The sequence below is a fragment of the Oryctolagus cuniculus genome, chromosome 15 (assembly GCF_964237555.1).
Source record: "Oryctolagus cuniculus chromosome 15, mOryCun1.1, whole genome shotgun sequence".
Taxonomy (NCBI): Eukaryota; Metazoa; Chordata; class Mammalia; order Lagomorpha; family Leporidae; genus Oryctolagus; species Oryctolagus cuniculus.
Window position 1 is genome coordinate 37,449,712 of NC_091446.1, and position 576,716 is coordinate 38,026,427.

At 44.5% G+C, this 576,716-nt stretch overlaps 5 protein-coding genes, 1 non-coding gene and 1 pseudogene across 16 annotated transcripts; 2 read left to right on the plus strand and 5 right to left on the minus strand.

Moving 5' to 3' along the window:
• Positions 1 to 49,177: 49,177 nt before the first annotated feature.
• Positions 49,178 to 49,732, plus strand: LOC100342653 (large ribosomal subunit protein eL18 pseudogene; annotated as a pseudogene).
• A 72,372-nt stretch (positions 49,733 to 122,104) lies between these two features.
• CYP26A1 (cytochrome P450 family 26 subfamily A member 1) lies at positions 122,105 to 126,218 on the minus strand. Its single transcript, XM_002718385.5, has 7 exons — positions 125,285 to 126,218; positions 124,874 to 125,098; positions 124,382 to 124,672; positions 124,136 to 124,294; positions 123,547 to 123,681; positions 122,922 to 123,074; positions 122,105 to 122,640 (listed from the first exon to the last, which is right to left on the minus strand). The coding sequence occupies exons 1-7, from the start codon at positions 125,471 to 125,473 to the stop codon at positions 122,299 to 122,301; spliced, it is 1,494 nt and encodes a 497-aa protein (XP_002718431.2). The 5' UTR covers positions 125,474 to 126,218; the 3' UTR covers positions 122,105 to 122,298.
• Positions 126,219 to 128,010: 1,792 nt separating this feature from the next.
• Positions 128,011 to 138,872, minus strand: CYP26C1 (cytochrome P450 family 26 subfamily C member 1). Of its 2 annotated transcripts, XM_002718384.5 has the most exons (6): positions 137,231 to 138,872; positions 136,470 to 136,694; positions 135,398 to 135,673; positions 134,042 to 134,197; positions 131,866 to 132,195; positions 128,011 to 130,166 (listed from the first exon to the last, which is right to left on the minus strand). In XM_002718384.5, exons 1-6 carry the CDS (start codon positions 137,432 to 137,434, stop codon positions 129,789 to 129,791), a joined length of 1,569 nt encoding a protein of 522 aa, XP_002718430.1. In that variant the 5' UTR covers positions 137,435 to 138,872; the 3' UTR covers positions 128,011 to 129,788. The 2 variants fall into 2 exon arrangements, 1 of the variants encoding a protein (XP_002718430.1); XR_011382368.1 differs by lacking the exons at positions 128,011 to 130,166; positions 131,866 to 132,195; positions 135,398 to 135,673; positions 136,470 to 136,694; positions 137,231 to 138,872 and adding an exon at positions 135,004 to 135,262 and having other exon boundaries at positions 134,060 to 134,197.
• Positions 138,873 to 138,990: 118 nt separating this feature from the next.
• Positions 138,991 to 463,385, minus strand: EXOC6 (exocyst complex component 6). 10 transcript variants are annotated; one of them, XR_011382367.1, is made up of 23 exons: positions 463,278 to 463,385; positions 411,926 to 412,067; positions 366,117 to 366,221; positions 303,646 to 303,817; positions 302,355 to 302,402; positions 302,175 to 302,265; positions 299,094 to 299,139; positions 291,180 to 291,384; positions 287,648 to 287,803; positions 285,460 to 285,528; positions 273,774 to 273,857; positions 265,564 to 265,610; positions 265,338 to 265,458; positions 263,830 to 263,901; positions 257,641 to 257,738; positions 255,178 to 255,283; positions 243,619 to 243,728; positions 231,840 to 231,951; positions 231,158 to 231,292; positions 213,010 to 213,189; positions 197,532 to 197,673; positions 141,222 to 141,334; positions 138,991 to 140,168 (listed from the first exon to the last, which is right to left on the minus strand). XR_011382367.1 is itself a non-coding variant. In XM_051823933.2 (23 exons), exons 2-23 carry the CDS (start codon positions 366,200 to 366,202, stop codon positions 140,036 to 140,038), a joined length of 2,400 nt encoding a protein of 799 aa, XP_051679893.2. In that variant the 5' UTR covers positions 366,203 to 366,221; positions 463,278 to 463,382; the 3' UTR covers positions 138,991 to 140,035. The 10 variants fall into 10 exon arrangements, 9 of the variants coding, with proteins under 9 accessions (XP_051679893.2, XP_069913715.1, XP_069913714.1 ...); XM_051823933.2 differs by lacking the exon at positions 411,926 to 412,067 and adding an exon at positions 178,870 to 178,943 and having other exon boundaries at positions 463,278 to 463,382; XM_070057614.1 differs by lacking the exon at positions 285,460 to 285,528 and adding an exon at positions 178,870 to 178,943 and having other exon boundaries at positions 463,278 to 463,292.
• LOC127484329 (U7 small nuclear RNA) lies at positions 259,387 to 259,449 on the plus strand. Its single transcript, XR_007911195.1, has one exon. It is a non-coding gene; the product is annotated as a U7 small nuclear RNA (small nuclear RNA).
• Positions 463,386 to 482,216: 18,831 nt separating the features above from the next.
• Positions 482,217 to 487,846, minus strand: HHEX (hematopoietically expressed homeobox). The gene is made up of 4 exons (XM_002718509.5): positions 487,366 to 487,846; positions 485,278 to 485,456; positions 485,040 to 485,090; positions 482,217 to 483,293 (listed from the first exon to the last, which is right to left on the minus strand). The coding sequence occupies exons 1-4, from the start codon at positions 487,724 to 487,726 to the stop codon at positions 483,075 to 483,077; spliced, it is 810 nt and encodes a 269-aa protein (XP_002718555.1). The 5' UTR covers positions 487,727 to 487,846; the 3' UTR covers positions 482,217 to 483,074.
• A 15,824-nt stretch (positions 487,847 to 503,670) lies between these two features.
• On the minus strand, positions 503,671 to 564,854 carry KIF11 (kinesin family member 11). The gene is made up of 22 exons (XM_002718383.5): positions 564,429 to 564,854; positions 555,252 to 555,384; positions 554,939 to 555,036; positions 554,778 to 554,856; positions 551,003 to 551,188; positions 550,767 to 550,891; positions 549,103 to 549,193; positions 548,632 to 548,874; positions 546,719 to 546,814; positions 542,901 to 542,989; positions 534,506 to 534,593; positions 532,441 to 532,629; positions 530,478 to 530,685; positions 526,599 to 526,771; positions 523,921 to 524,046; positions 523,683 to 523,841; positions 519,793 to 519,899; positions 516,343 to 516,622; positions 511,392 to 511,614; positions 509,337 to 509,485; positions 507,869 to 507,985; positions 503,671 to 505,083 (listed from the first exon to the last, which is right to left on the minus strand). The coding sequence occupies exons 1-22, from the start codon at positions 564,503 to 564,505 to the stop codon at positions 504,952 to 504,954; spliced, it is 3,168 nt and encodes a 1,055-aa protein (XP_002718429.2). The 5' UTR covers positions 564,506 to 564,854; the 3' UTR covers positions 503,671 to 504,951.
• Positions 564,855 to 576,716: the final 11,862 nt, after the last annotated feature.

The following is a 576,716-nucleotide window of genomic DNA, read 5'->3' on the forward strand; positions in this document are numbered from 1 at the left end:
CAGTGGAACGTAGCCCAAGTGTTTGGGCCCCTGTCACCCACATGGGGGACCCAGATGGAGCTCCTGGCTCCTGGCTTCAGCCTGGCCCAGAAGTGTTTGTTGCAATCATTTGGGAAATGAACCAGTGGATGGAAGATCAATCTCTCTCTCCCTCTCTCTCTCCTTTCCTCACATGCACACACACCTTGTATCTCCCTGTGTCTCTGTGTAACTCTGCCTTTCAAATAGATAATCTTCAAAAACCATTCTTCATGGAGGGGCCAGCATTGCTGAATAGCGGGTTAAGCCTCTACCTGCAATGCTGACATTCCACTTGGGTGCCAGTTCAAGTCCCACCTGCTCCACTTCCTATCTGGCTCCCTGCTAATGTGCCTGGGGAGGCAGCAGAAGACAGCCCGAGTGCTTGGCCCCCTACCACCCACATGGGAGACCCAGATGGAGTTGCAGGCTCCTGACTTCGGCCTAGCCCTGCCCTGGCTATTGCAGCTATTTCTCTCTCTCTCTCTTGCTTTGTCTCTAACTCTGCCTTTCATATACATAAATCTTTATTAAAGCTCCACATGGAGGTGTCATAAAAATCCCAGACAGCTTCTCACGTGCAACGGCACCACCCCTACCTCATCAAAGAGGTTAAAACTAGGGGAGAGCTCTCCTTTCGCCCTAGACCACGGTAGGGGGTGCTACTCAGGTCTCTCTCTCACTCGCTCTTGCTCTCACTCTCTCTGTCCTCCTTTCTTTGGGCAACCCTCTGGTGCACTCATGATGGGTGTTCCTCCACGTGAGATGGCCATTGTCATGCATGTTCACCTTTTAAATAAATCTTGTTCTCATTTTGTGCACCTTTATATGTGTCTCTGCTTGGAATTCGTATCTCTGTGCGAGCCAAGAACCTGGACTACAGATTAGACTACTCAAGCCCACAGCATAAGGGAGGACGACTAAACACGGTTAAGGGGCCAAAGACTCTTGGCAGAGAGGAGACGAGGCTGCCACTAGTTTCTGAGGTTCGCTAGGGCCCTGGAGAGCCACGCATCCCAGAAAAGAAAGCAAGCTCCAGGAACTACATCTTTGGGGGAAATATCAAACCATGGGGCTAGAGACAGGTTTACTAGTGGGAACATTCGTACTGAGGAACGCACTTCACGTAACTGAGGACAAGGGAAGATTGGGCCAACGGTTCAAAGCAAGCTAAGCATAGGGAACAAATAGGCAGTAACAAGCCCCGGGAAACTATAACAGTTATACAAGAAAATAAATGCCATGACAGTACACCATTTGGCTTGGCATCAAACAAGATCAACCGTGTTTTTAAAAATTATGAGTTTGTTAACATTGTTTGACTTCTTAAACTGCGTTTAATTCTCATTTGGGTAAAAAAAAAAAAGTACTTTGAAAAAAAATGTAGTGAGTTTAGAATCTTCTCAAATCAGAGCAAGTAGACCGGGCATGAATTCAGGGTGGCATTTGGCAGGAATGAAGACGCTGGTGCCCAGTGGTTTTTGTTCCCCTGGTTCTTTGCTCTAAGGGGTTCATAAGTTCAGAGGGGGAGTCGGGGGCTTGGGATGCGGCAGCAGTGGGAGCATCTGAAAGTCACCCAAGCCCAGGGCACCCAGAGAGCCTTGGGCGTCCCACATGGCTGCAGTTTGCCGGCAGGGCAGTCCCTGGCTGAGAGGCAGTGTGCAGGGCTCCAGACAGGACAAGGGGGTGTGCGTAGGGTGAACTCAAATAGTTCCCCATTCAGTTTGCACCCTGTGCCTTGGTTTGCTCAGTTCTAAAGCTGAGGGGTGGGGAAGGGGCTCAAGATAGGCACCCATATCACACTACTCCATTCACTCAGAAGCTTCCGGAGCACCTGCGCATCTCCGCGGGCCACAGGAGCTAAGCCGTGAACCTGACACACAGCAAGTCTACCCCTGTGGCAGTCTAGTGCGGAGACCAGCAGTCCAGGAGCCAGTAACTGGATAATCACAGATCACTGAGCTAACGAGTGAAGGCAAGCAGGGAAGACCTCTCTGAGGAGGTGACTTTTTGAGCTGGGGTTTAAGTAGGTGAGAAAAAGCAGTTGAGGCGGGGAGGTGGGGGGAGGGATTAACCTGTGGAGCAGGTTAATGGGTTAATGAGCTGAATGGGAGCTGTGATGTGTGGTGTAGGCGGAAACCATCCCCTGCCTCCAGTGGGAGAAGCTGCCACTGTGGTCCAGGAAAGTATGAGGGTAGCTGGAGAGAAGGGAGGGGGTAGATTCAGAGTGGAACTGGAAATGGCATGTTTTCTGAAAAGGGACCCTATGCGCCAGACAGATGCAGCCCTCCCCCAGGGCTCCCAGGAATGATCTGATGCCTCCGTGTAGCACGCAGCCTGCCACAGGGTCCAGGGTGAGTCAGGCACTCTGGGGGAGCCAGCGCAGTGCGGATTTCTCAGACTCCCAAGAGCCGGTGCCAGGAAAGGGCAGGAGGCGCAGTGGTTAGAGCCCCTGGAAAGTCCCTGTGGGAGCTGTGGATGAGCTCTAACCTAAGAGTAGCCCCATGCCCCACACGCATTCAGAAGACAGCACCCCTCCATCACCAACACTCCCAGCCCAAGTCCTGGCAGAGTCCAAGGGCCTCATTTCACAAATGGGGAAACTGAGGCCCGCGAGAGTGCTCACTGCTTGCCTGAAGTGTGGCTGTGGAGCTGGAGGCAGATCTGAGCTCCAGGTGGCCTCGGGAGTGTGGAGTGCATGATTCTCTGGTTCCGGGAGCAGCTCCGCCGCCCTGCACCCCTGGGGGCCCCTGAGCCACAGAGGCGCTACCTACGCTCCGAGTCCAGCCCCGCAGAGCCTGCACGGCACAGCCGCTGCCCTGCCATGCACTCTGCCCTCCTTTTGCATCCCTGTGAGGATTGAGTTCCCAGGGGGCCCAGTAAAGCAGCGGGAACAGCCGAGGGGAAAAAGGACGGGGAGGAGAGGAGGGGAGGGTGAAATAACATGGGAGCGAAAGGCTGAGAGCGAGCGTGTCCTGGCAGTAACTTTCTGGCCAAGCTTTAGGTTTTCATTCTTTAAAATATGTATTTATTTTTATTTATTTGAAAGGCAGAGTGATGGAGAAAGAGACACAGGGAGATCTTATATCTGCTGGTTCTCTCCCAAAATGTTCACACAGAGGGAAGTGGGTTAGGTGGCAGATGGGAGCCTAGAACTCAACCCACATGGGTGTCAGGGGCCTAACCACTTGAGCCATCAATCACCTGTAGCCTACCAGGGTGCACAGTAGCAGGAAGCTGGACTCAGAGGCAGAGCCGGCACTCGGCACCCTGATGTGGGATAGGCAGAGGCTTAGCTGACCCAAACACACCCTGACTCTCGAGACGCCCTCGGGGATGTCCTTCCCACCCATCTTCTGTTCATTCACTGAGTCAGGGCATCAGTCCTGCCGAGTGCCAGCCCCTGTGCTGGGCTGCAGACTTCAGCCGAGCACACCGACACCTGTCCTCGTGGAGCAGAGACAGGCAGTGACCGAACAGAATCCAAACACAAAATGGAGAGAGGAAGCGCCAGGATGGCAAAGAATTCTCTGAGCACGTAAAGGGGACCTGGTATCATACTGGGAGGTGGGGGGCTTAAGGATGCGATGGGGTTCCTTCCTCCCAACTTTTTATTTTGAAAACTTAAAACCTATAGAAAAATTACAAGAACACTGCAGGGAACAACTTACACCCACGATCTAGATTCACCAATTATTCATGTTTCATCACATTCTCTCTCTCTCTCTCTCTCTCTCTCTCTCTCTCTCTCTCTCTCTCTCTCTCTCTCCCTCTCTCCATTTGGTCTGCTGCACCATTTGACAGGAAGTTGTCGACATCCTGACTTCCCCTCTGAACATTCCAGCACACATATCCTGAAAGCAACAACTTCCTGTACAACCACAACATCTTGGCCAATAAACTGAAGATTAATATGCTAATTGCATCAATATACAGACTAACAGACTGAATATTGTCCCTCAAATTCATAAATTCAAGTCATAAGCCCCAATATCTCAGCACATTACTGCAGTTGGAGACAGGGCTTTTAAAGACGTAATTAAGGTAAAACGCAGGGCCGGGATTCAATACGACCTGTGTCCTGGTAAGAGGCGGTGAGGAGGGCACAGACCTGTGCAAGCACAGAGGGAAGACCGAGTAAGGACACAGCGAGACGCCAAGAGGAGAGAGGAACCAAACTGCTCACGCCTGGCTCATGCATTCCAGCCTCCAGAACTAGGAGAAAATACACTTCTCTTGGTTAAGCCACCAGTCGGTGATTTTCTAAGGTAGCCCTAGTAAACTAATACACAGATCACAATTGTATTTCTCTAGTTGTCTCAGCAATACTTTTTTTTTTTTAAAGAATATATATTTATTTATTTGAAAGGCAGAGTTACAGGACAGGGTGCGGTAGTGATCTTATATCCACTAGTTCACTCCTCAAATAGCCACAATGGCCAAGGCCACGCCAAGTTGAAGCCAGGAGCCAGGAGCTTCTTCCAGATCTCCCATGTGGATAGCAGAAGCCCCAGGACTTGGGCCAATGTCTGCTGCTTTCCCAGGTGCATTAGCAGGGAGCTGGATTAGATGTGCAGCAGCCAGGACTGGAACCAGCGCCCATGTGGGATATCTCATGGCAGGTGGTGGTTTTACCCACTATGCCACACCAGCCCCTCCGTAAAACTCTTTAGATCTATTTTTTTTCATAATCCAGAAACCTTGAAGGATCACATGTTGCCTTTGGTCCAGTCTAGACAATGTGGTGTCTGGAAATCTGGAACAGTCTTCGCCTCCTTTTTCTTTATGTCCTACCACTGTCTCTTTGAAGAATCCAGGCCAATTATCTAGTCCAGCGTCCCACAGCCTGCACTGACCTGACTGCCAGAATCTACTTGACTAGTTCTGGCCAGAGTGCTGCATGGGTGATGTCGTGTGGACGAGGTAGGTCCTGAAACAAGCAGGGGGCGCGAGGCAGAGACAACAAAGGCTGCCATTTGCGGAGCACCTGCTGGGCAGCAGGCACTGCTCTGGGCACCGTGGAGGCACCTCATTCACCGAGAGTGGTGAGAGACTGTGGAAGGGGCAGGGCAGAGCTGCGGGAGCACAGTGATGGGCCAGAGCGTGGGTGGGAGGAGGAATTTAGGGATGGAAAGGTCACCTGAGGCCGGAACACAGAGATGATGGAGCCAAGTTGAGGCATCTGGGGTTTTCTTTAATTATTAATTAATTTTTTAAAATTTATTTGAGAGGCAGAGAGACGGAGAGCTCCCATCTCTGGTTTGCCCTCCAAATGCCCACAACAACCAGAACTAGGCCAGGCTGAACCAGGAACCAGGAATTTGATCTGTTCTTCCATGGGGGTGGCAGGAACCCATCTACCTGCGCCATCACCTGCAGCCTCCTAGGGTGCGCATTGGCAGCAGAGTTAGGATCCCTTCCCAAGGACTCCAATCTGGAACGAGGGTGTCCCAAGCTGTGCCTTAACTGTTAGGCAAATGCTCATCCCAGGGTTCCTGGTTTTATATAAAGGCCTTGGAAACCTCCAAAAGTGCCTGGGTCCAGGTGGGATCAGGGGTATGGCTGAAATCAGAGAGCCCAGAGTGCTTGGACACCCTGTCCAAATCACACAAGGAGTGGCAGGGTTCTCATTCGAGCCCAGGCCCAGTGGTTCCTGGGAGTTGTCCACACACCGTGGACGCTGGCACAAAGGTTGACTGGTTAGGGCACCCCTTGGAAGGAAGGAAGGTAAGACACAGAGTTTGAACAAGGCAGGTAGGTGAGGAGGGGGCCAGGGGAATCCGTCCACCTCTGGAGCTGGAGTCTAGATGGAGACACAATCTATGAAGTATACAGAAGGTGCCAAATAAAACGTTGTCTCCTTCCTCTCCTTTGTTCTTTTGCAAACTGACACCACAATGATTCTTTTTTATGTCACATACATAACAACCCACACCGGCCGCAAACCCGAGGTCTGGAGAGGTCCAGCAGCAGTCACAGGAAGAGTGTGACGGGGTCACGGTGGCACCTCCCAGGACGCCCTAGAGTGGCCTCTGTCAAACCCTACCACATCCTTTCTGCCTCCTCAGTCCGCTGCATGAAAACAGACTTGGGCAAAACGGTGAATTCAACAGGGGCCAGGGGCCAGGTTTCCAAGAGGGATTTTTTTTTTTTTTTTTTTTTTGAGAAAGCCTTGCTTTCCAAACACATTTGTGAGCACCCTGGCAGCTGTGCGGGCAAGGCTCTGGGTCTGGACAATGAGCCTGGCTGGGCACAGTCCAGGAGGGTGGGGACAGCCAGGGTTCAGCATGTCATGTGGCAGTCACCACTAGGTTCTGAGACACACATTCACCTGGAAACCCTTCCCAGAGAGCCAGCACCCAGGTGATAACAGGCCAAACCACAGCCAGCAGCCTGCGAAGGGGAAATGATCCCAGGGCCACTGGCCCCAAGGCAAGACCAGGGGCCTCTGCCAAGTTCTGCAATGCCCTTTCTCTGGGACCAGGCCCTGTGGGTAGATCCTAAGACCCCGTGACAGCTGAGGAAGACAGGCTGTTCGGGTCTGTGCTGGAGGGAAAGGCTGGTGGTGGAGACACCCGAACCCTGTCCCGATGCCTTGGGGCCAGCCCAGTCCGCACACAGCGCTGCGCCTGACCGAGTTGCTACAGACCTGGTTGGCATCTCCATGGCCTGGGTTAGGCCTGTGTTTGGCCTGCAGAGCGAACAGCAGGGAGACAGGCCGTCGGGCTTGCATCATCACTTGTCCCTGTGCCACCAGAAACAAGCCACTCAGTCCCACACGCTCCCCACCCCCTTCCGCATTCCTCCTCGTCTTAGAGAGGAGGACCCATGTCAGCAAGGACTCCTGCAGGGGACAAAGTCACCATGAGCTGCAGAGCCCAGGAAGACCTCACCCCTGCGTGGAGGAGCCTCTGCAATGAAGTCGCCGCCGTGCACGTCAGTGCCACGGTGCTGCGAGAGGTCCGTTTATGAGGAGAAACTGATTCTATAAGCCCAGGATGACGCCAGACTCGAAGCAAGAGTCCCGCAAGCTTGCAATGCATGATACAGAAGAAGAGATGTGGAGAAGCGCAGGACAGAAGGCGGGCAGGGCTGGGAGATGACTGACGATAACGATCCTCCTGCAGTATCTGTACTGTGCTGGCATCACTAGGCAATGCCACACGACCCCATCCTCCAGAAACACACGGAACCTTCAGGCAGCCAGCCACACCCACGAGTGTCCACGACCACATCCTCTTGGGTAGACACTCAACCTTATGGTTTCAACTTCCCCAAACCCCCACACGTCTACAGGAATTGTTTGGAATCACCTCTCCACCCCTATCCAGTCTTCCGTCTTCCAGCCCACCTCCACTTTTTCATAGCTCACAGCCAGTCACAGCCATCCTCAGGTCACAAATCCAATGTACTAGCCAAGTTCAACATGCAAGGACCCTGGGCCAGACAACCAACACCCCCACCCTTCCATAACCATGTTCATGACCGCCGCTTCTTGGCATCTGGAAGCACGCTAGTCTCTGCTTTGCTCACAGTCACACCCAGACTCAACGGCCAGAGTTCAACTGGCTGCCTAGGGATTGTCCCCGTCTCCAGCTCTGGAGTGTCCAGTGGTGGGCACCAGCACTAGGGTGTCTGTAATAGGAGTTCCTGCCTCCAGTAGAGATCCTCTTAGCTCCCAAAAGAGCGGGAGCTGGAAAGCAAGAGAGAGACAAGGAAAGAGGCTGAGGAAACCCTCAGCCCAAGGCAGCAGACAGCCTCTACCCTGCACCTGCCTCCCTCCATCCCCCCAGCAGGAAAGGAGAGAACATTCCTTCCAGGGGCAGTCATCGCACTCCTGCAGGTGGCCTTGGGAGCCAGGGTCCAGAATAGGGCAGGCGTCTAAAAACACAAAGAACTCTGGCCTTCAGAAATCTCAGGCACACTTCCTGTGTCTATCGTGCTCCTCGGAGAAGGGCGAAAATAATTACAAACACCACTGCATATTTGAAACACTTTATTGCTATCGCCATCTTGATATCATAACCACATACTTTCGATCCATGGCCTCATTTTATGCAGCTTGGCTTATTAGTAACGTCCCAGCCTCTGTGTAACCTTGGCCAGGAGCAAAGAGGTTGGGCTCTGGTTCTTGGGAACATCATTTAAACTCCTCATGGGTGAGCCCTGCCCTCGAAAATTGGGGGCTGAGGGAGATGCTTTCGGCAAAACCTGACGCCCCTTCCAGCCCTGATGCCTCGGGTTTCCACCCATCCGGAGCAGTGCTGTCCAACAGAAATACAAGGGAGCCACATACACAATTTAAAATTTTCCGGTGGGCATTTGACATAACAGTTAAGATGCTGCTTTGGATGCCTGTATCCCACATTGAAGAGCCTGGGTTCAAGGCCCAAAACTACTCGCGCTAATGCATACCCTGAGAGGTGCTTGGGCCACTGCCACCCACATGGGAGACCCAGGTTGAGTTCCCGGTTCCTGGCTTTGGCCTGACTCAGGCCCAGCTGTTGTGGACATTTGGGAAATAAACCAGCAGATGGGAGATCTCTCTACATCTATCTGTCTTTCTGTCTCTGTCTCTCTGCTTTTCAAGGTAAAAAAAAAAAGGAAAAAAAATTCTAGTCACCATATTAAAAAGGTAAAAAAAAATAGGTAACAATGATTTTAATAATGCACTTTATTTAACCCAATACATTCAAAATACCAGCATCTCAAGTAGCAATTTTTAAAAAAATTATCATGAGATATTTTCCATTCTGTTTTTCTACTAAGTCTTCAAAATCTGGTTGTATTTTACCCTTACATCACATCTAAATTTGGATGCTAAACTTTCACTGGAAATACTTGATCTGTTTTTAGATTTCATAAAATTTGCAGTTGTAAAAGTAAAAGGTATGATCCACATGCCTAGGTTGCCCCAAATATTTTTTAAAGATTTTTCCAATAACTGAATGGCACATCCGTTTTGACAGGAAAATCACCCAAAAAATGTACAGTTGTCCAGTTTCGGCTTTCCATGGCACAAGTGACGTTTCCAGTGCTCCACCGCAGCAGGTGGCTCACGACTACCACATCATACAGCAGGGAGCAAGGGAGAGAGTCCTGGGCTCAGGGCTGTTTCCTCCCCTCCCCCCTCCACTCACAGCTCCCCATCGGACTGGACTGCCGGGAATGAGATGGGAGTGCAGACGGGTCACCGCCAATGCCATCCCAGGCAGCACCTTGCTGTCTGCATGCCAAGGAGAACCAGACAAAGGGCCGACCCACCTCACCCTCGGAATGTCTCCAGCTCCTTTCCCTGGAGCTGCTGCCAACATTTCCGGAGGCGGAGGCCACGTTTCCAGCTCAGACGCAAAGGCACGGGCGGGCGTCTGAGCTTCCGTTCCTTACTCAAAGGAACGCCAGCCAGGCAGCCGGCCCGGGCTGCGGCTCAGACTCTACGTGTCACTCTGGGGATTTGAGAAGGTGGTAGGGACAAAGGACCAGAGGACGGCGAGCGAAGCATTCGCACCAGCAGACGAGGTCAAGAGAAGGACACGTCCAGCCTGGGCTTTGCCCTCTATGCGCGGATCCAGGGAGAGTTTCTGGATTTCAGAGACAGCACAGGGAACCTGCCAGCGCTGAGCTAAGGGGAGCATCTGTGGACACCTCCAGGCCAATCCTGTGCGCTTCCTATGGAAAAGCTACAAATAGCAAGGGCTGCACACACGGAAAGATTGAAACTCAAACAAATAATTGACCCAAGGTCATTCCTCTACAAAGCTGAAATTTAAACTCAAATCTGTTGGACTCCAAAGCCTGTACTCCTTCTCTTAATAACACCCAATGATGCTGGGAGGTGCTTATTGAACAGTGCCATGTGCCTGGCACTATGCCCAGTGCTCTATAAAGTGAACCCCTTTACGCTCATGGCACTTCTGTGAGTAGAGCTCGTGCCCATTTTACAAATAAGGAAAACTGAGTCTCCAGAGGTTATATACCATGCCCAAGGTTTGAGATTTCTAAGTGATAAAGCAGATTTGAACCTGACTTTTTTTTTTTTTTTTTTTTTTTTTTTTTGGACAGGCAGAGTGGATAGTGAGAGAGAGAGAGAGACAGAGAGAAAGGTCTTCCTTTTTGTGGTTGGTTCACCCTCCAATGGCAGCCACGGCTGACCCTGCGCACCGCGTTGATCCGAAGGCAGGAGCCAGGTGCTTCTCCTGGTCTCCCATGGGGTGCAGGGTCCAAGCACTTGGGCCATCCTCCACTGCCTTCCCGGGCCACAGCAGAGAGCTGGCCTGGAAGAGGGGCAACCGGGAAAGAATCTGGCACCCCGACCAGGACTAGAACCCAGTGTGCCGGCGCCGCTAGGTGGAGGATTAGCCTAGTGAGCCACGGCGCCGGCCTGAACCTGACTTCTAATGTCATGCACCTAGCCGTGACTCAAGGCCTCTCTATGAGGATACTTAGGGCGGCAGGTACTTCGTATAGCCTGTCTCATCTGCGTCTGAGCTCAGGATGGTTTCTGGCCCACACGCACATCAAGGACCTGAGTCTTCAGTCTTTGTCTCAAAGCTTTCCTGGGCTGTAAGCCCTTTGGCTGTGTAGTAGTTTCCTAAAGTGGCCACAGCAAACTTCCATAAACTAGGTAGGATAAAACCCCAGACATTTCTTCTCTCTGGGTTCTGAACGCGGAAGTCTAAAAGCAAGGCAGCCACAGGCCACGCTCTTTCTGAAGACCCTGGAGATCCCCCCTAGCATCCTCTGAGCTTTTGCTGACTGCCAGTGATCCTTGGTGTCTCTTGGTTTGTGACAGCATTCCCCCATCTCTGCCTCTGTCTTCACAAGGCCATCTTCCCTCTGTGTCTCTGTATGTCTCCTCTCCTCTCTTTATAAAGACAGCAGTATTAACTGGATGAAGAGCCTACATTACTCATCTTACGCAATTACATCAGCAATGAGCTGATAGCTGAATAAGGTCACATTCGGAGGTCCTAGGACGAACATGAATTTGAGAGAACACAACTCAACCCACCACTGGGTGCAACCCCCAGCCAGTGGGGAAGATGCCTGGGGAGGCAAATGCCCCTGCCACCCCATCCTCTGAGGGCACAGTGCCAAGGCACCTTCCACTTGATGTCCCAGAGCTTCCCCCAGTGAGTCGCAGCCTCAGAACCTGCTCGTTAATGTACCCATTATTGGCTTCTCTTATTTCCCTGTCTCCCTTTCCCCACCTCTTCCAGGGATCATCTCCCAAAGAAAGCACCTGTCTCCAGGGTTGCTTTTGGGAGGAATCCAAACGCATGATTTCTTTACGGTTACATGGAAAAGAAGATGGACCTTGGGCCTTCAGTCTGTCCAGTATACCCTGCCCAGCCGGGCAGCGGGAAGCCTCTTTCTGGGTTGGATGATGAAGGTGTTCTACTCCACGCTGGTTTTAGCAGACAGCTCAGGGCGCCGTAAGCACCTGGTAGATGACCCTTGTCAGAAAGTGGGACACACAGGAAAGACGGTGCTAGGCCTGTGGCCTTATGTTGAATGGTTTTTGCCAAAAGGTGTGTAATCAATGTTGAAGGTTTTATCAGTCCTTTCCAAGAAATGGTATAGACATCAGGAAATATTTCACAAACCAATGAAATCCCATGTCTAGTAAGCAGAAGAGGAAGAGCTAGGAAAGGTGGAATATAATTGTGATCATGTAAATTTGTTTTCAAGGACTGTTATCTATCTCATCCACCACTTACTTCAATGTTTCTCAAAAAGCATCCTGCAAGATACTCTGGAGAAAGTTTCTGTGGTCCAGGTAGATGAATGCTGATTCTTATTTACTCTTCTCAAAGATGCATAGTTCATATTTGCATACTAAGGGTTCTAAAATCTCGCAGTCAAAAATAGGATCCAGTTTAATATGGCTTCCTAAACTTATTTTGCTATAAAACCCTTTTCTCATGTGACACCTCTTTGACATCCCACAGTACTGGTATTCCATAGAACCCTCTTTGGGAAACCTCTGTCCAACCAGTAGCTGTGTAGAAACATCTTCCCCAGCCCACAGGACCCCTGCTACAGAGTGTACCGGGGTGCAGCTGTCATTTTTGACCCACATCTCATCCCCTACCCCAGTCTTCCAACTCCCTTCTTTTTTGTTCCTTTGTCCATCTTAGTTTAGGTCACATGGGTTCTCGGCCATGAGCTAAATCCCTCACCACGATAAATCCTCTTATCTAAGTCTTTCTTTATCAGACCAGGCTTCTGAGTGACATCCTCACCCTTAACTACCCCTTAAAGGCACAAAACGTGTGGGAACCCTCCAGAAGATGAGACATCTACACAGGAAGGACTCTGTCACCAGTGGGTGCTCACAAGTGGTCACCACGATTGAGATCCTCCTGCCTGGCTAGGGACACAGACCACTTCCCAAATCTGTCATCTGTTGTGGATTGAACTGTGTGCTCCCAACATGTACATATTGGGATCCTAACCCCAGCATCTTACAATGTGCACTTATTTGGAAATAGTGTTGTTGCAGATATAAGGAATGAAGTTCTGATGAGGCCACACTGGAATAGGGTAAGCCCTACCCCAATTAGACTGCCGTCCTTATAGAAAGGGGGGTTTGGTGACAGGTGCACACACACATACACAGGGAGACCACCAGGAGAGGACTGGGGTAAAGCTGCCCCAGCCATGCACTCATAGAAGTGAGGAGTCGGACTTGGGGCAGACACCTCCTTGGTATGGCCCTGCCAACACCTTGACCTGAGACTTCTGGCCTCCCGCCCGTTAGAGAATACGTCTTGATTCTTTAACTCCCCGTTTGTGGCACTTCGCTATCCAGCACGAACAGGCTAACACACGGAAGCAGAGTCTCCGCTCGTTGCCCTGCGCATTCACCAGCAGTGTGTCCCCGACTCAAGTGAGAGGAAGCGACAGACGCAGGAGCAGAAGTCCTGAGCACCCCCAGTTGCAGGGCCTCTGTCCGCTGGAACCTGGTCCGTTCCCACAATGCCACGTGTGGGTGGATCCAGGGCCCCACTTCCGGCTGTAGTGTCTGTTTCTTCCTGATTGCCCTGTGTCTCTGACCTGCGACTCGTACCCAGCAGCCTCTCACGGCCAGCAGGCGTGGTACCCCAGCTTTCCTCCCAGAACCCTGGGCTCACTATGGACCCCAAGCTGCCTGGCCAGAAAAAGCATCCCTGAGATGGCCGTGCCCAGTCCTGCCCAGAGGCAGGGCGTGGGGTCCCGGCCCCCTCAGAGACACAGCCAAAGCTGCAGACCTTCCCTGGCCCCTTGCTGAGGTCATCGGCAGGGGGATGAGAAGGATGCAGCTGCCCGAATCAGGCCCTGACAAAGGCGCTATGTTTGAGGGCATCACATAGCCTAGAATTTCTCAAGCTTGGGCACCCTGGACAAGTGGGACCAAATAATTTTTTGTTGTGAGGACTGTCCTGGGTACTGCAGGATATTCATCCGTACCCTTGGCCTTTCCCCCGATGGATGCCAGTAGCAAGCCCACCCTCCGAGTTGTGACAACCAAAGATGTCTCCAGGCATTGCCAATTGTTCCCCAGAGGGCAAAGTCACACATAGGCAAGACCCACTGAGACAGACGAGCCTCAAAATGTGGGCTTCCTACCCAGAGGTCCTTGCGCTCCAAGTGCAATTTATTATTGCAATGATTTTAGGGTTCTTAAATCTATTTGTTATTCACTTCAATTACAAGAAGAAAATCTACAAAGGAATAAGAAAGACAAGAAGATGGGGCAGACTGTGGCACAGCAAGTGAAGCTACTGCTTGGGATGCCCATATCCCAGACCAAAGCACTTTCCACCCAGCATTCCTGCTACTGTACATTGGAAGACAATAGATGATGGGCCAAGTGCTTGGGTCCCTGCCACCCATGTGGGAGACCCAAATGGAGTTCCTAGCTCCTGGCTTTGGCTGTTATATGCACTTGAGGAGTGAGCCAGCAGACAGAAGATCTTGTTCTGTCTCTGCCTTTCAAGTAGATGACAATAAAGAAAGCTTGATTAAAAAAAAAAAAAAAGAAGAAGAAAATGTTAATCATAGTTGCCTCTGAATGCTGTGCTGTGAGTGGATTTTGTAGGAGGGTTGTCTTTCTACTTTTCTGGATTTTTCTTTCATTTGCTGTATTGAACATGCATCAGTTTTATAACAGAAAAAAAATCCAGTTGGCTGGTGACTTCAGCATTTTCACAGTAAATACCATGGTATGTTTGCGCACAGGATAACACAAACCTAGTTAAGGATATCCAGAGCGAGGTGATAAGGAAGAAAGAGCCCCGTCTGTATGCCACAGTCTTCCACACAGCCAGCATGGACGTCTGGCTACTATCTATTAGACATGGCTGAATGTGGGGATATTGGGAAAACATCTAGAATTAGAGAGGTCCAACACATGGTGGCTTGAACACTTATTAAGCTCACTTCCAACTCAAGATGCTGGGCCCTTCTTCATCCTGTGCCCATCGTTCTGTGGAGTGCCCTGCATGGACAGTCACCTCACACTGTCCAAGGCCTTATCGGCCTTCGGTGAAATCGCAAGTCCTTCCGGCCCCTGGGACTCTTCCAGAACGAGAGTGATGACTTGTCCTCAGGACTGTGGCCCGCATTCGTCACCGTGGCCTTTCTTCTTCTCAACCACTCTGGGAGGTGGGCAGAATAAGTCCCTTTCAGGAAGTGAAATCAGTCTGGCCAAGAGACACCTGCACTCTCGTGTCTGTTGCAGCTGCACTCACAACAGCCAGGAAAGGCCAGCAACCAAGTGCCCACCCTCTGATGGACGGAGAGAGTAAAGTGGTACAAGGACCAATGGGATTCCGAGCAGCCATTAAGAGGATGACATCTCGTCCTTTGCAACAGCACAGATGGAACTGGAGGTCCTACTGTGTTAGGTCAAGTGAGCCAGGCACACAAAGACAAGCACCACGTGATCTCACACGTCTGTGCCATCTAGAAACTTCACCTCGTAGAGAACAGTGCAGTGTGCGGTGGTGGTTCCCAGAGGCCGGGGAGACTAGACGAAGGCCAGGATGTGGAAAAGGTGATTAACAGAGACTCAGGTGCAGTTGGAAAGGGGTAAGAGGTCCCGGTGTCCTACTGCACAGGACGGTGACCACCGATCGTGGTAATGCACTGTACCTTTCTCTAAAAGAAAAAGAAAACGGCCAAGACTAGAAGAATGTTTTCACCACAAGGAAATGTTAAATGAGGAGATACATACCAGTTACCGTGACTGGACACTCTGCAGTGCATACTGATAATGAAGTATCACACAGTACCCCATAACATATACAATTTTTATGTCAGTTAAAAATATTTTAAAAATAAGGGGCAATAATTTGGTGCGGCAGTTAAGACACCACTTGGAATGCGTGGATTCCAACTCCAGCCATGCTGCGGATTCTGGCATTCTGCTAATACTCACCCTGGAAGGCAGCATGTGATGGCTGAAATACTTGGGTGCCCGTCACCCACATGGGAGACCTGAACTGAGTTCCAGGCTCCTGGCCCCAGCCTGGCCCAGCCTCAGTGTTCTGGGTGTGTGGGAAGTGGACCATGAACAGGAAGTCTACCTCTCTTTCTTCCTCAGGCTCTCAAATAAACACTTTTCTAAAAGCTTCTAAGAGTAAGCATTAAATAGTCCAACTCCCTTCACCTGTCCAATGTGACAGGTGACAAAACTGCAGCCCAGGGAATAAAGCCACTGCTACCCAAGGTCCTTCCGCCAACAGTGCCATGAACAAGAGGCAGCCTCTTAGCGCAACCTTTGCAGGACATCCACAGCCAGCTCCTGGGGCCAGGGGGTTGGGGGCATACGGAGAAGATGCAGACATCTCTCTGCACAATTACTGAAGTCAGGAGCTGCACTGTGGTTTAGAGAGCAAGACTGGAACCTGTCTGTCTGAGTCCAAATTCTAGCTCTATCTCTTACCCTGGCTGTGTTATCCTGAGCAAGTTGCCAAAGTTTCTGGGCTTCCATTTTCTCACTTTTTAAAAATTTATTTATTTATTTATGCAAAAGGCACAGTTAGAGAGAGAGAGAGAGAGGGACATCTTCCATCCACTGGTTTACACCCCAACAGCCAGAGCTGGGCCGATCTGAAGCCAGGAGCCAGGAGTTTTCTTCCTGGTCTCCTCGTGTATGCAGGGGCCCAAGGACTTGGGCCATCCTCTGCTGCTTTCCCAGGTACATTAGCAGGGAACTGGATAGGAAGTGGAGCAGTTGAGACATGAACTGGCACCTATATGGGATGCCAGCAATGCAGGCAGTGGCTTTACCTACTATGCCGTTTTCTTACCTCTAAGAAGAAAATAAGAATAGACTTAACATGGATGCACTTAAAATACACTTGCCACATTAGTTGGTATCAAACTTTGCACAATGAGCTACTAAGAAATTAAGCAGTGACTAAATTTTGGTTTTTGCTTGTCAAAAATTACAAAAGGAGCCATAGAAATTATCCACAATAGTCATCAATGCAAAACAGCAACTAAAAGCCTTTTACTTTAGAAAATTTCAAATATACACAGTTTTTAAAAAAGTTCTTAAGAAAATTGTACAAGAAATTGCCAGGGCTGGCACTGTGGAGTAGCAACCTAAGCCATCGCCTGCAGTGCCAGCATCCCATTTGAATGCAGGTTCAAGTCCCGGCTGCTCCACTTCCAACCCAGCTCCCTGCTAATGCCCCTGAGAAAGTAGACAAAGCTGGTCCACATGCTTGGACCCCTGCTACCCGTGTGGGAGACCTGGAAGAAGATCCTGGCTCCTGGCTTTGGCCTGGCCCAGCCTCAGCTGTTGTGGCTGTTTGGGAAGTAAACCAGCAGACAGAGGACTGTCCCCACCCCCGATAACTTGCCTTTCAAAATGAAGAAAGAAAAAGAAAAAGGAAGAAACAGGAAAGAAGGGCCACGTTCCGACACTCCAATTCCTTAAAAAGTAACTCCTGGAGATGGTGGCCTCCCACTCAGCACGCAGGTGAGGGTGCCTGCCCTGGAGCGCTTGGGTTCTCCTCCGACTCCTCATTCCTGCTTCCTCCCACTAGTACAGGTCCTGAGAAGCAGCGGTGGTGCTTGCTCACGTAGCTGGGCCCCTGCTACTCATGTAGGAGGCCTGGGTTAAGTCCGCAGATCCACGCTTCAGCCCAGGCCAGGGCTATTGCAGGCATTAGGAGAGGGAACCAGTAAATGGAAAGATGGAAGGAGCATGTGCTCTCTTTGCCTCTCCAAAAAAAAAAAAAAAAAAGCCTTATACCATATTATCAGTGTCCAAATTGCCCTCAATTGTCACAGAAATGTTGACAGCTTGCTTGAATCCGAATCTAAATCACATCCACATGTTAGATTGGTTAATGTCTCTTAAATTCCTTTTAATGTCTCTTTAAATTCCTTTAGTTTCCCCCTCCATTTCTCTTTCCCAAATGTGATTCATTTATTTAGGAAATTGAATCATTTGTCCAATAGTTGCCACAGCCTGGATTTTGCCGATTGCATCCCTGTGGTATTGCTGAACCCATGCCTCTGGACTACGCGTTTCTTGTGAATTAGCAGTTCTAGAGGCTTGGTCAGATTCCCATTTGTCTGTGCTGAGAATATGTTGTAGATGGTGGCGTGAGCGTCCACTGGGAGACACGTACATAAGGTCGACCTCTTGATCTTGCTCGTTGAGAGTAGTCTGTAATGATGATAAGCCAGCTTCACAAATTTACAAAGGAGTGATAGTCTAAGCCTGTCAGCTCTTTTCAGCTATTAGCTAGCATGTTTCTATGAAGAAAACCTTACTCCCATCAGGAGACAGTAGCCAATACGTTTTACTGTGTTGGTTTTTTCATATCGTTACCAGTTGAAGCATGTTTCAGTCCTCTGCAGTTCTTATTAATGCTCAAATTATTTGAAGTTTTTCTTATTTTTCTTGGCTCTTATATCACTTTGCAAGTACTTGATTTTTAAAGGTTTGGTAGAATTTCCCCGTGAAACCATTTGGGCCTGGTGCTTTTTATAGGGGAGCTCTTTATTTATTTTCTCTATTTCTTTCATGATATTTGGTCTGCTAATACTTTGTGTCTACTGAATGAGGTAGGCTGTATTTTTCTAAAAAAATCACTCATTTCATCTGCATTTTCAAATATTTGCGCACAGGTTTGAGAAAAACAGTATCTTGTGCTTTTGTTTTAGTTTCCCCCTGCTTTGATGGTTGTGCCCACCCACCCACAGCAATTATTTCTAATTTTGTGTGTCTGTGCTTTCTCCTGTTTGTTTTCCTGAGCGATTCAGCTGGTAGTTTGCATATTTTGTTGATTGTTTCAGCCTGGAGTTTATTTATTAGTTCTTTTAGTTCATCAGTTTCTGCTTTCGTATTTATTAGTTCCTACCGATTAGATTCTTTTGGCTTACTTGGTTGTTCTTTGCTTACTTTTTGGGTAGGATATTTGGGTTTCCAATATCAGTACTTTCAAGACATTCTGTGATTTCATGTTGCATTTCTATATTTAACTAACAGCTGTTTATTACGATTTTGGTTTTTGTTAATGATTATTACTTTTATTGGATGGCGATCAGAGAGGGTTCTTTGTTCTCTGGAATTGACTGAGGGTTTACACTATGGTCTATGCTGTAGTTACGGGAGGTGTTTTCCCTACTACTGGAGTTCCAGCTTACGCAAGTGTCCATAGATGCACCTCACTGGCTGCGTGTTTGGCCCTCTGCCCTCCTTACCGTCCACTTGATCTGCCTCACAATTAGAGATGTGTTCAAATAACCTGTTATTCGCAGGTTTCTATTTCTGCCGCTTCTGTAGTCGTGTGGCTCAAACAGATGAATAACTACTCTGCCTCCGTGTCAGCCACGCCTGGAGCCTTTTCAGGTCTCCTCCTCCTGTCTCTGCTTTTTGACCTGAATTCCCTCTTGTCAGAGATCAAGATTGCAACCCTGCTTTTAAATTTTAGTTTTCATTTGCCTTAACATCTCTATCATTTTCATTTTTGACCTTTCAAGATATCATTGTGTAAAGCAGAGTGTTGGAGTTTGCTGGGTTAGCCAATCCAGAGATTTTATTTAATAGGTAGAGTAAGCTTATTTACATTTATGGATATGATTGATATGTTAGACCTTGGCTCTGTCATCTTATCTTACGGCTAACTATTGACACAAGTTTTTATCCCTAAAACTCCCCTGCTAGTCCTGTAATCCTTTTCCCGGGCAAAGTTCCACATGATTCAGTTTGTTCCTGACATCCTTCATGCCGTTTTCTGGCTCCCACTGATCCTGTATCGGTCCTGTGACCCTAGCGCTCGGAAAGGCTGACTGCTAAAACACTTAGAGCAAGCAGTAGTGTGTGGCAGGTGAGTCCCACCAGCCATCGCAAAGGCCGGCCTGCTTGACATAAGAATGAACCCGGAGTTGGGAAATTAAGACAAAGGGTGTTAGGCGAGGAGAGAAACGTTTCTGGGAGCGTTTCCCCTGGCTTAATGAATGGCTGGGAGATTTGTGGCTGCCTAGCTGTCCGGGTAAGTCTTTCAGCATGTGGACCCCTAAGCGTCACGGGCTTGCTCCACTATATCCTCGCTGCCCTCTCCGTGAACTGCGACACTTCCTGTCCCCAGTTTATTTTCACTTCTCTCCTGGCAGCTGTCCATGCAATCGGCATGCATTTGAAATCATTTGCTACTTACTTGAGAATTCACACTAGGGAGAAAGGGAGGAAAATAACCACTCCTGGGGACACCACATCGCCCTGAATTTGAAAGAAAAGTCAACAGTGAAGAAAGCTCATTTCCACTTTTTTTTTTTTTTGGGGGGGGGGGGGAGCATTCAAATGACTGTGGATTAAGAGACTCCCGAGAATGCCAAATAAACTGTAAGAGAGGGAAAAGCAAAGCTCAGCTGGGTTGCAGGGGCGCCTGGGAGGCTGTGATCCCTCCAGCCCTGTGCAAGGCCAGCTGCTCTGTGGCTCGCCCTGCCTCTCATCCTGCTCCCAGGCTCAGCACCGGCTCCCTCACCACAGGCAGAAGCTGCACGTGCTAGAGATTTCCGTGGGATTTCCTGGAAGGCTTTGACCTGGCCTAGATGGGTTTTGTTGTTTGTAAACTAGGAACACAGGAAGCTGAACCTGGGAAGAAATGTCAAAGGCCAGCAAGCGGATCACTTGAGAGCTTTCGTTCACGGAGTGCTGGATTCAAACCACAGCTCCGACGCTGTCTGTGTGACCTCTCGGAGCCTCAACAGCTCCCCCTCGCCACAGCTGGGAATATATCAGCAGGTTTAGAAATCTTAAATGAAATTATATATATAAATAGATAGATATGTGTATTTATAGATAATATGTGGTCCTCAAATTAGCAGTATCGTTACCACCTGGGAACCTACTAGAAGTGCAGATTCTAGGCCTCACCCCAGACAGAACCATACTGAGTCAGAAATTTAAGGGGAAACCTGGTGATCCGTGTTCTAAAAAGCCCTCCTGTAATTCCAGTGCCCGCTGAGGTCTGAGACCGGCTGGCATGGCTCAACATGTAGCCCCAAGCTGGCAGCCAAGTAAATCCCAGGGGACCGGTAACCCTCAGCATTGTTCCTCTTTTGAGCTTAGCCCAATCCTGCATTCATAGCTGCTTTCATATCCACAAGGACCCAGGGAAGTAGCAGTTTTGTTCCAGGTCGCAGTGAGTCAGTGGCCCAGCTGGGCTGAATCCATACCTCCCACAAGGTACACTTTCCTATCTTTTCCTTTATTCTCCCTCTTTTTATTTTTTTAAAAGATTTATTTATTTATTTTAACTTCAGAGTTACACAGAGAGAAGGAGAGGCAGAGGCAGAGGCAAAGAGAGAGAGAGAGAGAGTCTTCCATCCTCTGGTTCACTCCCCACTTGACCGCAATGCTGGAGTTGCACCGATCAGAAGCCAGGAGCCAGGAGCTTCCTTCAGCTCTCCCACACAGGTGCAGGGGACCTAGGACTTGGGCCATCTTCTACTGCTTCCCCAGGCCATAGCAGAGAGCTGGATTGGAAGTGGAGCAGCCAGGACTCAAACCGGTACCCATATGGGATGCTGGCGCTGCAGGCGACGGCTTTACCTGCTATACCACGGCGCCAGCTCCCTATTCTCCCTCTTTAAAAAAAGTTCACAATGAGGAGCAAATGTGTATTCCCTACAGCCAGTTTGGGAAATAGAGATAACAGCTCAAATTACAGCTGAAGCGTACCTAGCACCCCAAGCTTCACCACCCGAGAGAGAGCAATCCTTGGTTTTGGTACACTTTCTTATCTGCTAATGTGCACAGATGTAGATATACAAGGTATTATGCATATATTTGTATCTATCATACATACAGTTATTCCTATTATATATAGGAATTGGGATTGCACCAAACATGTTTAAAAGGCCGATAGTACTACTAGGTTTATAATAATAACAAAAAAAAAAAAAAAAAAAACCAGCCCCATCTCCCCCCAGTGCCAATTCTTGCCCCCAGAGGCAACTACCTCTTTTTTTCTTCTATTTTGCTCCATTTTTGTAAATAGCATGCTCGTCGTACTCTCTCTTGTTTCCCTGAGTGTTGTATATTACCTGTTGGTTTTCACCTATGGAGAATGAGGACCTAGCTGCTGCCTGGTGTCTCAGTAGCTCACTATGCAAAGTTTGGTAACACCCAATGCTTATGGAGATTCATTTTGTGGCCTGTATATTCTAAGTGCACATGTGGATGAACTTACTTGTTCTTAAATATATGATTCTTAAATATTTTATTTTCTTCTTAAAGATGAGGAAATTCAAGCCCAGAGTCTTTAAGCAACTGACTCAGGATAACATACACTGTGTGCCAAAATGCATGCACACACTGTGGTGGACATATTTTGAAATGCTTCCTCTTGCAATGACTCCTTACCCACCTCCCATCCACCCACTACGATGAGCTCCTAGCAACCATCAGAGTCCATGTCCCAGGAGTTGGGAATGGAGAGAGAGAATGCCAGGTTGTCTGAAACTATTGCACATGCATGCTGGCTCTTTGCATCTGCCCCACAGTCCAAATATCAGAGAGAGCTCTGGACAGAGAAGTCCAGAAAGACCCAGAAAGCAGGAATGTTTATGAGGCTTTCCCACTTCGCAATTCCAACCCCCACAAAGGCAGACTCATTCCTGCTCTTTATTTTTAAGATTTAATTATTTGGAAGAAGAGTGACAGAGGGAGAGGGAGACAGACCCAGTGGGAGAGGAAGAGGGAGAGAAAGATAAAGAGATCTTCTAATTGCTCGTTCACTCCCTAAGTGGCCACAACGGCCAGGACTGGGGTGGGCCACAACCAGGAGCTGGGAACTCCACCCTGGCCTCCCAAGCACCCAAGCCATGCTTCATTGCTTTCCTAGGTGCATTAGCAGGGAGCTGGATCAGAAGTAGAGCAGCCAGGACCTGGCACTCTGATATGGGATGCCACTCATAGCAACTGGTGGCTTAACCTACTGCACCACATAGCAGGCCTCATCCCTGCTCTTTAATTTAGTAAGATGCCCCTGAATTTTATTGAAAAATCATCTGTCTTTACTTTTAAAAGTTCAATTGTGGAGGAGCAGGTGGTGGTTCAATACTTGGGTCTCTGCCACCTACATGGGTGACCCAAGTAGAGTTCCAGGCTCCTGGCTTGAGCCTGGCCCAGTCCCAGCTGTTGTAGGTATTTGGGGAGTAAACCAGCAGATGAAGATCTCTCTTTCTCCCTTTATCTCAGTCTTTCAAATAAAAATTCCAAATTTGTTTCAAATGTTTAAATCTGCTTCTGTCAGTAGCCTCCTAAAGAACACTCGTGAATACACCATCATCTATAACGGAGTCACAGGTTCACAAGCCCTACACTGGAACACAAGAACGGACACAGGGTTGGTGCAAAGCTGGGTGTGTGCCCGTTTACCTAGGTGCAGTACGAAGGACAGTGAGATTGAAAAAGAGGACATGTGGCACAGAGGGACATGTGGGGCAGCAGCGTTGTGTGGCTGGGTGGGATCTCTGGACTGAACCCGTGAGTAGTTATAGGGAACGGTGACGAGGCTGTGGCTGGGTGTTGCTCCTCGTCTTCGTGGAGGAACGACACAGGACCCTGCGCTGTTCTTTCGTCTGCTCGGCCCTCCCCGGGTTTGCTGCTGGTTCTTCCCGGGTTGGCTACCGACCCTTCCACCTCCGTGGCCACTTTCCCACTTCCGCAGGAGAGCGGCACACCGCCGGCCAGCTCTCTCGGGGGCTGTTCAGATGTTCCTCAGGTGTTCCTCGGTGCATGTTGTCTCTCTCCTCCTTTATAGTCCTCTTCCACCAATCCCAACTCTGCTGCCCACACGCCGAGTACGCTGCTCTCCTCCAATCAGAAGCAGGTCCTACAGTTTATTGGTTGAACTGGAGGCAGCTGTGTAGAAGCTGTTTCCTCCTCTCCCAGCGCCATATTGTGGGATAGCAGATGCATAGAATAAGTCTTAATTCCAGTAACTTAGTCTAGTCCGAGTTGCTCCCAGTTGCTCCCCACAGCTGGGGACGTGTCTTGGTGTCAGAAGGAAGAATTTTGAGCTATTGCAACTCTTGTTGAGAAAGTTACAGAATAACATTTAGCTTCCATTTCTTGTGAATCTCTTGATTCTCCCTTAAAGGTCAGTTTTTTACTACCTGATAAAAATTATCTTATTCCTCATCTAGTCCAGGTCAGGAGTTGCTAACACTGAAACAGTAAGCCAACAACTAAAACACAATTATGGGGCTGGCCCTGTGGTGTAACAGATAAAGCTGCCACCTGCAGTGCCAGCATCCCATAAGGGCACTGGTTCGTGTCCCACCTGCTCCACTCCCTATTCAACTCTTTGCTACTGGCCTGGGAAAGGCAGAAGATGGCCAAAGTGTTTGAGCCTCTGCCACCCATGTGGGAGACCCGGATGAAGCTCCTGGCTCTTGGCTTCATCCTGGCCCAGTCCTGGTTGTTAGGGCCATTTGGGGAGTGAACCAACAAATAGAAGATCTCTCTCTCTCTCTCTCTGAAACTCTGTTTTTCAAATAAACAGATCTTTTAAAAAAAAATTAGAAAGTCTTCATTCTCTTCTCCCCCCACCTCCATAGCTGTCCTGACAGCTCAACCCTTGGCATTCTGCAAAGGCAAGACTTTTGTTATTTATGCATTTGCCTATATTATTTATCGCATAGCAAGTCACCCCAAGACTTAGTGGCTTAAAGCAATAACACTTATTATCGCTTGTGTTTTCCATGATTGAGAAATTTGGGAGCAGCTCAGTTGGGAAGTTCTGGTTTGGGCTCTTTCATGAGGTCACAGTCAGATGTTGGCTGGGGCTGTCTCATCAGAAGGCTTGACTAGGGCTGGAGGACCCACTTCCAAGGTGGCTCACTCCCATGGGACCTCAGTTCCTCTCCTCACCGCTTTCTCCACAGGGCTGTTTGAGTGTCATCATGAGGTGGTGGCTGGCCTTCCCCAAGCAGAAGATTCTAAGGGTTGAGAGAAAACCAGGTAGAAGCTCTCTCCTTTGTATGACTGTCTCGGGACCCATAGAGCATCCCTTCGGCCACATTGTTTGAAGTGAGTCATCAATGGCCCACATTCAAGAGAAAGGAAATAAAACCCTACCTTTTTAAAGGAAGGCGTGTCAAAGAATTTGAAGACATATTTTGAAATCACCACAGCAACCAACATATCTGTTGCCAGGGAAATCTACTATGGTCCTTTCGTCCTTTTATTTATTATTTGAATACCTACAATCAGAGAGCTAATAAGTTTCAAGTCCTGTGCCAATTCCCATTCACTGCTGCTGGCTTCCAGGGGCCCTGGGTTGCAAAGGACTCTGAAAGCGCACGCAGGCTCAGCAGGAGAGAGTGCCATGGTGGACTAGTGATGTCCCCCTAAACACCAGCACAAGAGTCAAACATTCGCTGTTTCTCTGACAGGTGCTTAGCTCTGTGATAGGGGCATAGGCCCAGCATTCTAATTGTTGACAACTGATTTGCTGAAGACTACAATGAACTTAATGAGCTACTCAACTAAAATCTAGTCATCCCTTCTTTCCTAGTGACAGAACCATAGCTAGACACATGGCTGTCCAGAGGATGCATTTCCCAGCCTCTTTTGAAGTTAGAGATGGCCATGTGGCTATATTTTCTACAAAGTCAATAGAAGAGGTATACACCACTTTCGGCCAGATGCCCTAAAGCCAGGCCACATCTAGGAGATAAAGAAAAAATAGGGAAGCAATCAAAGTCCCTAAAGGACCATCTAAAGTACAGAACCAGACAAAATGATTCTTGCTTCCTGGTCTGCTACATGACAGAGAAATACATGTTTTCATTTTTAAGTAAGTAATCTTGGGAATCTTTTTTCTTATAGCAAATAATACAACAAAGGCAGATGAAGTATATATCACAATGAAGTCTTACAAAAGACATTATAACTCTGTTTAAGGATCAAATGAGTTATGCTGAATATTGGTGGTGCAAGTTCAATAGCAATAGAATCACTATTAAATAACTAGTAACTAGTTACTATTAAATAAATAGTAAATAAGAACCACTATCATAAATAGGAATTCTTCCTAGAATCATTGTGAGGTTAAGTGAGATAATAACTACAAAATGCTTTGCATAGTACAGAATAGTGTGAAAGCTCAATAAATGTCAGGATTTTGTTCTTATAAATTCATTTATAAAAAGTGCCTTGGTAGTGGTGGGGGGTGACCAACTTTGGTTAAGCTGCTGCCTGCAATACCAGCATACCATACGGGTGCCAATTAGAGTTCCAGCTACCCCACTTCCAATCCAGCTCCCTGCTAGTGTGCCTGAGAAAGCAGCAGCAGATGGTCCAAGTACTTGGGCAATTATACCCATGTGGGAGACCCACATGAAGCTTCTAGCATTTGTCTTTGGCCTGGTCCAACCCTGATCATTGAGGCAATTGGGGGAGTGAACCAGAAGATGGAAGATAAACCAATTGATCTCTCTCTCTCTTTCTCTCTCTCTCTCTCTGTGTGTGTGTGTGTGTGTGTCTGTGTGTCTGTCTCTGCTTCTCTAACTCTGCCTTTAAAATTAATAAATAATTATTTAAAAAAATATTGCTGGGGCTGGTGCTGTGGTGTAGCAGGTAAAGCTGCCACCTGAGATGTCTGCATCCCACATGGGCACTGGTTCAAGTCCTGGCTGCTCTGCTTCTGACCCAGCTTCCTGCTAATACAGTTGGGAGGCAACAAATGATGACCCAAATACCTGGGTTCCTGCCACCCACATGGGAAACCAGATGGAGTTCCTGGCTTCTGGCTTCAGCCTGGTCCAGCCCTGGCTGTACTGCTGTCGTTTGGGGGAGTGAACCAGTGGGTCAAAGTTTCCTCTCTCCCTCTCTTCCATCCACCTTCCCTCCCACCTTTACTTCCCTTTTTCCTTCTCTATAAGTCTGCCTTTCAAATAAATAAATAATCTTTTGTAAAAAATGGTATCATGTTTTGGCAAAAAAAAGTGCATATCGGACTTTTTGTGTATTTAAACATGATTCTATTCCATTATTTTATTTGCTTTCTTGGTCAGGTCTATTTCTTGCCCATGAATCCATTATCTGATATGCAAGCAGGATGATGTCTGGGGCAAGAAATCTAATGCACAGCCCAGATGTGGCCTTGGTCTCTGAGGAGCTAATTGTAGTCACAGGAGAGAAGAGAGGGAGTCTGTTCTTGACATTGAAAAACAAAAGTCGTGGAAGGAATTTAAAGCATTAGAAGTCAAGTCAGTAATTCCAGGTCTGAGCCAAGGCAGTCCAAGTACTGGATGTGTACTAATGTTCGTGGGCAGAGTTGCTGTATAGCCAGCAATTTTGTCATGAAGATAGGCACTCATAAGAGAAACTACAGCAGTCTATGAGGGTGGCTCAACAAGTCTGTGTGAAAAATGCAAGTAAAATATTAATTTTATTTTGGTGTAAAAAATGTTTGAAACCTCTGCATACTTTTTTTCATAATGGGTCTTTTTCCATGAATTTTTTGAAGACCCTTTGTACACATAGATTTTAAATTTTTCTGCACCAAAATAAGCCTATCTTTTTTTAAAAGATTTTTTTAATTATTTGAAAGTCAGAGTTATACAGAGAGAGGAGAAGCAGAAAGAGAGAGAGAGGTCTTCTGTCTGATGGTTCACTCCCCAGATGGCTGCACCGGCTGGCGCTGTGCCAATCCAAAGCCAGGAGCCAGGAGCTTCTTCTGGGTTTCCCATGTGGGTACAGGGGCCCAAGGACTTGGGCCATCTTCTGCTGCTTTCCCAGGCCATAGCAGAGAGCTGGATTGGAAGTGGAGCAGCCGGCACTAGAACCAGCACCCATATGTGATGCCAGCGATTCAGGCCAGGGCGTTAACCCTCTGCACCACAGCACCGGCCCCACTATCTTTTAAAAATTATTTATTTGAAAGGCAGAGAGACAGAGAAAGATCTTCCACCCTCTGGTTCACTTCCCAAATACCATCGCCAGGCCAAAGCCAGGAGCCTAGAATTCAATCTAAGCACCCAATCACGTGAGCCAGCCCCTGCTGCCTCCCAGGGTGCGCATTAGCAGAGGTCCCCCAATCTGTCTTAACCAGTGCACCAAACACCCACCTCAATAAACCCATCTTTCAACCGTGTTCCCATGAACCTCTGAAATACCCTTACATGCCTGATGGAGAATGCCCCTTTCATGGTTTGCAAAGAGCCCTCAGAAAGAAGAGCACAATGTCATTATCGGGAATGGTGTGTTTGACCCTTCCTAGGCATCAGGAAGAAAGATACCTTCTGCCTTTTTTTGTTGCTGGATGCTTTGTTGAGATCCGGGATTCTGACGGTCCCTGGCATAACATGTTAGAGATTGAGAGGCAGACTGGGAAACAAGACACGATATAGGATTAATTCCTGCTTTCACCAAGCTCACAAGCCTATGGGAAAGATGAGGGCTCACGTGTGGAAAGACAGGAGGTACAAAGTGCAAGCCACGGTGAATGAATGGTTAAAACATACAGCCTGGGCTCAAAGTTTTAGGAAGCAGAGAAAGGAGACCCATTAACGGTAGGTCGGAGCAGGAAGGCACCAGCATTTTGGTGTTGGTTTTCTCCCCCATGGTTGGTAATTGCTTACCAGTCCAATTCTTGCTTAAATTGCTTAACAATGTATCTTCCGTAGCCAGGTAGGGAAGAAAATCCACCACAGATTGTTTTTTTTGGCTGGACAATGACAAGGGGGTTTGTTGTTGTTTAATGGAAGGGAGGTGATCAGAAGAGGAAGTGTGGGGGGAGGGTAAAAGAAAGAAGAGCCAACTTCTTGGTGCTGCCCGGTGCAACCTCTCTGAGCACGCCGCCAGCACACTCCGCACCTTCTCTGTGACCCTGGGTTGATGCTGTTCTAGTCTCTGCTCAAGAGGAACGAGATGATCATATTTAATATGTCATACGGCCCTCTAATGTATTTGTTTTTTCTTGTATATAAACTTCCCAGGATTTCTCGCTGGGATTTGAAGCTTTTAGAGCTCTCTCCCATTCCAAAGATGGCTTTGTCTTTTGAAAGTTTGAGAAATAGCCTTTCAGCTGTACTTGAGATGTGAGAGTCAAGTTGGGGTAAAAAAAAATTTTTTTTAGCTTAAAAAAATTCTCAGACATTTTTTGCTAAGCCATAAATCAACAGTGGTTGAATTAAAACAGATCAAGCTTGGCTTGGGTTTAGACCTCCGTGAGGTCTCTGGCTAAGCTTGAAGGGAAAAAAAAATAAGTGAATACTTTTTTAAAAAACCAGCTCGTGTGCATGTCCAGTTGGAAGGAAGCAAATCCCATTTACTGAGAGCCGGCCCTCTAATCGCCCCTGCATTTCTATCTCCAACAGCATTTCTTCCCATTGGGCCCCGGACCGATTTTCTGTCCTTTTCCATATATATGCATCAAAACTGGTGGGGGTGGACAGGAAGAGCAGCGAGGCAGAGGAAAGGAACTTGCTGGAAGAATCCACTTTTCAGATAGGGCGGCTCACCAAGGGAATTGGTATCTAATCCTAAGTATTAACTCCAGTGAGAATATAAACAACTATTCTGTGATCTCAACAGCTTGCCATAAGGGCCCATCCTCCAAACAACGACCGCACCAGATGCTGGAGGGAGGTTTGATGAGATAGTGACCGTCTCTCTTTCTCTTCAATGATCTAATCTAATGGAAGCCCCATAGCCTTCAAAGCCAAAGCCCAAGGAGAAAGTCATGAGAAAGTCACCTGTGACTTTTCAGAGGTGGCATCTGCACAGAACCACAGCTTCAACTGTGTGATTGCAAATCTTCTGGGAATTTCTCTGGGAAGCAAGATAAAAGAAGTTTCCAGAGCCATTGGATTTTTGAGGATATATGTTACTTCCCAGGCACCGCAAGTATCTGGTTCTGTGGGTCTGCAACTTTGGAACTTGTATTTCTTATGTAATGTAAGCATTTTCTAATTGTAGGTGGGTTTCTTTTTCCTGTTTTCTTTCTATTTTTTGTAATTTTATTATCCATGTTTAATGTTTAGGGGCATATCTCAAAGGGAACCCTGCCCCCATCCTGTCTCAAGTTATAATCAACTGATCTGCCTTGCTTTCTTTTTGGCTAATGTAATGAGCAAAACAGTTATTTCATGGATAATTTAAGTCCTGGAAAGCTGAAACCCAGAACGATACTTCACCAGTGTTTATATAAGACAGTCAAATATCCACTAGGCTTAAAAACCTCTAGGTAATGCACTTATCAAATGTAACCGGAAGAACATTACATAAAGAAAATGAGGAAGTCTAAATACCCAGAAGGTGTACTCAGTCTTTGACCTTGACCATGAACCCATTGCTCTGACTCTTTTAAACAAAGCTTCAGAGGATCAGCCTTTACAAAGAGAGCTAACACTATATAGCACAATGTCTCTAACGTCCAGGCTGGCTCCTTCTAGATTCTCAGAACTTCAACTCTCTGCTCACTTCCTTTTCCTGAAGCTCTCAACGTCAGTTTTTCCTAGAAGTCCCCGAGCAGCCCTTCCCTGCCAGCCTTTCTTTCTTTCACTGTACCCTTTGTAGAAACCTACAGAGGCACGTTCTGTAGTTTCCAATTCTCTTCCTCTAGATATGTAAACGCTTCACGGGTTATCATCTACAGAGAAAAAAAGCAAGCAGGGGTGGTTTACACACTGAACACAGGCACTCACCAGCTCACAAATTAAATCTATTTCTCAAAAGCACATTGTTGGAAACGTAACACGCACTGTTTTGTTTTGTTTTGTTTTGTTTCCTGAGACCATGTTACGATCAATAAATACAAATCTAAACAGCTCTCAGAAGTGTGTTTATGTAATCAGGCTAACTGATAATAGGGGGTCTACTTTCTAATTATGTTTGTTACTCCTGAAATCCCAAATTCCAACTGACAAAGCTGGACACAGGAATGGATACATGTCTTCTAATACAACCTCGGAAACTGGAAGAGAACCTCCACCCCTCAACCTACATCTAAGACCTCAGTAACCAAAAGAACATTTTCTATTTGTCCCCTTCTCCAGTTCTGAGCCAAAAAAAATAAAGCATCCTTCGTATCCTAAGGGAGAAAATCAATTCCTAGCTCTGCTACACAGAGGGAAGCTTCCAGAAATTATGAGGCCTCTCTGAAGAGCAGTTTCCTCCCATCAGATAGCAACAATACTTCCCTCTGACCTAAAATGAAGACAACAGAAGCCACTCCCTGAACTATAACAATTAAATAATAAGGTCATATGGAATGTCTTTATTTTTAAAAATATTTATTTACTTACTTATTTTGAGAGGCAGAAAGAGACAGAGAGACAGAGAGAGAGAGAGGTCTTCCATCTGTTAGTTCACTCCCCAGATGGCCACATGGCCAGAGTTGGACCTGGCCAAAGCCAGGAACGAGGAGTTTCCTCTGGGTTCCATGCGAGTGCAGGGACCCATGGACTTGGACCATTCTCCACTGCTTTCCCAGGCCATAGCAGAGACCTTGACCAGAATAGAATAGCCGCACGCAAATCGGTGCCCAAATGGGATGCTGGTACTACAGGCGGCAGCTTTACACGCTATGCCACAGGGCCAGCCCCTGGAATGTCTTTGTGTTAACTTTCTGTTACTATAATGAAATACCTGAAGCTGGATACTTTATAAAAAAGAGTTATTCAGCTCATAGCTTTGGAGGTTCAAGGGCATAGCACCCAGTACCGGCTCAGGTCTTGCTTAGCTTCATAGCAGGTGGCATCACAACAGTGGTGAGCAACAGAGGTCACGTGGCAAGACAGGAAGCCAGAGCCAGGGAGCAGGGTGCAGTAACAACTTCCCACTGGGCCCCACCTCTTACAGGCCCTGCCAGCTCTTACCATCACCACAGTGAGGGCCAACCTCCCAGCACATGGTCCCCTGGGGGCACAGCCAGCCATAGCAGTCTGGAAGGAGCGGTGATACCTGTGGGTAGAACTATAATTTTCCTCCCCTAATCACCTCTTTCACCTGGTCTCCCTTAGGGGCCAGGACTCCACTCTCATTTCTATTTCCCCAGTCCCTCAGAGAGGAACATTCCTGAGTCAGGTGCCCACCCAGAATCACCTGTACCGTCTTCCCAATGATATCTTTCCCTCCCCAACTGCAAGTCAAACATAGGGTTTCTTTGGGCTAAAGTAAACAAAAAACACTGGTTGTGTTTACAAAAAGGGTTTGTGAAGCCACAGCTGCTCATCCCTGCCTCCAGTGGGCTCCAGCCAGAGGCCAATCTGGCAGTAAATGCATGACCCTTGGCCAGAATTGGCAGTAGGGGAGCCTAGGGGAATGCCACTGGCCAGACCAGTTTGGCCTTCTTAAAATGAAAGACAAATGATGTGATTAACACATTTGGTGATGGCTGAAAGTGTTTAACTATCAGTCTCAATGCTAAGTCTATTTTAAAAACAGCTTCAAGTCATTATGTAGGCCAGTGCCATTTGAACTGCAGAGTACTGCAATCCATTAATACAGAATCAATTTAGTGGGTTACTGTAACTTTTTTTAAAAGAAACAGAATGCAATAGAAAATAACAGGTAATGGCCAGCGCCGTGGCTCACTAGGCTAATCCTCTGCCTGCGGCGCCAGCACCCCAGGTTCTAGTCCCAGTCGGGGCGCTGGTTCTGTCCCAGTTGCTCCTCTTCCAGTCCAGCTCTCTGCTGTGGCCCAGGAAGGCAGTGGAGGATGGCCCAAGTGATTGGGCTCTGCACCAGCATGGGAGACCAGGAAGAGGTACCCGGCTCTTGATTTCGGATCGGAGCAGCGCGCCAGCCGTAGCAGCCATTTGGGGGGTGAACCAATGGAAGGAAGACCTTTCTCTGTCTCTCTGTCTCTCTCTCTCGTTAACTCTGCCTGAAAAAAAAAAAAAAATAACAGGTAGTGATCAGTTTTGTTGCATGAAACTAGGTTGAAAAAACAAAATGTAGATTTTATTGGGTGTTACACTGAAAACAATTCAAGAACCACTGATATTGACAGACTCTCAGAAGTGAGTTTTATTGCTAAAATATTATCTATTTAGAAAGGACAAATTTTATTTTGAAAGTTTCTCACAGAACCTGTGGGGAGCAACCCGGACTAGACTAAGTTACTGGAATTAAGACTTATTCTATGCATCTGCTCTCCCACAATATGGCGCTGAGAAGGGAGAAGCAGCTTCTACACAGCTGCCTCCAGTTCAACCAATAAACTGTAGGACCTGCTCCTGATTGGAGGAGAGCAGCGTACTCGGCGTGTGGGTAGCAGAATTGGGATTGGTGGAAGAGGACTATAAAGGAGGAGAGAGACAACATGCACCAGGAACATCTAAGGGGAACAGCTATCTGAAGGAACACCTGTGCAGCCCCCGAGAGAGCCGGCCGGCGGTGTGCCGCTCCCCTGCGGAAGTGGGGAAAGTGGCCAGGGGGAACCGCCCTTCCATGGAGGTGGAAGGGACGGCAGCCAACCCGGGAAGAACCAGCAGCAAACCCGGGAAGGGCCGAGCAGACAAAAGAACAGCGCAGGGTCCTGTGTCGTTCCTCCATGAAGACGGGGAGCGACAGAACCAAAAGTACTACTGCTCTAATTTTAAATATATATTTATATATTTGAGTCAACAAAAACTTGAGTTCTAGTCTTAAAAAAATCTAAATTTTCCATTAATTTCTGGAAGACTTTGGGATTCATTTGTCCAAGACCGACTATAAAATCAAACAAAATTGAGATACACCAAAAAAGTAAAACAGATGTGGTATACAAATACTGCTCCAAATGGAGAGGATTAATTAAAGTTTCACTTAAAGATGAAAAGTAAAATAATCCTTATGACTAGGAATGATAGTTGAGGAGAAAATGAGACCTCCTCCCATTAGCATCTGTTACAATTTGAGGTGTCCAATAAATATTTATGAATAAATGAAAACAACAAGGTTACCCAGACAAACAGTCATGACTTTCAGGAAGTACAGAGGTGGGGTTAAGGGTTGGGGACCCAAACTCAATTCTTGGAAGGTTTGTCCAATAAAATGGCATTTAGCAAGAATGATGGAAAATAATACTTTGAGTGACTCCATATTCCAGGTATGAGAGTTAGTACCTGTACTGGTTATTTTCTGAATTCCACCCATCCTTATCCCATCAGCCTTTTCTCTCCCCTTTTTGCCCTATTCTGTGTCTTGGGAGGCTGACCTTGAGAGATGGCATCATCTGTCTCCCTCGACCTCTCATTTCCAGTCGGGTTTGAGCAACACAGCTGAGCAGGTGGATCGAGAATGAAGTCAGGGTACTTCCTCCCTGCTCCTATTCTGCTTCAGCACCCCGGTTCTCATAGAGCCTGCATCCCTGCAAGACTCCAGCCTCTACCAGCTCCCTCCACTCAGTTCAGCTCTCACTGTCCTCCAGTAACACCGGTTCCTCTGCCCCTTCAAGCCCAGGCATGGTAACGGAGGCCCCTACTGCCAGTTTCTAGGTGCCTCAACTTCCCTTGTGGATTTCCTCAGAACTGACCACCAGTCTGTAAGTGATTGTTCCACAAAATCTCCCGAGATGAGCTATGAAGCTCTTGAAGAGGACTCAAAGTGTTGAGAACTGTGAGCACTTAGTGGTTAAACTTGTGGTTGTTTGGTTTCTGGACAAAGAAATGTCCTGTGATGCCATGTCACAGAAGGTTGGTTCGGTCCACTGGGGGCTGTCTAGAAATGCCTCGGAGGGAACAGACAGAGTGGGGAGCAAGCCCCTTAGCGGGAGGAATTTGGTGCTAACTAGGGAAAGAGGAAGACCAATCTGGCTTCCTTTCCCTTGGAGGAATGGAGAGTGAAGTGGGCAAAGGCACCATTGGGAGAATTTCCTGGAAAGAGATTGAACGTGGTCCATGCTGAGGAACTGCCAAAACCTAACATGTTTGCAGTGGTACCTGCATTTTTGGTCCCTCTCTCTTCTTTTATTCCTTTCTTCTCATTGTTATTGGCCAAGAGTACCATCCATCTCAGTCCCTGGATGAACCTAGATACCCTTCTCCAGCCATATGTCTCCTTTCACTGTTACTGGTTTTATACATTTGAATATTTTCCAGCCCTTTGTTTCCAATCTTACGTGTCTGGGTGATCAAGTGTTCAGTATAATCAGAGGCCAAACAACGGACAGACGTTAGTGAGGGCAGAAAGCAAGCAGCCTGTCCCCTGGTGCCCATCTATCTTGTCCATTGCTGTTGCCCAGTGCTTGGCACGTAATAGATTCTCCATAGTCATGTAGTACACGATGGTTCAAAAACCAACCGATAGTTTGCCCAAGACATCTTTGGGCTGAGCAATCAACCTAAAAGTCAGGTAGGCGGACTGTAATGAAAAGCATATTCCCCTAAATTTAAGGGAGTTTCTGACTCCAACATGATATACTTACATCTTAACTCGAAACCCTTCACCAAAAATCAGAGCCTGCACTGAGGAAGTTCCTTGAACCTACAGAGGTTCAAGTGTCCCCTCCTGCCCCTCTCCCCAGATGAAAGGGAGCCCATCTGGCACACGCTGCAAACCAGATGTGCTGCAGCAACCAGCATAAAGGTCTCCCTGTGCTCACAATTCCTGTCTAGGAAGTCAGAGAACTTTTGGGAAATACAGAGAAATGGCCAAATTGGTTTGCCATGGAATGTATAAACCCAACTGACCCCATGATTGGATTTCATCCTCTGACCACAAGAGTGCCAGGCAAGGGAAATGACTGAAGCTTTCCCCATCGAGGGCCATTAAGACAAACTGATTGACTTGAAACTTGCAGGTTTTAATTTGCCTTCTACCCAGATGGCCCCTAGGGAAGACTGGAACAGCCCTTCCCCCTGAAAACTGGTTTAACTCTTTTTCAATTTGGTTTCTTTGAAGTTTTTTTTTTTTTACATTATGCATATTCTTTTTCTAATTGTTAAAAAAGTAACATTATAGAAAGCTTTGGGAATTCTAAAAAATAAATTAAAATAACTTAAAAGATCAATGCAACTTTTCCATCCAAAGATAATCTCACAATTGCTACATTTCTTATTAGATTGTTTATATGAATATAGATGAGTGTAGATGTATATTTAAAAAACTAGGATGGAGGGATGAGCACTTGGCCTAGCAGTTAGGGTCCCAGCTGGCATGGCTGTGGCCTACCTCAAGGTGCCTGGCTTCAGTGCCTGCCTCCAGCTGCTGACTCCAACCTGCTGCAGATACAAACCCCAGGAGGCAGCAGTCACAGCTCAGGCGGTTAGGTGCCTGCCTCCCACACAGAACACCAAGACTGAATTGCTGGCTGCCAGCTTTGGCCCCAGCCTAGCCTCACCCATTGAGCATTCGGGGAGTGAAACAGCAGAGAGGGGAGAACTCATTGTTGTTCTCTCTCTCTCTCTCTCAAATTACCTTTAAAAGATTAGAACCATTATTTTTCTAGCGTAAATTATGCTGTTAAAAGTGAACATCATGGAACATAAACTTTCTCTACATCTCTGTCTACACTTCCCCATACTTGATTTCTAAAAGAGGAATTAATGAATCAGAGATATAAACATTTTTGAAGCTCTTGATGCATCCTGGTCAAATTCGCCTCCAAGAGGGATGTGCCAATTTTTGCTTTGTCAGCAAAAATCGATTTTATTTTTGAAGACAGTTTTCTTGCTTCCCTCAGAGTGTTCTATGTGTTGAGATCCCAGGGTGAGGTGAGGACAGGAGTGAGGCAATCTGTCTGGGACAGTTGGCAGAGTCCACATGTACCTTTCTTGTCTACGGTGAGGAGGTGAGTTAGCCCAGCCCAGATCTGCTTTGCTTTGCATCCAAGTAGCCCATGGCTCTATCCATGAATCATAGGCTGTGTTTCCTGAGGCCCTCGGGCCGCAGCCTGCTCACTCATTTGAGTACCAAGGGGACTGCGGAGGTCACTGCTGACCTGTATCTTGTTTACCATAAACTCCAATATTTCAAAAGAACCAAATACATGCTTAGTGTTTCGTCTGGCAACAATAAAATATCCAATCTGGAGAAGGTAGATAAGGCTTCACATACCTCGTGAAAGGTCACACTAAGGGAGGTAGTGCCCAGGGTAGATGACAAACCCAAACTTCCGGCCATTGCTGTGGCTCACTTGGCTAATCCTCTGCCTGTGGCGCCGGCACCCTGGGGTTCTAGTCCCGGTTGGGGCTCCGGATTCTGTCCCGGTTGCTCCTCTTCCAGTCCAGCTCTCTGCTGTGGCCTGGGAGGGCAGCGGAAGATGGCCCAAGTGCTTGGGTCCCTGCACCCACATAGGAGACAGGGAGGAAGCACCTGGCTCCTGGCTTCGGATCAGCGCGGTGTGCCGGCCGTACAGGCCATTAGGGGAGTGAACCAATGGAAGGAAGACCTTTCTTTCTGTCTCTCTCTCACTGTCTATAACTCTCTCTCTGTCTGTCTCTCTCACTGTCTAACTCTGCCTGGCAAAACAAAAACAAAAATAAACTTCCCAGTGCAGTAGATGTCTGATGGCTTTGGGGCTACCCTAGTGTCTGATTTCCCTATGCGTAGGGAAGTCCCCGCCATATGAGCCTTGGAAGTGCATTCCCTGTTCCCAAAGTCAAATGCCAAACTTAATTTCCCAGAACCACTTATGGACGGCCAGGGGCCCGTGATCCAAACCGGCGTATGTGGATGCTGTCACCACCCTCACCGTCTCAACTCACAGCTGAGAGCTGGTGAGCCCCAAAGTGAGAGGGAGAGAGGATTGTTCCTGCAGCAGCAGCACTGGGGCAGCAACACCCAGTTTCCAAATGGCCGCAGAGGCAGCCCGGGCCAGTGCAGCTGGTGGACAGTTTCTACAACGTGGGGCTCGCTGTAGTCACTAGAGCATTTCTTCTAAGCCTCTCCCTGCCCCGTTTCCAAGCCTGTCCCTCAACCATCCCAGCGATTCCGTGGGACCCCCCCCCATCCTTTTAATAAATGTGCTTTCTGCTTGCAAACACCAGCTTCACTAGTAAATTAACAGCCTCTGCAGACGCGGGGTGGTTGTCTAGGAGACGAGACTCGGTGCTCCCCCAGAGCACGGAGAGGAGAACTAAGGAGAGGGCACGTGAAGGCACCTAACCCCCCACCTTGGGACCCAGTAGAAGCTCCATATGTGGTGGGTGGTCACACTTATTTTCAACATCGGGCATCTCGGGTTACTCTATCCCTGGAGACCAGGTGTGCTGGGGAGAAGGAAACCAGGCTATTTTCTTTGCACTTGTAAATATCACAATCGCATCTTCACTTATCAAGCTCCCTCCTGTGTGCCAGGGACTGTGCTTAGCAACAAATGTTCCCTGCTCCAGTCCTCACAACGCTGCAAACGCCACAGCCCATTTTGCCAATAAAGAATCTGACACTCCAAATGGTTAACAATTTGCTGAGGTTTTCACAAGGAAGTTAAACCCAATGGAGCAAAAGCTATAGGAATTTTGCAAAAGTTTAGAGAATTCTCAGAAAAACAAAGAACCTGAAATAGAGCCATATTTAGACATCCACAGTCAGTTCACCCATTTTGATCAAATGAGAGCTGTCAAATGGTTTAAGGTTTCGAGTTGAAACCTTGATCCGGACTCCTGTGAGTTTAGTCAATGGGGCTATAGAGCTGTGCCTCTGCGTAGGCCCCAGTGTCTCAGTGGGTGCAAGGTAATATTTATCAGAATCAGCTTGAGAATTCTTTCAAACCACACATGCCTGCCTTCCCCACCACCACCCAAAAGTGAAGAGACTGAATGGCCCCTGCTGAAACAAGCAGACCCCGAGACCAGGGGTCAGACGCCCTGCAATTTGGGGAGACACGGGGAATGCTTTTTTCCATAACGACTCATATAGTTCAGCTTTACTGTCTCTAGGCACTCAGAGAACAAAAAATTCAAAGGTCAAAAATTAAAAATGCTACTTTCACACAATGCAGTTGGAGTGACATTGCAATGACAGGAAAATGTGAACTATGTGAGGGAGGGCGAGTCTGACATGCACCCGGACAGGCTCGTCTCAAAGCGGGACTGCAGAGCTGCAGGCGTCTAAATGGCCTTCCACCCACCCAGGGAAGGCCCGGTGCTGCTCGGCACATCTTAAAAGCCAGTCTACACTTTGGTTTTGGCAATGAAAAATTACACCAAAAGAAATACCTGATTTTTATTAACTATCCTCAAAAGGAGTCTTTCACTAATTCCGGGGAAGGGTATTTTGCTTGAGTATTTTCCCACTTTGGCAAATGCACTCTGGAGGGGTTGGAGCTAAGGGGTTTCGCCCTAGGCAAACTGTTGAGCACAAAAACCCTATCGACTCCGGGAATGATTCATAAATGAAGGACGAGATTTCCTTGAATCGATATGGTGGAGCCAAAATAAATGGCTCCTCTCGTTCTCTTGAGAAAACATGATGACAGTTTTTTTTCACAGAGATCTCTGATGCAACTGACCAGAGAGCATAATAGGGGGCCCGGCCCAGGCCTGGAGTCTCTGAGACTGGTTGTTCGGCCGCAATGGAGAAGGAGCAGGGGAAGGGGCGGAAGTGGCTTTGGGTGGGTGCCACCCAGCGCAGCAGGCGAGCAGACCTGGGTTTTGACAGATTAAAGATGGCTCCAGCAGATAGGCAGGAGTGGGTGGTGTCCGGGCATCGGCCCAAAGCTCGTCAACAGTGGCAAAGTGAAAACGCACATGGGCGATCCTGGATCGGTAGCGAAGATGCTGGAAGGAAATCTTAGCGAAAAGCCAGAGCAAGAGACGGGAGTGATAAATCAGGCCGGGAGAAGTCTGGGTTGAGGGGTGCTGCCGCCTGGTCCGTCACTCCCGGCCAGCGGGAAGCACACGTGGGGCCCGGCAGCGTTGACTCTAGCACCCTGCCAGTTTATTCTGGCCCCGAGAAAATGAGAGTATCTTGGCTAAAGATGTTGGGGGCAGCAAGTGATTTGCAGTTAAAAAAAATTTTTTTTTTCTCCCTAGGGAACCTAAGATGTGGGATCTCTTAAATCAGGCAAGGTGCTAACGAGCCATGGTGGCAGGAAGCTGAGGCTCACAGGGGCTGGTGCAGTATCCCAGGATGCTGATGGAAATGCAAAGCAAGAGGAGTCAGTCCCTGTCTTTCTGTGATGGTGGCAGGCACACTGCTGACTTCTATTTTTTTTTTTTTTTGGTTTTTTGTTGCTGTTTATTTTATTTTATTTAATGAACATAAATTTCCAAAGTACAGCTTATGGATTACAATAGCTTCCCCCCCCGTAACTTCCCTCCCACCCACAACACTCCCCTCTCCCACTCCCTCTTCCCTTCCATTCACATCAAGATTAATTTTCAATTATCTTTATATACAGAAGATCAATTTAACTGCTGACTTCTAAACAACGAATGGCCCAGTGCCAACAAAAACTCCCCAGCTGGGATGCTACACTGGCTGGAAGCCCAGGATTTGAACTCGGGCCTCTGAGCCTCGATTTCCTCGTCCACAGAATAGGTAGAATAATTCCTGCCTCCTCGTGTAAGGATTAGACAAAATGCAGGCCCCAGGTAGGGCAGCTGAGGTCCTTCGCATTCAGCTTAGAAAAAAAGCTGTCCCAGGCAGCGTGGCAGTTCATGGGAAGGAAGCTCCGTTCAAAATTCCAGCGTGAATGGCTGAGACCAGGCAGGGATCAATGAACTTACTAATTCCGTGTGGATAAAATCAGATCCGCACTACATTAAAAAAAAAAAATCAATCCAGGGTCCAGTGTCATGGTTCACTTGGCTAATCCTCCACCTGTGGCACCAGCATCCCATATGGACGCCAGTTCTAGTCCCGGTTGCCCCTCTTCCAGTCCAGCTCTCTGCTGTGGCCCAGGAGGGCAGTGGAGGATGGCCCAAGTGCTTGAGCCCTGCACCCTCATGGGAGACCAGGAGTAAACACCTGGCTCCTGGCTTCAGGCTGGCGCAGCACCGGCCGTAGCAGCCATTTGGGGAGTGAACCAGTGGAAGGAAGACCTTTCTCTCTGTCTCTCTCTCTCACTGTCTATAACTCTGTCAAAAAAAAAAAAAAAAAAATCAACCCATCAGTTAAGGAAAGCCACTCTGTAGCTCTCAGGCTGTCTGCCTGTCCCCTGGAGAGCAGACGGACCTTTATGAAGCCCAAATCCCTCTAGCCAGGTCACTCCCTTGGCCAGAATCTACATGGATTGTTCACACGCTAAGGAAAAGGCGCTGTGTGGGGTGAGCATCCTGTACCAGTCCCAAGGGCCTCCAGTGCTCCTCCTGCAGTGAGCGCCTGGCCCGCCCCCCTCACTGCTGCCTGGGCCTGGGCGCCTTTGGAAACGGGAAGCCTTTGCCTGTGCCTACGGGAGTGGGGAGTGCGAGCTGTGTGCAAAGTGACTGGTGTGCAGGCAGTCTCCTAGCCCCATCCTGGCCACCAAGGCAACAGCCACGGGCTAAGAGACCTGAGCCCTCTGTAGCGGAGCCCACGGCCCCGGTCTTCATCCCTGCTGTGTCCCCTGCCTGGAGCCCTCTTCCCTTCTCTCCATTCCACCCAGCTCTCCCTTCAAAACTGACCTGGCCTGGGCAGACTTCCAGGATCCACCCACTCCCAGATTGGGTTGTTCTTTCCTAAATCCTCCATCCACTGCCCCAGCCTCTGAGGGACCCCTGTCCGCCTGGCAGGAGTTGGTGCCTCTGCCTCCCCGTGGCCTGGGGGCTGCCAGGGGTCCTCTTATCTGTAAGCTCAGGGTCCGTTGCAGTGCCAGTCGCAGTGAGGCTCGTGCAGACCTAGGGGAAGGAGGAATGAAGGCCTCCAGCTGCCTTCCGGCCCACAAATGCCTGCGAAGTCTGGAAGGCAGGGGTCTGTCTTCGCCAGCACGCCACACGCAAGTTGTGAGAACAACTGTGAGATCACTGCTCGCCGCGGCTCACACCTCTTCCCTGGGGCTGTGTTGCTAAGACTTCTGCTCTGCCCTTGACGTTCTCCTTTCTCTGTGAATTGAGTGATTTTTTTTCTGGGTCATTAAAAGTTGTTTAATTTGGTTAATACTGTATTTATTTAATAATAGATTCCACCCTGGAAGCCAAGTTCAGCAACCAGGAGGCAGGGCTGCTTTTTCTTTGATAGAGATCTCCTTGGCTCCAGTAATCTTAGGCCAGCCATGCTCTAGGAAACAGACTCAAATTGAGCACTTGGACTCCTCGGAGAGTTGCTGCAAAGGTGGAGACAGACGTTTAGATAGCTATATACGAAGCCGAAGCTTGTCAGTGCTACCAGAGGGACAGGCACACGGGTGGTAAGTAACGTGTGGGGATGCAGAGAGCACAATCAGTCCGAGAACAGAGGAGGCAGCAGAGACACCAGCTACTCAGATGATGATCGTCTTTGTGTTAGCCTAGCTGGCCCAAACTGTGATCATGATGACATTTGATTATTGCCCGACATTAATTATTTACCAGAGCCACAGCCCTCAATCCATTCTGCACACTGTGACAACATTAATTCTTTTGAAAATATGGGGGGGGGGGCTGCAGAAAGTTTGTACAAAATACAGATTGGGATAAAAATGATGTATGGATTCCAAAAATATTTGGCACTTAGTTTCTAATTCCGTTTTTCATGAACTTTTTGAAGCGGCCTCATCTACTTCCTGCCTTCCTCTCCCATACATAACTCTCAGTGCCTCCTACAGTCTGTAACACAGACCCTCCATTCCCCGCTGTGGACCCATCCCGACTTTCCACTCCAGACAAAGCGGTCTGCTGACTGTCCCCTCGACAAAGAGGGGCCTGTCACCTTTGTGAGCGTGATCACACTAGTTCCACCATCTGCAATGTTTTCTCTTGTCTCTCAACCCTTCCAAATCCTGCCTTTTCAGTTTCAACTTCCCCTGGACTCACACACCCACTTCTTCTTCATTGTCCCAAAGCCAAATCTTCTTCATGCAGAGTTATAAACTGGCAGCCCTCACGTCCATCGGTTCTGACTTGGAGGGTTATTCACATGATCCAAACATAGCTACTTCCCTCTGTAGCACTGTGGACAGGTTCATGTCTCTAAGAATACATCAACAGGGTCGGCGCTGTAGCGTAGTGGGCTCAGCCTCCACCTGCAGCACTGGAATCCCATATGGGCACCAGTTCAAATCCCAGCTGCTCCTCTTCCAATACAGCTCTCTACTATAGCCTGGGAAAGCAGTAGAAGATGGCCCAAGTCCTTGGGCCCTTGCACCCACATGGGAGACCCAGAGGGAGCTTCTGGCTCCTATCTTCAGATTGGCTCAGCTCCAGCCATTGTGGCCATCTGGAGAGTGAACCAGTAGATGGAAGACCTTTCTCTCTATCTCTCCCTCTCTCTGTAGTTCTACCTCAAAGCAAATAAATAAAACCTTTAAAAAAAAAATGTATCAACATTGAAACTCTCATGCAAATTGAGTCCACCTCGTATTGTTGCTTTTCTCACCACTGATGGGTCTCATTAAACTATTCTACACTGAATAAGCTAATTTAAAGAAAATTTTTATTCCTTTTGACAAAGTCCTGTTAGACAGGAACCCAGGTTCAAAACCCTGTGGTGAGATGGCAGTAGGAAGGATCCCAGGGGCTGGTGCCGAGGTTCAGGTTAATCCTTTGCCTGCAGTACCACATCCCATATGGGCGCCAGTTCATGTCCCGGCTGCTCCTATTCCAATCCAGCTCTCTGCTATGGCCTGGGAAAGCAGTAGAAGATGGCCCAAGTGCTTGAGCCCCTGCGCCCACATGGGAGACCAGGAAGAAGCACCTGGCTCCTGGCTTTGGATTGGCACAGCTCCGGCCGTTGCAGCCATCTGGGGAGTAAACCAACAGAAGGAAGACCTCTTTCTCTCTCTCCCTCTCACTGTCTGTAACTCTACCTCTCAAATAAATAAATAAATAAATAATCTTTTAAAAAAATTTTAAAAAGGAAGGATCCCAGGATATCCCCCGGGACAGCCTGGGGCTTGTCAAATGCATCCTAGATCAGGGAGTACAGATCCAAGCGGTGCTTCTGCTGGCCTGAGGCCACCCACCAGGCAATCATTGAGTCCCCACTATCCAAGGACTCAGTGAGGTCCCTCTCCCTTTTAGTGGAAGTAAGAAGAGCCTGCTCAACCATCCTGCACTTTCTAGACACGCATGCACAGTTCACTTAACCTCCAGCCTCAACTACCTCAACTGTGAACTTAACACATCTAGCATATGCCTCTCAGGACTGTTCAGGGATTAGAGATGAGAGATTATAGATGACAGAATAGACAGACAGAAAGATAAAGAGAACAAGGAAGGCTGGCAGGCAGGCAGATAAGGAACTACTAGTTATGGTGACACCAGCACAGCTGCTGGGGACTCTAAAAACTAATGCAGAGTGCAATCCGAATGGGGAGGGCAGTCACGGAGATGCAGGACAGAACCACAGTGAGCAGCGTGGATTGTTTCACAATTATAAGCCTCCTGCCTCATGCCCATCTCCCACCATCCCACCCCAGAAAACCCTCTGAAATCAGCCCTTCCTAACCCTGCCAGGTCTTCTCAGCCTGACCCCGCGGAACTCTTGTCTCCGTACCCTTTTCCCAAACACCTGCTTCTACACTGCCGTGCGCGCTGTTGGCCCTTGGAAACCATATCCTGCTCTCATTGCTGTAAAGTTACGACTACGGGGTGCAAGAGCAGACCACTCCCATCCCCTGCTGTCTCCCCAGGGAAATCTCCTGGACCTCCCACCGACCTCCTCCTGACCGATCCCCAGCCACTGTCTCCACCCCCCACCCCCCCACCCCCGCCGTGGGTGCTCCACAAATACTTTCTGAATGAACAAAACCTCCTGTCGTTATTCACTATCTTACAAGCCCTTTAAAAGAATGCCACCAACTCCCCTCCCGTCCCAGCCCCGATAGGAGACGTGCCGCCCCACTATAGAGGGCCGGTGAACCAGAAAGCGAGCTGTAAAATCTGGGCAGCCCAGCTCATTGAGCCACAAAAGCAGGAAACCTTGTGTTTCCTTCCAGCCCCACCACCCCACCAGGAAGACGGACCACCTTTAACTAGGTCAACCAGATTTCAGTCTCCACTCACTCGCCTCTGTCCCCACGGTCCCCGCTTGCTGGAAGGCACTACATTCACTGTGATGATTTATGTCTGGGGGAAAAAATATTGCAAAGTGTCACCGATTGCTGACCGAACTGGACGAGACCTTCTAAGCCCCGAGCTGGCTACTGCTAAAACTCCCGGCTACTCTGACATGAGCGCGAGGAAGAGGGGAAGCTGCTTTCGAAAAGCTGCCCCATCCGTCACAGGACTTGACCTTCTCACCCCATCCCTTCCTCTGCGCTTCCACAAATGACCAAGCCCAGCTTTCCTCTCATGACTCTGGTGACCCTGCAGGCCAACCCCTCGGTAAACAAAGCAGGACAAACAGCTGGCGTACAAAAAACACTTGCTCAGGGTGACCCCCTGGCCCCAGATCGTCTGCCTCGGGTTGTGCCTTCACCTCGGTGCGCGGCAACGTAAAAACCCACGAGAAACGTCTTTCCTTAGCACAGCGGGAGAATATGATGGGGCAGGAAATCTTAGGCCATGGCTTGGAGGATATTGTTGGGCTCAAGCCCAAAGGCGCCCTGACCCAAGTGAATTTGTTATCTTGTTTGCTTTACCCTTGAACCTAAAGCTGCACAAACAGAAGGCTTACAAAATGAGGGGTTCTTGAACTTCGTGTGTGCATATTTATTAATAGACGAGTGAAAAACCAGCATTACTCTCATTCCTGGGAAACTTTCACTCCACCTGCACTTGTGTAACCGGGTCCAATCAAGCCTGAGTTACATGAGAACATGGATTCTAACTTTAACAAATACATAAAGTCATGACCCTTTTGTTTTGATATGCTGCCTGTTCCAGACAGGCAGAAAAGCCACCACTAAAACCAAGAGGTATACAAGACTTCACAATTTATTAAGAAGATTAGCCGGCTTTAGTTTGTCCACTAATGATTAGTCACTGGCTGTGCATTCTCTTGGAAGCCTCGGAGGTCAGGTAACTCACGGTTTAATTTTGTCTCCCTCTTTTCGTTTTGATATGTCACGGAGCGATGGAAAGTAAGGGTTATTTTAGGCTTGCCCAGGCCAAGCGTGTAATATACAATGTGACAAGCCCACCTTAAATACTGTATGTTTTTTCGCTTTCCACTATATTTGTAGAAGTGCCTGCTGTGAAATCACAAAGTTCATGGTTCAGCTGAACTTTTGAACTCAAGTGAGGATTTGACACAGCAAAACAATCTAAATGAACCCAACGCGACGTTTTCATAGTCGAAACTGCTTTTCAGCCTATTGTCCGCGGTAATTGGGTAGGAAAGTTCTTTATTGATGTTGTAAAAACTACCAGTTTAATAACAGGCGGAGGGAGTGGAGAGGAGATGAGTGGATGTACCTTGGAGCGTCTAAAATCACGCTTCTTTGCGAGTTCACTGAACTCTACCTGACCCCGGGAGGAAGGTCTCCCCAGGACAACCCACCAACGCCAGAGTTTGGGACTGAATGGCTGTAGCCTGCCAGTGCTTAATATCCTGGAGCAAGACGACTTCTCAAATGCTCCACAAAAGAGTAACGTAACTCATTTGAACCAGTAGCTGGGGGCAAGCGCTGTGGCGTAGCAGGTAAAGCCCTGTCGGCATCCCACATGAGCGCCAGTTTGAGTTCCGGCTGCTCCATTTGCAATCCAGATCTCTGCTATGGCCTGGGAAAGCAATAGAGGCTGGCCCAAGTCCTTGGGCCCCAGCACCCATGTGGGAGACCCGGAAGAAGCTCCTGGCTCCAAACGGCTCCGTCTGTTGCGGCCATCTGGGGAGTGAACCAGTAGATGGAAGACCTCTCTCTGCCTCTGCCTCTGCCTCTGCCTCTGCCTCTGCCTCTGCCTCTGCCTCTGCCTGGAAGGAAGGGAGGGAGAGAGGAAGGGGAGGAGAGGGGAGGGGAGGGAGGAGGGAGGAGAGGGAGGAGGAGGAGAGGGAAGGGAGGGAGGGAAGGAGGGAGGGAGGGAGGAGGAGGGAGGGGAGGGAGGGAGGGAGGGAAGGAAGGAAGGAAGGAAGGAAGGAAGGAAGGAAGGAAGGAGAGGGGGAGGGAGGGAGGGAGGAAGAGAGAGAGAGGAAGAGAGAGGGAGGGAGGGAGGGAGGGAGGGAGGGGGAGAGGAGGAGGGAGGGAGGGAGGGAGGAAGAGAGAGAGAGAAAGAAAGAGAGAGAAAGGAAGGAAGGGAGGGAGGGAGGGAGGGGGAGGGGAGGAGGGAGGGCCAGAAGCTGCCGTAGCACACAGGGTTGCTACCAGGCACCAGATCCTGCATACACACGTCTCCGGTCAGTCCTCACAATCGCTGTACGATGCTGCTACTGCGTTACCACTGGACACGTAAGAAAAGTGCAATCAGAGAGATTAAGCAATTGCCCAAGATCACACAGCTAGAATAAGGCCTCTCTGTGCCGGAGTTTCCCACCTGCAAAACTGAAATGTTGGGTTAACCTCAGAGAAGGGGTGTTAAGGGCTGGCTGATCCACATGCAGCAGAAAAGGAACACTCCATGGAGACGACCGAAGAGCTTCATTTGCAGCAATTCTGACGCAACTTCCCAGGCAGGCAGGATCTCCCCGGCTTCACTGAAGAAATGGAGCTGGGCTGGCTAACTGACGTGCCCAGGGTCACACGACCGGCAGAGTGGATTAGGATAAGATCCCTGGTTCTTGGGTTTATGCTCCGCCTGTGTCTTGGCGGCAACAACGTGACATCGCTTAGGTCTCCTCGGCCTCACGGCTGAAGTTTGGATTGAGTTTGAGAGCGACGGTCGGTGAAACTGGTGGGAGGACGGTTTGTTTGGTTTGACTAAGTACCAGACTGACCCTCTTGGAGTTTTTATTTCAAAAACAAAATCATCACCTCTTGGCAGGGAGCAGGGCCATTGGATATTTCTAACATCACTCGTGGGGCACACAAGATTATCAACTTAAAAACAAGCCTGCTATAGATTCATTGAATTTGTCCCGCCTGTGGGTGCTTTGGGGGTCCTTTTACAGCCCTCAGGCTGAACGCTCCCCACCCCTGACCTCTTGGATCAGGGAGCAGATGTGGCCAGAAAGCTCTCCTGCAGCGTGGGGCTAACCCCTGCTATCTCTAGGTATCTACCACCCCTCTTCAGGGTGATCCACTCTTAAAAAAGCCAACAAAGTCTGCCGTGCACTAACAATTGAGCTTAAAGTGTCCAAAGCACTTAGGCTAGCCCTTTGGTAAATGCTTAGTAAAAGTACATTCTTTTGTCTCCTTTCTTGTCGTCTTCTGGTTAATATTATTATTGCACCCGTCCCACCATTGGCTTGGGAGATACATGCACTCATACTAATTCTGGGGGCTACTCTCAAGCCACAACGACAAAATACCACCAACTGTAGCTACAAACACGTTCATTTCCCACAGTCTGGAGGCTGAGCAGCCCAAAGCACCCACAGAGTTAGTGTCTACTGGGGTCTTCCTTTCTGGTCCGCACTCGATACTTCTCCTTCTGTCTTCACGGATGGGAGAGATAAGGGGTCTCTCTCTGACTTCTTTACATTTAATCCTCTGCATGTTGGGTCCATGTTCTTGAACCAATCACTGCCCACAGGTTACCCCTTCTTTTTCTTTTTCTTTCTTTTTTTTTTTTTTTTTTTTTTTTTTACAGGCAGAGTGGACAGTGAGAGAGAGACAGAGAGAAAGGTCTTCCTTTTGCTGTTGGTTCACCCTCCAATGGCCAGCCGCCGCTGCCGGTGCACTGCGGCCGGCGCACCGTGCCTATCCGAAGGCAGGAGCCAGGTGCTTCTCCTGGTCTCCCATGGGGTGCAGGGCCCAAGCACTTGGGCCGTCCTCCACTGCACTCCCTGGCCACAGCAGAGAGCTGGCCTGGAAGAGGGGCAACCGGGACAGAATCCGGCACCCCGACTGGGACTAGAACCCGGTGTGCCGGCGCCGCAAGGCGGAGGATTAGCCTAGTGAGCCGTGGCGCCGGCCAGGTTACCCCTTCTAATACCATCACATTGGATGTTAGGATCCATCATACAAATTTTAGGGGGACACAAACAGAGCACAGAACCTCAAAATCATAACACACAACCTTGAATTATCAAGGTCTAGCATTATTTGATTCTTACATCCATTCCTTATTAAGCCTTAGTCCATATGTTGTGGATCTTGAAGTTTCCTACCTTCCTAGGTATTATAATTGTTTATACAACCAATATTAATTCACCAAATATGCATTTGCTTTTTTTTATTTGTTTTCACTCTTTTTCTTTTTTCATCTCTGAGCTTCCACTGGGATTATTTTTCTGTTCCCTGAAGAACACACTTGTATTTCTTTTTTGGTAGTCTATTAATAATTCATTTTCTTAAATTTTGAGTATCTTTCTTGAATAATATGTTCCTAGATTTAGAATAGTAGGTTGGCAGTTTTTCTTTTTCCCAGCACATTAAAGATATTATCCCATTGTTTTTTGTCTTCCATTGTTTCTGCTGAGATGTCATTGTTGCTTTTGAAAGATTAGGTCCAGAGTGCTGTGTCGCATTCACATGTCATCATGCATGCTCTGCTCCTTGAAGGCTTTCCACACCCATTCCAGTGCCTGCCTGCCCCTGCCTCTGCCCCTGCCCCTGCCCCTGCCCCCACTCCCTCCCTCCCTGGATGTGGCCAGGCAGGAGTCGCCATCATGAGAGTCAACATTTGCCACGACAAGGAACAAAAGGTTCACCACAAGGAGCCCAAGAGCCAGGACATCCACCTAGGGCTGTTGGTCGAGCTAGCCAGGTTTGTGGCCAGATGAACCAACCCCACCTACAACTAGGCTGTGCTGCTGAGGTTGTTCATGAGCCACACCAACCGGCCACCCCCTCCCTGTCCCGCCGGATGATCTGGAAGATGATGTCTCCTGGCCTGGCCGGGAAAACAACACAGCTGTGGTTGTAGGGAGCGTGACAGAGGACCTGCGGGCTCGGGAAGCACCTGCACTGAAGGCGTGTGCGCTGTGCGAGACCAGCCAGGCCATAGCCGCATCTCCTTGAATTTGACCAGCTGGCCCTGGACTCCGCCAAAGGACTGTGGCGCTGTCCTGCTCTCCGGTCCTCGCAAGGGTGGAGAGGTGTACTGGCATTTGGGCAAGGCCCCAGGAGCCCCACACAGCCACACCAAACTGTATGTCCACTTCGAGGGCAGGAAGGTCACAGAGGGAAGAGGCAGATGAGCCAGCTGTGGCTACAAAAACTAACCCTGTGTCCCATGCTGTTCATAAAAATATTTTTGGATTAAAAAAAAATTAGGTATCAGTCTAATTGTTGCTCATTTGAAGGGAGTCTATCTCTGTTTTCTTATTATTCTTAAGATTATGTCTTGGGGGCCAGCGCTGTGGCGTAGCAGGTAAAGCCGCCACCTGCAGTGCCAGTATCCCATACAGGCACCAGTTCTAGTCCCGGCTGCTCCACTTTCGATCAAGCTCTCTGGTAGGACCTGGGATAGCAGTAGAAGATGGTCCAAGTGCTTGGGTCCCTGCACCTGCGTGGGGGACCTGGAGGAGGCTCCTGGCTCCTGATCCGCTCAGTTCCTGCCACTGCAGCTGGGAGTAAACCAGCAGATGGAAGACCTCTCTCTATCTTCTCAGCATTCACATCTAAATACCCAGGACTGCTGACTGCAAAAACCTATGCCTGTCTGCCTGCGGCCTGAACCTGAAGCTGCTCTCTAGCAAGCCGCGGTGAATAGATAAGACCATCACTGCTAAGTGAACTTGGGGAGTTAGTGGATAAATACACGCTTGGTTGAGAGAACTCTGAGACACAGTCTCACTGCTTCTCAGACCCCCTCAGCAGGGGTGAGCTCTGGTTATGGCTCATAATATAATGCACCTTCCGTTGGCTTCCAAGTCCTACTTTCCTAGGATCACTTCCCAAATCAACTATTTGCACCAAAAATCCTTATCTCCTAACCTGCTCTGGGGGAACTGAAGCCAATAAAGACAGGAGCCATTCAAGGAAACTGAATTGTGCATTTGAAGAATCACTCAGGAACGTGTGTCTTCCAGGAATCATCGTGTAGCTTATATTGGACCGACCTCCCATCAATAATTACAGATGCTTGACAAAATAAAGTAATAGGTCAAAGTTACTAGAAAGCAACCAAAAGCCAGCAGAAACTGGAGCAGACAGACTCAAAGAAGGAACTGAAACGGATAAACTCTACTCTTGTGTAGATTTTCACCTGAGGCCGCACCTCAGTCTGCCAGACGCAGGAGAGATGAGCTCAAGCACAAAGGGTCAGTTTACCATGGGGAGAAGTCAGAGTTAGGAATTCAGGGCTATCACAGCAGCTGAACATTGGAGAGAGAAATTCCAGAAACAGTGAGTCACAGAGAAGGAGCTTCAAATTTTCCATATAAATTCTCCTCAAATCCTCAACTAACCCCTGAGCCATGCATGCACGGGGAAGCCTACAAGGAGCTGAGGGGAAAGCAGCAGCTGCAAGACTGGAAACACAGGCAGCTTTCCCAGCGCTGGGGATCTGGAGCTCGGAGTTCAAGGCCGAGGGAGTGAAGGAAATGGGTCATCACTTCAAGCCTGCCACTGAGATCCAGAAGGGCCTCACCTGAGGAGAAACCACAGTCTGGAGGAGGCAGGATCACTCCCCAGCGCTGGAGGCTACGTCCTGGAATCAAGTGCAAATCCAAATACACCCGCTCCGGGGCTGGCACTGTGGGGTAGCCAGTAAAGCTGCCACTTGCAAGTCCAGCTCCCTGCTAATAGCCTGGAAAAGCAGTGGAAGATGGCCCAAGCACTCAGGTCCTGACCTGGGTGAAACTTCCGGCTCCTGGCTTCAGCCTGACCCAGCCCTGGCTGTTGTGGCCACCTGGGGAGTGAACCAGTAGATGGAAGATCTCTCTCACTTGCTCTCTATAAATCTGTCCTTCAAGTAAATAAATGAATCTTTTATAATATAAACCAAATGAAACTCCCAGAACTGAAAAATATTTGAAATTTTAAAAACTCACTGAAGAGTCACGGCAAATTTGGCAATACAGAATGACGGATTTGTGGACATGATGCCAGGTAACAGAAATCATACAAACTGGGTTTAATAGGAAAAAAAAAAAGTGGGAGGAAAAAGAACAGAGCCATGATGACCCCTAGGAAGGTGTCAGCTGGCCTAATATACAGTGACTAGAATGGCAAAAAGAGAGAGGATTGAACAGAAAAAAAAATTTTTTTAAGATTTATTTATTTATTTATTTGAAAGAGTTACACGGAGAGAGAAGGAGAGGCAGAGAGAGAGAGAGAGAGGTCTTCCATCCACTGGTCCACTCTCCAAATAGCCGTAACAGCTGGAGCTGGGCCACCCGAATCCAAGAGCCAGCAGCTTCCTCCAGGACTCCCAAGCAGGTGCAGGAGTCCAAGGACTTGGGCCATCCTCTACTGCTTTCCCAGGCCATAGCAGAGAGCTGGATCAGAAGAGGAGCAGCTAGGACCCAAACCAGCACCCATATGGAATGTCGGCACTGCAGGCGGTGACTTTACCCACTACACCACAGTACTGGCCCCGGAAAAAATTTTTTTAAAAAATACTAGCCAAAATTTTTCCTTATTTGATGAGCCCACAGACTGAACATGCCAAAGGAAGCCTACGAAGAATAAAATCAAGGAAAACCACACACAGGCATCTTGCAATAAAACTGCTGAAAACCAAAGATAATATTTGAAAGACAGCCAAGAGAGAAAGGATACATCACATAGCGGGGGACATTCCTATGAATGACTGCCAACTGCTCCCTGGAAACAATGGAGTTAAGGGGGGTGGGGGGAATAGCAGGATATTGTTGTTAAGGTGCTGGAGGACAAAGAAAACTGTCAATGTAAAATTCTATATCTGAAGAAAATACTCTTCAAAAATTAAGATAAAGCCAAGACATCTTCAAATAAAGGAAGCGTGAGAAAATTCAGCAGCAGCAGAACTGGCCTGTAAGGAATGCTAATGGATTCTCTGGGGCGAAGGGAAATTATATGAAATAGACACATGGATCCATACAGCAGAATAAAAAGCACTGGAAATGGCAAATGTGTGGGTAAACACAAAAGATTATTTTTCTTCCTTTTCTTTAATCCCTTGAAAGACAGCTGATTAAATTAAACTGAAGACAATTTAGTATATTGTTTACACATAAGAAAAATAAGTGAAAATAATTGCACAAAGGATGGGAGGTGGTAAGTTCTGTAGCAAGTATTTCACATTATATGCTAAGCAGCAGGATATTAATTTTAAGGTAGACTTGGTAAGATAAGCTGCATATTACAGTCTCCAGAACTATTAGAACAATAAAGCAACAAAATATAACCAAAAATTCAGTATAAGAAATGAATGGAGGAGCTGGCACTGTGGTACAGGTTAAGCCTCTGCCTATGGCACTGGCATCCCATATGTGTGCCAGCTCAAGTCTCAGCTGCCCCACTTCCAATCCAGCTCCTTGCCAAAGGCCTGGGAAAGCAGTGGAAGATGGCCTGAGTGCTTGGGTCCCCTTGCCCACATGGGTGACCTGGAATAAGCTCCTGGTTCCTGGCTTCCAATTCGCCCAGCCACAGCCATTTGAGGAGTGAACCAACAGATGGAAGACCTCTCGTTCTCCCTCTCCCTGTCTCTCCCTCTCTGCATCTGTAACTCTGCCTTTCAAATAACTAACTAAATCTTAAGAAAAAGATATATAATGTAATGCTAATTTTTCTTCAGTTATCCAAAATATATAATGCAGAAAATTCAGAACAGAGAAACAAAGAACAGCAGTGGCAAACAGAAAACAAATAGCAAGATTGTAAGTTTGAACCCAAGAGTATGAATAATTATATTAACAATAAATGGATTACATACTCCAATTTAAAGTCGAAGGTTAAAGCAAGTGTTTGACCTGGCAGATAAAGATGCTACTTGGGACTCCCACATTCCATATCACAGTGCCTGAGTTTGAGTCCTGGTTCCACTGCCAATTCCAGCTTCCTGCTAACGCATACCTTAGGAGGTTGCAGATGTCAGCTCAAGTACTTGGGTCGCTGCCACCAGTGTAGAAGACCCAGACTGAGTTCCATGCTCCTGGCTGTTGCAGATAGGCATTTGGGAAGTAAACCAACAGAATGGAATATAGCTCTCTCTCTTCCCCTTTCCCTCCTTCTCGCTCGCTCTCTCTCCTGCCTTTTGAAAACAAACAAAAAAATTTATCCAAGATAAAGGACATTTTATAATAGTTAATAAAGAAAATATAACAATACTAACTGTAAATGCGCTGAGTAACAGGGCTTCAACATATATGGAGTAAAAACTGACAGAATTAGAAGAAAAAATAGATAAAACTACAATTATGTGTAGGGACTGTAACATTCCTCTCAACGACTGATGGAACAAGATGCAATGTTCACACTGGTATAAAATTAAACAACACCAAGTAAATAACTTGGCCTAATTGTCATTTATAGAGCATGAGACTACTGTGGAATACACCTCGTGTTCAAGTGCACATAGAATCTCCAGAAGACAGACCAAATCAAATATTGGACTCAGCTGTTTTTAAAGAACGTGCCTACGGCCCGCCCTGCTGCTTTCCCAGTTCTCCCGGTCGCTACCCTCCCTTCGGGCCCCTTCTCTGGGCACAGGCCGATCCACTTGGTTGCCATGTTTGTTTGCCCCTTGCCTCTGCTGTCACGTGCACTCAGGATCTCATCTTCTCCCTAAAGAGACTTATTCAAAGACAGTTTTCCCCATGAGAGGAAATTTTTGTTCCCTATTTTTTTTTTCACCCAACTTCCAACTAAACTGAATTTTATGGGCAGATCATTCCCCAGTGGAAAGAATCCTGGCCAAAAGCCGGCTCTTCCAAGGGCTTCTCTTATTCTCTCTGTCCACTGTGGGTACCCACCACGTCTGAGCTGGAGGAAACACTCACTCTGACTCACCAGGGGGCATTCGGCTCAGAATTTGCTTTGTGGCACTGCTGCCATGAAAACTCTTGCCTCATTCCAGCAGGAGCCAGCCTCCCAGCAGCTGTCATCCTTGGTGTGACGACAGGCTTCCCCAGAAGAGAGCAGTGGCTGAGTCCCAGGAACCAGCAAGAGCAGACAGGCTTGGCTCGTAGGACAGACTACGTGGCTCCTCATAGGCAGAGTGGGAAGCAGAGAGGCCAAGCCACAGAGAGGAGCAGCCTCAACAGACACTGGGCACACAAGAAACCAAAGGCTCAGCCTCCCACAGCCTCCTCACACAGGGCAGTCCACGTGGGGAGCAGAGCCACCAAGAACATCTTCCACAACGAGATGTGGTGTGGGAACCTTGACCCACCCACACTAGGAAGCTCAGCTTGGCAAAGGAATTCCCTTTGCTAAGTGAACACCAGGCCAATCATACAAAGTCAAGCGACACCAACACAGCTTCTTCCAATGAAAAAGTTCAATTTGAAAATGTTCATATTACTCCCAGGCATTTTACTAAATGCTTCACCATGTTATTCCTAATTCACACAGTAATTCTGCACAAGGAGGTGTCATTATCCTCATCCTATAGGTAAGGAGATGGAGGATCAGAGAAATTAGGAAACGCACCCAAAGGATACAACTGGGGGAGGGGCCAGCGCTGTGCACAGCGCATAAAGCTGCTGCCTGCAGTGCCAGCATCCCATATGGGCACCAGTTCAGGTCCTGGCTGCTCTACTTCTGATGCAGCTCTCTAAAAATGGCCTGAGAAAGCAGAAGATGGCCCAAGTCCTTGAGCCCCTGCACCCACATGGGAGACCCAGAGGAAGCTGCTGGCTCCTGGGTTCGGATTGGCCCAGCTCCAGCTATTTACAGCCATTTGGGGAGTGAACCAGCGGATAAAAGATCTCTCTCTGCCTCTGCCTCTCTGTAACTCTGCCTTTCAAATAAATAAATAAATCTTTAAAAAATAAATAAAGAGTGAATAAAAGTTCACCTTGGACTTTAAAAAAAAAAAGGATACAATTGGGATATGATGGCGAAAGGGTTAAAGCCGCCACCGCATGCCTTTTGAAGAGTTCCCTTAAGAGCAGCGAGGACCTTCACTGAGCAACCCGCACTCTGCAGCCTGAAGGACGTCTCTGGCAACTCGCAGGAGCTCCCCGCTTCACAGAGTCTTACCCAGCCCCCAGCCCCTCGAGTCCTGCTGGCTTGGCCAGGCGGCTCCTGGACACAGCACCGCTCCTCCGGCCCTCCTCTTCTGCAGTCTAATACTTCCTGCGGAAAAGCATGAAGTCTGTTTTTCTGGCTCAAACTTCTGATACCCCACGAGAGTCTTCCTCTTCACGTTGGGCCTCTGGTCAGAAGAATATGCCTAAGTCCTGTGTGATTGCCAGGATGGTGACAACGGACAGCTCATGTCCAGTGAACAATGCAGCTGTCCCACCTCGGCAACTCACCATGGAGATGACTTTACAAAGGCCACCATTAGCAGCCCACTACCGCTAGAGTTGCCTCTTTCCATGTTTAATAAGCTTTGTTCTCTGGAGATTTAGACGCACAGCCACAGTGGGAGGACAGCGCAGATTTCCACATCCCCCTGCTCTCACATGCACAGTCTCTCCTGCTATGAACATTCCCCACCAGGGCGGCACATGTGTGCTTCGGTTTGGATGTTAGCTTGGGTATCCCCCGAAGACTGACATGATAAATGGGTTCCTAAAGTTTTATGTTAATGGTACTAAGAAAGTAGAAATATAACCTAATTATGGTGCTCGAAGATGGGGCCTCTGGGAGGGATCAGATCAAAGTTAGGGTGGAGCCCCCATGATCAAATCAGGGAGACTGTGTCAGGGGAGCCTTAGATGGATGCACATTTCCTCTTGCCATGTGACCCGCTGCATTGGCTAAGGACTGCCAGCACAGGCTGAACCAACGGAGCCCAGCCAGTCCTGGACTGAGAACTTCAAAAACCATAAACCTTTCTACTTCCTAAAGAGCTTCTCATCTCGTTGTAGCGATGAAAAACTGACTAACACAATGTATTACAACCAGTGACTACACTGACTCATTCTACTCAAAGTCCAAAGTTTATATTAGGATTCTAGAGTTACCGTTCTGAAAAACAAGTCTTCTTACATCATACTCTCGCTTAAAAACCGGTTTGGTCTCTGTAACTTAAGCCCATGTTTCTCAGGATCAAACTATCTTTTCCAGCACTATCTCCACATTCCCACCACAGTGAATTTTCCAACTCTCTTCCAAGCAAGCTTATCTCCATGCCCATGCACTTGTTGCTTCCTCTTGCAAAAAAAAAAAAAAAAAAAAAAAAAAAAAAAAAAACCTTTCCCTAAGCCTGAAGAACTCCAGGCCTCATCATGGGGCATCCACAGCTTTTTGCATATATTCCCATAACAGGGATTTACTGCAGTATAATTCAACAGATGTTTCATGAGCAATCAAGTCACCCACAAGCAGCCAGGCTTTAGGGCTATACAATGTTTCTCTTCTCATTACCTCCCAGAGGAGGGAGTAACACCAATGCCATCATCAAAGCACATCTATTAGAAAAGTAACACACAATTTACAGAGAAGATACACAGAGAGGAAAAAGACCAGCCCAGTCCTGAGAAGTTAGGGAAGCCATCAGGGAGGCAGATGACATGAACTAAACTACTAGGTGAGGAAGAAGCCATTGAAGAACTAAGAAGAAGCTAAGGAACGAACTACGGAGAGAACATCGCCGAGTATTTTTGCATCAACATAATTCCTAATATTTCTTAAGGAGAAAAGAGAACAGGGCAGTTAAATCTATTATAATCCATTACAAAATTCTGTGCTTGATGTATATTTAGAACAAATGGAATCAAAAGTGACTGTGTGGGGCCAACGCTGTAGCACAGCAGGTTAACACCCTGGCTTAAAGTGCTGGCATCCCATATAGCCGCCGGTTCGAGACCCAGCTGCTCCACTTCCCACTCAGCTCTCTGTTGTGGCCTGGGAAAGCAGAAGATGGCCCAAGTCCTTGAGCCCCTGCACCCGTGTGGGAGACGCAGAAGAAGCTCCTGGCTTCAGATTGGCACAGCTCCAGCCGTTGCAACCGATTGGGGAGTGAACCAGCAGATGGAGGCGCTCTCTCTCTCTCTCTGCCTCTCCTCTCTCTGTGTAACTCTTTCAAATAAATAAATAAATCTTTTTTTTTTAAAAAGTGTGTAAAATGTAAGATACAATTTCTTTCACCAAAATGATCACAGTCATCTCTCTTGGGACCACACATCATGAGATTTGGACCAAAAGCACTGCAAATGCAGAACACAGCTTTGCAGCAGACACAGAGACCAGAATTCAGAGAGCCACCTGGGGTGGCTGTTAAAGCGGTACTTTGTGAGCAGTGGGTTAGCTTGAGAAAAAAAGTACCTGTTAATAATTAATTGTCAAGAAAATGAAGACGGATGTGCAGATAGCAAACCATTTGCATCAGAAGCTGGAGAAAGATGGAAGTGAGCAACTGTGGAAGATGCGCTCCACCGGCCCACCTCCACTGCTGACCCGAGCACGGCTTCGCTTCCCTAGTCGCCGTGCGGCTATGCAGCTGCAGATTCATCAGCAACCACAGAAAACAATCAGAGCCAGACTGGCTCCACGCGCACCTGGACCTTAGATGCCAAGAGTGTGTGCTGAAGTAAGCGGCTGCCATGACGACGGAGTACTGCCTCTTCTCACTCCTTCCTGAAACTTTTCTCCATTCTCCACTTCCACCTCCAACCCCCATGTACACGGACAAGTTTCTTTCCACAGTTTTCTGATCTTGTTTCACCCCAGTATCTCTTAGCCGAAGGCTTCAACTATCTTCTTTAAAACAGAGGACACTGAAAATTTCCAGGATTTTAAAGACCCCATTTCTAGTCATATTGCTTACTCCTAACTATAGTGAGACCGTGTCTAATGCTTTACCATTTTGAGTTATTAGCAAAAGTTTCTAGTAGATACTCCTTAACAAGTTGATGAAGTTAATTTCTATTCCTGTTTTACTGAAAGCTTCATGTTCGTAGGCTGGGGCAGGCATTGTGGCGTAGCAGGTTAAACCTCTGCTGGGGAAGCCAGCATCCCATGGGGGTGCTGATTTGAAACTGGGTTGCTTAACTTCCAATTCAACTCCCTGTTAACACTCCTGGGAAAGCAGCAGAGGATGGCCTAAGTGCTTGGGCCCCTACAGTCATGAGGGAGACCCAGAAGAAGGTCTAGGCTCCTGCCTTTGGCCTGACCAATCCCAGCTATCATGGCCATTTGGGGAGTGAACCAGCAGGTGGAAGAACTCTGTCTCTCCTCCTCTCTCTGTAACTCTGCCTTTCAAATAAATAAATAATTTTTAATAATAAATTTTTAAAAATGTTTGCAGGACCATCGCTGTGGCATAGCTGGTAAAGCTGCCACCTGAAGTGCCGGCATCCCATATGGGTGCCAGTTCAAGTCCTGGCTGTTTCACTTCTAGTCCAGCTCTCTACCATAGCCTGGGAAAGCAGGAGAAGATGGCCCAAGTCCTTGGGACCCTGCACCCATGCAAAAGCTCCAGGCTCCTGGCTTTGAATGGGCCCAGCTCTGGCTGGTGTGGCTATTTGGGGAGTGAACCCAGCTCTCTGCCTCTACTTCTGCCTCTCTAACTCTGCCTTTCAAATAAATAAATAAAGTCTTTTTTTTAAGATTTTATTATTTATTTCAGAGGTAGAGTTACAGACAGTGAAAGAGAGAGAGAGAGAAAGGTCTTCCATCTGCTGGTTCACTCCCCAAATAGCCGCAACGGCCGGTCATGTGCTGATCCAAAGCCAGGAGCCAGGAGCTTCTTCCAGGTCTCCCATGTGAGTACATTTCAGGGACTCTGTTACCACAGATCAGAGAACACATATGGTATCTGTCTTTTTTGGACTGGCTTATTTCACTAAGTACAATGGTTTCCATTTGCATCCATTTTGTTGCAAAAGACAGGATCTCTTTTTTTTTTATCATTGACTGATATTCTGCTCTGTATATATACCATAATTTATTTATCCAGTCTTCAGTTGATGAACATCTGGGTATCTCCATACTGTCTTCCACAATGGCTGCACTAGTTTACATACCCACAAACTGTGGATTAGGGCACCTGTTTCCCCACAACCTCACCAGCATTTATTGTTTGTTGATTTCTGTATGAGAGCCATTCAAACTGGGGTGAGGCGAAATCTAGTTGGATGCACAGAAATTTTAATTGTAATCAACCCCAATTACTTATTTGTTATTTTGTTGCTTGTGCTTTTGCTGTAATACCTAAGAAACCTTTGCTAAATTCAAGGTCATGAAGATTTATTCCTATGCTTTATTCTAATTGCCTTATGGCTTTAGCGCTTATATTTTTACCTTTTATCCATTTTATTTTTTGTATGTGATGTGGAGTAAGGGTCCAACTTTATTTTTGTGCATGTGGATATTCAGTTTCTTAGCACTATTATCCAAGAGAATATACTTTCCCATTGCTGAGGAGTTATAGTAGCTTTGTCAAAAACAAATTGACCATGGGTGGGCATTAGCCCAGTGGTTAAGATGCAGGCTAAGATACCCATGTTCCATCTCAGAGTACCAGGGTTTGATACCAGTTTCCTGCCAGTGCTGACCCTGAAAAGCAATGCTGATGGCTCAGATAACTGGGTCCAAGTCATTCACATGGGAGACCTAGATTTGAGTTCCTCCTTCCCAGCTTTAACCCAGTCCAATCCTGGCCATTGTAGCTATTTGGGGATTAACCAGTACATGGGATATCCATCCATCTCTCTCAAATAAATGTTTTATATAAATCAAACATGGATGTTGGGTTTATTTCTGGACTCTCATTGTGAAATGAATGCTTATGTTTCCTCAAACTCACAAACCAAAGCCCTAAAGCCCAGTGTGATAGTATTTGGAGACGGGGCCCTTGGAAGATAATTAGGGGTAGATGAGGGTAATGAGAGTAGGATTCTTGCAGTGGGATTAAAGGAAGAGCTCCCCATCTCAAGAGAACAGACTAAGCAAAGGTCAGGTGAGGACACAGCAGAGAGACAGTCACTGGTAAGCCAGGAAAAGAGCCTTCATCAGGAACCAAATCAGCAAGGACTTGATCTTGGACTCCCAGGCTCCAGAATCATGAAAAATAAATTTCGGCTGTTCAAGTCACCTAATCTATGGTATTTTGTTAAGGCAGTCTAAGCTGAGACCACTCTCAATCCTATTTCATGTATCTACATTCCTCTTATGCCAACACCACACTGTTTTGATTTTGATAGCTTTATAGTAACTTTTGAAATTGGGTTGTGTGACCCCTCTTTGTTCTTCTTTCATAATTGTTTTGACTGGTCAGAATTCTTTACAATTTCATGAAAATTTTAGCATTAGCTTTCACATTTCTGGAAAAAAAAAAAAGGACATTGAGATTTTGGCAAAGACTGCATTGAAACTGTAGCTCTCTTTGGGTGGTATATGCTATCTTAACAACATCATGTCTTCCAACCCATAAACACAGGATGTCTTTCCCATTAAATAGGTCTTTTTATTTCTTTCAGCAGTGTTTTTATAGTTTGCTGCATACAAATTTTGTGCCTCTTTGACCTCAAACCAAAGTATTTTTTTCTTGTTTATTTCAAACTATAGGAAAAGCATCAATTTCTTTTTTTTTTAACTTTTATTTAATGAATATAAATTTCCAAAGTACAGCTTATGGATTACAATGGCTTCCCTCCCACCTGCAACCCTCCCCTTTCCCACTCCCTCTTCCCTTCCATTCACATCAAGATTCATTTTCAATTCTCTTTATATACAGAAGATCAGTTTAATATATTAAGTAAAGATTTCAACAGTTTGCACCCACATAGAAACACAAAGTGAAAAATACTGTTTGAGTACAAGTTATAGCATTAAATCACAATGTACCGTACATTAAGGACAGAGACCCTACATGAGGAGTAAGTGCACAGTGACTCCTGTTGTTGACTTAACAAATTGACACTCTTGTTTATGGCATCAGTAATCTCCCTAGGCTCCAGTCATGAGTTGCCAAGGCTATGGAAGCCTTTTGAGTTCACTGACTCTGATCATATTTAGACAAGGTCTTAGTCAAAGTGGAAGTTCTCTCCTCCCTTCAGAGAAAGGTACCTCCTTCTTTAATGACCTGTTCTTTCCACTGGGATCTCGCTCGCGGAGATCTTTCACTTAGGGTTTTGGGTTTTTTTGGTTTTTTGTTTTTTGGGTTTTTTTTTTTTTTTTTTTTTTTTTTTTTTTTTTTGACAGAGTGTCTTGGCTTTCCATGCCTGAAATACTCTCATGGGCTTTTCAGCCAGATCCACATGCCTTAAGGGCTGATTCTGAGGCCAGAGTGCTGTTTAGGACATCTGCCATTCTATGAGTCTGCTATGTATCCCGCTTCCCATGTTGGATCGTTCTCTCCCTTTTTTGTTCTATCGTTTAATATTTTCAGACACTAGTCTTGTTTATGTGATCCCTTTGACTCTGAGTCCTTTCATTATGATCAATTGTGAACAGAAATTGATCACTTTGACTAGTGAGATGGCATTGGTACATGCCACCTTGATGGGATTGAATTGGAATCCCCTGGTATGTTTCTAACTCTACCATTTGGGGCAAGTCAGCTTGAGCATGTCCCAAATTGTACATCTCTTCCCTCTCTTATTCCCACTCTTATATTTAACAGGGATCACTTTTCATTTAAGTTTCAACACTTAAGAATAACTGTGTATTAATTACAGAATTAAACCAATAGTATTAAGTAGAACAGACAAAAAAATACTAAGAGGGATAATGTATTAAGTTGTTCATCAACAGTCAGGGCAAGGGCTGATCAAGTCACCGTTCCTCATAGTGTCCATTTCACTTTTAACAGGTTTCCTTTTTGGTGCTCGGTTAGTTGTCACCGATCAGGGAGAACATAGGATATTTGTCCCTTTGGGACTGGCTTATTTCACTCAGCATGATGTGTTCCAGATTCCTCCATTTTGTTGCAAATGACCAGATTTCATTGTTTTTGACTGCTGTATAGTATTCTATAGAGTACATATCCCATACTTTCTTTATCCAGTCTACTGTTGATGGACATTTAGGTTGATTCCAGGTCTTAGCTATTGTGAATTGAGCTGCAATAAACATTAAGGTGCAGACAGCTTTTGTGTTGGCCAGTTTAATTTCCTTTGGGTAAATTCCAAGGAGTGGGATGGCTGGGTTATATGGTAGGGTTATATTCAGGTTGCCAAGGAATCTCCAAACTGACTTCCATAGTGGCTTTACCAGTTTGCATTCCCACCAACAGTGGGTTAGTGTCCCTTTTCCCCTACATCCTCGCCAGCATCTGTTGTTGGTAGATTTCTGAATGTGAGCCATTCTAACCGGGGTGAGGTGAAACCTCATTGTGGTTTTGATTTGCATTTCCCTGACTGGAAAAGCATCAATTTCATTCAACACTTTCCTAACTGATAGATTTGTTTCGTTCCCCTTGTTAAGATACTGAATTACATTGATAGATTTCCTAAAATTCAAACATCCTTGATGTCCTTGTATCAGCCTCACTTCATGATGATGCATTGTGCTTCTCATGTACTTTCCGGACCCAGAATCACAGGCTTCATGACAGACTGATGTGAAATCTGTAGAACAAACAAGGGCAACCCTGTTTTCCTGATTGGAATTACTGGGTCGACAGGTGTGCCAGTCAGTCGGCTATAAACAAAGAGAGCAGATCTGAGAAGAAAAACTCTGCTGAGGGCACACAGTGAACTTAGATGTCGTTGGGATGCCCCAATGCACTGGAAGGGTGAATGCCAGGGAGTTCCAAATATTGGCCCAGGATAGGGTGAAATCATGACTTGTGAACTCTCAGCTGGAAAAGAAAGTGAAAACAGGAGTGGAACACACACACACAAACACACACTCGCTGCTACTCTGAATTATTCCCTTCTTGATTTTATTGGGAAAGCCACCTTTGAAAAAAAAAAAAAAAAAACAACCAAAACAAAAACTTTATTTCTCAGTCTGCCTTTCAGCTAAGGGTGGGGCGTCATTTGATGTGGTTCTGGTCAGAGACAAAAGCAGCAGTTTCTGGGTGGGGCTTCCGGGAAAGTTCTTTCAAATGGAGCTGATGTGGAGGGTCTTAGCCCCTCTCCTAGAAAAGCAGAGCTGAAAGGAAACTGGTTTGCACAGTGACTCACTCTGGGGTGATGAAGGCTGCTTTCCCAGCCAACACATCTGAAAGGGATTTGGGAGAAAAAGTCCATTTTCTACTTAATTTTTGGGTAAGGAATCTAATAAATAGGGTGACTAAATACCATTGGAATCCAAAGTTCTGAAAAGAACACTCTCAATTGCCAGATCCATGCGTCCCTATTTGATACCCTCACTTCTGAGCAGGAGAACCCTCTCTCGCTGTAGGGTTGGAGGAGACAATATAGGATAATAGCACAAAGCCCAGGTTTCACAGACTCAGGCGGACCTGGGTTCAGGTCTCAGCTTGGTGAGCTCTGTAGTAGTACTTAGTCTCTCCAAGTCCCTGCTAAGTACAGTGGCGACGATGACAGTTCCTACCTTGCAGGATCACTGCGGAATGAAGGATGAGATAGTACAGAGTATATGGCACAGTACTTAAATATTAGCTGTTGTTATTATTGTTACTTATATATACGTTTAGGTCGACTAAAGAGGCTACCGCGTTTAGAAAACATGGATGTTTTTGAAAAATCCTACACTTGACTTAGCCGAGTAGGTGGCACCATTAAATACCCAAGGCGATGAGAGTGAAGCCTGGTGACTGTAGAGCTCAGAGAAAGGGAGCTAGAAGCTTTGGGTCAAAGTGTTCACCTTAAATGCGGAATACATTTAAGGCACATACAGACCAAGTATGCAGGGTCACGGGTAGGGTCCAACAGAAGGGATGAGGAAGGAAGGAAGGAGACACCTCAAGAAGACAAGGTGACCAGGCAGGGGCACAGTGGCCTCCTCACTGTTCAGGCGCTCCATAGGCTGGTCTGCCTGCTGACTCACAGCACACACTGGGCAGGGGAGAAGGGGTTGCAGATGGAGATCAGACCTCCCGTAGAGAGAGATACCTCCTCCTCCTTCAGCCAGGAAGAGATGCTCAGTGCAAGGTGCTGATAGAAAGTCAGCAAGAAATGAGGATGAACTTCAGGATTCCAAAACGCGGACCAGCTGAGAAGTGCAGAGTGACCTGAGGCCACACCAGGGAGCCGAGCTGGAGAAGATGTGCTTTCTACAGCGGCCAAGTACGTCACAGAACTGGTGGTGACACGCTGGCTGGGGATGACAAAGCCACTTGGGAAAGGTCTGGACACAGAGTCCTCCCCAGTACCGTACAGTGAGGGTGCCAGTGCTCTGCCCAGACCACTCACCTCCCCACGCCACCTCCAGGCATACCGGCTCCCAGTGACCTTCCATTCCCATCAGCACCTGCGCCTCTTTTGGGGGAGAGCTGCAGGTTGTCAGAAGCCCTTGCTCTGCGTTTCCTGGAAAGCCAGCCTGACCAGCAAATTTCCTACTCCTTGGAAGCAGCTCCTGATCAGGTCAACTGGAGGTGTGAACTGTGTGCCCCAGAGCCCCCAGGGGGAGGGCTCGAGCCAAGGTGACCCTCTGTGGGACCATGCTTGATAGTGCATTTGGGGTTGACGTCCTCCCCTCCCTGATGTATACCTCACTCACTCCTGACTTTTCTTGGTAATATCTGAGAGTAAATCATGAGGAGCCTCCAAGTTTTGGAGATGTATCGGGGAAATGCTGCGCCTGCCACGTCTCTCACAGATGCACAATAAATATCTAGAGACAGCCATACAGACAGAAGGACAAAGGTGATCTGAGTCACCTTTGTCACAGACAAGAACCCAGGCCTGGCCAGGACAGCACATGGTTGGTCAGAAGAGAACAGCTCACTCTAGAAAAACCTTTGTAACCTGGGGGCAGATGAAGCCAACATTTTTGTCTTGTGGGTAGAATTTCCTCTTTGTTTCCTTTAATGAACGCCTCCACAAACCACAATGGGTTGGGTATAAAATCTCTTTGACTCAGACCTAAAGGAAGTTCAGTGTCAGGTCAAAACACAGGGAAAGGGAGGTGAGAGGACATGCCCAGAGTGCAGGTCAAGAGAGGCGGTGGCTACGGACCACTGCCATCCAGTCTTCCTTGGTAGCCGGGGGCAGTCCTGGGGCCAGCACCCCAAAGTTGACAAAAGTCCTGCCCCCTCCCAGTCTCTTCTCTACATTTCTGCCAGAGTGACCTTGCTGGAATGGAGTCGAGGAAGGTATCATAGAGGAGGTGACACTGTGCCAAGTCACTGTGGTAGGCAATATGCTAGCCTCCCCACCGCCCAAGATGTCCAGGTCCTAATTCTTAGATTCTGTGGATATTTACACTGCCTTGCATGGCATATTTGATTAGATTAAGGGTCTTGCAATGAGGGGTTATCCTGGACTATCCGGGTGGACCCGGAAGCAGAGGTCAGAATTATGTGGCCGTGAGCCAAAGAAAGCAGGCAGTCTCTGGGAGCCGGGATGCGCCGGGAAGAGAGGTCCCCCAGAGCCTTCAGGAGGATCCTTGAGTTGAGAGAGACCCACACTGACCTTCTGACTGCCAGAACTGGGGGAAGTACAACTGTGTTGTTTAAGCCACTGATCCTGTGACAATTTGTTCTAAGAGCAGCAACAAACAAATGCAGTCACTAAGGATGGAGAAATATTTTCCCAAATAAGATAGGGATGTGAGACAACCTTGAGAACAAATACAAGGCCTTGTCAAGCATGGTCTGGGGAAATAGCAAACTGCTCCATGTGCCAGAAAACCTGTCACTTGCCAACACAGCATCAGTTCCCCCTACTTCCCTCCTGATAAAATCCCTCTTCCTCCCTTAAGCCATGTGCCCAAGGCAAGCTGACACCACATGCACTCCAGGGCAGGAGAGGACTGACTGGCCTGAGGGTGATGCCAGCCGCTTGCCGGTAGCTGATTCAGGAGGGAGCAGCAAGAGGAAGGGAAGTCTGTCCCGGGCGAGGGGCCCGAGGGAGTTTCCCTCTCTCCTCTTCATCTGGGCATTACTGGCTCTGGCTGCTGCTGGGTGGACAGACTCCTTCCAGCCATCTTACTCCTCAGCTGGAAGAAGAAATCAACATGCAAAGGAGAGGAGAATGGGACAGGAAAGGTCCCTGGCTCCTTATTGATGTTCCTGAGTCTTTGAAACAATCCAAAGTCTTGGCTCTCGCTAGACTTCCTGCACTGTGAGATAACACACTTGCCTGTTATTTCCATCACAATTTGTTACTTTCTGCCCAAAGCATCATCAAGGGCAGAGCTGATGAAAAAGGTTGAAGCCAGATTACCAAAGCCTAAGAAGGCCTTGACAAGAGAGGAGAAACGTGGCCACCTGTCATCGAGGGGTTAGACATTTTTAACAGGGGAGTGGCCTAATCTGTGTTTAGGACAAATCACTGTTCGTGCACCAAAGATGGACTGGGATTGGAGAGAGACCAGACTGAGGAAGAAAGATAGGGTACAGCCACCAAGTCCAGGTGAGGGATGGCCAAGGGCTGAACAAATGGGCGGCTCAGAGACTGCGAGGGCAAGAAGGGACCAGATCCAGGTACCCTCTGAGTGAATGTGGAGGAGGAGATGCTGAAGATGACCGCAGGATTTTTTAAAAATTAAAAATGTAAATATGTATGTACACACACACACATGCTCATTACTCTAATCCCAAGAAGTATCTTCAATGTCTTCGATTGCCTCCACCTGTGTTAAAGGGATGCCTCAAGTCTCCTTCCCCTCCACCTTTAGCTGGGCTGGAGCCTGTATTTAGCAGATGTAAAAAGAACTTGTGATTGAAGTCAACACAGATGTCAAGAGCTAAGATTAACACCCAGAAAAGCCACAAGACCCACGGCCTTCCAGCAGAGAAGGGAGCAAGCATTTTCTCTGTTCTGCTGCTTTTGTCTCGTGGACAGGTACAAAAACGTGCTCCAGCCGAGACGTCTGCAAGTGCACCAGCGCTCTCCTCTGCTTTTTGTTCTCTTGTTTTCCTTCAAGGGACAATCTTAGGAGCATCCTTGGCAATGACGTGAGCACTTCTGCATAGTCACACTGGTGTCATTTTTCAATTTAAAAACAAAACCAAACCACTTTGGTTCAGATTTTTGCCCCAGGCCAGAAATGCCTTCTCTCAGGTACAAATGTCATTGCAGGCACAGAGTCATGACTCTGAAAAGGAGACCCAGAGCTCACATCTACCAAACGGCACCTGACTGCCGGCTCTCCATCGGTGAGGAAATACCACAGGCTGCTGTGACAGGATCAACAGTCCCCACACTGTAAGGTGCAGAGTGATCAGCAACCCCGCCACGTTGACACATGACAGCGACCTGTGGACAGTCGGAGTGTTTAACACCCTAACCGACGCCTGATGAAAGATTTCTGCTTGAGAAACAGCTGAGGGTTTGCCTTTTCCTGCAGGCTGACCCCCGTTCGGCCCTATATGTATACATGTTCATATATTACAGTTTGAGATTTTCAGGTTATATTTCACAGATGACATTTTTAATCTGCCTCAAAAATGTAAACAGAGCGAGGGTGTTCTGCAGACACACTGCCTAGAGCAACTGTCAAGTGGAAAATTCACTGGAAAGTTTAGCCTGTCTCCAGTTTAACTAAGTTGAGGAATGCTGCAAAAACAGGTGTTGTCTGACACAAGTAATAATTATGGTTCACCTTGATGGATGTTGGTTTAATCTGTTCCTTACACGGTAGCTGGGTCTCAGCTGACTGCATTGAGGGCCCCAGGAGCAGAAGGGAGGGTGAGGGTGGCTGGCATGTGACATTCTGTACAAGACAAGGCTATGGGGGCAGTTTTGATGGATGCTCATAACGGAGTTTAATCATTTCTCCTGTTTGTTCCATAAATATTTAAATCTAGATGGATATCGTGGGCCTCTGTTAAGTTACTAACATTTTCATTAATGGATTTTAAAAGAGTTTCTTTGAGAGCATGACTCGATTCGATGACTTTAGCAGAAAAGGAAAATGAGTTACTAGGACATTTGCAGAAGACATGAATAGGCCCATACATAACGCTCCCAGATGAATCACTCGGCTGGAGGAACGGCTACGGGGAAAAGCAGAAGAACCCCCCTCCCCCCAAACACCAATCCTAGGCGGCCTTACGCAAGGTTGGAGGGCTTAGAACTTGGGATGTCACTCCTGTATCCAGCCCTGCCCAAGTGGCCTGTCTGCGCCTAGGATAAAGCGGCACTGTGGCTACACAAGGCTTTCTTTCCAATCTTCTGGTTGCTGTTTTTAGTTTCTGGTTGGTTCTGATGAGTGATATGCAGATCTACAAGATGCTAATCCTGGGAATCTTTTTAAAGAGGGAAAATGGCCCATCACCCCCAAACGGCAAAAATAACTATCACAGACAATGTTCAGGAGCTGACCCTACACACTTCACCGAATAATTAGGTTTGGAACCTGAAATTCAGTACAAGGTGGTGAGTGAAGACAGGGACCCTGACTGCCTGGACCTTGGTTCCTTCACCCAGCCGCTGTGTGGCCTCGAGCAAGGCGCTTGCCTTGCCTAAGCCTCACTTTCCTCATCGGAAAGGTGGGGATGATGGTACTGCCTACTTCACAGGACTTCACTGTAGCCTTGGCAGCACTACAAGAACCCGGAGCAGAATGAGACGATCAAAGAGATACACGTGTAAATGTGCACATTCTTCTAAAGACCTTACAACACAGGAAGGCAAGGGGAGAGGCTTGAGCTAGCGCACACGTGAATGGGGTAGTGAGCAAGGGCCGTGTGTATATCATGAGTTCTGGGACAAAGCCCTTCGAGAAGACGCTGTTGCAACAAGCCAAGAGCAGAGCCATCAGTCTGATGCAGCATCACCCACGAGTTTTAGCCCAGCCAGCACCTTCTCTGGGCCTAGTCCCAGGATCAGACCTCAGGGACCAAGCAGTCGGTGAGAGGGGTTTCACTTCCCACTATTTCCTCCAGAAGTTCTGTCTCCTGGCCTGCTCTCAACAAGGGCTAACACTGACTGAGCACCTACTATGTGCTGGGTGCTACCCCGGGCTGTCGGCAATGTGCAGAGTGGCTACTATCATGTCGCCCTTTCTGCACTGTCAGCAGCTCTTATCAGCCACACAGTCCTGTTCCTCTTTCCCGGCTACTGCTCCGTATCCTGCAGGGTGCCATCTGAACTTCGCTATCCCCTCCGGACCACCTGCCTCAGGGACCATCTCCTGCTCCCTGGGGTCCCCACAACTCCAAGTGAGTTGTTCCCTTGGTACCCCACCCCTTGCCCTTTCCCAAGCACCCTTTCGGGGAGAGCATCAGGGAAGAAGCGGGCGTAGAGCTGTACTCCTCCGATTCCTCCTAGCCCTGTTGCTTACCTGTCTTTGCCACACTTCATTCTAGGTGACTTTCTCTCCAGGGGCTGCCTGGCCTCTCCAGTCTAGCCCTTTGTGGGAATTCCCTCCCTCGGCTATCAGACGGGACTCAACGTGACCAAATCAAAATTATGAGTCAAGTTCAAACTTCACTTCTGGGTCCCAGGCAAAGAAGTGAGGCCCCCAGTTCAGGATTCCTACATGGTCCATGAAAGGAAGTCTCCATAACATTTTCTCATAAGAGGCCTGCGTGCCCAGAGCGTACAGAAGCACTCGAGAGACAGATTTTTCTACCCCAGTCCCAAAAACCCTATTCCATGTGGAAACGGCCACAGGCCATACAGCTCTGAGGTCTTCCCAGAAGCGCAGATCTGTGCTGATGTTTCTGACAAGGTCTCTTACAGAGAACACCCTGCCTCTTCCCAAAGCACAACATATACCTCCCTCCCTCACCTACCAGGGCAGGAGGACCCAAGTGATCAGGAGTTATCAGTACACAATGACTCCATCAGTGTTTGCTGGTAAGCATGCAATCACTTAGTGTGCAAACTTCAGTGTTCTCAGTATAACAATATCTACTCTTTTGACACCGAGGAAGCTCCTGGCTCCGGAGTGGCACAGCTCCAGCCGTTGTGGCCATCTGGGGAGTGAGCCCGCGGATGAAAGACTCCCCCCCGCCTCTCTCTGCCTCTCCTTCTCTATCTGTGTAACTCTGACTTTCAAGTAAATAAATAAATATTTAAAAAAGAGCTGGGGTGCAGAAAAACAGAGACATACAGGGAGAATTCTTCCATCTGCTAGTTCACTTCCTAAATACCCACAATAGCTAGGGCTGGGCCAAGCAAAGCCAGGAGCCTGGAACTCCACCTGTCTCCCACAGGGATGGGAGGGATCCAGACACATAAGCTTCTCAGGGTGCATTAGCAAGAAGCTGAATCATAAACAGAGCCAGGACTCAAACCCAGGCCCTCCTAGATGGGATGCGGACACCCTAAGTGGTATCTCGACCACAATGCCAAACACCCACCCACCCCCAATATCTACTATTTATTGGGTATTTTCCATGCTGAGAACTTTGGGTTTATCCCATTAATTCTCCCAACAATAGGCTGGTATTCCTATTCTATCCATCTTTCAGTGAGAAAGGTCAAGAGGTAAAATCACTTGCTCCAAGTTGAACTTGGACAACAAAAGCCAGAATTTCAATACCTACAGTCCAACTAGAGCAGAGTTCTCGTTCAGCCTATGTTGGACTTTCACAAACATGAAATGTGATGTCATGTGGTTTGGTAAGGAGCTTCTGAGCTTGTCTGTAAATTAAGGTTAAGGGGCATGAATTCCAGTGTAGGAGCTAAATCTTTGTTTCTTCCCTGGAAAGGCCTTCTTGTCCACTCACCCAGCGGGAGGGAGGCTGCGTGCTCTTTCTCCCTGTTCTTGAGCCTCCAACATCGGTGATCTCTGGTGACCCTCCCACAGCACCAGGAGGATCCCTTCCCTCCAGGCCAGGTGGCACCACAGAGAAATCTAGAAGGTCCACGTGCCCGAGTTCTCCTCATTCTTGGCCTCTAAGACAGAGAAGAATGCCTAATTCCTTTCTTGTTTTGATTACTTAGCAAATTCAAGTTCTTAGTATTATTTCAGCCCATTTGCTGCTTCCCTTTCCTCTTTCACTCCTAACCAAGTAGATGCCTTTTGCTTGTTCCATTCCCAAGTTCATTCCTAAGACATGAGGACCCTGGGGACTCTGAAGACAATAGAGGTTCCAGGCCAGCTATCTGTTGAAGGGCCCAGGACAGTCTAACTGCAAAGCTCATGACTGGGGCCAGCACTGTGGTATAGCGGGTGAAGTGACCACCTGCAGTGCCAGCATTCCATATGGGCGCCGGTTCAAGTCCTGGATGCTCCACTTCCAATCCAGCTCTCTGCTAGGACCTGGGAAAGCAGTGGAAAATGGTCCAAGTCCTTGGGACCCTACACCCACATGGGAAGACCCAGAAGAAGCTCCTGGAACCTGGCTTCAGATCGGCATAGCTCCGGCCATTGCAGCCAATTGGGGAGTGAACCAGTGGATGGAAGATCTCTCTCTCTCTCTCTCTCTCTCTCTCTCTCTGCCTCTCCTTCTTTCTATGTGTAAATCTTTCAAATAAACAAACATATCTTTTAAAAAAAAAGGCTCGTGACCAAGAAGGTGGCATTTTCCCCACAGAAACACCCCAGGCAGGATGACCCTGCTCCCCGGGATGGTACCAAGAGAAGCTGTGAGTTCACCGCAGTCCTCAGACCCTCCCTCTGGGAAGGAGGCAGTCAACAGAGCTGGAACAGGCAGGAACTTCATTTAGAAACCCTCGATCCAGGTCAGCAGCCAATCTGCAAGCCCAAAATCGAGATGCAGAAGTACAAAGAGTTTCACAGGCTCTACCCATGGGAGCTAAGCCAAAACCACAGAGCCAGAGCGATGTTAACCCACAGCTGGAGGGAAATGATAGTTTGGGGAATCAAAGGCTCAAGAAGGAATGACATGATCAGACCTTGGCGAAGACTTGTGCTAAGCCAAATACTGGGACCATATCCCATTCCACTGTGGCCACCATGCACCAGCCACGAGGCCTGCAAATGCTTCTCCACCACCGTCCTTCCCAAACTCTTCAAGAGACCAAACCCCACCCCCAAAACAATAATAACCGAAAGGAGACTTGAAGGTCCTCCCCTGGATTCACTTGTTTCCTTGCCAGTCTCTTTTCTCCCTGCACCTTCATGAATATCTGGGATTCTTCTATCACCCTAGTCCTCCATCAGAGTTTTGGCTCTGTATGGAAAAGGGCAGATCCTTGAGGTCCTCCATACCACTAGGGGGCACCACATCTTTCGTGCTTTCCACAGTAAAAACATACACAATACAGACAAGTGTTTATCTTCTAGTAGTGGCCATAATTCTGATACACTGTCTTCCTTACAGTCTCTTCTCCTGTACTTGCAAGATTGAGGAGGAGAAGGAAAGGAGGTGAGAGGAGAAGAAAAGCCCAACCCGCCATTCTCTCATCACCTTGAAAACTACCCAAGTGTTGGGTGTCTCAGTCCTCCCAGAAGGTGCCTAACATGTCATGAACAATTGGTAGTCTGTAGAATTCATTAAAATTTATACATTTAAATCTCATGTTTGAAACGCCCAGGGTCTTGGGGGCCAGCGCTGCAGCATAGCAGCTAAAGCTGCCACCTGCAGTGCCAACATCTCATATGGGCACCAGCTCAAGCCCCCGCTTCTCCATTTCCAATCCAGTCCTCTGGTATAGCCTGGGAAAGCAGTTGTAAGATGGCCAAGTCCTTGGCCCCTGAAGCTGCATGGGAGACCTGGAAGAAGCTTCCAGCTCCGGATTGGTCGAACTCTGGCCACTGAGGCCATTTGGGGAACGAACCAGCAGATCTCTCTGCCTCTGTGTCTCTCTAACTCTGCCTTTCAAATACATAAATCTTCAAAATAAATAAAATTCCCAGGGTCTAAGGAATACCAATACAGCAAGCCAAAATAAAGTTATCTTCTAATTCAATTTTTCCAGAGCCTGTGGAAGTACCCTCTTAGGTACAGGTACACTTTTTTTTTAATGGCAGAGAGTGAATAGATCCCAGCATTCTAGAAGGTTACTTTGACAACTATAAAAACACAGAGAATGAAAAATTGATCAGAAATCATTGCAAAGAAATTTTTGTAAGCCAGGATGTAATTGAATTAAACATATATTTTTGAGTGTTTCCTACAACTCCCATACTAGGACCCAAAATAAAAAATTATAAGTAACATGATTCTTAACCTTGAAAATCTTGCAATCCTTAGTCAACTATCACTTCCATTTCCACTCTTTTAATCAATCATACTAACATATTAAAAGTTACACCAGCCTAGGACAAGAAATTTTGTTACTGATAAACCAGCCATGGAAAGGTAAACAAAGCAAGAATTAAAATAACAATCATGTGGCTGGAGTTGTAGCACCGCAGCTAAAGGTAAAGGGGAAAATAGTTCCAGCTGTTGCGGTCATCTGGGGAGCGAACCAGCAGATGGAGACCTCTCTCTCTGTCTCTACCTCTCCTTCTCTGTGTGACTCTGATTTTCAAGTAAATAAATCTTTAAAAAAAATCAAATAAGGGGCCAGCACCACGGCTCACTAGGCTAATCCTCCACCTGCGTAGCCGGCACCCTGGGTTCTAGTCCCGGTTGGGGCGCCGAAGTCTGTCCCGGTTGCTCCTCTTCCAGTCCAGCTCTCTGCTGTGGCCCAGGAAGGCAGTGGAGGATGGCCCAAGTGCTTGGGCCCTGCACCCGCATGGGAGACCGGGAGGAAGCACCTGGCTCCTAGCTTCAGATCAGCGCAGCGTGCCGGCCGTAGCGGCCATTTCGGGGGTGAACCAATGGAAGGAAGACCTTTCTCTCTGTCTCTCTCTCTCTCACTGTCTAACTCTGCCTGTCCAAAAAAAAAAAAAAAAAAAAAAATCAAACAAGGGGCTGGCAGGGACGCAGCAGGTTAACACCCTGGCCTAAAGCGCTGGCATCCCATATGGGTACCAGTTCGAGACCCAGCTGCTCCACTTCCAATCCAACTCTCTGCTATGGCCTGGAAAGGCAGTGGAAGATGGCCTAAGTCCTTGGGCCCTTGCACCCACATGGGAGACCTGGAAGAGGCTCCTGGCTTCGGATCAGCACAGCTCCGGCCATTGCAGCCAACTGGGGAGTGAACCAGTGGATGGAAGACACCTCTCCCCTGCACCCACCCCCACCTCTCTCTCTGTCTCTCCTCTTTCTGTGTAACTCTTTCAAATAAATAAATGAATCTTTTAAAAAAAAATAAAGTAAAATAACAATCATGTACTGAACTCCTCCCAGGCACCAGGCTCAAGTGTTTACCATTATTCCCTTAGCTCACAACCACCATATGAAGTAGACACTACTATTACCCAGTGTTAGAGATGAGGGAATAGACGGTAGAAGATGCTAAAGAACCTGCCAAGGTCATGTAAGTAGTAAACCGTGCAGCTAGGATTTGGATCCAGATCCATCTGACGCCAGAGCAGCAAATTCTGAACTGCTTAGCTGCATTACCTACCGGGATCAATTCTGCTTGTAGGACTCCCAAACCTTATCTTATTTGACTCTACTGTGGTAGCCCCAATAATAGTGTGAAGCAATGTACAGTCAATGAAGTATTAGAATATCAGGAAGGATTTGATTCCAACCAACTGATTAGGAAAGAGTTTGGAAGGTGTACTAGATGACATGAGAACTTCAGGATCAAGTAGGTAGATGGGCAGATGTATGCGCTTGGCTAGGGAATGGAATGACATTGGAATAAATGGGCATGTGTGTCTGGAGCAGAGGAAGTGAGACAGAGCTAAGAATCTTTCCTGTAGTCCATGCAGAGACTTTGAAGGATCATGAGAAGGAAATACATAAGGGGATCTGTGGAGGCAATTGAACAGCATGTTCTGGGAGTGCAGGGACAGTGACCGGGGAAATGGGAGAATCCCCTGCCGATTCCAGTCAGGGGAAGCTCTGAGTTTATAACCTGGGCACTAAGGGGCAAGAAGCCTCAACAGTCCTCACAGACATTTCCCCTGGCATCTGAATTGCTGGCACCAACAGCAACATGAATAGAAGGAGGGAAGGAGACGCTGACAGATTTGACCTGCATTTGGAGGCTGACTGCATAAGGATGGGAGTCAGAGAGGAGACCAAGATAACTGACCCTAAGTCTGGGCATCTTGTTCAACAGAGTGGTCATGAAAAAAAAAGAAAAGATATCAAAACGGAGAACCAGGTTGGCTGGTTGTTTGGGGTTTGTGTGTGTGTTGGAATGGGGTGACAGAAGCTGAATTTTTGTTAGGACACTTTAACATGACAGAACCATCGTATCTATAAATACATCACGTAAGTCTGATGCCCAGAAAATATATTATGGTCAGAATGTAACTTTGGGATTCACCTACTTTAAAAGGATTAAGCTGTTTTATGTACCTAAGGAGAAAAAAAAACAAAAACAAAAACCACCCAGAAGCCTTTCTGATTTTGACTTGTTTTCCCGGCAGAGTAGGCTCCAGGGGTGGGGGTGCAACACTATCAGTCATTGACTGTCTTTTGGATGGATTTTTAATTTGGCTTTTTCCATTCTTAATCTCATTTTATTCTCCTTCCCACAACCCTATGAAGAAGGGGTTATTTTCCCATTCTCTAAGGCTCAAAGAGGTGGATTAGATTTCATGAGGTCATAAAATTTGTACATAGCAGAACTAGAATTAGAAGTCAAATGGTATTCCAAAATCCAGACTGGCTTCTGCTGTGGTTGCTGCGCTAGGTCGATGGCATTAGCTCAGAGGTCAAAGTCAGATTGGTACTCTGAATCATTAGCCATCAAGCACAGGTCCATTCTGAGCCCCTGGAATATGGTGGTCAGTTTTCCAGCTTGTAATACTGTACGTTACATGTCCCCAGAGCCCCTGGAAAATTCTTCCGTCATAGGTATTTGCCCCGGTAAGACGCCCATGACCTATTCAACCCATCAGATCTGATTACAATGATGTTAGCAGAAATGGCTACCTTTGACGGTTGTATTTAAGATTTTTAGAAATCCAAAGAAAGTTGAATAGAGATCATTTAAAAGACAAGTAAATGAGAAAAACCCACTTATTAAAGCGTGTGTATGCAAGTGCCCTTGGGACATCACCCAACAAGATTTTCGGAGCCACAAAACCACACTGCGATCACTGCCCGAGAAGCGTGTGAATTCCCCTTTTCTATACCTGCGCTCAGCGTGAAAGAATTGAGATTCTTGTCTGTTCCTTAAAAATGATACCTTTGATTCTGTAACACATATTCCATTCAAAAACAATCATTCTGCGAAACAGAGCCGCCAATAATTGGACCCTTCCACAGCCTGGCACCTTTTTCTTTCCCCTTGGGAAAGAGCCGTCGCCTAGAAATGCAGACAGCTCGTCCCCAGACACAGGGAGTCGTCACCAGCCTCTAATAACTGCTTGTCTTGCCAGGAAGCCAGGCAAGCCAGGGCAAGCCCAGCGCCTGCAGCTTCTGTGTCCGACTCCTTACCCCTGGAGTCGGGTGGAGCGGGGCAGAGCCAGCGCGTAGGCTTGGGCCAGCAGAGGTCCTTCTGGAATGCTACCCTCCATGCACGGGGCACAAAGCAGTCATGGAAAAGCCATCCAGCCTAGCCCACTCATTTTCCTGGCCCACCCACACAAACCCGCACCCAGCCAGCCAGCTCCCCACCCTGCATCAGAGGCTCTCTTCACGCACAGGCTATTTTGAGGTAACCTGTCCAGGAATCCTGCTTCCACGGTAGGAATTGGATGGAGTTTGCAGCCTAACTTCGAAGTCATGAAAAATTGCTCTTGACAATTTTCATTTGGGTGTGGTTTGTCTTCAGGAGCAGAGGTGGACCCATTTGTTCATCAAACAATGAGCTATGGCTCTTTCCTATGGCGTTACGATGTTCATTATGTTTGTTTTTATTTATTATTATTGGTTTCTACATTCAAACAGGATTGAGTTTTGAAAAAGCAAATTCCCTGCCTTCAAGATATTTTAAGACTTCTGTGATTTCCTACCCAAGGGAAGCCGGCTAGGAATGGCTCTGGCCTCTTAGTACCTGAGTAAACTACCTAAAAGCAGCAGCCACTTGAATGAGAGCTAAAAACCAAGTTTGACAAAGCTTCTGTCTCTCAAAGGTGAAAGTAATGGGCCATGAGAACAACCAGCCATCGCTTCTAACGTCAGCCAGGCAAAGTGGAGCCATACAGATTTATTGGCGTTGCGGATTAGCATCATTTTTTTCTTGTTGCTTAGGATGCTGTATAAACATTTTCTAAGTCTTTTTCATCATGTGTTCTTTAAGGCAAAGACAGTGTTCGGTGAGTACCTAGTAGAAATAACGCCCATTCTACAGCAAAGGAAACTGAGGCTAGTATGTGGCAGTATTGGGACTCAAATCCATACCAAAGGCCAGGGCTCACTGCATGGTTTCCTTCCCTTGGAATGGTGTCAAGAGTAAAGGCTCTGAGCTCAGCCAATCCTATTCCTTGTCCAAGAGCTCTATAAATGGCTTTTCCTGTCTCATCGTTCTCTACCCACCAGCACAATCCCTCACACCTCTGTGTGGAAACATTTAGCTCAGCACTGGGCCCGGGCCTGGGGAGAGGAGGAGGAGAGACAGTCACAAGAGGTTAGGGATCTGCTTCTATACACAGACAAATATGTGTGTGTGAGTACAGGCCAGCTAAAGGGCATGCACCTCAGGGCCTGGCATAAAGAGTTATTAAGTGTTCAGTGAATTAAAGTCTGGATGAATTCACAACTTTTAAAGAAGAGTTTTTACATTACTACATTTCATTTTTTTCTATTTATTTATTTATTTATTTATTTATTTGAGAGAGAGAGCTCCCATCTGCTAATTCACTCCCCCAAATTGCTGCAATGGCCTGAGCTGGGCCAGACCAAAGCCGGGATCCCAGAACTTAATCCAAATCTCTCACGTGGGTGGCAGGAACCCAACTACTTGAGCCAATATCTGGTGCCTCCCAGGATGCATATTAACAAGAATCTGGAATCAGAAGCAGAGCTGAGACTCAACCCAGACACTGCACCAGAGGTTATGAGTGTCCGAATAGCAGCTTAACTGCTAGGTCAAACACCTGCCCCATTCTTTAAAAAACTCTATTTGAGGGACAGAGAAATAGAGAAAGAAAAACAGATGGAGACAGCTCCCATCTGCTCGTTCATCTCCAAATGTCCACAACAGCCAGGGCTGCACTGGGCACAAGCCAGGAGCCAGAAACTCAATCCAGGTCTTCCAGGTGGGTGGCAGGAACCCTACTACCTGAACCACCACCATTGCCTTCAGGTTCTGTATTAGCATAGAGTCGGGAAGCTGGAGCCAGGTGTCAGATCCAGGCACTCTGATGCAGGACATGGGTTTGTTAACCACTGGACTAAATGCCTGCCCCTGCCGTTTATATCTCTGAGTGAAGTCCCAGGCACTGCTAACCAACTCTGTGACCCGAATATCTGTTCGCTCTGGCCATCAATCTACTCATGTACAATTGAGAAGCCTGTCAAAGGAAGCTCTCTGGCCCTCCCTACCCCAGAATCCCGAGAGCTGACAATGTTGACTTGTGTCTTGCCTAACTAGACATTTTTTTAGCACAGTCCTAGGAATTCATAAACATGTGTTGGATGATCTCTATGTAGGCTGGTAGATTACTGAGTTAGCCAAGAATCCAATTCCTTAGTCAGTGAAATCCTATAAAGTAATCTCCATTTTCCTCCTGGTTGCCATCATTAGAAATTAATCTTGCTTGGGCTAGCAAGAAACAATAGTGTCAACCACACTGAAAGTACACTCAGTATTCAACAATCAAAAGAAGAGCATAGATTTCCATTTCCAGCAATATAGCAGCTTACATATCCTGAAACACTGTGGCTGCAACCCAAGTTTAAAACGCTCAACAGGGGTGCGCATTCCATATGGTTGTTGGGACAGCAACATCCCATATTGGAGTGCCTGGGTTCACGTCCTGGCTCCACTATCAATTCCAGCTTGCTGCTAATGCACCTCTGGGAGGCAGCAGGCAAAGGCTCAAGTACTTGGGTCCCTGCCAGCCACGTGGGAGACCTGGATGGAGTTCCCTACTCCATGCCCCAGGCCTGGCTGTTGTGGGTACTTAGGGAGTGAACCAGCAGATGGAATATTCTTCTCTGTCTACCTTTCAAGTAAATGAAATTAAAAATAAGTAAGTAAAATGCTAAACTAAATATATAAAGCCTTCTTTAAAACAGACCAGTTATCCAGAAAATAATACTTCCACTCCCCTAGGCCAGGAATGAAGAGATGATGGCTAAGAGACTGATGCCACCACTGCACACCTGGAAGCAGGCTGTAACTTATAAAGTATTTCATCAGCGCCTTGGCTCAGTAGGCTAATCCTCCACCTTGCGATGCCGGCACACCAGGTTCTAGTCCCAGTCAGGGCTCCGGATTCTGTCCTGGTTGCCCCTCTTCCAGGCCAACTCTCTGCTGTGGCCCGGGAGTGCAGTGGAGGATGGCCCAAGTGCTTGGGCCCTGCACCCCATGAGAGACCAGGATAAGTACCTGGCTCCTGCCATCGGATCAGCGCGGTGCACCGGCCGCAGTGCGCCAGCCGCGGCGGCCGTTGGAGGGTGAACCAACGGCAAAAGGAAGACCTTTCTCTCTGTCTCTCTCTCTCACTGTCCACTCTGCCTGTCAAAAAAAAATAAAATAAAATAAACTGTTTCATATAGGATAGAGGACCAGATTACCCCACCCCACACGAAGCCAGGACTCAAATATGCTATGGCTCAAGAAAAAAAGATGAACTAGAAAAAAACCCAACTTGCACTTGCAGACACGCAAAAGCAAAAACAACATCACAAAACATCTCAGAAGCAGAAACAACCACAACATTTCCCTGAGATTTGACCACACAGAGAGGTTTAGGGTAACAAACTTTAGTATCAATATGCAAGGAGAACTTTATTTAAGTTTTAGCAAACAGATTCACAATCAAAAAATACCTAAAACAAAAGGAAACGATACCAAAAGTAAGCGCCAGCAGAAACAACCAACAGAACCTGATAGAGAAAGATTTCAGGCATTTGAATTACAAAATGAAATATGAATATTGAATGTATTGAATAGTTTAATGAAATGAAATATGAATATTGAATGTATTGAATAGCTTAATACATTTAAAGATTTTAAGTGTTTAGTATGTTTAAAATAAGACTCAAAAACACAAAAGGCAGTTCTGAAAATGAAACCAACTAAACTTCTAGAAACAAAAATAGAATAATTAAAATTAAAAATTCAGTGGACAGGCTAAACTGAGGGGTGTGTGGAGGGGGGGAATCACAAATGAAAAACTAAACACATTTTGAAGAAATCCCATGGAACAAACTCAAAAAAATGTGAGAAGATGACAATGAGAGGATATATAAAGAGATATGCAATATATAACTGCATAGATATAGAATTGCTATTCCAGAAGGGATATTCTAGAATGAGAGAATGCTGAGAATTTTCCAAAATTGCTCTAAGATTACTACCTCTTGTTTAGGAATTCACAGCAAAGTAAATTCTAGACAAAGAGAATATCTTAAAAGTAGTGAGAAAGCCAAGACAGAATCCTTCAGAAGGATGGAAATTAGCTTTATCAGAAGACTTCTCAACAACAATGATGGAAGTCAATAGACAGTTGAATATTCAAATTACAGAGAGAAAAAACTGTCAATCTGAAATCATATTCAGGAAAACTCCATAGTGAAGGTAAAAATTTTTCAATAAACAGAAACTGAGAAAGTTTGTCACCAACAGTCTCACTTAGAGTGCTTCTGAAGGGAAATACCTCAAGAAGGAAAGTTACCCCAGGGGAATATGAGAGACGCAAAAAGGGAAGCAATGACGAGTGAGAAGCATGTAACTCTAAATAAATTCTGACTATCTCTAGGCAACAGCATTACAGCACTCTGTCATTAACACTGTGCTGACACCACATGAAAAGAGCTGGTAAGAAGTCTACAGGAGGGGCCGGCACCGTGGCATAGTGCATAAAGCTGCTGCCTGCAACACCGGCATCCCATATGGGCACAGGTTGGAGTCCCAGCTGTTCCACTTCTGATCCAGCTCCCTGCTAATGCACCTGGGAAAGCAGTAGAAGATGGCCCTTGTGGCAGACCTAGAAGAAGTTCTCAGTTCCTGGCTTCTATATGGCCCAGCTCCAGCCATGGTGGACATTTGGAGAGTGAACCAGGGATGGAAGATCAATCGATCAATCTCTCTCTCTCTCGCTCTGTAACTCTGCCTCTCAAAATAATTAAATCTTTAGAAAAAAAAAAGTATGCAGTAGCCTTTCATTTGCTAGTATTTCTACCATATATACATGTAATAGACATTAATAGCCCAAGAGCATGGAAAATAGTTTAAAAGTAGTAAAATAAGAAGTGATGAATTTTGAGTATTTATGATATTTAATATATAATTCATCTACTGGTGTTTTTACTTATTTGACAGTGAAAGAGCACGCCCATCCTCTAATTCACTCCCCAAGTGTCTGCAGCCCTGGGTGAAGCCTGGAGCCAGCAACTCAACCCCTGTCTCCCTTTAGGCAGCAAGAATTCAGTTACTTGAGCCATCATTGCTGCCTCCCAGGGTCTGCACTGATGGGAGATGGGAAATGAACCCAGATACTCCCATGTAGGATACAGGTGTCTTAGCCAGCATCTTAACTGCTAGGCTAAACACCTGCTCCTCATTGAATTTTTAATAACAGCTATGTTTACCAGCCAGACTGCAAAATTCCTAGAAACTTAACCATCTCATAAACCAGTGCTAGTATAATACTACAGCTTGAGATCTCATTTTCCTTGTCTATAAAATCTTAGAAGTGGTCCTAAGGAAATGACCAAGGATTTGCACACAGAGTAAACTACAAGACTATGTTAGCACATCATCATCTATAAAATCAATAAACTGTAAATAAGGTAAGCATTGAATCATTAATCCTAACAATGTAACCATGCTGATGCTCACTGAGCACTTAGATAAATGAGCATATATATGAAAAAATAATGATCATTAAACACAGCCAGCGCCTAGCGCTCTGAACTTGGCATAACAGTCACTCTCCTGATAGTCTCCACTTGAAGGAAAGAGTGACTCATTGACTATTGATCATCTATTTGGTAAAACATTCCACCTAACAGCCACAGTGAACCATACATTCCAGGCTGGTCGGCCTCTTTAATGTACAAAGTATCTGTCCCTGGTAAATAATCTCTGGGCTCTTCAGAAGTGAGGGGACCGGCGCCACGGCTCACTAGGCTAATCCTCCATCTTGCGGCGCCGGCACACCGGGTTCTAGTCCCGGTCGGGGCGCCGGATTCTTTCCCGGTTGCCCTTCTTCCAGGCCAGCTCTCTGCTGTGGCCAGGGAAGGCAGTGGAGGATGGCCCAAGTGCTTGGGCCCTGCACCCCATGGGAGACCAGGAGAAGCACCTGGCTCCTGGCTTCGGATCAGTGCGATGCGCCAGCCGCAGCGGCCATTGGAGGGTGAACCAACAGCAAAAGGAAGACCTTTCTCTCTGTCTCTCTCTCTCACTGTCCACTCTGCCTGTAAAAAAAAAAAAAAAAAAAAAAAAAGTTTATTTAACAACAGAGTTACTGGATGGTAGAGAAATTGGAAACAGCCTGAATGCCCACGACAGAAGACTACTTAAACAAATGAGGTGCCGTGGGTTGAGTTCTCTGTGGCCGTTAAACATGATATTGAAGACTAGTTAATGATGTGAAAAGACATTTGAGATATAATGAGGTGAAAAGTTGCAAAACATGTGCAATAATAATTCACAAAAATGCAGACCATGGGAATCACTGAGTGGTAGAATTACTAAATATTTTCTTCTTTTTGCGATATTCATCTACTTTTTGTTAAACAATGAACATGATTTGCTTTGTAAAAAGAAAGAAGTTATTATTCTAAATATATTAAGAATCTTTAAACACTCCAGGACCTGAAGAATCTAGAACTGTATTTTTAATTCAGAAAAAAAAAAAAGTATCTATTTAAAATCACACCACAGCAAGGAAACTCAGCAGGATTTCAAACCATCTTCACATAATAGAGGTATTAATGTTTTTAAAACTTTTAAGCTTATAGACTGTCCATGAAGCTGGTGAGGGCACATGTGAGCAACAAATATCAAATGACAACTAAATGAAGAACGGACATCTCCAGAGCTTTCTCCTTTCTCTGTGCCAGGCATCAGGCTAAGTACCTCACTTGGATGAATTTATCTAATCTTTTAACAACCCCTATGAAGTCGGGTTGTGACCTAACTTAATGGTCAACTTCAAGGTGTTTTTTCTCTCTGAAGTATCAGAAAAAAAAACTTTAAAAAGTACAGAGAAGGGTGGGCCTGGTAGCACAGAGGTTTAAGTGGGTGCTCGGGACACCCACACACTGCATCAGAGTGCCTCCTTCTGATCCAGCTCCCTGCTAATGCAAATCCCAGGGGGCAGCCCTGCGGGAGATCCAGGTGGAGTTGCAGGCCCCAGACTTCAGCCCGGCCCAGCCCACTTACTGTGGGCATCCAGGGCAGCACTCAGCAGACTGACTGATCCGTTCTCTCTCTGTCACTGTGCCTTTCACGTACATAAAAGTAAACATTTTTTAAAATCATCCACTAGGGATTTAAAAAAAAAAAAAAAAGCCCATAGGGCAGGCACTGTGGCATGGCAAGTAAAGCCTGGGTCTCGAATACCCCATACGGCAGTGTCTGGTTTGAGTCTCAGCTACTCTGCACTTCCAGTCCAGCTTCCTGCTAAGGTGCCTAGGAGGCAGCAGATGTTGGCCCAAATACTTGGGTTTCTGCCACCCACATGGGAGAGCCTGATGGGGTTCGTGATTTCTGGCTTTGGCCTGATCTGGCCCTGGTTGCTGTGGGCATTTGGGGAGTGAACTCATAGTAGGAGATATCTCTGTCTCTCTTTGTGTCTCTTCCTCTCTGTCACTCTGTGTTTAAAAAAAAATAAGTCAATTTAAAAAAAAAAAAAAAAAAAGCAAAAATCCTAGAGAGTCCAGCACACCTTTCCCTGAGATTCAAACACCAAGAGCTGTAACTAGACTGCTGTGGACTCACCACAGAAGTTTAACCTTACCTTGACCCCAAAGTCTTTTTGGATGTCCAGTGAAGGAAATTCTTAACATTCAGCAGCCTCTCATTCCGTCTGCCCAGAAATGTTAACAAAGGATCTTGGTAACTTGACTCTCAACTCTGCTACCAAATTCCCTTTGTACAGGAAGACCCAGCTCAACAGCCTGACGGAGGTGAGATGATGATGTTGAGATGCCCAACAGGAAGGGAGGAGTAAGGAATTGCTAATGAGTGGAGAGAAAAGCTGTCCAAACTGAGATACCCCTCATGAGCACATTCTCAGCTGAAAAAGGAACACAGAGACATTGCTCTCAAGTGAGGTCAGAGTGAATGAAGGAGAGAGCCATTCAGGTGTTCGGCAGTCACTGCCTGTATCATAGAACGGATTCTGCTGAGAATGCCAGGACAGGAATGGATTGTGGCACACAGTTTAGTCGTAAGCTTTATTCTTATACTGTTCTTGCTGGCAATTTTATGTAGTATACAGAGAGAGCTATTTTATGGTGACAGACTTACATACCAATCATTTTGATAACCTTTGAGTTCTCTGATGTCTTTCTCTTCCTACCTTGATACCAGTAATTTATGTGGAATCTCTAGTTTGAATGTGTCTGAATGATTTCCAATATGTTTTGGTTCTTTTGCATTTGATTCAGAGAACTGATGAGCAAAGCAGCTTCTGGGGAAGGAGTGCAAAGAAAACAGGCTATTTTGACCGGAGCATAATGATTAGGTCAGATAATTAGTCTGCAAATGTTTCAATTGCAATAAAAGGAAAGTCTGATGTGTTGTTTCAATTTTATTTATTTATTTATTTATTTTGACAGGCAGAGTGGACAGTGAGAGAGAGAGACAGAGAGAAAGGTCTAGGCCGGCGTTGCGGCTCACTAGGCTAATCCTCTGCCTTGCGGCGCCAGCGCACTGGGTTCTAGTCCCAGTCAGGGCGCCGGATTCTGTCCCGGTTGCCCCTCTTCCAGGCCAGCTCTCTGCTGTGGCCAGGGAGTGCAGTGGAGGATGGCCCAAGTGCTTGGGCCCTGCACCCCATGGCAGACCAGGATAAGTACCTGGCTCCCGGCTTCGGATCAGTGTGGTGCGCTGGCCACAGCACGCTGGCCGCAGCGGCCATTGGAGGGTGAACCAATGGCAAAAGGAAGACCTTTCTCTCTCTCTCTCTCTCTTTCTCTCTCACTGTCCACTCTGTCAAAAAAAAAAAAAAAAAGAGAGAGAGAGAAAGGTCTTCCTTTGCCGTTGGTTCACCCTCCAATGGCTGCCGCGGCTGGTGCGCTGATCCGAAGGCAGGATCCAGGTGCTTCTCCTGGTCTCTCATGGGGTGCAGGACCCAAGCACCTGGGCCATCTTCCACTGCACTCCCTGGCCACAGCAGAGAGCTGGCCTGGAAGAGGGGCAACCGGGACAGAATCCGGCACCCCAACTGGGACTAGAACCTGGTGTGCCGGTGCCACAGGTGAAGGATTAGCCTAGTGAGCCACAGCGCCAGCCGTGTTGTTTAAATTTTAAGTAGTAAATAAATAAATAGAGAGAGGATTTTATGAAATCGATCTCAATTTTTACAGGAAAAAAAAAAGAAAAAACACAAAGAATCTGTCGACTTTCTTCAGTCATTATGGGCAAAATAGTTAATCCAGGTTTACACTCCCAGGTACCAGAATCAATGCCAGTAAGATTTTTTTAATAAAAAAAGCAAAAATAAACTAAGTATATATCCAAAGGAAAAGAATCAGTGTGTGAGACGTCTGCACTCTTATATCTACTGCACAAAACTTCCCAACATCCAGAATGAAGAATAACCTATGTGTCCATCAACTTGGAGGAATGGATAAAGACACCGTGGTGCCTACTCACACAATGGAAAACTCTGGCTGTACAGAGGAAATCTTTTCATTGCCAAAGACATGGATGAAACTCATAGTCCTTGCATCATGAGAAATTCAATAATCACACAAAGACATGGATGGCCTGACCTCACTTCCATGGAATCTAACTACAAGATGCTGATGGGCTGGTGGATACCAGAAGCTGGGGAGACCGGGGTGAGAAACAGGATGGGAAAGGTGGTTGAGCACTGACTAAGTTAGAGTTGGGAGTAACAAGTTCTGATGGTCTATCACATGGCAGGATAGGGTAACTATACATAATGATACTGTACTTGGCATTGTTCTTTAAAAAAAAAAAAAAAAGCAGAAGCAGCAGCAAAGATTTAAAATTTTTTTTCCAGTAAAGGACCAATAACATTTCAGAAGATCAATCCCTACCCTGATTTAGACCTTAGACAACATACACATACACATTTGGTACCCCATAAAAATGTATCATTTTAATGTGTCAGTGACTTAAAAAACATTTAAATATTACAGTATAAAGTCAATGTATCTTGTAGTCCATGATAACAGAATAAAACAGAAAACAAAGATATAATAAAAAAGAATTAAAAAGTTTTGAGTTGGGTCCGTCAGTTGGTTATTTCTAAAAGAGCCAGATGGCTAACTGAATTAATCAAGCTTTTTTTTTTTTTAATATTCAATTGGGTTGCTTGACTTAAGTTGCTCTCTTCTGTTCCCCTACTCCCATTCTATACCCCACCCCCTCCCAAGGAGGGAAACATGGTGGGTATACAATAAATACAGTCTGCCCCACAGGATGGGGAGCAAAGTCAACAACCAGGTGTCTGATTCTGATTTTTTTTTGTAGGGGGGAGAATTTTTTTTCTTCTCCTTGAACTGATACTCTGTTCTTTCGAATTAAGTTGAAACTATGTGGGTATCTCATCCATGAAAAATAGGGCCAGAGACACACCAACCCACAGCTGCTTAGATCTGCCAGCTTCCCACAGCAGTACCCAGACCAAAGTGAGGCCATCTTGACTTCTGGATCTCAAGGTATTTACTACCAAGACTATAAAACGTGCCACTTGTAGGACTTTTAACTGGTGACACCATCCCAACCCAATTCTCACCAGTCACACAACCGTGAGGCTTATTTAGGAGGAACATAAACAAGCCAGAGGTAGGATGAAGCTGGGCCTGCCCCACACAGGACTCCTAATCGGGGAGAGGCCGCCTTCCAGGAGTCCAGCTTCCAGGGAGTCAGGAAAGCCAAGGCTTCATTCCCTACTTCTTATTCGCTACTGAGGCCAAGAGGCCAGGATGTGTGTTTAAAGCCTCTTTAATTCAAAGACCTGTTATCTTTACTTGACCTTATTTCCTGTCATTGGCAAGAATCAAGCTGCTTCTAGTCCCCTAATAGCCATATAGTATAACCCTTGCTGGGAACAACCGCTGTTGGACCTCCTTTTGTGGCAGGCCGAAATCCCGGGAAGTCATGTGTCTGTTTTGAAAAGAGTCATTTACAGCCTGCTGTTTGACCTCAGAGATCCAGGAGCCCCCCACCCCGCCCCCCACCCCTTCTGGCCTCAGACACTGATTTCCTTCCTGGGTTTGTCGCAGGTTTAATGCAGCACAGGTGGCAGTGTGTTTCCAAACCAGGTGTCTGAAGTTAAAGACGTTCGCTAAACTATTGGGATCGATCGGTTGGCTCTTTTCGGCTAGGAGTTTAGCACCATGAGCTACTGAGCCTTGGTGATAGTGTGACATGAATTTTTGTTTGCATTTTTGAGCATTTTTTACATGGGTTTTCCTCCTGTGGTTTCACAGTCCCTGCAGATGCTATAAAATCCCCCCAACTTTTCAATATAGCGTCGGGATCACACACGCAAGCCGACCACGTGCCAGGTAACCGGGGCTGGGGCTGCAACTGCCTGATCAGGCCACACAGAAGGGCTGGCCACAGAGGAGAAACACCTGACAGGTATGTGGCTAGAGACAGCGTCACGCCGGTCGCACCGTGCACACATCACCAAAGCACAACCCGAGACCAGAAGTTAACAATGGCTGGCTGAGGCCGGCTTGAGACTTCACACACTCCCATAGGTGTGCCAAAAAGAGAATTAATAAAAATTGCTTGCAACTCAGCTTTACTGAGACTAGCACTGCACTTGACAAACGAGCTCATTCTAGTCTCAGAATAAGCCTCTGAGGGAGGCACTGGGGTTAACCTCTTTTTAGGGATAAGGAAGCACATTCAGAGAGGTTAAGTACTTGGCCCAAAGTCACATCGCTCAGAAGTAGTAGAGCGAGGTCCAAACCCAACTGATTCTAGACCCATACTCTGTAGCCACTGATCACATCATGCACTCGAGGGTATAGGTTTGTGCACCCCAAATAGTTCATGTAGGTTATTGAACACATCAATGACGGGAAGCTGTGCAGAAGATCCTGACAAGGGTTCCCACCTGGACCAATTTCGCGGGCGGTCCTGTTGCCCTGCGTGGTTTGGGCAGCCCAGATGGCAGGTACACATACTGAATTCTAGCCACAGAGGTTGCTCGGCAACAAACGTGTGACCCACACCTGGCCAGTGAGGACATTTTTTGCAGGAGTTACCAGATCTTCCCAGTGAGGTTGCTGCCCTGGTTGGATGAGGCCTGCAGCCATGGCTGGGCTTATTAGCCATGGCACGAGGCACGTCCCCCAGGGCAAAAAGCAGTACAGACAAGAGAGGAGCAGGGAGGCGGGCAGACCAGGTCTCTGGGCTGCTTGAACTCCTGGCCTGAAGCCAGGCACATGCAGAGACGGCCTAGCCATCTCTGCTGATTTCCCTGGTGGGCACAAGCTAGTCCGAGTTGGGGTTTGGTACTCGCAGCTGAAGGAGGTCCCACTGAAACACTGGAGGTTGGGCAAGATTACGTACCGACACGCAGAGAATGACATGCACGGCGCTCTGGCCCCACTGGGAAACTGAGGCATGCATGACTCACTCAGCTCTTTCACGGTTTGGAGAGCATCAGGCGTTCCCTCATCCAGCGGAGTTCTGACGGCTCCATGGAGACTCCGGTTCCAAGCCTGGGTCTCAGTGGTTGTCCTAAAGGCAAGGTGCAGGCACCAAAGTTATGGACAGAGCAGGAGAGCAGGTGGGGCTCAACACGGCCCCTGCTTCGTGCAGGCCAGCTCCCCAGTTACCCCTTTCATGTATTAGGATTCACCAAGAGGGTTCATGTTGAAGGGGGAGGTTGGGGAAGAGGCGGCTTCCACTGCACTAAGCAGATTGGAAAAGCCCTCAGAAGGTCATCACCCAGCATTTCAGAGTCATTGCAGGCATCTGGGGAGTGAATCAGTGGACGCAAGATCTCTCTCTGCCCTGCAAGAAAGATGAAAATAATACTCTTTTAAAAAATATTGCAGAGGGCAGTGTTGTGCTGCGGTGGGTTAAGTCACTGCCCACAACTCTGGCATACCATATCAGAGCAGCAATTCAAGTCCTGGCCGCCCCGCCTCCCATCCAATGCTCCCTCCTAATGCACCTGGGAAGCCAGTCAGTGATGACCCAACTTGGGCCCCTGCACCCACATAGGAGACAGGAACGAATTTCCAAGCTCAGCGTGGCCCAACCCCAGCCATTTGGGGAGTGAACCAACAGATGGAGGATTTCCTGTGTCTCTCCTTCTCTCTGTCACTCTGCCTTTCGAAGAAAGATAAATCTTCTTTTAAAGAAAAAGATGATTTCATCTTATATTCCCCAAATTTGTAAAATAATGGCAAATGTTCTCCAATGTTTAGAACCATAAAGAATTAGTTTCAATTTTTTGATGCAAATTGGGGGCCCCGATCTTTTTTTGGTATACCTAATAGTAATTTCTCTCACTTAAGATTTTATTTCCTGGCATGATCATAAAACTAATAATTCTCACAAGAATGTCAGAGAACTTCATTCATTTCCCAAAGGCTTTCTTCACTTTATATTCCAGTCCTTCCCTTTTGAAGCATCCACTTTTCTCTCCCTCAATTATTAAACAGATCAACTGATCCAGATTCACACTTGTTAATAGCTTTGTCTGGAACCAAAGGATTCTTCAATGTCACCCCTCAGACTACACCTTTAAATCCTGCATTTTTGCATAATGGATTTGTTTTTGAGAGTCAGGGAGAGACAGACAGCAAGCTCCCGCCTTCCCAGCCCGCTCCCCAAATGCCTACAATGGCTAGGTCTGGGCCAGGCCAAATCAGAGCTACCAGGAACTCAGTCAAGAACTCCCATCCATTTGAGCCATCACTTGCTGCCTCCCAGGGTGTGCACCGGCAGGAAGCTGGAATCAGGAGAGGAGCCAGCACTCCAACGCAGCACTGTGACGTGGGATGCAAGCGTAGCAAGTGGCATCTTAATGGTTAGGCCAAATATCCAGCCCTGCAAGACGTTTTTTTCATGTGCTGTTAGCTGGGATAAATGCTGATGCTGTTAAGTTAGGTGGAGGGGACTGAGGCCTGCAGAGGGATACTACTTTTATAAATTGCTAGTCGTTAGAGAAGCTCTCTTCCGTGTGCAAACGACACCACGGAGCTGTACGGCGCCAGTGCTGCCCCCTGGTGACAGGTATGAAGAACTGACCCTCTTTCTGTCCAGCTTTCCACACTGCTCTCTGCCTTGCGCTTTACCACAGCTTCTCCTCGCGTTGCTGGCGACGGGCATCCATTCCCGCGAAAGCTTTCACCTCTCACTCTCCACCCAGGTGCCGAAGGCAACCTCGTCAGAGGCTGATGAAGGTCGGGAGGGGCGCTCTGGGGGCCGTCCTCGGTGTGGCACGGACAGGAAACCACAAGTTCAAAGGGGGAGTTGCAATGAAAAGTTCTCCTGTCGCCCCGCGAAGTCCCAGAAGGTGTTCAGAAGTTCTCTTTGGATTGTTCTAGAACCTTTGGCCTCTTTCTTAACCCTTAAGAAAAACTCCCAAATAACGAGCACCCACGGCCAGTCATGCACAATTTCTTTTCTGTTCTCTTCACTGCTGCTCTGGGAAGATAGAAAGCCTTGTCACGGCAAGGGGGGGCCCCTCAACGAGACCAGGCTGAGACCCACATATGCGACAGCTGCCATGCCTCCCCTCTGCCACCTGCCCCCCCCCCCAGTACGGTTGCTGGCCTTCTGCCCCGTTTATTGTTCTTCCCACTCTCCAACTTAGCATCATCAGACCTGGCTCCAAATACCACTTATTAGTATGTGATTTGGGGTAGGCTGCCCTTCTGGGCCTCAGCATTCCCACCTTAAAAATGGGAATGGTAACAATTTCATAAAGACGTTGTGAGGGTTAAGTGCATCAAGAACAGAAGGTGTAGGCATTTGGTGCAATGCTTGAGCCAACACGTGAGACCCTTACATCCCTCACTAGAGTGTCTAGGTTTCTGACTCCACTTTCGATGCGAGCTAAGGAGCCCGCAGGACTTCTCCCAAAGGAGAACCACTTTTTTTATCCCCGTTTTCCAAACCTCAACAAGTCCTTAAGTTCAGGAAGAAGCAGAATCAGTTGCACCTCTGAGCATTTTCATTTTTTTATTCAAAAGTACACTCTTGGATGTCTTTCCTTTAGTTCTAAATGGGACACAATTATTGAGAATTTCTAACACAACAAGATCAGAGAGAATAGGGGGCTCACCTGGGATCTCTCCTCCCACAGAGACCCACCAACAGGCTTATTTCTCTACAGTAAAAGTGCTCTCCTACAGTTCATTTTCCCATTTGTTATACTTTTTTTTTTTGACAGAGTTAGTGAGAGAGAGAGAGAGAAAGGTCTTCCTTCCATTGGTTCACCCCCCAAATGGCTGCTACGGCCAGCACGCTGTACCAGTCCAGAGCCAGGAGCCAGGAGCCAGGAGCCAGGAGCTTCCTCCTGGTCTCCCATGCGGGTGCAGGGCCCAAGCACTTGGACCATCCTCCACTGCACTCCCAGGCCACAGTAGAGAGCTGGACTGGAAGAGGGGCAACCAGGACAGAACTGGCACCCCAACCGCGACTAGAACTTGAGGTACTGGTGCCGCAGGCAGAGGATTAGCCTAGTGAGCCATGGTGCCGGCCCCATTTGTTATACTTATAGGTTTTGCACTTGGCACTGAATTTATTTTTATTTTTTGTTTGACAGGCAGAGTGGACAGTGAGAGAGAGAGAGAGAGAGAGAGAGAGACAAAGGTCTTCCTTTACCATTGGTTCACCCTCCAATGGCTGCTGCAGCCGGCGCGCTGTGGCCGGCGCACCGCGCTGATCCGAAGGCAGGAGCCAGGTGCTTCTCCTGGTCTCCCATGCAGGTACAGGACCCAAGGACTTGGGCCATCCTCCACTGCCTTCCCGGGCCACAGCAGAGAGCTGGCCTGGAAGAGGAGCAACCAGGACAGAATCCGGCACCCCGACCAGGACCAGAACCCAGTGTGCCAGTGCTGCAGGTGGAGGATTAGCCTATTGAGCTGCGGCGCTGGCTAGCACTGAATTTATTCATTGAACATCTCCCAGCATCAAATAGGCATTAATATGACTGTACCTCGCCGGCTCACTAGGCTAATCCTCCACCTGCAGTGCCAGCACCCCGGGGTTCTAGTCCTGGTCGGGGCGCTGGATTCTGTCCCGGTTGCCCCTCTTCCAGGCCAGCTCTCTGCTGTGGCCCGGGAGTGCAGTGGAGGATGGCCCAAGTGCTTGGGCCCTGCACCCCATGGGAGACCAGGAGGAAGCACCTGGCTCCTGGCTTCAGATAGGCACAGCGCGCCAGCCGTAGTGACCTTTTGGGGGGTGAACCAACGGAAGGAAGACCTTTCTCTCTGTCTCTCTCTCACTGTCTAACTGTGCCTGTCCAAAAAAAAAAAAAATGACTGTACCATAATCCATTATGTAAATAAATATACCAGAATTATATTTTTGGCTATCATTTCCAATTCAAACAAACCCAAATGAGTATTTTTCTCTGAAATCTTTTTCATCCTCAATTCTGAGTATTTCTTTGAAATTAATTTCTAGGAAAGGGGTTACTGGGTCAGAAAGGGCTGCCCTTCTAAAAACTCCATGTCAGTCTTGCACACTCGAGTGCGGGTACCGCGGTCCAGGACTCAGCCCATCGTCCCGTCCCGGGAGAAAGCCGATCCCTTCCCCGGGTAGGAAACAGACGCGCTGTGATGTGGTGTCCCCTTCTCCCCAAAACTCCCTGCAGAAAGCTGCTTTGGAGTTTCCATCTCCTCACAGTTCCACCCAAGGCAAGGACGAGCAACAAGTGTCCTGGCCAGCGCGCGTATAAAACATCCCACAACACCGGCCCGGGCCGGGAAAGAAGGCAGAGCCCCAGACGGTCTTTCACGCCAGTGTCGTAAACTCAGATCACTGCTTCGGAGACTGCGCCCAGGTGCTGGGAACCCAAAGGCGATGGTGCCTTGGCTTTGTTTTCCGGGGCAAAGCGGGCAGCATCCACGATGGGAGAGCCCTGGGGAGGTGACCCAAGCGTAGGTTCCTGGCCACCTCTGCACTGGCTTTGTGCCTTTGGCCCAGTGGAAGAGGGCATCAAAGGTGTCAGTAAATCATGGATGAGGGCCGGCCGGGCTGGGCCCTTTCTCCTGGAGGCCAAGCCGAGAAGGCTGGCCGCTTGGTGACCCCAGCAGGGCCACCAGCAGTGTGAGGGCAATCAGCCTGTTCAGTCACCAGAAGAGCCCCCTTGCAGGGTTGGGAAGGGGTAATGGGAGAAGAGGCCCCGGTTCCCCAGAAGAAATGACCTCAAACGGCTCTTGGGGTGGGAATAGAGGAAAGTAGAGCCGCCCGGCGCCAGCCACTTGCTAATTTCTCACATCCACTGAGCGTGGACTTCGCGCCAGGAAGCCTGAACAGGACAGGTCGTGCTTCAGAGCCATAAAGACCAATGGGAGAAAGAAGTGGCCCTGGTGCATTTGAAACAAGTGTTGAAGGCACTCACAGAGAACAGCCAAACCTGTGAAGACGGTGCTGTCCCCAGCATGCACCGTCACAGAGACACGGTGGGGACTGCCCTTGGGCAGGACACGGAGCCGGGACGCTGGCCCAGTCTCACGGCTAGTTGCACCTGTGTCTGCCTGTGCTCTTATATACAGTTACACTTATTGCTTCTGTAAAGTTAGAATTGGGGGTGGGGGTAGGTGTTTGACATGGAGGTTAAGATACCACTTGGGACACTGGCATCCGGTATCAGCACCTGGGCTCAAGTCCTGGCTCTGCTCTCCACTCCAGCTTCCTGCCAGTGTGCACCCTGGGAGGTGGCAGGTGCAAGTGCTTGGGTCCCTGCTGCCCATGCGGGAGACCTGGCTTGAGTTTCTGGCTCCTAACTTCAGCCTGGCCCAGCCCTGGCTGTTGTGGACATTTGGGGAGTAAACCAGTAGATGGGAGAGCTCTCTGGCTCTCTCTTTCAAATAAATATTTTTAATCAATATATAAAACACTGAAAATTTCTGCTAAAATATATGGATTATTAAAAGAGAATCAGGAATGATACATTTATACTCAGTGATCAAGTATCTTAAAGATAATTATTTATTTATTTGAAAGGCAGAGTAAGAAAAAAAGAGAAGGAGACAGAGAAACAAGGAAAGGAGAGGGAGAGAGATTTTCTACCCACTGGTTAATTCCTCAAATGACTGCAACAACTGGGGTTGGGCCAGGCTGAAGCCAAGAGCCAGGACTCCATCCTGGTCTCTCACATGGCTGGTAAGAACTTAAGTTGTTGAGTCATCACCTGCTGTTTCCCAAGCGCATTAGCAGGGAGCTGCATCAGAAGTGGAGTAGCTGGGACTCAAAGCAGCACTCAGATCTGGCTGTGCGGTGTAACCGACTGTGCTACAGTGCCCTCCCCGAAGATCAGGTTTTTAGCTTTAGCTGTTTTTATACCTCTTTGAAAATACCTCTCTGTTGATTTTATTGGATGTAGTACAGAAGTTGGCTGAACCAGCACCTCCAGCCTGGCTGTCTCAAGTAGGGAGAATTGAGAAACAGCCTGTGAGATTAGGAGGCCCCTGGCTCCAGAGAGCTGGGGCCACATCCCACCTTAGCACTCACAGGTTATGTTGCCTTAGTCAAGTCCCTTCCCCTGTTTGGGTCTGGGGTCCATCTTCTGAGATGAGGTAGCTGATCTCTTAGGGTCCCTCCACCACAACCCTAAGGATTGGGTTTTTTGTTTGTTTTTTTGACAGGCAGAGTGGACAGAGAGAGAGAGAGAGAGAGAGAGAGGGAGAGAGAGAGAGAGAAAGGTCTTCCTTTTGCTGTTGGTTCACCCTCCAATGGCCACCACGGCTGGCGCGCTGTGGCCGGCGCACCGCGCTGATCCGAAGGCAGGAGCCAGGTACTTCTCCTGGTCTCCCATGGGGTGCAGGGCCCAAGCACTTGGGCCATCCTCCACTGCACTCCCGGGCCACAGCAGAGAGCTGGCCTGGAAGAGAGGCAACCGGGCCAGAATCTGGCGCCCTGACTGGGACTAGAACCCAGTATGCCGGTGCCACTAGGTGGAGGATTAGCCTAGTGAGCCACGGCGCCAGCCAGGATTGGGTTTTAACTGGCACTTGGGAGGTCAAGCTACCACCAGGACACTGCAGCCCAAGTGTCACACGACGGAGGAGTGAAGCCAAACTGGCTGAGTTATCAAGGGGCCTCCGTGTCATACTTCATCTTGCCTCACTGAGCTACCATCAGACCCTGGAAAAGCCTCAAGTTTGATGTAGCACAAGCTTCTCTCACTGACGCCAACATCATGGCCAAGTCTAGTGCATGAAAGGTTGTATCTTGTTGGCATTATGTCTCTCAGGGTCTAGTTGAGGAACAGAAATCACACCGATGATTTTAATACAGAATGTACTGGAAAGAGTGGTAAGAACTCTGCAGTGGCAGTGGCAGCAGCTGGAGGCAGCTACCTCCTGTTCAGTGGGTGCCCAAAAAGGGGACAAGACACAGAAGAGCAAAGGAGCCCCCAAGAAAGCAAAACTCGGGCCTCCGAGGGAGGGGTAGGTGGGTGGTGCTAGGGTCTCAGAGGCTGGCACAAAAGTGTTTGTTTTACAAGTGCTGGGAAAGCTGCCAAGTGTTCAGCCTGTGCTGCTGGAGGAAACTGCTCCCACTGGGGCAGACAAGCCTCCCACAGGTAACGCTCACGGGAACCTGCGGACAGGAAGGAGCAAGACCCTCTTTCCGCCGCCCTGGCCGGACCCTTACATCCAGCTCCCCCTGGTGGGCAGAGTCCCAGCCCCAGTAACCCAGAGCAGGTAGGGAAGGGAGGGTTTAGACTGTGAGAGCTGCACTGGAGCGGACCTGGCCCAGCCACCCTCAGTGAGTTTGGCTTTAGCCTCCTGGAGTTGTGGCACTGAAGCTTAGGAGGGCTTGTCGGAGCTCAGCAGAAGGAAGGAAGTTTTGTGATAAATTGGTGATGCTGCCCACAGCCCAGAAGAGAGACATGGCGGCAGGAAGGCTGCATCTTTGCTCCTTCTGTGGTGACTAAAGCAAACGCCATACGGAGCACAAGACGTAAGCGCTGCTGCCTGACCTGGAGGAGCAGGACGGCTGAGCCAGAGCCGAGGCCGGGACCCATAGGCTCCCGTCCCCACCACCAGCGCAGCAGCTCATGCTGACCTTCCTCTCCGTAACTGGGTCACCGGGGACGGAACCTGCCTGCAGCCCTAGGAATATCTTCAGAGGACCACGGAAGGGCAAGAGTGCTGAACAGGGCAGGCCAGGTGCTCCCACAGGGCCTCAGCTCAGAGAAGAGTCTGTTGGGAACTTGGTAAGGCTTTGGGTCAGGCAGCCTTGAATTCAAGCCTAAGTCTGCCATGTCTTGGATGTTTAGAATTAAGAAATATACAGTCTTGGGGCCGGTGCTGTCCCTTAGCAGGTAAAGCCACCACCTGCAATGCTGGCATCCCATATGGGCACCAGTTCAAGTCCTAGCTGTTCCTCTTATGATCCAGCTCTCTGCTATGACCTGAGAAAGCAGTAGAAGATGGCCCAAGTCCTTGAGCCCCTGCACCCACGTGGGAGACCCAGAAGAAGCTCCTTGCTCTTGGCTTCAGATCGGCACAGCTCCAGCTGTTGCAGCCATCTGGGGAGTGAACCAGTGGATGGAAGATCTCGCTCTCTCGCGTGCCCCCTCTCTCTCTCTCTTTCTCTGCCTCTCTGTAACTCTGCCATTCAAATAAATAAATAAATCTTAAAAAAAAAAAAAAACTTTCCCTCCTCACTTTAGCCCCTTTTGTATGGTTGGCCTGTGGCTACCCTCATCACCATCTTTTTTTTTTTTTTTTTTTTTTTTTTTTTTTTTTTTTTGACAGGCAGAGTGGATAGTGAGAGAGACAGAGAGAAAGGTCTTCCTTTTTGCCGTTGGTTCACCCGTTCACCCTCCAATGGCCGCCACGGCTGACACGCTGCGGCCGGCGCACCGCACTGATCCGATGGCAGGAGCCAGGTGCTTCTCCTGGTCTCCCATGGGGTGCATGGGCCCAGCCACTTGGGCCATCCTCCACTGCACTCCTGGGCCACAGCAGAGAGCTGGCCTGGAAGAAGGGCAACCGGGACAGAATCCGGCGCCCCGACCAGGACTAGAACCCCGTGTGCCGGCGCCGCTAGGTGGAGGATTAGCCTATTGAGCCGCGGCGCTGGCCCATCACCCTCTTTTAAAAAAGAAGAAAAAAAGAAAGAAAGAAAGAAAGAAAGAAAGAAAGAAAGAAAGAAAGAAAGAAAGAAAGAAAGAAAGAAAGAAAGAAAGAAAGAGAGAAGAAAGGAAAGAAGGAAGGGAGGGAGAGAGGGAGGTAGGGAGGGAGGGAGGTAGGGAGGGGCACAATCTCTAACCATGAATTAGGTGAGCAAGAAAAATAAGCCAGTATGCTCCTTAAAGATCAACTTCATTTCTCTTTTGCTGATAAGGAGTCACCGTTCTAGTCTTTTCCAAGGGGGTTTCCGGAGGATTTCGGTGCTGTGCCAGAGCTGCCTTGTCTGGCTTCCAAGGGGTGGTTGTGTTGTCTCCTCCCAATTCTGCATTCAGTGACCTCCCAGCGGCAGCCTGAAATCAGTCACGCAGGAATAGTCAGCAAGTGTCCCAGACCAGTGAGTTTTTTTGCTCAAGACTCAATTAACCAGCAACCACTGTCCCCTTCCCTTTCCAGGGCCTGTGCCCAGGTTGGAAAGGGAAGATGGGAGGAGGGCACAGCCAGTAACGGGAAAGGGCACAGCAGGCTCCAGCCACAGCTGCACACAGGTCACCCCCGAGGACCCCTGTTCTTGTCGGCAAGGCACCTGTGGGCACCTCTCTTCCTGCTTCTGTGCTGCCTTTGGAGCTTGGACCTTCTAGAAGGCTATTCTTGTCCCCTCATCTGACCCCCACCACACAGTGCCTCCCTTGCAGCTCTGGTGGCGAAAGAGGGCTCTCTGTTCTCCTTCTAGCTCCCAAAGCAATTTTTGTTTGTTTATACTGCGAGTAAAATCCTTCCCTCCTTAAATACTATTAGTAATGTTCTTACACTTTTGAGAATAGAGTCAGGGGCTAACATTGTGGTGCACGGGTTAAGGCACCACCAGCAACCCTGGCATCCCATATGAGTGCTGGTTTGAGTCCTGGCTGCTCCACTTCTGATCCAGGTTCCTGCCATCACTCCTGGGAAAGCAGCAGAAGATGGTCCAAGTACTTGGGCCCCTGCCACCCACACGGGAGACCAGATGAACCTCCTGACTCCTGGCTTTGGCCTGGCCCAGCCCTGGCCATTGCAGCCATCTGAAGAGTGCATAAAAGATTCATTCATTCTCTCTCTCTCTCTCTCTCTCTCTAATTCTGCCTTTCAAATAAATAAATCTTTTTTAAAAAATAAAAATAGAGAGAGTCAGGAAGCTCTGTTTCCCCAGTACCATGAGCTCAGCAGAACAGGACAACTGGAGATACTAAACGGGGGGGAAATGTTAAAGGGGCAAAGAATTCTGCTCACAAGCACATTCCAGAATTCCAAGCCTTTGGGATTTTTGGAATTAGAACTAGCTAACAGTTTTCTCACACCTCCTCATTGAGGTTTGAAGGACAAATAATGCTAGCAAATGGCCTAGGCAGTGCCCAGCACATAGTAGGTCATCAGCACACAGCAGTTTCTTGCACCTTTCTTGGGACTCTGACCACCAAGACGAGACCCTCTAGGGGGAGAAAGCTGGGAACGGAGCCTCTTGCTTCCTCCTCCCACACAGTGGCAGGGACTGTGACCCACTGGGTTGGGTCACATGACCCAGTCTCCCAGGCTGTGGCAAGCAGACATTGGCGCACTAGTAAGAATTCTATCAAAGCCCCCACGTGCTCTGCTAGCATGAAATGTCCTCTCAGGTTAGCTGGACAAACCTAGGGATTGTTTAACAAGCGAATAAAACCAGCCATGCCCCCTCAGAGGGTGGGATTCTGGTGAGCTGATGTCCTGTTGGTGGCTTCCCTTCGGGCCCCTTCCAAGCCCCGCTGCTTACCTGTTCTTCCAGCTCCCCATGGTCAGCCCGGTCGGATTCCTCCACAGCCACAGCTGCCGCGCCACCTCCCTCACCACCCATTGACAAATCCCCGTTCCATTCCTCACTGCCCGCAACTCCGGGCCGGGCTTGCAGCTGCCTGTCCCACATTCCCAGCTGAGCCTCCCACAGGTGGCGCTGCCCTCGGCACTGCCCATCTTCCCTGCTCCTGACGTTGACCTTGGTCTATGTCCCCCATCCTGGTGAATGGACCGTCTTCCTTTAGTCCTACCAGAGGCCTCCTTCCTTCGTTCCTCACATCCCACTGATGATAAGGCTCCATGGATGTACTTCTCAGCAGTGCTTGCCTCTGCGCCCCTTGACTCTGGCCACTGGGAGCAGCCATTGTTTCCCAGGGGGAGAATGCCGATCCCTGCCCTCCTGTCTCCTCCCTCCAGCTCAGTCTTCAGTGCCTAAAACACATCTGAGTGTGTCCAGGCTTCCTATTGAGTGGCTTCTGCTTACAGGTGCATGGAGGTGAGAACTTGCCAGAACCCAGAGGGCTCCCCACGATCTAGCGGTAATGCTCAGAACACACTCTCCCCTGCTGCTTATTGCCCGGCCCAGCCACACTGAAGCACGGGGCTCCCTAGGTCCTTCTGCCTATGTTTTTTCTCTTTCTGTACCTGCTAAGCCATGCTCACTTCTAGCACCTCTTGTGTGAAGTCCTCCTGGATTCCCACTCTCTGATTAGATTTACTGAGTCCTCTTGAGGCCTCTTCTGTCCCATTGGAGGCTTCCCTTTCTCTTTACCTCTTCGTGGTGCAACTCTGTTTACACTGCTGTCTCCCCCTCTATACTGAGCGCATTGAGGAAAAGTAGCATGTCAAAATCATGTTTATTCTAGGAAATAAGAGGGCTCCTGTAAATGGCTTGGGTATACAGATGTGTCCTGTTGTAAGGTTACTGTGTTTGTGAAGTGGACAGTCAGAAAAAAGAAGTATTAGGGACAACAGATGTGATACATGAAAAGTGATAAAAATCCACTCTAAACAGACTTAAATCAGAATGCAGGCTCTTAGCCCTAGACAAACCATTTCAAACATTTTAAAATAGATAGCCAAGAAAAAAACATAAATGGAATAAAATAGAATATCAAAAACCACTTGGTTCACCCAAAAGAAAGCAAACAAGGAGAGACAGAGAAACAAACACTGAATAAACAGCTGGAGAACAAGTAGCAAGGCAGATCTACATCAGCAAATCAATGACCAAATGTAACAGCTCTGGGATGGGCGGTGTGAGTCCAGCTGCCAGCTGAGACTCTGGTTAACACGCCCTGGTCTCACACCAGACTCCCTGGGTTCCGTTCCTGGCACCAGCTCCGGATCCTGGCTTCCTGCTAATAAAGCCCCCGGGAGGCAGCAGTGACAGCTCCAGGGACTGAGTTGCTGCCACCCTTGTGGGAGACCTGCACTGAGTTCTCAGGTCACAGGCTCAGTCCCAGCCGAGCCCTGGCCCAGCCCCAGTGGTTGTGGACATTTGGAGAATGAACGAGCAGATAGGAGCTCACTCGCTTGCTCTCTCTCTGTCTCTCTCACACACATACACACACACACATTTGGAGAATGAACTAGCAAATGGGAGCCCTCTCTATCTACATCTCTCTCTCCCTTCTCCTCTCCCTCTCAGAGAAAAACATTTTTAATGTAAAATTTTCAATTCAATTCTAGAGATTGTTCAACTGGATAAAAAGTAAGATTAACATATATACTATCTGGGGCGGGCATTTGACCTAGGAGTTGAGACACCTTCATCCCGTATCAGGCACTGGGATTAGCGCCAGTCTCTGGCTCCACTTGCCAGCTTCCTACCAGTGCAGGCTCTGGGACACAGCAGGTGTTTGAGTTCCTGCTGCCCATGTGAGAGATCTTGATTAAGTTTCCAGCTCCCAGCTTCAGCTTGGCCCAATCCCTGCCATTGCAGGCTTTTGCGGAATAAACCAGCAAATAGGAGTTTCTCTCTCTCCCTCTCCCTCTCCCTCTGTGTGTGTGTGTGTGTGTGTGTGTGTGTAGCTCTCAAATAAGTAAAACACAAACACACAGATACACACTACATACAGAAGATAAATGATGTTAAAGACAGAAACAAGCTGAATATAAAGGCATAGAAACTGATTTACATGCAAACAGAATAAGAAGTCTAGAAAGGCTATTTAATATAATACAAAGGAGACTTGAAGACAAAGAATACCAAAGGAGGGGCTAGTGTTTTGGCGTAGTGAGTAAAGACATCACCTGTGACAGTGGCATCCTATATGGGCACTGGTTCATGGTTTGTGTCCCAGCTGCTCTACTTCCAATCCAGCACCCAGCTAACGCACCTGGGAAAGTGGTGGAAGATAGCCCTGCACCTGTGTGGGAGACCTGGGTGAAGTCCCTGGCTCCTGGATTCAGCCTGGCTCAGCACTGGCCATTGCAGTGATTCTGGGGAGAAAATCAGCAGTTGGAAACTCGTGCGCGCACGCGCTCTCTCTCTCTCCCTCCCTTCCTCCCTCTCTCTCTGTTGCTCTGAATTTCAAATAAATAAATAAATCTTTTTTTAAAAATAGCACCAAAATGTTATCCTATTTTAAAAAAGAATACCATAGGGAAACATTTTATAATGGTAAGGGGACCAACTCTTTACGAAGATGTAACATTCCTAAATATATATACACCTAATAATAAAGTTTCAAAAATCACAAGTAAAACTGAAGGAAATGAAGAGAGAAATACAAATAGGTAAATCCACAGTTTTAGCTTGCAACTTTCACACTACTGTCTCAAAACTTGATAGAATAAGTAAATGGGGTCGGCGCTGTGGCACAGTAGGCTAAACCTCCACCTGCAGAGCCAGCATCCTAAATGGACGCCTGTTCAAGTCCTGGCTGCTCCTCTTCTGATCCAGCTCTCTGCTTATGGTCTGGGAAAGCAGTGGAAGATGGCCCAAGTGCTTGGGCCCCCGAACCTTCATGGAGGAGCTGGAAGAAGCTCCAGTCTCCTGGTTTCAGACTGGCTCAGCTCTGGCTATTGTGACCATTTGGGGAGTGACCCAGCAGATAAAAGACCTTTCTCTCTCTTCTCCCCTCTCTGTAACTCTACCTCTCAAATAAATAAATAAAATCCTTTTTTTTTTTTTTTTTTTTGACAGATAGAGTGGACAGTGAGAGAGAGACAGAGAGAAAGGTCTTCCTTTTTTCCTTTGGTTCATCCTCCAATGGCCACTATGGCCGGTGTGCTGCGGCCGGCGCACTGTGCTGATCCAAAGGCAGGAGCCAGGTGCTTCTCCTGGTCTCCCATGAGGTGCAGGGCCCAAGCACTTGGGCCATCCTCCACTGCCCTCCCAGGCCACAGCAGAGAGCTGGCCTGGAAGAGGGGCAACCCGACTAGGACTAAAACTCGGTGTGCCGGTGCCGCAGGTGGAGGATTAGCCAGTTGAGCTGTGGCTCTGGCCGTAAATAATCTTAATAAAAAAAAAACTATGGACACAGAAGATGGGCAATATCATCAATGAACTTAGCAACCAAATAGAAAGCATTTTGGGAATGTTTTTCAAAGTTAAACACACATATACCTTTGACCTCTCAGTTCTACTCCTAGATATTAACTCAAGACTTACATTGCAAATGCTTAGAGCAGCCCTGTTTATAACAGCTTCAAACCAAAAACAACCCAAAGGTACATTGAACAGATGAATGGATAAACAAACTGGTGTATCAATAAAATGAGTTTTACTCAGCAATAAAGAAGGACATATATACATCAACATGAGAGAATCCGGGGGGGAAATGCTGAGCAAAAATTTCATACCTAAAAGAATATACAGCGCATGATTCCATTTACATGAAATTCTTTTTTTTTTTTTTTTTTTTTTTTTTTTTTTTGACAGGCAGAGTGGACAGTGAGAGAGAGAGACAGAGAGAAAGGTCTTCCTTTTCCATTGGTTCACCCCTCAATGGCCGCTGCAGCCAGCGTAGCACACTGATCCGAAGCCAGGAGCCAGGTGCTTCCTCCTGGTCTCCCATGGGGTGCAGGGCCCAAGCACTTGGGCCATCCTCCACTGCCCTCCCAGGCCACAGCAGAGAGCTGGCCTGGAAGAGGAGCAACCGGGACAGATTCCAGTGCCCCGACCTGGACTAGAACCTGGTGTGCCGGTGCCATAGGTGAAGGATTAGCCTATTGAGCCGCAGCGCCGGCCCATTTACATGAAGTTCTGATCCAGTCAAACCAATCTGTAAACAGAAAACACACTACCGGCCAACAGGAGGAGTAATTAACTCTAAATAGACATGAGGAAACTTTCTAAAGTGATGGAAATATTTTATTTCTTGATCGCTGTGATCACAGATATGTGTACATTTAATAAAACCAACCGAACAAAACATGCAAAATGGGTTCTATTTAAGGCATGTGAATCATACCTTAAAATTTTTACAACTGGAGCAGCACTGTGGCATCGTATGTTAAGCCTCAGCCTGCAGGGCCAGCATTTCATATGTGCACTTGTTCAAATCACAGCAGCTCTTCTTTCGATCCAGCTCTCTGCTATGGCCTGGGAAAGCAGTAGATGTTGTTCCAAGTGCTTGGGCTCCTGTGCTCACATGGGAGACCTAGAAGAAGCTCCTAGCCCCTGGCTTCAAATCAGCTCAACTCAGGCCACTGCTTCCATTTGGAGAGTGAACCAGCAGATGGAAGAACCTCTCTCTCTCTGTCTCTCCCTCTCTCTGTCTGTAGCTCTACCTTTCAAAAATAATTAAAATCTTTAAAATATGGCCAGCGCCACGGTTCACTAGGCTAATCCTCCACCTTGCGGCGCCGGCACACCAGGTTCTAGTCCCAGTCGGGGCGCCGGATTCTGTCCCGGTTGCCCCTCTTCCAGGCCAGCTCTCTGCTGTGGCCAGGGAGTGCAGTGGAGGATGGCCCAGGTGCTTGGGCCCTGTACCCCATGGGAGACCAGGAGAAGCACCTGGCTCCTGCCATCGGATCAGCGCGGTGCGCCGGCCGAGCGCGCCGGCCACGGCGGCCATTGGAGGATGAACCAACGGCAAAGGAAGACCTTTCTCTCTGTCTCTCTCTCTCACTGTCCACTCTGCCTGTCAAAAAAAAAAAATAAATAAATAAATAAATAATCTTTAAAATAAAAAGTTTTTAAAAACCTAAAAAAAAACAGGATGGGAATGCAAAATGGCTCAGTCACTATGTAAAAGAACTTGATGGTTCTTCAAAGAGTTAAACATAGATTTCATGTGACCCAGCAATGCCACTCCTGAGTACGTGCCCAAAGCAACTGAAGACACAGACTGACAGAAATCTGTGTGCATGCATGTTCACAGGTACACTTTTCAGAAAAGCCAAAAGGTAGAAACCGCCCAAGTGTCTATCAGCATGTGAGCAGATGAACAAAGTGCAGTGTATATATGTAAGGGAACAGTACTCAGCCAGAAGGAATGAAGTACTGATACTTATAAGCAGGAGGATAACCTCAGAAACGCACTCAGTGAGAGAAACAACACAAAAAGTCACGCACTACAGGATCCCATTTATATGAAGCATCTAGAACAGATAAGCCCGTGGAAGCCCAGTGTGGATTGGAGATTGCCAGGGATTCAGTGGAGGGCAGGGTAATATTAGTAAATTTCCTTTTGGGGTGATGAAAATGTTTAGGGACTAGACAGCGTGGTGATGGCACAGCTGTACCAAGCTGCTAACTGCCTCTGAGTTACTCACATTGAAATGGTCCATGTTCTGCTCTTTGAACTTGATCTCATTAAAAGGAGGAGCGTTCCCTTTGCTTCCAACCAAGAAAGACGAACAGAAGCCAGATTTACCTGAAACAACCAAAGAGAAAGGACAACATACATGAAGCCAACAGTTTTCCAGACATTGGTGGGAAGCACCAGAGGACAGTGACCCCTAAGAGAGTGAAGGAGTGAGGTCAGCCCTAGGTCTGCTCCAATTTCCTGACTCCAAAGCATTCTCAGGCCACAGCACGTGGACAGGGAAATCCAGGCAGAATGCACAGAACTCCCAAGTTTGAGGTGAAACAGCCAAGAGTGTGGAAAGGCCTGGGAGTACACCCTGTAATAAGTAAACGAATACAGAAATATCTGGTACCAAAGAGGATGTGATTCAAAACATCCACATGCAGACTCTAAATAAAAAATCTATCCGGTAAATAAAGAAGCTGGAAATATTATCCAAAGTGAAGAGACGAAAACTTGGGAAGCTACAAATTTCACTGTTCAAAGACTAAAAGGGGATGCCACGTGACGGGAGAAAGTGCTTGCAACCACAAGTGACTTGTATCCAGAATACATAAAGAACCTTCCAACAGCCCCCTCTGTCTGTCACATCTGGGGAAGCCCCCTGCTGTTCCTCTGCAGAGACTGCAAGGGTTTGGTTGTCACCGCAGGCAGCTGCTTGCATTGAGGGGTTGGTGGCCTGTGCTAATGAACAGTCAGCTGACAGAGCAAACCCAAGGACAGAGGGGCAGAGGCCGCCCCTGAGGAATTCTCCCTGGCTCCTGGGCTGACAAGATGGGGAGGGCTCCCTGTCTCTTGGACTTGGGCCTGGCCAGCTCAGCTCCCAGGCAGGGGAGTGGGTCTGAAGGCCTGGCAGGCCCACTCCTGCCCCTTTTCCCTCATGGAAGAAACACTCTCAGCAGCTGCTTCTAAGCCAACACCCAGGAGTGGTAGAGCAAGCAGATCTCGAAGGCCCCAATAACTCAAGGTCATTTTCTTTTCCCTCCTCTCTTGCTCATGACTCCCCCTTCCACCCCACCCCTGCCTTTTTTTTTTTTTTTCCAAAAGTAGTTCAGAGGTTCTGTGGCACACTCTGCAAATAAACAAGGGAACTGCACCACATGCAGGCACTCCCAGCCCCAGAAACAACCATTTTCATTTTGCTTCCGTTTCTTCCTTACCTTTTCTATGCAAATCTTTTTGAAAGCAAATATGGGAGTGCAAGACTAGTAAAAGCCATTGACAACGTGTTTACTACCCACTGGGCTCTGCTAAGCAGCTCATGCTCTTCTCTCATTTAACGTTCACAAAAACTCTGAGTGACCCACACTGTAGACAGAGGGGTAGAGGCTTAGCGAAGTTAAAGAATGGGGGTGGGTGTTACGCCTGGTGGTTAACATGCCCATGACCCATCTCAGAATTCCTAGGTTCAATTCCCGACTCCAGCTCGGACCCCAGCTTCGTGCTGAGGCAGACCCAGGGAGGCGGCTGCGTGGCTCCAATAATGGCCTTCCTGCTACCCACCTAGGAGACCTGGACTGACTTCCTGGTCCTGAACTTTGGCCCCAGCACAGCCTCAGCTTTTGTGGCCATTTGGGGAGTGAACAAATAGATGGCAGCATGTACTCTGTCTCTCTGAAACTAATTTAATTTTTTTCAAAAGAAGTTAAGTGCCTTGTGCAATGTCATTCAGCAATTAAATGGTGGGAATGGGGCTTGGATTCAGGGGATCTGATTCGAGAGCTGTCATTCTCGCTCTCACTCCTTTGAGGCTGACTACTGTCAGTACCCAGGCATCACTGAGAACAGCCGTGCAGCACTCTGGCCTCCTGAGGGGCCGTCATCATTTCCCAGTCCCCTACTGGTGGCCATGGGGTTGCTCTCAAGGCTTTCTGTAATACATGCCCCGATGAGTGTCCTTTAGTGAAATATTTTCTCAAAAGCTAAAATTGATACCCTCAGGACATGGCATAAGTGTAATTTTTTTAAGATTTATTTTATTTATTTGAAAGGCAATTACAGAGAGCGATAGAGCAAGAGAGAGAAGTCTTCCATCTGCTGGTTCACTCCCCAAATGACTGCAATGGCCGGACTGAGCTGATCCGAAGCCAGGAGCCAGGAGCTTCTTCCAGGTCTCCCACGTGAGTGCAGGGGCCCAAGGACTTGGGCCATCTTCTACAGCTTTCTCAAGCCATAGCAGAGAGCTGGATTGGAAGTAGAGCAGCTGGGACTTGAACTGGCGCCCATATGGGATGCTGGTGCTACAGGCCAGAGCTTTAACCCGCTGCGCTATAGCACTGGCCCCCATAAGTGTAATTTCATAATTTTTTGGTGCATTTTGCACCAAGAGAGTCCTCCAAAAACAATGGACCCAGCGGTACTTCCTACACCCTCATCCACACTAGAATACAAAGCATTCTTCAGCCACAACATTAAAGGCAGCTCCAACCATGCCACATAGATAAGAAAAGTTAGATTAATTAGGGGTTTCAGTGGCCTAACCTTTTCCAGGGGAAATTCCATCCCCCACTGGAGCCAGACCCTCAGCCAAGCGGAGCCTGGGGCGGGGAGCAAGCCAAGTTCTGCTTCCTTGCAACAGGTAATCCTCAGGTTCCCAGAAATCCCTCTGTTGCCATCACCACCACTGGCCACGATGGAGGAGGAGGAGAACGTGCGGGCCGTTCCGGACCCCACGGCTGCTGAGTCCTGCGAGCGGCCCCTTGGGGCCAGGAGAGGACAGAGCCTGCAGACTGAGGTTCAGGCGCTCCTCTCAGCCCCACCACTGCTGATGGGATGAGCGAGGCACGCCAGCCCTGCTTCCCACATCTCTCTGGGCTGGGGCTGGGTGTGAATAACAGCCTGGGGTTCCCCGTGTCGCAGATCAGGACGTGAGCTGATGGCAGCTAACAGATGGCAGCCGTATCCCACAGCAGGCCCAAACAAACACGAAGCACTTGCCGGTGTTCTCGCACTGAACCCCCCTAAACCTTTGCAGGACCGCTCCTGTCCTTGGTTGATAGAGGAGAATGTGGAGGCACAGGACGCTTGGGGGATTGACCCATGATCAGACCAGGGGACCAAAGGCAGAGCCACGGTCTGAAGTCAGGACAATCTGGCTCACTTCTAGAAGGCCCCACTTCTACACCCTGGGCTACAGGGGCTGTCTGTGATCAGAGAGCAAGCTCCTTGTGGGCGAGGGCCCGTGTGCCCCTCCCTCTCTCTGTCCCCAGTGCTTAGCCAATGCCACAGCCCGTGGGGAAGATCTGTGACCGTCCTGGTTGTCTATGGTGACACAACATGCCCAGTGGCTTGAATCAGTACCCGTTTGTCACACCACAGCTCTGCAGGTCAGAAACCTGGAACAGCAGCACCCCGTGGCCTCTGTTCAGCATCCCCCATGGCTGGAATCAGGGTGTCTCAGCTGGACCCCAGCATCTTCTTCTAGGGTTGGGCAGGTGACCATTTCCCGCTTCCCTCCACTCCCGTCACCACATGAGTGTTCACGACATCACGTCTGAGACACATCCCCTCCAAGAACCCCAGTCCGCCCGCTCACCCAGGAGAGCCACACTCACCCACGCCCGTCAGCAGAGGTGCAACCCAGGGAGCTGGGGCTGCCCTGCTCTGTGGCGAGCTGCGTCCAGCAGCCCCCTCTGCCGCTGTCCCCTCTTTGCAACCCATAACATTGGCCTCCTCCGTGACCTTGCCATCACTCCTGAGCATTCCACAGGCCCAGGGAGTTGGAAAAAGGAGCCGGGGGAAGGCCAACAGCAGCCTTGGTGATCAGCGCCTCCCAACCCGAATTAATGAATTCTTAGTCCTCCACGAGCCTGGTGGGCACCCTCACAAGACCCCTCTGTCCTCATCCGGAAGAGACAAAAATGACCACCCCGGCTGCAGCGGGTGACAACCCCACCACACCTAGCCTTAGCCTACAGGGACTCTCACACAGGATTTTGGAGACGGCTCTGCGCTAAGCTACGTACTCAGGTATTCAGCAATGTTTGTTGAAGACGTACAGTGGGCCAGGCACTGTGTTCTAGCTGCTGGGGTACAGCAGTGTTAACGATCCCAATTAAAGGGCAGGCATTTGGCCTCGCAGTTGGGACAACTGCATCTCACTCAGTGAGCCTGGGTGTGGGTCCCAGTTCCATCCCCACCCCAGCTCCCTACAAATGCACACTCTGGGAGGCAGCAGGTGGCGCTGGCTCAAGGACACAGGTTCCTGCCACCCATGGGAGACCCAGATCGAGTTTCCACCCCCACTTTTGGCCTGGCCCAGCCCGGTATGTCACAGGCATTTGGAGAACAGATCAGCAGATGGGTGAATTCTCTCCCTTCTGTCTGCCTGCCTCTCAAATGAAATAAAAAATTAAATAATAATAGAATTGAAGTCCCTGTTCCGTGAAGACCTGCTAGGCCCTGAGGCAAAAGGATGATGGAAACAGGATAAACTAGCAAATGACAGGGCGTTCTAGTGCTCTGCAGAGTAGCAGCGCTGGGAGAGGGAGGGAGTGGCCAGGGAGGAAGGGAGGGGCTTTAACCAGGGTGCTGGGGAAGCCGGCCCTGAAGAGGTGACATCTGAGTAAAATGAAGACTTGAAGATGACGGCGGGGGCGGGCTGGATGCTGGAGGGGTTGCAAGTGCAAAAGCCCTGAGGCATGTCTGCGACTCACGCCTGCGCACAACTACAAGCAGCAGCCACTGCACATGGAGCTGGAAGGTCCTCCCGGAAGCCTTGAAACCTGCCCCGCCCCCCACCGGAGGGCGTTTCCCCCTCCTTCCCCAAGTCAGGTTCCGGTAGCTGCCAAAATTCATGCCAGATGCGCCGGGCAGATCTGCAGCCTCCTCCCGCGCGTTCCTGCTGCTTCCCTGGTGGGCACAGGAAGCCACACCGGCAAATGGGCAGCCTTTGATGCAGGGCACCTTCCGTGGGGCACCTGCCCGTGGGAGCCGGGAGCCGGCCTCCCGGGCGCCCCTAGCGGGATGAGTGGGAAGTGCTGGCAGGAGCCTGTGCAAACGGGGCTGCCTTCGCGCCAGGTCCTCGCAGGGGCTCCTGCCCTCCCTAAAGCACAGAATCGCGGCGTCCTTCCACTGGGCTCCCATGCGCACGAGTCCACGGTGTGCATTTAGGGAGAAAGCAGAGCTCCTGGCAGGTCTAGGTTTTGCTGGTCTGCTTTAATAACAGGAGCACAGTGCCTCAAACCCCAGTCCATGTGACTGTCCCAGCTTCCCTGTAGGCTCGCTCTCTCCCGCTCCCTCTCGCTCTCTCCCGCTCCCTCTTCGGGCCGACCTCCTGAAGAGACTTGAAGAAAACACAACTACCAAAGGCTCTGTGCTGCCTCGGCTCCCATGATCCTCCTGGCCTCCCGTGCAACTCCGCCTCGGTCCCCCGCTCCCCAGAGCTCAGCGCTAAGCTGGCTTTCCACCCCCTGCCAGGCTGCTGTCGTGTGCTCCCCCCAGACTCAGCTCTCGGGAACCTCACACGTGCCTGACACCTGCCTGGGCCCCGGATGCCCTGTGAGCACCCACTCCACAGGCCCACATGTACCTCGGGGTCCCTTCCGCAAACCGGCGTCTGCTCCGGTCCCCCACCCTCTCAGGGACCTTGCCCTGGGCCCAGTGCCCACAGCCTTCGAGCTGGGGCTCACCCACCCGTCACAGCGTGATCCAGAGTCGCCCACCTCCCAGACGTCTCTGGCTTCTGTCCCCTCCCTGACGCAGCCCATTGTGCCCACTCTTCCTCTTGCCTGCCCGTGCCCAAGTTTAATCTCACAACTCACAGTGACCTGGGGATCCTGGGGCAAGCCAGCTGACACCACCCAGCCTCAGTTTACTCAGCTGAGAAGTGGGTATAACGATGCTCAGTGTAAAGAGAGCACTGACAATGACCTATAACAGCTCCCATGAACACAAATCGCCTTGCACGGTGCTCAGCCCGAGTCACACAAACGCCGGCTTACTGCTCCTGCCCCTATCCTGTACCAAGTGCTTTTTCTTCCGCAGACAAATCTGATTTCCAGAGCCACAGCTTGCCAAACACACTCCACTTCCTATGATCCAGCTGCAGAGGTGAGGAATCCCCTCCCCCCGGCCCCGACTCAAACCAGCTCGATGGTGTAAAGAATCAGCTGGTTATTTTGATTTATCTAAAATATTCAGACCAGGAGGATACTGGAATTTTTTAAAATAATTACGATTTCTTAAAGCTTGTCTCAGGAAATGTTTATGAAACGAAGTGAAAGAACTCATTCCTGGCTGGCGCCGCGGCTCACTAGGCTAATCCTCCGCCTTGCAGCGCCGGCACACCGGGTTCTAGTCCCGGTCAGGGCGCCGGATTCTGTCCCGGTTGCCCCTCTTCCAGGCCAGCTCTCTGCTGTGGCCCAGGAAGGCAGTGGAGGATGATGGCCCAAGTGCTTGGGCCCTGCACCTCATGGGAGACCAGGAGATGCACCTGGCTCCTGGCTTCGGATCAGTGCGATGCGCGGGCCACAGTGTGCTGGCTGCGGCGGCCATTGGAGGGTGAACCAACGGCAAAGGAAGACCTTTCTCTGTCTCTCTCTCACTGTCCACTCTGTCAAAATAAATAAATAAATAAATAAATAAACCTCACTCATTGCCATACAGTCCCCTTCCTTCCCATTCTGCTTTTGGAAGGATTTGCAATTCAGATTGAGAATAAGTTCTATTCTCACTTAGAAAAACACATTCCCTCTAGCAAAGAGACTTGTTTTGAATAAATCTCCCACAAGACAGCCATATCTTTAGACTTTGTGTGTGCAACAGTTCAACAAAAAAAGCTGTTGATCTCTTTACCCATTCTTACTCTTTCTCTCACTTCTTCAACGATGGAAATTTAGAAGTGCATGATCTCCAGTCTCTCTCTCTCTCTCTCTCTCTCTCTCTCTCTCTCTCTCACACACACACACACACACACACACACACATTGCTCTTCTGCCTTTTCAGATTTCTTCTCAACAAAACCCCACAAATGACTGAGGTCAGATTTAATTCAAATTATTTTGGCTGGGGCTGGCGCTGTAGTATAGCGGGTAAAGCCACTGCCTGCAATGGCAGCATCCCATATGGGCGCCGGTTCTAGTCCCGGCTGCTCCACTTCCGATCCAACTCTCTGCTATGGCCTGGGAAAGCAGAAGATACCCAAGTGCTTGAGCCCCTGCACCCGCATGGGAGACCTAGAAGAAGCTCCTGGTTCCTGGCTTCGGATCAGCACAACCCCAGCTGTTGCAGCCAATTGAGGAGTGAATCATTGGATGGAAGATCTCTCTCTCGCTCTCGCTCTCACTCTCGCTCTCTGCCTCTCCTTTTCTCTGTGTGTAACTCTGGCTTTCAAATAAATAAATCTTTAACAAATTATTTTGGCTGACATCAGCTTAGGGCAAGATCACCAATGTCAAAATGAAACAGAAAATTGAAATAAAACTTGTAACTTCAGTTGAATTGTCTTTTTTAAAAATGCACTTATTTGAAAGAGTGACAAAGAGAAGGGAAGGAAGACAGAGAGAGGGAGGGGGAGGGAGACTTTATCCTCTGGTTCACTCCCCAAATGCCTGCAACAACCAAGCTAGGCCAGGCCAAAGACAGGAGCCAAGAGTTTCAACTAGGTTCCCACGTAGATGGCAGGAACCTAAGTACTTGAACTATCATATGTGCCTTCCAGAAACCCGAGCAGGAAACTAGATCAGAAGCAGAGGCAGGGCCATATCCCAGATACTCTGATACGGGATGTGGGTGCCCAGGGCACCTGCTCGGCCACAATGCCTGCCCCTTAAGATTCTCCATTACAAAATCAACACATATTCAGAAGCAGCAGCAATAAATGTCTCTGGAAAGTGTGAATAATCTCTCCCACTTGGCTGAGCCCCCGCTGGCGAGTAACAGCGAGCCCCAGCTGGCCCTTGAGCCCATGGATGTCTGTCATGCTCACATTGTTCCAGCCCCCTAACTTCCCATAATACCACCGCTGTTTTTCCAAACACTCCTCTTCAGATGGCATATGAGATATCCATTATAACTGTTCCTAATTATTTTTTCACTTTACTTGAAAGGCAGAGAGAGAAAGGGAGAGAGAGATCATCCATCCACTGATTGACTCTCCAAATATCTGCGATGTCCCGGTCAGGAGCCCAGATTCCAATCCAGGTCTCCCACATGGATGGCAGGGATCCAAGTACTTGAGCTATCACCTGCCACCTCCCAGGATGCACATTTGCAGGAAGCCAGAGAGGAAGCCCAGACAGGACTTGAACCAGGCACTCCAATATAGGAAGAGGGCATCCCAAACAGAATCTTAACCACTGAGCTGAACACCCACTCTTCCATTATAATTTTTTTAAAGATTTATTTCAAAGTCAGAGTTACACAGAGAGAGAAGGAGAGTCTGAGAGGGAGAGAGGGAGAGAGGAGGGGAGAGGGAGAGAGGAGGGGAGAAGGAGATAGGAGGGGGAGGGGAAAGGGGGGAGGGAGAGAGAGAGAGAGATCTTCCATCCGCTGGTTCACTCCCCAACTGGCCACAATGGCTGGAGCTGTGCCAATCTAAAGCCAGGAGCCAGGAGCTTCTTCCAGGTCTCCCACACAGGTGCAGGGGTCCAAACACTTGGGCCATCTTCTACTGCTTTTCCAGGCCACAGCAGAGAGCTACATTGGAAGAGGAGCAGCCAGGACTCAAACTGACACCCATTATAGGATGCCGACACTGCAGGTGGCAGCCTTACCCACTATACCCCTCTTCCATTATAATTTTAAAAGCACATTCCTTGTAACCTAGCAATTTCACTGTGGGAAATCAAACCCACAGGCATAGGGCACTGGTTTGCACCCAAGGCTATAGGTACCAGGAAACTTACTGCACACGGCTCGCAGTGTCAGACCCTGGGAAGAACCTAAATGCCCAGCCCTCTCCCCTCATCTGGGCTGTTTAGGGCATTCTGTTTGGGCGGGAGGGAAATTTCAGCTGTAACTCGTATTCTGTGAAAACCACTACTCCACCCCAGGTGAGCGTTGGGACTTTTCGTCTCCTTCCAACAGTGAAATTTTCTGTCTTCCCTTTTAGGGAGTTCTGGGGGACACAGGAAGAAACAGTAAGATCTGTGTCTGAAGGTCAGATGGCCACAGCACAAGCCGATCATTGTTAGGTCCATTTTGGCCACAGAGACAAGAAATCTCACTCTCCCCAGAGACAGCCCAGGTCCAGGTTCTGCTTCCACCCAGAGAGTCTCAAATCTTTGTGCGTAAGATCCACCCGGACTCTTGCTAAACCACAGATGGATTCATTAGGTCCGGAGCTGAGACACTGCGTCTCTAACCAGTAACCAAGTAACGTAGATGCTGCTGGCCCGCGGACCACGCTGGTAAGAATTGGGTTAATTCACATCCACTGTATGAACTAAATCCCAGGCACTGTCCAAGCTAAGCACAAGAAAAACAAAACAAAACAAACAAAAAAACCTCCGGAGTCCCAGGCAACCCCTGGGCGCTGGGCAAACCGGGACAGTTGCTTCCCGGCGGCTGGATGAGCTCCAGGTCCGATGCTCTGGGACCTGGGAAAGCAGCGGCAATGAATGAAGTTGGCTGCACACGTGAGCAGCCAGAAGAGCTGAAGCGTCCACTCGCTTGGACTCCACCCAAGCCCCCGCGGCCCAGATGGCTCCTCAGACTGCGGCCAGCTGCGAAATTCTGCAGTAGGTCTGTCTGATGGTAGCTGTACGTGTTCAGGGGTGGCAGGGCATGGTGAAAATATTAGAGAGCAAGGAAAGCCCCGGAAACGAGATGAGAATGCTTTACAGCGAGGACAAGAGGATCCACGTGACCCCGAGACTCCCGCGGCAGCCAGCCTCCGGGCCGGACCCCGGCATCGCAGCCCCTGCTAGCCACACACTCGTGCAGTTTTGCCCTGCAGGGCATAGAGCTAACTTGTAAAAGCAATTGGACATCATGGCCATGGTGACGTAGGACTTCCCAGGTGAGTCACAGAGCCAGCGAGGCCTCTTGCTGTCACTTTGTGTACATCACTTGCTCGGGGCAAAGCCAGCTGCCATGTGTGAGGGTCCCCCAGCAGCCCTGTGGAGACCCTGAGACCTCCTGCCAATGGCCATGTTTTTATTATTATTTTTTATTTTTTGGACAGGCAGAGTTAGAGAGAGAGAGAGAGAGAGAGAGAGAGGTCTTCCTTTTTCCATTGGTTCACCCACCCAAATGGCCACTATGACCATTTGAGTGTCCCGTGTTGGAAGCAGATCCTCCGGCTCCGATCCAGCCCTCGGACACTGTAACCTCCCTCAGTGCCTTAGGCTGGAACTCAGCTCATCAGCTCAGCCACTTTAGACAGAGCCCGCGAGGGTCAAGAGACCCAGATCTGCAACCTGGCCGCCAGCGGGGCCACCAGCAAGTTTTCTTTTGCCTGCCAATTTCTTTTCATGGGAATTAGCCACCAGCCTCCAAAAACCAGGACATTCTCATGGAGCTCTGGGTATCCAGCACCCCCTGAAAAACAAAGAGTTCAAAACAAGCTCTTCCACCCTACAGGTCAAGGACGGATAGAGCCGTCTTCAGAGGGTCCCTGCACTCCCCGCCGGCCTCCTGCCGTCTCTCCACCCAGCCCACATCACCTGTGAGCCCACCGAAGTCGGTGATTCTTGGCTTACAGATCAGAAACGTTTCATCAGTGGAACTCAGAGCGCGGTCACCGGCCCAGCACAGCGGCAACATCACCTGGGAACTTGCTAGAAATGCGAATTCTTGGGTCTCCTGAGAAACTCAGGTGGAGCCCAGGAGGCCCATTTCAAGCCAGTGATTCCGATGTATGCTATCACCTAGAACCCTTGATTGGCACAAGCAGGGCTTCTCACCTGCGGAGACCACCGTCTGGGTGGGTGTTGTGGTACAGCGGAGAAAGCCCATCTTTGCACACCAGCATCCCATATGAGAGCGCCTGACTCCTCTGCTTCCGATCCAGCTTCCCGCTAATGCATGCTGGGAGGCAGCAGAGGATGGCTCAAAGTGCATGGGCTCCTGCCACCCACATGGGAAACCCAGAGGGATTCTGGGCTCTTGGCTTTGGCCTGGCCCAGCCCTGAGTATTGCAGGCATTTGGAGCCGTGAGCCAGCAGAGAGAAGATCTGTCTCTGTCACTCTGCCTTTCAAGTAAATGAGAATAAATAAACTGGCGCGGCCGGCGCCGCAGCTCACTAGGCTAATCCTCCGCCTTGCGGCGCCGGCACACCGGGTTCTAGTCCCGGTCGGGGCGCTGGATTCTGTCCCAGTTGCCCCTCTTCCAGGCCAGCTCTCTGCTGTGGCCAGGGAGTGCAGTGGAGGATGGCCCAAGTGCTTGGGCCCTGCACCCCATGGGAGAAGCACCTGGCTCCTGCCATCAGATCAGCGCGGTGCGCCGGCCGCGGCGGCCATTGGAGGGTGAACCAACAGCAAAGGAAGACCTTTCTCTCTGTCTCTCACTGTCCATTCTGCCTGTCAAAAATAAATAAATAAACTGGCGAAAAAGGAGGGCAGGTAGCGGCAAGAGAACCCATTTTCTGCTCTTGGGCAGGAGGGGCTCCGCATGTCAGACCCAGCCCCGAGCCCAGCCAGGAAGGCCCATGATCTGCTCCATCTGCCAAGCTGCAGGCCACGAAGCTCCGGATTCTCCCCGCACTCCCACGGGTGGGGTGAGGAGCAAGCACCTGGAGACAATGTAATACCGAATACATGGCTCACCTGCCCTGTCACCCAGCAGGAACACAAACAATAATACAGTTGGGGTTTCTTTATGTTTTTCTAAAGATTTATTTTTTATGTATTTGAAAGGCAGAATTACAGAGAGAGGGAGATAAAGAGAGACAGAGAGAGAGGTCTCCCACCTGCTTGTTCTTTCCCCAAATACCACAACAGCCGCAGCTGGGCCAAGCCGAAGCCAGGAACTTCCTTGAAGTCTCCCAGGCCAGTGCAGGGGCCCAAGCACTTGGGCCATCTTCTACCGCTTCCCAAGCCACAGCAGGGAGCTAGATGGGAAGTGGAGCAGCCAGTACTCCAACCAGAGCCCATATGGTATCCAAGAGTCTCAGGAGGTGGCTTTACCTGCTACGCCACAACACCGGCCCCAGGCATCTGTCACCAGCAAAGCCCCTTGTCCTCCTTTCACAATTTAAGCAAACCCAGTAGCGACTTCAGATAAAAATACTGAAGCGTCTACAATGAGAAACACGCAAATGGATTTCTAAGCTCTCGCCCGACTCGGGAGGGCTTGGCAGCCGTGGGGAGTCTCGGAGCGTGGGGCAGCTCTGTGCTGAGGGGACATGGCTGCGAATATTGCAACCTGATAACTCTCACCCAGAAAACCCACCACGCAGTCCAGGGCCGCGTCTCCACCCCCGTCCCGGGGTTCTAACTCGAGTTGACTCTACTTCAAAGGAAGGAAAGCTTGTTTGGCCAAATAGCCAGGGAGCATTGGTTTCAGGAATGTGACATGCTGTTAAACCACAGCCGTGTACGCTTGTGGCTGCTGCGATTTTCCCAGGATGAAAGTTTCACTTTCAAAGGAAAACATGGCACCATGTAAGCTGGAGAAACACGAGGTTCATGGTGTCCGGTGGCCCCAAGGACCTTTCCGTCCCAAAGCGCACCTACTGTGTGTCAGTATATCCCCGGGGGGAGGCCGGGGAGAACGAGCGCCATGGATGGGACTGGAACAACGAGCGAGGTATGTTTCCTGAGTTTGAGTGTCTTTCCAGGAAGTGGAGAACAAGGACAGTTGGGAGGGGCCTAGGCCGTGAACAGCGCAGGGCCTTGTGGGAGGCTGGGGGACCCTAGAGAAGGGGCAGGCGCGCGGCTCTCCCAGGACCTTAGGGAGCTGCGAGAGCAGGCGCAGGAGCTGGAAGTGGAAGCACAGGCCACGCTGCAGGAGAAAGGCACTGGACTCGGGGCCCTTGGGGCCTCCAGCGGTCACCTGTCGGGTCCCTGGGCTCCCACCTCCCCCTCTGGCTCCGAGTGCTCGCCATAGAGGCAGAATGCCGCCCGAACAGGTGGGCGGCCGTCCTAGCTCCTTCCATTGCAGTCAGGCTCCGTTTCCAAGTCTAGTCGGTACTTAAGAAACTGAATTAATTCAGAAGCAAATTTCACGGAATCCCAGCTATTTAACTCCATCAGGGAACTAGGACATAATTTATCCCAACCTCACCTTCTGTGTCGTGATCCCTATGCCAGCCTGGTTATCCGGCTTTGTATTTGTATGCCCCCACAGACAGGGAGCTCACTCTCTCACAAGAGAGCCTGTTTCACCCCTCAAAGAGCTCTAGCTACTTCAAAATGTTCCCCGCCCAGGGCACTAGCTCCTCCCTCCTTCTGTCGCACCTCCTGAGCACAGGCTGTCTGAACCCACATGTCCCACAAGGCCCTTGAACTCCCTGCAGGTGCCGCCGCAGCCATTCCACATGGCTGCGCTCCCCAGCACTTGGGTGGGCGGGCCCACGGGCCAGGTGAAGCTGATGCGCACGTTGACCCAGGCCCTTCAACAACCTGCTGCCTGCTCCCTGGACACTGCGACTGGTGTTCCCAGTGGAGTGAGAGAAGCCCAGGCCAGATCAGGGACAGCATGTGGGACGCCTTGGCCAGCTGGCCTCCGAGACCACAGAGGGACAGTGGCTGCTGCAGGAACTGAAAGATGATGACCCCTTCCAGAGGGGCCAGGCTGCCTTGACCAGCCTGATGCTGAGCACCTGCGACACACTGGCTGGTCTGCAGCCTCTCACTGTCTGCGCTCGACGCAGGCCCTGTGCCAGGGTCTGTGGATGTTGGGTTTCATGGACACTGGTGGCAAAACCACTGGGTCCTGAGCTTGGCATAGAAGGGAGAAGCCCGCCCCCTTGTGGTCCTCTGGGGGGTGGCACGGTGTGAAAAACAAAACCACAGCAAGAGATGAAGTCTGGGGCCCCGGGGACTGGGACACACACACACAGCCACTTCCTCTCAGGGCCACTACTTCACCAGTCCTGTCTGGCGGCCTGGGAGAGAACTGCTGTGCACTGTCGCAGGGTAGAGGAGTGGTGGTAGGGGACATGAAGGGAACTTGGGAAGTGGAGACCCCTGAGTCTATTTGGTGACAGCAAGTTGGGCAGGTTTTCTTAGCTACTGGAAAAAAAATTTAAAAAGGGGGGGGGGGGGGAGGAGTTGTGGAGCAGCCTGCATCCCATATCAGAGTGCCCAGGATCAAGTCCCGCCTCTGCCTCTGCTTCTGATCCAGCTTCCTGCTGATGCACTCAGGAGGCAACAAATGATGGCTCAAGTACCAAGTCTCTGCCAGGCAAGCGGGAGGAGGTCCAGAAGGACTGCCTGCCTCTGGCTTCGGCCTGGCCCAGCAGAGGGAAGAGATCTCTTGCTCTTGCTCTCCCTTTCAAATAAATAACCATCAATAAAAAGTAATGGAAACCAATACCCGACACCAGGAGGTCTGCCCTGGCCCTGGCCCTGGCCCTGTCTGTGTGGTCCCAAGCGGATCACAGTCCCTCTGAATGCTAAAGCCCTGGACTTTCACATCCCTGCCCTGCCCACAGCTTGTCCCTAGCAACACCACATCCCTGATTAAAGAGGAGAGGGCACAGGAGGCGACAGGAGCAAAAGATGTCATCAGAGGAGAGGCACAGGGCAGCAGCTTGGCCAGCTGTGCAGGCCAGGCCAGGGCCATGGAGGACACAGCACCCCTCTGTCACTGCATCAGGGCCCTGGGAGCCACAGGATTTCCACAGGGGGTCTCCCCTCCTGCCCTAGTGCTGGTCACGTCTACATCATTGCTTCCCTGGGTGGACACCAGCCCAGAGGCGCAGGTGCCATCAAACATGGCTGTGACCTAGGCCTCCTGTCTGTGCTGTACAGCAGCCCACAGGCACCCCCTACCCCCCCCCACTCACGCACTTCTGACTGCCCGCCCTCAGCACTAAGTGCGTTATCAGTGACTGAGTTTTTGACGTATTTTTGAGGTAAATCCTGTTCTACTCTGTAACCGATGAGTGCAATTGAGCTAAACGCAGCCCTGGGAAATGCAAACCAGAGAGCTTGCAAAGCTCTCCAGATTTTAAAAAAAAAAAAAAAAAAGATGGATTTTTTAAAAATTGAATTACACATTATAATGGCTCAAATTTCTTACTTCACTATGCTCCCAGGGACACACGGCCATGAAGTCACCAAAGAGGTTTTTCAAAGGTGAGCTGTCCTCCAGCACGCTGGAAAGATTTAGAGGAGGGATCATCTTTGCATGCTATAGAACTCTAAAGCGTCGGCTGGAGCTATATAAGCTGGTGTCATTAAAAAAAAAAAAAAGTAAACTGGCCTTATAAGGTCATTGGAAGCTTTAAAAGTTATTATGTAAACACCAGTTAAAAACCAGAGGACTCCAGCAACTAGTATGACCCGCGTTCTGCTATGAACTGAAGTCCACTGGAATACGTGAGTCGGATTGGAGACAGAACTCGGTGCAAACACCTTTTCAGACCACCCGGTTTGCACAACATTGCCAAATTCGAAAATTGTAATGAAAATTTTAAAGTCCAAAACCTACAAGCCATCAGAGGCTCACGCGCAGATTGTGCCATTGCAGAACTGCAAATGTGCTTGCGTAAGCACGCCACCGAGGCAAACCTTTCTGGATGGAGAGTCTGGCCTTCAGTTCAGAACGTGGCCACGCCAGGGTCAGAAATGTGACAAAACTGCGCTTTCCCGGGGGTTAGCCAAGGTTCACAGGGTCATGACTGGGCCATTTTATCAGTCATGTCAGGCTCACACCCTATTGCCTGGGACAGATAAAAACTTTATCTGTCAGTTGGCTAAATCTGCTCCTCCTGCTTCGTTTTGAATAAAGAAAACCTGGCGCGGCTTATCTAAGGGAGAAGCTGGCTTTCCCAACAGCATTTTCATGTGCGACTTCTACGGGAGGTGGCGTGCCAGTCGGTTATGAACCGTCCAGAACCGCAGCGACTGCTTTTGCCGTATCTAAAACCTTCTCGGAGAACACTTTTCTAGCACTTTCCAACCACAGGGATGTATTCTGTTTATTAAACACCGATGGGAGGTGTTAGAGTAGAATATTTCTCTAAGGGTCACCTTTTCCGAATCACCTTCCCCGATGGAAAGCAAATGGGGAGGGGGGCACTCACTAAAACGAACTTTGATAGATTTTCCAAATAGGAAATCCAGTGACCATTGTAGAATTCACAAGATGCTTTTTGACTAATGCTACAAGAGGCTTCTGAGGGCATAATATTTCTTCTTTACAGAAAACAGATACGCAGAGATGGCAAATGTACCCAGGCAGACATTTAGAAATCTGATCAGACCCACTAAGTAAAAATATCAAAAGAGTGATTTTCCCCCAACAGAAATTTGAACTATGAGGAAGGTACCTTCAAATTTTACTTTATTTGGAAATTATACAAATTCATTATTTTAATATTTTAAAGACCATGGTACTGTGGTAGAGACACATAAATATTATAATATACATTTAGAAATTAAATATAATAAAGTCCACCCGACACTATATAAAAACTCATGTACACTTGGCATCAGTCCGGGGTTTGAGGATTCCTGCCCGCTAGGGTCCTCCCTGGAAGTGAGTGAACCTGGCAGGGAGATTGTCCACAGGGTACACGGTGGGGCTGGTTTTCATCGTAGGAGGTCCATTTAGGAGCTGCCAGTCACAGTGCCTGGCCAGCTCCACTGTAAATATTTTCAGAAGGATTTTTGCAAACTCCTTGCCCACACAGCTCCTAAGGCCTCCTCCAAAAGGAATGAAGCTGAACCTGGACGCATCCTCGGGGTGCGGCCGCAGGAATCGGTCGGGGTTGAACTCCTCCTTGTTGGTGAAGACCTCGGCCACATCGTGAGTATCGCAGATACTGTAGATAACATTCCAGCCCTTGGGAATCTGGTATCCCTGCGAGAGATTATGAAGTCCCAAGGGCTGACAAACTGGAATTTAACTTGCAACAGCGAGAAGCGATCAGTGATATGGCCAGGGGAGTCAGGAGGTAAGAGAGAGGGAGATAAAGGGGGAAAGAGGGAGATGGATTCAGGTGGGTGAAATGGGTGTCCGCAGGGGGCAGGGCAATGTTATCAAAAGCATAAGGAATTCCAGCCAGTGTACAGGGAAGCAGAGGCAGGTTTTTAAGCCTCAGCAGGAGAGGGGGAGGGGCAGGGAGTGAATCCTTAACTTACATTGAGTTCAAAGGTCTTCAGAGCCACCCGGAACCCTCCCGGAACTGGGGGGTTCAGCCGAAGGGTCTCCTTAATGACACACCCAGTGTATTTCAGTTGTGCCAAAATGTCCACGTCCAGCTTGTTGTCCGGACCGCTCTTGCAGAGTAAGCCCTGTGGCAGCAGTCACACACAGGGGAAAAGTCACTCTGCGCTCCAATCAGATCCGCCCGCACACCTAAACCGCACTTCATAGGCCGCTAGCCCCAGAGGGCCTCCGCAGGCGGGCTGGGCAGGTGACAGCAGCCAGGGGCCATTTGCCTCCACTGCCGCAGCCCCAGGCCCCTATTTACAATCCCCAGAGAAGGCTGCGAGCCACTTAGTCGGGGCAAGAGTCTCCCCGCAAGCTCAGCTGCGGACGACTCCACCGTGGCCTGCAGAACCCTGCCCGAGGTGGGGGAGGGGCGGGGACACAAGGTCAAGCCTTGCTCCGGGGGAATCGCGGCCAGGAGAGCCTACTGCTACTCCAGGCAGAGTCTCTCCGCTCACCCCCCCACCCCGCACCCTGTGGCCCCGCACCGCCCAAGTGGGCCAGGGGCAGCTGAATTCCCCCTAAGCCGACAGGGGGCCCCCAGAGGTCCCCTACCTTACTCTTCAGCTCCTCTCGCACTTTCTGGAGAGCGTGGGGGTAGAGGCCCAGGTAAGTGATCAGAGACGTGGCCGCACTGGCCGTGGTTTCGTGGCCTCCAAAAAGGAGTTCGGTTGAAGACTGCTTTAGCGCCTAAGGAGGAATCCAGACCCGCAGCTTCAAGCGGCTGCACGCAGCGTTAGCGAGTGCGTGACTGCTCGGACCCCGACTGAGGGGCCTGCAGGGCAGGCTGGAAGGGCTGACAGGAGCCCAGGGAAGACACCACGTTCCAACAGAACGCCAGGTCCTTTCGGGAAGGCGAGGAAGACCCCGCGCCAGCGGCGGCTCCGCCTGGGAAAGCCTTAGCTTTGTTCCCTTCGCCCAAAATTCGCCACGTTTTGGCCAAGTCTTTGACACCTGGCCAAGGCTGGGAGATGCTCCCAGCTGCGCCGCCCTCCTGGCCCGGCTGCCCCCTCGAATTTGCAGGCGCCACCGCTGGTAGCTGGGCAGGCGGTAGGCTCCGGGGGGTGGGGGGACCGGGAAACCGCGCTCCCTCGGAGAGCCCCGGGACCGAACTCCGCCGCACTCGTCCGACGCCGCCGCTCACCTGCATGTCCAGCCGCTCTCCCCGCTCCCACGAGTGCTCGATGAGCAGCTGCAGCGCATCTTTGCAGCCGCCGTCCGCCTCGGCGGCCCGCAGGCGGCAGATCTTGGCGCGAATGTTCTCCTCGATGCGCGCGTGAATGAGGTTCCGCGCCTTCACTCCCTGCGCTCAGAGAGCAGCGCGCGCGGCGGTGAGCAGACGTGCGGCTCCCGTGCCCCGCCACTCCGCCCCCCGGAAGGCCGCCCTTACCCGGTACAGCCCGCTGAAGGGCACGTCGATGGGCAGCGAGAAGAGATTGCGGGTCATCTCCTCGAAGGCCTCCACCAGCTGCTGCTCATCGTCCCCGTCGGCCGCCAACCAGGGCTCGCAGCCCAGCAGAATGCGCATAGCGATGCGGAACATGAGGCGCTTCACCTCGGGGTAGACCAGAAGGCCGCGCTCGCCGCAATTGAGCCACCGCCCCAGGCAGCTGCCCACTTCCTCGGCGATCACCGGCACGTAGCACTGGAGCGCCTCGCGACTGAAGGCCCGCATGATCACCTGCTCCCCGAGGAGGGCAGGGCGTTAAAGACCCTCTCCCTGCCCCCGCTCGCCTGCCGGGGTCGTCTTGCGGACACCCCTGGCCCCTCCAGCCCAAGCCAAGTCCCGGCTGGCAAGCTAAACTGGAACTGGATGAGGATCCTGAATGCCTCTAGCCTAAGGGGTCCCCTCCCAGAGCTGGCGTCGCCGCCGCGCCCTCACCTTCTTGCGCTGCTTGTGCGAGGAGTCGTGCAGGTTGGAGAGGCAGCCGGAGCCCAGGATGGTGCGCACGGACGCAGGCCAGTGCACAGACACCAGCCGGTGCTCCCCGAGCAAGATGCGCCGCACGTTGTCCGCGCCCATCACGCGCACCGTGGGCCGCCCGAACAGATGTGTCTTGTAGATGAAGCCGTATTTCCTGCGCTTCATCTGCAGGAACTTCCTCCGCTAGGCAAGGGAGGCACAGGGGAGAGGCGGGCGTGAGGGGGCGCCGGGGAGCGCCGCGCCTAGGGCTAGCTTTGCTCCAAGCCGCGGTCGCCTCCCTCTCGGGGGACGCCTGCCCTGGCTTCAGCGGAAGCCCAGAGTCGAGCGGGACTCCGGGGAAGCGTCCTGTCCCGCCCCGAGCTCCCTTACCTGCAGCACCATCTGCAGTGTTTCCCCAAAGAACGGGAAGCCCATAGTCCCAGGGGGCAAGGGGAGGGCACAGCTGCGGTCGCGGCTGCTCACGCAGTACAGGTCCCAGAGCTTGATCGCGGCCAGGAAGAGCAGCAGCGGTAGCACGAAGGTGCAGAGCGCGCTGGCCAGCAGCGCGGGGAGCCCCATGGCGCGCCGCGACCTCCCGCGCCACCTGCCGCCGCCGCCAGCGCTGCGAGCCCCGCCGCGCGCCGCTTTATAGGCAGCCCAGGTTGCTGCCCACGTTACCTTGGTCAGACAAATTAGTTCACCCAAAGTTCATCTTTAATTGCGGATTGGGCCCCTGGCTCCTCCCCCCGCGAGGCGCTGCCCAAAATCTTTAACCGTTTGTTCTGCGCAGAGGCAGAGGCGGCGCGGTGGTGGCTTCCCTGCCAGCGCGCCTCCTGGGGTGCGGGGCTAAGAAGCAGCCTCACTCGCGCCGAGGCCCGAGGAGGCTGCGGCGGTGGCGGCGAGGGGGCAGCGGGGCTCAGAGAAGCGAGAATTCCAAGCGCTGAGCCTCTTGGCGCTCTCTTCGGAATCTCTCCCGCCCGGTCCGACTGGCGGCCCCGGCCCGAAGCCTCAGTCACTGGCGTTCCACTTTCAGGCCGCGGCGCGGGCTCCTTTCCACCTGCCGGGGAAGCAAGGACCAGTGCGTTCAGGAATCGTCCCGCTGCCTAGTCCTACGAGTGGGGAAACTGAGGTCCAAACTGCGGAGCGACACGCGGGCCTCCCGACTCTTCCAAACAGATCCCGCCGAAGGGTCCAGGGCCAAGATCCAAGCGAGCGCGCGGGGAGGCAGGTATGACCGGCGGATCCTGGACCCCAGCTTCCCAACCCCCGCGAAGGGAGCGGCACTCATCAAGTCTTGGAAGGTCCTATTTAAGGGTCCGGAGAGCCCCCAGGTCGCCCGCGCGTGCAGGCCCGTGTAAGCCGGCCGCCCAGCTCCGGTGCGCAGCGAGGACTAGAGGGCCGACTGATCTGCGGCTGGGCAGTCAGCCCCCGAGCTATTTCTGCCACGCCGGCGGGATTCCGAGGCCCTGGGGCTGGCAGCCCCAGCCAGGCAGCGGGAAGCGGCGAGCCGCCTCAGCCCTGGCAGGATGAGGCGGGCAGAGGAAGGAAAGCCCAGGAGTCCTGCCCCAAGGCCCGGCTCCACTCCTGTGACCCGGAGAAGGCCCCACACGTCCTTGCGCCTGTTTCCTCCTCCTTGGCATGGAGGCGATCACTCCCAACCCATCCCAACCAAGGCCTGGAGACTCTGGTTGCAAATACTCTTCCCAGCTCCAGACAGGCTAGGCCGCCTTGTGCGGGTGGGCTGGACACGGGGTGTTGCAGCCTGCCTTCCTCTCCCCGTTCCCACCCCATAGAAGCCACTGCCCTCACCCAGGGGGCGAGGTGCTGCCCCAGACTAAAGCTAGGTCTCTGTGGACCCCTTGAGAGGGTTGAGGGAGACGCACGGGGAAAGCGGGCCATCTGGACCTCGCCCAACGACAGGCAGCTGCGCCTGCAGCCCACACGTGTGCTCAGCACTGTGGGACGCGCACATGCACTCGCCGCTTCCCGTCTGGCCAAGCCACGCTGCTTCGGACCAGTCTGGGCCACGTGCTCTGCTGGTTCGGGCGCTGGGCGCACCTGTGACAAAAGTGACAGAGTGACATGCGTTTGTTTAGAAACTGAACGCTGGCTTCTGGTCGAAGCGCGCCCGCACGCCTTGGGAGACGTCCCTTGGAGACAAAACGCTCTGAACCTGAGAGCTGTGAGATCCGTGGCCCTCCCGCTTGGTCCCAACTCCAGAAGAGGCGGGATAAGCCTGTGGAGGTGGCGAGGACCCGCCCGGTTCCAGCGCGCCCCCAAAGCCGGGGTCACCACCGGGCGGCTTTCAACGAGTCATTGTCCCTCCAGAAGCCTGCCTGGCCTGTCAGGGGCCCTGGGGAGCGGGGCTCTGCCACTCGCATTTCTTCCAGCGATCTGGGGCCGCCAATTTGTGGGCGCCGGCAGGAACTGGGGCGAATCACGCTGGAGGTAATTCTCAGAAATCCCGGCCCGCCCCTTTCTGGACAGTGCCTCCGGCCGGTGAGCAAAGCCTGCGAGCGGGGGCGTGACCTGGGGCCCAGTCCCAGTCCTCCGGCCTGACCCGCCTGTGACCCCTGCAGGCCGGACCGTGACATCCGAGTGAACCCTGTGGGGCCACCTCGCCAAGTTCAGCGCGCGCGCCAGGTCACAAGAAGAGCAAGTCCTGCGTACTGCAAATTGCCATGGGGAAAAGAATATTTTAAAAATCTGCCCATTCAGACCGGTGTGGGGCAGGGGCATGTGGCAGGAGAGGATTAAATATGATGGCGAAAGATCATTAAAGACATCTTGAGGGGGGGCGATAAATTACCAGCCAATAAGAACTTTGATCTAGGAAACTTGCCAAGCTTTCTTGGGTGGTGGGCGGGGAGGGGGTGGGTGGCTCCTGGGGAAACAAAATGTTTCCAGTGTGTTTACAAGACAGCCTCCCTTTGGGAAGGGGTGAGCCAGGAGGACCCAGAGGTAGACAGGAGGCAGAGCAAACAGGCCCTTGCCTCCCTCCCACTTTTTCCTAGAACCAAAGTCCGCACCCCACCCCGCAGGCCACTCCCCTCCCCCCAGCTTAATTTAGCCATAGGCACTGTCCCCAGGGCCTGTCGCCACTGGACTTAGTCTCACTCTTTTCTTTGCTAGTTTATTTCTTGTGTGCATCCTTTGTGAGTACAACTGGTCCAGGGAGGCAAGAACCATATCTACTGCTTCCTCCAGAGAACAGGAGCCCAGATAGATATTCCTTAGGATGACTGAGAGGAGCTATCAGTGGGAAACTCCAGCCAGCCCTAGCTAGGGGGGTTACCATTGTTTCATTCAGACCCCAGAGCCGCGTAACCAGGTCTCTGGCCACCAACTCACCCTGCCCACCTTCCAGAGGCCCCTCCTCCTACCCTGGAGCAAGCCAGTGTCTCCTCCCTGATTTCAGGAGCACCTGAAGGCAGGCCCCACGCAGCCACCTCTGCACCCCTGGGCACGGGGAGCTCAGAGTCTGTGACCCAGGTGGGGAGGGTTATGCGCAGTCAGCTCGACTCCGAGGACCCCTTGTGCTCCCGAGCTACCAGCTCTGCACCCTCTTGCCCTCAGGCCCCTGGATCCACCTTAAGCATAGGGTCAGGAGGGCATTGGCTTCCTTCTGGTTCACCAAAGGGTCAGCTCTGCGTGGGCCACCAGTCCCCTCCCCCCGCCCTGCTGCCCAGGCCTGCCAGAAGATGGGTCGCAGGCTGCTAGGAATGCTGGCACAGAGGCTCTCAGGCAGACCGTAAGTCAAGGTAGGGATCGTGATGACAAGGCAAAAGGGCAAAGCCCTGTTTGGTGGCACTTCCAGAGGCTGGGGTTAAGTGACATGGAGAGTAAGCGCGGAAGGGGTCCAGGGGCCTCATTGCTGGCTCCCAGGACAGGTCATTTGCTCGTCCCTCCTGGATCTCCTCTGTAAGGGGATGTGAAAGTGCCAAAGCCCACCCAGCCACCCCCACCAGTTCCCAGCGCCACGTGCAGGAGGGCAGTTCCAGGGCTTGGCCCTCTCTAGGTATACGCTGGTGTGGGTCCTGCCTGGGCCTTCCACCAGCCAACAGCTGCCCCGCTAAGCCCTAGGCTCCTGGCTCAACCAGCAAACTAGTTGTTGGCCTTCCTGTTTTGGGTACAAATACCTCAAACCACTCTGCTTATGTCTCAACCTCCCAGGAAAATAATCCGGGCTCGAGGCTTCTCATTGTGCCTATTCTCGCTGCGTACAAACGGGAAGATTAAATGCGTTCCTGGAGTAGGAATTTTTCTTTTCAGAAGTCGCCAGCAGAATCCGGGGGTGTTGAGCGGCTTAGAGTCCTGGAAGCCCGCACAGCTGGGAGTTTCCGCCCAGAGCCTCGGAGTGGCCAAGACGCACGAAGTCGGGGGCCAACTGCCTAAGGGCCTTCCGTTGGGCGCCCCCTTTACGTGTCCCTCTTGTGGTTATGGCCCAAAGCCAGGCCAGGGACTCGCCTCTGCACCCGGCTTTCTCTCAAGGGTTGCAGGTCCGCGGAGCGTGGGGAGGCCCCAGCATCGGTCAGCAAGGAACACACAGCCCTCCCTTACCCTGCGGCCCCGCGACCCACGCATCCTCCCGGGACTGGTGCAACGACCTCTTCTTCGAGATCCTCGGAAGGGCTTAAGAGGCTTGGCCCACGACCATGCCTTCCTCGGGCGTGGAGCGCACAATACACATGCCCACTGGTCGGGACGATTCTCCCGCGCGGTGACAGTGGCTCATGTTCTTCCTCCGAGTCCAGCACAGAGCCACTCCGGTGAACGTGTGTTGAACCAGTGAAAGGGTGAACGGGCAATCGATGACGCACTGGAGAGCTGCACGTGGGCGGCGCTGAGAGAGCGCCACAGCCACTGAGCAAGCCAGGTCCCACAGCGCCAAGGCTCAGAGGTGTAGCTCATGGCCCGCGGCCGAAGGCGCGAGCGGGTGGAAAAAGAGCTGCAGCCCGTCCACTGGGTGCACGATGGGCACGGTCTGCATGGCGGGGAAGGCGGGCGTGGCCAGCTCCCAGCGCGCGGTGCGTACCAGCTCCACAGCCAGCAACTGGAGTACCGCCTGCGCCAGCTCCTGGCCGACGCAGCTGCGCGCACCGCCGCCGAACGGTATGTAATGGAAGCGACCGGGAGCCCCCCGCGCATCTTCACGCGCAGCGCCGAAGCGCTCCGGGTCGAAGCCCTCGGGTGGACTGCCATACACCGCGGCCGTCTCGTGCGTGTCCCGGATGCTATACATCACGCTCCAGCCCTTGGGAATCTGGTAGCCCTGCGAGGAGGTGAGGAAACCGGCCTGAGTACCAGGCACCTAGAAACGGGCACGAACACACCCCCTACCCCAAGCGCACCAAAACAGACTTCCGAAAGCCGGCAGGAAGGCGCAACCAACCGGGAAGTCTGGATCGCGCTCTGCGCCCGGATCTCAGCTCCTTCACCCTGGGGCTACGTGTTCAATCTCTGGACCCCAGTCCCGCAACCGATCAAGTGAGACCACTACCCGCTTTGTTGTGACAATTCGAAAAAGGTGTGGCATTGACTCGTGCTCTGCAAATGGGACGGGGTGGGGGGGTGGGGGGGCGGTCTATTTAGGGCCCAGTGCCTTTGTCTTTTCTCTCGCCGTTTGATCAGATCTAAATGCTGGTCCTGCACCTAGCAGCTGCCTGAGTGTGGGCCAGGCGCACGGCAGATATTCGCATTCTTTTGGGTCAGGTCAGTTATAAGGCTCTTCACACTGAACTCATCCACCAACTGCACAGGAAGTTCTGATTGGTGGCCAGACTTCAAGCAGGTGCACAGGGGAATAACGCTGGGGAGTCCTTCACTTGCTGGAAGGCCACTGTCAGGCCCACCCCCACAGCCTGCCTACATCCTGCTTTGTGGTGTCTCCCGGACCCCGTCTATCGCCTTGGCCTCCAGGGATTTCTGTATTCCGGAAGATCGTCTGGCGCTCCCAAGGTAGAGAGTGTGCAGTGACTCTTCAGGGGGACAGACCACCTGGCGGAGCTCCCTCCCCTCTAGACCTGCAAACTAGAGAACCGAGCCCCTTCCCTGTAATTCTGTAGCACACCCCAGCGCCTGCAGAAGCAAATCTGAGGCCCAGGGTTTAGCACCCAGACACCTGTAAACCCCCACCTTCGCGCTGTTTCCTGTCTGGGGTGCGCTCTCACCCAAGTGTCACCCACCCAGCACTAGCGATCACGGTCTTCCTTGCACCACGATTTCGGGATGAAGGTGCGGGTCCCAGCCCCCTCGCCCCTCCTCGTCAAGCTCTTCGACCCAGTCCCCCTGACACGCTGTGGCGGGAGGATCCCGCTCCGCCCGGAGGCGCCTTGGCACCCAGCTGGCTTCGGCGGGGCCGCAGCCACAGCCTTTCGTGCAGATGCCCCCAGCTCGTCAGCAAGAGGGCGCCACTTCGCGCCGCCGCCGCACCGCACCGTGGAGCGTCGGAGCGGGAAGGGACCAAGGCAGCTTCCTTCCCGAGAATAAAATGCGGCCCACTGTGGCAAGGAAGCGGCCCAAGGTCCTACGGGGATGCGGCCAGGTCTGGGCTTTAACCTTGCCCAACCCAAGCCAGCCGGACCAGACCACCGAGAAACTACCCTGTGTTTTCACCGTTGTGCTTTCCCGCAGCCGGCCGTGGCCAGGCTCGGGGCAGGTAGCACGGGTCGGTTTCTCGATCCTGTGAGCGGTCCACAGAGTGGGGATCCAGGACACGGGAAGGGGTCCTTTGTTCGCCACCCAAATTCACTGCTTGCGACGGGGGTACCGCTTAAAGTTTTGATTCTAAAACTCGACGTGAGCTGCCCCTGGCCGCTGCGGAAAGGCACGGAGTCTGGAACAAGACGCAGCCCATTTTACAGGCCGCAAAGCTGAGGCCCTGTAGGGACAGGGGAGCTCTCGCCGCCCGCCTCCCCCGCCCCCCCGGGCGCCGCGCGAGGCCGGCGGCGGGGCAGGCGGGGCGCACTTACGTCGAGCTCAAAGGTGCGTAGAGCTGTGCGATAGCCCCCAGACACCGGCGGCAGGAGGCGCAGCACCTCCTTGATCACGCAGTCCACGTAGCGCAGGCGGCCCAGCGCCGCGAGGTCGAGGTCGGGCGCGCAGCCGCAGTCGGGCGGGGGTCCCGCGTCGTCCCCCGCGGCCGCGGGCGGGCAATCGCACGCTTGCGCCAGGCCCTGCGCCAGGAGCTCCTGGCGGATTTTGGCGATGGCCGCCGGGTGCTGCAGGAGCAGCAGCACGAGGGACGTGCTGGCACTGGCCGTGGTGAAGAAGGCAGCGAAGAGGAGCTCCACAGCCGACTCCTGCAAGACACCGCGGCCGGCGCCGAGTCCGCGTCAGCAGAGTCGCCCGGAGCCCTGGCCTCCTGGCCCCACGCGGAAGCGCAAAGGACTCACTGCGGCGCAGGGTGCAGCGAGCGGGCGAGGTGCTCGCGTCGCGCCTCGGGGCGCTACTTGCTAACGTCCGACAGCTACAGGCAGAAGCATTCCCAAAGGCAGTGCCGGGACTCACGTGCGGCCCCGCAGCGCTTTAAGGTCTCCCCAACCTATGGGGCCCCTCGCTGCTCTCCTTTCACAGATCATAAACTGGGGGCCGGCACTATGGCGCAGAGCCACCAAGATCTACCACTGTAGCATCCCACGTGAACACCACTCCCAGCTGCTCCACTTCCCATCCAGCTCCCTGCCAATGCGCCTGGGATAGCATCGGAAGACGGAAGACGGTCCAAGTGCTGGGGCCCCTGCACCCACGTGGGAGACCCGGAAGAGGCTCCTGGCGGCGGCCTGGCCCAGCCCCAGCCCCTGTGGCCATCTGGGGAGTGAATCAGCAATTGGGAGATGTCTCCGGTGGGTCTCTCTGTAACTGCTCTGAGCGCGGCTCAAGGTCCCTACAGGGAGCCTGCCCTGCCAGCCGTGGCGCTGGTCGAGGAGCTTACTGGATGGTCCCAGTGAGTCCCCAACTCTTCCAGACCTCGTCTGTCCATAAAGGGCACCCTCCGGCTCCAGTCCTCCGGCCAGCCCCTGCCCTGCCTCGTGCCTTCCTCCGGAGCTGCGGCCAGTGGCACACAGACCGATTCTTGCCACCACAGGAGGAAGCACAGGGCTGTGATCTGCTCACCACTGCATCTCCGTGTGTGGAACGAGTGACCTGGTTGGACGTTCTCTGTCCCCCCGCCCTGGACAAGATGGGGAGTTGGGACGAAGACCCCAGCATCCTCCCCAGCCACGCCGAGCCGGCCTGGCCTTCCTTGGATGCCCGGGACAGACGCGAAGCTCCCTGGCCCCTGGGTCCCTCCTGGGAACCTGGAGGGTGTCGTGTACCTGCCCACTTCTGCCCAGGCAGAGGGACCGCCTGCTTCTGCTCATGCACCATGCGCCTTCGCAGCCCACGGCTGTTCTCACCCACCAGGCTCCAGGGCTCAGCCCCATTCTCTTCCAGGCCCCTTGACCTCCCCTCTGCCGACTCCAAACCACCCCAGAAATCAGGCCATTCCCGGAGTGCAAACGGAGGCTGAGCCCCGCCCCTCCACACCGGGCCCAGGGAAAGGATACAGGTTGCGGGTGCCGACTGAGGTCTTCCCACCTGGAACCTCCCCTGCCTCTGCCTCTGCCTCAACCCCAGCCCCAACCTCTCCACTCCCTCTGGGCTTGCGGTAGATCCAGGGACCATTACAAAGCTTCTCCCCCCCACCTCCCCTGTGTGTGCCCGAGGTGTGTGTGGGGGGTGTGTGTCCAGGTTCTCCAGAAGATCCTGTAATAGCCAAACAGGTGCAAGGGCCAGGTGCCACGGCAGCTCGCCGATGGAGCGGGACCTGGGAGGAAGGGGGAGCGGAAGTTTGATGCTGAGACCTTTGGAGTTTGTAGCGCCCAGGGCTTCACAGGCGGAAGGAATGGCAGGAAAGGGGGTGCGGGGGTGAAGAGCCAGGATCTGTAAGGAGGTCTGGACTCCAAGCCTCCGGGGCTCCTACCGAGGATACTGCCAGGCTACACAGCCAGCAGGTGGGACTGAGTCCTGACTTGAACCCAGGACCCCTCACCGGTGCAAGTGGCTCAAAGTGCAGCCCAGCAGGAAGTGGTTCCGGGCGAGAGCAGGGGTTTAGAAACCTGCTAGGGATGCAAGAGGTCAGGAGAGAGGCTGCCCAGCACCTACCTTCAGCTCCTGCACCGAGGGCTCGCGGCCCAGCTCCCTGGCACTGTGAATGATCACGTCCAGGGCATCCCCGGGCTCCACAGCCTTGTTCCCCTGCAGTTTCTCAGCAATGGCCTCCTCTAGGTGACGGTGCAGCTGGTCCCGCGCCCGGATGCCCTGGGGCGCAGGGAGAGAAAGCGGGGTGTGGCAGGAGGGCTCTGGGAGCTGGGGACCAGGCCCTGGCCACCTACCTGGGGCTTTGCTGGCTCTGCCCAGATGCTGGTGTTAAGTCTCCTAGCTTTGCTCTGTGTCTGGCACACAGTAGGGCTCAAGAAATGGTCAGGAATTTGTGTGCTGTCCTCAAGCATCTGTGTCTGATCACAAGGCAGGCAGCGGCTGGCCTCCCAAGGGAGGGGGCTGAGCCGTCAGGGTGGAGTTAGCCCGAGTCAGGCAGGTGCAGTGGGCACCAGTGCAGAGAGCAAGGGGTGCCCTGTTGCACCTGGGAGCTAATGGACACTCCAGGCATTGTCTCCGTAAGCAGGTGGAGTTCGGGGTGCAAGCATGGCAAGGGGATCCCCCTGAGGGATCCTGCCCTGGAGTTCTGCAGCCACAGGAGCCAGGGTTCAAATCCCATCTCTGCCCCCTACTAGCTGTGTGAGCCCAAGTCCTGTAACCTCTTTGACCCTTGGTTGTGTCAATAAAATGAGGATAACACTTTGCAGGCTTTCAAGATTAAGTCAGAAAATGTATCCAAGGCAATCACAGCAGGTCTCCTGACACGTGTATATATTAGTTTTATATAAGTGACTAAAAACCGGAGAATCCACGCAGTGAGCAGCCCAGCTCAGGGGCACAAGGGGCGGCCTAGGGGAAGAGGTAGGAGGAGGGCGAGGGTCCCGCCCCTGGCTCTTAAGTCTCAGACCTGGAAACCAGCGAGCCCAGGGCTGCGGGCTGCGGGCGGCGGGCGGGGAGCGGGCACCTACCTACCCCTGTCGGACCCCGGGCAGCGCCGGGCTGGGCGGGGGCGTGCTTGGGCCCTCGCGCTCCCGCCGGCTCCGCAGCCAGCCCCGCTTCTGAAGAGGCGCTGGAGGGGCCCGACCGGCTGGCGGGACGCCCTGCCCCTGAGACCCAGACGCTTGGCGCCTGCGGCCGATGACGCCACAGAACGTCCGATCAGGCGCGTCCCAGAGAGGGTGTGTGACCCGTCCCGGGTGACCCAGCGAGTCAGAACAGAAGGCAACGTTGGCGCCCCACGCTGCCTCCCCCGCCCCCAGCAGAGGTGGCGCACGGGGTGCGTCGAGGGCCCGCGTCTGCATCTGGGAGACCCTCGAGTGCGGCGGCCCAGGAGAGGAAGGGCTGGGGCTGGGGCAACAGTACCTTGCGCAGGCCGCTGAAGGGCACATCCAGGGGCAGTGAGAAGAGGTTCCCCACGAGCTGTTCAAAGGTCCGGGCCAGCGCGGCGCACTGCATCTCATCCAGCCGAAGCCCCAGGAGGATGCGTGCGGCCATGCGGAAGGTGAGCGCCTTGGTGGCCTCGTAGACGGCTACCGGACCGCGGGCCGCGCACCAGGCGCGTACCTCGCGCCGCAGCGCCCCCTGCAGGCGCGGCACGTAGCGCTCCAGCGCCGCGCGGCTGAACACGCGCGCCAGGACCTGTGGGCAGCGCGCTCCGTCAGCGCCGGGGCTCCTCTGACGACTCCCGAGGAGCCAGAAAGCCAGTTTGGGCCCTGCCCCCTCTCCTGCGCGGCTCGGCTCTACACCTGCTGGCCTTTGCTGTCGCTATGCCTTCTAGTTCTGCTTTATTGTACACAGTCCTCCCCATCCAGCTGCCACCTCCTCTACGAAGTCTTAATGACGCCTCTCTAGGTTAGAACCTCCAGAACCTCTGTGTCACACAGATGATGGTACGTAAAGGGGCTCTTTAGGGGTCGGCGCTGTGGCCTAATGGGCGAAGCCCCCGCCTGCGAGGCCAGCGTCCCATGTGCATGCATCCCATATGGGCTCCGGTTCGAATCCTGACTGCTCCACTTCCGATCCAGCTCCTGGCTAACGAGCCTGGGGAAGCAGCGGAAGATGGTCCAAGTGCTTGGATCCCTGCACCCTGGTGGGAGACCCGGAGGAAGCTCTTGCGGCCTTTTGGGGAGTGAACCAGAGGATGGAAGACCCCTCTCTGCCTTTGCCTCTCTGTAACTCTGCCTTTCAAATAACTCTGCCATTCAAATAGAGATCTTTTTTTTTAAAAAAAAATCTTTTTAGCCCGATCCTGACCTCAAAAGCCTACCGACGAGGTTAAGGCGGCTGGCCCGCAGCTATCGGCTAGCTAATTAGCGAGGGATCCTGCTCGGGCTCACAGCGCCCCCCCCCACACCTGGCCCAGCCCTGGCTCACAGCAGATGCGTAGGGACCGGGGTTCCAACGGTGGAATGACCCATTCTCGGTTTCCGCTCACCTTGCGCCGCCGCCGATGCGGCTCACCGACCGCGCCGAGGAGCGTGTGCGAGCCCAGCAGGATGTGCGCGCTCTGCGGCCACTGGCTGCGCACCAGGCGGTGCTCGCCCAGCAGGATGGTGCGCACGTTCTCCGCGCCGCTCACGCGGATCACCGGCCTGCCCAGCAGGTGCGTCTTGAACACTGTCCCGTAGCGCTCCCGGCGGGAGCTGTGGAAGCGCGAACCCTGTGAGGAACGAGGTGCAACGTGCAGCGATAGAGCCGATAGAGCCGGGGATGGGACCCAGGCCTCCCAAATGCCTCTTGGTAACTCCCTCCTGCAGGCCGTCGCCTTGCAAAAGTGGGTCCCCGGTGGGCCTCATAACTACCCTGTGGGGATGTCAGCGCGCCCACTCCCATTGGTGAGAACCTCCAGCTCAGAGTGGGGACGTGGGCGCAGGGCTTGTGCTGACGCGCGCCCCTGGTTTCTCAGCCTATGCCTGCAGGACACAAGGTGTCACGCTCCTCAGACCCCTTCCTTAAAGCCTCTCTGTTTATCCCCGCGATGTGTCCGGACGAATTTAAGTAGCTCTGGGGACAGCGTCGGCACCGGGAGGTCCCGTCTGGCGAGCAGAGGATGGCTAGAGAATAGCTTCGTGCCCAGTCCCAGACCTGGGCGCTGGGAAGGCACTGGCCACCAACTGCGGGAGCACCGAGGGCCAGGAGGGTCCGGTGGGAGCCTGGAAGGGGGAGAGGGGGGAGGAGGGGCGACGGGAGGCTCACCTGAACTAACCAGTGCAGCGTTTCGCCGAAGAAGGGCCAGCCCATGGAGCCCTTGGGCAGGGGCAGGGCGGAGGCCCGGTCCCGGCTCAGCGTCCAGCGGAGGGTCCAGAGGTGCTGGGCCAGACTGAGCAGGAGGCCGGCGCACAGGAGAGCGGTGCCCGCGGCCCCCAGAACTGACAGGCAGCTCAACCCCCACGGGAACATGACGAGCTGTGCGGGCCAGGCCGAGGGCAGGTTACGCAAGAATTGGGGCTCCAGCAGCGCGCAGTGCTCACCTGTCCCGTGCGGAAGAGGCCTGGGGGTTGGGGCCAAGCCCGAGGTCTAGAACCCCGGACTAGAACTCTGATCTACAAAGAGTGGCAGTGGAAGGGAGGCTGCAGTGACCCTGTGCCCTTAGGGAGCGTGCCTTCCTCGAGGCCGGCGCGCTCGGGGCGCTGCCCCAGTTCCCGGGTCCCAAAGTCAGTTCCTTTCGGGGGTGCCGGCTTCCCTGGGGAATGCTCACGCTCGGCACCCCCGGGGCACCTCCCACCTCCTCCCGGGAGCAGCACTCCCTGGCCAGAAGCAGCGAGGCAGGGCAGGGAGCGCAGCAACTCACCGGTGTTGCCTACGGGGGCGGGCGCGATCACCGGGCTGCAGACCCTAGCCCCACCTCTCTCCCTCCCGCAGTCGCTTAACCCCGGTCGGCCCACCTTGGACACGTTTATATAGACGGCGGCTCCCTCCCCACCGGCCCGTGCGGGTTCCCACAACGTGACGCGTCTCTGCATATTTATGCGCTCCACGCGGAGTAGCGATTGGAGGCGGTGGGCAGCGGCGCGCTCACCGAGGGGCAGTAGGGAGTGGCAGGCGCCGCAGCGCTCGGGGCTGGGCTGGCGGCCGCGCCCCGCGCACGTCCTCGGGCGGGGCCTGCGGTTTCGCGCCAGAACTTGCCGGCGCTTCGCGGGAGCTCGGGGCCACGGGCGAGCCCGGCGGCCTGAGCAAACCCGGGCTAGCGCCTGGGCCCTGGTGGCCGGCTCCCTGTGGGCTCCTCACGCTCGAGCTTCTAGGTGCTCTCCCCATCGCCACTCCGGCGTTCAAGGACTGGGCTTTCTCCCTTTTCGCTCTCTTTGAAGGGCATTGCATTGGCAGCGAAAAGAGCCTGCAAGGGATGGCGGCTGGGGCCACGATTCTCCGACCCCTACCGTCCTCCGGGTTCGCAGGCTGAAACGCTTCAGGAATCCTTCAAAGGACGGCGGTTTTCCCTGCGAACCCAGGAGTCACAGAGACGCCCCAAGCCCGCGAGAAGGCGCTCTCCGCGTGCTCTTTTCCGGCGTCAGGGGCTGAATTCGCCGTTGGTTCCCACCCTTCTCCAGGCTGCCCGACAACCCTCGGACGGTTGCCTGTGGGGTGGGTGTCGGGTCCCATCTTGAGGGCTCCAAATGCCTCAGGACCCGCGCGCCCAGCTCCCCGCTGTGCAGCCACCGTGGGCTACCCTAGGCATCTCTCCGCATCCCGGGAGGCCTCTGCCACGGTGGGGGATACGGGCCAGCCTCGGAGAGCTCCCCTAACTTCCAGCTTTTAGTGTGCCAGAAGAATTAACTGCGCTTTTCACATAACAGATTTTAAATGTACGAAATGCTTTAGGAAAAGCGTTGGTCAAGAGAACAAACGCTTATTTTTTGTTTTGGCGCCACTCCCATTCCAATATCTGAGGAATAATGTCTTTTCTGAAGGAAGCAGTTTTCAACCAGGAAGCTCTGAGGAGATGCAATAGCAACGCATTTTCAACAAGTTGTCCAATCTTTTTAATGCTGCATCCATCACAAAACCAAGAGATATACATTAATTCTTTGTGCTTATTTTACAGAGCCAGGTATCTTTCTTACAGGTATAAACCCTGAAAATGTAAAGGGAGTGTTCATCGTAAATACAACGTAGGGAAAATAAAGGTGAGGTTTGTACTGCCACGTGGACTCCAGTACCTTACACAAAGGGCAGTGAACAAGTGCAGGTACTCCGGAGTCCATCTGACCCATCCGGCGGGTGTGCACAGCCAGGATCTGATGGAGAGCCGCTGTTTGGGGACAGTAACCGAGCCCGGTGGACTAGTGCGTGCAGGAACCCATTCCCCCAGCGCCCGCCGCACCGCAAGGGGTCCCAGTCAGCTCCCGTCCACTTTTAACTTGAACAAACCAAACCAGAGTGGGGTCAGGTACAAGCAATACAGTTACAAATTTTAACCCTGAGGAACAGAAACAGCACATTTTAGAAACTCGAAACCTTTTCTTCCTATTTAGAACTGCAGTAGTTACCCAAGCAGAACAAACAATGCACATTCTTACTGAATTGACTTTGATTGCAGGGAATTTTAATATTTGTCGTCTTCTCCCTCAGAATCAGCAGAATTAGAACTTGTTAATATACGTTAAGTCACACTGAGATGAGAACAGAAGGTGAAAGTGAGAAAATGACAGTGAAGTAAGTACTCCCGTTATCAGACACGACTGCATTTCAAACCTCATGAGCTGATGAAAAAAACCAACTTATCAAGTCTAAATTGAAAAAATACATACAAGTGGAGGCATAAGGTTTTTTTAATAATGCTTTTGGAATCAATTTTACATACAATCTTTGACGTGATTTATATATTACAATTTTACCATTTTCCTTCTAAAAGTGAAAAAAGTTACATTTTCCATATATAAAATAGTAATCAATTATTTTAAAAACATACAAATGATTTACTCCTGTTCCCTCCTAAAGCTCTCATCAGCATATTTTCTCGGTCGTGTTTCTTCATTCTGTGAACGGCCAGCCACGTGAAGTCTATGTGTGCTGGGACATGCCATTCACCAGACTTCTCAGCTGCTTCACCACTGTCTCTATCAACTTCTGTTTGTCTCGATCATTCTTCCGGAACTGAGTAAATATATTGTTCTTTTTGCTGGTATCCTTCATCCTAGAAACATATGTGAATGAAGATTAGAAAAAGGAAATTAAAAGCCACGCTGCCACAAGTGAAAATATCCTGGCAAGCTCTGAATTACCTTACACTAATCCTATGCTAGAAAAATATACTTCAAAGAAAATGCATATTAACGAACTTATGATACAGCAACCAGGTGAAAAAATTAGCAGCTTTATTTTATATTCTAGACAAAGTAATCTCTTTGCATTAGTATGTAAATCTGAAAGATGTACAGTTTTTTAACACATCCTATAGTCCAATATCATTCTATAAAGTATGTTAAAATACATATCCTCTGAACTCTGTAAATCACATTTATAACAAGAGGAGATGAAAAGAAAAACCAGCACAAGAAAATTTAAAACATTTTTTCTTTGCCTGAGTGATATTTCATGGCAGTGCAAGTTAAATTTACATTTTAACAGTTTTTTTGTCCTTTTAAATCAACTATAATACATATATTTTGAAATGGGGGAAAATAAGAAAAGTTTAATTAAAAAATTTAAAATCATAATGATACGCTGGGTAAAAGGAAAGTCTGCTAAGTAATGAGAGGGAAAGGTAACATCTAAACTTGTATTTAGTTGGACAAGATGCACCAGTAAATTCTGTTAATTCAGTTTTACTCTATTACTTTTTCAAATCCCATATTTCTGTAACTACAAAGAATACGAGTCCATCATGGTAAGATTTAGACAGCACTGGTGCCAAACATTACAATTCCTAGCCATATTTTTTTTTAAAGCTCCAATTCTCATCTTTATTTTCAGTAAAAATATTTATATTGTCAGTCAAGCCTGTAATTCACAATACAATAGGAAAAATGTTTTTTCCACATAAGTGTAAATAGCAATTGGATACGGAACTATACCAACTCTGCAGAGCAAAAAAGAAAGAGGCTTATCTTCTGGTCATTAAAATGGACTGAGCTTTCAAACTTCATCTAAACAATCCTCCCTTGGAGGAAATCTCTAGTTCTTCATTTTATTACAGAATCAAAACATGCTACAATGCTATCTCTGGAGGTTTTTAGAATATACTCACTTCTCCAAAAGAGTAAGGGCCGTGTTTGGATTCACTCGAAGGTACTTAGAAGTTGGCTGTCCATAATCAGCCAGATAAGTAGACCAATCCCAAACCATAAACAGGTCAAGGAGCTGAGGAAGATTGGGGAAAACAGTAAGTCAGCTTTTGATTTTACACAAATCATATGCTCTTCAATGTGAACTGCTTCTCAGATGGTACAGAATAAGAAATTCATTTTCAAAACTTTAACTGTACTTCATAACTAAAATAGTATACACTTATTTTACTTTGAAATTGCTAAAATTATCAGGAGTTGCTTTTCTAATAAGATGTCTGGTTGGATTTTTAAGAAAAAGAAAAATAATGAAAACTGTTTCATTATACTAATTATACTTGTATTACCATTTGTATTGATGCTTAGTTTAATCTTTACACATGATTCACTTAATAACCAAATTTAATTAATGAAGGTTGGTGTTACTAACTGTGTGAAGAAGTTTAAAGAATTTATATTGAACCTTACCTTTTTTCTTAGAGGTAAGTGTGTTTACCTTGCAAAGAAGCTGTTTGCACCTAGACTTTTTCCAAAGTAATTTAAACCAAAAGCTCAGATAATCTCAATTAAGTGCATTAAACAACCTCTGTTGGATTCTCCCTGGTGATTGATCCTTAGTATTATTCTGAAATGAGGGCTTCAGGATTCAGTCTGTTAACCCTAGGTAATTATTTTACATAAACAAACAACAACAACAAACCTGTTTGCTGTGGTGTCTTAAAATTGACTATTTGCTTTATAATCTCCAGTTAGAATCATTGTCAAATATGGAAGTAATCTTTTAAAAGCAACGCCATGCCTAAACCAAAGCACCAAACTCCTTATCCAACTTTAAGACCCTAATCCCTTTTAAGCCATTTAAAACCAACTTCCTATCCCCATTTGAATTGTTTCAGAAGCTAAATGCTTTACTTACTGCCTGCTCACCTTCTTTAGTTTTTATATTATTCTTTCCTTTTGGTTTAACTCACTTGGTACATGAGGGGTCCTTTAGTTTTGCTTTCAAATGAAGGAAGCATTTGCATTTACTCAGGAGACAGGAGCCTACTCACTGACTCTGGAGGGCTAAACCTGGAGTGATTAAAACCACCCAGAGAAAGAGTCCCAGAAAGTAACTTCTCCTTAGTAGGTAAGGGACTTGTGTGATCTTCTTTCCAACCCAATTTACAACTGCTAACAGATTTTCCTGGAAAGATGGCATCTTCTATAACAAAAATACTAACTATTAAAGTAAAGCTACTCCCTTTAAGTTGGGCAAGATAACACTCTGGGCCTCACCAAGAGTTAAAAGCACTGGTTCAGAAATTAGAATGAGGCAAAAATAAAGAATACACTGTCTGAAAAAGAAAAGGGGACTTATTGAAAGTTCTGTGGTTTCTGACCCTTGTTTGGCAACAAGTACATTTTTCTCTCACGAAGAGAGAAAGTGACTTTCATATACTCAGAAGGTGAGAATGTAAGTTGGTATGACTCCTCTGCAATGTAATTGTGCAATGTGTTTAAGAACCTTATCAAAACGGCCATTCTCTTTGACTCAGTAATCTCTCCTCTATGAATATAACTTCATGAAACAGTAATGAAGGTAGACAGGAAGTTTTGCACAAAGATATTAATTTCAAAAATGTTATCAGAAAACCAAAAACAGTCTACATCTCAATGTAAAGGGAATGGTTTGCAATGAAGCATTATCTGCACAATGAATATCAAGTGGTTATTAAAAGTGTTTACACGGAAGTTTAAATAATTTGGGAAGATTTTTATGATAAATGTGGCTATTCACATAAAAACCTATCAAAAAAGACTAGAAGAAAACATTAAGTCTGGTTATTTTTTGTGTGGTGGGATTCTGGATAGCTGCTATTTTCTTAATTTCCATAATTCTCTACAATGGACATGTGCTAGCATTACGGTTAGGAATAATGTTTACCTCCTTATATAGTTGAACACATTTCAACAAGGAATGCCCCTCACACAATTGGAAGGATTCCTCTTCCAGGTGTAGGTCTTTGCTTGCACAAGTCTGCCTGCGCATGCAGTCAGCCAGCAGAAAGCAACCTCTTAGCGTACTGACTGTAATCTCCCTTGCTTTCCAAAAGGTATTAGCAACGTGACCTTTGGGATATGGAAGAGGAAGGAATCTTAAATAAAATCAGCCTTTTTCTCCTGAGCTGATCTACCCCCAGGTGGGAAAGGAGGAGCTGAAAAACCCACAACAACTCCAACTGTGAATACAGAACTGAATTGGTTGTTCCACAGCTCAAAAACAGATTTTCCTCCATTACAAAACACTATGCTTACAACTTTCACATGTGGTCAGATACTCATATCCAAATTCCTCATATGCAAATCACTAGAAATTACAGGGACCATAAAATTTAAACCAAACTGCTCACATGTGGATAAATTTAATCTATATGCTTTCATTACATTAATACTTTACTTTTTTTAAAAAAGATTTCTTTATTCAAAAGGGTGACAGAAAGCAGAGACAGGGAGAGACAGATCTTCCATCTACTGGTTCACTCCCCAAAAGCCCACCTCACGCAGAGCTGGGCCAGGCACAAGCCTAGAGTTCTATCTGGGTCTCCCACATGGGAGGCAGGGAGCCAAGCACCGGGCCATTATCTATCTGCTGCTTTCCCAGGCACAGTAGTAGAAAGCTGAATTGAAAGTGGAGCAGCCAGGACTTGAACTGGCACTGTGGTAACAGTATGCAAGCAATGCCTTAACCCAATGTGCCACATTAATGCTTTATAAAAATACATGTAGTGGGGCTGGCACAGAGGCACAGTAGGTTAATCATCCACCTGTGGTGTTGGCATCCCATATGAGCACTGGCTCTAGTCCATGCTACTCCTCTTCCAATCCAGCTCTCTGCTATGGCCTGGGAAAGCAGTAGATGGCCCAATTGGTTGGGCCCCTGCACCCACATGGGAGACACAGAAGAAGCTCCTGGCTCCTGGCTTCAGTTTGGCTCAGCTCCAGCTATTGTGGCCATTTGAGGGATAAACCTCTCTGTTTCTTCCTCTTTCTGTCTGTAATTCTACCACTCAAATAAATAAAATCTTTTAAAAATACATAATATTTCTATTATTTATAATAGTTAATCTATGTATATCTGTAGACATCAGCATATTAATGGAAGTAATGCATTGCCAATATGGATGAAAAGTCCAAAGATCTAGATAATATATTTTTTAAAGATTTTATTTATTTATTTGTAACTGTCTGAGTTACAGACAGTGAGAGGGTGAGACAGAAAGGTATTCCTTCTGTTGGTTCACTCCCCAAATGACTGTAACAGCTGGAGCTGTACTAATCCAAAGCCAGGAGCCAGGTGCTTCTTCCTGGTCTCCCATGCGGGTGCAGGGGCCCAAGAACTTGGGCCATCTTCTACTGCCTTCCTAGGCTACAACAGAGAGCTGGCTTGGAAGAGGAGCAGCCAGGACTAGAACCGGCGCCCATATGGGATGCCTTCGCCGCAGGTGGAAGATTAACCTATTGTGCCACGGTGCTGGCCCTGATAAAATTTATTTTTTACTATTACTGCGAATAACATGCTAGATACTGTGCCAGGCATCAGAGATGCAATATTGAAACCAAGGCCCATTTTGTTAAGGAGCTTACATCATAAGCAGGGAAACAGCAAGAAAACACTATTTTTGGGCCAGCACTATGGCACAGCAATTAAGTTGCTGCCTGCAGTGCTGGCATCCCATAATGACGCTGATTCGAGTCCTGGCTACTCAACTTCTGATCCAGCTCTCTGCTGTGGCCTGGGAAAGCAGAAGAAGATGGTCCAAGTCCTTGGGCGTCTGCACCCTAGTGGGAGATCCGGAAGAAGCTCCTGGCTTCGGATCATCACAGCTCTTTGGCCCATACTACTTATGTAGGAGACCTGAATGGAGTTCTGGGCACCTGTCTTAGGCCTGGCCCAACATTGAGTATTGCTAGCACTGGGGAGCAAATGAGTGGATTGAAGATCTTTCTCTCTCTCTGCCTCTCCCTCTCTGCCTTTCAAGTAGATGAAAATAAATAAACATTTACCCCCCCACACACACACACAAAAGAAAATACAAAATTACAAATACAAGATTCTGATAGGCATTGTGATGCAGCCACTGCCTGTGACCTGTGTTATGGCATCCCAGACAGGTGCCAGTTTGAGTCCCACTGTTCCACTTCTGATCCAGCTCCCTGCTAACACATCTGGGAAAGCAGCAGAAGATGGCCCAAACCCTTGGGCCCCTGCACCCACATTGGGAAACCCGGATGGAGTTCCAGGCTCCTGGCTTAATCCTGGCCCAGGCCTAGCTATTGTGGACCAGCAGATGGAAGATTCATATCCTTTCTCTCTCTCTTTATCCCCCCCTCTCTCTCTCTCCCCACAACACACAAGCCCTCCCGCCCCCAACTCTGCCTTTGAAATAAGTAAATAAATCTTTACCAAAAAAAAAAAAATTGGTGGAAAAACTAATTTGAAACACAGTTACCAAGGGGAGGCTGCCATCATTTAACAGAGCATAACAGACAACAGACAGAAACCACTGATTGGTAGAATCTGGTGATCGCTTGCTTATTACCCTGAGGCTATGAATCCAACGCCTGATGATTTGAGTATGTTTCAATGTGGATGTCCCAAAGAGACAGGAACATGAGTACAGAGGAAAGACAGAACTAGCATGCAGGCTGATTTCATATTGATTTCTCTTTTCCATGTGTGAGAGGATTTTTCAAATGCATAAAACTGCTAGAACAAGTAAATAGAAACACTTCATAAAGTGAAGGCAAATAGATAAATCAATCCTGCACAGTGTAACCATGTAGTAGATACTCAAAAACTGACTGGCTGATGAAGCCAGACCATGATTCTAAGATTAAATGGGAACTTCGTGAGTACAAATAGAGCACACTACAGGCTACTCCGGTTGATCCTGATGGCTCTCTGGAAAAGGCCAGTGTCTGCCTGCGGGCAGAGAAGGGCAACTGAGTGCAGACAATCCACTTCCCTCCGTTTCTCCGAGGCTTTCATGCGGGCACCAATCAAGAGAAAAGATTTTCTCAGCACAGCTACTCCATCTGGTAACTGAGTTCAATGATCTTCCTAGAGAAAGCAGCATTAATGCTTCTGAACGCTCTGCCAGTGTCCTTCATCCATAACAATCATAAGGTTCTTTTCTCACTTCTAAAGTAATAAGATGTAACCCAAAACCATGACTTTATTCCGGGATCCCACCTATCACGATGCCAGGCCAGACTGCAAGGAATGAGCCCATTCCTATAGGCTGCCACCATAAGTTGCTGTTCTAACTAAAAAAGCACAGTCCCTGGCCTTTGATTGAAATGGCCTAAAAAGAACACCACTGCTCTGGAGCCAGAGTGTGACAGCAGCAAGGGAAGTGGAAACTGGGGTGCTGCCACTCACACTCACCTTCATTTCCACACCAGTAGTCACTGCCTTGGGGACTACTTCTCCCCGGATTCACTATGTTCTTAATGTTAACGTTGAGACCTAAATCACAGAAAACTTCACCTTTCCATTTAAAGTTCTGCTTCCTTCACATGCCTATGTACAAACAATACATATGTTGCTAATTTCACAGATCCTATTTCAGTCTTGCATATAAACAGTAAGATGTGGCCTCAACAGGTGAATTTATTAGCTAACACATATACCTGAAGTTCAAAGATGTGGATCAAACATGAACAAAAACAAAAATCTCCCCAGATTATCCAAAAGCAATTTTATAATTACTTATTAAAGGCTAAACTCAGGTATATGATAATGAAAATTGGTATTATGTTCTATAAATGGGTTTGTTCCAATAGTCAAGTAAAATAATTCCACCCTAAATCCTTTTGGGAAGTAAGCAAAGTATGGATCATATGAAAATGGACACCAAAATATGTGCTTCAGTTCTATCTCATCACGATTTATAAGATTACCTAAAATTAGAATCCTAACTTTTTTTTTCCCAAGGATTCAAAAATACCCTTCATAACTAATCGGATAAAATCAAATGGATTTATGCCAGTATTTGTAAGTGAGCTGTAAGTTTCACTTCCTCCGTGCTCCCTGTGTGTGTCCAGCAAACACAAAGATCAGCTTAAGAAATAGTTGCATGGGTGGTCCTATTTTTATGCTCAAAATAGTTAAATCACTTCAGAATCACTGAGGAATCTGCTCAGTCAACCCATTTAGCATGCTGACAGTTTCCTGTCCTACAGACTCACTCCCAATCTATACCCAAGAAACTTGGAGTCTCAGACCTGTTGAGATCACTTTGTGCAAATGACAAAATGAACCTAGGCCGACTTAAAACCATCTATGGAACTCTTGAAACGACTTTTTGCCTTTGTAAAAGTGAACCCACAGTGCTAGGTCATTTTCTCCTTGAATCTGGTTTAGCTTTCTTTGTTTTGGGTCTTTTGGATTTTGCTTTTGAAGCACCTCAGGGGCAGTGACCCAAGACATAAGATAAATAAAGTTAAGCCAACCTCAAGAGAAAAGCAATTGGGGATACCAGGTTTGCTTTCGTAAATGCGAACAGTGACCTGGGGGCTTAGGGTCAACCTTAGTCCCCCACGTTCTCTTTTCCAAACATTAAATCCACCTGGGATCTCAGGGTTGCTTTGCAGATTCCAAAAGTAAACCGGGAGATCATTTTTCCTTTGCCTCCAAAAAACAAAGCTGAGGCAAGGGTTCCTAGAGGGCTTCAGAAATTCAAACAACAACAAAACTCCTAAACCCTAACACAGTTTTAAGGAAGAAATACCTGTCCTTCAAACAAATCCTGAGCAATGAGTCACTGGGGATTCAAGAAAACTGGGCCTTACTAAACTAGCCACATTGGAGAAAAATACAAATCCTTCTTCTAAATGGATGGAGAAATCCAATGGTGAGCACCACATAAGTTTTAAAGCACTTGGCTTCTTTCTTTCTGGTTAGCCGAAAGTGCCACGTTTGAAAACCTCACATGCAGCCAAGAATTTTAGGTAGCAGTTAGAGGAGCTTGAGCAAAATTAAAGGAAGCCAAAACAGGACCATGCCTCCAGCCATCTGTCTCTTTTTGCCTTCAGGTGTTAACTGCTGCCTCCTGGCTCTCAGATACACCCTCTCCCAAGCCTGCCCTCTTCAATCTGCTCTCAGCCAGTCCTCCCCGAGCACAGCCCCGAGCCCTGACATTCTGTGCTGGAGGGGCTCTTTAAAGGCACTGCTTAGCCTCAAGTCACTTCACTCCAGTGAACTGCACACAGAAATATAATGTTCTTAATATTCTGATGCTAAGCTGTGTGATTATCCTTGACAACCATTAGGTGGGTGAGTTTGGAATTTGGAAAAAAAAAAGGAGTAAATAGTGGGGTTTGCATAATAAGATTTATACACTTCCATATTGGTTTTATTTTGAACTTTTTAGGTCACTACATAGCTAAAATGGCACACAGATACAGATGTATGAGTTTATGAGTTTAATATACTGGAATTAATTTTATCAAAATAATACATAGCTAATAATCAAGTGGGGCATATCATGAAGCCAACAGCTCTACTCCTTCCAATCTCAGAAGTAACCACATTTAACTCCGTTCTTAGTTATGGTGATTATCTTACTATCTCTTAATAGAGATTTCGAATTGATTATCTTGTAGCTATAACACACAGAGTCTGCCTTATACTTAGGGGCCAGCATTGTGGAGCAGTGGGTGAGCTGTCTGACACTAGCATCCCATATGAGCCCTGGTTCCAGTCATGGATGCTCCACTTCTCATCCAGTCCCTTGCTAATGTGCCTGGGAAAGCAGCAGAAGATGGGCTAGTGGTTGGGCCCCTGCATCCACATAGGAGACCTTGATGGAGTTCTTGGTTCCTGCCTCTGGTCTGGCCCAGCCCTTGCCATTATGGACTGAACCAGCAAATGGAAGATCTCTTTCGCTTTCTGCTACTCTTTAAAATAAAAGAAAATCACAGTTTATTTACTTGAAAGTCTCAGTTACACAGAGAGAGGAGAGGCAGAGAGAGAGAGAGAGAGAGGTCTTCCATCCACTGGTTTACTCCCCAATTGGCTGCAATGGCCAAAAATGCACTGATCTGAAGCCAGGAGCCAGGAGCTTCTTCCGGGTCTCCCACGCAGGTGCAGGGGCCCAAGGACTTGGGCCATCTTCTACTGCTTTCCCAGGCCATAGCAGAGAGCTGGATTGAAAGTGGACCAGCCAGGACTAGAACCGGTGTCCACATGGGATGCCGGCGCTTCACACCAGGGCGTTAACCCGCTGAGCCACGGCGCCGGCCCCCAGAAATAAATCTTTAAAAAAAAAGTTTACTGTATTTATAGAAACTTTCTGTTTAGGGGAGCTATCTCATTATTTTTCTCATAATTTTAATACAATTATATTTATTTCTTGTTACATCACCTTTTTTAGTCTTTTTTTAAACAGCTTTGGAGATTACATTTTACCTATTTAAAGGATACAAATTCATGCTTTTGAGTATACTCACAAAGTTGGTCAAAGGTCTCAAATAATTTTATAGTATCCAAAGAATCCCCACCCACATCCATTTTTAGACACTTCCAAATGGGCATCATATATCATATGGTCTTTTCTAACACTTCTTTCACGTAGCATGTTTTCAAATTCATCATGTAGCATTTATTTATTTTTTTATTTGAAAGGCAGAGTTGTAGGTAGAGCGCCTCCATCTGCTGGTTCACTTCCCGAATGGCCCCAAACAGCCAGGGTTGGGCCAAGAACTCCATCTGGGTCTCCATGTGAGTGGCAGGGGCCCAAAGACTTGGGCCATCATCAGCCGCCTCCTAAGATGGAGCTGCAGAAAGCTGGTATGGGAGACAGGCATCCCAAGAAGTGGATACAACATCTGCCCTGGGCACTTGGGGCTTACAACATTTGCAGTACGTATTTAAACCCGAATAGCAGGTATTTAACTAAAGTTTCCTTAAACTTCTTCAAGAATGAAGAAGGATGTTAGTCAATTCTTATTCAGTTTTTAAATTCCCCATTTCTGAAAAACAAAAACACTTATTATTCAATATAAGAAAGACTAATTTATACAGTTGCCTCAAGTAGATTCACTTCAAGTAGTTGAATGTGATTTTTTTAAGATTTATTCATTTGTTTGAAAGAGAGAGGAAGCTTGTGTATTTGCTCTTTCACTCCCCAAAATAAAACCAGGGGCCAGGAACTGCAACTCGATCTCCCATGCCGGTGGCAGGGGCTAAAGTACTTGGAGTGGCATCTGCTGCTTCCCAGGTGCATTAGCAGGGAACTGGATTGGAAGTGGAACAGCCAGGACTTCAATTAGCACCAAAGTGGTAGCTTAACTCACTAAGCCACAAGACTGGCTCTTGATTTAGGTTTTTATAGTATCTTCAATGGTTTGTTTTTCTTTAGTTGTAATAGTACCTGAGGCAGGATATAAAGGAGTTGGTAGCACTTAGCTAATCACCCAAACCAGAAATCTGGATTCAGTCTGCTTTGCCTCCTCTTTTAATTCTTGCATCTAACCTGTCAAATTATACCAATTATTCTCCTACATATTTCTTAAATTCACTTTCTTCCTATTTTCTTTCTTAAAGATTTGTTTTATTCACTTGAAAGGCAGAGTTACAGAGGGCGGGGTGGGGGGGTGCGCGGAGAGGGAGAGACAGAGAGATCTTCCATCCCCTAGTTCACTTCCCAAATGGCTGCTAGGCTGGGCCAGGCCAAAGCCAGGAGCCAGGAGCCAGGAGCCAGGAGCTTCTTCCAGGTCTCCCACATGGGTAGCATGGGTCCAAGCACTTGGAGGGTCCTCTGTACATTAGCAGAGAGCTGGATCAGAAGTGGAGCAGCTAGGACTCGAACACACAGGCTACTCTGCCTACTTGTTATTATTATTATTATTATTTTTGACAGGCAGAGTGGATAGTGAGAGAGAGAGACTGAGAGAAAGGTTTTCCATTGCCGTTGGTTCACCTTCCAATGGCTGCCACGGCTGGCGCGCTGCGGCCGGCGCACCGCGCTGATCCGAAGACAGGAGCCAGGTACTTCTTCTGGTCTCCCATGGGGTGCAGGGCCCAAGCACCTGGGCCATCCTCCACTGTACTCCCTGGCCACAGCAGAGAGCTGGCCTGGAAGAGGGGCAACCAGGACAGAATCCGGCGCCCCGACCGGGACTAGAACCTGGTGTGCCGGCGCCGCTAGGTGGAGGATTAGCCTAGTGAGCCGCAGCGCTTGTTATTACTTTTAATATCAACCGAGTTCAGACAGCATAATCTCCCCCCGAGGCCTTTGATCTTTCCTCACCCCTCTGCCATTCTCTTCAATACTCTAGATCAATCAAGCTCCATACTGCTGCCAGAGAGATCAGCCAAAACACAAATATGAACACATAGTTTCCTTGCTTAAAATCTAATGGCTTCTGAATTCTCATAAGAAAAATTTCAAGTTCCTTAACATGATGTGCAAAGCCATTTTATACCTTAGTCAATCTTGGTCTTGGAATTCAACCTTATATACTAGGAACTACTCTTAGTTTTCTTTTTATCCCCAGGGAATTGCTCATTCTCTTCTCCTCTGTATGGAGTCTTGTTCCCATCCATTTTCATCCTTATTCTATAACTTATTCTATAAAACTTAAGCCTAGAATCACCTCTCCCAGGAAACCACACCAGACCACCTCAGTTGAGAGCACAGTTACTCCTGTATCTCCTCATGGTACCTCTCACATGTCCTCATTACAGTACTGTTTATAATATATTGATACCATGCGAAGTTTGTCTGCCAATTTAGGAATCAAATATCAATAACTGCTTTTTTTTTCAGTTGGGATGATTTGTGCCTATCCCAGCCCTTGTGTATTTCCAATACCCGTAAAGTTCAAATGACTTTTCCTCCTCCTAATAATATACTTTAAGTGTCCCAAAGCTGGTGACTAATTTTGCTTAATATCTGTGTTTTCACATACAGCCCAGTACCTAGTATGTAGCAGGTACCAACAAAATGTTGTTGAGATGAACTGTGTATATTACCTTGGACTCACAATTCTGTAAGTCTATACTGAACCCACAACTTATATAAAAATAATAATGCATATGTTACTATTTCCTTTACATGTAAACTAATAATTAAGATATATGAATTATTAGTAATATCTGAAAGCCAAAGTAGTTGATTTATTTATTGGTTTGATTTGTGCTATAGAATGTATTAAAATATTACACAATGAAAGTTCCACTCCTGAGATTACCTTTTGTAAACCAGAGATGCCACCATGAAACACATTAAATAAACATTCCTGGGTCACACATTTAATTTTCTGTCCAGATTCATTACATCATCTGATACACTTGCATAACAGGTAGTTATGTAATGACTTCACCAATGAAGCTCCAAGACTTCCAATACTAAGGAAATCAAATCTTGAAACTCATGAGGAAAAGTGTTCACTAGACTTTCAATTCTCTTTGCTGAGTCACTTTGCTTAATTGAAGCTACAAAGAAATAAGATCTGCTTGTATAAATTGACTTTGGAAGAAGCAACAAAAGAAGATAATATGGATTAGCCAATGAAAAAAGCCATATGCCAATGTGTCTACATCCAGGGTCTAGCGTTGCTTGAATAAAGGAAGCCAGATAAGGCTAGGCTTCTTTATGTACTCCTTCACAGTGCAAATGTTAAGAAAAACAGGGGACTTAATAGTTTTTCCAAATTTGAAAAAATCCCCTCCCCAACCACCCTGATAGTTGTGATTTTTAAAAAGGGAAATGCGGCCGGCGCCACAGCTCAACAGGCTAATCCTCCGCCTGGCAGCGCCAGCTCACCAGGTTCTAGTCCCGGTCGGGGCGCCGGATTCTGTCCCGGTTGCCCCTCTTCCAGGCCAGCTCTCTGCTGTGGCCAGGGAGGGCAGTGGAGGATGGCCCAGGTGCTTGGGCCCTGCACCCCATGGGAGACCAGGAGAAGCACCTGGCTCCTGGCTTCGGATCAACGAGGTGTGGCGGCCATTGGAGGGTGAACCAATGGCAAAAGGAAGACCTTTCTCTCTCTCTCTCTCTCTCTCACTGTCCACTCTGCCTGTCAAAAAAAAAAAAAAAAAAAAGAAACAGACAAAAAAAAGGGGGGGGGGAATGCAAATCTGCATATGAAAACAAAAAAACAAAACTAACAGCAGAATTCATTTAGTTTTCAATAAAATTAGTCATGTGTTTTGCTCTAACAATTTAGTAAGTCAAATAATAATTACAATTTGTCATTAGTTACAAACATAGACTCTGGCTTTTGAACAACAACCAGAAAAGTTGGAATAATGAATTAAAATGAAATTCTTTTGACCCCAGAGCCATTCTTCTTTAAAACAGAATTTGGGCAGTTTGGGATACAGGAAACAAACCCAGACCATCAAATCCCAACTGCATCAAGAGGAAAAGGGGGCTAATTTCTGAAGTATCCTAGCAGGCAACAGAAAGAGGAGAAGTTTCCGTTCTAGGCCTTAACAAGAAATATTTGGTGGAACGGTGGAGTGAATTTCTGACTCCCACCTCATTTCTTATGCTTTATAGTGATAAAGTCTCAGCTCTGTGTCTTTAAGTACAGAGCCTGAAACATCTCACCACAGATTATGGGAGGAAGGCAGATGGTTAGGCCATACCATACTTAGTGTGATGCAAATAAGGATCTAGGTAGTCTCTAAGGAAGACAAAGAACAGTACAGTATCTGGCAGTTTATGTTGTAGGGTGCTTGCATAGCCACTCATTTCTTCCTTTCAAATCTGATAATATAATGTGTAATCTTTACTCAAACAATTAAAAAGATATGTATTTAGTTTACTCTCCTTGAATCTAAAAGGCACTGCTCTTATGCGAGACAATTTATTAACCCCTAATTATCCATTTACTTCCAGACCTGATTGTATATGTAATTACCTCTGTCAGGTATAATAATTTGCTCGATAAACATGTCAGAACACTTGCTGCTTAGTCTGTTTCAAGAGATAAATGTGGTCTTTCCATGGCCTCAAGGCATAATTAAATATGAAAAAAGAAGGCAGTTATCAAACTACACTGAAGCTGATTCACTCAGGCGTTCACAGCGTGTTGTCAAGGCTTACTTTGGGGCCTAACGCTTGCCTGAGTGCTTAGTTAGTAACAGATTTCTGACAGAGGATAACAGTGATAACACTGCAACATTCTAACTAATGTAGGTATCCACAGGAACTTCAAAATGGGCAACCAAAGAATTTCAAGATGCAAGTTAGTTAAGCAGCAGCTATTGGTAAAGAGCTACTAACCTCTTAGATTTACTACATGTTACAGCAGTAAAATACTCATGACAAACTAAATTTAAAAAGCAGAGAAAGGTCTTATTTTCTTGGGAGGAAAAACGCAGCCACTGGAATTAAATGGATTGCAATCTAAGTCCTACAAGGCTTGCATGATGTGAATCTGCACTGTGAGAGTGCAAAAAGCAATCCCTACTTGACCTCTGGATAACCTAAACAGGAAATTAGGACATTTCTAAGCAAAATAGGCTGTGTCATCCTGTTAAGATAATTGTTTCCATTGGCACTGCATAAACATCTTACACTAGGCCATCAGAAGCAACTCAAACCATAGCGTCTCTTCTTTGTAAGACATAAAAACAGTGCCTGGCCCAGTGCCCTCCATACAGTTGAGGAGGTAAACTCTGCTGATGATAATTAGGAGGCCAACAAAGAAGAGGAGAGAGAAAAACAAAACAGGTAAGAAAGTTCAAAGTATTCTAGTTTTTATAGACTAGCTGAAAATAAACTAATAAAATATTGAAATAGAATTTAATTCTTGGAATCTGGGAATAATGAGAATATTCAGTGAATCGAGTAAAGACTCAATAAATACTAAAACCTAAAATGAATCCATATTTTTTAAATAATAATTTTTAAAAACTGATATTTGATGATGGTGCTTCAGAAAGTTAGAAGTTGGCACCGTTTCATTAGAGAGAATCCAATCCTTCATTGTTTCAACCTAATCAGTATTCTATGAACTTATTTGCATAAACAATATCATTTCACACAAATACTAAAACTGTTCATTGAGAGGTCTTAAGGGAGTTGGCAAGCTCAAATTTACCACTTAGGTAACCAACAGTTCTGCGAAGAATGGATTTGAGGAGAAAAAATTTAAAGCAGGAAAAATAATTAGGAGACTTGTCACAACCTTGAAACACACTGAGAAAGACAGGAAGTTAGGTGGGGTAAAGAAGAGGATGGGTCTGAGAAGTAATTAAGAGGAGAACTCCCCAGGACATGGCAATTGACTAGATCTAGGACATGGCAGCATAGCTGGGAGGACTACAATGTAGTACACAGAAAGGAGATGTGGTCTGCAAATGAGGGAAGATAACATGTTGATAGCTTTGGCCACAAAGGCTGTGAGACACACAGCTAAGAGGAAATATTTACCAAGCAACTAGATGTGTTCTAAGGCACAGAGCAGATATGGTGAGAGTGGATTAGCTCACACAGTGAAAGAGCAGAGGGATCAGTGTTCTAAGGACAGAAACCTTGAGAACAGCAACATTTATGGGGCAGGAAAATAAGACCACAAAGGAGACAAAGAAAGAATGTTAAAAGAGCACAGTCTTTGAAGAAGAGAGGATTTTAGAAGGCTGTGATCAACATTATCCCATGTGGCAGAAAGAACCAGTGAGATAAGGGTTAAAAACCATCACTGGCATTCCTAAGGGAATACTGTTTCAGCAGTGTTGCAAAGCAGACAGCAGTGGATTGAGGAGTGAATGAGAGATGAGGAAATGAGGCTATTCAATTATAAACTACTCTTTTAAGGAATTTGAATACAAAAGAGAGGAGATTAAAAATAGCAAGAATGAGACCAGAAGATTCTCTCTTGGCAGGAGAAATCTGAACATGTACTAGTTGTGAAAAGGATAAAGCAGAGGAAAAGTAGATGAATAATGAAACAAAGCCCAACGGGAAAGATGAGGTCAAGGACACAGAGAGCCTACCTGAGAAGGAAGGAAAGGAAGTGAGGATGGGAATCAATATAAACAAACTGACTACAAAAGCAACAGTGAGAGACTGACTTGATAGAGGTGAATGACAAGAGGCTCAAAGGTGCTGGGGCTTTCACCACAGAGTGAAGAATGAACGCTCTGTCAACAGAAATAGGGAACAAGAACACCAGCGTCATTCACTCCGCAACCAGGGAAAGCAAGTGCATCATCACTAGAAAGGCTGCAGGTAGTGGCCTCTGAATTTTACAGCTTGGGGAACTAGAGGGGAAAAGATACAGAGTAAACAAAATGATGAGGGAATCAGAGAGGAGAAAGGTTGGGAGGCAGGAGGGAGTGCAGTAAGAAAGTGGAAAGATACAATGTTTTCATTGAGTAATCAAATGTTTTAATTTTCCAGGCTGAGGGAAGCATGATTGGGCACTGCCAGAAATCGCAGTGATTGCCCCCGTCTGAGGGAAGCATGATTGGGCACTGCCAGAAATCGCAGTGATTGCCCCCGTCTCAGAGGGAAATGGTGAAGTGTGCCATGAGATGTGCAGAAGGGCACAGAAGCCTGCACTTCCATATGTCAGATCTCAAAATATCTGCAGCAGCAGCCTCTTGTAAGGGGAGAGCTCTAAGAGATTTGGAACCAGGGGTAACATTGTCTAAATTCCCATCTCCTCAAGTCTTCAGATTTCAATGATCAGGAAAATCATGGAGTCACAGAACAAAGGTAACTGGCAGGTGTTCTGACATTTAGGAAATGCAAAACATAAAAAGGTCAAAGAAAAGGAGAGAACCATAAATTGTAAAATATTCCTAGGGACTAAATTGTGATTTCACATTTAAGCACTAAACATTGTAATAAATACCCACAAACAAGGTTTAGGCAGCAATAATATAAATGACTGATTTTCAAGTTTAAAGATAACTGCAGCAATTTCACTGTTTTGGTATTTCTGAAAAAAATGTTGAAATCCATGCACATGTTTTTCATAATATACATTTTCCATGGACTTTTGGAAGACCTCTTTATATATATATGTGAGTGTGTATGTATATATAAATACAATTTCAGAAATTTTACATAAAAATAAATGTTTTAATTCCATTTTCCCAGAAATGTTCTTTTTTTTTTTTCAGATTTATTTATCTCATTTGAAAGGCAGAATGAGAGAGGGAGAGAGAATAGGGGATTAGAAATCAGAGAGAGAGATCTTCCATCTGCTGCTTTCTGAGGCATATCAGCAGGGAGATAAAATTGGAAGTAGAGCAGTGGGGACTTAAACTGATGCCCACATGCATGGCTTAACCTGCTATGCCACAATGCCGGCCCCTCAAGGAGGAGTATTCGAAGTCCCTCATATTAGTAAAAATCTTCATCATGACTACACTGTATATCCACTTGGCTCTTAGCAGGTCACTATTTTTGTTTAAGGTTTATTTATTTATTTGAAAGTCAGAGTTACACACTGGGGGGGAGAGAGAGAGGGAGGGAGGGAGGGAGGGAGGCAGGGAGGGAGGGAGAGAGAAAGTCTTCCATCCACTGGTTCACTCCCCAATTGGCCACAATGGCCAGAGCTGCGCCAATCCGAAGCCAGGAGCCAGGAGTTTCCTCCAGGTCTCCCACGAGGGTGCAGGGGCGCAAGGACTTGGGCCATCTTCTACTGCTTTCCCAGGCCATAGCAGAGAGCTGGATCGGAAGTGGAGCAGTTGGGTCTCAAACTGGCACCCATTGGGATGCTGGTGCTTCAGGCCAGGGCGTTAACCTGCTGCGCCACAGCACTGGCCTCAACAGGTCACTATTGACCTAAAAGGGACTGATCTAAATTTTCTAATTCTTTTTGGTGCAGGAACTCAACATGAATCAATATATTCATTTTAATATAAAGTTACAGCTGGGGGACCGGTGCTGTGATTAAGCTCTGCCTGGGACACTGGCATCCCATATAGGCTCCAGTTCGAGTCTATTCTGCTCTACTTATGATCCAGATCCCTGCTACTGGCCTGAGAAAGCAATGGAAGATGGCCCAAGAGTTTGGGCCCCTGCACCCGCATGGGAGACCCAGAAGAAGCTCCTGGATCCTGGCTTTGGATCAGCCCAGCTCTGGCTGTTGCTGCCATTTGGGGGGTGAACCAGCAGATGGAAGACCTCTCTCTATTCCCCTCTCTGTCTAACTCTGCCTCTCAAATAAATAAACCTTTTATTTTTAAAAAGATTACAGATGAGTAGTTTTTCAAAAATTCATGGAAAACATATATAATGAAAAAACTATATATGTATTTCAAGATTTTTCTGCACCAATAAACTTAGGAAAATTTTGAAGTCCTGGTGCACACACACACACACATACACACAGAGGAGGAATGCATCCCTCTGAAAGGCTAGCACAATAGCAGTGCAGAGCTCTGTGCAACCTCAGGTTAAGGGTGGGTGGCTGTGGGGACACTCATCATGTCCTGAAGTGTGGAGTTTTCACTTCACCTTGTTGTAACTCCTAATAGGGCAGAGACACTAACTCTTATATTTTCTCCCTTTAGATAAATGCTTGTTGAATTGAATTAAACTATATTCCATGTTTACGGATGCTGTCTCTTCTAGGACAAAACATAGCCACAAAGGAAAACATAGACATTAATACATAGGAAAAAGCTTCTCATTTAAACCACTGGAAATGCTTTACATAAATACAGTCTGAGGCAGGGACTGTTTCAGACAGATTATCTACAGTGGATTTGGACAGTCTACACAAAATTCACTTTTAATCATCTCCTGTGATAGTTTTTCTTTATCTCCATTTCAGACCACCAGTTAGGTAACATTTTACTCCAATATTTCACTCAAGTGGAGTTCAAATTTTTCTATACTTTATAAAATATGAAGCTGAGCTTCAGAAAGGTACTCCAAAATGTTGGTGTTAAAAAAGAATTAAAAGCTTAGGGCTGGGGGTTGTGGCACAGTTGGGTAAGCCACATTGGAGTGCTTGGTTCAAGTCCAGGCTACTACCCTTTGGATCCAACCCTTGCTAATGCTGCTGGAAGCAGTAGAAGATGGCTTGAGTACTAGAGTCTCTGCCACCCTCTTGGGAGACTGGATGGAGTTCCTGGCTCTTGGCTTTGACCTGGCTTTGACCTGGCCTAGCCCTGGCTGTTGCAGGCATTTGAGCAGTGAAGAAGCCTTGTAGATGGAAGATCTCTGTGTCTCTCCCTTTTTCTCTGTCACTTTGCCTTTCAAATAAATAAATTTATTTTGGCTGGCACTGCGGCTCACTAGGCTAATCCTCTGCCTGCGGCGCCGGCACACCGGGTTCTAGTCCTGGTTGGGGCGCCAGATTCTGTCCTGGTTGCCCCTCTTCCAAGCCAGCTCTCTGCTGTGGCCCGGGAGTGTGGTAGAGGATGGCCCAAGTGCTTGGGCCCTGCACCCACATGGGAGACCAGGATAAGCACCTGGCTCCTGCCTTCAGATCAGCGCAGTGTGCTGGCCACAGCACGCCGGCCACGGCGGCCATTGGAGGGTGAACCAATGGCAAAGGAAGACCTTTCTCTCTGTCTGTCTACTCTGCCTGTCAAAAAAAAAAAAAAAAAGACATTTATTTTGATGCAAAAATTGTTTGAAATAATGCATAATTTTTTCAAACATGTATTTTCTACAGACTTTTTTGAGGTCCTCATCCACCTCATTATTTCTTGCTCTTGTTTGTAAATTAGTAGGATTAGAATCTAATTTCTGGGGCCAGCGCTGTGGTGCAGCAGGTTAACACCCTGGCCTAAAGTGCTGGCATCCCATATGGGCACCGGTTTGAAACCCGGCTGCTCTCAGAATATCCGGCTGGGTGTTCTGCTTAGCTGTTAAGATGCCAGTTAATATACCTGCACCCCACATCAGCATGCCTGGGTTTGATACCACACTGTGGCTTCTGACTTCCGATCCAGCTCTCTGCTGTGGCCTGGGAAAGCAGTGGAAAATGGCCCAAGTCCTTGGGCCCCCAAACCCATGTGGGAGACCTGGAGGAAGCTCCTGGCTCCTGGTTCCTGGCTTCGGATTGGTGCAGCTCCAGCTGTTGCGGCCAACTGGGGAGTGAACCAGTGGATGGAAGACCTCTCTCTCTCTCTCTCTCTCTCTCTCTCTGCCTCTCTCCTCTGTGTAACTCTTTCAAATAAATAAATAATAAATCTTTAAAAAAATAAAGAATCTAATTTCCTCAATTTACAAATTAAGTGCCTTAACAATGAGACTAAGTTAGTTTAACTTAGATGAGACTTCCTTTTATTTGCATATATAACCAATCCGTTTTCAAAAGAAATGCTTAATAGTGTTTTTTGGATTTCTGTTGTAAGACCCACACTGAACGTAGCAAATGCTACTACATTACTTACAGGCAGTCTACAGAATTTTTTTAAAATTTATTTTCATTTTATTTGAAAAGCAGAAAGCAAGATTTTTTATCTGCTGGTTCACTGCCCAAATGCTCCTGACAGTCAGGGCAGGACAAGGCCAAAGCCAGAAGCCCAGAACTGAATCCAGGTCTTTCATGTACAGGAGCAGGGACCTAAGAATTCGAGCCATTACCTCAAGCTGAGCTGGAAGTGAGGAGCTACGACTTGAATCAGGCACTCAGATACGGAATATGGACTCCCAAGTGATGATTCATCCACTGTGCCATACACCTACCCTATGCAGGACTACTGTTTTATATAGCAAAAAGAGTATAATAGTAAAAATGTAACTTTTTATAACACCAGAATGTGAAACCAACAGTGCATTATTGTTTTTCTGACAAAACATGTAGACTTTTAAACTGACAACCATCCTCAAATAAGAAAGAGTAGCATCTTCATTCAGTAAAAGACAATGATTATTAAAAAATTTTTTTTCCTATAAATGAATAGCAAGAAGTTTGGCAAAAATGTGTATTAGGGGCTGGCCCTGTGGTGCAGTGGGTTAAAGCCCTGGTCTGCAGCACCAGTGTCCCATGGGCACTGGTTCAAGTCCCAGCTGCTCCTCTTCCGATCCAGCTCTCTGCTATTGCCTGGGAAAGCAGCAGAAGATGGCCCAGCAGCCATGTGGGAGACCCAGAAGCTCCTGGCTCTTGGCTTCGGATCAGCTCAGCTCTGGCAGTTGCGGCCATCTGGGGAGTGAACTAGCGGATGAAAGACCTCTTTCCCTCTCTCTCTGCCTCTGCCTCTCTGTAACTCTGGTGTTCAAATAAATAAATAAATAACTCTTTTAAAAATGTGTATTAATTTTGAGAGGAAAGATACAGTTCCTTGTTCAGTAGTGCTAATATCGGGTTAGTATTTAATAAATAGTTTAATATTGACAAAAGGCCAGAATACCACTTGTTAGTAAAATGGTGCAGTTTATCTGCTGCACCATCTCAGGTCCTGGCCCCGTTGGCACCTTGCATACTAGGCTTTGGTCTTAAGCCCCTTGGCCTAATCACCAGTGTCAGCTATACCCCCACCCTAATGGGGTTTGCTGCTCTTACTTCCCTGTCCACCCCCCAGCAAAGGTTTAACAGGACCTGTTCCCAACCACGTGCTCTCTCTCTCACACTTTCTTACTATCTTGCCTTCTCCCCCTGGCCTTTTGGGCTTCCCTCACCCAACAATAAACCTTTCCTCTAACTCCGGTGTTTGGTCTGTTTTGTGGCAGCCTTATACCACCTTTTATTGCTGATAGACTATTCTAGAAATTATAATCTATGCCTTTCAACGAAAATAATAACAGCAAAAATACTGATAATTAAAAACACTTAGGGGGCTGGTACTGTGGCACAGAGAATAAAGCCACCTGCAGTGCCAGCACCCCATATGGGCACCGGTTCAAGTCCTGGCTGCTCCACCACAAATCCAGCTTCCTGCTAATGACTTGGGAAAAGCAGCAAAAGATGGCCTGAGTGTTTGGGCTCCAGCCACCTATGTGGGAAAATCTGGATGAAAGTTTGGGCTCCTGGCTTTAGCCTGGCCCAGCATTGGCTGTGGCAGCCATCTTGGAAATGTACCAGCAAACAGAAGATCAATCTCTCTCTCTCTCTGTGTCTCCCTCTCCTTCTCCCTCTGTGACTCTTTCAAAATAAATAACTAAATACACTTAGGAGTGGGTGTTCTGCCTAGCTGTTAAGATGCCAGTTAATATACCTGCTTCCCACATCAGCATGCCTGGGTTTGATACTACACTGTGGTTTCTGATTCCAGCTTCCTGCTAAGGCAGACCCTGACAGGCAATGGCATTGATTCCAATGACAGAGTTCTTGCTATCCATGTGGAAGATCTGCAGACCTCAGGCCAGTGCAGGCCTTTGGGGTATGGGGAGAGGGCCCAGAGACGAAAGTCCTTGTTTGTCCGTGTGTGCTCTCTCTGCCTTCAAATAAATAAAAATTTAAGGTAAATACTTAAATTTAAATATAAGTGTTTTAAATTTAAAATACTTAAAAGTATTTAAAAACACTTTTTTGGAGAGTTACTTTGGCAGTATCCAGTAATTCTAGTTCTAAAAGCCTATAGAGGAGCCAGTGTTGTAGCACAGCGGGTTAAGCTGCTACTTGCAATGCCAGCATCCCATATCAGAGTGCCAGTTGAATCCTGGCTACTCTGCTTCTGATCCAGTTTCCTGCTAATGTATCAGGGAAGGCAGCAAAAGATGGCCCAAGTAATTGAGCCCCTATCACCTATGTCTGGGACCCAGATAGAGTTTCTGGCTCTTGGCTTTGGCTTGGCCCAGTCTTGGCTGTTGTGGCCATTTGGGGAGTGAACCAGCAAATGGAAGATCTCTCTCCTTTTGTTTCTCTCTCTCTCTGTCATTCTGCTTTTCAAATAAATAAATAAATAAGTAAATCTTAAAGGCCTACAGAAATACAAGTTCTCTGACTTATATACGTATATGTATATATGGACATTATTAATTGCAGCATTCTTTAGCAGCAGAAACTGGAAAATCCTTATTATGCAACAAAAATATGTAATAAATTGTGGTATATAATACTTTTAAATCTTTTTGTTTTAAAGATTTATTTACTTCTTTGGATGACAGAATTACAGAGATGCAGAGGCAGAGGCATAGAGGGAGAGATATTCCATACACTGATTCACTCCCCAAATGGCCACAATGGCCGGAGCTGGGCTGACCTGAAGCCAAAAGCCAGAAGCCAGGAGTTTCTTCCGATCTCCCACAAGAGTGCAGGGGCCCAAGGACTTGGGCCATCTTCTACTGCTTTCCCAGGCCACAGCAGAGAGCTGGATCAGAAGTGGAGCAGCCAGGACTTGAACCAGCACACATACTGGATGCTAACACTGCAGGTGGCAGGTTTACCTACTAAAGCACAGCACCAGCCCTGTGGTATGCTTTTTTTCTATAAAACATACGAAGTAATAAAAATGAAATAAACATATTTACCAATACTAAATGAATAACATTGTATACAATGTAAATAACAAAATAAATTATCCCATTACTCCAAAAAGAAATAACTGTGCATCTGTGCACCTAAGTGTATGCCTGTGTGTATGTCTCGATGTACATTATAAAAGGTCAGGAGACAAACACAACAATTATTCTGAGGGACTGAAGAGCAGGAAAAGATGAGAGTTTTCTCTGTATGTTTGATTTTTTAAAAAGCATGCAATGTCCATTTCCTGGTTTTGATAACTGTAATGTAGCTATATAAGAAATAACCAGGGGTCAGCATTGTGGCGTACCAGGTAAAGCCCCAGCCTGCAGCACCACATCCCATTTAGGTACTGGTTTGAGTCCCGGTTGTTCCACCTCTGATCCAGCTCCCTGCTAATGTGCCTGGGAAGGCAGCACAAGATGGTCCAAATGTTTGAGCCCCTCCATCCACATAGGAGACCAGGAAGAAGCTCCTGGGTCCTGGCTTCAATCTGGCCCAACCTTGGTTATTGTGGGCATTTGGGAAGTGAACCAGCAGATGAGATAGGAGATCTCTGCCTGTCTCTCCTTCTTTCTGTATATTTCTGCCCTTAAAATAAACAGATTAATTAATTTTTAAAAACTTATCTACATATTTAAGCATATAAACTGTAAAGTTCCAGAATTGTGACACTGGTGAAAAAAGAAAAAGGCAAAAGCCATTTAGGTTCAGACTAATCCTTTATAATCTAAGCTTTCCCAAAGGGCAGCATACTTTTCTAATATCTGAACCTTAAGGTAAACTTTGTGAGATGTCTGGTCTTGTTATATTCAGGAGTAAACCCAAATACATCTTCCTTTAATTCTTTGGCACTTCAAATGAATTTAGGATTGTCTAAAGAAAAAATGCTTGCTAGAGGAGCTGTGTGAACAAGCTTGTTGTTCTACTACTATATCTAGTCAAGCATTCGGATACTACAACTTTGGCAAATCCCATTAATACTTTAAGAAGTCAGAGACTTTACAACTTCTAAAGAAAGTTCCTGTGAAGTAGTCACTGGGACAAGTTTAAGCAAGCAGGGTGTGTATACAATATAGTAACCAATATAATGCAAACAAAAGAAGATTTGTTTAATTATAGTGGAAATAATTGTTATTTAAAAGTGCCTTCTTCCTCATCATAAAAGAATAAACTGGACTGGTGGCAAAAGAATTGTATGTTATGATGCCTTAAGACTAGAAACAAAAGACAGAAATTTCAAAGTACGGTCTTGGCAGACTCCCAGTCTCTATGGCAAGAATTCTGGCCAAGCAATTCCTTCACATCTTCCAGGGTTTATTCATGTCCCTTTAGACAGAACACAAAGTTTGTTCATTTTGAGTAAATTATAAGCATGTATTTATCAGGGTTCTGTCTATGATGATGTGCAGCTGAACTCCTTTCCTGAACCTTACAATCATCTGGTGATTAGGTAGAAAGGAATGGAGAGACTGTGCACACAAGGGTGAAAGAAAGTATGTGTACGTGTGTGTGTGTGTGTGCGCGTGTGTGTAGGGGGTAGATAATGGGAACCAGCACGTAGGTGCTCACCTTACTTCTCTTTTTAAGCAATTTTGGTGCAAGGAAATGTCAGCTGCTAATAGTTCACAATGACCTAGACTGGCATAGAAGCCCTGCCACTGCCCTGATGAAATATAGTAAATACAGAGAGCTTGTAACTGTTGACTCAATCAATTCATGATCCCTGTAATGCAGTATCACACAATTCACTAACTTCACCATGGAAGATTAAACATGTCAGGAAAAAGAGCTCTCCCAGAAATATAATATATAACATTTTCTCCCAAAGATTCCATTAAACTATTAAAAATATGTAGTTGAATTAATTTAGAAGACAGTTTCCCAAGGTCATACAGTAATTACTAAATGAAGCAGTACTCTATCCTGTCTGATTTCCAACACAACAGTGCCCTTATCAACCCATGAATGAGATATTTCAGTGGCTTCCTTTTTACATCCCTTGGTTCTTATCCTTTATCCAAAATACGTTGCAGAATCTAATAGTTTTTGTCTTCAATTTTATCCTCATTGATGACACCTAAATCATCTCTCAAATAATCCAGCTCGTATTTTATTGTCAATGTAATACTCACTTCTATATTTCCAGTGCCAGACTATAGGAGGTACTCAATAAACATTTGTTGAATGAGTTGATGAATAAATGACCAAATAAATAAGTAAAAATCCATCCATACATAATGGTTTTCTTAACTGCATTGCTAGGGTCTCACTAAAAATGTTTATTTATGCAATGCCTTTTCCAAAAAAAAATGTTAAGGCAACTTATAAAAACACATGCAAAATAAATACAACTTCATGAGCAAGAGATTTGGCACAGCAGTTACAATAAATACAACTTTGTAACTGAGAAAAGCCAGGCCAGGATAAAGAGTAAGAAAGTTTAGTATACAAAGTATACTATATAAAGAAAGTAGTATACAAAATGCATGTGATTGTATCCTATACACCTGAGTTTTCTAGCACCAAAATAAAGAGTACAACTAAACATACAACTCAGTATTTTTAAAAAAGATTTATTAATTTAATTGATTTATTTGAAAAGCAGAGCATGGAGGGGATGGGAGGAGAGAGAGAGAGAAGAGAGAAGAGAGAAAAGAGAGAAGAGAGAAGAGATAGAGAGAGAGAGAGAGAGAGATCCTCCACCTGCTGGAGGACCACTACCCAAATGGCTGCAATTGCCAGGTCTGGGTCAAGCTGACCCATCCACATCTCCCAGATGGGTGACAAGGGCCCAAGCACCTGGGCCATCATCTGCTGCCTTCTCAGGGGCATTAGCAGGGAGCTGAATCTGAAGCAGAGAGCTGGGACTCTGATAGATAATCCTTTTTTTTTTTTTTAAGATTTATTTATTTATTTTAAAGTCAGAGTTACACAGAAAGAGGGGAGGGAGGGAGGGAAGGGAGAGAGGGAGAGGGAGAGGGAGAGGGAGAGGGAGAGGGGGAGAGAGAGAGAGAGAGAGAGAGAGAGAGAGAGAGAGAGAAAGAGAGGTCTTCCATCTGTTGATTCACTCCCCAATCGGCCGCAATGGCCAGAGGTGTGCCGATTGGAAGCCAGAAGCTTCCTCCAGGTATCCCACATGGGTACAGTGGCCCAAGGACCTGGGCCATCTTTTACTGCTTTCCCAGGCCATAGCAGAGAGCTGGATCGGAAGTGGAGCAGCTGGGACGCGAACCAGCGCCCATATGGATGCCAGCACTGCAGGCAGCGGCCTTACCTACTACGCCACAGCGCAGGCCCCTAGATGCTCTAATATTAGATGCCAGCATCACAAATGACAGCATCTAACCTGCTGTGCTATAACATTGGCTCCCCATTCCCCTCCCACTCCCACCCCCACCCCCTGACTCAGCCATCTTGAGATAAAAACAAACTAGTTGCTCAGGATAAATTCAACTATCTTGAAATGCTGAAAATGGAAATATCTGAGCCCATATGAAGAAGCCACTGTGAAACGTAGTGAGACACATCACTAGTAATGAGGCAATAATAATTCAATCTATAGCCTGGACTAAAGTAACAGTTCTTACTGTCTTCCCACCTTTCCTTTCTTTCAGAGTCATAAAGACAAAAGAGAGAGCTCCCATCTGCCAGTTCACTCCCTAGTTGCCTGCAATGCCCTGGGCTGGCCAGGCTGAAGCCAGAAGCTGCAAATTCAATCCAGGTCTCCCACATGGGTGGCAGAGACACAAATACTTGGGCTATCACCTGGGGCCTCCCAGGGTGCGCACTAGCAGGAAGCACTCTGATATGGGATGCAGACATCTCAAGTGATTTCCATACCACAGGCTTAATTGTTCTTTCTGAATCCAATTTTGTGTCTTTTAAATCTATTCTTAAAGCAGCCAGAATAATCTTTCAAAATGTAAATCAGAGCAAGACATCAAGCTTCTTAAAACCTTTGAATGTTTTCCCTTCATACTTACCATCCAAACTCCATAACAAAGCCCGAGATGATTTGACCCTGATAATCTTCCTAATTTAATTTGCAACTCTTTACCCTTTATTCACTGCAATAAAGTCATATTCTTACTCTTTCCGTTCCTTGATTGCACCTTAAGACTTTGCTGCGTTTGCTTTTCCCTCTGCCAGATATGTGCCACCCTCCCTAGAGAGGCTGAATTTGGTGGCTCACCTCATCTGCAATCACTGCCACATTAGCCTGTGTTATTTTCCTCACACTATCTAAAAGCTGTTTGAATCTATCAGATCTCCCTCCAACAACATGAGATAATGACAGCACGGATTTGGTCTATCCTGTTCTCCATTGGAGCCCCAGCACTTACCACACTGCCCAGAGCAGGTGCTCAAATACTTGTCATGTAAATGAGGAAATGGGACAGTTATTGGTGGCTTGGCTAAATCTATCAGTACTTTTCAGTTTCCATAGAGTAGTGAAGATTATTAACCATTTTTAGGACATACATGCTGCCTTGGAGAGGAAAGCATTACTTTTTTTTCTCAGGAAAATACACATTAAACAAAATTCTGCATAAACCTCCTAAAACCAATTCATAGTTTTCTGGTTAAAATTCCTCATCTAAAGGCACATAAAGGCCTTTGTGCAGTGCTATCTGTATGGTAACCAATGCCTTTTCATGAAGACGAAAGCTAAGGGAAAACAATTCCAGCTTCCCGCTAATACACACCCAGGGAGGTGGCAGGGGATGTTCAAACAGTTGGATTCCTGCTACTCACATGGGACACCTGGATTGACTTCCTAGGTTGTGGTTTCAGCCTGGCCCAGCCCTGGCTGTTACAGACATTGAAGGACTGAAATCAGCAGTTGGGAACTCTGCCTCTCATCTCCTCTCTGCCTCTCAAATAAATCAAATTTAAAACTTTGTTTTTAAAAAAGAAAAACATTTGTGAAGGGAATAGTTTTATAAGTTGCCTCTTTAAAAGAGGCATAGTTTGGGGCTGGCGCTGTAGAACAGTAGGTTAATCCTCCACCTGTGGTGCTGGCTCCCATATGGGCACTGGTTCGAGTCCTGGCTGTTCCACCGATCCAGCTCTCTGCTATGGCCTGGGAAAGCAGTAAAAGACGGCCCAAGTCCTTGGGCCCTTGCACCCATTTGGGAGACCCAGAAGAAGCTCCTGGCTCCTGGCTTCGGATCGGCACAGCTCCGGCCGTTGCAGCCATCTGGGGAGTGAACCAACGGAAGGAAGACCTTTCTTTCTCTCCCTCTCACTGTCTGTAACTCTACCTCTCAAATAAATAAATAAAATCTTAAAAAAAAAAGATGGCATAGATTATATTCTTATTACAACTCAATGAGACCACGTTGGATTAGGACATGAATAAAACGAATCAAGTTACCGGAGTTGGTAAAAAAAAAAAAAAAACAAACAGAAAAGTAAAAGAAGACTGACATGATATTCAGAGACAGAAAATCTTTCTTGCAGTACCACTAATAAAAAGATGTATGTAGAAGGTCATAAGATGACTTTTTAAAAAGTGTCCTTTGAGGGGCCGTTGCTGTGGCGCAGAGGCTTAACGCCCTGGCCTGAAGCGTCAGCATCCCATATGGGCGCCGGTTTGAGACAAGGCTGCTCTCTCTCTCTCTCTCTCTGTCTTTACCTCTCTCTGTAACTCCATCGTTCAAATAAATAAAATAAATCTTTAAAAAAAAAGTGTCCTTTGAGGCCATCACTATGAAATGGCTGGAGCTGAGCCCATCTGAAGCCAGGAGCCAGGTGCTTCCTCCTGGTCTCCCATGTGGGTGCAGGGGCCCAAGCACTTGGGCCATCCTCCACTGCCTTCCCAGGCCACAGCAGAGAGCTGGACTGGAAAAGGAGCAACCAGGACTAGAACCCGGCGCCCATATGGGATGCCGGCGCCAGAGGCGGAGGATTAACCAAGTGAGCCATGGCGCCGGCCCCTCACTTTTATTTTAAACATAGGGAGAGAGAGACAGACAGACACAGAGAAATCTTCTATCCACTGGTTTACTCTCCAAATAACTGTAGTAGCCAGGGCTGGACCAAGCTAAGGCCAGGAACTGGAAACTCAATCTGAGTCTTCCACATGGGTGGCAGGGACCCAAGAACTGCAGCCATCACTTGCTGCTTCCCAGGGGTTTGTATTAGCAGGAAGCTAGATTGGAAGTTGAGGAGCCAGGACTCAAACCAGGCATTCTAATATGGAATGTGGGTATCCAAGTGGTATCTTAACTGCTGTACCAAATACCCAGCCCCTTCAACAAATTATCTTTTAAAAGTTACTAGTATTTACACCATATTTGTATTATTTGCATTTTAATATTTAAATTTTATCTATCTAGAGGCTTTTCTATTTGCTAACTTTTTAAACTAGATAGTTCTAGGAACCCATATATTAACGTAATAGTGGTCCAGGCAAATCCACATTCAAACCTGATGCCATGGAAGAGTGTTTTGTAGGATGATAGGAAAATTTTTTAAAAATATTTATTTATTTATTTGAAACACAGAGTTACAGAAAGAGGAGAGGTATTATTTATTCATTTATTTGAAAGGCAGAGTTACAAAGAGAAGGAGAGAGAGGGAGAGGCAGAGAGAGAGGGAGAGGTATCTTTGAACTGTTGTTTCATTCCCCATATGGTGGCAACAGTCAGGGCTGGGCCAGGCCATAGCTACAACCTAGAAGCTCCATCTGGGTCTCCTATATGGGTGCAGGAGTCCAAGCACTTGGGCCATCATCTGCCACCTTGCCAGGCACATTACCAGGGAGCTAGATCAGAGGTAGAGCACCCGGGACTTGAACCACTGACAGTATGGAATGCAGGCAACTCTACCCATCACACAACAGCAATGGCCCCAAGAGATTTCCTTATGTGAAAAGTACTTAGTACTCAAATAGATTTGGGGGGAAAATGTGATATACCTCTACTATAGACCTGCTCAAGGCTTTTAATGTGCTATGAAATTTTGAGTTTATAAGAGACAGACATAACGCAGTTTCCCACACTTCTTTGACCATAATTTATTTTATGATTCATTGTTCCAAACAACAGTGTAACTAATACTGCTGCACTTAAGTTCTCCTTTATATTCAGTCATTGCTGATCACTTTATTAAGTGATCATTATAAATTCTTATAATATCCTCATCTAAAATATTTCTTTATCCATGAAAGAATAAAGACTTGACCCCAGAGACCTGAAAATGCTTCTTAGAAATAACTTACTTTTTAGTATCCCTAATGCTGACAAGATAAATCAAGAAAGGTTTATATCTGTTATACTTTTATTTGATAAGACAGAAACATGGGTCATGTAGTTTTAGAAATATTGTCACCACGAACAATTAAGGGAGCAGGCACTGTGGTGCAGCAGGTTAAGCTGCCGCTTTGGGGTGCCAACATCCACATCAGAGTGCCTGGTTCGAGTCCTGGCTACTTTGCTTCCAATCCAGCCTCCTGCCAACACAGAAAGCAGTAGGTGATGGCTGAAGTACTTGGTTGGGTCCCTGCCACTCATATGGGAGACCTGGACTGAGTTCTGGGCTCCTGGTTTTGTCCTGGTCCAGTCCTGACTATTGTAGGCTGGAGAGTAAACAAGATGATGGAAGAGATCTCCTTCTCTTTCCCCTTCTCACTCTGCCTTTCAAGTAGATGAAAATTAATAAACATTTTTTAGAAGGACTAACCAAAGAGGGGAAAGTAATAAATTCACTAAAATTAGGAACTTTTATTCATCAAAAGATACCAGTAAGAACTCATGAAAAGACAAGCAACAGCACAGGAGAAGATATTTACTAAACATATATAACAAAGGACTTACATTCAGAATATACAAAGAACTTATTCATAAATCAGTAAGAGGTAGACAACCCAATGGGAAAAAAGAAGAAAAATAACAACCCTAAATCTGGATAAGCTATTCAAGAGAAAGACAGTCAAATGGCCAGCAAACACATGAAAAGGAGTTTAATTTTTTAAATCATCAAGAAATGTATACTAAAACCACAACGTAAAACAACTACACAGCAACTGGAATGGCTAAAAAGAGACAGAAAACATCAAGTGATGATAAGAATGCAGAACAACTAGAATTTTTGCACACTGTTGCCTGAAGTATACACTACTACAACTGCTTCAGAAAACTGCTTTGCAGCATCTAAAAACTGATACTTACACATTATTATTATTATTTATTTTGAAAAGTGACCTCCCATTGTTTCAGCTGAAACACCACCTGCTAGTTCACTCCCTAAATGTCTTGACAGCTGAGGCTGAAATAGGCCAGATCAGGAGCTGGAAACAGCCACTCAGTTCTCCCCTGAGTGGAGGTACCCAGCTGCTTGAGCTATCACCTGCTGCCTCTGAGGGTATGCGTTAGTAAGAATTCAGAGTAAAGCTGAAACTTGAATCCAGGTACTTCCAGATGAGATGTGGGCATCCCAAGAGGAATCTTAACCACTTCCCCAAAAGCCCACCCCACAGTTTTCTGTCTTGATCTGAGTGTTGCAGAGATGCAGTCCGTTCGTGAAAACAGACAGAACAGTTAAAATTTGCTTGAATACATAATTTACTTCAATAAATCACTTATTGGAAAAGTGCCATGAGATCCAAACATATTTTGTATTATTCAAATTGTCTACATTTTAGTTCAGAGGAACGATCATTACTCTTTTCCGTGGTTTGCCTAAAATCAAATACTTGAAAGCAGGACCTAATCCTGGATATGGTAAGAAAAATAGTAAGATAATTTTTATGGCATAGGATTGTATCTGGAAAAAGAAAAAAGTATAAGTGGTTCCTATCTAGGCTAATAAGACCCACATATTTGATTTCTTTCTACAAAGGTATGTCTCTAAGGCTTTTAACTAAATATTGCAAGTTTTTAAAACGCTCTTCATATGACAAAATATCAACTTAGGTAGCTCTCCTAGCTTTGTGACACTTTGGGAAACACTACTGGGGTGATAATGACACATTAACCAACATTCTTTGGGCAAGAGATTGTCTTATTTCAGAATGTCAAATGAAGCATTGTCTTACTATTCTAAGTAATTTATCACAAAGTGAAATAGGATCTGTCAAATAGAATTTGGGTTAGTGTTAGTGAAGCCACTGATACTCCATCTACTGAGAACTATGCTCAGGAAAAAGCTATGAAGGTGAGACATATATTTTTGAAGTTTTCAATCAAAATAGCTATTTTTTAAGACTTATTTATTTGAAAGGCAGAGTTACAGGGAGAGAGGAAGTTACAAAGAGAGATCTTCTATCCACTGGTTCACTCCCCAGATGCCCTCAACGGCCAGGGCCAGGCCAGATTGAAGCCAGGAGCCAGGAGTCTCTTTTAGAACTCCCATGCAGGTTCACTGGCCCAAACCCTTGGGCCATCTGCCACTGCTTTCTCAGGCCATTAGCAGGGAGCTGGATCAGAAGTGGAGCAGCTGGATTCTGGCCTCAGAATCAGCCCTTAAAAGGCATTTGGATCTGGCTAAAAATCCCATGAGAGCACTTCAGGCATGGAAAGCCAAGACACTGTGGCAAAAAATGGCCTACATGAAAGATCTCTGTGAGTGAGATCCCAGTGGGAAGAAGGGACCATCAAAGAAGGAGTTACCTTTCTCTGAAGGGAGGAGAGAGCTTCCACTTAGATTATGGCCCTATCTAAATAATGTTGGAGTTTGTGGATTGAAAAGGCTTCCATAGCCTTGGCAGCTCATGACAAGAGCCTCGGGTGATCACTGATGTCATAAATAAGAGTGTCAATTATTAAATCAACAACAGGAGTCACTGTGCACTTGCTCCCCATGTAAGACCTCTGTCCTTAATGAGTTGTTCTATGAGAATTAATGGTGAAACTTGTCTGCCAATAGTACTTCATACTTTGTATGTCTGTGTGGGTGCAAACTGTTGAAATCTTTACTTAGTGTAGAATTGATCTTCTGTATATAAAGATAATTAAAAATGAATCTTGGCTGGTGTTGTGGCATAGTGGGTAAAGCCACCACCTGCATAGTGCCAGCATTCCATATGGGTGCCGGTTCAAGTCCCAGCTGCTCCACTTCCAATCCAGCTCTCTGCTATGGCCTGGGAAAGCACTGGAAGATGGCCCAAGGACTTGGGCCCCTGTACCCGTGTGGAAGACTTGGAAGAAGCTCCTGCCTCCTGGTTTCGGTTTGGGGCAGCCAATTGAGGAATGAATCAGCAGATGGAAGACCTCTCTCTCTGCCTCTCTGTGTAACTCTGACTTTCAAATAAATAAATACATAAGTCTTTAAAAAGATGAATCTTAATGAAGAATGGGGTGGGAGAGGGCGTAGGAGGTGGGAAGGGAGTGGGGGTGGAAGGGTGAGTATTGGGGGGAGAACTGCTATATTCCAAAAGCTGTACCTATGAAATTTATATTTATTAAACAAAAGCTTTCAAAAAGAAGAAGAAGAAGAAGTGGAGAAGCTGGGACTTGAATCTGCGCCTGTATGGGATGCCAGAGTCACAGGCAGTGGCTTTACCTGCCACACCACAATGCCAGCCCCAAATTTTTAAAGTTTTGGTGATTAAAAAATAGTCGTTAGCTTCTTGGAAAATTCAGTTATGTAACTGTGGAATATCTCATTTCCCAGTGATATTCAGTGAAACTCTTCTGTATATTAAGAATGAGTTAGGGGGGCTGGCGCTGTGGCGTAGTAGGTTAATCCTCCGCCTGCAATGCCTGCATCCCATATGGGAGCCGGTTCTAGTCCTGGCTGCTCCTCTTCCAATCCAGCTCTCTGCTGTGGCCTGGGAAAGCAGTGGAAGATGGCCCAAATGCTTGGGCCCCCACACCCATTTGGGAGACCAGAGGAAGCTCCTGGCTCCTGGCTTTGGATCGACGAAGCTCCAGCTGTTGTGGCCATTTGGGGAGTGAACCAGTGGATGGAAGATCTTTCTCTCTGTCCCTCCCTCCCTCTCTGTGACTCCACCTTTCTTTCTTTTCTTTTTCTTTTTTTTTTTTTTTTGACAGGCAGAGTGGACAGTGAGAGAGAGAGAGAGAGAGAGAAAGGTCTTCCTTTGCCGTTGGTTCACCCTCCAATGGCCGCCGCAGCCAGCGTGCTGCGGCCGGCGCACCGCGCTGATCCAATGGCAGGAGCCAGGAGCCACGTGCTTTTCCTGGTCTCCCATGGGGTGCAGGGCCCAACCACCTGGGCCATCCTCCACTGCACTCCCTGGCCACAGCAGAGAGCTGGCCTGGAAGAGGGGCAACCGGGACAGAATCCGGCACCCCAACCGGGACTAGAACCCGGTGTGTCGGCGCCGCTAGGCGGAGGATCAGCCTAGTGAGCCGCGGCGCCGGCCGTGACTCCACCTTTCAAATAAATAAAATAAATAGAAATTTTTCAAATAAATAAAATAAATAGATACTTTCCAAAAGATAAAATCCAAATGGCCAACAAATACATGAAAAAAATGTTCAGGATCACTAGCAATCAGGGAAATGCAAATCAAAACCACACAATGAGGTTTCACCTCACCCCGGTTAAGAATGGCTTACATACAGAAATCTACCAACAACAGATGCTGGCAAGGATGTAAGGAAAAAGGGACACTAACCCACTGTTGGTGGGAATGCAAACTGGTTAAGCCACTATGGAAGTCAGTTTGGAGATTCCTCAGAAACCTGAATATAACCCTACTGTTCGACCCAGCCATCCCACTCCTTGGAATTTACCCAAAGGAAATTAAACTGGCAAATAAAAGAGCTGTCTACACCTCAATGTCTATTGCAGCTCAATTCACAATAGCTAAGATGTGGAATCAACCTAAATGTCCATCAACAGAAGACTGGATAAAGAAATTATGGGACATGTACTCTATAGAATACTATACAGCCGTAAAAAAAAACAATGAAATCCGGTCATTTGCAATGAAATGGAGGAATCTGGAACACATCATGCTGAGTGAAATCAGCCAGTCCCAAAGGGATAAATATATATGTTCTTCCTGATCGGTGACAACTAACTGTGCACCTAAAAGGAAACCTGTTGAAGTGAAATGGACACTATGAGAAACAATGACTTGATCAGCCCTTGTCCTGACTGTCAAGGAACAACTTACTATTTTATTCCTTTTAATATTTTTTGTTCTACTTAATACCATTGGTTGAACTCTTTAATTAACACACAATTATTCGTAGGTATTTAAATTTAACTTAAAAGTGATCCCTGTTAAATATAAGAGTGGGAATAAGAGAGGGAGGAGATGTACAGTTTGGCACATGCTCAATTGGACTTACCCCTAATCGTGGTTAGAAACGTGCCAGGGGACTCCAATTCAATCCCATCAAGGTGGCATGTACCAATGCCATCTCACTAGTCAAAGTGATCAGTTTCAGTTCATAATTGATATAATGATAGGATTAAGTGTCAAAGGGATTACATAAACAAGACTAGTGTCTGCTAATACCAACTGATAGAATTAAAAAGGAGAGAATGATCCAACATGGGAAGCGGGATGCACAGCACACTCACAGAATGGCAGATGTCCTAAACAGCACTCTGGCCTCAGAATCAGCCCTTAAAAGGCATTTGGATCTGGCTAAAAATCCCATGAGAGCACTTCAGGCATGGAAAGCCAAGACACTCTGGTTAAAAAAAAAAAAAAATGAAAGATCTCTGTGAGTGAGATCCCAGCAGAAAGAACGGGCCATCAAAGGACGTACCTTTCTCTGAAGGGAGGAGAGAGCTTCCACTTTGACTATGGCCTTATCTAAATAAGATCAGAGTTGGCGAACTCAAGAGGCTTCCATAGCCTTAGCAGCTCATGACAATAGCCTCAGGTGATTACAGACCTCATAAATAAGAGTGTCAATTGTTAAATCAACAACAGGAGTCACTGTGCACCTACTCCCCATCTCTGTCCTTAATCAGTTGTACTATGTGAATTAATGGCATAACCAGTACTCAAACAGTTCTTTATACTTTGTGTTTCTTTGTGGGTACAAACTGTTGAAATCTTTACTTAGTATATACTAAATTGATCTTTGGTATATAAAAAATGTTATGAAAAATTATTACTGCATACTGAATATTATACAAAATAATCTTAAAGTTTAAAATTTTTAAGGTTTTTATATATTCTTAAAGGAATTTCACATATTCATCTGAAACCCTCTTGAAAGATTATATTTAACTAAACAGGGTCTTTGTAAAAGACAGCAGACATATATACCATAGTCCTTCACCATTTACTGACTTGATTTCAGAAGTGAGGGTGGCAGATAATAGGCTTTGCTTGTAAAATAATTTTCACATACAGATCAAGTTCAAACAGCACATTTAAATTGATTAAGGCAGCATATTCACATAAGGCAGTACATAGTGCTAATCTTCTACATTGTCTGCTAGGGCAGTAGGCCCTAAGATGTTGTTGAGATAACTGGCTTCCATTAGCAAGTAGGTGATTGGCAGGAAGATAAAGTCTTTTCACTCACAGGTCAGCTATTTCTTTTTCTTTAGAAGAGGGCAATCCTGATGATCCATCTTTTAGCTACAGTCTCTCATTGAGTCCCAATTCTCTGGCCTTCAGCTTTGATATAGTTCTAACTTTCCTCTTGTATCAGCTCATACTTGTCATCAGCTCCTCTATTCAGTACAGCAAATATCAGGAGTTTGACCTCAGGGCAAAGACCGGGTGGGCAGGTAAAATCTGACCACTAGACCTACTTCCTAATCTTTCATACCTAGCAATTCATGAAGCAGTATCAAATTCAAACTAAAAAACAGAAGCATGACCCCTTATAAGTAGTATGAAAAGGGCTCTTTTGCCTTCCTAAGTATACTTGAAAAGAACTGTCAGCCCCCCTATTAAGACAGAAATGGATCACAGACCAGGGGGGAAAAAAGGAAAAGTGAAGAAACTCAACTAAAAAGTAAATAAAGTGTTAGTACCCCCTTTATGTTTAGTGATATACTACTTCATATAAAAGTATAAAAAAGTATGATGTCGGGAACATAAAAGCACCATCAAAACTTGAAGCCACCCTCATTTGAATAATCACTAACATCTGACATAAAAGCTTTATATCATTTCATGTGAGACTACTATTTCCAAGATTAGTTTTATTTTTTGGTCAATTCTCATAGTTGGCATTTCACTACTTAACTGTTTGTTAATTCAAAAAACAAAAATAGGCAGAAAATAGCCACTCTTCTCAATTTATTAATCCAGGCTGCTGAAATCGTAAAATTCAAAGTCATGCTCTAGCAGTGAAAGACAAGAACCAGTTGCATCTTCTCATTTTAGAATACAAAAGAATATGATTAAATTTTATCATTTATAATTGGGAAATTTTTAAGTTTTACTTATTTGAAAGGCAGAGTCACACACACACACACACACACACACAGAATTTTCCAGAGTTGATTCACTCCCAAAACACCCTCAAGAGCTAGGGCTAGGCCAGGCCAAGGCTAGGAGCCAGGAATTCAATCCCAGTCTCCCACATGACTGGCAAGGGTACAAGTGCTTGAGCCTTCACCTGCTGTCTCCCAGGAAGCTGGAATTAGAAGCAGAGCCAACATCTGAACCCAGGTACTCCACTATTATCTCAAGTGGCAGCTTAACCACTTCGCAGAATGCCTGTGCAGACATTAATATCAATACCACTAACTTTCATAGATGACCATGAAATCACTAAGAAATAACTTAAATTTCAAGTGTCATTAAGAGAAAGCACAAAGTTATTTAGTCACATGATTACCAAATTCAATATTAACTGATGAACGTGTTCCATGAAGTTGAGACATTGAACATATACAGGTTCAGAGAGAAGTGCCAGATACATAGTCATCAAGAAAGCAACTTTCTGGAGTGGGTGTTAGGGTGCAGTAGGTTAAGCGGCTGCTTGTGATGTCTACAGCCCATATCAGAGTGCCTGGGATCAAGCTCTGCCACTGTTTCTGATCTGGCTTCCTGCTAATGTGCATCCTGGGAGGCAGTAGATGATAGCCCAGTAAGTGGGTCCTTGTCACTCATGTAGGAGACCCAAATTGAATTCCTGGCTCCTAACTTCAGGCTGGCCCAGCTCTGGCTGTTGTAGGTATCTCCCTCAGTCACTCTGCCTTTTAAATAATAAACAAACTTTTTAAAAAGAAGCATTTTTCTAAAGAAAGATTGTTTCAAGGCAAAGAAGCATTTCTGATTTTTTTTTTTTAAGCAAGAGGTGGAAAGCAATGAATGAGAAGTATATTATTACATCTTACTTGTCTGAGGTCAATGAATGCTAGCTGCAGTGTATCCCCCTGGAATCCTGGCACAGGCTCAGAACTGGCAAATACTATTTAAAAAGAAAAAGAATAAAAACAAGATTGCAAAATATACAAGAGTGTAACTGCTAAATTAATTTATTCATTACAAATGTATTATACTACTTACGTGTAACCATTTCAAATGAAGACTATTTATAACCTTCAATTTCCACTACTGAGAATGTTCTCCACACCCATTACCACAAATATTTTAATAATTTTAAACTCCTAATCTGTCATTTAATCACTGTAATCCTTAATCACAATAAATTTAGAAGCCTTATCCTATGTAAAGTTCAAGGTAGTAATATACTTCAGTCAAGTAAAGTTTTCTGACTCTTTTTAGCCTTAGGTGAACGATTACAGCAGCATTTTGAAACTATACCAATTCTATGGCTGTCAACATATTTCAAAACATCTGCTTCCTTACACAATATGCTCCATAAAAATCCCACCTCTAACTAAGAAGCAAAACCAAGGTAGGAAGTAAACTTCACACAGACAACAGGCGAAATGTTCTAAATAGAAAATTCAGGGTGATATAGAGATGTCTGTTCATGCCTTTTAGTCGTCTTTTTTTTTTTTTTAAAGATATCTCAACACAAAAGATTTTTATTTCAAAATATTTTCAATAGTGTTTTGTGCCCTAAAAAACTTTAATGCTAGTAACAGTTTAGTTAAATTGAAGACAATTACTATACTAGTCATCTTGAAGACAGAAGACTTTGGGCCCATAAAAGAGACCTTATTATTTTAAGCACAAGCTTTTCTGATTAAGAGTGCAGCAATCCGGGACAGCACTGTGGCATAGTAGGCTAAACCTCCCCCTATGGCACCAGCATCCCATCTGGGTGTGGGGTTTGTGTCCGGCTGCTCCTTCTCTGATCAAGCTCTCTACTAGGACCTAGGAAAACAGTGAAAAATGGCACAAGTGCTTGGGTCCCTGTGCGTGCATGGGAGACCTGGAAGAAGTTTCTGGTTCCTGGCTTCGCATCAGCCCAACTCCAGCCACTGTAGCCATTTGGGGAGTGAACCAGCAGATCTTTCTCTCTGTCTCTCCCCCTCTCTGTCTGTAACTCTGCCTCTCAAATAAGTAAATAAAATCTTAAAAAAAAAAAAAAAGAAAAGAAAAGAATGCAGCAATCCTTTCCCTCTCAATTATTATTTTAATTTTCTGAGAGACCTTTAGGCTTTCCATTTTGTATTTAACTGAGCCACTATTGTAGAAGCTATCTAAATTTTCAGTCTATGTAGTTCTTGGAATAATAACAATAGTGATTAAGTTTGGTATGTTTTGTGTGGAATACAGTTTAGAAAATCTCAAAGTCAACAATAAGAAATGAAAATAGTAAAGCTTAGCTTATTTGGCATCTTTGGGAAATGAGGCATTCCAATAAGTCTTTATTTATTTTTTTTTTTTAAGATTCATTTATTTATTTGAAAGTCAGAGTTACATAGAGAGATAAGGAAAGGCAGAGAGAGAGAGAGAGAGAGAGAGAGAGAGAGATCGATCTTCCACCCACTGGTTCACTCCCCAATTGGCCGCAATGGCTGGAGCTGTGCTGATTTGAAGCCAGGAGCCAGGAGCTTCTTCCAGGTCTCCCACATGGGTGCAGAGGCTCAAGGACTTGGGTTATCTTCTGCTTTCCCAGGCCACAGCAGAGAGCTGGATCAGAAGTGGAGCAGCTGGGATTTGAACAGGTGCCCATATGGGATGCCAGCACTGCAGGCGGTGGCTTTACCCACTACGCCACAGCACTGGCCCCTGTTTTTAAGACAATTATATTTTTTGCCTGAAGCATGAAAAATTTTTTAACTTTGAACATTTTTATGGAATTCTAAAATGTACCATAATATTTTCCTAGCCCTGTATTTTTGGGTATATTATATACCTTTGCATTAATTCTCTGGATCACCCATTAAGAATACTTATTGTTCTATATAATACAGTAAAATTTTCAGGGTCTGTTAGGGTATTAAGAACTCTTCTTTGTTAGTTTTTTAAAAATATTTATTTTTATTTGAAAGTCAGAGTTACAGAGAGACAGACATCATCCATCTGCTGGTTCACTCCCCCAAATGGCTGCAGTGGCAGAGGATGGGCCAGGTGGAAACCGGGAGCCTCATCTGAGTCTCCCATGGATGGCAGGGGCCCCAGTACTTGGGCTTTTCCCAGGCCATTAGGAGGGAGCTAGGTGGGAAGTGGAGTAGCAGGGACTTGAACTGGTGCCCATATGGGATCCCAGTACTGCAGGTGGTGGCTTTATCTGCTATGTCACAACTCTGGCTCCCATTCTGTTACATTAAAAAGCTTAGAACACTGTACTGTTTGAGTGCTGGTATTTACATTTTCTAATTTTTCTGCCTTCTCTAAAGTTTTAATAAATTCTTAGTCTATGCTTTCTGTCTCGTCTTATTATCTTTAATCTTCTTGAGCAAATATAGCCTGAGTAAGGGAAGCTCTCACAAGTAAGGTTAGTATGTTTTATATGCACCTTTGAGTATATACACATACTTTCTTTTAAAATTTTTATTTATTTTCATTTTTTTGAAAGGTAGAGACACAGGGCAGCGCTGTGGCATAGTAGGTAAAGCTGCTGCCTGCAGTGCTGGTATCTCATATGGGCGCCGGTTCGAGTCCCGGCTGCTCCACTTCTAATCCAGCTCTCTGTTATGGTCTGGGAAAGCAGAAGATGGCCTAAATCCTTGGGCCCCTGCACCCATGTGGGAGACCCAGAAGAAGCTTCTGACTTTCAAGTAAATAAATAAATCTTAAAAAAAAAAAAAAAAAAAAAGGTAGAGAGACAGAGAGGCCTAGAGATCTTTCATCTACTGGTTCACTTCCCCAAAGCTCACAAAAGCTACAACTGGGCCAAGCTGAAGCCAGGAGCTTGGAATTCAATCCAGTTCCCCTATTTGGGTGGCAGGGACCCAAACATTTGCGCCATTATCTGCTATCCTATCAGGGTGTGCTTTAGCAGGAAGCCAGATCAGATGCAGAGCAGACAGGACTCAAACCAGGCACTCAGCCCAAAGGTGGCAGCATGGCATCTTAACTGCTGCCTTTTGAATATGAGTAACCAAAGTGCTACCATCTCCCTACCCCCACCACTTAGTTCTTGGTTCTCTGCTAGGTACTAAGTAGTTATAATTATTAGATAGGTGACTAAACTCACTTTACTCAGGCCCTCTACTCTCAGAAAACCAAAATTTAGCAAGCAAATCTAGTCACACATTTTAGTATTTAATATCATTTATTCGTATCACTGTCTTTCCATACAATGAAAAGTGGCATATTTTTATGCAGTGGCATCTACATCAGCCCCTACCATGGCCTGGATAACCAAGCTGACTTTCCCTAATACACTAGATCTTAACTGAAAAATGATAAGCAAAACTGTAAAAGCCTATTAAAAAGTAAAATGCTTTCTAATTTTAAAAGTACTTAAGACCACTCAGCATTTTGTCAGCTCCTTTTATTCACAGTCCCAGGCTACTGGCTTACAGTAAGAGTTTACCATGAATCCCTACTCTTCAACAAAGGCTGTAAATGCAAGCTCAACTTCTTCCATCACCACATATATGCATACACACACATGTAAGTAAAGACTTCCTATGACAGAAGAAGACTCACTTTACCCACGGGACACAGCAAGCAGCTCAAACATTGCAGTTATAGTTGCTTCAACTCCCCAAATTTTGCTACATTAAAAATAATCTATCATTTTTCCTCTCCCTCAGTTCCTGTTTAGGATACTGTAGTTTAAGCTCCACTGGCTTAGAGTTAAATCAAAGAGCTTAATGTTAAAATTATAACAGCAGCATAAATTTATATAGCACTTTCTCATATACCATCTGCTTTGACAGTCACAATAACTGATTTTAGTAAATAAGGTACATAAATGAGGGATCATAAAATCTTGTAACTAAAATACCCCCCTGGAAACACTCTCAAAAGTTCCCTATGGATTCAGATTCAGTTATCCAGCCCTTCATTTTATAAAATAAAAAAAATTACAAGTGAAGTGATCTGTCCAGGATCACAATAACTAATTCAGGTCTCCTAGCACTCAATCCATTGATCCATTATCTGATTAAGTATTCAACCTCTCATCTTTTCCTTTTGTTTTCTTAAAAGATTTCATTTATGTGAAAGGCAGAGTAACACAGACAAGGAAAGACAAAGAAAGAGATCTTCCATCCACTAGTTTACTCTCCAAATGGCTGCAATGGCCAGGGCTGTGCTGGGCCAAAGTCAGGAGCCTAGACCGCCATCTGGGTCTCCCACACGGGTGGCAGAAGCCCAAGTACCTGGGCCACCTTTGGTTGCTTTCCCAGATCTATTAGGAGGGAGCTGGATCAGAAGCAGAGCAGCTGGGACTTGAACAGGCACTTAAACAGAGATGAGCATAGCATATGATGGCTTAGTCTGCTGAGCCACACTTGCCCCAAAGGCTCATCTTTTATCCCATTTCTCATAAGAACCTAATAAATATGGAAGAGAAATGCAAAATATGTTTTAGGCATATCCAATGATTAACTGACATAGCATACATCTGTAATTACATGTTATTCAATTTGATCAGCAGCGACATAGTTTTTTCCTTTTACTTCTTTAAAATTCCAATTTGGGATAGGCATTTGGCACAGCCATTAAAGGCTGCTTGGTACTCATGTTGGGTGCCTGGGTTCAAGTTCTGACTTCATTTCCAATTTCAGCTTCCTGCTAACATGTACCTTAAAAGGGAGCAGATAATAGCTCAAGTACTGGGTCCCTGACACACAAAGAGGACCTGGACTGAGTTCCAAGCTCTTGGTTTTGGCCTGGCTTGCCTTTGGTCACTACAGGCATTTGGGGAATGAAGCAGCAGATGGAAAACCTCTTTCTCTCTCTGCCTGTCTTTCAATATATATCTATATCTATATCTATACATATAGATAGATATATAGATGCATATGTATATATTAAAATATATAAAATATATACATACATATGCACACACATACACATACACACATATATATATATTCAAAATTCAAATTCAGTCAATCTTATTGTTTCTATCTTATAAAATATCTCAAGAGTTTGAATCGGTCACCATGTCGAGCTATTGTAATTTTTTGCTTAGATGACAAGAATTTACTCCTATATGGTCTTTCTGTTTGGTTGTGTGCCAATTTTCCATTCACTTATCCCTGTGTGATTTACATGAGATTGCTACCAATTTACAGTTTGACATCCTTTAATGGTAGCCCATCACCTCCACAATTAAAACAAAAATAAGGTCCTTTACAATTTACCCCTTTGCCTATCTCTCTAGTCTCAATTCCTACTGCTTCCCTAGAAACATCTTAAATGCTTTCCATACCAGACTACATACCTATACACTTTCTTGCATATACCACAGTCTCTTTCCACAGTGCCTTTGATCCTTCTGCCTGAAGCATACCTCCTCTTCTTTTCTTTCTAGATCCCTCTTATTTATTTTTTCTTCAGTTCAATCAGCTTCAATGGGAAAGCATCCATTATCAGTGCATACCAGACTCGGTCCTTCAGTGCTCGCATTGCAATTTGCTATACATAGCCTAACCACAGCACTCATTCAATGCCTTGTAATTGTTTACCTGTCTGGGTCTTCCCACCAGTCCATGAACTCCATGAGGATAGGAGTAACACTATATGATTTCTATATCCCTATATCTTAGCACAATGAGTGACACATAATAATTATTCAATGAAAAGTTTTTTAAATGAATGAAAGAACTGAACAAGCAATTTGAGGACCCAGTACTGTGGCCCAGCAGGTAAAGCTAACACCTGCAATCCTGCCATCTCCTGGCTGCTCCACTTCCCATCCAGCTCCCTGCTAATGGCCAGGGAAATACAGCAGAAGATGGCCCAAGTGCTTGGGCACCTACCACCCACATGGGAGACCCAGAAGAAGCTCTCGACTCCTGGCTTCTGCCTGGCCCAGTCCCAGCTGTTGCAGCCATCTGGGGAGTGAACTAGTGGATGAAACTCTCCCCAGACCAAACTTCTCTGTAACTCTTTCAAATAACAAATAAATCTTTTTAATTTTTAAAGATTTATTTATTTATTTTTCTGAGAGGCAGAGCTAGAGAGGGAGAGACAGAGAAAGGTCTTCCATGAAGTTTCTGAAGAACTGCTGGCTAATTTTTAAAATCTCTTGAAGTAACGTCTACAAATTCCTTCTTGCCTTATCTAGATTCTTATTTTGTACACAATTTGTCATATTATGAGGTTTCTTTGTGCTCCTCCCTTGGGGCAGCTTTTAATTAAAATAAACAAACATCTACTTCCTTATTATGCTAACTTTGTCACTTAGCCACTTAGGGTATCTTTTTAATTTTTAAAAAATTTTTCCCAGAGATTTAGTTACTTATTTGAAAGGCAGAATTACAAAGACAAGGGCAAGATACAGAAAGCATTTCTCCTTCCGCTGGTTCACTCCCCAAAAGCCCGAAACAGCTGGGTCTGGGCCGGGCCAAAGCCAGGAGCCTAGAACTCTGTCTTGTCTCCCATATGAGTGGAAGGGGCCCAAGGACTGGGGCCATGATCTGCTGCCTTCCCAGATGCATTACCAGGAAGCTGGATGGAAAGCAGAGGACTGGGATCCAGCACTCTAATATGGGATGTAGGTGTCCCAAGTAGCGGCTTAACCCATTGTGCTACAACACGTGCCCCCCAATAAAATATTTAGAAGGTCAGATCTGAGTCATCTGATCTTATGGGAAAAAGCTATTATAACAACAGAGTAAAAACTGTTCCATCAGCATACCTGGGATGAAGGCTAGTCTGAATCAATATAGATAGAACTAAGAACAATGGGTGATATGTAAGCTGTGTTTACAATAAAATAGTATCTTCTAAACTGGCAATCTTTTTTTAAAAAAATTATTTATTTGAAACACAGAACTACAGAGAAAGAAGGAGGGAGGGAGGGAGGGAGGGAGGGAGAGAGAGAGGGAGGGGGGGAGAGGGAGAGGGAGAGGGGGAGAGGGAGAGGGAGAGGGGGAGAGGGAGAGGGAGAGGGGGAGAGGGAGAGGGGGAGAGAGAGAGAGAGAGAGAGAGAGAAATCTTCCATCTGATGGTTCACTCCCCACATGGCTACAATAGCCAGAGCTGGGCCAATCCAAAGCCAGAAGCCAGGAGCTTCTTCCGGGTCTCCCACATGGGTGCAGGGGCCTAAGGGCTTGGGGCATCTTCTACTGTTTTCCAGGCCATAGCAGAGAGCTGGATTGGAAGTGGAGCAGCCTAGACTTGAACCGGTGCCCATATGGGTTGCTGACACTGCAGGCAGTGGCTTTACCCGCTATGTCACAGCTCCGGCCCCAGGTTTTAAGAGTAAAAAGGGAACAATATTGTGGCTTAGCAAGTTAACCTGCTGCTTGTGACACTGGCATCCCATATGGGTGTCAGTTCTGGCTGCTCCACTCCTGATTCAGTTCCCTGCTGATGCACCTGAAAAAGCAACAGAAGATGGCCCAAGGATTTGGATCCCTGCACCCGAATAGGAGACCTGGATGAAGCTGCTGGCTCCTGGCTTTGGCCTGGCCATTGCAGCCATCTGGGGATTGAACCAGCAGATGGAAGATACCCCTCCCCCATTTTTCTCTCTCTCCTTCTCTCTGTAATTCTGCCTTTCAAATAAATAAATAAATAAATAAATAAATCTTAAAACAAAAAGAGTACGAAAAACAAAAAGAGTTACCCGTGGGCAAAACATATGAGTTACCCCTAAACAGGTTCTAAGGATCTATACAACAGGTACAGGACTTGGTACTGGGGATGAACAAGGGAGACTGCAAAAAGCCAGGCCATAAACATTTATCCTAATATGAAAATATATAAGCTATCATGAAATTAAATGTGGAGGGAGTAAGTCCTTGAAAAATCTGCTCTAGGCAGAAACTTTAAGGTAGAGAATGTGCATTCTGTAATGGAGATATGAAAACATCTACACATGGTAGGTGCAACTGTAAGGAGGAAAGGGGAAAAAGAATGTTCATGGAGTCATAGAGTGAATAGACCAAAAGCTTGACTGAGGACTAAAAGGGAGGCTGAGGAAGCCAGGCTAGTCTCAAGACCTTGCCTGTGATGACAAGGCAGGTGTACATAAAATGGAATAACTTTGTGACTAAATAAATGGATGAATATGAATACCAATAGTCTAGATATTGAAGATTTCTTTTCTGTAATTCCATTTCTTGATAGAGCTAAGGATTTAAAGTAGCCAGTTTGTGGCAAGGCAAAGAAAATACCCTGTGGAGCACTTGTGTCATTAGAAAGGGTGACCAAGAGCACCATCTAGCGGTTTCTCTGGCAGTCAGGGCCTCTTGCCGGGAGTCAGGATTCTCAGATTCGTACTCTCAGGTTTCTATTCTATTCTATTCTATTACATGTGGTTTGCAGCAGCAGGGTGCAAGCCTCTGAGGTCAAATGCCCTTCTACCTTTGTTTCCCCATGTTTTTATAAAGTAGTATCAAGTCCTCTCCCTTTCTTGGAATTAAACATGAGCAAAGTATCTTAAATCAGTTAGCTTAGGCACCATTAAAAGCAGTAACAAACTCAGGTATCTATAACAGGATCCAGTTTAGTTTTTTAAAACACATGGAAATATTCTCTTAACATCCATATGATTTTCCCTTAATCTTCTAATTTTGGGGGCATAGGCCTTTCTCAAGGCTGAAATTAGAGGCTCTGAGGTCATGGCCATAAAATAAATCATCTACAGAAGAGGCCCTTCTTTCTTTTTCTCTCCTCTTTTTTCCTTTTTGAAATAGGTTAAGCCTTTATTCAAAATGAAGATAGACCAAGGCCTTCACAACTAGAGATTCACCTATTTCTCAATAACTCACCATTACAAAAGATGCTAGAGAGTTTAATAAAGCCTTTTCTAGTATCTGTGGATTTAAGAGATGAAACTCCTAGGAGCTGATACCTGCATTTACTATTTGTGTAAAATGCATAAAAGTACATTCTAAACGTATTCTGGATAGTTTTCTTTTTTTCTTTAAAGATTTATTTATTAATTTGAAAGGCAGATTTACAGAGGCAGACACACACACACACACACACACACAGAGAGAGAGAGAGAGAGGTCTTCCATCCTCTGGAGAGAGAGAGAGAGAGAGAGAGAGAGAGAGGTCTTCCATCCTCTGGTTCACTCCCCAGATGGCCACAATGGCCGGAGCTGGGCCAATCCAAAGCCAGGAGCCAGTAGCTTCTTCTGGATTTCCTACATGGGTGCAGTGGATGCAGCGGCCCAAGAACTTGGGCCATCTTCTACTGCTTTCCCAGGCCATCACAGAGAGCTGGATCAGAAGTGGAGCAGCTGGGACTGTCGCTCCCCCTCTTCGTGGAGGAACGACACAGGACCCTGCGCTGTTCTTTCGTCTGCTCGGCCCTCCCCGGGTTTGCTGCTGGTTCTTCCCGGGTTGGCTACTATCCCATCCACCTCCGTGGAAGGGCAGTTCCCCCTGGCCACATTCCCCACTTCCGCAGGGGAGCGGCACACCGCCGGCCGGCTCTTCTCGGGGGCTGCACAGGTGTTCCCTTAGATGTTCCCCTTAGATGTTCCTGGTGCATGCCGTCTCTCTCCTCCTTTATAGTCCTCCTCTGCCAATCCCAACTCGGCTGCCCACACGCCGAGTACGCTGCTCTCCTCCAATCAGGAGCAAGTCCTACAGTTTATTGGTTGAACTGGAGGCAGCTGTGCAGAAGCTGTTTACTTCTCTCCCAGCGCCATATTGTGGGAGAGCAGATGCATAGAATAAGTCTTAATTCCAGTAACTCAGTCTAGTCCGGATTGCTCCCCACATGGGACTTGAACTGGTGTCCATATGGGATGCTGGCACTGCAGCCAGCGTCTTACCTGCTACGCCAACACAGGCCTCTATTCTGGATATTTAAAACACAGAATAGTGTCTTGTCTTTCTGGTTGCCTGCTGCTATAGAAATATCCTTATTTTGTTGGTGATGTGAAGTACTTCCACTTTTGTAAGAACTTGTTCAGAGAATGCAATGGTATTAATAGAATAACCATCAGGTGCCTGTGCTGTGGCTAGTGGTATAAGCCTCTGCCTACGATGCCCCAGCATCCCATATGGGTGCTGGTTCCTGTCCCAGCTGCTCCTCTTCCAATCCAGCTCTCTGCTATGACCTGGGAAGGCAGTGGAAGAAGGCCCAAGTACTTGGGCCTCTGCACCCCCATTGGAGACCTGGAGGAGGCTCTTGGCTCCTGGCTTCTGATCAGCTGAACTCTAGCTGTTGCAGCCATTTGGGGAGTGAACCAGATGGATGGAAAACCTCTCTCTCTCTCTCTGCCTCTGTAATTCTGCCTTTCAAAGAAATAAATAAATATTTTAAAAAATTAAAAAAAGAGAATAACCATCAGCTATGCTTACATCAAGGAGTTAAATGGTCTTGAGTATAAATACAGCAAAATAAATTGGTCTTAACTTTTTGGTAACAAAGGTATAACTTAGAGAAATCAAATATAGATTATAAAAATCTGTAACTTATCTTGTTTATTTATTCAACAAATAAACATTTATAGGCATTTTTAAAGAGCACAGCATTTTGTAGGCTGACTGCAATTTAAAATCTTTTATGTTGAATTTAATTGAACTTTTATCCTGTGTGGTTAAATACTCTCTCTTCCTCCTCCTCCTTTCCCAGTCTTCACAACCCCTGCCCTGGCCCCCACATCATGAGATACATTTTCTAAGTCTCTTCCACTACATAATTCTTTAAGTCTAACTACCCTAATAACACCAAATAGTGTCTTTATTCACTCACTAATTTTATGTAGTTCCCTCTCTAAAATGTCTGGAATCCATCCTCTTCTCTCCATTCCCACTGTCAAAGAGCAATCTCCTTTTATTTTCATATGAAAACGATCAAAAGTCTTTTAACAGATCTTCCTGCTTTCAGTCTCTCCCTTGTTAATAGTTTAATATCTACTAGATACTAGAATTAAGCTTTCTGTGACACAGATTTCAGATCTCATGGCTGGTGTTGTGGCATAGCAGGAAAAGCTGCCACCTATGATGCTGGCATCCTACATGGGCATTATCTCATGTCCCAGCTGCTCCACTTCCTATTCAGCTTCCTGCTAATGCCCTGGAAAAAGCAGTAGAAGATGGTCCAAGTAGTTGAGTTGGTGCCACCGACATGGGAGATCACGATGAAGCTCCTGCCTCATGTCTTAGGCCTGACCCAGCAATGGCCATTGTGGCTGTCTAGGGAGTTGAGCCAGCAAGTGGAAGATCTCTTTTCACCCTTCCTGTTCCCCACCCCCTGACCTCCCGCCCTGTAACTCTTTCAAATAAATAAATAAATCTTAAATTTTTTTTAAAGTTCTAGATCTCTACTACTTAGAAAAGGAAATCCAAGCATTCAAGAGTTTTTCTCAAGCCATTTGTAAAAAATATTTTCATCACACATATTGTAGTACAGGCACATAAGACCCAAGATTCCCCAAGTATATTCTCATCATAGTGCTTTTATCTCATGCTTACCCATCCTTTAAAATCCAGCTCAAATTTCACTTCTATAATGTCAATGTTGTCACTCCCATGACATGGGGAATTAATTACTCCTTTTCTACATATATTTCTATAATGAATTGATATGCTCTATTATAATTATTATGTGTCTGTTTCCTCTCTGGACAAACTATGTAATATTTGAAGCCTGATCCATTTCTTATTTCCCCACATACATATACTTATATATATGCAAAAGTTCTCATTCGACATTTAAATAAATTAATTTCCTATAAGTCCATTGGCTTAACATTGAAAAAAATCCTGTTTTATTATTACAGACTGAAATTTTAGTTCAAGCTAGTTTATCTCATAGGTACATGTGTCACTGGTCACAAGAAATAACAAAGAACATCAACACATAGTTTGAAAAACAGAGTACACAGATGGATCAGGGCTAATCTTCATCAGCAAAAAAATAAAACAAAAAACCATACATAGGTGAAACAAAAAAACCACACATATATATGATTACATATATATACATATATATGTATGTATACACACACATATAAAATAATGCCAGTAACTGAACTGTTTCCAACTTTTCTTTAAAAGATTTATTTATTTATTTGAAAGATGGAGTTATAGAGAGGAAGAGGCAGAGGCAGAGAGAGATCGTCCCTCCACTGGTTTACTGTGCTTGTTATTAAAATTCACCTTCTATTAGAAAATTCTTTGACTTAAGCACCTTTCCTGAGTTGCCCAGGATCTTTAGTGGATTATGGTCTCCAGTGTGAGTTCCAAATTCCTGCTTTCTGATTTGCTTGGATCTCTTGTTAGCGTAGCACAAACTAGAAGGATTTTATGTTAATCCTGAGAACCAGACTACTGTGTAAGGGTTTCCAAGAGTTTTGAAGACAAAGTAATTACTATGAGTCAACATGGGTTTATGAAGAATCATAGTAGTATCATTTTTTTCTTTGAAAGGGTAATTAGACTGGTAGATGAGGAAAATTCATTAGTTGTTAGTAACTCTATATGCTACCAAGGTATACAACAAAATTACTTACAATAAAAGAACAAACTATGAGTTATATTCAATTAGGATATTAATAACTGTCCAAGAAATCTCAAGTTACCTACAAGATAATGAATAATGTATCTATGCCAATATGACAGTGAGATCCACACAATGCAGTAGTTCCCAACCTTTATCACACTTCAGAGTTATCTGCCTAGGGGAGGGCCTAGTCAAACAAACTGTGAGCCCACTCTAAGATCCCAGTTTAGCAAGTGAAGTCAAAGAATATGCATTTCTAGCAAGTTCCTATATAATGCTACTGGTGCTCACCTGCGGACCACAGTCTAAGGATACAAATATAACTCAGGTCATCAATAATAAATTTTGTTCAGTAGTTGGCTAGTGACTCTGCTAACTATGTAGAAGATATAAATGTAGAGATGATATTAACTTTTGATATAAAATAATCTCAACAGGCTAGTTATGAAACAAATCTTGGGGCTGGCGCTGTGGTGTAGCGGGTAAAGCTGCCGCCTGCAGTGCCAGCATCCATATGGGCACCAGTTCGAGTCCCAGCTGCTCCAATTCCAATTCAGCTCTCTACTATGGCCTGGAAAGCAGTAGAAGATGGTCTGAGTCCTTGGGCCCCTGCACCCACGTGGGAGACCTGGAAGAAGCTCCTGGCTCCTGGCTTCAGATTGGTGTAGCTCCGGCCATTGTGGCCAATTAGAGAGTGAACCAGCGGATGGAAGACTTCTCTCTCTCTCTCTCTCTCTCTCTCTCTCTCTCTCTCTCTGCCTCTCCTTCTCTGTGTTACTCTTTCAAATAAATAAATAAATATTTTTTTAAAAATCTTAAAATTTACTAAAGATAATCTCAACATCCTAAAACAAAAATCAATCATACAAGTATTGGATAAGAAAAAAGAATGCTTAGGGGCAGGCATTGTGGCCCAGCAGGTTAAGCCACCGCCTGCAACACTGGTATCCCCAGTAAGTGCTGGATTGAGTCTAGGCTACTCTACTCCTATCCAGTTCCTTGCAAATCAGCCTGGGAAAGCAGCGGAAGATGGCCCAAGTACTTGGGTCCCTGCCACCCACATAGGAGACATGGATGAAGTTTCTGGTTCCTGGATTCAGTTTGGCCCAGCTCCAGCTATTGTGACCATTTGTGGAGTAAACCAGAGGATAGAATCTCTCTCTTCCTCTCCCTCCCTCCCTCCCTCCCCTCCCCTCCCCCCCACCCAGCTCTGCCTTTCAAATAAATAAATAAATGCCTTTTTTAAAACCATGTTTAGCAATCAAAAAAAAAAAAAAAGGAAATATACAGAATACTTGTGTCTTCATTTGAGAGTATACTCTGGCTACCAAACAAGGTACGTAACAGTTTGGATTTTATTAACAGTCTAAAAGACTGTCATTGACAGCCCAATACGCATCATATTTGTTCCCCTACCTGGATATCTCTGTATTTCACTTTGGGTATCAGACACTAAACAGAAGACAGTCAACCAGCTTGTTCAAAGAAGAGCTTTAGATCTAAAATTTGATCACATAAGACAGCAAGAGGAACTGTTGATGTCTGGCCTTCAGAAGATTCAGAGGGAAATAAGAGCAGTTTTCATATAATTAGCTGTGCACAAAGATTTTTCTGTATGATCTTAAGCAAAACTACCACCTACAGTTGTTGGGTCTCCTACTGGTCACTAAGTACCCAGCTGAGGGGAAGAGAGATGGGAGAGCTAAGATCCAGTTTATATTTCACTTACAAACCATGTATCTTGGTACAGGTCAAGTCCAGCTAGAAAAAGGGTAAACCTTCCCTAATGCAGGTAAAGGCGACTGCTCCGGAAGACTTTTCCTTTTAGTGAGAGGACTGTTCCTAATTTGTACAAAGGAATAATACAGACTAGTGGTGACTCTGGCCTTAAAGTAGAACTAGGTCCATTAAGAGAAGTTTAGTGAGAAAGTGGTTTCAGCTCAATATAACAGATTACAATGTACTCTATGAAAACACGTTTTCTGAAGAGTAGTTAACCCCCAAAACTGGATGTTTAATGAACAACTAGACGACTACTTAGCAGGGTTATTTTAGAGAGGGTTAAGATGAAAAAGTGAGTGCATGTGTGGATACTGAAACTCAGGAGTGGTTCAGCTTCTAGGATTCTGCATCTGAACTACCTATCTCCTCCTCCATACTACAGCTGGTTCACATGGTATCCAGACCTCTTCTCTTCTCTTTACAAACCTACTACCCACTGTGCCTTCCTTCTACTTAACCAAATTCTTCTTCCCCTCTCCCTTCTCTGCTTCCATATGTAGAGAGCACACATACTGCATTAACACTGAAAACAAACTTGGTACTTTAAAAAATTGTTTACTTCTTGACTTGGAAAAACAATGCAAGGGACATCAGCTAAAATGTTCACATCCCACATCAGAGTGCCTGGGTTTATCATGTGGTTCCAGGTTCCCAATTCCAGCTTCCCACTAATGGAGCCCCTGGGAGGCAGCAGGTGATGGCTCAAATGATTGCATCCCTGTAACTCATGTGGGAGACCTGAACTGAGTTCCTGGCTCCCCGATCCAGCTCCAGCTGTTGTAGGCATTTGGGAGTGAACCAAAGGGATGGGAACATGCATACTCTGTCTTTCTGTGTATCTTGAAACAAAACATTACTTAAAATGGGATGAAAACTCATTTTTAAAGAAGATTTATTTGTTTAGTTAACTTTAAAAAAACTTATTTATTAATTTGAAAGTCAGAGTTACACAGAGAAGGAGAGGTAGAGAGAGGTAGAGAGAGAGAGAGAGAGAGAGAGAGAGAGAGAGAGGTCAGTCTTCCCTCTGCTGGTTCACTCCCTAATTGGCCACAACAGCCCAAGTTGCACTCATCTGAAGCCAGGAGCCGGGAGCCTCCTCTGGGTCTCCCAGGCAGGTGCAGGGTCCCAAGGACTTGGGCCACCTTCTACTGCTTTCCCAGGCCACAGCAGAGAGCTGGATCAGAAGTGGAGCAGTCAGGACTTGAACCAGTGCCCATATGGGATGCCAGCGCTGGAGGCAGCAGCTTTACCTGCTATGCCACAGCGCTGGCTCCAAGAAGATTAATTTATTTGAAAGCCAGTGTGACACAGAGAGAGGGAGAAAGGGGAGGGGAACAAAGAGAGAGAAAGAGAGAGAGAGAGAAAGAAAGAAAGGGAGAAATTTTCTAGGGGCTCACTCTGCAACAGCCAAGTCTGGGCCAGGCCAAAGCCAGGAGCCAGGAATTCCATCCTGGTCTCCTAGATGTGTTTCAGGGGCTCAAGTACTTGGGCCACCTTCCATTGTCTTCCCAGGTACATTAGGAAGGAGCTGGATGGGAAGTAGAGGAGGTGGAACTCAAACCACACTCCAATATAGGATGCCCGTATCATAAGCAGTGGCTTAACCCACTATATCACAACACCAGCTCCCCCCCACCCCACCCCGAACTTATTTTTAAAATTCTTCTTAACATTCATTAGAGACAACTAAATTTCATTTTCAAATGATCTATATATCATTAAAAGTCATAAATTGAGGTATGGAAACTTTTGCACCAGAAAAAAGTGTGGAAAACAATTTCATTATCTATACTACACTACTTAAAGTAAAAAGACGTTGGGGCTGGTGCTGTGGCATAGTGGGTAATGCCACCGCCTGCAGTGCTGGCATCCCATATGGATGCCGTTTCAAGTCCCGGCTGCTCCACTTCCAATCCAGCTCCCTGCTAATGTGCCTGGGAAAGCAGTGAAAGATGGCCCAAATCCTTGGGCCCCTACAGCCACATGGGAGACCTGGAAGAATCTCCAGGCTCCTGGCTTCGAATCGGCCCAGCTCTGGACATTGCAGCAATTTGGGGAGTGAACCTGCCTCTGCCTCTCTGTAACTCTGCCTTTAAAATAAATACATAAATAAATCTTAAAACAAAAAGCAACAGTTTACAAAAAAAGTAAAAGGATGTCTTTTGGAAGAGAACATTTAACACTAGAGGGAATGAAATAAACATGAAAATATAATCTATTTATATTGACTATATTAAATTAATTATATATCAAGTCACTGAATTTATATTCAATGGCTACTGAATACAAGACACTGCATTAAGAAGTACTGATTATGTTAATATATGGTAATTGTAAAGGAGCAGAGCTGCACAAAGGCATTTTTTTTTTAAGATTTATTATTCGAAAGGCAGAGCAACAGAAAAAGAGGCAGAGACAGACAGACAGAAACTCTCCGTCCACTGGGTCACTCCTCAAATCAGTACTTGGGCTATCATCTACTGCCTTCCCAGGCGTATTAGCAGGGAGGTAGATCTGAAGTGGAACAGCCAGGGTGCTTGATATGGGATGTCGGAGTTGCAAGTGGAGGCATAACCTGCTGCACCACAATGCAGGCCCACAAAGGCAAAATCTTAAAGGAACCTGAGATGTCTTCTCTGGTTTGTCTTTGAATCTTGGTCTTTCCCTTTCCATACTTACAGGGCCAGAAACTCTTCCCTCACCAGGCTAGAGTTTAGCCCTCTTGTAGCTGACTCCAGACTGCCTTCAGAGTTATCTCATACTCAGGACCTTTCTTGGTCTTTTTCAAGAGATAATCCCTTGAGAAAACATGAGCATTTTAAAAGGAGTCTTCAGGAGCTCTGCTCAAAGTAGAAACTGTCCTATGGCAGAAGAGTGAGGCAGATTTGGGGTTTAAGTTTCTTTTTCTAAGTTTGGATAACTCTTCATGAAGAGGTAAGAGAATACAGAAAAGATTTAGATGTATAAAGTTGCCTAACCATACAGTATTTTCCATCTTTCAGCAATAAATCTAATTGAGAAGATACAACCAATGCCAGCAAAGGATTCAACCAAGTAATTATTTTGAAGCCACACTAAAAATGTAGTAACACAAAACACTTCAAGCAATACTCCATAAGATATTTATATAGGCAACATTATACTGAAATAATCTCATAAGACAATTATTAAAAAAACGAAGAAATCAGTTTCAAAATATTTGCAGGATAGAGAAAACAATTTGAGCTTAGAGACTTGCACAAACTGTGAATTTTTTGTTGGTGGTAAATATTTTTTAAAACAAAATAAATACTTCATAAATTATAGCTTTAATTTGAAAAAGAAAAAAATATACATTCATAATTACAGAAAATCAGAAACACTACCTAAGAAAAGAAAATGAATTATGTTTTTCTAGAAGAATTTACACACAGTGGGCATACAAATATTTGATTTTTAAGAAGTGTCATTCCTGCTTTAGTTGCAAACTGCTGACATTTAGCTTTTTAATGTCATTCACAAAGAAAATATTATTGCAGATTTTTTCTCAGACAAATATTTGATAATCCTTCTTGTGTCCTACTGATTTTTAATTTGTCAACAGTGGTGACTGACTAAATTGTCAACCAGGAATTTTCATCTTTTAACCAGCATACCATTCATTTGAAAGCAGAATTTGAAAACTGCTCACATACAGTCCTGTATTTGAAAGAGTTAGAATTTAAGAGTTGATAAAACCATATCCAGAAGCACACGTAGCAAGGCTAATAGCCAAATAACACATCTAGTTTTGAAGCTGACTGGCTAATGTCAACACTGGATTACAGAATCTGCTACCAATGTTACCTAAACGAAAAGAAGTGAGAAACAACAGCAACTGAAGACTAGAAAAATCTTTGGGAAAAAGAAACAAAGATTCAAAAGTTTCACTTGGAATGCAGGGTCCTAAGATTATCCTTCTGCTAGGTATCTAAAAAGTTATTTACAGGGAAAGTAAGAATGACAAACGCAAATCACTGCGTTCATTTATAACAGCACCAGGAGACTCCTGGCAAGAAAGGAAGAATGACCAAAAGAAGGAATAACAGGAAAAATGAATCATCTCGGATGTGCAGCTGAGACATTTTTCTCTTCCTGAAAGGAAGCCCCACTCCTAAGGCTACTAAAAGTTTAGCTGAATCAGGTCATTTCTTTCTTTTCCGAACTATTCTATAATTTTTTTCATATAATTTAAATACAGATTCCTAACCATGTACAAGGACTTAACTGATATGGTACTTACATTCACACTGTATGACATCCAAGTTAAATTGCTGAACAGCTCCCATGCTTATCTGTTTTAATTCACTGTCCAGTAGCATCTGCAATAAGGATGTTGACAGATGCTGGCAGGCTGACATGCAAGCTGTCTGGGCAACTTTCCCCTATTAAAACAAACCAAACCAAAAAAAGAATAAATACATCATAAAGTGTCTAAAATTATATACCTAAAATTATTTTTATTGTATTTATTCAACACAATAGTGATTACTGGCCTATGTTTGTATTCTGAATAGCCATGACTTTATATCAGGAATTAAAACAGATATTCTTAGCTCCCTTGTCTTTCTTAGAAGATAAATATAATTAAAAGCTCTAACTGCATACAGGAAAATTAAAATGTAAGTTAGAACCTATTATTATTTTAGATCTCTTGAAACATCTCAAGTATTGAATGCACATTAAAACAAGGGACATTCATGACATAAAGTAACTGTTATATTGACAGAACATTTCTTTCTTGTTTGCTTTTAAGAATTATTTTATTTATTTGAAAGACAGTCAGAAAGAGAGGCAAATCCAGAGATAAAGAGAGAGAGGTCTTCCATTAGACTGGTTCACTTCCGAAATGACCACAATGGCCAGAGCTGAGATGATCTGAAGCCAGGAGCCAGGAGCTTCTTCTGGGTTTCCCATGTGGGTGCAGGGGCCACACATGTGGACCATCTTCTACTGCTTCCCCAGGCCATAGCAGAGAGCTGGATTGGAAGTGGAGCAGCCGGAACTCGAGCCAGCGCCCCTGTGGGAGGCTGGTGCTGCAGGCTGGGGCCTTAACCCACTGCATCACAGCAGTGGCCTTGACAGACATTTCAACTATATAGTGCCCCCTCCCCCACTTTAAAAAACTTTTTTTGATTTGCTTATTTAAGAGGCAGAGAAACAGAGAGAGACCCCATCCTTAGGTTCACTCCCCAAATGCTGGCAACAGTCCTAAAAAGGGGCTGAAGCCAGGAGCCAGGAACACAGTCTGGGACTCCTACAGGACAGGGGTGAAAGGAACCCAATCACACTAGCGTTATCACTACTGACTCCATGGATCTGCATCAGCAAGAAGCTGGAGTCAGAAATGAGCTGACCTTGAATTTGGACACTCTGACAAGGACACAAGCCTCTTTAAGACACATCTACTCTTTAAGCTATCATTTAAAAATTTAACCAAGCCAGAATAAAGAAAGTTAATAGTATAATTTAGTATTACTATTATTTATACTGCATCAAATATTCAAAAAATATTTTCAGTCATAAGTCCATATTTTTTTTTATTTGACAGAGTTAGTGAGAGAGAGAGAGACAGAGAGAAAGGTCTTCCTTCCGTTGGTTCACCCCCCAAATGGCCAGAGCTATGCCGATCCGAAGCCAGGAAGCCAGGTGCTTCCTCCTGGTTTCCCAAAAGGGTACAGGGGCCTAAGCACTTGGGCCATCCTCCACTGCCTTCCTGGGCCACAGCAGAGAGGTGGACTGGAAGAGGGGCAGCGGGGACTAGAACCTGGTGCCCATATGGGATGCTGGCACTGCAGGTGGACGATTAAGCAAGTGAGGCATGGCACCAGCTCCATAAGTGTATACTTCTAATAAAAACATTAGCCTATAGTGTAGCTTCTATTACAGAAGGAAAAAGAAAGTTTACCCACCAACATGACTTCAAAATCATCAACATGCATTTTGCTTTGGCAATTGAGGTTTTGCTTGTTTTTAATATTTACTTATTTATTCAAGAGGCACAGTTACAGACAAGGAGAGGGAGAGACAGAGAGAAAGATCTTCTATCTACTGGTTCACTCCCCTAAAGGCTGCAATGGCTGGAGCTGGACCCATCTGAAACCAGGAGCCAGGAGCTTCTTCCAGGTCTCCCATGCAGGTACAGGGACCCAAGCACCTAGGCCATCTTCTACTGCTTTCCCAGGTCATTAGCCAAGAGCTGGATCAGAAGAGGAGCAACTGGGACACAAACTGGTGCCCATGTGGGATGCCGGAGCTGCATGCGGAGACTTAACTATTGAGTTTTAAAATTACCTGACAATTTAGCATTAAAAAGTTAAGCAGAGTGGCCGGTGCAGCGGCTCACTTGGCTAATCCTCCGCCTGCAGCGCCGGCACTCCAGGTTCTAGTCCGGGTTGGGGTGCCGGATTTTGTCCCAGTTGCTCCTCTTCCAGTCCAGTTCTCTGCTGTAGCCCAGGAAGGCAGTGGAGGATGGCCCAAGTGCTTGGGCCCTGCACCCACATGGGAGACCAGAAGGAAGCACCTGGCTCCTGGCTTCGGATCGGCGCAGCGCTCTGGCCCTAGCGGCCCTTTTGGGGGTAAACCAACGGAAAGGAAAACCTTCCTCTCTGTTTCTCTCTCTCACTGTCTAAAATCTGCCTGTCCAAAAAAAAGTTAAGCAAAGTAAGCACACTTATACATTTTTTTTTAAAAGATTTATTTATTTGAAAGACAGAGTTACAGAGACAGAGAGACGGGGGTGGGGGGTATCTTCTATCTGCTTATTCATCCCCCAAATGGTCACAATGGCTGGGACTAAGCCAGGACTCCTAAACTCCACCTGGGTCTCCCATATGGGTAGTAGGGGTCCAAGCACTTGGGCCATCTGCTGCTGCTTTCCTAAGCATTCATTTGCAGTGAGCTAGATCAGAAGTGGAGCACTTGGGACCTGAAATGGTACCCATATGGGATGCCAGCGTTGCAGGTGTAGCTTAATCCACTGCGCCGTAACACCAGCTCCACAAACTTGTGCGGTTTTTTTTCCACTATAATAAATAACATCATTATAAAATACTTTATATAATACTAAAGCTCTACATGAACTTTCACTGATAGCTTTAATTGAATTTTTAAATGATAATTAAGCCTCTAGGTTACAGAGCCAAAGCACAGTCCTATATCACTTTCAGTATAAATTTTTTGTTTAAACAGGTTTTGCGTTTCAGCTTGAAGTTTAAAATAAAGTATCATAAAGCCTCTTTTAGGTAAAGTTTTCCAGTGTTACACTGCTCCTAGGATGACTGCCTTCAATAGACCATTATGTGATTTGGTGACAAACTGAACCCTTGACAGGATTCAAAGATCTACAAATATGGTTAGAAATAATGACTTTTGGAAGAAATGCCATATCTTGTCTCACATCCGTTAACAAATATTTACCTATTGACATTTCACTGTTTCCTACTTATCACAAAGGCCAATAAAGCTACAAAATCATGAAAAAAATTCTCCCAAATATACCAATTAAAGTATACTGGTATAAAACTGCTTACATAAAGGTGATTTGTTAAAAAGGAAATAAAGAATATAAATATATTTCAAGATGTTTATTAGAATCTTTGGTCTTTAAATGACACATTAAAAACCAGACCAAAAAAAAAAACCTTTTTGAATGAGTCTTTAGCATATAGACACTATGCACAGTGGAAAACTGCGTATCTGAAAGGAATGTCAATTTCTCAATCAAAAACTGTAGAGATAAAAGCCAATGTGAACAATATATCTGACAGATACTGATGAACTGCCAAAAAGGAATGTAACAAACAATGAAAAACCCAGCATGCTTCAAGATTTCCCAAACCCAAGAGGAATTAGTCTGGGAGACATGCAGCTCTACTCCCCAAGCCGAATAATATCAATATGAATGGGAGGGGGGAATAAAGCAAAAAAAGGAAAAATCAATGGCATGCCATTTAATTACAATGTAATAGGCTTAAGAATACTTAATGGAAATGTCACTTTGACTGAATAGGAACAGCCAGTGCATCTGAGTTTAATGTGCTTCATAAACCAGCTCTATTTGACTTGCCTCTATAATATACTAACTACAAAGGCAGATGAATAGATCTCCAAATTCAAAACAGGGTAATCAACATTTCCCCTTCCACATTACTTTATGATTGGAATTCTGGGACTTCTTTCTTCTATTTGTTCATACAATTCATGCTCTTCCCACTATGTTCATACAAATTATACTCTTCCCACTATGTTGTTTAATACTAGCAACTTATTTCTATGATCTGATTTGGTACTCATTATCCAAAATGTATTGAAATATCACACTTGTAGTCCATAAACATGTACAATTATTAATAAAAATTTTTAAGTTAAAAATTCACAGAAAATGAATGAAAACGCTATGCACAGATTTTTAAAACAATTTGCTTCAAACAGACTTATCTTTTAACTAAAAAACACCCTCTAAGAAATCATTATTAATAATTTTATAAGTGAACAGACACACACTGTAAGTGGTATTGTTTCAAGGAAACCTTTAAAAGTTAACATGGCTTCTGATGCCACAAATGACTATATAGCAATAGTAATAGAGCTGAAAACGATGGTTAGAAGTACAGATTCAGGTTCTTCCATAAACTCAATGGGAAGAGGTAATGAAAACACAACATGAATTTAGCTCTTTATTTAAATAACACATGTAACAATGAAGTCCTAATATTAAATTTATTTTGATTTGGAATATTAAATATAGGCTTACTATTCTCAAAGACAGACATTAAAAGATTTGTAAAATAGTTCAATGAAATATTTAATTTAAATGAAAAAATCTTTTCATAACTCAAAATTTAAGCTAACAACATCAAATATTCAGATTCTTTACATTTTAAAAAAGTGATGTTCTAGATGATTAAACATTGTTATTTAAAAGAAAATTTTCTAATTATAGAGTGTGTATAAATATTCTTAAACTTTACCTACTATTTATTTTTAGACAGAAAAAATTTAATGTCCTCTAAATTTACATACCTCAAAATACAGACTTTGGTTTAATCACACTTCTTTCTGAACACTATTATTGTGGATGCTCTTTGTAATATATCATTTTCTAAAATAAAAATAATCTAAATACTTTTGCAGTTATCTTTAAAAACTAGCTTTTTTCTTTAGAAATGCTCTGGGTTTTAACATTACAACAATCAAACCAATATAATTAAGTGAAGTGACTAGGGAAACAGTACACTTAATAAATTTCAAGCATCTAGAAATTTCTTCTGCCCTCATTTGAAAAATTAACTCCAGCTATTAACACAAAGTTCAATAAATAAGTAAAAACACCTGCTAAACTTTTAAAAGTAACTACTTTTTTAGCTTGCTCTAACATTTTGTTGAAAAACAGCTTGTAAAGAGAGAAAACCCTTAGACAAACTTCTTATATTTCAAAGGAACTTGTAAAAGAGAATCTGCTGACATATTAGATCCTTTTTGCATTACCCAAAAGCTTTTCTTCTAAGAACAATTGTGGTAAAGAGACATTTGGCTCCTAGGAAACTCCCAAAGGGTCAACCATATGCATCCTTCCATGGCACCTCCACAGTGCTGCTTTCTAGATCCATGTCTCAAAAGCAGCTTTCATCATTTACTTGTGTGTCAGTCAATATGATTTATGGACTGCATTCAACAAAGTCAAAGCATATAGAATGAGAAATATGACTACAATCTGCTAATTTGTTTTGTATTGAGCCACTTAAGAGTCAAAGACCTGATGTCAGACTGAGACCAGCAACACAATTAACTAGCCGGTGACAGATTCATCCATCCTCCCTGCCAGGCTGTGCCAATCAAAGACAGCATGAGGTGACATTTGGTGAAATCAGTAAGAAAACTCATTCTCTAAGTAACCTATGTGAGACCCTGATTGACATTTCTTGAATTTAGTCTGTGGAACACAGTCACTCTTTACCCAATAGTTCCCCACTGCAAGCTGTGAAATAAGGCTTTTAATGCCAATCACAGAACAATAAACCACAAACCACCAACTCCTAGTCTAAAGGAATCAAGAAAATGCATCTGTTTGTACGTCAAGTTAAATTTCCAAAATAATTTACTATTATAGATTACACTAAAGATACTCCTTCCTTTGAAATATAAAATAACATGGTAATAAAAATACAACACATTTTATTAGACTATGCCTCAAACTGCATTGGTTTCAAAGTAATGTTTTCATAAATCTACCCAAATATAATAGTGGGAGAAATGCTGAATACTTAAAAACTAATTTGGCACATTTAAATTTTCATTTGAAGCTTTCATTTGTCTCACCATTCTCTTATTTCAAAGATACAATAAAAGTTGTTTGATTTCAACAGTAATTATTTGAAAGCATTTTTCAAGGCTGCTTTCATTCTCTCAAGTACTTTTGATGTAAAAATGTGCTCTTGAAATCATAACCATTCTTTCTGTATTGGTCTATTCTTCCTTAATGATCCCTGGAGAATCCATTTTATTTTATTTATATTCCCACAAAATATCAACTTCACACAATAAACTACTTTTTTACTTAAGTAAAAAGAAATATATAGACTGAAATATATTGTGCATTGTGCATTATTATTTAAATTGGTAACAGGTTTTCTTTTGAAGGGTCATGTAACCCTTATCAGAAAAAAAAACCAGGAAAACAAAATCATGGTCAATTTGCATAGTAGACCTAACATTGTTAAGTAAACTTACTAACACTGATACTGTATGCTTTTTTAATTATTTAAATTAAAGCAATAAAATATTGCTATTTTATATCAATTCAATGTCTATCAGTTTGTTAAATAAATTTCAGTTATAAGGCTATGAAACAGTGTATCTTAAGACAAAAGAGGACGGGAAGTATTTTGATAGATTGGTCAGTCTCCTAAAGAGCCACAATTTGTAGCCTCTTAAAATGCCAGATTGAAAGAATAAGGTCTTTCATCAAATAGAGAATAAGCATCAAAATTAGAAATAAAAAATTCTTAATATTATAGAGATGCCTAGTTGAAAAGCAGACATTTTAAGTCAAGCAATCTATTATTCTTCCTTATATTTTATATAAGAACCACTAATCTAAAGTTTTATTATATGAAATTATATCTTGTTCAAATATAAAACTGTTATTAAATTAAGGGAAGACACCTCAAATTTTAGTAAAGATTACAAAAATTTCCCCAGGATTATTTCACAAACACACAAGCATTCCTTTACCTAGTAAGATACATTTCAATCTGATTTCTGGCTTGAACATGCTACATAACACTAAATGTCTCAAATTCCCAATAACACAGAATGGATGAGTTATAAAGGTTTAAAAGTCAAGATAAATTCCCTTAGAAAGTTTTAATAATAACTTTAATACCACCTTGAAGACAGATTTTTGAGGTTATGCCAAAAATTTATAAGGTCTACCAAAATATATTCATTCTAACACCCTTTACACTCCTCTAAATATGCTTTATACCTCTATATTCCTCTTACACTCCATGAACCAATCTAGCCTAACTTCCTATAGTCCAAAAGAATTGATTACCCCATTGCTAAAGTCAACTATGAATTCTCATTCTCCTCTATTAAGCAATTTTCCTTCTAACAATTCCAATTCATAAGAATGACACTGTATCACAAATACTTGTTCTTAATTCAGACACACACACACACAACACACACACACACACACACACACACCCCAGAGCAAGAAAGAAAGTGAGAGAGAATAAACATAACACTGCTATCCTAAAATTGAAAAAAAGTTTCCTGAAATAGCAAAATATCACAACTACCTATAACATATGGCACATTTTTATTTCCTTCATAGCTTCCTTATCCCAGTCACAGGGCTCATCAAACTTTGGCAGTCTTTTTGTTTCAAACAATCTTGAGCATGGTCTTTTTTTTTTTTTTTTAATTTGACAGAGTTAGTGAGAGAGAGAGACAGAAAGTCTTCCTTCTATTGGTTCACCCCCCAAATGGCCACTATGGCCAGAGCTATGCCGATCCGAAGCCAAGAGCCAGATGCCTCTCCCTGGTCTCCCATGCGGATTCCGGGGCCCAAGCACTTGGGCCATCCTCCACTGCCCTCCCAGGCCACAGCAGAGAGCTGGACTAGAAGAGGAGCAGCCGGGACTAGAACCTGGCGCCCATATGGGATGCTGGCGCCACAGGTGGACGATTAACCAAGTGAGCCACGGCGCCAGGCCCAATGGCCTTTGATGATATATAGTATCCAAAGTTTGAGCTTTCTGAAGGCATAATTACTGCTGTCATGGCAGAGTCCACTGCTATCATCAAACTCACACTAACTTTAGCTGGCAGAAAGAAAATGCAGAGACAAGCAGAGCAGCAAGTCTCAAGAGGTCAAGGTTTTCAAGAAATGTCTCTGCTTCCAAGCTACTGATTATATCAGAAATTCAGCAGGGATAAAATCATAGATGTTGTTTGCACTTTTACCCAGAGCAGCAGGGAAAGTTTGTGTTATGTGGAAAACAAATAAGATGAATCCTAACTCTCAAATATACTTGATAAGAGCAAATAGGGCCGGCGCCGCGGCTCACTAGGCTAATCCTCCGCCTAGCGGCGCCGGCACACCGGGTTCTAGTCCCGGTCGGGGCGCCGGATTCTGTCCCGGTTGCCCCTCTTCCAGGCCAGCCCTCTGCTGTGGCCCGGGAGTGCAGTGGAGGATGGCCCAGGTGCTTGGGCCCTGCACCCCATGGGAGACCAGGAAAAGCACCTGGCTCCTGGCTCCTGCCATCGGATCAGCGCGGTGCGCCGGCCGCAGCGCGCTGGCCGCGGCGGCCATTGGAGGGTGAACCAACGGCAAAGGAAGACCTTTCTCTCTGTCTCTCTCTCTCACTGTCCACTCTGCCTGTCAAAAAAATAAAATAAAAAAATTAAAAAAAAAAGAATTAAAAAAAAAAGAGCAAATAGGGCAGATAGGTTTTTTTTTTTTTTAAGATTTATTTGAAAGGGAGAGTAGCAAAGAGAGAGGGAGAGACAGAAACAAAGATCTTCTTTCTATCTGCTGGTTCATTCCCCAAGTGACCATAACAGCTGGGATTGAGCTGGGTGAAAACAGAAGCCTGGGACTTTATCTTGTCTCCTATGTAGGTGGGAGGGACTCAAACCATCATCTGCTTCTTCCGCAGGTACATCAGCAGGAATATGGATTGGAAATAGAGTAGCTGGACTCAAACCAGGCAGTCCAGTATGGGATGTGGGAGTTCCAAGTACCCACTGTGCAACAACACCCATGCCCACGCATATGTTTAAATAGGCCCTATAACTTCTTACTTGGCAAATCTAAGAAAAGCAGGAGAAGTTAAAGATGAGCTCTGGGTATGGCTAAGCCATGGATTTAAGGTTGAAAACCCAAGGATCGTTGTTAAAACAGCAACTCTGGGCTAACAAGAGCCATATCCCCATTTCTGTATATGAGCATCCATTTCAGAGTGGCAGGACCATATAATAATTAAAAGTTACTGTATCTTATCCCTAGTATAACATAAAGTTTCCAAAAAGTTGCCAGAATCACTAATTGGTTAGACAATACAGGTGGTTTCCACATGATCATTAGTAAATTGCACAAACGTTAACTAAGCCAATAGGATGTCATTAGTAATACTTATAGATGATGGATATATTATAAATATAGCCATAAATAAACATATAACACAGGGAGCAGATGTGTTAAGCTGCTGCTTGGGATGCCAACATCCCATATTGGAATGCCTGGGATTCAGTCTCACCTCCACTTCCAATCCAGGTTCCTGTTAATGCATCTAGGTGTCACCAGATGATGGCTCAAGAACTTGAATCCCTGCCACCCACATGAAAGACCAAGTTCCTGGCTTCTGGCTTTGGCCTGACCTAGCCCCAGCTGTTGCAGGCATTTGGAGAGTGAACCAGTGGATGGAGGATCTCCTTTCTCTGCCACTCTTTCAAATAAATAAATACCACAGAATAGGCTCTTGTTATTGAATAATTTACATGTAGGTTTTAACCTTCTGAGAATAATTCCTGAGAGTCAAGTACAAATAGGGTTTCATTTGCTGAGGCACACACCTGAATAACACATTCTGTGAAATGGGTATAAAGGGAAGAAAATTACTCAAAGACTGAGTGCAAAGTTTCAACCTCCAAAACTCAGAATGGCTTTACTGTGTTCCATTAGTCAATGTGAATAAAGATCTCTAGTTAAGCTCTTCAGTTTGCAATTATATTTTATAGTATTTGTTGAAAGAAACTATATGACATATCAGTATCCTCAAATCTGGGGATTCTCAAAGCTTTGATGTATATTTATCCTGAATGACAAGAGCTTTCTAAACAGGCATGGCTCAGGTCTAATTTGTGTGAATGCAGCTAGAGTGGTATTATTAGTCACTTCTAATTGAAAAAATATCTGGGATGGAGTTTTATTTTAAGTCAAGGAAATGTATCAAGAGAAGGGAGGTGGGGCCAGCACTGTGGCATAGAGTTAGCCACCGCCTGCAGTGCCGGCATCCCATATGGGCGCTGGTTCAAGTCCTGGCTGCTCTACTTCCAATCCAGCTCTCTGCTACGGCCTGGGAAAGCAGTGGAGGATGGCCCAAGTTCTTGGGCCCCTGCACCTATATGGGAGACCCAGATAAGCTCCTGGCTCCTGCCATTGGGCTGGCCCAGCTCTGGCTATTGTGGTCATTTGGGGAATGAAAAGAGCAGATGGAAGATCTCCCTCTCTCTCTTTCTCTCCTCTTCTCTCTCTGTATCTCTGCCTTTCAGATAAATAAATAAATCTTTCAAAAAAGAAGCAAAGCAGCTTAGACTCGAACATGCACTCTGATGGGATGCTGGCATTACAAGCAGTGGCTTAACCTGCCATGCCACAATACTGGAAACTTATCTTTTAATTTCATTTTTCTATGAACTTTCTGTAGTACTTACATACTAAAACAAAAACCATAAACATTTTTTTTCTAGGAACAATCTTGCATGTGTCATTCAACAATGTTCATATTGAAGAGTAAGTCCTCACAGACAACTACAGTAGACTTTTATCAACTGCTCCCCTCTTGCTTGAAAAGAATAATCTCCATACCACCATCTACCACTGATTTCCATAAGAGAAAGATTTAACACAACTTGACAGATTTCTTACAGAGCCTTAAGTCTTCTGAACACAAGGAAATGAAGTGATTAAAAGGTTCCTGCCCTCAGACTGACATGCAGTTTCAGTGTGAACATGCTCTTTTGATGGGACTTTATCCTGCAAAGTCTAATCTCTGATTTGTTTAATGATAGCACCTTAAGTTTTTTTAAAGTATGTATCAGCATCTGGCCTGCTGCATTTTCTGTTACCTGTCCCTGATCCACAAACATCCCATAACTATGTATAAGCTAGAGCTGCATTGCCTCTCCCATCACTTCTACTCTCTCCTTTTTTCCACTACTGCTTCCTTTCCCTTCTGTTTCTTTCAGGAAAGAAACAGAAACAGAGGTTCTTGATCTCAGCTCACACAGGAAACCGCAGACTTGAACATCTTTCTCTACAATCTATTTGATTCATATTCAAAACTTTGAGTTCCTTTTTGCCCTCTTTTTCTTCTCACAGCAAAAGATAATTTCAATTCAAATAACCGCTAACATTTTGGTCCCTTTTCTTCTTCCCTTATCTCCACTTTTGCCTATTTAACTCAGAGGACCGAAGAATCATCTATTTTTTCTTTCTATTTCAAACTACAGATTAAAAGAAAGATACCACTTGAATTTCTAGAATTTTGCCACTCCTTTATGCAAAAAGTTTCTAAATGTGAATTCTCTGTTGCAATCTCATAAATTGTCAGATGGCGCACTTTCATTGTGTTTATTACTGAATCTTCTTATTCAAGATGGTATTTTGCTTCTAAAGCCTGAAGCAATGATCTAATATATTGCATCGATAGCTCTATTAAAGAGTAAAGCTTCAAGACACGTGTAAGTGTGCAGACGTATGTATACCAATAAAGAACATACATGCACGTTTAGTATACAGACTGAGAAGAGTTCACTATAATTATTTTCATTTATATCGCTCTTTTTGGTTATAGAATACATCTTGTAGTTCTTGTTTAATCCATTGGCTTCCTACTAAAATGCTCATATTGCTTCTTTTTTTTTTTTTTAAGATTTATTTATTTACCCAAGAGGCAGAGATACAGAAAGAGAAAGGGAGAGACAAAGAGAGGTCTTCTACCCACTGGTTCGCCCCCAAATGGCCACAACAGCTGAGCTGGGCCGATTCAAAGCCAGGAGCTTCTTCCAGGTCTCCCATGTGGGTGCAGGGGCCCAAGCACTTGGGCCATCTTCCACTGCTTTCCCAGGCCATAGCAGAGAGCTGGATCAGAAAAGCAGCAACAGGGACATGAACCGGCGCCCATATGGATGCTGGGACAGAGGCTTACCCTACTACACCACAGTGCCAGCCCCTATTGCATCCTTTTAAAAAGCCCTTCAACTTATTACTACTTCTCCCAATTAAGCTATGACCCAGAACAATTCAAAATGTTGCTTCTCCTGAAGGAGACATATGAGAAAATGATTAGTCACTTCATCCCTGATCAGGAAGGTAAGCAGCACCAAGAAAGCCCTACAGGCCACTGGTCCCTACTGTCAAGCTGTATCAGCTGACAGGACCATTTACATTTCAGGACAGTTAGGCATGGTTCCTTCAAGTGGACAGCTTGTGCCAGGAGGGAAAAGAAGATAAACAAGTTCCTACAGTCACGGGTGAAATTCTGAAGGGTGCAGACTGTGATCACTAATGTGATCAAAACAACTGTATTTCTATCTGACATAAGTGACTTTGTACTGTCAATGTAATCTATGAAGAGTATTTTTATTTTTATTTGACAGTTAGACAGTGAGAGAGAGACAGAGAAAGCTCTTCCTTCTGTTGGTTCACCCCCCAAAATGTCCGCTATGGCTGGAACTACACAGATCCGAAGCCAGGAGCCAGGTGCTTCTTCCTGGTCTCCCATGCGGGTGCTGGGGCCCAAGCACTTGGGCCATATTCCACTGCCTTCCCAGGCCACAGCAGGGAGCTGGACTGGAAAAGGAGCAACCAGGACTAGAACCCGGCGCCCATATGGGATGCTGGCACCTCAGGCGGAGGATTAACCAAGTGAGCCACGGCGCCAGCCCCAAAGAGTATTTCAAAAATAGTTTTCCTGCTACAGCTGCTTACCAGGTTGCTGTTTCACCCAAAGTAAGTCATGTTGAGACTGATTCAGTAACTTTCCAAGGACTTCTCTCAAAACAGCCCAACTATGAGTGTGTCCTGTGTTGCTGGGTCTGGAATTTTCACTTTGTTTTTAAATTGACATCTTGTTTTTTACAGTTGATGTTGGAAAGCTAGGTTTGGTTAAAATATCTGAAGTTATTATAGAGATGCCAAGTAATTGAGGGAGTTGAATATGAATTTAGGATTAGATAATGAATCCAGTTATGATGCAATAAATTACACTTACTGAATGAGGGAGAAGTGACTCATACTTAGTTACTCAAATACAAAAAAGGGAAATAACATGTAGGAAAGATGTTATTGTTCTTGAGAAATAATAAAGAGTATACCTAATTCAGTTAAATCTATTAATGAAATGATGTGAAATATTTCACTTGAATAAAATTTAAACATTCAAATTTAAATGGCCATAAAATTTTATATGGATAATGTTTTCCTAATGGAAATAAATTAGATATGCAGATTAAAAAATAAAATTTAGCATCATATAGGTAGGGAGAGACCCTAACCTTAAGCATAAAGGATATACAGGGGCAAGTGTTGTGGAACAGCAGGGTAAACCACCACCTATGATGACACAGACATTCTCTATGTGTGCTGATTAGAGTCCCAGCTGTTCTGCTTGTGATCCAGCACCATACTAATGTGCCTGGGAAAGCAACAGAAGATGACCCAAGTATTCAGGACCCTGCGGCCCACATGGGAGACCCAGATGGAGTTTCAGGCTCCTGGCTTCAGGCCAGCCCAACCAGCCACTGGGGACCTTTGGGGAGTGAAGCAAGGGATGGAAAATCTCTCTTACTCCTCTCTATCTCCCCCTCTCTCTATAATTCTGCCTTTCAAATAAATAATATCCTAAAAAATAAAAAGAATTGACCAAGGATACTAAATTAGCACATAAATGAAACCCTAGTAGCCCAAAGCAAACAATTAAGCCATGGTGGGGGAGGACTCTTTAAGAAAACAACTACAAAGGGAAATACCTTAAAAGAGAATGAGAGGGACAGGGTAGTAGTTTCAGTATTGAATTTAAAGACCAAATAACACTTGCGGTATATTTCCTTGCCTTGAAAGTAGTTTCTATTTTATGACTGAGAGATGCTGTGTTTTATTTTTCAAGTTAGTAAAAAGTATATAGTTTTTCTTGGATAGTGTAACTTTAAAAGTTATACCATATTTAGTGGTGTGTTAGTAAATGTTTAATAATGAATCCATGGGAAAGAACCTTGGTTTGCATCCTTTGCTGATTTCTGTGATCTACCTACTCCTCCCATTACTAGCAATTGGTGTCATTGAATGCACAGCTGGGAAGAAATGTGTATAGTCAGCTCTCAACATCTATTTACCAAGATGCTCTGGAGGTCATTTTCTCTCATAGGAAAGTATCCTCTTATCTTAGAATTAAAGCAACTGAGAGAAAGGGCCAACATAATGACACAGTGGTTTAGGTCACTGCCTGTGACACCAGCATCCCACATGGGCTCAGGCTTGAGTCCTGGCTGCTCCACTTCTGATCCAGCTCCCTGCTAATGCACCTGGGAAAGCAGCAGAAGATGGCCTAAGTGCTTGGGTCCCTGCACCCATGTGGGAGACCCAGAAGAACCTCCTGTTTTCAGATGGGCCCAGACTCAGCCATTGTGGTCATCTGGAGAATGAACTAGTAGCTAAGATTCTCTCTCTCTCAATCTCCCTGTGTCTCTATCTGGCTCCTCCTCTCTGTGTGTGCAATTCTGCCTTTCAAATAAACAAATCTTAAAAAAAAACTAATAATTTCTCGGTCCTTTCTAACTGGAAAAGGCATTATTTATAGAGTTTATTTCTATTTATGTCTATACTGTCAATTTTATGTTTTTATCCTGGTTTTTGGTAGAAAGAGCGTTGTAATGACTTTGGCTGAAAAGCACAATAAATTAAACAATTGGCTATGCTATTATTCTTTGAAAATTGATATGCAAATTGATAACAATGGAAAAGGAAATATGCAAACTAGGAAGTTGGTATAAACAAGTGAACCTCAAGTTAAATTCTATAGTACATTTCATTTTTTATTTCTTTCTTTAGATGACTAGTTCACTTTAAATTTTTATTTACCATTTACTTCCATTTTATTTGAAAGGGAGAGAGAAAGAGACAAAGATCTCTTCTACCCACTGATTCATTCCCCCAAATGCCTGCAACAGCTAGGTCTGGGCCAAACCAAAGCCAGGAGCCAGGAACTCACTCTGGGTCTTCCACATGGGTGGCAGAGACACAAGTATCTGAGCCATTACAGCTGCCTCGCAGAATGTACAATAGCAGAAGCCTGGACTCAAACCTAGGCACTACAGTATGGGATTTGGGTATCCCAAGTAGCATCTGAACTACTGTGCCAAACGCCCACCCCTAATACATACTTTGAAATTAAACAAACTTAGAAGTTTCTGAAAATTTTTATACTTACAGGCAAATGAGTAAACACTTGAAAGATGCTTCTCAAAAAATTAATAAGATCCATTAAATAACCACTAGCTCTCCCATCTGGCTCAGACATTGTCCAGTCATAATCAGCAAGCTGAACAAATTCATCAATTTTCTGATTAAGTTTAGTATATATTTCTCCTTCAGCTGCATGTCGAGCATCCTGACGGGACAGAACAACAATATTAATAAACAATTCAAGAAGCAGTTAATAAAGCAAGTTTCTTAAAATTCCAAATTTTATTTATATTTGTCTTTGGTCTAATATTTTAATCACTTATGCAAAGTCCAGGAAGAAAACTGTTGGTTTATTTGCTGGAAGTACTCTATTTGGACATCAGATCTTTTTTATTTCTTTTTTTAAATTAATTTATTTATCTGAAAGTCAGAGTTACACAGAAAGAGGAGAAGCAGAGAGAGAGAGAATCTTTCATCCGCTGGTTCACTCCCCAATTGGCCGCAACAGCCAGAGCTGCGCTGATCCGAAGCCAGGAGCCAGGAGCTTCTTCTGGGTCTTCCACGCGGGTGTAGGAGTCCAAGGACTTGGGCCATCTTTTACTGCTTTCCCAGGCCATAGCAGAGAGCTGGATCAGAAGTGGAGCAGCTGGGTCTTAAACCAGCACCCATATAGGATGCCGGTGCTTCAGGCCATGGCGCTACCAGATGCGACACAGTGCAGGCCCCATCAGATCTTTTTTCTTCCTTCTTTTCCAACTTCACCACTTCCTTTCTCATCTTTATGCGATAGGATACTTTACAAGGTTTTTTTATTTGTTTTAAAAAGATCCATTTATTTATTTGAAAGGTGGAGTTACAGAGAGGCAGAGGCAGAGAAAGAGAAGTATTCTATCTACTGGTTCACTCCACAAATGGCCAGAGCAGGGAGCCAGGAGCTTCTGCTGTGTCTCCCATGTGGGTGCAGGGGCCCAAGCACTTGGGCCATCCTCCACTGCACTCCTGGGCCACAGCAGAAAGCTGGCCTGGAAGAGGGGCAACCGGGACAGAATCCGGCGCCCCGACCGGGACTAGAACCCGGTGTGCTGGCACCGCAGGCAGAGGATTAGCCTAGTGAGCCGCAGCGCCAGCTGCAACTGAGTCTTGAACCAGTGCTCATGTGGGATCCCGGTGCTGCAGGCAGCAGCTTAACCCACTATGCCACAGCACCGGCCTCAATAAATAAATCTTAATAAAAAAAAAAAAAAAAAAAACAGAAGAACATTTAGAAAATTCAAACATGTGGAAATCAAATAACAGACTCTTAAGTAACCAATGGAGAAATATAAAAACACATAATCAAAATTAGAAAATAATGACATAAGTGAAAACAAAACTTATGGATGTAGCCAAAACAATTCTTACTGGGTAATTCCTACCTATATTTGCTTTTATTAAAAAAGAATAAGGATTTCAAATCATTAACGTAAACTTACACATGGACAATCTCAAAAAAGAAAATATGATAGTGGAAGATTCTCTCTCACTCAAGCAGCTGCACTCTGATGGAATGGTATGAAGGATAACGAGAGACCAGCATGTAGGCACTGTGGCCTTTGGAATCAAGGCAGAAGATTCCCATGCCTATGATTTTCTTACAAAGAATCACACAGACTTTGACAGATAATTGTTTAAAAAAAGACTTATTGATTTATTTGAAAGTTAGAGTCACAGAGAAAGAAGGAGAGACAGAGAGAGAAGTCTTCCCTCTGCCGGTTCACTCCCCAGATGGCTGCAATGATCAGCACTGGGCCAGGCAAAAGTCAGGAGCCAGGAGCTTCTTCCAGGTCTCCCACACGGGTAGCACAGGACCAAGCACTTGGGATAGCTCCCATTGCTTTTCCCAGGCCATTTGCAGGGAGCTGGATTGGAAATAGAGCAGCCAGGACACAAAACATCACCCATATGGGATATGCCAGCACCACAGGCAGGAGCTTTACCCATTAAGCTGCAACACCAGCCCCCAGAGAACATCTTGAAAGTTAAAAGTAAAAAGACTTGTACCTTTCCTTTAGGATTATTTAGGTTTCCCAAGATCCTGGAATTTTTTTTTTTTTTTTTTTTTTTTTTTTTTTTTTTTTTTTTTGACAGGCAGCGTGGACAGTGAGAGAGAGAGAGATAGAGAGAGAGAGACAGGGAGAAAGGTCTTCCTTTTGCGGTTGGTTCATCCTCCAATGGCCGCCGCAGCCAGTGCATCATGCTGATCTGATGGCAGGAGCCAGGTGCTTCTCCTGGTCTCCCATGCGGGTGCAGGGCCCAAGGACCTGGGCCATCCTCCACTGCACTCCTGGGCCATAGCAGAGAGCTGGACTGGAAGAGGGGCAACCGGGACAGAATCCAGTGCCCCGACTGGGACTAGAACCCGGTGTGCCGGTGCCACAAGGTGGAGGATTAGCCTAGTGAGCCTCGGCGCCGGCCAAGATCCTGGAATTCTTTTTTCTTTTTACTTTTTATTTATTTGAAAGGTAAAGAGGGGAAAAAAAAGAGGGAGACACAGAGATTTCCATCTTCTAGGTATACTCCCCAAATGCCTACAACAACTGGGACTGGGCCAGGCCTAAGCCAGGAACCAGGAATTAAATCTAGAACTTGCACATGAGTAGCAGAGACCTAAGTACTTGAGCCATCACATGCTGCCTTCCAGGTTGCACATCAACATGAAGCTGGAATCCGAGGCAGAGCTGCAACTAAGACCAGGCACCCCAAAAAAGGATGAGGGCATTTTCACCACAGCACCAAACACCAGGAATTCTTTGTATCACCTTAAAAAGGGTTGATAACTTGCCACGCCGGCCAGCAGAAATTAAGAGTGAGAAAGAAACAGAGATCAATCTTCCATTTACTGGGTTGGAGTCCTGGCTGCTCCAATTCTAATCCACCTCCCTGCTAATGTGCCTGGAAAAGCAGCAGATGATGGCTCAAGCACTTGGGCGCCTGCCATTCACATGGGAGACCTTGATGCAGTTCCTGTTTCCTGGCTTCAGCTTAGCCCAATCCTGGCCATTGCAGCCATTTGAAGAGTGAATAAGCAGATGAAAGATCTCTTTCTCTCTCTGGAAATCTCTTTCTCCCCTCCCTCAACCCTGTTACTCTGCCTTTTAAACAGATTAATTTTTTAAAAAGTTCCAACAGTGCCTCTCTTCATCTATAGAAGAAAGTAAAAATAATGAGAATTTTACATAAAACAGAAATTAAAGAAAAGTCAGTGTTAATGGTATTAACTGAAATTTTACTGAAGCACTGCCAAAGATGGTAGCAGCAAAATGAGTACTCAAAATAGCTACTTGTAGTAACTTAAGCTATTAGTCTCTATTACACTTTCTAATGTGATACGAATTGCCTCAGAAAAATGTTAACATTGAGAAGCTTACCTAGTGTTAATCAGTAACACTGTCAGTGACTATAAATTCAGCACTCTGAGTGGAGGCAGGACAAAACATCGACTGAAAGGTAAGCAAGATTAAGGCAAGAACCTGGTGTCTGTCTGTCCACTGATATTATCTCCAGCACCTACAACAGTGCTTGCCACCTAGGAGGCAGTAAATGAGTACTTGTTAAATGAATGAAGAAATCACTCCTGTCTTGAAAAAATTTATAATCCATTGAACATGGAAAAGTAACCACAAATAAAATAATTACAGAATGAGTAAATATGAACAAATTCATACTGACTACCAAGAGTATGAACATGTAGCAAACCAGGAGAGATTCTGTGGACTAGGAAGAAAACTTCATAGAGGAAAAGCTGTCTGGTAACACGGGAAAACAGGAGGCTAGCACAGTGTTTATGTCTTTTGCTGTTCCAGGTAATCTTCTTGAGTAGCAAAATAATCCAAAAATTACTGGCTTCAAATCACAAGCATTTATTATGCTCATAGGTTCTGCTGGGTAGGAAACTTTGTTTACAATGTCTGAGACCCCAGCTGGAACAACTTGAAGGCTGGGTCTAGGACTCTAACAGCTGGGGTCAGATTCATCTGGCGGCTTCTCTCCTACAAGAGCACCTCAGAAAGTCTGTGGAAAATGCAATTAAAAATAAGTTTATTTTAGTACCCAAAAAGTGAAATCCATGTATTTTTTTCATACATTTTCCATAAACTTTTTGAAGACCCCAGTACATCTGGCACCTGGGGTGGGCAGCTCTTTGTGTGGCTTGGCTGCCTCACAGCTGCAGAGTAACTGGACTTCTCACACGGAGCAAGGAGCTCCAAGCATGTGTGTCCAATGCCCCATGCTCAGGAGGTGGAAGCTGGGGCAGGCATTGTGGCATAGTGGATTAAGCCGCAATCTGGAACACCAGCATCCCAGAGGGGTGTTGGTTCATGTCCCAGCTGCTTCGCTTCCAATACAGCTCCCTGCTAATGGCCTGGTTAAAGCAGTGGAACATGGTCCAGGCATATGGTCCCTTGCCACTCACATGAGAGACCCAGATGAAGTTCCTGGCTCTTGGCTTTGGCCATGCCCAGCACCGGCCGTTTGGGGTTATCTGGGGAGTGTACTAGCTGATGGAAGAACTCTCTCCTTCTTTCTTTGTAACTCTTTCTTTATTTATTTGAAAGTCAGAGTTACAGAGAGAAAGAAGGAGAGGCAGAGAGAGAGAGAGGTCTTCCATCCGCTGGTTCACTCCCCAAATGGCCACAACAGCCGGAGCTGCACTGATCGGAAGCCAGGAGCCAAGAGCCAGGAGCTTCTTCCAGGCCTCCCAGGCGGGTGCAGGGGCCCAAGGACTTGGGTTGTCCCAGGCCATAGCAGAGAGCTGGATCGGAAGCGAAGCAGCCGGGACTCTAACCAGTGCCCATATGGGATGCCAGCTTTACCGGCCCCCAAATAAATCTTCAAAAAAAAAAAAAAAAAAAAAAAAAAAAGAAGAAGAAGAAGAAGGTGGAAGCTATGTTGTCTTTTCTTCTATTCTGAGAAATTTCACATTATTTTCACTGTACTCTATTAAAAGTAAAAGCAGTACAAGTTTTCCCAGAGAAGGATGAAGGCACTCAGACCCCCACTTCTCAATGAGAGAAGTATCAAAGCATTTGAAGCTATGAGTATTTTAAAAATCACCATCCTTGTTAATAACAAAGAATGAAGAAGTAGCCCATACTTCCATTTACTTAACAGAAAAAATCAGAAGAGTTTCAGAAAATGGCAAAGAAGTCAATTCTCAATTATTTCAGTTATCTTTACATCTTTAGCAAATTAACTTTTATAAATCTTTGTTTAAGGAAGTGGGAGCAACCAAATATTTACAAGTCTTGAAGCCATGAGGGAAAACAAAACATTTTATCTGAAGGAAGGAAAAAAATGAGGAAACTATTCACATTAAAGTCAAATGAAGTAATTCTATGCTTTCTGGATTTCCTGTTTAGTGTTGTGATAAACTAGTTCAGAAAATAAGAATTTCTGAAAAGTAGCTAGGTAGAAACAAAGGAGGGAACACAGGCATGCATCACCTTTGGCTGTTGCTCTCTGGCACTTAGCTGAACAGTACTTTCCTGAGGTTACACCAACAGCAGGTCCCATTTTTACTATAAACTACCCAGGTTAAGATAAATTTTTCCCAAGATGTTAAAAAATTGGGAAGAAGGTATTTAAAATTTTAAGATGTTATTAATGTTTTCCCCAGGCTGTAATAGTGAGCAAAGAAATCTAAGTCGGCGGGTCAGTGGCTTTGCCGTGTGAAAGACAAACCTCAGATGGCAGTTCTGAGTAGGAACATGTTTTAAAGACAACACTTGAAAGGACTTTCCTAGGGAGTAACAGTTCTGCTTATTTTATAATCCTGACAAATATAATCATTAGAAAACATACGTGCCTTTGATCCTTATAGCTGCCTGAACTAACTACATTTTATTTTAAAGAAATAAGAGCAAGTAAAGAAAGAAAAGCTTTGCATGTAACCTCCCCCGTACTTGTACCCAGAGATAAGCTGAAATATTGGTGAGACATGTGTAATAGATGATTATTAATTGTGACTTAAGAGATTGTTAATAAAAAAATTAGTTTTGGAGTTTTACTGCTGAATTCAAAATAGACTCAGTTCTCAAGACGTCACCTGACAGTGAGAAACTACTAATTGGAAAATAAAATTTAAAGTAATTAACTCTTCCTTTGCTTGTTAAAGAAACAGTTCCCTCTGTAGGCATAAATGGATCTACTAAATTTGCAAACTACTTTTTATTTCCGTGTACAAGAAATAAATGTGGCCGGCGCCGCGGCTCACTAGGCTAATCCTCCGCCTAGCGGCGCCGGCACACCGGGTTCTAGTCCCGGTCGGGGCGCCGGATTCTGTCCCGCTTGTCCCTCTTCCAAGCCAGCCCTCTGCTGTGGCCAGGGAGTGCAGTGGAGGATGGCCCAGGTGCTTGGGCCCTGCACCCCATGGGAGACCAGGAAAAGCACCTGGCTCCTGGCTCCTGCCATCGGATCAGCGCGGTGCGCCGGCCGCAGCGCGCCGGCCGCGGCGGCCATTGGAGGGTGAACCAACGGCAAAGGAAGACCTTTCTCTCTGTCTCTCTCTCTCACTGTCCACTCTGCCTGTCAAAAATAAAAAAAAAAAATAAAATAAAAAAAAAAAGGAAATAAATGCTATCAGGGTGGGCATTTGGCACAATGGTCAAGTCATCATTTGGGACACCCACATCCCATATCAGAGTGCCTGGTTTGAGTCCCAGCTTTGTTGCTTCCAATCCAACCTTATGTGAGCATATACCCTATGAGGCATCAAATGATGGCTTAAGTACTTGGATCCCTGCCACCCATGTAGGCGATGTGGACTGAGTTCCATGTTTATGGTTTTAGCCGGGCCAATGCTGGCATCTGGGGAGTGAACCAGTATATGGAAGATCTCTCTCCATCTGTCTCTGCATTTCACATAAAATGGAATTAAAAATAAAAAAAACTAAAATAGAAAATAAAATCTGTTAAAAAATAATAAAGGGCCAGCATTGTGGCATAGCAGGTAAAGCTAACTCCTGTGACACCAGGATCCCATCGTGGTGCGGGTTCGAGACCTGGCTGCTACACTTCCTATCCAGCTCTCTGCTAATGCATCTGGGAAAGCATCGGAGGATGGCTAAAACGCTTGGCCCCTGTACCCACGTGGGAGACCTGGATGAAGCTTCCAGGCTCCTGGCTTCAGTCTGACTAGCTCCAGCCATTGCAGCCATTTGGGGAGTGAACCAGCAGATAGAAGATTGCTCTCCCTCTGTGGGGAGCATCCGGACTGGACTGAGTTACTGGAATTAAGACTTATTCTATGCATCTGCTCTCCCACAATATGGCGCTGGGAGAGAAGTAAACAGCTTCCGCACAGCTGCCTCCAGTTCAACTAATAAACTGTAGGACTTGCTCCTGATTGGAGGAGAGCAGCGTACTCGGCGTGTGGGCAGCCGAGTTGGGATTGGCGGAGGAGGACTATAAAGGAGGAGAGAGACGGCATGCACCAGGAACATCTATGGGGAACATCTAAGGGGAACATCTAGCTGAAGGAACACCTGTGCAGCCCCCGAGAGAGCCGGCCGGCGGTGTGCCGCTCCCCTGCGGAAGTGGGGAATGTGGCCAGGGGGAACTGCCCTTCCACGGAGGTGGAAGGGATAGTAGCCAACCCGGGAAGAACCAGCAGCAAACCCGGGGAGGGCCGAGCAGACGAAAGAACAGCGCAGGGTCCTGTGTCGTTCCTCCACGAAGAGGGGGAGCGACATAATGGTGCCGTGACTCGGATATGAAGCCTAGGCAGGGCTTAGTGTCGTTCCTCCACGAAGAGGGGGAGCGACATAATGGTGCCGTGACTCGGATAGGAAACCTAGCTCGGATAGGAAACTTAGGACGGATAGCAAACTTAGGAGGGAAGAAACGGGAAGAACTGGGAAAATATCGGAGAGAGAGACTAGCAAACAGCCTAGGGAAAATACCGGAGAGAGAGACTAGCAAACAGCCTAGGGAAAAGCCGGACGAAAGAGGTGCCGGAGGAAGCTGTTGAAAGCCTAGGCATAGACTCAGATACGGACTACGGGGGGAAGCTGGGAGAAATCTCTAAGGTCGAAAGCGAAAGTGAAAGCTAGAACAAACAGACTCGGATGCGGATTGTGGGGAGAGGCCAGGAGAAATGAGGGAGGAGTATTGTTGGAGGAAAGCTTGGGGAAACATACCGGGTAGAGAAAAATGTTAGGGAAATTGAAGCCGCGGGGGGCAGGCCAAGGCGGATACGAAAGCCACTTTGGGATTCTCAAGTTAGCCCGGGAATAGGGGGCGAAAAGTTGAAACCAGAAGCTGAAACGTAAGCCAGATTGGGATCCGTCTGATTAGCCCGGGGAGCAAAGGACGGGAAGCCAAACCGTGGGGCGGAGACGTAAGCTGGGTTGAATTCGCCAGGCTAGCCCGGGGAACTTAGATTGAATGCTAGTGGCGGACACGTAAGCTACGCTGTTACTCGCGGAAGCCGCCGCGTGCAGAGAGAGCACGGGGCGTGAATAGATAGGGAACGGGGCTGGCGTAGGCCGTGGTGCAGACGCGAAGGTCGTGGAGACCGCGGAGCGCGCGAAGCCAAGCCGCGCAAAGCCGGGAAGCTGCGCAGATGAGAGAGGCGCGGGCTGAAGCGGCTCAGCCGGAAAGCTGCCGAGAAGCAGCCTCGGGGCGGGCGCAGCCGGGAAGCCGCGGGGATAAGAATGAGAGCGGGAAGCCGCAGGGATAAGAGAAACAGAAGTAAAAGAGAAATAGGAATGCTGGAAGATAGAAGTAAAATGGGAGAAATAGGAATGCCCGGAGATAGAGAAATAGAGAAATAGAAAGGCCTCCCTACAACACTGCAATGTGAGAGCTTGGATTCGGTCTGCCTGATTAAGTGAGGCGATGAGCACGATGAGCACCTGCGGCGGCTAGCAGCTTATGCGCCGCAGGTCACCGAAGACAGGCACGAATTAACATCAGTAAGGCCTCCCCACAAAAAGGCAATGAGAAGGCTTGGATTCGGTTTGCCTGATAGGGCTTGTAAGCCCCTGCAGGCTCGACCAGAGCATGTGCTGCAGGGCACCGAACACAGGCACGCATCAGCGCCTAAAAACCTCCTCACAACCGAAGACAGGCGCGTATCAACGCCAAAAATAAAAAGAAAGGGGGATCTGTGGGGAGCATCCGGACTGGACTGAGTTACTGGAATTAAGACTTATTCTATGCATCTGCTCTCCCACAATATGGCGCTGGGAGAGAAGTAAACAGCTTCCGCACAGCTGCCTCCAGTTCAACTAATAAACTGTAGGACTTGCTCCTGATTGGAGGAGAGCAGCGTACTCGGCGTGTGGGCAGCCGAGTTGGGATTGGCGGAGGAGGACTATAAAGGAGGAGAGAGACGGCATGCACCAGGAACATCTATGGGGAACATCTAAGGGGAACATCTAGCTGAAGGAACACCTGTGCAGCCCCCGAGAGAGCCGGCCGGCGGTGTGCCGCTCCCCTGCGGAAGTGGGGAATGTGGCCAGGGGGAACTGCCCTTCCACGGAGGTGGAAGGGATAGTAGCCAACCCGGGAAGAACCAGCAGCAAACCCGGGGAGGGCCGAGCAGACGAAAGAACAGCGCAGGGTCTTGTGTTGCTCCTCCACGAAGAGGGGGAGCGACATCCCTGTATTTCTCCCTTTCTTTCTCTCTGTGACTCTGCCTTTCAAATAAATGAAATAAATCTTTAAAAATAAAATATAGTATAAACAGAACCCAAGAAACATTTCTTTTTAAAGATTTATTTATCTGAAAGTCAGAGTTAAGAGAGAGAGAGGAGAGAGACACAGAGAGAAATCTTCCAACTGCTGGTTCACTCCCCAAATGGCCGCAATGGCTGGAGCTAGTCAGACTGAAGCCAGGAGCCTGGAAGCTTCTTCTGGGTCTTCCACATGGGTGCTTGGGCCAAAGGACTTGGGCTTTCCTTTGCTGCTTTCCCAGGCACATTAGCACGGAGCTGGAACAGAAGCAGAGCAGCTGGGACTTGAACTGGTGCCCAGATGGGATGCTGACACTGCAGACAGCAGCTTAACCCGATGTGCCAGAGTCAGCCCCCTCAAGGAACTTTTAAATTAAAACAATCACATGCGCTGGCGCTGCGGCTCACTAGGCTAATCCTCCGCCTTGCGGCGCCAGCACACCGGGTTCTAGTCCCAGTCGGGGCGCCGGATTCTGTCCCGGTTGCCCCTCTTCCAGGCCAGCTCTCTGCTGTGGCCAGGGAGTGCAGTGGAGGATGGCCCAAGTACTTGGGCCCCGCACCCCATGGGAGACCAGGAGAAGCACCTGGCTCCTGGCTCCTGCCATCGGATCAGCGCAGTGCGCCGGCCGCAGCGTGCCGGCCGTGGTGGCCATTGGAGGGTGAACCAACGGCAAAGGAAAACCTTTTCCTCTGTCTCTCTCTCTCACTGTCCACTCTGTCAAAAAATAAAAAAATTAAAAAAAATTAAAAAAACAATCACATGCACAAATTCTACCTGGACTTCCTATATTTTCAGTGTGTGTGTTCTGAATAATAGCTAAGATTTGCTGTCTATTATTCAATCCCTGTTCTTGGAACAGTCCCATAATGTTTTGGGAAATCACACTACCCTTATTCACAACCATGTGGTTTGGGTAGGAGTGTACCTACACTCACATCTAGTCCCAAGGATGAATCCTGTTAAGTCTGAGTCAGTGAGCAATTCCCACCCCTTGACATGGAAGGAATTCCTAGCAGATGGAAGAGAGAGATACTCTCTTGTAGGATATGAGAATGTGAGGTTTGGAAATCTAACAAGGCAGCTATTTTGCTACCAGAAGGAGAGAGCCCAGAGCAGCAAGACCACCTTGTGTATTCTGAAGATGAAGCCAGACTGCAGAGGGGTTAAAAGATGCAGGAACTCCTTGCTGACATCTGAGCAGCAGGCTTCAGCTTCACCTGAAATCTGCCCCATACTCAGACTTTGCATAACAGAGGTCAAGACTCTTCCTTTTATTGTTTAGAAAAGTTTCAGTTGGTTTTTCTGTCAGTTCCTGTCAATTTTCTGTTAATAGTCCCAATTAATAGAAGTATATTAACTGAAACATTTTATTGAACGTTTAACAAAAAAGATGACATTTAATTTTTACTCATTAAGAGCAAGTGGGGCACTTCTATGGTATTTTTCTATACCTTAAAAAATCTAAACATGGGAGGGTGCTGTTGTAACATAGTAGGTAAAGTCGCCGCCTGCAACACCAGCATCCCATATGGGTGCTGGGTCGAGTCCTGGCTGTTCCTCTTCCTATCTAGCTCCCTGTTGATGTGCCTGGGAAAGCAGCTGCACCTACATGAGAGACCTGGATGAAGTTCCTAGCTCCCGGCTTTGGTCTGGCCCAGCCCTGGTTATTGTGACCATTTAGGGAGTGAATCAGCAGATGGAAGATGGATCTCTCTGTGTGTCTTTCCCTCTCTCTGTAACTCTGCTTTTCAAATAAATAAATAAATCTTTTTTAAAACTCTAAACACAGGGTTGGTGTTGTGGTGTAGTGGGTTAAGCCACAGCCTGCAGCGCTAGCATCCCATGTGAGTGCTGGTTTGAGTTCCAGGTGCTCTACTTCTGATCCAGCTCCCTGCTAATGCACCTGCAAAAGCAGCAGAAGATGGCCCAAATGCTTGGGCCCCTGCACCTACATGGGATACCCAGAAGAATCTTCCTGGCTCCTGGCTTCAGCCTGGCCCAGCCCTGGTCATTGCAGCCATTTGTGGAGTGATCCAGCAGATAGAAGCTCACTCTGTCTCTTTCTCTAACTCTGCCTTTCAAATAAATAAATAAACTCTGCCTTTCAAATAAATAAATCAATCTTAAAAAAGAATATAAACACTAGGTTGACACTGTTATGACAAAGGTATCCTTATCCTCTATTGCTAATTTCTTCTTGCTCTAATTCAAGGAACAATATGCCAAATATCCATGATCCTGATTCATAAATTTCTAAAGTTAGTTACATAGCATATGGTATCCAACCCAGTATCACTACTGCACAAATGACAGAGGAGGAAAAAAAGGTAAGAATAAACAATAAAATCTATTACTTAGTTATGATAGGGGAAAGGGTATAATGATGAGATGGATAGAAGAATCATAATTTGTTAAAAACTGTAATTTTTAAAACCATATAAATAAGTTCTATTAGATATTGTTGATGTCAATGTGATAAGAGGAGTTGTTTCATTCTTATATTTGCTACTTAAAAACAATCAAAACATGGACGATTTGCTTGCTTATGCTTCTCATTGTCAGTGGAGTACTGATTCACCCAGCTACTTTTCATGTTTTTTTTTTTTTTCCCTATTGTATCATAGCACCATGGTCCCACTTACAGTTGGAACCAGGATTAAAAGGCAAGAACTCTTCAGAGTTGGCATGGAGTTGGGAAAAACTCCATGGAGTTAAGTTAAAGATCTCTGATGCCCGAGAGAATTTTTCTACCACATAGATTAAAAAGGGAATGGGGCTAGGGCATTTAGCCCAGCAATAACCTAACAGATGCCCACATCCCGTATATGAGTACCTGGGTCCACGTACTGACTCCACTCCAAATTCCAGCTTATTGCTAACGTGGACTCTGTGAGGCAGCAGGTGATGGCTCAAGTACCTGCCACCTATGTCTGAGACTTGGATTGAGTTCCCAGCTCCCGGCTTTGACATAGCTCAGCTCCAGCTCTAGGGGGCATTTGGGGAGTGAATCAGCAGAGAGGAGATCTCTGTCTCTCTGCCTCTCAAATAATACAGTTTTTAGAATGAAAAACCTCCAAGTCTCTTTCTAAAAAGAAAGGGAATAGTATTCTCACTTCCTCCTCTAGTCTGATACACATTTTTTTTTTTTTCCGGTTAGAAGTCCCACTTTTAAGTAGCTCTGTGTGAATCCAGGTTCATTTCAAAAAGTTGAGGTACTGCTGCAGGGAAGGAATCATTAACTGTGCCTCTTTTACATCACTCACAGATTTGGCACAGTGAAGTAATCTGACAAGTCTAGACAATACTTCATAAAGTAAACATAAGTGACCGAATATTAGGCACTTAGGGTGTGCATACATGCTTCCTAGAACGAAAACAAATGGAGGTATGGGTGAAGGATTCATGTAAGAGCTCATTTCCAGAATCATCAAGCAACTAGGAATATATTTTATAGGATCAATGGACTGAAAAGCACTGGGCTAAGACATTAACTAAGCAATCCAATTTAAAGTCTGTAATCAAGGCTGTACTTAATCATCTCTGTGAAATCAGGAACAGACTGACAATTCACTAGGAATGGAAATTCCCCAATGTCCCTTAGTAACTTATTTTAACACTGACTCAACAATTCTCCCTGTAGAAGTACTTCCCCATATCACAGTTCAACATAAATTTCTCTTGAAATAGATAAAAAGTTAGAACTGAAGAATACGTGATCTATAAGCAATGAGCACAACATAGTTCTTGTTCTCACATTAGAAAACAGAAAAATTGGAATGGCCTTGTGGCACAATGGGTTAAGCTGTCATCTACAGGTTGGCAACCCATCTGGGTGCCAGTTTGAGTCCCAGCTGCTCCACTTTCCATTCAGTTCCATGCTAATGTGCCTGAGAAAGCATTGGAAGATGGCCCAAGTGCTTGGGCCCCTAGACCCATGTGGGAGACCCAGATGGAGTTCCAGGTTCCTGATCTAGTCCAGTCCCAGCTCTTGTAGCAATTTGGGGAGTGAAACAACAGCGGATCAAGATCTCTCTGTGTATCTTCCTCTCTCTCTTTAATTCTACCTTTCAAATAGATAAATAAATCTTAAAAAAAAAAAGACTTGAATGAGTTATGAAAACAAAACAAAACAAAAGAATGCTCTACTATTAGTTAAAAATGAATCTTAATGAGGGGTGGGATGGGAGAGAAAGTAGGAGATGGGATGGTTGTGGGTAGGAGGGAGGTTATAGGGGGAAAAACAGTTATAATCCAAAAGTTGTACTTTCAAAATTTATATTTATTAAATAAAAGTTAAAAAAAAAGAATGCTCTGCTATTTGTAAAGGCTGAACTTGATTTTCAGATTTCCAAGGAAACTCACCAAAGGGGATGCAATTCCAGTTCTACTTTTAATTAAATTTATTTATAACTCTGCAAGATGGAACCAGACATGACAGTTCTAAACATTCTCTCTCAACAGGCAGATTTTGAGAAATATAGTTCCAAGATCCCCAAATTTGAGTGTCATGTCCCAGTATGTTAGGTTCTTTGACTTTTATCTGGCAATAAAAATTGCCTGAAGACCCCAAGATGTCAACAATTCGTGTTTTAATCAGAGTACTCAGTAAGTATATTAATTTTTTTTTTTTTTTTAATTTTTGGACAGGCAGAGTTAGACAGTGAGAGAAAGACAGAGAGAAAGGTCTTCCTTCCATTGGTTCATCCCCCACGGGCATGCTGCGCTGATCTGAAGCCAGGAGCCAGGTGTTTCTCCTGGTCTCCCGTGCAGCTGCAGGGCCCAAGGACTTGGGCCATCCTCCACTGCCTTCCTGGGCCACAGCAGAGAGCTGGACTGGAAGAGGGGCAACCGGGACAGAACCGGCGCCCAATCGGGACTAGAACCTGGGGTGCCAGCACTGCAGGTGGAGGATTAGCCAAGTGAGTCGCAGGGCCTGCCACATATTAATTTATTAACAATTAAACATTCTTAGAATTCTAAGCCTTAGTAAATTCCTTTGAGACAAGATACGAATGACACAAGAATATAAGGATAGAGAAAACAATAAAGAGAAATTAGATTATAACAAATCCAATATAAAAGCTAAGAATTTGTCCTTGGATAAATAAATGTTCAAAAGCTGTACAATACCTGTATTATGGTACTTATATTGGTAAGCATATATATATGTGTGTGTGTGTGCGTGTGTGCATATATATATATATATACACATATTTTTTTTTAGAGAGAGACAGAGAGAAAGATCCTCCTTTTTTCCGTTGGTTCACCCCACAAATGGCCGCTACGGCCAGTGCACTGCACTGATCCGAAGCCAGGAGCCAGGTGCTTCTTCCTCGTCTCCCATGCGGGTGCAGGGCCCAAGCACCCAGACCATCCTCCACTGCCCTCCCAGACTACAGCAGAGCTGGACCAGAAGAGGAGCAACCAGGACAAAATCCGGCGCCCTAACCAGGACTAGAACCTGGGTGCCGGCGCCACAGGTGGAGGATCAGCCAAGTGAGCCGCGGCGCCGGCCGCTAAGCATATTTTTTAAAAGATTTTTTTTTTATTTATTTGATAGGCAGAATTAGAGAGAGAGGTAGAGTCAGGGAGAGAGAGATCTTCCATCCACTGATTTACTCCTCAAATGGCTGAAACGACCATGGCTGGGTTAGGCCGAAGCCAGGAGCTAGGAGCCAGGAGCCAGGAGGTTCTTCTGGATCTCCCACACGGGTACAGGGACCTAAGCACTTGGGCCATCTTCTGCTGCTTTCCCAAGCCATTAGCAGGGAGCTGAATCAGAAGAAAGCAGGCGGGACTCAAATCAATACCCATATGGGATGCCAGTGCTGCAGGCCAGGGCTTTAACCCACTGTGCCACAGTGCCGGCCCCTGTTAAGTATGCTTTATATTTTTTTCCCTATGAGTTCTTAAGAGAAGACACAGTTTTGTATCCTCAAAGTCTAACAGAGGGCTCACAGAATAAATGATGTACAATGAATGGCTTTCTGCTATTTCCTTTAAAATTCATCATAATCATGAGGTAGGTATTATATTGTTCCTCTTATTTTAAGACTAAGGAACTTGCCCAAGCCACACAGCAGGCTAACTCCAGAACACATGCTTTTCACCACTATACTAAATAACCTTAATAAATGAATGACAGCTTTTTCAGGTCAGCCTCTGTTTTAATAACTAATTTTATAAGTTCACTGACTCATCCATCAGTATGACTACACAAACTTAAGAATGACCAGAACAGCTTAAGAGTGAGGGGCCAGGCAAATAATTTTAGGAACACAGGCTTGCTTCTGGACTTCATTTTTCTGATGTCTTGGTAAGTATTAACATTAACAGGCAGACATCTGGCACAACAGGTGAGATACCACTTGAGAGGCCTGTGTACTGCATCAGAGTGCTTGGTTCAAGTCCTGGCCCCATTTTTGATCCAGCTCCCTAAGAAGGTAGCAGGTGATGGCTCAAGTTTTTGAGTCCCTGCTATCCACACGGGAGAATGGATTGAGTTCCTGGCTCCAGGGTTCAGTGTGGCCCAGCCCTGGCTGTTGAATTTCTAAAATGTAAACTATTACAATATAATTTTAGAAGATCAGTTGGGTAATTTATTATACAGCAAGAGTAGGAAGATGATAATCCTCTTCAACAGAAAACTCTTGGAAAGAATAATGAGGATAAACTATCAAGTCCATCTTATAGACAAGGAATCAGTAAGCGCTTCCCCATTGGGTTAAGAAATTATTCACCGGCACCACGGCTCACTAGGCTAATCCTCCGCCTTGCAGCGCCGGCACACCGGGTTCTAGTCCCGGTCGGGGTGCCGGATTCTGTCCTGGTTGCCCCTCTTCCATTCCAGCTCTCTGCTGAGGCCAGGGAGTGCAGTAGAGGATGGCCCAAGTGCTTGGGCCCTGCTCCCTATGGGAGACCAGGATAAGTACCTGGCTCCTGCCATCGGATCGGTGTGGTGCGCCGGCCGCGGTGGCCATTGGAGGGTGAACCAACGGCAAAAGGAAGACCTTTCTCTCTGTCTCTCTCTCACTGTCCACTCTGCCTGTCAAAAAAATAAATAAATAAAAAGAAAAAGAAAAGAAATTATTCATTGCAAGAGGATCTTTTTTTTTTTTTTTAAGATTATTTCTTTTAAAGTCAGTTACAGAGAGAGAGGGAGAGAGAGAGAAGGGAAGGAAACATACTACACCACAATGTAATAATAAATAAAGAAATATTTTTAAAAATTCCCTTGAGGGGCTGGTACTGTGGCACAGCGAGTCAAGCCACTGTCTGCAGTGCCATCATCCCATCTGGGCACCGGTTTGAGCCCTGGCTGCTCCACTTCTCACCCAGCTCCCTGCCATGGCCTACGAAAACACAGAAGATGGCCCAAGTCCTTGTACCCCTGCACCTGTGTGGGCGATCTGGAAGAAGCACCTTGCTCCTGGCTTACGACTGGCCTAGCATCAGCCATTGTGGCCATTTGGGGAGTGAACCAGAGGATGGAAGATCTCTCTCTCTTTGCCTCTGCCTCTGCCTCTGTAACTCAGCCTTAAAAATGATTTATTTGAGAGGCAGAGTTAAAGAGAGAGATCGCCTATCTGCCAGCCCACTTCCCAGATGGCTGCAAATGGCTGGCACTGGGTCACCCCAAAGCCAAGAGCCTGGAACTCCATCAGGGTTTCTCATGTGCGTTGCAGAGGTCCAAGCAGTTGGGCCATCTTCCAGCGTTTTACTGGGCATGTTAGCAGGGAGCTAGAAAGGAAGTGGAGCAGCTGGGACGTGAATGGGCGCCCACATGGGATACCAGTGTTGCAGGCAGCAGCTAAACACCTGCTGCATCACAACACCAGCCCCAACAAAGCGATTTATATTACTAAGATTATACTAGTTTCTCAGCTGTATGACTCTAAACCAACAAAAATAATACAATTTATAAAAACAAATTTGTGAAATTATTTATTCTCACATTCTGCTTAAAACAATCATTAATTAATCTTCTGGTATATCCCATGTGTTATATAAATAGAAATCTTTTCCTCTAGAAAAAAGTATGATTTCAGTGGCAAGTAACAATTTTTTTACATACCATAGCTAATAAAGGATGGAAAGTAAATTTAACATTTATGTACTCTGTCTTACATTTTTAACTTCTAAATACACTCATATAAAATTAATTATTGAACTGTGAAAAATTAATGAAAATTCAGTTAAACCAATTCAGTACCACCATTAGTTGTCAAAACGTGAGTAAAATGTGACACAGTGTAGAAAAATCAATATACTTTTATCCATTTTAATAAGAAGTATTAAATGTTTAAAAGAACTGACATTTACCTCATTATTAACAATGATAACCTCTCCAAAATTTTAGGGATATAATGAAATCACACATATAACAAAATTGTCTTAATTTTTTAAAGTTTTATTACAGCAACTGAAATGAAACTTTAGATCACTTCTTTACATACCTTAAAAGTAGACAGTCCATAAAGTCTTGTGGTATGAACAGTTTCTTGAGAAATATTTGTAATGTTAGTTATAAAGTCCTCAAGGTATTTACAAGCTTGTTCCAGGTGTGCTGTGTTTATGATGATCTGCACTAACTAGAAAACACAAAATGTACTGAGTTGTATGTTATATGTGTGCAAAACCACCTGATTTTTAAAAATAGAATGATTACTTCCAGCAATTACACGAAAGCTGCATAATTCTGCTATTCCAGGGTACAACTGATTATCTACTTTCAAAACCTGCTGCAAATACTGCTTATGAATGCTAACAAACATTATATATACTTAATATTTATATTTATATTAAATATATATACATACACACACATACCAAGTCTAACTGCCAATTATTTTAAATGACTTTTCATAGTACTTTTCAAATCTTATCCATTTAGCAAGTAAAAAAATGAGGATTTTTGACTTGATTTAAAGTTTTGCAATCAAATATAAGATTTCATATTTTCATTATTCCTCATGTAAACCTTTTTCCCTTACATTTCTTGAATTTACACAGATGTTTTTAATCTGCTTATTCTAGCAAATTTAAAATACAAAGATAGAATGAAATTGAGCAATAATTTAATTTATAATAATTGTTTCATATAATAACGCATTTGGTTTATCTGTCTTGTTAACCTACCTCTGTTAAACCTATATGAGGTTTTCTAATAAGGTTCAGTAAACAGCTACTCAAAGTTCTGGTCAGCAGCAGATTTGTTGATTTTCTAAGCATATCATCTATTTCCGTTGAGCTAAAAACAAAGGTTGATGTTATTAAGTTTCCAAGAGTAACTAAATAATTTAACACAATTCATCAGAATAATTTATTCCAAGTCATTATTTTATATCTGTAAAAAAGAAAAAGGGGAGATTTTCGGGGCTGGTGCTGTGGCATAGTAGGCTGGGCTTCTGCCTGCAGCACTGGCATCCCATATAGGTGCCAGTTTGTATCCCGGCTGTTCCTCTTCCAATCCAGCTGTCCGCTATGGCCTGGGAAAACAGTAGAAGATGGCCCAAGTGCTCGGGCCCCTGCACCTACATAGGAGACCCAGAGGAAGCTCCTGGCTCCTGGCTTTGGATGGGCGCAGCTCCACTGCAGTCATCTGGGGAGTGAACCAGCAGATGCAAGACCCCAGCAGAGGCAAGACCTTTCCTCTCTGTCTTTCCCTTTCTCTGTCTGTTAAGTCTACCTCTCAAATAAATATAAATAAGAAATCTTTATTATAAAATGGGCCTTTTCCAAAAGCAGCAATGTTCATTATGGCATAATTTCAACGTATCCAATTAACCACTACAGAAAAATCACAGGCAATTAGTATAAGGAAATAAGACTGTTCTGCAGTTATGATTCCACTGTGGAACATTCACTTTGTGTTTTGTTTGTTTGTTTGTTTGTTTGACAGGCAGAGTGGACAGTGAGAGAGAGAGACAAAGGTCTTCCTTTTCCGTTGGTTCACCCCACAGTGGCCACTGTGGCCGGCGCACCGCGCTAATCTGAAGCCAGGAGCCAGGTGCTTCTCCTGGTCTCCCATGCGGGTGCAGGGCCCAAGGACTCGAGCCATCCTCCACTTCACTCCCGGGCCACAGCAAAGAGCTGGACTGGAAGAGGGGCAACTGGGACAGAATCTGGCACCCCAACCGGGACTAGAACCCGGTGTACTGGCGCTGCAGGCGGAAGATTAGCCAAGTGGGGCACGGCTCCAGCCAAACATTCACTTTGAAAGGCACTTTATATACAACTACAGCTAAAGTTAACACTAAAGAGTTCTTCATTTCTGCTTAACACAGGGCCTCATTACCAAAACAGTGTAGCTGCCCTTAGCTGGCGGACTGTCCCTCTCATGACGCTGACATTCTAGGCTGGGTGACTCTGCTGTGAAGGCTAGCCTGTGCACTGTGAGGTGTTGGGCAGCACAGCACTTTCCCCAGATGAAAAGTCACCCGTTATAGATAATATCTTCTGTGTAGTTTCCCTGCACTTCATTAAAAGGTAGTGAATGCATACTTTTTCCTTGTAAGAAAAAGCAGAGGAAGAGAACCTACCAGCACCTATTTCTTAATTGTGCCAGCAAGATTTACCTGACAATGACCAGTAAACCCCCCAAAGAGGTGGTCTTAACTCCCAAATATGTTTAAACCAGAGCTTCAAGCATAGAAAGCAATTTTTCCACAATCTTTAATGGCAAAAAAACATAGCAATTCTGACAAGTGTTTTTGCTTTCCAAAAGTAAATATGTCAGAAAATGGATAATCTAAATTTAAATTTACATATCTTGTAAAATAATTATAGTGCTGTAACTAACTTACCTAAAAAAATTGGCAATCAGCCATTATTTTGTTGACTATGAGAAAACTGAAGTTTATGTTAATTTTTAGAGGTTGATAGAATATTTCATATGTATTACAGTGGTATTTGTATGCTATGTCTCTAAACTTTATTTTCAAAGGCTTAAGGCCCAAATACAAACTTTTCTGGAAAAAAAAGTTTATATATCTTTTAATTAACTGGTGCCTCTGTGTCTGTATTTTCTTAAAATTTATTTATTTATTTGAGAGGCAGAGAGACAAGGAAGAGAAAGGCAGGCAAACAGACAGTGTTTCCATTCCCTGGTACACCACCCAAAGGTCCAGAATGGAGTCGATAACTCAATCTAGGCCTCCCACATGGGTGATATGGGTCCAATTACTTGAGCCATCACCTGCTGCCTCCCAGTCCAGTCAGGACTCAAACCCAGGTATTCTGATATAGGATGCAGCGTACCAACTAATGTTTTAATGGCTAAGTCAAATACTCACCTCCTTAGCTCTGTATTCTGAATTCTTATTCCTCTCATTAGCAAAATGAAACTAGTCAATATATTAAGTAAAACACAATTTTTAAAAAACATTAGCATAAATGCTATGTTGAATGGACAAAGTAATGATCACTGAATTTGTAAGAACCACCGGAAATTCAACTAATAAAAATGATAAATATTTTCATCAAAGAAGGACAAATTTGATCATCTTTTCTGCTGTCGCATTAGCACTCACATGTACCTTTTTGAATGCTAGGTGTTCATGAGGCTGGCGCTGTGGTATAGTGAGTAAAGTCACCACTTGCAGTGCCGGCATCCCAAATGGGTGTCAGTTGAGTCCTGGCTGCTCCACTTCCAATCCAGCTATCTGCTATGGCCTGGGAAAGTAGTAGAAGATGGCCCAAGTGCTTGGGTCCCTGAACCTGCGTGGGAGACCTGGAAGAAGCTCCTGGCTTCAGATATGCCCAGCTCCGGCCAGTGCAGCCATTTGGGGAGTGAACCAGCAGATGGAAGACCTCCCTTTCTCTCTCTCTCTCTGCCTCTGCCTTTCTGTAACCCTGGCTTTCAAATAAATAAATCTTTTTTTTTTTTAAAGAAAAAAAGTGTGTTCTGTACCAACACATATAAGTTAACTTTTTATTTCAGAATAATTTCAAATTTACAAAACCAAAATCATGTAGTACAAAGAGTTCCTACATATACTTCATCCAGCTACCCCGACTATTCACATATTTTGTAAGTATGAAATATTTGTCACAATCAATAAACCATACTCAGCTTCCCCTCTATTGTTAATCCAAACTCCCTTTACCTCTCTCACCTCTCCAGCCTCTAATCACTACCTTCACCACCTCAACATGATTATTTTTTAAAATTAAAATCCATTGTCTCACTTTATTTTTTATTTATTTTTGACCTTGAGAGGCAGAGACAGAGAGGGTGAGTGAGCAAGCTCCTAACTGCAGCTTTACTCCCCAAATGCCTGCAACAGCTTCAGGCTCGGGGTCCAAGCCAGAAAAGCCCAGCCAGGAACCTCAAAATCAATCCAGCTCTTCCATGTGGGTGGCAGAAATACAACTGCTTGAGCCAGCACTGCTGCCCCCTAGGGTCTGCATCAGCAGGAAGCCGGAGTCAGGAATGGAGTTGGGCACTTTAGTCCAAAATGAGACAGAGGCGTCCCAACCAATGTCTCAACAGCTAGGCTAAATGCTCACCTCTAGTTATTTTTAAATCCTCTTCTAATCTAGCATCCACATTAAGGCTAGAGCAAGCTTTCTAAAATATAACTCTTGTGGGGAGCAACTCGGACTAGACTGTTACTGGAATTAAGACTTATTCTATGCATCTGCTCTCCCACAATATGGCGCTGGGAGAGGAGTAAACAGCTTCTACCCAGCTGCCTCTCACCAACTTGACAAGCTGCAGGAGCTGCTCCTGATTGGAGGAGAGCAGCGTGCTCGGCGTGTGGGCAGCCGAGTTGGGATTGGCGGAGGAGGACTATATAGGAGGAGAGAGACGGCATGGTGGTGTGGGTTGGTTGGAGAGTGCATTGGAGAGTTCGCGGGGAAGTTCGTTACTTCGTTCTTTCTCATTTCTCTCTACTCATTCTTGCTTTGGGAGTTTGCTGTTTACTTATTCTTACTTTACTATAGAAAGGACTTGTAAAAAAAGGGAACAACAAGCGCCCGGTCCGGTGCGGCTGCTCCGCGTGCGGAGGAGCAGCAAGTGGTGCCGTGACTCGGATATGAAGCCTAGGCAGGGTTCAGTGTCGTTCCTCCACGAAGAGGGGGAGCGACATAATGGTGCCGTGACTCGGATATGAAGCCTAGGCAGGGTTTAGTGTCGTTCCCCCACGAAGAGGGGGAGCGACAACTCTTTTTTTTAATGTCAAACATTGTTTAATGGATTTCTCCATCACTAAAAACTAACTGACATGCTAAGCTGGACACCCAGGGCCCAGGGCACACCTGTGAGACAGTGCCCCTGCCCTACAGAAATGACCCAGCCATCATCTTCACAAAACTGCACATGATGTGGTCAAAGCTTCATTACAGAGAGAGAGGGAGAGAGAGAGAGAGAGAGTGTGTGAGAGCGTGCACGCAAGCAGAAAGGGAAGGGTAGAAAAAAGGAGAGGGGGAAGAAGGAGATTTAAAAAAAAAGGCAATGCTCATCCTGAGGAATCTGTCTTAATTTTAATTATAGGATATTTTATGAGATCTTAATATTGTTTTTAATAGACTTTTTTGATTAACACATAATTACACATAAGCATATATATGATTGAATATGATGTTGCATTACAGGCATACATTGTATGATGGTCCATTTGGAATAACTGTATCCATTAACTAGCCTGAACCTACAACTCCTAAACTCACAGCCCTCCTGGTACCCTGCTAACCACTGTTCTACTTAATACTTCTCTGAGGGCAACTTTTTTTAGAGTCCTCTGGCTCACTTCCCAAATGCCCACAATAGCCAGGGTTGGGCCAGGTTGAAGACAGGTGCCCACAACTCCACCTGAGGCTCCCAAGTGGGTGTCAGGGATGCAAGTACTTCTGCCAGCATCAGCTGCCTCCCAGGAAGCCAGACTGGAAGCAGAGAAACTGGACTCACACCAGAACTCCAATATGGGATGTGGGTGTCCCAAGCAACATCCTAACCTGTTGTACTACAGTGCCTGTCACACTCCCTTTCATGTTTCTGCTCTAGTGAGAGAGTCCTTCTGTATGTTTTCTTTACGGAATTTAGCATCACTTCACTTCTAATGCAGGACTCCTTTAAGCATTTCTTGTAGGGTTGTTTTGGGGTGGTGAGGAATTCCTGCAGTTTTTTCTTGTCTTGGGAAGTCTTTCTCCTTCATTTCTGAGGGACAGCTTTGCTGGGTATGGTATTTTTGGCTGTCATAGTGTGTCTTTCAGGACTTTAGGTATTTCATCCCATTTTGTTCTTGCCTCCTGGAAGTCCCTGCAGACAGATCCTAGGAAGCCGCTGGCTGCTGAGAAACCCTGGAATTCTGAAGCTGGCCTTGCATTTGTCCAGGGGACATGCAGAAATTGACAAGTTCCACGAAATTCCTTGCTCCCTGCACTTGCTGATTCCACTCTCACTGATGATGAGTATTTTCAGGGTGGTCAGCATGTCCTTGTCCATCCTGACCCTGCTCCGAGCCCGGCTGGCTGCCCCAATCCGCCTCACTTCACCAAGGAGAGCTACCCGCACATCTAAAATATAACTCTAATCATGTCATTCCTTAAGCATTCTTTAGCAGTTCCAAATGCTTACAAAATAAAATATAAACACTACAAACTCCTGTCACATCTTTTTTTTTTTTTTTTTTTACAGGCAGAGTGGACAGTGAGAGAGAGAGACAGAGAGAAAGGTCTTCCTTTTGCCATTGGTTCACCCTCCAATGGCCGCCACGGCCAGTGTGCTGCGGCCGGCGCACTGCGCTGATCCGATGGCAGGAGCCAGGTACTTATCCTGGTCTCCCATGGGCTGCAGGGCCCAAGCACTTGGGCCATCCTCCACTTCACTCCCTGGCCACAGCAGAGAGCTGGCCTGGAAGAGGGGAAACCGGGACAGAATCCGGCGCCCTGACTGGGACTAGAACCCAGTGTGCCGGCGCCGCAAGGCGGAGGATTAGCCTAGTGAGCAGCGGCGCCGGCCCAGTCACATCTAATATTGTAGCATCACACCCTCTTCTAAGACCTAGGGGCCTACCAGGGGCAGGTACTATACGGAGTGCTTTACACATATGCATTACCTCTTTTCATTCTTAACAACCACCCCATGAATTATTTTCCTCTTTTTACAGTAAAGAACCTGCAATTTAAAGAAATTCAATGACTTGCCCAAGGTCCTATTACAACTAATGAGTGCCTTCAGCAAGACTCACACTGTCTGTAGGAGTCTGAAGCTTATTTATTGACTTACTTATTTTTAAAAAAGATGTATTTGGGCTGGCGCTGTGGCTCACTTGGCTAATCCTCCACCCGTGGTGCTGGCACCCCGGGTTCTAGTCCCGGTTGGGGCGCCGGCTACTAGTCCCAGTTGCTCCTCTTGCAGTCCAGCTCTCTGCTGTGGCCCGGGAGGGCAGTGGAAGATGACCCAAGTCCTTGGGTCCCTGCACCCATGTGGGAGACCCAGAAGAAGCTCCTGGCTCCTGGTTTCGGATTGGTGCAGCGCCGGCCACAGCGGCCATTAGGGGAGTAAACCAACGGAAGGAAGACTTTTCTCTCTGTCGCTCTGTCTATAACTCTCTCTCTCTGTGTCTCTCTCTCTCACTGTCTAACTCTGCCAGGCCAAAAAAAAAAAAAAAAAAAAAAAAGGTATTTGCAGGGAAAGATGGCCTCTGAGGCAGGTTTAGAGAAAAGAGTGCATCTTGGGCGAATTCCCAGAAATTCCACCCCTCTGGGGAATGTGATTATTGACCCCTTTGCAGCTCATGGACAGAGGTGGGGAATCCAACCACCAGCCCCTTCTGTACTTGTGGAGAGAGGCAGGGGAGCCAATCCAAATATGACCCTTAGTACATGCACCAGGTGAAGGGTCAGTACATCACAGATAAGGGGAGAGGGAGGAGAAAAAGTAATGTAAAAGAGATCAGCCCCTCTGAGGCAATGGATTCCCAACTCTGTGGCCCCTCTTCCACATGGAGAGATTTTGTTGCTTATTGAAAATAAACCCATTTTCAATTTTACACTCTTCTGGACTTTTCTCTTTATTTCCATATTGAGAAACACGTCCATGGACCAGGGGAAGCTACTTTCCCTGCCCAATCCAGGATGTGACATATTTATTTATTTACTTGAAAGGTGGAATATCAAAGAAAAATGAAGGGAAGGAGAGAGAATCTTTCATCTGCTGGTTTCACCCCCAAATGGCCACAATACCCAAGGCTGGGCCAGGCTACAGGCAGGAGCCAGTACTCCATCTGGGTCTCCTAAAGGGATGACAGGGACCCAACTACTTGAGCCTTTTTCTGCTGCCTTCCCACACTTAGCAGGAAGCTGTAACAGAAAGCAGAGAAGTGGGCCAGCACTGTGGCATAGTAGGTTAAGCATCCACATGGGACGGACGCTGGTTCAAGTCCCGGCTGTACCACTTCCGATCCAGATCCCTGCTGATAGCCTGGGAAAGCAATGGAAGATGGCCCAAGTGCTTTAGAGATCCAGAAGAAGCTCCTGGCTTCGGATCAGCCCAGCTTCAGCCATTGCAGCCATTTGGGGAGTGAACCAGTGGATGGAAACCTCTCTGTTTCTCCCTCTGTCTGTAATTATTTCTCTCAAGTAAATAAATAAATCCTTAAAAAAGCAAGCAAGCAGAGCAGCTAGGACTCAAACTGGTACTCCCATATGGATGCAGGAGTTGCAACTGGTAGCTTAACCCATTATACCACAAAGTCCACTCCTGAAGCTTGTATTCTTTTTTTTTTTTTTTTTAAAGATTTATTTATTTGAAAGTCAGAGTTACAGAGAGAGGATGAGATAAAGAGAGAGGTCTTCCATCCACTGGTTCACTCCCCAGATAGCTGCAATGGCCAGAGCTGCACCGATCCAAAGCCAGGAACCAGGAACTTCCTCCAGGTCTCCCACATGGGTGCAAGAGCCCAAGAACTTGGGTCGTCCTCCACTGCTATCCCAGGCAACAGCAGAGAGCCGGATCAGAAGAGGAGCAGCTGGGTCTAGAACCGGTGCCCACATGGGATGCCGGTGCTTCAGGCCAGGGCTTTAACCCACTGCGCCACAGCGCTGGTCCCAAAGCTTATGTTCTTAACCACTGAATTATACTTCCACTATTTTTAGATAAGAATTTTACAATGAAAAATATAATAGGTATAAATTATTGGTACCTCTAAGTCATTAGAGTCACAAGATAGTCTTTATTGAAGCCTACCATTGCACTAGGGGTCATTTTATGGGATGTCTTTTCAGTATTTGTATTTTCATTTTTCAAATGCTGGAATATGTTGTACAGGTCATGTTGTGTACAACAGGGAATATATTACTCTGGTATCAATGTCTTAAAGATAAATTGTTGGAGACTTTAGTGTAAAAGGCTGGTAGACCATGTTAAAGCTTAAGCAGTGATTCTTCAACTTTAGCATGCATCAGAATCACTCACAGAACTTGGCAAGGCCCTTGAACTTATTCTCAGAGCTCCTAATTCAGTAGGTGTGAAGTAGCCTTTTTCCCATCATTGCACATGTGATGCTAATACTGCTGGCCTGGGGATCACACTTCGAGAACCTCAGGCTTATGGGAACCACATAGCACCACAGATGTTATATGCTGGGTATTTGAATTCCTTCACTTTCTTTTCTTCTCCCATTCATATTATTCACAACAGAAATTAAAGAATCTTTTGAAGAATTCCTATCACAATGAAAGAAAAGTACATGATCTAAAATCAGATACTCCTTCACTCTAGTAGAACAGACATTGCTTTTTTCCATTTATTTATACCTTGTTTAAATCCAAAATAATATCAGTTTACAACAGAGATAGACATACCACTGTCATTGTTCTCAGTGTTTCAGCTTGAAAACTAAGTAACTGTAATATCTGAGCCACCTTCATACCTTTTTGTGACTTAAAATTCAGTACCATTTCCTACAAAAAAAGTGTATTTTCTGCTATTCAGTTCACAAATTCAGAAAAATGGATTTCAGGGGAAGAGTTTCTACAAAAGGCAGTACCACCTCTCTGTCTTCCAAACAGTGCTCACAATCAGAAATACATCATATAACTAGAGGGCAGGACGCAACCCAGAGAGCTGGAACAAGATGTAGCATAGGTAAGTGTTCTGCCGTCACCAAGGGATTGTTCCTTATTTGCCAAAACTGTGCCAGGCACTTTCACTGCTCTTCACTCCAGTTCTCCAACTATCAGGGTCATCCTGGATAAACAAACCAGCCTCTCTAAGCCTCAGATTCCTTATCAGCAAACAGCAATAATACACATTTCCTACCTCCATAAATGTCAGGTATAATTTTTATCATATAGATAAATGGTAATTTCTTGCTGTGAAATTAAGTTGGTGATAACTGCCAACAAAGATACCATCTGACTACAACATTCCTTACTTATTCTACTGATTTTGTTCAAAATTATACTTCATGTCTATCTGAGAAAAAACAAAACTATTAATAGTATCAGATGTGCACATCAATCAATGTCAACAATAGAAAGGCGATACTGCCAAAACATTTAACAACAAATGCAAGGTGTGAAATTTGTTTGGATCCTGATTCTAGAATATTAACTCTAAAAAACCATTTTGGGGCCGGCGTTGCGGCTCAATAGGCTAATCCTTCACCTGCAGCGCCAGCACACCAGGTTCTAGTCCCGGTTGCCCCTCTTCCAGGCCAGCTCTCTGCTGTGGCCAGGGAGTGCAGTGGAGGATGGCCAAATTCCTTGGGCCCTGCACCCGCATGAGAGACCAGGAAAAGCACCTGGCTCCTGGCTTCGGATCAGCGCTGCGCGCCGGCCGCAGTGGCCATTGGAGGGTGAACCAATGGTAAAGGAAGACCTTTCTCTCTGTCTCTCTCTCACTGTCCACTCTGCCTGTCAAAAAAAACAAAAACAAACAAAAAACAAAAAAAAAACAAAAAAAAACACACCATTTTGGGACAATTAAGACAATACTGACAAGGATGAAGGAACTGACATCATATAATAATGATATTTTGTTTAGTGTGGCTAAAGAAAGAAATGTTCTCATTATTTGCAGAAACACATACTGAAGTATAAGAGGTCTTCCAAAAGTTCATGGAAAATGTGCATTACAAAAACCCTATACATGGATTTTAAAAAAATTTGCACCAATTGTTGAACCTTTTACTTAGTATAGAGTTGGTCTTCTGTGTATAAAGTTAATTGAAAATGGATCTCAGTGGAGAATGGGACTGGGAATGGGAGAGGGAGGAGGAGGAGTGAAAGACTGGTTGGAACGGCAGGTATGGTGGAAAGAATCACTATATTCCTAAAGTTGTACTTATGAAATGCATGAAGTTTGTATTCCTTAAATAAAAGGTTTCTTTGGGAGAAAAATAAATAAATAACTAAGAAGTAATTGGAACTCGACAAGAAAAATTAATTTCCATTCATTTTAATTAAGTTTCATTTTACGTAAATTTTATTAGATGGAAAATAATATAAAGCTTAAAAAATTAAACCATAAAAATTTGCACCAAAATAAATTCATCCTTTAATGTCATTTTTCCACAAACTTTTTTTAGAAAGCTTTTATTTAATAAATATAAATTTCATAGGTACAACTTTTAGATTATAGCAGTTCTTCCCCCCCCATACCCGCCCTCCCACCCCAAAATCAACCCACCTCCTACTCCCTCTCCCATTCATTCTTCATTAAGATTCTTTTTTTTTTTTTTTTTTTTTTTTGACAGGCAGAGTGGACAGTGAGAGAGAGAGACAGAGAGAAAGGTCTTCCTTTTGCCGTTGGTTCACCCTCCAATGGCCGCCGCAGCCCTCGCGCTGCAGCTGGCGCATCACACTGATCTGAAGCCAGGAGCTAGGTACTTACCTGGTCTCCCATGGGGTGCAGGGCCCAAGTACTTGGGCCATCCTCCACTGCACTTCCCTGGCCACAGCAGAGAGCTGGCCTGGAAGAGGGACAACCGGGACAGAATCCGGCGCCCTGACCAGGACTAGAACCCGGTGTGCCGGCGCCGCAAGGCGGAGGATTAGCCTAGTGAGCAGTGGCGCCGGCTCAAGATTCATTTTTAATTATCTTTATTTTCCACAAACTTTTAAAAGCATTCTGTATCTTGGAGCAAAAGTTCACTATTTTTAGAATTTGCTTTAAAAGACTTTAGTGCAATATAAACAATATATAGAAAAGTATTTATTGCCATTAAATCTCAATGGTAAGAACATAGGCATTTCCGATCAAATTACCTCTCCAAGAGTATTTCAAAAAGTTCAAGGAAAATAGAATTAAAAAAAAAAATAGGCCTCTATCTAACTCTCCCTTCCTCTCTGTAACTCTGCCTTTTAAATTTTCCCACTACTCTTTTGGTAACTTATATTTTTGTTTGAAGATGTTCATAACAAAAAGTAAAAAAATACAGTATTAATTTATAGCAAGTTAACAATAAATGTCAGTAAAACAGGTCTTTCCTATGAGATAATAATCTATTGGCTGGCGCCGTGGCTCACTAGGCTAATCCTCCGCCTTGCAGCACCAGCACACCAGGTTCTAGTCCTGGTCAGGGCGCCGGATTCTGTCCCGGCTGCCCCTCTTCCAGGCCAGCTCTCTGCTGTGGCCAGGGAGTGCAGTGGAGGATGGTCCAAGTGCTTGGGCCCTGCACCCTATGGGAGACCAGGATAAGCACCGGGCTCCTGCCATCAGATCAGCGTGGTGCGCTGGCCGAAGCATGCCGTCCGTGGCAGCCATTGGAGGGTGAACCAACGGCAAAGGAAGACCTTTCTCTCTGTTTCTCTCTCTCACTCTCCACTCTGCCTGTCAAAAAAATAAATAAATAAATAAATAAATAAATAAAATAAAATAAAATAAAAATCTATCACAGATTCATGAAAAAAGGTGTTAAAATTTAATAAAAAGTTATAATAAATATGTATTTATTAATAAACTTACCTCCGGTGCAATGACTCTGAAAATTTAAGGCTGGCATAAATAAATTCTTTAACTTGGATATAAATATGAGGCACTGACTGAGACATGGGGAGTTTCTTTGGGAAAGATTGCTGTAGAAAGAGAAAATTTTTTTTTAATTTTTAGAAAAAGATTGTAATCACCTAAAAATGTGAAAATTAAATTGACTTCATATTTTAATTAATAGTAAATATCTGTATCTAAAATATACTTCTATACTATTTTTTATATTTTAAAGAAAATCAAAATATTTCTAAAAATGGCAATTTACCCCTATTTCATAAATCATATTATTAGACTCCCGACAAGCAGAGAAAGCATATATTAATACCTTTTTGTGTTCTGATGCTTAACATTCTATAGGAGATGCCTCACTGCTTGAGTGGCCATGACAGTTATACACCAGCTTACGGGCTGTTACCAAATTGTGAGATCTCTTTCACTTACCTTCACTGAAGGCTTCAGGTCAATTCAAGAAGACGTCCAGTTTATACTGTAACTCCTAGAATACCTTAGAGAGCAGCTTTGTGACCACTACACTATCCAACGTTGTTTTGTGTCAATGACATACAATGTGCTTTCAAGCTAAACTGCTTTATCAGCCAACACCCTTTTAAAAATTCTCAGTCTCCCAAATGTAAAGTTTTACCAAGATGAGTATCCTCACTTATAGTTCATGAAGTATAATCTACAATTCTATTTTTACTTTCTTGCAACCATTTACAGCTGCAAAATTATCCTCACCAAGATCACCAACTACCTCCTAGGTGTTAAATCTAGTGGACGCCCACAGCTTTTCAGATTACTGCAATTCTTTGAAGCCTCTGACAAAGCTGAACCCCCTTGCTTCGTAAATGACCTTTTCTTCCTTAGAATCCCACCCAACACAGCTTTTCCTTCTATTTTTCTACCAGCTCTATTTCTCCTCCTCCAGTCATTCTTTATGCTTAGGGTTTTTTATGCTGTGCTTAGGGTTTCGTCCTAAATCTTCTCCTCTTACTACATATACTATCTTTGGGTGGTCTCATATACTCTCATGACTTCATTGCTAATATCTCTCAAATCTACAACTCCAGATAAAATATTTCTCTTAAAGTCCAAATCTGCATTATCTAATTACTAATTAGACACCTCTATTTGATTGTACACTTTGAGATATATCTTTTCAAAAATTTTTAATTTATTTTGAAAGGCAGAATTACAAAGACAAAGGGAGACATACACAAGGAGGGAGAGACAGAGACAGAGAGAGAGAGAGAAATCTTCCATCTGCTGGTTCACTTCCCAAATGGCCACAACAGCTAGGGCTGGGCCACGCTGAAGCCAGGAGCCGGGAACTCCATCAGGGCTGCTCATGTGGGTGGCAGGAACCCAAGTACTTGGGCCATCTTTCTCGGCTTTCCCAGGTGCAAACCAGGGACCATATGGGATGCTACACCGCAGGTGGTAGGTTAACACAAAATGCCAAAATGCCGGCCCTATCATCTTTTTCTTCTAAACTTTCCTGTCTTATTTCCCATTATAATGAATGCTAACACCTTCCAAGGCAGAAACCTGGTTACTACACTTGACTCCTTTAGATCTCTTATGCCTCACAGGCAAATCATCACCAATTCATGTTGTTCTGACTTCCTAAGCATCTCTTAAATTCTACGGCTATAATCTCCATTCAGGTCACCAACCTCTTCCATTAGGATCACTGCAAAATCCCCTAGCCAGTTCTTCCTGCCATCACTCTTACTCTTCTTCAATCCAATTTCCACATAAGAGAGAGATTTCTTTTATCTTTTAAGGACTGATCTAGTTATTTCAAAGGCAAAGTTACAGAGAGAGAGAAGGAGACACAGAGAGAGATCTTTTATCTACTGGTTCATTCCCCAAATGACTGGAATGGTCGGGGCTGGTTCAGGTCTAAGCCAGGAGTTTCATCTGAGTCTTCAACGTGGTTGCAGGAGTCCAAGTACTCAGGCCATCTTCCATTGCTTCTCCTCGGTCATTAGCAGTCAGCTGGATCCAAAGTGGAGCAGCTGAGACACAAACCGGTGCCCATGTGGGATGCCAGCATTGCAGACTGTGGCTTTACCTACTATACCACAGCACTGCCCCCAGAGAGATATTTCTAAGGCACAAATCTGACTATGCTTTTAATGCGTAAAATCTGTTGGTGGCTTCTCATAGTTCACAGGGGATAATGGCTAAACTCTCCAATACTGTTTACTAAACTCTCCAATATTGTTTCCAAGGGTTATTATCCTCCTTCTACTCCAATTACATTTCTTTTTTCAAAATCTTATTTTTTTTACATTTTATCTGAAAAGCAGAGAAACAAAGACAAACAGAGATCTTCTGTCCACTGGTTCACTCCCCAGATGCCCACAACAGCTAGGCCTGCTCCAGGCCACAGCTACAAACCAAGGACTTAATCCAGGTTTCCCATGTGGGTAGCATAGACTCAAGTACTAGAGCCATCACCTGCTGTCTCCTAGGGTGTACATTAGCTGGCAGATAGAATCAGAAGCAGAGCCAGGACTCTAACCCACATGCTCAAATATGGGATGTGGGTGTTTTAAGCAGCATCCTAATACTTATGCCAAATGCCTGTCTCCAATTACATTTTTTTTAGTCTCCATCTCTTGTGCTTAATGGACCCTGTGTTTTATATTAGAATTACAGTCTTTCTGCATGTAGAACTATGGACCAATGGATACAATTCCTTGGGAGCACAGTCCTAAGGGAGCTACTGCAAATACTGGAAACTCTCAATAAGCAAAGTTAAACTTTCTTTTAATTGTAAACTTATTTAGAGTAGTTTAGTATAATTACAAGGAACATTAAAGATTATTTGGTTCAACCTCCTTATTTGAAAAACAATGTACAACTGCCCAAATAAGGTAGCTCATAAGTCACAGGTAGAACCAGCATGTAAATCGACACCTGGTCCAGTGTTCTTTATATAAATACTATAGCCTGAATAAACTCATTATTACAAGTAACTAAAACAATAAAAAAATCAAGTCATGTAGTGGAGACTAATTTGGTAATATTTCTTGACACAGACAAATCTGGTTGTGCTTTCAAAAAAGACAGTATTAGAATAATTATTCTTTTTTTTTGTATATTAAAGCACAGCTGTTACATATATGCAATGACACTGTTAGCTAAAATCTAAAAGCCATGCTTTTATGTGTGGGCATTTGTCGCAGCAGTTAAGACGCCATTTAGGACACCTGTATCCCCCTAGAATGCCCAAGTTTGAGTCCTGGCTCAGCTTCTGAGCCCAGCCTCCTAATGCATACCAAAGGAGGCAGCAGGTGATGGCTCATGTATTTGGCTCCCTGCCATTCACATGGGAAACCTGGACTGAGCTCCTAGCTCCTAGATTAGGCCTGCCCCAGCCCTGATTTTTGTGGGCATTTGGGGTAGTGAATCCAAAGATGGAAGATTCTCTTTCTTTCTTCCCAGCTTTCAAATAAAGTGAGAATGAATAAAAATGAAAACAACAGAGATTTATTTTTGAAAAAGAAAATTTTAAAGCTGCATGTAATTACTTGGTTATATGATACAAAATATGCTTAATTTATGTATAAAAATATGACAAAAATTAAAATGCATACAATTCACTTAAAATTCACTCTTGACAACTCCAAAGGGATCAAAACATAGGAAAGAAACCAGTGTTGCAGCACAGCAGGTGATACCACCACCTTCAATGCCAGCATGCCAGCATCCATATGAGTGCCGATTCAAGTCCTGGCTACTCTACTTTCTATCCTGCTCCCTGCTAACGTGCCTGGGAAAGCAGCAGACAATGGCCCAAGCCCCTGGGACCCTGACACCCACATGGGAGACCCAAATGGAGTTCCAGGCTCCTGGCTTCAGCCTGGCCCAGCCTTGGCCACTGCAGCTCATGGGGGAGTGAACCAACAGATGGAAGATCTAGCTGTCCCTCTCTCTCTCTAACACTGCCTTTCAAATAAATAAATCTTTTTTTAAAATGCAGGAAAGAATTAAATTATAAATAGTTGAAAAATGACAAGTGAAAGGAAAAACAAGGATAAAGAGAATTTAAAAGTTACAGGAAATATGACAGTCGTCCCTCATGAGATCTGTTTCTATCCAGACACTAGATAGGTGCAATGTGTATGTAACTGCGTACATATGCATGCATTTACACACAAATGCACTCATGCATTCCCAGAATGACTGGAAACGATCTGTGCTGCTTGGAGTTTAAAGCACTTATGAGCCAATTGTGTAGCCTTCCTTCCTATGGTGACAAGGAAGTCAAAAACATGCGATGAAGGTAGAATCACAAATGCAACTGTTGCTTTATTTCTTTTTTCTACTCTTTAGTTAAGATATTTTAACTAAATATATATATATATATATATATATATAGAGAGAGAGAGAGAGAGAGAGAGAGAGAGTCCTACCTCAGGAAGAAATTTTCAGGTAATTACTACTTTATATATCTTTTATTCAAGCAAAGTAAAGTTTAATAGAAATATAGTTCCTTTAAAAAGTCACAGAGGGGCCGGTGTCATGGCTCACTAGGCTAATCCTCTGCCTGCGGCACCAGTACTCCAGGTTCTAGTCATGGTTGGGGCGCCAGTTCTGTCCTGCTTGCTCCTCTTCCAGGCCAGCCCTCTGCTGTGGCCCAGGAAGGCAGTGGAGGATGGCCCAAGTGCTTGGGCCCTGCACCCCATGGAGACCAGGATAAGTACCTGGTTCCTGCCATCGGATCAGCGCGGTGCAATTTGTGGGGGTGAACCAACGGAAGGAAGACCTTTCTCTCTTTCTCTCTCTCTCTCTCTCACTAACTCTGCTTGTCAAAAAAAAAAAAAAAAAAAAAAAAAGTCACAGTGGGTAGTCATTTGGTGTAGTGGCTAAGTTGCTGTTTGGGATGCCTGAATCTCAAATCAGACTGCCTGTTTAAGTCCTGGCTGCTCCACTTCGGATCCAGCTTCCTGCCACTATGCATCCAGGGAGACAGCTAAAGTACCTGAGTCCCTGCTACTCATGTGGGAGATCCAGACTGAGCTCCAGGCTGCTGGCTTCAGCCTCATCCAGTCACAGCTGTTGTAAGCATTTGTGGAATGCTTCCAGCAGATGGAAGAGATCACAGTTTCTCTCTCCCATTCTCTCTCTCTGTCATTCTGCCTTTCAAAGAAATAAAACTTCTAAAAAAATTTTTAAGCCATAAAATAAAACCCTTCACAGTAATAGACATTTAAAATAAATTCTCCTGTGAAATAAGCCAGTCCCAAGCGGACAAATATATGTTCTCCCTGATCTATGACAACTAATTGAACACCTACAAGGAAACCTGTAGAAGTGAAACTGACACTATGAGAAATAATGACTTGATCAGCCTTTGTCCTGACTGTCAAGGAAAAGCTTACTATTTTATTCTTTTTAGTATTTTCTTGTTCTACTTAATACCATTGGTTGAACTCTTTAATTAACACACAATTATTCTTGGGTGTTTAAATTTAACTGAAAATTTCCTAAGCCAGAGAAAGATGCAGCATTGAAAGAAAATTACAGACCAATATCCCTGATGAACATAGATGCAAAAATCCTCAATAAAATACTGGCCAATAGAATGCAACAACACATCAGAAAGATCATCCACCCAGACCAAGTGGGATTTATCCCTGGTATGCAGGGATGGTTCAGTGTTCGAAAATCAATCCATGTGATACACCACATTAATAGACTGCAGAAAAAAAATATATGATTATCTCAATAGATGCAGAGAAAGCATTTGATAAAATACAACACCTTTTCATGATGAAAACCCTAAGCAAACTGGGTATGGAAGGAACATTCCTCAATACAATCAAAGCAATTTATGGAAAACCCACGACCAACATCCTATTGAATAGGGAAATGTTGGAAGCATTTCCACTGAGATCTGGTACCCGACAGGGATGCCCACTCTCACCACTGCTATTCAATATAGTTCTTGAAGTTTTAGCCAGAGCTATTAGGCAAGAAAAAGAAATTAAAGGGATACAAATTGGGAAGGAAGAACTCAAACTATCTCTCTTTGCAGATGATATGATTCTTTATTTAGGGGATCCAAAGAACTCTACTAAGAGACTATTGGAACTCATAGAAGAGTTTGGCAAAGTAGCAGGATATAAAATCAATGCACAAAAATCAACAGCCTTTGTATACACAGGCAATGCCATGGCTGAAAAAGAACTTCTAAGATCAATCCCTTTCACAATAGCTACAAAAACAATCAAATACCTTGGAATAAACTTAACCAAGGACGTTAAAGATCTCTATGATGAGAATTACAAAACCTTAAAGAAAGAAATAGAAGAGGATACCAAAAAATGGAAAAATCTTCCATGCTCATAGATTGGAAGAATCAATATCATCAAAATGTCCATTCTCCAAAAAGCAATTTATAGATTCAATGAGATACCAATCAAAATACCAAAGACATTCTTCTCAGATCTGGAAAAAATGATGCTGAAATTCATATGAAGACACAGGAGACCTCGAATAGATAAAGTAATCATGTACAACAAAAACAAAGCCGGAGGCATCACAATGCCAGATTTCAGGGCATACTACAGGGCAGTTGTTATCAAAATAGCATGGTACTGGTACAGAAACAGATGGATAGACCAATGGAACAGAATAGAAACACCAGAAATCAACCCAAACATCTACAGCCAACTTGTATTTGATCAAGGATCCAAAACCAATCCCTGGAGTAAGGACAGTCTATTCAATAAATGGTGCTGGGAAAATTGGATTTCCACATGCAGAAGCATGAAGCAAGACCCCTACCATTCGCCTTACACAAAAATCCACTCAACATGGGTTAAAGACCCAAATCTACGACCCGACACCATCAAATTATTAGAGAACATTGGAAGCCGGCGCCGCGGCTCACTAGGCTAATCCTCCGCCTAGCGGCGCCGGCAAACTGGGTTCTAGTCCCGGTCGGGGCGCCGGATTCTGTCCCGGTTGCCCCTCTTCCAGGCCAGCTCTCTGCTGTGGCCCGGGAGTGCAGTGGAGGATGGCCCAGGTGCTTGGGCCCTGCACCCCATGGGAGACCAGGAAAAGCACCTGGCTCCTGGCTCCTGCCATCGGATCAGCGTGGTGCGCCGGCCGCAGCGCGCCGGCCGCGGCGGCCATTGGAGGGTGAACCAACGGCAAAGGAAGACCTTTCTCTCTGTCTCTCTCACTGTCCACTCTGCCTGTCAAAAAATAAAAAAATAAATAAATAAAAATAAAAAATAAAAATAGAGAACATTGGAGAAACCCTGCAAGATATAGGCACAGGCAAAGACTTCTTGGAAAAGACCCTGGAAGCACAGGCAGTCAAAGCCAAAATTAACATTTGGGATTGCATCAAATTGAGAAGTTTCTGTACTTCAAAAGAAACAGGAAAGTGAAGAGGCAACTGACAAAATGGGAAAAATATTTGCAAACTATGCAACAGATAAAGGGTTAATAACCAGAATCTACAAAGAGATCAAGAAACTCCACAACATCAAAACAAACAATCCACGTAAGAGATGGGCCAAGGACCTCAATAGACATTTTTCAAAAGAGGAAATCCAAATGGCCAACAAATACATGAAAAAATGTTCAGGATCACTAGCAATCAGGGAAATGCAAATCAAAACCACAATGAGGTTTCACCTCACCCCGGTTAGAATGGCTCACATGCAGAAATCTACCAACAACAGATGCTGGAGAGGATGTGGGGAAAAAGGGACAGTAACCCACTGTTGGAGGGAATGCAAACTGGTAAAGCCACTATGGAAGTCAGTCTGGAGATTCCTCAGAAACCTGAATATAACCCTACCATTCAACCATCCCACTCCTTGGAATTTACCCAAAGGAAATTAAATTGGCAAACACAAAAGCTGTCTGCACCTTAATGTTTATTGCAGCTCAATTTACAATAGCTAAGACCTGGAATCAACCCAAATGCCCATCAACAGTAGACTGGATAAAGAAATTATGAGACATGTACTCTATAGAATACTATACAGCAGGCCAGCGCCGCGGCTCAATAGGCTAATCCTCCGCCTTGCGGCGCCGGCAAACTGGGTTCTAGTCCTGGTCGGGGTGCAGGATTCTGTCCTGGTTGCCCCTCTTCCAGGCCAGCTCTCTGCTGTGGCCAGGGAGTGCAGTGGAGGATGGCCCAAGTCCTTGGGCCCTGCACCCGCATAGGAGACCAGGAGAAGCACCTGGTTCCTGGCTTCGGATCAGCGCAGTGCGCCGGCCGTGGCGGCCATTGGAGGGTGAACCAATGGTAAAGGAAGGCCTTTCTCTGTGTGTGTGTCTCTCTCTCTCACTGTCCATTCTGCCTGTGCAACAAAAAGAAAAAAAAATACTATACAGCAATAAAAAACAATGAAATCCGGTCATTTGCAACAAAATGGAGGAACCTGGAAAACTTCATGCTGAGTGAAATAAGCCAGTCCCAGAGAGACAAATATCATATGTTCTCCCTGATTGGTGACAACTAACTGAGCATCAAAAAGGAAACCTGATGAAGTGAAATGGACACTATGAGAAACAATGACTTGATCAGCCCTTATCATCACTGTTGATGTACAATTTAATACTATATCCCTTTTAGTATTTTTGTTTGTTCTACTAAATACCATTGGTTGAGCTATGTAATTAACATACAATTATTCCTAGGTGTTTAAAGTTAACTGAAAAGTGATCTCTGTTAAATATAAGAGTGGGAATAAGAGAGGGAGGGGATGTACAATTTGGGACATGCTTAAGCTGACTTGCCCCAAGTGGTGGAGTTAGAAATGTGCCAGGGGATTCCAATACAATCCCATCAAGGTGGCATGTACCAATGCCACCTCACTAGTCCAAGTGATCAATTTCAGGCCACAACAGACCATAATGATAGGTCTAAGAGTCAAAGGGATCACATAAACAAGACTAGTGTCTGTGAATACTAACTGATAGAATTAAAAAGGAGAGAACGATCCAACATGGGAAGCGGGATACACAGCAGACTCATAGAAGGGCAGTTGTCCTAAACAGCACTCTGGCCTCGGAATCAGCCCTTGAGGCATTCAGATATGGCTGAAGAGTCCATGAGAGTATTTTAGGCATGGAAAGTCAAGACACTGTGGCAAAAACAAACAAACAAACAAACAAAAAAAAAAAACACCTAAATGAAAGATCTCTTCGAGTGAGATCCCAGTGGAAAGAACGGGCCATCAAAGAAGGAGGTACTTTTCTCTGAAGGGAGGAAGGAACTTCCACTTTGACTATGGCCTTGTCTAACTAAGATCAGAGTTGGTGAACTCAAAAGGCTTCCATAGCTTTGGCAACTCATGACAAGAGTCTCGGGTGATTACTGACGCTGTAAACAAGAGTGTCAATTTGTTAAGTCAACAACAGAAGTCACTGTGCACTTACTCCCCACGTAGGATCTCTGTTCTTAATGTGTAGTTCAATGTGAATTAATGATATGACTAGTGCTCAAACAGTATTTGGCAATTTGTGTTCTGTGTGGGGGCAAACTGATGAAATCTTTACTTAATATATACTAAATTGATCTTCTGTATATAAAGATAATCAAAAATGAATCTTGATGTGAATGGAATGGGAGAGGGAGCAGGAGATAGGAGGGTTGTGGGTGTATGGGAAGTTATGGGGGGAAAAGGCCATTGTAATCCATAAACTGTACTTTGGAAATTTATATCTACTATATAAAAGTTAAAAAAATTACTGCAAGATATTACAGGATCTTTTGAATTGAGTTAATCATAATTTGGTGATGTTTCATTAATAAGCACACATAAAAAAACAAAAAAATTAAATTTAACTGAAAATTGATTCCTGTTAAAAATAAGAGTGGGAATAAGAGAGGGAGGAGTTGTACACTTTGGCACACACTCACTCGGACTTACCTCTAATGATAGAGTCAGAAATGTGCCATGGGACTCCAAATCCCATTAAGTTGGCATGTACCAATGCCATCTTACTAGTTAAAATGATCAGTTTAAGTTCATAATTGATCACAAAGATAGGATTAAGTGTCAAAGGGATCACATAAACAAGACCAGTGTCTGCTAATAATAATTGATAGAATTAAAAAGGAGAGAATGATCCAACATGGGAAGCGAGATACACAGCAGACTCATAGATAGAATGGAAAATGCCCTAAACAGCATTCTGGCCTCAGAATCAGCCCTTAAGGTATTCAGATCTGGCTAAAAAGCCCATGAGAGTTTCTCAGGCATGGAAAGCCAAGACACTGTGGCAAAAAAAATGACCAAAACGAAAGATCTCTGTGAGTGAGATCCCAGTGGAAAGAACAGGCCATCAAAGAAGGAGGTACTGGGGCTGTCTCTGTGGCGCAGTAGGTTAATCCTCTGCCTGCAGCACTGGCATCCCATATGGGCACCGGTTCTAGTCCCAGCTGCTCCTCTTCCAATCCAGCTCTCTGCTGTGGCCTAGGAAAGCAGTAGAAAATGGCCCAAGACCTGGGCCCTTGCACCCGCATGGGAAACCAGGAAGAGGCACCTGGCTCCTGGCTCCTGGGTTTGGATGGGCACAGCTCCGACTGTTGCAGCCATTTGGGGAGTAACCAATGAAAGGAAGACCTTTCTCTCCCTATCCCTCTCACTGTCTGTAACTTTATCTCTCAAATAAATAAATAAAAAATAAAAGAAGGAAGTATCTTTCTCTGAAGGGAGGAGAGAACTTCCACTTTGATTATGGCCTTGTCTAAGTAAGATCAGAGTTTGTGAACTCAAGAGGCTTCCATAGCCTTGGCAGCTCATGACAAGAGCCTAGGGTGATTACTGACATCATAAATAAAGAGTGTCAATTGTTAAATCAACAACAGGAGTCACTGTGCACTTACTCCCATGTAGGATCTCTGTCCTTAATGTGCTGCACTATGCAAATTAACAGTAAAACTAGTATTCAAACAGTTCTTTATACTTTGTGTGTCTGTGTGGGTGCAATTTGTTGAAATCTTTACTTAGTATATACTAAGTTGATCTTCTGTATATAAAGATAATTAATAATGGATCTTAATGAAGAATGGGATGGGAGAGGGAGTAGGAGATGGGATGATTTGTGGTTGGGAGGGTGGCTATGGCGGGGGGGAGGACTGCTATAATCCAAAAGTTGTACTTTCAAAATTTATATTTATTAAATAAAAGTTTTTTAAAAAATAAAATTCTCCTCTCCCTAGAACATCCTCTTAGTATACTATAAGATATTCAACACAGGGTATATCTAATGCAGAATCTACCCGATATTAGTAACACCTGCTCTGGGAATCTACCTAACATTTGGGACAGCTACTTTTAGTACTTCCAGGAAAGTCCCCTCTTAACTTCATCAAAGAAGTTGTAATAGTAACACAATCTTTAGAAGTTATCAAAATAAAATTTTCTCACACATACACATGAACCAAAAGAAGCAATTCTTACTTACAGTGTAAGGTTAATTTTATAAACTAACAAGCATCATTAATTTATTTTTAAGAAAATTCTCAAATTATAAACTAACGGGTACCTTTTCAAGGTCTGGATCTTGAAAGGGAAATTTGCTGATGATAATTTTATATTCTTCTTCACTGACAATAGGAATGGGGCTATAATTATCTTCTTCAAAAATGTCCCTGTTGAGAAATGAGAGTTGAAAAGACATTATTAAAAAACATATCATTAGGGTGATATAAGACAATAACTTAAAAAAAACCCAACTACTACAAAAGCATTTCTTGTCAATTAAAGTTCCAAATAGGAAAGCATTATCTAATTGTCTAAAATTCTGAAATTCAACACCAAATAAGTCTAGTTTTTCAAAATTCATATGCAATCCCCTCTTTCTACTACTTTATTTTACATCCCTTCAGCACTTCAGTTTTTAGTCTAGAACATTCTCAAGATGACAGTCTGGAAAACATTGTTATCTGTAACTAAAAGCAGGTCCATAAGATGAAGAGTATTTCAGTCACACTTCTTGATAGTTGTATCTTGTGTCTTCTCTCTTCCCAAATAGATTATCAGTTCTTGAAGATCAAAGCAATTTTTATATTTGTTTCATCTCTTAATAATGTTTTAACTAGAAAAACGGCCTTTTATAGTTAGTGAGACAGAGGTATTTACTACTCATCAAATACCCATGTGCTTTCCTACACAGTCCTCTGCAATTAGGCATGGCCATATGACTAGTTTGCAGTATTCAGCTATGACAGGAAGTGATCTGTGTTGCTTGAGTCTAAAGTATTTACAAGCAAGTATATAACCCTCTTTCCTGTGGTGACAAGGAAGACAAAAACATGCTAAAAAGGTAGAATCACATATGCAAATAGCCTGGATCTCTGTCAGATGTCCATTTGTGTAAGAAATAAAATTTCAGTGTTCAATCACTGAAAAGTTGGGCATTTCTGTTGTGATAGTATAACCCTCCTGTCCTAAAGGAGCTGCTATCCAATTATCAACTTTTTGTAAAAAAAATATTTATTTATTTATTTGAAAGGCAGAGTTAGAGAGAGATAGAGAGAGAAATTCCCATGTGCTGGTTAACTTCCAATGCCCACAACAGATGGGGCTAGGTGAGGCTAAAGCTAGGAGCTGGGAACTCGATCAGGTCTGACATGTGGGTGACACCCAAGTAGTGGAACCAACATCTGCGGCCTCCCATGATGCACATTAGCAGGAAGCTTAAGTCAGGAGTGAAGCTAAAACTCAAACCCAGGCAATAAAAAGTCATATAAGTCATATAGATATTGAAATACGTTGAGTCCATGTCCTGTAGGCACGTGGTTATAGCAAAAGTAATTTTCCTTTTTAGATTCTTTAAGATTCTTAAAAATTGCTTTTTTATTTATTTATTTATTTAAGAGGTAGAGAGACACAAAGAGAGAGCTCCTACTAACCAATTTACTCCCTAAATGCCTGCAATGGCTGAGAGCCAAGTTGGGAGCTGGAACTCAATTTAGGTCTCCCACATGGGTAGTAGGAACCCAATTACTTGAGCCATTAACTTCTGCCTCCCAGGGTCTGCAACAGCAGAAAGCTTGAGTTAGAAGCTACAGCCAGGAACTGAACCCAGGCATCTGATATGGGATGCAAGTGTCCCAACCGCTATACTACCTACTGCTCTTTCAGATTTATAGTCTAGTTATACTGTTTGTAAAAATATAACTTCCCCAAAAACAAAACTTAAAAGCTATAAATTTCAGTTTCTAATACAAAATACCTCTGAAAACTTATATCTTTGTAAGTCTCTAATAATTTATTGGGAAAAATTATAGTTATTAGAAAAGTAAGTATAATTAAAATTTTATTATATATGATAAAAGGCATTATGGAAAACATTATGGAAGTTCCTCAAAAAATAAAAGATATATTTATTGCATGATTTAGTAATTTAGTTCTGGTATAAACTCACAGGATCTGAAAGCAGGAGCTTGAACATAATATATATTTTCTCATGTTCACAACAGCATGCACCAAATGTAGAAACAACTCAAAAGTCCATTGACAGATGAACAGATAAGCAAAATGTGCTATATACATGCAATGGAATACTATTCAGCCTTTAAAAAGGAAATTCTGACACATGCTACAATATGGATGAACTTTGGTTATGATATTATGCTAAGTAAAACTCTCCAGACACAAAAGGACAAATATCATATGATCCCCATCACATGAGGTACCTAGAGTAGTCAAATTTTAGAGACAAAGTAGAATGGTGGTTGCCAGGAACTGGGAAAAGGAAGAAATAAAGAGTTATCATTAAATGGGTACAGAGTTTCCATCTGGAAAGATGAAAAAGTTCTGGAGATGGCTGGTGGTAATCACTTCCACAATGTGAATGTGCTTAACACTACTGAACCATCCATTTAAAAAGTAGTTGAAACATTAAATTTTATGTTACATATATTTTGTCATAATATGCAAAATTAATTACTTTAACATTTGAGAAACTTATCCATTGCATTAAGGCATCATGGCTTAGACTCACCTGAAAACTCCAGCCCATTTCTTAAGCAGTGTTTCATTGTACTGATCTCTTATTTCAAATAAAAGGTCAAAGAGTCGATTCACTGGGAAACCATATCCCTAAAATTAAAAAAAAAGGCAAATAAATAAATGTATTAAAATATTTATAAAAATCTTGGGTATACTAGAAAATAATTTGGAGGAAATCACATTGTATATCATTCTCAAAGTATGAATGAATACATATAACCTTTTGACATTCTACTAGACAGCATAAAGTAAGAAAGAGGCCTAGAAGAGCTTAGTGGACTTGGGTTATTCCCTTCTCTTTTCAATCAGAATTACATGTTTACCTTAAAAAAGTATTAGAGGGGCTGGTGCTGTGGTGCAGTAGGTTAATCCTCAGCCTGTGGCGCTGACATCCCATATGGGTGCCAGTTCACGTCCCGGCTGCTCCTCTTCCAATCCAGCTCTCTGCTGTGGCCTGGGAAAGCAGTAGAAGATGGCCCAAGTGCGTGGGCCCCTGCATCTGTGTGGGAGACTTGCAGGAAGATCCTGGATCCTGGCTTTGGATCTGCACAGCTCCAGCCATTGCGGCCAATTGGGGTGTGAACCAGCGGATGGAAGACCTTTCTCTCTGTCTCTCCCCTTCACTGTCCGTAACTCTACCTCTCAAATAAATAAATAAAATCCTTTTTTTTTTTTTTAAAAAAAATTAGAAGACAGAAGTAGAGAAAAAGTTCATGATTAGTAATCTACATTGACTGTGTGTTGGAAATGATGCCTAAATAGGGCACAAGAAGAAAAAGGAACAGATTCCATCTAAACATGCTGGCTTCCTTCTGCACCTTCAGCACTGACTTTGTTATTCAGGGAAGATTTAGATCTTTCCATAAAACACAGACTCTGAAAGTTCATTCTTGCTCAACTCCAATTCATTGAAAAATTACCCATGTCATGACCAACATTTTCTCTCACCTCAAAGGGTTATCTGATTTCCTCTCCAAGATTTATCTCTTCATCTTTCTTCTTGATCCTATCTCCAGCAGGAACTCTCCATGGATTATCTACTCATCCTATTATGCTATCATATCCCCCTGGTTCCTTTCCTTTGGCTAAATAAACATGCTAAATTGCCTATCATTTTAAAACTAAGAACAACAAAGTCTTCCCTCAGTTTTCTTTGACCACCAGTTCTCTCCCTCTGTCACTACTTTCATAGCCAAACATCCACACAATCTAATTCCCAACTCCTATTCCTTTGTTTATACTGTTCTCAAAAATGTCATAGATTATCTCCTATACAAAATTAAATGATCCACTCTCTCTGACCTCTCTTTCTTGAAAGTCTTCTGCTTTGAATTCTATAAGGTCACTCACTCTCTGTTCTTTCACCTTTATGAACGGTGCTTCCAGTTTCCTGTTTAACCTCTATCCATATTATTTTTCTCTCTAGGGCACTCTTAATTCTAAGAACTTTAAACACTACTTTTCATGATTATTCTGAATATGTATCTCTAGCTAGACTCCTCTAAATTCCAAATATTTAATTCCAACACCTTTTAGATGTTTCTACTCAGTTGGCTAAGAAAGCACCTCAATTACATCAAGTATTTCGTCTTAGTTCCTATCTGTGATAACAGTTCTATCATCAATCCAATTTATCAAGCATGTGCCTCTTTCAAAAGACTGCCAGACTCTCAAAATTACCACTCAAAAGTATGAATCTGATAATGTCATTCCCCTGGTTAAAACTGCAAAATGCACACAGCATTACAGCTTTTTTTGAGTTTGTCTAGCAACTTCTCTGGTTTTCACTGGAGAGACTCCAGTAAAAAAACAAACACAAAAAATACAGAATGTTATTAAAGTCCCACAAAACCTGTTACAATCTGGTACATCACTGTTATTTGCCCTTTCTTGCTCAAAACCACATACTACACTATAGTTTAAGTGCCATTAAGCAGTTCAACCAGTCTTATATTCACAATACCATACCTCCATCTATGTTTTACACGTTAGCTTATTTTCCATTAATATCTTTTCTTTCTTAGCTACTTGCTGAATTCATTCTTCAAAACCCAGTTCAAGCCGGCGCCGCGGCTCACTAGGCTAATCCTCCGCCTCGCGGCGCCGGCACACGGGGTTCTAGTCCCGGTCGGGGCGCCGGATTCTGTCCCGGTTGCCCCTCTTCCAGGCCAGCCCTCTGCTGTGGCCCGGGAGTGCAGTAGAGGATGGCCCAGGTGCTTGGGCCCTGCACCCCATGGGAGACCAGGAAAAGCACCTGGCTCCTGGCTCCTGCCATCGGATCAGCGCGGTGCGCCGGCCGCAGCACGCCGGCCGCGGCGGTCATTGGAGGTGAACCAACGGCAAAGGAAGACCTTTCTCTCTGTCTCTCTCTCTCACTGTCCACTCTGCCTGTCCAAAAAAAAAAAAAAAAAAAAAAAAAAAAAAAAAAAAAAACCCAGTTCACATTTCAATTCTTTTTTTATTTAATTAATTAATTAAAAAATTTATTTATTTATTTTGACAGGCAGAGCGGACAGTGAGAGAGAGAGACAGAGAGAAAGGTCTTCCTTTTGCCGTTGGTTCACCCTCCAATGGTCACCAGGGCCGGCGCGCTGAGGCCGGCGCACCACGCTGATCCGATGGCAGGAGCCAGGTGCTTCTCCTGGTCTCCCATGGGGTGCAGGGCCCAAGGACTTGGGCCATCCTCCACTGCACTCCCTGGCCACAGCAGAGAGCTGGCCTGGAAGAGGGGCAACCGGGACAGAATCTGGCGCCCTGACCGGGACTAGAACCCGGTGTCCCGGCGCCACAAGGCGGAGGATTAGCCTAGTGAGCCACGGTGCCAGCCATCTCAATTCTTTATATAATCTTCCCCAACTCTTGAATCAAAGTTAGTCTTTCCATCTTTCGTGAGCCCCAAGCTCTTCAACAAATTGCTATATTATCATGCCTTCTTAAATACCTTATTAATTTACAACTGACCTGTGAATTTCTTGCAGTCAAGGAATTTTATGTTCCTACTAGCTTACTGATTTTAATATCTCTATCATTTTACATGTCAACTAACTACTAGAATATAAGTGGATGCTCAAAAAGTGTTAACAAATATATCAATAAATGTTTAGTTTTGCTTTGCCTAATAGGTGGTAAGCAGAACTACAAATATGCCAGTGTCACTTTTAAAGCATTTATTTATTTACTTATGTGAGAGACAGAAAGAAAAAGAGCAATCTCCCTTCCACTGGTTCATTCTCCAAATGCCTGCAACAGCTGGGGCTGGGACAAGGCAGAAGCCAGGAGTCAGGAACTGAATCCAAGTCTCCCACACAAGCGGCAGGAAGTCAACTACCTGAGCTGCCTCCAAGGGTCCATATTAGCAGGAAGCTAAAGGTAGGAGTCAGAGATGGGAATGGAATCCAAACATCCTGATATGTAACACAAGCATTACTTTTTTAATTTTTAAAAATTTATTTATTTATTTTAAAGGCAGACAGAGACAGGTAGAAAGATAACAGAGGAAGAGAACCTCCATCCACTACTTCACTCCCCAAATAACCACATCAGCCTGGGCTGGTCCAGGGAAAAGTCGGGAGCTAGGAACTTGCTGCCTCCCAGAGTGTGCATTAGCAGGAATGCTGGAATTGGAAGTGGAGTCTTGACTCAAACCCTGAAACTCCAACAGAGGATGAGACACCCAAGTAGCATATTCATTGCTGTGACAAATGCCCATCCTGATGTGGACATCTTTTTTTTTTTTTTTTCCAAATATTTAGTTATTTATTTGAAAGGCAGAGTTAGAGAGAGAGAGAGAGAGAGAAAGAGAGAGAGAGGAAGACACACACAGAGATCTTTCATCCACTGGTTCACTCCCCAGATGGCCACAACAGTCAGGGCTGAGCCAGGCTGAAGCCAAGAGCCATGAGCTTCTTCTGGGTCTCCCACATGAATAGCAAAGGCCTAAGAACCTGGGCCATTTTCTGCTGCTTTTTCCAGGCCAGTAGCAGAGAGCTGAATAGGAGTGCAGCAGCTGGGACATGAACCAGCGTCCATATGGGATGCTGGCATGGCAGGCAGCTGCTTTACCTGCTATGCCACAGCGGCAGCCCAGATGTGTGCATCTTAACCATCTTCTTAACCACAGTCAAATGCCTGCTCTTGTATTACATTTTTACCTTATTATTCAGATCTTTTAAAAAAATGATGAAACACTGACAATTCAGAAGTAATTTCCTTAAGGTAGCAAAGTGCCAATTTTTAAAAACTAAATATTATGTAACACTTTTATTAGTTTTTATGAAATTATACCTTCTAAAGATTCAATAGTCATAAAATTAAAAGCCAGCTTTCATTAACTCAGTGTAAGAACTACCTAATAATAAGCACATCAATTTTCACTGCAGTGAATACACTGCAGAATTTTTATATAAATAAGGACTGATTTCTCTTTTTCAATCTTATTTCAAGCAATAAAATAAAAAAGACACTCTGCAAGGTTTATGAAACCATCACTCTTGCTTTTCTAATGCCTCTTTTACCTAATTATTGCCTTTTACCATTCTTTGATTCTCCCTGAGCCATATCAAATACTCAAGACTCAGCGTATTCAAGTGCTATTAAGGTCTACAAAAAGATAACAAGTTCACATTAGAATACAAATCAATGCTGGTACCTATATTGAGAAAGTCTTGCCTATACCAAAATACCAGCTGAGCTAAGCTAGACCTGTACTTAGTGACATAGTAATTTATATTCTAATGAAAGCTCTATTTGTTATGACCTAGCAAACTAGTAACATTTCAAACTAGTAACGAGCAGTTTGCAGACAAATGGTTCCTGCATGACCTTTTAAGTCATTAAGGATATCAAGAATTCCTCAAGTTACTTAGAAATGAGCACAACAAACTAAGGCAGCAGAAAATAAAACTGAGCAGAGATCATTATTACAAACACATTTATCACAAAATTTATGGAAATGACAACAACCCACGCTATTCTGGTGTTGCATAAAGATAAATGAAACAAATTAATAAAGATGTAAGGTAACAGAATAATTTACTAAAGGAGTTTGTCAAATCTTCTCCTAGGTTTAAGAATAAAGTAGACAACTGTCAATCTAGGATGCAAAGACTCTTTGTGATCAAGCAAATAATTTAATCAGAATTTCCCAAAGCATATATATATATGAAGTTCTAATCTAAGAGATGTTCTAAGGGAGAGGGGAGGAATGATCCAAAAGTCAAATATACTGGGAAAATACTGCATAGTCACCTCCCTTTTGGAGCCTTACAGTATAAATTTGCTCTGAGAAAGATGAAGAAATCTGCTTTACTCCACTTAACATTTCCAGAACGCTTCTGAACATACATCCTTTTCAAAAGCAGTATCTCCTATCACATCTGGGAAAACGCACCTGTACTGCACAAAAAGCTCTTTCTAATCAGAAAATTCCAATCGTTTACCACAGGAAACAAATGCAATCAAGTCTATCTGTGATCAAGGAGGGACAAGCTACAGGCCTTAAAGTTTGGACAATGAAAGTAACAAAAACACTGAGATTTGAGATAATTTAATCTTATTTTCATAAGAAAAAAAATCAAAGAAATAAAGTGATTTTCTCAGTCACAGAATATATGTCAGACTTGAAATTAGGAGCAAAGTCAGTGTATACAGATTTCAATGTGTTTTCATATAAAGTATCACACTCAAAAATTAAATAATTCTGGAAACTATTAACTATTAAGCCCATTTTCACAAATGATCTAAAGCTCAGAGAACTTGCAGGCGTGCAATTAGTCAACAATACAGGTGAAGAACAAAGTCAGGGTATGTGCTGTGTGATTCCATAACCCACTCTCCCTATCCCAAGGCAGTACTTAAGTCTCCTAATTTCTAGTTCAGAGTTCTTTTCACTACACCATTTGTTCTTTTTTTTTTTAATTACAAAAATACTTTAAATATTCTAACTGAATGCTCAATATTTTAAAAGACAATAATATTTCCTTAGCTCCCTTGAAACTGCACAACTGGGAAAGTGACAGCATAAACAGCCCTAGAGAATAGGTGAATACCAATCTAAAAGTCAGCATTTATTATTACTATGTCACTATCATTAATCCATAAGAAAGTCAATGAGCTCAGTCTATATTTTATGTGTTTTCAAGTGCTCAAAATAGCCATTAGTTGAACATAGGTTATTACTTACTTGCAAAGTATCTGCAAATATTACAATGAGATTCTTCAGCTCCAAAACAAGATCAGGATCAGTGCAATAAGACTGAGAAAGTGGGGGGTGGGTGTGTATGGTAGTGGAAACACAAACAAAAAACAATAGAAAATAAGAGTTATTTTCTCAAAATATAAGAAATAAGAACCTTAAATGTTTTCTTTTCATCTTCCAGATTTGTAATAAGTTTAACATTTTGGTTAGTTAGATTCGGGGCTGGCTTGCTCTATTTAGTACAAATTCTTAGGGAGACATAGTAATATGGCATTTCTAAAGAGACTATAGGATATGCAAAAAATTTTTCCTGAAATTTGTATACAGTTAACTGGTCAAAATAATGATGCTTATATTTCTAAAAGTCTTTATTTTAAGCTGAAAAAAATGCTTTATACAGAGATCATGTATTTTCATTATTCACTTTTTTGTTTATCCTCCATCTTAGGAAAGAGATACACTCTATTACTTTTTCCAATAAAATGACAATCTGAGTATTTTTGTAGTAATTAATAAAAACAAAACTTAATTTCAAAAGGATAGTGAAATTCACTGTCCTTTTAACAGCATTTAATATGGTTTTGAACATGATGAGATCCACTTTAGATGCTTTAACTTCACAGTTGATGTCATGAATTACTAGAAAACACAGTGTAATTATGTATATTCAGAATTGACTTGTATATAAACCATGATAAAACATACTGTTATTAATAAGTTAGAAAAAGTTGTAGTTCACCAGTGTATCAAGAATCTACATTCCTGATGAATAAAAATGGAGTACATATAATCCAAATTATCACCCAAAGAATTCTTCGAAATCTCTAATATAAATTATAAAATTATTATAAGCAATAGATTACAAAATTTTAGTAGACTACTAAAACTGTCTTATGGAAAAGTCTGCAGTGACCAATTACTGTTTTTAATTCTTTGCATTACATATTTATTATTATTGCCACAAAAATCATTAGAAAAATATTTGATCATTTAATTTTTACTTAAATTTTTAGAAATCTCTCATTATATAAAGGTTCATTATTTTAAATAAGTTCAAATTTTTAAAATTGCAAAATTTTAAGAAATTCATAACTGTAGCATATTACTGCAAATTATAAACATCGAAGAACAAGTTCTACTGAATTTTAATGGTGGAGTTTATTTTGGAGACAAAGAATTTGGAATGATAATTAAAAACCCTTTCTTCATGATGCTTTTCAGTGATCTAATGAAGAGGTCAGTTGAGACTAATGAGACCAGCTTAATTCTTCATTTTCTATAATGCTGGAATAAAATTGTCTTGGGAAGCCCCAGCCGGTGACGAAATCACAGCCTGGTATTACCAAACAAAAGCCTGACATTACTACTTTCAAATCTGATCAATTACCAAAAACCACAGAATGACAGAGGTAGTTTTCCTCTGACACTACGCAGCTCAGAAGTTCTTGAAGTAACTGAATTAAAATTTTAGTAACATAAATTGTCTGACTTACTGAATGAGCTCTTAGGACAGCAATTATCTTTGAGAGGGCCATGTTCCAAAGTTCATCAGTGTATGCCCTGGTTACTAATCCTTGAGTCACATGTAAAATGTGATCTTCCACCACAAAGAACCTAAAAAGAATAATTACCAACACAGCATGTGTTTAAAAAAAGAGAACAATTATTCCCAGCAAGTAACATAAATTAATAATATTTATTTCCATATTAGATACATACCCTACAATTTGAGTGAAATATCTTCTATAGCCATCAACTGTTTCATGCTTTAAATGAAAGATAGAAATCAATTTAAACCAACGAGTAACATAAAAGTTCCAAGTCACTATAACTTTATTAACAAATATTTATTGAGCACCTGTTGTACAGTACATGTATTTTCGGGTGCCAAGGAGACACTTGTAAATAACAAAAAGTCCTTAGCCTTATGAAACACATATTCAAAAGGATACAGACAAGAAACAAGTTAAAATGTAAGTGTAACTTCACAATCTCCTTCCCAGTGGACTAGCTGAAGCCCTCATCGCCTGTCACTTGAGCTATCACGAGATCCTCCTAGTCTTCCCAGCTTACAGTCTAGTCTCCATAAAGCTGGAGAATGGTACCTTTATTTTTAAAGGCTAATAATAGTTACTATTGGCAGGTAGTGAGACAAAAGGTAATGGTTTCCTTATAATTTTCTATCTTTACCTATTTTTACAATGATGATAAATTACTATAAATACATTTGTTAAGTTTTTTGTAAAGATTTATTTATTTGAAAGAGTTACAGAGAGACAGAGCGGGAGAGAGGAAGAGAACGGGAGAGACAGAAAGAGACAAATCTTTCATCTGCTTGCTTACTCCCCAAATGGCCACAATGGTTAGGCCTGGGTCAGATCTAAGCCAGAAGCCAAGAACTTCTCCCAGGTCTCCCATGTGGGTGCTTTTTCGGCTGCTTTCCAAAGTGCGTTAGCAGGGAGCTGGATTGGAAGTGGAGTAGCCAGGACACAAATCAGTGTCTATGTGGGATGCCAGCCTCATAGTGGTGGCTTAACCTCCTAACCACAACACTGGCCCCTATAAGTTTTTGTCTAACATTTTTACTAAACTCACATATCACAGAGTATTAGATTATCATGATATTGTATACATGAATACAGAAATATGTGGATAAAAATATTCACTTCAGAAAGTGATGCTCAAAGCTTCTATATTTTTCAACAGTGTTGAATAAAAAAACCAACTTTTTATTGCTATAATTTGTGAATTTAATTTATTTATTTATTATTTAATAAATATAAATTTACAAAGTACAACTTTTGAATTATAGCGGCTTTTTCCCCTATAACCTCCCTACCACCCGCAACCATCCCATCTCCCACTCCCTCTCCCATCCCGTTCTTCATCAAGATTCATTTTTCGGCCGGCGCCATGGCTCAATAGGCTAATCCTCCACCCAACGGTGCCGGCACACTGGGTTCTAGTCCCGGTCAGGGCGCCGGATTCTGTCCCGGTTGCCCCTCTTCCAGGCCAGCTCTCTGCTGTGGCCCGGGAAGGCAGTGGAGGATGGCCCAAGTCCTTGGGCCCTGCACCCCATGGGAGACCAGGAGAAGCACCTGGCTCCTGCCTTTGGATCAGCGCGGTGCGCCGGCCATTGGAGGGTGAACCAACGGCAAAAAGGAAGACCTTTCTCTCTGTCTCTCTCTCTCACTATCCACTCTACCTGTCAAAAAAAAAAAAAGATTCATTTTTAATATCTTTATATACAGAAGATCAACTTGGTATATAATAAGTAAAGATTTCAACAAATTGCACTCACACAGACACACAAAATATAGGGTACTGTTTGAGTAGTAGTTTTACCGTTAATTCTCATAGTACAACACATTAAGGACAGAGATCCTACATGCGGAGCAGGTGCACAGTGACTCCTGTTGTTGATTTAACAATTGATACTCTTTTTATTTATGACGTCAGTAATCACCCGAGGCTCTTGTCATGAGCTGCCAAGGATATGGAAGCCTCTTGAGTTCACAAATTCTGATCTTATTTAGACAAGGCCATATCAAAGTGGAAGTTCCTTCCTCCCTTCAGAGAAAGATACCTCCTTCTCCGATGTAGCACAACTTTTCAAGAGAGTTTTTAATTGACTATTTTGGCTAAATTCTAAGTTTAATTCATTACAATATTCTTTCTTATTTTTTAGGCAAGATCAAGTTTTAGCAGGGCTTATTTTGCTCAAATATATTGGCAATATTCCACATAATTTTTAAACGTACATCTTGAAAACAGAAAAACATACACATTTATTTAACCTCCCCTGTGATGGTCATCAGAAGGCCAAACATGTCCTGACTTGCCAACTTTAACAAATACATTGTTTCAGAACTTTATTTACATAAAGAACACATTTCAAGTATTTCATGTATACAATATTAAGCACATTATGATGTTTCCCACACTCCCTCCTTCCTCCTTCCTTTTTTTTAATTTTTGCAATAACATGCTTTCAATTTACTTTATAATCACAGGTAAATCCTCCCCTAAGTAAAGAATTGAACAAGTAGAAAGTAGAAAAACAACATTGTTCCACAGAAGTACAGACGAGGGCTATAAACAATAATCAAATATCAAGATGCCAATTTCACCCATATGTCGCTCCTAGGCTTCCTATCCGAGTCACGGCACCATTATGTCGCTCCCCCTCTTCACGGAGGAACGACACAGGACCCTGCACTGTTCTTTTGTCTGCTCGGCCCTTCCCGGGTTTGCTGCTGGTTCTTCCGTGGAGGGGCGGGCCCCCCTGCCACTTTCCCCACTTCCGCGGGGGAGCGGCACACCGCCGGCCAGCTCTCTCGGGGGCTGCTCAGGTGTTCCTTCAGATAGATGTTCCTGGTACATGTTGTCTCTCTCCTCCTTTATAGTCCTCTTCCACCAATCCCAACTCTGCTGCCCACACGCCGAGTACGCTGCTCTCCTCCAATCAGGAGCAGGTCCTGCAGTTTATTGGTTGAACTGGAGGCAGCTGTGTAGAAGCTGTTTACTCCTCTCCCAGCGCCATATTGTGGGAGAGCAGATGCATAGAATAAGTCTTAATTTGAGTAACTTAGTCTAGTCTGAGTTGCTCCCCACAGTTTCCCCTTTCTTTTTATTTTTTGGCGTTGATACGCGCCTCTCTTCGGTGCCCCGCGGCACACACTCTGCTCTGCTTGCTGGAGTTGCCCACAGGTGCTTACAAGCCCTACCGATCAGGCAAACCGAATCCGGGTCCTCTCTTCGCCATGTTGTGAGGAGGTTTTTAGGCGCTGATGCGTGCCTGTGTTCGGTGCCCTGCAGCGCATGCTCTGCTCTGCTAGAACTGCCTGCAGGTGCTTACAAGCCCTACCAATCAGGCAAACCGAATCTGAGCCTTCTCATTGCCGTATTGTGGGGAGACTTATTGATGTTGATTCGTGCCTTTCTTCGGTGACCTGCGGCGCATACTGCCTGCAGGTGCTTATCGTCTTACTAATCAGGCAGACCGAATCCAAGCCCTCTCATTGCCATGTTGTGGGGAGGCCTTATTTTTCTCTATTTCTCTATCTCCGGGCATTCCTATTTCTCCTATTTTACTTCTATCTGCCAGCATTCCTATTTCTCTCATTTTACTTCTAAACTTCTGTCTCTCTTATCCCCTCGGCTTCCCGGCGCCGGCCCCGAGGCTGCTTCTCGGCACCTTGCCCCGTGGCGGCTTCCCGGCTCTGCGCGGCTTCCCGGCTTCGCGCGTGCTGCTCCGTGGTCTCCGCGCCTTTCGCGCCCATACCACGGCCTCCACGCCAGCCACGCACTTCCTATCTACTCACGCCCCGTGCGCTCTCCCCGCTCGTGCCCCGCGCGCTCTCTCTGCATGCGGCAGCTTCCGCGAATCACACAGCCTAGCTCATGTTTCCGCTTCTCGGTTTTCAGTCTAAGTTCCCCGGGCTAACCTGGCGAAATCCAACCTAGCTTACGTCTCCGCCTTTCGGTTTGGCTTCCCATCTTTTACTCCCCGGGCTAATCTGACGGATTCCAACCTAGCTTACGTCTCCACCTCTGGTTTTAGTTTTTCGCCTTTTGTTCCCCAGGCTGATTTGACGAATCCCAACCTAGCTTACGTCTCTGCTTCAGCCTGCCCCCACGGCTTCATCCTCCCTAACATATTTTTCTCTACCCGGTATGTTTCCTAACTTTTCTTCCAACAATATTTCTCTCTCATTTCTCCTGGCTTCTCCCCACAGTCCGTATCCCAGTCTGTTTCTTCTAGCTTTCACTTTCGCTTTCAACCTTAGCTTTAGTCCCTATCCGAGTCTAAGTTTCTTCCAGCTTTCACTTTCGCTTTCAATCCTAACTTCTTCCGGCACTTTTTCCGTCCGGCTTTTCCCTAGGCTCTTTGCTAGTCTCTCTCCAGTATTTTCCCACTTCTTCCCGTTTCTTCCCTGCCTAGGTTTCCTATCCGAGTCACGGCACCATTATGCCTCCTAGGCTTCCTATCCGAGTCACGGCACCATTATGTCGCTCCCCCTCTTCACGGAGGGACGACACAGGACCCTGCGCTGTTCTTTTGTCTGCTCGGCCCTTCCTGGGTTTGCTGCTGGTTCTTCCCGGGTTGGCTACCGACCCTCCACCTCCGTGGAGGGGCGGGCCCCCCTGCCACTTTCCCCACTTCCGCGGGGGAGTGGCACACCGCCGGCCGGCTCTCTCGGGGGCTGCTCAGATGTTATTCGGATGTTCCCCTTAGATGTTCCTGGTGCATGTTGTCTCTCTCCTCCTTTATAGTCCTCTTCCACCAATCCCAACTCTGCTGCCCACACGCCGAGTACGCTGCTCTCCTCCAATCAGAAGCAGGATCAGCTCCTGCAGGTTACTGGTCGAACTGGAGGCAGCTGTGTAAAAGTTGTTTACTCCTCTCCCAGCGCCATATTGTGGGAGAGCAGATGCATAGAATAAGTCTTAATTCCAGTAACTTAGTCTAGTCTGAAATGCTCCCCACACCCATATGCATTACATTTTTTGGACTCTATAGATATGCTATCACAAACCAGAGAAAACATGATATTTATCTTTTTGGATGTGCCTTATTTCACTAAGCACAACAGTCTCCAACTGTATCTATTTTGTTGTAGAAGACATAATTCATTTTTTTTTATGGCTGGATAGTATTTCATCATGTATATATACCATATCTAGAAAACAATCTATTTTGGTGAATCTTCACATACATGTAAAAAAGCAAGTACTGCTTTTTTGGGTAGAGTATTCAATATATGCCATTTAGATGATAAATGCCATTGAGATGATAGTTAATAATGCTGTTAAAATCTTCTTTATCTGTGGTATTCTGCAATTTCATTATAAGGTTTCTGAGAATACATTTCTTTTTATTTAAACTGATTTAAACTGATTTTGTAGATATCTACTTCTCATTTGCCTCAGAAAAATTTCAGTAACATGAAATTAAATATTCCACTGTCCTATTTGCTGTATATTTTCTGAGACTCCAGTTAGATAGACCTCTCTGGATATTCTGTCTCTCTCCTCTGTATTTTTTTTCTTTTGCCTCTTTGTGAAGCTTTCTGGATAATTTCTTCATATCAACTAAGAAAGAATTCAATACTGACAAACATATAAATAGTAATGGGGCTGGTGCTGTGGAGCAGTGGGTAAAGCCTTCACCTGCTGTGCCAGCATCCCATATGGGCGCTGGTTTGAGCCCTGGTCACTCCACTTCCAATCCAGCTCCCTGCTAATACATGTGGAAAAGCAGTGGAGGATGGCTTAAGTGTTTGGACCCCTCCACCTAAGTGGAAGACCCAGAAGAAGCTCCTGGCTCCTGGCTCCTGGCTTCGGTCTGGCCTAACTCCAGCCGTTGTGGCCATTTGGAGAGTGAACCAGTAGATGGAAGATCTTTCTCTGTCTCTTCCTCTCTTTCTCTCTGCAACTCTGCCTTTCAGATAAAATAAATAAATCCTTAAAAATACAAAAAAAAAAAACCCATATAGATAGTATATTTAACTTCAGCTAATGTCTTTAATTTCTATATATTTGACTTGACATTTTTTTCCTACCTATGATAGTTTCATAGCTGTTATATTAGCAAGCTTGCTTTTTATTTCTTCAAACATATAAAACAGTGGTATTTTATACTTTAATTTAAATATCAAGTTATTTTAGGATCTATTTCTAGATCCTAGATTCTAGCCGTGACTCAATAGGCTAATCCTCCGCCTGCGGCACCGGCACACTGGGTTCTAGTCCCAGTCAGGGCGCCAGATTCTGTCCCAGTTGCCCCTCTTCCAGTCTAGCTCTCTGCTGTGGCCCGGAAGCCCTGGGCCCTGCACCCGCATGGGAGACCAGGATAAGTACCTGGCTCCTGCCATCGGATCAGCGCGATGCGCCGGCCGCAGCACTCCAGCCACAGCAGCCATTGGAGGGTGAACCAATGGCAAAAAGGAAGACCTTTCTCTCTCTCTCTCTCACTGTCCACTCTGCCTGTCAAAAAAAAGGGGGGGGGGATCTATTTCTATTGTCAGTATTTCTAATGATTCTCACTTATTTGGCAATTATTTTTGATGATAAATTGCTAACTTTCCTTGAAAAAAAATTTTTTGACAGGCAGAGTTAGACAGAGAGACAGAGAGAGACAGAGAGAGACAGAGAGAGACAGAGAGAGAGACAGAGAGAGACAGAGAGAAAGGTTTTCCTTTTCCGTTGGTTCACCCCTCAAATGGCTGCTACGGCCAGCGCACTGCGCTGATCTGAAGGCAGGAAGTCAGGTGCTTTCTCCTGGTCTCCCATGTGGGTGTAGGGCCCAAGCACTTGGGCCATCCTCCACTACACTCCCCGGCCACAGCAGAGAGCTGGACTGGAAAAGAAGCAACCGGGACAGAATCCTGCGCCCCAGCTGGGACTAGAACCCAGGGTGCCCATGCTGCAGGCAGAAGATTAGCCAAGTGAGCTGCGACGCTGGCCTTGAAATTTAACTATAGATATTTCTAACTCGAGATTCAGTTTCAGAGATCTATATTTGTTTTTGCCAGGCAACTGAAGGAATTATCAGCAAGGAACAACTTTAAATTTTCAGCTTGAGATTTAAATTTTTTGGACTAACAAGCAGAACAGATTTGGGTGGCAAACACATGTGACAAACTGCTAGTTATGAGTTCTTAGATATATATCTTTCCCTGCTGTTTACTCAGCACCAACACTTGAGATAGGTAATTTTCCTTACAGTATTTGTCAGAGGGAACACAGTGGTTTTTGGGTGATTTCATCTCTAGGTCATGCTAATAATGGGGCTTTAAATCCTTTGAAGGCTCAGCTTTACAGGAGGCAACCTCTTAACTGAACATTTACTCTGGGTGGGCTCTGGGCTTTGCTTTCTAAACCCCACATCCATGAAACTCATCATTTCCCCTTCAGCAGGTGCTCCTAGGATAAAAACTATTTCCACTGCTTCATTAAACCTATCCGAATTTCTGCCTTCATTTAGCTTTTCCTGCTTCACATGTTTGTTTTATAGTCAAATATATTTAGATATAAATTACATAATAAAATTTACATTCTCATATGCAGTTTCTTTAAGTTTCAACAAACACATCTACTGCTGTAACTATCATCAGGGCCAACATATACAATAGGTCCTCATTCACTTAGTTTTTGGCCTGATTATACTTTCTTGCCAGATCTTCAGTATAATTTTTTTAAACGTAAGATTTAAAACAATGTCTATCCTCTTTAGTTGTTTTTTTCCAGGGAACAATTAAGGGATATAGTCCACCATATTATCACTCCTTGACTTTTTTTTTTTTTTTTTTTTTTTTTTTTTTTTTTTTTGACAGGCAGAGTTAGATGGTGAGAGAGACAGACAGAGAGAAAGGTCTTCTTTTTCCAAGTTGGTTCGCCCCCCTCAAATGGCCACTATGGCTGGCGCACTGCGGCCGGCGCTGCACCGATCCAAAGCCAGGAGGCAGGAGCCTCCTCCTGGTCTCCTATGCAGGTGCAGGGCCCAAGGACTTGGGCCATCCTCCACTGCACTCCTGGGCCACAACAGAGAACTGGACTAGAAGAGAAGCAACCGGGACAGAATCTGGCGCCCCAACCGGGACTAGAACCTGGGGTGCCGGCACCACAGGCGGAGGATTAGCCTAGTGAGCCACGGCACCGGCCCATTCCCTGACATTTTATATACATATTTACTTATCTTATTTTCAGTTCATGTCTATCTTCCCTTTTATAAATGAAGCTCATGAAAAAAGAGTCTTAACAATTTGTCCACTGCTACACCCTTGGCACCTAAACTAATGATCAGAAACAGCAGGCGCTCAATAAATATTTACAGTTGAATAGTGACACAAAGTTTGAAGAAACTAAAGCACACTAAGGAAATAAAAAGTAACAACAAAACCAATTCAAAAACTTCACATACTTACCATACTAGACTGGGGCTGCAATACTAGCCTTGCTTGTTTCTTTCTTTGTTTTCGGTAATAATTTTCAAATGTTTCCTCATCACCCTAAAATAAAATCAGCAAAATAATGAGTACATACACACTCATACAGATAAAACAGACAATTCTTTATCCGCTAAGAATCATTTTGTATTTTCTAACTGGAATATAAATACTAAATGGCACTTCACACTGAATGTCAACAACATATATATAAATATATAAATTTATATAAAGAACATATAGTTCTTTAGCACTATAGTACAAAGACAATTAGGAAGAATAAAGTTAAGTTCAAACAATTTCTTATTTATCCAACTTACCCCTTAGGTTTTATAGATTTTTTGACTTTCAAGTCAAACTATGGCTCTCAGTAAGTTAAAGAAAATAAAGAGGTTAGTTGTTAAAAGGCTGGGTTTTAGCACTGTGGCATAGCAGGTAAAGGCACCACCTGCAGTACTAGTATCCCACCGGGGTGCCAGTTCGAGTCCTGGCTACTCCACTTCTGATCTAGCTCTCTGCTATGGCCTGGGAAAACAGCAGAAGATAACCCAAATCCATGGGCCTATACACCTACACGGGAGACAGACCCAGAAGAAGCTCTAGTCTCCCGGCTTCAGATCAGCCCAGCTCCAGCCCATTTGGGAGTGAACCAGTGGATGGAAGACACCCCCCCCCCTTCAAATAAATAAATAAATCTTAAAAAAAAAGAGATGGCACTAAAAAAAAAAAAGGTTACATTTCTGAACATGTTTCACAAGGTGTGGCATGATCTAGAATTTTCTTCCATCTCCTACTTCATCTCTTACCACTTCTTAACTCTCAGTATATCCAATATACTGTTCTCTCTTTATTTCCTGGTTTTTGCATTAGGCTCTTGATGACATATGCTTCCTGGCTCCCTCGCCTTATATGATTTTACTCATCCTTCAGGGACTCACCATGGGTGTTATTCCCCTAACTTCAGAAGGCCTGTTATGTTTTATTATCCAAAAGCAACCTGTACTTCCTCATCATAGCATGTATCATACTGAGCAAAATTTCCTGCCACCCATGTTAGAGACTCAGATGCAGTCCCTGCTTCCTAGTTTTAGTTTGGACTATGCCTGGCAGTTGCAGCTACTCGGGGAGGGAATCTACAAATGGAAGATCTTTCTTCCTCTGTCACTCTGCCTTTCAAATAAATACATATTTTTTTAAAAAAGAACTTTTAAAAATATATTGTCACTGAAAAAAAATCTGATTTTCTTTATACTTAAGTACCTACCAAAAACATGACTTTTTAAAGAAAATATTTGAAAGGCAGAGTTACAGGGCTGGCGGGGGGGGAGGCGGAGAGGGCCTTGGTGGGAGAGACAGAGAGATCTTCCATTTGCTGGTTTACTCCCCAAATGGCTGCAATGGCCAGGAGTCTGGAATTCCATCCGGATCTCCCATGTGAGTGACAAGGGCTTGAACACTGGGCATGTTCAGCTGTCTTCCCAAGTGCATTAGCAGAGAGCTGAATTGGAAGTGGAGCAGTTGAGACTTGAAGCAGAACTCATATGGGACGATGCCAGTATTGCAGGAGGTGGTCTGATCTGCTGCACCACATTGGCCCATGACTTCTTTTTAATGCTGTTTAAAATAAAGTCATGGTGCAGAAATATTTTTAGTCTAGATATCCTCTGAGGAATTTATTTCAGTTTTATGGAATCAATTAAAAGAATTTTTAAAAATCTACAGTTCACTCATATAATTTTAATATGGTCACGAAATTTTTTCACCATTAAGTTTTTTTAAAAAAATTTATTTTATTTATTTGCAAGGCAGAGTTATAGAGAGAGGGAGAGAAAGAGAGAGAGAAACCTTTCATCATCTGGTACACTCCCAAAACAGTCATAATGGCCACTGCTAGGCCAGACCAGAGCCAGGAGCCAGGAGCCAGGAGCCAGGAGCCAGGAGCTTCTTGTGGGTCTCCCACATGGGTGCAGGGGCCCAAGGCCTTGGGTCATCTGCTACTTTCCCAGGCCATTAGCAGAGAGCTGGACTGGAAGTAGAGTAGCTGGGACATGAACCAATGCCCATATGGTACTGCCCATGACAGGCTACACCACAATGCCAGCCCCTCACCATAAATTTTAAAGAATGCAAAGGAGAAGTGGGTGTTTGGCCTAGCAGCTAAAATGTCCACTAAAATACCTATATCCCGTATCAGAGAGCCTGGGTTTAGTACCCAATTTTGGCTCTTGATTCTAGCTTCCTCCTAATGCAGAACATGGGACACAATAGTGATGGCTCCAGTAATTAGGTTCGTGCACCTACATGGGCGACCTGGACCGTGTTCCTGGTTCTTGACTCCTATCCCAGGCAACTCCCCGGCACTGTGGGAATTTGGGGAGTGAACGTGCAGGTAGGAGTTCTCTCTGTCTCTCATGTAAATACTAAAAATAACATAAAACATACTATAAATTTTAGGACTATAACTGTCACATCTTAATTTAAAAATATCCAAGCCATTATTCACCTAAAAATACATGAATTCTGGGGCCAGCACTGTGGTGTAGCAGGTGAAGCTGCCACCTACAGTGCCGGCATCCCATAAGGACACCAGTTCAAGTCCCGGCTGCTCTACTTCCAATCCAGGTCTCTGCTATGGCCTGGGAAAGCAGTAGAAGATGGCCCATGTGCTTGGGCCCCTGTACGCACATGGGAAGACCCGGAAGAAGCTCCTGGCTCCTGACTTTGGATCAGTGCAGCTCCAGCCATTGTGGCCAATTGGGGAGTGAACCAGCAGATGGACGACCTCTCTCTCTGCATAACTCTTTCAAATAAATAAAATAAATCTTTTAAAAAATACATGAATTTGAATTCCTTAACATTTAGAAAATTTACATTTTTCTTTCTTTTTTTTTTTTTTGACAGGCAGAGTGGACAGTGAGAGAGAGAGACAGAGAGAGAAAGGTCTTCCTTTGCCGTTGGTTCACCCTCCAATGGCCGCCGCGGCCGGCGCACCGCACTGATCCGATGGCAGGAGCCAGGAGCCAGGTGCTTTTCCTGGTCTCCCATGGGGTGCAGGGCCCAAGCACCTGGGCCATCCTCCACTGCACTTCCTGGCCACAGCAGAGAGCTGGCCTGGAAGAGGGGCAACCGGGACAGAATCTGGCGCCCCGACCGGGACTAGAACCTGGTGTACCGGTGCCGTTAGGCGGAGGATTAGCCTAGTGAGCCGCAGCGCCGGCCTCATTTTTCCTTTTTCTTCTTGAACTCCTATTTCCAGCCTACCACACTTAAATAAATTTTTTTTCTATTTTCTAATATAATGTTTCTATTTTTTATTTCTGAGATTATTAGACTGTAGGTATTTGTGTAGTTTTTTTCTCCCAGATTAATTATAATTAGTACTTACCTGATCTAAATAAAATATTTGATAACAAATCAAAAAGTAAAGTTTGTTATCTATTTGAAAGAACAACAGAGTGATAGCAAGATAGATAAAGACACACATCACACACAGAGGGAAGGAAACAAAGATCTTCCACATGCTGGTTCAATACTCAAATGGCTGCAATGGCCAGAGCTTGGCTGGAGCAAAAGCCAGAGGCCAGGAACCAGGAATTCCATCCAAGTCTCATACACACATGGGTGGCAAGGGCCCAAGCACTTAGGCCATCTTCTGCTGCCTTCCCAGGCTTGTTAGTAGGGAGCTGGATCAGAAGTGGAGCAGCCAGGCTTCAAACCAACACTCCAACACAGGATGCCAGCATGGAAAGTCACAGCATAACCTGCTGTACCACAATATTAGTCCAAAAGTAGTTTTTATTGAAAATGAGGATCTTAATAGAATGAATGGGGCTTTTTTTTCTCATTAATACACTTTCTAGTTAAAATTTGGCAGCTGCAGATTTACAGCATTTATATATATATATACACACACACACACACACACACACACACACACCCTAAAGCCTAATTTTATAATAGAGCCAGTTCTCCCAGTCAAACTAACAAGTCAAATTGTATTTAAGATCTTTCAGGAAAGGTCTGACTTCATGTTTCACTTCAAATAAACATGTAAACATGTGTTTTGAGGAATACTAGAAAAACCACTGAGAAATAAATTATGTGATTAGAAAAAGCAATCAAGATTTAAAACAATTTAAAACCAATTTTAATACTTTATTTATTCACCTTAAAATACTTAAAATACTTTATTCATGAACCTTAAAACAAGATAACAAATCAGTTTCTCATTACTTAATATGTAATTATGCTGGGGCCGGTGCCGTGGCTCACTTGGTTAATCCTCCGGCTGCGGGGCTGGCATTCCATATGAGCACCGGGTTCTAGTTCCAGTTGCTCCTCTTCCAGTCCAGCTCTCTGCTGTGGCCCGGGAGGGCAGTGGAGGATGGCCCAAGTGCTTGGGCCCTACACCCACATGGGAGACCAGGAGGAAGCACCTGGCTTCCTGGCTTTGGATCGGCATAACTCTGGCTGTAGCGGCCATTTTGGGGTTGAACCAATGGAAGGAAGACCTTTCTCTCTGCTTCTCTCTCTCACTGTCTAACTCTATCTGTCAAATAAATAATAATAAAAATATATATAATTATGCAATAAAATATTTATATAGATAAAATTCCAGATTACTTATGAAGTATGATAAACAATATTATATACCTTCAATAAATATGTGGGCCTACATAAAACTTTGGTGTTCAACTTTTGGAAGTTACTAAATAAAACTAAGCATAAAAATCAAGCACAGGGATAGGTGTTACGGTGCTGCAGGTTAAGCCACTTTTTGGGATGCCCACATCCCACATCAGAGTGCTTGGGACTCAGTCCTGCCTCCACCTTACTCCTAATATGCATGGAAGGTAGCAGACAATGGCCCAAGTACTTGGGTTCCTAGAACATCATGGAAGAACTGGATGGAGTTCATGGTTCCAGGCTTTAGCCTGGCATAGCCCCAGCTGCTGCAGTCTTTTGGGGAGTGACCAAGAAATAGAGGATCTTTTTCTTCCTAAACCCCTCTGTGCACGCATATATGTATGTGTGTGTGTGTGTGTGTGTGTGTGTGTGTCTGCCTTTCAAATAAATAAAAATAGAACTTAAAAAAATCAGGCATGAGATGGAGGTGTCTCAACTTCTAGGCAAAACATCTGCCCTAGGAGGTAACAGTGTATTTAACTGCAATTATCCATGAAGCAGGCAGAGGCTAGTTTCCACCAAAGATCACACTGTTACCTGTAGTAACATTGGAAATAAGGTTTCCTGGTGTCTAGTTTCATGTTTTATATTTTTTTAGACTAGATCAAAGTGAAGTTATTAATTAATTCAGTGATTAAAGTGGCCTAAGTTGTGGTTTGGCTCTTTGACAACACCCTTCAAGTTACATGTTCTCTTACAGGTTCTGGGTTTGGTAGAGTAGAATGGTTTTTGTCTTTGGTGGGTTTTTCTTTTTAAGTTTTATTTATTTATTTATTTGAGAGGCAGAGTTACAGAGAGAGGGAGGGAGAGAGGAAGAGAAAAAGAGGTTTTCCATCACAGGTTCACTTCCCAAATGATTTCAATGGCCAGAGATGGGCTAATCCGAAGCCAGGAACCAGGAGCTTCTTGCAAGTCACCTATGTAGGTGCAGGGGCCTCAGCACTTGGGCCATCTTCTACTGCTTTCCCAGGCCATAGCAGAGAGCTGGACTGGAAGAGCAGAAACCCAGATATGAACCAGTACCCATATGGGACGCCGCCGCCATAGACAGAGGCTTAGCCTATCACACCACAGTGCCGGCTCCTCTTTGGTAGCTCTTAATCTTCTGTTTATGCAGACACAGCAAACTAAAATTAGCATTAATAATTACTTCTGTTATTTAGCATTATCTCTGTTCTGAATCTGTATGGCTCAAAAGGACAAAGATCATTAGAGTGTGATTTATTATTCCTTCCCCAGTATTGCTTCTGATACTTCATAAATATTTGTTGACCAGTAATTGACTCTTTAATGCCACATTCAGTTTTTAATGAAATAATTTTATAGCACTTTATCTTGATAGCTTATGTCAACAAGCACTAAGCCCTCAGGCAAAGAATATATATTTATCCTTGTGCAACAAGTGTTAAGCAAACAGACACTATATGAGGTTTCAGTATGGCACTTGCTGAGAGAGATACATTGGGTATTAGGTTGCATTTCACTGTCCATGATCAAAATTAAAGAAATAAAATCATGATTAAAATTAGGAAGTAAAATCATGATTAAAAAATCAAAAGTCAATGGTAGAGAACCAACAGAATTATAGAAAACCTTAGACTTCACAGAATCAATTTTGTGACTGTTCAGAAACTGTAAAATTTTCTCAAATATTCAAAATAAACATTCTGAATATTCTCAGAATTTGTCTTTATAATTAACTATATTAATTTATCATTTTTGATCATTTTAGTTCTTCTTATGTTATATCTTTATGATATGAAGAGTTTAAAAATTCAAGTAAAACCACATTTTAAAAGATGTCAATTTTTTTCAATTCTGGCACTACTTTTTTCTTTTTTACTGTGTTGGTGTGGTCTTACTATTCTTTGGACTTAAATGTTCATTAGCATAGTAACTACACTTGATCTTAGCCAAAAGGCTGAGAAGCGATTAGCATAATAACTAATAGTTATATGTATGACCAAAAAATTATTTGGTAAAGCTAGTTTCTCTTTATTTATTTTTTTAAAGATTCTATATTTATTTGACAGGCAGAGTTACAGACAGTGAAAGAGAGAGAGACAGAGAGAAAGGTCTTCCTTCTGTTGGTTCACTCCCCTAGTGGCTGCAACGGCCAGAGCTACAAGGATCCAAAGCCAAGAACCAGGTGCTTCCTCCCTATCTCCCATGCCAGCACTTGGGCCATCCTCCACTCTTTCCCAGGCCATAGCAGAGAGCTAGACTGGAAGAGGAGCAACCAAGTCTAGAACCGTTGCCCACATGGAATGCCGGTGCCGCAGGCGGAGCATTAACCTAGTGCACCACAGCGCCAGCCCCATCTCTTTATTTTTATAACTCCTCTTCCTTCCATCTGTTATTATTCCATGTCTTCCACTTCCTTGCATTTGTCATTGGGCAAATTACTTCTATCAGTTGAGTTTCTCATTTATAAACATATAGTTAAAGGGGCTGGCACTGTGGCACAGTGGGTTAAAACCTCCTTATGGGCACCAGGTCTAGTCCAGGCTGCTCCTCTTCTGATCCAGCTCTCTGCTATGGCCTGGGAAAGCAGTGGAAGATGGCCCAAGTCGTTGGGCCTCTGCACCCACATGGGAGACCTGAAAGAAGCTCCTGTCTCCTGGCTTCGGATTGGTACAGCTCCAGCTGTCGTGGCCAATTGAGGAGTGAACTAGTGGATGGAAGACCTGTCTTTCCGTCTCTACCTCTCTCTGTAACTCTTTCAAATAAATAAAATAAATCTTAAAAAAAATACAGTTAAATTTCTGAGGCTATATTGAGTATTAGTAAATATATATAAAGTACTTAGAAAGTATCCACTAAGTAAATTTTGAAGAGATTATAAAAAGGTTAACGTTAATCTGTAAAACTAGGTCTATCAGCTATAAGTCCATTTTAGCTAAAAGAGCTCCACTTAAAATTTCAAGGCAGCATTTTCTGCTCTCTTTAATTAAAGTGTCTTGTTCAAAGATAAAAGGTATAATTTCAAAAAAACAGAGAGAAAATATTAAAAATGCTGTAAGAAATACCTACAGCATAGCTTATCACTTTTCAGGCTTTGAGAAATCCTAAGAATTTGTGTGAATTTTGTTAGCTAGCCATGTCCTTAACTTTCAGAGTATGGAGACGCATTTCTTAGAATAAGGAATACTGCATAAATGAATTTCCAAATATGTTTGATGAATACCGATTATAGTTGAGGAGTACTGGCCTATGAATTACTAATGATACAAGGTTTTCAAAGAAGTCTTGGGCTAGAAATTTTAAGGAAATAATTTTTAGATCCTCAGCTTTTTTTGTATAAAGTATCTGCCTAGGAACGCTAGCCTACATTCACAGTGATAATTTTTCTCTAACTGTTGGTACTTTGTTCAATCTCCTTGAAATCCTTTGCTTTTTTTTTTTTTAAAGATGTATTTATTTATTTATTTGAAAGGCAGATTACAGAGAGGCAGACAGAAAGAGAGAAGTCTTTCATCCACTGGTTCACTCCCTAGATGGCCACAATGGCCAGACCTGGGCTGACCCGAAGCTAGGAGCTTGGACCTTCTTCCAGCTCTACCAAGTGGGGGCAGGGGCCCAAGGACTTGGGTGGGCCATCTTCTACTGCTTTCCCAGGTCATAGCAGAAAGCTGGCTCATAAAAGGAATGGCTAGGACTCGGACCAATGCCCATATGGGATGCTGGCACTGCAGGCCGTGGCTTTACCCGCCACACCACCGTGTTGACCCCTTGAAATCCTTCTCTTAAGGAGCTGGAAGTGCCTTGGATCTATCTCTCCCCCACTTTACACTATGTTATTAAGATTGAAGTGAATCAATCACGTGTGTGGATATAGAAATTTGAAAGCCTAGATTTCTTACCTAGATTGGGACAAGCCTGCAGCATTAACTTTTTTTTTTTTTTTTTTTTTTTGACAGGCAGAGTGGACAGAGAGAGAGACTGAGAGAAAGGTCTTCCTTTTGCCGTTGGTTCACCCTCCAATGGCCACCAGGGCCGGCGCACTGTGGCCGGCGCACCACAATGATCTGAAGCCAGGAGCCAGGTGCTTCTCCTGGTCTCCCATGGGGTGCAGGGCCCAAGCACTTGGGCCATCCTCCACTGCACTCCCTGGCCACAGCAGAGAGCTGGCCTGGAAGAGGGGCAACCGGGACAGAATCCAGCGCCCGGACCGAGACTAGAACCCGGTGTGCCGGCCCCGCTAGGCGGAGGATTAGCCTATTGAGCCACGGCGCCGGCCCCAGCATTAACTTCTATTTGCAGTTGCACTGTGTAATCAAGCTAAAGCCTATTCTTGGACACTACTTGCTCAGCTCCTTGCCACATGTGTTCTCTACAAGGTTGCTGAGAGGTTTTATGACTTTGCAGCTGCCTTCCCCCAGAGTGAGTGATTCAGCAGAGAAGATGGAACCTAGTCTCTGAAGTGACATACCATGACTTTTGTTCTGTCCTGTTGGCCATATATACTGACTTTGGTATAATGAGGGAGGGACTACCACCAGATGTGAATACTATGAGGTGGGGTTCTTCGGAGGCCAACCTGGAAGCTCCCACACTTGCTGTGTAAAAAAAAAAAAAAAAAAAAGCCCTATCTTCACTGATAATAGTACTGTCAAATGCATTTTATTGATGTGTAAAAACCTCCAGGGTGCTAAGGAAAGGAAATGTCTCTTTTGATGATTAATCAAGGAACTATGTACACACAGGAGTTTTTTCCTTCCTGCACAAATTTCTGTTAATGGTAAATCATTAGAAACAGCAGTATATTTTGTCCTGTGGTGAGATGTACTTAGTCAAGACATATGGTAGGGAGTAATCACACAGGTGGGAGTAATGATAACACAATAATTTTAAATGACCTCTTTTATCCTCAACTATTGATAATTAATATTACTTTATTAAGAAGCAGTCCTCTGACAGTATAGCAAAGAGAAGGTAGCGCTTTTTTTGTTTTAAAGATTTATTTATTTATTTATTTGAAAGGCAGAGTTACAGAGAGGGAGAGGGGGAGAAAGAGAGAGAGAGAGAGAGAGAGAGTCTTCCATCTGCTGGTTCACTCTCCAAATGGCCACAATGACCTGGGCTGTGTCAGACCAGAGCCAGGACCTAGGAGCTCCAAATGGATCTCCCACGTGAGTACAGAGGCCCAAGCATTTGGGTCATCTTCCACTGCTTTCCCAGGCTACTAGCAGAAAGCTGGATCAGAAGTGGAGCAGCTGGGACTTGAACTGGCACCCATCTGGGGTGCTTGCCCTGCAGGCGGTGGCTTATCGGGCTATGCCACAGTACAGGCCCTGAGAACACAGTTTTGAATGAACAATGTCCTATATATTTCAATGTAAACATGATTTTGGCTGATCTTGACACTTCTCCTTGGAGAGTTGTAAAGAAAAACAGCAACTGAAGCTAAATCTTTTAAACATTAATAGTGTTCTCTGGGGCTGCCAAAAAATTTCATGTTACACTGGCTAACCCTTTTTTTTTTTTTTTTCAGTTAAAGCTGTTTAACCAAATTGTCATAAGTGCAAACCCAGTTACATGTTCAATATTTGCTACTTTATATTTTAAAAAGTAAAATCTTGGAGCAAGCATTTAGCTTAACGGTTAAGATACTCAGGTTCCACACTGGAGTGCCTGGGCTCAGGCTCTAGCTTCTGACTGGAAGTCTATTGTGTTGGCTCAAGTGATTGGGTTCTAGTCACTCACATGAAAGACCTGAATTGAGTTCTTGGCTCCCAGCTTCAGCATTGGTCACCAGTCATTGTAAACATTAGGGAAGTGAACCAGTAGACGGGAATTGTCTCTCGCTATATATCTCTTTCTCTTTCTCCTCATCTTCCTCTTTCTCTCTCTCTAGGCCTCTCATACTTTTCAAGTAAGTTCATATTTTAAAAAATGTATAAACTACCACTTGACATTATAAAAGGCAAAACATTAGATTTGGAAAAAATCTGAAAGAATTTTTTAATACTCATACACATTTGAAGAATTAATCACAGAATAGACTAAAGGTATTATTGATTTTATACTAAAGGATGATTTATTATGACTTTAGAAAGAGTCATTCTCCTAGCAAATCTACTCATCAAGCTGAACACACTTGAAACATCACTAACTTATTTATAAAATAATATTTATATTGTGCTTATATATGCTCTTTTAAGACAATGAGTTTACTTTACATTTATATTGTGCTTATAAATGCATTTTTATCTTGGACAGTTAGTACAGAGTTAGTTCTGTCTTTTAATAGAGGACTGTAAGAAAAAAAGTTAACTGATATAGTTCTTTTCCTCTAATTAACATAATCATCATCCTTTCTCGATCATACGATTTCTCAAGCCTCTGAACTCCTTTAAAGTAATTGTCTTAAGAAGGCAATAGATTGGGGGTTGACTTTTGGCATAGCAGGTAAAGTCATGGCCCACAATGCTGGCAGCCCATATGGGTATCAGTTCATGTTCCCTCTGCTCCATTTCCAATAGAGCTCCCTGTTAATGGCCTAAGAAAAGCAGCAGAAGATGACTCCCAAGTGTTTAGGCCCCTGCACCTATGTGGTAGACCTGCATGAAACTCCTGGCTCCTGGCTCCCGGCAGTGGCCTGACCCAGCCCTGGCTGTTGTAGACATTTGGGGAGTGAACCAGTGGATGAAGACTTCTCTCTCTGCCTCTCCCTCTCCCTCTCTCTAAATATGCCTTTCAAATAAATAAAAATAAATAAATAAATCTTTCTTTTTTTAAAAAAATAAGGCAGTGAAATGACATAATCAAAGAAAGTGCTAAAGAAAAAACACGAAGAATTCCATATCCAGCAAAAGTATTCTTAAAAACAAGGGGAAATTAATACATTATTAAACAATTGAGAGAATCTGATACTATTATATCCATGCATAATTTTTCTATAATACACACTTCTCATGAATTTTCTGAAGACCCCTGTATATAAATGTATTAACATACAAAAATAAAACACACTTACCAAAACAGAATAAATGTGCAAACATCTATAAACAGGGGAAAAATCAACAAGATCCTGAACAGTTAAGACCTGAAAAATAAAACAATTTTTAAAAAATTATAAATAGTCAAAAAAATTATGAATCAAACTGCTGGTCAACTCTTAGAATGTAATGTTAGACAAGGAGACTCATGGACTTTTTTTTTTTGAGAGAGTTACACAGAGAGAGGAGAGGCATAGAGAGAGAGAGAAAGAGAGAGAGAGAGAGAGAAAGAGAGAGAGAGAGGTCTTCCATCCGCTGGTTCACTCCCCAGATGGCTGCAACAGCCAGAGCTGAGCCAATCCAAAGCCAGGAGCCAGGAGCTTCTTCCAGGTCTCCCACGTAGGTGCAGGGACCCAACGACTTGGGCCATCTTCCACTGCTTTCCCAGGCCATAGCAGAGAGCTGGATCAAAAGTGGAGCAGCTGGGTCTCAAATCAGTGCCCATCTGGGATGCTGGCACCACAGGCGGTGGCTTTACTCACTATGTTGCAGCACCAGCCCCTCAGTAGTTCATGTTATATCTTTAATGTACTTATAGAGTATTAGAAAATTGCTATGGATATCTAAAGACATCTCATTATTGCCTTGTAAAAATTCTGCATGGATTCATGGTTTAGCTATAGCAAAGTTCCTTCTCTTAAGCAAGTAAGTCATATTATTTACTATTGTTGGGGGCCTGGCACTGTGGTGTAGTGGGTAAAACCGCCACCTGCAGTGCCAGCATCCCATATGGGTGCCAGTTTGAGTCCTGGCTGCTCTACTTTTTTTTTTTTTTAAGATTAATTTATTTCAAAGGCAGAGTTACAGAGAGGCAAGAGAGAGAGAGAGAGAGAGAGAGAGAGAGAGAGAGAGTCTTCCATCCACTGATTCACTCCCCAGATGGCCAGAGCTGTGTCAATCCAAAGCCAGAATCCAGGAGCTGGAAGACCTCTCTCTCTGTCTCTCCTTATCTTTCTCTGCAACTTTGCCTTTAAAATAAACAAAACAAATCTCTAAAAAAAATAGACAACTTTGTGATGAGAATAAAAAAATAGGATAAGACAATGAATTTGAACACAAAGGATGGAAAAAATTAATATGTAAAGATTATTTCAAAGTTCTAGTTATTAGGATTTTTCTTTTTAAAAAATCTTAACTTTGGGGCCGGCACCATAGCTCACTTGGTTAATCCTCCGCCTGCGGCGCCAGCATCCCATATGGGCACTGGGTTCTAGTCCCGGTTGCTCCTCTTCCAGTCCAGCTCTCTGCTGTGGCCCAGGAGGGCAGTGGAAGATGGCCCAAGTGACTGGGCCCCTGCACCCGTGTGGGAAACCAGGAAGAAGCACCTGGCTCCAGGCTTCGAATCGGCACAGCTCTGGCTGTTGCAGCCATTTGGGGGGTGAACCAGCGGAAGGAAGACCTTTCTCTTTGTCTCTCTCTCTCTCACTGTCTAACTCTGCCTGTCTAATTTAAAAAAAAAATCTTAACTTTAACAATATTGGAAGTTATTCTTCAGTATCTCAGCACCATCTGGAGAAAAAAACGGTAGGCGATCCAGAATAGGGCCAAATCGCAAGGCCAAGACACTACAAAATAAAAATTTTACCTCAGGGGTGGGCATTCGCCAAGCCATATTGGGGTGCTAAGCTCAATACTTAGCTACACTCTTGACTCCAGCTCCCTGCTAATGCAGACCCTGGAAGGCAGCAGGTGATAGCTCAACTGATAGCGTTCTTCACATGGGAAACTAGATTGAATTCCCAGCTCCTAGCTCAGCCCCAGCTCAGCTCTGGCAGTTTCAAACATTTGGGGACTGAACTAGTGGATGGGAACCCTCTTTCACTGTCTCTCTTGCTATCTCTGCCTCTCAAATTTCTTTTAAAAATTTTTAATAAAAAAATCTAATAAAACATTTACCACCAATAATTATGAGTGATCACTGCAATAATTTATGCCTTTACTAATTATGGTAGAACACTAAGGCTTCTAAATATAACCTGTATTATTTTTCTGTCATTATGTTTTTTTGTCAATTATATAGCCTCATATTTCAGATGACTCAACTGCATTTAATAATACATTACAATCTGATCAAGATGGAAAGACTATGAAACACATAAATGTACACTATAATCCAAAAGAAAAAAAAAGGTACCCAAGAACAGATAAAGAAAGAAACCCTATTACCTCTTCTTCATTCTCATCTTCGTCCTCAAGTACATGTTTCAATGTAATTTCATTTCTTTCTTCTGGAATTCTATCATGATTGATATAAACATTCTTCCCAAATTTCATATTACTTTGCTTCTGCAGAGTAACACTGAAGGTTTTCTGGTGCTGTGCCTATTTTGGGGAGAGAAAAATTCATATTATTTCTACTCTAATTATAGTCAAAAGTAGTTCAAAATATTTGTTCCTAATCTTTTCTCTTTTTAATATCTGAACTATAATGATGTCACCTTTTTCATTCATGACTTATGCCTTTGCTCTTCTCTTCTGAACAGTCTTACAAGGGTTCATCAATTTTATCTCAAAAGACTAAGAATTACCTTTTGGCTTTATTATCTTCCCTCCTGTATTTTGTTTTCTAGTATGCATATTTCTGCTCTTATTTCACTCCTTCTTTTGTCTTTTTAAAAATTTTTTTAGTTTCTTGAAATGACAATTTAGATATTTAGATTACAGATTTCAGCCTTTGTTTCCTAATTCATAAATTTAAGGCTGTAAATTTCCCTTTAAACACAATTTCTGCTCATCCTACAAATTTCAATGTTCTACTTCCTTCTTTTTTTTTTTTTAAAAAAAAAGATTTATTTATTTGAAAGAGAGTTACAGAGAGAGAGAGAGAGAGAGAGAGAGAGAGAGAGAGAGATCTTCTATCTGCTGGTTCACTCCCCAAATGGCCACAATGGCGGGTGCTGGGCTGATCTGAAGCCAGGAGCCAGGAGCTTCTTCTGGGTCTCCCATGCGGATGCAGGGGTCCAAGCACATGGGCCATCTTCTACTGCTCTCCCAGGTCATAGCACAGAGCTGGATCGGAAGTAGAGCAGCTGGGACTCAAACCGGCACCCACATGGGATGCTGGCTCCGCAGGCTGAGGCTTTAACCCACTGTGCCACAGTGCCAACTTCAATCCTACTTCAACATATTTTCTGGTTTCAACTGCAGTTTCTTCTGTGAACCATAGGTTATTCAGAATTTTATTTCTTAATTTTTAAAAATACAATGGTTTATATTTACTTGTTACTGATTCCTAGAATAATTCCAATCAGGTGAGAGAAAACCCAATTATTTTAATTCTTTGAAATTTATCAATATTTTCCAAATATTTGCCATATTTGTGGATGGACCAGAATTTAATCAATTTTGGTAGGCGTTCTTAAAAAGAATGTACATTCTGAAATTATGGGATACAGTTATGTGTATGCGTCAATTAGGTCATGGTTGTCAATCATATTATTAAAAGTCTATATGCTTGGCTGGAGCCACAGCTCAATAGGCTAATCCTCCGCCAGCGGCGCCAGCACACACCGGGTTCTAGTCCCGGTCGGGGCGCCGGATTCTGTCCCAGTTGCTCCTCTTCCAGTCTAGCTCTCTGCTGTGGCCCGGGAGTGCAGTGGAGGATGGCCCAAGTCCTTGGGCCCTGCACACGCATGAGAGACCAGGAGAAGCACCTGGCTCCTGGCTTCAGATCAGAGCAGTGCGCCTCAGCGGCCATTGGGGGATGAACCAATGGAAAAAAAGAAGCCCTTTCTCTCTGTCTCTCTCTCTCACTGTCCACTCTGCCTGTCAAAAAAAAAAAAAAAAAAGTCTATATGCTTAGTGATTTTTTTGTCCGCTGGCTCTATTAGTTACTATGAGAAGAAAACTGTCTTATTTGCATCTAAGCACACAGTTTCCAATATGGTTTTTTTTTTTTTAAGATTTATTTGAAAGAGTTACAGAGAGAGAGGGAGGAAGAGAGAGAGAAAGTGAATGAATGAGAGAGAGAATGAGAGAGGAAGATCTTCCATCGTCTGGTTCACACTCCAAATGGCACCAACAGCCGGGACTGGGCCAGGCTGAAGCACTTGGGTCACCTTCTGCTGCTTTCCCAGCCACATTAGTAGGAAGGTTGACAGGAAGCAAAGCAGTTGGGTCTTGATATGGCATCCATATGGGATGCCAGCATCTCAGGTCGCGGCTTTACCTGCAATACCCAATCCATATGACTTTTAAATTAACAGACAGTGGCCAGCACTGTGGCGTAGCAAGTTGAGCTGCCACCTGCGATGCCAGCGTCCCATACGGGCACCGGTTCAAGACCCGGCTACTCCACTTCCAGTCTAGCTCTCTGCTATGGCCTGGAAAAGCAGCAGAAAATGGCCCAAATGCTTAGGCCCTTACACCCACGCGGGAGACCCAGAGGAGGCTCCTGACTCCTGGCTTCAGATAGGTGCAGCTCCGGCCATTTCAGCCATCTGGGGAGTGAATCAGTGGATGGAGGACCTCTCTCTCTCTCTGCCTCTCCTTCTCTCTCTGTGCAACTCTAACTTTCAAATAAATAAATCAATCTTAAAAAAAAATTGACAGCCAGAGTAAGAAGACTATCAGCCAGGTATTTGGGTCAGTTATTGCTTGATTTATAAGAAAAAACTCAAAATGGAGTTAGTGCTGTAAAGACACAGTAGCATTAATCATAATTTTAAAACCAATTTACTTAAATTCACAAGAATCCTAACTCAGCAAACACATGACAACATAACCATATTTCATCATGATAGGGAAAATGACCCCAGGTATGGTCTCCATAGATAAGAAAAGTAGTAAGTTTGGCGTAAGTTCTGTTTTGTAGCTTCTGTTCATTCATAGTACACAAAGTTCTTTTTGTCGACTAAGTTTTTAACTACCTGAGATGAACAAAAAACACCATCAAAAATAATTTGAGGGGCTAGCATTAAGGTGCAGAGTTTGAAGCTTCTGCCTGCAAAAATGAATATAAAAGTATCAGTATGAGTCTTGGCTGCTCCATTTCCAATCCAGTTCCCTGTTAAAATGCTTGGAAAAACAAAAGATGGCTCAAGTCCTCGGGTCCCTGCACCCACATGGGAAATGTGGATGGAGTTCCGGGATCCTGGTTTCCACCTGACCCAGCCCTGGCCATTGCAGCCATTTGGGAAGTGAACCAGCAGATGGAAGATCATTATCTCTTTTCCTCTACCCCTACCCCTACCATGTGTATAACTCTGTCCTTCAGATAAATAAATAAATCTTTTTAAAAATCTTTTTAAAATGAAAATAATTTAAGGGGCAGGCACTGCGGTACAGCACGTTAAGCTGCCACTTCCAACACTGGCATCCCATATCAGAGTGCTGGCTCAAGTCCTGAATGCTCCATTTCCAATCCAGCTTCTTGCTAATGTGGCCAGGAAGGAGGTGGATGATGGACCAAGAACTTGGGTCTCTGCCACCCACATGGGAGACCTAGATGGAGTTCCTGGCCCATCCCTGTCTTTGTGGCTATTTGAGGAGTGAACCAGCAGATGGAAGGTCTCTTTCTCTCTGTCTCTTCAAATAAACAAATCAATCTTTAAAAAAAGAAAAAAGAGAGATGGGGAAGAACTAGGAAAGATAAGAAAAGGGTAAATAAAAATAAGAATTTTATAAAAGATAAGTGAATTTTGGGATATATTTTATTTCTCAGACTATTAATATTAAATTAAAATTCTTTTACTCTCACCTGTTTCATTGCTGTTTCACCTATTTTGTCAGAATGTTTTCGAATGCTTTCCAAAAAATCTTTGAGATCAGACATGGAGACTTCCTTAATATCCTCACGGAGTTTAGGAAGATTTTCTATCATTAGTTGACAAAACCGGTATTGACTAACCCGGGGAAAGTACACATTTTCTAATTGTTCCATAGTTTTTAGGGCAGAATAATACCTGTGATAAGTTAAAAACAAAATTCTGTAAGATGTATTATCACATTCATTTTACAAGTAAATGCAAATCAGTAATAAAGCTAACATTCTCATCAAAAAAGACATAGTAGCAGTAGGTGTTTGGCATAGTAGTTAAGATACCAGTTAAGATGCCTGTTTTCCATAGCAGACTTCCAGGGTTCAATGCCTGGCTCTGCTCCTGACTCCAGCCTCCTGCCAATGCACAGCCTGGGAGACAGCAGCGATGGCTCAAATATTTGGGTTCTTATCATCCACATGGGACACCTACATTGAGTTCCCAGCTCTGACTCTGGCCCCAGTTGGGGGCCACTGAAAGCATCTGGGGACTGAACCAGTAGATGAGAGCTCTCTGACTCTGTCTCTCTATATCTTTCAAATAAATTTTAAAAAATCATAAAAAACACAATAACAGTTAAACAAGTAAAATTAACATTAATTTCTGTTTACTAAGCTATAAACCATAAGAACAAGTTGTAGGCTAAAAATTCATGGCTTATACTCTCCTAAATTTCCTTATTTTACTTCATCTAAATTTATAACACCAAGAGCATTATCACAATTATTACAATATTTTACTTGCATATATAATAGTTTCAGATTTCTACATATTTAATTATTTGATATATAATTTCATACTATCTTTCCCATCATATCTATCACACTCCAAAAAAAGTACATAGCACAGACTTAATTCTAATTAAAGTAAAAATTTTAAAAAGTTTTGGGGGACCCCAGCATTGCATCACAGAAGAGAAAGCGTCCTCCTGCAATGCTGGCATCCCATATGGGCGCCAATTCATGTCCTGGATGCAATATCCTGACTTAAAACAATTTATACAACCTCCCAAAAAGTTTTGAAAATCATCAGTATCAAGCAATAGCTAACTCAGACACTCACCCTCATTTCTGTTCTCCCAAGTTCTCTGTCACATTTCCCTTTCCCTCAGTCTAGCTTATGAACTTCCCTAGGATTATACTCCCTAAAATAGTAGTAATATATAAGTGCATACCTCAAGCTCTGCTTTCTGAGAAATCCAGGCTATTATACACAGAAAGTTTATCATCTTAGGCACAGAGCAGAAAACAGAGACAAGATCTTGGATCTTTTCTATAAGAAAGCCACAAATCTCTTGAACTTAGCTATTTCTAAATGTAAGCAAAATCTGCATAATAACAGTATGTCATTTATGTTTTGAAATACATGATACTATTTTTCAGCAATCCAAAACCAGTGAAAAGTACAAAAACTATAAAGGAAACATAAAAAGCAACCATGAACTGAGGCTATCATGTAGTAATTACCTCACTAACATGACTGTATTTCCATCTTGCCATATATCTACATTTCCAGTTCTGTACAGCTTATTAACAATATATGATGGAATTTACCTTATAAATAAAATTGTTAAAAAAAGATGATTACCCTATTTATAAGTCTGAATCATAGTGTAATAGCATTCTTACTTTCTTATTTTAAATCTTCAATTTTTATTTTTTATAAATAACACTGGAGTTAATCTCCTGCTATGTTAATCCTCTGACAAGATGTCTGTTTTTATAAATATGAGGCACTTCAAAAATGTGTGTGTGATCAAAACTGAAGAACATGTGAGTACTATGAAGGTTCTCTGGCACACAGGTACAAATTCTGCCAACAGTTCTCATTTCATTGCCTCTCCATGGGCATTTCTACTTCACCAGTGGTCGCTCTATCACACAAGTGGTTACTTCAGCCTCTAGTATTCTTTAAATACAATGTCATGCATACAAGAAAAAAGTTATGTTATATGATTAAGTAAGAAAGTCCAACTCATAATTAAAAGAAAAAAGACAACAGAAGCATATGTACAGATGGCCTAGATCTTGGAATTAATAACAAAGACTCAAGTGGAAATACTCAAAATTAAAAAAAAAAAAACACAAAGAAGTAAAGAATTCATCCAATGAACTTAACAAAAGACTGGACGTAGGAGAAGAAATGATTTATGAAACTTATGAAATGACTCATAAAATTCATAACACTGATAAGAATGACAGCAGAGCTTCTCAACAGAAATAATGGAGCAGTGACAACTATAAAATAATACATAAAATGGTGAGGTAAGGAGATGCCTGACAATCTCTAATTCTATATATAATAAAAGTATTGATCAAAAATGAAAGTAAAATAAGGATATTTCCTATTAAGACATCAGATATACACTACAACAAATGCTAAAAAAAAAAAAAAAAAAAAAAAAAAAAAAAAAACAAAACCTTCATCATGCTAAAGGCAATTATAACAGGAGCCTCAATCTGCAAAATGGAAAAAAGGGCAACAGAAAAGATAAATTAGTAAGTATAAATTAATCTGTTAGAATTATAATTCTCATACATACTTTTTGCAGTATCCATATACGTGTGTCCATGTGTGTGTTTTACTGCCTATATTACACATAAAATACATGAAATAAGAACTCAACAGGGAGTTGGTATAGTGGTACATCACAGTAGGCCACCATTTGCAAGGCTGGAATCCCTTTTTAGAGTGTCAGTTTGAGTCCTGGCTGCTTTGCTTCTGACATGGCTCCCTACTAATGCTCCCAGGAAGGCAGCAGATGGTGACCCAAATACTTGAACCACTGCCGCCACCGTCAAAGACCTTGATGGTGTTCCTGGCTCCTGGCATCAGCTTGACTCAGACCTGACTGTTGTGGCTATTTAGGGAGTCAAACAGTGGATGGAAGCACTCACTCTCACTCTCCTTCTCCCTTCACCTCCCTGTCCCTCTTCCTCTCTTCCTGCCTTTCAAATAAATAATCTATTTTTTAAAAAGAATTCAACAGGCAAGATGAAGACAAATATAATTGTACTATTGTAAAATTCTTACATTATTCATGAAACATGGTATTACTGGACAGTAGATTATGGTAAGTTAAACATGAATATTGTAATTTCTAGAGTAGCTGATAAAAAGCAAAACAAAGAAGTATAGCTAGTAAGCAAACAGAAAATAAAAAACATGAAGATCAAAAGAAGTTTAAAAATCTTCAATGCTAAAAAGGAAAGAAGAAAACAGAACTAAAAACAATGGGAAAAACAGAACACAAATAGCAAAATAATAAATTTAAAATGAATTACAATAAAAATTACATTAAATATAAGTGGCCTAAAATTTCATTCAAAAAGCAGAGATTGTCCACTGGATTTTTTAAAAAGCAAGACTCAATGATATACTACTGTTCACAAGAAAATCACCTGAAATATAAAGGCAGGTTGGAAGTAAAAGACTAGGGGCTGATGCTGTGGTGTAGTGGGTAAAGCTGCCGCATGCAGTACCAGCATCCCATGTGGGCGCTGGTTCAAGTCCCAGATGCTCCACTTCTGATCCAGCTCTCTGCTATGGCCTGGGAAAGCAGAAGATGGCCCAAGTCCTTGGATCCCTGCACCCACATGGGAGACCTGGAAGAAGCTCCTGGCTCCTTCCGTTGATTCACCCCCCAAAATGGCCGCAACAGCCAGTGCTGCGCCAATCCAAAGCCAGGAGCCACATGCTTCCTCCTGGTCTCCCATGCGGATGCAGGACCCAAGGACTTGGGCCATCCTCCACTGCACTCCCGGGCCACAGCAGAGAGCTGGACTGGAAGAGTAGCAACCAGGACAGACCCCAGCACCCCAACCGGGACTAGAACCCGGGGTGCCAGCGCCGCAAGTGGAGGATTAGCCTAGTGAGCCGTGGTGCCAGCCTAGTCAACTTATTTTGATGAAAGAGCAAAGAATGGTCAATGAAAAATGGATAGTCTTTTCAGCAAATGTTGCTAGAACAACTGGACATGCACAAGCAAGGTAATAAATAAATCTAAACACCAACTTTCACTTTTCACAAAACATTGACTCAAAACAGAACATGTGCCCATATGTAAAACACAAAACTCTCAGACTCTACAACATATCATAGGAGAAAATCTAGGTAGTTTTGTTTTAGTGGTGAAGTCTTAGAAATAACACCAAAGCACAAACCATGGAAAATAAAAAAGTAAGGTAAGTTGGACTTCATTAAAATTAAAAACTTCTGCTCTGTAAAGACACTGCTAACAAAATGAAAAGACAAGTATAGACTGGGAGAAAACATTTTCAAAATCCGTATCTGATAAAGGACTTGTATCTGAAATATACACGTAACACTTTCACTTCAATATTTTAAAATTAGGCAAAAGATCTGAATAGACACCTCACCAAATATATAAAAGAAAAGAAGCTTAACATCATATAATCAGGGAATTACAAATTAGAACAACAATGAAATACTATTTCACCCCAGAGTAGAAAAAATTTAAAACAGGAACAGCAGCAAATGTTAGAGAGAATGTGAAACAAAAGGAATTCTCATTCATGCTGGCAATGCTGCAAAATAGTACAGCCACTTTGAAAGACAGTTTGTCAGCTTTTTAAAGGTAAGCATAGTCTTACCACATGATCCAGTAATTATACCCCAAATGAATTGATACCTTCTGTCCCAAAAAACATGCACACAAATGTTTACAGCTATTTCATGCATAACTACCAAAACGAGGGAGCAACCAAGATGCCCTTCAATAGGTTAAAAAAAAAAAAAAAACTACAAACTGTGGCATATGCATACCATGCACTACTATTCAGTGACAAGAAATGAGTTATCAAGCAATGAGAAGACACAGAGGAACCTTAAATGCATATTACTAAGTGGAAAAAAAGCCAGTCTAAACATATTATATATCATATGATTCCAATTATGTGATATTCTTGAAAAGGTCAAATCAAAGAAATGATAAAAATTCAGTGACTGGCAAGGGTTTGTAGGGAAGATGAGCAAAGACATGCAACCTGGGGGACTTTTTTGGGCAATGAAACTATTCTGTAACTGTGAAACTACAATACTGCAATTGTGGACACATGATATTATATATTTGCCAAGACTCACAGACTGTGCAACACAGAGTGAGCCCTAAATTAGTAAAATATGGACTTTAGTTAACAATAATCTACCAATTTTGGTTCATCAATTGCAACAAGTATACCAAACTAATATAAGGTATTAATAAGAGAGAAATTGTATGTTGGAGGGAGAGGAAAGCATATAATTCTCTGTACTTTCTGTTCAATATTTCTGTTAACCTAAAACTTGTCTGAAAAATAAAATAAAATCTAGGAGAAGGTATTTAAACTAGTGGTTAAGATGCCAGTGAAGACATCCATCCACATCCCATGTTAGAATACCTGGGTCTGACTGAGGGTCACTACTCCTGATGCCAGCTTCCTGCTAATGCAGACCCTGGGAGACAGCAATGACAGCTCCAGTAAGTGGGTTCCTGCCAACTATGTAGGAGACATGGATGGAATTCCAAGCTCCCAGCTTCAACCTGGCCCAGCCCCAGCTATTGCAGGCATTTGGGGAATGAACCTGTAGATGAAAGTGCTCACTCTCTTTTTCTCTCCCAAGTAAATATACAAACAAAATTTTAAAAATAAAATTTATTAAGAAATATAAGCAGAATACCTGAAAGGTCACGTCACATCACAGAAGAAAACACAAAAATAGCCAATCAACAAATGAAAAGGTATTCAACAACAGTCATGAGAAAAACACAATTTGAAATCACAATGAGGTACTATTACACATGAATTAAAATGGTAAAACTCAGATAAAATGACTAAATACCTATGTTCATGAGGCTGTGGAGCAAATGAAATTCTAATACACTGACTAGGTAGGGGGGGTGAGTGTAAATGATATAGCTATTTTAGAAACTCTTTAATGGTTTCTTATAAAACACAGTATACAACCATGCTATAACCCAGTAATTCTATTCCTATATATGTGTTAAAAGAACTCTAATTCCAGCTTCCTGACACAGTGCATCTTGGGAAGCAGCAGATGATGGCTCAAATATCTGGGTTCCTGCCACCCACGTGGGAGACCTGGATTGAATTTTGGGCTCCTGGCTTCAGCCTGGCCCAGCCCTGGCAGTTGCAGTCTCTCTCTCTGCCTCTGCCTCTGCCTCTCTGTAACTCTGCCTTTCAAATAAATAATCTTTAAAAAAAAAAAAAAATAAGCAGACTCCAGATTTTCTTCACTCCAGGCATGTGGGCAACAGCCCTTCACTCATCTTGGCAAAAGGCTAAAGAGACAAATAATCTCTTCTTTTTATATATAAAAACCAGTTAATAGATATTAGAGGAATAATAAATTTTTAAGTAATCATTTTATAACCTCAATATAGTAATGAATTAAAGCAAGAATCCTAAAACTATTGGGTGAAAGGTTAAGAAGCAGGACTCAAAGTATCACCTCACAGATCACTAATTGCAAAGGGAAAAACATAATTGTTCAAAAGAGATCTGGTAATCATCTCCGTAATGAAAAGTTCAAATTTAGCATAACCTAGAGGTCTAGTAAACGCCTTCTGCTGTCATACAGCGAAGTACACAATATGACTTATGTCATACTCTTGCCAAAAACATTTAACCCAAATCCACTCATGAGGAAACAATTAGCCAAATCCATAATGCCCTGCTCTATGAGACAACCAGCCTGGACTCTTTTCATGGAAAACAAAGAGAAGCAGAAAGACTGTTCTAGATTTAAAAGGAAAACAAACAAACAAACAAGAAAACCCACATATAAACCCATGCTTTCAGGAAGGAAGAAAAAGATGCAAGACATTTTGGAAATAACAGAAAATCTGAATATTTTACACTCATTATTGAAAAAAATAAAAATAAGTAATGCCCCAAACTGGAAAGTGTAAAGTAATAGTAAAAGTCAGTTACTTAAAGATGTAAGTGTAAACACCAAAATCATCAGTTAAAAAAGGTAAAAGTTTTTGTCCCAAAGAGGAATGGTGAGTGGGAAGTAGGGAAAAAAAGCTATTATTTGAAACTTTAAAATATAAGGATGCATAATCATATAAAAAAGTAATATATTAACAGTATATATGTAAAAAGAAAACAAGACTATATTTAAAAATAGTTTGTTTTTTTCATTAATAAGGAAAATGTCACTATTAATTAATACCAGCTGGTAAAATGTAGGGAAATTCAATGTCCAGCACTATGAAGAAGGATATACACAAAGCTTTGACTACAAATTTATATATAATGTGTTATGATAAATAAGTAGTTATTAGTAAAACAAGAAGAAATCATTATTTCCCTAGTCAAAATGCATCTCATTTATCCTGGTTTTTGAGTGTTACTTTAAAATTGCTCATCTTTAAAATACTGCTATAGCTAATGTTTCCATGGCAATCAGTAAACTATTTTTCACTTACGTATTCATTTGTGTTGTAAGATACAATGTGAACTTACATTAGTCCAGATTGTCAAACACAAATGCCTACACTTTGCTTTCACTTCACAAAATGCACTTAGTCCTTGACAGTATGCAGTGTTAATACATTAATAAGTTAATAAAAATTCCATCGTTTAGGTTCAGCAGTCTACTTTTTCTTTATTAATATCATCAGTCCTTAAAGTTACTTACAAAAAACAAGGGTTCATTATGAAATGGCTTAAGATTTGCTTTACTGAATGATCCTGATGTGCAAACTGCATTAATAAAAGTTAGTGTGAAGTAGAAGGCAAAAACTATATAATTCCCATTAAATTTTTTTGAGCTTCCAGCAAGACAAAGAAATCTTTTTTAAAACAACAGGAAAGAAACCAGCTCACCTTTTTGCATCCATCTGTTCTTTTAGTTTACTGTACATTTCCAGCACTGCATTAAAAAATATAACATTTTATCTTTTAAAATGGAAAAGTATTTTGAGAGATGAAAATAATAAGGCAGGGAAGAGTATATTATAAATTCAGTAGTCTTATTTATATTTTGAGTTAGGCTATTATGAAGTAAAATGTTATAGACATCAAGTACATGAAAATATTTTAATTTCCATGTATATTGAACATCTATATATATATATAGAACCTAGAACTCTTGTATATGCTGACAATTAAAATTAAGACTTTAACCTACTAACAATTATTCTACACAGAAATTGCAAATATTTTTCCCTGAAGTGGAATAAGAAGTTTGAACTTCATGTAAATTTCAGATCAATCCCATATTATTTCCATATGAGAAAGAAAACTGAATGACAGTGAGATTCACTGACTTTGACTCAACTTACCAAATAAAACAACACAACTATGTTAAAACTCACCACAGACAAATATTTATAATAAATCCACAAAGAAAAGCCTTAAATGCTTACAGTAGCTTTATTAATTATATAAAAGTAGAAATAAACAGACCATCTTCATTCACTTCATCCTTCCTATCAAAAGGCCAGAAATACAAATATTCAATAAAACTATCTTAAGCTTCAGTAAGATGACACACTGTTGCCAAAAATGTTTTAAAGCAACTGTGTAGATTAACATTTAACTTTAGCAGAATTTCAAAGTATAAAGTGAGTAAATTATTACTGGCTTATCAAGCCAACTCTCATTTTCCTAGAACAGAGAGAAAACATTTCTGTCCAGATTTTCTACAGTCACATAGCTATTCCTACAGGTCTCCAAGTCTACAAAAGACATTATTTAGGCCAGCACCGTGGCTCACTTGGCTAATCCTCCACCTGCAGCACTGGCACCCGGGGTTCTAGTCCCGGTTGGGGCACCGGGTACTAGCAACTAGAATTGCTCCTCTTCCAGTCCAGCTCTCTGCTGTGGCCCAGGAGGGCAGTGGAGGATGGCCCAAGTGCTTAGGTCCCTGCACCCGCATGGGAGACTAGGAGGAAGTACCCGGCTCCTGGCTTCGGATTGGTGCAGTGCCAGCCGTAGCAGCCATTAGGGGAGTGAACCAATGGAAGGGAGACCTTTCTCTCTGTCTCTCTCTCACTGTCTATGATTCTCTCTGTCTCTCTCTCTCACTGTCTAACTCTGCATGGCAAAATAAATAAATAAATAAATAAATGACATTATTTACTTATCAGAGAACTGTATAACCTGCAATTGTGGTCAGAGTCAACCAGCACTACCTCTGTAGGCTCTCAGGACTCTCTGCCCACCTCCATCACAGCCCTCTACTGTAATATTTCTCAGGTCCAAACAAAACATTAAAATGAACACATAACTTGGGACAGAGCCTCCTACTCTATGTACAATCTTTCTTTGAGGTCTCCTGTTTTATCTCAACCATTCACCTAAATTTCACATCTACTTCATACTATTTCCATACTGTTTATCACATAAAAATCATGTTTTCCTCGAAAAACACTCAACTCATATACCAGGCAAGTGCATTGTTTATGTTGACTTCTTGTATCCTCTCATATTCCTTCTAATCCAAGGAGGAGTTCAGGAACTGTACTTTAACTGATGACTTACTTGTCTTTATTCACATTAGACTGTAGGATCCTTCAAAAGCTGGGCTGTGCCATTTTCAACTTTATAGTTTCAATACCTACCATAATGCCTGATATAAAAAAAAACAGTTCTGAGTAGATCATTAGAAGGCTGGATAGAGGAAAGAAGGTGGATCTGGTTGTGGCTTTCAGGAACATGATATATACATGAACTCAGAGCTGCTACCCAGCCTTGAAAGCAGACAGTAGCAGTGACAAAAGCCTAACTTTTATTTTCTTTTATTTCTCTAAAATAGTCCTCTAAAGGGAATAAGCTGAATTCAGCTTTCTCATTCTGTCAGTACTAATGTTTTTTGGCTTATTACCAGGCAGGGACGAAACATTCAGATTTAGAGGCTGTCTTCATAGTTGTCACAGTGTATCCAATATTATTCACCTAGGTAAAGAAGTGGGTTTCTCAACCTTAAAACCTAATATAATAAGCAGATACTTTATTTACTCAAAGTTAATGTGAAAATATCCCTGGCCCAACAGAGGTTAACCTAAGAATTTCATTGATTCTAAAAAGCAAAAAGCTTTTCTCCTAAGTGAGAATAGCAATATTTTCTTTAACCAATCAAATCTGTTGATTATTTTGATTATAATATAATTTGTATGTAAGCTAAATTACATTATATGAACATTATATAAAACATCTCATTCTATTTCCCTGGATATGGCAATTTAGGTTCCTTTATTTAAAAAAGAAGTTTAAAAATAGGACAGTGAATTAGGATTTAGCTTACAATATCAAGGGAAAAAAATGATATTCAAGTAATCCTGCTTCCTTCTGTTTCATAAGGATATTTCAACTCCAGGTGAAGAAAATACTGATTTAGCCTCTTCAGAAGTTTTTGATGTCCCCACAATAGTTAAGCTAACAGAGAGACCAGAAACCCAGTCTTTCCAAAATACAGGAGGAAATGCAAGAAAGAGGAAAACCTAGCACTTTCGATGTTTTCTTACCTTATCAGCAAAATGAGATTGTGAGCAAAGCAAAACCAACCTGTTAAGTAACAAACAGAAAACAATGGAAAACTAGAGGTAAAAAAAATTAGGCAAATTAGGCAAAGGCAAGAAAATGTAATCAAAAGACACTTTCCTCGTGGGAAAGTTTTCTGAGGGGGAAAAGTAACAAAGGAGGGGTGGAGGGGTCAAACAGCAAACTAGATAGAAAGGAAATGGAAGGTGGAGGCTGTTCTAGGAAACTGATGTGACAATCAAACAGGGGCTTTATAATGTAAGAAAACCATGGAAATTCAGCTAACAGTGAACAGGAAAGATGATCATGGGCCTTGTTGGGAGGTAATCACCAAATAATCTGTAATTCCCATAATAGAGTGACCATATGCTTTTAATATAATTTTACCAGGCCAAGCATTATATTATAACAAGTTTAACTCACCTGGAAGGCATAATTGTAATTTTTCTACTACAGTAGTGATATTCCTTTGCTGAATTCTACATTGAATAATATCTTCTGTTTGGACTATCACCTTAGAAAAGAAAAAAGTCCTTATTTTTAAACAAACATTTAAATAGTATGCACATATGGAGTACATTAAAAATGTATCATTTTTCTCACCTCTTTTCCAGCATCTTGAAACCTTCGGTTGGTATCAGTAACTTGCACCTTAAAAATAATTTCACCTTAGTTAGACAAATATGCATAAAACTGCCCTGATGTAACTGCTCACCCTTGTAATCAGATCATGCTTCATGAGAAACTTAGAACAAAGAAATGCAAATTCAAATTAACTCTACAGCTTGAACTTGAACTTTTGATTGAAAAGGGCTTTTGTTAACTTCAATTACTTATGACAGTTCTTTTTAACAGATTCTGTGGCAAACTTCTCAAATTTACTCAGGATTTTTGAACTTTACTTGCTTCTCTAAGTCTGTCAAACAATTCAAATCACTGACCCAATTGACCACTGGTCCCTTTTTGATAACTTCAATGAGGTCTATGTGCCATTCATTGTCTGTAGGAAATGGTGATTGCATTTTATGGTAATTAAACATTCATACTTTGCTGAATGCAAACACTGGGTGGTTGATTAACATCAAACACGGAAATCTCAATCCACAGCAACATTTTAATGCTGCAGGTGCAGGCAAAACTCAACCTCAAATTTTCCCACATATTAAGTGACTCATTAGGTCATCATAGTAAGGAAGCACATTCTGGTTTATTAAAAATCTCATTAATTTCTGAACAAAGATGCTCAGTGACCTCATTGATGCTGTATTTGGTCTCTTGTTATCTGAATATCCTTTATATAATGGTTTTCTAATCATAACCTTTGAATTCTGTCTGCTAAGCATTCTAAATGTAAAGAAAGACAAATAGGACAATTCTTATAATTAAATATTTTATATTCCTACTGAACAAATCTAAGCCTCACTCAATATTTTTGCTGCTGACAGAAACTGTAGACCAACTTTCTATAAGAAAAATACACTGTTGTTAAGCTTTTTCTTAAAGTCCCAATATTATAATTTTAGAACAAAATCATTTACAGTAGTTTTTAAAGGATTTTGAATGATAGATTTTTATCACTATTATACTAATTGTCATTTTGAAAGTTCTAAAACTGCAAATAGGGCTTTTCATTGTATGCTTGTTTTGAGTTCATGTCCCCGCATGGAAAGAAATCCTATTAAGTCAATGCATTACTCGCTTTAGAAAAAAAGAGATTACTCCTGTCATTAGCATGACAACTGTGTTAATAGAGCATAAAGAGCATTCCCAAATACATATACCCATTCACTTCTTGAAAGCACATTTAATAATGACTTGTACATACGTACTATAAACTAATCCTTGACTAACTTAATGAGAACAAAGGTAAAGAGAAACTTAACATGTTTCTTACCTTCAGTTTCTCTGCATCAGTTCTTACTTTAAGGAGTTCTGTAATAGCATCTACAAAACCCTGATGATGAAAGTTACACATCTTTTCAATTTCCTTGTCATGATTACGGATACAAGCATCTAACTTTTCCATAAATTTCTTGTGTGCATTTGGTTGGTCATCATACACAGACCTGTATGTATATAAGAAAACTAAAATTAACCTCTCAGTTCATCAAAATTTATTCTTTATTAAGTCCAAATTTGTAATAGCTGGTATCTTAAAATTAAATCTATGAACAAATAAACAAGTTTGAAAGTATTGCCTCCAGTAGAAATGAGTGGAAAGTATTAATTTTTAACATTTTTATTTATTTATTTGAAAGGCAGAAATACATACTAACATTGTAAAGAGAGACACAAAGAGATCTCCTGTCTCCTGGCTCACTCCGCAAATGCGCACAACAACCAGGGCTGGGCAGGCTCAAGCTAGGAGCCAAGAACTCAATGCAGATCTCCCACAAAGGTAACAGGAACCCAAGAGCTTGAGCTACCACCTGCTACCTCATGGAGTGTGCATCAGCAAGAAGCTGGAAACAGGAGCACAGCCAGGAACTCCAACATAAGATGCAGGTATCTTAACACCACAGTGCCTTTTTTTTTTTTTTTTTTTTTTTTTTTTTTGACAAGCATAGTTAGACAGTGAGAGAGAGAGAGACAGAGAGAAAGGTCTTCCTTTTCCATTGGTTCGCTCCCTAAATGGCTGCTACGGCCGGCACGCTGTGCCAATTCGAAGCCACGAGCCAGGTGCTTCCTCCTGGTCTCCCATGCGCGTGCAGGGCCCAAGCACTTGGGCCATCCTCCACTGCACTCCCGGGCCACAGCAGAGAGCTGGACTGGAAGGGGAGCAACCAGGACAGAATCCAGCGCCCCAACTGGGACTAGAACCCAGGGTGCCGGTGCCGCAGGCGGAGGATTAGCCTAGTGAGCCGCGGCGCCAGCCCGATTTTGTTTTTGAACATGTTAATATTAAAAGAGCCACCAAACCTCTAGATATATCACAAGTTATCCGAAATTAAATATCTGAGGTACAGGAGATGTGGGAATTTTCAAGTTCAAGTCTTCAACACTATTACTGAGTTAGGTTCACTGCCCAGAGCGAGCATACAAAAAACAATCTGTAGGGGCCAGCACTGTGGTGCAGAGGGTTAAAGCCCCAGCCTGTGGTGCTAGCATCCCATCTGGGTGCCCGGTTCAAGTGCTGGCTGCTCCACTTTTGATCCAACTCCCTGCTAATGCGTCTGGGAAAACAGTGGAGGATGGCCCAAGTCCTTGGGCCTCTGCACCCACATGGGAGACCCAGAAAAAGCTCCTGGCTCTTGACTTCAGATCAGCTCAACTCTGGCAATTGCAGCCATCTAGTTAGGAAGTGAGCCAGTGGATGGAAGACATATTCTCTCTCTCTCTCTCTCTCCCTCTCTCTTTCTCTCTCTTTGTAACTGTCAAATAAATAAAAATAAATCTTTAAAAAAATTATGTGACATCAGTCTCTCAAGAAGGGGAAGGCTGTATGTGTTAGCCGGCAAAAGAGGCAGAAGGTATGAGTCATATCTGCCCCCTCAATCAGGGGTCTTGGCAAAGTTTTATGGGGTCAGAAAAAAGAAGCTCAGATGTGGACACACTGAAAGGGCAACTTCTGGTTAGAGGGCCCACAGCAAGGTCATGTATAGACTGGTATGAAGAAGAGTCCAATCAAGTGAACACTGTAATCTATCGGATCCTTCACTTCCTGAATCTGTCCAATTTTTCTGTTTCCAATTATTTACCAACTTTGGTTCCATGGGGAGGTGCACCTTCGTGTCATCTATAGGTTACAATCCTTTCTGAACATATGTCACTCAGCTATTGAATCGCAGAACGAACTAGCAGACAGGAGATCTGTGTCTGTATGCCTCCCCTCCCCTTCGCCACCTAACTTCTCTAAATCTCAATTTTCTCAACCATAAAATAGGAACAAAAACAGTACCTAGAGCAATGAATAAGTAGAATTTGAAGATTAAAAACACAATAGTATTTACATTAGCATTCCCCAAAATAAAATACTTAGAAATCTGAAAAAGATATACAAGATCTATATGAGGGGGGTCAGCACTGTGGCATAGTGGGTAAAGCCACCACCTGCAGTGTCAGCATCCCATATGGGTGCCAGTTCAAGTCCCAGCTGCTCCACTTCCAATCCGGCTCTCTGCTATGGCCTGGGAAAGCAGTAGAAGATGACACAAGTGCTTGGGCCCCTGCACTTGCGTGGGAGACCCAGAAGAAGCTCCTGGCTCCAGATTTGCACAGCTCTAGCAGTTGTGGCCATCTAGGGAGTGAACCAGCAGATGGAAGACCTCTCTCTCTCTCTCTCTCTCTTTCTCCTCTGCCTCTGCTTCTCTGTAATTCTGCCTTTCAAATAAATAAATTTTTAATAAAAGATTTATATGAGAAAAACCATAAAGCTCTAATGAAAGAACTACACAAATGAGATATTCCATGTTTACAAATAAGAAGACAATATTTTAAGGTATCAATTTTTTCAAATTTGATCTATAGATTCAAAGCAATCCCAGTCAAGATTCCAGAAAATTACTTTGTAGATATCAACAAACTGATCCTTTACTTTAAACAGGCAAAAGATTCATAGTAGCCAACACAGTAATTAACTCAAAACAGATCACAGGCCTAAATATAAAATGCAAAACTATAAAACACCTAGAAGATAACATAGGGGAAAATCTAGATGACCTTAAACATACTCTTAACATAGGATCCAACAAAACACAATAAATTTGTATTTATCCAACGCAGTTGAAAACTATATCCACACAATAACTTGCACACGGATATTTGTATCTGTTTTATTAATAACTCCCAAAATATAGAAGCAACCAAGATGTATTTCAGTAGCTGAATGAATAAATAAACTGTGGTTCATCCAGACAACATTCCATTAGTCAACACTAAAAGGAAACCACTTATCAAGCCATGAAAGGACAAGACCATAACTCTCACCATATACAAAAATCATGGATCAAAGACTTAAATGCAAGATCTGAAACTATAAAACTACTAGAAGAAAACATAGGGAAAATACTTAAGGACATTGGTTTGAGCAAAGATTTCTTTTTGAATATGACTCTATGAGCACAGACAACAAAAGCAGAAATTGACAAATGGGATTACATCAAACTAGCAAGTTTCTGAACAGCAAAGGAAACAATCAACAAAGTGAAGAGACAATCTAAAGAATGGGAGAAAATACTTACAAACTATTCATTGACAAAGGATTAATATGTAAGAATATATAAAGAACTCAAACTGGGGCTGTCACTGTGGCTTAGCAGGTAAAGCTGCCGCTTATAGTGCCAGCATCCCATATGGGCCCTGGGTTGAGTCCCAGCTGCTCCGCTTCTGATCCAGTTCTCTGCTAATGTGCCTAGGAAAGTGGTGGAAGATGACCCAAGTGCTTGGGCTCCTGCACCCATGTGGGAGACCCAGAAGAAGCTCCTGGATCCTGGTTTCAAACCTGCACAATTCTGGCTGTTGTGGCTATTTGAGGAGTGAACCTGCAGATGCAAGATCTTTTGTCTCTTCCTCTCTAACTCTGCCTTTCAAATAAATAAATAAATCTTTAAAAAAGAACCTCAAACAGTTCAATAGCAAAAAGACAAATAATCCAATTTTAAAATGGGCAAATGACCTTAATACACATTTCTCAAAAGATGATACACAAAGCCAAAAAGTGCATAAGAAAACACTCAACATCACTAAGCACTAGGAAATATAAATGAAAGCCACAATGAAAAAGCATGTTAACCTAGTTAGAATGGCCATTATTAAAAAAATAAAATAAATAAAAAAGAACAAGTACAGGCAAGGATGCAGAGAAACAGAAAAGGTCATATGCCGCAGGTGGAAATGTAAATTAGTACAGCCATTTTGAAAAACAGTATGGGGGATGGCACTGTGCCACAGTGGGTTAAAGCCCTGGCCTGAAGCGCCTGCATCCCATATGGATGCCAGTTCTAGTACTGGCTGCTCCTCTTATGATCCAGCTCTCTGCTGTGGCCTGGGAAAGCAATACAAGATGGCCCAAGTCCTTGGGCCCCTGCAACCACATGGGAGACCTGGAAGAAGCTCCTGGCTCCTGGCTTTGGATCAGCACAGCTCTGGCCATTGTGGCCATCTGGGGAGTGAACCAGCGGATGGAAGACCTCTCTCTCTGTCTTTACCTCTCTCTGTAACTCTGTCTTTTAAATAAATAAGTCTTTTTAAAAAAAAAAAAAACAGTATGGAAGTCCCTCAAAAATTACAAACTAGAACTGCCGTGTCATTCAACAACTCTACTACCAGGTATACATTCAAAGGAAATGAAAACATGATGTATTTGTATTTGTATTCACAATAGCCAAGATATGAAAACAATCCAGGTGCCAACTGACAGAAGAGTACATAAAGAAAGTGTGGTGTAGATATACACACTAGGGTAGTATTCAGCCATAAAAAGAATAAAGTTCTGTCATTTGCAGGTAGAACTAAGTGAAATTAAGTTATATTAAGTAAAGTATGTTATATTAAGTGAAATAAGTCATACACAGAAAGACAAATACTTCAGCTGCCACTGGCACCTATCAGAGTGCCAGTTCAAATCCTGGGTGCTCTGTTCCCAATCCAGATTCCTGCTAATTCACCAAGGAAGGCAGCAGATGCCCAAATGTTTGGGCCTCTACCACCCACATGGAGTTTCTGGTTCCTGGGTTGGACCTGGTCCAGATCTGGCTGTTGCAGCCATGTGGGGAGTGGACCACAGATGGATGGTCTCTATCTCTGCCTCTCTCTGACGCTCTACTTTTCAAATTAACAGATAAATTAAAAAAAAAATTAAGACAGGGGCTGGTACTATGGCACAGCAGATTAAAGCCCTGACCTGCAGCACCAGCATCCCATCTGGACACCAGTTCGAGTTCTGGCTGCTCTACTTCCGATCCAGCTCCCTGCTGATGTGCCTGGGAAAGCAGCGGAGGGTGGCCCAAGTGCTTGGGGTCCAGCATCCACATGGGAGACCCGGAAGAACATCCTGGCTCCTGGCTTCGAATCAGCTCAGCTCCAGCTGTTGTGGCTATTTTTGGAATGAACCTGTGGATGGAAGATCTCTCTTTCTGTCTCTACCTTTCTCTGTAACTCTTTCAAATAAATAAAACAAATCTTTTAAAACAATTAAAACCAATACTTCCTCTTAAATTTGCAGTGAATATAAAACCAGTCTAAAAAACTAAATTCTTGTAGAAAATAGCATCAAAATCAGAGTGTTTGAGAGTTAAATTAATAACATGAAAACTTCTTGGCATAATAACTGACACATGATAAATGCTCAAAATATATTGGTTGCTAGCATAAAGTGCACATAACAGACAACCAAATCCTTGTTGAAATAACTGAACCAGTGGCTGAATAATTGAGTACTACATGAAATTATCAAATAAATATAGTTAACAGTCAATTATCCATGCTAAAGGACCTGTCTTCCAATAACACCTGACATTCATATATGGTCTTTTGCCATTTTAACAGGTAGTGTTTCATTTATTTCTTAAGCCACACCAGATAAAATGATACTTCCTCCTTTTCACAAATGAGGAAACAGTTATAGATACGGTAAATGACTTGTTCAATATAGCCTAGTTAGTGACTAGGACATAACAAGATTTGCTACATCTTGCTTTTCCCACAATTAACACATATAATGAACAGGAACTCTTAATTAAATAACATTATTCCTAAGGAAAATCCATGTCCAAGAAACTTTTCTGACTTTAGAGTGCTGTAAACAGCAAATTTTTATTTCATAATTTTAAGCGTGTACTGGAGTTAATACGTATATGTACATTTCTAAGTAGTTTTACATATTTTAATAAAAGTCTGACATTTATCTGGCTCTTAAAATACCAGATATTAAACAGAACATCCCAAAACCATTGGCTCTTAGTTTTTTTTTTCTATTACAGTTATCACATTGTAGCAAAAATTTAGCAAGAGATGATTTGAGATCCTTTATAAGAGCAAAGGTAACACTGCTATCTCTTTTAAAAAAAAAACTACACTGGCCGGCGCCGTGGCTCAATAGGCTAATCCTCCACCTTGCGGCGCCGGCACACCGGGTTCTAGTCCCGGTTGGGGCGCCAGATTCTGTCCCGGTTGCCCCTCTTCCAGGCTAGCTCTCTGCTATGGCCAGGGAGTGCAGTGGAGGATGGCCCAGGTGCTTGGGCCCTGCACCCCATGGGAGACCAGGAAAAGCACGTGGATCCTGGCTCCTGCCATCGGATCAGCGCGGTGCGCCGGCTGCAGCGGCGGCCATTGGAGGGTGAACCAACGGCAAAGGAAGACCTTTCTCTCTCTGTCTCTCTCTCACTGTCCACTCTGCCTGTCAAAAAAAAAAAAAAAAAAAAAAAACTACACTAACATATGCATAAACAGAAAAAAAGAGAAACAGTAGTTCTTTCTCAGAAATCTATCTAATTTTATAAAGTTCTCAAAGTCCTCCTGTGGTATTTATTCTCCAGAATTATAAAGACACGGCCATTCCTATTTTATAATAATTACATTGCCAATGCGTCTATCATAGCCTCAAAGGGAACTCCTCTTCTCATACTGATTTACAGTATGGGAGAACACAACACAGGAATATATGCAGTACTCACCCTCCATTAACAGAAAACCAAAGCCTACAAGGGGTGCATCATTCACATTCTACACCTTCTGCTGTTAAACTAGAACCTTAAGTCACAACAACAACAACAACAAAAAATAAAAATAACTTTAAAGCATTAGTATAGGCTGAGGATTTCTAGCTCAAAAACCTGAAATCCAAGTACTCCAAAAGTTGAAATTCTGAAGGCCAACATTATGCCCCAAGTGGAAAATTCTACACCATGAAAAGTTTCATATGCGATCATTAAATATATTATACCTTTTACCTCTGTGTATAAGGTATACACCTATGTGTATAAGGTATATGAATGAAACATAAGTGAATTCTGTGTCTAGACTTGGGTCCCACCGCCAAGATGTCTCATTATGTATATGCTAATACTCTAAAATCAAAAGGAAATCCAAAATCTAAAACACTTCTGGTCTCAAGCATCTCAAATAAGGGCTATTCAATTCATACTGTGAATGAGAAGAGTAGGTGTTGATCTGTTACCGAGTTTCAGTCTCTCCCAAACTTCTCCTGACCTTTGATAACCATTTGCAATTCCAGACATGAGTACAAGTTAGTACCCCAAGTGACATAACCATTTGTCACCTACAATCCATATCCATGAGCACAGTACATAGGAATAAAGTCTGAGAGATGAAGAAATGTTCTAACCCACAGCAATAAACTGCATTTAAATAAAGTATTAAGAGATAGGGATGGTGCCTGCATTCAAAATTTATCAAATGACAGAATGTTGGCCATGGAAAGGACTTACAAAGTTCTGAGATTGTATCATCTTATTTTAATAGATTCAGCACGAATCAAAAAGCCAGGACTAAAAATAGAACCAATCACTACATGCAGTTGATTTAATTATTTGCACATGCTGATGAAAAAAATAAAAATATTAGTCAAGAATTCTGCCTTAGTAGAGAGAGGCAGGAAAGAACACTGGAAAGGGGAAGAAAGCAAAAGCAACTCTTATTCCAAGAATTTCTTGACATAGTCTGCATAGCAGGAATCATCAGTCTTTTCTCTGACTGGGATCTAGGTTTAATTATAGAGGCAATCTGGAGAGACACAGAGGGAGAAGCACAGGAGACATGCCCTCTCGTTCAACAACTTCCCACAGTGAAGAGAAAGAAACCAGGACTCCTTCTGGCTTCAAGATGGTGATAGTAAAAATGACTATGAAAAACAAACTATATACTAAGTGCTTTACATGCATTAAGTATTCACTACAGCTTTATGATATAGGTTCTGTTGGCATCCAAGTTTATAAATGTAGTTTGGAAACATTAAGATCATAACTCAAAAGTCACACAGTAATGAGCCAAAATTTAACCCTGGGTTTACCTGACTCCAAAGCCAGCTTTTAACTATTAAGTTATATAGACTCTCCAGTAAGCAACGGTGATAAGCAGCATGGAATGCAGAGAGAAAGCAGCACAGCAACCAACCAGATCACCTTTGAAGATCAACAATTGAGAATGACTCAACAGGGAATCCCTGATGTGCACTGTTGCACCCATCAGGTGAAATCAACCAATGGACAGAAAAGGGGATGAGAACTGAGGCATAGCTAATTGTTAGGCAGTATTAAATTACAAATGCATCAAAATAAGGAGGACTAAAGTAAGAAATAGAGAAAACTGCGGGCTCTCTACTCATCTGATCTCAGTTGAAGGGACTCTACAAAACCTATTTTTCTTTCCTTTTTATATTTCAATGATAGTTTTTATTCTATAAAATTTTGATTTGCAGGACAGGAAAGAAAATACTGCTCAGCACTATTCATTCTTTGAAACCCAAGTGAGTTAACAGTTATATCTACCTAATTATAATTAACATATTAATGTGTCATAAATTACCATTCTAAATGTATAAACAATGTAATTTCAAAGAAAGTATTTTTTCTTCTTTCAAATTATCCCCCAGAATTTTATAAGGTTTATTGAAAAATCTAATCAAGTTCTTATAAATAAGTGCACATATATGACAACACTAGCAAGAGTGAACATTTAAAAAGTTGGTAAATTTCCCATTACCCCATGTCCACTAAAATTGTATTTTAATGTCCACATATAGACAGTGACATCAATACAAGGGAGTTTAGTACAGGTAAATTTTACTTCTGGCAAAGGTTAATGCTACTCAGAAAAAATAAAGGTGCAAAACCAATTTTAAAAGATGACTTAACTTCATGTGCATAGAAAAAAGAGATGGCATTCAGCTGGCATTGTGGCATAATGGGTTAAGCTGCTACCTGCAACACCAACATTCCAAATGGACACTGGTTTGAGTCCTGGCTGTTCCACTTCCAATCCAACTCCCCGATAATGACCATGGGAAAGCAGCAGAGGATGGCCCAAGTCCTCAGATTCCTGCACCCATGTGGGAGACCCAGATGAAGCTCCTGGTTCCTGGCTTCAGATCAGCCCAGCCCAGGCTGTTGCAGCCATTTGAGGAGTGAACCAGCAGATGGAAGATCTCTTTATATATATCTCTCCTTTTCGCGCTAACTCTGGCTCTCAAATAAATAATAAAAAATAAATCCTGGCCGGCGCAGCGGCTCACTAGGCTAATCCTCCGCCTTGCGGCACCGGCACACCGGGTTCTAGTCCCGGTTGGGGCGCCGGATTCTGTCCCAGTTGCCCCTCTTCCAGTCCAGCTCTCTGCTGTGGCCAGGGAGTGCAGTGGAGGATGGCCCAAGTCCTTGGGCCCTGCACCCCATGGGAGACCAGGAGAAGCACCTGGCTCCTGCCATCGGATCAGCGCGGTGTGCCAGCCGTGGCAGCCATTGGAGGGTGAACCGATGGCAAAGGAAGACCTTTCTCTCTGTCTCTCTCTCTCACTGTCCACTCTACCTGTCAAAAAAATAAAAATAAAATAAAAATAAATCCTAAACAAAAAGATTGCTTTTGGTACTAAAGACTTCATATATTTTAATTTTAGCAACCAGGAATGAATAAAAAACACTGATTATGTATCAAAAGCACAGCTTAAATTTTTTAGAAGTACAAACATATTTTCTATTTTCATGATATCAAATCTGTACAGCAAAGTGTTGGAATATGAGTTATTACACAGTACTGGAAGAGCTAATATACCAGACTTGTAGAATTTAAGTAAAATCTTTCAGATGCCTTTTTGAATTGTGTGTATAGAACTCCACCTAGTGGTTATAAGATATAAAAATAAGAATACACTAAAATGCTGAAACTTAAAAATCAATGCTTTTATCAATAAACCAAATGTTTTAACTGAGAAGCCTAAGTTACTTCAATTTTTTAGACAGAAGCTATATACTCTATAAATAAAATTAATGATTTTCTATAATTTTATTTTTGTAAGGAAATGGTCTTTCTGATAAAAAAATTCACAAGTTACTACATGATAAAGAACTCTCTTGCTGGAAATCCAAATGGCCAACAGGCACATGAAAAAATGTTCAAGGTCACTAGCAATCAGGGAAATGCAAATCAAAAGCACAATGAGGTTTCACCTCACCCCGGTTAGAATGGCTCACATACAGAAATCTACCAACAACAGATGCTGGCGAGGATGTGGGGAAAAAGGGACACTAACCCACTGTTGGTGGGAATGCAAACTGGTCAAGCCACTATGGAAATCAGTCTGGAGATTCCTCAGAAACCTGAATATAACCCTACCGTTCGACCCAGCCATCCCACTCCTTGGAATTTACCCAAAGGAGTTTAAATTGATAAACAAAAAAGCGGTCTGCACCCTAATGTTTATTGCAGCACAATTCACAATAGCCAAGACCTGGAACCAACCTAAATGCCCATCAACGGTAGACTGGATAAAGAAATTATGGGATATGTATTCTTTAGAGTACTATACCGCAGTAAGAAACAACGAAATCCAGTCATTTGCAACAAAATGGAGGAATCTGGAACACATCATGCTGAGTGAAGTAAGCCAGTCCCAAAGGGACAAATACCATATGTTCTCCCTGATCGGTGACAACTGACTGAACACCAAAGGGGAAACCTCCTGAAGTGAAGTGGACACTATGAGAAATGGTGACTTGATCAGCATAGCCCTGACTGCTGATGGACAACTTAATACATTATCCCTCATAGTATTTTTTTTTTGTCTGTTCTACTTGATATGACTGGTTTAATTCTGTAATTATCACACAGTTATTCTTGAGTGTTGAAAATTAACTGAAATGTGATCCCTGTTGAACGTAAGAGTGGGAATAAGAGAGGGAAGAGATGTGTAATTTGGGGCATGCTCGGGCTGACTTGCCCCAATTGGTAGAGTTGGAAACATACCAGGGGATTCCAATTCAATCCCATCAAGGTGGCATGTGCCAATGCCATCTCGCTATTCCAGGTGATCAATTTCAGTTCACAATTGATCATAATGAAAGGACTGAGAGTCAAGGGGAGCACATAAACAAGTCTAGTATCTGCTGACACCAACCGATAGAATGGATAAAGGGGAGAGTGGTCCAGCATGGGAAGTGAGATGCTCAGCAGACTCATAGAATGGCGGATGTCCTAAATAGCACTCTGGCCTCAGAATCAGCCCTGAAGGCACTCGGATCTGGCTGAAAAGCCCATGAGAGTATTTCAGGCATGGAAAGCCAAGACACTCTGGCAAAAAGATCTCTGTGAGTGAGATCCCAGTGGAAAGAACAGGTCTTCAAAGAGGGAGGTGCCTTTCTCTGAAGGGAGGAGAGAACCTCCACTTTGACTATGACCGTGTCTAAACAAGATAAGAGTCGGAGAACTCAGGGGGCTTCCATAGCCTTGGAAACTCATAACTGGTGCATAGGGAGATTACTGATGCCATAAACAGGAGTGTCAATTTGTGAAGTCAACGGCAGGAGTCACTGTGCACTTACTCCTCATGTAGGATCTCTGTCCTTAACGTGCTGTACACTGAGGCTTAATGCTATAACGAGTACTCAAACAATATATTTCACTTTGTGTTTCTATGGGGGTGCAAACGATTGAAATCTTTACTTAATGTACACTAAACTGATCTTCTGTAAAAAAAAAAAAAAATTATCAATTCCCAACTTGACTCTCACTGGGATTAAACATGACAATAGGTCTGATCTGATTTCATCATCATTTAAAAAAAATCATCTATTATTTTTCACTTTATGTTTCTGTGTGGGAGCAAACTGTTGAAATACTTACTTAAGGTATGCTAGGCTGATCTTCTGTATATTAAGATAATCGAAAATGAATCTTGACGTGAATGGAGGGGGAGAGGGAGTGGGAAGGGGGGGGTTGTGGGTGGGAGGGACGGTATGGGGGGGAAGCCATTGTAACACATGAGTCATACTTTGGAAATTTATATTCATTAAATAAAAGATAAAAAAAAAAAAGAACTCTCTTGCTGTTAACATTAGACTACTTTTTGTAAAAGTACATAATATCCTTATACCATTCTCAGCATCTTTTTCCTTTCCTGTCTCCTAATTACAAAGAATAATTCCATCATAGTAATTGTGAAGGAAATAAAATGTCTTAGTTTCATAAGAAATTTATTTTTACTGTTTTGAACTAAAACAATGCCTACACTTTGAGAAAAATTGATACAACCTCAAAATATCTAATCCCAATTTCTACAAATTACCTTTATTTACTAGAGCACTATAATTCTTTTCCTAGACAAAGTAAAGTATAGCTTTTCTTTCTTCCGGAATGCTTTGTTTGTTTGTTTAAAGATTTATTTATTTTTCTGAAAGTCAGGGTTAGAGAGAGAGAGAGGAAAGACAGAGATTTTCCATCCATTGGTTCACTCCCCAGATTGCCACAACACCCAGGGATGGACCAGGCCCAAGCCAGGAGCCAGGAGCTTCATCCAGGTCTCCCATGTGGATGCAGGGGCCCAAGTACTTGGATCATCTTCCACTGCCTTCCTAGGTGCACTAGCAAGGAGATGGATCAGAAGTGAACAGCCTGGATTCAAACCAGTGCCCACAGTGTACTGCAGGTGGTAGCTTAACACACTATGCCACAACACTGGCCTCATTGTCAAATCTTTTTACAAATCTTTATCAGAAGATAAAATTTCATACTTTTAGTTGCCAAAATCGTATCAGCTATTTCTAGCTTCCACTGGATGCTTTCTAATGTCATTATCTACATTCTGAAACTATAACCACATTACTTGCAAATTCCTCAAATGATACATTAGCCTTAATTTTGCATTTCTAGCAGTAAGAAATTGTTTTTGCATTCTTTTGCGCATTCTTTAATTTTTCAGCCTACAGATATTTTTACTACTTTTTCATCAATGCTTCAAATGGCATATCAAGTTTAATTTCCAGCATATCAACCTTAGTTTTGCATTTCTCATAAACATTTCACAATAATGAAAGTCTTTATGATATTTCTTTAGCAATTTAATTTTTAAAATATTTTATTTATTTATTTATTTGAGCGGTAGAGTTACAGACAGTGAGAGGGAGAGACAGAAAGTCTTTCTTCTGTTGGCTCACTCCCCAGATGGCCACAACAGCTGGAGCTGCGTCAATCCGAAGCCAGGAGCCAGATGCTTCCTCCTGGTCTCCCATGTGGGTGCAGGGGCCCAAGGACTTGATTTTCTACTGATTTCTCAGGCCATATCAGAGAGCTGGATTGGAAGAGGAGCAGCCGGGACTAGAACCGGCGCCCATATGGGATGCCGGCGCCGCAGACGGAGGATTAACCTACTGCACCATGGAGCCAGCCCCAGCAATTTAATTTTACACTGAATTCTTTTCAGATTCTAGATACCAACCTAGAATCATCTAATTGGAAAGACTAGATAACTAACCATATTTACTGATTAGTAGTAAAATTTTGGTTATATATACTAACTGAACTATAAAATACATTATTTCTGAATATTAAATATATTTATAAGACAACCACGCTAGTAACAGTTTTTGACAAACTAAGCATTCTTAAAAATGCTATTCAGAAAACAGTTTTAAAAGTAATCACAGGGGCAAGCATTTAGCATACTGGTTAAGATGGCCACATCCAATATTAGAGTGCCTTGCTTTGGATTCCAGCTCCAGCTCCCAATTACACCTTCCAGATAATGCACACTCAGCAGAAGGTGCTGGCACAAGTAGTTTGGTCCCCACCATCCACACTGAGTTCCCAACAGGCATGTGGGGAGTGAATGAGTGTATGGGAGAGTAAGCACACATTCTTGCTCTCCTTCTTGCTCTCCCTCTCAAACAAAAAATACAATAAGGCGCCGTGGCTCAACTTGCTAATCCTCCACCTAGCGGCACCGGCACACCGGGTTCCAATCCCAGTCGGGGCGCCGGATTCTGTCCCGGTTGCCCCTCTTCCAGGCCAGCTCTCGGCTGTGGCCAGCGAGTGCAGTGGAGGATGGCCCAAGTGCTTGGGCCCTGCACCCCATGGGAGACCAGGAGAAGCACCTGGCTCCTGGCTTCAGATCAGCGCGGTGCGCCGGCCGCGGTGGCCATTGGAGGGTGAACCAATGGCAAAGGAAGACCTTTCTCGCTGTCTCTCTCTCTCTCACTGTCCACTCTACCTGTCAAAAAAAAAAAAAACAACAACAACAACAATAAAAGTAATCACAAAAAAGCTTACTGGAAATTTCAAAAAGTTATTAAAACCATCCTATCCAATACATATCACTTGTTGTCAAATGCAAAATCGTTTCAAAAACCCAAAATTTCTATATATCTATAATTTTGGTATATTCATCAAATTGCTTTGCAGCAAACTAACCATTTGGCAACTGATCTAAAACCAAGGTTTAGAAATATTTCCCTACACAGAAGTACATGAAATATTGAAATTCAGAATAGTATACACATAAGCAGCAAGTAAAAGAGGACAAATACATAACAAAAATAGCTGTGTGAACCTATTTAGCCCTGATAAAGTAATCAGCAGGTCTCTGTGCCTCCTGTACAGATCCTGGAAACGAGGGGAAGTTTTGCGGAGATATACTGTTTGCTCTTACCTGTGTGACTACTTTGTTTTCTGGTAAAATTCAGTATCCTGGGCTATGTAAATTCAAAGTTTAATATTATTTTTCAGTGGCATCGTCTTTCCAACACCAGTTATCATTCATGTGAAATCCTGCATCTAGAGTCAAAGGTAGGACCTGAAATACTGCAACTCACTTCAGGAGCCTTAAAATATATTCAAGAAATCTAAAATTTAGGAATAGCCATTTGAGAAACAATGGGCTAAAATATTACTCAAAGATAGCAAATAAATTATCATTTGAGAGAAGGGCCATCCTTTTTAATAAAATCACATGATTTAGAATTATTTTAAACAGAAATAGCAACAATATCATCTTCCTACTTAAATGCACAAAAGATTTGTTCAACTTAGCCACTCAGCCTTGGGGAATTATTTCTATTATATTTATTTAACACAGTGAAATAGCGAGAAAGATGTTCAATATAAAGTTTCATATCCAATACTCCTAACATTTTCTCCACCATTTCATCAAATATAGTAAGCACAAATAACCTTCCCATAACTTTCTTTGATGCTCTTGAATACAGGAGCAAATAAGAAACTAAAGAACCCTAAGGCAGTACAGTCATATAAAGGATTCTTTCCAACAATACTCATTGAGTATTATATAAATTCACATGCAATAGAAAGTGGAGATCAGATGTAGGAAACAGGCATATATGTAACAACCTTATTAATTTCTTAAATCATTAAAACTTAACTGCACTAGCCTAATTTTCCAGGAAAGCAGGAAAGTAAATCAAGTACTCTTATAACACACATCCAAAAGTCTTTGAAACACCTTAGATTGAGAGAAGTCGTCTCTACATCCTTCTTTCAATCTGGGCAGATTCCAATGGAATGTGATAGACGTGATACTATGTGAATTTAGAGGCTAGAAAAGGCCATGCAACATCTACCTGGACATCTTCAGATACCTTATTTTGAAGAAAGCCATCTACCATGTAAGAAATCTGACTATCCTAAAAATGACACATTGGAGAAGTCATTTAGGTACTCTCAACTGACAGCAATGTGAGTGAGCCATATTGACTGCATAATCCAGTTGAGCCTTCATCAGGTAGTCAATAGCAACCAGGTGTCTAATTACCACTGTAGGACCTCAAACTGTAACTGCCCAGCCAAGTCCTTCCTGAATTCTTGAAAAAAGGTTTCCAAGTACAATATAGATTAACTATGAATGTCTGCATATAATATTAAAAGCAGTGTTAAATTTAAACTTAAAATCTTGCCCAGGACAATTCTATCTTTCTCAACTTCTTTTTCTTTTTGGCATTAATCCTTCTTGGTACTCTCTTACACTTATCTCCACCCCCAGAATGCTCTTCCCCCAGCATATGTCTCAATATTAATCTTAAATTTCCTGTGAATTCCAATTCAAAAAAATTACCTCAGGATAATTTTATGAAGAGCCATACTGGATAACTTCCCCATTACCAGGTATTTTCCCAGATCTTTTATATAAAGTCTATACTATACTATCATTTATTGATTTGTATAATAGAACAAACTTTACTATTAAGGATATAATTTATCTTCTAAATTCTTTGAGAACTGAGGGTGTCTTCTATTTCTATATTTACTTTATAAGATGAGGAAACAAAGAACTGGAGATGTCAACAAAAAAGATTCACTAGAGGGCACCCTTAGTCTTTTACTACTGCTCCAAAATACGTGGTATGAATCTCATACTCAACATAATTAACAACTAAGTACTATGAAATAAAGATGAAAATGAAATTTCTCCCTTTTATGAAGTCACTTTATCTTGTTATCTACTGTTTAATATAATGTCTAAAAATAACAGAACAGAACCGTAAAATCAAGAATATTATTCAAGCCCAGGCTTCTATGGGTAAATTTGGACAATCTGGCATAGGATACTTTTTTTTTAAAAGATTTATTTCTTTACTTGAAAGTTAGAATTACACAGAGAGAGAAGGAGAGACAGAAAGAGAGAGAGGTCTTCCATCCGCTGGTTCACTCCCCAGATGGCTGCAACAGCCACAGCTGCACTGATCAGAAGCCAGGAGCTTCTTCCAGGTCTCCCACGCGGGTGCAGGGCCCAAGGACTTGAGCCATGTTCTACTGCTTTCTCAGGCCATGCCAGAGAGCTGGATCGAAAGTGGAGCAGCCGGGACTCAAACTGGTGCCCATATGGGATGCCAGCACTGCAGGCGGCAGCTTTACCCGCTATGCCACAGTGACAGCCCCAGGATAGACTTTTGTATATTACATAGTAGACACCCAAATACTGGAAGAATACATGAAAAAATAATTTTATTAAAGCACATCTTAAAAAGTCAGTGCTTCTCTGGCCTCAGAATCAGCCCTTAAGGCATTCAGATCTGGCTAAAAAGCCCATGAGAGTTTCTCAGGCATGGAAAGCCAAGACACTATGGCAAAAAATGGCCTAAATGAAAGATCTCTGTGTGTGAGATTCCAATGGCAAGAACGGCCCATCAAAGAAGGAGGTACCATTCTCTAAAGGGAGGAGAGAACTTCTACTTTGACTATGGCCTTGTCTAAATAAGGTCAGAGTTTGTGAACTCAAGAGGCTTTCATAGCCTTGGCAGCTCATGACAAGAGTCTCAGGTGATCACTAACGTCATAAATAAGAGTGTCAATTCTTAAATCGACAACAGGAATCACTGTGCACTTACTCCCCATGTAGGATCTCTATCCTTAATGTGTTGTACTATGTGAATTAACGGTAAAATTAGTATTCAAACAGTTCTTTATACTTTGTCTGTGTGGGTGCAAACTGTTTAAATCTTTACTTAGTATATACTAAGTTGATCTTCTGTATATAAAGATAATTAAAAATGAATCGTAGGCCGGCGCCACGGCTCAATAGGCTAATCCTCCGCCTTGCAGCACCGGCACACCAGGTTCTAGTCCCGGTTGGGGCGCCAGATTCTGTCCCGGTTGCCCCTCTTCCAGGCCAGCTCTCTGCTGTGGCCAGGGAGTGCAGTGGAGGATGGCCCAAGTGCTTAGGCCCTACACCCGCATGGGAGACCAGGAGAAGCACCTGGCTCCTGCCTTCGGATCAGTGCAGTGCGGCAGTCGCAACGGCAAAGGAAGACCTTTCTCTCTGTCTCTCTCTCTCACTGTCCACTCTGCCTGTCAAAATAAAAAAATAAATAAATAATAAAAAAAGAATCACAATGAAGAATGGGATGGGAGAGGGAGTAGATGGGATGGTTTGCAGGTGGGAGGGTGGTTATGGGGGCAAAAACTGCTATAATCCAAAAGTTGTACTTTCGAAATTTATATTTATTAAAGTTTTCTTAAGAAAAAGCTAGTGCATAAATTTAGAATAAATATATAGGGGCCAGTGCTGTGGCATAGTGGGTAAAGGCGCAGTCTGTAGTGCCGGCATCCCATATGGGCGCGAATCAAGTCCCGGCTGCTCTCTTCCAATCCAGCTCTCTGCTATGGCCTGGGAAAGCAGTACAAGGTGGTCCAAGTCCTTGGGCCCCTGCACCTGCGTGGGAGACCAGGAGGAAGCTCCTGGCTCCTGGCTGCAGATCTGCGCAGCTCCAGCCATTGTGGCCATCTGGGGAGTGAATCATCAGATAGAAGAACTCTCTCTGTCTCTACCTCTCTCTGTATCTGTCTTTCAAATATGAGAAACTGTGACTTGATCAGCATAGCCCTGACTGTTAATGAACAACTTAATACATTATCCCTCTTAGTAGTTTTTTTGTCTGTTCTACTTAATATGACTGTGTTAATTCTATAATTAATACACAGTTATTCTTAAGTGTTGAAATTTAGCTGAAATGTGATCCCTGTTAAACATAAGAGTGGGAATAAGAGAGGCAAGAGATGTACAATTTGGGACATGCTCAAGCTGACTTGCCCCAAATGGTAGAGTTAGAAACATACCAGGGGACTCCAATTCAATCCCATCAAGGTGGCATGTACCAATGCCATCTCACTAGCCCAAGTGATCAATTTCAGTTCACAATTGATCATAATGAAAGGACTAAGAGTCAAAGGGAGCACATAAACAAGTCTAGTACCTGCTAATACTAACTGATAGAATAAATAAAGGGGAGAGTGATCCAACATGGGAAGCGAGATACTCAGCAGACTCATAGAATGGCAGATGTCCTAAACAGCACTCTGGCCTCAGAATCAGCCCTAAAGGCATTCCGATCTGGCTGAAAAGCCTATGAGAGTATTTCAGGCATGGAAAGCCAAGACACTCCGGCAAAAAAAAAAAAAAAAAAAAAAAAAAAAAAAAAAAAAAGAAAAGAAAGAAAAAAAAAAAAGACCTAAATGAGGGATCTCTGTGAGTGAGATCCCAGTGGAAAGAACAGGTCTTCAAAGAAGGAGGTACCTTTCTCTGAAGGGAGGAGAGAACCTCCACTTTGACTATGACCTTGTCTAAACAAGATAAGAGTCGGAGAACTCAAAAGGCTTCCATAGCCTTGGAAACTCGTGACTGGAGCATAGGGAGATTACTGATGCCATAAACAGGAGTGTCGATTTGTAAAGTCAACAACAGGAGTCACTGTGCACTTACTCCTCATGTAGGATCTCTGTCCTTAATGTGTTGTACATTGAGATTTGATGCTATAATGAGTACTCAAACAGTATATTTCTTTTTTTTTTTTTTTTTTGGAAGGCTTTTTATTATCTTTTTTTTTTTTTTTTTTGACAGGCAGAGTGGACAGTGAGAGAGAGAGACAGAGAGAAAGGTCTTCCTTTGCCGTTGGTTCACCCTCCAATGGCCGCCACGGCCAGCGCGCTGCGGCCGGCGCACCGCGCTGATCCGATGGCAGGAGCCAGGAGCCAGGTGCTTTTCCTGGTCTCCCATGGGGTGCAGGGCCCAAGCACCTGGGCCATCCTCCACTGCACTCCCTGGCCACAGCAGAGGGCTGGCCTGGAAGAAGGGCAACCGGGACAGAATCCGGCGCCCCGACCGGGACTAGAACCCGGTGTGCCGGCGCCGCTAGGCGGAGGATTAGCCTAGTGAGCCGCGGCGCCGGCCCAAACAGTATATTTCACTTTGTGTTTCTATGGGGGTGCAAACTGTTGAAATCTTTACTTAATGTATACTAAACTGAACTTCTGAAAAAAAAGAAAGAAAGAAAGAAAGAAAGAAAGAAAGAAAGAAAGAAAGAAAGAAAGAAAGAAAGAAAGAAAGAAAGAAAGAAAGAAAGAAAGAAAGAAAGAAAGAAAGAAAGAAAGAAATTATCAATTCCCAACTTGACTCTCGCTGGGATTAAACATGGCAATAGGTCTGATCTGATTTCATCATCATTTAAAAAATCATCTATTATTTTTCACTTTATGTTTCTGTGTGGGAGCAAACTGTTGAAATCTTTACTTAATGTATGCTAAACTGATCTTCTGTATATAAAGAGAATCGAAAATGAATCTTGATGTGAATGGAAGGGGAGAGGCAGTGGGAAAGGGGAGGCTTGCGGGTGGGAGGGACGTTATGGGGGGGAAGTCATTGTAATCCATAAGCCGTACTTTGGAAATTTATATTCATTAAATAAAAGTTAAAAAAAAAACATACACACAGACAAAAATGTATTCTACTTATCTTCTCCATCAACATTAGAAATCTACAAATATGTTTTTATGATTTATTCATATTAAATCACTTATGATAATGCTAAAATAACTGAATGAAAAATAATTAAAATTTCTAACAGTCCTAAAAGCTTTTCAACCTTTTTTTTTTTTTTAAGATTCATCAATTTATTTGGGGCTGGCACTGTGGCACAGCAGGTTAATGCCTTGGCCTGAAGCGCCAGCATCCCATATGGGCGCCAGTTCTAGTCCCAGCTACTCCTCTTCTGATCTAACTCTCTGTTATGGCCTGGGAAAGCAGTAGAAGATGGCCCAAGTCCTTGGACCCCTGCAACCACATGGGACACCTGGAAGAAGCTCCTGGCTCCTGGCTCCTGACTTTGGATCAGCGCAGCTCTGGCCGTTGCGGCCATCAGGGGAGTGAACCAGCAGATGAAAGAGCACCTCTCTCTCTGTCTCTGCCTCTCTCTGTAATTCTTTCAAATAAATAAAATAAATCTTTCCTCTTGGCTCCTCTCCTCCTCTCGTCTCTCTTCTCCCTCCTCTCTCTCTCTCTCTCTCTCATAGTCTCCTTCTCTCTTTTTCCTTCGCTGCCCCTTCACTCTGGTCTGTAGGGGGTTCTCCAATAAACGCTTTCCCTTAAAATAAATAAATAAATCTTTTTAAAAAAAGACATCAATTTATTTGAAGGCAGAGTTACAGAGAGAGACATACACACACACACACACACACACACACACACACACAGATCTTCTACCTGCTGGTTCACTCCGCAAATGGCTGGGGTTGGACCAAGCCAAAGACAGGAGCCAGGAGCCAGAAGCCACCTCTGGGTCTCCCATAGATACATGGGCCCAAACACTTGGACCAACCTCCACTGCTTTCCCAGGCACATTAGCAGAGAACTGAGTCAGAAGTGGAGCAGCCGGGTCTCAACTGTGCCCGTGTGGGATGCCAGCACCTCCAGCAGAGGCTTAACCCACAACACCACAAAGCTCGTCCCCAAAAAACAAGCTTTTTAAAAAACATGTTCATCATTCCCAAAAGACATCCACAAGAGAACCTGCTTGCTAAAGACAAGCTAAATGGCAAAGACTGCAAGAGGATAAGCAAAGAGGAGGACAAGCAAAACCAAGGGGTGAGTCACAGGCTCAGCAGTCACCTCAACATCAGCAACATGAGAACTTTAATTACCAATGCAGATATCTAGAAACCCTAAACCAATCCCCCAGCTGAGAATTCCCGAGGTTAAACAGGACAGGGCTGAGTAAATGCTGTCTTACTATCTCTACTATCATTTGACTTATTCACACAACAGAAAGAAATGAGTATGCAATTTCAGCTATGGGAAATGAACAGAAGATTGGAACTGAACACACTAAGAGATTGTTTTTTGTCCACTAACCAAATAAGTAGAACTAAATACATTATCTATGCAGCATGGGAATTTTATGTTTTTTTACCAAAAGACTTCCCTTTGGGGGTCAAGGGTTTGGTTCAGTGGCTGATATGCTGCTCAGAATGCCTGCATCCCATATCTGAGTGTCTAGGTTCGAGTCTAAGTTCTGCTCTTCATTCTAGCTTCTGCTAATGCATGCCCAAGGAGGCAGTAGGTGATGGCTCAAGTAGCTGAGTCCCTGACAACCATGCAGGAGACCAGATTGAGTTCCAGGTTCCTGGTTTTAGCCTGGCCCACCCAAGGTAGATGCAGGCATTTGGGGGGTGAACCAGCCTTTTAAATAAATAACAAAAATAAATATTTTTTAAAAAATATTTTGGGGCCAGCGCTGTGGCTCACTTGGTTAGTCCTCTGCCTGTGGTGCCGGCATCCCATATGGACACCGGGTTCCAGTCCTGGTTGCTCTTCTTCCAGTCCAGCTCTCTGCTGTGGCCCAGGAGAGCAGTGGAGGATGGTCCAAGTGCTTGGACCCCTGCACCCGTGTGGGAGACCAGGAGGAAGCACCTGGCTCCTGGCTTTGGATCAGTGCAGTGCTGGCCGTGGCGGCCATTTGGGGGGTGAACCAACGGAAGGAAGACCTTTTTTGGTCTCTTTCTCTCACTGTCTATAACTCTACCTGTCAAATAAATTTAAAAAAATATATTTCTTTTTGGTCATAGTAAATATATATTCACATATATCATTTGTATAATATTTAATTGTTACAATGTTTTTCAAAACACAAAAATTTTTTATCAAATAACTATTATCAAGAAACAGTAGGGAGGAAAACAGAAACATGGTTACCATGATACAAAGCAGATCTTAACTCCCACTATTGATCCTGACCACACAGTCTAGTTCTGTTAGTCATTTCAGTTTCACAGAAGAACTGGAGGGAAAAGATGAAGCTGAGAAAAGTAATTTTGGGCCTACTCAAAAGAAGAATATAAATAACAGAACAAAAACAAAAAGGATCTTACACAAGCAATTTTACATATATTAATTCATGTGATCCCAAGAATGCTGAGGAATTATACAGGGCAACTGGTTTAATTTTTTTTTAAAGATTTATTTATTTAGGCAGTGTTATAGAGAGACGGGAAGAGAGATAGAGAAAAAGAAATACTCCATCAGCTGGTTAACTCTCCAGTTAACGGCCAGCGCTGTTAACGGCCAGGCCAAAGTCAGAAGTGAGGAGCTTCATGCAGGTCTCCCACATGAGTGGCAGAGGTCCAAACATGTGAGCCATCCTCTGCTGCTTTTCCCAAGCCAGCAGGGTGCTGAATCAGAAGTGGAGTGATCTGGACATGAACCAGGACCTATATGGGATGCCGGCGACACAGAATACTTTACCCACACCACAATGCCAACCCAAGCATCTTTCTTGCTAAAACAGCAACACCTTTATTAATGAATTCTCACAAAATCAGCTACTGGATAATGAGGCAGATAATACCAAAACATCAACAATATATACACTCTCAGAAACCACACAAACTAGAAGAAAAGAGTTACTTTTATTTCTGCTAGAGACTGACTGTTGTTGACATTAATTCTATATTTTTTCTAGAGGTTATATATGCATTGGTTTACTTCTAGGTTCTCTACTCAGTGAATTATTTACCTTCTGATATTTTCATTTGACTTGTTAACATGTCTTTCATACTGAAGAACTCCCTTTAGCAATTCTTGTAGTACCAGTCTGGTGCTGACAAATTTGCTCAGCTTTTGTTTGTCTGGAAACGTCTTTGCTGAGTATACTAGTCTTTGGTGGTAGCTATTTTCCTTCAGGACTGTGAAAGTCTCATCTCACTCTCTCCTGGCCTATAAAGTTTCTGCCAAAAAGTCTACAGTCAGGTGAACTGCAACACCTCTGTGTGTTTTTATTTTTTTTCTTGTCGTTTTGAGAATTCTCTACTTTTAACCTTGGAGAATTTGATTTTAATATGAATTGGAGTAGACTTGCATGAATTGAATCTGACTGGTGACCCCTGACCTTCCTGTATCTGGAGAGTTGTATCCTTCTTTAGTATTGGGAAGTTTCCTATTATTTTAATATTAAAATAAGCTTTTTCCTCCAACTGCATATTTTCAAACAGCCTATCTTCAATCTCACTATTTATTTCTTCTGTTTGAGCTGGTCTGCTAAAAAGTCTTCTATTGTACCCTTAGTTTTGCTCAGTATAGTTTTCAGCTCAAGAATTTGATTTTTAAAATCACTGCTATGTCTCTGTTAAGTACTGAATCATTTCTCTGTATTTTGTTGAAGCCAGTTGTTCTTTAAAACAGCTATTCTGAATTCTCCATCCGAGAATTTGCCAACATAAACTGTTACCTGGTCAGTTTTGCTATCTGGCACCTTGTTTTGTTCATTAGATGAGGTCATGGTTCCTCAAAAGTTCTTGATGCTTGCTTGTGGGGAGCAACTCGGACTAGACTAAGTTACTCAAATTAAGACTTATTCTATGCATCTGCTCTCCCACAATATGGCGCTGGGAGAGGAGGAAACAGCTTCTACGCAGCTACCTCCAGTTCGACCAATAACCTGCAGGAGCTGATCCTGCTCCTGATTGGAGGAGAGCAGCATACTCGGCGTGTGGGTAGCAGAGTTGGGATTGGTGGAAGAGGACTATAAAGGAGGAGAGAGACAACATGCACCAGGAACATCTATCTGAAGGAACACCTGTGCAGCCCCCGAGAGAGCCGGCTGGCGGTGTGCCGCTCCCCCGCGGAAGTGGGGAAAGTGGCAGGGGGGCCCGCCCTTCCACGGAGGTGGAAGGGATGTTAGCCCACCCGGGAAGAACCAGCAGCAAACCCAGGAAGGGCCGAGCAGACAAAAGAACAGCGCAGGGTCCTGTGTTGTTCCTCTGCGAAGAGGGGGAGCGACACTTGCTGGTGTATGCCAGTCCTCATAGTCAGGTCTTCTTTGTGCCTATCTTCCAGCTAGTGGAAACTTCCACTATTTCAACACTAGATAGCATCCTAAGTCAAGGTCTGCCTTGACTTAACAGTGTTGGTATGTTGTCACTACTTCAGAATTAGAGGGTATCTCATCCCAAGTTTGGCCCAAACCCCAAGTCATTGTATTGGTCAAATCAAGCTGGAAAAGGGTCTACAAAGGGATAGTCAGCCCATTTCTAGAAGTCTCTCTCTTTCTGAGACTGGGGTTAACCCAGACACCTCGTGCACAAATCACTAGTATGTGGTCACACAGAGTTCTGCCTGGCTAGACCTCACTACAGCAGTCTGTGCAGTTCATGACTGTGCATCAAGTCTATGTTATTGCTGATGCTGGCAGCGATAACAGACGAACATGAGTTTATATCACCAGAGCACAAGTCTCCACCTTAGGCCAGAGTAGATCTGGACCTCATCTTTGAGTACTGGCCTGGGGATAAATGCCTATGAGCTTTATCTAGTACTGGTTGACACCGCAGCAGGCCAAGCTTGGAGCTCTAAAATAAAACCCTGAACTCAATTTCCTGCTCTGCTCCCCAGCAGCTAGAGTCTGGGGATGTTGGAGACAGTCTCTTCACCACTTGACTAAGGAGACTCTAAAGGCTCAGTCTCTGGGTTCTGGCCTGAGAACAGAGACCAGTGCTTTCCCTGTGACTGGCACAGTACTTGTTTTCAAGGATATTCCCTCACCCTTGCCTAAGTAGGAGACAAGTATTTCTCTCCAACCAGTGCTGGTTAGAGTTGGTGAGATGATGCAGGCACTCTTTCCTTCTTGCCTTCTTCAACGCATCTTTTCTATTATACTAAAATCAGGCACTATAGTCTCTCACCTGGCTTCCTTAGCTCTTGTGAAAGTAACTTGGTGCATGAACAGTTGTTCAAACTGGAATCTTATACTAAAGGTATTTACATTTCATTCATTTTCTTAAAAGACTTACTAAGAGTCTATTGTACCCATGGTATTCTGCTATGTAGTGTACTAGGAACTCATCAAATACATACATAGGCCTCAAACACAGTATCATTAGGGCTGTATTTTAAAAATTCACTTATTTATTCATGTTCATTCCATTTGAAAGACAGAAAGAGATCTTCCATCCACTTGATCACTCCCTAAATGCCTGCGACATCCAGGGCTGGCCCACCCTAAAGTAAGGAGCCAGAAATCAACCCAAGTCTCCCATATAGGTGGCAGGGATCCAAGTACTTGAGCTGTCATCACACTGCCTCCCAGGGTATGAGTGAACAGGAAGCCAAATCAGAAGGCAAGGAGCCAGGACTTCAACTAGGCATTCTTAATATTGTATGTGGGCCGGCGCTGCAGCTCACTAGGCTAATCCTCCACCTGCGGTGCTGGCACACCAGGTTCTAGTCCCAGTTGGGGTGCTGGATTCTGTCCCAGTTGCCCCCCTTCAAGTCCAGCTCTCTGCTGTGCCCAGGAAGTGCAGTGGAGGATGGCCCAAGTGCAAGGGCCCTGCACCTGCATGGGAGACCAGGAGAAGCACCTGGCTCCCAGCTTCCGATCAGCGTGGTGTGCTGGCTGCAGTGCACTGGCCACAGCGGCCATTGGAGGGTGAACCAACGGTAAAGGAAGACCTTTAATTTTTTTAAAAATTAAAATTAAAAAATAGAAGTCCATGCCATAAGTATTCAGATATAGAAAAATATTTACATACAGTGAATACAGTCATCTAAAAATGCACCTATTTCATAGAGGAAGTAGGAATTCAACATTAGTAATATTTGCCTAAGTGCAGAAATAAGGAGGAGGGTATTCAACCATGCATAAAGACAGATTAAGAAAGAACATAGCATTGTGAAAAAATACATAGCTGATATGAAGGATAACTGCTGTTAGTGGGAATTCTATTTCAACTCTTACAACAGTGCTTCTTTGGGCTGTAGCTTGGGTGTGGCAAGAACCTCCTCTGTGATTATGATAGAAATTACGGTTCTTCTCCCCATAAAAGTATATGAACAGAACTGTCACATCTTCTCAGAATTGCTGCCCATACACGGCTGGATGAGTAATGTGGCTTTTTCTAATTATTATGCATTCATAACATCAAGGCTGTATAAATGTCACAAGCTGGTTCAGCCTGACAATACTCTTTCAGGAATTTTTAATAAAGAATTCAGAGATAGTCAGCTGTATGTGCTTGGCTGATATATGCAAGCTATAGGTGGTCATCCTCTACTGGGCACAGAGAGAAGCAGAAAAAGCTAAAGAAATGAAGAATATAGAAGACAAAGAAAAGCATCAAGGAGAAAAAGAAAGACACATGGTCATCAACTTCTTTCTTCCAGTCTTTTGAAAAGTATGGCTGCCCTAAGATTTCTGTGAGACCCCAGTAACCTCCCATTTTTTTTTCATTTTTCATTGAGTTAATTCATATTGGTTTGGTAATATACAATTAAAACAAAACAAACAAAATCACTTGACTGAGATGCTCAAATGGGCACACACATACACACACATGTGTATCTTAAAATTAAGAGGCAGGGCCCATGATGTGGAGTAGTAGGTAAAGCCTCCGCCTGCAGTGCCAGCATCCCATATGGGTGCCAGTTTGAGTCCCAGCTGCTCCACTTCTGATCCAGCTCTCTGCTATGAGCTGGAAAAGCAGTAGAAGATGGCCCAAGTCCTTGGGCCCCTGCACCCATGTGGGAGACAGAAGGAAGCTCCTGGCTCCTGGCTTCAGATCGGCGCAGCGCCAGCTGTTGCAGCCAATTGGGGAGTGAACCAGCAGATGGAAGACCTCTCTCTCTCTCTCTCTCTCTCTCTCTCTCTCTCTGCCTCTCCTTCTCTGTGTAACTCTCACTTTCAAATAAATAAATCTTTAAAAAAAAATTGAAAGAGGTTTACAGACTCCTTCATCTGATTAATACATTAGAGCATATTAACCCAAATGAATAGGTTACTGGCAAATCATAATAATAAGCACTTCAGTCCTCAATCTAATATTCAGTTTGCACCATAACACAACAAATATTGTATTACCATATAATAATTCAGAAATAAGAGCCTCCAGGCATAGTTTAAATTAATTTTTAAGATTTATTTATTTGAAAGTCAGAGTTACAAAGAGAGAGGAGAAGCAGAGAGAGAGGTCTTCCATCGGATGATTTGCTCCCCAATTGGCGGTAACAGCCAGAGCTGCGCCACTCCAAAGCCAGGAGCCAAGAGCTTCTTCCGGGTCTCCCACACAGGTGCAGGGGCCCAAGGAATTGGGCCATCTTCTACTGCTTTCCCAGGCCATAGCAGAGAGCTGGATCGGAAGTGGAGCAGCCAGGTCTCGAAGCAGCGTCCATATGGGATACTGGCACTTCAGGCCAAGATGTTAACCCACTGCACCACAGCGCCAGCCCCGATAGTTTAAAATAATAAACTCTAGAGAAAAAGAGGATGTCTAACAGGTCTCTAGAATGATGATGGTGACATAGATGATGGTGATAATGTTGTTGCTGATAATGATAATGATGACATACTATCTAGCTTTTACATAATTTTAATTTTTTCAAAATTCTACATTATATCGCTAAATAAAGAATTCAGGATGGGGCAGGAACTGTGGTACTATAGACTAAGCTGCCATCTGAGCTACTATATCCCATATCAGAGTGCCAGTTTGAGTCCTGGCTTCTCTGCTTCCTATCCAGCTCCATGCTAATGCACACCTTGGGAGGCGGTGGATGACAGCTCAAATACTTGGGTACCTGCCACCTACATGGGAGACTCAGATGCAATTCCCAGCCCCTGGCTTCAGCCTAGCCCAGTCTTGGCTATGGCAGGTATTTTGGGAGTAAATCATCAGATGAAAGCTCTCTTTTTCCCTCTCTTCCTCCAACCCTTTTCAAATACATGAATAAATAAATCTTCAAAAAAATTCTGAGTAAGCTAACTACTGCTACTGGTATCCAAGCCAATATGTACTGAAGATACACAGTTATTCAGATTTTCTAGCAACTGGAGGAGACAAACAAATGTACAAATGCAGTATCCATTGTCTTTCATCATAGAATACTAAAAAAAATTCTTTTTTACAAAATAGTCATTTTCTATTTATTTTCCCAGGAAATAATCCATTTAGCTTGCTGTATATTCTAATTACTTTATAAAATAATTTCCAGTGCTTTTCTAATTCAGTTGAAGACACTCTGTCAAGTTTTAACTGACAGAGTTGACATACCCTAATTTTTTTCAAAAAAAGGATACAATAATATCTTGTAAGATCAGATGGCATGTTGAATCAACAAGAGCATGTAAAAGCAAAAAATAAAGGATTGTTTTTGCTATATTTCTTATGTTTAACTTTACTTGCCTTGCTCTACTGTTTGTGCAATTTGTGTAACTTGTTCTAATAGTATCCTATTTCCATGCACAGGAAAGAACCTAGTGCAGTGTGTTATTTAACATTACTTCCTATAATGAGGGCTTACATTCTGTACTAGTGGATGTCACTCACTGTAATTCTGGATAACAGCACAGCACAATCGTTAATGAACATCCTCTATGGTGAAACCTGAACTGATAATCAGCCAACACAGATTTGCAATAGACTTCCTCCTTCCTGTTTTTCCATTCCTGACTAAAGAAATGTCTCTTCCTGTTGACCTTTGTGTTACTTCGTAAAATGTAAAAGATGAGACATGGAAACACTCAATATATACAATTTTACCTGTATTCTAGGATAAACCAAATTGCTAAAATATTTCATTTTATAAAATGCTTAAACAAGTAAGTAGATTTATGAATGTGAATGAAGACTGATTCCCCAGAAGACTTGAGAAAATTTTTTAAAAATCAGACTATCTAGAGCAGATCTAACACACACATTGCCTAATAGCCTAATTCATGAACTATGTGGTCTACTAAAGTCCTTTACAGGGATATTAATCCACAATTAAGGAGAAGTGCACTGAATGGTTACTACTCAACAACACAACAAAAAAGAACACTATTCACCACAGAAAATAAAATAACAAATTAACTGAGCTTTACAATTATAATCTGTGCATTTTATAATGCTAAGGACTGTAAGTAGACTACAAATGTCTTTATTTTTCAAAATAAATATGTAACATTAATATTTAAACACCCAAATATATCAGCAATAAGTTTTCATGAAACAGCAACCACAGGTGATGAATAAGGAGAAAAACACAGAAACAAGTGAATAAAATGAGACTATAACACACTTCTCTCAGCCCAAGAAAGATAAGGTGAAAAATGCATGAGGCTTTACAAGATATGACATGCTTAGTCAATAAGGGGGCTAGGAGTGTGTGTGTGTGCGTGTGTGTGTGTGTAAAACTGTGAACCCTAATAAAATAATATACTTTTTTTCAAGCGCATATGAAACATTCATGAAAATTAACTATATATCAAGCTACAAATGAAATTTCAATGAATCAGAAATAATACAAATGATATAAACAGACTAACCTAACAATAACACATTAAGAACAGAAATCAATGCCAAAATTTAACAAAAGAGTCTACTTTTTCTAAAGCAGACACTACTTAAAACTGTTTATACTATTTACAAACTGTTGAATCAAAAGCAAAATACAGGGACCCTCGCTGTGGCACAGCAGGTTAGGCAGCTGCTTGCAGTGCCAGCATCCCATGTGGGTGCCATTTTGAGACCCGGCTGCTCCACTTCTGATCCAGCTCTCTGCTATGGGCCTGGGAAAGCTGTAGAAGAGGGCTCAGGTCCTTGGGCCCCTGCACCCATGTGGGAGACCCAGAAGAGGCTCCTGGCTCCTGGCTTCGGATCGGCACAGCTCCGGCCATTGTGGCAATCGGGAATGAACCAGTGGATGAAGATCTTTCTCTCTCTCTCTCTCTTTCTCTCTCTCTCTCTCTCCACCTCTACCTCTCCTTCTCCCTCTGTGTAACTCTTTCAAATAAATAAATAAATCTTTAAAAAAAAGCAAAATTACAAAAATAGATTTTTTTTCAGCTGTATTTATATGAAAGAGAGCAGTGTGGAAAGAGGACAGTCACAGAGAAAGTGAGAGATCTTCCACTGGTTGGTTCATTCCTCAATTGCCTGCAACAGTCAGGGCTGGGCCAGGCCAAAATCAGGAATCTGGAACTCCATCCAGGTCTCCCACATGAATGGCAGGGACCCAGGTACTTGGGCCATCACCTGCTGCCTCCTGGGGTGAGCATTAGCAGTAAGCTAGAATTGGGAGCAGTCCTGAGATTCAAACCCAGGAGCTCGGATATGGAATGCAAGCATTACAAAAAGAAGCTTAACTACTGCACAAGGCCTACACTCAGAATTTCTTTAAAATGGGGGGCGGGGAAAAGGTCTCTGGTGAAATAGTAAAGACGTTATTTGGGACATCCACAAACCACATCAGAATTCCTGGGTTTGGGGCTGTCATTGTGGCACAGCAGGTTAAAGCCCACTGCCTGCAGTGCCCCATCCCATATGGGCACCAGTTTAAGACCTGGCTGCTCCATTTCTGATCAGCTCTCTGCTATGGCCTCAGAAAGCAGTGCAAGATGGGCCAACTGTTTGGGCCCCTGCACCTGTCTGGGACACCTAGAAGAAGCTCCTGGCTTCGGGTCAGTGCAGCTCTGGCCATTGTGGCCATTTGGGGAGTGACCCAGCGGATGGAAGACCTCTCCCTCTCTCTGCCTCTCTGTAACTCTTCCTTTCAAATAAGTAAATAAATCTTAGAATATATATATATATATATTTTCTAGGTTCAAGTCCAAGCTTTACTCCCTATTAATTCCAGAGTCCTGCAATTGCACACCCTGAAAGGCAGCAGAGAACGAGATCGGAAGAAGAGCAGCAGGGACTTGAACTGACACCCATATGAGACTCCGCCACTGCAGGCTGGGGCTTTAACCACTGCGCCACAGCACAGGCCCCTCTAGTTAGTTTTATTACATATGCCTATGAAGATTGCTGCTCTGATAAAATACTTGTATACAGCCAACAGTTCTTAAGGTTCCACCACAGTACTTCAATATGAAAGACAAATTACTTACTTTCTTTAAAAGTTAAATTAGTTACCAGTGGTTAAGATAGAACTAGAAAAAATAGTGACAGACACAACTGTTTTGTTCCTCAAGGAAAAGCTTTTACCCTAAAGTAGCAGTTCTCACATTTTTTCCCCCTTTATACTCTTAAAACTTATTGAGGGGATGGATGTTTGACCTACCAATTAATATGGCTGCGAGAACCAGGAGCTCCAATGTCCAAGAATAGGAGAAGATGATGCCCCAGCTCAAGAAACATAAGCTAATTTACCCTTCCTCTGCCTTTTTGTTCTATTTAGCTCTCAATGAACTAGGTGAAGCCCACACACTTTGGTAAGGAGGTACCTTCTTTGTTTAGTCTGATTCAAACATTAGTCTCTTTCAGAAACACCCTCACAAGCACGCTCAGAAGTGTTTTACCTGTCATCTGGGCAGATTTTAGCTCCATCAAATTGACATGTAAAATTAAACATCCCAATCTCTTAGTTTTCTGTGAAAACAGCTTTAACTTCACAGATCCCCAAGAAAGAATCAAGGATCTACAATAAATTGTTCTTTTATTTTTCATAATACAAAATGACAAAGAACAAACCTTGGAAAAATGAATTGTATTTGCCTTAGTTTATAATAATATCTGAGGCTGAAAACAAGCAATGAAACAAGTTAAAAATTTATCATTTGCTTAATTTTGTTCAGTTTGTTTTCTTTGTTCAATTAATGCCTTTAAATACAATGTGAAAGGTTAGTCTTTACCTTTTTTTTTTTAATAGAGTATTTTTTAAAATTTATTTGACAGGTAGAGTTATAGACAGTGAGAGAAAGAGACCAAGAAAGGTCTTCCTTCCGTTGGTTCACTCCCCAAATGGCCACCACGGCCAGCACTGCGCTGATCCGAAGCCAGGAGCCAGGTGCTTCTTCCTGGTCTCCCATGCGGGTGCAGGGGCCCAAGCACTTGGGCCATCCTCTACTGCACTTCCGGGCCACAGCAGAGAGCTGGATTGGAAGAGGAGCAACCAGGACTAGAACCCAGCGCCCATATGGGATGCTGGTGCCGCAGGCAGAGGATTAACCAAGGGAGCCACAGCTCTGGCCCCAGTCTTTACCTTCTATGTAATCTGCTGAAACATTAGTGAGTCTGTTTTGCCAGAATAATTCTGACTGTTTCATGCGAACTTTGTATTTTTGACTACTGAAACAAACAAAAACAGTTCCTTCTCACAAAAAAGCTGAGGTTCTTTACAATTAAGTTACCTATGTTTACTTTATAAATACATAATTTTCACTAAATAGGTAACCAGGTATTAATGTTAATAACTAAATTAATAAACAAAAAATGAAATATCCATACAATGAAATACTATTTACACATAAAAAGGAAAGAACTATCTTAGTCCATATGAGCTGCTATAACAAGATAGCATAGACAGGGTAGCTGCTTATAACAACAAGAAATTCTAACAATTCTAGCCAGCATTGTGGCACAGCAGGTTAAGCTGCCACCTACAATGCCAGAATCCCACATAGGAGTCAGTTCAAGTCCTGGCTGCTCCACTTCTGATCCAGCTTGCTGCTAATGCACCTGGGAAAGCAGGGGAAAATGACCCAAGTCCTTGGGTCTCTGCACCTATGTGGGAGACCCAGATGGAGTTCTAGGCTCTTAGTTTTTGGCCTGGCCCAACCCTGGCCGTTGCAGCCAACTGGGGAGTGAATCAGCAGGTAGAAGATCTCGCTGTCTCTCTCTCCTTTTCTGAACTCTACCTTCGAAATAAATAAATCTTAAAAAACAAAACCATACATGGATTTCAAAAACTTTTGCACTAAAACTTGTATTTTAAATACATTTTTCTTCGAACTTTTTGAAATACATTCATATAGATGAATCCCTAGAATGTTATACTAAAATAAAAGAGTCAGGCACAAAAAAGTCACAGTTTACACTCTTCCATTTATATGAAATTTTCACAATAGAGACAGAAACGAGATTGCTGGCTAGGAGAGGGGAAATGGGATCTGACTGCTTAATATGTATATGTGTTCCTTTTCTAACAACAAAAATGTGATAAAGGTGAATGTACTAAATGTCACTGATCTGCAACTTTAAAATGGCTTAGGCTTATTTTTTATGCTGATTTACCTCTATTAAAAAAAAACAGTAAGCTTTGAGGAAGATCTATTTCAGAAATATTGGTGTAAGGAATTTCACAAACCTTCTCCCTAATGAGAAAACTGTAACTAATGCTGTTTTTAAAAACATCATATGGGGGGTTGGTACTGTGGTACAGCAGGTTAAGCCACTGCTTGGAACACCCCTACTCCATATCTGAGTGCCATTTAGAGTCCCAGCTACTCTGCTTCCAATCTAGCTCCCTGATAATGTGCCTGAGAAATAACAGAACATGACTCAAGTACTTGAGTCTCTGCAATCCATGATGGAAGTCCTGGCTCCTGGCTTTGGCCTGACACAGCTAAAGCTGCTGTTGTCATTTAGGAAGTAAACCAGAAAATTTATGCGCGCGCTCTCTCTCTCTGCCTTTCAAGTAAGTAAATATTATTAAAAAATTATTTATCTATCTTGATGCTAATACCATATTGCCTTGATTCTTACAGCTTTATAATAAATCTTCAAATATGGCAGTATAAGTCTTGCAACACTGTTCATCTTTTTCCAAGCTAGTTTGCCTACTCTAGGTCCTTTACATTTACATATGAAGTTCAGAATCAGCTTGTAAATTCTGCTGAGATTTTGACTGAGACTATCTTAAATTTATAGACAAAGTTGAGGAACTGACATCTTAACAATATTGAGTTTTCTAATTCATTAATATGGTATATGTGTCAATATATTTAGGTCCTCTTCAATGTGTATGACTAATGCTTTGTAGTTTTCATAAACAAGTCTTTCATCTCTTTTGTCATGTGTTTCCTTAAGTATTTCATTTTTAAAACGTTTATTTATTTCAAAGGCAGAGTGACAGAGAGAGGAAGAGAGAGAGAGAAAGGTATCTTCCATCCACTGGTTCATTCTCCAAAAGGCTGCAATGGCTGGGGTTATGCCAGGACAAAGCCAGGAACCCCAGTTCGATCAAGAACCAAACACTGTAGCCACCTTCCACTGCTTTCCCAGCATTTTAGCAGGAAGCTGGACAAGAAGCAGAGCACCAAGGACTCAAACCAGTGCTCTGATACAGAATGCTGCCATCCCAAGCAGCAGCTTAACCTGCTGAACACAGCAATGGCCTCATGTTTCATATCTTTCATCAATTTTCAAATCTCCATGTCTGGGTTTCCATTGGTAACATAAAAAAATACAATCAGGTTTTGCATGCTGATCAAGTATCCTACAACCTCGTTAAACTTACATATCAGTTCTAGTAGCTTTATTGTGTATTCCACAGATTTTTCAATATGGGTGATCACATTCTCCGCAGGTACACTAGTAACCTCATGACTGCTTATTTTTTTTTAATGGTTTTACAGTTCTGGTTAGGATCTCCAGTACAGTGTTGAATAGATGTGGTGACAATGAATATCCTTAGCTTTCTCCTGATTTTGGGGAAAAATATTCAGTGTGTTATCATTAAGATTAATGTTAGGAAGGCAGCATTGTAGCACAGTGACTTAAGCCACTGCCTGCAGTGTTGACATTCCATATGAGAGTCGGTTTGAGTACCAGCTGTTATACTACTGATCCAGCTCCCTAATGTGCCTGGGAAAGCAGTGAAGATGGCCCAAGTTCTTAGCCTGTGCACAAACGTGAGAGACCAAGATAAACTCCTGAATCCTGGATTTGGTCTGACCCAGACCCGGCCAGTTGTGGTCATTTGGAGAGTAACCCAGAAGATAGATACCTCTTTCTCTTCCTCCCTCCCTCCTTCCTTCCTTCTTTCTCTAACTTTGCCTTTCAAATAAATAAAATAAATCCTATAATAAAAAAGAACAATGTTAGCTATAGATTTTTGATGGGTGTCTTATTCAAGTTCAAGAATTTCCATTTCTAGGGGCCCGTTCCATGGCGCAGGTTAATCCTCCGCCTGTGGTGCTGGCATCCCATATGAGCACAGGTTCTAGTACCAGCTGCCCCTCTTCCAATCCAGCTCTCTGCTATGGCCTTGGAAAGCATTAAAAGATGGCCCAAGTGCTTGGGCCCCTGCACCCACATGAGAGACCAGGAAGAAGTACCTGGCTCCTGGCTTTAGACTGGCCCACCTCCTGCTGTTGCAGCCATTTGGGAGAATGAACAATGGAAGGAAGACCTTTCTCTCTGTCTCTCCCTTTCACTGGCTGTAACTCTACCTCTCAAATAAATAAAATCTTAAAAAAAAAAAAAAAAAAAAAAGAATTTCTATTTCTAGTTTGTTTCTTAAAATCAGAGATGAATGTTGGATTTTGCCCATATTTTTTCTGCATCTATTAAGATGATCATACCATTTTTAGTTTAATATAGTGAACAAAAACACATTAACTTTTTAAATGTTAACCCAGCATGCATTCTTCAACCACACCCCATTTGATCATGATGAATTACTCTTCATACTATACATAGTATATTCTTTCTATATAGTAAATGCATATATGTGGATTTAATTTGTTAACATTTTGCTTCAAGTGTTTATTCAAGAGGAATATAATCTATAAATTCTTTCTCTAGTACACTCTTTGTTTAGTTTTAGTATCAGATTCATGTTGACCTCAAAATGAGTCAAGAAATACTACCACTTTCTTCTTCAATTTTTTTTTTTAATTTGGCAGAGTTAGTGAGAGAGAGAGAGAGACAGAGAGAAAGGTCTTCCTTCTGTTGGTTCACTCTCCAAATGGCCGCCACGGCCGGCACTGCGCTGATCCAAAGCCAGGAGCCAGGTGCTTCCTCCTAGTCTCCCACACGGGTGCCCGGGCCCAAGCACTTGGGCCATCCTCCACTGCACTCCCAGGCCACAGCAGAGAGCTGGCCTAGAAGAGGAACAACTGGGACTAGAACCGGTGCCCACAAGGAATGTTGGCACCGCAGGCGGAGGATTAACCAAGTGAGCCACAGCAACGGCCTCCTTCAATTTTCTAAGAGTTTTGGCAAAATTAGTATTAAATTTTTTCTTAAACATTATATAATTCACCAGTAAAGCCATCTGGACCTACAGTTTCCTTATGGGAAAGGCTTTTAAAAGCAAATTCTATTTTTTTTGACAGTTATCACCTTCCTAAGTATGCTTTCCTAGTTTAAATCTTTCAATGGATTTGTACATTTCTCCTAAGCTGTCAAAACTGGCAAGAAGTGTTTATATAATTTATTAGTGTTTTTAACGTTTGTAGAATCTTTAGTCAGGTTATTCTCTCTCACTACTGCTACTGGGAATTTGTATTTTGTCCCCTTTTTCCCCCAGGGGTATATAAATTTTATTGATCTTCTTGAAGAATCAATTTTTTGTTTCATTGATTTTTCTCTTTACTGTTTTTAATTTTTCTATTTCATTGAATTTCACCCTGATCTTTATCATCTTTATCATCATTTATGTCTTCTATTTTTTGGCATTCATTTGTTCTTTTTTTTTTGTAGTTTCTTAAGTTAGAAGGTAAAGTCACTTTTCTAACAGAGGCATTTAGTACTGTATATTTCTAAGTATTTATTTAGCTGCATCTCATTTTATTCATTTCAAAATATTTTCTACTCTCCCTTTTTAATCTCTTCTTTGACATAAAGTTATTGAGAAGCATGTTATTCAGTGGCTAAATATTTCAAAGTCTACAGATAGTTTGCTGTTACTGATTTCTAACTTAATTTATTTGTTGCCATAGAACTATATTACAGGCTGGCACCGTGGCTCAATAGGCTAATCCTCCACCTGCGGCACCGGCACCCCGGGTTCTAGTCCCAGTCGGGGCGCTGGATTCTATCCTAGTCACTCCTCTTCCTGTCCAGCTCTCTGCTGTGGCCCGGGAGTGCAGTGGAGGATGGCCCAAGTCCTTGGGCCCTGCACCCACATGGGAGACCAGGAGGAAGCACCTGGCTCCTGGCTTCGGATCAGCGCGGTGCACTGGCTACAGCGCGCCGGCCACAGTGGCCATTGAGGGGTGAACCAATGGAAAAGGAAGACCTTTCTCTGTCTCTCTCTCACTGTCCACTCTGCCTGTCAAAAAAAAAAAAAGAACTACATTACATGCCAGGCCTTGCAGAAGTGTATCACATGCTTCTCAGGAAAAAGTCAGGCTAATGAATTCTGTCACTGAAAAAAAATACATAAAATAATGATAACAATAATACAACCTATAGGCCAGCTAAAAGATATCTAGGATATAACAAAAATTACTCTTAAAATTGAAATATGTATGGCTGAATTGGCATCTTAGATTTGCTTCAAAATAATCCATGGTGAGTGTACTGGTCAGCATTTTATTACAACATGAGATATCCGAGAAAAGCTTACTTTAAAGAGAAAAAGTTTATGTTGGCTCACAGTCCGAGATCAGGTGGCTCCACCCATAAGGCATCATTGAGCCCAAACAGTACTCAACCAAATGGTTGAGCCCCTAAGTGGTACACAGCATCACACGGTAAAGGGGAGTATGTATCTATTTCCATGCCATCTCTTAAAAAGGAACAAAGATTAATCAAAGGGGTCCACCCTAAAAACCCAATCCAGTCACCTACCAGAAGCCACACCTTCAAACAACATATCTGAATTGCATTTCCACTCTCAGTACTATTTTTTTTTATTTATTTTTTTATTTTTTATTTTTGACAAGCAGAGTGGACAGTGAGAGAGAGAGAGACAGAGAGAAAGGTCTTCCTTTTTGCCGTTGGTTCACCCTCCAATGGCCACCGCGGCCGGCGCACCTCGCTGATCCAAAGGCAGGAGCCAGGTGCTTCTCCTGGTCTCCCATGCGGGTACAGGGCCCTAGGACTTGGGCCATCCTCCACTGCACTCCCTGGCCACAGCAGAGAGCTGGCCTGGAAGAGGGGCAACCGGGACAGAATCCGGCGCCCCAACCGGGACTAGAACCTGGTGTGCCGGCACCACTAGGTGGAGGATTAGCCTATTGAGCCATGGCGCCGGCCTCTCAGTACTATTAACACATGACTTTGAGGACCAAATTTTCAACATACGGGCATTTGGGGACAGTCAACATCTAAGCTAATATCTAAACCATAGCATTCCATACCTGGTCTTCCAAACATTGATGTTTATTTCACAATGCAAAATGAATTTATTCCAACCCCAAAATTCTCAAAATCTGAATGTTTCAGCATTGCTCAAAAGTTTAAGTCCAAAGTCTCACCTAGGACTAAAGGTAACCTTCTCTAGTTGTGAGCCCTTACAAAATTAGAGACATGTTACAGAGACAGGCTCCTGGAATAGTGGTGCACCGCCACTTAGAATGATCATATCCCATATCAGCGTGCCTATGTTCATGTCCTGGCTCTGCCTCCAAGTCCACCTTCCTACTAACGTGTACCCTGAAACACAGCAGATGATGAATCAGATACTTGGGTCTCTGCTACCCACACGGGCCACAGATTGAGTTCCAGGTTCTTGCGTTCAGCTTGACCCAGTCCTGCTGTTGCAGGCATTTGGAGAATAAATCAATGGATGAGAGGTATCTCTCTCTCTCTTTCAAATAAATTAAAAATAAACAAACAAAAAAAAACTGGGGCCAGTGTTGTGGCATAGTGGGCAAAGCTGCCACATGAAACGCCAGCATCCCATATTGAGACAGGTTCATGTCCTGGCTGCTCCACTCCTGATCCAGCTCCCTGCCAATGGCCTGGGAAAAGAAACAGAAGATGGTCCAAGTGCTTGTGCCCTGCCACCCACGTGGGAGACCAAGATGAAGCTCCTGGCTCCTGGTTCTGCCTGGCCTTTGCAGCCACTTGGAGGAGTGAACAAGCAGATGAAGATCTCTTTGTCTCACCCTCTTTATATAACTCTGACTTTCAAATAAATAAGTCTTTAAGAAAAAAAAAAAAAAAGGCAGGCGCCACGGCTCACTAGCTAATCCTCTGCCTGCGGCACCGGCACCCCAGGTTCTAGTCCCGGTTGGGGCGCTGGTTCTGTCCCGGTTGCTCCTCTTCCTGTCCAGCTCTCTGCTGTGGCCTGGAAGGGCAGTGGAGGATGGCCCAGGTCCTTGAGCCCTGCACCCGCGTGGGAGACCAGGAGGAAGCACCTCGCTCCTGGCTTCGAACCGGCACAGCACACCGGCCATAGCAGCCATTTGGGGGGTGAACCAACGTAAGGAAGACCTTTCTTTCTGTCTCTCTAACTCTGCTTGTCAAAAACAAACAAACAAACAAACAAACAGGAGCTAGTGTTGTGGCACAGCAGGTTAAACCACTACTTTCAACATCAGCATCCCATATCAGAGTGCCAGTTTGAGTCCCAGCTGCTCCACTTTCGGTCCAGCTCCCTGTTAATGTGCCTGGGAAAGCAGTGGAAGATGGCCCAAATATACCTGGGCCTCCACCAGCCACGTAGAAGACCCAGATGGAGTTCCAGGCTCCTGGCTTCAGCCTGGTCCAGCCATGACCTTTGTGACCATTTAGGAAGTGAACCAGCAGATGGAAGATCTCTTTCTCTCGGTGTCTCTCCTACTCTAACTCTGACTTTCAAATTAATAAATTTAACACACATTACATATTTCCAAGATATAATGGAAGGACAGGCAAAGGGTATAAATTTCCATTCCATAAGAGGGAAAAGGAAAAGAGGAACAGTAAGACCAAAGCAAGACCATAACCCAGCAGGGTGAGCACTAAATCTAAAGCTCAGCATCTGCTATCTGGGGCACACCGTTGCAGGTGAACCCCCAACTGCCTGGGCAACCCAATCCCTGCAGCTCTGCTGGCCACAGCTTAATGCATCAGTTCTCACAGGCGGAATCTCATCTCTGCAGCTCCACTAGGCACTGCCCTGGTGGGGGCTCCCTATAGCAGCTCTGACCTTATATTTCTGCTTGCCACTGCTCCAGCAGGGGCTCTCTGAAGTCATTCTGCCTTAGTAACAGGTCTCTGTGAGTCCCAGGTTGTCCAAGGCATCCTGTGAAATCTAGTTAGGGGTCTTAATGCCACTAGGGGCTCTGTTGGCCTCAGTCTACATGGTTGCTCTCTGAGGCTGGCTTTGCATGCTGATATTTACAGCTTCCCAGGGCTTGTGTCGTACACTGTTTGCAGTTTTCCCTGGTGTTTAATGCTGCTGGTACCAGGACCTTTCTGGGGTCTCCACCACAGCTTTGCTCCCACAGCTCCACTAGGTACTACCATACCAGAGGGTCCACGAAGGGGCTCCTACTCTGCAGCAAATTCTTCCTGGCCTCCCAAGGTTTCCTTTGAAATCTTGGTAGAAGACACCATAACCCCATAACTCTTGCATTCTGCACACCTGCAAAACCAGCGTCATATGAACAATGCCAATGTTTGCCACCACAGGATTCACACCACTTGAAACAAGGCTGCAGTCATGGAGTGCTTCACTGGCTGAACACAGGAAAACAAATCCTGAAGCGGTCTTGGGCAATCCCTACAAAAATACCCCTAAGTTTCACGAAACAAGTCTGCCCTTCTAGATTCTGGGTCTCTAAGGGCAATTGGGAAGATTTCTGAGACGCCCTGAAGGCCTTTTTCCCATTGTCTGACTGATTAGTACACCATGGTGTAGTGGTCATCAGGTTCGCCTCACACAGCTCCTTTTACCACACTAGTCTCTTCAGCAAGCACCTTCTCATCGCACTGTCCTGTTCCAAACACGGCTTTTCTGAGCTCCTTCTCTGGTCAGCCTCTGACTTTTCCAAATTATTTCTGCTCTGCTCTTTCTCCTGAGTTGCACTGCAAAAATAATAAACACACACAATGATACCCAAGCCACAGCTGAAAACTCACTGTTTTGACATCTCCTCTGCTAAATAAAGGAATCCATCATCTTTAGGAGTTTATCCTTCTACAAAGTCTCAGGACACCGACACGCTAAGCCTAGCTCTTTGCCATGATTTTAACAAAGGCAGCCTTCTGTCCAGCTCCTTTTAGAACCCTCATTCCTGCCTGAAACCTCATCAGCACAGCCTTCACTGTCCACATTTTTATCAGCATTCTGGTTTTCTAAGCCCTGACCAGAACTGCCCATAATACTGCCTCCAGCATTCTAGGCTTTCTCTAGCCTGCTCCTCCAAACTCTTCTGATTTTTTGCAGTAACCAGTTCCAAAGGCTCCTTCACATCTTCAGGCATAGTTACAACAGTGACCCTACTCCTCAGTACCCATTTTCTGTGCCAGTCAACTTTTCATTACTACAGAAAATTACATGAAGAGAAGCTAATCCTCCAAACAGAAAAGTTCCATTTTGGCCCTCATGATTGGCTGTTCTTGCTGGCTGAGTCCCTTGGCAATACATGGCAAGAAGGAGTACATGTCTATGACTACAGGGCATTTTATAAAGCCACCAGGACTTTATCATAAGGGGTCCAGCCTAAAGACTCAATCCAAAGCTCCACCTTCAAATATTATAACTGAATTCATTTTCCACCTTCTTGGTACTATCAACCTAAGACTCTGGGGGTCCACCTTTTAATACATGGGACTTTGAGAGACATTCAACACCCAAGCTAATATCCAAACTACTGCAGTGAGTGAATAGGGGAAAAGACCAAACACAATTTGCCAGGGATGGAACTGAAGCTAGATAATGGTTCATGGTGTTTGGTTATACTATTTTAAATTTTTGATAATAATTTTTTTAATTTTCTTTATTTTCATTTTACTTGAAGGGGAAAAAGGAAGCTAAAGAGTATTCCATCCACGATGCACTCTCCAAATACCACAACAGCTGTGGCTGGACCACGCCAAAGAAATGAGTCCAGAACCCAATCCAAGTGTCCTTTGTGGGCTGCAAGGACGTGCGTACTTGAGCTATCACCTACTGCCTCCCAGGGTACACATTATCAGGATGCTGGATAGGAAGTGGAGGAGCCAGGACGTGAACCAGGCACTCCAATATGAAATACAGTCATCCCAAGGAGTGACTTAATCACTGTACCACATACCTACCCCCATAAAAGATGTTTTTAGACATATTAGCAATTCAGTTCATTAAGCCTAAAAATAAAAAATTTAACTTAACTACAGTTTGAAAGATTGCTGGCACTGCCTTCTACGTACATACGGAATGGAAATAGTGTACTTGTAAATGAGAGATAGCAAGCATATATATGGTAAGTATGAATCACTGGAATTTGCTAAAGAGAGTGGGTTCCAACAACGGAAGCAGCTGACACAACTGCTCAACAAAAGAGAAAGGATAATAACACCATGAACACATACACTCTGCTTATGAGTGTCCCAAAGGCCTGTCAATATACTTCAACCTTCTCTTCTGGGTTAATTTCATCTTTTTCAAGTGTACTCTCTGGCATATTTTCCCAAGATGAAATATCTCCTTCATAACCAGTATTATTCTTTTAGTGGACCATTCAGGTAACTACATCATGGCACTGAGAAAAACAAAAGCTTCCTTTTAATTCCACGTTCTATCTTCTAAATTCTATCTTCATCACCAAGTGTATAGTTTTGTTTGTTTTTTAAAGATTTTATTCATTTATTTGAGAGGTAGAGTTACAGACAGTGAGAGGGAGAGACAGAGAGAAATGTCTTCACTCCCCAAATGGCTGCAACAGCTGGAGCTGCGAAGCCAGGATCAGGCGCTTCTTCCTAGTCTCCCATGCGGGTGCAGGGGCCCAAGGACTTAAGCCATCCTCCACTGCTCTCCCCAAGCCATAGCAGAGAGCTGGATTGGAAGAGGAGCAGCTGGGACTAGAACCCGCGTCCATATAGGATGCTGGCACCACAGGCGGAGGATTAACCTACTGCGCCACGGCGCCGGCCCCCAAGTGTATAGTTTTATTAAGAGGTATTACATTGGAAAATTAAGGAAATGCACTAATTATGCATTACCATATCATAGAATAACTTGATGAGACAAAAGTTTCTAATAATGCCCATCACCTGCTTGGTGTTAGATACAGCAGTAGACAAATAAACAACATTCCCAAAGTTCTGAGTTTTCTGGGCATCTAAACACCTCATGGGACAACAAGGAAACCGAGATATAGAAAGTGAATTTTGCCCATGACTAGCACTTCACCAGTGTCTGAACGAGGGTACAACAAGACGCAGGTCTCCTGGGTCTCAGGGCAAAGTGGGTTTATATTAACTGGAACTGGCTTCACTTGACATTCACAACACCCTAATCCTAGGAAAGGTATCCTGAAGAACCGCAAGGGATAAACACGATCGCTCCCAAGTTCCCTGACCAGGTGATTCATAATTCTCTATACTATCGATACAAGATATGAAAACTTCCTTTCAACAGGAATCTGTTCTTGAAGAGACTGCCTAACCTAACAGTACAGTACAGTACAGTACAGTGTCTAACAATCTATTAGGGCAGCAGGTATTCAGTAGAGCATGGAATAATCACCTTAAAGAGAGTGGGTAGCGAGCCATTTTAAAATTTCAAGTGGAAAAATCAATGCAAAATTAATGAACTGCTCATAAATACATAAAAGCTTCCCTGTGTGCACAGCAGCCTGTCCGGTGAACACACTGTCACACCAGCAAGATCCCGAGCCGCCAACCCTGCTCTGCCGCCCACGCTCCCTCCCCGCCCGCTCCGGGGGCGCAGGGACAAGGGCGCCGGCGTCTGCCGGCGTCTCCCGCTGAACTTCAATTCTCCCACGCCCGCGACAGCCCAGCGCGCGACCCGGCACCTCGGCCACGCGCGCAGCTGGCAATTAACCTTCGCCCCCTGCATGCCCGCGGCCAAGCAGCCCTACAACGGGGGCAGGCCTAGGGCGTGTCCTCGCGACCCGGGGCCGCGCGGTAGCTGCCGAAGTCAGAGACGCCGCAGCAGCCACACCCACCGGGGGTACGGCTGACAGCTCTCGAGGCTGAGGCGGCGGGCCGCAGCGCCGCAGCGCCAACAGGTGCAGCGCCCCCTCCGCCTCGCAGGGGCCCCAGCCCGGGCCCTGCGGCCCCCGCGCGTCCCGGCCCGCCCCCGCTTGCACCACCTGTCGGGCCGCTCCGCGCACGCCTGGCGGCTGACACCACGCCCGGCTCCGAGTGGCCGCCGGAGGCAGCCCGAGATCCCGGGAGGATGAGAGCTTTACCGGAGGGTGGGTCCTACGCAGGCGGTGTCAGTGCTCTCGATCTCCTGCAAGATTCGCTCGTGCTCCGGGACGGCGCCCAGAGCCTCGCAGCTGTCCGCCATCTTGGCTGGAAGCTGAGGAACCGGCGAAGCGCGGCGCCGCGGGAACGACGGGGGCGAGCGGCAGGTGGCGCGAGCGCCAAGGGGCGGGCCGTGGTCGGGGCGGGGCCCGCGCGCGCGACCCAGCTCCGGTCCCTTCACCTGCCGGCCGTCGCCTTCCCTGTCCCTCGCCACCTGCGGAGGGCGGCTGTCTGACCCCTGGAGGGCGTGTTGGCGAGAACATGCCCGTCGCACACGCTCGCGTCCTGTGTGTGTGGCCGTCGACCGCGCTGGCTGTACCGTAGGAGTGGGGAGAGTGGACGTCGGTAACAAAGCTACAGGCGCGTTTGACTAGGGGCCCTCGTGTTCTGCGAGTGGTGAGGAGGACAAGAAAGGGAAAAAGTGCACCCGCGAAGAGCAAAACTGCCTGCGGTCGCATTTCTCAGGCGGTGATCCCGGTTGACAACCGTGACGGATGGCCCGGGCCGTTCTGGGCGGAACCCTGCCTTGGCTCGCAGGAAGTTCACAGAGGCGAATCCACGGGGCCGTGAACGACAAGCGCCAGAGAGAGAAGTTAAAGAAGAAGACACGGCGTTTGAGAGACAGAGCAATTTGATTGGAAGCCAAGGTCTTTAACCCCAAGCGTCCCAGGTCTCAGCGGCTGGGATGAGGAGGGGTGGGGTGGCCTGGACTAAAAGCACCAGGGTAGAAAAGAGCCCTGCTTAATGACCTGTCTGTGGGACGCCGCGTAAACCAGTTTGTCGTGATCAAAGCAGCTGCTGAGGAAGGTTAGACGGACTGGGAAGCTAGCCTCAGGGCTATTTTATGGTCTCCATTAATCCTTGGCTTTGACCTTCTCTCTGAACCAGCCAGGCTCTTTCCCAACCCAGTTTAACTCCCACCCTTCAGCGAGCTTCCAGGAGAAGCCTACCTCAATCTTCCACCCCACACTGGGAGGCGGCACTGCAGAACAGGAGCCTGAACTCTGAAGAGGGGTCCTCGGTTTGTGACACTGAGTCCGATTCTGATCCCTTTTCATCTCAGTTTCCCATTCTGTGCCTGCCTCGTGGTGCCGTTCCATGCTGTACTTCAGCAAGTTCATGGAGAAAGTGTGTTATGAAAAAACTGCATGGATTTCAAAAATGTTTGTATTAAAACAAATAATCGTGGGGCCGGCGCTGTGGCGCAGTAGGTCCTGCGGAGGGGCATCCCATGTGGACGCAGATTCAAGTCCCGGCTGCTCCTCTTCCGATCCAGCTCTCTGCTATAGCCTAGGAAAGCAGAAGATGGCTCAAGTGCTTGGACCCCTGCACCCACGTGCAGCTTCAGGAGCTTGGAGCTCCTGGCTTTGAATCAGCCCAGCTCTGGCAGTCACGGCCATTTGGGGAGTGAACCATCAGATGAAAGACCTTTCTCTCTCCCTCTCACTGTCTATAAGTCTACCTGTCAATAATAAATAAAATCTTAAAAAAAAAAAAAAAAACAAATATTCATTCCATTTCTCCATGAACCTTGTAAACTACCCTAATATTTCCCAAATTGCCACAGATCTGGTGGATTGGTACAACTCAAGTGCATTATCTTACAGGTTAGAAGTCTAACATAGGTCTGGCTGGGCTACAGTCCAGGTGTCAGCCTGACCTGTTTTCCTGTTCAGAGACTCCAGGAGAAAATGTTTCTTTGCCTTTTTGAGCTAGGTGCCATCAACATGCTTGACTTGTGTCCCACCCCCACTTTCTTCATCTTCAAAGCCAGCGACATTACATCTCTCTGAGCAATCTGTAAACACATCTCCCTGACTCTTGCCAAGGTAGGCAAAGGTTCTCTGCTTTTAAGGAACCATGTGCTTAGACAGGACCCAACTATGTGATATAGGATAATCAATCTCAAGGTCCTTATCCTTAATCATATCTGTAATACCGCTTTTGTAATGTAAAGTAACATATTCACAAGTTCTAAGAATTAGAATGTGAGCATCTTTGGGGGGGCCATTATTCTGCCTGCCACATTTTGCAAGGGCCTTATAAATGTTACTAATGCCCTCCTTCCTAACAACCTGGAATCTCTGAAAAATTCAAGGGGTTGATTATGTGGCCAGTAGGTTATGCATCAGCCTGCAGCATCAGATTCCCATATGGGTACCAGTTTGAGTCCCAGCTGCACCACTTCCAATCCAGCTCCCTGCTGATGGCCTGGGAAAACAGAAGATGGCTTAAGTGCTTGGGCCCCTGCACACATGTGGGAGACCTGGAAGAAGCTCCTGGCTCCTGGCTTCAGATCAGTCCAGCTCTGGCCATTGTGGCCATTTGGAGAGTGAACCAAAGGGTGGAAGACCTCTCCCCCACCCCGTGTATAACTCTGCCTCTCAAGTAAATAAATGGACCTTAAAACAAAAAGAAAGAGTGGCCAGTGCTGTGGTGTAGTGGGTAAAGCTGCTGCCTGCAGTGCCAGCATCCCATATGGGTGCCAGTTCGAGTCCCGGCTGCTCTGATTCCAATCCAGCTCTCTGCCATGGCCTGGGAAAGTAGTGAAAGATGGCCCAAGTCCTTGGGCCCCTGCACCCATGTGGGAGATCTAGAAGAAGCTCCTGGCTCCTGGATTTGGACTGGTGCAGCTCCAGCCCTTGCAGCCATTTGGGGAGTGAACCGGTGGATGGAAGATCCCTTTCTCTGCCTCATTTCTCTCTGTGTAACTCTGACTTTCAAATAAATAAATAAATAAATCTTAAAAAAAAAAGAAAGGAAAATTCAAAATTTACTGGTCAGTGTCAAGGCACAGCGAGTTAAGCTTGCTGCCTGAGACACCAGCATCCCTTATGAGTAATAGTTCATGTCCCATCTGCTCCACTTCTCATCCAGCTCCCTGACAAATGCACCTGGAAATACAGTGGAAGATGTCTCAAATGCTTGGGCCCCTACCACTCATGGGGGAAGACATGGATGGAGTTTGGGCCGGGCAAGCCCTAGTGGCTGCAACCATTTAGGGAGTGAACCAGTGGATGGAAGATTCTATCTCTATCTCTATCTCTGTCGCTCCCTCTCTTTTTGGGTAACTCTGCCTTACAAATGAATAAATCTTTCAAAATAAATCCCCTTAACTAATAACAATCTTCTTCAAAGACTGCAGATTTAGCAGTTTTCCACTCGCCCCAACAATTGTTTCCATAGTTTATACTTGTTTTTGATTAGTTCCTTTTCACATATTTGTGGGATTTGTTTATTTTATACACTTGATCCTCAGGGAAACAGACTGCATGCTCTCTTGGAACACCAAGGAATTCTTGCCACATCCAACTGCTCCTTCCACCAAGAAACCCCATTGCTAGCCAAGTAAGTCATCATAACCTCCCCCTGTTTCCACTGTCTTGATGGTGCAAGAGAATCCAGACTGCCTTTGGGAAATCATACTTCCTTGTGTTTCAAGAGTATACAGGAACAGACACATCCCATCCCAAATCTGCCAGCATTGTCAGGCAATATTAAGGTCCTTGAGTTCAGATGACAAAAAAATGTTTTTGCCAACTTCCTGTAGTTCCTCTGAAAACTCTACACATAGCTGAGGAAAAGCTGGAGCGGTTTTGAAACCGAACAATGCTGAAGCTCTGAAACCATAGGAAAGTGTTCAGCATGAGCCAAAAAGGAACATTCCAAGCAGGTCTGAGCAGAAGGTAAGAGTTTGATTAATCCAAGACTGGTAACAATTAGGAATTAGTCCAATACCAAATTGTAAAATGTTAGTTTCTTAACATTTTTTTTTTTTGACAGGCAGAGTGTACAGTGAGAGAGAGAGAGACAGAGAGAAAGGTCTTCCTTTTGCCGTTGGTTTACCCTCCAATGGCCGCAGCGGCTGGCATACCACGCTGACCCAATGGCAGGAGCCAGGTGCTTCTCCTGGTCTCCCATGGGGTGCAGGGCCCAAGGACTTGGGCCATCCTCCACTGCACTCCCTGGCCACAGCAGAGAGCTGGACTGGAAGAGGGGCAACCGGGACAGAATCCGGCGCCCCGACCGGGACTAGAACCCGGTGTGCCGGCGCCGCAAGGCGGAGGATTAGCCTAGTGAGCCGCGGCGCCGGCCTAAATGTTAGTTTCTTAAAACTAGCTCTTTATAGATATAGACATGAGATATAACACTCTATGTATGATATGGTTTATCAAGCTTCCTGACTGGAAATCTGCAGCACGAACAGAGAATGTTACTTGAAATTCCCTGATACTGTCTGTTACCAAGAGCTCCTATAAAAGGAACAGTATTTATACACTTTTGTCAAAGAATATAAACTTCATCCATAAATTTACTCTTGGATTGAACTAAATCTCTCTGCATATAGATTTAATCCTTCCAATTTTTTTAAAGATTTATTATATTTATTTGAAAGGCAGAGTTACAGAGAAGCAGAAAGAGAGAGAGAGAGAGAGAGAGAGAGAGAGAGAGAGAGAGAAAGTCTTCCATCCATTGGTTTACTCTCCAAATGGCCAGATTGGCCAGAGCTGGGCAGATCCAAAGCCAGGAGCCTAGAGCTTCTTCTGGGTCTCCCACATGGGTGCAGGGGCCCAAGTCCTGGGCAATCCTCCACTGCTTTCCCAGGCAAATTAGCAGGGAGCTGGATGGGAAGTGAAGCAGCCAGGACTCACACCACAGCCCATATGGAATGCCGGCATCACAGATGGCAGCTTAACTCATTATGCCACAGCACCTGCGCCCCCCCCCCCCAAATTGTTTTTTGTTTATTTAGGAGAAAAACACTGAACTTTTTCCTTGACTGACCACCTCTCCAATTACTGAGATACCACCACCTGGTGTTAGAACACCCCAACTGCAGGACCAGCTCTAGAGAGGAGAAAATAAATCTTTTAAGATTGAATCTGAAACATAAAAAAGGAGGACAAATTTTATCTCCTGCTATAAAAAGAATACAGTGGAGACTATTGTCACTCAGTCCATGGGCATGACCACAATTCATCACATTGAAGAACAAAGCAAGATGAGCAGACAGGTGCATGTGACACAGGCCGGCTTCCTCCCAGGCAGCCGTCTCCTGCTGGGGCATTCCCTTCCAGAGCATCTATTGCTCAGACCTTCCCCACTTCTCTTCTCCAGACTTGACACCATTTACCCAACCGAAGCCCCAGATGCTGCTGGGGGAAGCCAGCTCTGCTTAGCACTCCTCATACCAAGCCTGTTTCAACACTTGCCCATAGAGATTGCCCCAATATAAGCAGAAATATCTTCCCAGCAAGTTAAGTCAAGATGAAAGGAAGTCCATTTACCACTTCTTCTAAAATAGTTTTTCTGCTTCCCTCTGTGACATTTTTTTTTAATTTAAGAGGTAGAGTTACAGAGGGAGAGACACAGAGAGAGAAAGAGAGAGAGAGAGAGAGAGAGGTCTTCCATCCGCTGGTTCATTCTCCAGATGGCCACAACAGCTGGAGCTGGGCCAATCCAAAGCCAGGAGCCAAAAGCTTCTTCTGGGTATCCCACGTGGGTGCAGGAGCCCAAGCACTTTTTCTACTGCTTTCCCTGGCCATAGCAGAAAGCAGGATCAGAAGAGGAGAAGCTAGAACTCAAACCAGCACCCATATGGGATGCTGGCACCGCAGGAGTCCACTATGCCACAGCGTAAGCTCCATGTGACATTTTCTTTTGCAAAAGAATTACTTATTTGTTTTTTTTTTAAATATTTTTATGTATTTATTTGAGAGGTAGAGTACAGAAAGGGAGAGACAGACAGAAAGGTCTTCCTTCCGTTGGTTCACTCCCCAAATGGCCGCAACAGCCGGAGCTGCACCGATCTGAAGCCAGGAGCCAGGAGCTTCTTTTGGGTCTCCCATGAGGGTGCAGGGGCCCGAGCACTTGGGCCATCTCCTATTGCTTTCCCAGGCCACAGCAGAGAGCTGGATAGGAAGAGGAGCAGCAGGGACTAGATCGGGTGCCCATATGGGATGCTGGCGCCGCAGGCAGAGGATTAACCTACTGTGCCACGGCGCCGGCCCCAAGATTTATTTATTTGAAAGAGTTACAGACAGAGGGAGAGACAGAGACAGATCCTCCATCCGCTAGTTCATTCCCCAGATAGTTGCAATGGCTGGGGCTGGGTTGGTCTGAAGCCAGGAGCTTCCTCCAAGTCTCCCACATGGGTGGCAGGGGCCCAACACTTGGGATCTTCCACTGCTTCCCCAGGCTGTTACCAGGGAGCTGGATCAGAAGTGGAGGAGCAGGGATGTATCCATGCGCGGCTTTTCCTGCTACAGCGCAGCGCCAGCCCCGCCCCGCTCACCGTCCCCCAACTTCTGACAGTTCTTAGTGCCTGAAAGCTTTTGCTAAGAATTTAGCTAAATGTCCCAAATGACTAACCCTGTAGATTTTAATCTAGGCATAGCTGGGGAAAAAAACCCTACCCAGGGCATAAATGATTCCATCCTTGTGGTCTGAGGACGCTGGAGTGGGAGGGCACGCAGGCTGCACATGCATGTTGAGTTATGTTTTGGAAGTAGATATTGACTTCCAGAGACCCATCCAAACCTCTCTCTTCAGGACTCCTAGGAGAGGATACTAAGACTGGCAAGGCAGAAGAAACATCCTGTGTCCAGTATGAAACTAACCAGCAAAGTAAGAATTTAACTTGTAAGTCAACTCTCAGTCATTAACAGCCTACACCCTGAGACTCTTGTCTACAGATGAATAACCTATCTTGGGCAAACTTCCTCAGAAGAAGGCTATGGAATGAAACCGCCCTGGTCTAGCATTTAGCTGCTTGGGTTCAAATTCCAACACAGCTCTTACCATATGTTGGGCCCCAAGGAATTCCTTTACTTGTCCGAGCCTATGCCTTTTCAAGTGTGAATTCGGCACAATAATAGTCCCTACCTTAGGGACTGAAGGAGATAATGTATAACTTCTGCCCACAGCTCAATCAATATTACAGACTAGGATTACTAGGCATTTGTTAGTGAGCCAGGTAGCCCAGAATATAATGTCCTCTTTGATAAAATAAAAATAAAAACTGGACATATAAGCATTCTTTTTTCCCCCTAGTTCTTTACAAATAGCATGGTTCTGTATTGGTGTTCTCTGCATTATTATTTCTGGATGCTCAGTGGGTGGAAACTGCCTGAAGCCTGCTTCTTGTTCCGGAAAAGAATGTTCTTTGCATTAGACTTGGTTCCAGGAGTGCTTTAGAGAGCCTCTGAATCTTGCGTTTGTAAGGCCAGTGCCTCTCTTTGTTGTCCTAGGGGGTGGAAGGAGTGTGCAGTGCTCATCCTTGAGCTACCTACCCTGGTGGTAAACACACGGCTGAGTCCCTCCCCACTTCCCAGCACCCTTCCTAAGTCAGGCACAGGGACAGAGTCTTAAATTGGTCACTGACCAGCCCAATGTCTTGCGTATGGTAGGTGCTCAGTTACTGTTTGTTAAGTGAATGATCCAAATGCAAAAACTTATGTTGACCCTAATGTCTCTATAGAGAGATTCCTCTGGAAGCTCTGTGGCAGTCTGATTTTTTTTTCCTCTCAAAACTTTGTCTATGGGGCCAGCACTGTGGTATAGAAGGTAAGGCTGCTTCCTGCAGTGCCGGCATCCCATATAGGTGCTGGTCTGAGTCCCGGCTGCTCCTCTTCTGATCCAGCTCTGTGATATAGCTAGGAAAGCAGTAGAAGATAGCTCAAGTGCTTGGGCCCCTGCAACAGCGTGGGAGACACAGAGGAAGCTCCAGGCTCCTGGCTTTGGATCAGCCCAGCTCTAGCCATTGCAGTCATTTGGGGAGTGAACCATTGGATGGAAGAACTCACTCTCTCTCTCTCTCTCTGCCTTTCAAATAATAAATAAAATCTTAAATAAAAAAAAAAAACCTTTGCTAACACCATTCAGATGTTTCTTGAAGACTTTCAGAGTTCTTGTGATATAATCATAGAACTGTAACAAAAGGTAAAGTATAGGCGGGGCTTATATATTGGCTCTAATGAACTCTTCCCAGTGGCTTTTAGCCACTCAACAGTTCTCCAGCTTCCACCTTGCTGAAGCAGTGCCCCCATGTGGCCTCACTCTGAAAGTGCAAGAGAATCCACAAAGCAGGGCCCAGGCTGGGAGTATTCCTGCAGCAAAACTGTGTCCAGGAATGTGTTGTTCTATAAAGATCTAGAGCCCACAGTGGAGAACAATAGAAGGAAATTTGAAATGGAAGCCAAATAAGATCATTTTTTTTCCTGAACTTATGGGCCGGTCCTCAGAGAAGTTCAAAAGTAATTAGACCCAGGTTTTGTTCATTTAACGACTATTTTAATTGAATGTTTGCTGTGTGCCAGGTGCCATGCTGGAAACTCAGATAGGCCTGGCTTGTGGACATGTGACTCATGCAGTTACACTTGATTTAATGCTCTGCTAACATCATCTGGTTTTTTTGTTGTTGTTGTTATTTTGGATTTTTTTTTTAAGATTTTATTTATTTATTTGAGAGGCAGAGTTACAGAGGGAGAGACACAGAGAGATCTTTCATCTGCTGGTTCACTCCCTGGATGGCCACAACAGCCAGGTCTGGGCCAAACAGAAGCCAGGAGCCAGGAACGACTTCCAGGTCTCCCACATGGGTGCAGGTGCCCAAGCATTTGGGCCACCTTCCACTGCTTTCCCAGGCCACAGCAGAGAGCTGGATAGGAAGAGAAGTATACCGGACACAAACAGGCTCCCATATCGGATGCTGGCATGCAGGTGGAGGCTTAGCCTACTATGCCACAGCACTGGCCCCGCTAACATCATCTTGTAATTTTTTTCTTTTACAGATTTTTTTTAATTTAAAAGTGAGAGTTAGAGACAGAGAAATTGAGAGGTCTTCCATCTGCTGGTTCATTCCCCAAGTGGCCACAACAGCAGGGATTGAGCTAGACCTAAACCAAAAGCCAGGAGCTTCATCCGGGTCTCCCACTTGGGTGGCAGGGGCCCAGCACTTGGGCCATCTTCTGCTGCTTATCCCAGGCCAGGAGAAGAGAGCTGGATCAGAAGTGGAGCAGCTGGGACACAAACCTTTACCCATATGGGATGTTGGCATTGCAGGTGGACACTTTACCTGCTATGCCACAACACCAGCCCCTAAAATTGTTATTTATGTAATTAGAGAAGGAGAGTTCCATCACTAGTTCATTCCCCAAATTCTCCTAACATTTGAGTAGTGTGGGGGGTTGGGGAGACTGGAGGCTGAATCCAGAAACAATGAATTCAATCTGGGTCCCCACATGAGTGGCAGTAACTCAATCACTTGAACCATCACCACTGGTCCCCATCATCCATATTAACAGGAAGCTGGAGTCAGGAGCTGGACTTGGGAAGTGAACTCATATATTCCAATATGGAACTTGGGGCATCTTAACCCTTAGGCCCTATAGTTCAGAATAATTTTTGAGCAAGGGACATGCATTTTCATTTTGTTTTGGGACCCTACAAATTATGTGACTAGTTCTGCCCTTAAAACAATGTCCTAAAAGCAACATTAGGCTTACTTCCTCAAACTAAACACTTTACAGCTCACTGTGCAATTAAAGAACAATATTGGTGCTGGCACTGTGGTATAGCGGGTTAAGCCACCACCATCTGTGATGCCAACATCCCATTTATGCAGCAGTTCAAGTTCCAGCTGCTCTGCTTCCCAGCCAGCTCCCTGCTACTGTACGTGGGAAGATGGTGGAAGATGGCCTGAATGCTTGGACCCGTCTCATCCAAGTGGGAGACCTGGATGGAGTCCCTGGCTCCTGTCTTCAACCTGGCCCAGTTCTGGCCATTGTGGCAAATGGGAGTGAACCAGGGAATGGAAGATCTCTCTTTCTGTCAATCTGCCTTTCAAATAAATAAATGTCTTTTAAAAATAAGTAACATTTTTTAAAAGAACAATATTATCTTCTCTGAGTTTCATTCTCTCTACTTTGTACTCCTCCAGCCCGTAACACAGACTCTTCTCTCTTCTGTCTCCCCCACTTCTCTTCTCACCTTGACTCTTCCATCCTGTTCCTGACACTCTCCCCCACTTAGCTTTCCTTATACCCTTGCTCCTTTCCCCTCTCTTCTTTCTTGTCCTGTTTTTCTCTCTCCTCCTGGCAAAACAGGTATAGAAATATAACTAATGTAACAAGACAAAATAACAATGCTGATGGTAAATGCTAACTTGTACTCTCGGGGAACTCTGTAAAATAGCACTACGAACCTCCCTACCCCTACTCCATTTTGTTTGTCTCTGTAGAACTTATCACCACTTTTTTGTTCGTGAATTTCTGGATCCCCTCACCAAAACATAAGCTCCCTGTGAGCAAGGAATTTCCAGGTCTGGATAATGCCATATCAGCAGCACCTAGACCAATGCCTGCCACATGGTAGCTGTGTCATTATTATTTAGTTACTGAATGAGTAAATGCACATTTGCTCTGAGTAAGACATTGCTTTAATGCATTTCATGCCTAATTCAAGGAATCCTTTCTACATCTCTGTTGATTACAGAGGCAGAATTTGAACCCTTGTCTACCTAGTTCCAAAGCCTATTTACTTAATCACCAAATAAATAGAACAGTCTCCCTGGTTGGAATACTTCATTGCCAATTTTTAGAAAAAATTTTCTCTAGTGTTGCAAAGAAGGTCACATGGCTAATGGAATCACTTAACTGTCCAGCAGAAATTGGGCAATGGCATAGCTCACTCTGATCAGGAGCCCCAGGCTTTTCCAGGGTGCAGCAGATGAGCAGGCCTTGGTCACAGCTAGACACAGGTTTGTCTACAGTGTCTCTACAACTTGTAGCCCATACGCCACTCCTTCATTGGAGATTATAACAGCAGTTAAGATACCTCATGGGACACTCACATCTTATACTGGAATACCCGAATTCAAGTCCTGGCTCCAGTACCAATTCCAGTTTCCTGCTGATGCACACCCTGGGAGGCAGCAGATAACAGCTCAAGTACTTGGTTCCCTGCCACCCATGTGGGAGACCCAGATTAAGTTCCAGGCTCCTGGGTTCAGCCTAACCCAGCCCCAGCTATTGGGGCATTTAGGGAGTGAATCAACAAACAGAAGATCTCTCCCTGTCTACCTCTGTCTCTGTCTCTCTGCCTTTCAAATGAAAATAATGATTTAAAACAATTTTCTCACCATAAAAATAGTATGTATGTGAGATGATGTATATATATTAATAGCTAATTTCATTTAATCATTCTATACTGTAAACATATATCAATATATAAAATTGTACCCAAAATGTATTTAATCATTTGTCAACTGAAAATACAATTTTTAAAAATGTACATGACTCAGGCTAGGACTGTAGCACAGCACAGAAAGCTGCCTCCTGCAGTGCTGGCATCCCACAAGGGACCAGTTGAAGTGTGGGCTGCTCCACTTCCTATCCTGCTCTCTGCAATGGCCTGGAAAAGCAGTAGAAGATGGCCCAAGTGTTTGGGCCCCTGCACCCACATGGGAGACCTGAAAGAAGCTCCTGGCTCCTGGCTTTGGATGGGCTCAGCTCCAGCTGTTGTGGCCACTTGGGGAGTGAACCAGTGGATGGAAGACCCCACCCCACCCCCCCACCCCCCGCCTTTGTCTCTCTGTAACTCTGCCTTTCAAATAAATAAACCTTTTTAAAAAATGCATGATTTAATGTTTCCCACCTACTCAGCATTTCAATATGTTGTGTTTATTTACTTCAAGATTCTAAAATATGTATTTACAAAACTAGAGGGAGGCCGGTGCGGCTCAATAGGCTAATCCTCCGCCTGCGGCACTGGCACACCGGGTTCTAGTCCTGCTCAGGGCGCCGGATTCTGTCCCGGTTGCCCCTCTTCCAGGCCAGCTCTCTGCTATGGCCAGGGAGTGCAGTGGAGGATGGCCCAGGTGCTTGGGCCCTGCACCCGCATGGGAGACCAGGAGAAGCACCTGGTTCCTGGCTTTGGATCAGTGCGGTGTGCCAGCCGCAGCAGCCACTAGAGGGTGAACCAATGGCAAAGGAAGACCTTTCTCTCTGTCTCTCTCTCTCACTGTCCACTCTGCCTGTCAAAAAATAAATAAATAAAATAAATAAACTAGAGGGACTATATATCCCAGATGTAATTTAGACAATGACGGTAATAGTTAATGTGTATTGAGTTTTGACTATATGCCAGGCAGGCGTTGTGCTAAGCACTTCACATACAATAACCACCTGAGATAGGCTTTACTACAGTCCCCATTTTGTAGTTCCAGACTAAAGCCAAAATCCTACAACCAATAACTGTCTAGTTCAGATTAAAACCTAGATCTTTGATCTTGACCAACATATTTACTCCAATAAGATACATTTCTGAACATAAAAACAGCAAGAGCATTTGGAATACCAATAGCTGAAGCCAACTAGTTTTATTTTTAGTATGTCCTCCTAAGATTTTATAATATATCCAGTTAAGTTTTTTAAAAAAATATTTTCTGTCCTTTCCCAAAAGTATGTTATCTTCATTCCTAAAAACATTAAAGTCAGAGGAATACAATATCCTGTTTGTTCTTACACTAGTAAAATTTCATGGTCAACTCTTGGAAAAGAGCCCAAGAGAGTCTGTGAATACAAGTGTAAAACAATTATGTTATCATAAAACAATTACAAAAATTTCTTCTGGTACGTCATCTTGCACAATTCCCTTTTCCTCCTATTTTTCCCAGCCCTCTGCAGGGCTTTCTTTGTACCTCCCACTAACTTTGCAACACACTACAATGTGTCCCTGATTTTCTTATCTCAGGCTCAGCTACAGCAGCAAGACACACTGTGACTGCTGAACCCATATCAGTTCTGACAGTCAGTGCTTTGACTTCAGGACCTGTTGTAAGAAGCTAACAACACACTGACTGAGCCCCAGGCCACATTTTGATCTGAGTCAGTATCCAGGGGGAGCTGGTCTAATAGGTAAGATCTGGAAGCAGGAAAGTTCTAGTGAGAATATGATCAATGTTTTTAACACTGCTACTGCCCCAACCTAAGACCATAGCTGCCATCACCAGTTTATCAGAACCATCCTCAAACTTGAGCATTCAGACAACCATTACCAATGCATCAGAATTGATACACTGGTTGAGACCCACTGACCATCCTTTTTCAAGGAGCTTGGAAATGCTGGGTAAAACTAATCCTAATGCTGCAATTTCCTTTAGTGGCTCCAGGCAACCATTAAGCCTTCGAGGGACAGGCACACTCCCCAGAGGGAAGAGCTGGCAAGGAACTGGGCATAGGTGAGCCAAATGGAGGGGCCGGGATGAAAATCAGGAAACACATACTGAGAATATCCAGTGGACATTAGCATATGGCTGCAACATAATGAAAACAGTCATGCCCAGGACAAGGGGATTAGAGCAGCAAAACTAATTCTAGATGCCCCTCCGGCTGGTGAGTTTCAGCCTGCCAGTATTCTGCCAGCTAGCAGATTTTGAATGCCCAAAGCTTAAGCCGTGCTAGGATAACACAGACACTAACAGTAGGCCTTTCTTTACACTTCTCCCTTTTAAGTTCAATCACCATTTGCACGGTTAACATCAATTCTCCCATTTGATTTTTATAGCTGCCTGAGATGGCTTTACCAGATGTTTCACTGGCAACATAAACAAATCACAGGAAAAAAGCAACGTGTCTTAGCTCTCCCATGAAACTGTCTCTCCTTCAAAGTTACTTTCATGGGCAGAGCTACCATTTCACACATAGAAGGAAAACACTCATAAGACTTCAGAATCATCTGATTCTCATACGTTCTTCCAAAATAAAGCCAAAGGCCCAGTGGGGAGTCAGGCAGGAGCCGGGTGGCACTATGAGGCGGAGCTTGCTCTGGGAGCAGTCACGTAGGAAGTCAGGTGGTGAGCGAGAGACAGTTTGGGCAGGGTGAGAGAGACCAACGGCCACTGATTCTCCCTGCAGCGAGACTCCCGCTCCCAGCCACCACCCCCAGCTCCTCCGACAGCAGAGCGCCATGCTCCCAGATTAGGTCCCAGGTGAGGTTTGCACCAGGAAGGCCGGGCTGCTCTGCAGCAGCACTACCAGCTAGCCACGTGAACATGGGCTTAGCAGAACCCGTCTCTGAGTTCTGAGTCCCCGAGCTGTCTGAGCTCGCCATGTTGCAGAGGCAAGCCCCACCTGGCCCTGATCCAAACCCTGACCTGGAACCGGGCATCTCAGATTCCCTACCTGAAAGCAAGGGCAGGAGAGCAGTTAACAGAGCACAAGATCTGACAGCAGAAAATGATGGCTAAAGCAACATCTTTCTCCTGGAACAGGGGAAAACAACCAGGAGAACTCTCACAAATCCTCCCCCCCTTGATTCCTACATGTCAGGTTTTCCCTTAAACTGTTTCTCCCTTTGCCTTCCCAGCACCATTGTCTCAGTGTCCTAACCTTTCCCTCACTATGCCAGGGCATCACAGCAGCACCACGAAGGCTCTGCTGGCCAACCTGCCTCCAGCCAAGCCCCTTTTTCTTCCTCTCTGCCTTTCAAGTTTGTGGTTTGAAAATACTTCAGCCTCTCTGCTGCCAGTGTTGTGGCTTTGTGGGTAAAGCCACCATCTGCAGCACCAGCATCCCTCACGGCAACATTTTGTGTTCCAGCTGCTCCAGTTCCAATTCAGCTCTCTGCTAATGTACTTGGGAAAGCAGTGAAAGATGATCCAAGTGCTTAGGTCCCTGCGCCCATGTGGGAGACCCAGAAGAAACTCCTGGCTCCTGGTTTTGGCCTGGCTCAGCTTGCCATTGTGGCTACTTAGAGAGTAAACCAGCAGATGAAAGATCTCTCTCTGTCTCTCTCTGAAACTCTGAATTTCAAATAAATAAATAAATCTTTTTTTAAAAAGGAAAGAAAATACTTTGGTTTCCCCCTCTTCTACCCTGAAATGACAAATTCTCTGCAGACTGCCTTTGTTTTTTGCCTCACAAGGTCACCATGAGCTCATAAGGTCATACCAATTAGTTGATCAAATACTATGTACTGAGCAGTAGAAGCTTCTGCAGAGGATACTAAAATATAAGTAAGACATAGGCACTGCCCTCAGGAATCATTAGCTTCAAAGTAGTTATAACCAAAAATACACACATACACACACATATATACACATACACACATGTGAATCAGAATAAATGCCCTGGACTCTTCACGGTTTCAAAGGATTGAATTTTCATACCTACTGAGGACAGAGGCAAGGCCAGAGGGCTAGGAGATCAAAGAAGCTTCATACAAGAAAGAGCACTGGAGATGAGCCTTGCCCAAGGATTGGATTTGGGCAAGCAGAAAAGGAACCAAGGGGGAGGAACCAAGTGCACCAGAAGGAAAATATGTCAGGGCATGTTGTCACAGAGTAAACAGACTAATCAGACCAAAAGGGAAGTCCTGTCTCTATTTCCCCATACTCCTATGAGGCCACAGAAGCTGATGTGTCCTGTTGGAGCAGTCCATTGGAAAATTAATAGCAATTAATAGTATGTGTAGAAAGGTAGAAAATGCTGGTCTAAGAAGGTCTCATCTAAAACAATGGTAGGTACAACTCATTTTGGCTAATATGGTCCCAGTAAATGTTTGTTGGGGGCTCTGTGACTCTACGCTATCCCCCCAAATAACATCAAAGTGTCTTAATGGTGGCCTTTGGGAAAGGGTACACTCACCCCTTGTTTAATAATCCAAACACAGGGGCCAGCACTGTGGCATAGCAGGTAAAGCCACTGCCTGTAGTGCTGGCATCCCATATGGGCGCCAGTTCAAGTCCTGGCTGCTCCACTTCCAATCTAGCTCTCTGCTATGGCCTGGGAAAGCAGTAGAAGATGGCCCAAGTTCTTGGGCCCCTGCACCCACATGGGAGACCCGGAAGAAGCTCCTGGCTCCTGGCTTCAGATAGCTGTAGCTTCGGCGTTGCGGCCTATTGGGGAGTGAACCAGCAGATGGAAGATCTCTCTCTCTCTCTCTCTCTCTCTCTGTCTGCCTCTCCTTCTCTCTCTGTGTAACTCTGACTTTCAAATAAATAAATATTTTTTAAAAATAATAACCCAAACACAAAGTTAACAGCAGGCATACCAGGCCCAGTGGGGGTGGTGACAGGGTAGCACCTCCTTGGAAACAGGTCTGGGCAGCCTCCACTCATGGGGGTGATACTGAGAGAGTGCTGGGACTGCCAGGTTGGAAGGCTGTTTCTTTAGGAAGACAAGGTGTAAGACTGGAGCGAGAGACATTTGTCCTAAAAATGGAGGGTAGAAAATACCCAAACAAAGATGGGAAGTCAGGAGTAACACCGGAGCAAGCCTAGCTCAGAGCATGATGACAAGGCAGACGAACTCTGAATGCTGGCAGCGGCTGTGAGATTAGACAGTCAGAAGTGGAAGGCCCAGGGCTCTGAGGCAGCAAAGGCAGCAGGGCCTCGGTAACCACGTCTGGGCCCCCTCCACTGCCTTCTCTTGTCTCCCTTTAAACTTCTGACACAGCCACCAGGCAAGCGCACAAGTTTTAGAAGGTTCTGGTATGGTGCAGATCATGTTCCATTTTGGAAAAAAATTTTCCCTACAAAGCACTGGTTTCTTCAACTTATTGAATAGTAAAAGTCCCCTGACCTTCTCAGGGGAAGTTCACTGTGCTCACAGAAGGTGAAGATATGTGGGACAGAAGGAGTTCTCATGGTTTTGCAACTGAACCTACATGTTGATAATCCTAGAATCACCCAACAAACCGCACTAGTGTGCCAGCACCCAAACATTACCATAAGCCCTTTGAAAAGATTTAAGGCAAGATGAAATTCCAATATCTGGGAAAAATTTATTCAGATTTAAACTGTAGTGGATTTCAAAACTCTTTGGCCATGGGATCTTTCTGAGCATGAGGAGATAATATAAAAAAAAATCTTTCCACTTAATCTACAAATATTAGTCAACAAATATTTATTGACTGTCACTATCACATGCAGTGATTGACATCTTGTTCCCACACTGATAGATGTCAGCTCCAAGCAAGCAGAGAGAATTACATTTTAAAAGCTACCCTTTTAACTCAAAGACACATAGTCTTTTACTTTAATCATATTCTTTAACTGTACGAATTTAATACTCAGATTAGCACAGAAGCTATTTTTAAACCTTGTATGGAAACAAAAAAAAATACATATAAGGGAGATCAAGAGAAGCAATAATAGAAATGGACTTCTACATTTTTTCCTACAACTCATATCTGCCCAAATATAAATTTGTTTCATTGATACATCCAATTATTCTGGATTTTTTTTTACTGAGTGATATTTCAGAGAAAGTAATGGAAATCTCATCTCCTCATAAAGGGAAATGGGATATTGAAGATGATATGAGGCTGTTTCTACGATCGCCTGAAAGTCATTTGTATTTTTTAACCTTGTCATGACAAATAAGGAAACAAATATAATACAAGAACAAAGAACTAGATAATTATTTACGGTAATTTCTCTAAGAATAAGAAAACTCTAAGATTAAGTATATGCAGACCTAACTGCTTTTCCAAAAATGTTTAATTCTGTTAGAAAGAAATGTTCAGAAAGAAGGGGAAAGGACAACTTTATGGTTTCTAAAGAAGAAACAATAAGATATAAAGGAGCCCTACCTTAAAGTAGCTTCGATGGGTAACTCAAAAGACTGAATCTCAGCCAGGACGTTCTCGTGGATCTGATCTGTGTCGTCTTCCGACATTGCTCCACATGCCCCGGACCTGCCAGCAGCACACATCGGATTTTACAGGCAAAACAATTACAGTATAGGAAATAAATGTAATTTTCCTTATAATTACTGCAGGGCTTATTGCTGCTCAGCCAAGGAAGCAGCAAAAACAGGCTCACTGTCTGACTTCATGCTATCAAAGTCCTTGCTTCCAAGAATGTTGCACAGCTGTTGCTGTCCCATCTCTACTTATAACATTTTACTTATTATTAACCTTGACACAGTTCAGAAAGTTCCTGCCTAGTGGCTGCTATATTTACTCACTCATTTCTCAAACACAGTAACATCAAGTAGGAATTAGAACCATAAGGTTACAAATACTTATTAAATATATTTGATTGATGAGGCATTGTTGTAATATTATTTATGCTAAATTCATAATTTGCTATGATAATTATGTTAACATATGTTTCTAGTTGATCTATATTCCTTTTTTTAAATATTTATTTTTATTTATTTGAAAGAGTTACACAGAGAAAGGAGAGACAAAGAGAGAGAGAGGAGAGCCGGGGGGCGGGGGGTGTCTTCCATCCACTGGTTCACTCCCTAGATGGCTGCAACAGCCGTAGCTGGGCCGATCTGAAGCCAGGAGCCAGGAGCTTCTTCCAGGTCTCACATGCAGATAGACGCAGGGGCCAAGGACTTGGGCCATCTTCTACTGCTTTCCCAAGGCCATAGCAGAGAGCTGGATCAGAAGTGGAGCAGCCGGGTCTCAAACCAGCGCCCATATGGGATGCCAGCGCTTCAGGCCAGGGTGTTAATCCGCTGCGCCACAGCGCTGGCCCCCAATCTATATTCCTAATTAGTCCTGAAACTCTGCTCTTGGCCTTAAACCTGAACAGGTAACTTGTCTAGAAACAACTTAGCATCCTATGGGATGAAATTTTGAAATATGTGGGCTGGTTCCTTGGTGTCCATCTCCTTTGCTTCTCCACTCTACTCTCTGCTGTGTGAATTCCCTCCAATACAGAGCCACTAGTTCTGTTTTCTCTTGTTCAAATAGACAGATTATAATCCTTAACAGTCAGTTATACCTCATTGCTCATTGTGAGTGAATCTATCAGATCCCTTCTTTATGATTTATTTATTTTTAAAATCAGAGTTACAGAGACAAAGTGGGAGGGGAGAGAAATATTTTCCATCCTCTGGTTTACTTCCTGTGTTGGCCACAACGAGCTCTTTCATCTGCTGGCTCACAACCTGAATGGCCACAACAGCCAGGGCTGGGCCAGACAGACGCCAAGGAGCTAGGAGCTTCTTCTGGGTCTCCCATGAGGGTGAAGGGGCCTAAGCACTTAGGCCATCTTCCACTACTTTCCCAAGTGCATTAGCAGGGAGCTGGATGGAAGTGAAGCAGCCATATCCTCTTCATCTGATTGTTAACATTTTGTTTCTCTCTCTCTCTCTCTGTTTATTCAAGGGAATTTCAGATTGTAGGCATGTGTTCTTTCCTTTTTTATTTTTTTAAGATTTATTCATTTGTTTGGAAGTCAGAGTTTCAGAGAGAGAGTGAGGGAGAGAGAGATATCTTCCATCCTCTGGTTCACTCCACAGATTGCCACAATGGCTGGGCTTGGGCCACACCAAAGCCAGGAGTAAGGAGTATCATCTAGTTCTCCTACATGGGTGCAGGGGCCATCCTTTACTGCTCTCCCAGGTGTTTTAGCAGGGAGCTAGATCAGAAGTGGAGCAGCTGGGACACGAACCAGCACCCATATGGGACACTGGTGTTTCAGGCAGTGGCTTTACCCACTTCATCACAACACCGGCCCATAACCATATGTTCTTAAGATACAGAAAGAAAAACTTGCAATAATTTATATAGAGTATTTTTTAAATAGTGTAACACTGTACTGTAAAGCATGTAGTTCATAAACCACTTCAGCTTTGACTTACTGCTCCTGCCTGACCCTATGTGCAACATAGAGCCATGTTCCTCTTCCGGTACAGCCAGCTCTCCCAGGAGACTCGAGTTTGTCTGAACTGGTGGTTCAGTTGCCCCTCTCTGCTCCATCAGTCCCCCATCCTCCCTCTTCTCCCACTCCACTCTCTTCTCCTAACTTCTGTTAAGTGAATTTTCTCTCTGCCTCTTACTTTCTTCTACATTGTATGGCACAGGCAACAACTTCCTGTCTCCACTGGCTAAACCAGCATCTTCCTTTTATTCAAGACTTTCCTTGAGTGCCATTTCCTGCCGGAAGTCCACACAGATTGAATGAACAGGCGAGGCCCTCTCCCAAAAGTGACCATTGGAAAAACAACCTCCCCTGTCCCATGGTGCTGACAACAAATTCACCAGAAAAGGAAAAGAAAAGGAGGAAATGGAAAATTTAAAACAGCCATATTCCAAGATCCCCATAAAAAAGAATGGCAGGTATGCCTGGAATGCTCCCATTCTCCACCCTTAGCCTCTTCCCCCGGCTGCAGCTCCAACTGTCTGACTGCTTCCTGGGATGGAGCCTGACCATCGACTGACTGACGTACAAGTGGCCCGGGGCCGGTGGTTCTCAACTGAGTGACATGGAGCCATTTTTTTCATCACCACTCCAGAAAGTAGGAGCTACTGACATCTAATGGAGAGGGATGCTGCTAAACAACCTCCAAGGTACAGCATGCTACACACACACACACACACACACACACCCCAGCCTAAAATGCCAACAGTGTTCAGGTTGAGCAATCTCTCCCTAATCTGATCTTTGGCCACACATGGTGTAGATGTGGTCTTACTCCTGGGACCCCTTTCTGGGCCTTTTTCTTTCTTCTCTACCTATCAGTCTGCTAAGAACCCTAGCTCCTCTAGATCTAGGAACTGATTCTTTTTCAATTAACTTTATTCTTCAAATAAAACTCCATCAGTCTTTCACCTTTCTCTTCACCAAGACTGATATTCCAGCTTCCTTACTCTGTACTGGAACCACTGCAAGAAGCTTTTTGTTCCTAGGTTCCAATAGCATTGGTGCCCCCTCTACAATGTACAATCTCTGGGAAACATATCTAGGTGCTTGGAACCAGGCAATGATGGCCAGGAAGGCGAAAATGATACCAGAAAGAGGTGGTCCAGTCTGACAGATACACCTGGTGCTCAGTTCTGCTTAGAGTTGAGGTGGAGTGAGTTCGCCCTCCCCCTCCTAGCCCCACACCTTCCTGTAGGAGTGCTTCTCTCACCTGTATGTTTTGGTTTTCCATTAAAAAAAAATTCAGCAACTTAGCAATGGAAGAATCTATCCAAAAGCCCTTTGCTAATATCTTGCTTGATAACTCAAGGCCAAACACTGGCCCCCTTGGCCCAGGAAAAATCAATCATTTACTTTATTCAAAATTGTCCTGAAAGTCTCATCTAGTACAATATGGCAAGATAAAGAAAGAAAAGATATAGAGATTTGTAAAAAAGAAGAAAAATTAATATTTGAAGAATACATAATTAAATACATATAAAACCTAGATAGATTAGCAATTAATGAGTGAACCCAGCAATGCCTGTAGATTTAAAAAAAAAAGTCTACATACTAGTAATAATTCAGAAATTAAACACAAAGTCAATACCATATACAAAAGCATCAAGTGTTCAGGAATGTGACAAGCTACCCTACTAGGAGTTAGGGATCTGCTGGGCTACAGCTCAAAGTTCTAACAGTCACGAAATGTGAAGGGATGACAAGATCCAAGATTAAAGAAGAGCAAAACGAAAATTATCATATCTAGTGGCACCAGAGATCAACAGTGCATTGGCAGCTTACAAGATATGCAAAAACCCAAGAACATCAGAAGCAACAAATGTGCGTGTGTGAACCCTTTAGCCTAGAATAACCTTCAGCTCTTACAACCTACTTTTCTGGATTCATCCGGTGGATGTGCTAGCTTGAAGGGCCCAGGTGACACCACAAGAATCAGTATGCCACAAAATGCCATGTGCCGTCCTATCTCACCATACAAATGTGAGTGTGACCTGAAATACAGGAACACTGTCCGAAGTGCATGCAGGTATTTTCTACTTCCTCCCCCTAAAATTCAACATGTGAACTCCCAGTGCCCACAGATGGCGAGTCGAGTGTTCCCTGGCCCTCTCCTGCCTATGTGGCAACTTCTCTGGCCAGCACCAAGCTCTCCCAGGTCAGCATCCCCTCCAGAACTGCCCAGGGAACCACCTTGCTCAGCATTACTCCGCCTCTTCCTTTCTTCCTCACTGCCTGTTGTAATCGTCAAGGTCATCAGATACTTGTGTTGCTAATCCCCATTGTTTTGTCTTTGATCCAAATAGTCACTTTGTCACACACACCCCCTTTCTTTAAAACCAGTCTTTTTGAATGGAAAGATCATCCCTGGAGCCAAGGAGAATTTTTTAATTGCCTCAGATTTTCCTGTTAGCAGCAGAAAAGAGAATAGAATATAAACCTCTGGCTCTTAGTTCAGTGATTTTTCACTATTCCATTCATTCCAACTTTTTTTCTCTTACTATAATCAAGGACTAGCAACTTTGATGAGCAAAGAAATATATCTTAATCAGAGATAAAGATTACATATGCCAATCATTTTTCTAAGCACCTTAGAAATATTAACTCCTGGCCGGGGCCGCGGCTCACTAGGCTAATCCTCAGCCTGCGGCGCCAGCACCCCGGGTTCTAGTCCCAGTTGGGGTGCCAGATTCTGTCCTAGTTGCTCCTCTTCCAGTCCAGCTCTCTGCTGTGGCCCAGGAAGGCAGTGGAGGATGGCCCAAGTGCCTGGATTCTGCACCCACATGGGAGACCAGGAAGAAGCACCCGGCTCCTGGCTTCGGATCGGTGCAGTGCGCTGTCTGTAGCGGCCATTTGGGGGGTGAACCAACAGAAGGAAGACCTTTCTCTCTCTCTCTCTCTGTCTAATTCTGCCTGTCAAAAAAAAAAAAAAAAAAGAAAAAGAAAAAGAAATATCGATTCATTTAATCCATGTAAAAACCTTACTATTACATATTAACATTCGTTCATTTAATAGAATTAAAAAAAAAAAAAACTGAAGTAGGGGCCAGTGTGGTGGCACAGCAGGTTAAGATGGTGCCTGCGACTCTGGCATCCCACATGAGCCTCGGTTCCCAGCTGTTCCACTTCCAACCCAGCTCCCTACTAATGTGCCTGGGAAGCAACAGAGGATGGCCCAAGTACTTGGGTCCCTGCCCTCCATGTGGGAGACTCGGATGGAGATCCTGGCTCCTGACTTTAGCCTAGCCTAGCCCTGACTGTTGAGAGCATTCGAGGAGTGAGCCAGTAGACAGATCTCTCCTCACCCTCCATCACTCTGCTTTTCAAACTAAAAATTTTTTAAAAATATAGAGGGCTCAGAAGAGAACATAAGTATCCACAGAGGAGGGTCTTTGGGAGTAAGAATTGGGAAATGGGTACTATTTGGATATTACAGGGTAATTCAGATTCACAGCCAAGTCCTTTACAGAGAAGCTGGTGGGAACAGAGACTGCTAATGCGGAGAGAGAACTTCGCCAGGGAAGTGAGAGTGTGGTTGAGATGCCGAACAAGGGGTTGATTGCCTGAGACAAGGAGGGAGAAGGAGAAGTTAACAGAGATGAGATCTTTATTGTTTTACTGCTACAGTAGCTAACAGAATGACTGTCACTAAGTAGGTGATTAATAAATACTTGCAGGGTCAGTGCTGTAGCATAGCAGGTAAAGCTGCTGCCAGTAGTGCTGGCATCCCACATGGGTGCTGGTTCAAGTCCCAGCTACTCTGCTTCCAATCCAGCTCTCTGCTATGGCCTGGGAAAGCAGTAGAAGATGGCCCAAGTCCTTGGGCCCCTGCACCTGCGTGGGAGACCTGGAAGAAGCTCCTGGCTCCTAGATTCAGATCGACACAGCTCTGGCTGTTGCAGCCATCTGAAGAATGAACCAACAGATGGAAGACCTTTCTCTCTCTCTCTCTGCATCTGCCTCTCTGCAACTCTACCTTTCAAATAAATAAATGAATCTTTAAAATAAATAAATAAATACTTGCTCAATAGATGATCTTGACATAGAAGCACAGTGCTTTATAAGTAATAAATAACCAATAAATATTTAATCTTTATTTCACAAAGTTTGTCTTACACAGGCTATTCCAAAAAGGGTTTTGATATTTCAATGGATCTGAATTTTCTCAGTGAACTATATTCCTACTGTTGCTTGAAGAATAAAATTTCGGGGCCAGTGTTGTGGCACAGCAGGTTAAGGCCACTGCCTACAACACTAGAATCCCATACGGGCACCTGTTTGAGTCCCATATGTTCTACTTCCAATCCAGCTACCTGCTAATGCACCTGGGAAAAGCAGCAGAGGATGGCTCAAGTCCTTGGGCCCATGCATTCACATGGCAGAACTGGATGAAGCTCCTCTATCCTGGCTTCAGCCTGGCCCAACCCTGTCCTTTCTAGCCATTTAGGAAGTGGACCAGCAGATGGAAGAACTCTCCCTCTCCAACTCTGCCTTTCAAATACATTTAAAAAATTTTTTAAAGAATAAAATTTCTAAGTAATAGGAAATAGTTTCCAAAAAATCTATTCTATGAGACAGGTGTTGTAGCATAGCAGGTTAAGCCACTGCCTGCGACAGCAGCATCCCATATGGATACTGGTTCCAATCCCAGCTGCTCCATTTCTGATCCAGCTCCCTACTATCATGCCTGGAAAGCAGTGGAAGAGGCCCAAATGCTTGGGCCCTGCCACCCACCTGAGAGACCCGGAAGAAGCTCCTGGCTCCTGGCTTCAGCCTGGCCCAGCCCTGGCAGTTGCAGTCATTCAGGGAGTGAGCCAGTGGATGGAAGATCGATCTCTCTCTCTCTCTATCCCCTTCTCTCTCTGTAATTCTGCCTTTCAAATAAATATATAAATCTTTTTTAAAAAATCTATTCTATATGGTGAACTTTGGATTTAGTGGTTAGGTTACCACTTTGGATGCCCACATACCATATGGGAAGGCCTGAGTGCAAGTCCTAATTCCAGTTTCCAGTTCCTGCTTTCTGCTAGTATGTTCTCTGGTAAGCAGCAGGTGATGGCTCAAGTAGTTAAGTCCCTGCCACTCACATGGGAGACCTGGATTGAACTCCTAGCTTTAGCCTGGCTCAGCCTTAGCTATTGCAGGCATTTGGGGAAGTGAACCAGTGAATGGAGATTTCTGTCTGCTTCTCTGTCTTCCTCCTGCCTTTCATATAAAATAACATTTTTTTTTAAATTTATTTATTTGAAAGTCAGAGTTAACACAGAGAGAGGAGAAGCAGAGAGAGAGAGAGGTCTTCCATCCGATGGTTCACTCCCCAGATGGCCACAACGGCCAGAGCTGAGCCAATCAGAAGCCAGGAGCCAGGAGCTTCCACTGGGTCTCCCACACGGGTGCAGACTTGGGCCATCTTCAACTGCTATCCCAGACCATAGCAGAGAGCTGGACCGGAAGTGGAGCAGCTGGGACTCGAACCAGCGCCCACATGGATGCCAGCACTGCAGGCAGCAGCTTTACCTGCTACACCACAGCATTGGCCCCTAATATAAAATAATTTTAAAACTATATTCTAAATCTCTGCTATAACTCACATTTTTCTGTTTGTAAAATCATAGAGGACTTGGTATTTCTGTATTATAATGTCATTACTGGTTGAATCTACCTGCTCCTTGGAATATGCTATGGTTTTGTACACTTCTGAGCCCTTATGTATGCTGCTTCCTTTATCTAAAATGCCTTTCCAAACTGGCCTCCTTATCTATAGTACAAGGGTAATTATAGTGTCATCTCCCTCATATGATTGTTGTGACGATTACATGGCTCTTAAACATTTATCAGGTAAAGCATTTAGGGAAGTATTTGACACATGATAAGCATGGATAAGTATCAACACTATTATCACTTATCAGATTCATTTTTAAATTAACTATGATTATTTCTTCTCTTTACCTTAAAATAAATCTGAATTTCTTTAAGAGAAAGGTGAAAATTTCTTTTACCATTCATAATATCTATTTCTCTGAATACTCAATGAAAATAACTGCCATAATAGGAGTTATACAAATAGGTATTTGAGATTTATATCTCTTTGGCTTTTTATGTTAGGGTCTTCTAATTAAAAAAAATTTAAGCTGCCTTGGCTAGTTCTTTCCTACGTATAAGTCTAAAACTTTTGCATCTGGGTTAATACAGAGACCACTGCTTTGCTGAGCTAGATTATGGCGCTACCTAGTGGCCAATTTTTGACACATACTTCCTTGAAACCTCTCCAAGGTTTTTTGGTTCTATTTTTTATATTGCCAATTGTCAAATGTCATTAGAAATCACTAAAGATCTTGCTCATTTATTTCTAATCTTTTAAAGAATTTTTCTGTGGTCATTTGTCCTCCATTCATCTAATTTGGAATGTTAGTAGAATAGAATTTAAAGACATGCTGTTAAGATCTATCATCAACCTGCCCTTTTCTCCCAGAGGAAAACAGGGTCTTTTGTAGGCAGAATTCAGGACCCCCACTTCTTGGGCCTTGCTATGAGAGGACACACCACCACAGGCCCCTCCTAATTCTAGGCAGGGCCTACAGGCAGTCCGCGGCAAGGGTACCCTCTCCACACACATTCTTCTAAACAATCATATTCTCTTTTTCCTCCTCTGAAAGTAAACAATTCCTTCAAAAATACAGTTTCAGGCATAAAATAGGAAGTAGTATCAAACAAACGGAAATGTTTTGCTTTAAATACCAAAGCCATTGGTTTACATTAAAAATTAGTTTGCATTCAAAGCCCATGAGTGAAAAGAAACATGAGTCATCAATCACAAGGGGACTTTATAGATAAGAACTAAGCACACTGGCCTGAACAATTGTATTAAATATGCACAACTCTTCTTGGGAGCTCTTGCTGAGTCATTTTTCAGGAAGTGGGCTGTCCAGGAGATTTCTAAGGGGGGAACAATTGACAATATTTTCATATTAATAACCTCTAGTTGCTTTATTGTTCTCAAAACTTTTGTTAATGAGTATTTTCCTGTTCGGTGAAAAAAACATTCATCAGAAGACAAAGCCTAATCTGATTTATTTTTATGTGTTTGAGATTCTTTTCTTCTGTTAGTGATATTAAATATATTGAAGCAATAGTTAGCTAATCATGAAATGTACTCACTCACTAAGCATCATACTAACAAATAATTGGTTCTGAGCTTTTTTTAAAAAAAGTTATATGCTAAAAGAGACATTGGACACATTCCTTAGAGTGTTTGCAAATCATTGTTTGAGATTCAAATTTCCTTCAAAAGCAATTGCAATGTTTCCACTTCTTGGAGTCTCTTGTGCCTAGCCCCTTTTGAGATTTCTGTCACCCCTCAGATAATGAACAATCTGTGAGACCAAGTAAAAGATCCAGGCTGTCCATCCAGGACCAGAGAGGACAGCGTGGTCCCTGGAGCAAACCCAATGTGCACACATTTTGGCCCTCTCTTGGCTCATGAATGAGGGTTTGTCATCTGCCTATGAGACTGGAGGAGGTAAACGGTGTATTATGATTTTAACATAAACAATGATCATGCTTGTTGTCTAATCTCCCACAACCTCCCCCCATGCCATCTGCCCCCACAGAAGGCTGATGAAAATGCTCATTGCATGCACACAGTGTGTCCAGCTGTGCAGTCTCATATCAAAGCAGGCTTCTGTTGGTGTAGCAATTACTGAAACTCTGGACCTGGACTTAGTTGCTATGTGACACTTCAGTACTTTTCTATGCCTATTGTTTCCTTTTCTGTATAATGGACAAGCTCCTGTCCTGTTTATTGGGAGATTAAGTTAACTAATGAAACTATGAGTCTTCAGAACCCAGCCAGAAAAGAAATAAACACTAAAGCACTAGTCAGTATTAAGCTATTACTTAATGGAAAATGAAATTATATACCACTGATGATGATTTTTTTTATTAACTGATTTCTACTTTTGACCTAATGATGAGTAGTATTGCTTCTCTCTCTCTCTCTCTCTCTCTTTTTTTTTTTTTTTTTTTTACAGGCAGAGTGGACAGTGAGAGAGAGACAGAGAGAAAGGTCTTCCTTTGCCGTTGGTTCACCCTCCAATGGCCGCCACGGCCGGCGCACCGCGCTGATCCGATGGCAGGAGCCAGGTACTTATCCTGGTCTCCCATGGGGTGCAGGGCCCAAGCACTTGGGCCATCCTCCACTGCACTCCCGGGCCACAGCAGAGAGCTGGCCTGGAAGAGGGGCATCCGGGACAGAATCCAGCGCCCCGACCGGGACTAGAACCCAGTGTGCCGGCGCCACTAGGTGGAGGATTAGCCTAGTGAGCTGGCGCCAGCATTGCTTCTCTCTTTTCAAGTGGATATATATGGATAGTTCTCTGACATGTATTTTTTTAAAGTTCATGACATATAAAAATTAGATCACAATAGTCAATAGTTGTTATAAAGTTATTTTTTATTACATTGTAAATGATAAAGATAGTATTTCAAACACGAGAGTGTTAAAGACTGAATATTTATTTGTTATCAAAATTAAAATGTGAAAGCAGAGCTCATTTACATTTTTCCACTCCACAATGGGAGACCAGGTACAACTTGCATGTCAAAGATAAGTTAGGCTCTAAGAAAACATAGTATGATTCTGATATACAATGTTACTCCCTCATGTGAATTCCTTAGTACTTGCTGAGGTGTGACATTTAATAACAAGTTTCTCCACATTCGTTACACTTTTGCACTGTTTTCTATGTGTCTTGCTAATGCTTTCATAGGGATTTTCCTCCATATCAATTCTCTGGTAGACAGTGATACCTGGCCTATGATAATGAATTTTTCCATATTTATATGCTTTTGCATCTCTGAGTTCCTTAAAATATGCTGAAGAGCAATTGATGAGGAAGAATTTTTCAGTCACTGCACTGATAATTTGCTTTTCATTTCTGTGAATTCTTTGATGTCCATTGAAGGGTAACACTTGGAAAAATATTTATCGCATTCAAAATTTTATTATATGTTAAATTTTTGATACTTCCTGAGGCTTGAGTTATGTGAAAATGCACTTTCACACTCACTACATTCATATGGTTTCTCCACTGTGTGGATTCTCTGATGTACACTTAGTGCTAGCTCTCTGATGTGTAATGAATGCTGATTTGCTAATTTGCTCATTCTTTAAAAAAGAAAATTAATATTTAAGAACCTACTGTGTACCAAGCCCTTGAGAAGTACATGGATTAGTGAAAAAATTTCTTCTTTATTCCAACCTGACTTAGAGGGAGAAATCTGCAGTCCACACCAAGATGTGTGCACCTGCTGGGAGAATGTACTTCTGGACCTCAGAGTCAGGGTTTGAATGCAGTTCTGCCTAATTCTAGAGCTCATAGCTATTATTTGATAATACTGCCTCCCTGGCTCACTGGAGCTTCTACAAACTAGGATCATTCCTTTTTATTTGACTCCTAAAACCTTCTATTTTGTGTGCCACCGCAAGAGTAACCACCCATTTGGTCTGCTCAGGTTCCTAGAGTTTATTATTCTTAGAAGCAAAGTGAAGACTCAACACTAGAAAAAGAGCTCGAAGTCATAGGAAAGAACTTCAGAAGAAAAAAGATTTGATTTAAAAGCTGCTTTAGTGTTTCCTATTCTGCTTTGATGTCCCCCAACAATCACTAAAGAAGAACCTTACTGTGAAGTACAGGAAAGTTGATTTTTGTGTGTGTGTGTGTGTGTGGATTTTCTTCCCATCTTCCTGGCTTCTCTTTCTCAGCCACCTTCCCTAGGTCTTCCTCATCAGTTTGTTCCTTAAATGTAGTTGTTTCCCAAGAAGCTGTCTATACCTTATTCTCCTTCTTACTCTAGACTGCTATATTTTCATTTTATATTTGTGTGTTGACCAGTCACAAACTTTGATCTTCAATTGCACTTGTTTCCTAAGCGCCTAACTTCATTTCTAATAACCTACATAATGTCTCCATTGGGAGATCCTGTCTTATCCACAATGTCCAAAACTAGACTCGTTCATTTTCCTCTCCTCCCACTTTAAGGAAGCCTCCACGCATTTGTAGATGCTGCCCTTTTTGTCTAGAGTGCCTTTCCATCTGTCTATATGGTGAACACACTTCTACACATTCTTCAAAACTCAAAATGCATAGCTACCTCCTCAGAGTCAAAGTCACTCTAGGTCCTGGATTATGCTTCACATCGTATATAACTGACAGGACATGGGTGCCTGTTTTGTCTGTTAAGACACTTGCATCCCATTCTGGAGTGCCTGGGTTCAAGTTCCAGCTCTGCTCCAGATCCAGCATTTCTGCTAATGTAGACCCTTAGAGGTGGCGGTGACAGCTCAAGCAAGTGATTAGGTTTCTGCCAATCACGTGGGAGATCTGGTTTGAATTCCCAGCTCCTGGCTTCAGCCTGGCCCATCTTTGGCCATTGTGGGCATTTGGAGAATGAACCAGTGAATGGAAACACTCTCTCTCAAATTAAAAAAAATAAATTTTAGAAATTTGGATGGGACATAGACACTTTATTTCCAACACTAATCTATGAACTCTTTGAAGACCACATATGGGTCTTTGTAGTTCCCATAGCTCTTCATACAGGACTAAAGTCTCCAATAAATGTTGACTGAAATAATAATAATTAATTTTTGTGGTAAAATGGAACCGGTGTGTTTTCAAGTGATGAGTTATTTCTTTCTCCACTCATTTTTTGTCTTCCCACTACTGACCATCACTTTTCTGGACTGGTCACCATTTAGCAATTTTGATGTTGTAAACACTTTAACTTGAAAAACATTTTGTAGTTAACTTTTTTTCTAAACTCAAACATAGTCCAGTCCCTTACAAGGACAAATCTGTACAGTACAAACTGAGAATGACTAATGTGAATTCCTTCATTTCAAACACTATGATAAAAAGAAAAGTTTCCATTTATACCAGACTTTACAGGGTAAGGGTTCAATAGGTGATCTGTATGCTTCCTTTTTACTCCTAAACACATGTGTTCCTTTGTTTCTCAGGAAGTAATCATCATGTAGCCATGGAAATCAACAAGGGCAAAGGAAATGTAGCAGGGGAATAATGAAGCCAACTCACTCAACTCCACAGAAGTTGGTCACATCCTAAAGCAATTAAAAGTCAGCTATCGAAAAGCTGTTATAGGAAGTGTTGATCTGTGCTTGGTATTTTGATAATAACTTGTAGTATGTGAAAGCATTTTAAAATTTATGAAATATTTATAAAACATAATGCATTATTTAAATGAATATTTATTGAATGACTATTGTGAGATGGACATTTTCATATATACTCCCTTCATTTAAGCAGCTCAGCTGTCATATAGGATAGCTAGTTTTGATATTATTTCCATTTTACAGATATAAAAAAGCCCCTGTATTCTAAGAGGTTAAATAACTTGCACAGAGACAAGTGTTAGAGAAAACACATGAAGGAATAGTCTCTTTCCACCAATCAGAATTCATCTTAGACAGGAATGGTGCCCAACACAAGAGCAACCCAACACAGAATACATCACTTCCCACACACCTTCACACTTGTAAGTCAATACTTTCTCTCTTTACTTAACTGTATCTATAATTCTTAGCTATGGAGATGAATTCAGGATTTAGAGGTTTAAGACTTTATCTCAGTCACAGGAAAGATCAAGAATATAAACTTTTATTATATATATTACATTAATTAAATTCATACTTTATATTAACATCCATTCAAACTCCAACACAATGGACAATCTTGTAATCTACTTTTTCTTGAAGGAGAGACTGCAATGTTTAACTCTTTGTAAAGATCTAAAGTTTGTGTTACACAGAAGTTGTTCTTGTGATGATGTTTCAGTGGAAAGAATTGAGAGCTGTAACAGTACTGTAATGTTTACTCAGAAGTCTCACAGTAATGGAGTGTGTCTTTAAAGAAAACCTATGCACTCAGTAGCATTACTTTATATGCCCTATCTTATATTTAATATAAATTATATTATTAACTCAAGTGGGTCATGTACAAGAGTCCATTTATGGACTAGGGAGCCTGTGGCTGGCGTGGCACACAACCCCACTGTCATCACTAAGACTACTTCAATCTTTCTGCATTCTTTTTTTTTTTTTTTTAAAGGCAGAGTTACAGAGAGGTAGAGGCAGAGAGAGAGAGAAAGGTCCTCCATCCACTAGGTCACTCTCCAAATGGCTGCAATGGCCAGAGCTGAGCCAATCTGATGGCAGGAGCCAAGAGCTTCCTCTAGTCTCCCATGTGGTTGCAGGAGCCCAAGGACTGCTTTCTCAGGCCACAGCAGAGAGCTAGATCGGAAATGGAGCAGCCAGGACTTGAACCAGAGCACATATGGAATAGCAGCATTGCAGGCAGCAGCCTCATCCACTACGCCACAGCTGTGGCCCCTCTGTGTTTCTATTCCCAAGGTCACCTCAGGATACAAAAGTGCTGCTGGAGTTCCAGATACCTAGTCCCCAATTCAGGCTTCAGGAAAGAGGATGGGGAAAAGACAAGGAGCATGTGAACCAGCTCACATACTCTCTAACAGAATTTTCTTGGAGCCAGCATTGTGGCACAGCCAATTAAGCTACCACCTGCAATGCTGGCATCCCATATAGAAACCAGTTCAAGTCCCTGCTGCTCCACTTCCAATCCAGCTCTCTGCTAATGTGCCTGGGAAACCAGTGGAGGATGGCCAAGGGCTTGGGTCCAGGCCACCCTCTTGGGAAACCCAGATGGACTTCTAGGCTCCTGGCTTCACCCTGGCCCAGCCCCAGCCCCAACCCCAGCCCTGTCTGTTGCAGCCATTTGATGAATGAACAAATTGGTGGAAGATTCTCTGTGTGTGCGTGTGTGTGTGTGTGTGTGTATAACTCTGCCTTTCAAATAAATAAGTAAATCCTTTTTTATTTAAAGAGTTTTCCTGGAAGTTTCATCCAGCAATCATTGTGTTTATCTCTTTGGCTAGGACTTAGTCACATGGCCACATCTACCTTACATGAGGCTGGGAAAGATTGCTTTTATCTGGTCCAAAGAAAAATGGGAAGAATAGGGTAATGGATTTAAGGGAGGTACCTACAGTTGCAGCCACAAAAGGTAAAGAAGCAGAGGAAAAGACAAACCCAGGCAAAGATCAATGACTTCATAACTGAGTCTGAATCTCAGCTCTGTTGCTTAACAAGAGGTAACAAAATCAGGAGACCATCTGGAGGCTGCCTTGGACCATGGTGATAGACATGGAGTTAATAAAAGTGGCCAGATTCTGAATGCATTTTGAAGGTAAAGCCAACTGGATTTTTAATGGATTTAGAACAGGAGGTATGAGAGAAGGAGGAGTCAAGGGTGATGCCAAGATTTTTGTTGTCGCTATTTAAGCAACTGTAAGAAAGGAGATGCCACTTACAAAAAGGGAATGCAGTAGAAGAAGCAGGTTTTGGATAGTTCTGATCAGAAGCTCAGAGGTTTATTATATACCCAAATAGAGATGTTGAGTAGAAAGTTGGACATATTCTGGAGCACAGGGAGGTGGTACAGACTGGATATATATGCATTTAGCAGTGATCAGTTTATGGAGACAATATTTACAGCCCTGAGATTGGGTAAAATCATGAAGCTGGTAAGTGTAGATGGAGAACAGAAGAGCTCGAAGGACTGAGACCTGGGGCACTCCACCACAGAGAGGCCTAGGAAGCTGAGTCAGGCAAGAAGAATGAGACAGGACGAGGAATGTGGTGGAACCCACGTAAAGGACGCATTTATGAAAAAGGGTTGACTGTCTTAAATGCCAAATAAGATGAGGACTGAAAATGGACCTCTGTATTGCTATGTTTACCTTATGAGAGTAGTTTCAGGGTATGATAGGTGATAGGAGAAGAAGAACTGAAGATATAACTTTCTTGAGTAATTTTGCTATAAAGGAAAGGAGAGACATGCAGGGGAGACAGAAGGGAAAAATGGGTCAAGAGAGGTTTTTTTTTTTTCATTTTTTATATTTCTTATGATGAGACAGAGAATGCTTTTATAGAATTACCTGTGACTTTTTCCTTGATAGAATAGGCAAGCGAGGCATCCAGTGTGTTAAGTGGAGGTGTCAGTCTTCATAAAAGCACACAGAGTTCCAGAGGAGAGGGACAGAACGCAGAGCCTGTGCCCCCAAATGCTGGTAAGTGGGTATCTGAGGTTATAGGAACTCATGGAAGTTTTCTTCCAAAGGTTTCCATTTTCATGTTATACAGGAAGCAAGGTCAGCATGACAAAGGGGATGGGGAAGGAGTAAGAAGAAAAGGAAGAATATAAAATAGTCCTCTTCTCTTAGAGTGAACGAATGAGTGGCCTAGGGGAACACAGGACAGCGGCTGGACAGTTTGCAGGGGCCACCGGGATGTGTGATCATAGCTGTCAGTCAAGGCCAGCTTGGCCAGGTACTTTGCTCTGGCTTTGTTCCACTGAGCAGGTAGAGTAAGGGAAAGGTGAATTTAACAAAGGTTATAGCCACGTTAGTTCAATACAATGAGAGGGAGGGTACATTCAATGGAGTGATTAAGACGTTTAACTTTGGCTGTTTCTGTGGCAAAGTAGGCCAAGGCTCCGCCTGCTGTGCTGATATCCCATATAGGTGCTGGTTCGTGTCCTGGCTGCTCCTCTTCTGATCCAGCTCTCTGCTGATGGTCTGGGAAAGCAGTGGAAGATGGCCCAAGTAGTTGGGCCCCTGCACCCATGTGAAAGACCAGGAAGAAGCTCCTGGCTCCCGGCTTCTAATCGGCCCAGATCTGGCCATTGTGGTCATTTGGGGAGTGAGCCAGCCGATGGAAGACCTTTCTCTCTGTCTCTCCCTGTCTGTCTGTAACTCTACCTCTCAAATAAATAAATAAATAAAAATTTTAAAAAAAGACATTTAACTACAAATTTGAGCTGGATAAGGAGAGAAATAATATAGAAAAAGTAATCAATGGTGAAAATAAAATACAATCAATGGGTTTCCTGTTCCAACAGAGTTGAAGGATTGTTGGAGTTCAAAGAGTATGTTTGTATTAGCTAACAACAAAAAGCCTGAAATATGAAATTCTAAGCCTCGACAATGCTTGAAGATGTCTAAAGCTTAGGGGCTTGCACTCTGAGTTCACCCACTCAGAAATAAATAAGCCTTCTTCCTGGCCCTCTCAACTAGCACCCTGATGCAGAGAGAGTGACCTCCCAGTGCCATGATTAAATCCTGCTGCTGGACTCCAGATTTCATACACTTCCTGCCATTTTTTTTAAAATATTAATTTTATTTATTTGAGAGGCAGAGACAGACAGAAGAGAGAGTGAGAGACAGAGAGAAAAGTCTTCCATCTGTTGGTTCACTCCTCAAATGGCCACAACGGCTGGAGCTGGGCCTATCCGAAGCCAGGAACTTCTTCCTGGTCTACTACATGGGTTCAGGGACCCAAGCACTTGGCCCATCTTGCACTGCTCTCCTAGGCCATTAATAGGGAACTAGATCAGAAGAGGAGCAGCCAGGACACAAATCAGAACCTACATGGGATGTCAATGCCACAGGCAGATGCTTAACCTACTATGCCATGGCCCCACTTCCTGCCATTTTCTGCAAATGGCCAAGTGGTGATGCCCATGGGCTCTCTGACACAGCAGGGCACCACATCAGCCAAAACAGCTCTCCTCTCTGTAGGCTGATGATTAGCTCTCTGGCAGGCCGGTGTGTTCACCAGTTGTCCAGGCAAGGCTACAGCTGTTTCTAAAGAGGCTCACTAAAGCCACTCCACAAGGAGCAAGGCTGCTGTTTCCTGATTCCCACTCTTGCCTTGGGTGTGGAACAGGGTGATAAATCAGAACCCGTCAGGCTAGACTCTCTGAACACGAACACTGAAGAATACAACACCTTGGACATGTACCCAAAAAAGAACAGAGCAGCCCCAAATCAAACATCTCAGAAACACCATTCCTCTGAGTGGGTACCAGATCCCCATTACAATCCCAGGATCTTTATACCATTGACTTACATCCCCAAAACACCAAAGTCAATGCTGAAATCCACCTGTCTCTTTTTCTTTTTGCCACTAAAAAACAAAAGCTTCTTTTTAAAAATATAAATGTGCCTCATTTTTGAAAAAGATTTATTTGAAAGGTAGAGTGACAGAAAGTGAGATTCAAAGAGAGATTGATCTTCCATCCACTGGTGCACAACTCAAATGCTCACAACAGACAGTATTATTAAACAGGCTAAAGCCAGGATCCAGGAACTCCATCCAGGTCCCCCACCTGGGTGGTTGGTGGTCCAAGTATACTTGCTTTTCCAGGTGCATTAGTGGGAAGCAATGCAGCCAGGACTTGAACTGAAACTCTAAAATGAGAAGCAAGTGTCCCACTTTGTGGCCTAACCCCATGCACCTCAATGCTAGCCCCTACAAAGTTTCTTTTAACATCTCAATTAATGAGTCAATGGCCGGGCATTTTCAACTTCCTTTAGATAAATGTCTCTTATTAGGATTTCAAAATTGTACAACATTTCTTGTCATGGAATAACATGGGCCTAAAAGAGAAGAAACAGGCAAAATAACATGTTTTTAAAATTTTCAGCTTCTTGGCCAGCACCGCGACTCAGTAGGCTAATCCTCCGCCTGCAGTGCCAGCACCCCAGGTTCTGGTCCTGGTTGGGGCACAGGATTCTGTCCCGGTTGCTCCTCTTCCGGTCCAGCTCTCTGCTGTGGCCCAGGAAGGCAGTGGAGGATGGCCCAAGTGCTTGGGCCCTGCACCCGCATGGGAGACCAGGAGGAAGCACCTGGCTCCTGGCTTCAGATCGGCGCAGAGCTCTGGCAGTGGCGGCCATTTGGGGGTTGAACCAACGGAAGGAAGACCTTTCTCTCTGTCTGTCTCTTTCTCTCTCTCTCTCACTGTCTAATTCTGCCTGTCGAAAAAAAAATTTTTTTTTCAGCTTATCTTAAAAAAATCTCCCAGCAAGAGTGGACTGCAGGCCGGCGCCGCGGCTCAATAGGCTAATCCTCCACCTAGCGGCGCCGGCACACCAGGTTCTAGTCCCGGTCGGGGTGCCGGATTCTGTCCCGGTTGCCCCTCTTCCAGGCCAGCTCTCTGCTGTGGCCAGGGAGTGCAGTGGAGGATGGCCCAGGTGCTTGGGCCCTGCACCCCATGGGAGACCAGGAGGAAGCACCTGGCTCCTGGCTGAGGATCAGCGCGGTGTGCCGGCCGCAGCGGCCATTGGAGGGTGAACCAACGGCAAAAGGAAGACCTTTCTCTCTGTCTCTCTGTCTCTCTCACTGTCCACTCTGCCTGTCAAAAAAAAAAAAAAAAAAAAAAAGAGTGGGCTGAAGCCATTTGGGATGCCAGCATCCCATATCAAAGTGCCTAGGATTGAGTTCTGGATTCTCTGCTTCCCAATAGTATTTCTGCTAATGCGCACTTTGGGAGGCAGGAGATGATGGCTCTTATGCCAACCACATGGGAGACCGGATGGAGTTTTGGGCTCCTGACTTCAGTATGGTCCAGGTTGGGCTGTTGCAGGCATCTGGGGAGTGAACCAGAGGACTGAAGATCTCTGCCTTTCAAATAAATAAAAATAAACAAAATGAGCTTAGAAAAAAAAATCTCCTGGTGTCTGGTGTTGTGGCACAGCAAGTTAAGCTGCGGCTTATGACACCAGCATGGAGAGCTGGTTGGAATCCTAGCTGCTCCGCTTCTAACACAGCTTCCTGCTAATGCACCTGAGAAAGCAGCAGACAATAGCCCAAGTACTTGGGCCCCTGCTACCCACAGGGAGACCGGATGAAGCTCCTTAGCTTCAGACTGGCCCAGTACAGGTTGTTGTGGCCATTTGGGGAGTAACCAGCGGATGGGCAATCTCTCTCTCTCTCTCCCTCTCCCTCTCCCTCTCCCTCTCTGTCACTCTGCATTTCAAATAAATAATTAAATCTCTTTTTTAAGATTTATTTATTTGTGAGGCAGAGTTAGAGAGAGAGGGAAAGATAGAGAGAATGGTCTTCCTTCCCCTGGTTCACTCCCCTAATGGTCATAAAGGGCAGAGCTGGGCCAATCCGAAGCCAGGAGCCAGGAATTTCTTCTGGGCCTCCCACATGGGTGCAGGAGCCCAAGTACTTGGGCCATCTTCCACTGTTTTCCCAGGCCATATGCAGAGAGCTAGATTGGAAGAGGAGCAGTTGGGAATAGAACTGAAGTCCATATGGGATGCCAGAGCCGTAGCCAGAGCTTAACTTACTGTGCCACAGCACCAGACCCAGTAAAACTTTTTTTTAAATACTCCCATCAATAAATATAGCACCAACTAAATACAAATTCTGAACAAATGTGACAATCTACTTGATCTTAATGAACAAAAGCAACAAGTAATGTACTTTGCTTTCTTGAAATTAAAGAGAAAAAAGATCAAAAAGAAAACAAAAACATTAAAAAAAGAAAACAAGAAAAAGGATCATTTGAAATAATAATCAAATACTGCTCCTCTTTCACTTTTTATTTATGTCCTATAATACCTGGACAGCCTTCACAAATCTTGGGTCCTGTATACCACTGAGCTTAGACCATAAGGTAAAGATTTGCTGTGAAGGAATGAAGTAAAATCAGAAAGTCTTACTTTGGTGAGTTTAAGAAGAAAAAAAAAAAAAACCTGTAATGGTTCTTTTTAGTGTGGGGTTTGGGTTGAGCAGTATTTAAAGCACTAAACCTTCCCTCCAGTATTTGAGAGGATTAGGGTTACAGTTCATTGTGTTGACTGTCTTCCGAAAGATTAGATAGTTTGGTTAGGCTCCTACTGCTCATGTAAATGTCTCAGTGTTTATTGACTGTCTGTAGGCATTATCAAAGACTGAACACAATCGACACCTTGTAAACAGAAATCCCATTATTTTAGGGGTGCTGATAAGATTTACTGAGGATTTAATTTTTTTATGATTGACTAGCCAGTTAAAGGTATTAATAAAGTACAGAAGAGCATGATAAATGAATATGAATTCAGTCAACAGACTTACCCCTTTTTTTGTTTGCAAACGGCAGTCTCATTTTGTTTGTAGATTGTAGAAGTAATTCTCTGTGCAGTGCTCTGTTTCAAACTATTTCTGCAGTACATTTGAATGTATCATAGGTATTTCTACTGATCCTTCAATGATTTACAAATGATTTACACAGAATTTTAAGAAAAAGTCTATGAATAGTATACCAATTTCATTTGGGAACATTAGAAGGGTTTACTAGTTGAGTGCTTTGGGCCTGTATTTTGAAATGTTGTAACTGGGTCAGCACTTTGACACAGTGAGTTAAAGCCCCAGGTGCAGCGTTGGCATCCCATATGGGTGCCAGTTCGAGTTCACTTCCGATCCAGCTCCCTGCTAATGTGCCCAGGAAAGCAGCAGAATATGGCCCAAGTGTTTGGGCTCTTGCACCCCCGAGGAAGACCCAGATGAAGCTCCTGGCTCTTGGCATTAGCCTGGCCCAGCTCTTGCTGTTGCAGCCATTTGGGAAGTGAACCAGGAAATGGAAGATCAATCAGTCTCTCTCTTCCTCCCTCCCTCTCTCTCTCTGCCTCTCCCTCTCTCTGTAATTCTGCCTTTTAAATAAATAAATCTTTAAGAATAAATAAATGTTAAAAATGTTGTAATCAAAATAAAATTTGGAAAGGGATGCAACAGATGTATTGCATTTCACCACAGGTAAAATCCATAGAATCAACACTATTTTGATTCTGAATGGGTGGTGTCTGTCAGGGGGTTGTTCCAGCTCCCTCTCCCCACTCCCCGCTCCCTAGTAACATGTGTGAGGAGTTGGCAGGAGCAATGGAAGCGAGCCTTCCCCAGGACAAGCATGGCAAGGCCTCGAGGAACATGGCTTTGATGGCAGTCAGTTTAGTCAAGGCAAGAAAGAGCCTTGCTGTAGGAAGCATTGAGGAGGAGCTGATACTCAGGAGAAAACAAAGATAGGAGTGAGACTAGACAGGAGTGGAGAGCTGTGGAGAGAACATCCCACACACATACTTTAAGGTGGCCTCAGCATAAAGCATACACTGCTTATGAAACAAAACCCTTTACAATGAAACCTGACACACCGCCAGTCTCAACCCCCAACTCTGCTCTCCTCATCCCTGAGCCACCTGGCCCCTGCCCACTGCATGCACACTCATGCCCCAGTGTCCTTGCTCCTCCTGTACTCTGCTCCCTCACTTCCTGATGTGAAGCTTCCCTTCACCCTGAAGATGTGGATGCAGCTCCTCTGCGATGCCTTCCTTCACAACTCCTCACACAAGCAACTCACTTGCTTCACAACATGGATTTCTTGTCATCTCTTTGTGTGTGCCGCTTCCCCCATCTGAGTTCCTGGAGGGCACTATTCAATATTTTCTTTTTATTTTATTTATTTTTTTTATTTGACAGATAGACAGTGAAAGAGAGAGACAGAGAGAAAGGTCTTCCTTCTGTTGGTTCAACCCCCAAGTGGCCACTACAGCCAGAGCCAGGAGTCAGGTGCTTCTCCTGGTCTCCCATGAGGGTGCAGGGCTCAAGGACTTGGGCCACAGCAGAGAGCTGGACTGGAAGAGGAGCAACCGGACTAGAATCCGACGCCCATATGGGATGCCGGCGCCGCAGGCGGAGGATTAACCAAGTGAGCCATGGCGCCGGCCCTTCTTTTTAGTTTATATCCCCAGCATCTAGCATATAATAAATACTTAATAAATGTATAGAACAGACATGCTGTATCCTCTCTTCCACTATGAAGCTTACCCATCCTCAAGAACTGTCCACTTGTGAAGACTGCCAACCAATGGTCTCCCGCTTTCTTAAATTTCTACAGCACTCAAGTGAGAATTGCGTGCTTGACACTTAAGAGACTTGTGTCTTCTCATAGGTCTTTTTAGATGTCTGTGTGATTGAGTCTAATCTCCTTGCATCCTACTCCCTACCCCCAATGACTGGTGGTCTCTGTTCGGGGTTATTACCTACCAAGTGTTGGTTGATGAGACAGGGCAAGAACCACAAGGTAGACCACGAAGGTTACTGGATGAGCTCAGTGAAGGCAGGCACATTTAGGACAGCCCAGGCAAAGACAGAGGTCGAGCAACAAGGAGCAGAAGGCGGATGGCCTCCAAATGCTCAAACGGACACAAAGCAAGTCCACCAAGTGTTTAACAAGTGAACAAAAAAAAAATGGCCTTCACTTTAGCCAAGGAAAATCAGGGCTCTGCAAGTAGGAGAAAATGTCCACAATCGATTTCTGAAGACAAACCCAGCAAGAAGGAAAAGGTGGCAACACTGAGAACTTATTAAGCACCAGTTGTATGCCAAGTGTTTAACATACATTCTTTTAGTAGAAGTTTTTATTGAGGTGTAACCCACATGCTACACAGTTCACCCACGTAAAGTATGCAATTCGGAGGTTTTTAGTATATCCACAGGGTTGTGTGATCATCAGCACAATCAATTTTAGAATATTCTCATTACCCCTAAAAGAAACCTTTTATCATTGGCAGTTATGTCCTTTTCCCTCCCACCATTATCTTGTCAACCCCTCCTTTAACCCTAGTCAACCACAAACCAACCTTCTGATTTTAGAGACTTCCCTATCCTGGACATTTCCCATCAAAATGGAATATGCTTTTTGGGGTCTGACTTGTTTCATTTAGTATGTTTTCAACTTTCATCCATGCTGTAGCATGTGTCAGAATTTATTATTTTTCATTATCAAATAATATTCCAGGGTGTGAATATGCCATCTCCTATTCATTCACCAGCGGATGCACACTGTGAGCTGATTCTTTATATACATTCTTCCATTTATTCTGTCCAATACTCTTTAAAAAAAAGATTAGTTTATTTGAAAGTCAGAGCTACAGAATGAGAAAGAGAGACAGAGAGACAGAGAAAGAAAGTGATCTTCCATCTGTTGGTTCACTCCCCAGATGGCCAAAAATGGACAGGGCTGGGTCAGGCCAAAGCCAGGAGCCAAGAGCTTCTTCCAAGGCTTCCAAGTGAGTGGCAGCGGCCCAAGCACTCAGTGATAGAACAAGGACATAAGTCTCAGCCATTTTAAGGTTCTTGTTACCCCTATCTTCTTTCAAGAGATCAGTGCCATCTCACACCCTGTACTGTTCCCCACCACACCAGCTGCATTCTTCCCCAGGTTTGTGAGCCAGTGGGCGAAACCTGAAGAACTAGCATGGAGAAGCTCATCTCTGCCTACTGCTCCCCACCCCCACCCCCAGCCCACCTAAGACATAAAAGGGCCCAGCCTACTGGGGTGGAGGCCTCTGCCATGTGTTCGCTCTGTGAACATGATGGCAGCTGGTCGACCTCTGCAGATTTATTTTCTCTGAATAAATTGGGTCTGGCTTCAAGTTCATATTCTGTCTTCTCTCTGTTCTGCACTCTTTTCCTAATGTTTTGGTGCCCTGTATGAAGAGGCACCAATCTACACCTCTTTTCCTAACACTTGGACCATCTTCTGCTGCTTTTCCCAAGCCATCAGCAGAGAGCTGGATTGGAAGTGGAGCAGGTGTGATACCAACTAGCGACCATATAGGATACTGGTCTTGCAGGCGGCAGCTTTACCCAATATGCCACACGCCAGGTCCCTCTGTTCAATACACCAGGGAGATAAGTGTTAGTGTCCTCATTTTGCAGACCAGTAAACTGAGACTCACAAAGTTTAACTATCTAGCCCCTTCATGTAAACAATGGCCCTGGGATTGAACTCAGCTCTGCCTTAGTACAAAGCCTCTACATTTAAACACCATTTGCTTTTTGGAAAACATTGCCAGTGATGGGATGTAGATCATGTCAAGTTTAGAAGGCTCACAGAGATGACTGGTGCTGCTCCCAATATTTCAAGAACTTCAGTGTATATTTTAAAATCTGATAGCTGTATCAACCGAATGGGAAGAATGTGAGCTTTGAAGTTATACAACCTTGAATTTGAATCCCATATACTAGCTATGTGATTTGGGCTGGTTGTTTAACTTTCTCAGCCTCAGTTTCCTCCCTTATAAAAATGCAGATAATTCCTGCCTTGCAGCCTTGTTATGAAGATTAAAGGAGCTGATGATATGAAGTACTAGACATACAGTAGATAGTCAAAATATGGTAGCTATTATCATCATTACTGTTTGCAGTGGTGGCAAAAGCAAGTAAGATACATACACACACACACACACACACACACACACATTCATACACCCAAGAGGAATCTGAGAAGATCCATTTAGGATATGAGGTGGTGGGAAATTCAGGCAGAAATCCCCAGCGGTGGGTAGACAGAGATAAGAAGCAGGAACTAGGTGAGAGGTCAGGGCTAAAGATATGGATTTGAGGGTTATCAGCATAGAGATGAAGGTTGAAGCTGTGACAACTTTTCAGGTAGAACTAGGCAGAAAACAAATGAGTCCAATGTCTGAGCATTGAGATGTCCGTAGTCAAGGCCAGAGGGAGTAAAGGGGGTATAGAAATAAACATTGAGAGGGGTTATAGTTATATCAGAGTAACATTTAATTTTGAAAGTTAAGGCAGACATTTAGCAGTGGTTAAGATGCCACTTGGAACACTTGCACCCCATATCATAGTGCCTGGGTTTCAAGTCCCACCTCCACTTTAAATTCTAGCCTCTTACTAATATCCCTGGGAGGATAGCAAGTGAGGGCTTGGGTCCCTGCCACTCATGTGGGAGACCCAGATTGAGTTCTAGGGTCCTAGTTTTAGCCTGGCTTATCCCTGGCTGTTTTGGGCATTTGGGGAGTGAACCAGCAAGTGGAAGATCGAGCTCTCTCTCTTTCTTTCTCTCTGCCTTTCAAATAAATACATAAACAAATTTTGAAATTCATGCAGAAAAACAGAATTTTTAGAAGGTAAATTTATAAAAGATAATAATTTTGAAAGCCAGGAGAGAAAAGATATTCAAGAAATACGTAAGGATCAAGAAGAGAAAGTTGAGTTAGATTGTGGAAAGGCTTACAATAATGAAAACTGATAACAGGAATTTTGTTACTTGAGTACCTGCCACCAATGTGTAAGACCCGGATGGAGTTCTGAGCTCCTGGTTTCAATGTGGCCAAGTACCAGTTGTGGTGGGCATTTGGAAAATTAGCCCAAATTTCTCTCTCTCACTGGTCTTTCGAATAAAAAAATGAAAAAATACAATCAATCAGATTAAAAACAAAAATTCAGAGGTAAAAGTGTAAAATTATATCAAAGTTAATATAGGTAAAACTAGTGAAACATTAAGTAACATTGATTAGATTGAAAAAAACACATTTAAATAGAAATATAGAAGTTGCCAGACTGCCACACAGCACTTCTATTCACATTCCACTGGCCAGATGAAGAAACACACAGCTGCAGGGGATACTGGGAAATGCAGTTTTAATTCTGGAGGGCATGTGCAGAGCTGCAAATTCTATTATGACAGAAAGTTTTGTTCTGGAGGATACAACATCACCACCCTTCCTCCTCTTCCTGAAGGATGCACATGTAATTCAGATGAGAGCCAATTTTAAAATCTTTGACCACCCTGAACTCCAGTAAAACTGCATGAACCAATATTGGCATAAACGTGAATGTTTCCACACATTGTGGAGGGGTCATGATTTGAGCAAAGATGCCAACATATCATTCTGGTTTTTTTTTTTTTTTTTTTTTTTTTGACAGGCAGAGTGGACAGTGAGAGAGAGAGACAGAGAGAACGGTCTTCCTTTTGCCGCTGGTTCACCCTCCAATGGCCGCCACGGCCAGCGCGCTGCGGCCGGCGCACTGCGCTGATCCAAAGCCAGGAGCCAGGTACTTATCCTGGTCTCCCATGGGGTGCAGGGCCCAAGCACTTGGGCCATCCTCCACTGCACTCCCTGGCCACAGCAGAGAGCTGGCCTGGAAGAGGGGCAACCGGGACAGAATCCGGCGCCCGGACCGGGACTAGAACCCGGTGTGCCGGCGCCACAAGGCGGAGGATTAGCCTAGTGAGCTGCGGCACCGGCTTAGACGATTAAATCTTAAAGTGACAGCATGAAAACTTCAATGATAGGATTTCAGATTACAGACTAATTTTCTTCTAAGAAACTACTACTTATCCAATTTTGGTGAGTATTAAAATAAAATCACAATTGTCTAAAAATGTTATCAAAATATCCTTTTTCCCAACTACATTATCTGTATGAGGCCAGACTTCAACGACAAAAAAATCATAGCAGATTTATTGCAGAAGCAGAAGAGAGTCTAGCTGGTCTACATTAAGAGATATTTAAGAGATTTAGAAAAAAATATGAAATGATACCATTATTCTCACTAAATTATTTATTATTTTGGAAAATACAATTATTTTTAAAAAGATACATCATGTAATAACATGTAATATTTGATTAATGCTATTTCATATAGATTAATAAATAAATAAAATTTACATGTGCATTCCAAGTGCCCCAAACCATACCACTGCCACCACCACTACTAAGGATTCAGTAGCAGCAAACTTGGACCTGGGAGTGTTTACTTTTTCACTAATTCCCCCAGGTAATCACAGTGCAGGTGGTCCTCATTATAACACCTTGGACAGGAGCTCTGTAAGCTCCTCACCTACTCCTAAACTCTAAGCAGTAGGAAAAGAAATCTATTATTTTAGGGTCAATGGAAGGATTTCCAGTGATATCTTAGTTTCCTGTGAGTAGTTTTCACATGGCCTCATCCAAGACAAAAGTTTTTGAGTTAATGCCTCAAAGCGTCATGGCTTCTCCGCCTGTCCTTAAACCTGCCAGTGCATTTAACTGTGTTTGAACTCAATGTTTCCCTTGGTAAAGCTCTGCCCCATTATAGTAATTTATCAAAGAATTTATAACCTTTGAGGCCAAGGTCTCTGGAACAGGACTCAGAGGATGATCCCCACCATAGGCAGGCTAAGAGCACTCCAGGTACATTAACGTCCCCCGCACCTGGATTTATTGCATCACAGCAAAGCCTTCTTTCAGAAAGCACACTCTTAGTTCCATTTATCCAGCAGGCTTTTCCAGAAAGAGATTAGAAGCAGAATGATTTGAGACAGAATCAAAGAATTCCATCTTTTTAATTAGTGTGTTAAACATGGGAACACCTAATACAAATATTTGGCTGTGTGGCCGAGCACCCGTCTCGGGTCACCAGAGGACATTTATAGGGAACTCTAAAGGCCCTACACCCTAATTGTCTTGGGTTATGACTTCTCGAATTGCTCTTCATTGCCAATAGCACTATATTTGAACATAAATAAAATTGGCTGAATTAGGGCACTGGTCTGGTTAAAATGTTTAATCTTCACTTTAAATGAGTTGTGGTCATCGAAGCCTTTTTGTTTTGTGGATGGGGAGTCACTTTACATGAGGTTAGCTCTTTTTACACAGCCTAATGACTCACTATTTAACAATCCTTTTTGGTTAAATGCCAGGCTTGTCGGGTCAAGGTAGAGGAGGCAGGAGAAATGTGTTTTAAAAATATTCTAAATTAGTATAATTTCACATTACATAATTCATAGTTTAACATTATGGATAATTTTATTAAATGCTGTGGTGGTTCTACTCTGAGAGCCAGAAGATCATGATCCAAGTACTTAGGTCCCTGCTACCCATATGGGAGACCCAGATTGAGTTCCAGGCTCTTGACTTCAGCCTTGGCCATCCGGGGCTGTTGTAGGCATTTGGGGGAGTGAACCAACAGATGGAAGGTCTAGATCTTTCCATCGCTCTTTCTCTTCCTCTCTGTTTTTAAAACAAAAAGTATTTTAATGTTGTTATGGAGAAGAAGTTGCCAATTTTGTATTCAAGCCTACTCTGCTTCACATGCAAGTTTTCTCACAAATGAGACTGGAGATTTGATTGTATGATGCCTCACACCATGGACTCTGGGCCACCTGCCTCTGATGTGCCAGATTTCTCCTTCCCTGAAATGAGAGGTGGAAGTGCTGTGATGGGAAAAGAGGCAAAGGATCCCTCCCTGATCAGGACAGGAATGTGGGAACAAGGAGCTGGGGAGGGGAAAAAACCCAAAGGGTATGGCTCCGTTTCAGAACACCTTCAAATGACTTTGACTTTTTTTCTAAGTTCGTACTCAGGGTTATCTTTAAATATGAATAGACCCTGAAGTACTCAGGGTTATCTTTAAATAGGAATAGACCCTGAAGTGACTCCCTTTTATAATACTCTCCTCTCCTACTGCCCCAAAGATTACTGTCACCTCCAGCTCAGTAAATGAAGGTCCTGATTTTTCTTTGTAAAATCACCTAGAACGTGACCCATAACATCCTTGGCACTTGTTCATCTTTGCATCACCAGGACATATCCTAGTATGTACATGTTAGTATGTACCTAGTACGCACATGGTAGGCATTCAAATATTTGCTAATTGCTTGAATAGAGGGATGGAGAGAATAGAACATCATGAATTTAAGACATATTTTTAAGTATAGGCCTCCCTTTATGACAGTTATGACAGTTGGGGGCTGATAATCATCATCCCTGGGTATGAATTAATCTAATCAGAGTGTTTCCCAATGGGAAGGTCTAAGGTGATGAGACATTTTGGAACATGGGACATTAGAAGAGAATAAACAAGGAGGCAGGTCTGGATTAGGACATCGGTGAGCAGCCAGGAAGCTACCCAAGGGTTTTGAACACCTGGAGGTTAGGGTGAAGGTGAAAGAACCCCAGGTAATTTTCTAAACTGGGATCAAATTTTCTTTTTTTTTTTTTTTTTTATTTGAAAGGTAGAGTTATAGACAGTGAGAGAGACAGAGAGAAAGGTCATCCTTCCATTGGTTCACTCCCCAAATGGCCACTATGGCCAGCGCTGTGCCAGGTGCTTCTTCCTGATCCTCCATGCAGGTGCAGGGGCCCAAGCACTTGGGACATCCTCCACTGCCCTTCTGGGCCACAGCAGAGAGCTGGACTGGAAGAGGAGCAACCAGGACTAGAACCCGGCGCCCTTATGGGATTCTGGCGCCACAGGCAGTGGAGGATTAACCAAGTGAGCCGTGGTGCCGACCTAGGATCAAATTTTCTAAACTGGGATCACATCATTGTTCTTGTGGACAGCTTCTTCAGCTTCCTCTCTCCTGGGCCTTTTTTTTCTTTTTTTAAAGATTCATGTATTTATTTGAAAGTCAGAGTTACACAGAGAGAGAAGTAGAGGCAGAAAGAGAGAGAGGTCTTCCATCCACTGGCTCACTCCACAATTGGTAACCACGGCCAGAGATGCGCCGATCCAGAGCCAGGAGCAAGGAGCCAGGAGCCAGGAGCTTCTCCCAGGTCTCTCACGTGGGTGCAGGGGCCCAAGAACTTTGACCATCTTCCACTGTCTTCCTGGGCCATAGGAGAGAGCTGGATCAGAAGTGGAGCAGCCAGGACTTGAATTGTCACCCATATGGGATGCCAGCATTGCAGGTGGCAGCTTTACCTGCCATGCCACAGTGCTGGCTCCTCTCCTGGGCTTTTAAAAAACACTTTTCTTGCAATTCATTCCCCACTCCAATTTCAAGTCCCTGAAAAGCAAAGGTGTCCTCCAGTAAAGAGACACCTGCATTAACTTTTGTGCATCTCAAGGGGAAATGAGGCAGCTCAAAGAATGAGCTGAGAGGAGGGCAGAGAGGCATCAGCAGTAGCCCTAGGCCACACAATTTGAACAGCTCACTTAATTCCCTAATTTTTGAATGTTTACCATGGGGAAATGCCTCATAAGCTAAGGACTACTATGCAACCATTAAAAATGGGGTTGATAAATCACACAACATGAAGAATTGTCAAAGTCAAATTGGTAAATGAGGAATCAAATTAGAACATAGTAGGGAGGCCAGCGCCGCGGCTCAATAGGCTAATTCTCCACCTTGCGGCGCCAGCACACTGAGTTCTAGTCCCGGTAGGGGCGCCGGATTCTGTCCCGGTTGCCCCTCTTCCAGGCCAGCTCTCTGCTGTGGCCAGGGAGTGCAGTGGAGGATGGCCCAAGTGCTTGGGCCCTGCACCCCATGGGAGACCAGGAAAAGCACCTGGCTCCTGCCATCGGATCAGCGCAGTGTGCCGGCTGCAGCGCACCGGCTGCGGCGGCCATTGGAGGGTGAACCAACGGCAAAAGGAAGACCTTTCTCTCTGTCTCTCTCTCACTGTCCACTCTGCCTGTAAAAAAAAAAAAAAAAAAAAAAAAAACAGAACATAGTAGGGCCAGCACTGTGGCATAGAGAGTAAAGCTGCCACCTACAGTGCCAGCCTCCCATGTGGGCACCGGTTGGAGTCCCTGCTGTTCCACTTCCAATCCAGCTCTTTGCTATGGCCTGGAAAGCAGTGGAACATGGCCCAAAGACCCCTGCACCCGCTTGGGAGACTGCAGGAGGCTCCTGGCTCCTGGCTTCAGATCAGCGCAGCTCTGGCCATCACAGCAAATAAGGGAGTGAACCAGCAGATGAAAAACACCCCCCCCGCCCCCGTCTCTCTGTCTCTCTCTCTACCTCTCTGTAACCCTGCCTTTCAAGTCAATAAATAAATCTTAAAAAAAAAAAAAAAAAAAAAAACATAGACTACTTCATAAATCTTTTAAAATCACACAGGCTGGGGGAAGGCATTTAGTACAGGAGCAAAGATGCCATCTGAGATGCCTGCATCCCATGTCAGAGTGCCTGGGTTTGAGTCCTGACTCTGCTTCCAAATCCAGCTTTCTGCAAACATGCACCACAGGAGGCAGTAAATGATGACTCAAGTACTTGGGTCACTGCTACCCACATAGGAGTCCAGATTGAGTTCAGGTTCCTGGCTTCAGCCTGACCCAGCTCCAGCTGTTACAAACATTTAGGGAATAAACCAGTAGCAGAAAAATTTCTGTCTGTATTGGTCTCTTTCTTGCAATGCCAGCATCCCATATCAGAGTGCTGGGACTCAAACTACTCCACCTCCAATCCAGCTTCCTGCTAATGCATCCTGGAAAGCAGCAGATGATGGTGGGAGTGCTTGGGCTCCTGCCACCCATGTGAGAGACTCAGATGAAGTTTCAGGCTCCTGGCTTCAGCCTGGCCCAGGCCTGACTGTTGTGGGCATTTGGGGAGGGAACCAGCAGATGGAAGATCCCTCTCTCTTTCTCTGTTGCAATGCCTTTCAAGTAAATGAAACTAAATAAAAACTTTTAAAATTGAAAATAAAAAATGGCTACTAGAAGAGTTTAAATTACATAGGTATAGTTAGTCATGTTGAATTTCTATTGGACAACACTAGTCTGGATAATAGAAATTTTAAACATGCCAATTATCTGAATAATTGTATGAATTACTGAATTTACATGGAAAACAAAGTTTCCCCATCTAAAAAAATTAGATGTGTGCTTCAATAACATTGGATTCATTTTGGCTGGTTTACATTTAAAAGAAAAATTAGCCTGATACCTGCTAGACTTCAGACTGTGCTTCAGTTGCCATTTGTAGCATCAGGTCCCTGCAAGAGTCGTCATGAAGATGAAGAAAAGGGATCATCTATTCAGGGACCTTACTACGCAACGGTCTAACTGTGAAGTCCTCTGTGGCCTGGACCCTAACGCAAATTTTCCTTTACACTTCCCTGCCCTTCCCCAGCAGTGGAAAAGCTGGTAAACGTCAATGCCCTTCTCCATCCTCCATGTAGTACTAAACAAGACACTCAATCTCTCATTCAACTCAGCATGACTATTTTCTAGTGATTTTTTTTTTCAAGTTAAGTCTATGTACTATACCATCTTTCTGGTTTTTTTTTTTTTTTTTCTTTTATTATTAGCCATCTTCTGGATTTGTTTAGGTTTTTCCTTCATGTTCTTTCAAAATTAACACCTCATTCTCAAAGCTCCTCATTCTCCAAGAAACCTCACCCAGGTGCCCACCTCCTCCCCTCTGCCCTCCCATTGTGTTCTCTACACATAGAGACTTCCTAGAAAACCCCTGTGCACAGCCCCGGTGATTTGGACATGACTCTTTGTCTGAAGCAACCATTTCCTTATAGGTTCTAATTTCACTTTCAAGTTCTACATCCTCAGTTGTTTGGTTCTCTGACTACAGACCACTTTTTCCAGAAAGAAAGTAAAAATAATTTTTTCATGTTTTGTAGTATTGATGTATTTTACCTAATCCTTTATTATAAAAACAGTTGATCTTAAACATTTCACTCAAGATCTGTCCATTCTCTGTAGGCAAATTATTCTTCAATTTTTAAAAATTGAGCCAGACTTTTTATTTTTCTCTAAAGGAAAAGAAGTCTCTGTCTAGTCCTCAGTTGCTATTCCTAACAGGAGATCCTCCAGGACAAAAGGGATAACAATAGCCACCATTTGTTGAGTGGCTTATTATGGTCAAGCACTGTGCCTCGCAACTGACATTTAGTTTTTTACAGTAATTCCTGACATTTAGTGTTTTTACAGTGATTGCTGGGTAAAAGCGGTAGTTCATTACCTGATCTTTTTTCTGTTGTATACCCAGGATAGCCTCAGGTCCCAGTTTCCCACCCCCAGTTTTGAATATTCACACCCCAAGTCACTAATCTCTCTTGTTAACACCTTGTAGTTTGGCCCTTGATTAATTCAATCAGTGATTAGCACTCCTACAATAAGTGTTAATCTCTCTTAAAATACCTGGAAGCTTAGCCCTTTGCTGAGGCTTTTGGCCCCAATCACAGTGTATGAGAGAGGATATCCCTATTGTGAATGGTATCTGCAAAGCATTTCCCCTGCACACCACCAGCTTCAAAGCCCTATTGCACAATTAAAGCATGGAATTATAAGCCCTGGTTTGCACCCACTATATGCAGTAGACTCCAACTGTGCACAGCAAGTAACTCTTAGAAGCAGGGGCCAGATAGGTCAGCACTGGGAGACGCAGAGTGAACAAACACACTGCAGGCCCAACAGAGCCATGCTGGGTGTTGTTCCTGGGTTTACAGCCAGGAACACTCAGTTCCTCAAGACACTCAGTTCCTCAAGCGTGAGGGCTGGGGCCTTCTCAGAAGCAGCCTCAAATGCCTTAGCTGGCAGGTGTCAGGCCTCCCTGACAATGGGCATGTATGTACTAACAATAAATTTTAGGATGAGTCCTACAGTGTCCTTTCTATTTCACAAGTGAAGGTGTTGGCTGATCTAAACACTGTCTAGGCTAGGACTGGCCAGTGACAAGTCCTGAGCAGGCACCCAACAAATACAAGGAGTTCACTGTTCCTTTCGCATTTGAAAGAGAACAGCTTCTATCTCTTCTTCAAGGTAGGTGGTCAGCCTTCAGGCCAGCACTGTACTTCCTATAAAGACAAACTTCTCCATGCCACCCATTACTAACAGACCCGAGGCGGATTTCTCTTAACATAACAGATTGTTCCAGTCTTGTGATTTCTAAGACATCATTCCGACTAATATGAATATTGTCCTTCACAGTACAATAGTAATGTTGCAACCTTATCTGAAGATGTTTTCACACCCATTAGCTCTTTCTTCTCACTCATCAATCTGACACGGGGACAGCATCCAACTGACAGAGGTACAAACATTCTCATCTCATTTTACAGATAAGAAAGCAGAGGCCCAAAGAGATCCATTGTGTGAGTTAAACCAACCAGTCACGCAACCAAATGAAGTTCAGATTTAACCTCACATCCCTCCAAGCTCCATGACCACCAAGCTCTTTGGGCTCCTTCTTGGGATCACAAGTTGGTCATGACCTCATTCTTAGCAACAGAGAACAGCTAGAAAAAAGAATCAGCGGGTATCACAACTGCTAAGGAGTTAAGGAGAGTGTGTGTTTGTCCGCAATCAAGTACAGGGATGGAGGAGTCCCAGAGCCAGGCCTATGATAGCAGTCAGTTGTGCAAAGACTCACACAACAGGGATAAAGTGAGAATTCCAGAGGAGACGGGGCAACCATGAGTTGAAGCTGTGCTTCTATCACACTCACCTAGAGCAGATGGCCCTGGACCCATGAATGAATGACTCTTGAGCTTTACAGCAAGATCTCTGGAGGAGTATGTGGTGCTTTTTTTTTTTTTTTTTTTTTTTGACAGGCAGAGTGGACAGTGAGAGAGAGAGACAGAGAGAAAGGTCTTCCTTTGCCGTTGGTTCACCCTACAATGGCCACCACGCACCACGCTGATCCGATGGCAGGAGCCAGGTGCTTCTCCTGGTCTTCCATGGGGTGCAGGGCCCAAGCACTTGGGCCATCCTCCACTGCACTCCCTGGCCACAGCAGAGAGCTGGCCTGGAAGCGGGGCAACCGGGACAGAATCCGGCGCCGTGACCGGGACTAGAACCCGGTGTGCCAGCGCCGCAAGGCGGAGGATTAGCCTAGTGAGCTGCGGCGCCAGCTTTTTTTTTTTTTTTTGATAGGCAGAGTGGACAGTGAGAGAGAGAGACAGAGTGTGGTGCTTATTAAACTGTGGTTTTCAGGGCCAGCACCATGGCTCACTTGGTTAATCCTCTACCTGTGGCGCCGGCATCCCATATGGGTGCCGGGTTCTAGTCCCAGTTGCTCCTCTTCCAGTCCAGCTCTTTGCTGTGGCCTGGGAGGGCAGTGGAGGATGGCCCAAGTGCTTGGACCCCTGCACCCGCATGGGAGACCAGGAGGAAGCATCTGGCTCCTGGCTTCGGATCAGTGCAGCGCTGGCCATTGCGGCCATTTGGGGGGTGAACCAACGGAAGGAAGACCTTTCTCTCTGTCTCTCTCACTGTCTATAACTCTACCTGTCAAATAAATTTTTAAAAATATATATGGTTTTCTAAGTCCACCTTTCCAATGAACCAGATTTCCAGGAGTGAGACCCTATGATGGGCATGTAAACACACTTTCCAGGGATTCTGACCACTGCCTGCACCCAGGAAAGCTCTGCTCGCTCCTTTATTGAGCTCATGATGGAAGATGAGCAAAAGAAAGCTTCCTCATGACCTGACCCAGGAAAAGCGAGAAAGAGTTCTTAAAAGAAATGTGCAAGGGAGAGGAGCAAATGACTCTACTCATCCCAGAGATAGCTTCAGTAGCACAAAAGTACAGGCACAGTGAGGTCAGAGGGAGGACAGCTACCTGGGCATCTGCTACTACAGCCAGGCAGGAGCAGCTGGCAGGGTTCCCTCTGTGATGCTGAGCGGACTAACAAGAGAGTGACAGCAAGGAAGAGGCTTTGTATGTATTGCACACCTCAGCTGTCATTCCAATTGCTAAGCACACAAATACACAAAACATTTTATTTAAAAAAAAAAAGTTTTGAACTGGGAGCAGCATGAAGAAGGGGCCAGAATGATCCCTGGACCAAGCAAACCCTGTGCGCTGCTGCATCCCCATGCCCAGTGCCTATGTCCTGCAGCTGCCACTGCCACCACCACACCCAAGAGAAAGGTTAAAAGGGACACACAAGGCCAAGGTGAAAGAGGAACCACAGAGAAGACCCAGGTTGTCTGTTAATCCAGCTTCTACAAAGCCAGAACAAACCCTAAAAAGGCCCCTTCAAAAAAGGGAGGGAGGGTACCCAAAGAGGAAAAGGGAACAGCTGACACTGGCAAGGTGGGGAGTAACCCTGCAGACAATGGAAATGCCAAACAGACCAGGCACAGGAAGCTGCAGGCACAAGTGAAGGGTGTGCATTCGTGATAACTGTGTGCTTCTGGTGACGGTACAGTTTGAAATACTACTTTCTATCCTTTTATACAAATGCAGAATTTTGTTTCACCCTTTTTTTTTAAAGCAATGTTGTTAGCCCACAGAACACTTCATTATTGTTTTCTGGAAAGGGGCAGAATGTCTCTGAAGCTGGAATGATGTGAAAGAAGGACGTTTCCCTTCTAGCTTTTGAGAGACTTCTTGGCTCCCAAGAGGAGGCATCCCCTGCTGTTGACACCCTGCCACAATGACACAAAACCTTGTGGCATAGGACAACAAAATTCTATATTTTTCCTCTTCCTGCTCCTTTCTTGCCTTCAGCATAAAATTAACTCCCTTAAGCCCAGAGACCTGCTGGGAGTTGGACCCCCAAAATTTGTTACCAGCGCGACAGGCAATGTGGCCAACCCAGAGACACCATTGAGATAGTGTCCCTCAGAACAGCAACAGTTCCTTTTGTAGACTTTGGATCTTAAGAATGGTAATTCTGCCATTTTCCATCTCATTTCCTGAAAGTCGGGATCAGCTTGTGAAAAGTTGTTAAGCAACAGGCTAAATGTAAAACATCAACCCTCACACTAAAATTGCCCGGTTCAGAGTATCAGATGTCGACTTGGGTTTTAGAGTGGCTTTCTGATTTTGGTAGTCCACTGAAGATAGGAGTTGAAAGTTGTTGTATATTGTTCACTATTTCTGTCCATGTCCTGTCTGAAATACCATGATTTTTTTATGAAAGAATCTTTAATAAAGCTAGACACAGTTTGGCACGGAAAAAAATTAACTGATTAAATTTTTACATATTTATGAGGTATAATTTTGGATTTAAATTTTTTTTAATTTTTATTTATTTATTTATTTTTTGACAGGCAGAGTGGATAGTGAGAGAGAGAGACAGAGAGAAAGGTCTTCCTTTTGCCGTTGGTTCACCCTCCAATGGCCACCACAGCTGGCGCGCTGTGGCCAATGCACCGCGCTGATCCAATGGCAGGAGCCAGGTGCTTCTCCTGGTCTCCCATGCGGTGCAGGGCCCAAGCACTTGGGCCATCCTCCACTGCCCTCCTGGGCCACAGCAGAGAGCTGGCCTGGAAGAGGGGCAACCGGGAAAGAATCCGGCGCCCCGACCGGGACTAGAACCCGGTGTGCCGGCGCCGCTAGGTGGAGGATTAGCCTATTGAGCAGCGGCGCCGGCCAAATTTTTTTTTTTTTTTTTTTTTAATTTTAACAGCAGAAACTTAAGGCTTCATGCTCTAGGAAAGAAAGAAAAACTTAAAGGGTCTATATATGTTATCATTTGCTGAGATGAGTGAGGAATGACAAAGTTCAACCTTAGGCACTGAAGGAAGGCGGTTGTCCAAGGTAGTGCTGGAACATTGAATTGCTTTGTAGCATTAACAAGAAGACAACACTGCAGTTGATATTTTATATACTCTCTTGTTATGGACTGAATCATGTTCCCCCTAATTCAAACATGGAAACCTTAACATTACCCCAAGGTTATTATATTCAGAGATAAGGCCTTTACAAAAGTAATTAAGGTTAAATGAGGCAGTTAAGAGTGGGGCCCTAATGCAATAGGATCTGTGTCCTTATAAGAAGGTCAACATTCAAGAGTTAACTCTCTCCATCTGGCACACAGGAAAGACCATCTGAGGGAAGAGCAAGGAAGTAGCCATCTACAAACCAGGAAGAGAGGCCTCACCAGAAACAAACCCTGCTGGCACCTTGATATTAGCACTCTACCCTCCACTACCACAAGAAAATAGATTTTTGTTGTTCAAGCTATCCTGTCTATGCTATTTCTTATGACAGCTCCAGAAGACTAATACACATCTGCAAACCTCAGACCCTTCAGCTGTAAAATGGAGACAAGAACATTTCCTTTACCATAGGGTTATTGAGAGAATTAAATGAAATAATGTATACAAAAATATACATTTATTTAAAGGGTTAATTAGCATAAAATAAGAACTAGTTATTACAGCTCATGTCACAAGATTGTTAATTGGACTAAGTGAGATAATCAATGCAAAACTCTGGGCACAACACCTGCATATATTAAGCACTTAATAAATTGTACCTTTCAATACTATTATAAACTTTAAAATAATATTAGGTAAATAAATGTCATATTATTATATAATAGTTACCCTCCCAAAATGCTTTCAAATTCAATCTACAGATTTTTCAAAAGCCACAGGGTGTGGCTGGTGCTGTGGCACAGCAGATTAAGCCACGGCCTGCAGTGCCAGCATCCCGTATGTACTCCACTGGAGTCCCAGCTGCTCCAATTCTGATCCAGCTCCCGGCTAATGCACATGGGAATGCAGCAGCAGATGACCCAAGTCCTTGCAGCCCCTGTAATCACATGGGAGATCTGGAAGAAGCTCCTGGCTCCTGCTTCAGCCTGGCACACTCCTAGCCATTGCAGCCATTTGGGGAGAAAACAAGAGGATGAAAGATATCTGTCTCTCCTTCACTCTCTCTCTAATACTACTTTTCAAATAAATAAATCTATAGAAAAAAAAAAGCAGTATAGGGTGACCAGGATGTAAAAGAGAAGTATAAAAGACCAGTAAACTTAATTCATTTTGATACCCAAGCAAACATTAGGAGAAAAAATAATATAACTAATTTCAAGTCCCATGAGCAACTAATTGTATTAAAAACTCTGGTCAGGCTAAGAAGACAGATTACCCAGGGCAGTAAGCAGAGCAGTCGACCTGGCTAATTATAGTGAGACTTTGGTCCCATATCCTTGGGTTTTCTAAAAGGTCAGGAAACAGGAGTTCAGTGACATTGTTCTTGGCTGAAAAGCAAAACTTCTCATTAAATCAAGGAACTGGGGAGAGTTCTGAAAGGAGAGTCCTGGGTCCAGTGTTATTTAAAGGGTCTACTGTGGAGGTCAGGAAGAAAGGAGAGCAAGCCAAGGTTGTGGAGAGGGAAACGGTGACACCATCAGACACCCCACTGTGTCAGGCCTCATCCTACCTCCCTCAGAACTTTTCGGGGGGATCCTCCCTTCCCCAGCTAGAGAAATTTTGGTCTGGCTGTTCTAATGCTATTAAAGTAAACCAAACCCATATATGCACTCCTACCCTTGCTTCTCTGAATATCTGTTCATTCACTCTTGATTTCATCATCACATAGAAGGGTACTTCACAAGGTTTGTGAAAGGTGGAATTAAGAAGCTGGTGTGCAGCCGGCGCCGCGGCTCACTAGGCTAATCCTCCGCCTTGTGGCGCCGGCACACCGGGTTCTAGCCCCGATCGGGGCACCGGATTCGGTCCCAGTTGCCCCTCTTCCAGGCCAGCTCTCTGCTGTGGCCCAGGAGTGCAGTGCAGGATGGCCCAAGTCCTTGGGCCCTGCACCCCATGGGAGACCAGGAGAAGCACCTGGCTCCTGGCTTTGGATCAGCGTGGTGCACCGGCCACAGCGCCCCGGCCATGGCGGCCATTGGAGGGTGAACCAACGGCAAAAGGAAGACCTTTCTCTCTCTCTCTCTCTCACTGTCCACTCTGCCTGTCAAAAAATAAAATAAAAAATTAAAAAAAAGAAGCTGGTGTGCTCTGCCTGGTATGGACTCCTCAGCTTCTAGACTCCTTTTTCCGTTAAATAAAGCCCTCACTTTCCTGTGCATGTCTCTCATGCTCTAAATAAATGCTAAACCTTAAAAAATAGATAGATAGAGCAAGCTGGTGTGGTGGTACAGCGGGTGATGCCACTGTCTGCGGCACTGGCATCCCATATGATCATTGATTCCAGTCCTGGTTGCTCTACTTCCAATCCAGCTCCCTGTTAATGCACCTGAGAAAGCAGCAGATAGCCCAAGAGTTTGGGTCCTTGGACCCATATGGGAGACCCATAGGAAGCTCTGGGCTCCTTACTTCAGTCTGACCTAGCTCTGGTCATTGCAGCCATTCAAGGAGTGAACCAATGGAAGGACGATCTCTCTATTTGTTTCTCCCTCTCTCTGCCTTTCAAATAAATGTCTTTTAAAAAAAGTTAAGTTTATTTTGGTTCAAAAATATTGAAATCCATGCATATACAAGATCTTTTAAAAGTTCATGGAAATATGTGTTATAAAATAACTACATGAATTTTTAAAAATTGCACCAAACTAAACATCTTTTAATTCCATTTTCCAAGAACTTCTTGAAGTACTCTCCTGTCAATAGAGTGCCTGGCTTGGCCAGCCCTCTGCTGTGGCCAGGGAGTGCAGTGGAGGATGGCCCAGGTGCTTGGGCCCTGCACCCCATGGGAGACCAGGAAAAGCACCTGGCTCCTGGCTCCTGCCATCGGATCAGCGCGGTGCGCCGGCCGCAGCGCGCTGGCCGCGGCGGCCATTGGAGGATGAACCAACGGCAAAAGGAAGACCTTTCTCTCTGTCTCTCTCTCTCACTGTCCACTCTGCCTATCAAAAAAAATAAATAAATAAAAAAATTAAAAAAAATAGAGTGCCTGGCTTTGTGCTAAGTGCTGGGGACTTCAGCAGAAGATAAAACAGAGTCCTTGTTTTCATGCAAGGAGAGGCAGACAAAAAATAACAGTTATAGAATAGCATGTCAGGATATGAGAGTCATTATCAAGAAAAATAAGGCAAGTAAATGAGTAGACAATACTGGGATGGTTGAGTATAGGTGAGTTGGTAAGAAAAGAAAGGATCCTCTAAGGCAGGAAGTCTTTTTCTATTTTTAAGAAAATTTATTTACTTATTTTTTTATCTCAAAGTAGACAGGGGCTGGCATTGTGACACAGTGGGTTATGCTGCCGCCTGTAATACCTGTAATATGAGTACTGGTTCAAGCCCAGGCTGCTCCACTTCTGATCCAGCTCTCTAGGAAGGAAGGCAGCAGAAGATGACCCAACTGCTTGGGCCCCTGTCACTCATGTGGAGACCCTGATGGAGTTCCAGGCTACTGGCTTCAGCCTGGCTCAGCTCTGGCTATTGCAGCCATGTGGGGAAATGAACCAGCAGATGGAAGACATCTAATCAATCTCTCTGTCTCCCTCTCTGTCATTCTGCCTTTCAAATAAATAAAAACAAATCTTTAAAAAATATAAAATAAAAAGTGGAGCTGGTGCTGTGGTGCAGTGGGTTAACACCCTAGCTTGAAGCGCTGGCATCCCATATGTGCGCCGGTTCGAGACCCAGCTGCTCCACTTCCAATCCAGCTTTCTGCTATGGCCTGGGAAAGCAGTACAAGATGGAATCTAGTGATTCTTCTCACCATATCTGCCATCCCACCCCTACTCCCACCCCCCCTTCTCCTCCCTCTCCCATTCCCAGTCTCATTCTCCATTAAGATTCATTTTCAATTAACTTTATACACAGAAGACCAACTCCACACTAAGTAAAGATTTCAACAATTTGCACACACACACCCCCACAAAAAACTGTTTTAGAACAAGTTTTACAATTAATTCTCATAATACAACTCACTGAGAACAGAGGTCCTGCATGGGTAATTAGTGCACAGTGACTCCTGTTGTTAATTTAACAATTAACACACATATGTATGACATCAGTGACCACCTGAGGCTCTTGACATGAGCTGCGTAGGCTATGGAAGCCTTTTGAATCCACAATCTCCATCAGCATTTAGACAAGGCCATAAGCAAAGTAGAGGCTCTCTCCTCCCTTCAGAGAAAAGTACATCCTTTGATGGCCACTTCTTTCCACTGGGGTCTCTCTCACAGGATCCTTCATGTAGGACATTTTATTTTTATTCCACAATGTCTTGGCTTTCCATGCCTGAAATTGAGCAATGTTGTTTTTTTGTTTTTTGTTTTTTGGTTTTTTTTTTGACAGGCAGAGTGGACAGTGAGAGAGAGAGACAGAGAGAAAGGTCTTCCTTTTGCCGTTGGTTCATCCTCCAATGGCCGCCACGGCCGGCGCGCTGCGGCCGGCGCACCACGCTGATCCAAAGCCAGGAGCCAGGTACTTATCCTGGTCTCCCATGGGGTCAGGGCCCAAGTACTTGGGCCATCCTCCACTGCACTCCCTGGCCACAGCAGAGAGCTGGCCTGGAAGAGGGGCAACCGGGACAGAATCCGGTGCCCCGACTGGGACTAGAACCCGGTGTGCCGGCGCTGCAAGGCGGAGGATTAGCCTAGTGAGCCGTGGCGCCGTCGAGCAATGTTCTCTTATAACAAGGGTTAATGGTAGCATTGCGGGTGATTTTGCTAATTTTTATTTCTTTTCCTTGTCCTAAGCTACCATTATCTCCTCCTTTTCTGGCACCTTCACAGTGAATCTGCATTATCTTTACAAAAACAGCAATCAGAATTCTAAAATATAAAAATGGATGGAGAAAAAAATGGTCAATGAACAGAATCTTTGATATGATTCATCTGGTTAGGAACCTGTAAACATGACCTTAAAAACCTTTGGCCGCATAATTCATAAAAAGAAAATGCCAGTTGCACAGAATGTCAAGCAAGCAAATGATATTCGATATGATAATGGACAGGAGAATGAGAAGTCAAGTCACAGCTGCTTGGATAGAATGTAGTCACATGGCCCCATCTGGTTGCAAGGGAAGTTAGGGAATAAAATGGCTATTCTAGGTTACTACAGTTCCTGCCAAAAATTAGGAGTCCTGTGAGTAAGGAGGAAAGGAACAATGAATCTTAGGGGACAGTCAGCCTCTTCTGCAATGAAATAGACTAGGGTGAGATGTTTGGGAGGTCAGATCAGCAGAATTTGGTGATTTACTTAATGGGAGGTGAATAAAAGAGAAAGAACAAGCCTGATTCCCATCTTGCTGACAGAACTGGATAAGTGATAGTGCCTTTGTGGAAATGGAGAAGTGAAAGAAAAGGCAGATTTGTGGTGAAGAACAAGAATTAATTGGTGAGATTATGTCTACCCTGTCCTCATAATTATAAGAGAAACAATTTATCAGCTTCCTTCTGTACCTTACCAAAGATATTCTATGCCCATATGGGCATGTGTGTGTATTAATTTTATATCACATATTATGTACACATATACACATACAAGTATACACATACAGGTTTTTTTAATAAAAATGATAGTTTTCAATCACATCATCATACAGTTAAAATTTTTCACTTTGTGTGTCAACAACACAGATTCGTTATTCTTTTGCATTTATCTTTTGGAGCACACTGGAAACAAAAAGTATACTTGCAAATAAAAAATACATTAATGTTGGTTTTTTTTTTTTTCCAAAAGATTTACTTTATTTATTTGAAAGGTAGAATTACAGAGAGGCAGAGGCAAAGAAAGAGAAGTCTTCCATCTGCTGTTCACTCCCCAAATGGCTGCAATGGACAGAACTGAGCTGATCAGTTCTGTCAGAATCAGAGGATTCTTCTGGGTCTCACACATGGGTACAGGGGCCCAAGCACTAGGGCCATCTTCCACTGCTTTCCAAGGCCATAGCTGGATCAGAATTGGAGCAGCTGGGACTCAAACTAGAGCCCATATGGGATGCCAGCACCGCAGGCGGCAGCTTTACCTGCTACGCCACAGCACCGCCCCCTCTAACACTTCTTACAGCGAAGTTCCATATTAACAAGATCTCTCTTTATCTGGAATGTCTTTCTCCATTTTTGAAGGACAGAACATAAGTTAGATATCTATATCCCCATAATATATAGAATTCTTAGGCCATAGTTTTGTTTTCTTTTTCTTTTAGTACTTTGTCCTTTCATGCCTTCTGGCCTTCACGGTCTCTGATGAGAAACTGGCTGTTAATCTTGAGATTCCCTTGCACGTGACAAGTTTCTTCCCTTGCTGCTGTTAAGATTCTCTTTTCATTGTCTTTCAACAGTTTGATTATAACGTGTCTTGTATATTTCTGTGAGTTTACTGTAGTTAGAGTCGAAATTTTTGGATGTACAGATTCATGCCTTTCATCGAATTTGGGAAGCTTTTAGTCATACTTCTTCACGTAATCTCTCCATGCAGCTCTCACTCTCTTCTCCTTCCAGGACTCCCAAAATGTACATGTTGATCACCTTGATAGGCCATACTATTCTGTTTCTTCGTATGTTTTGTGATTTTGTTAAAACTGAATATTTGAATAGTATAATATGGTAGCTCTGAAAATCAGATTCTTCTCTTTTTTCAGAATTTACCATTCCTAATTGGTGAAGGTTACAGGTGTCCATTTGTTTAGTGAACTTTCTTTATTTTATTTTATTGACAGGCAGAATGGACAGTGAGAGAGAGACACAGAGAGAAAGGTCTTCCTTTGCCGCTGATTCACCCTCCAATGGCCGGTGCACCATGCTGATCCGATGGCAGGAGCCAGGTGCTTCTCCTGGTCTCCCATGCGGTGCAGGGCCCAAGCACTTGGGCCATCCTCCACTGCACTCCCTGGCCACAACAGAGAGCTGGCCTGGAAAAGGGGCAACCGGGACAGAATCCGGCGCCCCGACTGGGACTAGAACCCAGTGTGCCGGCGCCACAAGGCAGAGGATTAGCCTAGTGAGCCGCGGTGCCGGCCATGTTTCGTGAATTTTCTAAACCATTTTTCCAAAGACTATTTTCCTTGCCATGTATGGTTCCAGTTTCTTTAGCTACATTCAGCTAGGATTTCGAAAGAGATTTCCTTGATGCTGGAAGCTAAAACAAACAAACATACAAACACCTTTCTCACTCTTTGCCAGCTGGCTGAGTTGAGACACTCCTTTAATACTCCACCAGAATTCCTATGACTCTACATTAGCCCCATGTGCTGTTTATATGTTTGGAAGTGACCCATAGGAAAAAGAGTCTTCGGAGGACCTTTCTGAGCAAGTATCCTACCTTAGGTGTGTGTGTGCCTTTTTTTCTTTCTTTAATTGAAAAGCAGAATTACAGAGAGAGAGGGAGAGACACACAGAGAGAGATCTTCCATCCCCTGGTTCACTTCTCAAATGGCCCCAACAGGAGCCAGGAGCTTTCTTCAGGTCTCCTACGTGGTTGGCAGGAAGCCAAGCATTTGAGCCATCCTCTGCTTTGTCCCCTGAGGCGCATTAGCAGGAAGTAGAGCATCTGCGACTTGAATCAACCCGTACCCATAAGGGATGCCAGCACTGTATGTAGCTGCTTAACCCACTCCAGCACAACACTGGCTCCATGGGTGTGGCTTTCTAAATTCCCCAGGATACATGGGCTGTTTTGAATGCCTTACTTTTCTGAAGAAAGTCTCTCGCCTGCATTTCTTCCTATGCTTTGGTAGTCCATTGTATTCATGTGTCTCAACTGTAATCCTTTGCGCGTAGCTGCAGGTTTTCTGTTTGCTTTATAATGTTACAGCAATGTCCACTGCTTTTCTGCATTGGATAGAATAAGAGAAGTCTCAAGATTGACAACTGGCAAGCTGGAGACACAGGGCAGTCAACGGTGTCAATTCTAGCTAAGAACAAATATGAAGAAAAGAGAAGACCAAAATTCCAGCCCAAGACCACCAGGTACAGAGAGCAAATTATCCCTTCCTCTACGTTTTGTGTTATTCCAGCCTTCAATTGGATGAGGTCCTGCCACACTGGGAAGGACAATCAAGGCAAATGTTCATCTCTTCAGAAACACACACATACCACTACCACCACCCCCCACACACACACTACAGAGTTTAACCAAGTATCTGGGCACCCCTCTGACCAATCAAGTTGACAGATAAAATTAACCCTTACGCTTGAATTATCAACTTAGCACTAATGCTTTTTTGTTTCTACATACAATCCAGGATACCCTATTGCATTTAGAAGTTGCCCAGTTTTCAGGTGGATACTTTCTCACTAATCCATAGCACAGGGAATCCCATTCTTTTCTTCCCCACAGTAGAACCTCACTGAAGATAATAGTGGTGCCAATGGCTATCAAGTTTCACTTCTCAAACGCTCCCACAAAGAGGAACTGCTCATACTTTCTGTGGTTCAAATTCAAAAATCCTAGAGAAGTATTTTGATGGGGTTGACAAATGGCTTCTATAGGATCAATCAGATACGGTTGAGTGAAGAAAGTCTCATAACACAACCTGGCTACTTGGAGATTCTCAAGCTTGTGAATCTGAGCTGTTTGTCCAGAAAGGGAATCACTGTAAACTGGGCAATGATCCCAACTGAAGTCCTCCTCCACACCTGTGACCATCTAGCCATTTACCTCAGTTCACAAAAGAGGAGACCGAAGTCCAGAGGTAAGTACCTTTCCAAAGGCCTAGAGCTAGTCTTTAATAAAATGAGAGCTAAAGTCAGGACTGGTAATTCAGTCCTAGGGACCCTCTATGTCCTTAGCACTGCCATGGTTTTAATATTAATCCCAAGGATCAAAGAATCTGACAGTAGAAACAACCTCAAAGTCTATTCAGCTTTGCTGCATGAATTTCCCAGTGTACTCAACTGATTGCAGAAAAACTGGAGCTGTTCCTAGGTTTTCCAGTATTATGATTTCAAAGTAACTCCCATTGAGCAGGCTAGGATGCAAACTATTTTACTTAGCAAAAAATGGGCATGGGGAGAGAATATCCATCTAAAGGTTTATTGAACAACCCAGATAATAACCAAATAATGAAACAATATATAATCCATTAAATAGAATGAAGAGATCTGTCTGCTTTGACATGGAAAGATGTTTCATATTAGTATTAAATTTTAAAAAAGTTGAGGCAAAAGATGTGAGTAGTATAAATTTATTTATAGGGAGACAATGGGGATAGCAACTCTCATCAGACTATAAACAGCTGTCATCAATGGTGGGTGGGATTACAGAATATCTTTTTCTTTTTTTTAAGATTTATTTATTTATTTGAAAGTCAGGGTTACACAGAGAGAGGGGCAGAAAAAGAGAGAGAGAGAGAGAAAGAGGTCTTCCATCCACTGAAGCTGCGCTGATCCAAAGCCAGGAATCAGGGGCCTCTTCCAGGTCTCCCACATGAGTGCAGGGGCCCAAGGACTTGGGTCATCTTGTACTGCTTTTTCAAGCCACAGCAGAGAGCTGGATTGGAAGTGGAGCAGCCAGGTCCCGAACCAGTGCCCATATAGGATGCCAGTGCTTCAGGCCATGTTGTTAACCTGCTGCACCACAGCGCCAGCCCCTAGAAAATCTTTTTCTTAACTTACACTTTGCTGTGGCATTTTTAATAGTGAGCAACAACTTCAAAAATGTTATGCCACAAGAAAGAAGTCATACACAGAAGGTCACATACTATAAGATTCCATTTATATGAAACGGGCAAATCTACAGAGACAAATGCAGGTTAGTGGTTAGCAGGGGGCAGGATGAAGGGGAAACAAGGAGTGACTGCTTATGACTGTGAGGTGATGAAAATGTTTTTGGACTAGATAAAGGTGACAGTTGCACAATACTATCAATTTTCTAAATGCCACTTCATTGCATATTTTTAAATTGTTCATTTTATGTTATGTGAATTTTGCCTTGATTCCTTAAAAAGTTCTTTCTGGGGCCGGCGCTGTGGCACAGCAGGATAAGTCGCTGTCTTCAGTGCCGGCATCCCAAATGGACACTGGTTTGAGTCCCAGCTGCTCTGCTTCCAATCCACCTCCCTGCCAACATGCCTGGGAAAGCAGCAGAAGATGGACTAAGAGCTTGGGCACCTGCACCCACATGGAAGACCTGGAAAAAGCTCCTGACTACTGGCTTCAGCCTGGTCCTGCCCTGGTCACTGCAGCCATTTGGACAGTGAAACAGCAGATGGAAGATCTCTCTCCTCTCTCTCGGCCCCTCCCTTTCTTGCTGTAACTCTGACTTTCAAGTAAATAAATAAATCTTTTTTTAAAAAAAAGGCTTTTTTCTGGAGTAAGGAAAGAAGATCCATGTATCCTTTACTGCAGGGTTTGGGGTTTGCTTATCTTTGTTATGTCAGTTCATCTGCAGCCTGGCTGGAAAATACCTGCAGGCTCTGACACTATGATTCTGGTCACATTCATTTCCTTATAATTTAGTCTAAGGCTACAAAAACTATTTTTTGGCAGATACAGCACATTGAAGACCTTGTATTATGAAGACAGAGGAGGTAAATCACTACTTTCAAAAATCACAAATGTATGGACTTGTACAAGCCCAATAATGAATGGCAGGTGATTAGAGAATGAGAGTAGGAAGAAAGTCAGACATAAAGTTAATCATAATCCTAACTCACTCACCAGGTCTCTTCTACTGGCCATACACTGTGCTTGATGATGCCTTATGAACACTGTTTATATGTTTAAAGGCACCTAAGGAGAGAAATTTGAAGCACACAAATGGAAAGCAACTTGCCCAAAGACCACAACCAGTAACCGGAAGCAGTGATGTTGAAACATGGGTCTATTTATACTCCAAAGTCCATGTCCCTTCCATTTACTCATTCTGTTTTCCAAAAGAAAAAGGAGCCAATGAAATGACCTGGTCCTAAAGGTAAGGAAATGCAGAAGCAAAATGGAAAGAAAAGCAGAAAAGGATCAATAGCAAACCCAGCATTATCCCTGTGATTGAGAGTGGCCCTCCCTGGGCAGAGGTCCACCCCATCCCCTGGTGTGGCTTCTGTACAGCTGTGGTAAACTACATGTGCTCCTCCACCATCGCCTACTGAAAACAAAGTTCTGCTTGGCTTAAGGAATCGTGGGCCAATATTGCCATGAAGGAAGCTAAGAATTATTGTAGAATTTGGATATTATTTTACCTTTCATTTTAACAAAGAAAGGAGCTAAATAGGAAAAGAACTAAAATAGACAACTGAAGCATAAAGAAAAATAATGACAGAATAAGTGGGATTTAGAGGATAAAATAAACAAAGCAGATATATAAATCATTAAGATAAAGAATCAAAGTCACTATCAAGTAATTTGAAGAAGTTGAACTGTGAAGAGCAATACAAACTATTTGTGGTTTTCCCAACACAATAAGCTGCTTGATAAAGAAAATTTAAAGTTTGGGGAAGTGAGGGCACAAAATTGGGAAATATTCTAGACCACTTGCTGGTGAACAGTCACTTGGCGAAAATCAGGGAACAGCAGGTGGGCAAACTGGCTGGTGAGTCTGCAGGGAATAGCTGCAACAGCTTCATGGAGACCAAAGAAAGAAATGGGAATGGTGAGGTCATCACTGCCTTATGAGAGGTAGATTCCTCCTTCACCCAGAAGAAAATGCTTCAGAAATCAGTGAAGACACTAAAAACTCTAAGTGAACCAGTTTTAAGAACAAACTCATCAAGGAAAGGAAAGTGGGTGTAGAAGGAATAGAAAGAGCAAACAGTGTCCACAGAACCCAAAGACAAGAAAAGACCACAGCATGTGACTGCACAAAATCTGCACTGCTTGGGGCAGCCCCGACAGGGGCTGAACAGATTCTGAAATCTAAGCGCCACAGTTGCTCATCCAGCTGGCTGCTACAGGAGGATGTCCTTCCATTCAAACTGGAAAAGAAGTAGCAAAACCATGTTTATTGACAGATAGTTTGATCACATGCGTACAAAAGGCTAAGGAATCTATTCCCCCAAAAAAAGTTACTAAAGCTAATGCAAGGTTATTGCACACAAAGTCAACATGCACAAAGTCAATTATATTTCTATATGATAGCGATAAAAATCGGGAATGAAAATGTTTAAGTCTGTGCATAACAGCATATGAAAACAAATTATTCAGGATAAACATATAATAGTCACTCAGTATTCTCTATGGTTAATAACGGAAATGATTATTTTTTCATTCTAGTAAACACTCAGCTTGTGATAACTGTTGTGTTGATTTTGAGGTAGGCAACAGGAGAAGAAAGGAAGAAGAGAGGGACTGACATTCCTGGAACTTTCACTTTGGAGTTGTTGAGTTACAGAAAATTAAACTAGATCAAGGTAGAATAAATAGAGTTGGGGCCTAGCGAGTGAAGCTACTGCCTGCAGTGCCGGCATCGCATATGGGTGCTGGTTCGAGTCCCAGCTGCTCCACTTCCTGAGAAGGCAGTAGAAGATGGCCCAAGTCCTTGGGCCCCTGAACCAATGTGGGAGACCTGGAAGAAGCTCCTGGCTCCTGGCTTTGGATCAGCACAGCTCCAGCCGTTGCAGCCATTTGGGGAGTGAACCAGCAGATGGAAGACCTCCCCTCCCCCCGTCTCTCTCTCTCTCTCTCTCTGCCTCTCCTTCTCTCTCTGTGTAACCCTGACTTTCAAATAAATAAATAAATCTTTAAAAAAAAGAATAAATAGAGCTAAATGATTCTGGAAATGTCCAAAGTCCCCCATATTCATGTCTTTGTTTTATAAAAATCCAGATACTTGGTACTCAAAAGATGTCAATGAGACTCTGGGTGTGGAGAACCTGAGGAAGTGTCTTCAAATGATTAAAACATAGTTTACAAAATGACTGTTTTGTCTACTAGTTAAGACACCTGCATCCCACGTTGAACTGTCTGGGTTTGATGCCTGGCTCTGGTTCCTGACCCCAACTTCCAGTCAATGTAGACCCTGGAAGGCATCAGTGATGACTCAAATAATTGGGTTTCTATCACCCACTTTGGAGACCTTGACAGAGTGCCTGCCTTCTGGCTTTGGCCTGGCCCAGCCCCCACTATTGCAGACATTTGGGAAGTGAACCAACAGATGGAAGATGTCTCCCCTTCCTTCGTTACTCTGCTTTTCACATAAATGAGAAAACAAAACTTTTTTTTAAGGCGGGAAGGGGGGAAGAGTAGGTATTTTATAGCCACCTAAAGGTTCCTAAGAAACCAGCCTTCTTCATCTCACCTGGGGAGGTCTAGAAATGCTGTCAGAGAATCCTAACTGGCTCAAAAGTGGCTACAAACATGAAATGCAGCCCTGCTCCCATTGACCACCCAGAGGAGAAAGGCTCGAGTTACCCTGCTTTTTAGGGCTAAGGTCGTGCGTGACATTATGACTTACTAAGAGTGGCCAGATGTTATAGGGCTCGGTAGCCCATGCTCAAGTCATATATACCTTTTTTTTTTTTTTGACAGGCAGAGTGGACAGTGAGAGAGAGACAGAGAGAGAAAGGTCTTCCTTTTGCCGTTGGTTCACCCTCAATGGCCGCCACGGCTGGCGCACTGCAGCCAGCGCACCGTGCTGATCCAATGGCAGGAGCCAGGTGCTTCTCCTGGTCTCCCATGGGGTGCAGGGCCCAAGGACTTGGGCCATCCTCCACTGCACTCCCTTGTCACAGCAGAGAGCTGGCCTGGAAGAGGGGCAACCTGGACAGAATCCAGCACCCCGGCAAGGCGGAGGATTAGCCTAGTGAGCCGCGGTGCCGGCCTCATATATACCTTTAAAGATACCTCATTCTGGGGTGGGTATTGTAGCATAGCAGGTTAAACCCCCTCTTGGGACACCCGTATCCCATATCAAAGTGCTGGTTCAAGTCCCAGCTACTCTGCTTCTGATCCAGCTCCCTGCTAGTACACCTGGGAAGGCAGCAGATGATAGTCCAAGTACTTGGGCCCCTGCCACCCATATGGGAGACGGGGATGGAGTTCCTGGTTCCTGGCTTTGTTACATTACAATCTAGTTGCATTTGCCTGCTTTAATTAATTCAACAAACAAATAAAGAGTAAATGTCACTCTAAAAATGGCAGGTGTGTGGGCAAGTAAGCCTGGAAACGGTCATGTCACCCAATCCTGAGCTTGGGAACTAAGGGTAGGGTGAGGCAATGAAAAGTGTCTGCAAGAAAACTGCTGGGAAGAGTTCCACTCCAAGATCAAAGCAGAAGCTTGAGGATTTGGCGGTGGGGAAATTTTTTTCAGGCTTTGGAGATAATTGTCTAAAATGTGACTACTCAGACTTTGGTAGCCATCTTGAACCACAAGAGAACCAACAGAGTTAATGTCCTAGACGGGTAAGCCACTTTCCAATCTGCAGTGTCCCACCTCACAATGCTGTTGTTATGGAATATAGAAAACAAGTAGGGGTGGGAGCTTGACCTACTCGTTAAGACTCCACTTGGGATTCCTGTATCCAATATCCTGGACAAGTGCCTGGGTCCAAATCCCAGCTCCACTTCCACTTCCAGCTTCCTGCTAATGGGCACCCTGGGAGGTCTCAAGTAATTGGATCCCTGATACCCATATGAGAGACTGAGACTGAGTCCCTGGCTTCTGACTTCAGCCTGGCCCAGCCCTGGCTGTTGTGGCATTTGGGGAGTGAATCGGTGGATAGGAGCTCTCTGTCTCACTCTCTATTCCTCTGCCTGACAAATAAAATAAACAAGTATTTTAAATATTCCGCTTTACTAAAAATAAAGGATACACAAATGAAAATAAGATATTGTTGCCTATTAGTTTTTATAAAATTTTGATAATTCTAGAGTTGTTAAGTGTTTCAGGAAATAGGCCCTCTCAGACTTTTGAGAAGATTGCAAACTGGTCCACTGGTACCAAATTTAGCAGTGTTTATTAAAATTTAAAATGTAAATGTAACCCAACAATCCTGTAGAAATACTGACATATATGTACAAAGATGTCTGCACAGAATATTCAGTACTACACTGTGTGTTAAGCCAAAATTACTTCAAGTAGTCTGAAGTCCACCAGTAAAAAATTAAGTAAGTAAATTATAACACATTATATTGCAGAATATCCACAGCAACACCAAATAATTGAATAAATCTGTATATGTAAGGATACCTCAAAAGATTCATGGAAAATGTAATTTAAGGATGTTTTTATTGGTTCAAAATATTATGAAATCTGTCCATATTAAAGGGTCTTCAAAAAGTTCATGAAAATGTATCTTATGAAAAATTATGCATGGACTTCAAAATCTTTTTGCATCAAAATAAACTTTTTTTGAGGGGGGCAGGCAGAGTTAGACAGTGAGAGAGAGAGAGACAAAGAGAATTATAGACAGTGAAAGAGAGACAGACAGAAAGGTTTTCCTTCCGTTGGTTCATTCCCCTAATGGCCGCTACAGCCGGCGCTGCGCCAATCCAAAGCCAGGAGCTGGGTACTTCCTCCCAGTCTCCCATGCGGGTGCAGGGCCCAAGCACTTGGACCATCCTCCACTGCCTCCTCGGGCCACAGCAGAGAGCTGCACTGGAAGAGGAGCAACCAGGACAGAATTCAGCGCCCCAGCTGGGACTAGAACCCGGGGTGTTGACGCTGCAGGTGGAGGATTAGTCAAGTGAGCCACGGCACCGGCCAATAAACTATCTTTTAATTCCATTTTTCTGAAAACTTTTTGAAGTGCTCTTACACTATCTGAATCTATTCGTTTCACACTGGATAGGAAAACATGCATGCTCCAAAAGGGTTTATATGCATCCTATTCTCCCTCTCCCTTTCTCCCTCACTCCTTCTCTCTCTCTCTCCCTCCTTCCCCCTTCCCTCTCTATGTCTCTCTTCTTTTCTACCAGTAAAATACTCCTATGTATACTGAAATAAATCTGGAATGATATATAACAAACAATTACCAATAGGAGCTGAAATGAAGTTCTTAAATTTTAAACTGGTATACATTTCTGTACTTAGTATGTGTGTAAATGAAACACACTTTCTGCTTCTACAGTTAGAAGAAAAAAGATTTTTCATCTCTTCAATCTATGGCAAGTACTGTTCTTTGGTTAGCATGCACAGCTATTCTAAGAAGGTGGTAAGCAAATGTCTCAACTCTGTACCCAGACAAAAGGAAGTCCTGGATACTGGAGCCACTCTGGGAATCTGTGTCCTGTGTGGGGATCCAATGTGAAGAGAGACTGGCCCTTGGCCATCAAGGGAGTCTAAGAAACAGCATTCAGGGGGAAAAGCTGAAGAGATGGCCAAAGAGCCCAGCCAAAGAGACCAGCAGAGAGGCTGAGGCAATAACCTTTTACTTTCTTCAAGTATATGCGTTTTTTAGGTGTAACTTAAATTGCTTTCCGGTCATAGGCTTGTGAAAATTTGCAGACTTCCTCAATGCAAATAATTTTTTAAAGAATGCCTCATTATATCCCTGTGGCTCAGAGATGTTAGAGCATCAAGCTGTGTTCCCCTTCCTTTGCACCTGCTTCTGGTAATGGTGCACCTTATGGCAGAGCTGTTGCAAGATGGCAGTCCCTGCCCAATTCCTGAAGCACTGAGCTGGGGGAAAGATGTTCGCTGCACCTCTCTATCCCCCGAAAGCTGTTTGTCTGAGGCCTCTGAGGCAGTCAGCCATTTCCCAGGGCAGCAGGCTGGGTGACAAGTCCTTTTTAGGCAAAGCATGAAAAGGAGCTGGTTGAGCGGCTCTAAAAAAACCTTGGTCAACAGGGTGGAGCCAGGCCAGGGCAGAGGCATTACTTCACAGTTGCATTGGCTTCCTGTGGCTGCCAATAGAGGCAGCATCTGGCAGCCAGCCCACCGCAGAGAAGAGGGAACTCCACTGAGAAGAAAATAGCAATGAGGCCCCAAAGGTGGAAGTGCAGCCTGAGAAACTTCAGTTTGCCTGGGACTGATCGGCCTGCCAGGCTTGCCTCTGGGCCAGGCATCCAGTACTGATGCCCTCCTTAAGGAAGTGCCTTCTCTAAGCAGTTTACACACATTCTCTCATCTGTATCATTTACTCTACATCATAAGACCCTGAGGCAGCCGCCATTTCTCAGACAGGACAACTGAAGCTCAGAGTTGAAATAACTTGCACAAGGACACACAGCCAGACTGTAGGGGAGCTAAGACTACAGCTCCCTGGTGGCCAGCTCTTCAGCCTGACCATGACAAGCAAGTGAAAATCAAAAGGACAACGTGACCCTAATCTTGAGTGAAAATGGAGAAGATGAGGTAAAGACTGCCTGCAACAGTCACCGTGGATTGGAGCAATCGTGCCTCCTCCCCAGAAGGTAATATTTTGGGTTTTCCTTCCTTGCACACAACCAGGCAAATGACTGCAATTCTAAAAAGAGATAAATATAAAAACAAGAAGTGAAACGCTCAGACACCTGAAACCCAACCATTTCTGCAAGCAAGCGAGAGCCCGCCGAGCTGCCACATGCAGAAATAGGCCCGTCCTGTTTAGATAGGCGTTGTTTTGCTACATGGCTGCATATGCAGTGAAGTGATAGCAGGTCCTGAGGGTCCACTCCTTTGATGAGTTCCACACACAAAGGCCTGCATTTTGATGTAATCTGATAGCATGTAGTTCAGTCCTGGACAAACTGCTACTGTGAGGAAGTGATAAACCCAACTTCCTGCTGAAAACTGCCTGAGATAACACTTTCCATGGACTGGAAGGGAAAAAAAGAGGCAATGCTTGCTACAGAATTTAAAAGGAACTATTCCCTTCTTAACAAATAACCTCTTTTTCATGTGGTCCCAGCACCAGCTAAGCAAAACTGATTGCAGCCTGGTGACTATGTGGTAATTCTAGGTATGACTTAACTCTGACTTTTATTTATAGGCAAAGTCATTCGAGGTCCCCTTGATTTTTCTTTTAAGGATATGATAGTTCAACACTCTAAACCTTAGGTATCATCTTGGCCAAGAGAACTTCCTTGAAATTTAACAAGGACTCAGATTGAAAAAATCAAAGTTACATTAACTGGCTCAATGGTGTTCCCACTGAGTCACTACAGAGGCTCATTTGGTTTGAACAAACACACAAGGGAAGAGTTGCCAAATTACCCGAGGACCAACAGCTGTTTCTGCAATGCTAAAACAAGGTCAAGGTGACAATTTCACTAAGTATTTGTGTAGCTTGTGTCATACATAAACAACCAGTAAGAGCAGATTGTGCCAGAAATTTGCTTTGAATACATTCATTCATTTATCACAAATTTAGAAATTACATATCCAGTGCCTACTGTGTGCTAGCAAATATGGTGGTGAACAAAAAAGAGATATCCCCCTGATTTCAAGGACTTTCCAGTCTAGTTAGGAAGGCAAGTTTTAAAGCAAACACAAACACATGTATACTTCACATATTAAAAATTGTTTTCTGAAGAGAAAAAAAGACATGGTCCAATTTCAGTTTTTTTAAAGCCAAATTTTCAAAAGACATTATTGAAAGGCAGAAAGAAAGAGAGCTCTCCCATTTGTTGGCTCACTCCCCAAATGCCCACAAAAGCTGGGGCTGAGCTAGAATGAAGCCAGAAACCTGGAACTAAATTTAGATCTCCTACATGAGTATCAGGGACCAACTACCTGAGTTATCACCTCCTGCCTCCCAGGGTGTGCATAAGCAGGAAGCTGGAACCAGGACAGAATGGAGAATTGAACCCAGGTAAACTGATATGGGATGTAGGCATCCCAAGTAGTATCTTAAATGCTACACCAAACACCTGCCCCCAATTTCAGTTCTGATGGCATGGTCAGCCAAGACCTAACCAATGATGTGATAATTAGGCCAGCAGACCAGGAATAAAGGAAGAGCTCCTGAGCTGGCAAAGAGGTGTGTGCCTTCAGGAAACGCAAGGCAAGGCTATGGGCTGTGCTAGGAGCCTGGGAAGTAATGAGGAATCACGCAGGGCCTCATGGATCACATGGAGGAGTTTGGCTTTATTCTGAGAACAGCAGGAAACATTCCATTAATACTGTTGACTTCGAATACTGTTCTGCTTCTAGAATGTTTTCTAGGCAAGGATTTCAAAGAGAATGCAGCAGCTCTAATGTCCCTTGGGGAAAACTGTGTGAGCTAAAACTCCTACAATTTGGGTGCATCAATACAGTCAGTTCAGTTAAGCCTCAAACTGGAAGGGGAAAAAAATTAGAGCAATAAAAACTAATCAGTTGGGGGCCGGTGCTGTGGCATAGTGGGTTAAGGCCCCAGTCTGTAGTGCTGGCATCCCATATGAGCACTGGTTCAAGCTCTCCGATCCAGCTCTCTGTTGTGGCTTGGGAAGGCAGTAGATCTCCTGGCTTCAGATAGGCTCAGCTCCCGTCGTGGTGAGTGAACAGTGGATGGAAGACCTCTCTCTCTGCCTCTGCCTCTCTATAACTCTACTTTTCAAATAAATAAATAAATAAATCTTTAAAAATTAATCAATTGGATCACCAGTCATTTCATAATTTTAATATGATTCTAGAGTCCCATGGTGCTTTTTTTGTTTTTTTTTTGTTTTTTTTTTTTTTTTTGGACAGGGAGAGTGGACAGTGAGAGAGAGACAGAAAGAAAGGTCTTCCATTGGTTCACCCCCAATGGCCGCTGTGGCCAGCGCACTACGCTGATCCGAAGCCAGGAGCCAGGTACTTCTCCTGGTCTCCCATGCGGGTGCAGGGCCCAAGGACTTGGGCCATCCTCCACTGCACTCCAGGGCCACAGCAGAGAGCTGAGTCCCATGGTTCTTACCAACAGACAGCACCTTGGCAGTCATGTGGACCAATTCTTTCTCATTTTACAAGGGAAGCAACTGAGGTCCAGAAAGCACTCAACTCCTGGCTGAAAGCAAGATCCCCTCTGAGAAAGCTGCTCCTAAGGCCGGCGCCGCGGCTCACTAGGCTAATCCTCCGCCTAGCGGCGCCGGCACACCGGGTTCTAGTCCCGGTCGGGGCGCCGGATTCTGTCCCGGTTGCCCCTCTTCCAGGCCAGCCCTCTGCTGTGGCCCGGGAGTGCAGTGGAGGATGGCCCAGGTGCTTGGGCCCTGCACCCCATGGGAGACCAGGAAAAGCACCTGGCTCCTGGCTCCTGCCATCGGATCGGTGCGGTGCGCCGGCCGCAGCGCGCCGGCCGCGGCGGCCATTGGAGGGTGAACCAACGGCAAAAGGAAGACCTTTCTCTCTGTCTCTCTCTCTCACTGTCCACTCTGCCTGTCAAAAAAAAAAAAAAAAAAAAAAGCTGCTCCTAAACAACAAAATTCAGGGCTGCCATACCTTCTGCTTTGCAAACTGGGCACTAGAATTCAGGATGTTTCTAGGTTGCTCAGGGATCTTTGGCCTGCCTCTCTCCTCCAAAGCTCGCTCACTTGCTCTCCTCTCTCTCTCTCTCTCTCTCTCTCTCTCTCTCTGGGTTAATTCAGAATTTCTGCACTGGACTCAGGATTTTTTTGAAGTCTTTGAGATGTGCAAGTAAATGCCCCCATTTTGAGAACCACCCTGGCGCTGGGGTCGGAGGACTTGGAAACCTGGGAAGCTCTGAACCCTTGTATCTCTGAGAACCCACTCTGTGTAAGTCCCTCTAGTTACCTGGCCGTTAAGTGTAAAGATTCTCAAGTGCTGAGTATAATTAGAGGCCCCAGGCAAGGAATCCTGAGTTCCTCTGGGTGATGCTAGAGAAGTTGGTTTGAAATTGAACTAGGGCCGGTGCTTGCGGCGCCGACACCCAGGGTTCTAGTCCCGGTCGGGGCGCCAGATTCTGTCCCGGTTGCTCCTCTTCCAGTCCAACTCTCTGCTGTGGCCCAGGAAGGCAGTGCAGAATGGCCCAAGTGCTTGGGCCCTACACCCGCGTAGGAGACCAGGGGGAAGCACCTGGCTCCTGGCTTCGGATCAGCACAGCACACCGGCCACAGCAACCATTTGTGGGGTGAACCAACAGTAAAAGGAAGACCTTTCTCTCTGTCTCTCTCCCTCACACTTTCTAACTCTGCCTGTCAAAAAAAAAAAAAAAAAAATTGAACTGAATTAGTAAAAAAGAATGACACCTCCAGAGTCAGTAAGACATTGCCTTTACCATTCTGAGAGCTTTCCCCCTTGAGACTGACTGGACGCCTGCTTGGTAGTTGCTTTCTGACCTCAGCAGGATGTCACTGAGTTGACCTCAGACAATAAAATCCTTATACTGATCTGAGCCTCCACTTCATGTCAGAGAACGCTCAAGACCCTTACGCATCCAACATTTTATGTGTTCACCACAAATCAAAACAAGTTTGGAATCTCAACAGAAAATTCCTTTAAATGCTTGCTATAACAGGAAGGAAGACAGGGAGGAAAGGAGGCAAGAACAGAGGGAAGGGAAAGGAAAAAAAAGGAAGAGAGGGAACACTGTAATTCATGAGCAACCTAAGCTAGAAGAGTGGGAGAGGACTGTTTTTCTCAGCCTCTCTGCAACCACTGACAGAAATACACCAGGCTTTCATTATGAATAACTTCATGTTTTTTTAGCTCTGAAAACAGAGCCCAGTGGAGTATGCCTAGGAGCCCTTCGCAGGCTTTGGATCTGGAAGAGAATGACTTGTGCGTCAGCAACTTCTGTTTAAGCAAGCAAATGAAACACCAAGAGGAAAATTGTTAGAGAAGAGGGTGACTTTTTTTCTTTTAAATTTGAAATATTTTATATTTCAAAGATTTTGTGGATTGTTGATTTATGAGAAGCACTTAGTCTGGAGCCTAGTGCAGAATGAATGCTCAGTAAGTGTTGCCTATAATTGTTAAGCAAGCAGCCTATTGGTCCAGGCTCACAAAATCTGAATCTAGACTTGTAATAGCCAAGTGACCTTAAGCAAGTCTTCTTACCTCTCTAGTTCTGTTTTCAAATTTGTACGATGAAAGATTTGTATAAGGGCTTTTCCAACTGATATTCTCCAATTCCATTCCTAATGTGTTAGTACCTCCATGTTTGAACTACACATTGACATCATTTTAGTGAAAAAGTTTCTTTCTTACACAACATTATAAATTGTTGGGGCTGTGCTGAGGCATAGGGGGTTAAGTTGCTATCTGCAGCACTGGCATCCCATATAGGTGCCGGTTCAAGTCCCAGATGCTCCACTTCTGATGCAGCTCCCTCCTAATGCACCTGGGAAAGCAATGGAAGATAAGCAAAGTCCTTGGCCCCTGCACCCACATTAGAGATCTGGGTGAAGCTCTGAGCTCTTGGCTTTGCCTGGCCCAGCCTTGGCTGTTTCAGCCATCTGGGGAGTGAACCAGTGGATGGAAGACTTCTCTCTCTCTGCCTCTCTTTCTGTAACTCTGCGTTCCAAATAAATAAATAAATATTTAAAAATAAATAAATAGCTTACATAACTTCACAGAATGCCTCTCTTTCCTTCCCTAAACTGATGGGTTTTAGTGCATTAAAATCAGGGAGAAGTAAATGAGATTAACATTTGCCTAAAGGAAAAGTGGAGGGGACAAATTTTGAGCAATCAGTTTAAAACATAAATCCTCTCAAGAAATGTCACCTTAGAGAATCTACTCATGCAGTGTGGTATTTGGAGCACTGTCAGAGTTTCCCCAAGCTCTGCTGTCTCTTAACTTAAATCATAACATCCGCTGAAGACTCAATACTTCCTATGACCAGGTTTCAAACATCCTTGGGAGATTGTCATTTCCCTAAGGACTTCTTCAAGTAAAGTGTTTTCGCCTTCCCAAACTGTGTCAACGCATCTGTTCCTACCTATCTTAAAAGCTTCATCAACCAACAATTCTCCAAAAGGAAGAGGGAAAAAAAAGCTATTGTTCAATGAGAAAATTTTGGCAAATCTTATGAAAACACATTCTTAAAACATCTCTCATTTCTGAGAAACAAAGTAAAATGTATGAATTGTTTTTAGTTTCATGACTAACAAAATGATTCATTGCTACAATGTGGCATTTTGACCATATCTACATAAAACAAGCATGAACATTCAATTGAAAAAATAAAAATAACTAGAAAAACAAACCTTGATTGAGTACCTCCTCTTTAAAAGGCAGTGAACTTGGCCTCAAAAAGCAGGCAAGTTGTCACGTGCTATTTTGGCCTATTTGGGTATTAATTGTGGTTTCTGGGCACTGGTTACTTTCTTTACAACTACTTATCTGTGCTGTCGAGTACAGTAAGTAGCTACTAGCCATGTGTGGCTACTGAGCATGCGAAATGTGGCTGCTAGTCAAATTGAGATGTGCTATAAGTGAAACACACACAGGATTTAGAAAGCTTAGAATGAAAAGAAAGTATCTCATTAAAAATTTTATATTAAAGCAAACATTTAGCCTTGCAGTTAAGATACCTGTTGGGACACCTGTGTCCCACATCAGTATACTTGAATTTGACTCCTGGTTCCAGCTCTTGGCTCCAGCTCCTGGAAGGCAGCAGTGATGGCTCAAGCGATTGAATTCTTCCAGCCATGTGGGAAACTTGGATTGGGCTCCCTGTGATTGACTTTGGCTCATAGCCCTTGAGGGCATTCGGGTAGTGAACCAGCTGGTAAGAGCAATTTGTCTTTGTCTGTTTCTCTGTCTCTCTGTCATATAAATAAAAATTTTTTTAGATTTATTTTATTTATTTGGAAGACAGAGTTACAGAGAGAGGTAGAGACAGAAAGAGTGGTCTTCCATCCACTGGTTTACTCCCCAGATGGCCACAGCAGCCAGAGCTGCACCCATCTGAAACCAGGAGCCAGGAGCTTCTTCCGAGTCTCCCACGTGGGTGCAGGAGCCCAAGGACTTGGGCCATCTTCCACTGCTTTCCCAGAACATAGCAGAAAGCTGGATCAGAAGAGGAGCAGCCAGGACTTGAACCGGCACCCATATGCGATGCCGGCACTTCAGGCCAGGGAGTTAACCCACTGCACCACAGCGCTGGCCCCATAAACAAAAAAATTTTTGAAGAAACTGTGGGGCCAGCGCTGTGGCGCAGTGGGTTAACTCCCTGGCCTGAAGTGCCGGCATCGCATATGGGTGCCGGTTCAAGTCCTGGCTGCTCCTCTTCTGATCCAGCTTTCTGCTATGTTCTGGGAAAGCAGTGGAAGATGGCCCAAGTCCTTGGACCCCTGCACCCATGTGGGAGACCCAGAAGAAGCTCCTGGGTCCTGGCTTTGGATCAGTGCAGCTCCGGCTGTTGAGGCCAATTGGGGAGTGAAGCAGCAGATGGAAGACCTCTCTCTCTCTCTCTCCCCTCCACCCCCGCCTCTCCTCTCTCTGTGTAACTCTGACTTTCAAATAAAATGAATAAATCTTTAAAAAAAAAAAAAAAGAAATTGATTACAGGGGGCCAGTGCTGTGGGCTAGCAGGTAAAGATGCCGCCTGCGGTGCTGGCATCTCACATGGGACCAGTTGAAGTGTGGGCTTCTCCACTTCCTATCCAGCTCTCTGCTGTGGCTTGGAGAACGGTGCAGGATGTTCCAAGTCCTTGGACCCCTGCACCCATGTGGGAGACCCAGAAGAAGCTCCTGGTTCCTGGCTTCGGATGGGCTCAGCTCCGGCTGTTGCGGCCATCTGGGGAGTGAATCAGCGGATGGAAGACCTCTCTCTTTTTCTCTATCTGCCTCTGCCTCTCTGTAACTCTGCCTTTCAAATAAATAAACTTTGAGAAAAAAAAAAGAAATTGATTACATATTGAAATGGTACTACTTTATATGTATGTTGGATTTAATTTTTTGTCTTTCACTTTTTTAATGTGACTAATGGAAAATCTAAAATTATATACATGACTTGTATTTGTGGTTCACATTATATTTCTTGAGGCCAGTACTGGCTTATACTCTTAGCTGCTTGGATATTTATTCTTTTTTTAAGATTTATTTTATTTATTTGAAAGACAGAGTTACAGAGAGAAGCAGAGAGAAAGAGAGAGAGAGAGGTCTTCCATCCACTGGTTCACTCTCCAGATGGCTGCAACGGGTGGAGCTGCACTGATCCGAAGCCAGAAGCCTGGAGCCAGGCACTTCTTCCAGATTTCACATGTGGATGCAGAGAACCAAGAACTTGGGCCATCTTCTACTGCTTTCCCAGGCAATAGCAAAGAGCAGGATCGGAGGTGGAGCAGCCGGGACTAGAACTGGTGCCCATATGGGATGCCGGTGCTTCAGGCCAGGGCTTTTAATCCACTTCGCCACAGTGCCTGCCCCTATTGAATATTTATTCTAAGGAGTAGGGTCTATCTACTATCACTATTCCAAAAGAAAGATCCTGTCTAGTGTTTTCTTATAGATTTGTAACTTGAAACTAAATTCCTAAAAGTACATCTGGAAGGATGCATATTTATTTAAACAAAAAAAAATGTATGTTAAATTAAGTGGAAAAACAACAGGTTAAAAACAGTACATACAGGGCTGGCCTTATAGTGCAACAGGTTAAGCTCCTGATTATGATATCTACATCCCAATATGGAGTGCCAGTGCCCGTCTCAGCTACTCCAATCTGATCCAGCTGACCTGGAAAGTCAGCGGAAGATGGCCTCAAGCCCCCCACCCACACCCATTTGGGAGACCAGGATGGAATTCCTGTCTCCTGGCTTTGGCCTGCGCCAGCACTAGCTGTTATGGCAGCTTGGGGACTGAATCAGTGGATGGGAGATCTCTCTACCTATCTCTCCCTCTCTCTATGTGTCATTCTGCCTTTCAAATAAATAAATAAATCTTTTTAAAAAGTAAATAATGAAAAAAGTGTATAATGAAAAAATGCTCACCCTCCATTCACAATTAAAGAAATGTAATTAAGATAAAATATGACAACATTTAAAAGTTTTCTAATTCCCACTGTTGGCAATGATATGGAGAAACATACATTTTTCTAAGTTATTTGTGGGAGCATAAATTGGTTCAAGTTTTTTGGAAGGCAACTTGGCAACAGTCATAAAAACTTGAATGAAAAATGCATATAACCATCAATCCAGGATTTCCATTTCAGGATATACAGTATTACTGGTCCTTCTGAGTTTTGTTTGTTGCTTATGTTTTAATTTATTTGAGAGACAGTGAGAGAAAGACAGAGAGAGCTCCCAGCTGCTGCTTCATTCCCCAAAAACCTACCGTGGCTGGGCTGAACTGGGAAGCTGGGAATATATTCCTGGTCTGCCGTGTGGGTGGCAGGAACTCAATTACTTAAGCCATCACCACTGTGCCTCCCAGGGTCTGCATTGGTGGGAAATTAATGTCAGGAGCCATAGCCAGGAACCAAACATAGGCCTCCAATGCAGGCATCTTAACCAGTAGGCTAAACACCTACTCCAGTAGGCACATTGGTGCAAAGATGCATCACAAAAACTTTGTAATAACAAATGACCTAAAGGTTCAGAAATATCAAAGTGGCTAACTGTTGCCTATGTTCCTATATCATAACACCATGCTGCCAAAATTAAATAGCCATTATTAATATTAAATAATAATTTCAAGAAATAATAAATCATTCAGGAATTTGTTATTTACTCAGTATTATCTGAGATTATGTTTCATGCTATGAGATGAAATCAAAGTTCAAAGCAATCACTGAATTACAGAAAAAAAAAAACTTATATTTTTCTTGATTAACTGAATTTTGGGGCCTAAACATTTATACTACTACATTTGTGTTTTCTAGTCATCTTTTTTTTTTTTTTTTTTTTTTTTGACAGGTAAAGTAATAGTGAGAGAGAGAGAAAGACAGAGAGAAAGGTCTTCCTTCCATTGGTTCACTCCCCAAATGGCTGCTACAGCCGGCGCTGCACTGATCCGAAGCCAGGAACCAGGTGCTTCTTCCTGGTCTCCCATATGAGTGCAGGGGCCCAAACACTTGGACCATATCTTCCACTGCCCTCCTGGGCCACAGCGGAGAGCTGGACTGGAAGAGGAGCAACCAGGACTAGAACCTGGTGCTCATATGGGATGCCAGCACCACAGGCGGAGGATTAACCAAGTGAGCCACGGCGCTGGCCCCTTAGTTGTCTTTCTGGCAGTAAGATGCATGGAAGAGGAGTAAAACTGGACAGGATTGCATATAAGAACCTGGCATGTGACAGGCACCCAAGAAGTGCCTGTAATCTTTGTCATTATTAGTCATAGTAAGTCAAGATAAATTAAAAGCAGAAAAAAAAAAAAAAAAAAAAACAAGGAAGTGACAGCAGGAAAAGAAGAGAAAAAGAGACATGTGATAACTGTTGAGGTGTGGAGTTTCCCGGACTTGGTGGCAGGATTGAATGGGGCATGGTAAGCCAGAGACAGTCTCCAGGATGTTTCCCAGGAGGTCTGCAGGAGCCAGATGAAGGACGCAGCCCATCTCTGAGACTGGAAACTGAGGGACAGGAACAGCTTTGGGGGAAAGTTACATATAGTTTAGAACATTATAAACGTAAAGGAGGAGGGCTGCATTGTGGCGTAGTGCGTTAAGCTACCACCTGTAACACCAGCATCCCATATGGGCACCTGTTGGAGCCCTGAATGCTTCACTTCTGATCCAGCTCCCTATTAATGAGCCTGGGAAAGCAGCAGAAGATGCCCCAAGTAGTTGTGCCCCTGCAATCACATGGGAGACCCAGATGAACCTCCTGACTCCTGGCTTTGGGCTGGCCCAGCCCTGTCCATTGTGGTCATTTGAAGAGTGAATCAGGGGATAGAAGATCTCTCTGTGTCTCTCCTCTCTAACTCTACCTTTCAAATAAATTAAAACATCTTAAAAAAAAAAAAAAAAACTCAGAGGCCTGTGCTGTGGTGTAATAGGTAGTGTAGCCTCCATCTGCAGTGCCAGCATCCTACATGGGCTCCAGTTCAAGTCCTGGCTGCTACTCTTCTGATCCAACTCTCTGCTATGGCCTTGGAAAGCAGTGGAAGATGGCCCAAGTGCTTGGGCTTCTGCACCTGCATGGGAGACCCAGAAGAAGCTCCTGGCTCCTGGCTTTAGATCAGCCTAGCTCTGGCCATTGTGGCCATTTGGGGAGTGAATCAGCAGGAAAGACCTCTCTCTGTCTCTGTCTCTGTCTCTGTCTCTCTCTCTCTCTCTCTGTAACTGTACCTCTCAAATAAATTTTAAGAATTTTCCTGATCAGTTGCGTTGCCTCTCATTTTCAATAAAATTCAAGTGCAACTGTCAAAAAATTTTTTTAAATAAAAAATAGGGGCCGGCGCCGTGGCACAGTGGGTTAACACCCTGCCCTGAAGCGCCGGCATCCCATATGGACACTGGTTCAAGACCCAGCTGCTTCACTTCCAATCCAGCAATCTGCTATGGCCTGGGAAAGCAGCAGAAGATGGCCCAAGTCTTTGGGCCCCTGCACCAACATGGGAGAGCCGGAAGAAGCTCCTGGCTCCTGGCTTCAGATCAGCGCAGCTCCAGCTGTTGCGGCCAATTGGGAAGTAAACCAGCGGATGGAAGATCTCTCTCTCTCTGCCTCTCCTCTCTCTGTGTAACTCTTTCAAATAAATAAATAAATCTTTTAAAAAATTAAATTAAAATTAAAAAATAAAACTTAAATGGAAATTTGACTACTGTCTATATAATAAATCCATCTCTCCAGAACTCCATGAAAGAGAACTCAGTTTTAGAAATATCTTCACATACCAGCACTGTAGGTGATGTGGTAGTAACAAGCAGTGAGAGGAAGTTTCTAACAGGAAGATAAGACAGAGCAGGAGGAAACAATGTTTAGAAGCTGTTAGGGATTGAATTGCGCCCCCTAATTTGGTAGGTTGAAGTCTTAACCCCCAGTACCATAGAATGTGAACTTATTTAGAGATAGGATTGATGCAAATGTCTACTGACTATCTTAAAATGAGGTTACAGGCGCTGGCTAATCCCATATGACTGATGTCCTTAAAAAGGGGAACTTGAGACATATAAGCACACATGTGGGAGAATAGCAAAGATTAGGATGATGCTTAAACAAGTCAAGAAACCAACCATACTGATACCTTTATGTTGTATTTCTGCTTCCGGAATTGTCAGCCAATAAACTTCTGCTGTTTAAGCCACAGTGCTTGTAGTACTTTTTAGGGCATCCCTCCAAAATAAATACAAATGGTAAACAGAATGAAAAGACCAGAAAGCTTAGCATTACTGAGAGGCCCAAGAAAGATGGAAAGTCAAAAAAGTGTGGTATCACTAAGCCATGACCAGAACAGAGCTTCAGAGCAAGGTCATGGTCAAAAAACTAAATGTTCCCAAGAGATCAAGCAGAGTGACGGAAAAGGGGACCCTTGGTAAGGGAGCAGAGCTGCCCGCCAACATTGGGGAGGGCAGTTATTGTGGGAGTGACAGGTGTGGAAACCAGATTGAAGTAAGGTGAAAAATTTTCCAAAAATTTGAGAAAGCAAGAAGAGGATGGAAAGCAAGTTAAAAGAGGAGGCTTTGGGCATGTGTTTTTCTTTTAATGGGAAAGATTTGGTAAAACTATTTGATGAGAACAAATAGCTAGTGTAAGGTGAGAGGTTGAAAGGAACATACAGAAAGAAGAAGAGATGGGGGTAGGGAGGGAAAGAGAGAGAGAGAGAGAGAGACAAATGGGGAGAGAGAAGGGACACAGGGAAAATGGAAAGGAAAAGGGGGAGGAAGGGGAAGCACAGAAGATGCTGTGAACCACAGAAAAGCCATCATTCTGGTGGCTGGGCTGGCGGTGGAAGGGGCAGACACAGCACATTCCAGGCAGCACGGGCAGCAAAGCCAGGGCCAGGGCCTGGAGGGTATAGCTGAGAATGACTGGCAGAAGTGGTGGGACATAATGAGGCATGAGGTGACCCACAGTGGCAGCACCACACCTCACAGGCTGCTTTGCTGCCATGGTTTTGACTACAACCCTGGCCCCCGCTTTTGTCTGTGTTCCCTGAGATGCTTCTAAGAGCTGTCAACTGTGTGATGCATCCTTTCTCTAGTTGGATCAACCTGAGATGGTCTCTGTGGCACAGAACTAAGAGCTGTGTGTGACTTGGTCATGCACATGATGAGCACTTTAAAAGAAGGAGCTTTGTTAATCTTCTCAGCAAATCTAAGAGGCAGATTTCAATGATTATATCCATCTTCCCAATACGAAAACTGAGAGATAAGGTGTGTAAGGAGCTCACCCAGTATCGCAAGGCTGGCAGATAGCACAGCCAGGCTCAAACCCAGGCCTATTTGCCGTCGGACTCTGCTGTCCCTTACTCCAGCAAGCCCCCTCACCTCCAGCAAATGGCAGGAGTGCTCAGCAATGCTGCCCACCGGGTCCCAGCCCCAGGTCCAGGCAGGCACAACAGCAAACCCCACTTAGACTCTGCCCTGAGCTACTTGTTTTGCAAGCCCATTTATGTTGTTTCTCTGAGTTACTAGGCAGCCTAGACACCAGTGTCCACATCTACAAAACTACAGCCAAACTGCTGCCTTTCCCCTGGGCATAATGTAATACAAGGACACTTCAAAAACGTTCATGGAGGGCCCAGTGCTGTGGTACAGCAGGTAAAACTGCCATCTTCAGCACTGGCATCCCATATGGGCACCAGTTCAAGTCCTGGCTGTTCCACTTCCAATCCTGCTCCCTGCTAATGCTCCTGGGAAGGCAGCAGAAAATGGCCCAAGTCCTTGGACCCTGCTTGGAGACCACTACATGGCCTGGCCCAGCCCTGATTGTTGGCCATTTGGGGAGTGAACCAGCGGATGGTAGACCTCTCTCTCTCTCTCTCTCTCTCTCTCTCTCTCTCTCTCTCTCTGCCTTGCCCTCTCTGTAACTCTGATTTTAGATAAAGAAAGAAATATCTTTATCTAAAAAAACTCAAGGAAAGTACAATCAAAAGGTAAGTTTATTTTGGTTCAAAATGTTTTTTTGAAATCCATGCAGTTTTTCATGCATATGAGGGATCTTTAAAAAATTTATGGAAAATGTGAAAAAAATTATGAATAGATTTTGAAATTTTTCGCAACAAAATGAGCTTACCTTTTAAAAATTATTTATTTACTTGAGAGGAGAGAGAGAGAGAATGAACCACCCTCTGGTTCCTTCCACAATGTCCACAACAGCCAAGGCTGGTCCATGTTGAAACCAAGAACTGGGAACTCAGTCCAGTTCTCCTACATGGGTGGCAGCAACTTGTTCACCTAAGCCATCACCACTGCCTCTCAGGGTCTACATTAGCAGAAAACTGGAGTCAGGAGTGGAGCCAAGCATCAGACTCCTATGTGGGACATGGGTATCTCAACTGGCATCTTCAACACTAGCCCAAATGCCCAGCCACGCTTATCTTTCAACTTTATTTTTCCATAAACTTTTTGAAGTACCCTCACATAAGCAATTCAGAAATTCCTACTAAAGTTCCCGAGTATACGCAATGGCACATAAGCAACACGGTCGAGGGAGAGCATAATAAGGATCTTTAACACAGTTCTGGAAATTACTGGTATTCCAGAGAGAGAACACACAGTAGCTGTAGAGGCTAGTGTATCTTTCTCTAAGCCTGGGCTGGAAGATCTTAAAGACTTTCCCACTATGCCACGAAGTGTTACCAGGACCACATGCCCTCTTTGGCATCCTTACTGGGTCAGCTCAGGTCCTCCCGGACACCAAGATGGATTCAGAAGAGCAATGGACTTACTGGGTAGGGGGGAGGCCTGTGAAGGTAAAGGAGGAGGCATCAATATTGGGCAGGCAGAGTCTTGGATTACAACTCAGAACCGTCATAGTCACACACAAGTCAACTCGGAGCAAGACTGCTCACTTGAAGAATCCACATTAGACAGAAATAGTTGGGCCTGCTCTCACCACCCTCAGACACTGACTGGAGGCTGTTCAGGAAGAGCATGGCCACTTCTGGAAAGCTACAGCAGACGGCAAAGGTGCTGCAGCTGACTATGCTGTTTTAGAATGTCAGGTTCTTTTTTGAAGGGGGAGCTCAATGATGCACCTCCACAGATGCCATGCCATGCACTTGGTTTCTGTTCTTCTGAAATACTAGGGACTTACAGAACTGTATTAAACAATCAACATTCTGCTCTCCATTCACCATGGTTTATGAGCAGGGCACCCACTCTGACCTGAATCCATGAGATCCTACACACTTTAGCAATCTCCAGACTTCAAAGATATATAAAATAGAAGTTCCTGAAAATAATGACATTAGATGTCACTAATATAAATGTTTACTTTTTTAATGTTTACTTATTTTCATTTATTTGAAAGACAGAGCAACAAGTTGGTGGGGGTGGACAGAAAAGAGAGAAATCTTCCATTTGCTTGTTCACTCCCTCAAGCGCCGGCAACAGCTGGAGCTGGACCAGGCCAAAGCCAGGAGCCATGAACCCTATTTGGGTCTCCTATGTGGGCAGTAAGGACCCAACTTTTTGAGCCATCACATGATGCCTCCCAAGGTGTACACTAGCAAGAAGCTGGATGGGAAGCAGAGACAAAACTCGAACACAGGTACTCTGATACAGAATATTGGAACACCCAAGCAGCAGTTTAACTAGCTGCACCACCAGCCTGCCCCTACATATTCACAAATAATTCCAATTCATTAGCAAAACTTAACTCTTGGGACCCTCTAAACCTACCATGTCTTCTTTCAGTTTTTTGTCAATTCCTGAAAGAATCCCAGCAGTTTACATTTTGTGTGTATGGCCAAGAAACTTCTCAAAAAGGCCCAGCCAACTCCTGATGGAATTTCAGAAGACACTACAGCTGAATGAAGCCTCAAGGAGCCATTCCTTGATATGATGCCTGTCACAGTACCACTGTCTCAGTGACAGTGAACCCAAGAGTATGAGAAAGGATCATCATTCCTTTTATGAATCATTATTAAGCCCCTACTATGTATCTGGCACTGTAGCAGGTGCTGAGGCTATAGTGGTTGTGATGGGTTTAAAATACATCCACAGTTTTTATGATTTTAAGTACTTTTTAATAAATCTCATCATATGATGAAGCCTAATTCTCCTTCCCTTAAGTGTGGGCCAGACTTAACAATTCACTCCTCACAAACAGAATGTGGCAACAGAAAAGGAGAATGCCTCTGAGACTAGGTTAGAAAAGGCGACGGTCCCTGTTGGGTCACTCCAAGGAAGACCCCTACAGGCTGACTCTGTCCTCTCTCCTTACATGATCTCATCATCTATGACTTCATCCACCCATCTACACGCTGACACCTCCAAGTCCAGACTTCTCTGAGCTACAGACCCTATTGCCTCCAGATTTTCAGTCTCAGCAACCACTGCCTACCCTTCCCCATCCAGTTCTACAACCAGAATCCAGGAGTCCTCCTTAGACTCCCAACCCACCAAACTCTATGTCTAATCCACCACCAGATCTGACAGATGTTCCCTTCTAAATAATATTCAAATCCCACAACTTCCCTCCATCTCTGTTGCCACCCCTTTAATCCACACTATCATCACCTCTCCCCTTGCCCACCATTTTCTATTTGATATGCTAAATGGGCTCCCTACACCAACCCCAGCCTCTTAGCTCCAATCTTTTCTAGGCTATATGTTTAGAATAGCACTTGGCTTTTCAAAATTCAGATCCAACCAGGTCACCCCTACAAGTTTAGAGTCTTCAGCAACTGTCAGTAGGATAAAGACCCAAATCTTTATTATAAACTGACCATAAGGCCTGGTATTGTCTGGCCCCTGTTTACCTCTCCAGCCTAAGTTTGTGTTACTTTCTTCTTTACTCTCAACAGGTCATTCACAGGGGACTACTTTCAGTTCCTCAAAAGTATCAGGCTCTCTACAGCCATAGGACCTCCACTCATGCTATCCCTTTTCAATTCATCTACCACCTCTGCCTTATAAACTTCCATTCATCCTTCTACTCTGAGCTCAGAACTCAGCTCCTCAGAGGAGCCTCCCAGACCAAACAGGCTTATGTGTTCTCATTGTTTCCTGTATTTCCCTTCACCATATTTATATTGTTTCATAGTTATCTTGGGGTAATTATTTGAGGGCATAACTTCTGACTGTTCTGCTCTAGTACATTGATAGTGCTAATTTTTTTTTAATTTTTTTTTTTTATTTTTGACAGGCAGAGTGGACAGTGAGAGAGAGAGACAGAGAGAAAGGTCTTCCTTTTGCCGTTGGTTCACCCTCTAATGGCCGCCACAGCCAGTGCGCTGCGACCTGCGCACCGCACTGATCCGATGGCAGGAGCCAGGTACTTCTCCTGGTCTCCCATGGGGTGCAGAGCCCAAGCACTTGGGCCATCCTCCACTGCACTCCCTGGCCACAGCAGAGAGCTGGCCTGGAAGAGGGGCAACCGGGACAGAATCCGGCGCCCCGACCGGGACCAGAACCCGGTGTGCCAGCATCGCTAGGCGGAGGATTAGCCTAGTGAGCCGCTGCGCCGGCCAATACTAGAGCTAACTGGGCAGGCGCCACAACTCACTTGGCTAATCCTCCGCCTGCGGCACCTGCATCCTGGGTTCTAGTCCTGGTTGGGGCGCTGGATTCTCTCCTGGTTGCTCCTCTTCCAGTCCAGCTCTGTACTGTGGCCTGGGAAGGCAGTGGAGGATGGCCCAGGTCCTTAGGCCCTGCACCCGCATGGGAGACCAGGAGGAAGCACCTGGCTCCTGGCTTCGGATCGGCGCAGCGTGCCGGCCACAGCGCGCCGGCTGTAGCAGCCATTTGAGGGGTGAACCAACGGAAAAGGAAGACCTTTCTCTCTGTCTCTAACTCTGCCTGTAAACAAAAAAAGCTAATAATCAACCAAATTTGTTGAAAAGGGGAAGGAAGGATGGAGGCAAGGAAGAAAGACAAGAAGGGAAGCAGGGAGGGAGGGAAAAGAAAGCAGGAGGGAAGAAAAAGATTAAAATAATCAGTGACAAAATCTGCATAGACCAAAGTCTGGAAAGAGACATATATGACTTGGTATATTTGACTGCCAGTATCTTCAAGATACACTAAGTTTTTCGTGAAGGCTAAAATTTTCACTTTTTCTTTATTTTGTATTTGCATTAACTGGATTTTTGCATGACTGCAATTAACTAACCAATATGCTTAATCCAACAGGATTTTAATTTTTCTCCCATTATAGAAGCCTTGAAGCAGAGCTGAAGCAGGTGCTTAAGGAAGTCAACAAAGTCCCAGGCTCTTTCTAGCTTCTTTCTCTGCCACAGATAGTGTCAGACTTCCTTCCCCAGAATTGATAGCAGAGCTGCCAGCCCTCCAGCATGGTATCCACACTCCAGGCAAAAAGAGGGGGTAGAGGAAAGGACACAAAACATGTGCCAACTGGACAGGTGCTTTTTTCAATCAGGAAAACAATGGCTTTCCTAGAAGCCCCACCCAGGAAACTTCTACTTACACCTCTGGCTAGACTTGCATTGTGGACATTCCAGCACTACGGGAATGAGGATCAGTACATGTCCTTAATGGGCACACTGCTCCCTAAACACAACTAACACTGTTAGGAACAAGAGGAGACTGGAGATGGGGAGGCCAACTCAGAGAGTCTGCCACAAACAAGCAGACCAGCTGCCAGTGTTCTGACCCAATCTCAGAGTCTAGACGGACATATTCTTTCTCAAGTTTGGAATTTGGAGTACAAAGATTTAGGCTTTGCATATATAATACCAAGCCATGCAAATGAAAAGTTTAAAAGTTCACTTTTAATACTAAATATATGTTTAAGTCAAACTCAGAGTGTCTGCCACAAACAAGTAGCCCACCTGAGTCCAATGTTCTGACCCAACCTCAGGAGTCTAAGCTAAGCCATGCAAAGCAGGCACCGCGGCTCACTAGGCTAATCCTCCGCCTTGCAGCGCCAGCACACCGGGTTCTAGTCCCGGTCGGGGCGCCGGATTCTGTCCCGGTTGCCCCTCTTCCAGGCCAGCTCTCTGCTGTGGCCAGGGAGTGCAGTGGAGGATGGCCCAAGTGCTTGGGCCCTGCACCCCATGGGAGACCAGGAGATGTACCTGGCTCCAGCCATCGGATCAGTGTGGTGCGCTGGCCGCAGCGCGCCGGCCGCAGCGGCCATTGGAGGGTGAACCAGCGGCAAAGGAAGACCTTTCTCTCTGTCTCTCTCTCTCTCACTGTCCACTCTGCCTGTCAAAAAAAATAAAATAAAAAGTTCATTTTTAATACTAAATAAATAATTAAACCAAACATATGGCAGAACTTTTCCTCCTTGAAATGTTACTTTGTTCCTGTGCGCACTTATTTTAAAGATGACCCTTTCAAGAAACTAATTCACGATCAAAGTTTGGGCCTGCAATTATGGCATGCTGCCATTAGGTGTTACCTTCCAATCACGTGGTTTCATTTACACCCTCCATGCAGCTATTTGTTCAGCTGGAGAAAGAGCAAGCGAGACTCTCCACACATTCAGCAAATGAGAACTGTAGAATCAGCCCACAGCTAATTCTGCTGTACCTAAGAATTAGGCATTAGGTAATCAGAATGCTCTGTAGGAAGAATTAAGAATGTAAGGGATTCATAGAATGATTGAACCTGTTGCAGAGTGTTTTAATGAGGGTCCCAGAGTGACCTGTGAGAGAAAAGATGGGAAGAGTTTTCCTCAACAAGAAAGTTTCAATTTTGACAACTCAGAAGGAAGGACAGATGAAGCACAAAACATATACAATAAGAAAATAGCAGGGGCTGGTGCTGTGGCATAGCAAGTACCTGCAGTGCCAGCATCCCATATGGGCACTGGTTTGAGTGGGAGACCCAGCAGAAGCTCCTGGCTCCTGACTTTGGATCAGCTCTAGCCATTGTGGCCATCTGGGGAGTGAACCAGCAATTGGAAGACACCTCTCTCTCTCTCTCTCTCTCTCTCTCTCTTCCAACTCTGCCTTTCAAATAAATAAACAGGACATACCTTCCTGTGAATAATTTGTTTTCCCATTAGTAATATTGCCTTCATTAGTTCAGTTCAACAAACACTTAATTGGCCATCATCTATGTGCCATAAATTCTGGTAGAGGCTGGTACTCTTCCCTACCTTGTAGGAGAAGAGAAAGAATATAATTTCTATGTGGAACTTCGAAGGACACATATTCATTTTAGAAGTAAGGATGCTGTGGTCCAGAAAAATTAAACAAGTGCTCACTGTTAGCAGGTAATTAACAGAAATCCATAAGAAACCCTCAAGACCTGGATGGGGCTCATATCCTTGCCAGGGCAGTCCCTTGTTTCAGAGGGTAGAGGGTTTTGTTTCTGCTATTGTTTTTTTTTCTTTTTTTAGGATTTATTTATTTATTTGAAAGTCAGAGTTACACAGAGAAAGGAGAAGCAGAGAGAGAGAGAGAGAGAGGGAGAGGTCTTCCATCTGATGGTTCACTCCCCAATTGGCCGCAACGGCCGGAACTGCACCGATCTGAAGTCAGGAGCAAGGAACTTCTTCCAGGTCTCCCATGCAGGTGCAGGGGCCAAGGACTTGGGCCATCTTCTTACTGCTTTCCCAGGCCATAGCAGAGAGCTGGATCGGAAGTGGAGCAGCCGGGTCTTGAACCAGTGCCCAAATGGGATGCCGGCGCTTGAGGCCAGGGTGTTAACCCGCTGCGCCACAGCGCCAGCCCCATGCTGCTATTGTTTGCTTTATTTGTTTGTAACTGAATTACCATGCGCAGTCATACCATCCACAAATGATCCTGTTTCTCAAACATGCCAGCAAACACGAATCAGCAGAAACCTGACTGGAAATTCCTCTCTGTTAAGCCATGAAAACCCACGCAATGTTCATCACTCTAACCCCCAACCCTTTCTCCTACTTCCTCCTACCTTCAGCTTCTCTCACAGCCCACCAGAACCATGATGCACACCCACCAGGTGGATCTGCACTTGTTAATGAACAGTTCCAAGGTGCTCTGATGTCATACCAGAGGCTCTCTCTCCCAACTACCTTTCTAAGCTCCAGGAAAAGAAGGCAGTCCTTCTCTAAGTCTAAAGATTTGGAGTAAGAGGAGCTGGATTAAACTGTGTGGTCTTTGGAAAAGGATTTAGCATCATTGAGGTTCCTTGTGTGAATACTAAGGATAACAATACCTACTTCAAAAGGTCAATGCAAGCTTTTAATGAAATAATGCAACACAGAGCACTGAGTGGTATAAAGTTGCACACTGGAGTAGAATGGGAGCACAACATGTGATTCTTCTCATTATTTCATTTGATGCCAGTCTCCCTGAAGGCCTAACCCATGTTGTTGCTCAGACCTGGGCTCAAATCCTAGATCTACCACTGATCAACTTTACAACTTTGAGCAATCTCTATGCCTTCTTTGAGCTTCCACAAAGAAAGCCTGGGCCACACTCAACATTTACCAGCTCTTAGGAATAAAGCTCAATATTTCCTTGTTGCATATGACACAATTTCCTTATGGACAGCACAGAGATAATAAATCTCATCTCCTCTTAACTGTTACAGGAATAAAATGAAATCTGTAAACATAAAGATAAAGAGTCTTTAATTTGTGTGATATCTTATTACCTATCCATATTTCCTCATTTATCTCCCTTAGCAGCTCTTGTAAGAGAGTACAGGAGGACACATAACATACTCTTCTCCATCTAAACTCTACATCAGCTGAGAAGACAACAATGGCATAATCAAATAGGGGCCCAAGTATTCTTTTCATTTTTAATGTAATTTATTTTTATTATTTGAAGACAGATACAGTAGATTCAGATCCACTGGTTCACATCCCAAATGCCCACATTGGGCCTGGTCAAATCCAGGAACCATAAACTCAACCCAGGTCTCCTATTTGGGTGGTAGGACTCAACTACGTGAGGCTTAATCTGGTACCTCCCAAGATCCACCTTGGCAGGAAGCCTGGAATCAGGAGCCAGAGCTGGTACTCAATCCCAGGCACTCTAATATGGGATACAGGTGTCTTAACTGGTATCTTCACTGCTAGGCCAAATGCCCACCCCAGTATGCCATTTATTAAACTGATTTGGGGTTTATAAAACTGGGGTTTATATGGAACAAAAGGCCTCCTCATACTGAACCCCAAAGTTAGGCATATTTACATATTCTGTAACCCTGAAGTTCTCCCTCTCCCCACCCTATCAGGATGATCTGCCCTAGGAGGAGCAGAACAGATTGTGTAGTTAGGAAGTTAGGCCATAGGTGGCTGACGCTGTGGCCCAGTGGGTTATGCCACCACCTGCAAGACCAGTATCCCACATGGGTGCCACTTAATGTCCTGTCTGCTGGACTCTGATCCAGCTCCCTGCTAATGCACCTGGGAAAAGCAGGGAAAGATGGCCCAAGTGCTTGGGCCCCTGCACCTATGTGGGAGACCCAGATGGAGTTCCAGGTTCCTGGCATCAGCCTGGCCCAGTTCCTCCCATTGCAGCCACTGGCAGAGTGAACCAGTGGATGGAAGATCTCTCCTTTCTTTATCTTTCTCTTTCTCTTTCTCTTTCTCTTTCTCTTTCTCTTTCTCTTTCTTTCTCTTTCTCTCTCTCTCTCTCTCTCTCTATCTCTCTCTCTCTCTCTCTGTAACTCTCCCTCACTAACTCTGCCTTTCAAATAAATAGATCTTCAAAAAAGAAAAAAAGGCCATACAAGTCCCTTTCCCCTCCCACTCAGGTGACTCACTCCATCCCCCAGGGGAGAAGGAAGGTGAGAGGGAGGCCAGGGCTGTTGGGGAGAAGTCCCCTCTATTTGAAACATAAAGTACCTAAGAAGCATTCGAAGTCTAGCAGCCTCTACAGGCAATACGGATCACATCAGCTTGCTCAGTTCCCTGCAAGGATCTGGCGGGGAATCCAGTGGCGGTTAGGGGCCCAGCCTGGAGGCAAACTGCTTGATTGTGAATCCAGGCTCTGCCACTTTATAGACGACTTTGAGCAGTTATCTACCCTTCCTGAGCCCTCTGTCTCTAGGTGTTTGTGTGTGTGTCTAAGTGTACAACATAATGATATACTTGTTATGTGTACACATAAAGCGAATATCACCAGTCACAAATTAACATATCCATCACCTCATAGTTACCTTTCTTGTCCTTTCCTTTTCTTACATTTTGTGATAACAGCACCTAAAAATTTACTCTTTTGGCAAAAACCAGTATTTGATCCAGTATTCTTTTTTTTAAAGATTTATTTATTTATTTGAAAGAGTTTACACGGAAGAGAAGGAGAGGCAGAGAAAGAGAGACAAAGAGGTCTTCCATCCGCTGGTTCACTCCCCAACTGGCCACAATGGCTGGAGCTATGTCCATCTGAAGCCAGGAGCCAGGAGCTTCTTCCGGGTCTCCCACACAGGTGCAGGGGCCCAAGGACTTGGGCCATCTTCTACTGTTTTCCCAGGCCACAGCAGAGAGCTGGATCAGAAGTGGAGCAGCAGCGACTCAAACCGGTGCCCATACAGGATGCCAGCACTGCAGATGGAGGCTTTACCCACTACGCCACAGCACCGGCCCCTGATACAATATTCTTAACTATAGTTCTCATGGTGTACAGTAGATTTCTAGACACAGTCACCCCACACTACTGCAACTTGGTACCTGTTGTGAGCCTATGTCACTGCCAGTATTGTGGGGGTTAATTGTGAGAACATCTATGAAGTACTTAAAGCAGTAAAAGGGTCAGCGCAAATGACATGTCATTACCATGAGGTCAGTGACGTTGTCTTATAAAAATTACAAGCTCTTGGCCAGCACCACAGCTCACTAGGCTAATCCTCCACCTGTGGCACCAGCAACCCAGGTTCTAGTCCCGGTTGGGGCGCCAGATTCTGTCCCAGTAGCTCCTCTTCCAGTCCAGCTCTCTGCTGTGGCCCGGGAAGGCAGGGAGGATGGCCCAAGTGCTTGGGCCCTGCAACCGCATGGGAGACCAGGAGAAGCACCTGGCTCCTGGCTTCGGATTGGAGCAGCAGCCTTGGCGGCCATTTGAGGGGTGAACCAACAGAAGGAAGACCTTTCTCTCTGTCTCTCTCACTGTCTAACTCTGCCTGTCAAAAAAAAAAAAAAAAAATTGGCCGGCGCCGCGGCTCACTAGGCTAATCCTCCGCCTAGCGGCGCCGGCACACCGGGTTCTAGTCCCGGTCGGGGCGCCGGATTCTGTCCCGGTTGCCCCTCTTCCAGGCCAGCCCTCTGCTGTGGCCAGGGAGTGCAGTGGAGGATGGCCCAGGTGCTTGGGCCCTGCACCCCATGGGAGACCAGGAAAAGCACCTGGCTCCTGGCTCCTGCCATCGGATCAGTGCGGTGCGCTGGCCGCAGCGCACCAGCCGCGGCGGCCATTGGAGGGTGAACCAAAGGCAAAGGAAGACCTTTCTCTCTGTCTCTCTCTCTCACTGTCCACTCTGCCTGTCAAAAAATTAAAAAAAATAAAAATAAAAAAAAATTATAAGCTCTTAAGGCAGAATGTTGGCCTAGTGGTTAAGATGCTCATGTCCCACATCAGAGTGCTTGGCCTAAGTTTAATTCTTAGCTCCAGCTTCTGATTAGCTTCCTGCTAACACAGACTCTGGGAGGCAAAAGTAATGGCTCTAGTCTTTGAGTTCCTGCCACCCACATGGAAGACTGAGATGGAGTTCCTGGCTCCTGGCTTCAGCCTGTCCCAGCCCTGGCTGTTATACGCATTTGGGGAGCAAGTCAACTATTGGAAGATCTCTCTTTGTCTCTCTGCCTTTCAAATCAGAGTGGCTTCAGCCTGTCCCAGCCCTGGCTGTTATACGCATTTGGGGAGCAAGTCAACTATTGGAAGATCTCTCTTTGTCTCTCTGCCTTTCAAATCAGAGTAAATAAAATAAGTTTTAAAAAGAAAGCTGAGAAATATTTCAACTTAGAGGAGACCAGAGTATTTTAATAAAAGTCTGAAATTTGTGTAAGTGATGCCCAAGTCAGGATAGAGCGCGGACGGAAGGGACCCCTCCCTCCCAAGCACACATGCATAACAGTGGTTATGTGTGTGGGTTTTGGAGCAGTTAGGCAAGTTTTCATTCTTATATGACCTTGGGTAACTCAAATGTCAGTATATCTTTTGGTATAAAAGTGAGATAATACCTACTTTATGGGACCATGAAGAGAAATAAAGCAATGTGTATAAAATTTCAGTACAGGCCGGCGCCGTAGCTCACTAGGCTAATCCTCTGCCTTGCGGTGCCGGCACACCGGGTTCTAGTCCCGGTCAGGGCACCGGATTCTGTGCCGGTTGCCCCTCTTCCAGGCCAGCTCTCTGCTGTGGCCAGGGAGTGCAGTGGAGGATGGCCCAAGTGCTTGGGCCCTGCACCCCATGGGAGACCAGGAGAAGTACCTGGCTCCTGCCATCGGATCAGCGCGGTACGCCGGCCGCAGCGCGCCGGCCGCGGAGGCCACTGGAGGGTGAACCAACAGCAAAGGAAGACCTTTCTCTATGTCTCTCTCTCTCACTGTCCACTCTGCCTGTCAAAAAAATAAAAATAAAAAAAAATAAAAATTTCAGTACATTGCCTATACATATCTGTGCTCCCAAAATAAAATTAATATTACTATACACAATAATATACACAATAATAAATAAAATAAATAACAAAGCACACAATAATGTAGTGAATGTGTTTCATGTGGAAAACCTCCAGGTTTTTTTTTTAAGATTTTATTTATTTATTTGAGAGAGTTACAGACAGTGAGAGGGAGAGACAGAGAGAAAGGTCTTCCCTCTGTTGGTTCACTCCCCAGATGGCCACAATGGCTGCAGCTATGCCAATCCAAAGCCAGGAGCTTCTTCCCCATCGCTCACGTGGGTGCAGGGGCTCAAGGACTTGGGCCATCTTCCGCTGCTTTCCCAGGCCATAGCAGAGAGCTGGATGGGAAGAGGGGCAGTCAGGACTAGAACCAGCACCCATATGGGATGCTGGCACCGCAGGCGGAGGACTAACCTACTGCACCACGGCACTGGCCCTCTGGGTTTATTCTTTTTAAATTTTTTTTATTATTTCTTTTCATTTGATTTGAAAGGCAGAGAGAGCTCCTCCATTTGCTGATTCACTCTATAAATTCCTTTTTTTTTTTTTTTTTTTTTTGACATGCAGAGTGGACAGTGAGAGAGAGACAGAGAGAAAGGTCTTCCTTTGCCGTTGGTTCACCCCACAATGGCCGCTGCAGCCGGTGCACCGCGCTGATCCTAAACCAGGAGCCAGGTACTTCTCCTGGTCTCCCATGCGGGTGCAGGGCCCAAGCTCTTGGGCCATCCTCCACTGCACTCCCAGGCCACAGCAGAGAGCTGGCCTGGAAGAGGAACAACCGGGAGAGAATCCGGCGCCCCGACCGGGACTAGAACCTGGTGTGCCAGTGCCGCAGGCGGAGGATTAGCCTATTGAGCCGTGGCACCGGCGTATAAATTCCTACAACAGCCAAGAGCTAGGCCAGGCCAAATCCAGTGACTGAGAATTCATTCTGGGTCTCCCACATGGATGGCAGGGACCCAACTTCTTCAGCTATCAGCTGTTGCCTCCCAGGGTGTGCATTAGCAGGAAACTGGACTCTAAAGCAGAGCTGAGACTCAAAGTAAGGCACTGTTATGGAATGTGGGCCTCTCAAGCAGTTATGCCACATGTCTGCCGCATTTTCCTATGTTAAACAAATGCTTACATTCTTGCTGCCTTCAAAACCTTAAGGCACTTGGAACTTCATCAGTTGAGTCAATGGGAGACACAGAGAACACAAATGGTGAGTTGCACACATTATCCAGACTTTCAATCTGACCTGGCAATTTCAGCCATCGTCCTTTACATTCTTTTTCCAGAGTTATCAAGAGGGCTATCTCAAGCTCATGCAACGCCTTTGCAGCTCAGCCCCATGACTATTGGGGACCAAGGGAGAAGTGTGGTAGGAAAAAGGAGCCCCTTCCTCAGAGCTAGCAGAGCCCCAGACTAGGGCCATAGCTTGACAAGTGGGGATCAAACTGAAATTCAACTCTTCAATCAGATGTCTTTGCACAGTACACAAACTGCCCGACTGTACATAGCAGCCCTGTTTAGCTATCAAAGCAATTTTGAATTACTCCTTCCAGAGATGAAAGTGGTCTTACTCCAAGGAAGCTGTGAAACTAAGGGGCAAGAAAAAAAGGCAGCATCAGAGAAGAAACCCGACAGCTGTAGTTGGCTGTTTTGAACTCTCCGCATCAGCTGCTCCATCTTACTTCTCTCATTCTAAACCCACAGCCTCAGTTGAGAAGCCAAGAGTCCATTTACATAGTATGGATTCAACCACAAACTATTTGAATTAATGTTGGAGGACCTGATTAAATTCTGCTGCACGAGAACAAGGCAGTGTTTATTGGCTCACTAGTGTTTCCCCAGCTTTTTAGCTGGTGCTTAATAAAGTAAAACAAGTTCAACAAATATGTACTGGGGCAAGTATTGAGGTGCAGCAAATTAAGCTGTTGCTTGGGACACCCCCATTCTATAATGGAGTACTCTGCTCCCAATCCAGCTTCCTGCTAATGAACCTGGAAAGCAGCTGATGTCAACTCAAGTATCGGGGTTCCTGCCACACACGTAGGAGACCTGGGTGGAGTACCTGCTCCTGGTTTCTGCCTGGCCCAGTCCCAGTTGTGGGATTGGGTTTGGGAGTGAACCCACAAATAGAAGATCAATTTCTCTCTCTCTCTCTCTCTCTCTCTCTCTCTCTCTCCCTATCCTCCTCCCTCTCCCTCTCCCTCTTTCCCTCTCTTACCTGTCCCACCCCTCTGTCACTCTACATTGCAAATAAAGAAAGAAATCTTAATAACTATGTATTGAATTTTTTAATTATTCATTTATTTGAGAAGCAGAGAAAAAAAGACAGTGAAAGAAAGCTCTCATCTGCTGCTTATCTGCCTAAATTCATGGAATACCTGGGACTGGACAGGCCAAAGCTGAGAACCAGAAACTCAGCCAGGGTCTCCCACATGTGTGGCAGGGACCCAACTGCTTGAACCATCACTGTTGCTTCTCAGGTTCTACATTTGTAAGGAGCTGGAGTCAGAGGCCAAAGTTGGGAACTAAATCCAGTTACCTCCAATGCTATGTGCCCATCGCTGAATTGATTTTTTTAATATAATAATAATAAATGGGACCGGCGCCATGGCTCACTTGGTTAATCCTCTGCCTGCAGCGCCAGCATCCCATATGGGCACCGGTTCTAGTCCCAGTTGCTCCTCTTCCAGTCCAGCTCTCTGCTGTGGCCCGGGAGGGCAGTGGAGGATGGCCCAAGTGCTTGGACCCCTGCACCCACATGGGAGACCAGGAGGAAGTGCCTGGCTCCTGGCTTCAGATCAGCACAGCGCCGGCCATTGAGGCCATTTGGGGAGTGAACCAACGGAAGGAAGACCTTTCTCTCTGTCTCTCTCTGTCTGTAACTCTACCTGTCAAATAAAAATATATATATACATATAATAAAGCCCACTGCTCTACTCTTTTCACAGATATGATAGCATTTACCTGAAAGCTTAGGCACAGCAACCACACTTTGAACATTTTAAGTCTGGAGACTTTCTGGAGAAGAGTAAGCAAGTGAGAGAGAAAGGTATTTGATTAAACTTCCAACAGGCAAGGTTTGTGGCTGACAACAAGAGCTTTGGAGTCCCACATGTCTACCATCTAAGCTGGGAACACTGCACACAGTGACTTAAGTTGTCTCAGTTTGCTCGAATCTATGCTAAGAGTATAGTGAAAGAGGGCAGGAAATCCCCTCTGAGAATGTAATGTGTAAATGAAGATCTGAAGAAGCCTAGCTGGGCAAAGGAGAGGAGTGAACCCATGTGGCATAACTGTCACAGAAAAAGGTCTTGAGGTATGGACAAAGGGAAGGCTAGGGTGGCTAGAGCACAGTGAGAGGGGAAATGTGGCTCAATAGGAGGCTAAAAGCTGGACAGAGCTTTGGAGGCCCTGTTAGAGCTGAGATCTTTGTCTTCCACGCACTGGGAAGCCTACAACGGAAATGCACTCTGGTCACATAGAGCAGATGAAAGGGGACGTGTTTGTGTATGTGTAGAATCTCTCTATTATAAGATTACATAACAAATCAGTAGGGGCCAGTGATGTGACATAGCAGGTAAAGCTGCCACCTGTGGTGCTGGCATCCCACACGAGCACCAGTTCGGGTACTGGCTGCTTTAGTTCCAATCCAGCTCCTTGCTAATGTGCCTAGGAAAGCAGTGGAAGATGGCGCAAATACTTGGGCCCCTGCACTCACATGGAAGACCTGGAAGAAGCTCCTGGCTCCTGGCTTCGGACTGACCTAGCTCTGGCCATATTGGCCATCTGGGGAGTGATCCAGTAGATAGAAGATGTCTCTCTGTCTCTTCCTCTCTCTCTGTTAACTCTGCCTTTCAAATAAACAAATTAATTAAAAAAGAAAATCAGTAGTAGTGGCTGCTTGTAGAGTAGGGAACTGAGAGACTAATAACAGACGAGGGAGACAATGCTCACTGTATATGCTCTTTTGTACTGCTGATGGATTTTCCAAAAAAAAAAAAAAATTAAAAAATCACTTCAAGAGAAAAGCACCACCCTTCTTCAAAGTAAAAATATCTAAACTACACATCACAAGTGCACACCCACACACAATTCTGGGTTACACAACAACACAGCAGAAGACAGGCCCGATGGCAGATTGCAGCCCTAGCAAAGGCTTCCCCAGGAAGAGTCTGACTTCATCTTTCCTTAGGCTTCCAGGGAGACAGCCCTACAGCGGTTTGCAGTGAGAACTCTGGAATTTCTAGTCTTTTCAGGCCATGGCTCTTGGAGCACTATGCTTGCCTGAGAGGCTAGAGAATGTGTTCGGCAGGCATGGGTGGCTGGTTACTGGAGGGACTGTCCTGGGCTGCTGCAGGGCTTTCGAAGGCTCTTGAAATGACTCGAACCAGGCTTGGGGAGGGGGTTACAGCAAAGCAAAGATAATGCAAAAGGCTAGTGTTGAGGGAGAGGCCTCACAGGTGCCCTGTCTTTAGGAACTGACACTGCTCACTGAAAAACACCCGCAGCTTCCCGAAGCAGCCAGACGGCAGCTGAGAGATTACAGTTGATTTTGTTCGTTCTGACCTTTGCCGTGGCAGTCCCTTTGCCCCTTCCTTCCCATCTCACACAATTACTTGATTACAATTTTTTTAAGATTTTGTGACCTGCGAAGCTGTGATTCACAATTTGTAAACAGCGGTCGTTATTTACTATATTGTATTTTGGTGGGTTATGGCTTTATCCTTTCTTTCTTGTTTCTAACTTTTCTGCAGTAGACATATATACTTGGGTAGTATAGAGGACACAGAGAATTCTTTTTGCAATGTTTGCACACAAGTTTGCACCAAGAAATTGGAAACTGCAATTTTGTGCTTTCATATGCAGCACACAAAATGAGCAGGGTTCAGAACAGGTAAGGAGAAGCAATACAAGGCTTTGTATTCTTGTCCATGTTTGCTATTTCAGGTACACGGTATATTTTTGTTGACTGTGTTAACCTGTGATGTACGACAATTCTGTTGAACTCACTGCTCCTGCCTAGCCAAACTTTTGTTTCCTTTGACCAGCATCTCCTTAACCTTCTATCTTCCAGTCTCTGGTGACCAGCAAGGTCTGGATCTGTGTGTTTGACTTCCTACCTCCACATGTGAGAAGATGTGGTATTTGTCTTTGTGTGCTGAGCTTATTTCACTTACTGTAATGTCCTCCTGATTCAACCACGTTGTCAAAAATGACATGTAGTCAAAAATGCATTTTTTCATCCCATGTTCTTAAGGGTCAAAGATTCAAATTATTTCCCGATTCTCCAGGCTCTACCCTGTTTCCGCCAACACCTGCTAGCTGGGGCACCCTCTTAAACCATTTTCTTCACTTCAGCTGCCTTTATAAATCAACTTTCTAAACTGGGAAAGCAATACTCCACACCGCTAAGCAGAGGCAGTTTCACTAAGGCAGATGGAAACAGAGAAATGGGACCACATTCACTTGAAGATTTGCATAGGCCCAGACACTGAAAGCTGGGGCCCCTAGAATTCAGCCAAGTTGCTCATACGACTCCTGAAAAGTCACCCCTCCTCTTGGTCCCTGCCTCATCAGTGGTCCTCCACCCCTGTAGGTCCATAGCCATTCAAATACCTGCCCCAGAGTCAAGTTGCTGAGTTCAAATCCTCATGCTGCCAGTTCAGCAGCAGGACCTGAATAAATCACTTCGCTAAATCTCTGTTTTCCCATCTGCACGACGGGGATAACATGTGAAATCAGTAAGAAAATGCCTGTGATACCTGGTAAATGCTTCCTGGATGTGAGCTATTTTTTTTTTAATTCCAGTGATTCCACTTCTTCTTTCTGCAGCCTCCTACCTCTCAAAGGGCTCTCGTTTAGATATCTGTCTTTAATCAACAAGCATTCATTTTATTTTTGGACAGTTTGGGGAATTTTGTCCGGGCTGCTTCTGAGGTGCCCCAAACATAACGGAGGAAAGAATTGCCTGGGTAACTGGCAAGCTGGCACTGAATGCTCACTCAGTACAGAGTTCTGTGTGGGCAAGAGAGGGGAAGAAGGAAGGGGAAGAGGAGACAGTGCAGATCCAGGCCTTGCCATGGAGAGGGCAGATGAAGGAGCAGTCAGCGGGAAGGGGATTCCTGGGAGAGGTGGGATGTTCCGCTGTGTCTTCAGTGATGCCATGGAAAGGGGTCGGCAGGCCACAGCAGGGTATCTGGGATTCATGCCTGGATATCTGCAACCCTGTCTGGTTCTCTCCTGGAGGCAATTTTGTTCCCAGGAGACATCTGGCAAAGCCTAAAAACCTTCAAACAGGGGGAAGGGCTACCATTGGCACCTACTGGGTAGAGGATAAACATCCTTCAGGCACAGGACAGCTCCTCAAAACCCAGCCCCAAAGGCCAATAGTGCCAAGCTTGAGAAACCTTTTCCACTTTTTATGGAGTGCATCCTAGCATTCCTTTGCCTTGAAAGGATGAGTATGTCTTGGAGTTCTTACTGATGTCAAATCCTTCCATCCCTGGCAAGAGAGACAATGTGTTCATGCTCAGCTACCAATGCAATTAGGGTCCTCTTTTCCTGTCAGTGCATCAAGGGCTCAGCCTCAGGTCCCTAATCCCCTCACTCTACAATACCCTACACTCTCCTGCATTTCAAAAAGGAATCAAAATGCAGGAAAGCAGTAGCCACATGAGTTAATGATTACAAGACATCACAATACAATCTCTTCAATGCTTCTTTAGATAAGTCCAGACACTTCACTCCAATGAGCTGCTGTCCAAGCAAATTAAATTAAAAGAGCTCATAGCACTCTCCAAAAAAACTTATCAACATGATTAATCAGAAGGAGTTTTCCTAACTGTTTGTTAATGCATTTCACCAATCAAACAACTGAGGAATGTGACTGCTGGCTGTTGACCCTGGTAACCCAATACCCACTACACTGTGTTAAAATGATAAATTCGTTGAAAAGAACGCTTACCTCCCTTTACTGTATGACTCTGCCTGCCCTTTTATAAGAGGATGAGCCTGACTTCCTAGAGAATAGCACGTAAGGTAACGGGGACTGACATAAAGAAACCGAATTTACCGTGCAAACCTGTCCCTTCACACTCAGAGGGAAAGCAGCTCCAGGTCCCCGGAGAGCCAAAGGCCATGGGCCTCCTTAGAAGCTGCCCTTCTACTCACGCCCAGTAACAGAGAAACAGAGGAGGCCTCTCCATGAAGCCATGAGCCGCTCTGCTCACATTAGGACAGGCCCTCCCATCGCTCCCCCTCTGAACCACTTTGGTAGCTAATTCAGGACTGAGATGTACCAAGCAAACACAAATGGCATTCCAGACAATCAGGCCTCACTGACCAGGAAGTTCAGTAAACCAGCATCTATTGGCACTCGTAAGAGCCAGAGAATGTGTGTAGCAAGAGTTAAGGGGGTGTGTTAAGAATGATGTGCTTGAAAGGAGCTGGCACTGGAGTCAGACTTAATGACTTAATGGCTAGCAACAGTTGCTACTGCTTATTGAGCACCTATTATGGCCCTTGTGCAAGGCACTGTCTCTCCATGGGATCATTAATCCTTGCAACAGTCTGTGAGGCCAGCAAGTCTTAGGAGGAAAGCTCACAAAATTTGTCTCTGTGCAGACCTGAATGAGCGGCAGGTGAGGCAAGGTACAAAGGCCCAAGAAAGAACCCAAGGGAGAGAATACAAGACACCAGGCCATCCAGGGTGGGCATGGCTTGGGCATTCAAGTTAAGATCAGGATAGATTCAGGTAGTTTAATTAGCAGCCCATCTGCAAGGAAATAGAGCCTTAAAGTGTTATATACAAGGGCCAGCACTGTGGCGCATCAGGTTAAAGCCCTGGCCTGGGGGGCTGGTGCTGTGGCTCACTTGGCTAATCCTCCACCTGCAGCGCCAGCATCCCATATGGGCACCGGTTCTAGTCCCAGTTGCTCCTCTTCCAGTCCAGCTCTCTGTTGTGGCAGCTCTGGGTTGGCAGTGGAGGATGGCTCAGGTGCTTGGGCCCCTGCACCTGCATGGGAGACCAGGAGGAAGCACCTGGCTCCTGGCTTCGGATCAGCGCAGTGCTGGCTGTAGCGTCCATTTGGGGAGTGAACCAACAGAAAGAAGACCTTTCTCTCTGTCTCTGTCTGTAACTCTACCTGTCAAATAAATAAATAAAGCCCTGGCCTGAAGCTGCGGCATCCCATATGGGCACCAGTTCTGGTCCCGGCTGCTCCACTTCCAATCCAGCTCTGCTATGGCCTGGGAAAGCAGTAGAAGATGGCCCAAGCCCTTGGGCCCCTGCACATGCATAGGAGACCTGAAAGAAGATCCTGGCTCCTGGCTTCGGATCAGCACAGCTCCGGCTGTTGCAGCCATCTGGGGAGTGAACCAGCGGATGGAAGATCTCTCTGTCTCTACCTCTCTCTGTAACTCTGTCTTTCATAAATAAAATAAATCTTTAAAAAAAGAGTGTGATATGTAAATACTTATAATATAATGGATCACTGTTGGCACTTAATAACAGTAAATCATTTGAAGCAATTAGTTTTTCAGTTCTTGTTCAGTGGTTTTGGATTAAGTCAAAGGAAAAAAATCTAAGTTGGCTGCTAATCTGCTTTTAAAGGTGAACACTTACTACTTCCTTTTTTTATTTATTTGAGAGACAGGGAGATACAGAGCAACGGGGTGTGGGGGAGAGGGGGAGATAGAGGGAGGAAGGGGGAGGGGGAGCCTCCAGCTTCCACCTCCCATCAGCTCCTGACTCCAGCTTCCTGCTAACACGCACCCTGGGGGACAACAGCAATGGCTAAAATGACTGGGTTCCAGCCACTCACATGGAAGATATGATTTAAGTTCCTGGCTCACAGCTTCTGCCCTAGCTTAACCCTGGTCATTGCTGGTATTTGGGGAGAGTGAAACAATGATGGGAGCTCACTCACTTTCTTTCCTTATCTTTCTCTTTATGTCTCTCTACCTCTCAAGTAAATAAAAAATTTTAACAGAAATAAGGTTTCTTTAAGAAACATTTGAGGAAGATAGTAATAAAAGGAAAATCCTACCTTGAATTTGTGCTTGTTCATGTGATACTGTGAAAAGCAATGTAGCAAAAATTCTCAAAGGCTATCCAATTAATAATGACTGCTTAAAAGTGAAAACTGGGAGCCGGCGCCGTGGCTCAATAGGCTAATCCTCCACCTTGCGGCGCCGGCACACCGGGTTCTAGTCCCGGTTGGGGCGCCGGATTCTGTCCCGGTTGCCCCTCTTCCAGGCCAGCTCTCTGCTATGGCCAGGGAGTGCAGTGGAGGATGGCCCAGGTGCTTGGGCCCTGCACCCCATGGGAGACCAGGAAAAGCACCTGGCTCCTGGCTCCTGCCAGGATCAGCGCGGTGCGCCGGCTGCAGCGGCGGCCATTGGAGGGTGAACCAACGGCAAAGGAAGACCTTTCTCTCTGTCTCTCTCTCACTGTCCACTCTGCCTGTCAAAAAAAAAAAAAAAAAAAAAAAAAAAAAGTGAAAACTGGGGCTGGCATTCTGGTGTAGTATGTTAAGTTGCCACTTGCAATGCTGGCATCCCATATGGTCACTGGTTCACGTCCCAGCTGCTCAACTTCCAATCCAGCTTCCTGCTAATGGCCTAGGAAAGCAGCAGAGGATGGCCAAGTACATAGGCCTATGCTACACTCATGGGAAACCGGGAAGAAGCTCCTGACTTCAGCCTGACCCAGCACCAGCTATTGTGGCCAACCGGGGAGTGTACCAGTGGATATAAGATCTTCCTCTTTCTCTCCCTCTCTCTGTTATTCTGACTTTTGAGTAGATGAATGAATCATTAAAAAAAAAGTGAAAATCTCAGTTGATTAACCAGCTGTTTTCTTTACAAAAGGGCAACTAATTAGCCAAAGAATTGATAGGTTAAACACACACACACACATACACACACACACAGGTGCCTGAACTGAGTGGTTTCTCTGCCACCACTCTGAACTGCTCTGATCAAGAAGGGGACATCATAACATAGAGACTGGGGTACTTTGCCCTGTAACAGGGAGCAGCTTTGTACCTGGTGGAGTTTCAGGGGTTATGAACAACCTTTACCCTCCAACAAAACAGAGTCTCACCTCAGAGGCGTGGGTGTGCTGTGCCCGCTATTTGACACACGAGTAGAAATCAGAATTGAAATTGAGCTATCAGCTGTTAATACCTCAGGTCAAACCAGCCCCACATGTAATTGGGAGCCTTGAAAAACAAGTCCCTTGCAGAACGAAGGCCTGGTTGAAGAACGTGAAAGGGAGAGCAAGGGACCTCAAAGAAAAGCGACAGTGCAGTCACATAGCTCCTCTCCTTTCCTGGGAACACAGTGCTTCCTTGAATGCCCACCAACCCTTCTAATTCATTGGTGTCCAGGAGGGCCCTGGGTCAGGAAGTCCCCAACACCTGGGCCACTGTGACTGAAATGCCTTCATAGCATGGTTATGGAGGCAGAGCCAAGGAAGAAGAGCTAGAGAAGGCACTGGCAGGCCACCTGGCCATTCTCCAGATGGGAAACAGTCTAGAGAAGGAAATAGAAAAAAAAAAAAAAAGGCAGCCATAGGCCGGTGCCGCGGCTCTCATGGCTAATCCTTCGCCTGTGGCACTGGCACCCCAGGTTCTAGTCTGGTTGGGGCACCAGATTCTGTCCTGGTTGCTCCTCTTCCAGTCCAGCTGTGGCTCAGGAGTGCAATGGAGGATGGCCCAGGTCCTTGGGCCCCTGCACCCCATGGGAGACCAGGAGAAGCACCTGGCTCCTGGCTTTGGATTGGCACAGCGCGCCAGCCATAGCAGCCACTTTGAGGGGTGAACCAACAGAAGGAAGACTTTTCTCTCTGTCTCTCTCTCTCTCTCTAACTCTGCCCGTCAAAAAATTTTTAAAAATTTTTAAAAAGGCAGCCATAGAGGCCGGCGCCGTGGCTCAATAGGCTAATCCTCCGCCTTGCGGTACCAGCACACTGGGTTCTAGTCCCAGTTGGGGTGCTGGATTCTGTCCCGGTTGCCCTTCTTCCAGGCCAGCTCTCTGCTCTGGCCCGGGAGTGCAGTGGAGGATGGCCCAAGTCCTTGGGCCCTGCACCCCATGGGAAACCAGGATAAGCACCTGGCTCCTGCCTTCGGATCAGCGTGGTGTGCCAGCCGCAGCCTGCCAGTCGCAGTGGCCACTGGAGGGTGAACCAACGGCAAAGGAAGACCTTTCTCTCTGTTTCTCTCTCTCACTGTCCACTCTGCCTGTCAAAAAAAAAAAAAGGCAGCCATAGTTTAACCCATTTTTACCTATGAGAAAATACAGGCTCAGAGAGATGCTAAGGGGCTTATTCTGAGTCAAATAAGCCAGTAACTAGTTAGATGGTTACTTGGTTAGTAAGAAAAAGGAACAGAAGCATGGAACATGAAGGTCACTAAAGTAACTCTGAGCTACGTGAGTATCTCCTTCTGGCACTGGGTAAGTGTGATGCCTGTGTCAGTGGATACACGGCATACAGAAAGGTCATTCTCAGAAAGTAGTGTGCATATCACCTAGATACTTCTTCCTTACAAATCTGCCATATCCAGGACTGAAAGTGGGGAGTGAGCTGTTTGTTTTTATTGTTTTTAAAGATTTAGTATTTATTTATTTGAAAGGCAGAGAGACACAGAGAAATAAGGGTCCTCCATCTGCTGGCTCACTTTCCAAATGCCACAATAGCCAGGGCTGAGCCAGGATGAAGCCTGAAGTCCAGAACTCCGTCCAGGTTTCCCACACGGAAGGCAAGGACCCAAATACTTGGGCCATCATCTGCTGCTTTCTCAGAAGCATTAACAAGAAGCTGGATTGGAAATGAAGTAGCCAAAACTAAAACTAGCACTCCAATATAGGGGAAGCAGGCATCCCAAGTGACTGGCATGTGATGAGTCCAAGACTTGGCAATACCTGAGCCTGGGCCTTCTTAAATCACACCTCTCTCTCCTTCTCTCTCTTTAAAAAGATTTATTTATTTACTTGAAAAGCAGAGTTACAGAGAGGCAGAGGCAGAGAGAGAAAGAGAGGTCTTCCATCTGCTGGTTCGCTCCCCTAATGGCCAAAGAGGCCGGAGCTGTGCCAATCCAAAGCCAGGAACCTGAAGCTTCTTCCAGATCTCCCATATGGGTGCAGGGGCCCAAGGATCTGGGCCATCTTCCACTGCTTTCCCAAGCCATAGCAGTAAGGAATCTGAAGGTCAGAGAAGCCCCCCTAAGTGAGGGCAAACAGCTGGGATTCAAACACAGCCAGGCTTATTGTAAGACCTGCCTCCCTGACTGTGGTGGTGTCCTTCATAATTCTGGAAATAGGACTGGAGATAATATTGAAAACTAGCTACTTCATAAAGATTTCAATGGACTGTACTGAGTGCCTTTGATATGGAAAAGTTCTATCTACAAACAAAAGTGATTTAAGAGATAGTTCTGGGGATGGGCATTTGATGCAGTGGTTTGAACACCTGCATCTCATATTGGAGTGCCTGGTTCAAGTCCTAACTCTTTCATTTCTGATTCAACTTTCTGCTAATGCACTCTCTACAAGGCAGCAGATAATGGCTCAAGTACTTGGGCCCCTGCCACCCATGTGGGAGACCCAAATTGAGTTCTGGGCACCTAGCTTTGGCCTGGCACAGTCGCAGCTGTTGCAGGCATTTAGGGACTGAACAAGTGATGGAAGATCTCTCTCTCTCCCTGCCTCTCCGTCTCTTTCTCCCTGTCCCTCTCTCCTTCACTCCCTCTCTCCCTCTCCCTGCTTTTCAAATAGAATAAATGAGTGAGGCTGGCACTGTGGCGCAGCGGGTAAAGCCACCGCCTGCAGTGCCAGTATTCCATATGGGCACTGGTTCTAGTCACAGCTGCTCCTCTTCCAATCCAGCTCTCTGCTATGGCCTGGGAAAGCATTAGAACATGGCACAAGTCCTTGGGCCCCTTCATCCACGTGGGAGACCTGGAAGCTCCTCACTCCTGGCTTCAGATCGGCACAGCTCCAGCCATTGTGGCCAGTTGGGGAGTGGACCAGAGGATGGAAGACCTCTCTCTCTGCTTCTCCTTCTCTGTGTAACTCTGACTTTCAAATAAATAAAATAAACCTTTAAAAAAATTTTAAATTTAAAAATTTAAAAATCAAATGAGTACAGTTTTTTTAAGTATGTAAGAACAGACAGGCAATCAGCAATGGCTTCCTGGAGGGGTTGGTATATGTAACCTCCTTGAATGACAAATAACGCACTACCAGTAGAGAGAGGGGAGGGCTCAGATACCGCTTCCATCACCTACTGGCTGCAGATTCACTTCCGGGCCATTCTGACGGTGCTGATTTAGATTTCTCAGGGCTGTGCGCTGACTGTTCAGGGATCATGCATCGGAAAGTCTTAAACAGCACACAGTAGGGGCTCGCTGATGCTCTGTTCCCTTTCAAGTTCACTGAGTCATTTCAGAACCCGTTGCTCCGGGGCCACTGTCCAGCAAAGCTCCGTCTGTTCCTCTGAGAAAGCACTCTCGTCATGGCTATGCTTCAGGCAAATATTCAAAAGCGGGCCACTTAAACTCACAACAGGGTTTGCAAAGGAAGTGAGCACTGAGGCTTAACTTCAGTAGTGTGACTCAGAGCTACTGTAACAGAACAAATGGATTGTTTATCAGCTTTCTATCTGTCCCTAACAAAACCATGTGAAATGAGGCATTAAACCCCCAGTTTTTTAAAAAGATGACAAACACTGGCTAATTTACTGGAGTAGAACATATTGAGCCAAATGTTTAGTTTTGCATTAAATCTATATCTAGCATTTTCATTAAAAGGGACAAAATGTAGACTTTATTGATGCTTCAGTGACCATTTCAGATTAATGCTTAACATTTAAAACTGTGCATGAAATCGCAAATGTATCGGCAAACAGCAGAAGGGGCAGGCTGAGGGTTCTGTGCTCGTTCATGGCCAGTCATTTCTCAGGCTGCCGGTGTGTTATTGCAGGCGTTATTTGCCCATACTTGCGTAGGCTGTGAATAGTTAATATCCCTGATTGCTTACTTAAATACCCTTCTAGATAGAGAGAGCAAAGACACGGAAGAAATGGGGGATCATGTGATTTTTGTGTAATGAACAATTAAGTCATGATATACTTCTTGATGCATAGTTGATACTTCCAGGGTAATTAGGTTAGTTTCTTTCTGAAAAAGCTGTTAGTTTCCATAACCATCATTCATGGCCACAGTTTAGCTGAAATAGTTAAGAAATAAAAAAGGATGAAAGGCCTTAGAGGAAAAATAATCATTTTTCAAACGTAAGTTAATTTTTGCCACCACCAAAAATAACTTTTCTCCACTAAGAGATGATAATTTTTACTTATTTTTATAACCTTAAATCCTGACTCAGATATTATCTTATATGTGGTTATCCAAATGGCTGGCAAGAAACTCTATGGTCTAAGATACTTGGCTATTTAGAGCAATGAAACTTCAAGGCTATATGAATGAAAAGTGATGCAGTTGGGACCAGGAAGCAGGCTACTGTAATTTTATTATGTTCTAGAGTCAGACCTCTTGGCTTTAAATCTCAGCACTGTTCTTTACTGGCAATTTCTGATCAGTAGATCCACCTGAATCTGGAATGGAAAAGGATTAGTTCTTCCAAGCAAGAGGAAAAACAAAAGGGATGCCAACAATTGCAAACAGCAGGTCTAGCGTACTTCAAGGAATGATAATATAACTGAAGGGTGAAAGGTGGAGATCAAAGGCCAGCTCCAAAACCCAATAGGACAGACCAGGACCAGGAAACTGAAGAGTTTTCATTCAAAGCTAAGGGATCATTTCTCACTGAATGAGTGTCCAACAAATGGGTTCACTTGGGGTCAGCACTGTGGTACAGCAGGTTAAGGTTTTGCCACCGCCTGCAATGCTGGCATCCCATATGAGCACCAGTTCAATTCTGGGCTTTTCCACTTTCAATCCAGCTCCCTGCTAATGCACCTGGGAAAGTGGCAGAAGACGGCCCGAGTGCTTGAACTCCTGCCACCACTGTGGGAGACTCACATGGAGTTCCTCACTCCTGGCTGCAGCTTAGCCCAGCCCTAGTAAGTATTTGGCGGTGGAAGATCTCCCCACCCCCTCTCTCTGTCTCTCTCTCTCTTCCCCTCTCTCCATTACTCTGCATTTTAAATAATTAAAAAAATTCATATCCAGCCTTACTATACAAATGCAGCTCCATATTGAGGGTTTACCTCAACCACACAGGTTGAGATCAAGTGGCAGGAAGGTTTCTTATTGGACTTAGAAGATGTAGGGTGAAAGGAGAGAGATGTAGGGTGAGAGGAAAACCAATAGAAAGATCTAGATATTTCCAGAAATTTTATTTTACTTTGTGTTTCATTTACATGTCCTCTGAAGTCATAGCATGCAAGATGAAATGCCAACAAACTGAGCAAAGCCACTGTCAAGTGCCTCAGTACCACCCAGAACGCTTGCCCCATTTTCAGGATGGTTTTTCTTCCTAGAAATACCCACATGGATTCTGGTACCGTGAGGGATCCTGGCTTTCTGTTTTGGTTCCAGTTTTCAGAGAATAAAACATCAACATTCAGGCCTCTGTTTCCCAAACTCTTCACAGAATTCTAAGAGAAATAATGGGTGCAATACAGGCAAAGCTCTATGGTTAAGCAAATTTTAGGAACACCATTAAACAAAGTTGAATTTATTTCTCTGTCCCGAAGGACTTCTCAGAGTCTTTGAGATGTTCATGTGCTATACAAATAGCTCAAAAATAGTAAGATATGCCAAATTTCTTAAGTGTCTTTGACCCCAGAATTCTTTTTCTCCACACTCTGTGTATTAGTGTATTTCTAAAAGTTATTCTGTAATTTTACTTTCTCTGCCTTGAAACTGGGAGGTTCCATTTCCACTTAGGAGACAGAAAGTCACAAGGGCATGTTGCTCCCACGTTAACAACAAAAAGAAGATGGATTACCTACAAGACCGCGATTTTTTGAGCCCATCAGAAAACTAAGCTATAGAGGGACCTTGGAAGTGAATTCCAAAGGACAAGTCCTTTTAAGGAGAGACTCAACACATCAACTCTTTCTCTTTTGGCAGAGAATGGGAAAACTAGATCATCACCGTCAAACCGGCTAAGAAGAAACGAAATCCTCTCAGTAAAACCTGAGTATAAAGGAGGGTGAGTGTGTAGAGTGCCTGAGCACTCCAGACACAAGAGGAACCCCCACCTCCCGACTTCGCCTTCCCACTGGCCTCTACCGGGTGCCTGCGAGAAAGACCAGAGACCCGGCAGCCTTCGTGGGACAGCCCCACAGCCGGGTGGTCCTGGCCCACCGGGAGAGGCCCAAGGCTTGCAAAAGCCAGGGTAGGATTCTGCCCACCAGCCTCCACGCTCCACCAGCAGCACGTCGATTTTCAACGTCTAGCCTACTGGATGCTGAGGTCATGAGTTTTGTCACTTGAAGCCACCAAGTTAGTGGTAACTTGTACGGGGCTCTAGGAAACTGAAAAATAATTTTGATGTAGGCAAAAAATGCATTCATTTCCAACCCAGGTTTTTCTGCACAAGTAGAAACACTAAACGGAGCCTAGTATTGCGTATAAATAGGACCAGAATTTACTTAACAGTGGGCCACCACACAGAGACATTCCCGATGTGAGTAGGCCAAAGAGGAGCTCACAAACGAGAAAGAAACAAACTGAAATGTTACCTCTAGACGAGAGCACGGCAGGGCCTTCCGGGAGTGGGAGAGATCTGTCAGACCGTTCCGCGTCAGAAAAGAACTCTCTCCCGCCTTCTATCTCTTTTTATAAGGAAGGGGGTGGCACCCAATCGGAGGTGCAACCCGGGTGGGGTCTGAGCATGCGCCCTGGTTCCGCCCTGGTTCCATATGTGACGGACGCATCCTGGGAAGGTGGGAGGATCAAACCGACAGTTAAAGAGATAGGGTTCCATTGTGAGGGTACAAGCATTATAGCTCACATAAATTTTAACTACCTAGTTACACATCCCAGTTTGACAGTTTATTAAGATAAATCTCCATTTCTCCTATAACTCAGGAATCCCATTCCTAGATTTCTACCCAAGAGAAATGAAAACTATTTAGTTCAACAACCATTTACTTCAACAACAATTTAATTCAAAATACATTACTGAGTGACTCATCCACAGCAGTTTCCCATCTGGTGAAGGCTCGTGTTATTGCCTATGTGGAAGATTTCACCAGGAACCACTTTTGAGTTGTGATAATAAATCAGATTTGTACACTTTTCTCAAAATAGAAAATAACCTCAAAACATCCATCTGAAGACATAAGATCACAGAAAGAGGAAGGCAGAGGAGGATGCAAAACTATCTGAGTAGTCACAAACCCTATAAAAATTAAGTACTAAATGTGGAAAAGAAAAATGGGTTTCGGTATATCTATCAACCTAACTGTGGGTTACCAATGAGGAAATGTTCACTAGCACAAACATATTTTTCACCTGTTTCCCTAGCCGTTCATAAACCCAAAGCAAACAATGTTACTTAAGCTCCAACAGTCCCTTCATCTTTGACAGTGACAGTATCTCTAATTCTTAAAAAAGTGGACTTGGCAGTTACAGAATCTTGGTTTTAATGCTATTTCTACAGCCAGATCTGTACCCTTGTACAAGCTTTTTAAATAAGATTTATTTATATTTATTTGTAAAGGAGAGAGGGAGAGACAGAAGAGAAGGAGAAATTCCATCTGCTGATTCATTCCCCAAATGGTCACAACAGCTAATTCTGGGCCAGGCTGAAGCCAGGAACCCAGAACTCCAACCAAACCTTCCATGCGTGTGGCAGGGTCCCAACCACTTGGGCCATCTTTTGCTGCTTTCCTAGGCACATTAGCAGGGACTTGGATCAGAAGTGGAGCAGCCGGGACTCAAACCTGTGCTGCAATATGGAATGCTGGCATTGCAGGCAACAGCTTAACCCACTGTTCCAGAATGCTGGCCCAAGGACAAACTTCTTAACCTGTAAAGTGTGGATATTAGTATTTATATCACATAATTACATAATTCAGAACAGAATTGTCACATGAAATATCTAAAATAGAGCCGGTGCCACGGCTCACTAGGCTAATCCTCCACCTTGCGGCACCGGCACACCGGGTTCTAGTCCCGGTCGGGGCACCGGATTCTGTCCCGGTTGCCACTCTTCCGGGCCAGCTCTCTGCTGTGGCCTGGGAGTGCAGTGGAGGATGGCCCAGGAGACCAGGAGAAGCACCTGGCTCCTGCCTTCAGATCAGCGCGATGCACCAGCCGCAGCGGCCATTGGAGGGTGAACCAACGGCAAAAGGAAGACCTTTCTCTCTGTCTCTCTCTCTCTCACTGTCCACTCTGCCTGTCAAAGATTAAAAAAAAAAAAATCTAAAACAACATGCTAAGATATATAATATAAGCCCTCAGTCAAATAATCTTGAAAAAGAAGAATAAAAATGAAAGACACACTTCTCAATAAAAACTTACTACGGGGGCCAGCACTGTGGCGCAGTGTGTTAAAGCTCAGGCCTGCAGCACTAGCATCCCATATGTTCACAGGTTCGAGTCCCTGCTGTTCCAGTTCCAATCCAGCTCCCTACTAATGTGCCTGGGAAAGAAGTGGAGGATGGCCCAAGTGCTTAGACTCCTGTACCCACATGGGAGACCAGGAAGAAGCTCCCTGCTCCTGGCTTCAGATCATCTCAGCTCAGGCCATCGCAGCCATTTGGGGAGTGGACCAGCAGATAGAAGACCTATCTCTCTCTCTCTCTCTCTCTCTCTCTCTCTCTCTCTCTGTCTCTACTTTGGTATGTAACTCTGTCCTTTAAATAAATAAAATAAATAAATAATAAAAGACTTACTACAAAGCTCTCATAGCCAAACCAGTGTGGCACTCACACAAGGATAGACATATAGACAAATGAAATAGAAATGAAAGTCCAGAAATGAACTCATGTATCTATGGTCAATTAATCCTTAATGAGGATGCCAAGACCATTTAACTGCATGGGGCAGGGAGGACAGGGTGAGAATCTCTTTAAATGTTGCTGGGACAACTGGACATCTGCTTGCAAAAGAATGAACTTGGACTTCCCCACTTCATATGCAAGAATTAAAATGGAGCTAAAAGAGTAACATTTTGAGAAGAAAACATAGAATTAAATGTTCATATCCTTGGGTCTAGCAATGGATTCTTAGTTAAATGCTAATAGTATAAGCAAAAAGAGAGAAACTTGGCTTGATCAAAATTTAAAATTTTTGTGCATCAAAGGACATTATCTAAAAAGTAAAAGAAAACCTACAGAAAGAGAGAAAATATCATACATCTGACAAAATATCTAGAGTATGTAAAGAACACTCACAACGCAACAACCCCCCCCCCCCAAAAAAAAAAAACAGCCGAATTTAAAGATGGGCAAAGAATTTGTGTGGGCATTTTCCCAGAGAAGATATACAGATTTCAAATAAGCACGTTAAAGCTTATCATCATCACTAGAGAAATGCAAATCAGAACCACAATTAGGGTGCCAACATTGTGGTACAGTGGGTTAAGCTGCTGCTTGGGATGCCAGCATCCCACGTCACAGTGCTTGTTCAAATCCCAGCTGCTCCACTTCTGATCTAGCTCCTTGCAAACATGCAGCAAATGACGGTCCAAGTACTTGGGTCCCTGTCAGCTACATGGGAGAACAGCATGGAGCTCCGGACTCCTGGCTTCAGACTGGCCCAGCCTGACCTGTTGTGGTCATCTGGGGAGTGAACCAGCAAATGGAAGATCTCTCTCTCTCTCTCTCTGCTCTTCAAATAAATAAATCTTTAAAAAAAAATACACACACACACAACACAATAGCTCAGATATGCAACTAATCCAGATATCCATCAACTGTTTTCTGGATAAAGAAATTATGGGGGCCAGCGCTGTGGAGTAGCAGGTAAAGCCCTGGCCTACAGCACTGGCATCCCATATGGATGCTGGTTCAAGTCCCAGCTACTCCACTTCCGATCCAGCTCTTTGCCATGGCCTGGGGAAGCAGTAGAAGATGACCCAAGTCCTTGGGCCCTGGCACCCGCATAGGAGACCCCAGAGGAAGCTCTTGGCTCCTGGCTTTGGATTGCTTCAACCCCAGCCGTTGTAGCCATTTGGGGAGTGAACCAGTGGATGGAAGATGCCCCCCACCCCGCAACTCTGCTTTGCAAATAAATAAATACATCTTTAAAAAAAAAGAAATTATGGTATATATATACACTACGGAGTAATACTCAGCTATAAAAAACTAAAAGAAATCCTGTCTTTTGCAACAAGATGGATGCAACTGGAAACAATTATACCTAGTAAAATAAGCCAGTCCCCAAAAGACAAATACTATATGTTTTACCTGTTCTGAGGTAACTAATACAGTACCCAAAATGTAGTATATTGGAGTGAAATGGACATTTTGTGATTTGATGAAATGTCTCTTCAGTTGAGGAACAGTGGTTTTTTTTTTTTTTTCTTCTTCATACTATTTGTTGAACTCTTTTACTTAGGGTTAACTTTATGGTCATTGACTAAACTGAAAGTAGATCTTCCTAAAAATTAAGTATGGTAGGGCTGGCACTGTGGCACAGTGGGTTAAGCCCCAGCCTGTGGTGCCAGCATCCTATATGCATGCCAGTTCGAGACCCAGCTGCTCCTCTTCTGATCCAGCTCTCTACTGTGGCCTGAGAAAGCAGTAGAAGATGGCCCAACTCCTTGGGCCCCTGAACCCATGTTGGAGACCCAGAGGAAACTCCTGGCTCCTGGCTTCAGATTAGCTCAGCTAATCATTTGGGGAGTGAACCACTTGAATGGGAGACCTCTCTCTATCTCTGGCTCTACCTCTCTCTGTAACTGTATTTCAAATAAATAAAATAATAAATAAAATTAAGAATGGTAATAGGAGAGGGAGGAGGAAGAAAGGTTGGACCATAGATGAGAGGGAGGGTAGGGTGGGAAGTATTACTATGTTCCTCAATATGTATATATGAAATACATGAAACTTGTATAACTTAAATAAATTTTTTAAAAAGGAAACACAATGAGATACTGCTTTATATTCATGAGCTATTATTTTGTAAATGGAAAATAGCAAGTATTGGTGAGGGAAAAATTGGAATCCTCCAACATCGCTTGTTGGAATGTAAAATGGTGAGGCCATAATGGAAAATAGTTCAGTTTTCCTCAGAAAGTTAGATATGGAATAATCATATGATCTGGCAATTTCACTCCTAGGTATAGAACCAAAATAACTGAAAATACATATTCAAATAAATGCTTGTACACATATATTCATAGCAGCACTATTCATAACAGCCAAAAGACAAAAAAATTCACGTATTCATCAACAGATGGATAAACAAACTGTGATATATGTGTACAATGGAATGTTAACCAGCCACAAGTAGAAATAAAATACTGATACTGCTATAACGTGGATGAACCTTGAAAACATTGTGCTATTGTTTTAGAAACTAGATGTAAAAGATCACACATTGATTGCATTATTCCATGCATATGAAATATCTAGATTAAGAAAACCTATGGGCTGGTGCTGTGGCATAGCGAGTAAAGCCGCTGCCTGCAGTGCCAGCATCCCATATGGGCACTGGTTCGTGTCCTGGCTTCTCCACTTGCAATCCAGCTCCCTGCTAATGCACCTAGGAAGGCAGCCCAGGATGGCCCACATCTTGTATTGCTATTCAAGACTTGGCTCCACTTCCAGTTCCAGCTTCCTGCTAACGTGCACCCTGGGAGGCAGCAAATGAAAGCTCAAGCACTTGAGTCCCTGCCTCCCATGTGGGAGATCCAGATTGAGTTCCAGGTTCCTGGTTCAGCCTGGCCCAGAACTGGCTATTGCAGGGATTTGGGGAGTGAACCAACAGATGGAAGATCTCTCTCTGTTTGTCTCTATCTCTTTGTCACTCTACCTTTCAAATAAATAAACAAGATTGGTTCCTCACTTGACACTGTGGAGTAAAATAAATTCCAAGCAGATTAACTGTTAAATGCAAAGGGAGTGCCAACTTACAGTTAGATGGGGATAAGACATTCTGGTGTTCTATGGCACAGCAAGGGGGTCACAGACAGTGATAAAGTGCTATGTATTTTTCTAAATTAAAAAAAAAAAAAAACAAAGGAAAAGCTAGAAGAAAGGATTTTGAATGTTTTTGCCATAAAGTAATGAAAAAATTTTTAAATTAATTTGAAAGCAGAAATCAGAGAGAAAGGGACAGAGACAGAGACAAAAACATCTTCTATCCACTGATTCACTCTCCAGATGGCTTCAACAGCAAGGGCTGGACAGGGCTGAAGCCAGGAACCAGGAGCTTCTTCCAGGTCTCCAACATGGGTAGCAGGGGCCCAAGCACTTGGGCCATCCTCTGATACTTTCCCAGACACATTAGCACGGAGCTGGATCAGAGGAGGAGCAGCCGGGACTTGAACCAGTGCTCATATGAGATGCTGACAGCACAGGCAGTGGCTTTACCCACTACATCACAATGCCAGCCTCCAATTAATTATTTTCTATTAATGTGTTCTAGGAGGAATTAAACTGAACCGCAGGCAATTGTGCCTGTTTTAGATTTGATAACAACAAGACAATATCAAACAACCCAACCAGGGAGTAAAGAAATTATGCTATCAATATATTACATTATGCAGCCATGAGGTAGGCCTTTGGCACAGGGGTTAAGATGCTGTTTGGAACACCTGCATCCCATACTGGAGTACAAGGGTTTGCATCCCAGCTCCATTTCTGATTCCAGCTTCCTCCCAATGTATACCATGGAAGGGGAGCAGATAATTGCTCACATACTTGCATCTCTACCACCCACATGGGAGACTCAGATGGAGTCACTGACTCCTGGCTTCAGCCTGGCCCAGCCCCAGCTGTTGTAGGCATTTGGGGAGTGACTCAATAGATAGAAGATCTCTCTCTCTCTCTCTTTGTCTCTCTCTGTTGTCCTGCTTTTCAAAAACAAATTAATAAACAAATATTTTAACATATACTTAAATAATATATTATGCAACCATTAAAATAACATTTATAATTTTTTTTATTTACTTGAAAGGCAGAATTACAGAGAGAGGAGGAGAGACATTTAGAAAGAGACAGAGACAGAGATTTGTATCTGCTGGTTCACTTCCTCAAATGGCCGCAATGGCTGGGGCTGGGCCAGGCTGAAGCCAGGAGCCTGGAGCTTCTTCAGGGTGAACCATCACTCTGACATGGGACGCTAGCATCACAAGCAGCAACTTCACCCGCTGTGCCACAATGCTGGCACCCTAATTGTGGTTTTGATTTGAATTTCGCTAATGATGGTGGGGAACTTTCATGTGCTTATTTAAAATTTGCATATCTTCTCTGGAAAAGTGTCTACTGAAGTACTTTGCCCATCTTTAATTAAGTTGTATGCCTTTTGGTTGTTTTTGGTTGTTGCATTGCAAGAGGTTTTTGGTTTTTTACACATTCTAGATGCTTTGTCAGATGTATGATTTTTCTCCCTTTCTGTACATTTTCTTTTATTTTTTTATAATGTCCTTTGATGCACAAAATTTTCAAATTTTGATCAAGCCCAATTTCTCTATTTTTGCTTTGTAGTTCATACTCTTGATATATTACTGAGAATCCATTTATAGGGGCCAGCCTTGTGGCATAGTGGGTAAAGCCACAGCCTGTGTGATACTAGCATCTCATATGGGCGCCAATTTGAGATCCCACTGCTCCACTTCCGATCCAGCTCCCTGCTGGTGACCTGGGAAAACAATGAAGGATGGACACGGAGACAATAGTGGGGGACCTGGAGGAAGCTCCTGACTCCTGGCTTCAACCTGTCCTAGTCCTGGTTATTGCAGCCATCTGGGGAGTGAACCAGTGATAAAGGACTTTATCTCTCTCTTTTGCTCTATTAATTCTGACTTTCAAATAAATAAATAAATATTTAAGAAAATGCATATAAAGTATTTAACATTTGAAAACAGGAAACAAAATTGCATTTCAGTATAACCATAATTATGATGAAATACAGAGAGTGGATTGGCAATATCTATCTAGATAAAAAAGACACATACCACAATTCCACATCTAAGAATTTGTCTTAGGTAGGACAAATTTCAGAGCAGAAATGAGATGTGTACAAGATATTTATTGTACCACTATTTGTAATAACAAAAGCCTGCAAACAACCTAAATATACATCAAATCAGTTAGGATTCAGACATACAGTGAAATACAACCCAGCCGGCCAAAAAATGAGAGACGAAAGTTTTATCTACACTGATATGAGATCATCTTCAAAATCTATTGCTCCTCCAGCACTGTGGTATAGAAGATTAAGCCTCCACTTGCAGTGCCGGCATCCCATATGGCTACCGGTTCCAGTCCTGGCTGCTCCACTTCCAATCCATCTCCCTGCTAAAGCACCTGGGAAAGCAGTAGAGGATGGCCCAAGTACTTGGGCCCCTGCACCCATGTGGGAGACCCAGAAGAAGCTCCTGGCTCCTGGCATCAGTCTGGCCCAGCCCGAGCCATTGTGGCCATTTGGGGAGTGAACCAGCAGATGGAAGATATTCTCTCTCTCCTTATAAAAAATAATAACAATAATAATAACGTATTCCTCAGTGAAAAAGCAAAGCATAGAAAAGAATGTATAGTTCAATATCATTTGTATTGAAAAGCAGATAATTTATAAACATGCTTGTAAGTGTGTGTGTGTGTGTGTGTATACACACTTATATATAGAGAGAGAAAGAGTGAGAGAGAACGAGAGAGACCATGAGAGAAATCAGGAAGAGGCCACTTCTGATGGGGAACTACATGGCCAGGCAGTAGGGAAAAGGGATAGGAGGGACACTTCCTATTATTGTATTGTCATTTGTACTGTTCCCGCTTAAAATGTTTTTTACCTAGTAAACATAATTTTAAGGTGAAATACGTTACACGTATAATCATGTGGGAAGCACAGCAAAAGGAAATGTCCTAAGGTGTCCCTAGAGTTTAATTCCCAGATGTGGGATTGTGGATGACTGTGACTACACGCTTTATTTTTCATCTGTTTCACACTGATGAGATATGGCTTTTATAACCAAGAAAAAATTTTAAGAAAATTAAGAGTATATTAAAGAGATAGATTGAATGATCGATCAAGTCCTGAACCTATTTAATCCCTAAGTAACTGAAATAGCCCTTATCTACAAAGCAGATAATAGAGAACAGATTTTCTTATATCTAGTAATAAATACCAAAACAGAAGTCAAATCAAAGCTACTCTTAAGTGGTGGTATAAGTTGTCTGTGAAGATTCTAAGACAGCTCTGGGTACTTTCCCCAGTTTTTAGTTCAAAGACTAGAATTTCCTTTTCTTTAAAGAGACATTTCACTGATACGATGTCACACTTCTCAACTTTACTTTAAAAAAAATTTTTTTTAGTTCCCAATAAAACAAAAGAGAGAGAGAGGGTAGAAAATGCAATGCAATAAATATGAGTCTCCTGTGGTTAAGAAGGCATGGCTAGAGGGGCAGGAGGAGGAAGCATATGAGCAGACAGATCAAAGGCCTCGCCCAAGGTGAAACCACCTGGATGAACACAGGGGCGATGGGCCAGTGCGCAGCGTGGTGGGAAAGGAAGGAAGCCGAGACGGTTCTGAGTGTGAGGGCCCAGAAAGGCCACTTGTCTGGGACACTTTGGTTGTTACTGAAACCACCCTGGGTTGGGTGGTGAAATGGGCACATTTGGCCAAGGATGGAAATGAGAAGACAAGAGGGTAGTGGTGAGAGAGGGGAATCCTCTAAACAGAGCCTGCCTCACTCAGTTATTTCCAACTTGGCATCCTGCGTGTGTTCATTAAATGTTTTGCTGGGTATCATTTAGTTAAAAGCTTTCGCAAAGGTGAACTCAAGAACTGAAATGCTGTGAAATTATTACACACCACGAAAACCAGAATGATGCTTAGAAGCCAAATAGGTGTGTCTGTTAATATCATAAATTCAAAAGATATTTTTGGTCTGCTCTCCCAAATCATGCTATTTCTTGTTCAAATGTATATTCCAGTGCCTCTCATAACAACTGGTATAGTAGATGTTCAACCCATATTTGCTGAATGAATACCTAGATTAATCAGGTATTAATGGATGCTTTATCCATTAATGGATAAAGGTTGGAAGGGTTGTAATCCACATTATCGTTCACTTAAACACTCAATTAGTTGAATGGAAGTACATATGACTAAGTACATATGACTAAGAACAGCTCTCTAGGGTGAGTCTTCATGGGCTTTGATGAGACCGAGCCTTGATTCAAACTTAAACCTGAGCCTAAGTGTAAGACAAAGCCCAGCAGGGGAACTGAACACCAGAAATCAGTGAAATAAGGGACCTCTCACTCTCCCAAATGCCTCAAATGAATACATGTTGAGATGTGTGAGACTCAGAACAGAAAATTGTAGCATCTCAGTGCGGAGGGCAGCAAAGATGCACTGCAGGCTGTGGGACTTATCAGTAGTTTCACATTATCTGGAGTGTACATGGGGAGCTTCGTGTCATTTAGGTGTTTGCAAAACAAGCTTTAAGTTAAATTAACGGAATTTCAAGAGGATGGTTGCAGAAGCTTCTGGACTTTTAGATGAACTCAGATCCAAGCCCACCTCAATGAGCTTGTAGACATCAAGTTGATAGAGGCCCTTTGTGCTGGGCACCAAATCAATTTAGTTAAGGTTGATGACAACAAGACTCTAGGGGAATGGGAAGGCCTCTCTAAAACTGACCAAGAGGGAAGAACCTATTGGTTGCAACTGTGTTGTGGTTAAGGCCTATAGCAAAGAAGCTCACACCAAGGATGTCATCGAAGAGAACTTCAAATGCAAGAAATGAACAAAAAAGAGGGTAGGTGTTGTGATGCAGTAGGTTAAGCCACTGCTTGGGACACCCACATTCCAAATCAGAGTGCGGGTTGGAGTCCCAGCTACTCCACTTCCCATCCAGCTTCCAGCTAATGTGCCTAGGAGGCAGCAGATGATGGGAAAAGTTCTTGGGTTCCTGCCACCCACATGGGAGACCTGGATAGAGTTCCTGGCTCCTGGCTTCAGCCTGGTGCAGCCTGGGCTTCTGGATGTTGTCTGTTGCAAGCACTTGAGGAGTGGATGGAAGATCTCTCTGTTTCTCCCTCTTTCTCTGTCACTCTGCCTTTAAATTAAAAAAAAAAATAATAATAATCCTAAAAAAAGTTGTATTTAGATTTTTTTTTTAATTTAACTCCTTTTACCAGCTAAGTTACTGATTTTCCTAGCCCTCCAGACACATAGCAGGTTGCAGCAATTTGTTCCTTAGTACCCTGCTGGATGTCCCAAGTCATTCCACTTTCTTTCCTTCTGTGCACTTAGGAGTTTCAAAATAATACGGATCATGTCAGGTGGGTCAGCACTGTGGTGTAGCAGGTAAAGCCACTGCCTGCAGTGCTGGCAACCCATATGGGCACTGGTTCAAGACCTGGCTGCTCCACTTCTGATCCAGCTCTCTGCTATGGCCTGGGAAAGCAGTAGAAGATGGCCCAAATGCTCGGTCCCCTGCTTCTGACTTTGGTTTGGCCCAGCTCTGGCTGTTGCAGCCATTTGGGGAGTGAACCAGCAGATGGAAGACTTCTCTCTCTGCCTCTGCCTCTCTTGTAACTCTGCCTTTCAAGTAAATAAATAGATAAATCTCAAAAAAAAAAAAAAAAGGATCATGCCTCTTGGAAAATAAGTATCTGGTGAGAATATATGACCAGCATTATTGTTTTTTTTTTTTTTTTAAATGTTTGTAGGCCAGCGCCACAGCTCACTAGGCTAATCCTCCACCTGCAGCGCCAGCATTCCGGGTTCTAGTCCCGGTTGGGGCACCGGATTCTGTCCCGATTGCCCCTCTTCCAGTCCAGCCCTCTGCTGTGGCCCGGGAAGGCAGTGGAGGATGGCCCAAGTGCTTGGGCCCTGCACTCGCATGGAGACCAGAAGGAAGCACCTGGCTCCTGGCTTCAGATATGCCCAGCATGCTGGCAGCAGCGGGCCAGCTGCTGTGGCAACCATTTGGGTGGTGAACCAACGGAAAAAAAGGAAGACCTTCCTCTCTCTCTCTCTCTCTTACTGTCTAACTCTGCCTGTCAAAAAAAAAAAAGTTTGTAAATTTTGTGGTGCAGATTTTAATTTAGATGTTTGAAAGTAGCAGGAAAATGCATACTGTGGACTACTGAACAGCAATAGTGTTGAACAAACAACATCACAGTAGCATGGATGAATTTTACCAATAAAAATCTAAAAAAGTGGGAGACAAAAGAGAAAAGTACTGTGTGATTCTATTTTTATAAAGTTTAAGAATCAGCAAATGAATCTGTGCTCTTTGGAATCAGGATAAAGGTGTCCCTTAGGGTAGGAAGGGGACAGTGACCCAGGGGAAGCATTAAGGAAACTGCTGATGTTCCGTCTCATGTACGGATTCCAGTTACACGGTACATTTGTTTCATGAGCTGCACATGTAGATTGGTGAACTTTTGTATATATGCTATACTTTAATAAAAAGCTTCTTAAAAATAAACAAAAATCTACAAGCCCATTTGTTAAAAAGTTCATCTGGGCCGGCGCCGTGGCTCACTAGGCTAATCCTCCGCCTTGCGGCGCCGGTACACCGGGTTCTAGTCCCGGTCGGGGCGCCGGATTCTGTCCCGGTTGCCCCTCTTCCAGGCCAGCTCTCTGCTCTGGCCAGGGAGTGCAGTGGAGGATGGCCCAAGTACTTGGGCCCTGCACCCCATGGGAGACCAGGAGAACCACCTGGCTCCTGCCATCGGATCAGCGCGGTGCGCTGGCTGCAGCCAGTTGGAGGGTGAACCAACGGCAAAGGAAGACCTGTCTCTCTGTCTCTCTCTCACTGTCCACTCTGCCTGTAAAAAAAAAATAATAATAAAATAAAATAAAAAGTTCATCTGTTAAAAACTACATATTTTGTAAACACAACACTTTAGAAAAAGTAAAATATCATGTAAATATAAATATTTTTAGTGCCCTAGGTTCTGAAAAAATGGATAAGCTGTGTAATGGCTAAGATTTATAACCAAACAAGCTTATACAAGAAGTTACTTGTTTACATTTTCTGGTCACTATTCTCACCGTGTTTTTATTACTGACTGAAATAACATCTAAACCAGGTGCAGCTGCTTCAGACAAAGTGGTATTTAGGTGATTTTAAAGACCTAATGAGATCAGGTAATTGCTTGATGAAGCTAAAAATTTTACCTTCAATTAACTACTCAACAACACCACCTATCATCATAACTCTCTCACTGCCTTCCACCTACGCATCATCTAGTCAACACATGGGAGGCAGGTGTCTAAGAAACCACTTCCTCTGGACGTCCACACCTGCACTCTGGGGCCATTTTTCAAAAGATCTATTGAATGAGGCTGGTCTAATTTACAATTAATGGAAAGTCTGCAGTAATGCAGATTCCATTCGCAGCTAAGGAAAGGTAAAGCTTTGAACCAGTGGGTGAAGCCAGCACCCTCTATGTTCTTTGCAATTCATGGAATGCTTCCAGAAAACTTTTAGGAACATATGAGTGGGTGGCTTGCTTCCATTTTCTAAATGGTTGATGCTGATATAAATAGCAGTAATAACAGGCTACCCCAAATGGTGTCATTTTTTCAGTAAACTAGCTGTACATTAAACAAAATTCTTTATTGAAATTGAGAAGTGTGAATTAGAAATTGAATATAATTGCCAAGTGTAAAGGGAACAATGATCAGTATAAACCACAGAAACACTTCCTCTTAAAATTCATATTATTAAAAAAAGTCATGTATTCTGAGGAGCAAGCATTTGGGGTAGTGGTTAAGCTGCCATTTGGAATGCCCACATCCCATATCAGAGTGCCCAGGGTTTGAGTCGCAGCTGTGTTCTCAATTCCATTAGCTTCCTGCTAATACATACCCTAGGAAGCAACAGGTGATGGCCCAAGTACTTGGGTCCCTGCCATCCACATGGGAGACCTGAATTGAGTTCCCATCTCCTGGTTCCAGCCTTGGCTGCTGTGGGTATTTGGGAAGTAAAGCAGCAGATGTGAAATTCCTCTCTTCTTCTCGTTGTCTCTGTTTTTCAAAATAAAATTGGTAAATAAGTAAGTTTTTAAAATTCAAGTCAGTAAAAAGAGGAGAGGAAAATATCTTCTTTTAGCACTTGTTTAACCTTAAACCAAGCTAAACACGTCCTGACCCATGGTGGCCCAAGCCTGGCACACACCCGCCCCAGCACTTGCAGACACTTCGTGCCATGCTGTCTGCTCTGCTCTTGGGTTCATCCAGGGGAGCTGTGTTTCTAGTGGCCGAGGAATAGGAAATGTGATAAGGGTGGAGAGCTAGGAGGGGCAGCGAAATGTTTCTCCTCTCCTGTGGGGAGGACACACGGCTTTCACTTTCATCCCATGGAACAATAGTTATGAAAAGCCCACTGGGTGCTAAACACAATAGTCAACCACTGCTCTGCTGTCCCCTGTATGGTATCTTGTCCCCTCTGGAGTTAATGCTGCATCGGAATTATGCCAAACAGTACATAAAATGAATGAACACAAAACCCAAGCTCTCTCCTTCCAATTACAATTAGACCTGACTTGATGGCTTCTCCAAGGGGCAACAGATCCAAGGAGGAAGTTCTCACAACAACACTGCCCAGTACAGTAATTGAGGTCTTAAGTTGACAGTTTCCTTATCTGGAAAGTGCGGCTGATAACAGTATGGCCCTCACAGGGCTGTCGTGCAGATTACATGCTGTAAAGCATGTGAAGGACTTACAGTATGATAAGTGCTCAGCATACTTCTACATTCATTCATTCATTCTACACGTATGTATTGTGTACCTAGTATGCATCAGGCTGGAATGAACAAAACAGACAGAAATCCTAATATACCAATGAGGACAGACAAATGACAACTCGGTAAAACACTGCATCTGATTATAGCAAGTAAGGAGAAAAAAGTAAATTGTGGGAGGGGGCAGGGTAGAGGGGGTGGCAGTTGTAACCAGGATGGCCAGGAAAGCCAAGTCTGAAGGAGGTGAGGGAGCAGGCCAATGAGATTATCTGGAGAAAGGGAGTTTCAGATGGAGGAGACTACTGGTGCCAAGGAACAGAGCAGCCAGGAGACCCACATGGCCGGAGAATGAGTACATGGGTCCACAATCCCTTCTCCAAAATTCTGAACTCCAAAACCCTCCAGTTGCAATTATTACTGCTTATCTTGGGGGCAATAAAAAATTGAAGAACTGTCCCTAGAGGGACAACATCTCCCTCAAACAGGTTTGTTACCTCCGCTGAAAGTTAACACTGTGAATCTGATGAAGATCTTGGCCCTAACAGTGACATCTAAAGAGTTAAGATTAGTCATGTTCTGTTCTTAATGGGGAAATAAACTGAATAAGGCAGAGGAATTCTGACAGAGAGGAAGGGGAAAGCAGGATAAAAGGAATGACGAAAAAGAAGAAATAAAAGCAGACAGGAAGGACACAATTAAACTACAAAAGAAAAATATAAACAAGGTACAGGCAGGGCTCTTCCTGCACCTATGAATACGGGATGCCCTCACCACTAACTCTTTCCTGTACTTGCTCATCTGGGAAGTTGTCTTTGAATTTTTTTTTTTCAATAACAGCAAATTCTCCTTCCAGATTAAAAATGGGGAGGGGGGTCGGCAGAAAATACCCTCTTCACAAAGGTTTGAAAGTGGGAAGCGGCCTCCTTGGCTTTCCCCTGCAAAATCGCCAGAAACTGGGGGTGACTGTTTTCTCTTTGTCTAGTTCTTTTTAAGTAGCTCCACAGGAAAGGGTCGGGATGCCTCGAAACCCTCGCGGCGACCGCCGGAAGCTCCAAAGTCAAGATCCTCCACAGACAGGAAATGCCTTTGCCTGCTCCAAGGTCTCGTCGCCTCAGCCCTCTCTATTGTCTGCGGAGATTTGTGTACCTCGGACTGATGAGGTTTCCCGCCTGCAGATGCGAATCAAAGAGCTGGTCCCAAAGAGGGCCGTCCTGGGGGCTTTCTAGTTGCCCTGGCGAACACTTGGAGCCCACTGTGTGCCAGTATGGATGGATCCTCCTAGGTGAGCGAGCGCCCACTCGCTAGCAACTGAGGGGCTGAGGTCAGGTTTCCCAGGGTCCCCAACCAGCCTGCTCTTTTTTCACAGCGGTGTGGTTGCCTTTGAGATAGGGTTCCCGACAGCCACATCGGAAGGGATCGCTGCTGACTCGCAGATTCTGGATCTCCGATATTGAGGTGGGCTGGAGGAACGGCCAAGGTGCCTCTCACTGGAATTTAAGAACAGTTCCAAAAAATTTATCAGGCGACAAAATTAGATCAGACACCAACAGAGTGCAGCTGGGATTTCGTAAAACCCAAACGGGATGGAAAGCAAATGTCAGTACAACCTGAGATTCTTTTGCCCACAAGATCTCAAACTCCTAACCATTTACAAGCACCCTGAGTGATTGGTTTACCCTATTCTGTCCCGTGCCATACTTAGGCACATTAATATCTCCAGGCACAGACCTAAAAGATCACTAACTGTTAGATTTTAAAGAAAAGTCATCCTGACTGGAGCAGGAACTTTGGTAAATATGTCCCCAGCAAAATGCATTTCTCCCAAATGAAATTTTCTGGAATTCCTGTCCTATCTCCATTAGCTGAGATGAATATTCATAGTAATAAACCCCTCCCCCACAAAGCTGGCCAAAAATGAAGAAAGAATAGGTACTTTCACTATCAGAGATGGTTTCCTCTTTTCCCACAAGATGTCTTATCAGCTTTCACCCTGAGAAAACCATAAAAAGTAAGAAAAAGAAACCTTATGCAATAGTTCTCTAAATAAAATACTACACAGCAGGCCAGTCATCCCCAAAGTGATGTTGTTTAAAGAGTCAAAGTACATTATCCAACAAAATCAATATCCTATTAAGTTAAAAAGGGCCCTGAATATCAAAGACCAACGAACTGAATCACTTAGAGTGTAAGTACATGACCCAGGGGATTAATCACACACTGTCATGGTGAAATTAGGGCAATTCTTCCAATCATTAACGTTTTGCTTACAAAAATGTGCTTTTCTGTTTGTCTTCCTGCTAAATGATAACCGTTTTCAAGTTGAATCTCCTGATAAAAAGAGTTAAAAACAAAACAGGAGTTGTGCTGTAAAGGTCATACATGCTGCTTCAACATGAAGTAGCCACAAGACAAACAAATGAAAAATGCTTGGATTGTAGGAAGAATTTGTAAATATTCGTTGGCAATCTGCAATGGGGCACTTTACAAAAGTCCATGCCAACCAGTCCTGAGAATACTGTATCTCCTCCAGTCCATATGTCCTTGATTCTTAAGGACATATTTAGACTCGGAATATGAGTGATTGGGAGAGAAGATTCACTTCTGGTTGGAAAACAGCCTGCTTTCAGGGAGTCACCAACTTTAGAATGTGATTTCATTCCTCAGATTTTCTAATGTGGATCGATATGTAAACTGGTATTTTTCTGCCTAATAGTCATCATACAGTTACTTCCAAGAATAAATATTTAACCAGAGGTTATCTCCAGAAACAACACACACACACACACACACACACACACAATTTCAGGATCACTTTCATTCAAAAGGAGGTCCACAAGCACCCCAATTCTCCAGAAATCTGATAGTTCCATTGTCAGACAAGATTATGACCCTTGAAGCTTTGATGTACCTGTTGGCAGGGTCTGGGGGTGGAAGCCTGCATCTGATGCGAAGGGAAACTCACCCCATGGATGGCAGCTTTGAGCCCCAACCTTGAGGAGCCACAGGAAACAGGGGAAGTAGCCAAGGAAAGCAGCTCAACAGCTGGCAATTGGGGAACTGGAGGGGGGTCCTGGAGAGCCCCCAGACCACCTTCCCTCTTACAGATGAGTGTACTGAGGCCAAGAACTACAAGTCTAACTTAAACCTTCAAGTTTCCACATCGACTGATACTTTTTTAAAAAGATTTAATTTATTTAAGTCAGAGTTATACAGAGAGAAGGAGAGGCAGAGACAAAGAGAGAGGTCTTCCATCTGCTGGTTCAGTCCTCAATTGGCTGCAATGGCCTGGCCAGAGCTGCGCTGATCCCAAGCCAGGGGCCAGGAGCATCTTCCGGGTCTCCCAGGTGGGTGCAGGGGCCCAAGGACTTGGGCCATCTTGTACTGCTTTCCCAGGCCATAGCAGAGAGCTGGATTGGAAGAGGACCAGCCAGGACCTGAACCTGTGCCATATGGGATGCTGGCAATGCAGGTGGCAACTTTAATTCCTACTCCACAGCGCTGGCCCCTATACCTCTATCTTAAAGACCAGTACTAATTGTCTCAGAAATCTAAACTCACCTGCACTTCTTCGGACCTTGTGGAAATCGAAGAGGAGGATGGGACAGTCCCCTAAGAGCAATGACTTTTTCACTATTTTCACCTGAGTGTCCATGTCTGGAAAACCCCAGCCCCGGTAAGGGTCATTTCCTGTGAAGGCCATCGGCCGGGTATTCCCAGCTCCTCAGCTAGAGGGGTCCATGGAGGTCAAGGCCAGACAGAGAGAGATTTCCTGGCCTGTCCCAAGCATGGGTCTTTGTCATCGTTTTCCTGGAACTTCAGGGACCTGAGAGTTCATCTAAGCAGGCACCTGGATGTTGGCTAGCAATATCCAGCTGTCTGAACCCACAGCCCACACCCACCTCACCTCAGCACTTTCTCTCCCTCACAGCCCCTTTCCTCAATTCTGCATAAAGCTTCCCGCTTCCCTCTGTGCCCTCTCCCTCCCTCCCAGTCCCCACCACCCAGCTCCAGGGGCTGGCAGGAGTTCCCGGGAGGGAAGCTTGGGGCGCTGGGGTGAGGGAGGAATTCTGGTCCCACTTGTTGCTTGCGCACTTCGGAGCGCCTAAAAGCAGCGGTTCTCCAACCCAGCAGTCCCTGGCCCAGCAGCTCTCGCATCGCTTGCGCGTTCCTTAGAAACACAAACTCCCCTTCCCACCCCACTGATCAAGGCACGACTCCAAAGACTGAGCAGCCCAGGCATTTCAACCAAGCCGTGCTGGTGATCTTGCTGCTCCTTGGGTGCGAGAACCAGTCTTGGCGCAGATCACCTGCCCGCGGTTCCCCAGCTCCAGATGCGGATCCCTACCCCCGCCCCAGCCCCAGCCTGGCCCTCCGAGCCGGGTCTGGAGCAGCTGCCGCCGCCGAGGGATGACGCAGTGTTGATTCACGCTGGTCAAGGACGGCGGCCCGGGCCAGGTCAGCGACAGAGGTGAATCGATGGGGCCCGGATGGCTGGCGGAGCTGGCCGCTGTGGCGCTTCCCACCACCCGGCGCGCCCAGGGCTCGAACCTGTCCGGGTCAGGGTCTGCGCACAGGAGCCGCACCCACACCCTCGATCCCCCACCCAGGTAAACAGTCCCCTAACAAACACCCAAGGGAGGCCCAAACCTACGATCCAGGGGCCCACTGCCGGCCGCAGCCCAAATCCACTCTCACGGGAGCAAGGGCCCTGCCCTAACCCAGGGCCCCAGAAGGCGCTGCAAAAACAGGTTCCTGTGTTTTGTCCATCAAAGAACGAGAGGAGACGAGCAAAGAGGTCAGTAGTCCCGTGGACGGATTTATTTTGTAGACGTTACTCATTAAAAAAAAACAAACACAAACACACCATTTGGGCCATTTTTTTTACAGGAAACAGATCTATATATACATGTTATAAACAATGTTTGATACAAAACACAGTATCTACAATCTACTTACATTTAATAAGCCTGCGATGAATTCTGTCTCCAAGGAGTCAGTTTCTCTGCCTGTGTTGGACTGTACTACCCCTTAACACCTTGGTCAAACAGGTAGTAAGTGACAGTGCACAACAAGCATTTAAGTCTTACATGACAGAAAGGACACACAGCCCCCAGACACAAGCTCTTGAAATGTTTTGGATTTAAGGTATCGGGATATGACCGTCATATAGAAGTAAAGAATGTTCCCTTTGAACACCAAGGGGCCCAGACCCAAAGTACACTCTGGATTTGGGGTTGGTTCTGCTCTGCTTTCCCACGCAGTAGGATGTACAGACAGGTCATGGAAAAGTCGTTCAAGCAGACCCTATGAAAACCTTGACGTTATAACTTAAAATGTCCACAGAAACCTTCAAATATTGCTGTTTATAAATACCAATAACAATTTACTGTTTTAAAGGGGGGTGGTGATGGTGGTGAATTTAATCACTGAAAAGTCACCTTACCCAAACAACCTACATGAACCATCTGTTAAGTCAAAATGCAGGCTTCAACGTAGGTTTGTTCATTAACCAGTGCAACAAATATTTTCGGTTTCCAGAATACCAGAAAATTGATTCCCTTTCTTATAAAGTTTTCCAGTTCTTCTACGAAGACTTTCTGTTGCAAAACGTTATTCCCAAGTCCAGTTTTCTGTGCGCCAGTGCCAGTGGTAATCATCCAGCATTAAAGTAGCCTTTATCGCCCTCGATGTCCACTTCCTGATCAGAATCCTCTGAGATCTCTGATTCAAGGTCTTCCTGGGAGGCAGGGGACTGTGAGCACTGGGAGCTATCCAAAGAAGCACCTTTGTGCTGGTCACCGGGCAAGTCTGGCCGCTGCTCACAGGGACTGTCCACATTTTCCTGTTCTTTTTTGCCGCTTTGAGGGTTTTCCTGAAGAAAGCGAATGAAAATGGACATGGGTAGGATCGTGAAACAGGGAGAAGGAAAAGGCATAAATCGAATCGTCTTTCCAGGGTGTACCATCCATTTAGTTTTTTATTTACCAAGTGTGGCCAGCAATACTCTTAATTCATAACACACATACTTATGCAACTTTCTCACTTTGGAAGAAGTAAACAGTTTCTGTCACATCAGAGAAAGATCATCCTCTTGCCAGATAAGTACCAGCCACAAAGCTCAATGTCAATGTACTATGCCAACTGAACACTTTACACCAGCCCAGATGTGTGGTTCTTAAGTTTAAGGGGGCAAAGACATGAGACCATCACTGCAGATGGGAGCTACCTTCATTCTTCACGTTTTTAAACCTTGTCAATGAATGTGACCTCTGAGACATTTTAAAAATAAGAATGTTAAATTTAGTGAGTTAAGAAGGAAGGTCAAAATTACTAGCTTGAACCCCTTCGCAATTCATCTCTTGGAGTACATTTATAAGCATCTGCGCACCACAAGTTACAAAGCCATGGCAAAGAAGCAAGAAGGGAGACTTCCTACAGTTTGCTTCAACTCTGGGGCAATTTCCTACGAATATTCCCATGTTCCAATACTTTTTTAAAAGCTCCAGTAAGCTAAAGGCTTTGACCAAGAAGTAAATAAATCTGATCATTTCGAATCCCGTGCTTGTCTACAGCGAACACTGGACTCTACACAGAAGCATTATGGTATTCTGCTAAGATTAAAAAAAATGATTGTAGAGTAATAAGCTCACCATACACAAACTATGTAACAAACAGACAATCGCAGGGAGATCTGCAAACATTTAAATCATGTGAGAGTACTGGAATTATGGGAATTTTATTTTTGGTTTCAAAATTATCTTTAATACAACACCTTGTCTGGAATGAAAAAGTAAGAGCAAGAATATTTTAAAATCCACATTGCTAAAACTTTGTGTTTTTGTTTCAAAATCTTTTATATACTCGAAATTGTATATGCACTGGCAAAGCGAACAGTGTAGCAATTTTCCTGTAATTTCGGAAACCCATCCAAATTAGGACATCAAAAATGAATCTTTAGCTTTAAGCCAATAGAGCTTCTTTAGAAACTCAACCTTTAGTTTTTATCACATATTGCGAAACAAGGTCATTGGAAGAAAGACTGCAAGAAAGTCTAAGCCACTTTGCAAATAGGCTTGAATATTTTCTTACATGTTTTATAATCGTTTTAAGAGCTGGCATTAGGTGGAAAATAATTTTAAACTCTTTGATATTTAATTCTTGTTTTAAAAAAAAAAACAATGCAAACAAGACTTAAAGGTGTTTGTTTCCTTATATTTACCCTTGAGTTCTGTCTGGTTTTATTATGGCTGTGTAAATAAAAGAAACAATTTTCTCCCGAAGATAACTGCTTAAGTCATTTACTGTCAATTACTTTATCTTTCCTGCGTTAATTAGATAAACAACATATGGGGTTTATAAAACAATTAGCCGGGAGTTTTACTAGCCAGTGTGTGAAAACCCAAGCATAATTGATATAGGAACTGCATTAGGCGCTTTTAGCATTACTGCCACCTGAGCAACTCATCCTGCATTTCGGCAGGAGTATTTGCCTTTTTAATCAAGGTGGAGAGGTTAAATAGTCTCTCAAATGACTTTTGCATACAGCCCATAACAGGCCCCGCAAAGAGATAACATGATAAAAATATTTATTTCCATAGAAACGGAACCACGTCGATACCTGTTTTAGTCTTCTCCATTTAGCGCGTCGATTCTGAAACCAGGTTTTGACCTACAGGAAGGAAAGAAAGCAAACTTGCCAGGAGCTCGGGATCCAGAGATCGAGCGAGCGGGCGCTGGGAGGCGGGAAGACGCGGCCGGGGGCGACGAAGCCGGCCAGCCCTCCAGGGGCGCACGGGCCCCGTGGCCCCCAGCGTCTCCCGCGCGGACCACCCCGGCAGGAGGCCGGGCGCGCTCACCTGCCTCTCGCTGAGCTGCAGCATCTTGGCCAGCCGCTTCCTCTCGGGCGGGGAGAGGTACTTCTGGGTCTCGAACTTCTTCTCCAGCTCAATGGTCTGGTCGTTGGAGAACCTCACCTGGCCGCCTTTCCTCTTATGCAGAGGCCTCTGCAGGAAGGGGCTCCAGAGCAAGGGTTTGCCTGCGGAAGGCGGGAGCGGAGGTCAGCGCGGTCCATCCGCTCCAGGCCTGCTCACGGGGTGACAAAGGCGGCGAGGGGGGCTCCGGGGGCCACCCAGACACGTCCACTGGGCAGCACTACTCTCCCCCCCTCCCCGCGCAGCTGGACACAAACGCACATATCTCTGGGCTTAATAGACCTGGGCCTTATTTCACCAAGAACTGCTACGCAACTGTTTCCACCGCCAAGTCCTCTCCCTGAGTGACCCGCATTCCCAAACCCTCGGGGTAGGGAGTGGAACGCGGGGGTGTGCGTTTGGGGGCGGAGCGGGGCTGCTTCACTACCCCAGTGCAGGCTGTGCGTGCGGGCAGCGACCGGCGCGGGTGCCCCGTTAGGCCGCGCGATGAGCCTCCAATCCGGACCGGAGCGCGCCGCGGTAGCCTCTGATTTCACACTCGGCCGGCGGAGGCGGCCAGTTAAAGCCACGCCGTGGGCTATGGCAACATTTCCGTCAATGTGTTTCCTGTTGGTCTATCTCGAAAAACCCTCCGCTTCCTCCTGCGCAGTCCCAGCAGTAACCCAAGGAAACCCGGAGAGCGCTCGGCGACAACGTTCGCCACAGACCGGCCAGGCCGAGGGTCCCACTCGCGCCGGGCCCCACGGGAGAGTAGTCACGCCATGGGGCCGCGGCACCAAACCCTCGAGGCTGGAATAAGAAACACGACCCAAGTTTGCAAAGGAACTCAGACACTACCCCTCCATCTCGCCAAAGGTGCGCGCCGAGTTCAACGACATCAAGTCCATAATGAATTAAAATGCTAATGGCCTCCAGGGTCCCTACTGAAGCTGCCAACAGCAGAGTAGATTGAAAACCCTGGTGGCCCCAGCCGCGCCGCCCAGCTTCCTTATTTGCCCCAGGGCTTCAGACCCCAGAGGCGCCAAGGGCCACCCAGGGAGCGAATCACGGGTGGCTTAATTCTAAGCCGGCGCGCTTAGGGGACAAGCCCCGCAAATTCGGTGCGCCCCAAGTATCGGCCGGCGCCGGGATGGAGGGGGTCTGCAGTTTCCCACTGCCAAAGGGGGTGTCCGTCCGTCCCTCCGTCGGTGCCTCTGCAGGCCTGCGCCTAAACGCTTTGAAAGCTGGTATTGTTTTTTCGAGATTTTGCTTGCGTCAGGCTTCAGACTGGTGCAAAACAGCCTCGAGAAGAAGAAGAAAAAAAAAAAGGAAGCAACTGGTTATTTTAGCTGCCATACAGTCACATCCCACACAGAGGAAATGAACAATATCAGAAAAACGGATCCCGGCTATCAGAAGTCGAGTGTTTCCTGAATTTGTCTGTATTGAGGATGTCGATAAAATAATCAGCAGCGTGCACTACTCCGGGGGAAGGGTCTGCTTCATGCAGCCAGGAAAACACTTAACAGCTTCTGAAACCAGATTTACTCCTATCGAGAACTCAAGATTTCCTGTATGAACGGAAAGGGTCAGGCTCTTTCACTGCACAAGCTTGTTGAACCCAGGCCAGCCCGGTAACCACCCGGGGCCCAGCAGCTCGCGCTCTCTGCCCCGCAGGAGCCGGCCCGCGCCGCCCCGACACCCGCTGCCTTCGTCCCTCCGGCGCAAAGGCCCCCACCCCGGGCGACACGCGCGGCCCACGGCGGCTCTCCCCCTGGCCCGCGCATCCCGACGCCTGCAAGGTGCAGGAAAACCAATCTGAGTCACCGTGCGGTCAGCCCAGGCCCGCGCTTCGAGTCCCCCCCGCCCCCCCCCCGCGCGCCCGAAAGTTGCTTTTCAGTCGCTTTCGCCACAACTTTCTATTGCTTTCCCCCGCGCCGCCCCCGCCGCCTCCCGGGCGCTGCCACCTGCCGGGTGGCGCCTCTCTAACCGTCGCCGGGGGGCTCGGCCCCACCGTGACCCCGGCCGCCTTACCTAAGGGGTCGTGGCGGAGCAAGGCGTGCGTGTAGTCGTTCACCGTCCGCGGGAAGGGGTACAGAGGGCCCCCGAAGCCGCTGGGGCCGTAGGCGGCGGCCAGCGCGGCGGCGGAGTGGTGGGAGAAGGCGGGGTGGATCGGCGTGGGCTCGTATACCGGGGTCCGGTAGGAGGACACGAGGCTGGTGAAGGACGAGTTGGGGGACGGCAGCGTGGGGGTGGGCGTGGGCGCGGCGGGCGCCCGGCCCAGGATGTCCTCGATGTAGAAGGGCGTCGGGTGCGCGGGCTGCAACAGAGGCGTGGGCGCGTACAGGGGCACCCCCGCCGCCGCCGCCGCGGGCCCGGGGTGCGGGTACTGCATGGCTCCGTACGCTGCGGCCCCTCCGAGAGCTGCCGGCCCGCGCCGCGGCGCTACATTTATCCGCGCTCCGCGCTCCCGGCGATAGGCTCCGCCGGCCGCGGGGTGGGGCCGCGCTCGCTGGCCCCTTCCTGCCGCCGGGCTCTGCGGCCAATGGCGCGGGGCCCCCAGAGCCGCCTCCCGCCCCCACCCCCGGCCCGCCCCCCGCCGGCCGAGCTCTCCGCCCCCCCACTACCGTCCCGGACCCGCTAGCTCCCTGGCTCCAGAGACCCTGAGCCGGGGCGCCCCGCCGCCGTCCCCATCCCGGCTCGGGGCTGCAGACACCTCGGGGCCAGGGACGCCTTCGAGGGCAGCCCAGAGGCGCGGCCGTCGCTAGAGGCGCGTGGAAAGTAGCCGCTTGGAGCGCAGGCCTGGCCCGGAGGCACTTCTGCCGAAACTCGGGGCGGGTGGGGGAAAGGAGGACAGTCCAGACACGAGCCCGGCCCCTGACCCCGGGAGAGATGCGGCGGGAGTCGGGGGCGCCGAAGCGCTGGCGGAGGAACGCTCCGCTACCCGTGCGCCCCTCCCTTTCCGAGGCACGGCGGCGCTGGCTGTGGTCGCTGGCAGCAGGAGAGCGCCCTGGGTTCCCGGCGCTGCTTCAGAGAGCCCCGGCCCTGAGCTGCGTACCCCGCGGAGCCCGCACCACTGGACTTAAGGTGCTCCGGGCCGTGGGCCGCTCCAGCCCGTTTCACTTGCGGGGCTCGGTCTCAGCCGCCTCCCTCCATGGGATGCTAGCAGAAAGCTGCTCTGGACAAGACTCCAGGGGGAGCCCGGGGCCACGGCGTCGGGCAGAAGCTGTGCAGTCTTCTTGGATCCCATGGAGGGGGGCTGTCCCCTGTCCGTTCTCCGCCTGCCCTGGGGGTCACAGCTGCGCGCAGCCGGGCTTCCCCGTTCTGCATGTGTTTCCTATTGACGCGGTGGCGCTGGCCCGCGTGGCCCCGGCTCTGTTCGACTCCACTCGCCTCCGGGGCGAGGGGGCATTTTATTGATTGACGCCCTCCTGCGGTCGTCACACCTCGCGGTGAGCTGTTTCTGCTGAGGTCCTCCATTAGTCGTGGAAATGGAAAGACTTCCCAGCTTCTGCTATTGCGCAGAGTATAACGTCTACGCCTTGGCACTTTTTCCAGCTGCAGCCGGGCCGGGGTGGGAAGAGGAGGGGCCCGGGAGCCGGATGGTCTGGGTTCGAATTTCATTGCACACGTTTTTGTTGCGCGGCTACTGTGGGCCGGCAGTGGACGGGTCACGCGCGGCCTCTGCCCTCGGGAGACGGGAGGCAGATCCAACGCGGTGACCTGTAGGCGTTTGGGAGGAGACGTCCCTAATTACCTTAAACCTGGTTGCGGGGGCGGGGGGGGGGCGGGAGGAAGTCGTTAAGGGAGGGAACGGCTTCCCAAGAACAGGATGCTTGAGAGGAGCAGGTGTCACCAAGCCCGAGGGGGACGGGGACCAACACTCCCAGCCCAGCGTCTAGCGTCTAGTGTTCGGTAAATGAAGCTTCGGTGGAGCCATCACCTTCGGCCTTTTTCTCCTGGAACATTTGAAACTTGGCCTGAAGATGCCTGATCTTTTTGAGTTGGGGTCATAAGTATCTTTAGGCATCTGACTAGAGCAACAAGTGCAGACCCAGCGAGTGTAGTGTGCTCTCATTCCGGCTCAAACCTTGGGGGCTAGGTGAGAGAAAGGGAGAGAAGAGAGGGGGAAGGGGAGATTGCTCTTTTTTTACATAAATTATTTCTGGAAGAATAACGAACTAGTGACCTAGTGACGACTTTAGCTATCCCGGAAGAGAAAGGTAGGGTTGGAGGGCAAATGCCCACCTTTTGAGTGTTTGAAGAGTTGACCCATGCAAAAGTATGAAGTGAGCTCGGTAGGTGCCAGAAACTATGACAGGAAGACAGAACTGCCTTGAAGGGGCGTCCATTAACCAAAACCGGGTGATGTAAGCCGCAAAAGTAAATTATGGCAGTGGACATTTGGCCTAGCGTTTGAGATGCCCACACCCCATATCCCAGTTCCTGGATCCGAGTCTGCAGCTCCAGTCCCCATTCCGGCTTCTTGCCAATGCACACCCTGGGAGGCAGTAAGTGATCGCTCAAGTAGTTAGGTGCTATCACCCGTGCGGGAGACCCAGATTGAGTTCTGTGCTCCTGGCTTCACAGGCATCTGGGAAGGGAACCAGGAGATGGAAGTGAACGCTCTCTCTCTCCTCTTTCTCCCTCTCAAATAAATAAATAAAAATTTTATTTTTTAAATTTGAAAAGCCAAGTTACAGCGGGAGAGACACAGAGATCTTCTATCTGCTGGCTTACTCCTCAAAATGGCCGCAACAACCATGGTTTGGGCCGTGCCAAAGCCAGGACCAAGAGACCCATCCAGGCCTCCCGAAGGGTGGCAGGGGCCCAAGGACTCAGATCATCTTCAGCTGCTTTCTCCAGGCAAGTTAGCAGGGAGCTGGATGGGAAAGTGGAGTAGCTGGGACTCCAAACAGCACTCATATGGGAGGCCAGTGTTGCAGGCGGCAGCTTAACCCTCTGCACCACAACTCTAGCCCCAATAAGTGAAAATTTTAAAAATACATGATTGAATATAACAACTTGTAAGTCCACAGTGATATTCAAAGAGAGGGAGAAAGGGATGGTGGATGGGAAATCTGCAGCGATGCCAGCTGACAGAAGTATTCATTAAAACTCAAAAACGGCCTTATTCACCCAAGAAGGGCCAGCATTGCACATCACAACCATCACATGAAATGCAGATGAGAATTTTCACAGAATCTCAGAGGATTGTCCCAAATGTTTGATTCTGGAGTTTTAAGAAAACTGTAAGTGACATTTTGGTGGAGAAAACTATGAACTGCATGTTTTATGTTTGGTATTCTGAGTTATATAAAAAAGTCCTAATTCTTGGGAGATGCAAATTAAAATATTTAGGAGTGATGGGTAACAGTATTTGCAACTTACTTTCAAGTAGCTCACTACACATACACGTAAACACACATGTAACATACACATGTAAAATGCACACATCTGTATAAATATACATATGTGTATATATACAGAGAGATACAAGGGATGTTCAAAAAGTTTACAGAAATGAATATTTGAAAAATGCATGGATTTCAGAAGTTTTTGTACACAGACAACTTTTAATTCCATTTTCCACGAACTTTTTGAAGTACCCTCATAGAGCAAATGTAAAAAAATTACTGGTGAATTCAAGTGCAGAGTATACAGATATTCATTGTACTATAGTTTCAACTTCTCTGTAGGTTTGAAATGTTTTAGCATAAAAACTGGAAAAAATTAAGTGTGATTTTTGTTGCACAGTGGAAGCACTGTCTCTTGGGTGTTTGGGAGTCACTGGGAACCCTTCTGAGGGGCAGCTCTAATGTTGTGCTGCCCCGCCAGTCCTCACTCTCCCCACGTGGCCTGCTTGAGAGTCACTGTGTCCCGAGGACATGTAACAGCTGCAAAGACAGGACAGAAACTACCTGAAGTCGGATGCGCCTTCACATTTAGGTCAGAGCCTTTGAAGACTGGGACCTCTTAGAACTAAGGAGATGACTGTGATTAGCATCTTTCTCAAAATTTGTTTCCCCTTCATCTTTGTTTTTCACCTTTTTCCTGCCCCTTCTACCTCTGCGTAACTTCGATCACTGCTCCAAGTCATTGGATGCCTTTGCAGTAAATCACTAGCCAGCCGTCCTTCTCCATCTCAAAAATTGTATGGGTTCATGGTATTAGTTCATTCTGTCATGAGTCAACCGCCAGTCAAAATGATCTAAATCTAGAAACTTCCAAAAATAAGTATAAAAAGCTAGGCAAAGAATCACTAATATAGGATTATTAAATAATCACTAATAAGGGGAGCATCATCTCTTTCTTTGATTTTTGCCACAGACCCTGGGAAGTGGCTGGAGATCTTTTAGCACTGGTAGAACATTCCAACTTAGCTACATAATCCTCACCAGCAAATTGAAGCACTTAATTCTGTTAAGCTATATAACACCACCTTTTCTAAATCCAATCGTCAGATCCACGTTCACTTTGCTATAGTTAAAAAAAAAAAATTACAACCACATTTGTGAATGTCACATTTATTGAACTACATAATTTTTAATATCACTTGTGTGGGTTTTATAGTTTGTTTTATTGTTTTAAAAGTCATTTGGGGCTCTAAAAGAACTAGATTTTTCCAAAGTTTTCCCTATGATTTTTTTTCACACAGTCAGAACTAATAAAACAAAACTGTTGCAGCTATTTAATTCAAAATCTCTTGGAGTTTCAATATTTTTTCTCTGCTGGATACTAAAACCAATAAAGCTACATGAGATTTTAATTATATTCTGAATTAAACAAGACTCTCTCCAAAAAATTGGCACCATTTATTTTAGTCATTGCTGTTGTGAAAGAGCCCAAATTTTGTAAGAAGAGATGGTGGTTCCCACTTCTAGTTTATCTTATAGGAACTTAGGTAAACTTTTTGCAACTTATTTTGGTAATTAAATGTACACTGCGGTACAATTTGAAATCAGCTGTAGCTTGAAAACGTTGGAGTTTTATTATACCAACTTGGGTCTGTACATACACTAAAAGTTTCATTACCGTCAAGCACTGGGGAGACAAAATCATTTATTAAATCACATATAGAATCATTATATTGTATTTAATATTTGGAACAATCTGATTAGTCAGGAATTTAGTGCTTTACTAACCCACAAAATGCTGATTTGGTGGGGTAGAAATGCTTCGTTCATGTCCCAGATGGAATCAAAGCTCTGAACTACGTGGCAGCCCTTCGCTGATGTTCTCTGTCCATGTTTTACATTCTGCACTGTGCATTACATGGTATTGGCATGTGGGGGAATTTTACTGACCGTGCAGCTTTACCTAGAGCTTATGCTATTTATTTGTTCAACTTTAATAGTGAAGAACTCAATAATAGAAAAGCACCCGATTTCTAAATAGACACAAGATCTAAACAGACACTGCTCCAAAGATGATACACAAATGACCAATAAGCACATGAACTAAAAATCTAAACCGCAATGTGCTGCCGCTTCACACCCAACTAGGATAGCTACAATCATTTTTAAGAAAAAAAAATGAAAAGTGTTGGTGAGGATGGGTGATTCGGAGCTCTCGTATTTTGTGCTAGTGGCAAGGTGAGGTGAAGCAGCTGCTTTGGAGAGCAGCCTGGTGGATCTTGCAAAGGTTCAACAGAGAGCTACCAGTATCGCAGCGGGATGCCGGGATTCCACTTCTAGGTGGATACCCAAGGAAGGAAGACATACGTCCATGCAAAATCTGGTTCACAGATGTTCAGAGCAGGATTGTTCAAAAGAGCCAAACAATGGAAATGGTCCACATGTTCATCAAGTGAGGAATAGATCACTAAAATGAATATTCGTAACGGAATATTATTTGGTAATAAAAAGGAATGAAGTCCTGATGATACACACTACTACACGATGAATTTTGAAAACATTGTTTTCAAAAGACGCCAGACACAAAAGACCACAAATTGTATGACTCCACTTATATGACCGTACAGAACAGGCTCCTCTACAGAGAGTAGATGAGTGGCTGCGTAGCATTGGTGAAACTGGCAGAAAAACAAGGGTGACTGCTAATGAGTACAGGAGGTTTTTTAGGGGCTGGTGAAAATAATTTCAAAGTTACTGTGGAGGTGATTACACGGCTTGTGAATACCCTGGGAAAAGCATTTTAAATGGGTGAATTACATGATACGTGAATTGTATCTCAAGCTGCACGTGGTTCTGTTACATGCTGAAAGGATGTCACATGAAAGCCAGTGACGTGCCCTAGAATAATTTAAACAAGGGTCACAACATCAGAAGTGAGATTTTTACATATAATCCAAACCTGTGGCTATGCAGCCAGACTCTTAGACAACAACCCTGGAACCTCGGAAACGATGAGCCAGGACTTCTGCTCTCTGGAGCATCTGCCTTTCTAGTCCGGGCACTAACCTGCTCCTCTGGATCCTACGCCTCTACATGTGCATTTTTTCACCAGACAGGTGCCCTTGTTTTATGGTTTTGTAAGATGTATTTTATTTGAAAGGCAGAATGACAGAGAAATGGTGAGAGAGAGGGATCTTCCACTCCCCAAACAGACAGGACTAGTTGAGGCTGAAGCCAGGAGCCCAGAACTCCTTCCAGGTTTCCTAAATGGATGGTGGAGGCCCAAATCCTTGGACTGTCTTCCACTGCTTTCCCAAGCACATTAGCAGGGAGCTGGATTGGAAGCAGAGCAGCTGAGATCCAAACTGGCACTCTTCATGGGATGCTGGTGGCACAAGCACTGTGTCACAATGCTGGCCCTAGGCTGGTGCCCAGCTAATCACTGCTCAGAAAGGAGAACAGGGACTCTTGGGCTAAGGAACCAAATATCTAAAGTGTCCTCAAGTGGGCATTTGACCTGATGGTTAGGACGCCAGTTAGGTCACCTGCATCCCATATCAGAGTGCCTGAGATTGAGTCCTGGCTCTGCTCCCAGTTCCAGCTTCCTGCTGATGCTCACTCTAGCCCGCAGTGGTGATGGCTCAAGCAGTCTCTGCCACCCACATGGGAGATCTGGGTTGAATTCATGGCTCCTGGCTTTAGCCAGACCAGTCCTGGCCATTGCAGGCATTTGGGGAATGAACCAGCAGATGGAAGCTCTTGGTGTGACTCTGCTTCTTAAATCCATAAATTAATAATATTTTTTTTAAATTAAGGAGTAAAAATAAATTAGTGTCCCAATTAAGTCCTACTACTGATGCCGTGTAGAACAAACACCGCGGGCCTCATCAGCGCCTTGCCAAGCCACGGCCTGGCAGCTGCTTCTCAGTTTCCTTCAAAACCGGAGCTTTGAGCAAGGAGGTGAGGTTGGAGCTAACAAGATAGCAGATCAAGCACTTCACTTCAATTAGCATTTAATTTAAGGATCTAGTTCGGGGGCAGATGTGGTGCACCAAGTTAAGTTGCCATGTGCAGTCTCATCCCACATCAGAGTGCCTCAATTCAAATACGCACCCTGCATCCAATCCAGTTTCCTGCTAATGCGTCTGGGAAGCAGCAGATGGTAGCTCAGGTGTTTAAGCCCTTGTCACCCATGTAGGAGACCCAGAGGGAGTTTTAGGTTCCTGGTTTCAGCCTGACACAGACCTGGCTGTTCCAGGAATTTGGGGAGTAAACTGGCAGATGGAAAATCTCTCTCTCTCTCTTCCTCTCATGTCACTCTGCCTTTCAAGTAGATGAAAGAATTTTTTTTTCAAAAATCTAGTTGAGGCTGGCGCTGCGGCTCAATAGGCTAATCCTCTGCCTAGCGGCGCCGGCACACCGGGTTCTAGTCCTGGTCAGGGTGCCGGATTCTGTCCCAGTTGCCCCTCTTCCAGGCCAGCTCTCTGCTGTGGCCAGGGAGTGCAGTGGAGGATGGCCCAAGTGCTTGGGCCCTGCACCCCATGGGAGACCAGGAGAAGCACCTGGCTCCTGCCTTCGGATGAGCGCGGTGCGCCGGCCGCGGCGGCCATTGGAGGGTGAACCAACGGCAAAGGAAGACCTTTCTCTCTGTCTCTCTCTCTCACTGTCCACTCTGCCTGTAAAAAAAAAAAAAAAATCTAGTTGAAATTAATAGCAACTTACTATCAGTCATTTGCAAAATCTGGCTACTGTATAGTCCTATTCTCGCCTCAACTTTTCTCTCAACTTCTTAAGATTTATTTATTTACTTGAAAATGACAGAGATCTTCTATCTGCTGGTTCACTCCCTAGTGGCTACAACAGCCAGGGATGGACCAGGCTGAAGTCAAGAGCCAGGAGCCTCATCTGGGGTCTCCCATGTGGATGCCAGTATCTTAAATACTTGAGCCATCACCCCCTGCTCCCCAGGGGCAGTAGAAGGGGACCAAATTGGAAGCAAAGTAGCCAGGACCCAGACCCCTGCTTCAGAACAGGATGCAGGTGTCCTGAGAGGTTCCTCAACCTGCTGCTCCGCAATACCCACCCCCAACTCCTTTATGATTGCTGTATACAAATTCCATGTGTTACGTAAGCTGTGTGCCCATTAACAGCTTTAAAAAGACTTATAAAGATATATTTTCTTTTTTAAAAATGTATTTATTTGAAATAGTTACATAGAGAGAGGGAGAGACAGATGCAGAGATCACCCCTCAGATGGCTACAATGGCCAGGGCTGGGCCAGGCCACAGCCAAGAGCAGGAGCTCTCTCCAGGTCTCTATCCAGCTCTATCCAGGTCTCCATGTGGTACAGGGGACCAAGCGCTGGGCCTTCTTCTCCTTTTCCCAGGTGCATTAGCAAGGAGCTGGATCAGAATTGGAGTAGCTGGAACTCAGCACCCATATGGGATGCCGGCATCACAGGCAGCTGCATTACCTGCTTTGCCACAATGCCAGCCCTTATACTGGCTTTTATGTTTACCTATTCAGTTGCCTTTACCAGTGCTCTTTGTTTCTTCCTGTGTACAGAAATTACTACCTAGTGCACTTTCACTTCAGCCGATGGACTCTCTTTACTAGTCCTTGTGTGGTAGGCTTGCTAATGCCTTAGTAACTCAGTTTTGTTTATCTTGGGATGATTTACGGTCACCTTCATTTTTGAAGGATAGTTTTGAACATAGAATGCCCGAGTGAGTCTTTTTCTTTCAGTACTTTACTATCATCACATCTGATTACCATGCTATCTGATGAGAAATCAGCTGTTGGTCTTACGAAGGACTGTTGCAGTTGATTTCTCAACAATATTGCAGTGGATTTGTTTCTAAGAGGAGGAGCGTGGTGGGAGCAAGAGGCGTGGAGTCACCACACAGACCCTGGGAGTCGGATGAAAGGGGGCTTGAGGCAAGCCGCAGACTCGTTTATTTCAGTTAGTACAACAGCTTATGTAGCCAAGACCAGTCAATCCAGTCAAGGGGCGGTCTGTGTCCCAACCAATCACAGCCTGTTGCCAGGCAGTTTCCAAAGCCATCCAATCACAGCCTGTTGCCAGGCAGGCTCTGTTGCCAGGTGGGTTTCAAAGCCATTCCTGAGTAACTGATGCTCTCGGGCCAGCGGCCATCTTGGCATGGCCTTCTCATTCCACCACAAAGGACCTCTTCTGTGATTTTTTTTTTTTTTAATTTGAAGACAGAGACAGACAGACAGATCTCTACCCACAAATTTACTTCACAACAGCCAGGGCTGTCTCAGGCCAAAGCCAGCAGTCAGGAACTCAATCCACATCTTCCGCATGGGTGGCAGGAACCCAAGTACTTGAGCCACCATCCACTGCTTCCGAGGATGCACTAGTAGGAAGCTGGATCAGAAGTGGAGGACTGGCCGGCGCCGTGGCTCACTAGGCTAATCCTCCACCTTGCGGCGCCGGCACACCGGGTTCTAGTCCCGGTTGGGGCGCTGGATTCTGTCCCAGTTGCCCCTCTTCCAGGCCAGCTCTCTGCTGTGGCCAGGGAGTGCAGTGGAGGATGGCCCAGGTGCTTGGGCCCTGCACCCCATGGGAGACCAGGAAAAGCACCTGGCTCCTGGCTCCTGCCATCAGATCAGTGCGGTGCGCCGGCCGCAGCGGCCATTGGAGGGTGAACCAACGGCAAAAGGAAGACCTTTCTCTCTGTCTCTCTCTCTCACTGTCCACTCTGCCTGTCAAATAAATAAATAAATAAATAAAACATTAAAAAAAAAAAAAAAAAGAGAGAAGTGGAGGACTGAGCACTCCAGTATGGGATGTGGGCATCCCAGGTGGTGGCTTAACCTGCTGCCTCACAATGCCCGTCCCAGAATTCCGAAAACTTCGATTTTGAAGTTACCTCAAGGTCCTCGCTGCATTTATGGAGGAATGGACTTTGGGGGACCTTTCTCCTCCATTCTTACTCACATCACTTGTTCAGTACATTGAAACTGTCATTCCACTGTCGATTTCCTTTCTCTTTTAAAAACATTTGATCTATTTTCACTTTACTTGAAAGGTAGAGAGACAAGGACAGGAAGGCAGTCAGATATTTTCCATCTGTGGATTCACTTCCCAGATACTAACAATAGCCAGGGCCAGGCCAGGCTGGAGCCAGGAGCCCAGAAACCAATTCAGGTCATCCAGGTGAGTGGCAGGACAGAAGCACTTGAGCCATCACCTGCTGCCTCCCATGGTGTGCATTAACACAACACTGAGACTGGAAGTGGAGCCGGGGCCTGAATCCAGACACTCCAGTGTGGGGTGTGGGCACCCCAAGCAGTGTCTTCCTGCTGTGCCAAGTGCCCACCTCTACTGCTTCCACTCTTTCTGTTGCAAAATTAGCTGTTAGTTGGCAGTATGCTGTTCCTCTGCAAATAATCTTTTCATCTGTGGTTGTGTTTGATTTTATCTTTGGTTTTTTAGCAGTTTGACTGATATACATAGGTGCAACTTCCTATTTATCCTGCTTGAGATTTAGACAGTGCTATGGACTGAATTTTGTCACTCCTCCCCCTAATTCACATGTTGAAACACTAATCCCCAGTGTATTTGGAATATGGTGTATAAGGAGCTTCATAAAGATGAGGCTCGGACACAACTGGATTAGCGTCCTTATAAGAAGATAGCACAGAATGCCCACCCCTCTCCTCGTACTTTGTGAAGTGAGGACACAGCGAGAAGGCATCATCTGCTAGCCAGAAGACAGCCCTCCCCGAAACCCAACCACGATGGCTCTCTTATCTCAGACGTCCAGCCTGAGATAAGAGTAAGAAATGAATTTCTCTTAAGCCACCCATTCCATAGTATTTTGTTATAGCAGCTGGAGCTAATACATAGAGCTTCAGTTCCATTCTTTTTCCTTCTGAGCCTTCCATTACATGTGTTAGACTTCTTGGCCATGACCTTTTTGTTTCCCATCTTTTGCCCACCCTGCTTTAGTATAACTATTTTCTTCTAAATCTATCATCTACTTTTTCTTAACTGTGACTACTCAGCAAACACATCCCTTATGTTTATAACATTGTATCTTCAAGTCCTACAGTTTTCAACCAATTTCTTTTTATAGTTTCCAGTTCTTGGCTCAAATACTCTATCTTGTTTTGAAATTTCTTGGATTTAGCAAGATCTTGCTTGGCAAGATACAGGTCTCCCATTCGGGTAGCAGGAACCCAACTACTTGAGCCAGTACCACTGCCTCGAGGCTGCACGAGCAGGAAGTTGGAGTCAGAGGCTGGAGTTTGGGATTGAACCCAGGCACTCTGATGTGGCATTTAAGCATCTTAATTAGCATTTAACTCCTAAGCCAAATGCCCACCCCCAAAACAGCCTGTTTTTTTTTTTTTTTTCATCTTATTTATGTATTCATTTACTTCCTTACTTTTATTTGAAGGTGGGGGGATAAGAGAGGGGTCATCTATTTACTTGTTCATTCCTCAGACACCTGCAACAGTTAGGGCTACATCAGGCTGGAACTCCATCCATGTCTATCCTATGGGGGAGGGCAGGGCCCTAACTACTTGAGCCCAGCACCTTCTGCCTCCCATGACGTACACTATCGAGAAGCTGGACTGAAAGTGGAGCAAGGACTCAAACTCATGCACTCCCATCTGGGATGTGGGTATCCCAAGCAGCAACTTAACTGCTGCCCCAAATGCTACCCTAACAACCGTGTTCATTGGACACATGGTGTAACAATATATTTTTCAAATTGCAGCATTTAGGAACTTTTTTTGTATTTGAAAATTAATGTGGGGCCTAGCACTGTGGCACTGCGGGTAAAGCCACCATCTGCAGTGCCAGCATCCCATATGGGTGCCGGTTCGAGACCCGGCTGCTCCACTTCCAATCCAGCTTTCTGCTATGGCCTGGGAAAGCAGCAGAAGATGGCCCCAAGTCCTTGGAACCCTGCATCCACATGGGAGACCCGGAAGAAGCTCCTAGCTCCTGGCTTCGGATCAGTGCAGCTCTGGCCGTTGCGGCCAATTGGGGAGTGAACCAGCAGATGGAAGACCTCCCTCTCTCTATCTCTCTCTCTGCCTCTGCTTCTCTCTGTAATTCTTTCAAATAAATAAATCTTTTAAAAAAATTAATGTGAGCAACAATGGATGACTCTTTTTAAAAAAAATTACTTTATTTGAAAGGCAGGAAGACATACAGAAAGAAACAGAGGGGATCTCCCATCTACTGGTTCCCTCCTCAAGTGGCTTCAAAAGTCAGGGCTGGGCCAGGCCAAAGCCAGAAACTCCATCCTGGTCTCCCATGTGGGTGGCAGGGTCCCCAGTACACAACGTGTTGCCTCCCAGGGTGCACATCAGCAGAAAACTGGAATGGAGTAGGGTCTGGACTCAAACCCAGACAGTTCAATATGGGATGCAGGTGTCCCAAACACTTGCCCCTCAAACCTCTTCTAAATAGATAAGTGGACACTGTATTTTGAATTACTTTATTTATTTATTTGAAAGGCTGTTAGACAGATCCTCCATCTGCCGGTTCACTCCCTAAATGGTTGCAATGGTCGGGACCGTGCCAGGCCAAAACAAGGAGCCCAGATCCTTATTCTAGGTTTTCTACATGGGTGCGGGGTTCCAGCACCGGGGCCATCTGCTGCTTTTCCCAGGCCATTAGCAGGGAGCTGGATTGGAAGTGCAGCAGCCATTGTCTTGAACTGGCGCCCATATAGGATGCTGGCACTGCAGGCAGCAGGTTTACCCACTACACCACAGCCCTGACCCCTTGAATTACTTTTTTAAAGGTGAAATTCACGTGGCATAAAATCAACTAAAGCATTATAATTCAGTGCCATTAGTATATTCACAATGATGCCCAAATGCAACTTCTGCCTAGTTCCAATACATTTCCAATATCCCAAAAGAAAATCACATATATATTAGGTGGTCATTCCCCAAACTTAGTAACCACCAACCTAATTCTATTATCTATTCTAGATATTTCATAAAAGTGAAGCCATATAGTATGTGAACTTTTGTGTCTCATTCACTTAGAATATTTTTGATGTTCATCCACATAGTAACATGTAATAGTACCTCATTTTCATAGCTGAGTAATCCATCAAATGTCCATACATCTGGTTAATCCACTCATACAATGATGGGCACTAAGGCTGCTTACGCTAACTCAGTCATTGTGAGTACTGCAGCTAAGAACATTTGTACACAAATTTTTGTCTTGGATGCATCTTCTCTTAGGCAGACACCTAGTGGATATGTTGGGTCATATGATAGTTCCATGGTTAAAATTTTAGGAACCACCAAACTTATTCTTCAATGGCTGAACCACTTTGCATTCCTCTAGCAAAGTACATTTCCCAACATCTCCACCAACACTTGTTACTCTGTATTTTTTGTTAGAACCATCCCACGGATGTAAAGCAGTATCTTACTGTGGGTTTGAATTTTGTTTCTCTGATGGTCACTTCCCTGCTGCTTCCAAGCCACTTCAGTTTTGAATAATTTGGTGACACCACTGAGTCAGCATGGGTGTCTTCGGAATTTATCTTGTTTGGTTTTGCATAAATTTAGACGTGTAGATTAACGTATTGAGATGCTTTTGGCCATTATTTCTCTATATATTCTTTCTTCATCTCTCCTCTACTTCTGAAATTCTTGTTCTGGAAATATTGGTATACTTGGTGATGCTCCACAGATCTTTTAAGCTGTTCATTTTCCTTCACATTTTTCTTTCTGCTCCCCAGACTGGATTTTTTTTTCTTAAAGATTTATTTATTTGAAAGGCAGTTACAGAGAGAGGGAGAGAGACAGAGATCTTCCATTTGCCAGTTCACTCTCTAACATCCAGGTCTCCCACATGAATGGCAGTGGCCCAAACACTTGGGCCATCTTCTGCTTTCCCAGACACATTAGCAGGGAGCTGGGACCTGAAGTGGAGCAGCTGGGACTTGAACCAGCGCCCATAGGGATGCCGGCACCCTAGGTGGCAGCTGAACCCAGTGCACAACACCAGCCCTGAGACATTGTTTCTTTGGACTTTTTTAGCTCTTGAGCATATCTGAGACAGTTGATTTAAAAATTTTAAGTCCAATGTCTATCCTTTCTCAGAGACAGTTTATGTCAGTTTCTTCTGTGAATGGTCATGCTTTGCATGCTTCAGAGTTTGTTTTTTTTTTTTTTTTTCAATGAAAAACTGGACAGTTTGAATGTTATTCTGTGGTATCTCTGAAATCAGATCCTTCACTCCTTAGGATTTGCTTTCGTTGGTTGCTATAGGCTATGGTGATTTGCTTAACCACTTTACCTACATTCTTTTTGTAAAGTCTACTCTGGCTTATGTGGTCTCTAAAGTTCTTCTTTGGTATATGTTTAGCTAATGTGTTGACAGATTTCCTTGAATAACAGCCACCAAACATGAAACAGATAAAACAAGAAAACTCACGTTTGCAGATTGGCTGTTTGGAGCCTCCTTCAACACACAAACAGGCCATTTTAAATGGCCTGCTTGGGCTGAGCCTCAGGACTTGTCTGAGTATGCAACCTTCCCTGGGCATATGCCTTATATCAGTGCTTCTGAACAACCCGATTTCAGGAGCCAGTTGCTTTCCACACCAGCGTCCCATATGGAAATCCTAGTCCAAGTCCCCACTGCTCTGCTTCTGATCCAGCTCCCTGCCAATGTCTCCTGGGAAAGCAGTGGCAGATGCCACCCACATGGATTGGAGGTTTGGGGACTGCTGACTTCCACCTCAACCATTCTAAGCATTGAAACCATTTGAAGAATGAACCAGGAAATGGAAGATCCCTCTTTCTCTCCACCACTCTTTCAAATAAATAAATCAATCTTAAAAAAATAAAGTAAAAATGAAATACACTCTATTCACTGCTTTCCCTTCAAGGCTTTAGCCACTCCCGTTTACCTCAACCGTAAGTATTGGTCCACATGGCAGCTGGTTGCTCCTGTCTTCAGTTATTTGTGAGACATGTCCACCATGTTTCTACCTTGAGTTCTAAGTTAAACGAAACAGAAGCAGGTACCTTGTGTCGGACAGGCAATCTTGAGAACAAGGTCTGCCTGCTGCCTAGGAACTGGGGACCAATGACCCGTGCTGAGAATGTCAGCTGCCGTCCTCAGGACTGAGCTGGGGACGGGGAGGGAAGGGGCATGCAGAACAGCTTCCCGCTGCTTTTAGATGGTCTCGTTCTTGATTCAGCACATGCTTCCTGGCAGTAAACCCTCATAGTTGTTGCTGAAGCTTTTTGCTTGATTTTTCCATGCTTCTTTATAGAGGAGCAGATCCTTTACCTATTCTGCCATTTTTGCTGATGCCACTCTTGGTGCATGAACATTTTAGAGCTAATTTACAGCTCTGGAAATTAAAGTTCTTAAAGATTTATTTTTTGCTTCTGACAAGCAGCAAGTTTGTTATATTCCCTAAAAACAGTGAGGCAGGGGCCAGTACTACAGTGTAGCGAGTAAAGTCGCCACCTGTGACGCCGGTTGATGTCACAGCAAGCAGCAGAGGATGGCCCCAAGTGTTTGGGCCCCTAGCACCCATGTGGGAGACCTGGATGAAGCTCCTGGTTCCCGGATTCAGCCTTGCCCAGCTCTGGTCATCTGAGGAGTGAACCAGAAGATGGAAGATCTCTCTCTCTCTCTCTGACTCTCCCTAACTCTGACTTTCAAGTAAATAAATGAATAAATAAAATAAATCTTTAAAAATAAATAAAACAAAGAATGAGATGACGCAGGGCTGGACTTCAGGCTGTGTGGTGGTGGGTCTGTTTCTCACTGACCTAACACCTAAGGTACACCCACAGGTGCAACTGCAAGCCTGGGATGTTTAGCAATGCCTTTGCTTTGGCGGCACTGGGCAGAAGTCTGCTTCCGGAGTGTTAGTGCAGCTTGTAGACCTCTGTAGACATAACCATGCAATGTAAGAAATTACGGTGCAAGCACAATGAGGAAACCATATTTATTAATCAGGATCCACCAAGGGCACTTTATTAGATATTGTCCATAGTTATGTTGACATGTTTGCAGAGAAATTTTATACATTACTTTCATTAAGAAAATTAGTACTTTTGTAAGGTAAATTTAGTTCCTTCAAGTAGCATATCTGCTAATTCTCCAGTTGGGTTTGGTTTTACCTAGCTATTAAAGTAAACTCTCTCTAAAATGTATACATTAAACCTCAAGTAGACACAAAATTTATTCTCTGCACATATTCCTTCTAAGTGCTCTGGTTCTTTTTGCCGAAACACCTCTACTTCCAGAACTATACATGCCTGATCAAAAATGCCAGGGACTTTCCAAGAGTTACAATTGCAAGAGAAAAATTTATATACAAATTTTATTATATACAAAGAATAAAAAAAAAAACCCTCATCCAGTAAAGAATATAAATTATAGTCATAATTGGTAAGTTTCAAAACGTCCTTAAATCACTGTGACCTTCTCCAAAAGACATAGACTTTAGCCTGGCGACCCTGTACCGTTGATGAGCGCTCCAGGAAGTTCTCCCTAACAGCAGTCTATGTTCTGGAGAAGCTGGCTTTTTGTGAACTCTGGGGAGGCTAATGTGTTAAGTGTCATAAAGGAATGGCTTTCACAGCCAGTGGAAAACAAATTCAAAGTACTGAAAAAAGGGACACTCCCAGGCTAATATTTATTGTACACAATTTTAGAGATAACCACTGAAAAACATCAAAGGTTTCTTGACAAAAGTCTGACTTTTTCATAATAAGAAAGGATACCTTTTTATAGTTCTATAAATGGGGTAATGACAAAAAGGGAGAAAGTGAGCTCAGAAGGCAAAATAAGAAAGTCTAAGGAGGAGGTAAGAATATACATACTTAATTCAGTCATAGCAAGAAAAGAGATGGTCCTCTCCAAGGTCAAGTATCGGTGATATTACCTGTGTAAGCTCAAGCCTGGAAGAGCAATACAGTCCCTGAAACTCACTATTTAATAATATATAAAAAACCTTTCCATCTGTTTTATAAAAGAGTTACTTTATATGAAAAGCTAACAACATAAACTTGTATTTAGTCAATGCAAATCCCAAATGCAACCCAACTTAATACACAGGGAAGACCCCAAAAAATGGAAGGGCAGACTTAAATTCAAAATATTTTACAGTACTGCCTTGATATATTCTGTTCTTTTAAAATCTATACACAAGGCTCAAGGTCTAGGGCTTCAGGTTTTATTTTAAATTTTTCTTAAAAATAAAATTTTTGACCCTCAAATTAATTAAAGATTTATCTGGGCTCGTAGAGGTAATCTACTCTTTGTGACAGAGTACTCTGTAGTTTCTTCCACCTTAGATCTCTCCACTGGGTTAATGCCCTTGTTTTCTTTGTCTTTTCCATGGGACTTTTTATGCTGTGGATTTAAAGGAAGAAATTAAGTTAATATAATGTAATATTTGATGCACATTAGCTTACTCTATTTTCAAATTTTCAGAGTTATAGATAAGAACACTTAAGCGTAGAAAATTTCAGAAAAGGTTCAGCATAAATTTAGGCAAATAAGCTATTTGGCAAGTAAAGGTGAATGTTTTGTTTTACCACTTAGAAGAAATAGGGTGAAAGAAACATTAATTTCCTGTGTTTTTTTCTAAGACATAATCACAGCTTTCACGATAAGGTAGTGGTTGTCGACAGGAAGCAATCCTGCCCCGCAGGGGACATTTGGCAATGTCAGGGGGCGTTTTTGGTTGTTACTGCTAGGGAGAGCTACTGCTTCCAGTAAGTAGAAGCCATGGATGCTGCTGAACACCCTGCAACCCAGGACAGTGCATCACAGCAAAGAATTCACCAGCCTACATGTCAACAGTGCTGCTGAGCCACCCCACTCCAGGGGAACAAAACTTTGTCATCAGGAAAAAGCCCATTCTGTTTTAAGCAGAGCAGCTGGTATATAGGCTACCTTACTATACTTTTCTTTAAATTTTTTTATTTATTCAAAAGGCAGAATGACAGAGAGAGAGCGAGAACAAGATTTCCCATCTGTTGGTTCATTTCCCAAATGGCCACAATAGCTATGGCTGGGTCAAGCTGAAGCCAGGAGCCAGGAACCCCATCTGGGTCTCGCATATGGATGAAAGAAACTTGAGCCATCATCCCCTGCTTCCCCAGCGTGTTAGCAGGGAGCTGGACTGGAAGCAGAGTAGCTGGGACTCAAACTGGCATTCAGATATAGGATGCCAGTGTCTCAAGCAGCAGCTTAATATGTAACACTACAATGCCCGCACATTTTTTCTTATTTTTGAAACTTATGTCACTCATTTGAGAAATATATTTCATTGGAATATTCCAATGAGGAGGTGACTTTCAATGTATACTGTCTTTTCAGTGCCGAGAAAAATCATAAACAACTTGTAAGGTTTCAGGTGCAGGGCCAGCATTGTGGGCAAGTTAAGCAGCCATTTGTGACACTGGCATCCCAAATGAGATCAGAATACCCATTCAAGTCCCAGTTGTTCCACTTGAGATCCAGCTCCCTGCTAATGCATCTGAGAAAGCAGTAGAAGGTGACCCATGTACCTGGGCCCCTGCTACCCATGTAGGAGGTCCACATGGCATTCCAGCATTCCAGGCTCCTGGCTTTGGCGTGGCTCAGCCCTGGCCATTTCAGTCATTTGAGGAATGAGCCAGCAAATGGAATCTCTCTCTCTCTCATTCTCTCTCTCTGTTACTTTGCCTTTCAAATAAGTAAATAAATCTTACACAAAAACAAATAAATCTTTAAAAAACTAATTATAAAGTTTTAGACCCAGAGAAAATTTCCATATCATCTTGAGTTTTAAACCCAGCAAATTTCCCATATTGCTGCTATGACAGAGAAGATCTGAAGGTCCAAAACCCAATCCCAAATCCTTTCTGGTACTATACATACTTCCTTGCCATAGCTGAGTCACAAAGCCTAGCCTGCAAAGATGCCACAAACAATAGTAAGAACAGATTTCTTACAGGGGATTAAGTGGGTAACTAAGGTCCTCTTTTCTCCTTTTCCTAACTTGGTAAGATAGAAGAAAGGGATAAAAAAAACCTGAAAGAATGGCATGTGTTGTGGCAAAGCAGATTGAGCCACTGCCTGGGATGCCTATAGCAATACTGGAGTGCCTGGTTCCAGTCCAGGTTAATTCACTTCTGATCTAGCTTCCTGCAAATGTACTTGGGAAGGCAACAGATGATGGCTCAAGTACTTGAGCCCCTGCCATCCATGGGGGATGGATTTCCCAGCACCTGGCTTCAAAAGAGAGGGAAGATGCTAAGCAGTTCACAGTATCACGTTCCCAGCAGTGTTGAACAGCGAGGAGGAGAAATGACAGGACTTAATTGCCTAGGATCAGAGCAGACAAGGAACTCAGGAAACACAGCAACAGTTAACCTCAGGCCAGAGAAATCACAAATGTAATCCAACAGGCCTTCCATGTCTCCTCCTTTGAAATCCTAATCTTCAAAATCTAATGGGGCCAGCACTGCAGCTCAATAGGCTAATCCTCCACCTAGCGGCGCCGGCACACCGGGTTCTAGTCCCGGTCGGGGCGCCGGATTCTGTCCCGGTTGCCCCTCTTCCAGGCCAGCTCTCTGCTGTGGCCCAGGAGTGCAGTGGAGGATGGCCCAAGTGCTTGGGCCCTATACCCCATGGGAGACCAGGAGAAGCACCTGGCTCCTGGCTTCAGATCGGTGCTGCTTGCCAGCCATAACAACCATTAGGGGAGTGAACCAATGGAAGGAAGACCTTTCTCTCTCTCTCTCTCTGTCTAACCCTGCCTGTCAAAAAAAAAAAAAAAAAAAAAAAAAAGGTCTGATGGGCAAAGATAGACCCCAGCATTTCCAAGTCAGTGGTAGAGGGAAGACAGAAGTGACTGCTCTCGGTATTCATTCTGAATATATGATAGGAAGCATAAAGGGGATAAATATAGTTGCTAAGGATTACCAGCTAGGGGTGTAGACAAAGTCAAATTTTACCTTTATTTATCCTATAGAAAATCCCTCATCAGTATCAGAGTTGTATAAATATAGGCAAAGACAAGGCATCCCAGAGTAGCCAAAATTTTTTTGTGATTCTATTTGTGAAGAGTAAGGCCTTTATGTTAAATCATGAATGCGAGATTTACATCCAGAGTAGAAGGGTTATAAGATACGATGTGATGAGGTACCTGGAAAAACGGAACCCCGCCCCTTGAAGGACAAAGCACACTGGCATCCACAGGTGGCTCCTGGCCCACAGGCTCTTCAGCGTGTTGCCCCAGGAGTGTCTTTTCTTCATCTGTGACCTGTAATTAAGAAGCTGGATAAGTCATTAAGCCCAAGTGCTTAAAAGTCATCACAGAAAGGAAGTTTATTTCTTTTCAAATAACACAATGTTCAGTGTATAAGTCAAGGTTCAACAAAATAATAAAACTAATCCCTGTTACACTTTTATATGATATGACCCCTATGATAAAATGTTAAAAGTGGTAACATCAGAATTAATAGACTCACAGTTTATTTGCTTCTTTGCTGCTTTTTAATTTCAAACTTTTCTGTAATTTCTATAGTTACAGATCGTAGGTGTCAATATCCAGGTTCTAACTCCCCCTTGTCTTCATGACCTGAGCAGTCACTAAAATGGTTCCTCATCTATAAAATGGGGATGATCCTAGCATCATCAGTGTACAAATTGACAGCCATCAGTGTACAAATACATAAAGTGCTTAAAACTGTGTCTGGCACATATTATTATATTGTGCCTATTATTATTACCTACTGGTGTAATTCAAAAACTGAAAAGATTAAAAGAGGCCGGCGCCGCAGCTCAGTAGGCTAATCCTCTGCCTAGTGGCGCCAGCACACCGGGTTCTAGTCCTGGTCGGGGCACCGGATTCTGTCCGGGTTGCCCCTCTTCCAGGCCAGCCCTCTGCTGTGGCCAGGGAGTGCAGTGGAGGATGGCTCAGGTGCTTGGGCCCTGCACCCCATGGGAGACCAGGATAAGTACCTGGCCCTGCCATCGGATCAGCGCTTGTGCTGGCCACAGCGTGCCGGCCGCGGCAGCCATTGGAGGGTGAACCAACGGCAAAGGAAGACCTTTCTCTCTGTCTCTCTCTCTCTCACTGTCCACTCTGCCTGTCAAAAAAATAAAAAAAAAAAATAAATAAATAAATAAATTAAAAAAAAAAAGATTAAAAGAAATAGGCTTAGGGGTCAGCCAACACTCATTAATGAGACGCAGGGTAGGATTAGACAAATTCTTCATGTGAACTCTACCACATCAGGAGCTTATGTGAGGGGCTGCACTGTGGCATAGTGGGTAAAGCCTCTGCCTGCGATGCCAGCAACCCATGTAGGCACCGGTTTGAGACCCAGCTGTTCCACTTGCAAACTGGCTCCCTGCTAATGTGCCAGGAAAAGCAGCAGCAGAGGATGGCCCAAAGGCTTGCGTCTCTGTACCCACAGACGGCAGACCGGTAACAAACTCCAGGCTTCTGGCTTTGGCCTGGCCCAGCCCCGGCCGTTGTAGCCATTTGGCGAATGAACCAATGAATGGAAGATCTCTCTCTCTCTCTATCTTTCCTCTTCTTTCTGTAACTCTTTCAACTAAATAAAAAAAAAATTTTTTTTCTAAAATTACGATGCCTTCATTTTTACCTGACTAGTCTCTCTGTTGTCTTCTGAGCAGTTGACCATCATGAACAGCTCCGGCTGTTTGCTGTGCAGCTGATCAAGGAGCTGTGCCCGCGGCTCAGTTCTCACCAGTGTCGATGGGTACGAGTAAGTCTTCCTCTGTGGCGTCGTACCTTTAATGGATGTGAGATATGGAAAAAATTGAAGTTTAAAATATATATATATTAAGCACTTTTAAAAAAAGATTTATTTATTTACTTGAAAGTCAGAGTTACACAGAGAGAGGAGAGGCAGAGAGAAAAAGAGAGAGAGGTCTTCTATCCACTGGTTCACTCCTCAATTGGCCGCAACAGTCTTAGCTGCGCAGATCCAAAGCCAGGAGCCAGGAGCTTCTTCTGGGTCTCCCACGCAGACGCAGGGGCCCAAGGACGTGGGCCATCTTCTACTGCTTTCCCAGGCCATAGCGGAGAGCTGGATTGGAAGTGGAGCAGCCAAGACTCGAACTGGTGCCCATATGGGATGCCAGTGGTGCAAGCCAGGGCTTTAACCCGCTGTGCCACAGCACCGGCCCCTACAATATATTTTTTAAATGCTAAAATTTATACTTCCAGATGAGTCTTGTCTTCCAAAAATAAATGGACTTGCCATATATGAGAATCAGCCTTGCCACCTGTCAGGCACATACTGTTTCAACTAGTATTTTCTCATGTGACAAATGATCTTAAAATGAAGTTTTCCATTTCTAGAGATATACAACAGATGTGTTGTAGACTCAAAAAGGAGTTAAAGGCTGTTCTGAGAAGTGGCAGCATTGCTGTAAATAAGGGAACTGTTTTCCCAGCATGATCACTTTGACTGGAGTAAAAATTTGGTGTGGCAGTTAAATATTAACCAGTTACATTTCTTATAGTGAATTCACACTCTCACAGCTTACAAAGGAATTTGCCTTTTCATTTAGCATTTACATTTCTATTCAATGAAAAATTGACAATCAATAAGTCTCTTGGGGGCCGGCGCCGCGGCTCACTAGGCTAATCCTCCACCTTGCGGTGCCGGCACACCGGGTTCTAGTCCCAGTCGGGGCACTGGATTCTGTCCCGGTTGCCCCTCTTCCAGGCCAGCTCTCTGCTGTGGCCCAGGAGTGCAGTGCAGGTTGGCCCAAGTGCTTGGGCCCTGCACCCCATGGGAGACCAGGAGAAGCACCTGGCTCCTGCCTTCAGATCAGCACGGTGTGTCGCCTGCAGCACGCCGGCCACAGCGGCCATTGGAGGGTGAACCAACGGCAAAGGAAGACCTTTCTCTCTGTCTCTCTTTCTCACTGTCCACTCTGCCTGTCAAAAAAAAAAAAAAAAAAAAAAAAGTCTCTTGGAGTAAACAAATGAAAATGCTCTAGCACTATCTCCTGTTATAACTGCTTTAAAAATAAATAAAATTTATATACTACAAAGTGCATTCATTTTAAGTGCACAATGATTTTTAGTGAATTTTCAGGATGTGTGACAATTACTTAATTACTATGATCCAGTAAATAACTCAGTTATTCATCCTATGTAAAATAGCTTATTACGCCTTCTTCCATGAAGGCCTCCCTAAATCATTAAAGCTGACACTGATTTCTCAAAATGGTGATTCCTAAATGGTAATATACAAGCCAAAATGTGAGGGACACTTAACACAACGCACAGTGAACTCTGCATTGAATTAGACTTATTCAATTATATTCCTCTAATAATTTTGATATTAAAATGTCCTTTTAGAAACACTGATAGGTAGATGGTTGCTTGCTTTTATTTTTTTTTTTAAAGTGTTTTTTCTTAACAAGGCCAGTTCCCTAAATGTGACATTTTACTGAATTGTGATGCCCAGATTGTTAGGAGCTAATGTCATGACCATATCATGACACATAATGTCTGATTAAAATTATTTGGAGGCCCCAATTTTTCCTTATTTGAATTGATTACATTTTGATGGTAAATTCCTATCACTCTGTGGCAGGGCCTTGCTCATCTGCACATTTGATGCTGACTAGGATTGAATTTGAATTCAATGTCAAAAAACCTTTAAATTTCTTCTAAATACCTGTTGGAATATCCAGTTTCAGATCCTGCTGCAGGAAACAATTAAGCTTATTCAAACCAATTTTTATAGTTTCATTAAGTTCTATATTTTGTCCTATCAATCTTTCTTCATCAGTAGTTATCTGACCCAGAAAAGTATTACGATGATTCTCATTAGCTGCTTTATATCCACTTAATTTTTCTGTGATCTCTGAAGTTGAAGCCTTACAACATTGGTTTACAACCTGTAAATGATATAAATAAGCTTTCATTATTAAAAGTAAAGTTGTTAGTGCTTTATTCAATTAATCATTTTCCCTTGCCTTGAAAATTACCATAACAAAAGTGTTGTTTTTTTTTTTTTTTAATTTATTTGACAGATAGAGTTAGACTGAGAGAGAGAGAGAGCAAGACAGAGAGAAAGGTCTTCCTTCCGTTGGTTCACTCCACAAACGGCCACCACGGCCAGCGCTGTGCCAAACCGAAGCCAGGAGCCAGGTGCTTCTCCTGGTCTCCCATGCGGGTACAGGGCCCAAGCACTTGGGCATCCTCCACTGCCTTCCCAGGCCACAGCAGAGAGCTGGACTGGAGGAGGAGCAACCAGGACAGAATCCAGTGCCCGTATGGGAAGCTGGTGCCACAGGCGGAGGATTAACCAAGTGAGCCACTGCACTGGCCCCCATAACAAAAGTTTTAAAAATACATTTAAAGTAAAAAACAGCGTAATTAATGCCCATGTATGCACCACATCATATTCATAGCCTCAACATTTACTGACACATGGGGGTTACAGCTAAACCAAGATTGGACACTTAGTCCTTTTCACACCCAAGATTCCTCTGAAACAAATCCTATGTCACTTTATCCTCTCCGTGCTTCAGAAAGCTCATGGGAAAACGATATTAAAAGATAATGCATTGAGATTTAATGCTATAATGAGTACTCAAACAATATATTTCACTTTGTGTTTCTATGGGAGTGCAAACTGTTGAAATCTTTACTTAATGCATACTAAACTGATCTTCTGAAAAAAAAAAAAAAAAAAAAAAAGAAATTATCAATTCCCAACTTGACTCTCACTGGGATTAAACATAACAATAGGTCTGATCTGATTTCATCATCATTAAAAAAAAATCATCTATTATTTTTCACTTTATGTTTCTGTGTGGGAGCAAACTGTTGGAATCCTTACTTAATGTATACTAAGCTGATCTTCTGTATATTAAGATAATCGAAAATGAATCTTGATGTGAATGGAAGGGGAGAGGGAGTGGGAAAGGGGAGGGTTGCGGGTGGGAGGGACGGTATGGGGGGGAAGCCATTGTAATCCATAAGTCGTACTTTGGAAATTTATATTCATTAAATAAAAGTTAAAAAAAAAAAAAAAGATAATGCAGCCCCATGGGAGACCAGGATAAACACCTGGCTCCTGCCATCGGATCAGCACGGTGCGCCGGCCGCAGCGCACCGGCCGCGGCGGCCATTGGAGGGTGAACCAACAGCAAAGGAAGACCTTTCTCTCTGTCTCTCTCTCTCACTGTCCTCTCTGCCTGTCAAAAAAATAAAAAAAAGAAAAAAAGAAAAGATAATGCAGGGGCTGGCGCCGTGGCTCACTTGGCTAATCCTCCGCCTATGGCACTGGCATCCCATATGGGCGCTGGTTCTAGTCCCGGCTGCTCCTCTTCCAGTCCAGCTCTCTGCTGTGGCCTGGGAAGGCAGTGGAGGATGCCCAAGTGCTTGGGCCCTGCACCCGCATGGGAGACCAGGAGAAGCACCTGGCTCCTGGCTTCAGATTGGTGTAGCTCCAGCGGTAGTGGCCATTTGTGGAGTGAACCAACGGAAGGAAGACCTTTCTCTCTGTCTCTCTCACTAACTCTGTCAAAAAAAAAAAAAAAAAAAAAGCAAAATTTCTATGAACAGTTGGAAGCATCTTTGTGTATCCTGAAGAGTTGAAAGCATTTGAAGACCACAACCATATCTAAAAAATTTAACACTAATTCTTGGATATCAAACGTCTATTCAGCAAATTTCACCAAATGTCTCAAATGTTTTCCACAATTGGTTTGTTGCAACCAGAATTCATCATTACATTTGCTTGATGTGTCTTAAGTAGATGACTACATAATTTTAAAAGTCTATAGTCTTAAATCTTTTTTTATTATTATTTTTTACTTATTTGAGAGGTAGAGTTATAGCGAGAAGGAGAGACAGAGAAAGGTCTTCCTTCCGTTGGTTCACTCCCTAGATGGCCGCAATGGCCGGAGCTGTGCCAATCCAAAGCCAAGAACCAGGAGCTTCTTCCTGGTCTCACACATGGGTGGAGGCGCCCAAGGACTTGGGCCATCTTCTGCTTTCTCAGGCCACACCAGAGAGCTGGACTGGAAGAGGGGCAGCCAGGATTAGAACCGGTGCCCATTAGGGATGCTGGTGCCGCAGGCAGAGGATTAACCTACTGTGCCACGGTGCCGGCCCCATACAGTCTTTTTTTTTTTTTTTTTTTGACAGGCAGAGTGGACAGGGAGAGAGAGAGACAGAGAGAAAGGTCTTCCTTTGCCATTGGTTCACCCTCCAATGGCCACTGCGGCCGGCGCACCGCACTGATCCGTAGGCAGGAGCCAGATGCTTCTCCTGGTCTCCCATGGGGTGCAGGGCCCAAGCACTTGGGCCAACCTGCACTGCACTCCCAGGCCACAGCAGAGAGCTGGCCTGGAAGAGGGGCAACCGGGACAGAATCTGGTGCCCCGACCGGGACTAGAACCCGGTGTGCTGGCGCCGCTAGGTGGAGGATTAGCCTATTGAGCCGCGGCGCCGGCCCCCATACAGTCTTAAATCTTAATTGATCTATAAGTTAATCTTGCTCATATTTTTTTCTTTTTTAAAGATTAATTTATTTTATTTGAAAGACAGAGTTTAGAAGAGACAGAGAGAGAAATCTCGCATATGCTGGTTCGCTCCCCAAATGGCCACAATGACCTTGGCTGGACCAGGCTAAAGTCAGGAGCCAAGAGCTACATCTGGGTCTCTCATTTGGGTGGCAGGGGCCCAAGTACTTGGGTCATCTTCTGATGCTTTCCAAGGTGCATCAGCAAGGAGCTGGATAAGAAGTGGACCAGCCAGGACTTGAACCAGTACTCATCACAGTCAGTGGCTTTATGCACTATGCCACTGGCCCCATATTTTTTTCCCTTAAAAAAAAAATTGTGGAAAAACCAGCTCTTCACTGACTATCTCAACCACTAGATTTGGTCAACTGCATCCCCATGCTGCATTTTCTTTCTTTATAAATTCTCATTTATTTATTAGTTTGTTTGAAAGGCAGAGAGAGATTCCTTCCACTTGCAGATTCACTTCCCAAATGCCTACAAGATCCAAGGGCTGGGCCAGGCAGAAGTTGGGAGCAGGGAATTCAATCCAAGTCGCCTATGGGTGGTAGAACCAAAGTACTTGAGCACATACCTGCTGTCTCCTAGGGTGTAAATAAGCAGGAAGCTGGAATTTGAAGTGGAATGGGGACTTGAACCCAGGCACTCTGATATGGGCTAAGGGAGCCCCAAGCCACATCTTAACTGCTGTGCCAAATGTCTGCTCTCCCAAATCTAGGAGTTTTTGATTAAATGATTTAAGCAGTTATTAATGCTCACAAAGGTACTTTCATTAGGGGCTACAAAATAGCGATAGTCCAATTCTATCATTTCTTCTCCCTTTTGGTAGCTGAAATTCTATTATGAGAAATTTTTCTTAACCAACTGTCCTACTAAATCAAGATATGAGTCTTTCAGGAAAGACAGAAAGATGCTTTATTATGTCTCTATTTACTAGTTTTCAGAATGATATATTACTTGCTGAGCATGATCCAAAGGAGACACATCTTTATGAATCATGTATTTTAACAAATTTGATGTGTTTCAATCTGTTGTAGCCATTAGTCTTTTTGATGCTCAAATTATACCATATAGGGGGCCTGTGCTGTGGTGCAGTGGGTTAATGTCCTGGCCTGAAGCACCAGCATCCCATATGGGCACCAGTTCGAGATCCGGCTACTCCACTTCCAATCCAGCTCTGGCCTGGGAAAGTAGTAAAAAATGGCCCAAGTACTTGGGCCCCTGCACCCACGTGGGAGACCTAGAGGAAGCTCCTGGCTCCTGGCTTGGGATCAGCACAGCTCCGGCCATTGCGGCCATCCGGAGAGTGAACCATCAGAGGGAGGACCTATCTCTTTCTCTCTCTGCCTCTACTCTCTCTGTGTAACTCTTTCAAATAAATAAATAAATCTTTAATTAAAAAAAAATTATACCATATAGTTGAATGGGGGAATGCTGTCAACTTGGCTTCTATTTTTTTTTTTTAAGACGTATTTTTTGGGGTTGGTGCTGTGGTGCAGCAGGTTAAGCTGTTGCTTGAAATGCCGGCATTCCATTTAAGTGCCATTTCAAGACCTGGCTGCTCCATTTCCAAATGCAATGGAAGACAGCCCATGTACTTGGGCCCCTGCCACCCAAATGGGAGACCTGGATTAGGCTCCTGGCTTAGGCCCAGCCCAGCCCTGGCCATTGTAACCACTTAGAGAGTGAACCTGCAGATGGAAAATCCCTTTCTCTATCTAATGATTTTTCAAATAAATAAATAAAATCTTTTTAAAAAGACTGTTAAAAATAAAAAGACATTTGAATATACCTGGGAAAAAGTAAAAAGCAGATATAAGTAGGTATTAGCTGTGAAAAGATGAGTGTCCTTCTTGAAGAAATTAACAAGTGAATAAAACCAAGGACAGATACAGACAGAAACTGGATAAATGTTTAATACTATTCAAAATCTAGAAGATGTATACGAGTACATGAAAAGAGATCATGCATAAGCATGAAAGTTTGTCGCTCATTATATCTTAAAATATAATTTGAAACCAAAACCTTGCCAAGAATATTTAATTTTCTGATTATAGCTATTGTCCCCCAAGTAGGTACCAAAGTTATTACCTCCAACAAATTCTGAAGTTCTTCTTCCCTCTTACTTAAGCAAGATACCCACTGTTCAGAAAAATGCACTGTGCTTGTGTTCAGAGCTTCACATCTCTGTTGAGTCTCCTGAGATATTTGTTCCAGGTTGCTGCTGAGGTTATCATAGTGTTTGACTGATTCTTCTACCAATTTTGTACCATCTTGGTTAAAATGTCTGAGTTCCTGTGACAAGCCATCAGAATCAGCGCAAAATTTTTTACTGTGAAAAGCTGTTTTGTTGATTATATCCTTAGATGTCCTACAGAAAAAAGCACAACACCGTTGAAATGGAAAACCAAGACTCGAGGCCTAATACCTTCCCAAGACCATACAGCTCTTACGTGGCAGATCTGATACAGGCAGTCTGGTTCTGGAGCCCACGTTCTTAATAAGTCTTCTACACTGAGAATCAGTGCTTTGGCCTAGATCTTTTCACAGCAGATTGACATTCCATATGCCATTAAGTGACCGTTAAAAAGGTCACCTGTTCTCATAAGACTTCCCCCAGCACTCCTCCAGGTATGATACTTTCCTTTGCATCTCCTATAGTATTTAACCATACAGTTACTAAAATGAAATCTGTCTACTTGATTTATGCCTGCTTCTAGGTTTTGTTACTCAAAGGCATCTCATATAGCATCTGGTCTAGTCCCTAAACTGGCCAGTCAGTCATTCTGTTATTAAAGCAGTTTTCCTTTCCCATGACAGTATAAATCATAAATATTTCAAATGTTACTTTAAAATATCAACTATAAAGCTTTCTAATAATGAAAAAAAAATTATATTGGGGAATGACAAATTATACATGTAGCACATATAGTACAATGTAACATAAACTTGATATAAACCTCTGTCAGAATTCATATGTTAAATTCATTGATGATTCCCTTTTTTAGTGTTTTCTTAAAGTCATTTCACAGGACTAGAGTTAAACCTTAGGGAATAAAAGTTACCCCCTATTACCACTAGATGGTATACCATATGAGTCAAGTGAGTAAGCAAAGATGCTGAAAATCAGTTTACCTACAAATTAAGTGGAAATGATTTAAAAAGAAAAATGAACTGATAAGCCTGGACACTATAAACCTAAATCTCTTAAGAAACTCAGTGGGAAAATGATAATTAGTCAAAAGTGACTACAAACTATGTTAATAAATTCCAAACAGAATCATGTTCAGTGTTCATAAACATACTCCAACTTCCTGAATGATTATGATAGTCACTGGATCACAATGAGAAACACTAGTACAGACAATAAATGTCAGGAAGGAGGCAAAAATTATTTGCATAGGCCTTAAGAAAGTATACCATAGTTTCCTTCCCATTTCAACCCTATTCAAAGCTTTGGGAAGGGCAAGAAACCTATCAATGTAGATACCATGGATAAAAGGTGGGGAAACATTTTATAGATTCAGAATTTGTAGAGTTCACACACCTACACACACACAAAATCCCAAAGTTTATAGGATCAGTAACAGGTTTATAAAACAGATGGTACAAGTTAGGTAGTAAGGATACGTGATGGCTAGAATTCCAGCTGTATTCAAAAGAAATATAATGTGAGTTATAGATATAACCAGTAATTTTCTACTAGCCACATTAAAAAATAAAATAGATAAAGTGATTAGAGTAAAATGTATAAAGTATGTAACATATGTACAAGTTAAATACGTGAAAATAATGACAGGGTCACAGGAAGAAGGAAATGGGAATAGACTATTATAAAGTTATTTGATTTATATATGAAATGGCAGATTATTTGATTGTGGATTCAAATTATTTAAAAATATATTTGTAGGGGCTGGCACTGTGGCACAGTGAGTTAAAGCCCTGGCCTGAAGCACGAGCATGCCATTTGGGTGCCAGTTCTAGTCCTGGCTGCTCTTCTTCTGATTCAGCTCTCTGCAATGGGCTAGGAAAGCAGTAAAAGATGGCCCAAGTCCTTGGACCCCTCATCCACGTGAGAGACCAGGAAGAAGCTCCTGGCTCTTGACTTTGGATCAGTTCAGCTCCAGCCATTGTGGCCATCTGGAAAGTGAACCAACAGATGGAAGACCGCTCTCTCTGTCTCTGCCTCTCTCTCTAACTCTTTCAAATAAATAAAAATAAATCTTTAAAAAAAATGATTTGTAAATAAAAAAAATAAAGAAGGGTAACAAAATAAGCATAAGTAAGATCATAGAAGAGATAAAATTAAAACAAAAATGCTCATTCAAATTAGGAAAGGTAAAAAAAGAGCAAAAAAGAGACGTTAACAAGTGACATAACAAACAGAAACCAACAAAACTGTAGATTTTAACACTCATTTTAAATGTGATGGTCTAAACATATCAATCATAGATTATAAATCTGATGAAAAAGCAAAGCCCACAAAAAAAACCACTTTAAAAAAGACATGGGCCATGCTTATGGAGGAGCAATTATTTTGATAGCAGAGGATTTCTCATCCCATGAAAGCCAGAAAGAAACAGAACAGAGTGCTTCAAATGTTGAAAGAAAAGAACTGTCAACCCTGAAATCTCTATCCGTGAAAATATCTTTCAGAAATGAGGAGCACATCAAGACCATCTCAGAAAAAATAAAACAGAATTTTGGCTAGCAAACCTACCCTTAAAGACTAATGGAAGTTTCCACACTGAAGGAAGCTTGAAACTTCAGGAAGGAACAATTAAGTAGACAAAAATTAGCTGAAATATAGTAGAATGTCCCTCTCATGAGTTTAGAATATTCACAGATAAAAAACTGAACCTTGACAAAACTCATGCAAAATATTTAAAGTGGATTATGGACATAAATACTATACAGAAAACTATAAAACTCTTAAAAGAAAACATAGATCTGACTGGTGTCTGTGGTAAGTATGTGGGACTAATAAGCAATGACTAAAGAAAGCAACCTAAACTCTAGCTCAGGAACCACCAAACTTTTTCTTAAAAGCCAGGTAGCAACACTTTAAGCTTATGGTCCAGTGACTTTAAAACAATGACTCAATTCTCCTGCTGTAGCTCAAAGGCAGCCAAAGATACCACATAAACAAATGGATATGGTGGTGTGCAATAAAATTATTACAAGGAAAGGCACCCATCCCCTCAGTCATGATTTGCCCCGTTCTACCTAATAAGTATACTTTTTATCAGTGTTAGAGGTTAAGAATTGTAAAAGCACTGAATGTGTATTCTAAGACTGAGAAAATAAGAAAATACATTATAGGTAAGAACCAAGTTTCTCACTGAAACAGAAGCACAAATATGCAAAAGGATATTTATGTAGGTGTACATTTATACATTTATATATACATGAACAATAAAATGTCCACAGATCAGATGTCTGGTTGAAGGTATGTAAGAATTTTTTTGTACTATTTCAAGCTTTTCTTCTGAACTACTTTCAGACTTACAGAAAAGTTAAGAGAACTTAAAAATAGCTTACTGCTCTGTATTTTCTCGGACTCTACTAAGTGGTTTCTGGATGTTTTCACATTTTTCCTCCAAAGCACAGAATCTTTCTGCCCAAAGATTGGTTAACTGGTGAAGTTCCTGTAAGAAAGGTGGGAAAAGGAAAAGAGACTTGAAATTATGGTGACACATTTAGAATTATTCTGCACAAGACTGATGATACTAAGTGTTCTGCCACAGCAGAAAATTACACAAATTTGTAAAAGGAGATCTTCCCTCTCTCCCATGCAGGAAAACCAGCGGAAGTGAAATTAAATAAGACGATTATTAGAGGGATTTTTTTTAAAGTAAATAATTAGCCAACTTTGTTATTTTAATTACTAGTAACAAAACCAGAGTACCTCCATACTGACCAAACACACCCAGATGTTACTTTATTTTTGAGAACCACTTTGATGAGTACATATAGTTGCTTTTGAACTGCCAACACTACTAGAAGGGAAAATTAATGCTGATAAGCAATCCCAAAGTATCAAGCTAAAAAATTTTACAGAACCTAACTGGAGCTAAAATATTTTTTACACAATCTAGTTGGAGCATATTAATAAAATGTAAATACTTGTAAAGTCTTATCTTTGCACTTAGAAGGGGTATTCAAAAAATTAATGGAAAAATATACTTTGAGAAAACTATACATTTATGAATTTTATTTTGAAATTTATTTATTTGAAAGAGTTACAAAGAGAGAAAGGGAGAAGAGGAGAGAGGGGCAGGGAGAGAGAGAGAAAGATCTTCCATCTGCTAGTTCACTCCCTAAATGGCTGCCAACAGCCAGGAGCCAGGGGCTTCTTCTAGGTTTCACATGTGGGTGGCAGGGGCCATCTTCTGCTGCTTTCCCAGGTACATTAGCAGGGAGCTGGATCAGATGTGAAGCAGCCAGGACTTGAGCCAGCACCCATATGGGATGCCAACATTGCAGGCATTGACTTAACTTGCTGTGGTACAGTGCTGGTCTCTCTAGGAATTTTTTGAAGTTCCTCATATTTAACATCTTTAAAACCAAGTTCTTACTGGCAAATAATAAGCTATACAGCAGAATGAAGAAGCTATAAAAAAGATCAAAGAAATGAAAACGTATTTAAGCTTTTAGAATCAGGAACTCAATCCAGGTCTCCTGTCATCTGCTGCCACCCAAGGTACACAAGAGTAGAAAGCTAGCATGAAGGAGCTGGTGCTGTGGTGTACAGAGTTAAGCCTCTACCTTCAGGGCTGGCATCTCATATGGGTGCTGGTTCAAGTCCCAGCTGCTCCACTGGCTATCCAGCTCCGTGCTAATGCACCTGGGAAAACAGTGTAGGATGGCCGCAGTGGAGGATGGCTGCATTCACATGAGAGAGCTGGATGAAGCTCCTGGCTCCTAGCTTAGTTCTGGCTCAGCCCTGGCTGCTGCAGTCATTTGGGGAGTGAACCAGCAGATGGAAGATTTCTCTCTCCCCTTTTTTCTCTGTATCTCTGCCTTTCAAATAAATAAATCGTTACAACAACAACAAAAAAGCAAACAATCTGGGATGGAAAGTGAAGCTTGAAATCAAACACAGGTACTCCAATATGGGATGTGTGAGTCTGAACCTCTGCACCAAATAACCACCCCATCTAAGCTTCTTATTTACCATTCAGTCCATTGGTTGCCAATGAATAATACATCAGCTAATAATGCATATCTAACATTCTGACTGTGAAAAGTCTGCCAGTACTTTTACTAGTCTAAAAGTAGGCAATAATGCAGATATTATTGGATATAACTATATATAAGTACGGATTCAAAATTTTACAGAATTGTTTTATTAGTGCTCACTTCAAGTTCTAGAAAACCTAAAAAATATTCCACGTAATAAACTTGCATCCTTAAATCCAGGGAAGTCAGGGCCATCACTGTGGCATAAGAGGTTAAGCTACTGCCTGCATCCTATTTGGGTGTTGGTTGGAGTCATGTGGGAGACTTGGAAGAAGCTCCTGGCTCCCGGCTTCAGACTGACCGAGCCTCAGCCACTGTGGCCATTTGGGGAGAGAACCAGCAGATTGGAAGGCCTTTCTCTCTAACTCTGCCTTTCAAATAGATGAAATAAATCTTTAAAAAAAAATCCAGGGAAGTCAAACCATTTATGCTAAGATATTTTTTAGATCAGTTTTTTTGCTTTGTTTTCCAAACAGCTGCCTATCAATTTCAAGCATTTTCTTTAAGTAGCAATAACCACACTTCAGATAAATCTCATTGGCTACGATAACTGCCAGTGTGTAAAGCTGAAAGCATTTTATTTAAAATTTATTTTATTATTTGAAGGATAGAATGAGAGAGAACCTTCCATCTGCTGGTTCATTCCCTCAAAGGCTGCAACGACCAAGGCTGGACAGAATGAAACCAGGAGCTTGGAGCTACTTCCAGGGCTCCCATGTGCATGGTAGGGGGCCAAGGACTTGGGCTGTCTTCCCCTGCCTTGCCAGGCACATCACGGTGAACTGGATTGGAAGTGGAGTAGCCGGGACCTGAACCCACATAAGATGCTGGTATCACAAATGGCAGCTTAATTCGCTGTACCACAATGCTGGGCCCTAAGCATTTTCAAACAGCTAATTCAAAAAGAGGGGATTTGCCATAGAAAATACACCTAAAAAGATCTAGACAGGTCTAAAGCAAATGCCTTATGTAGAGGTATAAGATGCTGCTGCAATTTCAAATTGCCAAGAAACATAAAAGAACCGCTGAAAAATGGATGCCTCTCTTCAGCAGTATAATCACTACCGACATCTGTAAGTGGAACTAAACACTGTGGATGCTCCTGAGGTTTCAGTTTCCTCATCTGAAAACAGGGCTAGTGAAAGAATCTGTATCTATGTTGGTGTTCAATAAATGTTAACTACTATTCTGACTAATTTCCAGTGTTAATCCTCTTTCTGAAAAGTCTTATATTTAGGGAGGCTAACAATCTTAAAGTTGTTTTAAATCTTGCCTAAATATCGTGGATGTATTTTGCCTTCTCACCTTACATGACATGGATGTGAATCTTTCTCCCTCACTTTCCAAAGCCAAAGAACCTTTTATGACTCAGTAGATCATGTCAACCATTTTATTGACCAAAGAATTCTTGCATGTGATAACACGCTCATTAGCAAGACTTAGATGTCCACTACCAAGTCTTTTTTTTAAATATGTTTTTTTATTTAAGGAAACAAATTTTGTGTAATTCATACATACAGATTTAGGGACACAGTGATATTTCCAACCCCATTACTAAGTCTTAAGATTACCAGAACACTATTTTCCAAATATCTGATATTTATAGATTAGGGTTTGAAGGTTTGGTTTGGGTTTAAAATCTCATATACTGAAAAATAATTTACACAGAGGAAGGTAAGTTATGAATTACACTTATAATCAATAAATAAAAATTAAAATGTGTATCTATTTACTACAATATGAAGTATGTCATCAATGAGACAGATATAAAGAAAGCAGGACTTAGTTTATGAAAGATAATAACCATCAATGCCCTCCTAGAAAGAAGGAACTTGTACCATCAAGTTACAAGGGAGGCACACGCTCACTTTAAATGTTACAACCATTTGCCTCTAAAGATATGTTTCACCCATATCATCTTTCATTTTGGTATAGGAACAGGACTGTTTGGTTTGTCATATTGCACTTCAGCATAGGATACCACGTGTAGCAAAACCTCAAATATTAACTAATCAAGAGAAATATTCTCAGTTATTTTATACTAATTACTGCTATAGGCAACGGTGGCTATAATATTTTCAGGTTCTATATTAGTTTTACAGCATTCAGCTTGTGTAACATAGATTATTAAGACACAAGTTATCATAAGACTTTCTTTTTCCACTTCCCAAGTCAGCCAGACAAGATACCTGTGCGTGCGTTTGCTTTATTGTTTTCAAGTCTTCAGTTAAGTTTTCACATAATTTCTGTGATTCAACCAAGGAAGAAATTGTATTGTCTTGCAGTTCATGTAGATTGTTACACAGCGTACTGAGAAAACCATCCATTTCCTTTTTCTGATCTTCTATCTTTGAGAAAAAAAAATATTAGCTTCTTTCTAAAACAATAAAGTAATTTTGAGATAATTAAGAACATAACATTTGTTACCTTATCAGCTACTGTCAATGCAGTCTTGAAAACATGCTTTAGCTGACTATTGATTTTCAATATAGACACCAGAGTAGGGGATAAAATCGTTTCCAGTGAACTTAGGAGGTCAGTCTTAAGTACATTCTAGTTTTAAAAATAAACAAACAGATCTTTTAAAAGGCGTATTTTCATAGCCTGGATGGTTAGATTACATTTAAAATACTTTTGAAAAACATACACATTAAAATTCTAAGTTTACATTCTCTGTTCTTCATAGCCTACAGAGATGTATCTATATGCCTAGTGTTTACATTCAGCGTAAACCCCCTTAGTTCTGCCTCTAGTAATTAATGGTCACTTAGTATACAATAAATTTTTTCTTTATTTTTTTTGACAGGAAGAGTGGACAGTGAGAGAGAGAGAGACAGAGAGAAAGGTCTTCCTTTTGCCGTTGGTTCACCCCCAATGGCCGCTGCGGCCGGTGTACCGCGCTGATCCAAAGCCAGGAGCCAGGTGCTTCTCCTGGTCTCCCATGGGGTACAGGGCCCAAGCACTTGGGCCATCCTCCACTGTACTCCTGGGCCACAGCAGAGAGCTGGACAGGAAGAGGAGCAATCGGGACAGAATCCGGTGCCCCGACCGGAACTAGAACCCAGGGTGCCGGCGCCGCAGGCGGAGGATTAGCCTAGTGAGCCGCGGTGCGCACCTACAATAAATTCTTAAAGAGTCTAATGAAACACATGTTAGAAGAATTCAAAAAAGGAAAAAAGTGACAATGAATTGGTAAGATTTCAGTATTCCAAATAGAAAATTTTAAAAATTTCAAACAAGTTTAAGTCATTTGTCAAAAAGACCAAGACCAAAAAGTCATCATGAGTAGGCTTTGGGATGGAGGTATTTAACTCTGGAGATTGTTGACTTATATCCTATTGTATCAGAACCTGTTAAGGTTCTTAAACTTGTCAATGCATATGAAAAGTAAATAATAAAGTGCAGACTGGGAAGTTTCATGAAAAACAAAAAATCCAGAGTAAAGATCTTTTCACCAGGGCAGAGGAAAAAAAAATAAAAACAGAAAATCTATAATAGAAATAATTTATAAATACTTTTTTAAAAGGCCACTGGTAATCTTTTGGAAGGAAGAGCTATCATACTAATTACAATTAATTCTGTAAGAACAGCAGTCATCTCTTCTTTTGATTCAAGTAATGTCTTTAACTTGGTACACAGGAAGACATCAATAAATACAGACCACAATATCTGAATCAATCAATTTCTAGAAAGTTAATGCTAACTGAATACTTTGTCAAATTCAGATTAAAGATAATAACCATTCATACCCTCCTAGAAAGAAGCAACTTGTATCAAGTTATAAGAGAGGCAACATGCTCACTTTAAAGTGGTCATTTAGATTGAAGAAACCTATCAAATAGTGTTACATTGCATGAACCTAAGCAGATCAGCTGATATTTCTAATATTTACTTGGAAAATGTTTAATAAAAATATTGTTAACCTCAAAAAGGGAGGCAGAGAACCTGTATGAAGGAAAGAACAAAATTAGTGCAATGGCAAACTGCCTAGACAAACCTTGCAAATACAAAATAGAATATATGTAAGTCATGTATCAAGGAGGCAATATTAACTGCAATTAGGTTAGTGACTTCTACAGAACTGTGGGGAAAAAAAATTTAGTTATAAGATCCAGAAGGGCTTGGTCACACAGATCTAACCCCAAGAATTTTAAATGTATTCCGAGAATTCTTTAGTCATTAAAAAGTTTATAAATAACTCCTACTTGTTAACACTATAAAATATGAGTAAAAGTTTTCAAATGTTGGTTATACACATTTGGAAATCAATCTTCCTGGGAGGAAAAAAAAAAACAATGCAGAGATTGGTCTTTAAAAATATAAACAGAGAGGCCAGAGCTGTGGCTCACTTGGCTAATGCTCTGCCTGTGGCAAAAGCATCCCATATGGGCGCCGGGTTCTAGTCCCAGGTGTTCCTCTTCCAGTCCAGCTCTCTGCTGTGGCCCGGGAGGGCAGTGGAGGATGGCCCAAGACTTGGGCCCTGCACCCGCATAGGAGACCAGGAGAAGCACCTGGCTCCTGGCTTTGGATAGGCACAGCGTGCCGGCCGTGGTAGCCATTTGGGGGGTGAACCAATGGAAGGAAGACCTTTCTCTCTGTCAAAAAAAATAAATAAATAAAATAAAACTATATATATATATATATATATATAGACAGAGGTCAGTTCTGTGGCAAAGCAGGTTAACTGCCATCTGCAGTGCTGGCACCCCATATAAACTCTGGTTCAAGTCCCAGCTAATTCACTTCTAATCCAGCTCCTTGCTAATGTGCCTGGGAAAGCAGCAGAAGACAGCCCAAGCACTTGGGCCCTTGCACCCACGTAGGAGACCTAGAAAAAACTCCTGGCTCCTGGTTTTGGATTGGCCCAGCTCCAGTCATTGCAGCCATCTGGGGAGTGAAACAGCAGATGGATGATCTCTCTGCCTTGCCTCTCTCTCTGTGTAACTCTGCCTTTCAAATAATAAATAAATCTTTAAAAAAATAAATTCTTGAAGTGATACATGTGTCACTATTTAACAAAGCTGAAGATGAAAGAATACCAGTTAATATTGCTTTAAAGACTTAACAAATGTAACCCTTAAAAATATTTTAAGAGATTTACTAACAATCAATTTCTGTAGTACAGTTTTACTTTCTGCTGCTAATGATTGTTCTTTCAGTATCATATTAGAAATCTGAGAAACACAAGTAGACACATTTTCTGGAACAGATGTGAGAGATCCAAGTGCTGTTGTAGTAATGGTGTCTAACGCAAAGACACTGGAAGACAGCAGATTACCTATAACAAAAAAATAAATAAAAATATAAAACGACATAAATATACTTAAGCAGTTAGAACCACTTTAAAGAGGTTACCAAAATGATATCCTTGCTATAGAATTTGTAATAACAAATAAGTTTAAAAGAACTGCCTGGGGCCAGCACTGTGGTGTAGTCAGTAAAGCTGTCACCTGCAGCACTGACATTCCATATGGGTGCCAGTTTAGACCAGGCTGCTCCACTTCAGATCCAACTCCCTGCTATGTGCCTGGGAAAGCAGCAGAGGATGGTCCAAGTGGTTGGGCTCCTGTGCCCACATGGGAGACCAGGATGAAGCTCTTGGCTCCTGGCTTCAGCTTGGCCCAGCCCTGAACATTGTGGCCATTTGGGGAGTGAATGAACTCGGGGATAGAAGATCTCTCTCTTGTGAATTTCTCTGGTTCCCTTTCCCTGTAACTCTGACATTCAAAAAAATAAATATTTTAAAAAAGGAGAAAAAATGGCAGGCGCCACGGCTCAATAGGCTAATCCTCTGCCTGTAGCGCCAGCACCCCAGGTTCTAGTCCCGGTTGGGGCGCCGGATTCTGTCCTGGTTGCTCCTTTTCCAGTCCAGCTCTCTACTGTGGCCCGGGAGTGCAGGGGAGGATGGCCCAAGTGCTTGGGCTCTGCACCTGCATGGGAGACCAGGAGGAAGCTCCTGGCTCCTGGCTTCAGATCAGCGCAGCGCCGGCTGTAGCGGCCATTTCGGGGGCGAACCAATGGAAGGAAGACCTTTGTCTCTGTCTCTCTCACTGTCTAACTCTGCCTGTTAAGAAAAAAAAAAAAAAGAAAGAAAAAAAGAAAGAAAAGAAAAGAAAAGAAAAGAAAAGAAAAGAAAAGAAAAGAAAAGAAAAGAAAAGAAAAAAACAAAGGAAAAAAAACCTGTCTCACTGGGGCAGGAACTGTAGCATAGCCTGTTAAGCCACTGCTTGGGATACCCACATCCCATACTGGAGGACCAGTTTGAGTCCCAGCTCTTCCATCTCCAATCCAGCTCCTTGCTAATGTGTCTTGGAAAGTTCCTGATAAAATTCTGAGTTCCTGGTTTCAGTATGGCTCAACCCAGGCTACTGCAGTCATTCAGGGAGTGAACCAGCAGATGGAGGACCTCTTTTCACTCACTTACTCTGCCTTTCAAATAAATAAACAAAACTTTTAAAAAATTTGCTCACTCTATAAGCAAGGAAATATTTATTTATTTATCTGAAAGAGCTACACAGAGAGAGGAGAGGCAGAGAGGTCCTCCATCCTCCTTTGGTTCACTCCCTAATTGACAGCAACGGCTGGAGCTGCGCCGATCTGAAACCAGGACCTTCCTCTGGGTCTCCCACGTGGGTACAGGGTCCCAAGGACTTGGGCTATCTTCCACTGCTTTCCCAGGCCATAGCAGAGAGCAGGATCGGAAATGGAGCAGCCGGGTCTTGAACTGGCACCCATATGGGATGCCGGCGCTTCAGGCCAGGGCATTAACTCTCTGTGCCACAGTGCCAGACCCAACCAAGGAAATGTGTTTTTTGTTTGTTTGTTTATTTTTTTGGTTTATTTATTATTTTTTTTTTGACAGGCAGAGTGGACAGTGAGAGAGAGAGACAGAGAGAAAGGTCTTCCTTTGCCGTTGGTTCACCCTCCAATGGCCGCCACTGCTGGCGCGCTGCGGCCAGCGCACCGCACTGATCCGATGGCAGGAGCCAGGTGCTTCTCCTGGTCTCCCATGGGGTGCAGGGCCCAAGCACTTGGGCCATCCTCCACTGCACTCCTGGGCCACAGCAGAGAGCTGGCCTGGAAGAGGGGCAACCGGCATAGAATCCAGCGCCCCGACCAGGACTAGAACCCGGTGTGCCGGCGCCACAAGGCGGAGGATTAGCCTAGTGAGTCATGGCGCCGGCCGGAAATGTTTAAAATGTACACAATATGTGTTCCTAATTGTTCAGTAAGCCCTTGATAATTTCTAAGTATATCAAACTCAACTCGCAATAAACCAGAATTAGAATATTCTAAAACTAGTCTCTAACTAAAAATAACATGCAGCATTAGGATAAGAGTTTACAGAAGAAAATAGAAGCTTGAATTCAGTAAAAAAAATTAGTAGTAGGTTGGTTTAATACAACTAGAATAATTATGATTAATTTTAACTTAATCATTCTTATGTCTACATCTTCCAAATTTTTGATAATGAGGATATTTTCAGAACAACCAAATTAATAAATTTTAATTTTTACTTCATTTTTATTTGTCTACATCTTCCAAATTTTCAATAATTAGGATAATATTTTCAGAACAAATCTACTGAATAGTTTTTACCTAGAGGGGGATAACATTGGAATGGTTAAAAATAATGATACATGACCATGTAGGGGATACAGCCATTGGCGGTGACTAAAATTGCTCCAGCTCATTAAGTAAATCTGTTAGATGAGATAGGCAGAGACTTCAAGACCCAAGACAGGCAGGGCCTGCACTATGCCCCTCATAAGCAGGAAGCAACTACAGAAGATATGATGATTCTACACCCTTCAACAGCCCATAGGATTAAGGGCTGGCGTCTCTCTGAGGGGGGAATAATGTAGGCAGGCAGACAGGATAAAATTGATTATATCTGTGAGCTGGAAGGCCATGCTTTCACTACACCCCTGTGTGATCTCATATGTATGCACACCTGCCAATCAGGCTACGTAACCACTCCCTTTGGAAGTGGATAAAAGGCCTGGAGCACAGTGGGCTTGCCTTTTTGTCGCCCTTGTTGCTCATGCCTTGGGGTGAGTGGCCTTCAGGCTGCCTGCCCCCTGCCTTCCTGCCTGCACATGCCTTGCTCTAGGCCTGCTCTCTGCGTGGTATGGACCCCAACTTAATATATGGATTTTTCTTTCTCCATTAGATAAAGCCCTTACTCTCTTATGCATTTCTCTCAATGAATAAAATCCTTAAAACTGGAAAAAAAAAAAAGAAAACCACACAGTCACTCCAATTTTAAAATATTTACTCATTTTTCTTTGTTTGGAAGGCAGAACAACAAAGAGAGAGGGAGAAGAGACAGATCAATTTGCGGGCATCCATTGATTTACTCCTCAAATGCCCACACAGCTGGGAATAGGCCAAGCTAAAGCCAGGAGCCAAGAACTCCATCCAAGTCTCTCCCATGTGGGTGGCGGGGACTCGGGACACGAACCATGATCTGCTGTCTCCCTGGTAGATTAGTAGGAAGCTGGATCAGAGGTGGAGGTGGAACTTGGTCCCAAGTAGCATACTAACCCTCTGTGCTACAATGACCCTAATACAAACACACATATTCTGAAACTACAACCCTCAAAATAAATATTCCAAAAGTAAAATAAGTTGAGAATGTTTAAATAACAAAATTTCTAGAAAGAGACCCAAGAAATTTAAGAATAATACCTACAAGGAATGAGCCAGGGTCAAGGACAAGGGGACTTTTACTTCTAATGTCTATACATTTGGCTATTAATAAACACAATTTATTTTATAGAAAATCGTGGGGGGCTAATATTTGTTTCAACTCAAAGAAGATGAAAACATTAATCCCTAGCGTAAACAGAGAGTACGTGCACTGAGAAAGGTACTAACGGTCAATGTCCCCTGAGTATTTCACAATATTAAATGACCAGTTTTGATATTAGCCTCACACTAAAACACAAAAGTCCAGAATAATTAGAAATGCCAGAACTTACCAAATAAGGTCTTGTGAATTTCTAGCATGGCCTTTTGTTTTGAGCTGCCATCCTTAATTAATTCTTCCATATCACTGAACAGATTATTCAAGTTTTTGCCAAAAATATCTTGAGCTTCTGCATTGTGTTGGTCAATTGCCTTCTTACGATCCAGTTTGGAATGGAGACCAGAAACATCTTTTGTAGTTTCTTCAACTGTGTTAAGCAACTATGTAAGATTTAAAAAAATAAATGTTGATAAGATGGACATGACAGCAGCAATCTAATGAAAAAATATCTTCGCTATACAAGGCTATTTCCAGAGGAGAACTAATAGATTTTAAACATTGGATCAAATACATGCTTAGTCTCATGCTAACACAGCCAGAGGACCAGCAATGCTGATTTCCCATCTTCTAGTCATCTATTCAAGAAAGACTGACTTTGTCAATTTATTACAAAAAGCTTCCTCACAAAGTTTTCTATCATGTTTTATTACGTCTCAAAGTATACACAGTAAAAAAATTAAATATTGCTACCATCTATCATTAGAATGTGTTAAATTCTTTTTTTTTATTTAATTTTTTTTTTTTTTTTTTTTTTTTGACAGGCAGAGTGGACAGTGAGAGACAGAGAGAAAGGTCTTCCTTTGCCGTTGGTTCACCCTCCAATGGCCGGCGCGCCGTGGCCAGCGCACGGCGTTGATCTGATGGCAGGAGCCAGGTACTTCTCCTGGTCTCCCATAGGGTGCAGGGCCCAAACACTTGGGCCATCCTCCACTGCACTCCCTAGCCACAGCAGAGAGCTGGCCTGGAAGAGGGGCAACCGGAACAGAATCCGGCGCCCCGACCGGGACTAGAACCTGGGGTGCCGGTGCCACAAGGCGAAGGATTAGCCTAGTGAGCCACGGCGCCGGCCTTAATTCTTTTTTATTTATTTATTTGACAGATAGACAGTGAGAGAGAGAGAGAGAGAAAGGTCTTCCTTCCATTGGTTCACCCCCCAAATGGCCGCTACAGCTGGCGCTACGCTGATCTGAAGCCTGGAGCCAGGTGCTTCCTCCTGGTCTCCCAGGCGGGTGCAGGGGCCCAAGCACTTTGGCCATCCTCCACTGCCTTCCCGGGCCATAGCAGAGAGCTGGACTGGAAGAGGAGCAGCTAGGACAAGAACCCAGTGCCCATATTGGATGCCGGCACCGCAGGCAGAGGATTAGCCAAGTGAGCCACGGCGCCGGCCCCCAGAATGTGTTAAATTCTTAATGACTGGGTTCACTCATCACCACAAAGAAAAAACATCACAACATCATTATTCTAAATGTTCATAAAGTATATTATAAAGTCACGTTCTACGATTGAAAACTCCAGTAGTTTTTTCTTAAGTCAGCATCTCTGGTAAGAAAAATATAGATGAAATAATGAAACTGTTTTTGATAAAAATATCATTTAGGGGACCGGTGCTGTGGCGCAGCAGGTAAAGCTGCCGCCTGCAGTTATGGCATCCCATATGGGCGCTGGTTCAAGTCCCGGCTGCTCCACTTCTGATCCAGCTCTCTGCTGTGGCCTGGGAAAACAGTAAAAGATAGCCCAAGTCCTTGGGCCTCTGCACCCGCGTGGGAAACCAGGAAGAAGCTCCTGGCTCCTGGCTTTGGGTCAGTGCAGCTCTGGCAGTTGCGGCCAATTGGGGAGTGAATCAGCGGATGGAAAACTCTCTCTCTCTTTCTGTGGAATTCTTTCAAATAAATATATAAATAAATCTTTACAAAAAAGATACTGTGATGGTAAAGAAAGTCTATGGGTAGATGTATGTTACTTTGCTTGATAAGCACCTTGGTTTCTTGTGAGGTATTTAAAAAAAAAAAAAAGAAAAAGAAATATCATTTAGGATGAATAGATAGAACCGCTCAATTAATGTTAGAGCAAAGAAAATTACTTTTACTCATTCTCCAATTTCTTTAATGAAAGTAAAATCAAAACAAAGTACAAACCTTGCTGGCAGCATCATGAAGTTTCTCCTCAGTACTCTGCAAAGCCGATGTGATATATTCTTCTTTAACAAGCTGCAATTTGGTTTCTTGCAAATATTTTTGAGTGGTTTCAAGTTCCTGTGACTTATTTTGCAGGTCAGTTTTACACTGGTCAAGCTCATTTTTATTATCCATAAACAACTCTGTAACCTAAATATAATACAGTTAACACCTTTTGTTAAGAATGTAAAAATGTTGATCTGGATGGTGGGATACTCAGCTAACTCATAATATACTAACAGAAGAAGGAGAAAAATTATTTCCATGAAAAGTTGTAATGAATTACTAGGCAGGTTGGCATAATTTATATTATATCTGGTTTCTTCCTATATTCTTACTCAAAACTTTGAGATTCATAAACAGGTCTGTTGTAGTTGTATTAGTTCTTCAATTCCTTTGAACACTGTCAGTGGATCTGAACGTGAGGGTGTTAATGTGAGGGTGGCATCAAAGGGTCAGGTCTCCCCACCTAATCCAGTTACTGCTTTTATTTAACACCCAATCTCTCTCAATATCTGTATTCCTTCATCTAATAAACATCTAAGTGAAAATGCCTCAGCACTCACTGTTTTGTAACTTTAACAACAAAACTGCACAATTCAGTTACAGTCATGCATGACTAACAATGTTTTGGTCAATGATGGACTGTATTTATGATGGTGATCCTGTAAGATTGTAAAAGAGTTGAAAAATTCATATAACCTAGTGATGTCAGGCATCATAGCACAACTTTTCATTCACATGTTTCTGGTGATCTGTTGTAAACAACCCCACTGCACTATCAGTTATATAAAGTATAGCACATAGGGACAGATTTTTGTCTAGCAGTTAAGATACCACTTGGTACACCCACACCCAGTGTCAGTGTTTCCATTTGAGTCTCAGTTTCAGCTGTTCCCAATTCCAGCTTCCTGCTCATGTGCACCCTGGGAAGCAGCAGGCCAAGGCTCAACTGGTTACATTCTTGCCCCTTACATGGGAGACCCAGACAGAGTTCCTGGTTACTGGCTTCAGGCTGGCCCAGCCCTGGCCATTGCTGGCATTTGAGAAGTGAATGCTAGCAGATAAGAGACCTCTGTCCATCTCTCTCTCTCTTTCCCTTTCTCTATCTTTCATATAAAAAAAAATAAACTAAAAAAAAATTTAAGTATAGTACATAAAATTATGTACGGGTCATAATACCTGATAATAATAAATGGCTATGTTACTGGCTTATGTATTTATCCTACTTTAACAAAAGATTTATTTATTTGAAAGAGTAACAGAGAGATCTTCCATCTGCTGGTTCACTCCCCAGATGGCTGCAACAGCCAGGGCTGGGCCAGGTTGAAGTCAGGAGCCTGGAACTCCATCTGAGCTTCCCACATGGGTGCCAGGGATCCAAGCATTTGGGTGGTCTTCCAATGCTTACCCAGGCATATTAGCAGGGAGCTGGGTCAGAAGTCGATGAGCCAGGACTCAAACTGGTGTCCACATGGAATGCCAGCATCTCAGGCAATGCCTTAACTTGCTATACCCCAATGCTAGCTCCCACCCTGTGTGTATATATATATATATATATATATATATATATTTATCATTGTTAGAGTGTACTCCTATTTGTAAAAAAAAAAAAAGTTTGCAGTGAAACAGTGTGCTGTGTTACACACAGCAGCCTCATATACCTCATGTTTACCTTATCTCTTGATTACAGCAAGAGTCCATGTGGAGTGACCCATTCCATCTAGGTTTGTGGGATATACCCTATACAGTTCATACAATGACAGAATCACCTAAAATACATTTTCAGAACATATTCCAATTGTTAAGTGATGCATGACTGTAATTTCCTGCAATGCTGCATTAATATATCAAAATAGCTTTTTCATTATCACTGATAATAGCAAAAATATTATACAACTTACTTTCAGTAAAAGAATCAGCAAAAAAAAACTTTAAAAGAAAAAACATAAGGTCCTTAACATTCTAAAATTTTCTTTTACTATCTGCTTTTCTTGTAACATTAAATATTGTTTTGAATACTTACCCTATTTAGCTCTTCTTCAACAGCACCAATTTTTTCCATCAGTTCTACAATCTGTTCTTCTTGAATAGTTAATTTTCCATTCATGGCTCTAAAATAAAGTTTAATGAGTTTAAAAATAATTTTCTTTAAAAATTTATTCTGAGATAAATATGACAGTTACATAAACTCACCTCTACCATTTATCATCATCACGATAATGATGCTTGTCAATAAGCAATATGAATTGCCAAGAGCAAATATTCCTTGTGTTTCTTTTATAAATGAAAGACTTTTCTCTTGGCCTCCATTCTGAAAACAATCACTACCAAGGAGGAGAAATGTATGTGTGTATATTAAATCTGAGAAGCTAGAAAGCTGAAGGAAGACTGAAATGCAAAGGAGAGATGAGGAGGACAAAAGCTACAGTGTCTTTAACACGGCTATGGCAGTCAAGATGCCTCCCCAGAGAATGCTAGAAAGGCTTGAGACTTGAAGGAATCAGTTATCACAAGAGAAAGGGGTAAAGTAAAGGACTAAAACCTGGAAGACTGAATTAAAGTATGTATACAAGCAAATAATTATACCCCCAACACCCATATACATGTGCACACGCACACCCTAATGTACACATAGCCCACCATAGACAGCACTATCGCATCATCACAGAGCAGTTTCCCAGCCTCAGCACTGCTGATATTTTGAACCAAATAACTGTGTGCTGGGGGACGTCCTGTGCATCTGGATGTTTAGCAGCATGCCTTATCTCTCCCTACTAGATGCCAGCAGCATTCCCACTACCCTGTCCTGTCCCCACTCCAGTCATAACAATCAAAAAATACCTCAGGACATTGCTAAATGTCCATTGAGGGGGTGCCTCTAACCTTGTGAGCCATAGATCTAAAACAACTGCATCAGACTACCAGCTTCACTTTCACTAGATACAGTGGAGGGTGGGAGTAAGGCTTATGGGCTGGAAACAGGCACTTAAGTGAAAATGACATACAGGATGGTCACATCCCAGGCCCCTTAGACCTATTCTAATCCAGTATCAGTAGCCAGAGTAATCTCCAGGCACAAAAGTGGGCCTATCTTCTCAGGAAAGATGGAAAGGTTTTGTTGAAAAGAAAAAAGATCCAATAAGGAAAAACATTTGATAGAAGCCCAGACTTAACAGCAAAGTACCTCTTTTTCACTCCAATGAACTCACAAGTCCACAAGCCTTACTCATATACTAATCAATTTTCATTAACAGTAAATATCACTAGAAATCTGAGGAAAATAAACACAAATGACAGTTTACAACAAATAGTGAAAAGATTCCAAAGACCAGAGAAACTTCAATAAAACATACTTTTCCTGAGATAAGGAATATATTGTATCTATAAAAGAATATAGTATGTTGTAGTTTTTAAAAAGAGGGGCAGAGAAGTAAGTTTTTAGAAACCAAAATCTGACAGCAGAAATCAAATTCAACAAAAATATTAGAAGATAACAACAAGTTGTAAAAGTAGAATACAGAGTAATGCTTTTCTCAAGCACAAAGCTTACAGGTGTTTCAACCCACTTTAATGGGTCTCTGATTTCTTGAGCATTAGCCAGTTCTAGAAGTGACTACCTTTCGCTCTTTTAGTTCCTTCTTAACTATTAGCAATTTTCTATTCCACATTATACTTAAATGACAGATTCTTCCAAAAAGACAAATTCTGTCAATCATTAGGAGATTAACTACTAAAATGATTAAAGGAAAAGCTACAGCCGAGGCAGAAGAGGAGAATTAATTCTAACAGTCCTTTGACTAAATTTATTCTTTCTAAACAGAGAAAGAAATCTCCCATCCCCTGATTTATTCCCCAAATGCTGAAAACAGCCAGGGGAGGCCCAAGCTGAAACCAGGAGTCAGGAACATATTCTGTCTGGGTCTCCTAGTGGGTGGCAGGGACTCGGTACTTAAGGCATCATATGCTGCCACACAGGTGGATTAGCAGGAAGTTGGATTGCAAATTGAGCAAACTCAGGACTGAATCCCAAGCAATCTGACACGGGATGTAGCCATCCTAAATGGCAACTTAATCTGCTGATCCAAAAGGCTCACATTTACTGTTTAAATATCTAATGAGCCTGAAGTAAATAAAGCATTACCTTGTTTTAGATGTTGGCTCTAGCTTTTATGATCATTCTAAAAACTTTTTAAAAAACATTTTTGCAGATTATACTTCAAATATTGTCTTTTCAATTATGGGATTGACCGACAAAAACCACTTACTTAAGCCAAAAAAATAACAAACTATCTCATTTCTAAAAATTAAAGCCAGAATGAAGTGTCTTTCTAGGCTAGCTTTTATTTCTAAACCACCAAAAAGAATTCCCCCTCAGTCATGGTATTTATTTGAAAGGCAGAATGACAGATTACTTAACCTATAATTCTGTCTTGTTCTAATTCTACACCATGTTAAGCATTCATGAGTGAATTTCAAGTATTTTGTGTAGCCCATAAAACTGTTTCCAAGAAACATCAAAAGAGATGCATAACAGAAGAAAACAAAATAGTACAGGCTGGTGCCGCAGCTCATTAGGCTAATCCTCCGCCTGCAGCGCCCGCACACCGGGGGTTCTAGTCCCGGTTGGGGCGCCAGATTCTGTCCCGGTCGCTCCTCTTCCAGTCCAGCTCTCTGCTGTGGCCCGGGAAGGCAGTGGAGGATGGCCCAAGTGCTTGGGCCCTGCACCCGCATGGGAGACCAGGAGGAAGCACCTGGCTCCTGGCTTCGGATCGGTGCAGCGTGCCAACCATAATCCGCCGGCTATAGTGGCCACCTGGGGGGTGAACCAATGGAAAATGGAAGACCTTTCTCTCTGTCTCTCTTTCTCTCTCACTGTCTAACTCTGCCTGCTTTAAAAAAAAAAAAAATAGTATAAAAGTCCAAATAATTTATTAATACCAGCAAATAGAGGATCAAAGCCACGTGTAACACTGGTTGCCTACTAAGTGCTCATTTCAGCATCCAAATTTCCTGTGGGAAGTGACTGTCCTTTGCAAGTGTAGCAGCAAACCTTGGCCCCTTTCCAGATCCAGGGATGACCTACTGGCTCAAGACAATCAGGCAGGTAAATCTCAACTTCCTTGCCTGTTACTGATTCACATATGGATGGACCCAACTGAGGACTAAGTGATATTCCCCTAGTCAGTTTCGACAGGTAAAGGATGGGCAGTTTCTCATCTGCATTGGACATGCATGAGATAGCATGTGGCTCCTGTGCTGCTGCTGACCACTGTCTCTGATGAAAGGTCAGCTCTAGGAGAAAGTCATTAGCCAGGCAGCAGTGGGAAGAGGCAGAAATTGGACCTTGGGTTACTGGATCAAACAATATTGAATCTTATTTTACCTCTGGAGTTCCCACAATTAGAAGCTAATAATAAATGCCCTTGCTATTTTCTTTTTTCTTTCATTATTTGTAAGACAGATAGTTGCAGAGAATACTCCCACCCACAAATTCACTCCCCAAATACCTACAATGGCCAGCCAGGGCCATTATCATTATGGTGGCAATGATCCAATTATCTGAGTCCTGTTGCCTCCCAGTTGTCTACACTGGCAGGAAACTAGAATCAGAAGCCAGAGCTGGTACTGAACTCAGATACTCTGATATGAGATGTTGGCCTCTTATCTCCTAGACTAACTACCTACCTCCCCCTTGCTGTTTTATGACAGTTTAATTTTTATTTAAAAGCAAGAGCATTATACTATTAAACTTAAAGCACAAAAAGTGTTTATCAAAAAAAAGTGTAAAAAATCTAAAATGGTCGATACTGGAATATCTGTAAAATGAAACAACTGGGGCATTGTGGTGGCACAGTAGGTTAATCCTCCGCCTGCGGTGCCAGCATACCATATAGGCACTGGTTCTAGTCCCGGCTGCTCCTCTTCCCATCCAGCTCTCTGCTATGGCCTGGGAAAGCAGTAGAAGGTGGCCCCTGAACCCATGTGGGAGACCCAGAAGAAGCTCCTGGCTCCTGGCTTTGGATCGGCATCGGTGCAGCTCCGGCCATTGTGGCCATTTGGGGAGTGAACCAGCAGACAGACGACATTTCTCTGTCTCTCCCTCTCACGGTCTGTAACTCTACCTCTCAAATAAATAAATAAAATCTTAAAAAAAAAAAAAAAAAAAAAAAAAAAACCTGGAAAATACAATGAAACACTATAGTGTTTACTATGAAGAAATTTATCTGAAAATCACAGAAAGGCAGAATATAATTTATAAAGATTTTTTTGCTAATAGCTCCAAACAGGGGCTGTGCTGGGGTCAGCAGGTTAAGTCACTACCTGCGATGCCAACATCCTATATGAGCACCAGTTTGAGTTCTAGCTGTTCTACTTCCAATCCAGCCCCCTACTAATGAGCCTGGGAAAGTAGTGGAAGATGGCCCAACTACTTGTGTCCCTGCTGCCACATGGAAGAACCAGATGCAATTCCAGGCTTCTGACTTCAGCCAGGCCCAGCCCTGATTGTTGTAGTCATTTAGGGAGTGAATCAGTGGATGGAAGATATATATTCTCTCTCTCTCTCTCTCTCTCTCTCTCTCTCTCTCTCTCTCTCTCTATATATATATATATATACACACACACACACACACACAAACACCCCTCCTTTCAATAAAACAGATCTTTAAAAGAAAAGAACCAAAAAAAACCTAAAGTCATATAGGGAAATTTATCATTAAACAATCTGTAATATTCATATAATCTAAATTAATGAATTTGTAAAGTTAGCATTTGCACCAGGAGAGTATCACACATTATGACAATTAGAAATTAATGAAAAAACCTGAGATCTACTTAAAAAGTTCAGTGAAAGACCATACTGAAGTGATTTTGATTATAATTTAGATTTAAATACATTTCAAAATTATTACTTTTTTTAAAAGATTTATTTATTTATTTGAAAGTCAGAGTTGCACACTGAAAGAAGGAGACGCAGAGAAAGAGAGAGGTCCGCTGGTTCACTCCCCAACTGGCTGCAATGGCTGGAGCTGTGCCAATCCGAAGCCAGGATCCAGTAGCTTCTTTACAGTCTCCCATTTGGGTGCAAAGAACAAAGGACTTGGGCCATCTTCTACTGCTTTCCCAGGCCATAACAGAGAGCTGGATCAGAAGAGCAGCCAGGACTTGAACCGACACCCATATGTGATGCTGGCACTGCAGGTGGCGGCTTTACCAGCTATGCCACAGCGCCAGCCCCTATATTTCTTTTAAATGCTCTGCATAGCCACCCTACCTATGATCTTCAAGGAAAAATAAAACCAGAAATTTTCAATTTGTAACCCTGAGCACGCTGCTTGCCTTGCTTTTTTTCTCAATTATTATTGTTACTTTTTTTTAATGAAATGGGTTTCAGCAGAAACTTTGCTTTGAATAAACCACTCCAGAGTTTTAAGAGTAAAAAAAATTGGTAATTGCCAGAGGCTAGGGATCATGGACAGAAAAGGTGAACTTGACCTACAAACAGCCAGTAAGAGAGGGATCCCTTGTGATGGACAGGTATTCTGGATCTTGACAGCAATTGTGGTTACAAGAATCTACACATGTCCTAAAATGGCACAGAACTATAGGCACACACTGTAGCAATGTCACTTTTCCAGATGTGATATTGTTCCATAGTAAGTGAAAAGTACATGGGATTTCTCTATTTTTTTTTTGCAAACTCATACAAATCTATAATTATTTTTTTAGATTTTTTAATTTATTTACTTGAAAGTCAGTTACACAGAGAGAGTAGAGAGGCAGAAAGACAGAGAGGTCTTCCATCCGCTAGTTCACTCCCCAAATGGCTGCAACGGCTGGAGCTGCGCCAATCCGAAACAAGGAGCCAGGGGCTTCCTCAGAGTCTCTCACACAGGTGCAGGGGCCCAAAGACTTGGGCCATCCTCCACTGGCTTCCCAGGCCATAGCAGAGAGCTGGATAGGAAGAGGAGCAGCTGGGACTAGAACCAGCACCCATATAGGATGCCAGCGCTGCAGGCAGAAGATTAACCTACTGCACCACAGCGCCAGCCCCAAATCTATAATTATTTAAAAATATAAAGTTAAAAAAATATTTTCTAAGTGTTTGATTATGATTAAAACAAAAACAGAGATGTGGCTGGCACTGTGGCGCAGTGGGTTAACGCCCTGGCCTGAAGCGCCAGCATCCCATATGGGTGCAGGTTCAAGACCCGGCTGCTCCACTTCTGATCCAGCTCTCTGCTGTGGCCTGGGAAAGCAGTGGAGGATGGCCCAAGTCCTTGGGCCCCTGAACCTGCGTGGGAGACCCAGAGGGAGCTCCTGGCTCCTGGCTTCAGATCAGCGCAGCTCTGGCCATTGTGGCCAATTGGGAAGTGAACCAACGGATGGAAGACTTCTCTCTCTCTCTCTGCCTCTCCTCTCTCTGAGTAACTCTTTCAAATAAATAAAATAAAATAACAACAGGGAGTTGGCATTGTGATGCAGCTGGTTAAGCCACTACCTGCAATATCAGTATCCCAGATGAGTGCTGGTTTGAATTCTAGCTACTCCATTTCCTTTTTTTTTTTCTTTTTTTTTTTTTTTGACAGGCGGAGTGGACAGTGAGAGAGAGAGACAGAGAGAAAGGTCTTCCTTTGCCGTTGGTTCACCCTCCAATGGCCGCCGTGGCCAGCGCGCTGCGGCCGGCGCACCGCGCTGATCCGATGGCAGGAGCCAGGAGCCAGGTGCTTTTCCTGGTCTCCCATGGGGTGCAGGGCCCAAGCACTTGGGCCATCCTCCACTGCACTCCCTGGCCACAGCAGAGAGCTGGCCTGGAAGAGGGGCAACCGGGACAGAATCCGGCGCCCTGACCGGGACTAGAACCTGGGGTGCCGGCGCCGCTAGGCGCAGGATTAGCCTAGTGAGCCACGGCGCCAGCCTCGTTTCCAATCCAGCTACTTGCTAATGTGCCTGCGAAGGCAGACTGGGGCCCTGTCCATGCATGTAGGAGTCCCAAATGGAGTTTCTGGCTCCTGGCTTCGGCTTGGTCCAGCCCCAGATGTTGCGGCCATCTGGGAAATGAACCAGTAGATATAAGAGACTCTCTTCTCTCTCCCCCTCTTTTGCTGTAACTCTGCCTTTCAAATAAATTAACAAAACTTTTTGAAAAAAAGAGTTGTGAGGGAACTTTAAAAAGTTCACAGAAAAATGGAATTAAAATATAAAGTACATCTTCCACAAACTTTTTCAAGTAACCTACTACAGGCACTAGCAAGAAGCTAGAGGGGCCAGCTCTGTGGTGCAGGTTAATCCTCTACCTGTGATGTCAGCATCCAATATGGGTGCCAGTTCTAGTCCTGGATGTTCCTCTTCTGATACAGCTCCCTGCTGTGGCCAGGGAATGCAGTAGAAGATGGCCCAGGCACTTGGGCCCCTGCACCTGTGTCAGAGAGCTAGAAGAAGCTCTTGGCTTTGGATCAGCCCAGGTCTGGCTGTTGCGGCCATTTGGGGAGTGAACCAGCAGATGGAAGACCTTTCTCTATCTCTCCCTCTCACTGTCTGTAATTCTACCTGTCAAATAAATAAATAAAATCTTTAAAAAAGAAAATCTTTAAAGGCCAAGATCCAAGATAAGGTAGGAGTTCCTCCTGATGTGCAAAGATTGGTCTTTGCTGGCAAGCAATTAGAAGATGGATGAGCCGGTGCCGCGGCTCACTAGGCTAATCCTCCACCTAGTGGCGCTGGCACACCAGGTTCTAGTCCCGGTCGGGGCGCCGGATTCTGTCCCGGTTGCCCCTCTTCCAGGCCAGCTCTCTGCTGTGGCCAGGGAGTGCAGTGGAGGATGGCCCAAGTGCTTGGGCCCTGCACCCCATGGGAGGCCAGGATAAGTACCTGGCTCCTGCCATCGGATCAGCGCAATGCGCCGGCCGCAGCTCGTCAGCCGTGGCGGCCACTGGAGGGTGAACCAACGGCAAAGGAAGACCTTTCTGTCTCTGTCTCTCTCTCTCACTGTCCACTCTGCCTGTCAAAAAATAAAAAATTAAAAAAAAAGAAGATGGATGAACTTTATCTGACTACAACAGTCAAAAGGAGTATCCTTTTCATCTTGTTTTTGTAGTGGTACTAAGAAAAGGCAGAAGTCTCACACCACTCCTAAGAAGAAGAAGCATAAGAGAAAGAAGGTTAAGCTGGTGCCCTGCAATACTACCAGGGGGATGAGAACGACAAAATTAGTTGCCTTCATCGGAGTGCCCTTAGGATGAATGTGATGCTGAAAATTTTACGGATAGCCTCTTTGACAAATATGGCAAATGTTTTCTGATTTACTGCTTTAATAAACAAGAAGACAAGTAACTATACATGAAGAGTTAATAAGATAAGAACTAATATTTAACAAAAAGAAAGAAAACACATATTCCAACCCCATAACTGAGGCTTACCTGAAATTTTCTTCAGAAATGTACACACCATTCTTCTCTCGGGCTGCAGCAAGATCTCGTTTCAGGCGCTCTATCTCTTCTGTGTATTCCTACAGAAGAAGAATGTTGCAGCTGTCAATTTAGCACTTTCAGTTTTCATTCAGTTAGGGAAGATATGCAACAAATCAAACATGAAGTTAGCCCTTTGGTTTCTAAGAAATAACGTATAATAAAAATAACCATACTTTTAAATCAGAATTAGTTTATTTAGAAATGCTCATAAAGGCTTTCTACAGTTTAAAAGCTCCTTTAAATGGTCTCATTACAATCTTACTTTTAAACTGTCTATCAAATTATAAGTTATTAAATAACTACTGTAAAGTAATCAAAGACAGGTAATATTGTGAGGGATGATTCATGTTCCATGAATAAGTCTGTTGTATGGAACACAACAGAGAAACCAGAAATGGGTCCACCCAAATGTGGAAAAATTGATAAGCTGGACCACACTAAAAACCTTCTGCTCTGTAAAATCCCACGTGAAGAAAATGAGAGACAAACAACACAACTGTAGAAAATACTTGCAAACCATTGTATGCAATGATGGACTAATACCTAGAATATATTATAAACTCCCAAACTACAATTTGAAAAATGACATCCAATTAAAAAATTGGCCTAAAGGAATGAAAATACACAAATATCAAATAAAAACATAAAAAGACATTCAACATCATTAGCCACTAAAGAAATGCAAGGTAAAAATCACAAGATACATAATTTTCATCACAGTTACCAGAATGGCTAAAAATAAATGCTTATAAAAACAATGTTAACAGTAATTTTATTTGTAATCTGCCCAAACTGAAATCAACCCATATGACATTCAATAGGCAAATGATTATACACACTGTACATATTGTGAAATATTCAACACTAAAAAAAGAAGGATCTATTGATAGGAAAGACTCCAGAGAATTATGCTGAGTTAATAAAGACAACCCCAAAATTTTACATACTATATGATCCCATTGTCTGAGGGGCTGGCACAGTGGCACAGTGGCACAGCAGGTTAAGCCATGGCCTGCAATGTTTCTAATCCAGCTCCCTGCTAATGCGCCTAAGAAAATAGCAGAAGATGGGCCAAGTCCTTGGGCCCCTGTAACTACATAGGAAACCCCGAAGAGGCTCCTGGCTCCTTTCTTCGGATCAGCTCAGCTCCAGCCATTGCGGCCATTTGGGGAATCAACCAGTAGATGGAAGAACTCTCTGTCTCTTTTTCTCCCTGTAACTCTTTCAAATAAATAAAATAAATATTAAAAAAAAAAAAAGGGCCAAAGTACTTGGGTCCTTCACACCCGCACAGGAGACTTGGATGGTGTACCAGGCAAGTCTGAAGGCATTTGGGGAGTGAACCAGCAGATGGAAGAGATCTCTCTGTCTCCCTTTCCCTCCCTCCTCTCTGTAATTCTGCCTTTAAAGTAAATAAAATAAATCTTTAAAAAGAAAAAGAGCCTAGGGCCGGCGCCATGGCTCACTTGGTTAATCCTCCACCTGCGGGACCGGCATCCCATATGGGCGCCGGGTTCTAGTCCCGGGTGCTCCTCTTCCAGTCCAGCTCTCTGCTGTGGCCCGGGAAGGCAGTGGAGGATGGCCAGGGTGCTTGGGCCCCTGCACCCACATGGGAGACCAGGAGAAAGCACCTGGCTCCTGGCTTTAGATCAGCATAGTTCCGGCTATAGAGGCCATTTGGGGGGTGAACCAATGGAGGGAAGACCTTTCTCTCTGTCTCTCTCACTATCTAACTCTGTCAAAAAAAAAAAAAAAAGTCTAAACTGACAAAATTCTATAAACAGGACAGATCGGTGTGTACTAGGGATTAGGAATGGGAGGTAGGAGGTAAGAAAGTAGCAGTTATACAAAGGCAGTATAAGGAAGAAGCTCCTGGCTCTTGGCTTCAGATCAGCATAGCTCTGGGCGTTGCAGCCAGTTGGGGAGTGAACCAGTGGATGGAAGACCTCTCTGTCTCTCCCTCTGTCTATAACTCAGCCTTTCAAATAAAATCTTTCTCTCTCTTTTTTTTTTTTTTCATTTGAAGGACAGAGTTACAGAGAGAGGTAGACAGAGAGAGGTCTTTCCTCCGCTGGTTCACTCTCCAGATGGCCCAAGTCCTTGGGCCCCTGCACCCACATGGGAGACCTGGAAGAAGCTCCTGGCTCCTGCCTTCGGATCGGTGCACCATTACGGCCATCTGCGGAGTGAACAAGGGGATGGAAGACCTCTATCTCTAGCTCTCTGTGTAACTCTTTCAAATAACTAAAATAGATCTTATTTATATTTATTAAATAAAAGTTAAAAAAAAAAAAAAGAAAAGAAAAAAACAGACCACAAGAGCTGGCGCAGTAGCGCAGCAGGCTAATGCCCAGGCCTGAGGCGCCAGCATCCCATATGGGCACCAGTTTGAGACCTGGCTGCTCCACTTCCAATCCAGCTCTCTGCTATGGCCTGGGAAAGCAGTGGAAGATGGCCCAAGTCCTTGGGCCCTTGAACCCATGTGGGAGACCCGGAAGAAGCTCTTGGCTCCTGGCTTTGGATCGGCGCAGCTTTGGCTGTTGCGGCCAATTGAGGAGGAGTGAACTAGCGGATGGAAGACCTCTCTTTCTCTCTCTCTGTTTAACTGTGACTTTCAAATAAATAAAAATCTTTAAAAATAAAAAATAAATCACAAGTGTTGGAGATCATAGGCACATTGCTGGTGCAAAGGTAAAATTGTACAGCCACTTTGGAAACATTTCTTGAAAAGTTGGAAATACATATACTATTCAAACCCCTAGGTATCTAGGCAAGAGAAATTAAAACCTTTCAACACAAAACAAGTACAGGAATGTATATTGTAGCATTACTGGGAATGATCCACAGGTCCACTGACTGGTGAACGAATGAAATAAAAAAGATATTATCCATATAGGGCCGGCGCCATGGCTCACTTGGTTAATCCTCTGCCTGCGGCACCGGCATTCCACATGCGTGCTGGGTTCTAGTCCTGCCTGCTTCTCTTCCAGTCCAGCTCTCTGCTGTGGCCTGGGAGGGCAGTGGAGGATGGCCCAAGTGCTTGGGCCCCTGCACTCACATGGGAGACCAGGAAGAAGCACCTGGCTCCTGGCTTCGGATCGGCGCAGCCCTGGCCATAGTGGCCATTTAGGGAGTGAATCAACAGAAAGAAGACCTTTCTCTCTGTCTCTCCCTCTCACTATCTATAACTCTACCTGTCAAATAAAAAATTAAAAAAGAAAAAAAAGAAAAAAAAGATATTATCCATATAATTGAATACTACTTAGCAAAAATAATAAATGAACTATTGGTATATAATACAACAAATATGGAAGCCCAAATACTATGCCAAGAAGCCAGATGAAAAAATCAAATATTATGATTCCATTTCAGCAAAAGAAATCTATAGACAAAAGGCAGATCAGTGAGTGACTGCTTGATTGCAAAGGAACGATGGCAAAACTCAACAGTGATAAAACTTTTCTGAAACAAAATCATGTTTTACACTACTCTATTGACATACCAAAAAGCATTGAATTGCATGCTTCCAATGGGTGAATATTATGGTATATAAATTCTGAGTATTTTGTAAATGTAAATAAATTGCAAATATTGCTAAAGTACCATCTCAATGATAGAAAAAACATTTTAACCTTAAAATATTAAACCACTCAAAATAGTCTGCCACAGGTGACATAACAAATCTTGCTTAACAACTAATTGCTTCATTTACTTATTTTCAAATTTGTCCAAAAAAAGTATACTACACCACAAAAGTTCCAAAGTACCTTAATAAGAGCTTTTTTGGTGAGTTTCTGATTAACTTCGGGCTTATTCAATATGTTCTTTGCTCTATGTGCATACTCCAGTGTACTCAGAGTTTCCTGTTATGAAAAAGAAAAGTCAATTACTAAAGATATCATGACAATAACAGAGCTCAATCATATAAAATGTACTACTGAAAAACCAAATATAATGTAATATGTATTATATAATAATTTGTTATATCTAATCTAAAAATCAACTCATTAAGACTACAACCAACCTTTAAAAAGGAAGTTGGGGCTGGCAAGGTGGTGTAGCGAGTAAAGCCGCTGCCTGCAGTGCCGGCATCCCATATGGGCACCAGTTCCAGTCCCGGCTGTTCTACTTCCAATCCAGCTCCCTGCTGATGGCCTGGGAAAGCAGTAGATGATGGCCCAAGCTCTTGGGCCCCTGTACCCATGTGGGAGACCTGGAAGAGGCTCCAGGCTCCTGGTTTCAAATTGGCCCAGCTCTGGCCATTGTGGCCATCCAGGGAATGAACCAGTGGATGAAAACCTGTCTCTCTCCCTTTCGGCCTCTGCCTCTCTGTAACTCTTTCAAATAAATAAATAAATCTTCAAAATAAATAAAAAGTAAAAACGAAGGTATTGAAAAGATTTTTATCTTTCTTTCTTTCTCTTCAATTCCAGGGTCCCTTAGACAAGCCTTAAATCCAATAAATTCAGGGTGAGACTTAGGGCACAGTGGGTTAAACTGCTTTACTCCCCAAATGCCTATAACAGCTTGTGCTTGTCCAGGACAAAACTAGGAGTCTGAAGCCCTCATTGTGGCATAGTGGGTTAAGTCACCACATACAGCCCTGGCATCCCAGATGGGTGCTGGTTTTTGTCCCAACTGTTCCTCTTCCAATCCAGCTCTCTGTTTATGGCCTGGCAAAGTACTGGAAGATGGCCCAAGTGCTTGGGCCCCTGCACCCACAAGGGAGACCCATAAGAAGCTCCTGGCTTCAAACTTGGCCCAGGCCAGGTCATTGCGGCCATCAGGAAGTGAACCAGCAAATGGAAGACCTCTCTCTCTCTGTCTCTTCCTCTTTCTGTGTAACTCTTTCAAATAAATAAATATTTAAAAAAATGTTTCCCAGGAAGGATCATTTTTTCAGTGGTGTCTTTCTTTATATGCCCACATGCAATATCTAGATTCTTATATACTGAATGAATGAAGCCAGTTATTTAACTTTTAAGACATGTGATGGGGGGCTGGCAGGGGTAAAGCTGCTGCCTGCAGTGCCGGCTTCCCATATGGGCACTAGTTCAAGTGCCAGCTGTTCTACTTCTGATCCAGCTCTCTGCTATGGCCTGAGAAAGTAGTGGAAGATGGCCCAAGTCCTTGGGCCCCTGCACCCATGTGGGAGACCTGGAAGAAGCTCCTGGCTCCTGGCTTCAGACTGGATCAGCTCCAGCCATTGTGGACAACTGGGGAGTGAACCAGTGGATGGAAGACCACTGTCTCTCTCTCTCTCTCTGCCTCTCCTTCTCTCTCTGTGTAACTCTGAGTTTCAAATAAAAATAAATAAATCTTAAAAAAAAAAAAAAAAGTGATGGGCCAGTGCTGTGGCACAGTGGGTTAAAGTCACCGCCTGCAGTGCTGACATCCCATGTGGGCACCTGTTCAAGTCCCGGCTGCTGTGGCCTGGGAAAGTAGTAGAAGATGGCCCAACTCCCTGGATCCTTGCACCTGTGTGGGAGGAGACCCAGAGTAACCTCCTGGCTCCTGCCTTGGGATCAGCTTAGAAGTGGCCATTGCAGTCATTTGGAAGACCTCTTTGTCTGACTGTACCGCTCTCTGTAACTCTCTTTCAAATAAATAATTATAAAAAAAGTGATAATTAATAAGAATTATAGTTACTATACTTGCAGCTTCCTTTCAAAGGGTTTACCTCAAGATTGAGAGATGCAGGAGAAATTGTTGCAATTATAGATGTTCTTGTACGTCCCCCAAGAGAATCTTGGAGGATTCTAGTTAGTTTAGATTCTCGATAAGGAACATGAGGTGTTCTTTCCACAAGAGCAGTGATGACTCTTCCCAAGGTCAACAGGGACTGATTGATATTTCCAGCTTCTCGGGCTCTCTTGTCAACAGCTCCAGAACGACCTATATTTTCACTTCCTGCAAGATCAACCTTTAATTTTAAAAATAAACAGTTTATTGGATTTGAATTCAAAGACTTTCATTCTCATATATACAGAATGTATTCAATAGAGAATAACATGATTTTTCTTATAGTTAACACATTTCTTCAACAAAGCTGTTAACCCAGACTACAAAAACATGGCCTAGAAGTATAAATTTTCCATGTGCTCTGTGAGCTGGTCATGAATGAAACAGTGCCATTAAGGTAGACACTTACCAGGTTCAACTTTCCAATTTTAACAAGCTCTTCTCCATCAATTGTAGTTTCCTTCATATGTATTGTAACAGAAAAAACTGAGTGGGAACGACTATAAAACAAGATGAAATTGCCCAGTCATGATCATGTAAAACATTTGCTTCCTATAAAATACTGAAAACCAGGAAACGAGAATCTAAATACCTAAGGCAGAGCAAGATATTATCAGACAGGAAGTATCAATACTGGTGCTCTCCTTATAAATCTCAAGTCAATTATCAAATTCCCTTCTTTACAGCATAAAATCTAGGTATGTGAACCACACATTTTTTTTTTAATATTTACTTATTTATTTGAAATCAGAATTAGAGAGGAAAGGAGAAACAAAGACCTTCTATCTGCTGGTTTACTCCCCAAATGGCCACAACGATCAAGACTGGGCCAGACTGAAGCCATGAGCTAGGAGCTTCTTCTGGGTCTCCCAAGTGGGCACAAGGGCCCAAGGACTTCGGCAATCCTCTGTTGCCTTCCCAGGCGCACCAGCAGTGAGATGGATCTGAAGCAGAACTGCTGGGACCTAAACTTGGCTTAACCCATTGTACCACAGCACTGGCCCCTGAACGACACACCTTGATCCATTCCAATTTGACTTCCTCGGGGTTCTTAACTCTCTTTAAAAAAAACTTTGGCTCATTTATTGTCATTTTATTTGAAAATAGAGATAACCAGAGAGAAATCTTCCATCTGCTAGTTCACACCTCAAATGCCTATACAACAGTCAGGTCTGGGTCAACCCATGTCAGGAGCCTGGAACTCAATCTTGGTTTCCCATTTGTGTGGCAGGGACCCAAGAACTTGAGCCATCATCTGCTGCCTCCCAGGATGTGCATTAGCAGAAAACTGGATGGAAGCAGAGTAGTTGGGAGTCCAAAAAGGCACCCCACTATGGAATGCAGGCATCCCAAACAGAGACATAACTGCTGTGCCACATGCCCACTCCCTTAATTCTTTTTTCTTTTTAAGATTTATTTATTTTAAAGCCAGAGTTGAGAGAGAGAGAGAGAGCGAGCGAGCGAGCGAGCGCGTGCACAAGCAACAGATGGGACTGGGCCAGGAACTTCATCTGGGTCTCCCATGTGGGTACAGGCGCCCAAGCACTTGGGCCACCTTCCGCTGCTTCTCAGGCATATAAGCAGGGAGCTGGATCTGAAGTAGACAGCTGGGGAATCAAACCAGCATCCATATAGGATGCCAGCATGCCACAGGGCTGCCCCCCACACCCTGTAATTTTTTTTTTTTTTTTTTTTTTTAAGATTTATTTATTTGAAAGTCAGAATTGCAGAGAGAGAGAGAGATAGAGAGATAGAAAGGTCTTCTATCCACTGGTTCACTTCCCAACTAGCTGCAACGGCCAGAGCTGTGCTGATCTGAAGCCAGAAGCCAGGAGCTTCTTCCAGGTCTCCCGGGTAGGTGCAGGGGCCCAAGGACTTGGACCATCCTCTACTGCTTTCCCAAGCCATAGTAGAGAGCTGGATTGGAAGTGGAGCAGCTGGGTCTTGAACCCGCACCCATATGGGATACTGGCACTGCAGGCAGCGGCTTAACCCACTATGCCACAGCGCTAGCCCCGCCCCATAATTCTTAAAAAGAAAATGAAGTGAGGGAGGAGAGGATGGCTTTCTTACCTAGAGTATGCATTCATCAGTGTCGCTGCAGTTGTCCTTTTTGCTGCCCCCTTCTCCAAAATCTGATAGACTTCATCCTTATTATGTACTGTAATTTCTTCTAAACCTTTGATTATCACTCCCCTCTGAACAAGTATCAAAAATAACCCATTAGATGTGTCAAAAAATGTATACTGACTTCTCAAAGCCTCATCATCAAAATTTAGAGATATTTTCATTCTCAAAGTCTTAGTTACCTTGTTACGAGGATCATCAAACATCTGTAGTCGCTCAGAAACGTCAGAAGATGGATTAAGCAGATCAAAAAGTTCTTCATTATAGATTTCCAACAGAGATACCTTGACTGAAAATTCAGTACCATTATCAGTAAGTTTCTCAAAAATTTGATGAAGTGTACGTGGAATTATACCAGCCAAGGGATCCTGAAATGATAATATTAATAAGGATTAAAATAAAAGAGTATAACACATACTTGAATAACAAGAGCCTCACTGTACATTTAAACGTAAGCACAGCTGGATTCTGTATTCATGGACTATACAGACTCTGATTAAACCAACACGGACTGAAAAATACATGGGAGGGGCCAGTGTTGTGGCACAGCGGGCTTGGCATCCCATGTGAGCACGGGTTCAAGTCCTAGCTCTTTCACTTCCAATCCAACTCCCTGCTGATGTGCCTGGGAAGCGAGCAGAAGATGGCTCAAGTACTTGGACCCCTGCCACCTACAGGGAGACCCAGATTGAATTCCTGGCTCCTGGCTTTGGCCTGGCCCAGTACCAGCGTTTGTAGACATTTGGGAAGTGAATGGGAAATACTTTTCTCTCCATCTTTCATTGTCTCATTATAACTCTGTTTTCAAATAATCTTTTAAAAAATGAAAATATATGGGAACAAACAATACTTACTACATCTATATTGAACATGCACAGAATTTTTTCTTGTCATTATTCCCTAAATGATACAACACAACAACTATTTCTATGGCATTTACATTGTATTAGGTATTACAGATAATCTAAAGATATTTAGAGTATGTAGTTATTTAAAGTATGTAAGATGTGTATATTCAAATATATGTATGTAAGAAACTTGGGTGTAGATTTTGGTATCCAAAGGGAATCCTAGGACCAATTTCCTATGGAAACTATGACCATATACCAAAGCAAATTACAAACTAAACTAAACTAATCTAATGTTAGAGATCTGTCATACACGTTAGCCATTTTCATGTGTGAACATTACAGAGAAACTAACTGAACCAAGCTAATTATAAAGTCAAGTGCAATAATCCTATTCAACTCTCCTCATAAGAACATAATACCAGGAACCATTGCTACAACACTTCCAACACTGGCATCCCATACGTATACATCCCATATGGGCGCCAGGCCAGTTCGAGTCTTGTCTGTTGCACTACTGATTCACCTCCCTGCTAACGTGCCTCGGAGAGCGGCAGGGGACTGCCCAAGTGCTTAGCCTCTGCACCCATGTGGGAGATCAGGATTGCGGCCATTTGGGGAACGAACCAGAATATGGAGGAGCTCTCTCTGTATCTCTCCCTCTCTCTCTTTAACTCTACCTTTCGAATAAATAAATCTCAAAAATTAAAAAAAAAACCCTAATACCATAATTGTAATGTAATCAGAAAAACAGCTCATCTAAAAGCATATTCCCTAATTCTGACATAAAATAGGGCTGTTTGTCAAATATCCACATATTCTTAATAAAATTGTTATAAACCTCTAAGTGCTTTGTCTTAAGCCTAGTCCATATTGCTTATGGATAGAATTCTGTAACTTTATTGTCCCAATGTCAAGTAAGTTAATGACACAACTATGTAAGCACTAGGAAAAAGGATTTATCTAAATGTCAATAACTTGGAAATTTAGTTATTAAACTCATTTACTGTCCCACTTGGGTGCAGGGGCCCAAGCACTACGGCCGTCTTCCACTGCTTTCCCAGGTGCATCAGCGGGGAGCTGGACAGCAAGTAGAACAGCTGGAACTGGAACTGGTGCCCATAAGAGATGAAGGCAGCGGCTTTTCCTACTACACCACAATGCTGCCCCTAATTTAAGCACTTCCGATGTAGGTGTTTGGCAAAGAGGTTAAGCTGCTGCTTGCAACATACATATTCAAGTCCCAGCTTAACTCACCATCCCGGCACCTGCTGATATACTGCCTTGGAGGCAGCAAGTAATGGCTTAAGTAGTTGGGTCCCTGTCACCCACACTGGGACCTGGATTAGTCTCTTGGTTCCTGGCTTCAACCTGACTCAGACCCTACTGCTGCAGCCATTTGGGGAATGAACCAGCAGATGGGAGACCACTTTCTCTCTCTTTCACTCTCTCCCTATTTCTCTACCTTTCAAATAAACAGAATTTTTTTTAAAAAAGGAAGCAAATTTAAAAGAATTTCTGATGAGGGCCAGCGCTGTGGCACAGCGGGTTAACGCCCCGCCTGAAGCGCCAGCATCCCATATGAGCGCCAGGTCTAGTCCCGGCTGTTCCTCTTCCAATCCAGCTTTCTGCTATGGCCTGGGAAAGTAGTAGAAGATGGCCCAAGAGCTTGTTCTCCCACATGGGAGACCTGGAAGAAGCTCCTGGCTCCTGGCACTGTGGCGTAGCGGGTAAAGCCACCGCCTGCAGTGCCAGCATTCCATATGGGCGCCGGTTTGAGTCCCAGTTGCTCCTATCCAGCTCTCTGCTATGGCCTGGGGAAAGCAGTAGAAGATGGCCCAAGTTCTTGGACCCTTGCACCCATGTGGGAGACCCAGAAGAAACTCCTGGCTCCTGGCTTCGGATGGGTGCAGCTCTAGCCTTTGCGGCCATCTGGGGAGTGAACCAGCGGAAGGAAGACCTCTCTCTCTGTCTCTCCCTCTCTCTGTAACTCTGTCTTTCAAATAATGAAAATCAATCTTTAAAAAAAAAAAAAAAAACTTTTGATGAACATCTTTGTGAAATGTACTATATGCTTAGTACAATACTGTAATACAGTTATCTTAATTTCTTGAATATTCAAGTCATCATTAATAAAGTACCACATTGCCTCCTGCTATGTTAACTTCTGAGACTTATTTCCACACTACAAAGTCCTCCCCCTCAAGCACTACTGATACTCTAACTTCACCACATGGTAGTAGTCCTCCCTTACCTGTGGTCTCACTCCTTGTGGTCAATCACAGTCCAAAAACATTAAATGGAAAATCCCAGCAACAAACTATTTGTAAGTTTTACATTACATGCCGTTCTGAGTAGCATGACAAAATCTTCCCCCATCCTGCCTGTTAGTCACTTAGTAGCTGTCTTGTTATCAGACTGACCATCGCGTATATCACAGTGTTTGTGTCTTTTACTTAACAGCAGCTCTGAAGTGTAAAGATAGTGCTGCCAGCAACTCAGAAAGCCAAAACAAAGGCCACAAGTGCTTCCTTAAAGTAAAAAGGTGAAAGCACAGGGCCGGCGCTGTAGCTTAGTGGATAATGCCACACCATGTGACACTGGCATCCCACATGGATGCCAGTTGGAATTCCAACAGCTCCACTTCCAATCTAGCTCCCTACTAGTGTGCCTGGGAAAGCAGTGGAGGATGGCCCAAGTACTTGGGCCTCTGCACCCACGTAGGAGACCTGGAGGAAGCTCCAGCCTCCTGGCTTCAGGTGGCCCAATGCCGGGTATTGTGGCCATTTGGGGAGTGGGCCTGCAGATAGAAGATCTCTCTCCCTCTCTATCCCCTCTCTGTAACTCTGCCTTTCAAATAAATAAGTCTTTAAAAAAGTGAAAGCACAATAAGATATTCTGACAGAGAGACCACATTCATATAACTTTTATTACAGTATATTATTATAATTGTTCTATTTTATTATTATTGTTCATCTTACTCTATCAACATAAATTCAATGCTATCACAAATATGTATGTATAGGAAAAAAATATAGCATATATATAGGGTTAGATACTATCCAAACTGGCACAGAAGAGATTAAAGTATGTCATAAACAAGAAGTACCTCCTCCCAGGTGTACACTTCATTAGGTGACCTTTCACCTTCCATTGTGAAGGTTTTTCCAGTGCCAGTTTGGCCATATCTGTCAAGAATAACAACAATGTTAAATCAAAACCAAATACATGTATCTAAATATTTTTAACAACTTGATAGTGTTCACTTACGCAAAGATGGTGCAATTATAGCCCATAATAACTTCATGCAGAATTGGGCAAACAACACTTCGGTAAACATCAATTTGTTTAGTAGATGCTCCAAAAACCTATCAAAAAAAAATTCTTAAAACTCAAAAGTACTCATTTCAATAATTTTGTTTCTAGTATACTAATTCCACCCACTGGAGACCATATGACAACTTGAAGAAATAACTGAAATGTGTAAGTATATACCATTTTTCTAGGGGAAACATGTATATTAGGATTACTTTACATTGTGGACATTCTAGAAGTAGCAGTATTTTAGGAAGAAGATAAATACCATATCAAAAGTATATGTTTTCCTTGAGCTCTTGTCAGCCAATCCTCCAGTTCGTACACTCACTTCTTTTCGTACATTATCACACTCAACTACTGAATGGGCGTTAGCTTTCCTTTCTGCCAAATTAAAGGGTCTGTAGAAAGAAATACATAAAGTTATTTAAGAACTCTCAGGTACCAGGTTATCAATGATATTTTTGTTGACTACATTAGTCAGAAAAAATGTGGGGGTGGGCATTTGGTCTTGAATTGAAGCATCTAGTTGAAAAGCCTGCATCTCATACCTGGGTGCCTGGGTTCTATTGCCAGCTCCAGGAGATAGCCCTCTGTAAATACCTAGCACAAAATTAGAAGTAGATAAAAATAATAACTAATGTGTTAAGTCCTTTCTATGTGCCTGGGACTTATGGCTCTAGGTACTTTAAATGAACTTTAAATGAATGGTCCCTAAAATACTGTGAAGTTGGTAATATTACTAGCCCCATTTTTCAAATGAGGCAACAGGATCAGAAGAGTTAGGTTTCCTAAGCAGACTGGGTCAGAGTCCTATTCTATTTAAATGCCTAAGCAGGTAATACTTGCTTCAAAAATTACCTCCTCCAGAGCCCTTCCCACTACACAAGGCTTCCCCGCCTGCCGCAACCTAGACTACATTCAACTTTCGTTCCTACAGCACCTTTTTATATTCCCTTTCTAAACACCACCTCTCAGAATCATGGTTTCCACTAGACCTCAGGTACCTGGAGTTCCTGTTTAGTTTGCTGTTTTCCTAGTGTCTGTGACTATGCTTGGCACACAATAGGGACTCAAATATCTGTAAACTACATTACTTAATAAATGTCATCCTAAGAAGAATGATGGGAAAACTTAAAAAAAAAAATATTTATATTCTTAATACATGCCTGGGTCAGAAAGGAGAAGTGTACTCTTGATCTGAGCTCATTTTTCCCATTGAATATCTCTCTCAGATTTTAGAAGGAAGTGCCAAATAGGAAATTATTTTCCTCTTATCACTAAAAAAAACCAAACTGCTATTTACTTAAGCAGGATAACCTCAACTTCCTCTGACATATTTCTGAGTGGCCAGAGACCAAATTTGTGATCCCAGGAAATAACAGCTCTCAGGTATTGTCTAGTAATGCTGTCATCTGCCAAGTGTACTGACTTACCTAAGACACATAACCCAGATGATTACGCGCTAATATCAAAGGTTCAACAAAACTAAGTCACAACCTACTTTGGGGGTAAGCGCCGTGGCATAGCAGGTAAAGCCACCGCCTGCAGTGCCAGCATCCCATATGGGTGCCAGCTTAAGACCCGGCTGCTCCACTTCTGATCCAGCTCTCTGCTATGGCCTGGGAAGCAGTAGAAGATGGCCCAAGTCCTTGGGCCCCTGCACCCATGTGGGAAGACCCAGAGGAAGCTCCTGGCTCCTGGCTTCCAATCGGCACAGCCCCAACCATTGAAGCCAACTGGGGAGTGAACCAACAGATGGAGGACCTCTCTCTCTCTCTGCCTCTCCTCTCTCTGTGTAACTCTTTCAAATAAGTAAATATTTAAAAAAACAAAAAGCCCTACTTTCACTAACCGAGGCCACCCAGTGGGATGAGTTGTTTCCATGTGCCAGCCCTGTGCTTTCACCTTTTCACTTTAAGGTTTCAGCTTTTCCAATCAGTCTATTATTCCTAGCATCCCTAAACCAACCTCTTGCCTGGATATGTGATTCAGTTACCAAACAAATACCACTCATGTTGTCAGGAAATTCACACAGATGGTATCTTTCTAAAAGTTATCAGAACTCCCAGAGGAGTTCTTACCTGTGCTGTTAGCGCATTGCCAAGCCTTTATTTTCCTACCCAGACATCTCTGATTAGAAATTACAATAATTCTAGTGATCACACTAACAAACCCATCAATTCGTTGGCTAAAATACCATTACTTAAAAACTCAAGACAACCAAAATGGTGAGATGGGAGAACAAGAATAAAGAAATAAAGTTCTATCATGTGAATAAGTGCTAATTCATGTTTCACAGACAGTCATCAAGTACTAGACACTGGGTTTATAGCAGTGAACAAAGTAAAGTATTAAAAAAAAATCCCAAACACCTATTTCCTGTTCTCAGGGAGTTTTTTAACCTGGTTATGGGTGGGAGAAAGACAACTATCAAAAAAGAAATAAAAATATTAGTTGCAGATAACCTAGAAATGACAATAAATAAAGCAGATTAAAAGGGATATGAAGTGATGATAGGGAAACATAGGTGGCTGTTATTTTATGGTAGTTAAGGAGTGTGGATCTGGTGAAGATAACTTTTTAAAAAGTTATTTATTTATTTTAGAAGATGCTATGAATATCATTTTGATCTTGTGTGAATATATGAAAGAGGAAAAAAATAAATATGTTTACATGGAAGGTAGAGTTAGAAAGGAGAAACAGAGAGGAATCTTCCACCCACTGGTTCATTTGCCAACTGGCTGCAATGGCCAGGCCTGGGCCAGGCCAAAGCCAGGAGCCAGGAGCCAGGACTCCCACTTGGGTGGGGGAAGCAGGGGCCTAAGTATTTGGGTCATCTTCTGCTGCTTTCCCAGGCACACTAGCAGGGAGCCGGATCAGAAATTAAGAGGCTGGGGCTCAAACAGGAGTTTGTTTGTTTGTTTTTTTTTAAAGATTTATTTATTTACTTGAAAGTCAGAATTAAACAGAGAGGAGAGGCAGACAGAAATGTCTTCCATCCGCTGGTTCACTCCCCAGTTGGCCGCAAAGGCTGCAGTTGCACCCATCTGAAGCCAGGAGTCAGGAGCTTCATTAATGTCTCCCACATGGGTGCAAGGGTCCAAGGACTTGGGCCATCTTCTACTGCTTTCCCCAGGCCATAGCAGAGAGCTGGATAGGAGCAACTAGGACTCGAACCAGCGCCCATATGGGATGCTGGCACTGCAGGCGGTGGCTTTACCTGCTACGCCACAGTGCCGGCCCCTCAAACAGGAGTTCTGATACAAGATGCTGGCGTCATAGGAGGTGGCTTAACCCACTGTGCCACAGTGCCAGCCCCAAAGGTGCTATTTTTTGCAAAAATCTAGAAAGTGAAGGAATAAGTCATGTAGATAATTTGGTGCAAAAGTTTTCAAAGCAGTGAGAACAGAAATTGTAAATGAAACCCTGAGATAAAACCTAGTAAGGATGTATTTTTAAAATATACGTGTATGGGGGCCAGCACTGTGGCGTAGCGGGTAAAGCTGCCGTCTGCAGTGCCATCATCCCATATAGGCGCCAGTTTGGGTCCCGGCTGCTCCACTTCCAATCCAGCTCTCTGCTATGGCCTGGGAAGGTGGTGGAAGATGGCCCAAGTCCTTGGTCCCCTATACCTGCATGGGAGAACTGGAAGAGGCTCCTGGTTCCTGGCTTTGGACTGGTGCAGCTCCAGCCATTGCAGCCATCTGGGGAGTGAACCAGAGGATAGAGGGCCTCTCTCTCTCTCTCTTTCTGCAGCTCTGCCTTTCAAATAAATAAATTAAATCTTTTTTTTAAAGATTTATTTTATTTATTTGAAAGACAGAGTTACAGAGCGAGGTAGAGACAGAGAGAGAGGTCTTCTATCTGTGGTTCAATGGCCAGAGCGGCACCGATCCGAAGCCAGGAGCCAGGAGCCAGGAGCTTCTTCCAGGTCTCCCATGTGGGTGCAGGGGCCCAAGGACTTAGGCCATCCTCTACTGCTTTCCCAGGCCATAGCAGAGAGCTGGATCAGAAGTAGAGCAGCCTGTACTAGAACCAAAGCCCATATGGGATGCCAGCGCTTCAGGCCAGGGCATTAACCTGCTGCACCACAGTGCCAGTCCCTCAAATAAATAAATAAATCTTAAAAAAAAAAAAAAAAGAATAAAATATATGTGTGTATAGGGCCTGCACTGTGGTGTAGTGCATTAAGCCTATGGCAACAGCATCCCGTATGGGTGCCAGTTTCAGTTCCAGCTGCTCCATTTCCATTCTAGCTCCCTACTAATGCACCTGGAAAAGCAGTGGAAGACGGCCTGCTTAGGCACCTGCACCCACATGGGAGACATTAATGAAGTTCCTGGCTCCTGGCTTCAGCATAGCCCAGCCCTGGCATTGTGGCCATTTGGTGAGTAAACCAGTGGGTGGAAGATCTCTCTCTCTCTCTCTCTCTCTCTCCCTCTCTCTTCATAATTCTGACTTTTAGATAAATAAATCTTTAAAAAAAAAATGTGTGTCTGTGTGCTTAAACAATCAAGGATCAAAGAGGAAATCATAAGGGAAATTACTTAGAGTGAAAAAACCTACAATGTTATCAAAATTTATGTGCTGCAGCAAAAGCTGTAATAAGGGGGAAACTTTTAGCTATAAACACATTTAAAATAAATAAAGATCTCATGTCAACATCCTAATTTTACAACTTAAGGAACTAGGAAAACAAGCCAAACCCAAAACCAGTAGAAGGAAGAAAATAATAAAGATTAAAGCAGAGATAAAAGAGAAGGGGATCGGCCGGCGCCACGGCTCACTAGGCTAATCCTCCGCCTTGCGGCGCCAGCACACCAGGTTCTAGTCCCGGTCGGGGCGCCAGATTCTGTCCCAGTTGTCCCTCTTCCAGGCCAGCTCTCTGCTGTGGCCCAGGAGTGCAGTGAAGGATGGCCCAAGTGCTTGGGCCCTGCACCCCATGGGAGACCAGGAAAAGCACCTGGCTCCTGCCATCGGATCCGCAGCGCACCGGCCGCGGCGGCCATTGGAGGGTGAACCAGCGGCAAAAGGAAGACCTTTCTCTCTGTCTCTCTCTCACTGTCCACTCTGCCTGTCAAAAAAAAAAAAAGAGAAGGGGATCTGTATTGTGGCACAGTAGGTTAAGCTACTGCTTGCAATGCTGGCATGTCATATCTGAGCACTCTCCTAGTCCCCACTAGTCCACTTCGATCCAGTTCCCTGTGGATGTGCCTGGGAAAGCGGCAGAAGATGACCCAAGTATTTAGCCCCTGCCACTCATGGGAGAAACCTGGATGGCATTCCAGGCTCCTGGATTCAGCCTGGCCCAGACCTGGCTATTATGGACATTTGGGGAGTGAACCAGCAGATGGGAGATCTCTGTCTCTCCCCCGCTCTCTGTGGCAGTTAGAGAAAGAGAGAGAGATCTTCTATTCACTGGTTCACTCCCTAAATAGCCACAATGGCCAAGGCTGGGCCAGACAGAAGCCATGAGGCAGGAGCTTCATCTGAGTCTCTCATGTGCATGCTGGGTCCCAAACACTTGGGCCATCTTCCTCTGCTTTCCCAGAGGCATTAGCAGGGAGCTGGATTGGAAGTGGTACAATTGGAGAGACAAAGAGAGATCTTCCATCTGCTATTTCACACCTTAGATGGTTGCAACAGCTGGCACTGGGCCAGGCCAACACCAGGAGCTTCTTCTAGCTCTCCATGAGGGTAGCAGGGGCCCAAATCTACTGCTGATTTTCCCAGGCCATTAGCATGGAGCTGGATCAGAAGTAGAGCAGCCAGGTCATGAACCGATGCCCTCATGGAATGGACAGCATTGCAGGTGATAGTTTAACTGATTACACCAAAATGCTGGCCCCAAATAAATAAATCTTAAAAAAAAAAAAAAAAAAAAAAAAAAAGGTGGTGGCACTGGTGGCACTGTAATGTAGCTAGTAAAGCACTGCCTGCAGTGCTGGCATCCCTAAGGGCGCCAGCTCTAGTCCCGGCTGCTCCACTTCCAATCCAGCTCTCTGCTGTGGCCTGGGAAAGCAGTAGAAGATGGCCCAAGTCCTTGGGCCCCTGTACCCGCATGGGAGACCCAGAGGAGGCACTTGGCTTCGGATCAGCACAGCTGTAGCAGTTACAGCCATCTGGGGAGTAAACCAGCTGAAGGAAGGCCTCTCTAATAAGTAAAATAAATAATCTTTCAAAAAAATGAGAAAAGGAATTTTGCAGGCCATACAAATATATCTGAGAAGGAATTAATACAATCAGAATTTATAGAATTCAACAACAAAACCAAGTTTAAAAATGGGCACAGGACTTCAATAGACATTTCTCCAAAGAAAATATACAAATGGCCAATAAGCCCATGAAAAGATGCCTAACATCATTCATCATCAGGGAAATGCAAATCAAAACTATAATGAAATACCACTCCATATCCACTAGGAAGGATACTATCCAAAAAACAGAAAATAACAAATACTGATGAGGATATGAAGAAATTGGAATCCTTGTACAGTTTTGGAGGGAATGTAAAATGGTACAGCCACTGTGAAAAATAGTATGATGCAAAAATTAAAAAAAACAGAAAAGAAATGAAGGAAGGATGGGGATTGAGAGAAAGAGAGGAAGGGAAGGAAATATGGTTATCTTCTTATAATTGTACCTATGAAATACATGAAAACTGTTCTCCTTGTATTAAAATTGTTTTAGAACTATTATATTTGCTAAAGCTTTTATACATTAGAAAAAGAAGATGAAAAGGGACTGTCATTGTGAGGTAGCTGGAAAAGCCACTGTTTGCAATGTAGGCATCCCATATGGGCACCACTTCATGTCTCAGCTATTCCACTTCCAATCCAGCTCCCTGCTAATGGCCTGGAAAAGCAGAGGAACATGGCCAGAGTGAATGGGTCTGTGCTACCCTCATGAGAGATGTGGAAGAAGATCCTGGCTTCGACCTGGCACAGCACTGACCGTTGCAACCTTCTGGGGAGTGAACCAGTGGAGGGACGCTCTCTCTCTCTCCCTCTATAACTCTGTCTTTCAAATAAATGAATAAATCATTTTTAAAAAGATAATATATTCGTTCTTAAAAATTAAAAATAAGAATTATGTGATTCAGTAATTGCACTTCTGGCTAACTGGCAAAAAGACCTGAAAACTAGGCCTTGAAGGGATACCTTTATAGCAACATTATTCACAATAGCCAATATGGGGAACCATCCCAAGTGTCTACTGACAGACAAATGAATAAGCAGAATGTGGTACACTGATATAACGGGATATTATTGAGCTTAAAATGAAGAAAATTCTGAATAACAACATGAACCTTGATGACATTAAGAGAAGCCAGTTACAAAGATACTGTATGAAGACTCCATTTTCATATACAGTATTTTGAGTAGTCAAAACTATGGACAGCTAATTGTACTTATCAAGGGTTAGGGTGAGAGGGAAATCGGGAGTTATTGTTTAAGAAATATAAAATTTGAGTTTTTCAAGATGAAAACAGTTATAGAGAAGAACGGTGGTGATAAGTCACAATATCATAAATGTACTTACTATTACTTAACTGGACACCTGAAGAGAGTTAAAAAGATAAATTTTCTATTATATGTATTTGGAGCACAATTTTTAAAATCAGGAAAAATTGGAGGGTGGGTATTTGTAAGGGGAGGGTCAGAAAGTTGGCCAGTAGCATGAAGGGATCTGTTAACTTCAGCCTCTGGGTCAAATCCGGCCCTTGCCCTGCCAAAGATCTAAAGTGATTTTTACAGTTGTAAAGGGTTATGAAAGAAAAAGAGAGAGGACTATGCAACAGAGACCACGTGCAGTCTGCAAAGTCTACAGTTTAAATTAAAATAAACATTTACTTGTCTGGGCCCTTTACAAATAAGATATGCCCACCCACTAGGGCCTCATAACTCCTAAGTTGCTTACTTATTTAAAGCTTAATGACATATTTTTGCAGGAGGAAGTCTATTTGAAACAGAAAAAGCTAACCTTAAAAGAAAAGCAAAAAGTCTGTATACCAAAAATTACTGTAGATATCAGACACAACTTAAACACTTTTTATTGTAATAAAACCAGAAGAATGCTCTTCTAAGGCATGGCTTGAAATGTATGAGACCAAAAAAAAATCAAGTTCAAGATAATGGTTAAAAACGGATGAAGGAAGAGCCATGCAGTTGGGCACACAGGAGGCTGCAGCTGTAAGGGTTGTCTTGTTTCTTAATCTGGGTGATGGATACACAAATATTTGCTACATTGTTCTTCATAACTTTTTATAAATATGAAGTAGGTTGTAACAATTAAAAAATGAAAGAAAATAAAAGCAAACAGAAAAGGTACTACTGCCTGGTTTCATTAAACAACCAAAATAACTTGAAATTTGCATTCGTCATATGTGCCTTTTTTTTTTTTTTTCCAGTCTTCAAAGCAAGTTACTATTAACAAAAGCCCCAGAGTGCAACTGGTATGCATCATTAACTCGACTTAAGATCACCATCAAATTTTCTCTCAGGCACCTAGTCTAGGAACCTAGTCATCCCCTTTGAATTAAGTCATCAGGGCTGAGTAAACAACAATCTAAGAAACTGTGTTGATCTGGCTTTTTGAAAATAACAAATCCGCACACGTTTGGATTTACCGAAAAGTTGCAACAGCCTCCTTTAACAATAGCAAAAAAAGCGAACACACAGAATACACCTAACACCAGTCAACGGTGGAGAGCATCTAAAAAGTTGAATAAATCAGTCTCTAGTTAAGCAGCAGTTTCTACAAGTCTGTTCTTCTCTACCGGCTCATTTTAAAATTGAGAAGTTGTTTGGAACCAGTTGGAGGAGAAAGGAACACATGGAGATAATCCCTCATCTGGAAAAATCTGTCTCCCTCTGGTCTATAAAGAGGCAGGCAGATGAAACAAACTCAAGTCCAAGTTGCAGCACAACCAGATGAACTAGCTCAAGTTGTCTTGCTCCTTTAAACTCACAAGCTCACTTAACAAGTTGAATTTTCAGGTCTAACTAAAGGGATGTTTGCTTGTTTAGCAGAGATGAAGACCCCGCATGCAAACAAGAGCACAAGCGATTACTTTTTCAGAGATGAAGATGCACAAACGATTACTTTCATAGAGAGGAAGATGACGACAATGGCAAGGTTAAATACTAAAACATCTGCAAAGGGGGACACGGTTTGACTTCCAAACCGACTGCATCGAGCGGCACTTCCAAGTGACACAGAAATACAGACATTTAAAGAAAGCACTTCCCATCAAGTTCTCCTGAACAGCGTTTAATCACAGCATGTGTGACACAACCCTCGCTCTCCCCGGTACATCTCACAGCAGCTTCATGTCATTTCTACCCAACAAAGAGAGGCTCGCGGAACCGTCTCCGCAACCGCGCAGCAGCGAGCAGAGCAGAAAAGCCCCGCACCTCCGAAGCCGCCAGGCTCTCCCTACCTGCATCTCACCACCACCTGGATGTTCTTCCCCTTCTCATCCTTCTTCTTCGCAGAGGAGTTCGGCTGCGACGCCATGACTGTCCTCGCCGAAAAATCGAGGCCCGGCCGCGGGCTCGGGCGACGCGGAGCGCCGAGGGGCTGGAAGCCCGCCGCGGGCCTGGCTGCCCACTCCCCCACCGGGTGCTGGCGTGCCCAGGAGGGCCGACGCACGCAGCTCGGCGTCCCCGCTGTCCACGGGGGGCTCTGACTGGCCGCGGCGCCGGTCCCGAACCAGCCGTACTGGCCGAATCGCCAATCTCGTTTCCGCCCAGAAACCGAGCAACGACTCGGCGCCTCAATTTGAAAAAGGAGCCGAATCGCCAAGCCAATAGCAGCGCAGGCGCGCAAGGCACCATGGGAAGCGGTGTCGTCACGGGAGCCCCGGCGTCGGGGGCGTGGCCTGCGGGACAGGAAAAGCCGATCTGCTTGCCGCCACCGGGAATTCGCCGCCGGAGGAAGCGGCGCGGGGACTGCGGACTAAGACGTTTCAGCGTGGAATGGCTCGAACACGACGTCTCTAAACCAGAGTACCCTCATCTGCAAAATGGAAGAAGTAGCCGCCGTCCCAGAGGGCTGCGATGGGAAGGAATGAGCTCGGGTGGTAAATAGCTTAGATCAGAGCATATGGTAAACGCTCCAAAAGCGCAGGCCATGATCAGAATTTTTAGGGAATTGCCACAGTGACGCGGAAGCACGAAAGAGCGAGGTCCCAAGCGAACCGCCCTCCTGGAGTACAATTAGGAAGTGTTGAGAGGTAAAGCTAAAAACGAGTACCAAATCGTGAGGAAAAGGACCTTCGTGCCATTTGAAGGGCTGGGAATTTATCCCTTAGCTGGTAAAAGTCACATGGCTACGGGGTTCCAAGCTAGAAACCAAGGTCGGATTTGTAGCGACTGATGGCACTCTGGAAGGTTACTCTGCCCTCGTCGCCGGCCTACAACTCCCAGCATGCCGCGCTCTTCGGGGCCTGTGGCTCTCGCCGCCCGCCTACAACTCCCAGCATGCTGCGCTCTTCGGGGCCTGTGGCTTTCGCCGCCCGCCTACAACTCCCAGCAATGCCGCACATGCCGGTGCTTCGACGCTCGGCGGCCGCCGGCTTGCCGTAGGCGAGCTACCGACTCAACTGCATTGCGGGTGTTGATCCTGCGGTGTAAGGTGAAGCTTGCGGGCCCAGGAAATACTGGATTAGAGGTCTGTGCCAGAGTCGGTCCTGGAGCTGCGCTTCTAGCCCACACTTAACCCACAGTGTTCTAGACATCCTTTTAGAGTCTTACGTAACGGCTTGGTGGGAGGAAAGCTCTCTTGTTCCATTGTGTTCGTCCAGTGACTTACCCCCTACCTGCCCCTTGAGAAAGCATCTCCATCTACAGCTCAGACCGCTCGCCATAGTCCTGCATGGCCAGCTGCTATCTCCTCACAGTAGACACGGTTCATCCGCATCTCAAGATGACCTGACGAGAATAGAGCTCTGTCCCCTTCCTTCCACCGTAATCTTTCTCGTCTAGACTCTTGGTGTTAACTAGAACCTTTGATTCCTCCACAGCTTAGTGCAGCCCCATTGGTTTTATCTCCTCTCAGTACCCTAGTCTAAGGCTCTTTCCGCTTCACCAATCAGCTACAGGTTGCCTTACTTTTCTCCTCCCCGCACTGCACTCACTCGGCACGATCACATCCTTCATCTGCTTTTTGTCCTACAACAGCCTCTCATTGCACTTGGAGTGGAACCCAAACTCCCTACTGTTCCCGGTTAGCTCCTGGTGCTCTGGCCTCTAGCGGCTTTCCACATATCACTACCATGCTTCGGATCTTTCTACGTGACCCCTTCCCCAACACACACCACTCAAAGCCTTTGTACCTGATGACCCCTTTGCCTCAGACTCTTCCCTAGTTCTTTACCTGGCTTGCTCATTTTCATCCTCCAGGCCTCAGCCCAACTTTGTGTATTAAAAGGTCTCTCCTGACCACGCTATCTTTTCTCTCTTTCTTTTTATTTATTTATTTATTTGACAGGTAGAGTTACAGAAAGAGAGAGAGAGAGAGAGAAAGGTCTTTCTTCCGTTGGTTCACTCCCCAAATGGCCACTACGGCTGGCGCGCTGTGCTTATCCGAAGCCAGGAGCCAGGTGCTTCTTCCTGGTCTCCCATGCAGGCGCAGGGGCCCAAGCACTTGGGCCATCCTCCACTGCCCTCCGGGGCCACAGCAGAGAGGTGGACTGGAAGAGGAGCACTGGGACTAGAACCCTGCGCCCATATGGGATGCTGGTGCCGCAGGCAGAAGATTAACCTGGTGTGCCACCGCACCGGCCTGATATCTTTTCTCTTTTCTAAAAAAAAAAAATATTTATTTTTGGCCGGTGCCGCGGCTCGCTAGACTAATTCTCTGCCTGTGGCGCTGGCACCCCGGGTTCTAGTCCTGGTTGGGGCACCGGGTTCTGCCGGGTTCCTCCTCTTCCAGTCCAGCTCTCTGCTGTGGCCCAGGAGTGCAGTGGAGGATGGCCCAAGTGCTTGGGCCCTGCACCTGCATGGGAGACCAGGAGGAAGCACCTGGTTCCTGGCTTCAGATCAGCGCAGCACGGGCTGTAGCAGCCATTTGGGGGGTGAACCTATGGAAAAGAAAGACCTCCCCCCCCCCATCTAACTCTGCCTGTCAAAAACTTTTTTTTTTTATTTCTGTGAAAAGCAGAGAGAGAAAGAAAGGAGAACTTCCATCTGCTGATTTACTCCCCCAGTGGTCACAACAGCCAGCCATGTCCAAGCCAAGAGCTTAGAACTCAGTTCTTGTCCCCACACAGATGACAGGGACCCAAGCACTTAGCTGTCACCTGTCACTCAGAGGTTGCACACCAGCAAGAAGCTGGATCTGCAGTGGAACATTATCTGAACCCAGTGACTCCAATATGGGATGCAAGCAACCCAGGCAGTGACCCAGGTGCTATGCCAAATGCCCACCCCCAACCACTCTATCTAAAGCACATTTCTCTTACAATTTTCTGTCTCAGGACCCTGATTATTTACTTTGTAATATTACAATCTGTAATTACATTGTCTGTGTGTTGCCCCTCTGCCTGAATAGAATGTAAGTTTCATCAAGGACCTTGTTCGTTATTGTTTTTGTAGTATCTTTTTTTATTATAATTATAATTATTTTTATTTTTATTTTTGACAGGCAGAGTGGACAGTGAGAGAGAGAGAGAGACAAAGAGAAAGGTCTTCCTTTGCCGTTGGTTTACCCTCCAATGGCTGCCGCGGCCGGCACGCTGTGGCCAGCACAAGCGCTGATCCGATGGCAGGAGCCAGGTACTTATCCTGGTCTCCCATGGGGTGCAGGGCCCAAGCACTTGGGCCATCCTCCACTGCCTTCCCGGGCCACAGCAGAGAGCTGGCCTGGAAGAGGGGCAACCGGGACAGAATCCAGCACCCCGACCAGGACTAGAACCCGGTGTGCTGGCGCCGCAAGGCGGAGGATTAGCCTGGGGAGCCGCGACACCGGCTTTGTAGTATCTTGAACAGAGCTTTACACAAAGTAGTTGCTCAGTAAGTAGGTACTTGCATTGAAAGCCTGAAGGAAATTTAACCTCTCTCAGGCTTGGAGATAATAATAATTACTATTACGATGAGCAGTAAAATAATAACATATAATGTACCTGGCACATAATAGGCACACACAAAAATACCTCCTTTTTCAGTAATAAGCATCTAACCAGTATAATAACAATCTTGGGTTGCTACAAGAAATGTAAGAGTTTCCAATTGATTTACAGATAACAGCTACATGTCTTAGTCCATTTTCTATTGCTATAGCAATACCCAAGACCTAGTAATGTTTAAATTATATATAAAGAATAGAGCTTTATCTTGCTCATACTTTTGGAGCCTGGGGAGTCCAAGAGCCTGGTGCCAGCATTTGGTGCTGGCTTCATTGCTGTCTCCTGACATGGTGGAGGGCGTCGTGTGGTGAGACAGGACAGGCCTGCTAGCTCAGGTCTCCCTAACTGTCCCCATAAAGCCACTGATGATATCATGGGAACCCCCACCTTCTTGGCCTCATCCAGTCCTAACTACCTTAACATATGATTTTTGGGGTTAAGTCTTCAATACATGAACCCCTGCTACAAATGTAGAAAACTAGGATGGAGTTCCCAGCTCCTGGCTGTGGCCTGGCCCAGACCTTGCCATGTAAGCCCTTTGGGGTGTGAGCCAGAGAATGGAAGATCTCTCTTTCTCTCTCTTTCCCCCCTTTTGATTACTGTGTTTTTCAGATAAATAAAACTTTTTTTAAAAAAGTTCTGAGGCTTATAACATTAACAAAAGGTACTTCTGTGCTTTTTCCCACCCAATACCTCCAGACCTTCACGCCAGAAGCAAACACTTTCAATTCTTTTAGCTGTTTGTTCTAGTATTTACGTGTATTCATTTAAAAAAAATATTTTATTCACTTGAAAGAGTTAGAGAGAGAGGTAGAGACAGAGAGTCTTCTATCTGCTGGTTCACTCCCCAAAAGGCCGCAGTGACCAGAGTTGCGCCAATCCGAAGCCAGGAGCCAGGAGCTTCTTCCAGGTCTCCTACGTGGGTACAGGGGCCCAAGAACTTGAGCCATCCTCTACTGCTTTCCCAGGCCATAACAGAGAGCTGGATCGGAAGTGGAGCAGCCAGGTCTTGAACCTGTGCCCATATGGGATGCTGGCGCTTCAGACCAGAGCTTTAACCTGCTGTGCCACAGCGCCAGCCCCAATATGTATGCATTTTTATAACGAGTTTGTATAGATTATTATGTTTTGATTAGCCAACTTTAGTCATTATTTATTAACTTACTGTAGTAGATAACAAAATAGTTATCAACCTTTTCCATCCTCTCCACTTTCCTTTTCCCAAATGCCCAATATTACAATTTTTGGTTAAATCAATAATCTGTATTTAGATTACTGTGCCTCTTCATAGCTGAGCATTTTATTCTAGTGACTAGACTAGAAATTTTGCAATGATGTGCTTTGATGTGTCTATTTTCATCCATTGGGTTGGACAATCCTTTCAATCTGGCAACTCATTTACTTCAGTTCTGGGAAATGTGTTTTAATTATTCATTGAACATTTCACTCATTTTCTCTGTCCTTTCTTTATGGAACTTGTATATATAGATATTAGATTTCACCATGCAGTGATTATTACTGTTGATGTTTTGATGTATTTTTTTCCAATTGTCTACATGTGTATTTTAAATCATTGAGATCATACTGGAATATGTATTTTATTATGTTTTAATTTTTAAAAATTATATATATAAACATATATGGAATACAGTGTGAACATTCAATACATGTATGTAGTTTGCATGCTGAATTTTTGTTGAACATAACTTTCAGTATTCTTCCAAGAGCTTAAAAATTCTTCATAAGCATCATTTATTTGTCATGCTCTTTTAGGGCTCTTAAGTAACACCGAGGCAATACTCAGAGAACAGCTGAAGAGTATGTAGTTGGCCTTAACCTTCTGTAGTTGCCAACATCGTGTTAAGTTCTGTTAGTGAATGTGTGTGGGTATTAATGCTAGAGAGAACAGTAAGGAGATCTGTATTTGTGTATATGGTGAGGGAAAAATATAGCTCATAAACTGTTAATGAACTTGTTAAAAAAAAAAAAGTGTAAAAATGCTTGCGTGTAGTTTTCCCAAATCCAGATCTTGGTTACCATTTTTAGTGTTCTAGCAGTAGAATCTCAGTTGCAAAGGCAAATTGGGAGAGAAAGGAAAGAGTTTTCTGGACTTCGGTCGATTCTTGGAACGTGCCAGACTCTCTCCTGTCACTTAATTTTCTTTTTTTTTTATTTGACAGATAGAGTTAGACAGTGTGTGTGTGTGTGTGTGTGTGTGTGTGTGAGAGAGAGAGAGAGAGAGAGAGAGAGATAGAGAGAGAGATAGAGGTCTTCCTTCTATTGGTTCACTCCCCAAATGGCCGCCACGGCCGGCGCTGCGCCGATCCGAAGCCAGGAGCCCAGTGCTTCCTCCTGGTCTCCCATGCGGGTGCAGGCGCCCAAGCACTTGGGCCATCTCCACTGCCTTCCGGGGCCACAGCAGAGAGCTGGACTGGAAGAGGAGCAACCGGATCTAGAACCCTGCACCCACATGGGATCCTGTCGCCGCAGGCGGAGGATTAACCCAGTGAGCCACAGCGCCGGCCCCCGCACTTAATGTTTCCAGTGTCTGCGGCTTCCCCTCACTGCTTCAAGTGGGGCTCCTTCCTCTCCTTCAAGCCACAAGTGAAACACCGCTTCCTCAGTGAGTCACTCCCTAAGCACCACCCGAGGGAACCTCCAAAACGTGCTCACAGAATCCCTTCTCTTTCCCTCCCTCCCTCCCTCCTTCCCTCTTTCTCTCCTTCCCTCCTTCCTTCCCAGAAAAGAAGATGTTAAAATTTTTCTCTCTCTTTGCCCAACCTCGAGATCCTTCCTTACAGAAGGCAAGGAGGGGACTTAGAGACCTTCTAGTAAGAACTCAAAGAGAAAAAACAATGAACAGTGTTTGCAGCTTTCCAACCAGTCTCTCAAGGAAGGACCATGAGAGGATCCCAACACCAGGTAGTGAAGAGGGAGAAGCAGATGACGGCCTCTTCCCCACTTTAAACCTTGACCTGAGACCCTTGCGTTGGAGAGGAAAGCTTGGCGGGGACAAAGGCCATGGAGGTGAGACTGGAGGTGAAGGGAGAGAAGAGGAATCCAGGAGGGGAGCAAGTGAGTCTGTGTGAGGGGCCACAGAAGCTGGCCTACCATTGACAGCTGACTCTGTCGCCCAAGTACTGGTCCTAGGTTCTGAAATTCTGTGGTACTTTTTCCTAAACTGTGCCTTGTACACTCTCCCATTGTCAACATCCTAGAATGTGTGTATAGAGGGTGAGATCCTCATCACCTCCCCGTACTCTGAGGGACAGTAGTAATGACAGAGGAAAAGTTCCAGAACTGTTAGTTGGGTGATGCAGGACATCAGAAAAACTCATCTTGGCTACCTTAACATTATTTTCATCACATTATGAAACAGTTTTATGCATGAATTGCTTGTTTATCTTCTTGCTGTGGCGTAAATCCCACAGAAAGAGAAACTCCATTACCCTTATCTCTGGTATGTCTTCAATACTGAAAGCAAGGCCTGGGCCTATTAGATTTGTTGAACGTATACATCAAGAGTAGTCTTAACTGTGGAAAATAGAAATTATTGATTTTTATATTAATATTTCAAGTGCTGTCCATAACTCAAACTTACCTTACACAAGTAGCAAATATGAGTCATTTAGGAAAACTCCTAATAAACAAATTTATAATTAATAAATCACATATATAAATAGTTTTAAAAATTCATGTTGCTTTTACATATTTTATTACTGTAGTACTATACTTAAAACTAATAAGCAAGGGCCGGCGCCACGGCTCACTAGGCTAATCCTCCACCTGCGGCGCCAGCACACCAGGTTCTAGTCCCAGTCGGGGTGCCGGATTCTGTCCCGGTCGCTCCTCTTCCAGGCCAGCTCTCTGCTGTGGCCCGGGAAGCCAGTGGAGGATGCCCAAGTGCTTGGGCCCTGCACCCGCATGGGAGACCAGGAGAAAAGCACCTGGCTCCTGGCTCGGATCAGCACGGTGCGCTGGCTGCAGCAGCCATTGTGGGGGTGAACCAATGGAAAAGGAAGACCTTTCTCTCTGTCTCTCTCTCACTAGCCACTCTGCCTGTCAAAAACAAAAAACAAAAAACAAAAAACCTAATAAGCAAGGATAGGCATTTGGCCTAGCAGTTAAGACACCAATAAGAATGCCTGTATCCCATATCAGAGTGCCTGCATTTGATTCCTAGCTCTAACCCCTGATTAATTTTCTGCTAATGCAGACCCTGAGATGCAGCAGGTGATAGCTCAGGTAGTGGGGTTCCTGCCACCACTGTGGGAGACCTGAATTGAGTTCTCAGCTCCTGGCTTCAGCCCTGAACATTATGGACATCTGGGGAGCAAATCATTGAATAGGAGCTCACTCTCTCTGTGTCTGTCTCTCTCTGCCCATCAAATAAAAAAAAGCATATAGATTTGATTTTTTAATTATCAGACATATATAAAAAAAAAACACAGACATACAAAAACAAAGAGAATGATATAGTAAATACCACAGGCATCCATCATCTAGCTTCAATAATTATCAGTTCATGGCCAATATTATTCTTCGTACCCCCTCATCCTCCATGAAATTCTTTTTAAAAAGATTTTAAAAATGTAGTTGAAAGGCAAAGTGAAGCCGGCGCCGTGGCTCACTAGGCTAATCCTCCGCCTAGCGGAGCCGGCACACCGGGTTCTAGTCCCGGTCGGGGCGCCGGATTCTGTCCCGGTTGCCCCTCTTCCAGGCCAGCCCTCTGCTGTGGCCAGGGAGTGCAGTGGAGGATGGCCCAGGTGCTTGGGCCCTGCACCCCATGGGAGACCAGGAAAAGCACCTGGCTCCTGGCTCCTGCCATCGGATCAGCGTGGTGCGCCGGCCGCAGTGCGCCAGCGCGGCGGCCATTGGAGGGTGAACCAACAGCAAAGGAAGACCTTTCTCTCTGTCTCTCTTTCTCACTGTCCACTCTGCCTGTCAAAAAATAAAAAATAAATAAATAAATAAATAAGAAAGGCAAAGTGAGGGGTGGCGAGAGAGAGAGAAGAAAAGAATGAAAGAGAAAGAGATCTTCTATCTGTCTGCTGGTTCACTCCCCAAATGGCTGCAAGAACCAGGTTTGGGGTAGGCCAAAGTCAGGAACCAGGAACTCCATGCAGGTCTCCCACCTGGATGGCAGGGACACAGGCACTTGGGCCATCACCCAGTGCCTTCCCACGTGCAGCAACAGAAAGCTGGCTCATAAGCAGAACAGCTGAAACTCAAACCAGCACTCTGATAAGGGATGCCGGAGTTACAAGTGATGGTTTAACACACTGTGCCACAGTGCCAGCACCCTACTGAATTAGTCCCAGTCAAATCCCAGGCAACAATTTATTTCATCTGTTAATATTTCACTATATGTCTGAAGTGACTCAAAAACAAAAGCCTTATCACTATCATACCTACAAAAAGTACACTCTAAACACTACTTAGTGTTTCTACTTTCTGGATTATCTCACAGATATTTATTTTTCTTTCTTTCTGCCTTTTTTTTTTAAGATTTATCTACTTATTTGAAAGGCACAGTTACAGAGAGAGAGGGACAGACAGAGACACAGAGAGAGAGAGACATCTCCCATCCTCTGGTTTAATCCCCAGATGGCCACAACAGCCAGGGCTGGACCAGGCTGCATGGAAGTGGAGCCAGGAACTTCTTCTGGGTCTCCCACATGGGTTCAGGGGCCCAGGCACGTGAGCTATTTTCTGCTACTTTTCCCAGGCACATTAGCTGGAAGGTGGATCAGAAGTGGAGCAGCCAGGACTTGAACCAGCATCCATATGGGATGCCAGCATTGCCGTTGCAGATGGTGGCTTAACCTGCTGAGCCATAGCACTTTTCCCGCAGATATTTATTTTTCATGGTGGGTTTGTTCAAATCAGGATCCAAATAAGAATCAAACATTTCACCCATTTCATTTGGTTAATCTCTCTCTCTCTCTCTTTGGTTTTGTATCATTGAAAATTATCTTTTTTTAAAAAAATTATTTTCGGCCAGCGCCGCGGCTCAATAGGCTAATCCTCCGCCTAGCAGCGCCGGTGCACCAAGTTCTAGTCCCGGTCAGGGCGCCGGATTCTGTCCTGGTTGCCCTTCTTCCAGGCCAGCTCTCTGCTATGGCCCAGGAGTGCAGTGGAGGATGGCCCAAGTCCTTGGGCCCTGCACCCACATGGAAGACCAGGAGAAGCGCCTGACTCCTGGCTTTGGATCAGCGCGATGCGCCGGCTGCAGCGCGCCGGCCGCAGTGGCCATTGGAGGGTGAACCAATGGCAAAGGAAGACCTTTCTCTCTGTCTCTCTCTCTCTCTCTCTCTCTCTCTCACTGTCCACTCTGCCTGTCAAAGATTAAAAAAATATATTTTCAGACTTCTAAAAATGGAATTAATTTGGGGCAGGCATTGTGGCACAGAGGGTAAACTACTGCAACCTATATGGGAATGCCTGGGATCAAGTCCTGTATCCACTTCTGATCCAAATTCCTGCTAATGTGCCCCCAGGAGGTAGTAGATGATGACTGAAGTAATTGGGTCTATGCCACCGACTTGGAGACCTGAATTGAGTTCCCAGCCCCTGGCCTTGGCCTGGCTCGGTCCTGCTGTTGCTGGCATTTGGGGTGAAGCAATGAATGGAAGATCTCTCTCTCTCTCCCTTTCTGCCTTTCAACTAAATAAAAATAAACTTTTAAAAATAAGCTTAATTAATTTATTAGGGAGACGTAGAGAGAAAGCACCTGCTCTTTGGCGGATTCCTCAGATGTCCACCATGGCTGGAGCTTGGTTGGACTGAAGTCAAAAGCTAGGAAAGCAATTTAGGTCCCACAAGGGTGGCATGAACCCGGTTACTTGAGCCATTACCACTGCTTCCCGGGTCTGTGTTGGTAGGCATCTGGAGTTGGGAGCTGAAGCTAGGAATCTAACCTAGCTCAAATGTGGTTTGCAGACATCTTAACCACTAGACTAAAATGCCCACTCTCTAAGATTATCTCTTTTTTTGAAGATTTTATTAAATAATTTAAAACATAAAAATAAACCATAAGTGCCCATATATAGTAATTTTCTTTTTTCAAAAAGAAAGATTTATTTATTTGAAAGGCAGAGTTACAGAGAGAGGGGGAGAGACTGAAAGAGAGATCTTCCATCTGCTGCTTCACTCTACAAGTGACTGCCCACAATGGCTGGGGCTAGGCCAGGCTGAAGCCAGGAGTCAGGAGCCTGGAACTCTATCTGGGTCTCCCATGTGAGTGGCAGGGGCCCAAGTATTTGAGCCATTTTGCTCTTCCCTCTCAGAGAGTTGGATCAGAAATGGAGCAACTGAAACTCAAACCAGTTCTCATATGGGATGCTGGCATCACAGGCAGCAGCTTAACCCATTGTGCCACCACACTGACTCCGTATAATTTTATAAACAGGTTGCCATATCTTGCCAATTTTAATTCCTCTTTAATCCATTAGATTTCTTTCTTATTTTGCAAGTTATTTGATGAAGAAATCAGGCCATTTGTCCTGTACTGTCCCAAAAATTCTAAATATTTCTAATTGTATTCTCATACTGTGATGTAATGTGTTTGTCCCTGAATTGCCTGAAAATGGTAGTTACAGTAGTGGCTGATTCAGATTCAGCAAAAGTGTATTGGATAAGCATTTACTGAGCACTGTGTTAGCTGCCAGGTGGCTTTTGAAAATGGACTAGGACATCATTCCCAGTGTGGTGCCTCTTATAAGTATGTAAGGTTAAGATTCAAATAAGTGTTTTTAGAAAGTAGCAAACTACTCTGGTGGCTCAGATCAGGAAATTATTGTTTCCAATGGGGTATGTGAGGAACCGGAATGAGAAATTTTGTGAAAGCAATGACATTTCAGCTGGGTTTGAAAGTTGCTAGAGCACTGACAAGTTAGTTGAGCATCAATTAGCTGTGACAGCTGTGAGCTGAAGCTGGCAGAGGGTGAAAGCAAAGGCTTGGAAATGTGATGTAGTAGATTGAGTGGTGCCCCCCCTCCCAATTACATCCTAATCCCAGGAGCCTATGAATGTCCCATTATTTCGAAGATGTGTCTTTGCAGACATAATTAAGCTAATGATGAGATGAGATTGTCTTGAATTTTCCAGCTGTGCCCTAAACTCAATGAGAACATCCTTATAAAAGAATAGGAGCAGGCATTTAACCTAGGAATTAAGAAACCTCTAGGGGCCGGCACTGTGGCATAGCGGGTAAAGCCACTGCCTGTGGTGCCGGCATCCCATATGGGCACAGGTTCGAGTCCTGGCTGTTCCACTTCTGATCAAGCTTTCTGCTATGGCCTGGGAAAGCAGTAGAAGATGGCCCAAGTCCTTGGGCCCTTGCACCCATGTGGGAGACCCAGAGGAAGCTCCTGACTCCTGGCTTCAGATTGTCCCAGCTCCAGCTGTTGAGGCCAATTGGGGAGTGAACCAGTGGATGGAAGACCTCTCTCTCTCTCTCTGCATCTGCCTTTCAGTAACTCTGCCTTTAAAATACATAAATAATACTAAAAAAAAAAAAAAAAAGAAAGAAAGAAAGAAACTTGGATCCTCCATCGGAATGCCTTGGTTCAGTACTAGGCTCAGGCTCTGGCTCCAGCT

Bases quoted from the DNA above. Each gene is read 5' to 3' on its own strand.
- CYP26C1 (XM_002718384.5), bottom strand. From the start codon at position 137,434: ATGTTCCCGTGGGGGTTGAGCTGCCTGTCAGTTCTGGGGGCCGCGGGC. The intron at 134,198-135,397 runs GTACTGTTGCCC...CCTGCGCCCCAG, and splicing joins CCTTCAGCGGCCTGCGCAAG to GGCATCCGGGCGCGGGACCA. The intron at 130,167-131,865 runs GTAAGTGCGCCC...ACCTCCTCGCAG, and splicing joins TACGCACCTTTGAGCTCGAC to GGCTACCAGATTCCCAAGGG.
- HHEX (XM_002718509.5), bottom strand. From the start codon at position 487,726: ATGCAGTACCCGCACCCCGGGCCCGCGGCGGCGGCGGCGGGGGTGCCC. The intron at 485,457-487,365 runs GTAAGGCGGCCG...CGCCTTCCGCAG, and splicing joins GCTCCGCCACGACCCCTTAG to GCAAACCCTTGCTCTGGAGC. The intron at 485,091-485,277 runs GTGAGCGCGCCC...TCCTTCCTGTAG, and splicing joins TGCAGCTCAGCGAGAGGCAG to GTCAAAACCTGGTTTCAGAA.
- CYP26A1 (XM_002718385.5), bottom strand. From the start codon at position 125,473: ATGGGGCTCCCCGCGCTGCTGGCCAGCGCGCTCTGCACCTTCGTGCTA. The intron at 124,673-124,873 runs GTGAGGGCGCGG...CTCGGGGAGCAG, and splicing joins CGCACAAGCAGCGCAAGAAG to GTGATCATGCGGGCCTTCAG. The intron at 123,682-124,135 runs GTGAGCGGCGGC...ATTCCTCCTTAG, and splicing joins GAGAGCGGCTGGACATGCAG to GCGCTAAAGCAGTCTTCAAC.
- EXOC6 (XM_070057613.1), bottom strand. From the start codon at position 411,987: ATGAATACAATGGACTACCAAAGCATAGGAAGAAATGCAGGCGAGAGA. The intron at 302,403-303,645 runs GTAAGAAACATG...ATTATTTTTAAG, and splicing joins CTGATGCAGAGAAACTGAAG to GTGCAAGTTACTGATACCAA. The intron at 273,858-285,459 runs GTAAGTGTGTTT...ATTTTATTTTAG, and splicing joins TGCACATTTATTCTGTTTTG to GGTGATGAGGAAACATTTGA.
- KIF11 (XM_002718383.5), bottom strand. From the start codon at position 564,505: ATGGCGTCGCAGCCGAACTCCTCTGCGAAGAAGAAGGATGAGAAGGGG. The intron at 555,385-564,428 runs GTAGGGAGAGCC...TTCTTTCTACAG, and splicing joins CAGGTGGTGGTGAGATGCAG to ACCCTTTAATTTGGCAGAAA. The intron at 526,772-530,477 runs GTAAGTTCTGGC...TTTTTGTTATAG, and splicing joins AATTCACAAGACCTTATTTG to GTAATCTGCTGTCTTCCAGT.